This window comes from Rhinolophus ferrumequinum, chromosome 17, assembly GCF_004115265.2.
Source record: "Rhinolophus ferrumequinum isolate MPI-CBG mRhiFer1 chromosome 17, mRhiFer1_v1.p, whole genome shotgun sequence".
NCBI lineage: Eukaryota > Metazoa > Chordata > Mammalia > Chiroptera > Rhinolophidae > Rhinolophus > Rhinolophus ferrumequinum.
In genome coordinates this window covers 22,095,446-22,632,396 of record NC_046300.1, presented here as the reverse complement: position 1 = coordinate 22,632,396, position 536,951 = coordinate 22,095,446, and the positions used below count along the sequence as shown (strand labels likewise).

At 37.9% G+C, this 536,951-nt stretch overlaps 2 protein-coding genes, 1 non-coding gene and 1 pseudogene across 12 annotated transcripts; 2 read left to right on the top strand and 2 right to left on the bottom strand.

Annotated features, from left to right (window-relative positions):
- Positions 1-203,836: 203,836 nt before the first annotated feature.
- On the bottom strand, positions 203,837-396,269 carry NEK10 (NIMA related kinase 10). 6 transcript variants are annotated; one of them, XM_033133041.1, is made up of 38 exons: positions 396,009-396,269; positions 390,644-390,773; positions 382,446-382,557; positions 382,102-382,162; positions 375,320-375,450; positions 373,535-373,633; positions 362,443-362,527; positions 353,578-353,619; positions 351,957-352,035; positions 350,753-350,820; positions 348,696-348,775; positions 346,291-346,375; positions 342,835-343,061; positions 339,654-339,793; positions 338,268-338,329; positions 336,591-336,668; positions 334,685-334,749; positions 333,200-333,302; positions 332,978-333,106; positions 332,310-332,447; positions 329,213-329,258; positions 324,787-324,908; positions 324,550-324,652; positions 311,203-311,278; positions 280,954-281,083; positions 280,342-280,412; positions 271,886-272,099; positions 255,159-255,342; positions 254,978-255,064; positions 253,443-253,497; positions 244,888-244,925; positions 244,648-244,788; positions 232,489-232,589; positions 224,374-224,484; positions 216,548-216,656; positions 214,570-214,622; positions 214,434-214,489; positions 203,837-209,801 (listed from the first exon to the last, which is right to left on the bottom strand). In XM_033133041.1, exons 3-38 carry the CDS (start codon positions 382,517-382,519, stop codon positions 209,753-209,755), a joined length of 3,492 nt encoding a protein of 1,163 aa, XP_032988932.1. In that variant the 5' UTR covers positions 382,520-382,557; positions 390,644-390,773; positions 396,009-396,269; the 3' UTR covers positions 203,837-209,752. The 6 variants fall into 6 exon arrangements, with proteins under 6 accessions (XP_032988932.1, XP_032988931.1, XP_032988933.1 ...); XM_033133040.1 differs by lacking the exon at positions 390,644-390,773; XM_033133042.1 differs by lacking the exons at positions 224,374-224,484; positions 390,644-390,773.
- LOC117037350 (U6 spliceosomal RNA) lies at positions 288,291-288,397 on the top strand. The gene has a single exon (XR_004425499.1). It is a non-coding gene; the product is annotated as a U6 spliceosomal RNA (small nuclear RNA).
- A 2,995-nt stretch (positions 396,270-399,264) lies between the features above and the next one.
- On the bottom strand, positions 399,265-498,063 carry SLC4A7 (solute carrier family 4 member 7). Of its 5 annotated transcripts, none has more exons than XM_033132962.1 (26): positions 497,749-498,063; positions 462,956-463,037; positions 459,066-459,212; positions 453,011-453,149; positions 452,293-452,453; positions 450,090-450,278; positions 447,210-447,578; positions 441,328-441,443; positions 439,215-439,372; positions 437,716-437,803; positions 434,903-435,049; positions 433,067-433,173; positions 430,598-430,772; positions 426,821-426,954; positions 425,373-425,618; positions 423,297-423,402; positions 420,953-421,114; positions 420,469-420,582; positions 417,835-417,996; positions 417,369-417,620; positions 414,878-414,946; positions 413,342-413,515; positions 408,945-409,076; positions 408,241-408,338; positions 405,409-405,516; positions 399,265-403,448 (listed from the first exon to the last, which is right to left on the bottom strand). In XM_033132962.1, exons 1-26 carry the CDS (start codon positions 497,806-497,808, stop codon positions 403,367-403,369), a joined length of 3,777 nt encoding a protein of 1,258 aa, XP_032988853.1. In that variant the 5' UTR covers positions 497,809-498,063; the 3' UTR covers positions 399,265-403,366. The 5 variants fall into 5 exon arrangements, with proteins under 5 accessions (XP_032988853.1, XP_032988854.1, XP_032988855.1 ...); XM_033132963.1 differs by having other exon boundaries at positions 450,129-450,278; XM_033132964.1 differs by lacking the exon at positions 447,210-447,578 and having other exon boundaries at positions 497,749-498,061.
- On the top strand, positions 463,447-464,641 carry LOC117037067 (dnaJ homolog subfamily C member 9-like; annotated as a pseudogene).
- Positions 498,064-536,951: the final 38,888 nt, after the last annotated feature.

The window sequence follows — 536,951 nt, the reverse complement described above, 5'->3', positions numbered from 1 at the left end:
GCCAGAACTGGTCATATCAATCTGTATAGATGCAAGGGAGCTGGAAAGTGTACTCCCTGATGGATATTATTTCCATCCATTACTATGGAAGGGGAGAATAAACCATGGATGGTCACTGAACCATCTCTGCCACATAATCAGTAGGCAACCACTTCAGAAGAATTTTCTCATTTAATCTTAAAAAAACTCCTTGAGATATTATTATTTCCCTTAATTTGCAGATAAAGAAAATAAGCCTCAGAAAGATTAACTCACAAAGTTTTGTGGACACTGCAAGGGGCAAAGCCAGGATTCAAGAACATTTTCAGACAACTTTATATCCTGGAAATGTATACAGTCTTACATAGCAATGGTTAAAAATCAAAGAAACAAAAAATGAAGAAGAAAAGAGACTAGCACCTAAATTTACTGTTGCAAAGATAGATGGTGCCTCACCTTTAGAAAGGATTATTTACGGTCTTAGGGAATAGGGAAGAATATGAAACACAAGTGCCGGAATGTTTTGTTTGCAGCCCTAGGGGCATGTTTCTTTCTTTACCTTCAGTACCCCAGGGAATTTGTTCCGTCCTCACAACAGTATTGTTCAATGTTGGGGAAGCTCTGTCTGTAATTTAACTTCCCACCACAGTCTTTACAGTGTCTATATTCTCTCGGCATTTAAACCATAAGAAAGTTATAATGCTGAAAAATCAAAATCAATGCAGGTGCGAGCAATTCATTAGCATTTTGCTTTCCAGTCTTTCTTCCTCCCAGCAGTGTTGGAGGGTCCCATGGCTTCCCACTGGATTTCCCCTCCTACTACCCTGGAGGAGAAGCCAAAAGAATCCCAAGTTTTGCTTGTGGGTACCCCACACTGGGTGATTACGTTGACGCCTACCTTTGAGCCCAAGAAAATTGGATGCAATTCTGTGATGCTCAATGTCAAGCTGGAGAGAAGGGGAGACATCCTTTCCCAGAATCCCTCTCTCTGAGAAGCTTTCATGAGCCCTTCCAGGCAGGTTATTATAGCTGTAGCTTGCTGGTTGCATTGGGCTTTTTCTGTCTGCCTGGTTCCAAGCTCCACTGTTAGGCAGAGCCAGGGCTATTAGGGGCCAGTTTATAAAGACAGTGTATACAGTGGCTCTTGTATGTAATGGTAACTGTATTTCCTATTTTTCCTGCTTTAACAGCTGTCTGCACTGACTACACTGTGTGGTCAGGATAGTGAGGAGAGGAGGAAAAAACCACCTTGTTTAAAAGCTGATAAAGAGAAGGGAAAAAGGGCAGGAGAGTAAAAGGGAACAGGGAGAGCCTTCCCTCTTTCTAACATCACTGCCTCCTTCCATGGCAGGCCTCTGGCTCCTTTTCCTTCAGAGTTCAAACTCTGCAACATTGTTCTCTGGCAGAGTTTATTTCCCCCACCCCATTTCTCAAGATGCCCGGCCCTGTGTTCCTGTACCACTCTCTTAATAAGACCATTAATATGTTCATTATACTGTTGTGCACTTGCTGACTTTCTCATTGTCTCCTATACTTAACTGTATTGAGAGTAAAGACAGTTTGCATTTAAATTTCTGCCCCAGTTCTTGGCATAGGGTCTGGCTCATTGGCAGATCCTTAATAAATATTTTTCGAGCCCACAAGTGAAACCAGAACTAGAAACAGCATCTTGAGTCTTATTTAGTTTATTTTTCATCAGGAAAACTTGACGTTCATACTTTAAAAGGTGACCTCAGTCATTTCCTCTCACTGGTTAGCAAAAGGGACATTTACCAGTCCCATTTGAGAAGGTTACTAAAAAAAGCATAGGAGAGATTTCAATGTTTTCAAAAACATCCCCAAAAGAAGATAAATAAGCATTTACATAGAAAATCAGATGATTGTGTATTTAAGTGGGATTATTCAGGGTTCCCAAGGATTCCAACCAAGAAAAATACTAGCTTGTGTTTTTGTCTCAATCTTGTTATTTTAATGAAGTTTCACATTTAAGTCAATTTTATAGCATGTTTCATGAACAGCAAACTGAACAGGTATGTTCCTATTTTAGACAATTGAGTCATACAAAGTCTGATTCATTGAAGAAATAAAATCATGCAGAGGTATTCTTTATTTTATGAAAAGATTTACCTACCTTGTTTTTCATGTAGGATTCACCACATGTTTAATGTGATTTGTTTTATTAAAATATATATATATATATATATATGAAAAATTTTCAGAAGTAGTAACATTTTAAATTGTTTTAATACTTAAAAAACACTACTCAAAAATGCTTTACCAATTAGTATCTCATTTTATTTTTATATTCTCTGTAGTTGGTTAAGGCAGAGATAATTATCTAATTTATGATGACAGATACTGCTTAATGACCACTTACCCTACACCAGATACTGTTCATAATGTTTTCTATATAATAAACTCTTTAATCCTCCCAATAACTTTATGAGGTAGGTTACTATTGCATTAAATGTCTTCATTTAATAGATGAGGTGTTGAGTACCGATCTGATAAATTGTTTTCAGTTACTCATATCAGTGATAGTGGGTGGAGTCTTGTCCCCAAAACAATCTATACAAGTCTTAATCTTTGGTACCTCTGAATGTGACCGTATTTAGAGCGAGGCTCTGTAGATCTAACTTGGTTAAGGATCCCAGATGGGATAATCCTGGGTTTAAGGTGGGCCCTAATTCAAATGAGCCGTGTCCTTATGAGAGAAGAAAAAAGGAGATTCACGGCACAGCAAAATGGGGAAGAAACCCACCTGGACATGAAGGTAGAGTTTGGAGTTTTGCTGCCACAAGGTAAGGAATGCCAAAAGCCACTAGAAGCTAGAATTTAGAAGGAAGGATTCTTCCCTAGATCTTTGGAAAAGCATGGCCCTGCTATGACACCCTGATTTTGGATTTTCTGGCTTCCAGAACTGTTAGAAAAATAGATTTATTTTGTTTTAAGGCAACCAGTTCTGGTAATTTGGTATGGTAGTGCTAGGAAACTAACATATTGGTCATGCTCCCTTTTGCTGTAGATTTTTATGTATGCTCTTTCCTCATACTCTCTGCCTAGAGTACAGGAAAGAACAAAGAAAGTTCCTGTATCAGTCAGCTCTTACCATAATAATGCTTCATAACAAACAACCATAAAATCTCAGCGACTTCCAAAGATAACCTTATACTTCTCACACATTGACAAGTTGGCTAGGACAGCTTTGCTGATCTTACCTGGGCTCATTCATGCATTTTCAGGTTGACTATGGGTCAGCCGATATAAATTTGATTGGTGGGGCAGCTCTGCATCAAGCTGTGAGTCCAGGGGACTTGGCTCCTCATGGTGGGTTGGGCTAATGTTAATCTCCACTTGTTAATCATTTTCTGCAGACTATCACACCAGCTGGGTGGATTCTTCTAATGGTGAAGTAAGAAAGGGTAAGTGGAACCAAGTGATGACTCTCTAGGCCTAGTCTCTAAACTGTCACATTGTCATTTCTGCCCACATTCCATTGGCCAAACTAATACAGAATCAAGGGGAAGGAATCCACATTCCACCCATAGAGGTGAGGCTAAAAGAATTGGACATTTTTGAATAATAATTTACCCTAACAACGTTCCTTTTCTTCTCTGTCTCATTCCCTGTCCCCATGCCTGCCATCTTCTACTTTCATTTCAAGAAACAATCTAGGTATTATCACTTCCAGCAGGCTTTCTTATCAGTCTAAATACGAAATAGATATTTCTCCCACCCTATATTCTCCCCTTTATATTACTAGATGTAATTCTTATTTAATTATTTGCCCCTCCCCATAGACTGTAAGCTTTCAGAGGACAGGATACAAGTCTTGCTATCTTAGTATTTTTCTAGTGTCTTATCCAAAGTAAGATTTTACGTATCATAGTTGAATTAAAAAAAAAATTCTTAAGCTCTTTACCTAGAGATTCCTTCTTTGTCTTATAAAGTATCAGCAGAGCATGAGAGTTTTGGCAAAATTTTTATCAGTTTCCCCATAGGTGACTCAGAGAAGGGTCTTGGCTCTGGTTAAGCAGGTGACCTGAGCGATCCCCTAATTGAATTCTCTGATTTAAGAAATGGGAATCTGCACTATGTTGTTTTATACACATAAAACTAATTAATTGTTATTTAAAGGAGGGGGAAAAATTGGGACTCTGAAGCCCTAAAGAGATTACATGATTTTCTCCAGGTAATCTGACTGGAGAAGGGACCAGGTTTGCTGTATCTAAATAACACCTTGACTCAGCAGCCTTGCCATATGTTTTCTACCCATTTCTATTACTGCTTAGGTCTTGTATCAAGGTCAGAAAATAAAATTTTCGCAACTTAATAAATCAAAGTTTAGTAGTAAATAATCATGTGGTAGATCGTGCCAGTGATAATGACTCTTAATCTAGAAGAGGGAGGATTCTTTTGTAATTGTACTATCCATTTAGACCCCCAAGTATATCAGAGTCTTGAGAGAAAACAGGATTCATCTCAGATGGTTTGAACAGACTTTAAAAAAGGTTAAGGAAAAACCATCAGAGTCCAGCGTGGTGGGAAGCTATTACCTCCTGTAGTAGCTTTATTACATTAACAGACTCAATTAATTTGCTCTATAACATTCTCTGTGTGACGGTTAATTTTATGTGTCAGCTTGACTGGACTGCAGGGTACCCAGATATTGGCTCACACATTATTCTGGGCATATCTGTGAGGATGTTTTTGGATGAGATTAACATTTCAATCCATAGACTGAATAAAGCAGGTTGTCCTCCGCCATGTGAGGGCCCTTCATCCAGTGGAGGCCTGAAAGGAACATAAAGCCTTTCCCTTTGGTTTGAGGGAACTCATCCTATCTGACTGTTTTGAGCTTGGACATGGCATTTGTCTGTCTTTGAACATGAAATGAATCCTCCGCTCTTCTTGACTTTAGAGCCCACAGCTTTTGGACCTACACTGAGGGTTCTCCTGATTCTCTGGCCTTCGGACTAGGACTCGAACTGTACCAAGGGCTCTGCTGGGTCTCCAGCTTGTCGATTACAGATCTCAGAACTTAACCTGCATAATCACATAAGCCAATTCTTTATAATAAATCTCTATTATATATATCTATGGCACAGCAAAATGGGGAAGAAACCCACCTGAAGATAAAGGTAGAGTTTGGAGTTTTGCTGCCACAAGGTAAGGAATGCCAAAAGCCACTAGAAGCTAGAATTTAGAAGGAAGGATTCTTCCCTAGATCTTTGGAAAAGCATGGCCCTGCTATGACACCCTGATTTTGGACTTTCTGGCCTCCAGAACTGTTAGACAATAAATTTATTTTGTTTTAAGGCAACCAGTTCTGGTAATTTGGTATGGTAGCGCTAGGAAACTAACATATTGGTCATGCTCCCTTTTGCTGTAGATTTTTATGTGTGCTCTTTTCTCATACTCTCTACCTAGAGTACAGGAAAGAACAAAGAAAGTTCCTGTATCAGTCAGCTCTTACCATAATAATGCTTCATAACAAACAACCATAAAATCTCGGCGACTTCCAAAGATAACCTTATACTTCTCACACATCAACAAATTGGCTAGGACACCTTTGCTGATTTTAGTAATTTATATATATTCGTTTCTCTGGAGAACCAAACTAATACACTCTGACTGACTTTCTTGCCTTCCTCCTTTGAGGACCTTCATGATTACTTTGGGTCCACTCAGATGATCCAAGATAATCTCCTCATGTCAGCATTTTTAATTTAACCATACTTGCAAAGTCCTTTTTGCCATGTAAGGCAATGTATTCACAGGATTCATGAATAGGATTCAGATATCTTTGGGGGACCATTATTCTGTCTACCAAAGGCTCTCATTAGCCCAGAGTAAATCATTTCTTAATCTCTGACCTAATCTCTGTGGTTAGGAAAATGAGTTCTCTGATTAGCTGTCTCTCAGACATATGCCCATATCTTTCTGTACCTTGGGGGTGGGGACTGGGGAAAGTCCATGTAGAATGAAAGTAGAGGTAGTTGGATTCTCCAAATCAATCTCAGGTACTATTTCCAGATTAGTGGGAACTGAATGCTGGGAAGGCAACAATGAAAGGTTCTCTACAGCATCCGATCCCAAGGTGCTATCAAAGATCCGAAGAATGTTGTAACACAAAGAGTCTAATTTGGGAGTCAGCGCCATCCTGCTTTAAAATATAGCTTACCACTTCAGACCTGGGGTGAGTTACTAAATGTCTTTCAACCTTAGTATTTTCACTTCTAAAAAAATAGGGATAAAAATATCTATCTTGGTTGGCTATCATGTTGACTAAAGGAAATCAAGTGTATTAAGTGTCTAGAAAATGAATGGCCCATAACTGGTAAGCCATAAATGTAAGTTACTCTCTTTTTTCCATTTGTTTTCTATGACATTTTTTATCTAAAATACTATAAAGTGGATTAATAGAACCCAATTCCTAAGACCTCTGTTGAACTGAGGTCCTGGTGATTTTCCACCTGGCTCATAACATGACCATTTGGAGATGCTGACTTCCAATGATGGATTTGAGAAGCCAAAATTAAAATGCAAGGAGCTCATACTTCAATTTTCTACCTAATAAGAGGGATTAAAGGCAGCAGTTCACACTAGTAGCTCCTACAGAATTTACGAATTTACGAGAAGAGAGAAATGAACATCAGAAGCTGGGAGAGAGAGTTCAGAACAGTTTCAATGCAGGCTTTTCTGGGAACAAGGCCCATACTTCTGTGATCTCTTAAAGTCCCTTCTGGTCCTATAGGGTCATTATTATCAAAGTCTATTCCTTAAGGCCTAGAAATAAATAGCTTGGCACCCTTCCAAGAGGGCAGGTGAAAAAGAATTAATTAGCATGTAAGTGTTCTGTAAACATATAGGCATTCTAAAAACGTTAAATAATAACATTGCAGAAGCACTGTCTTAAAATTTTGCTACTTTTCATCAGTGTTTCTGCATAATTATAATAATAATTAAAACATTAGAGAGGAAAAAGACTTAAGAGCCCAAAGCATATTGGGCATGTTGATAGAAAATGTGGGAAATGAAAGCAATGTATAGTAAACATGGAGGTTGGCACTGAACATATTTATCCATAGACTTTTAAAGAGCTGGCAGAGGGAGTTGCGGAGTTGTGACTGATTATTTCTGACAAGTCATCAAGTACAGGTAAGGGTTACAAGTCCTTAAATAAAATTCAGGTACACACATATAGATCTCATTTTTTTGGTCTCATCTGATCTGGAAAGCTGATCAAAGTCAGGATGGTCAGTACTTGTTTCGGAGATGACCTTGGAACTTGGATGCATTGCTATATTTGGGGGGACCACATCGTGTAAAAGAAGGAGCCCAGGCCTGAGAGTCAAGATCCTAGCCAGTCTTGACTTAAATACTAACTGTATAATCTAGGAAGAGAAACTTTGTTTTCTGAGCTTGTCTCCTCGTTTCCCAAATGAATGAGATTAAATGATCTGAAATGGCCCTTCTAACACAAGCATCCTATGATCCTAAGAGGAAAATAATTCATGAGCGACGGCCAACTAATTTCATTTCCCAAATCAAATCTTGTCTTCTCCATGGTTTCACAACTTGGAATCTTTCTGCTAAACTTTCATAGCAAATTGTGACTTCTACAAGAGGCTCAATCATCCTTCACCTTCATTAGAACAATTTTAGCACTTCTTATTTTCACAACAAAAATAGCTATTCCTTTGGTGCAGGGACCCCGACTGAACTCCATTTGAACCCCAGCCCTTAGCACAAGGCCCAGCACATAATAGGTGTTTCATAAGCATTGCAAAAAAATGAGTCAGACTTTTCCTATTGTCCCAGAATTGCCAACCAGGCCCCAAAGCTAAGAACAAAGAGATTCTAAGTACCAAATATTCAGCTACCATTTTTCAAAAATTAACAGCAATCCTACTTCAGACGATATGAGTAGAAGACCATGAATAGAGAAGAGAAAGATAGAATTGGCCTCATGGGAGTGGTGTGGATGCCCATCCCCCACCTTTAAAACAAGTGAATTCAGATAAAAACAAACAAATCGTATAATAGGGTGAAATCTTACAAAAAGGTGAATACCTGCCAGAAAGTTAGAGCAGATATTCATTCTGTTAGAACTTAGAATTAAATTGTCAGTAACCCTCACAAACATCCCAATTTCCCTATTTGAACAATGAGAGAAGAGGTTGGAGTGATGCCAAATCCATGGTGTGGCCCAACAAAGATGGGTGAGTTTCCCTTGGCCCAAGTGGACACCAATGGAGGTTGCTAAATTTGAGCCAAACTGCAGAGACCCTAATCAAGACAGTACACAGAAATATAACTCCTTGTTACTGATTTCTTATTCCTCACTCAGCTTTAACAGAGAACCATGAATGCTAACCTTTTACATTAAAGCAGTTATGATCCAGGAATTACCAAGGTTCTGGAAAGATTATTTTTAAAACATACAACATTTTTGGTATAAATATGGCTACATAGGGTCAGTAGGTTTCCTCTTTGAATCCTGGATATCTTACAAAAGGAATAAAGAAAAAAATTTAAAACAAAATTTCAGCTAAATTAAAAGTCTGTTATAACCCGCAGACTTCAAAATATGCGTAAGTGCTGCCAAAATGAACAAAATTGTGCAAAAGCCTTTCAGGAGGAAAAAGCAGTTCAGTGTGGTGAGCTGGCCAACAAAGGGTGGATGTCAGGACATCCCACAGAAACACACTTCCTGAAGACAAAGGACTCAACTTGAGCAGTATTCTTTTTTTTCTTCCTTTTTTCCTTTATTTTATTTTTTGTTTTTTGTTCTTTTGTGTCTTTTATTGCAACAAACAGTGTCAGAATTGAGGTGAGCAGGGCTAGTGGCAAAAAATCTTTACCCTTCCACCCGACTCCACCATATTGAGAAGAAGCAGTCTGTGTCTGCAGCAGCAAAAAAGAGAATATTTGGGTGTGGTATTGGGACGTTTCTCCCATAAAGAAATCTCTGGCCAAGACATGGAAACAACCAAAATGTCCTTCGATAAATGAATAGATAAATAAGTTGTGGTATATATACACAATAGAATACTATTCAGCGATAAGAAAAGATGAAATAGGACCATTTATGACAACATGGATGGATCTTGAGATTATAATGCTAAGGGAAATAAGTCAGACAGAAAAAGCAGAGAACTGTATGATTTCACTGATATGTGGTATATAAACCAAAAACAACAAAAGAACAAGACAAACAAATGAAGGAACAAAAACTCATAGACACAGACAATAGTTTAGTGGTTACCAGAGGGTAAGGGGGGTGGGGGGTGGGAGATGAGGGTAAGGGGGATCAAATACATGGTGATGGAAGGAGAACTGACTCTGGGTGGTGAACACACACTGGGATTTATAGATGATGTAATATAGAATTGTATACCTGAAATCTATGTAACTTTACTAACAATTGTCACCCCAATAAACTTTAATTAAAAACAATGAACAAATAAATAAAATAAAATAAAATAAAGAGAAAAAAAGAAATCTCCTCCAAATTATTCAATAATGAGCAAGCTAAAGGAATGATTCTGACATTAAAGATAGCTACTATAGTAAAAAAATATATATATATGTATATATACACACATATATATATGTGTGTATATATGTGTGTGTATATATATATATATATATATATATATATATATATGAAAAGGACCCAAACTTACCAAGAAAATATTACAACGATGGTAATCTTTTTGTTCAGCATTTTTGCACGAATTGAAAACAAAATATTATAGACTTTATTGAAGCTATATCATCTCTATTCAGGAAGATCACAAAGAAGAAATGTTAGAACCAACAATGTCAAAGCAAAGGAGGAAATGAGATGTGATCTGGCAGGGCTCAAAAAATATGTCATTAAGCTAAAGCAAAACCATCACAGAAATGAAGTTGAAATTGAAAGAAGTAAATGTAAAACAGACCCTGCGAAGGACACAGGAAACAATCAAAAGAATAAAAATAAGAATGTTGAATGAAAGGACATGGAAATAAAGGAAGAGTTAAAATAGATTAGAGAGAAAATAAGAAGAAGATAAGGGATTTATCATACTCATAACTGGAGTCCTTAAAATTTTTAAATAATGGAACAGAGCAAATATTTAAAGCTACAACTTGATACACACACACACACACACACACACACACACACACACACACACACAGGGCCTGCATTTCCTTGAATTTAAAATGCGATAATGATACTTAGGTTAGTGAAGAACAAAAGGAAATATGCACTTGAAACACTAAATCTGATGACCAGCTCATAGTAAGCTCTCATAAGGATTAGTTTTTATTTTTGTTACTATATTCAGAAGTAATGGAAAAGAGAGAAGGGCAGAAAAACTTTGGAGCAAGGAAGAGGGTGCTGCTTAGCAGAAAACTTAGTAAGAAGCTTGAGTCAGTTTTTCTGCAGCACTGGATTGATGGTTTGGCTGTGGGTCTGGCAAAAATAGAGGAACATGGGGACAAGAGAGCTCTTCGAGGGTGAGTGGAAGTAAATAGAAAAGCTCCTTTAGAAGAAGACAAAATATGGCACAAAGATGAAAGAGGAGGGAGCAGCTGAGAGAGACAGAAAAAAAGAGAGAGAGAAGACATCCTACTAAGACACTCTGGAGCCAGTGTCCCAAATTAATTCCTGCGGCTGTGCATTGTCAAGTTTTGTTTTCCTGTCCTCTTTCTTCATGTTGCCAGAAATGTGAGGTTTGGGAATTTTTAAAGACTCCTCTTTGCTCTTTGCTAAGAGCTTTGGGAGGCATAAAAACACTGATGATGAAAAAACATAACAACAACGTAACCAGAAAGCCATAAAAAGTGCCCCAGAGCCTAGCGAACCCGGCTGGCAGGACACTGGGCTACATCCTCATGAGGTTTTCTTTGGGTGGGCTCAGGCCAGGACACAAGTCGTGATACTTGGTCTCCAGAGTTGGTGAGGAGCCACCAGCAAGGAGTTCCTGAGATTCTGATGCCCCCACAGGGCCCAGGCCTAGCTCTGTACCAAAATGCCCTCCCTTCCAGTCAGCTATCTGGACCACTTATTAAGGGCACAAAATAGCCAATTTTGCCCCAGGCTTTCGTATACACTGGACAACCTGTGAGGTTAGTATTAGCCTTCTACTTTGTGGATAAACCATTAGGAAGTTATAAACTTGCCCTAAGACACTTATTGTCTAAGTATGAATCTAAGACTGGAGTCCACACTCTGATCCAAATTCAGCAGTTGTCTGGTTGCAGATGAATGGAGGATGCTATGGGCATAAGGTGAGATCTGGGGATAGAGAGGCAGGGCAAGACCTCAACCAGCTTAAGACTCTTATCTCTATGGCGGAAGGACCTACGGAGACCATTTTCTCCCTCCCCATTTAGAAGGGTTCCCCAGTTCTATTCTGGAAAGACCTGCCCATTTTCTTTAAGAGTCAGAAATCAATTTCCTTCATTAGTTTGTTTCTCAGTTTCATCTCCCAGAAAACGGTTTACAACCCCACTGTAAGAACAGAAAGGGAATGAAAAAATGACCAGAAGAGCCATGAGAGAACTCTGAGAATGCCTCTTGATTCATGGAGAAAGGAGTGAATTATTCCCCCTTGCTCTGCCTTCCATATTAAGACTTGATATAGTCCATTTGATTTTAAGTCTTCATCCTCCAGCTACCCCAATGGCACACTCAGCACAGCCATGCTCTTTGTCAGATTTGACTCCCTGAAGCCTAACCTAATGATAATTTTAAATCTCACATCACATAGCCAGTTCACAGCAATGTGTGAATATTTACTGCCAGCATTTAATTGCCTAAGACATTAAAATAACTATCAAAATGCCAAGCCTGGCAGACATAGCCTATTATCTGTAAATGGCATTTTCACCAGTTACTCTAAAGGGCTCAGCAGCTATCATCCTTGGGCACTAGCCAGTCTATTGTTTGGGGAAATATCAACTCTCAAGATAGAAACATATTCAGCACACTATCATTGCCTCTCTCTGGAAAAATAATTGCAATACTTTGCTTTTGAATAGTTCTTCAGACCTTCTAAACATATTGATGTATGTCATTTCATTCTATCATCACATCTCTAAAAATTAATTATCATTCCCATTTTATATAAAAGGAAACCATGATTGTTTCAATTATTTGTCTAATATTTAACCCCTCTCGTGTATTTCCTCGTCCCTATGGAGGTTGGGGCTGGTCATGTGACTTGCTTTGGCCAATGGAATATTTAGTGTCTGTGATGAAAGCAAAAGCATGAATCGAGTTTGTGGTGCTAGCCATGCCTTCTTGTGCATCTGTCATTGTCATGTGAAGAGTTTTACCCCAAATAACTGCTATGCCTTCACCCTCGGCCTCACAATTGACCCATGTAGAGAAATTCTGAGTCTAAAACACAGGAGGGAAGCCCAGCTCATCATTTTAAACAGAGCCATTCAATTGAGCCAATGTCAGCTAATCTGCAGTGCGCCTGTAGACTATGAATATGAGAATAAATACTCATTGTAACTGAATTTTGTCACAAAGCATTATTGTAGGAATAGCTGGCTGATACAAAACCTGAAGTTCAGGAAAGTTAGGAAATGTTCCCAACATTCCACAGCTGGAAAGTGTTTAAGATTCACACTTAGATTCACATTTATCACACTCTGAATATATTACTCTCCCTACTGTATAGCTCAGTGGGGCCTGAATAACAGAAGATGTCCTTTGTGCAGTTATTCTGTCCCTGTTCTTTAGAGGTACCTCCTCCAGAGCCCCATGTTTAGTGGGATGGCTTTGTGGAGGCAGAGCAAAAAGTATATTTCTCTTCTGGTTCTACAGATCAGAGTAGATTCTAGATGAGACAGGGAGCCATTTCCTTCACGTCTTGTTAATGACAGACTTGAAACCATAAATCCAGAGGTCTAGAGATTAAGGAAGGAATATATTACTGTGATTAAGAGCACAAACTTTGGAATCAGACTTAGGTTTCAATTTTGGTTAAGCACTACATGTATATGGAATTTGGATACATGATTTAATTTTCCTAAACTTTAGTTTTCTAAAGTATAAAATGAGTGCAGTAGTATGGACCTTACATGTTGTCCTGAAGATAAATGAGCTGACATAAAAATAGGGTCTGACACTGAGTAGAATTAAGAGTGTGGATTCTGGAGTTAGACTCCCTACGTTTATATGCTTGGTCTTTTATTTAATGTGTGAACTTAGGTAAATTCACAAACTCCCTGTTTATGAGTTTACTTTGTATAAAAAGGGGACAATATTGTACCTATCTCATAGGGTTATTTCAGATATTAGATATAATAATAAAGGGTCCGAAATATAGTATATACGCAAACATATTAGCTATTATTTTTCTTTCTTAATAAGTGCAGGATAAACAGTAGCTTTATAAAATTTTAATTATGCATATTTCATTCTATAATGCTGTAGGAGATTGGAAAATACTGGCAAATCAATCTCTTTGCAGGGAGACTCTTTTGGGTATACATCAAGTGCTGGGCATGAAAAGGAAATTTCCAAAGGACAAGTTTTTAAAGCATATCCTCCCTAAACTAGAACCTTCAGCAAATGTTTTGTGACATTTTTATTTTATAGAATGTTACAGGGCAGCAAAATACTCCATAGACAAAGTTTTCTCCTCCCAATTGTCAGGGAAAAGAGGGCGGTGTGTGTGTGCGTGTGTGTGTGTGTGTGTTTGTGTGTGTAGGAGACTCAAAGGCTTTCAAATGCCAGAGATAAGTGCATATGGAGTAAGGCAACAGAATTTTGATTACTGGTAAAAATGTATAAATTCAGCCCTGCTTTAAGAAATTCAGTTTCCACATTCTTAATACATTATGTTGACAAAACAAGGCATATCTACAGGCTACATTCAGCTGTGGATCACCAGCTAAGGTTTCTCTTCTGGTGATGCGGGGAGCACATTTGTTTCGTAACTCTTACTGGTAGTAGAGGGTATTGAGATAGCTCTGTGTCCATTGATATGCTGGGGAAGTAAGATGTGCTTGAGCATCTGTTTGCATGGACTAATTTCTACTCAGAAGAGAGGTTCTGAAGGGGGTTTGTATACAGGTACCAGGGAACAGGTCATGAAAAGAAAAGGGGAGCTTGCTGTCCATGCCCCTGTGCAGGAGCATTGTGCAGAGTTGGGCAGGTTGTGCACTGCACAACCCAAGGGGTTCCATTCACATCATCACCAGGTACCATCTAGGATTGTGCACTACACTGCATGTACTTGTATGTATAGTGGCCGTGTAGTACCAAAGACCATATATTTACGTGTGAATTTTATGGAGAGATGGTTTCTGAAGAGTTCTGTGACCCAAGCAGCACTATGTGAGGCCCTGTCTAGCAATGTGTAGTACAAAAGAAGCAACACAGCTTCCCTCACTGCGATAGAACAGACAGCAAGTGATTCTAACAAGGGGCAGTGTCATCCCCTGGGGAAGCATATCAGATGAGGGAAAACGTCTGTTAGTTTTTAAAACTACATTCCAAAATGATTTGACGATTTGACCATTTTTCATCCATTTAAGTAACTTTGATGGGAGGTGAGATATTTTTATCCATGTACTAAAGAAAGCTTAAGCCCTATCATGTCATGTCAGTCATGTCAGTCTAAGGCTCTTGGGTCTAGTGTAGACATGACAGATTCTAGAAAACGCCTGGAGGTGCAGACTTGTTCCAGAGGACTCTGAAAAATTGTGGTTCTCAGGGCTTAAGCAAAAAGGACAAGAATTTGGGGAATTTGAATGTGAATGTCACTGCTACTTTCCACTTCTGTACCCACAGGCTGGAAAGTTCTGGAGATGCAGGGAAATGTGCATCTCCAGATTTTAAAGAAATTCCAATGAATGTTACACAATTTTATATAAGCTAGTTATTAATTTTAAGAAAAATATAGACATTACCACCTTATAACTATGGCCCAAGCTTGATAGTGACATGTCAAGCTCTGCAATGATTCATATATATACATATATATGTATGTGTGTGTGTGTATGTATATATATATATATATATATATATATATATATATATAGTTTTTTTTATAAGAACCCTTCAAACTGAATACTGTCATCTGCATTTTAAAGACGGAAAAGCAGAGGCTTAGCAAAATAAGCAACTTGCCCAGAGGAAGTATTGAAACACAAACCTGACTGACTCCAAAATCTGCTAATACCTACTCTGCTTCAGTGATCTTTGGACCTGCTGTGTAGACCATTTTGACATAATGTTGGCACCACACGCTTGGTTACAGAGAAGAGACAGCTTGTCGTCCCATTATGATTTCCACTGCTTATCCACGTTGAAATTATCCAGCACCTACTCAGCCTTCTGGTTCATTGTCTTGCGCACAGCGTTTTCATAACATTCCATTAAGTTCAAAATTGAATCTATTTCATCAAGTTTGTCGGTCCACGGAGAACTGTGAGTCGTCATTGCCCCACTGAAGTGAGCCTCTCAGCTGTGGCATCATCCATTCACTCCTTCAGCAGATACTCAAGTTTTTGCATCTGAATCTGAGATTATTATAAGTAGAAAGAAAATGCCTGCACTGACTTTGCAAATAAGAAACATAGATTCACGTATATAAATATGTACCTTTGCAAGGAGAATTTTATCCTCCACATCTAAGAGGGACAGAAATATGTTGCATCTTTTTTTTTTTTAATTAAAGTTTATTAGGGTGACAATTGTTAGCAAAGTTACATACATTTTGGGTGTATGATTCTGTAAGACATCATCTATATATCTTTTTAATTAAGAAGAGATTCTGTGCCCTTTTAACTGTGGGTCCCTGATGTGTCTCATTCTTTTTAGATTCTTTTTTTAAAACAACTTCATAAAGAAAATTGATGTACAAAAATGCACATATATAATACATACTATCATGTTTCCCTGAAAATAAGACCGGGTCTTATATTAATTTTTGCTCCAGAAGACGCATTAGGGCTTATGTTCAGGGGATGTCATCCTGAAAAATCATGCAAGGGCTTATTTTCCGGTTAGGTCTTATTTTCAGGGAAACACAGTATTTTATGTTAACGTACATGTGATTTAATGTACACAGTTTTCACGTATGTACCCACCTTTGAAACCATTACCACAATCAAGGTAATAGACACAACTATCACTCCCCAAAGTTTCCTTGTGTTTTTTGGTGTGTGTGTGGGTGTGTGTGTGTGTGCGTGCGTGCATGTGTGTGTGTGTGCGTGCGTGTGTGTGTGTGTGTGTGTGTGTATGTGTTGGGGTGGCTGGTGGGGAGAAGGAAACTTGACACGAGATCTACCCTCTTAAGTTTTTAAGTGCTCAAGATAGTATTAACTACAGGTACTGTGTTGTACAGCAGATCTCTAGAACTTACTCATCTCACATAACTGAAACATTATGCCCAGTGAACCACAACTCCCCATATGTTGGCCCTTTCAGAATACCCTATTTTGCTCAAGATGATTTGGGGTATACCCTCAGAGTCTACTAGAGAGCAAAGGCACAGTTTATTGAGAAATAAATTCCACAGGGCATGTTTTACTATTCCCCACGCACCCCTAAGTCTCCGAAAGTGATGAAAAACGAGCACAGAATAATCATATAAGTTTAATATTTAAAAAAAATACATTATCAAGCACTTAATGTATGCCGAGGAAAAAATAGGTTTGACAAAATTTTCCCAGGAAAAAACAGGTTTGACAACAAAATAATTCCCAGGAAGAAAAAATTATGCCAGAGAAACAGAGTGTATAGGGATATAGTTAATTTTGTTTGTAGGAACGCTCCGCCATGTCATCAAAAGAACAAGAAGCAAGGGGGTGGAGGTATAAATTGTGATTACTCCATGCACTTCAGTCCTGATCCACTTGTCAGTACAGAACAGGGGCCGTGTTTCAAGAGTAAGGGGCGTGAATGCTTTTAGTGTCCCAAAGAGCTAGGTAACTGAGAAATATTCCACCTCATAGTAGATGTATATCTAATCACAGGAAGGAATCATTTTAAGAACCATATACTTATTTATTTTGCACTTCTCTACTCAGCAGCTGAAAATCTTCCTGGACTGGAACCATACTCTGCATGAGTGCCAATTTTCTGTGTTTTTAAATGAATTTTTCAACAAATACTAATGTTCTGATAAGAAACTACCCAGAGGCCAGCAAAACTTTGACAGGAAAAAAGTGCTTTGAAATGTGCCAAACATTCAGGCTCTTATTCATCATGGGAGTTGACATGAGGCTGCTGACAAACCCCAGAAGATGCTGTGAGGAAAATATTCAGAAACACGGTTTCCACCTCACCATCTAGAGATCTCTGGAGGGACCCAGATGCAGGGCCTGAAGTGAATGAACTCACATTATTTCTGGAGAAGAAAAAAAAAATGTCAGGCTGCAGATGAGGCTACTGAATGTTGCGTCCAATCCAGCCTTCAGTGAAGTCTTTCCATAGACTCAGCAGAGACATCATCCTGTTATGCTCTGCTGGATGCAGAAGGAACGTGTGTCAGGGGGGTGGTAAACTTGAGAACTGTCTCTTGGGAGGTGGGTATCACAAATATATAGATCCTGGTGTCTTTTTCTTGCCAGTGGGATTCCAGAGCTGTGTTCATGGTGTCAGGATGATAAAATGGGAAAAGCACTGAACTTTGGAAGTATGTGGACCCAGTCTCTAATCCCATCTCTGCCTTGCACCAGCTCTGTGACTGTGGGCAAGTCATTTCTCTCTGAGCCTTAGCTCTCTCCTCTATAAATAAGTAAAGAGTTCTGAGTTGTCCACTATGATACCCCTAGCGACATGTGAATTAAGTTAAATCAAAATTCACTTTCTCAGTCACACTAGTCAAATTTAAAGTGCCCCGTTTCTAGTAGCTACCGTATATTGATAGTACACATTATCAATCATTTTCATCATCACAGAAAGTTCTTTTGAATAGTGCTGGTAGAGATAATGTGTCTGGGGTTTTCTAACTCAGAAATTCTGAATCCATGCCTACATACCATCTGTGTAAATCAGGATGATAAGGCATGGACTTCTGGCCCTGGAACAGGGGCATTTGTCAGCTAAACATGAAAATGAGGATGGCATTTGTAACAGAGTGGGGCGGTGTTGGCTAGGATCAGCATTCACCCACCAAGCAGATGCAGCAAGGAACACAATGGAAAACCCCACTAGGGAGGAATGGAGAAAGAGAGCTAGCTGGCCAGATGGCACTCCTGGATTTCCATTTCTAAACTTCCTACTTGGTCAAACCTTGGGAAGGAATGAAAATGTTAAATCTAACCCTCAGAGAGCAAGAGATGATATAGATATAGATATAGATATAGATATAGATATAGATATAGATATAGATATAGATATATCATAACCAGCTAACTCAAGATAAGTCACAGTTTAGAACCTGGTTAAAGCTATAAGAACTAAATTCCAAAAGAATCTGCCTCCAGAGGAGGTAGCATCATAGATTCAACTTTCCAGTAAACTACAAGGAACATACAACTCAGCACTATCTCTGGGTCTCAGAACATGGTGCTCACAGAACAAATCAACATGCCTCTGGGCACTGAGTCCCTATTCTTGGGCCATTTAGCTCCTGTTCTTTCCTTGGGCACAGCTGACTTTCAGTTGCGATTGTGGTTCTCTAGTTTTTAATTTTTGTGTCAAAGAGAGCTCTCAGCGTAGAAAAGGGACGCTGTTGGAAGGATATAAGGATCTGGGCCAAATGGAAATGATTCCTGCACATTTGTCATTCTAATGGAGTGCAACCAAATCCACAGCTGACTTTCATTTAATCATGGCTTCAAGGTCTAGAGAGCTAGACCAATGGAAAATTCACTGCAGCACCCTTTCAACCCACAGTCTACATTCTCTACTCAAATTTTGTCTGCCTTTGCTCTAATAAAATGAGACTAATCATGAAAATTTATCTAGCACTAGTTATACACTTGGCATACTTCCAAATGCTTTGGATGTACTTGTTCATTTAATCCTCCCAGGAAACGTATAAGGTAGGTATTATTATTGTCCCCATTTGACAATGTGAAACTGAAACACAAAGAGTTTAAATGATTAGCACAAACACATACAACTCGGATGTGATAGGCATGGATTCTGCATTCAGAAGCTCTAGTTTTGGCGTTTCCATGTTTACCATGATGCTACATAGCCTTTCTAAATAAAATAGACTTTTGGCTGAAAGCCAGTCTGTAAATGGTATAACTTTTGTATAAGATGCAGTTTCAAGGTTAACATATTAGAAAAGGAGACAGAAAAAGTAGAGAGAAAAGAGCAGGCATGAGCTTGGCTGACCGTGTTGAAGCCAAATCAGTCATGCAAATCAAAACCCAGAACACATCCTTACAACAGAGGTTCTTAGTGAATATAGCATTAGTTAATCGGAGTTTTTCCTTTCCTTTCTTACTCAGAAAGTACAACAGCGAAGTAGTCAGAAGGAAGGACGTTATAAGGAGGATAGGGGCATTAAAAGGAGACATAGAAAAGCAAGAAGATGAGAGTATGAATTTGAAAAACATGGGAGGAGCCCACTTGAGATCAGGCTTGAACACGTGGTATTTGTCATCTTTAAGAGTGTCTACTCTACCAAGAAATACAGCAAGGGATAAGACACGTCTTGCAATCCAGGCAGCTGCAAATTTCCTTGAATATACAGAAAAGTAAGATGATAGGTCTGACACTCAGGATGGTGGGCAATCTTCCCTGTTAAAATTTGAGAGTCCCTGCCACAGATGGTTAGAGAGTTTCCTATAATAGCAGTTAGTGTCAGAGTGTTTGAGACACAGAGATCAGAGATGGCTAAGAGATTAAGGCACAGTCATATGCCTGCTATGATTTGTCAATAAAAGAACCCTCTCCTATGGAGCATTAATATGAACTAGTTTAATGCTTTCCCTAAGATATTAAGGGACAGGATAAGTAGCAACTTAAAAACCTAGTTTACCTGAGTGTTATGTGACAACCTCTATTATACTCACTCTCTCATAATCTTTGGTGATAAATGTTCTTAAATTTGTGTCCAAGACAGAGACCTGCCCTAAGAAGGTTTGATTGCCATGTCTAGTTCTCCCATCTCCAACATCCCATTTCCAACACACATGTACATCCTTGAGCTCATGCTCACACACACTCCTCAATTTGAATTTCAGGTGCAAGGTCGATAAACATTGAACATTTCATTTTCTATCTCTTTGATTTCTATTCATTTCCTTTTGCACCCCCACTGCCATATCCCATTCCCTAAATGATGAGCTCCTCTCTGGAGGACAAGTCTATACATTTTAGATCCAATCATGACTAAGGTTGTATCTGGTCTTTGCTACTTACTAGCTGTGTCAATATGGAATGTTTGTGAATGACAGAGGATGGGTTTTCAGGGCACAGTCGTGGTGCTGAACAGTGAAAACACCCTCTGAGCACACTAGTTAACTAGATTCTGATTCTTTACCTTCCTAAGTCAGGCCTTTTCCTGTCGTTCCGCATGTCACGAACATCCCAATCCTTTTTGTTCATGCCATTATAAAGACATGTCTGACTCTAGAGATATGCGCAATCAGACAAAGCTATAAGCTGTGTAGTCATAATAGCTAGGAAAATGGTGAAAATAATTCAGAATAGACCAAACAGGTGAATCCAATCAAGCTGTAAGGTAGCATGGATTGCAAATTTCCTTGAATAAAGAAAAAAAATAAAATACTTGTAGGACTGACACTCAGGATGGTGGGCTATCTGCCTTGGTTAAATTCTGGAATTCCCTGCAACAGCAATCATTAAAAGCCTGCAAATAAATTTCAAAGTCCTAGACAGTTTCCTCTAATTCTTATGTAACCTTCACTAGTTGAGAACAAAACCTCAAAATCATTTAGATAATATAACATTTGTTAGTAAATAAAAATCTTTTAACTTTGAGAAATTTGGAAAAACTGTAAATATTCTTAAGAGAATTATGGTTTTAATATTTTACATTACATATGTGTTTGATATCATAAGTTTATATTTAAAAGAATTTTGTATTTGACAGTAAGGTATCAGCTTTATGATTTCAATGTGAAATGTGTAACTGAATAATTGATTTAGACATGTAATTTGAGGTAAAAATTTTACTATGCATATATACAATGTGGCACTGTTTAATACAAATTTAAAATTTCTATTTTATGTGTTAATTTAGAGATTTAAAAGGGTGATTTAGGTGTTCAAGAAGATTTTTGTTTTTTTGCAGACTGTTATTTGAAGTTCTTAATAAGGATATTTAATGTACTAAATTTATAAACAGGAGTTTAAAATTTAAGTTTTAAATAAGACATAATGTTAAAGTCCCTTTAAAACTGATAATCATATTTTGCTAAATTTGCAAGTACAATAAAGATTTATAAGTAGAATTAAAAACAAGAAAAATCTTGCACTAAAAAAGAAAAAAATTGTGTTGAATTTTAATAAATTAAATATTAATATTAAAAATTAAATAACACCTGGATAATTTTTTGTTAATGTCTTCCTAGGAAACCCCAAACCTTGCCTTACCAATTCATTATACTTAGTTTTTTTCTTCCTCCTCTTGGTGACTCTCCCAGGAATGGTTTGAGGAATTGGGTGGCAGCCAGACTCTACATTCATCAAGAAGAGGTTAGATTGGGGCAGATCAGGGACAGTAGGGGTGTAAATATCACCTGAAGACTAATGACCTGGCAGATATCATTTTCAGTGGAAAGGAAGAGATGTTTCCTAAGCCAACCCTAATGACAAATGATGCTGATGGAATGGCCGTTCATTTATTAGCCACTGGGTTTAGTACAAAAAGCATGCTGTTCTGGCAATTAACCCCAGGTTAGTTCCTGAGTGGTGAATGGAAAGTTTCCTCATTGACAGGAAAAAGTGTGGAAGGTTGTGATTGCTTTTGGTTAGATCAAAAGCTAATTTGAATGGTTACTTTTTGTGTGTGGGTGTGTATGTGTGTGAAATGAACCCAGTGAGAGAGAAAGGTATAGTTTGCATTAGTGTGCACACAAATTCATTAGACTTTGGAGGACAAAGTAGACTTATCGGCATAGAAAAATTGATATGCTTGAGAATGGGGATCTTAATTTTTTCTGTCTTCTGTGCTAGTTAAATGTGTTTCTTAATACATGGTTAAAATAGTGGCAAATTAACACTGACTTGTAAAAAAGCCATCTGCACCACAACAGAGACTGGATGAAGTTTGGTATTAGCTGCAGCTGCTCAAGGGTGTTGAACCCTATGGATTCCCTGTATTCCCTGGCTTCATTTCACTCATCAAAGCCAGGCTTGGAGCTCTTCAGGGAAGGAGTACCTCACCTACGTGAGTGAGTTCCTCTCACATTCTTCCTTTTAACTCCTGTAAATCCCTCTGCTATTTGCCATTCACTTTTGTCTCACCTTCAGAGAGGAAGGAGGCAGCTAGCCATAAGCATCCAATTTAAAGTTATCATTATTAATGCAGATTAATGAACAGGATGGAAAAGCACTTGCAGAACGAAAACAACAGAATCAGAAGGATTCGAGCATATACGAGTACTGTCATCTGCACAAAAAGGAAAGCAGAGGATTCTGTGGGGTAATGTTAATAAATCAGTACTCTGTGGGATTTGGAGGCTGCTCCAAGGTATGCTTTCGCTACACTGGTGTCAGAAGTCAACCACCAACCACAGAGTTTAAGCTAAGAATGAAAGGAACTTGGTTAGAAAAAGGAAAAGTCTGATTGCAGAGGATTCAGGGAATAAGACAAAGAGTATACATGACTAAGTACCCAGAGGAAGTTCAGCAAATGCATTTTACAGAATTTTAGAAGTACAGGACCTTTGAGGACGATGGATGAGGAGAGATTGCCCACGATAGTGGTGATCACCTTCCCAGGCCACCTTCCTTCCCATTGCAGAGTCTTGTGGAAGGTGACGCTTGTCGGTGGGTCAGTTACAGGCACAGAGACTGGCTGGTCAGCTTGCCTACAGAGCTCCCTACTGCTCTTTCTCCACGGTTGCCACTCACCTCCCTCAGGAAAGGAGAGGTCTCTTCTAATTAAATTTCACTGACAAACACAGATGGTTACGCCAGGAGCCATAGTTTGCTGATTTGATTCTCCTAGACTATTGCACTAAAATAGTATTTCTCTCTTTTCTTCATTTTTATTAAGTTTATTAGGTTGACATTGGTTAGTAAAATTATATAGGTTTCACGTATACATTGATATAAAACATCATCTACAATTGCATTGTGTGTTCACCACGCAGAGTCAGTTCTCCTTTCATCACCATGTATTTGACCCCCTTTTCCCTCTTCTACTTCCCTCGGGTAACCACTAAACTGTTGATGGTGTAAAACAGCATTTCTCTTGACGACAGAGTTTGGGGCACTCTCTTAAGTTTTGCACCAGAGGCAAATACCTCACTGGTCTTACCGTAGTCCCAGCCCTGCTTGGATTTACCACTTCTTGGTGAGGAGGAAGCGATAACTAGCTCCTATGAAACAATTTTCTACCTGTCATCTGGTAAGGTACGGGAACTGAACTAGCCACAGGAAATCTTAATCACCTTGATGTTTTCATTGGCAAATTGCCAGTGTAGATTCTGATGATTTTATGCCCTATGTTTAATGCTTAAGATTCTCCAATGATGATATACTGGCCAGGAAAATATTGCCAATTTACTTTATAAAGTTTTTGAAATAGTTAGAGTAAAAACTAACATACTTGAATGAGCCACAGGAGGCAGTGTGGGGCTGGCCAGAAAGGAAAGACAGGAGGAGAGATTTTCTTAAGCTTTCATGCAAAGGTCCAACTACAGCCAAGAGACAGTGCGGGCTCACACCAGATGGTAGCAGGAGACACGAGGAGAAGTCATCAGATTTTGAGTATATTTAGATATACAGCCAACAGAATGTCCTAATGCATTTGCTATAGGATAAGAGAGAAAGCATAGAGTTGGCATTGATTCCAAGATTTTGGTCTGAGCAACTAGAAGGATGAAATTACCATCAACTGAAATGGGGAAATCTCTGAGAGTAGTAGGCTTAATAAGGGCGAGCAAAGGTTCAGTTTTAGACTTACTAAATTTGAAAGGTCAATCGGACAACCAAATACAAACGTTGAGTAGGCAGCTGAATATAAAGTTACAAATAATAATAATAATAACAAAATCAATAATAATAATAGAAATTTTTGAGTGACAGGTATGCTTTTAAGTAATTCACATGCATTAGTATTATTTTATCATCCTTATTTTATAGTTGAGATCAGTGAGGTGAAGTGTCTTCGTCTGTTCAGGTTGCTAAAACAAAAATACCACAAACTGGGCGGCTTCAACAACAAACACTTATTCCTCACAGCTCTGGAGGCTAGGAAGTCCAAGATCAAGGTACCAGCATAGTTCAGTGTCCGGTGAGAGCTTGCTTTCTGGTTTATAGATGGGTTATAGATCTTCTCCCTGTGCCCTCACACAGCAGAAGGGACGAGGGAGTTCACTGGGGTCTCTTTTATAAGGGCACTAGTCCCATTCGTAAGGACTCTCCCTTCATGACCTAATCACTTCCTAAAGGCACCACCTCCAAATAACATCACACTGGGATTAGGCTTCAACCTAGGAATTTTAGGGACACACACACATTTAGTCTATAGCGTTAAGTAACTTGGGCTAGTCAGGGGTTGGTAAACTACAGCCTATGAGCTAAACCCAGCCCAATACCTGTTTGTTTGCTTGCCTGTTTGTTTGTTTGTTTGTTTGTTTGAAGTAAAGTTTTAATGGAATACAGTCCTGCTCATTTGTTTATATAACGCCTATGACCAGTTTCATGCTACAATGACAGAGTTGAGTAGTTGTGACAGAGACTACATGGCCCACAAAACCAAAATATTTATTATTAAGCCTTAACAGAAAAAGGTTGTCAACTCTTTTCCTAGGTGATTCAGCTAGTCAGTGGTAGGATCTGATTTTGAATCCAGGGAGACTGACCTGAGGACACACATAATCTGACCACTATGTTCCACTTTCTCCCAATAATATAAAACCTGTTCTAATTATCAATACAAACATTTATTTTTCTTTTTCTGAAAGTCATTAAACCCATGTTTTTCCCTCAAATTCCACCCTTGGGGGAGAATAAATACGTTCTCTGTGAACCATTGTTAGGAGCCCTGATCTAAGAAAATTAAGTATTTCTTGATATCTCTTGTATTCTTACTTGGGATAAAAGGAGCATGATGAGGGCTTCAGTGTGGAAGGTAGAAAGGGAACATTGGTGGGAACCTAGAGAAAGAGAGGTGTCAACTTGAAAGGTGTGGCCACCTTGGGGTCCAGCCTCCAGAGTGGGCTTCGCAATGCAGAAGTACGAGTATAGACCAGGGTCAGAACTGCCACATGGGACACTGTTTTCTGCCTAGGAGTGTGAGGCAGTTCACCAACCTTGAGGTTCCCACTGGGACACTAGCCACGACCAGCTAGGTGCTTTTGAGTAAGTCACAGTGTCATCCATGCAAAACTTAAGAGACCCCACAAGCCAGTTCTTTAGTCATAATGCCCAGGCTTTGCATCACCGAAAACCAGAGTTTTTGGCTATTCTATGAGAGTCTCTTCCCTGACCCATGTAAGGGTATTTGAAAGAAAGTGGCCCAAGGACATTGGAAGGGTTTGGGGTGTGGAGGTAGATGCTACGAAAAGCTGGTCTTGAATTGAGCAGGCTAAGAACACCCCTTGTTGGGACTGGAAACTTTTTATGTAAGAGGATTAAATGAAATTAATGATTCATTTAAATAAACTGCACATTAAATTGCATGGCTTATGATAAGAGTTTAATAAATGGTAGGTTGATATGATGATAATGGAGGAAATAACCAAAAGGGCCCTAGTGAAAAAGGGAGACAAGATACATAGTCTCTGGATTTGAGAGTACCGGTATCTCTAGAATGCTTTATCTGATGGATTAAGACATTGGTTACTATCATACTCATTCTGGGAATGCCAATGCCTCTGCTAAGGAGATTGAAATTAATTTGTTGGTTTTTACCCTTAAGGCAGATAAACATTCCCATGTTTATTCTACCCATTTGCTCAATAAACCCTTTGGTCCATGGATTTGGTCCAGAATGAAAAGATAAATTTCAACCCAGCCCTCTGGATACACAGCAGACTGTGCACGAGAAGATTCCACACCAGTAGTCTGTCTATTATAGGATGAAGCTTTGGTGTGGATGATAGTGTCATTTTCTGAGCCAGGGGTAGAGTCTGTATCCAAGGCTGCACTGTTAATGGCAGCATTAAAAAATGTCAAGACTAGACAATACTGTCTCTTGTGCAGCCTTTCTGTAGCAAATCAAAGCCTGTATTTCTGCTAGGGTTGACAGTGCTACTGGACTACAGACTTCCAGGCTGGGTTTGCTGCTAGTAAATTGTTAGCAAGTGCGAAGTTAATGACTAGCAGCTCCAGTATCAATACAAAACAGAGTGGTTGGGTTATTAAGACTTTCAAGGTATCAAGGCTCTGTAGAGATTACCAAAGTATAAATAAAAACCTCCCCTGATCACTTCTCCAAAAACCAACCAGCATTTTCTCTTCTAATCTCATTTCTCCATTTCACAACTGATGGGAGCTCCTTTTCTCTGACCACCAGCTGAAGTGCAGGTAAACGAAAAGGACTTCGCTACACTGTTTCCAAGTCCCACCTTTAATTTTATTTTTAAGCTTTCTCTTTCTTTGCAACTCAAATCCAAATTTAATTCAATTCAGTTTGACAAGTATTTAGTAAACATTTTCCATGCTTCTAGAACTTTGTTGGCCATTGTTGGGAACCAGGATGGTCCAAGGTATGGGGACTGCTGTGGTAAATGCACAAAATGCTTCCTGCTAAAAGAAAATTTTAGGCTTAAAGCCTGTAATATAGATCAAAATTGTGATGAAATCTGAAAGATGCCAGGTAGGCTGTCTTCATTCAAGACTCCCAAGGGATGGTTGTAAATTGGTCAGTATTCTGAAACATACTTGACAAATTTGATAGTGTCATTTCATTTAATGGTGAACAGGCACTAGGGTATTGATTCTTAAAGATACTATATTCTTTTTGTACCTCCATTATTGTTCTTACAACATTATTGTGCAACTCTCTTACCTGCTACAATTTAAGTATAGGAAACCTAGTAATCATCTCTATTAATTATGATTAAATACTAAAGGATTAAAAAAAAAGACAAGTGAATGAGTAAGTATCAAAAATGAAGGACTGATAAAATTACTTGGATAATTTGGACAAAAATCTGTTTTCTTTGAGTGAGTCCCCCAAAGATGTCCACCAAATATAAATATGTGCTAATTCCAGAACCTATGAATACATTATCTTACATGGCAAAAGGTATTATATAGATGTGATTAAGTTAGGGATTGCTACCATGTTTCCCCAAAAATAAGACCCAACCAGAAAATAAGCCCTAGCATGATTTTTTCAGGATGACGTCCCCTGAACATAAGCCCTCATGCCTCTTTTGGAGAAAAAATTAATATAAGATCTGGTCTTATTTTTGGGGAAACATGGTAGGTGAAAAGGTTATCCTGGATTATTTGATGGGCTGAATATAATCACAAGAATCCTTGTAAGAGGGAAGTAGGAGATCAGTGAGTCATAGAGATATAACAATGAAAACAAAAGACTTAAGTGATGTAAGAAAGGGGCCATAAGTCAAGAAATGCAGGGAGCTTCTAAAAGCTGGAAAGGGCAAAAAAACAGATTCTGCCCTTAAAGCCTCCCGAAGGAACAAAACCAGCTAACACCTTGATGTTAATCCTATAAAACTCGTTTCAGACTTCTGACCTCCGGAACTATATGAGAATATATCTGTGATATTTTAAGGCACTACAGCGATCATTTGTTGCAGCAGCAATAAGAAATTAGCACAAATTTTATATCCTGAAATGGGGTGCTGTTGTGACAAATGCCTAAAAATGTGGATGTGGCTTTGGAATTGGGAAAAGGTTAGAGGGTTGAAGAATTCTGAGGCCCATGAAAGAAACAGCTTACATTCCGTCGAACGGACTACTGGTACAAAGATGGATATTAAAGCTGCTGCTAGTGAAGGCTCAGAAGGAAGTAAATAACATGACAGAGAAAACTCATATCATTTTAGAGAGTATCTAAATTGTTATAAAAGACCATTGACAGAAATATGGACATTAAAGGGGCTGCTGCTAAAGGCTTGGAAAGAAATGGTATCATGTTATTGAAAACGAGGAGAAAGAGCATTGACATTTACTGGTAGAAAGCATAGCTGGATTGTGCGGTAGAGTTCAGTGAAAAGCAGAACCAATAAACAGTGAACAAGCAAATTGTTAAAGATGCATCCCGGTTCACTTTGCTGCCTAGAGTAAATTGAGAGCAAAGAGAGAAAATGAGAGAACTGTTAAGCAAAAAGGAACCAGGACTTGATGATTCAAGAAATATTTAGCCTGTTCAGATTACAAAAGGTACCCAAATCAGGAGATTCACTATCAGGAAGGTATGCTCTGGAGAGAAATCCAAGGGTTGCTCTAGTCTTTTGCTAGATCCTTGGAAGAGACAAAAGGTCACAATATTCAGTCGCACAGAAGGCCTTTTGAAGTGATTGGTCATGTGAATTATGGACCCCTTCAGCCCTCCTAGCAGAAGCCAAAATTAGGGATGAGATTATCTAGAAAAGACCCATGGATGAACATATTGTCTAATAAAATAAATCCCTGAGATATAACAGGAGACCCAAAAGTTTTTTGAGGATGTTATATCAGCAGAAACAATATCCATTTGGACTAAAAGGGACTAAGAGAAGATGAATTTAAAGGAAGTTTTTTGACTCTCAAAATTTTACAAGCAGAAAACAGGCTGATATGACTACTCAGCTTCAAATTTATACTGCTCTTAACTTAAAAAAATGGAGGACTCTGTGGGCAGAACAGCAAGCCCAGAGGACAGAACGTTGGGTCCAGAAGGTGGATCCATGGACCACAGAAAAAGCAACTGTTTCTAGGCCTTAAAACTGAATGGAGTTTACCCAGCTGAATGTCAAAATTGCTTGGGATATCCTTTTTTCCTTTCATTTTCCCCTTTATGAGATGGGAATACATATAACTATTATTCTATGCCTGTCTCATCATTTTATTTTTGGAGTAGATAACTTGAGTCTTGAATGTCATAGGTACACAGATGGTGAAGAAGTTTGTGCTAGGATGAAATATATCTAGAGTCTCATTCATACCTAATTTAGATGATTTAGTGATGAGATTTGGGACTGTAGAACTAATGAGATTTAGATGAGATTTTGAACTTGAGTTAATATTCTAATGAGTTGAGACTTTTGAGGACCTGGGGGTAGGGTGAATTCATTTTTATGTGTGGGAAATACATAAATCATTGTTACAGTTGTAATAGGAAATGAATATATTGACTTATTAAAACATTTCCAAAAAGACCCTGTATTTCTTGTCAGTTTGCTTTGTTCTGCTTCCAGTTACAACTGTTTGAAAGTGAATGTGGGTAATTCAGGAAGAAATTCTCTTTTCCTTAAGAATTCTAGTAATTGAATGTCTCCTCTGGACTAAAATATTCAGAGAATTATTTTATTTATTGTGTGTGTGTGTGTGTGTGTGTGTGTGTGTGTGTGTGTCAAAGAAGTCAGTTCTTTATTCTGACACTGTGATTGAATGTTGCAGTATCAGGAAATCCATTCATTGGATTCTTCCCTTTGGGTTAAGACAGTCCTTCCCAGGTAAATCATTGCCAGAATTTCATGACACACTACCACACCGATTTTTTTTTTTTAAAAGCATACAGGCACATTTCTCCTTAGCCTATTGTTTTCTAGTCAAACATATGAAATGATAGCTTCAATTACTTTTTTTGATTGACTAATTATCATAAATCCTCAAACCGAGACAATATCTCAACACAAAGGAAGCTTTCAAGAAATGTCAGTCTTGTTGATTTTATGCTGAGAAAATTAAACCCAATAGAGGTTTCTCCTCTTGGTAACTAAGAGAAAGGCTTCATTGTTTCTTCAGGCTTGAGCTATTACTGATTTAAGCTGATAGTTTATTAAACTTTTGTTGTTTTGATACATTTATAAAAATACAATTCAGCCCATAAATGGATACTGAAAATTTCACACTCTATAGTCCAAAGTGCCATCCACTATTCTATTGCAAAGTGTTGTAAGTCACTTATATAGAAAAATATTTAGGGCTCTTCTGCAACATATAAAAATTACAGTGGCCACCTAATATTCAAATTCAAAATAACTAGGCCTAGTTCAGTTTTCTGAACTTACAGAGAATTTAATAAAAATTTCCTGAATGATGCATTGTTGCTACAATCAACTCAAGGATAAGAAAAATAATGAATTGACCAATTTGTGTCAATGAGATAAAAAAATAATTAAGGGCATTTTATTTTTACTTCTCATTCAGGAATTAGGATGTGTTTGTACAGCCAACATACTTCTGGTCAGCCAAGAAAAGGGACTCTGCCTTCGGTGCTCATGGGCTTCAGATTCTCATACCCATTTCTGAATGGCTGGCTGGTGATTCAGGAGGCTTCATGAGGCAATTACAAAGAAAATGGGGAAGGGGAACATTTTCCTCAGCCATTTGGGGGCCTGTTAGTTCGTGTGGAAGCAGAAAAGCATCCAAAATTTATCTTAGTATTTTTTTCCCTAAGACGGGTCCAGCTTTGTGAAAATAAAAGGAGTTTAATGTTCTAGTATATGTATAGAATACTGATCTTGCAAGAAAGAGAGGAAAGAAGAGACTATTACTATGTCTTCTGTTAGCGAATTTTGCTTTTCTGTCCTGTACCCCAAACTTTTTCTTTGTTTTTAAATTTTTTTTTTTCCTTACAAAAAGCGGTAAAAAAAAAAAAAAAGAAAAGAAAAGAAAAAGGAGCTCGTGGCCACAACCTTCTTCTCATCCATTTCCACTCATCTTTGCTTGGACATCTTGTGCTTAAATATCAGCTAGACACAAACCATTCGGAAATATAATCTCCAGCCCAAACCACTCTATTGAACCCCATGCACAGACCCCCAATTGCTTACTGACAAGCACCACCTGAATGCCACACAGATTTCTCAGGTGCAGCAGGCCCCAAATGGAAATCATCTATTTTTTTTTCTACAAACCTCCCTCCCTCAGGCATTTGCCATCTTGGTGAATAGCACTACCATCTACACAGTTAACAAAAGCAGAAAACTGAACATCAGAGTGGACTTCTGTCTCTCCCTCTCACCTCTCATACCTAATCCGTCATTGGGATGTGTTCATCCCACATGTGCAATGTATCTTATATTCATACTTTCTTCTCCATTCCCTGTGCCACTGCTGATCGCAACCTCTGGGAAGTTCTCGTTTGAAATAACTCATTAGCACTGAAAGAGTCTATTGACCTCTGGTCTCACCACCTCTACTCTACTGTTTACATGACCACCAAAATGGATTTTTTAAATTTTTAAATTAGAATTTTGGGGAATGTAAATAAAATTCAAGTATAATCTCATTTGAAAGAAAAACAAAAACAATATGGAAATACACATAATAAAGTCTCTCACATTTACCCACCCCACTTTCACCCCAGAAGTAACCATTATTAACAAATTAATAGTTTCTTACCGGACCTTTTCCTAGACATTCATGTAAATATGCACTTATGCACATAATTATTATAGTTTGAACATAAATGGAATTACAGTGTCTTGATTTAAAACCGGGTGTGTTAACAATGTCTTAGAGATTATTTCATGTTAATATAACATACACAGAGGGTGCCAAAAAACATACACATTTTAAGAAATGAAAAACCTATAAAATTGTAATAATCAATATATACCAATAACAAAAGATGAATACAAGTCACATTTGACTTCTGCAATTACAAGAGGTGCTCAAAGTGGTTCCCATCAGTGTCCAGACACTTCTGATTACGTCGAACTACTGTTTGAGCAACGTTGATCAACGTGTCCACTTGTATACATTTTTTGGCACCCTGGTATATATAATTCTTATATAAATATAATGATATCTATTATTTACTTAGCAATTATCATGTGCTGAAAACTGTTCTAAATGTTTGATATGTATTATCTCACCTAATTATCACACTATGTCTGTGTAGTTAGAACTATTAATAGTTTCCCTATTTTACACATCAGAAAATAGAGGCATATACAAGCTAACTAACTACAGATAAAAACAAGACTTAAACAATAATAAACTAATTTAGCTAAGTTGCAAAATACAAGGTCAATTTCAATTTCCATATACCAGCAACAAACAGAAAATATTAAAGTATACAAAAGCATGAAAAAAATCAAGTAACTAAGAATAAATATAACACGCTGCATACGTAAAGTTATAAAATATAATTGTAAGGACTTTTTACATATCTAAATAAACAGATAAATCATGTTCCAGGAAGATTTGATTTTGTAAAAAAATCAAAAAAATTCTACACAAATTGATCTACGGAATCAATATAATTCCAATTAAAATGCCACAGGGATGTGTGTGTGTGTGTGTGTGTGTGTGTGTGTGTGTGTCTGTGTTTGTGTGTGTAAATTGACAAGATGATTTTAAAATTCATATGCAAACGCAAAGGACCAAGAATAGCCAAAACAATACTGAAAGAAAGTCAATTCTGGAGAACTCTCACAGTAAATATCAAACTTATTGTAAAAGAATAGGAATTAAGATGCTATGGACAGCAAAATAGATGTCACAGAACAAAGAGCTCAACAAAGGACCCATGCTTTTACAGTCAGTCACTTGATATATGAAAAGGGTGCTACTGCAGAGGAAGTAGGAAAGGGTGGTCTTTTCAATAAATGGTGCCAGAACAATGGGATATCCCATGAAAAAACAAAACACACACACACACACACACACACACACATGCGGGAGCTGCACAACACAGGAAAAGCACTTTAAAACCACGCTTGTGAGGGGTGTGTGGTAAGGAAGGTCAAAAGGTAGAAGAACTGTGCTTTGACAGGATGAAGAATGAAAGAGAGAGCCAAAAGGGTGGGATAAAAAGAACAGGAAAGTGTATAACATGGTTCTTCCAAGTTTTCATTAGAGTTTTAAAAGTCACAAAGTTCTGAGTATGATTCAATTTCTCATGAGAAACGGCAACAGAACACCTGTCTATTTGCTGGCATGGGTCTCAAACAATGTATGCACTGATGCATGAAAGCAAAGTCAGAACAAAATGAGGAAAGAAGTATTGGAAATTATTGGAAGGATTCTGAAATAAAATTGCAATTGAGATTAATCAGGTTTTACGTGTGCGGGAGGCCATAGCAGATATTTAGACTGTATTCAGATGCCCAGTTCTTATCACATTGGTTGGCATAATGTAGGCACTCAATATATTTATGTTAAATTGAATCACTGCTTGGAAACTGAGGATAAGAGAACATTCCATCCTCTTTTACAGAAATCAGCAGATTCTGGAAAATATCCAAGGGGATGGAATGGACAAATGAACCATCGGTTTACAACCACAAAAAGTTGTCCGATTCCTATTCTAAGCATGACACAGGCTTCTGACAGGCTGATTGAGTGACCCAAGCACCGTCATCACAGCAAGGTCCAAGAAAAAGAAGAGAATTTGGGAAAGGGGAAAATAAAGTAGAGAGATTTATTATTAAGATTTAAGGATTCTTTCAGAGAGCAGATGTGTGTAGAAAGGAAATTCATTCAGCTTGTACTACCTAACTTTCTATCAGACATATTCTCAGGGTGCCTTCTGCCTTCTGTTTTCTTCAGCTTGAATATTTCTGTGTCCATTCATTCATTTTTCTAGCCAATTTCAAGCATTGTGGAATGTAATTAACCATTAAATCAAACATATAAACATGATAAAATGTGTATTTGCAGCTCATTTTTTTGGTTACTCCAGAAAAAATGCCATTGAAAATGACTCTCTAAACTCTTGGGCCATTTAATTTTTTTCTTTTACTAACATAGGCTTCCAATCATGTGACTTTTAGGGTATAAAAATGTACCCTGATAATTTTTGACAAAGGAGCCAAAAACATATCGTGGAGAAAAGAAAGCCTTTTCAATAAATGGTGCTGGGAGAATTGGAAAGCCACAAGCAAAAGAATAATTCTGTGCAATTTTCCCCAAAGAATTACGACCTAACCTATCTGATTTTGAAGTTGAAACGAATAAATTGATTTGTTTTTCCTCATCAAGGATTTCAAATTATGTATAGAAGGCTTCACTTGACATCCAATACATTTATGTGTAGTCTAAGTATTTATGTCTACAAGGAAAATATTCTCCACCTTGCTCTAACCGCTACCCAGAGATGGAATAGAAAGGAAGAAGCTTATAGGTGTGGACTAGGATAGACACGTAGACAGGGCTATCAGTGATATATAGTGGGTCAGCTCCTCTGGTGGAAGTCACAAGCCATGGTGGATGATTCCTGCCCGCCATTCTCGGGAACCTCTCTTGGAGTGCCATATTTAGAACCAGGGTTGGAAGGAACTTGGTATTACCCTGAGTATAAGAAATAACTAGATAAAAACTCTCCAAATGTATCCAAGTTTTGGTATATAGCAGTTAAATTCTATTGCCGAAAGTTTTACCTATGTTAGAGAACAAAACAATCAGGTATGAATCTTTGGTCCATCCAGGTGGCCACATTTGAAGCAACCAGTATACCAAGGCCTCTGTCAATCACACTAGAATCTAAACACAGATCATGAATAGACAGAAGATTGAAAGTTATACCAGTAGGCTATTAATTAGGTAGGTAAAACTCTAGGGATGGAGGATGGATTACTAAAGGTAAAAGATGGGCAATCCTGAAAATTTAAAATAATCCACTGCTGATTAATAGATAAACAGCTCAGGCTCATGCTAATATAGTTCATCGTATCCTAAAACAAGGCTTTAGGGTCTGACGACCTTATTTTCATCAAGAAGGGTTGATATATTACAAATTTCCTTGTTGAGCCAAATAGAATGTAAGTTCTTTACTTGGGAAGTTTCAAGGAAATTCCTTGAAATTTTTCTAATGCTTGCCACTCCTTAAAATGGTAAGTCATGGTAGAACAAAATGCTATGGGCTCACAAAATGATAGGCAAATATCTCCCAAGATATCTGATATCTAAGAATTAGAACAAAACTGCAATGCTTCCTCTCATATATTCTGATAGTGTGCCTCCATCCATCAAAATTTAGGTTGTTAGTGTGTTTGAAGGGAAGTTGAAAAATGCAGGTAAGTGTGAAATCTTGTTACATAAGCATAGTTTCTCTTTCTTTATGATCCTTATTGAGAATATCTGCCAGGTGCAGGACTGGACCTACCTCCTGGAAGGTCTATTAGGGCAACATTAAATCAATAAATCTCCTAAGGTTCTCCTCGGCACAGCAAAAGACTACCGAAAAGTTAGTTAGGGTACTGATATTAGTATCTATGAAAAATATCACGCAAAATTATTGATTTAAAAAGAAGTGACCATGAAAGAACATGGGGCAATATAATATAATCAATCTAGGTCAGTGACTATTTTTTGCTCATTATTGTATATAAAGCATCAAGTACATGCAGAGTACCTAGTGGGTGCTCAATTACCATTTGTTAAAAGATAAATGAATTAGGGCAGCTGGTTAGCTCAGTTGGTTAGAGCATGGTGCTCTTAACAACAAGGTTCCCTATTCGATCCCCACATGGGCCACGGTGAGCTGCACCCTCTACAACTAGACTGAAACAACTACTTGACTTGGAGCTAATGGGTCCTGGAAAAACACACTTAAAATAAAGTTAAACAAAAAAGATAAATGAATTAATGAGTGAATGAATAAAATGATTATGAAGTCAGACAGCACATTCACAGTTATAAAATGTATAAAATGTAGGCAATGAGACTTGCAAAACTCTCATTACTGAGGGGGGAGGGTGGTTGGAGAAGGACATGGACAAGCAATATCAGCTCGATATCAGCTGATATCAGCTCGAAAATAAAATTAAAGATGATTTTTTTCTTTAATAAACACTGATAAATGCAAATTATTTTCTCTTAAATGAAATATAAAAGGAAATAGATGCCAAATGAACAAAAATATAGGATAAAAATGAGCAATAGAGATAAACATCTGCAAATAAAATTATAAAGAAAATGGTTAAACAATAAGGTGATGACATTGCATCCAAGGATAATAAAAGAGCTTCAGTGACAAATCATAAAAGGTCAAGGATCAATAAATAGCTTATTACGTACAGTGGCAATAATTTTAAGTAAGTGCTGGGCTGGCCTGAACAAATGTTTATGTTCCAGTAAATGAACCATTATTGAAAGTAGAATCATTATTTACTAATTTGTTGATTATTGAAATGCATTAGCCAGTTGATGGGTGTTATCAAACAAGAAACAAAGTACTGTGCAGGTAGCAAATTATTGTTAGCAAATTCCTCTGCGGATCTCTAAAACGAAATCAACATAAAGTCAAAAATGCCTTTAAATTACATTTTAAAAGTGTTAGGCACTTCCACTTCCAAGAAGGATGAGTAAAATCACTAGGTACCATTGCTTCCATCCTACCACAAACAAGTTAAATAAGCTATAAAATCATAGCGTTTTTTTTTTCTCAAATATGTCAGAGACCCAAGGATACAAAGACACCCAAAAAATCAGCTAATTTCCAGAACATGACAATTCATTCTTAGTAGTGAAGCTACTCGTGATCATTTTCATGCCTTGTGAAGCAGTGAGAAAAAGCAGAATCTCCCCTAAATATGGATAAAGAGACCAAGAACAGTTTTTAACAACCTTTTTCAGTTGCATGTTGGATGATATGATAAACTGGAATCCTAAGCAGCTCGAAGTACAGAGTATCTGGACTCACTCACCAAATATTTCCCCTGAGCCTTCGCTGACTGCCTGGGATAGCATGCTGAAGGAGGGAAGCACGTAGGAGAGTTCGGATAAATCCTTCCCTCCAACACATCAGGCCTTCTCCGCATGCACTGTATTCAGCCTTCCAAGGCTAGAGATAGAGCAACAGGATAGATCTTTGTGAAAACAGAAAGACAATGGCAGCAATGGAGAACAAAGAAAATTCCTCAGTTATCCAGAGAGCAGATGACAGAGAACTAAGCTGTAATTCAGAGTGCTATGAGTGGTTTAGAAAGCTGGCAGCAGGGCAATAAAACATAAAGTGTTTTCTAAAATCTAAAAAGATGCTCAGATCCTAAGCCCTGCTGAAGAGAAAGTCCATGTCTTATTATTGAAACATTCTAAACCAATGGTGAATTAAATCTAACAAAAGTTACCACAAAGCCCAGACCTCCCTCAGATACAGATTAGATTAGCCAAGCTCCCAATTCCAGCAGTCCTACAAAAAACGGTGCAAGTCCTTCTTGAAGGAATAGATACTTATTTCTCTATCCACACAAAGATCAACATAAAATCAGAAATTATGAGACACATAATGAATTAAGTAAATGAGACCATGGTAAGGCAAAGATATTCTCAATATAAATAGCTCCAGAGGTAGGCCAGATGTTGGAATTATCAAAAATGTTTTTTTAAATAACTGTGAAGACTATATTAAAAGATCTACTGAAAAAGTACACAACCATGCATTAATAGATGAGAACTTTTAGCAAGTATGCGGAAATCATAAAAGGAACCAAATGCAAATGTCAGTCATAAAAATACAATATCAGAAATGAAAAAGTCACTTAATGGAATAAAGAGCAAATTGGACACAGTAGAAAAAGACTCAAACATCTAAATACAGGCCAAAAGTTTATTCAAACTGAAATACTATGAGGGGAAAAAAAAAACTGAAAAGAAAACATAATAGAGCAAGAGCTGTGAGACAATACCAAGTCTACATATGAACAATGGGAGAAGTAGACCAAGAGAAGAGAGAAATCAAGCGAAAGAAATATTTGAAGAGATAACTGAGGATTTGTCAAATCTTATCAAAGAAATCAGCACAGAGATGCAAGAAATAATCTCATATAAACTTTAACCAAGATAAATTAAAAGAAAATTACATTAAATCATATCATAGTCAAACTATAGAAAACCAAAATGAAAAGACTATAGTAACAATAGCCAGGGAAACATGCTGGTTACATGGGTAACCATACAGGGTACAGTGATAAGAGTGATGGTTTCCTTCCCATCAGAAACAGTGTGGTTCAGATAGAACACCATCTTTTAAAATGCTGACAGAAAAATAATGTTAAATCCAAATTCTACGTTCATTAAAAAAAAATATTAAAGAAGGAAGATGAAATAAAGACATTTAAAAATAAATTATAGCTGAGGGGATTTACCAACAGCAAACCTACACTACAAGAAATATTAATTTCTTCTGGATGAAGGTAAAATGATGGCTGGTGAACATTTTAGGATCTTCAAGAAGTGATGAAGAACACAATAAAGTGAACTTTTCGTCACTTATATGTTTGTGTGTGTGTGTGTTCACAGGTACAAACAAATATACTGAGGGTGCCAAAAAATGTATACAAGTGGACACTTTGATCAATGTTGCTCAAGCAGTAGTTCTCCGTAATCAGAAGTGTCTGGACACTGATAGTAACCTCTTGTAATTGTAGAAGTCAAACATGACTTGTATTCATCTTTTGTTATCAGTGTATATTTATCGGTATATATTAAGCACTACAATTTTAATACCGTTTTTTTCCTTCTTAAAATGTGTACACATTTTTTGGCACCCTCTGTATATATGTACACACATACACACTTATATACACATACATTTCTCTGAAATTTCATTGGCTGTTTAAAAAGTAGTGATGACATTGCTAGCTTTATAGAACATGTAGAAGTAAATAGGAGACAAGAACAAAAAAGAAGGCAGTAAGCGAATTGTGATGTTATAATTGCTTGGGAAGTAATATAATTATTATTTAAAAATAGACAATAGGCTATTAAAAATACATATTGTAATCTGTAGAGCAATCACTAAATAAATAACACCAAGAAACATAATTAAAATATCAATAGAAAATGAAACAAACAGTACCAGCAAAAATTATTTTCTCATCCAAAAGGCAGCAATAAAAAAGCAACATGGAAATAAATAGATAAGGCAAAAGCAAATACCCACGTGGTAGGCTTAACTCCAACCATAGAATTAATTATATTAATTAGAAATGGACTGAACAATCAAATCTATGACATACTAAATAAAAAAAAATAAAAAACCAATTTCCAGTTATGTTGTTAACATGAAGCATACATTAAATATGAAGGCCCCAGAAATATTAAAAGTAAAACAATGGGAAAAGATACACCATGTAAAGTCTTAAAATAAACTGATGTGTCTATATTTGTATTAGACAAAGTAGACTTCAAGACAAAGGGTAATATTAGAGATAAAGAGGGACAGTTCATGATAAAAAGGTCAATTCATTAAAACAGATATAATTTTATGTGTACACCTAATATATACCTAATATAAATCCAAGATTAAGATGCCAGCTGATTTGATTTTTGGTGAGAGCTCCCTTCCTGTCTTGCAGACAGCCACCTTCTCGTTCTGTCCTCATTTAGCGGGGAGAGAGAGAGCATGGGTTCTCTACCATCTCTTCTTATAAGAACACCAATCCTATAGGATCGGGGCCCCACCCTCATGACCTCATTTAACCTTAATTACTTCCATAAAGGTCCTATCTCTAAACACCACCACATTGGAAGGTTAGAGCTTCAACATATGAATTTGGAGAGGGGAGATGGAAACACTCAGTTGGTAACAAGTAGTAATGAATGTTTTCCTTAAAAAAGAAGACTTGAATTCATTGAAGTTGATTTTGGTCATTTTGTTGTGGTTTTTATTTTAAAGACACACTCCCATGGAATATCAAATTAGATAAAATAAATGAAAAATAAGTATAATTCTGCACCTGGAAAAGTACCTGGAATGTGCTAAGAGAAGTTATTTATTTTTTGAAGTAATTCTTCCAATTCTTCCAATTGCAAAACAGGCAATTAATTTAGCAAATGAAAAAGTTTATGTAACAGCCCTTAAATTATGAAGATATGAATCATTCCAAACATTTGTAACAACTCAAAGTATTTCATGAAATAGTATTTTAACACCCTTCCTCAAAACATAGGAGCAAAACAAGCCAATCACCAACTAAACCAAATAAATTTCATTTTAAGAAATACGGAAAAACTTCATGGCCATAATGAAAAATAATGATTTAATCAGATATTGTACTGAAAAAATTCAGAGAAAGAATTCTATACAAAGAATGTTTTGGAAGAAAAATTAATCTGAAGTCACATACAGTCTGTTCCTAATTCCTAAAATAGATCTCAATTTCAAGAAGAAAATAGCCTCTTTTTCTAGTATTGTATCTAAGATATTCAGGGCACACACTACAAGGCTGAAACTATGAAAAAGGGACATAGCTCCTGACCTTTCATACTTCCTCAGGAAATGTTTTTGTTTCTTTTTTTCTTTTTGCTGGTAAATTGCCTAGGATGTAATCCATGACACGAAATAAATATAGGGATATGTACCTGAAAACAGTATTGCTCCCAGCTAAAAATTTGATGTGTTTTATATATGCATGGGCCATAAGAAATCAGTCTTTTCCAGGTAGATTGTTTGCCCCTCAGCCCCAAAAGCAGCAAGGATTTTTAACTGATTCCCCAGCATATGTTTTGGCCCAATACTAGTGAGGAATTTTCCTCCTCTAGTTTATTTGACCCTCAGAACCTGCTTCTATTTATAAGAAGAGTTTCTAAGATTTTTACATTAAAATAAATTCAATATTGGGATCAGCATCATCTTTGATCTTAAATATTGCTTTTCTGGAAATAAAGATGGGATCCAGTTAAGACAAGAGAAAGTTATGATCACGTTAAGATATATTTTCAAATAGTCTTGGGAAAAATCTCATAGAATATAATTCAAATCAGTCTTTTCATGAAACTTGATTTCTGTGCAAAGATTATCTATTGAAAAAAAAACACCACACAAAATAAAGTTTCTTGTTATGGTCTTTAACCACCTGTGGGGCCTACATAGATCATAATCCACATAGTAAATCTGAGAAAGTTAATAATTCATTATGTGTAGTAGATGCCTTTGGTGCTCCACCCAAACTCCCTAGCACTTCCTACTCAGTGCAAACCTGATACATTTCCAACTGTGTCCCTGCTTTCCTTGAAGCCTTTCCCTGGTTCTTGGAGCTCACTTTGCTGCCTACATGGCAGATTGGAAGTGCCAGGGAGCAGCCCTTCACCACTGCCAGATTGGAGCCATTGTACGAATGCCCCAGCTCACTCACACTTAGGGAGGGATAACTCTGAGGCATATTCTACATTGGCTCCATGGTCCCAGAAGGATTAATCTCCACTTACCCACAGTGGTTAATTTGATTGATATTATTCTTTTTACTGGCTGTTTTCCTTCTCTGTCTCACTTCCTCACCCCCTTTCTGGTGTTCTCTGGCATCATCTCCCACATAGGCTTTTATTTCTTTAATCCCTGTCTCCACGTCTGCTTCTGGGGGACCCAAACAAAGACTTCATGAACCCATTACTCATTTACACTCCAATGCTTCAGACGTTTAGTTTTCACATATAGAATCAGTGCTTTTTGAAGTCAGTTATAAAATTGACACTTTTAGTGGCTGAGCCAAAAAGCCTTAACCAATGAGACTGTGTTGCAAAAGGTTTATAATAGAGCATATTTAATGCAATTTCAGCCTACCATTCACATACAGCCTTTTAATTATGGCATTCCAAATGTCAGTATCTATAGGTTTTTATTGGGGAATCCATTAGTTTCTAGAGAAGAATTCTAGCGTCTCCTTTCTGGGGAATTATAAGCCTTGATTCTGGCATTCTGAGAACTGGGAAGAAGGTTTGCTGAGAGACTGATAATTTAATGTAATCTTCCTGTTTTCTTACCTTTGATTTTACCTGTATTGTGTGTCTAAATCTTCAACTCTTTGTTGCCATTTTTCCTAACAATGAACCTCCACTTTTTTTCAGGGATGAGGGGAAATGCCTATAGAAGATGAGAATGGTAAACACCTTATACATTAATTTAACTAACATTCCTCTTTCAGTCTCATGCTGTTATCCATATTCCATTGGTTCTCCAGTTCCTAGGGTATTCTAGGATGGATCAAGGGACACTGATTTTTCCTTAGTATCTGTCCTGTATGCCCTTGGGTTTCAGTTTCCTTTGCTGTGTCAACTGAGGCCATGCTTCTCTTCCTGTTGTTCTCTCCAGTTTTCCTCATCCTTCTGGGCTTATTCCTTTCTTGCTTATTCCTTTTATGTCATTCTACATATGACATAAAATTATGTCAAACAGAGAGAAACATTTGGATTGAAACCACCATGTTTCACAGAAGCTGGAATTTTTTTTTTTTTCCAGAGAAATGTGGGCAAGGTTATCAAAGCACCATGAATCCCACAGTCCTTCCAGGTTTGCAAAGAATATGATCTGAGGGTGAGCTGTGCTATGAGAATTCTCTAGAGAGCAGTTTTATTTTTATAAGATGGAAGAATAAAGACTAGAAGGTAAGAGCCTGACTGACTTATTAATACTTTGCTGAAAAATCATGTCGAAACATAGAAGCCCTTTACATTTCTGTGGAAGCTGTACTTTTTTTCTGAACCAGTAACAGGTAGTTTCATTTAATCTGCATGAATCTAGAATATTTGGTGCCAAAAGGTTTTGGTTTTTGCCTTAAAGGAAAAGTAAAAATATTAAGAGTTTGAACATCTACTCACACAATGAGTCTTAGAAACAGTCACACAGAGTCAGTGGGCTAGATCAACAGTACCATTTTAAAATCAGAGGTTTTAAAACCTCTGAGGGCCAAGAAAAAGAACCCAAACAGAGATTTATTTAAAAATAATCTAAGTTAATGAAAATTAAGATGTGCCTAATGAAGCATGAACCTAGAATGTAATGGAGGAAAACAATTATTACATTAAAAATAGGGTGACCATATATATATATACATATATATATATGTATGTATGTATATGTATACATATATATACATATGTATATACTTATATATGTATATATGTATATATACACACATATATACGTATATATGTATATATACGTATATATGTATATATGTATATATATGTGTGTATACATATATGTATATGTGTGTGTATATATGTATATATGTGTATATAGATATATACATATACATATACATATATATATATATATATATATATATATGCTTGTATGTCCAGTATAGCTTGTAACCAATGGCAACCAAGACCCAGGTTGGACGCCATGCTTTGGAGTACTTTCTTGCCACAAAAACCAAAAGTCTACCATGTTTTTATCCAAAAATCTGAATAAAAGTACATGACTTCATTCTCTATCGAAGGAGAAAATTGCCTATTTTAAATTTGATTCAGATTTGGCATGTCAAAAGAATAAAGAAAGTGTTTCACTTATAGGAAACATAATGGATTTGCAAGAGATATAAATATTAAAATGCAGTTTTAATACTGAAATTTCAGTTGCACTTCCTAAGGATTGCCTGATTCACCAAATATAGAAATATTTAATTTTTCACCATGAGTGCTGCCACTAAGATAACAAATCATTAACTCCGGGGGTTTCAGTTGGAGTTTAGTCTTTCACCATGGCATGGATATATTATGGCCACATTAACAGCAACTAAGTGGTACCGTGTGTGGTATATGCCAGGGGAACCTGGTCCAATCTTGGTAGTCTTATTTTCTTTTTGATTTCTAATTTCTTTTGGTCATCTGAAATACTTGTACAGTATGGTAATAGGGGAAATAATACAAGTTAACTATTGTATAGAAAGCCTCCAAATAATACATGCTTCATGTTTTATCAGCAATACAGGCAAATTGTGCAAGAAAATATTAGCATATTCTAGCTTCTCCCTTCAATTGCCTGTGCTTGAACTGTAAAATTAGAGAAATAAAAAGGAAGATGCTGTGTTTTACATATTGTATTAAAAGAGCCTTAGAATAAGAGCAATACTAATTATTTTACTGAAATATACAGTTGCAGAGTAAACTGAGGCATTTACCGTCAATGAAAAGAAAGAGCAGGTTCATAAGAGAGAGATAGATGATAGATACAGGTAGATAGATGATAGGTAGGTAGATAGACAGATATAGGGGGAGGGGAGACAGAGAATGAGTATCTCTTGTAGTTTATAAATAAATGTTCTCAATAAATCTAAGAATCTAAACAGATACGTTGTTTAGGGAAATAAAAGGAAGACAAGTCTCCTGTTGTACCTGATTTACTTGATTATTTAAAAAATAAACTCTAAATTCGGCCTAAGTTTCAGTAACTTCAAATGATAGAGCTTTATTAAGTAAAAAGTTTGTCTTGTTCTTTTGTTGTTTTTGGTTTATATACCACATATCAGTGAAATCACATGGTTCTCTGCTTTTTCTGTCTGACTTGTTTCGCTTAGCGTTACACTCTCAAGATCCATCCATGTTGTCACAAATGGTCCTATATCATCTTTTCTTACCGCCGAATAACACTCCATTGTGTATATACCACAACTTCTTTATCCATTCATCTATCGAAGGACATTTTGGTTGTTTCCATGTCTTGGCCACCATAAACAAAGCTGCAATGAACATTGGAGCACACGTGTCTTTATGGATAAATATTTTCAGAGTTTTTGGGTAGATACCCAGGAGAGGGATTACTGGGTCATATGGTAATTCTATCTGTAATTTTTTGAGGAACCTCCACACTGCCTTCCATAATGGCTGCACCAGTCTGCATTCCCACCAACAGTGTATGAGGGTTCATTTTTCTCCACAGCCTCTCCAACACTTGTTACTATTTGTCTTGTTGATGATAGCCATTCTGACTGGGGTGAGGTGATATCTCATTGTGATTTTTATTTGCATTTCTCTGATGATTAGTGATGTTGAGCATTTTCTCATATGTCTATTTGCCATTTGTATGTCCTCTTTGGAGAAATGTCTCTTCAGGTCCTCTGCCCATTTTTCAATTGGGTTGTTTGTTTTTTTGTTGTTGAGTTTCGAACAAGACAAACAAATGAGAAACAAGAACTCATAGACACAGACAATAGTTTAATGGTTACCAGAGGGTAAGGAGGGTGGGGGTGGGAGATGAGGGTAAGGGGGATCAAATATATGGTGATGGAAGGAGAACTGACTCCGGGTGGTGAACACACAATGGGATTTATAGATGATGTAATGCAGAATTGTACACCTGAAATCTATGTAATTTTACTAACAATTGTCATCCCAATAAATTTAAAAAATAAATTAATTAATTAAAAAAGAAAAATAAGTTTGGTATAAGTGATATGCACCCTTGAATTCTTCCATGAGTTTTTAAGAATTAGAGTTGCCACTCATTGATAAGGGCCATCTGGTGCTTAAACAAGCCAATGGAAAGAACATATACCAAGGGGTGACTGGTTAGCTCAGTTGGTTAGAGCTTGGTGCTAATAACACAAGGTTGTTGGTTTGATCCCCCCATGGGCCACTGTGAGCTGCCCCCTCCTTAAAAATAAATAAAATAAAATAAGAAACATATGCCAAAAGAAGACCATCACCATCACTGCGACCTGTTAGGTGTGTCTGTCCAATCAGGCAGTGTGGTAATACCAGGGCTCAGACAGCAGATATGTGTGTACGATGCAGAGTTTCAAAAGAAGTTTTTCCCTATGAAGGACCTCAAAGTGTATCCAGTAGCATAATGTGTACATGCCATAGTCAAAGATTAAACACCAGCTAAAACTCATGGCAGGGAGCACATTTAGACAGTCAAATTTAGCAAATATAGCAGATTCATGAGCCTAGATAAATAGTCCTTTTAAACCACTAGATTTTGGAGTGATTAGTTGCACAGCAATAGATAATCAGAGCGGCAACTAATTATCTATCCATGACAATGAATTTAATATGCAGTGTGTGAAAAAACTTGGGATCAGAAACGTAGCTTTCAGAATTATTGACATGTTAAAAGATAGCCATAAACTCCATCTCCTCCATAAGTCATCCTTAACCACAACATGAGGAATCCACTGAAATTCTACTTTCAGGTCTAACTCTACTGAGTTTTCTTGACTATTAAAATCTTCACATGCACACTCATACACACCTACACAGGACTCTAGGGTACTGATGCTCTACAGTTAGGATTTTAAATCTATTTTTCATGAATCTAGGAATGAAAATTTAAGAGTAACCAATATAAAATTGGTTTTATTACAAAAACAACCTTCAAAATAAGAAATAGAACGAAGGAAATAGAAGTTGGAGAATGAAGAAATCTTTATGTGAACAGGAGACAGGAAAGAAGAAAAGAAGAAGCAAACAGAAAAGATGGTAACAAAAAATAATACGTGGTTGAAAATAGTTTTTTTTATTATTATTATGTTAAAAATAAAGAATTGTGAAAAAACACAATTTTTTTTCCAGGTATCTGGAAAGAGTTAAAATTTTAATCTATTATAATTTAAGGAACATTCTGGTTCCTTCATCAAGGGAGAGGCATATTTATTTTTCAAGACTCTAGCTTTCCCAGTTTGGACATTGTTGTTCTTTGTAGTCTTCATTTTATATAAAAGATCATTCCATAGACCAATAACCAACTCACTTCATACAGGTCATTGAACAATTAGCCCACAGTAATAATCCTGCCTTCTGACTGCCCTTCGCTAAATTTACTTTTCAGAAGAGGCAGGAAGAAACACGTACTATAGTCTCTCTCTTAATCTCAATCTCTCTTCCATCCCATCCCAGGATGGGATGCCTAATGAATACAATTAAGATATCACTTCTTTCCTAAAAATCGTGGCTTTCATTTTTGACCATGTTTCTTTCTGATTGGTCTATACAAAATTTGCTTATAGCAGATACTAACTAAAAAATTCAAACTCAGAATCACAGTTTCAGCAACTATGTGGTGCCTTGTGGGATTATTTCAAAGATGAGTTCATTACAGCCTACAACGACTAAGGGCGTGCAACTACTTACCAATAAAAGTGAAACTAGAGCCCAGGCCTTCTAGAATGTATCAGAACTGTTCATACCTTTTTATTTTATTTTATTTTATTTTTATTTTCAATAACTTTTGTTTATTAAAATTATAGCAACACAGTCAAACCTCATGATACAATAGCTTATTATTCCACAGATGTGGATACACTGGAGATCAAAGAAGAATTTTATTTGATAAACTCATTTCACAAATTAGAAAATTTGTGTTTGTTTCTGTCCGCAACATGAGCACCATCCTAAGACTGCACTATAAATACATGTTCATACCTTTTTATAGGCCTATCTCCATAATACTGGAGCAGCCAGTTGAAAAGTAGAGAGATTGCTTTTATCAACTTGGAGTTTTGTCTACCTCTGATATAAGCAATATGGCTCCAAGCTACAGCGCTATCCGTATAGATGAAATGTGAGTTGCAGATGACATCTGTGAAGTCCGGTCTCCTCCAGGCAGGAGATGGGGGGGCTGGGGGTTATAGCCACCTGTCTCCCATTCTTGCACTAAAGAATTTTTAGAAACTTCTATGACATAAACCTTAAGTACAGTTCAGAGATTTCAACAATAGCTAATCTGTTCATTAACTCCACCTCCTGCAAAATTTTATAAACATTTACCATAATATCAGACTAACCAATTCTCCTGTTGCCATTAACAATTATAAGACATTAGAAGTAGAAGCCATCTCACAAATCTCCTAGTTCCTCACTGACATGAAGAAACAGAGGCCTAGAGAGGTGAAGTGATTTGCCTGAGGTGTCACAGATAATTCATACCAGATCATTGACCAGAATTCAGATCCTTTAATGTCACTGTAGGGGCCCTTTTACTATTATTGGATGGGGAAAGGACAAGTTTGGTGTAGGTATTCAGTTTTTCGTTCTTCCACTAAACTATTTTTGATCCAAGTGGTTAGGAACCACTTGACTCAAAAACACTAGCAACAATGCTTATAATAGAGAGGAAATAATACATTCATTTCAGTCATTCGTTGAATACGTGGTATGTACTGTTCCCAGAAAGAAGATGGGTCCACTCCCTTTATAGAACTTGCATTTTAGTGCGGAGGGAGGAAGCTGGAGACAGAGAGTCTAAAGAAAACAAATAGGTCAATTGAGTTCTTATGGTGATCCATCCAAAGAAGAAAATAAAACAGAATGGAAGGGAGAGGGTGACTACTTTAGATTAAAGAATGTCCCTTTGAGACATCAATTCTTGCAATAGGAACTCTTGCACAAGGAGCCAGCCATGAAAGGATCTGGAGAAGCCCACTCTAGACCATGGAAGCAAAGGGTCTAAAGCCAGAATAACTGGCAAAATAATCCAGGAGGAGAAAGGCCAATGTGGCTAGAGCATGTGACTGAAGGAGAGAGTGGAAGGTGGTGAGGTCAGAGAGAGATAGAAACCCTATCATGTCCATGATAACAAGTTTGAATTTCATTTTTAATGTTAAGGGGATCTATGTAAAGATTTTACACAGGGAAACATCCTTCCTCAATTGATTTGTTTAGATCACCATGACTGCATATGTGAAGAGTAGATTACAGTGATGCCGCTATAATTTGGTCTATATTTTGTGACATGCAACAGAGTAAAACAACCTAATCAAATACGACAGCAAAAATAACTAGAATTATTTGAACATTATTTTGTCAAACCAACTGGAGAAAGAAAGTTACAGAAAAGGACAGTGGACATCTGAAACCCCACACATGTATTTCATAGCAAAGGAAGGACCTTGACATCTGGTGACACTCAATGCAGTTTAAAAATCCAGAAACACTGAAGATATGTGTTTCCCCGAAAATAAGACCTAGCTGGACAATCAGTTCTAATGCGTCTCTTGGAGCAAAAATTAATATAAGACAGGGTCTTATATTACGATAATATAAGACCCAGTCTATATAATATAATATAATATAATATAATATAATATAATATAATATAATATAATATAATACTGGGTCTTATATTAATTTTTGCTCCAAGAGACGCATCAGAGCTGATTGTCCAGCTAGGTCTTATTTTAGGGTAAACATGGTAGTCATGGTAGTCATGTTTCACTCAGGGTACAAATTATGTGGTCAAGATCAGTCTATTTTGCAAAAGTCATAGTAATGAATCTTAATGAGAACATTAATGTGTTATATTCTCAGTCTATCTTATTATCACATTCTTTTCTCTTGACTTTGATCATTTATTCATGATCTCTCCTTGAGGGAATGGAGAGGCTTCATAAGCCATTTACCTCATTCTTTCTGGGGACAAAAGTGCTCACCTATTGAAGCACGATTATAAGCGGTAGGTCTGACAGCTATAATATATGTGAAAAGACTCCACAAGAGATAAATAGGCAGCATTTGTCAGTAAGGGACTGTGTTAGTGTTTGACATATGCCATCTCATGAATCATAATAATGAAATCATAAGATCGGTATTGTTTTTTTTTCCATTTTCCTGATAAGAAACTTGCGACTCAAAATGTTTGGCAAATTGTCTTGGGTCATACAGCCAGTAAATGGCAGAGTTGAGATTTTAATTCAGAATGACCCCAGAGACGACGACCTTCTCCTTGAGGTAGTCCAGAAAGAATTATTTATGCTGTAAGAGAATCTTAGGTAGAGTTCTGCCTGGCCTTCTAGTAGACTTGTGAAACCAATTCTTGGTCATTATTAATCACTTCTTCATCACTAATGGGAATCTTTCTACATAGTTTTTAAACATTAGTGATAATTAATTGGATACTAATGGTGATTCAGAAAATTAGCGCAGTGTTATAACAGCTTTAAAGTTGTCCTTTCTGAAACAACTTTAAAGAAGGTTGGATGCCCAGTGAATTCCTCTACCACTCCTACTACAGTTCAGGGATGCAAATTGTTTTCCTTTTGTATGGTAATTTAATGCTCCCCTGAACTGACTCCCCTGATTTCAGAAACTGGCCTCCAAATAGTCATGCTTACCGATATAGACTTACAATGAGAAATTTGTTTTCTGCTTGACTTTGTAAGCGAAATTACACTCTGACACCACTCATTTCTGCTGTCACTGAAAGGTATTAATGAAACATGACAGCAAAAATTTATTTGCAAGGTTGTCTCCTATTAGATCTTTTGATCTGAAATGCTTTTTTAGATCCCTGTGATGAGGGGTGGGGAAGAAGACTCTAAGTGTAGCCAGAAAATCATAGAAATTGTTTGGTCTCCAGATTGAGAAGAAGGCAAATTTTCAGAGATGTCTTAAAATTATATAAGAGAACTGTTCTCAGATAAAAACTATATAGATGTTTATAGTCTGCTATTGAATCTCAAGCTTGAGGTTGTCTTTAAATAGGATGCTCCTGTTTATCATATGTCAGAAATTATTAGCCTACCATCCTTCAGAAAGGGAAGTTGTCTTGATAATGAAACTCATTGTTCAGGGTATGGTTACAGAAGCAAGATGTTTAACATCAAGATGAAGTTTCTTGGAATATTTCCCTGTTGACTGACTCCTTATTTTCCCCATTCTGAGAGAACAAAACTGACCATATTTAAGCAGCAGCCTGTTTAGATACTCTGATCCGAAGACAACTCACTGAAGATTCTTCCAACATCCCGTCCATTTCTTTGCCAATTCACCATGATTTATTAATTACACTGACCTGACCAGCATCAGCCATCTTTCTATCTAATCGGTACTCAAAGGTAATCTACACATGCCCCAGACTAAGCAACGTACACTCACATCCTTGTATCACTATCTTAATAGAATATGATCAGTGGTTTGGTGTTCTGGGTAACCTTGGTTGACAGTTAGTCATGCCCTTCATGATGATTACTGTATTCCTAGCAAAAGCACATAATAGAGAAAGGAAAGATATTTGTTGAGTAAATAAATGAACAAATAATTTTAAGGTAGTTTTTCTTCCAAAGTACAAACCAAGTTAAGCTTCCAGGATCAAAATTATAAAAAGAACCAGACCTTAATTTCAATGACATTTTCTAGGTTCTGTTGGGATTTGAATTAATCTGTTTTTCATTGTCCTTGTACTTTTGGTTTTGTTATTTAGTAGTTGCAGGTTTTTTCACAAAGTGTTGACTATTTTTAAAATGCTACCAGAACTTGAATGTAGGCTATTGTTTGGTTCGCTGTAGACTTGTTCTATTTTTAGCTTTAATTTTTACCAATGATAAGACTCATAGACCAACTTCACTATGATTGTTCATTAAAAATAATCTGTTTTTCTAAGATCTTTCAAGGGTCATTGTTTTTCCAGTAGCTCAAACATAATGGTTTCCAATTAACTTGCCTTCATCCCCAAGGCTGAGTTAAATGGTCCTTCCCTGGCTTTCTTAGCATCCCTTATCACTGCACTTATTATTACTTTCTGTTACATTGACTATTCATCTCTCCCACTTGAGACTGTGACCCATTCACTATTTTCTTTTTTCTCCAGAACGCAGCACAGTGATTAAGATATAGCGGAGTCTTAATATCAGTTTGGTGAACAAATGGGTAAAGAAAGAAAGACTACCAGATAGATAGATAGATAGATAGATAGATAGATAGATAGATAGATAGATAGATAGATAGACAGACAGATAGATACAGAGATGATAGATAGATAAAATTTGTTTCTGGGGAGATATGTTTCTGGGGAGATTGTCGAGACTCCCTTTGGGCTCTGGTATAAACCTCAACAGACTTTGGCTCCCAATGAATAAATTGATTTGGGAGTCTACACTAAAAACTGATATCCATTGGCCAGGTCAGTATAATATAAAAAGCAGGAGTCCTGAGGACTGTTTACCAACTGCTCATATACTAAAGACATTCATGTCTAAGACCTAAAATTTCACATGCTTTGCCCAAGTTGTAAAGATAAGAAAATATCCCCTATATCATCAATTCCCTCAATGTGGAATTAGAAGAGTTTGATGGAGTTTATAAGTTTGCAATACTTTTTTGAAACATCTTCTGACATAAGGATATTTAGGCAACAATTGTAACTCCCTCCCTCATGCTCCTAAACCAATTCTATGCTAGAATGGAAAAGGACAGACATTTATTACATGAATTACTATAAGATATAATGGGGAAGCAGTAATTTCTTCTATCTCAAGTGCCCAGTCTCAGTTCTTACTGCCTGGAGATCATTATTATTAATAATTCTAGACACTGGGCTAGACTGGTGGACATTAGCATATTTAATGTTCATGATAAACCAGTGATACTCAGGTCTATTTACATTTTTTGGAAATTGAAATCATGCAAATTTTAATTATGCAAATTTGAAATAATTTTATATAAAATGATCAACATATTCTCACTTTATTTATAAAATTTCAAATACAGGAAATGTCTCCCAATTTTAAAGAGTATGAAGAACTGCCTCATTTAAATGAGAAGCCTGGAGAATTTTAAATAGCATCTATGCTTTGGTAATGTGTGTGTCCCACTTTTGCTGGAAAATAATAATTATTGGAATGAAAGCTAATACGTATTGAATACTAACTAGCACTTCATAGATATCATCCCCTTTATTGTTCACATGCAAAAAAAAAAAAAAAGAACATTCCTATGTGGTAGGACTATTATTACGTATTCCCATTTTGCAGATGAGGAAACGGTGAGTAGCGGAAGTAGAATTTAAACTCAGGCAGCCTGGCTCCAGTCTTAATGAATGCCTTGCCTCACTTTTCAGGATTAGTCTTGAATTATGTGCATTTTGAATTAAATATAACCTTTAGGAACTCACCTCTCACATAAAATATGTCTGCATTGTAGGTACTATATTCTCACCTTTGAAAATAAAGCTTTTGAAGTGGTGAAGTGACTTGTTCAAGACTTCAAAGCTGATAGACGCCAAACTCATCTGTCAGGAACATTAACTGTTATGTCTAGATAAAGTCACAGACACACCTGGAAGATCAACCAGGGACTTCAAATCTGCTTGTTTTTTTTCCTTTGTGAGCTCTCAGCTGTTTGCATAACATTGGGTAAACTTAGCCCACACAGTCCTTCATATCTAATCCCAAAGCCTCTTTTCCTTCCCCAAGACCATTCAAATACTAACCTCATCCTAAGAAAAATACACGTCCCAAATTTCTGACTACCCTAGCTTATCCTCCAATTAAAGCTCAGAAAAACAACTCTCTGTGTACTTTCTCTAAGTACCCACACTCCTCACAATGTCTGTTCTGTAATTATAACAGCATCTTGTCCAAGAACACCGAGAATCAATACATGTTTGACCCAGACAAACATCAAGGAAGGTAGAGACAGTCTCTATTAACCCCACCACACACTCTTGTTATCAAACTTAGATAGATTTTTGTACTGTGTGTCTTACCCAGTGGAAAATATAAGATGCATTCTCTCCAGGCTGGCTTCAGAATTGACAAAAACTGTGACTTATGGAAGTTGAAAATTGAGGACATGTCCTTTTACTGTTCTCCCAACAGAGCTCCACAGCCAATAAAGCAAAGATTTTGTGTGAGAACAAGTTCACAGCCATGAATTGTGTTGCATAACAATGGGCCATTTTAGCATGGGAGGTGCTAAAACTTTCTGCATTTTGTACTGTGGAATAGAGTTAATATTAATTAGCCCAGGTATATGTGTGTGTGTGTAACAAATGACAAGAAAGAAAAACAGTTTTCTCAAGTAAGATGATCATAGCCTACTAATTATAAATCCTCTGGCACAAAATAAATTTCTTTTTTTCAGAAGAACAAAAGATCCAAGAAACAGCAAAGATCCTAGCCATCATCATCAGCTTGGGTCCTGAGTGGATTTGGGCATTGAACATTGATTTGGAAAAGCATTTGTTTCCAGGCCATCTGGAGGAGCTACTGGAATCAATGATAACAAAACAAAACAAAAAGTTTCTTCAAACTAAGTTCACAGCCAGTTTCTTCTTTCTTATCATCAGCATCGTTATTCAACATTTAAAAATTTCTGGTATCTATAAAGTACTTAACTTATAATACTTTTCATTGTTTAACACAATACACTTATGAGTTCCATGTACAGAGGTTGACATTGGGACTCAGACAGGCTAAATTACTTGTCAAGATCATACAATGGTGGATCCAAGGCTGAAACCAGGAGCCTACCGCTTTCTCTATCACATCTGCAGCCTTCCCTCCTGGACTGAATACTTAACACACCAAAAAATGTCCAGATTGCTTCTGATCTTTGCTTCCAAGATCATTATCTCTCTTCCTGAGCATTATTAACAAGAAAATGTACAGTATGAAAAAGGGCAAAGGACCATGTGCTCAGAGGAGCCCATGAAGAATAAAGAAATGAAGACAAGTCATCGGCACGTGTGATGGGAGGCAAAGTAGCTGCCCCTCCCTGTCCTCAGACTGCTAGAGTCTGCAGGGAACCTGGGTCTTTGAGGAAATGTCAAGGAAATGAGCTATTTGTTAAAGGTCAAGACTGAATCATTTCAGTTTAGTGTAAAGGAGAATAGTTGTAATTTTGTAATGACATAAAAAAGGTAGAGAATAAAGCTAGGAAATTTGGAGGCACTGGGACATCTCTGCAGACTGGGCCATGACAAGAATCTCAGGGCAGACAGCTCTCGGTTCTGTGACTAGGACTCAAAGAAAACAAAACCACAGAAGCTCTCCAGCTTTCTATGGAAGGACTTTCCATAGGTTTGGATCACGTGTGATAACAAATGGCCACCTCAGTACATTAAAAAAAAAAAAAAAAATCTAAGTTTCCATACATATTCTCAAATATCACGTGTATTACATTTAAAAATATACTTTCAAAGTATTTTAGAAGCTGTTATTTAATTTGATTCCAACAAACAAACTCACACACAAAGAATAAGTAGATATTGGCATTCTCACTTTTAACGTGAGAAAAGTGAAGCCCAGGGATGCCAAGAGATACGTGTACGGCCATGTGGTAGTGTCTGCAATGCAAGCCAAGTGCTCTGAGTTCTGTCTAAGAGTCACCACTTCCCCCCATTCCATTATATTATACTGATGATGATTTGTCACGTCAGAGAAATAAAAATGGAATCATGTCACTCCCAGATCGACTAATAAGAATCTTCAGGGGAAGGACCCAGCATTGTGGATTTCTCTTTTCTTAAAGTTTATTGGATTGACAACTGTTAGTAAAGTTACATAGATTTCAGGTATACAATTCTGTATTACATCATCTATATATCACATTGTGGGTTCATTACCCAGGATCAGTTCTCTTTCCATCACCATATATTGGATCCCCTTTACCCTCATCTACCACCTCCTTCCCCCCTTCCCCTCTGGTAACCACTAAACTATTGTCTGTGTCTATGAGTTGTATGAGTTGTTTCTTCATTTGTTTGTCTTGTTCTTTTGTTGTTTTCAGTTTTATATACCACATATCAGTGAATTAAAAAGTGCCCCAGGTAATCCTAAAATGCAAAGTTGAGCACCACTGTCCTAAAACATGTATTATTTGAATGTCTGAGGTGAAAAATAACTCTTGAAACTTGAAATGTTAATGGTATGTTCATAATTTGGTTGTATTTTCCATTTAAATGATGCCCTGTTCCAATATGAACTCAGATTTATAACTGCCAACTACGCAAAAGACAACAGTTTGCGGAGAAGTTGGGGTTGCTAGGGGCAATCCTATTCACCAAGGAAACCAGCTGAGCCATGGAACAAAACGGAGGGGAGCAGCCCACCGTTAGAATGCTATCTGTGAAAGGGCACACTCTCTTTGTTTCTTTAAACACAAATCGGAACACTATTCCTTTATCACTGGAAAAAGAGCATTTCACTCTTTGCTGGAAGATGCATTTATGTAACCAAGACCTATGTTTTCTGCCTCTGCCTGAAAGAACAGTATAGAATAGAAGGGTGGCAGCCAGAAATCAGAGGTTGGCCTTTTTGCTTCTCCCTGCTACCCCTTACCCCACGAAGCATTTCAGTTCTTTTTACTTAAGAAAAAGAGTGCGTGTCACTGAGAAGTTCCTCAGGGAACTGAGCTAGTCTCACTTAGATAACAGATCTGCTCTTAACTCTAATGGAAAATGTCATTCCCAGTTGGATGTGGATAAGTGACAGTAGAATCAGTGTTTTCCTTCTTATGTGCAAAATAGGTAAAGTGAAGAATGCAATAACAGTAAACAAGATATTTTTTGCTACCTAATCCTTTACAACAATGTACATCATCTTTACAATATGTTTGTGCTTTCAGTGTTGTCATTTGTTGCTTAATAATGGTCATTAATAAGTGATTTAAAACAGAAACATTCAGGAAATCTATGGTTTTGATCTGAATCTCAACTTCCAATATATGCTTCAGATCACATACCCAAGATTCCAGATAACACGAGTTATAGTGTGTAGGAGAGAAATAAAACCAAGTGATAAACGTGTGACTCTAAACCAAGTAAAGGTTGATGGCAATTTTATAAATTAATATCCCAGACATTAGTCATGTCAGTATCTCATCTGTGTAAATACCACAGTTTAAAAGGATTTCAATGCGATGATGTCTTATGATAAAAGGTGTTTTTAGGTTATTTGGTTTTTTGGGTGTGTACTTCTCAAAGTTATTGTCCTAGCTAAGAGTACAGGTGAGCACACGACCCTTCCGTCGTGGCCATGATCAAATCTCAGTCAATCGTTTGCACTTTAATTAGCATCCGTCTTTGCCTGACCAATTCCTACTCAATATTTGGGAATCTGCTGAGCAACGGCTCCTCCCAGTGGGACCCCACTCGCACTCTCAGTTGCAAACTCTTCCACTGCACTCCATTACACCCAATGCTGACCTTTCCACAGCACTGATGACACTGCACAGACCTTTTTCAGTTTAGATTTCAAGTTCTTTGATGTGGGGATTAATTTCATTCATTCATGGGCTCACAGTACATTATTGCCCACTGTGTGCCAGGCACTGCCCTTGAACTAGAAGATACATCAAGATAAAAATCTCTGTCCCTATAAAGCTTATGTTTCAGGGAAGACAGAGGGGTATATGAAATGTATGTGTGTGACAGTGATGCCGTAGACGTAAATCCCTGGAGTGGGGACTCAGATTCTGGGCTAAGAAGGTTCTTGGCTTCACATAGGAAAGAATTCAAATGTGAGTCGATGTAGAGTTTATAGTGAAAGTAAGTTTATTTAGCAGAGAGTAAGAAAAGAAGGGCCACCCCAGGGACGGAGTGGTAGTCTCTAATCACTAGTGGAAGAGAGACTCCCTCTGCCCATTGGGCTAGGGTTTATATGTGTTTCTTGTTTCTATGGAAAATTTATTGGTGTGGGGAGCTTCTGCAAGGTGCAAGAATAGGGGCAGGTTTACCTTTAACTTTTGTAAGGTACAAACGAGCCTGTGGTTAGTTGCTAGTTTGTAATAGGTTTAATTACAGGAATGGCCATAACAGAATCTCTTTGCTCAATAGGTTTCATATGGCCTGTTCTGTGTGATGGATTAACATTTTACCAAGTTCTCTGTCTGGCAGTATGTGGGTAGTAGGCTTCGAATCCAACCTCCTAGTTCCTTCTTTTGTAAAAATAGTCCCCACGCTCCTTCCCTATATTAGTAGTGTGTGTGTTGGGGGCAGAGGGCATTTTAGATAGGAGAGCCAGAAGAGCACTCATTGGGAAGGTGATTCTTGAGTGGCACCTGAAGGAAGTAAGGGAGAGAGTCAAATGAAATTCTGGGGAGAGAGGGCTCAGGCAGGGGAAGAGTACACGCTAAGGCTGAGGCTCTGAGGAGGGTGTATGGCATGTTCAAAGAGAGGCTAGATGGCCAGCAGCTTCCAAGTAGAAAGAGAGAGCAAGATTAGAATATGTTCACTTTGCTGCTGCGCCTAGAATATAGAAGGTACTAAGTAACTATTTGTTGAATGATCAACAAATAATAAAATTAATAATAAATTTGGTAGAACACTATATGATTAATAAACTTATTCTCACTTAATCTAGCATACGTTCTGATAAGAAATACTGCAAAATGAAGAGATGATCATAAACTCGTTCACATTTCTCGGAAATTTGGGGTTTTATGCACCCAATTATGTGAGAGTTGGTGGGCTGTGTTTAATGATAACCAAGTTTTATTCATCAAATTTAATTCATTGCATGGTGGCCTCAATTGTTAAAGTAAGCATCACTTTTACTAGTTGAATTTACTCCCCGTAGCGCTCATCTTTGGAGCACATCATGGTTTTTGGGTGAGCACTGACTACTCTTGACTCTCCCTCTTGAGCCTTCTTACTCCCCAAAGGTTCATTCTTCCGTGATTCATTTTTTCTGTAGCCCTCTGTCCAGAGCCATGAGTTAAAGAGAGGGTTTCTGGCCACAGCGTGATGAAATCAAGTAATGAAGATAATGTTCCAGCTCAGCGTGTTAGCAGCTCTGACATGTAAAACTAGAAGAGAAAAACATGCTTCTTCACTCTGCCTCAACAGAATCATTCCAATGGGTATGAAGGTGACAGGGGTATGTGGGGTGGGAGGGGGATGATGTATTTCTAAATAACTGCAAATGAAAGCGCAAAATGAGGACACTTTTCATCTGATCCATCTCTCTTCTGCAAAACTGGAGGAAAACAACGTGATGGATTGAGCTGTAAATCCCAATTTATAGCTTCATTGGCTAGGCAATCTTGGGTGAGTCATTTTGTCTTAACTGAAGTTCAGTTTCTTTATAAAGACTGGAATCAGCTCGGTACTACACTTACTCGGGGATCATTTCATAAGTTATATAAATGTCTAATCACTATGCTGCACACCTGAAACTAATACAATATTGAATGTCAACTGTAATTGGAAAATAAAAAATAAAAAGAAAATCTGTATTGCTCATCTCCCAGGGTCGGGATGAGGATCAAATGAAATAATATGTATGAAAGTATTAAGAAAATAATGAAGGATTATAAAAAAGAAAAACATTCTATGGATTGAAATAAATATAATACAGAAAATAAAACAATTTGGTGACAGAAACCGGCAAATATTTTCCTTAAAAGTTCCTTTTAATGTTTGGAACATAAAACATGATTGTCCTCAGTGAAACAACAGTTCTCTGGATAGCAGATGCTGTCAGCTCTACCTCCAAAATATATCTTCCATCTGTGTGCTGGTTCCCTTTTCCAGGGCTACATAAGCCAGGGCTGAGCAATAGCTCCTGAACTACTACTTCCAAATTCCACTTCCCCCTCCTCTTTTAATCCTTTCTCCACAGAGCAGCTAAAGTGATTTCTTAAAATTGTAAATCAGATCTTGACACCTCTCTCTTTAAAATCCTCCAATGGTTTATGATCACACTTAAAATCCAAAATTCGTATCCTAGGCTTAGACTCTACACACTCCGGCATCTGCTGACCCCTCCAATTATATCCACAACTTGTGTCTCTCTCTTTCATGATACTTTCACCTCATGGGCTTCTTTCTGTTCCTGGAACACACCTGCACCTTAGGAAATTGAAGTAGGAATTTGCATTGCTGCCTTAAAAAATTGCATTGCTATTTCTTCTGTATGGAAATCTCCTCCAATTTGTGTTCAAATGGCTTCTTCCTATAATCCTGGCCTCGACTCAAAAATCAATTTCCTTGGGGAGGCCCCCTTGACTGCTTCATCTAATGGTGCCTCCTCTCCCCCTGTCATTCATCACTCTTTCTTTTTAACACTTAAAATGAACACTTAACACTTCTTAACCCTTAACACTTTATTTGTTTACATGTTATTGCCTTATCCTTCAATTGAATGTGAGATCCATGAAAGTCTTATTAGCCTCTTCATCACTGAATCCCCTGTGATCAGATACTTACCTAGAACATAACAGGTAGTTAGTGAATATCTGCTGAATGTATGAGTTAGAGAAACCGGAAGTCTTACGAATGGTCACGAAGTGACATTTGAAACTATGAGGTTTCAGATCTTTGGGATGAAATGATCGTTCCTGATTTTTTTAGAAGGGATAATTAGGTGAGAGTGCTGAGGATGATGATGGCTTTGTTTTTAGCATGTGGGTGCCATACCAGTTGGAAGCAAGCCAGCAACTTGTAGCTAGCGTTTTACAAGTCTGGGATGTCTATCCCAACTTGAACCAAGTCATAATAATAAAACCCAACAACAGAATTGGAAGCCTGTGTCCTTATTATAACTTCCATTTCAGAGAAAACACATATCCACCCACCAGCTCTGGGTTGGCACAGTACTGATTCATAAGATTTAATCATAAGCATGGTAAGCCGTTAAAATATTAAAAGTGTAAATACTTGTTGAAATGTTAAAAATTGAACGCTAACTTTTCAATAATAATTAACTGGATCTAAAATCCTAGATGATGTTAACAGAATTCTTAAGGTGAGTGGATTAAGATGAAGCTCCCTAATTAAAGCTTTTATCAGAGGATGTCAAGAAAACTATTTTATTGTCTCTAAAAACAGGTTATTTAAGTAAAATTGAAATGTAATAAACTGCATGTGTTTTAAAGGTATAAATTGGTAAGATTGGGCATTTGAATACACGTTTGAAACTGTCACACAATCAAAATAATGAACTATCATCCCCAAATGTTTCCTCATGTATGTTGGTAATTTCAACCTCTACCCCTCCCATCTCCAGGGAACCACTGCCTACTGTAACTATAGATTAGCTTGCATTTCCTAGACATTTACATGACTAGAATCTTAACATATAAGTCTTTTTGAGATTCATCTATGCTGTAGTGTGCATCAATAGTTTTTTTTTAAACTAAACATTCAGAATTCTTCCATAGATACAGGGCTGATAATCCCTGCTTTTTAGTTGGAGTGTTTAAAGCATTTACATATAATGTTATTATTTTTATAGTTAGGTTTAAGTCTTTCACCTTACTATTTGTTTTCTATTTGTCCCAGCTGTACTATGTTCGCTTTTTAAATGTTTTTCAGTCTTCTTTTGTATTGAGTATGTATCTGTGTCCATCTTGTAGTTTTACTATTCAGAGGCACTTTATTTTCAGCTCTGCCTCTTATAAATAGCATGTAATTATTTTTTTCTTTTAACAGAATATTTAACCTATTTGCACTTATCTTAAGTAATATGTTTGGTTTTCTTGTTATAGTTTTACGCTTGTTTTTCATTTTGTCTCTTTTTAAATGGGTTTCACTTTTTTCTCAAATGATTTTTCTAGTGTTTTTAATTTTACAAATGGCTTTATTTAAATTATCAAAAGGTATTATTTAATCCATATGTGATATGATTTACATCAGACTAATTTAATGCAAAGTAAATTTCCCTAAACAGGGCAAAGAGAATCATTTTCATTAGGAAAAACAAATCATATTCAAGAATTGTACATGGAAGTTTTGTACCATACTGACCAAGATAGAAATATGTACATAGATCCCTGCAGTCTTTACATTAAATTAGGCCCCAAAGCACTACAGATATGGGAGGGGGGGAGGGTGGCATAGGCAACTGCAATACTTGCTCTGTATGAAATTAAATCCCAATGGATTAAATTAATAAAGGCCAAAAATAGAACTATCTAAAAAGAATCTCTCCCCTGCCAAAAAAAGCATAAGTGAATAATACATCTCAGATTTGGAAAGATTTTCTAAGAATTAAAAATAAGAGAAAAATACATAATATTGTCAATAGTTCTAAATAAGAAGACTTTTGGAAAATAATTTGTCAATCTGTATAATTAGCTAAAGGCTTATAGCATTTGACTTCATGATTTAACTTCTAGGAATGTTTCTTAAGCAATGATTAAATACGCATGTTCATAAATATTCTCACAATAGCCAAAAATTTAAAAATAGAGTTTAATGTAAAGCAAGAGCTAAATATTTAATTAAAATTTAGTATATCAATAGAGTGCCATATAACAGATATTTATTAAAATTCTGAACTTAAAAATAATACTTATAAAAATTTAAGTGGAAACAGTAGCGTATAAAATTTTACATATGCATATATAATTTTTATATTATATATACACATATTAAAGATAAAAAGAGATACAGAATGAGAAGGAGAGATATGAAGAAAATGTAAAAACATCCATTAACTAATTCGTTGGTAGCAAAGATGGTTTAAAAGGTAGAATCCCTTCTAATTTACAATTTTCTGAAATTTATAAATTTTAAATTTCATAATAAGAACCAAGCATTTATTAATTTTACAATTAAAAAACATCTCTATGTAGTGTTTCCCTCCAATGTTCCCTTTGTATTTTTTTTTGTGCCCATTTAGCTCTTTTTATCTCTTGAGTTACTACTGTTGCCCTTCAAACTTTGCCTGTTGGTTTTCTAGGCCTTCTAAGCTTGAATAAATTTGAAGTGAAAATACTTATAGAAGAGACACTATATATTCAAGAAAAAATGCAAATCAAAAACAACCTGAGTTTAGGAAACAGAAAGAAAGAAAATGGGCCCTAAAAATCGGAGTCATGGTCCACCCAATTTGTCTTGGGACAATATTTAAGGGGAGCCAAAAACAACTCATTAGTCAAGATAAATACTATTTTAATGTATTTTTTTAAATGATATTTATCCTGACAAACTTTTTAGAGCCTTCTAATGTTTTTTACTGAAGGTAAGTTCCTGCCTTACCCACCCTGGTCCCAGCCGGTCCACCCAGATAAGTAGCCTGATCATTTGTTTGTAAAGGGATTATCTGGCATAAAAATGGCTCTTCTCCTGCCTACCATCCACAGAGTGTGTGGAAACAAATCCCTAGAGATGTCCATGACATCTGTATGTTGTTAAACTAATAACAATCTGTCATGACCAGAGAGCAGAGAGTTGCCAGCCAGTGCATACCTTCCATGCCGCCTTCCTTATAATCACCATCAGTGGCCCACTTTAAACTGCCAATTACAGAGAACCTGGTTAACAACACACATCCTGTGTTTGGTGTAGAGAGTCAGATGAGAGGGAATTGCCTAGAAATGTCTTTCGATTTTAACCTGATCTTTGGCAACATTGGCCCCAATGTAAAAGGTCAAAGGAGACCTACCGTCTCACGTTTTTAAAAATATATATTTGTCAGCAAATAGTGTAAAAGAAGCCAGGCCTTAGTAAAGTTGATTCTTCAAGTAAGACTGAGATGAAATCAGAATGCAGGAAACCATGTAATTTTTGTCAGGATCTACACTCGATTTCAAGTCTCCTAACACCCCATCAAAGCAGTCCTTACATGGTGCTATTTCCCAACCATATCTTGGTTAAGAAAACGACCGCCCAGCATAGACATACTTTTAGTCATATGTACTTGATTCATTATTTGTAACTAATGAAGAAAACAGGGAAAAGGTAGATATATGAACATAGACAAGAAAGTCACGTTAGGGCTCTTCGAAAGAAATAAATGTTATTAAATGAATCACCACAATACTTAAAGAAAGAACACTAGCAATATCATTACTTTAAAAATACATAGCTTCATAGAGGCCTTATGTATTTTAGGACTTCATAGAGTCCACATGTACTTTAAAACTGTGATAACCAGTGAGATAGTCATTATATGGGTGATATGTTCTCTCCTTGTGCTTGTTTATTGGAGCTCTCACTAACTGATCTCAACCATCACACCTGTCAAGTCTGGATGCAATCAATTCTTTTTTTATTCAACACCAGGAGCCGACACCAGACAACTCTCTACGAATAGAAATCCTTTGCTATCCCTGATTTAGCTTGCAGATAAAATAGAAATAAATACATTTTAAAAGCTTTTTATTAAAGTGTAATACATATACATAAAAGAAAGTCATAAATGTACTGCTAGAAGAATTTTCAAAATTCCAGCACCCAAATCAAGAAACAGGATATTACTCCAGAAGCCCCCCTTCATGTTTTCTGCCAATCGTGATGGTTTTAAGTGTCCGCTTGGCTAGGCTATAGTGCTCAGCACGCCATCAAACACTAATTTAGGTGTTGTTGTGAAGGAGTTTTATGGATGAGGCCAACATCTATGACCAGGTGACTTTACATAAGGGAGATTATTCTCACTAATGTGGGTAGGCTTCATCCATCAGTTGAAAGGCCTTCAAAGCAAAACTGAGATTTCTTTGAGAAAGAAGAAATTCTGCCTCAAGACAGCAGCATCAACTCATGCCCTAGAGTTTCCAGCCTGCTGGCCTGTCCTACAGATTTTAGACTAGCCAGTTCCCAAAACTATGAGTCAATTCTTTGAAGTAAATCTCTTTATATGTATCTCTTTATATGTATATACACACACACACACACACACACAAAATATATAATATACATACACACACACACACACACACACATTCTGACAATTAAGTTCACGAACTCATCCTGGTAAAAGTGCGACATATTTCATTCATTACTGAATATCACTATGGTCACCTTCAAAGTACTTCCCTTGGGAAGCTATGCACCAATGCCAGTGCCTAATCCACCCTTCAAAGCAATTTGGGAACTCTTTTTCTGGAATGGCCATCAGACATTCCATCGTATTACCCCTGATGTCCAGAAGGTCATCAAAATGTCTTCCTTTCAATATTTCCTTTATCTTTGGGTAAAGAAAGAAGTCAGTGGGGGCCAGATCAGGTGAGTAGGGAGGGTGTTCCAATACAGTTATTTGTTTACTGACTAAAAGCTCCCTCACAGACAGTGCCATGTGAGCTGGTGCGTTGTCATGATGCAAGAGCCATGAATTGTTGGCGAAAAGTTCAGGTCGTCTAACTTTTTCACACAGCCTTTTTAGCACTTCCAAATAGTAAACTTGGTTAACTGTTTGTTCAGTTGGTACAAATTCATAATGAATATCCCTTCTGATACCAAAAAAGTTTAGCAACATCGTTGCAACAAGTTGGCAAACCTAATTGTCAGAACTGGTATATGTATATTCTTATATAGCTATCCTACTGGTTCTGTTTTCCTGGAGAAGCTGATTTATACGCAGTCATTACTTCCTGAGAGTAACTTCTTTTCTGACTTCTAATAGCATAGATTCATTTTATTAAACACATATTTAGAAGCAAATTTGTTAATTTTAGAGGGGATGATTTCAACTATTGATTATTTATGACACCATCTTGGCAGACACTGTGTTAGCCCTTTACATTTTTAATTTAAATCTCATAATTCATGTTTATCCTGTTTGGTTTTTTTTTTCCTTCTAATTTTGCATAAAATGGAGAAACAGAAAGGTTAAGAAATTTCTCCAAGGTTTTCATAGGAAGTCACTGACTTCATTGCCTCTTTTTTCTATATAGAATAGTTGTACCCAACTTTGTGATGAATGAAAAATGGCTCTCAACCAACAAAGTAAACTGGTGCAAATATTGCATGAACTCCACTTTACTCACAAGTATGAAATTTAACTTTAAGAACAATTAACAAGTTGTTTCTATTATCCCCACAGATTCTGTTAAATTTAGCCTTTAAAAATGGAGCAAGGATTGTCTAATGCATGTTATATTTTATAATAAAAATGTGCAAAGCAAAAGAAAAAGGGAAGAGGGGGGAAAGAAAGCTCTCTCAGTGATTGATTGTTGTCCTAAAGTCCTTAGAATTTCTAAGGTAATAAAATGCAAATAGGATGACACTGATTATCATAGAAGTACAAAATACGAGAGCTGCAAAGGAATTTGCAAATTATTTCACACAATCCTCTATCTGTGCTTCATTATTCAATATATTACTGCACTATAAAAGCAAGAGAAAGGAACAAACATCCTTACTGTATGCCAAGCACTACACTAGGAGCTTTTCAGATATTAATCTAATGCAATGTTCATATCAGCCATGACATTTTCCATGATGAACAGGGAAGGAACTCAAGGCGTGGATATTTAAATGCTACCTATCTACCAAACTTGCAATGCTTGCCATTCTCATTGACCCCTTCTAAGCTGTCCCCACGGAGGTAGTCACAACTAAGTGGTTTATTCAGCTTAGGTGGCTCCTGTTTCAGAATCTAAATCTAAAATCTGCCCTGGTTAACCAGCACAATTCCTATTCTCTTCTGAAACAACGATGCTATCCAGAGCAATGGAATGTGCTGATTGGCTGAAGCCAGTCACCTGGACAGGGATAAGGAAGCATGCAGTGTGGGAACTGTAGCCAGTTATCCAGTCCCTTTGGTTGAGTGGACACTGTGGAAAGCAGAGAGGTGGGATGGAAATTGGGTCCTGATGTCATTGTTGAGCTACTAAACCGAATGAAACATGAAACATAATCAGTTGTTAGACTATCATCTAAAATCCCCTTTAGTGAATATACAACTTAAAGCTTAATTTCCTGTCAGTACTAACTAGTACATGAATCCCTTTTAGATCTTATAGGACAGAGCTGCAGCTCTCTGGTTCCGATACTTGTGTACTTTCCACAGCAAAATCCTGCCTTTAGGAGTATTTTAAATGGAAGGAAATGTCCATCTTATAATATTATTCAGTCTATTAGGATCCATGAAACATGCATACAAGAAGTACAGGCTGCCCCTTAGGGGACTTTTAGTTGTGATTTGTACTCCCTTGAACAATTCCTTTCACTCTTTCATCTTATCGCTTCACCTTGTCTCATCTCCCAACTCTACAAATCTTGCATTCCCAGATCTATGGCCTTCAAACCAGCTGAATTAGAACATGCAGGAATGAGGGGCCAGGCTCGGAATGCACAGACCAGGCTATTCTAAGCATGCAAGACTGAGACACTGAGTAGATTCTTCGCAGGGTGGGAAGTAGGTGACAGCAGCCATGGCTGCTGACCTGAGGATATCACCACAGAAGTTACTGAGGTCCTTAAGAGTGTACACTCTATTTGATGATGAGGTAGCTACTTCATTCAACCCTGCTACATTATGTGTGCTAAGTTGTGACTTCTATGGCCTAAAATGGTATGATGTAAATTATAACATTAACCACAATGAGATTCTAGTTCTAAGATTTTAGGAAAGAAAAGGAGGAACTGAAAATGTTTTCTTGAAGCAATAATTGACCTTAGGAAGTGCCTGGACAGAGATGATTGGATTCAGTTTGAGCCTGTAGTCCTGTCCTTATCTTGGATGCTCTGAATTAGGTTTTGGTGACTCTGCCACCACTCACCTTTCTCTTCATGTCCTAACCTACACTGTTCCATTGTTTTTCGAAGATGGTTTTGCCTCCCATGTCAAGGATTATACCAGATGCAAACATCATCGGCATCCTCATCCAACCCACAAAGGTAACCATCTAGGTACCCTTTCTTTGAGTCTCTAAGGAACAGTTGACCTCTCTTTTATCCAAGCCCTTTCCATTAAGCTCTTCAACGGATCCCACAGTTACATCATCCCCCCAAGTTTTACCTGCATTATCTTTAAAGAGAGTATAATTAAACTTACCTACCTCAGCTTAACTTAGTTAAGCATAAAACAAAATGAGGTCCTCCGTGGAAAAATATTCCTGGCCACATCAGTCAAGTGATAAACAAACGTAAGAGGTTACCATTACTACATTAAAGCAGAATATATTTACCATAACCCACCCCACCTCCCCTCCCAAAAAAGTTCAGGTAGACTATTCCAAATAAAAATTCTCAAAGAAATATTCCATTTTGACATTATTAGTTTAACTGTGTATCATTTTCTCCCTTTTCAATGATGTTTCTTGGCCTGAGAAATGTGGGAAAACAGCATCATTATTGTACCAACCACCTTACAGCCATTTCATTGCTCTTTTAAATTCTGTATGTGAGGATTCTCAAAGAGTGAGACATAAATAATTACTTTATTTCAATAGAATACTCATATCTCCATCATGACTCCTCTAGGAAACATATTTGCCTAATAGTCATTTGGGACTATCATGCTCTCCAAGTAAAAATAATAATAATAATAAAAAAGAAAAAAAATCTTTCTAATTTGAAACTTTTGTACCTTATTAAGAAGAGAAATAGCTTAGCTCCTCTGAAAACTTTCCTAAATGATTAACCTCAAAAATGAATATATGTGTATGTGAATACTATTTGCATTAAGCACATATATTTGCATCACAGAACTTTTTGAAATGATAGGGTGTTTTCTTCCCTTCAGCAATTTATACACAAAATTTATTTACAATAGGTTTTACATGTATTAAATTATTTGGAACATCTCCCATAGGATACCCTATTAATTAGTAGGAAAAGGTGAAAAGTCCTGGTGTTTTAAAACCATAATGTTTAACAAATGTGATGGAAGGAACAGTGAGTGCAGTTGCCGTGAGCATGGGCAAGAAGTGGGTTAGCGTTTTTATCTATCCCCATTTTGCCACTTCTGTGAACATCTCCACAAGATGTCTAGACTAGAGTAATGATGAACAATCCCCTGGTCCCAGCCTGCCTAGCCTGGCAGATACTTTCCAAAATGGCCCATGATTTTATCTACTATACATTAAATAAATATTTATTGAGTACCCTTCCAGCCAGGGACTTAACATATTTTTATATGATTTAACACTCCCCATTCTGTGGGGCAGTTAAAGACACTCCCATTTCACAGATGAGGAAACTGAGAAACATTAAGCCACACTGACATTGCCAGATGAGAAAGAAGCCAAAGATGGTTGATTCTAAGCAAATGTTTTCTCTGGGCCAGCAAACATTTCCCAAAAGAGGAAAACCAAAAACTTAAGTAGAGGGCAATTGCATGAGAGAGTGCTAAAATAATATAAAATAGATAATAAACATAGACCAAATGGACCCACATAGATGCTACGAGTTGAGGATTCGTAGTTGAGGGTTTGTACACCATAAAATACAGGTGTACAATGAACGTACAGCTCAGAATGTACAGCAGAAGGGTACATGCTCAATCACATGGCACCAATGTCCCATGTCCTGTTGGTACTTTCCCTTCCCTTAGCAACGTAACAGACAGTAGTTTGAAAAATATGATACTAATCGAGTTAGGGGAAATTGAGACACTCTAACTTGGCAAGGCGTTAATAAATACTGGGAAATGTTTAGAAGGCCACAGGCGAGATCCTTCAGAAAATTTGTCAACAAAGAACTCCCTGAACACTCATACAATTGCTAAAAAGTCTTTCCAAAGGTAAATTCAGTGCTGGCAGGGAGATGAAAGTTCTGAGTGATTTCTGGGGCCTCCAGTGCTGTTTCCGTTATAATGGGTACTGAACTTATTTCTCTGTGGGGAAAACTAGAACAGCAATAAATTCAGACTCTTTGGTGTTTAGAAACAGATCTGATGCCCACCCCACCTCATTAGTGGCAACATTTGTCTTGGGAAGGGAGGGCCATAGATTTCCTCTGCCACTGAGATAAGAAACAGGAGTGATTTCAATTGCAGATAGAGTATAAGGAATTACTGAGTTTGAAAGAGTTTTGCTCTGCTGTGTGTTTTAGAGGAGTCAGGCAGACTGGATTAAATCCAGTCTACCCCCTACCCACACTAAAGAGGATTATCACGGCCAATATTAAGTTAGAACTTAGAGAATGTAATTCAGCTCTAAGAAAGGCATGAAAATAGCCATGGAATAGCACTGGCCTTAACTGAGTACCAGCTAGATAACTGACCCACAAGGAAGATATAAAAAGAGAGAATAGATTTATGAAGAGGATTTATTTGGAGAGAGAGCTCTTCTGAATCCCACACTCACAGGCCAATAAGGAAGTAGGTATGGAATCTACTAATCTTATGCCTTGTAAGGGAGCTGCAGTGAGTCCCTGGGAAAGCTTTATATGTGTTCTTGCAGTTGGGGAACTACTAGACTCGAGAAGGCTAAGGAAATCTACTACAGCTGAGTTGAGGGCTTCATCTGACAACTAGCTTTAGACCCATCTGTCCATAGAGCAAATGTGTCTGATATGCAGAGATCAGATGTGAAACACCAGGAAAGAACACAGGATTGCAGTTGTATTAAAAAATACATTGATCTTGGGAACTCTGTATTTCCTCCTAGTGCCTACCTTTCCCATCTGCCCATTTAATATTTACTATTTATTTACTTACTTACCTCTTAATTCTCATGATAATTTCCCAAAAAGTCTCATCCAAAGCCTGCCACCAGGAGATGCAAACTCTAATGGCCGCCATCCCAAACCCGAGGAGTGACCAAGAAAAACTGCAAACCAAGCCAACTGATTAGGAAGGAGAAATTACTAGGAGGAAAGAATGAATTATTACACTGTAGAGATTTGGAGGATGAGAATCAGGTTATTTTATCCATCATCTCTACTTATTTCCCTGCCCTCTCCCTCACTCATCCTTCCTCAGCTTCAGGAAAAACTGTTCACAATATTATATCCATTTTCAGTTTCTGCTCCTAGGTCTGTCCTGAGCTCTCAACAACCTTTGGAGGGAACTGTCCCAGTCCGTCATGTGGAAACCTTCCCTTCTTTCTTCATTATCCCCCATCTTAGATTTAATTCTTCCCTGACCCAGGAAGGAGGAAAGAGACCTGCCTTGGTCTCTTCACCTTAAGATATGTCCTCCCCAGTCCTCACCTTCCTTTACCTGCCACTCCCCCTTCACCCACCCATCAAACGTCCAGAATAGCAGCCCAATCAAAAGGAAAGGAGCTCCCTGCCACTAATGAAGAAAATGGTCTCTGGAGGGAAAAGGCAGAGCACTGCCTACCGTCCTTCTGTAGTATTTCATCTCGTCGTTTTGCTATCGTCCCTTTGCCCCCTAGCCTTGGCTTTACCCATTCTACCTTCAACTTGCTCTTTTGTGGTGAATGTGCTATGCAGTTTTTCATGTTGAAAAAGCTGTGGAGAGAGGCCAGAGGAGAGACTGCACCTGAATGGAGAGGGGGATGATCAGTGAGGCCCAGCAAGGGAGGCTCCTGAGACTCCACCAAGCACCAGTGGGGGGTCAGCTTACAGCGTCACACGGGGCAGGGAGCTCAAGGCTAACTCAGGTGCTCAAAACATTTGGCCTCTCTTGCCTCTTCTCCCTCACTCCTCTTCTACCCTAGCCACTGGTACAGTCAGAATCAATAGCTAGCAAACACAGGAGAAGGCGAGGCTACAAAAAGACCACATGCTCCACCCTTCACCCTAGTCCTCGTGGAAGAGGGGAGATGACCTAACAATCAAGCTCTGTGTTTTGATGATTATTTGGTGCAGAACATTTTTAATTGCTAACATGAGATGACAATTGTGATTTAAAGTGATCATGAGGCTTTCTATTATCTAAGAGTAACTGGCAAAATTGTGGAGTCGTTCCCTAGCTTCGGCCTAAGTTGTCATCCAGGAGCAGGGGAAGGACCATTCAGACCATTTCCACTGCATACATTTTAAAAGAAGAGCGGGAAACAAAAATAAATGCATTTCCTGATCACTTATCATGAACTTTTCTTATTTAATGCACTGGCTACAATAATTTCCAGGCCTGATATATTTGAGCATTATCTACTAAAACATTTTTCCTCCTTTGCACTTCGATTGCTTTAGATTTACATATTGCTGATGTGGGAGGGGTCTTCATTTAAAAAGTATCTCTGGTTGGTTTGCTAAATTACTTAATAGAGTGTTAATTTGACACTTCATCAATATACAAAATGTTCTGTCCCTGAGGAATGTTATGGGAAACTGCCAACATTAGAGGTAGACAGCTATCCCTCGTTGATAGACATCAACAGGGACTGTATATCTATGGATTGATGTTTAACTCAGAACCCAATTGTTTGATTGTCTTTACTTGTCTGCTAATGAAATTAGTCATAATAAGAGTTACACTTGTTCTTTGGGTTTTTCTCTATAGTCCAACTGTTTATGATTACTGAACATGTATAAGATAACGGTTAATACTCTCTTTATTATTTATGTAAATGTTATACTAGAAGCAAAATACACAAAATTTAAACAGAAGGCAAAACACGGATCATGATAGTTCATAGGATAAAGTTGATGTAGAGAGTTTTTCACAATGAAAACCATAAGACCTGACTGCCTTCTATTTACCTGCCTTTCCCTTTTGGGAAAATACAACCTCAACTCACATAATGGTGACAATATTGCCCTGTCCCCAGTGGTCCACTGTTTCAAAAGATGACTTCAATACTAGGCCTTCCTAGAAATGAGCCTTGCTAGAGTTGTGAGACCATACCATCCAAGCAAAGGCTGATTGTAATGCATCCTTTGGAATGATCCAAAGAGGGGCTTGTGGATGAAAAAGGGAGGTTGTAATGAATCACAAATTCCTAACCCGGAAGATCATGGTTGGTAGTCACACCCCAGGGCCTATAACTTCTTTCCTGAAAGGTTTTTAAGCAAGCCCTGTCCTTTGTTCTTCTGCATCTAGGTTAACATACCTTTGATATACCAAAAGTAATACTTTAACAGAGTATTAATTTGGCCCTTCATCAATACACAGAATGTTCTGTAGCTGGTGAACATTATGGAAGTTTCCTCAAAATGCTTCTGCCCACTCAGCTTGGCCTAAGATGAACCCCTCCCACCAGCCCCTTTACCTCCCACCATACGCAATGTGTACACATGCTCCCAGGCACAGAGAATTTCATTTACTCGCATGTCCACAGCTTGTTCCACAGAAGAGCTCCCAGTTTTGCAGGCATAATTGTTTGTGTATTTTCCCCCTCATTCCCTAGGTCATTGGTAACCACAAAATCTTCATACACTTCATGTCAAAACCAAAATAAAATTTCAGTTTATTTTTGTTCATTCCAATCATTGATTTTTGTCTTTGTGTCTCTATTTTTCAAATAAAATGTCCCCATCTTCTATAAGGCATTGAAACTCTCTATTCTTCCTCTCTCCCCTAGCATGGAGATTTGCCCCCAAGGAAAGGGAACTCTATTGTGACACAAGGACAAAATGTAGTCTCAAGGTCACAAGATGGGGTCATTACAAAAAAGAGTGAAATGAGTTGTTGTTGTTGTTGTTTGTTTTATATGTATGAGTGAAGTAAAGAGATTAGTTTAAATAGAACAAGATATAATCACAATCTTCTTTTCTTGGGACCTTTTGATTTCTGTGGCTAATGAATGTTATGGGAAGCTTTCCACTCTTCTATGAAGCTGGTTGGAGGGAGGCTGCCCGTGACAGATTTGCCTACCTACCTTCTGCTCCCCACAGGCCAAAAATAAAATAAAATAAAACCAAAAAAACAGGAATACTCCAAAAGGAACATAGAATTTCTGGTGCCAAATAAAGGCTTTGAGTTTTGCTATAATCAAGATCAGCTCAACTCAGATGAAGATTTGGGGCTGAGGCGATAAAGAGTGAAAATTTTCCTAGAGTATCTTTTTTGCATGTGTTCCCTAGCTGAGGTAGCAGTGATCTAGGTAGGTACTGGTCTAGCATTCGAAGTCAGGGCACTAACTTTGTATTTACTTGTAACACAGTTTCTTTATATTGCTAAAGACCTGGCCCATTTATTACCAAAACAAAATTGTTCCATATAATTAATGCCCAATGACTATTAGTGGTTATTTTGAGGAGAAAAGAATAGTCAACTGGGTGAATTTCATGACAGAAAATAGAAATAACTTATAATATACAGCTACTATATGGTGCCACATTACTAACAGATTTGACCTTGAATCTCATTCAATCCATACAACTTTAATTATGATTCAGTCTCATTGATGTCTCAGGACCTGATGAATTACATATATTGATCTGCAAGTTAGTTATTATTACTCTCATTTATCAGATAACATGAAAATTCAAAAATGTGACTTGTATGAGGTTATACTTTAATCTCTTCACCATCTTGGACAGTTATGTCTGTGCTGTGAGAAAAATTCAGTCAAAATTTACTCTGTCCATGTTTTGTTTCCTCAACAATTTGTCTAGTAAATTGGCCAAGCTATAGAGGAAATAGGCAATTGACAAAATAAATGTTTGGTGGTTTTTTTGATTTTTGTTTTTTTAATCTAATCTGTTATTGTGGTGTTATTTACACAAACAATGCTTGGTACACAACAGAAAATAAATACGTAATTATTATTAATAAACAGACAATACATCTATAAATAATTGTCTGGATTTGTCTTATACAAGTTCTCCCACATATATGCTAGTTTTATGATTCCTAGGTTGTCTATGCATTCTTTACTTAAACCATTTTCTTGGGTGCATGAACCCTGAGGTAATTCAAAGCTTATCAATTATACCTTTGGGAGAAAAAATGAAAAACTATGCTAGAGTTAGAGGCTTTAACACAACACGATAATGGAATTTTTTCTTTTACTTTAATTTCATTCTTAACATATTATTTTCCTTTCTTCATAATTTTTAAAATTTGTTCTTCATGACCATTTTCCTCTTAATTTAAAGTATAATTATCTTTGGGGCTTAAGGTAGGGATAATCAGGTCAGATACCGAGTAGATGGACACTGAGATCAACATGTGCCATGACGAGAGATGGCATTTTGTGACCTCTGTTCTCCTTTCCTTGAACTCCCTAATGTTTATGTATAAATTGTAGTTATTGGCCACATAGCAGGGCGGAAATAGATACACATCGAGATGCTCAAAGGCACCCCAATGCTCAGGGTCAAAACAAAGGTACAGACTACTCTGAAATACAAGGCGTTGAATTTGAAGAATTTGCAAATATTTAAGTACATATTGGTCAAGAGGTGCTTTCTCCAATTTTTAGCTCACAATTATCTCTATGCAAAGTAATAATACCTCATTGTACTTTTTTTGTTTTCTATAATTTACATGACTGCTTCATATATAGTTACCAAATTTGATCCTTAAAACATCTAGTGAAATAGTCACTATATTTGTATTCCATTTTATAAATAAAGGCACTAAGACTCAACCAACTAGAATGATCTGCCCGATATTACACAATTGATAGGCTCTAAAGCTGGGACTCAGCTCTACATCCTGCCAGTCTCATGACCTTTCCAGGAGAGCAATGGCCTGGACAGGTCATGAGACAGGCTGTCTCCTGTCTGTACACATAGCAAACTCTGGCGCCAACATCAATAAGTTCACAAAGACAACACTTATTCATTCAACTTCTACTGTACAAACAGTGGATGACCCATTTTTAAGGGACCCAACACAAAGTAAATGGGGAATTGAAGCATGTGCCTTTAAGAAACTTGTCAATAAAGAAGAGTAATTCTACTTGAAAGTCTCTTTCTGTGCCTAGCAACTTCAGGAAGACCTGGAGATATGGTCATTATACATTCACTTTTAAAGTTCCTGCGTATTACAAAGAGTGGTCAGACATTACAGGACTCAGATATCCAGGTAAAGAACACTGATTAATCCTAAAATGCATTCCTAAAAGACAGCCCCACACTCATATTTCAAATATCACTTATGTCTAAATCTTAGCTATTGCATTATGACTAATTTGTATTAACCTGTTTCTATATAAGGGCTGTAGAAGGATTTTCTGATGACCAAAGTGAGAAAAGCATATTGCAAAGTGATGGATGCAAAGGGTATGGCTCTGCAAAGCAGATCAAAATGCTTTAGGAAAGCTTAGGAAAATGAGAGTCAGAGACATAATCATAGGTTATGCCCAACCAAGCTTTCTACCATGATGCCAGACTTAAGAAAGGCTAATGCAGTGGGGATATGCAAAGAAGAGATTGGTGCTTAGAGCATGCGAGAATGTTTTTAACATTGGTTTAAGCAGACAAAAACACAGAAAAAAATTTTTTTATTGAAGTGAGAAGGAAATTAATGTTTACCAAGAGCCTACTATACTAAATACTTTATATAAACTTTCTGGTATACCATTTTTCCTTAATTCACCACAAATAATGAAAACCCATTTTGCATTAGTGATTACTGGCAACTTCCAATAATTAAACTCTAATTTGTTTATTGAACTGTATTTAATGTATTCATTACCGTATGGGGGAAAGGTAAGCACAGGATTGCTTTGAAGATTTGATCAGAAAGGTAACTAAAAGCTACACCCACAAACACAAAAACAAGGTATTTCCTCATTTCCTCATATTCCAGTTGCCTTAGGTATTTGTGACATGTCAAACAATGAATGCTTTGATATCATAAGTAAAGAGAATAGTTTCTTCATATATTCCTTTCAGCAATATAGTGCTGGCAGTGATTCTTAAAGATTTTACTATAACCCACCAAATTTTTATCTCCCTTTTTCTACTCAACAAAGAGAAGGAAACCTAGGAAGGCTTACGGATGACCTCATGCTTTTCTTTCTTTCAATCACTGCTACAAACATAGCCAGGAGAGGAAAATGAATTCAGCTAACACAATGTTATCTCCTTTATTCTTAGTGACTGAGAGAATTCTGAAACTGTAGAGAATTTTGCCCCCTGTGGGAGTTCACAAAGAAAACAGGAGCTAGCCTGAAGGATAAAGGTTACGTTAGATTACATTTTTATCTATGCAGAGAAGGAACCAGTCAGGGTTCAATAAGGAAAAGAGACATGACTAAATATTTTAAATAGACAGAATTTAATTCATGGAATTGGAGGCACGGGTGATAGAAGAGCTGGATGAAAACAGGAGACAATGAGAAAACCAGAGATTAGGAAAATCAGGAAGCCACATGCAGCTATAGGATACAGTGTGGGTGGTATAGTAACCACCACCCAAGGGTGAGGTCATTCAAGGCAAACTGGGGCTGCGGTGGGCTCTCCCAGCCTGAGTTGGAGCCATGGAGCAGGTGAAGCCTGACACAGAGAGAAAGGTAGATAATTATCCTGACTTATCTCCTCTCTCCATCCTCTAGTCTCTGGGAAACACATCCTTGGGGTTCAGTAGAGGAAGGGCAAGGAAATGGAGCTAATGGCAAACAGGTCCAAATCAGTAAAAGTACTTAGAAACAGAACTCTTTGGTTATGATGTATTTCACATCATACCTACCAGAACTGAGCTGCATGAGATGCACATTTTGGTGTTGGCCCCATGAAGTTCAACACACTCTCTCAAGCCCAGGCTAACCCCTCTCCAAGATGAGAAGCAGCTCCAGGACTGAAGTGGAAATATGTGAGAATTGTTTGTAGACTCATGTCTGACACTTGAAATGCCCCCCCCCCCCGCCTTTTAAAGATTCCAGTAATTGCTGGGTGAGATTAGGCAGCGATAGGGAAAAGGAAGTGCTAAAGGGTCCCCAAAATTCAAGGAGACACATTCAGTGAAACTTCAATGATTACTATAAATAGGACCTAGCATTACCTCGAGACTGACAATACGTGGGAAAATTCAGATTACTTATGCACTTAACTAAAAACATGTATGTCAAAGTGTCAGAAGTGATTATCGTGTCAGTACTTTCTGAAAATTCAGATATGGGTATGTTTTACCTCTATTACTTTCTAAGGTTTTGAAAATAAGGTATTGTCATTTATTCAATGCAGAATACTTGCTATTTTCTGTTTTCCTGGGTAGGCTTTGACATAGACCCTCTCTGAGTGGTTAGCATTTGATTATCCTTCTCAAGGCAGTTCAGCAAGGGCCTGTCTTCCACAGCACTGCTTGCTGTGAGAGGATTGAATTGGCCTCTTGTCAAAACCAGGCATTCATGCTCTGACTCTTGAGCTCCTTTGAAAAGCTCTGATCAAGATGGGTTTAACGGCTTTAATGTGCCCCTCTGCATGACTAAACTTTAGGCAAGTTTCTTCCTGATGGTAAGCCCCTGCCCTCCATTTTCTTAGAACATTTCCTTTAGAAGACTAGTATTTGCAGATTCTGTCTCTGCTGCCTTTGAAATACATATGTATATATACATATATACATATATATCCCCTTAGAAGCGTTTCTCCAGTTTTGGGACCCAAGAAATGTCTTACGTCTTTCACAAGGACCTGAGAACCATGTCTTTGAAACGTGAAAATAAAAGGAGATAGCTCCCTATCTTCACAGGGTGCCTTGTTCTAAGCTGTAAAACTACCTCCTGTCATGCAGATAGGAGAAAGTTTACTTTTTCTCTGTGTAAAGACACTTAGCAAATACAGGTGGCTACAATTTCCCCATCTCAGCTCTTGAAAACCCTCCAGTGAGCAAGGTCTGTGAACTCACGTTTGACACCTGCAACATCCCCATCTCCTGTTGAATTCAATCTCTCCCCTTTTGCAATAGCCTTGCATAAACTCTTCTTTGCCTGCTTAACTTTTTCAGCATAATTCTTACTTTGACACTTCTCTGTTCCCTCCTGGGCTCATCCTATATTTATGAATCACTAATGGCTTTTTAACAAGGGAAAACAGGATTCTCAGTTGACTCTTTCATCTCTCTGGGAAGCTGAGGGAAATCACTTAGATGCATACTCAAAAAGGTCTTGCCTAAAGCAAATTGCACTTTGTAAAACAAGTTTCCTTTACTCTCAAAAAGCCTCCAATTTTAAAAAATGGCATTAGATTCCATTTTCTCCTCTCTCCCTTTTTTTCCTCTCTTCTCTCTCTACAAACATACCATACACACACACACACACACACACACACACACACACACACACACACACACACACACCTTTCTATCTCATCTGAAAAAGTGTGTACCCTTCTCATTTATTTAGAAAAGAAATTCCAGGCCTGGTATAAGTGACAACTACCAGATCCTCCTGCAGTGAAGGATTTGTCACCCAGCTACTGGGAGGGCTGTTGGTGGAAAACCTTCAGCTTCCACCTCCTTCAGCAGTTGCCTCATCCAGAGAGCACTCTTGCATAAGACCCCTTGTCCATCAGACACCAGCACCCTCAGTGGCTGACAGATGCAGGAGTATAATGATTTGGTCCTCTTGGCCAGACTCAGGACAATTCTTCAGCATACTCTTCCAGCTCCAGAGTGCCCATGGAATTAACCAAAACTGTCACTGGGCCGGCATCATACTTCTACTTCTCCCTCAAGCCCATCCTGCTTCCTTCCCCCTCTTCCCTTACTGTTGATGCCAAGGATGTTTTTTTTTGTTTGTTTGTTTTTGATAGCTCTTAATAAATATCCTGTTTACTAAGATATCTCAGAGTCTGCTTCCCAGGAAATACAACTTTCAACAGGGTTGTTATGAGAATTGAATCAAATGTACGTGGCATTTCTGGAGAATCTCAAGTGGAAATCAATTGAAAGAAAAATAATGATGACCACTTATTTAGCACTGTGTTAAGCACTTTAATATTATTTAATCCTCACAACTTCAAGATAGATATTTTCTCCTTTGTTTCCACATGAGAAAACTAAAGCCCAGAGAGGTCAAAATTTGGTCCAGGTAACCCAGCTAGCTACCAAGTGGCAGTGACGAATCAGACCTGAGGTCTCTGGGACTCCCATTTATCCTGCTGCCTCAGAACCTACTACAACCTCATCCTAGTTGAGACAGCTTCTTGGTCGTGTGCACTCTATGGACTTGAAAGCTATGACTTTAAGAAATAAGATGGAAGATAAAAGTTTCTTTAGATGAAGAGAGTGTATTTTACAACAACCAGTGAAAAGTGTAGCCCCAGCCACTCCAGGATGTGCTCCCTGCTGAGAACAAAGAAAGGGTGTCAGGTCTATTAACCTCAGCAAATGTAAATGGGGACCCAGATGCTCTCATCTAAAACAAAATCCTCCCCAACAGATGGTCATGTTTAACAAGTTGGTATTGAAACTGAAGCTTCCAAACAGCTCATCTGTACAAGAGCAGAATCAAAAAGAACCAAAAAAACTTCTCCCAACATGTTTTCTGGGGATTCGATGTTGGTCCCAGGAATGACCAGCTGCTAAAAGCAGCACAGCACCTCTCACTGATGCCAGCATCCACATGACAGACTAGATTGTTTTATTCTCTGATCAAGGAGGCCTGATGTGGTGACCAGGAGACTATCTAATGTGGGACAATCCTGCAGAAAGAAAGAATTCACTCCTTTAAACAATGTTTATTGAGCAACTATCATGACTCAAACACTGACTCCGAGGCTGGGGGTACCAGGTAAGGAAGTGGCAGTACGTGTCACGAAGGAGGCCACAGGCCAGTGAAGATCAAGAACTAAGTAAATGGGCAGTTTTGATCACGTGCTTTAAAAAGGTACTAGAGATGACCATGGATACAGTGAGAGAACATAGAGGACATCTCCTAAGTAGTTTTTCTCTGGCAAAGCCTGCTCTCCAGAGGAAAAGCCTGAGAGACTGAGACTTAAACAATGAGGAAATATTTAAAAGAGGAGAGGGAGAACTCATTATCGGCAGAGGCAACTGTTTTACAAAGACTCAAAAAACAACAAAAAAGTTAATTGAAAACCCTGGACACAGACATTAGTTCAGTGGTTACCAGAGGCTAAGCAGGGAGGGAGGATAGAAGAAAAGAGTAAAAGGGGTCAAACATATGGTGATGGAAGGAGAACTGACTGGGTGGTGAGCACACAATGTGAGATATAGATGATGTATTATAGAATTGTACACTTGAGACCTATGCGACTTTACTAACCATTGTCACCCCAATAAATTTTAATTTTAAAAAAATCGCATATCTGGAACAGTAATCAGAGTTCATTTTGGATAGTTTTTCAATATTCTTTGAAGAATATAAAATACTATAATGTATTACTTTATATACTTTATGAAGCATGACAATTCTACATAACACTCATTCATTCAACAGATATTTACTAAGCTCCTACTAAGTGCCAGGTTCTGTTCTAGGCTGTATGCTTATAGTCACCAGTAAAAAGAGCCGACCCCACCACTAATATGGTTTGCACTGAGTGCTTGCCATAAGCTAGAAACTCTAAATATTAGGGCAGAGCTATGGTTCTCACTCAGGGTAGAACATTTGAATCACCTTGGGAGATTTTAAATTTTTCAATGCCAATTTTCAATGCCACACTCTATCAATTAAATCTGAATCTCTGGGAAAGAGACACAAGCACCAGTATTACCTACATCGCAGACGACTGCAATGTGCAGCCAAGTTTAAGAGCCCGTGGGACTGGAGCAGTGGTTCTCCAAGTTTTCGCACACACCATCATCACAGAGGACGAACTCAGTAGATCTGCCTTGCAGAGAAGTTCACAGACGCCCAGGGACCAGACTTTGATGAGAATCTGTGCACTGGACTAGGGGAACTTGTTTGTAGCTATTTATCTTTCCAGTAAAAAACATCTTCCTGATAGACCTACACATGAATGATCTCTCTTTACTTCAGTAACAGACTCCCCTTTCAAGTGCATTTTGTTCCAAGAGGGAGATGAAGACACGAACTTGGAGAAAAAAAAAAAAACCTGCTGATTTTTACATTAAGCCTTCTTTGCTTGGAGAACTTCCAAAGAGGAAGGCACCATGATGAGACAAAGGACACAGGGCTCCCTTTGTCTTTGCAACACGATATAGAGGTTAAGAGCAAGGATTTTGGAACCACTGGGGCACGTCTCTGCCACCTACCAGCTTTGTGATCTTCAGTGTTATGGATCCTTTCTGGGTCTCAATTTCTTCTGGGTCTCAATTTCTGGGTCTCAAGAGTTATATAAGCATTGGCTATTACTACTCTCCTGAAATCAGCCCAATACTCTTCTTGATTAGTTTGTGATAATACTGCAAACTGCATAAATCCTTCTTTCTTTCTGAATGCTCCATGGTTTAGCTATCAACCACATCTTCCTACGATTGCACCAGTGTCATAATATACCCTATGAAGAGACAAAACCCATTCCGAACACCAAGTTACAAATGCCAATAACCTTTCTATGCATTCAGTAGGAGCTATGTGGAAAAAGAAGACATAGTATCTATTCCCAAGGAAATTAATCCAAGTAGAAGAAAGAAGGTATTATTTGCAAATAACTATACCCCCAAAGCAAATTTTATAAAGACATTAAGAAAAATAAAAATAAATGTGGATCAGAGAGGAGAGAGCAGACGTCTAGTTGCAATAATAGTGGCCCATGGCTACAACTTCATGGAGAAAATGACAGTTGACAAAGGTCAGGAAGGATGAATAGATGCTCGATATACAGAGATGGGGATGGGAAGGGCACTCCAAGGAGAAGGGATGGCATGTGCAAAAGAATTAAGGCAGAAACACAACAGCTGTTGTAGTTCATGAAAACATGTAAAAACGTAGTTTCTGCATTAAAAGCTAGTATCAGTCTTACAGCATTTATTTTATCCTTTACAAACTGCAGAAACAGCCCTGCCTTGGTTCCTACTCTAGCAGTTCAATAATTTATCTTAATAATAAGATATTGATGCAAACCAGTGGATAAAATTTCTATTTCTACAGTGAAAAATCAAAGGAACAAGCTATATACCTCAATGTCCAATTGAAGGTGTTTAATTTATGTAAATGGGGTCTGGGACTTTTCCAAAGCAAATCTTAATTGCGTTTCACCTCTTCTGATTGCATATTTAACATATTGACAGAAATCACTGAGGCTGACTTGAATCAAATCATGAGCCTTTATAATTATTGGCCATTTGGAAATTCTCATGTGGTGAGGATAAAAGTAATGATTGTCGCACACATGCTGCATTGTCCAGAGATAGTACAGCACTATCTGTGTGCAAAAAAGACGGGGTGGGAGTAGAGTATCATGGTACTTTCATAACTCTGCCTGGAATCTGGACAAGAAGTGGGGGAGTGGGGGTGTTCAGAGGACGGTCTGGAAAAGGTCAAAAAGGGCAGGGAATTATATATATTTCCAGTCCTGAACAAGAGTCGGGTCTGCCCCATTATGTGATTTCTCATTCTCCTTTCTCTCTCTCTCTCTGATCACCTGTACACTGTCACTTCTGCTTTATTCTACTTGTTAAAAATAAGTCACCAAGTCTAGCCCATACACAGGGTAAGGGGAATTAGCCTCTATTTCTTGAAAGGAAGGGTATCCAAGAGTCTGTAGACATTTGAAAACCACCACACAAGTTTGCCTTTTTAAGAATTTCATATAAATGGAATCATACAGTATATTATTTTTCATGTCTGACTTCTTTCACTTTGCATAATGTTTGAGATTCACTGTGTGGTTGCCAAGGGTCCATGATTTGCAGCTTTTTATTACTGAGTAGGATTTCATTATACAAATGTGCCACATTTTGTTTATCTATTCACTGTCTTTTCTCCAAGGACAGAATTATCCTATGCTTATGGATATTCCAGTAGTTTTCTGCAGTGCTTTAATATTATTTACATGAAATAATTTCAGTCAGTATTTTGAGCAATATATCTTCTACAGAGCAGTTTTCTTATAAAGGAGCAACTGGTCTTATCAGGTATTCTTACTTCCTTGTCCCTTCTCTCACTTTTATTTCTTGACCACTATCTCACATCTACCCTTTTAGCTTATAGACAACAAACAAACAAAAAAGCCCTTTAATTTCACTGTATTTTTTTATTTGAAGTGGTGTTATCTGCCTGTTCCATTTCACAAAACATCACTTTTATTGGTCATGCAAAGGTCTCTCTGCCTCTGAGCAATACTCTCCCTAAAGGAGGGGACTCTCATCTAGAAACTAAATGTACCTTTGAAGGTAACTTGTATATTCACATGACTCTTTGTATACTACCAGGGGTATTTGTTATACAGAGGCTGCCAAAAAAATGTATACGCATTTTAAGAAAGGAAAACTGTATTAAAATTGTAATACTCAATATATACCGAGAACAAAAGATGAATACAAGTCACATTTGACTTCTGCAATTACAAGAGGTGCTCACAGTGGTTGCCATCAGCGTCCAGACACTTCTGATTATGGCGAACTACTGCGTGAGCAACACTGACCAGAGTGTCCACTTGTATACATTGTTTTGCTCCTTCCCCTCCCACCCACCCCCGAGTGTTTTTGCTGTTGTTATGGCCATTCCGATAGTGAAATGTCCCTTGTCAACTGTCAGAATGAGCAAAGCCTGCCTCTTCATCTGGCATTGCTATTTTCTGCCTCTTTTTCATGAGTGGCCGGCCACTTTCCTCAGTTTTCCTTTTCCTTGCATTGCCAGGATACCGCAGCTCACTTGCAAAACTTTTCTAAGGTTATGCATAGTAAGAATATGACACCGGGCTGGGCCAGTGGCTCAGGTGATTGGAGCGCCATGCTCCTAACACCTCGGTTGCCGGTTCCATTCCCACATGGGCCAGTGAGCTGCGCCCTCTACACCTCTATAGCTAAGATTGTGAACAATGGCTCTCCCTGGAGCTGGGCTGCCATGAGCAGCTGGAGGTCCACGTGGGCTGCTACGTGCTGCTGTGGGCTACCAGGGGGCGCACAAGGCTCATAATACCAGCATGGGCCAGGGAGCTGTGTCCTACACAACTAGACGGAGAAACAATGCCTTGAACGGTCGGGGGGTGGGGTGGGGGTGGAGGTAGGAGGAAGAAGGGGATAAAACAAAAAAGAATATGACACCAACTCTGAATAACTCTGTGCAGGAGGTAAAGAAAATTATGCAAAATGAGGCTAATTTTAACTGTTTATATGACAAACAGTGACGACTAGGTAGGGGAACATCATTGTGAGGATAGAGCTTTTTTTTTTTAATTTCAAATTCATCAGTAATATTGTGCAGAGGTTAAATAAGTCTGTGTAACTGGGATAAATAAATCATACAGAATACAAAAGAAATTATCTCCCCAGTGAAGAGAAGGAGCGATTTTAAGCCTGAAATAGAGAAAAAGGTAGAAATTTGAGCCATAGAAACTTAGACTGAAATCTCTGCTCCCTTATTTACCGGTTTTATGGCTTTGGGTAAGTCACTTAATCCTTCTGACCTTATAGTCGTTATCAGTAAAATGGGATTCATTCCTATTTACTTTGCAGAGAAATGATGTCTGCACTATATTAGCACAGGGCAGTTCTTCAGTCAGTGGCAGCTCTGAGTGTTATGGTGCTGGATTTATAACACGAGATAATAATAATACTATCCTCCAAGCTATGCACTTCACTCACATTATATTATTTAATTCTGTCAAGCTCTCCCTAAAGAAATGCTGTTAATATAATTTTATAGATGAGAAAACTCAGGCTAACTGGGTACAATACTTATCAAATGTCACAAACATGAGAACTAGTATACTCGAGCAGATTTCTCTGGTAGTAGCTTAAAACAGTGCTTTTCAAACATGAACGTGCACACAAACCATCCGAAGATTTTGTTAAAATGCTGATTCTGATTGAGTAGCTCTGGGGTGGGGCCTGAAATTCTACATCTCTAACGAGGATCCAGACGATGCTGCTTCTGGCCTGCAGACAGCAGCAAGGATGTGACGTGTTCACAGTGGCGGTGGGGAAGTACAAAATGATTGTGGTTCTCTCTGGCCCACGATTGCCTGTAGAGCGGATCAAGTTAACTTGAGCCAATCAACAGTGTCATAGCTGCTCAGATTAGCTAGCCCACCCCACCACCACATTTCAGTAATGCTGACAGAATGCCAACATTTAGAACTTCAGGGAGATAACGATGATTCATATTCCCAGCTGGTATAAAAATAGGTGAAAGCCACAAGTTTCCACGAACTCAGATACTTACAAACTTCACGATAGAACTCCAAAAGACTAAATTGACTAATCAGTTTATGTCCGGCTAGGTTAACATACCTTCCTCATTTGCCACAGCTATAGTTACCCATTTCCTCAAGTTTGGTTTCATGTTATTCACACAGGAGACCCAGTTTCATTCGGCAGAGATCCCGTGGCCCTGAAGAAGGTGTACACCTGAAAATAAAACTGAGCTTCCCTGAATCCCTCCCATAAAGCTCTAGAAAACCCTAACCAATTAGAAATTCTGCTAGCTATTCCAGACAACAATAAAACAATATGATAAAAACCAAAGAGAAGGTCCTTAAATCATTCAGGTTGAAAATGTGTCATGGTTATTTCAGCTAACACATATGCTTCTATTAGAGAGAATAAGGAAAACTTATCTTGTATGCAGGGAAATAGGCTTCTCGTGAGCCAGAGGGAACGGTAATGAGAAAAATCTTTCTGGGCAATCATGCAATTCATATAAATAAGCCGGAAAGTAAACGTATGTGCTACTTCTGGAAATTCATCATAACCAACTATTGAAAGGGCCCCCAAATACTTATTCATTATGCATTCATTTTCATAATTTAATAATTTCATATTTATTTATACATACTATGTATTATGTATCTATGTTTTGCCATGTACTATTCTGAGTGGTGTTTACTCAGTTTATATTCAAAATGGCAAAAAATAGAGAATGTAAATAAAAAATATATTTTCTTGGTTAAGTGAATTAATAAATACTAAAAGTAGTTTAAAACAAAAAGATCATTTAAAAGAAAACATATGAGTTTATGAAAATGATTTATAGCATAAGTATTTGGTGACTCCAGTTGCCACTGCTGTTCCAAGTGCAGTTACCTTACTGGGGCAAATCAGCACTATTCCTGACATCTGTCAACATTATTTTTTTTTTCCCTGTCCTGAAAAGCAATTGTTTTTGCCACTGTTTTGAAGTTTACATATGAAGAGAAGGCATATATGGGTGCTGACGTAACTAACATGGAAGATGGACGTACTCAACATGGTTTTTTAAAATGCAGGAGCCATGCATTCATTTTTAAGTAAGAAATATTATATACATTAAATTACATTTGAAAATACACATACATTTAAACAATAAAAATAATATTTGAAAAACTCCATAATATAAAATGGAATTGCATTTAAAAAAAAAATTCTGTATGTCCCAGAATCTCTTGAGGTTGAGGTTTCCTTATAATATTTGAATTTCACTAAGATGGCGCCATGAATTTCATGAGTCTAAATTCAGAAATGTCTTAAGTGAAGGGAGGACAGAAGCATGCAAGGTATCTGTTTTGCTGATGTGGATCTAATAGGTATGGCGTGGCTCTGAACTAGTAGCAGCCACCCTACCTCTGAATTTCAGCTAAGACAGTATGGGCTGCAGAAGGCTGTCAAGGGCTTCCTGATTTCAGGACCCAGCGAGAATTGAGAATTGCGTGATACTGGCACAGCGGGTTCTTCCTGAGTGTAACAAAGGTATAGCTGGCCTCCAGTAGACTCAGCTCTGTGCTGTTGGCTGGGAGACAGTTCTGGAGCCCTGGTCTTTCAGACTGACAATGATTCTGTCAACAGCAAATTATCTCTATTAAATCATTTCCTTCCTAAAATGCTAGAGTCATTTTCTGTTATCTTTAACGGAGCAATGATTCATAAAAGGGACCAGGGAAATTGCCAAAAATAAGTGACTAGAACCTATTCTTAAATGCTAAGAATATTTTACAGAATAATATGGTCTTTACCATTTTTAAAATAGAGTCCATTCTTAATCTATCTTTCGTTTCTCCTCTTTACTAGACATATTATAGAACTATTTTTTGTACTGCAAGGATAAAGATCACTGTGCAAACAGGGGGCTAATTGGCATTAGACAACTGGCCTCAGCTTGGGGCATGTGTGGAGCATGGTGTGGACTGTGGAAAACTCACAAGGGAACCCTGAGATGAGAGGTAATGACAAAGGAGGATAAGAGCAGCAGAAGAGGAGGAGGGCAAGTTGACTGCAAAGTAGTGTCCCAGACTGTCACACACAAGATAACATCCTTCCCCGAACTGCTGTGTTTTCTTCTGCACAATAGGCCTCTTCTATTTCACAAGTGACTGTGGCATTGCATTGCACGAGACAATGAAGTAGAATTCATAAGCTGATGTCCTACAGGCTGGACTTACCCCTCAAAATCATTTAGTTTGGCCAAAATCATGTTTAAAAAACTTGAGCTCACATTGCAAAATGAGTAATATGTTCAAAAATATGGGTTTCTAGCTTTGCTTGGAAATGAGACCTGACAATTCTGGGAATACCTTCCCGCATGACAATGAATAGCTGGAGCTGAATCCAAGGCATTCCCCAACATGACCCATACTCATTTTATTCACACAGACCACACTGAGCTGTGATTATTAATTTGCTCATGCATCTTTCCTACTGGATTCTACAGTGACACTGTTTCTTTTACACCTATACCCCTTCAGTCAGGACTCACGTCGTATATGCCTGTTAAAATGTTAGTAAGTGTTTATTTAGTGAGTAAATAAATACACATATAGGGAGCCAAACTATCCACTATTAACTACGTTAAAGTAACATTTATTGAATTCCTACTCTGTATGAGGCACTGAGCTGGGAGCTTTTCATGCACCCTCTCATTCATGTAGTAAACACAATGGAAGTGGTACAAAGTAGTTAAGAAAATCAAAGGAAACAAAGTTGAAATTAATCAGACTCCATCAATTTGAGATTTCAAGGAAGAATAAGACTTTAACAGATGAAGTAGGCATGGGCAGGGTGCTATTCTAAAGAGAAGAACATAACCTTGGTGGAAGGCACTCCTGAAGAATGATGAACAGATCTGTTGATATAACCAACAGCCCTAAGGAGATAAAGCTGGAACAGGATATAAGGGCTAGACGTTGGGGACAAAGAAAGGCCTGATTCCAAGGCTCAGATCTGATTCTATATATATTAGATCTACCATTTAAGTACATAGGATGAAAGATGTGCTAGAAATATTTAGCTAAACACAATTAGTAGAAAAAAATTACAGATGGAAAAAACTGTGGCTTATAAAAGCAGGTGATTTTCAAGTATAGACATATGTCAAAGCTTATCAAGTTTTACATTTTAAATGAGTGCAATTTATTGTACCTCAATTATATTTAAATAATGCTGAACAGAAAGCAAGAACATCTTCATAAACATTGAATTCATATTCTCAAAGACTGCAATGTTGTAAGGTCAGAAATGAGCTCATATTTATTAAAATCCTACTAACGGCACAGCACCGTGCTAGGGACTTCATTCAAGCTATCTCAATTAGTCAACACAACAGCCCTGTGAGTGAGACACCATCACCTCTATTTACAGAAACTGAAATTCAGATACCAGCTCTAAAGACCACAAAATTAGTAAGAGATAGAGTTTAGATTTGAACTCAGGTCTACTTATCTTCAAAGCCCTGACAATCCAAGTGATTGCACACATAGTGAATATTAGCATAGAACCTAAACAGGATTCGCTCTCTCCTCTGATGACAAGTACCAAGGAAAATTGGTGAAAACATATACATAATCCAATTTAAAGACTTAGATCTGTGTTCATCTGGAATATTAGCCTGGGGTTTTTGTTTTTGTATTGTTCTTGTCTAGCCTTGGTATCAGGGTAGTGCTGGCCTCATAAAATGAATTTGGAAGTGTTACCTCCTCTTTGATTTTTTGGAAGTGTTTGAGAAGGATTGGCCTTAATTCTTTAAATATTTGGTACAATTCACCAGTGAAGCCATCTGGTCCTGGGCTTTTATTTGCTGGGAGATTTTTGATGACTGATTAAATCTTCTTACTCCTCATTGGTCTATTCAGATTTTCTATTTTTTCATGATTCAGTCTTAGTAGGGGTTGGGGGGTGAGGAAATGGGGAGATGGTGGTCAAAGGGTAAAAAGTTTCAGTTGTGCAGGATGAATAAGTTCTGGAGATCTGATGTAAAGCAATGTGACTATAGTTAATAATCCTGTATTGTATACTTGAAATTTGATAAGAAAGTCGATCTTAAGCATTCTCACCACATAAAAGAATGTTGTTACTATGTCAGGTGATGGATATACTAATTAGCTTGATTGTCGTAATCATTTCACAGAGTATACATATATCAAAACATCACATTGTACACCTTCAATAAACTTTGTCAATTATAACCCAATAAAACTGGAAACGAAATTAATGACTTAGAAAAATTTACTCCAAAAGCTTGTTTTAAATTTTCAATAGATTTGTCATAACTTAAGACATTCTTAAACTGACTGGAAATTCAGTGAACTTGAGAGAGAGAGAGAGAGAGAACAGAAAGAGTAAGAAAAAGAGAACAAAGAAGGAAGGAGGGGGGTTAGAAAAGGAAAAAATATATAGAATGATGAAGACCATGTTTTTCTCTAGATTTTTATGCCTTATTCACACATTATAGAGGTTCTATTAAAAGCCTTAACTAAACCAATCCAATTATCATGAACACCACCAATTTCACCAATGAGAACTCATTTACAACATCCATTATGCCAATTAATAAGCCAGTAATTTCACCAGTGGGAACCCACAGGTTAGTTACCAATGCCTCTGGTATTGATCAGAAATTAAGATAGCTGAACTGCCGAGTGTGGACTTTCTGATAAGAATATTAGCACACCCTGGGGGTGGCCAGTTAGCTCAGCTGATTAGAACGCAGTGCTCTTAACAACAAGGTTGCCGGTTCCATCCCCACATGGGTCACTGTGAGCTGTGCCCTCCACAACTAGATTGAAACAACTACTTGACTTGGAGCTGATGGGTCCTGGAAAAACACAAATAAATAACATTTTTTTAAAAAAAAGAATACTAACACCCTTCCTTGAGTAGAATTTCCCTTCAGGGAACTGACAATACTAATAATGTATCTAAAGTGCATATGCATACAAAATATGTGGCTGCCCATTCTGAGTATTTAAAAATAATAAAAAGTGTTCCTTAGTTTAAATAAATTCAAAGGTGTCATAATAAAAATGTAAAACACATTGAATAACTCTGGATTTCAACATACTGTCATTGAGTTATGAAGCTTAGGCAGGAAGCCATTTTAATTATATAGCTATGATAAGTCAAAACCTGGATTTGGTATGCTGTCATTTCTGAATTTTAGGAAGTTTGTTTTTTCATTCTCTTTCATTTGCTCTCAAGTGGTTCAAATTGTTATGGTTCATTGTGGTTGATTTGCCTACAAATTATTGGCTTCTTGAGTCTTACATTGGGGATGTTTTGTTGATTTTCAATTTGGCACTAATCTAGACTATTTCTCTACTAGACTTTAGCCTCATTGGACCAAATGAGAAACATGTAATGGTGTTGAAAATATTTTTTAATTTGGCTGTTCTCTATTGCTGCCATTAATCAAGTATTATGTGCTTCGATATCATCATTTATTTCTCAATTATCTCTTTGAATCAGCATGAATTCCTTCCTATAATAGAGAAGATAATCGTTGCTGCTTTACCATTAAGAAAGTGAGGCACAGATATATTAAGTGACTCCATTTTCTTCACTAAAAATGCAAACATGCACATTTTGCTTTGATCTGCAATGTCATATCAGGTATACAGTCTTGTCAAACATTATGACAAAGACTGAGAATGTTGTCTTAGTTATTTTAGTACATAGTAGCATCGTCTTCCGCACTCCCACAATTAATATTATTTAATATTCTACATTGTGTGTTTAAAAGTCTACGAAGTATGTCAGAAAAAGATTAAGATTATTAATCTCAAAGAATTGTACATCTCGTCTGTACATCTGTAGCACTTCTGGGGTCGGACAGGGGGACTCATGACACCAAACTTTACAGAGAGCAAAATAACAGCAATTCTCATTTAAGGTGGGTTTCTTGTTCTCTCTCTCATTTCAATAGATCTATAGACGTATAGATATATTTCACATCATTCTTAAACAAAGGGGAAATGAAAATGTGACAAACTTTCAAGTTTCTACTTTACTCTTTCCTGAGACACTATTTTAGAGTCCCAAGGCTACATAAGAACATTAAAAAAAAATGCATGCTTTGTTTTAAATTAACATCTTTTCAAGAAAGAAGATACATTATTTTTAATTATCATCATTTGAAATGATATTCAGAAGTGAAAATGAGTGGCGCAAGAGCTGATAAGAGAGTTGAACAATGATCTAATTCTGAAACAACTAAATAATTGATTGTAGTATGTCCTTATTAGAAGCCAGTGTCAAAAATAACTTCCAGGAATGTGATGAGAATATTAGTCAGAATTGAATTAACTTCCTACAGAATAGAGACCTCTATTTTGTCAGTGTACAGTAATTTTATCTTCTCATAAAACTTTTACTGCAGTAAAAAGCATGTGTATCATTGTTAACGTTCAACTTTTGCCCAAGATCTGAATAGATATTTCCCATTTTATGCCATTGTTCCTATGCAGGATATCCTGGGCAATTTGTCAATGTACTGAAAATTCCCTTTCCCCTCTGATTTTACCATAGTATAAATTATGTGTATTTTGGCTAATGTTCACCATTTAAATGAGAACTGCATAAACATTTCCAAAATTGTATAATTGTTCCATTTCAAAGGTTATTTGTAACTCAAATTTTGCAAGGTCAAAAATATACATACTTTATGTACCTAAGGTACATAATGATTCTGGGGTACAAAGTGGAAGCTAAGAGAACGTGAATGGAGATAAACTCTCCAGAGATCTTGGGTAGCTCAGAGTATTTCAGGAAGGAGCCTCAGTCCTGATCACCACCCAGTCTTTTAACAAGGAGAGGGAGATCATTCAGGATCATGAGAGAAGCCAAAGTATTTGGATACCATCCTCACTTAAAATGCTCTTGACTTCTCTTTTCACTTGCAGCCATGCACCATCTCCACAGTCCTGAATTTCAAAAATCATCAATGATTAGGAATAAAATGCCTTTTGTGTTATCTACTAATTGCTTGCAATCTCTCTTTAAGGCCTTGATTCATGAACCTGACAACTTTGATTTTCTACACAGTATTGTCTGCTTCTAAAAATTAACAAGCCTCATGGAATAAATTCTACAAGACTTAATTCCTGTGTGTCAAAAGTTTTATGACCAAGAAGCATTCATTGAACTTCCAGAATAATAAGTATAGCTCAACACACACACACACACACACACACACACACACACACACACACACACACAATATAACATATGAGCACACTTTTAGTGTTAGGCTTGTGTCTGATAGATTTTTATAATTTTATTTGGTGAATTTTTAAATCAGTCTGTGCAAAACATGAAGAGGAGATAATATTTTGAAAACTATGCTGATCATTTAAACTGCTGTACTTCAGCAACAATATTACGCATAATGTTTAGCAACTGGCAAATATTTACCTAGAAAATATGATTAAATGAAAGAGCAACTAAAATTCAATGTGTTAAAAATTATTTTCATTTCCCAGTTGAATCAAGAAAGACTTAGTCAATGAATTTAATATGTTCATGTTTCCATTGGTTATTTTACTTTATTCCAAACAGTAAAATTATTCAGTCTTTTTTGCTAACTGTACTAGTATTCAGATAACCATAATAATAACTGAATAACCCCTTTCCTTGTATTTTCAGATGTCTATGTGGAAGACATATGTCTATCAAATTTTTATACAACTTTGACCTCACTGGTAATTTAAACTAGCATTGTTCACGCCCCATATAGTATGAATCAGTATATCAGGTTTCACTCTGGGCCTGTAATTCCTCTGAGGCAATATTGATATACATATATCTCCACTCTCCTGAAAATGTTTAGAAAGGGGACTGAGAAAAGCGAATGGAATGCCTGCAATGTGAACACTAATACCAATGGTAGTACCAAATTTAACACCAACACTGACTCTAATCCTAATATCAGCCTTTACTGTGTGTCAGGCAACTAGGTATATTGATTACATGAAGTATCTCCTTCCCTGTGACAGAAACAGTTCTTATCAATTTCATTTTTCGGATGAAAAAAACTAAAATAAAGAAACCAAGTTCCCATAAGTAGTGGGATGAGAGCTGATTTTGAGTCTATATCTGTCTGAATATAAAAGATTTATGCTTTCCTCTCTACCTCAGACAAAACCAAGCAATCTGTCACTTGACATTTTTTACTACATATTGTTGGGAATACCATCATTATTTTCATTTCAACATGTTTCCATAAACCCTTCGTTTTCTCTTGCAGGGTACTCTAAAACATCTTAGGATAGCAAGGATTTCGGGTTTAAAATATTTGTACCTTAAAAATAAACCTTCACAATGTTTCATTATATTCTATAGAACTTTACTGATTTATATTCCATTTTTATTTCCTGTCCTTCATTCAAAATTTTTTTCATCAATTCCTCACCTTGCTATCTGCTGACATTAGTTAGTTTCTAACTCTCACAGTCCCCGTTATCTTCCTCATCACCTTGATTCCAGTCTACCTTTTTAATTATTATTCCATGGCATTATGTTTTTGGATTATCCAAATACTGATGCTATTTATTTTTGCCTTGACCAGATTTATGCATGGTTGATCAGTAAGATTTCTAACATTGTTTTTAAAAACCCGGCACATGTATATGTGATCCAAAAGGTTGTTATAACTCCCTCTTATTTTTTAAGAGAGGAACCTCGATAACTATCAGGTAATTAGAAGGTTGGTCATGATCTGTCTTGCAAATGCAGTCACTGTTGGTATTGCACACTCTACGGGTTTGGACATAAGAACACTAATATAAACTATGGACTTTGGGTAATAATGATGTGTTAATATAGGTTTATCAGTTGTGACAAATGACCACTCTGTTCCAAGATGTTGGTAGTTGGAGAAGCTGTGCTTGTGTAGGGGTAGGAAGTATATGGGAACTTCTGTACTGCTCATTTTTGCTGTAAACTTAAACTGCTTTAAAAAAATAATAATGAAATCTATTTAAAAGGAAAATAATTAGAAAAGCCCCAGCTTTTTTCTTCTGAGCTATTTTCATTTCAGTCCCTACCATTGGCAACTGAGCCTGAGAGTTTCTTCAGCAGAAAATCTTTTTTGTTTGTTATTATTTTTCAAACACACTCTAAAATAACCCCACATAGAGGGAAGATTATTTTCTCGATTAGCAAGTACTTACCTGCCCTTGGAGTCAAAGAGTCTTCATTATTATGTTTTGTAGGACTTCTGATTTCTTTTCTTCTCCATTCCAGATGCCAACTAAAGCCCCCAAAAGCTCTATTAGTCTTGAATGTCTTTGGATACCTGAGGAAAGGTAATAATATAGATTAAATTCCTTTTATTCTGAGGTCCTTTGTGATAGGAGTTGAGGATCAACAATTTTTCCTTTTCTGCCTTACAGTTTTAGCTAGATCTAATACCATCTTTCCTGATAAGAGTTGATTAATTTTATTCCTCTCTAACAGCAGCAACATTGAAAGAAGGGATGCAAGCAGTTCTCCCTATTTTCAATAACTTTCTTTACACTACAAGACATGTTTTATCAACAACAAAAAAAATCAGTGTTTGTTTAGAATATATGAGAATACTATTCTATAAATTTGCAATAGAACTGTATTAAAAATTACAAGGCAGATATGATGAAAATTGATTATAAATGGTTCAAGGCCAAGCAAAGATAGCTTCTTGTTCCACATCAATATCTACCAGAATGCCAGTTTTAATAGAAGTTAGACTTTATTTACTAGACTTTGCTTTTTCAATAAAAATATGATAATTAGCAGTGACTGTGAGTAATGATAATAAAAAAAAGCTCATTTTGACCTTACAAATAAAGGCTTTTATTAACAATTTTTATTCAGGAATAGCAGAGAATTATAATTTGGGACATGCAAGTTATGGCCAAACCGGAACAAAGGAAAGCTGTTTCATAAAAGAAAGGGTGAGGAAAGGGGAAATTGGGAAGAGTTGTTATAAACAGAAACTCCATTGGAGGAAACTGGGAGTTTGGAGTATAGTGGCTTTTCATTGGCTGGGTTGTGACAGTCTCTCATTGGCTGAACTGTTGCTGGGGTAGTAGGGTAGAAAACATCTTCCTAGTGGAGATATAAGGTAGAGTCTCTTCCTGTTTGGGACAAGCAAGGATGAGCAGTAGGGTGTGAGAGCTCCCTCTACAATCCCTCCTGACTGCAATCTGGGTTGAGGTCTCCTTTATTAATTTTCACAGTCAAGCCTCTCCCTGCTGGCCAGTCACCACACAACCTTGGGTGGGCTCTTCTGGACTAACAAGGCCCAGTTGATGTGTTTTGTTGTTTTTCTCTCTGCTTTCCCTTTCCAATGACAGAAAAGCTCCTTTCTTTCCTACCTTGCCACACCCTTACAGCCCTTTAGTGAAAACAGCATAAGAAAAACAGCAATCATTATTCGTTGCCTTTTGAGTCAAACAAAATAGAACAAAGTAGGTTGTTTAACTTTGGACTGACTAATAAGTTACTTTCTCTGAGATTCAGCTTGTTCATCTTCAAAGGGAGGAAAATAATGTCTTCCTCAAATGTTTCACAAAAATTAAATAACACTAGTAAATTCCTTGTTACCTTGTAGAGAACACTGGAGAAATGACTCTTTATTATTACTGTACGTGGCTCACTTTACACATGTCGGTTTCTGCCTGCTGCAGCCTTGCCATAGTTAGCTATAATATTTACCGGATACGTGCAGGCACGATCCTGTCCAGTCTTGGAATTAACTAGAGACAAACCTACGAGGCTACAAGTAGCCTCCTCTTCACTACGAGGTGAAATCTGGAAAGATTTGACCACTGTCCCCACACTGTCCAGGAGGACATAAGACATCTCATCCTTCACAGACATCCCTTCCAACATTCCTTTTTCCCCGATGGTAGGGTTGCCTGATTTTCCAGTTAGTTCCACCCCCTCCTAGTGTAGACACAGGTCTTTTTCCTGCAAACACTCTCCCTTTTCAATTTTTCTCCCTTTCTCTAGATGTATTCTCTTGCTTCCAGACCCACATGGAGGCCTTTAACATCACCCGCATTGCTGGTGCTGAACTCAGTGGCAGTCCCTCAAGGGTAATAAACATTCGTTGGGTACCCACCATATGCTCCATATTAGTACAAGACTTCCTTTTAGAAAACTGAGGTCATACTCAGCTACTCAAACCATATCCTCCAGTCCCCTCCATTACTTCCTTGCATTTTCAAACATGTTTTTTGTTTCCCCTGGGGAACCTTTTGTACATATGTGTGTACACACACACACACACACACACACACACACACACACACACACACACCACAGCAGTATGCACCATGAGGTATCATCTGTGAGAAAAATTGCAAGTAGAGACACATCGGCATCCCACTCACTTGAGGTCCACCTCAGGGGACCTCCTGTCAGTGTAGGTGAGCCCAAATGAACAGAACAGAAGGAACCCTTTCTCTGACATGAGTACTTAACGCAGAGCAAGAACAGCACACAAGTTGCTCCTGATGGGGAGGCGGAAACACTAAATCACCGGTGCCCAACAGCACAGAGGCTCAGGCTCAGCAGTATGTGCCTCTCCGACTGCCATCCCTGTCGCTTTATAATTCTCCCCCATCCACATTATTGGACCCAGAGCTTGCAAATTAAACTAGTGGCTCAGAGGTTAAATCTAGCCAGCAGATGGCCAGAAGGGTGTAATAATGTGTTTTGGATTTGTTGCTAAAAAGAGGAAGGTTAAACATGAAAATCTGAAACTGCAGATTCCCTCCTCAGTCATTTCAGCCTGCCTAGCCCCAGGATGCACTGGACCTTGCAACTCTGATGTCACACCAGGCTGCTTCTTAAAGAGAGCTTTTTTTTTTTTTTTTTTTTTAATGCACCCTTATTGGGAATGCCAGGAGTCTCCAAATATAGTCCTTTCCAGCAGTCCTTTTAATGTCATAGCCTTCCCTGGCTGACAAAACGTTTATCACACAATTCTCCACTTTCCCCAAGCTCAGAGCATGACAAAGTGGGCCGGAAGCAGCTGCCTGGCTTTTACAGGAAGTAGGAGCCAGAGGGAGCCTGGTCTCCTTGCTCCAAACTGCTTCATTAAATAATTCATTTAACAACTCCTGCCAAGACCCTGGTGCTGCTTAATTACTTGCTTGCTTTCTTCTCTCTCTTTTCAACTTTCTTTTAATTGAAAATCCAAGCCAGGCTTGTTGCAGCCTCGGAAGTCGGATCTCTTAGAGAGATCTGACTCTGGCTCATTAGGTGTCCAGCCACTGAAAAATGTACGCCAGTTGGAAAGAAGGCAGTAGGAGCAAACAATTACAGAAAAAGCAGATTTACCAAGAATGTCTAATGAGGGAAACAGCACTTTGAAACAGAACTCGGTTTACTATTTAAAAAGCAAAACAAAAAGTGCAGTCATACAAATGAACTGGAAGCCTAAGAATGATTTCTGGCACTTGAGAGCTGGAGTCCATAATAGGGAAAACAAACAGCAGGGGGTGGACACTGCCAGTAAATCATTGTTGTCTTAAAGGGATGTGAGACCAAATGAGGAGTCTCAACTCTATGCCTGAAGAACAGGGGAAGGGTGCCCATCGGAGCAATTTAACCAGAAATGGGAACACAGTGTTGTGGTAGTGAAGAGAACACTTTGCGTTACAACCAGACTCATGGGTTTCAGGAGAGCTTCTCAAGATGCACTCTTGGTGGGAATGCCAGAAGTAGCCCAAACACATACGCTTTGCAACCCACGTCCTATGTTATGTTTCCTATATTGAAGGCCGCAAACTATTTTCACAAAAATAAAAAATGAAAGAAGTTTGAAAACAAATGCAAACTCTTAATAGATGAGCACACTGAGATGCAATGTCTGTCTCAAGATTCTGTAGCCCGTTTCAGAACTGGAACTTGTATCCTCTACCTTTTATCCCCCAGCCTCTCTGAAATGAGCAACTGCACCTTGACCTAGTAGCAGCTGTATGAGCTGAAATTCTGATAGAGAAGCTGTCTCTCTGACCAAAGAATTGTATCTCTCCAGGATCCCATTTTATTTTAAAAGAAAAACAGGAAGAACTCTCGCACTAGGTTCCATGCTAAAGGAATTAATCTTTCGTTTAATTCTCTAAACAATCTTATGAATTACCCATTTTTATGCTGTGAAATTTCAAATTCTGACAGATCGAGTAACTTGCCCAGAATAAAAGAAGTACTGAACAGTGGAGCTTGGATTTAAATCTCGGTCTTTCCAATCCCAAACGGATGCTGTTTTACTAACCATCAGGTAGATGTTAATTCAAGAGCTTGAAAACCTCCGTAGGTGTTTGGGGAATCTAATTAAGCAGAGCCAGACACAGCACCAAATTTGATCAGTTCATTAAATTTGTTTATTTCAGGTTTTATAATTGACAGAATAATGCCTAGTCACAATTATTAAAATCTAAGCAGTTTAATGATTCATACTTGTCATGAGGGTACTATTCTTGGCAATGAGATATAGTCTATTAGCAAAACAGAATCAAATACAACCACTGTCATCTATCTTCCAGGGTACGGATAATGGGAAAAGTAGTAAGATTTTCTATTTACTTTCTGCACCTATTTTCCTATTAGCAAACACAAATTTTCTACTCCCAACAATACCGTGTTTCCCCGAAAATAAGACCTAGCCGGACAATCAGCTCTAATACGTCTTTTGGAGCAAAAATTAATATAAGACCCGGTCTTATTTTACTATAATATAAGACCGGGTCTAATATAATAATATAATAAATATAATATATAATATAATTAATATAATATAATATACTGGGTCTTATATTAATTTTTGCTCCAAAAGATGCATTAGAGCTGATTGTCCGGCTAGGTCTTATTCTTGGGGAAACACGGTACTTCTCTCTGTGGCATATAGATCAATCCATGAGTTATTACCATGAATCTCTCGTTAACCTGGGAAAGATTGCCATCAGTAGATAATAAGAGAGGATTTCTAATACAATCTTCTTTTGGGAATGTTTCTAATAAGATATTCTCCCCCAGGAATTACCTGGGTAGATGATTTCCCAAATCCTCTCATTTGCACCTTGCTTCCAAATAAATTCAATGGAAAAAAAAAATGAACAAAAACCTTTACTTTTTTTCCAGACATTAGACTTGAACTATTTCAGAATGTATCAATAATGCTTTTGACAAGACCATGAGAATCTAACCCACCTTACAGTTTTCAAGATTAACATGTGTGCTCAGGAGCAGGTCTCTACATGATTTTGAAATCCTACAGGAAGATTTAAAAAAAAAAAACTCCTAAAATTAAATAATAACCCCTGGATTTCAGTAGACCACAAACTTGTTCCAGGGAATGACATCAACATGATAAAATGACATCCCTCAGCAAATTTCAGTGCTGGCATCAAAAGAGCAAAGACTGACTCACGTCTGTTGATGTGCTAAGTACAATTTGACCTAATTGAGAGATTACTACTTTCTGTACCCAGGGAGTCCAGAAATCAATGTGAGCTCCACATTTCAGCAGCAGAGCAGTGACTGAACTAAGAGATGTTTGGGGGTTTCCTGTTGTCATTTTCTTTCATGAGAAATTCCAAGGATAAATATAATATGAGTTTACTGAGGGGAAAAGCCATCAGAGCCAAACTGTCACAGAACAGACAGCACAATCACAAAGTGCTATTCTCATTAAGCATCTTACCGTTTTTTGCAGGGACTTTTTCTACAGCTGTGTACACTCCTTTTAAAAAGGAAGGCTTAGCTAATAGTAAGAGAAGTGATCATTAAACCATTATATATATGATACCGGGGTTGAGTGGCCATACTTCCCTAACCTTATAATAAACAATACTGGGACCAAGCAAAATTAACTTAGCTGCTTGCTCCAAGAAACCTGCACCTAAAGTTAAGTCTAATACCCAACCAGACAGCTAAATCATCAAAACTGATGGCTTGTTCATCCACGCCTCCATCTCACTGTTGCCACCAATCCAAAGACCTACCTTAAAGTCACCCGCCTCAGACTCTAAAACCCTATAATTACCTTCTTGCAATTTCCCATGACTCTCTCAAGGTAGCATTCTCCCTTGATGTAGTAAACCTGATCGATTTTAGTTTTTCTGATCAATAGGTGTTTCTAGTGGTCAGTAGTCAAGAGTAGCTGCAACCTTGTTGGTTGGGAGTCTATGATGCTCCACTATAACAGGCTCTGTGCTTTATACATATTGTTTCCCATCTTTACTATAGCTCTGCAAGGTAATGCTGTTTCTGATGTACAAAGAAACTCAGGGTTGGTAAACTGACCATTACACAAATAGGAAGTGGCAGATCCAGATATCAATCCCAGAGTGTCTGGCTCCAAAATCTTTTGACTCACCAGGTAGGTCACTAGTCATTTGCAAATACAGCATACAAAATTACATCCCTAATTCATTTCTTACACTAAAATTGATTCCAAATGCACCCATGATTAAAATGTAGAGAATTACTATATTATTTCATTCCTTCATTAGATTTTTGTGGTGACTTCAGATAATGATACCATGAATTTTTTACTGATATAAAGTTTTATATAATTTTCAATTCCCCAGGAAAACACAAAAATCCAGGACTCAACTCCACTTACGCTCCTACTGTATGCACTGCTATTGCTGTGAATTTTAATTCTATAAACAGTTTAAACTACGTAAGATAAATTATTACTGTCATATCTAGCCAATATTTATTTTTATTCACCCACATATTTAACCTTGGCTGTAATTTTCTGCTTCTATCTTGGATAATTTTTCTTCTAATTAAAAAACCCTTTAGGGTTTTCTTAACTCTCTGTCTGCTGGTCACATATTTTCTGTTTTATGTTTGAAAATTCCTTTATTTTGCAGAGAATTTTCACTTGTACAATTTGAGGTTAGTAGGTATATTCTTGTATCAATTTGAAGACATAATTTCATTGCTTTATCTTTCTTCCTATATAGAAGTCAGCAGAAGTCAGTCTTATTTTTGCTATTTTGAAGAAAATCTGTCCTTTTCCTCTAGCTGTTTTAAATATTTTCTCTTTGCTCCAAGCATTTTACTGTGATGTACTTAGTTGTGGTTTATTTTTTTTTTAATTTATTTCCCTTAGGATTCATTATTCCTCTTAAATCTGTAGCTCTTTTTTTTCTCTTTGCCTTGGGTAAATTTTGACCATTATCTCTTCAATTATTGCTTCTGACCTATTCTCCATTATTTTTGGTACTCCAACTACACGTCACGAGTTTCACATACACTTTTCTACACTTTCCATCCTTTCACTTCTTTGTTCTTTACCTTGAATATTTTCTTCTGACTTATCTTCTAGTTAACAAATTGTCTTGTCAGCTGTGAATCTTACATTAAACCCATCATTTGTGTTTGTAATTTTCATTATTACATGTTTTACTTACAGAGTTTTCACTTAATTATTTTGATAACTTCCAAATTTCTGCTGAGAGATGCTTTTTAATTCAGTGAACATATTGACCATAGTTATTTTAAAGTCCACATCTGTGGGAAATGCAGAGATTAGGTTTCATATTTGTTTGCATTTTAGGACCTAATTTTTATAATTTATTTTTTTTTCAAAATTAAATCGCTGATTTATTTTCTGATTCTACAAATATATTTATGTTTGATTATATAAATTATACATGTTTTGTTGTATAAAGAAAAATTAAGTAATATAAAAGCAGATAAGGAAGAAAATCATTAGATATCTCACCATCTTGACATAATCATGATTATTTTTTGAAGAATAGTTTTAGAGACTACATGATACAGATATGTATATTTTTAGAAATTTTGACTATGTTATACATGCTATATTTACAATATGCTTTTGGCATTTGACAATATAATATAGTTGTCTACTACTGTGGAGTTAACAATTGTATATGAGTTCTTTAACCTGTCTTCTATTGATTGATAGTTTCTAATATCTTACGTATAATCCCAAATGAACATCTTCTGCGCTCTTGCCCATTATCTCCTTAGAATAACTTCCTAGAAATGAGATTTTCAGAAGGATCAAAAGGTATCCATGTTTAAAATTGACATACATATTATCAAATGAGCTTTCATAAAGATTTTTGTAAATTTACATGCAGTCCAGACTGTTTGAGCTACAAGTATTGCCGGAAAAGAATAGGTTCTTGGTGAACGCTGCATGAAAAGAATTCAGGGGTGCACTGAATAAGCCAAGCAAATGGTAAAACTATTAAAAGTAAAGAAGATAGTATACTCCCAAACAGGTGGGAGCAGGCAAGCCAGGAGAAGAGCAACTGCTCAGAAGAATAAAGAGGCTTAGGATTTTATTGGAATGAGGGCTAGAAATATTCAAGAAGTAGGGGGTGGTGTTATAGGTGTTCCCAGGTGGGTCCTCACTGACCACTCCTTCCTGTTGGGAGGAAGGATTCTTGTCCTTATTTGGCTCTTGCTGGAAATGTCATGGCGGCACAGGGGGTGGAGATTTTCCCTGCTTATAGTGCTAATAATATTAGAATCCATTATAATTAGCCAAAGTTCACCTGAGGGAAAAGACAGGATCCTGGATCTATTCTCAGCCACTGAAATCTAGTTTGGGCCAGTCTGGTAGCTGCACCTTTTCTTAAGAATAATCTCTTCTCTTCTCTTCTTTGTCTCGCCTTGCTCCTTGCTTCTTTTCCTCCCCCCTCTCTCCCTGTGGCCCTATTTCTGTCTACAGTAACACAAGGGAATGCTTGTTCCCTTCCCCTGACATTTCCTTCCAGCTGAGGTAGCTCAATTAGCATAATACTTTTGGCTTCTCTCTTCATTTTTTTCTATCTTGAGGAGATTGAATAATTTGTCTGATTGATGTATTTGAGAAGAATCAACTGGGCATGCTCAGATTTGCTCTATCATTTTCAGTCATGGAAGTCAGCCTTTTCACAGAAAACTTTAAGGGCCATAAAGAATTAATACTGTTCCCTTTACCTTATAAGTTTTTCTAGCTGGGCCAATAACCAAATTAATATGGATAGATTAACAGGAGAAAATCAGATGTTTAATACATGCACATGAGGAATTCATATAAGCATGAAAATTCCAAAGACAGGGAGGCAAAATGAGGTATGAGAGGTCTGACAATTAAGTTCATGAACTAGTTGCAAGGATGTTGCTAATCTTTTTTGATATCAGAGGGATTATTCATTACGAATTTGTATCAACTGGACAAACAGTTAACTAAGATTACTATTTGGAACTGCTGAAAAGGCTGCGTGAAAAACTTAGGTGACCTTAACTTTTTCCCAACAATTCATGGCTCTTGCATCATGACAATGCACCAGCTCACACAGCACTGTCTGTGAGGGAGTTTTCAGCCAGTAAACAAATAACTGTATTGAAACACCCTCCCTACTCACCTGATCTGGCCCCCAATAACTTCTTTCTTTACCTAAAGATAAAAGAAATATTAAAAGGAAGATATTTTGAGGACATTCAGGACATGAAGGGTAATATGACAACATCTCTGATGGCCATTCCAGAAAAAGAGTTCCAAAATTGCTTTGAAGGGTGGACTAGGCACAGGCGTCAGTGCATAGCTTCCCAAGGGGAGTACTTCAAAGGTGACCATAGTGATAGTCAGCAATGAGGTATGTAGCACTTTTTCTAGGATGAGTTTGCGAACTTAATTTTCTGACCTCATATGTGTCATTTTGGACAAAGGAGAAAAGGGCAGATGGGGTCTTGGATTTCAAAGGGGAAATAAGCAAGCCACTGGTAGCCAAGAAAGTGGCAAACAAATTCTTGCTAGGCAACTCAAAAACAATGAAACAGAGGGGACTCTAGGGCACAGATTTTTGCATGGGTCCTTCTTGACTACCACGCTTAATTCAAATGTGCTAAAGTGAATATGCTAAGGTGGTGGTGCAAAGGTTCTTTTCCTAAAGCAGATTTGTATATCGGAATCATTTTAGGCAGGAAAGGGGGAAGTTAAAAAAAAAAAAATGCTTCCTCACTTTGTTGGGCTTTCATTGTTTTCAGCTCAAAATAATCTCTATGCCATGGTGGCACATCCTGGGGGACTCACTCCTGACCCCTGTGTTCAGTGTTCAGTGTTTGGGTGGAAAGGAAGATGCATACCAGCTGTTCTAAAAAACAAAGAAAAGTAGGTGTTTTCCGTGTTTCCACCCCCTTTCCGTGAAATAAACCTGAACTTCTAGGAGGAGAGTCTGTCTTGACTCAGAAATGGTTTAACCAAATCACAACAGGAAACAGCTCTGGTTACAGACCTGCTTGCTCAGGTCCTAATGGGTGAATAGAGCATCTCATCCCTACTTCCTGCAACTCTGGGTCCAGCGGGAAGTTGCCCTAAGGAGCCTTGGCAAATGGTGCTGGACTTTGCCCCTGGGATTTCTGCTCTTAGAACAGCCTAAAGGAGAATGAATATTCATGAAAGGAAGAAGCAATAATCCAATAATTGGGAACCCTGTCTCTAAATATAGTTAATTTCCATTTAATTGGCCAGTAACTACATTTAAAATAAACACGAGTTGATAATCAAAGACAGGAGGATAAAGGATGAGTTGTGAAAGCAGAATATAATCAAAGTGGGTATGGGGGCTGAAAAAAATAATAATACTTTTCCTTCCATCTTCTAAATTCTTCTAGCTGCGATAATAATCAAATTAACAGAGACAGATTAACAGGAAAAAATCCAGTTTTTAATATATGTGCATAGGAAATTTACAAACTCATGAACATTACAACGACAGAGAGGCAATACTGAGTATATATGATATTTTGGACAATGGAGAAAAGGGAGAGGGAATGGCATATTAAATTTCAGGAGTAAGAATGGAGATTTACAGGTGATTGAGGAAGAGCAAACATACATGGCAGGTAAATTCTTGCTGGGCAACTCAGAAACAATGGGACATGGGGTATCCAGCTAACAGATTTGTGCCTGATGTCCTCTTATTTACCACCCTTAATTCAAATTAGGCTAAGGCAGCATTCTAAGATTTCCTTCCTGAAGCAGGTTTTTCTATCTGGATCTCTTGAGAGGAAAGGGGGGAGGGTCAAAGGTTCTCTCTGAGTTTTATTTCTTAATAAACAGCTTAAAATCAATATTCCAAAATGGCATCTTCAGAGTGACAAAACTTTGGTTCCTTTCAGAGCACACATTTTCCCTTGTTCCTCCATGCTGTAATTCATATGCGGAGGCAAGCCCTGGCCATGTGGTGCATGTGTTTAGGTGGGTAAATCAGCTTAGTTCTGAGGTTCAGTATTAGTGAAACCATTTGCTGCATGTACTACACTATATCCTCCAACTGAAACTTTGTCAGAAACCGAGGTAACATTTCAGTCTTCACGCATCTTACTTTTCTTTTTCAATCTATTCAGAACCTGAGATGTGCTACTTATTGGACCTTCTTAAAAACCCCAACATTAGAAAGCCCAATTTACCACATTCATACCAAACCAGGTTATTACCAACGTTTTCAATTCTTGCTAATTTTATAGGTGAATAATAATATCTCATTATTTTCACTATACCACTCTGAGCACTAGTGTAATCTCACACCTTTTCAAATATTTATTAAGTACTTTTAGCTACTCGTGTCATTTTCCATGTTGAGATGTATGTCTTTTTTGCTATTGATTTACAAGAGGTTTTTTATAATTAAAAATATGAACACTGTTACTGTTACTGTAGGCAGAAAGAACAGGGCCACAGGGAGAGAAGGGGGAGGAAGCAAAGGAGGAAGTGCAGGGAAACAAAGAAAAGAGAGGAGATGAGATTATTCTTAAGAAAAGGCGTAGCTACAGCTAATTGTAATAGATTATAATACTACGTATTAGCACTGGGGCCAGGGGAAAACATCCACCTCCTGTGTCACCATGACAGTTCCAACAAAGGCCAAGTAAAAATAAGGGAATCCCAACTCCCCCCAGGAAGGAGTGATCAGCAAAGATCCACTGGGAATGCCTTTGATGCCACACCCTCATTCAAATAAAATCCTAAATTTCTGTGTTCTTCGATGCAATTGTCCTTTTGCCTGGCCTGCCCATGTCCATTATTTTGGGAGTGTATTCTTTTTTTCTTTAATAAATCCACTTGCTTGCTTGGCTTTGTTTGTGTGGCTTTGTACATCTTGGAATGCCTTCTTGCGAAGATACAAGAACCCTTTTGTTCTCTGGTAACATCATATATTATTATTGCAGTCTAGACTTCTAGGTTAACTCAAATACTACATAATGAACATATTTCAATTTATCTTAGGCTACCTTTATAGTTCAACCATGACTGGGGGGTGCTGCAACCTGGCAATGCATTCATCCTGTTTGGATGCTACCCTGAGACTCTATCCTACTCTTCCTTCTCCTTGGTCCAACAGGTCGGGCCATGATTCAAAAGTCATTATTGACAACACAATTACTGTCATTCCCAACTATCTCAAAGAAAAAACAAAATACTGGTCTATTAATGTATCTAACCCACATACCAAAAGCATGCACAGGAAATGAGGTACAGGTACTGGTTTCAGTTTTTTTTATTGACACTACCAAAATATATGGGACTCCTTTAATTATCCCTGACAAAAACATGCTCCAATTTATTAAAATTGCTAATGAAATAAGGATAATTTTATTTCTAGCTTTTCCTGATTCAATTTTATTTTTAATGTAACTTTTTTGATGTATAGCATACATATAGATAAACAAATCACAAGTATAAAGGCCAATGAGTTGTAATGAACTGAATACATACACACATTTTGTGTAATTGGTACACCAAACAAAAGCAGAACTTTTCTTCAGTACCAGAAGATCATATGTCCCTGCTTTCAGTCATTCTCTCCCAAAGTTAACCACAATCCTGATGTCTAACACAATAGATTACATTTGTCTGTTTTGGGATTTTATATGAAGAGAATCACTGAGTATGTGCTTTGTAGTATCTAGCTTTGTTATCTCAATATTTTGTTTGTGAGTTTATCAATTGTACTAGTATTTCAATGCCAATTGTGACCTAATTCACTGGGCTCGAAGCATGGGTCTATTTATTTTTTATGTTTGTCACATCCAAGTACCAACGGTTCTATTATTTGTTTAGTGTTTTAAAAATAAAATGATCCACCTTTTAAATAAAACTTCATTCTACTCTCTGAAATCTATGAAGCAATGAGGTTCGTGTGCTAGTTTTATTTCTAATACATTTAAAATAAAAACAAACTATCATTTAAAAAAATATTTGTATGTGAAACATTTCAGATAATCTCATGCCACACTTTGCACCAACTGTCCAAGAGGCCCAGTTGCAAAAGAATTTCTCTAAAAAAGTACATTTTCTAGAAAATTCATTATATTCCAAAGCAGCTCTTTCACTTGGCTCAGAAAGTCACAAATTCAGATCTTGTCGGTATCTCCCAATTGTTCAAATTGTAGGAAGTGAATCAAACTGACAAAACTTCCAAGACAACTGTGGAAAGCCAGAATGCCAATTTGAGGACAAGCAATGAAAACTGCAACTGCCAGCCTGCCTGGAAGCTCACATTAGTATGACCAGAACACTCTCTCCCTATAGACAAGCTATTCCGGTGCCAACTAACAACCGCCGAGTTTTCTCCTGAGTGCGGAATCCAAACAAGGGAGCAGTGTAATGATAGACAAGCTTCCCTAGCTTGAAAGCAAGCATTCCTGACTCTCTGCGGTGACTTGCAAATCACTTCTTCAGCACACAGAAAGTTGACCCCTGCTCTTAGCTGCCAGTAGCATTTCTAAGTGATGGCCCTGTTGGGCGGGGGTGGGGAGGGAAAGGTCAGGGTGGGGCGGAGGTTGGGGCATGGAATAACGTATTATTTGTTTCATTTGCTTTGAGTGGGGAAACTGACACTCAAAGAAAGTCATTCACCACGCACTTAATAAATGGTGGGGCCATAGTTCTTTCACAGATCTATTTATAAAGTATATGGTTTTTCTGTTATATGGCTTCGCGAACTAGCTATGTCCGCTTCTCCAATCTATTTCAGTTCTCTGGAATTTAGTTTTTAAAGCTGCAAAAAGATGTTGATTTTGTTTTGTTTTGTTTTGTTTTGTTTTGTTTTTCTCGCAGCATCACTTGTTTAGCAGATACAAAACCTGAATCTTTGAGAATTCGAAGTTCCAACGTGGAGGCATGAGCCTATGACAGCCCATCCCTTTTGCTGATTACAACTAAAACTTCTGGACAAAACACACCAAAACACTATCCAAGGATGCTGAAAAATAAACAAAAGCAGGTGGATTTAGGATGGACGTCAAAACAGAGAAGTGACCACATGGCATGAGTTTCTCTGTTTTATTTTGTTTTGTTTTTCCTTTAATAGCTACACCCTAAGAGTGAACTCTTAGCACAGAGCTGTGAGGTGGTGGCAGCAGTACAGTAGCTAATACTTGAATAAAACCCTTGTATTTCAGGCCAGAGAAACCAGGGAAAGGAGACCTTGGTGGCTAGAAAATGAGTAGAGGATCCCAGATTGGAGAAAGCCAGAGAGGACATCTCCTACTAATTGTGTGTATGAATCTGCTCAAGTCCTCAAGCTCATTGCCGAACTACACATGTGCCCGCCAGACACAACCAGCATGGCAAAGCTTAGGGACTGAAACTGGAATTTGAACTGCTTCCTACAGAAGGCAAGACAAAGCTTCCAGTTTGAATCTAACCAGGTTAATTGTCTGCTAAAACAAAAGCATCAACATTCCCCAGAAGATTATAACAGGACCCAGAGTCTAAACATCATAACATTCAAAATATCCAAGATGCAATCCAGTTACTCAATGTGAAATAAAATATATGTGCACAAAAAGTAATAAACAGAAGCCAGCCCCTAGAAGACCCAGATGTTGGAATTATTAGTAAAGCAACTATTACAACTATGGTCCATAAGATAAAGGAAAACATAACTGAAGTAAACAGAAATGTATAAGTTCTTAGCAGAGAAATAGAAATTGTAAAAAAAAAAAGAGAAAAGTAGAAATTTCAATACTGAAAAATAGAATATTGGGAAAAAAATTTCTCTAAAGCACTGGATGGACTTAAGAATGAAGATCACAAAGGAAGTCAATGAACTTTAATGTGTGTAAATAAAATTATCCAATCTAAAAAACAGGAAAATTAAAAAAAGATTCTCAGAGATCAATGAGATAATATCAAAACATCTAACATGAGTCAATGAAACCTTAGAAGGAGGAGAAAGAAATTGTAGAAAGAAAATATTTGAAGAGATATGGCCAAAAACTTTCCCAAGTTTGGTGAAAGATATAAATTTACAGGTTTAAGAAGGTGTGTTACCCAAAATAGGATAAATTCAGGCAAAACCAGAGGTAGACAAAATCACAATCAAATAGCTCTAAAACACAGATAAATAAATATACCTTGAAAGCACCTTCAAAAAAATGACATATTACACAGAGGGAAACAATGATTTAAATAACTGAATTTTTCATCAGAAAAATATAGAGGCAAAAAGACTAGAATAATACCTTAAAACTACTGAAAGAACTGTCAACTCAGAAATATATATCCAGTGAAAAACACCTTTCAGGAATGATGGCAAAATAAAGACATTCTCAGATGAAGAAAAACTAAAAGAATGTATCCCAGCAAAGGAGCACTAAATGTTAAAGGAAATTCTTTAGGCTGAAGGAAAATGATATCAAAAGGAAATGATATCAAAATGAGGATCTCCAGGAATGAAGGAAAAAAAAATGGAAAAGGTCATTATTTGGGTAAACATAAAATCATATAGTAAACATATGACTAGTAAAAGTAAAACTCATAGCATTGTCTAATGAGGTCTTTGATACATATAGATATAATCCATCTGACAACTATAATATTGAGGTCAGTTGTGGAGTGTTAAGTGGACCTACATGGTTGCAATTTGTGTACATTTCACTTGATGTGGTACAATACTAACTCTAAGTAGGGTCTGAAACTATAGATATGTATATTGTATCTCTTAAAAAAAATACATATAGAGAAAGCCAAAATGTCAAAAGATAAATTAAAATGGAATACAAAAAATTACTCAAACATTCTAAATAAAGGCAAGAAGGGAAACAAAGAAACAAGAATCAAGAGTAAGGAAGGAAAAAAAGAATAAAATGCTAGATCTAAATCCAACTGAAATAAATAATGAAATAAATAATTTCATTAAATATAAATTAAGCAGAACAATTAAAAGATGTCATCACATTAGATAAATTAGATTTATTGTATATATTAGATAAATATTTATATATTAGATAAATATATATTAGATAAATAATGAAGACCCAACTATACACTGTCTACAGGAAACCCACTTTAAAGATATACATAAATTAAAAGTAACAGGTGAAAAATGATATAGCATGCAAACACTAAAAAGAAAGCTGGTCTGGCTGTAAATAATAGACAAAATAGATCTTAAAATAAATATCTTGAGGGATAAAGAAGCAAAATTAAACAGGAATAATTAAAAATATGAATGTTTGCAACTCAACAGAGCTTAAAAATATTGAATCTGAAACTAACAAAAGTAAAAAAAAGAAAATACACCAATCTACAATCATAGTTGGAGATTTCAACATTTTTCTCTCAGCAATCAATATAACATGTAGACAGAAAACTAGTAAACATAATAGTGTTTGAACATTAGCCACCAACCTAACATAATTGACATATACAGGTATGTAACACACCACCCAACAAATGCAGAATATGCCTTCTTTTTCAAGTGCGTATGAAGCAATAACAAAAATAGACAATATTCTGGATCACAACACAAACCATAACAAATTTTAAAAATTAAAATCAGACAAAGTGTGTTCTCTAACCATAACATAATTAATGTAGAAACCACCAACAGAGATATATTAGAAAAAGCACCAAATAATTGGAAATTGAAGGATTCTAAATAATACAGGGCTTAAACAAGAATTCACAAGAAAAATAGATAATATTTTTAATTGAAAGAAAATAAAAACACAACATACAAAATTTGTGGAATACAGCTTAAAGATACAGAAAAATTTACCAAATTTCAAATTGATTATTGACTTAATAATTTAAATTTCCATCTTATCAAACTGGTATAACTAGAGCAAATTAAACCCAAAGCAAGGAGAAGAAGGAAATAATATAGACAAGAGTAGAAATCAATGAAATTGAAAACAGAAAAACAATAGAATAAATAAATGAAAATGAAAACTTGTTCTTTGAAAAGATCAAGAAATTTGATAACCTTCTACATATATTTAAGGAGAAAAAGAGAACAAATATAAAAAGATATATCACTACTCACCCTACAGACATTAAAGGATAATAATGAGATCTTATAAAAGACTTTGTGCCCAGCAATTTGAAACTAAGATGAAATGTATAACATAAATAGCCCTCATATATTAAGAAATTGAATTCATAGTTAAAACTATTCTACAAAGAAAGCTCCAGGCCTTTTTGTAAATTCTACCATACACTGGAAAAAATAATACCAGTTCTACACTAACTCTTCCAAAAAATAGAAGTGAATATTTCCTAACTTATGTTATGATTTCAGGATCATCGTGGTACCAAATCTAGAAAAAGTAATTACAAAGAAAGAGAAAATGTTAGCATATTAATTCCAGCTATATAAAAAAGATAAAATATCATGATCAAGTGATATTTATCTCATGAATGCAAGGCTTGTTCAACATTAAAACCAATTAGAATGGCTAAATTCTTAAAAACAATTGACAATACCAACGAGAACTTGTATATGTCACTAATGAGTATGCAAAATGGTAGTACTATCTTGGAAAATAGTTAGACAGTTTCTTATAAAGTTACACATGTACTTGCTATGTAACCCAGCAATTGCACTTCTTAGTACCCCCAAAACAGAAAGATTTATGTTCACACAAAAATCTACAAGCAGATGCTTATAACAACTTCATTAATAATACCCCCACACACCCCCACACACAAAAAAAACAACAGAAAAAAACAAAATGTTCTCAGACTTGTGAATGGATAAGCAAACTGTGGTCCATCTATAAGCCAGAATACCAGAATTACTAATGCATGTAACCATGTGATTGGCTCTCAAATTCACTATTTCAAAAAAATGGGATATATAAATGGTTCCCTTTGTATTGCATTCTGGAAAAGGTAATATTATTGGAATAGAGAACAGATCAGTGGTTGACAAGATCTGAGATAGAGGTCCAGATTGATTACAAAGGCGTGTGAAGGAGTCTGTGGGACAGGTGGGTGACAAAACTGTTCTGTATTTTGACTGTGACTATTACATGAATGTATGCTTTTGTCAAAACATACACAATGGATTTTGTTGTGTATAAATTTTAGTTAAGCTGAAAAAAAAAGTAAATGAGTTAGAATAGAAGGATACATATTTGGAGTTGATTGTCCACAGAAACACCAAAGAAAAGAAACAAATATTGGAAATTAAGTATTGCTGTTGACAGAGAAGTTTTAACTAACAAATGTTGAGGATTTTTGAGATCACACATTCAAATTGCCTAATTTGGTCATTTCCCAACGCTGGTGCAAGGCCAAGTGTTACTCTTGATTACATTGTCAGTCTCATGATGTTTTCTTTCTTAATACACTTTCTAAGCAAAACAAAATAGGTGATCAGGAAAATAAAGAAAAGAAGAAATACAAGGAGAAAAAGAAAAAAGGAAAAGGAAAAAGAAGGAAAAGGACTAGGAGAGGATACTATTTATAACTTTATACCAACAGATTTGACACCTCTAATGATACGAACACATTTCTTGAAAATTACAGCTTACCACAATTGAATTTGTTATTGAAACTGCCTCACCTTACTACACAGACACACGTACACATCAAAAACAAAAACTTTCAGGTCTAGATGATTTCACTGGGATATTCTATGAAACACACCAATCTTACCCAAAGTCTTTAAAGAAACAGAGAAGAGTTATGAGGGCAACATAACTTTATTGCAAAATCTGACAAAAACATTGCTAAAAAAGAAACAAATATAAGTATCCCTCACAAACATAGACACAAAAATTCATAACAAAATATTAGTACATTGACTACAAGGTACAAATATTTTCATATATCATGACCAACTATGGTTTGTCCAGGTGTATAAGGTTGGTTTAGCAATTGAAAATCAATATAATGCAACGTGTTAATATAATAAAGGGAAGAAAAGAAAACTATATGATCATTTCAATAGATGTAGGAAAGAATTTGAACAAATTCAATATCCAATCATAATAAAAACAGCAAGTAATAATATAATAGGGAAATGCTCTGAAAATATACAAAGAACTATATACATACATGATGTTCCTATTATTACTGAATATATATAGTCTTTAGTCTGCTGAGAGGGAATTTTTTAGTCAATATTGACCTTTATCTGGAGTAGAGTTTTTTCTGTCTCTCTTGTAAATATCCTAGTTGAGAAGAAATTTTATTTTAATTTGAAGAAATTTAGCTTCAATTTGTTTGTTTGCTTTGGTAGCTAATGATAGAGAATTAACAATGTATTTGAAGAAAAACATTCTGGCAACATAGATATTATTTTCGAATACTCAGACTAGCCAAGATTTATTCTCTCTCTCTCTCTCTCTCTCTCTCTCTCTCTCTCTCTCTCTCTCTTTCTCTCCCCCCCAGCCCCCACCCCCCACCATTGGTAATACCTAGTTGTGGGGAAACAAATAAACCATGAATATAGAAAATTATTTTTTCTTGAAACAGTCTCAGAAACATAGAGGAAAAACTGAGGGTTGCTAGATAAGGGGGAGGGTGGGGATAAGGGGGAAGGTGAGGGGATTAGAAAGCACAGTCGGTAACCACAAGATTACCACGGGGATACGAAAGTCAATTTGGGGAATGTAATCAATAATGTTGTAAAGATTCTGTAGGGTATCCGATGGACACCTGTCCCATTAGGGAGACCACCTCAGGGATAATGTAGATGCCTGATCACTGCACTGTACACCTGAAGCCGAAGCTGAACAATAATGAATGTCAACTACAATTTTATATATATATATATATATATATATATATATATATATATATATATGTATACACGTGTATACATATATATACATATATGTATATATATATATATATATATATATATATATATATATATACAAGAAGCGGAATACAGCATTAGGAATAGAGGCAGTGGAAATGTAATGGCTGTGTGCAATGTCAGAGGGATAGTAGTTTGGGGGAGGGGGGTTATCACTGTATGAGGGAGATAAACGATAAATGTTTAACTAGTACATTATTTTGCACACCTGAAGCTAATAAAAAAATGTTACAAAAATTACTTTGTCTTAAATGATAAACATTCTTTTTTGACCTCACTACAAACCCAAAACAGGCAAATTATAAGAAAAACAAAGCATTTTTTTTCTGAAAATTAGACACAAAAAAATTTTAACGTTAATACCAACACTGGTAAAGATGCAAGGGAATTTTTTCATTTGCACAGTAATGATAAGGTTTTAAATTGTCAAAACTCATGAGGCAAAGGAAGGACTAGGCAAAACATAGCCATAGACTTGAAACACATTGGTATGTCCCTTACCCAGGAATTCCATTTTTAGAAACTTATCTTAGTAATGTCTTGAAAATATGCCCTTTTGTTTTAAAATGTCTTTATTATGGTGTTATTTTTAATGTAAAAAATTAGAAACAGTATGTATTGAAAGGAACCAAAATTGCCACCCTGAAGCTCCTTTTTGGGATATTGATTTCAAGCTGTTTATTATGAAACAAGCCTCAGAAAGAACCTTGGCCCTCCCCTCATTTCCTGCTCAAGAGACTCAGACAGAGAAATCTGCTTCAGGAAGGAAATCTTAGAATTCTCCCTTAGTCTAATTTGAATTAAGCAAGGTAAATAAGAGGGCTTCCGGCAGATAAATCCTGCCTGTTAGCTGGATACCCACTGGGCCCCATTTTTTCTAAGTTGCCCTGCAAGAATTTCCTGCCAAATATGTTCCGCTCTTCCTCAAGTACCAGTAAATCGCCCACTCTCACTTTTGAAATCTAATATCCCTTCCCTGCTTTCTTTTCTCCTTTGTTCAAAAAACTGTCCCATATACCTAATATTGCTTATGTAAATTCCCTATGCACATGTATTAAACATTTGATTTTTTGTCCTGTTAATCTCCATTAATTTGATTATTATTCCAGCTAGAAGAATTTAGAAGGTGGGAGGAAGAGTCTTAACTTTTTTTTTCCCTCACACTATATACCGAAGAATAGAACTGCTTAAATTCTACATGGGTACCTCCATCAGTGGATCTCACTATTTGTTAACAGTCTTGTTGCAGGAAAAATGTCTAATGAGATCAGAAAATGCCCAAGATTTACTAAGTGGGGAAAAAACAGGTTACAAAGTGCAACACATACCATTATCCTGCGGTGGGCAGAATGATGCCCAACCTCACCCATAGATGTCCGTTCTCATCCCCAGCACCTGTGCACATGTTAGTTTATATGGCAATAGGGGCTTTGCAGATGTGATTAAGGTTAAGGAGGTAGAGGTGGAGAAATCATCCCGTTTTATCCAGGTGGGCCAGATCTAATCTCATGAGTCCTTAGAAAGAGAAAACCTTACTTAGCTATCGTCAAAAAGAGATCTGACCACAGAAGAAGGGTCAGGCAGATGGCCACTTTATAGCTTTAAAGAAACTAAATGGATTCTCCCCTAGAACCTCCAGAAGGACCATAGCCCTGCTGAAACTTTGATTTTAGCCCCGCAAGACCAATGTCAGACTTCTGAACTGCAGAACTGTGAGACAATAATTCTGTGGGAAGCCACTAGGTTTGTGATAATTCGTTACATCTGCAATGGAAAATCGAGTCACATACTAATTTTGTTAAACAATATATGCATATTGTATATTACAAAAAGAGAAGAGGGGTATAATATTTGGCCAAATGTTAACAGTGGTTCTCTCAGAAACTGTGGTTATTTTAATTATTCATCATGGATTTCAAAGTTTTTCTGAATTTTTAGAAATAGAATCCTTTAACCTTTCTAACCAGAAAACACATTAAATTATATCTTTAAAAAAAGAAAAACAACCTCTATTTAAGTGATAATTGTGAAATATTATTCCTAAAAATATAAGACACATCTTTTCAAATTATTCACTTCCTCTTTCAACGGATACTTACGAAAACCCCCTAAAATGATCTGAATTAAACAAGCATATGTTTTGCTTTCTGAAGGGAAAAAAAAAAAGGAAAGTGAAATTTCAAGTGAGTCACATAATCTCCATTGTCTGTCACTATGAAGGTCCGAAACCTGAGAACTTGGACCCATTTTGAGAACACCAGGCATTCCCTCCTTGATATGTGTCAGACACTGTTCCGAGTCCTCCTTATTTATTAGCTCACTTAGCCCTCACAACAATCCTGGAAGGTAGGTACTACTATTATTCCTGTTTTACACATAAGAATACCAAGACACAGAGCAGTCCAGTGATCTTGGTGAGGGTCACACAGCAAGTAAATGGGTCAGCTGGGATTGGAACCTAGGCAGTCTGGATCCAGAACTCATGCTCATAACCACCTCATTTTACTGTCTGACTCTGAGGTCACATGAATGACTGAGTTCATGAGTAGCATTTAAACATCTACAATTTTTTGTAGTAACACATAGGAGGAATATGAATAGAAGTTAGAGGAGAAGAAGGAGCAAATAGGTTAGTCGAAATCTTATCAAGTAGTACAGCCACTTCTGTGTGGAGACATAAGAAATAGGTAATATGGAAAGTAAATCTGGGGGATGTGGCTTGTGAACTGAGAAGGGTAGAAGGAACAAGTATAAAACATATTACCATGTTTCCCTGAAAATAAGACCTAGCCAGATAATCAGCTCTAATGTGTCTTTTGGAGCAAAAATTAATATAAGACCTGGTCTCATTTTATTATCATTTTACAGGTGAAGCCCAGGCTTCACCTCATTTTACTGTATTTTACTTTAAGACCGGGTCTTTAATATAATATAATATAATATAATATAATATAATATAATATAATATAATATAATATAATATAATACAATACAATACAATACTGGGTCTTATATTAATTTTTGCTCCAAAAGATGCATTAGAGCTGATTGCCTGGCTAGGTCCTATTTTCGGGGAAACATGGTAATAGCTCAGGACTCTATGTTTTCTCTTTTCGGTCGGCACTGAGCTATGGGTCTCTCTGGGGGACAACTGGTACAAGCGCCGCGAGACCAGGGGCAAGAGAAAGGCCTACCACAAGAAGCGAAAATATGAGCTGGGACGCCCTGCTGCCAAGGATAAGATTGGGGCCCCTGCCTGCGCACAGTCCGTGTGCGTGGAGGCAAGAAGAAGCACCGTGCATTGAGGCTGGGTGTGGGGAACTTCTCCTGGGGCTCTGAGTGTCGTACGCGCAAACAAAGCTTACTGGTGTTGTCTACAATGCGTGTAACAAGCAACTGGTCCAAGATCCTAGGAAAGAACTGCCAGATGCTCATTGACAGCACACCTGCCCACCGTGGTGTCAGTCCCACTGTGCACTGCCCCTGGGCTGCAAGAGGGAGGCCAAGCTGACTCCTGAGGAGGAAGAGAGTTTTAAACAAAAAAACAATCAAAGAAAATTCAGAAGACATATCACGAAAGGAAGAAGAACGCCCAAAAAAACAGTGTTCTAGAGGAGCAGTTCCAGCAGGGCACGCTTCTGGCACGTATCGCTTCATGACCAGGCAAACAGGGCGGAGCAGGTGGCTATGTGCTAAGAGAGCAAGAAACTGGAATTCTAGCTGAGAAAAACCAAGGCCCGGAAAGGCAAATAAATCCTCCTCCTTCCTAGATTAGTCTGTGTAATGCAGGTTTTTGGTGTTCAAAAACAAAACAAAACCAAACAACAACAACAACAAAACCCACCTAGCTCAGCCTGGCAGTTGTGAGCTGTAGGAAAGAATCCCATCGGTATCTCAGATGAAAACTTCATTAAGTCATTGAAAACGTCAATCAGCTGTATATGTAACCTCCAGAATTATTTGAAAAGGGTACCCTAAATACTTTGGTTTAGCATAATTGTTTCAGTAGTTGCTATCATCTTTCAATACACTGAAGATTGAAGATTCTTCAGTGTAGAAATATTTAAGAGAATCCAAGCCATAATACCAATATTGTTTTAAATTTGTGCATATTTGGTGTGTTTGAGTATTTATAATAATTAGAAAAATTTGGTTTATTAAAGTAATGGTTAGACTTGCAATTCAAAAATTAATATGTAATTCAGCTATTGGTTTATACATGAACTTTTTATTCTTTTTTACTTGTTAAATCATACCTTTAAAAACTACAAAAGTATATTAACAAATAGTTAACATTCCCACAACTTTTATCCTCTTTTTAATTCTCTACACCACCCTTTTGCATCCTTTGGTGAAAATACTGTTAAATTTTTATTTATATACTCACAGACTTAAATTGAAGTCTTGCTAAGTTATTGTTAATAGTTTTAGAACACTAAATAAAACTTAAGATTCGCCATATATAAAATTGAATTATTGGATTAATAGGAAACAGTTAAATACTAATTATTTAGTATTTAAATAATAGAGACGCTTAAGTATCTTATTTAATAGAGATACTTCAGTATCTTATTTAATAGATATTTAAATAAGAGATACTTAAAAGGAGATAGAATATTTAAATTTACAGGGGCAATTTAAAATATTTAAATGAGTTTAATTACCAGAGTTTATAAGTAGGACCAAATAATAATTGTAGTTGAAATAATCTTGTGTTCACTACACTGTTTATCCTTCCTGCAAACCCAGGAAAATTATATCTCCCAGCTCCACTAATAGGTAGGGTAGGATCTTATAACTGAGTTCTTGCCTATGTGAATGTGCCTCTTTGGTCTAAGATGGTTAAGAGCAGAAATGAATGGAAGCGAAGTTCTTCAAAGTGCAAAGTTGCAAAAAGAAAGCCCAGATCCTTGAGTCACCTCAGGAGAGGGATACACCCAGGAAACCACCTTACCTGTATCAAGCTGTGACTAAAGTGAGACATACACTTTTCTTGCAATTACTCACAAAGAAAAACACTCAATATCATTAGTCATAAAAGAAATGCAAATCAAAACCACAATGAGATTCTATTATACACACACATAAATGGCTCAAATTTTAAAAATTGATAACAAATGTTGATGAGGTTGTAGAGCAAACAGTACTCAAACATCAGCTCAATGCAAAGTATGGACCTTGCTTTTTGTAAAAGAAGGAAAAAACTTACCGTTTCGCCAAAAATAAGACCTAGCTGGACCATCAGCTTTACTGCATTTTTGGGGGCAAAAATTAATATAAGACCCTGTCTTATAATAAAATAAGACCCAGTCTTTATATTATATTATATTATATTATATTATATTATATTATATTATATTATATTATATTATATTATATAAGACCCGGTCTTATAACAAAATAAGACCGGGTCTTATTAATTTTTCCCCCAAATGATGCATTAGAGCTGATTGTCCTGCTAGGTCTTATTTTCGGGGAAACACGGTAATCATGAGACAGTAAGAAAAATTTTAATATTGACTAATAACTTGCTAATATTAAGGAATCATTGATACATTTTTAAGTGTTCATGTTGTGGTAATCCTAAAATAAAAACTCATATCTTTTTGTAGTATATACCAAAGTATTTGTAGATAAAACTATGTGATATTTGGGAATTTGTTCAAAATGACCCAGTTATGGGGAGAAGGAAGAATGAGAAGATATAAAAAATATAAGATTGGCCATTTTCGAAGGTGGGGAATGAGTAAATAGAGATTCATCAGCCTACTCTGTCTACATTTGTTTATGTTTTAAAATAAAAACTTAAAATGGTTTTAGAAGCAGCCAACAAGAATAGCATGACTTTGCTTCTGAGTATTTGGGGAAAATGCCTTTCTGATCAAGATGAAGAGAATAAATACAGAGTTGTGAAATGTTATTAAAACAATTACTATTTTTAAAAAAAGTGATTCAGTGAAGCCTCCCCTTAAGCTTTTTCCAGAGGCAATGTTTTGCTTTTTGATTTGGCCCACATAGCAATAGCAGTCAGCGTTTTTGGACCAAGGGCCTAGTTAAATTAGATGCCAGGCAAAAAGAAACTATGCATTACCCTGTCAAAGCTGCATCTCTGCAGGTGATCAGTGATGGATGTGGAGTGCCTGCATCTGTTCCTCCCAGAGCTTACCCCCTAATACACATCCAAATCTGTAAGAGAGATATCCAATGTGTAATTGAAAAACACTTTCAATTCTGGACTCTGCTCTACATCTCATTTTTATGCCTGAAATCTCAACTTTTTTTCCAACTCTTTTTACTTGACATTTTTTTCAATCATTCACTATCCTCTTAGTGAGAAAAGGAATTGTTTTGTTTGTTTAAGTTGGGCATTAAATCTGCTCAGCTACAAAAAGAGAGAACACACAGACAACGGGAATGGATGCTCCTAGTTTATTACAGAGTGGGAAGGATGCAGGTCCTGTCTTGCTGGACTAATGGTTACAACAGCATTCTTAAGAGGTTTGGTGCATACTCACAGATCAGCTAATTGATGTCTGATTAATTCTATCTCTTTTCCAAAACTAAGCTGGAGGTATTGACTCTCTTCTGACAATTAGGTAGATGTTCAAATGAGGAAAACTCACTGCAGGCATTCAGTTCAACACAACACAGATTTCAACTCAAAACATCCCAATCTGTAAATAAGACACTCCACTTTCTTTCTTATTCTGATCCCGATACTCAATCGTTTCAATCTATTTAGGTCAGTGTTTTCTACTTATATCCTTTTACCCTAAGCATCAACCAATTAACAATAGGCAGTAAAAAAAAAAAAAAAAAAAATCATAGAATTTTGTTTGAAAATATACAAATTATGTAATCTCACATTCCCTGAAGTGTTTCCCATGAGATGTTTATTGATCTTAGGAGGGAATAAAAGGGTGGAAAAGCATGCACACAAATAAATTTAAAAATCTCAATTAAACTAAAACAAACAGGTGTTATTTATGTCTGGGCTTCTCAAAGCACTTTATATATAAATGCACCCAGTTAATTGCTGAAAGAGGCATAGAGGGTACATTTTCCTAATTTTATTTGACTGCATACCTGTTTCTTTTACAGAGCAAAATATTTTTTGAAAAACATTGATTTTAATTTAATCCCTTATTTGAGAGGTGATGGAACCAAGGACCAGAGAGATTTCATGTCTTTTCCAAGGACATAAAGCAAACCCCCCGTAGAGCTGGAGCTCCTCACCATTTCTTGAGCGCCATATCAGAGCACTTCCCACTACTTGATGCTCATGTCATAACAATAACTGACACTTGAAAATATTACCTCTTAGGCTTATGTACTGATCGTTGAATTTTAGCCTCACCATAACCAAGTTTTAGAGACCTAGAAATTTTATGTCTTCTTACAGGTAAGGGAAAGGAAGCCAGAGAGGGTAACGTCTTCTTCCTAGGTACCCCAGATCTTTAGGTGGAAATCAAGGTAAGGACAATGCTGAGTTCCTCACAAGCTACCACTCATAGCAGACACCTAACCACTGAGGAAAATGCCAATTTATTCCGTAAGCCTCTAACTACTTTCTGCGGGGGCTCTCTTCTCATGAGTGCTCTCGCAGAGCAAGCAAATTCAGTCATTCTTCCACTCCAACTCCTCCACTTACTGACTGTGTAACCCTGGGCACGTTATGTAACATCGCTGGGCCTGGATTTCCATATGTGTTAAATAGATGTATAGAGTCTCTGTGATGATTAAATGAACTAATACATATAAAGCTGAGAAGAGCTGTCATATATTAAGTATCATAGGTGGTTGCAACTGCTTAGGCCCAAAACTATAGGCTAAACCAGTGAGGGCTGAACCCCAATTTGCCATGTGATGTCCAAGTAGGCAAAATGAGAGACCATTTCCATCCAGTTATATAAAATATGCAATATTTACCAAAGGGTCTGTAGAAAATGAGCACCAGCTATCAAAAAGGAGAATTGTCCCAGAAATGTAATAGGCATAGAAGTTAATTATGTGTAAATAATCAAAATGACTCTATCTCACACATCTTCAGACTGATATTTGAAGTTTATTTTTAATTTTTATCCTGAACATGTTTTTGGCTGACCTTCATTTTTACCATCTTACAGCCATCTAATTATAAGCCTCCCCCTACTCTTTAGGTCAGTATTTTAAATAAAAATGTTCTACTTGTGCTAGTTATTAAATAGAACAACTAAGAAATTACCTGGAGGTTTTAAGGGAATAATTCTGGCTAGAAGTGGTCTAATGTGTAACTACATGGGGAGAAAAATCCTAGCCTGCGTTTAATCTGTTTCTGTACCCATTCTAGTCTAGTCCGGGATGGCTGGAAAATTTCACCAGGAGGAAAAACATGATTACTTTTTCAGAAATGTGAGATTAGATAAATAATGCACTGGAAAGAACCTAGGAATCACCGATAGAGTGATTCTCAAACTTGGATGTGCATACAAGTACCTGGAGAGAAAATGCAGAACCTCAGGTCTCATTCCCAACAATTCTGACTCAATAGGTCTGGAGTATGACCTTAGGATCTGCATTGTCATAAGGAATTCCTTAGTAATGATTCTGGGTGAAAGCTTGAGGAATATTAATGTAGTCTCCTGTCCTTTCAAAGTCATAAAGAGAGAAACTGAGGCCACACAAGGTAAATCAGTGACAGGATCTGAGCTCAAATTCAGCTCTCTTGATACTCGGATTAACGCTATTTCCATAACTATAGCCTTGACTTATGGAGTGTCACCAAAAGCAAAAGATTCTTGAAGTCTCCTTTCAGAGAGACAAGTGATCATGGAGGTTGGGATAAGCTGAAGATGGTTGAAACCTTGACAGAAAGCTCTCTGGAGGGAGCACAGTCGAGTTTGCCTTGTGATTCCGTATAGTGGTATTTGACCTGGTTAGACCTGCTTCTGTGCTGAATGTTTAGGGATATTCAGCAAGGGGAAATACCAGTCTTGTTATCTATGAGGATTCGCAAACCTGAGGGCTCTGTGCTGAATTATAGGAATGAAGCAAATGACTAGCTTGCCAGAAATATACTCTACTGAATTAAGAACCAGTTACAAACAAAGACAAATGATCTACCTATATATATTTAGATTTCTGCTCCTGCCAAATCTTTCAACACAGTTCATTCCCCCAACTCCTGTCTGTTGTGAGGAGTCTAACATCACAAATTGTGAACAAATATCTGGACCCTTCTGCAGTTTGGTCTCTGACCATGCTCAAGTGACTAGGCCTTTTGATAGTTTAAATTCTGACTCTGTCTTCCTGATGAACTGCATTGTTTGCATTGTCCGTTTCACTACAAAACTTGTTTTACTAGTTTATTTTGCAGATTCCAAGACAGACTCCGTCACTGACCACTGCCTTGTGGCCCCCTGCCCCCTTTGCTGACAACATCTTATGACTCCAGCTGTGGGCCACATCCCGTGACTCTACCTGCTGACCTTGAATCAATCAAAACTACCCACTGTTCATATCTTAAAACCCCACTTGCTGACCACTGAGTCAGCAGACCCCTGAAAATCCAGTTGCCCTCACCAATTAGAAAATGAATGATGTAAGTTTATGGTCTTGTTTCTCTAGCAATCTATCCTTTTGATCAGCAACTCCTTGCAACTCTCACCTTTAAAAAACCATCACCTTGGGGCCTGCCCGGTGGCTCAGACTGTTGGAGCTCTGTGCTCCTAACTCTGAAGGATGCCAGTTCGATACCCACATGGGCCAGTGGGCTCTCAACCACAAGGTTGCTGGTTCAACTCCTCGAGTCCCTCAAGGGATGGTGGGCTCTGCCCCCTGCAAATAAGATTGAACACAGCTCCTTGAGCTGAGCTCCCGTATGGCTCAGTTGATTGGAGCGCATCCTCTCAACCACAAGGTTGCCAGTTCAACTCCCGCAAGGGATGGTGGACTGCGCCCCCTGCAACTAGCAACGGCAACTGGACCTGGAGCTGAGCTGCACTCTCCACAACTAAAATTGAAAGGACAACAACTTGATTTGGAAAAAAGTCCTGGAAGCACATACTGTTCCCTAATAAAGTACTGTTCCCCTTCCCCAATAAAACAAACAAACAAACAAACAAAAAGACCATCACCTTATTCTTCCCACCTCAGAGCATGTCTTTGGTTTATACCAAAGGCTACATTCTCTGATTTGCAAGTCATATCAGACTAAAACTCTATTTTATCCCTCAGAAGAGTCCTGTGGAACTTTCACTTACAGTTGTTACAGGGGACCCATGTCAAAGGAGCGTAAGGCCTCTGCCACTCAATAAATTTAGAAATACAACATTTCCTTTCCAAGAATAAAAATTAGACAACTACACCACTTCAGTTTCTTCCCTGGATGTCAGGAAGCTCAGAAACAGATTGGAAACACAATTCAGCAACCATATTGACCACACTGACAGAAACACTAGGTGTTCTTTCATACCTAGGTCCCTGATTTTTTGTTTTCCATTTATTTGTATTTTCTGCTTGATAACATCATCAAATGTACTGTCCGTATTTTTGTTTTAGCTTTTCCAAATTCTCTGTGGACAGAGGCAAAACATAAATACAAACAACTTCCATCATAGTTGGAACTTATTGAACTAGACATGAACTAGTTGAACTAGAGAAGTCAATTATGTTCCTACCTTTCTAAAGCTCCTTACAAGGGGGCAGGTTTAGGTAACCACCTTGGGTTCCAAGTGGTTTGACCTTCTGTTCAAAGATTGTGTTCTATTTTATTTTATTTTATTTTATTTTATTTATATTTTTACAGAGCAAGGGTGGGATCCTGATCCAAAAGCAGTCAAGCTTTCAGGGTTATAAGTCCCCTAAGAGTGAAAAATCTCTTGCCAAGTAAAGATCCCTTTCAACCATCAGAATCTCATTTCCAGGAATTAAATTGGGGAATCAATGAGAAAATCAAGCAGTTGCCAGTAAAAACAGAATTAAAGGGAGTCACACAAAGAAGCCTGTGGAGCCACAGGGGGCGGGGAGGGGAACGTGAGCTGAAGGTATAAATAAACAAGAGTTATAACCCAGTAGAAACTATAAAGAAGCAAGAAGCTATGGGGACAAAAGAGATACAGAACAGTGAAGATTCAGCAGTCCAGGCCACACAAAAGGGTGAGTAGGTTGTGCCTTGTACCTTGCACCTGGCTTAGGCGGAGAGTCAGGACAAAAATCCAGTGTGCACTCTTCTATCCAAGCTGTACCCACTCGGGCGTGGCTGTGCCCACCAGACAAAGGTGAGCACAGTGGTCCTGGCCACAGGCACCAGGAAAAAACACAGACTGATTCAGAATGAAGCAAAGATCTAGCAAAAGCTAAGTACCACTAATGATGTACAAACTCCTCCTGGTGAGGTCCCTAGATCTGCCCTTGGTTCTGCATGATCTTTCTGTTCACACTCCTGAGACCTGGGTCTTCTGTGATTCAGATGCTTCTCATGAAGCCTGGATGTTTGGTTTTTAGTAGGGTCCCATAAGGCTTGGTTGAGATTCTTATTTTCCTCACTCCATGTATATGCTTAAAAGAAACCACCAAAACTTACAGTCAGTTATCCTGATCCTTCCATTCATTGAGTCTACCTAAAATAAACATCAATGTGAAGTGGTTTGCCTATCACTCTATGATACTTTGGAATAATATGCTAACATTACAAATTTCCTTCTGAGATTGAAGTAGTCTTCTGTGGCTGCTGTGACACATGACCACAACTTAGTGGCTTAAAACAACACAAAATTACTATCTTATAGACCTATAGGTAAGAAATCCGACGCAGTTCTCAGGAGGCAAAAATCAAGGCTTCATTTCTTCTGGAGACTCCAGGGGAGAATCCCTTTGATTTCCCCTCCCAGCTACTAGAGGCTGCCTGCAGTCCTTTGCTCTCAGGCCCCTTTCCCATCTTCCAAGATGACAATCACATCACCTGAACTTTGTTTCCATCGCCTCTGCCTCCGACTCTCTTGCCTCCACTTTCATTTAGAAGGACCCTTGTGATTACACTGGGCCCAGTCAGATAATCCAGGATAAACTTCCCTCTCAAGACCCTTAATTTAGTCACATCTGCAAAGTCCCTCTTGCCATGTAAGGTAATAAATTCACAAATTCCAGCAATTAGGGCAAAGACATCCCTGGAGAACCATCACTCTGGTTGAGGGGGGAGTTGGGATTACCAGTCTACCATGGGAACCAACTAAAAGCCCCTGACTCCTGGCTCACTTTCTCAAATGCCTTATTGTGGATGATCAATTAATCTTTGCATAAAAAAAAAATGTCCAGAACAAAGAGAAAGACCAAAACACTTCATATAAAGTTTCCTCTTATTGAGTTTCCTCAGTGGAACTATGAAGTCTCCTGGGTTTGCTTGTTTTTTTTCCCCCCAGCATTACATGTTATGAAAATGTTTAAACACAGAAAAGTTGAAAGCATTATACACTAAACACCTTTATACCATCTACAGATTCTCTTAACATTTTGCGGTATTTGCTTCATCACATAGCTATCCATCTGTCCGTTCCTCTAGTCATCAATCTATCTTATTTTTAGCTACATTTCAAAAGGAGTTGCAGACATCAATACAACCATCCCTAAATAATTCAATATACATACAAATATCACTAACTAAATTTCAGTGTTTATTTATACTTTTAAAGATAAGATTTATATACAGTGAAATGCATAAATCTTAAACATACCAATCCATAACTTTTGTGATAGCAGCACACCTTGTAACCTAAATCCCTATCCAAACACGTAACATCATGACTCCCCCTGAGAGCTTCCTTAGGTGCCTTTCCAGCCAGTCCCTGCCCACTCACACCGATAAGCAATGACACTGCTAAGATTTTTCACTACAGATTTGGGTTTGAGTTTTGAAATCACCATATTTAAGACTAGGTAGAGTGAGGTCCTAGTGATCACTTACCAGTTTGGACCTGGTTTGCTTTTCTAGCTTGTCTTTTCTCTGTTGCACTGTCAACACATTACCTGTGGCCATTTGCTAATCGGTTGTTACCTGGGACTTTTTTTTATTGGAACTTTCTATGAATAAAGATTAGGCTTGGTTCATAAACATAAAAATATAAAATAGTAGTAACTCAATATCATTATCTAATATTTCCAAAAAGCAAAGAAAACGAAAACAGACTGAGTCTTTCTGGAGGTTTGTGTTTTTTGGGGGGAAGTGTGGTTGGGGAGGAGGAAGGCAGTGGGAGAGAAATCTTCCACTAGGAATTTATACCCCAGGAGTCCTTATTCAGTGCACTGGAAAATTCCTACAGGTCAATGTAGATGAGTACAGAGTCTGAGAAGGCAGCAAAACACACTTGAAACAGTACGAGCTTTGGAGTAGGATAAACCTGGATTTCACATTTAACAGCTGTCTGATTTTGACATTTCATGTAACCTTTCAGAGTCTGGTTATATACCCATAAAATGAAAATAACAATGTCTATTTCCTAATGCTGTGAGAATTTGAGAAAAATCTTTTGCCTAGCCAAAAGTCTGGCACACTCTAGCACTCCATACATCATGGATATTATCATTCTACCACATCATACTACATGATTATAATATCATTATCATCATGTTATTGTGCCTATTAAAATGAGTTTGGACAAAGGAGAAAGAAAAATCAATTTACAAAAACTGGAGAATGCTAGCCAATCTCATCCTAATTCCTTTTTTTTCAAGCAAAATTTTTGTTCACTTTGGAATCACAAAGTAATTCTAAAGTTGCTGGACCACATACGTGAAGAGGAAGTCTGAAATTTCAAGAATGGGACAGAGAGAGGGAAGAAGCCATCACTTGCTGCTTGATTTCCTAGAGGTTATTCCAGGGCTTATTTCTTGGAACAGGTCTTTTTCCTTTCTCCGAAATGGCAAGAAAAAGCCAAAGATGAAGTCAGCTAGGAGAAAAACTCATCAAAGGAAATGCTGCATGCGATGTTCTGATTATGAGGTTCAGTGGTCTAGAGAGTTTAAGTTGTGATGGTCAAAGCTCGGCCTACTTTCTCTGCTTTTATTTCTAAAAGAAAAGTTACCCTTAGGAAGCAGAATCCATGGCAAACATCAGTAGCAGCATCTGATAAAGGGTCCAGTACTAACAATTTGTTTCCTGCCAGTTTCAGCAATAGATCTGCATCCTAGACTTGTGCATAAATACCTACAGGACCTACAAAGCCTCTGAGATTCACTGACCAGCTACCACTCCTGTCAAAGAGGGAGAATTTTTGCACTGAAAATTATATCTTGCATCCATCCACATGTGTAGTAGATCTTTTTGGTACCCTATACCACATGCCCTCAGGCCACCTCTGATTCTACTAGCTGCCTCTGTGATAAACAGTTTGCTGTACCCTGACAGCATTCCACTTCAAGACTCAGCTATATATTTTCTCATTTTCAGCTCAAGTCCTTCTCCAGAGCTATGGGAGCCTGTCTACTCAGTGTGGCTGCATCCAGAAGTGCATGGGAATGAATGTTCCAAGGATAAGCCTCAAGAAACGGTGAAAGGAGATCTGGACACACTGTATAAATGCCCCAGCCTCCAGGTGTTTGGATGGACTCTGCTGGGACACATTCTATCCTTCGAGGTCCCATTGCCGGCAGTAATGACCTTGATATATCTTTATGTTGACTTTTTCTCCTTCCCTCTCTTACTCACCTTGATCTCTCACTTCTGCTTCCTGGGATCACCTCCCAGATAAATCATCTGTACCTGAACATATCTGTCTCTGCTTTTGGGATAAACCAAAAAAGTTAAAGTCTTTTTATTGCTATCCCTCCAGCCATTGCCCTAGTCTGTGTCCCATTATCCCTTCTGTAGAATACTGTAATAACCTTCTAAAGAATCTGCCTCTTCTACCTCAAATTCATGCTCCACACAGCGATTAAAATCATCTTTTTAAGACTTATTATATCACTTCCCAGCTTAAGAGCTTATCAATTATTTCCTTTCTCACCTAGAATAAAACCTAAATTTGTTGCAATGGCCAGTGAAACCTTTGATGTCTAGTCTCAGGCCGAATCTCCAACCCCATCCCACACCACATCCCATACCACACTACGTTCCAGCTGCTATATTATAACCTTCTTCCATGATCGTGTCACAACTTTTGCACTTCCACGGGTTCCTACTTACTAATCTCTTAGCCTAAAATCATCATCTCCCTGATATTTGAATGGTGAGGTCTTTATATGACTGGCTCTTTCACATTTCTCAAGTTCAGCTTAAACTTCTTTGCAAAGAAGACTCTTTGAAAAGAGTCCTTATACCTTGTAAAGTATTATACTCATCAATCCGATGAATTTACTTAATAAACCTTACAGCAATACAAAGTTGTTGATTTTCCATCTCTTCCCACCAGGATAAACATTTTTTAAGGGCAAAATCTACAACCATTTTTCCCCACTGCACCCAACAGCACATTGCTTGGCACAATAAATGTGTTTTTTTTTTAATTAAAAGAACAATGATTAAAATGGATAGAAATAGACAACTTATAAAAGAAGAAACACAACCAAAAAACACTCCAAAAGCATTCCCTTTTTTGAGTAACCAAAGAAATGTTATTGGAAATAAGAAGATTTTTATATAATAAATCCAAATAAAGATGTTTCATTCTTAATCATGAGCAGGGATTTAGTAATTATCTGTAAACAAGTACAAATCTTCTAGAAAGCAATTTGGTAACTTTATCAACGATAATAAAAATGTCCATACCCTTTGACATTGTCAATATTACATTTAAAAATTTATTCTAAGGAAAAGATATAAATAAATATGTGGAAAAGCTCTATGTTTAAGGATTTTTATTAAGGTATTTGCATAGTACATATTGAAAGCAGATAAATAATTCTATGTTTACTTGTGTGAACAGAGCTTAAAAACAATAGTTATGGAGGCAAAGTAGTAGCACGCAGAAATAACCATATTATATAATTAAATTGAAAAGATTCCAAAATGCATGTATACTGTGGTTGCAAAAATGAAAAAAATATGAAAAAATAAAATATTCAAAGATAATAGCAGAGAAAGCTGATGAGATTAAAACTGTTTTTTAAATTTTGTTTTCCAAATGTTTTGTGTTTTCTTACTTCCATAACAAAAATAAATACCTGTCCTGCCAACCTAAAAAGATTGTTTTGAAAATTAGACAGTTCATGCATCCACTCTTTCAACATTTAGTCCCTGATATATATATCAGAACCTGCTAAATCCTGTGGGTGAATATGCTCATGTTTGTCTTCAAGACCTAAGGATGCGTACAGAGAGAAAAATATACCTGATCACAATGCAAAGTAGGGTGTGAAAAGGACTATAAGGATGGCACCTGTATAAAGAATAAACAATTCCTACTCACTCATCATAAGATATTTTGTAGCTCTCAATATGTTGCTAATACTGGAAAGTGTATTAGTCAGAGTAGTCTGTTACATGTCCCCAAATCTCAAAAGTTCAATGTAGATGTTCCTAGTTAGTATCTGTTTGGTAGGGAGATGAGATGCTTTTTCTCTAAGCAATCACTCAGGAATCAAGAGCTTTGTATTTTTTTCTTGCTGGCATCTCCCAATATCTCCTGAGGAGGGAGCAAGAACCAGGGGAAAGTACGACAAATACCCAACCAACTATCTAAAACGACATATCACATCCACTCTCTTTCCATTAAATTGTTGAGTCACATCCCCCATCCCTAAAATCAAGGGGCTGGAAACTATAGTTCCTGACTGGGCAATAACTCTGTACTATGGAAGTGGGACGGGCACACGTGTGGTCGGCGGTAGCCATCTCTGGAACAGAAAGCAATGTGAGGGTGAACTCAAGTCAGAACCACTGAGTTCAAATCTCTTCTGCGAAATAAAAAAACAAACCCAGACTTACATAAGCAGAAACTTTATTCTAAATGATTATTGAAACAGGAAGGAAAGGGACTACAGCAATAGGTGGAATGCTCCAACCATGAGATCTGCAAGTGTCTGAGTTAAGGAGAAAGACACTTTTCTTCTATAGGGAGACGTAAACAAGGTTGGAAAGAAGTGGGTATGGGAAGTGGGATGATTGATTGGTGGGGACACAGTTTAGCTAATCATTTATGGAAAAAAGTGGGAATTTGGAGGGTCTTTGTCTGTCCTTGTCACAGGTAAACAAGGGGCACCTGTGAGTTTATCTAAGTCATATTAGGAGAAGTGCTTCTTTATGATAAACCATTTCCCAAAACACAAAATGGCACATGTGTGGGGGTACTTCTTAATTGTTACTATTTTCCAGGAACATAGCACTCGGGTAAAATTCAACATTGTCACTGCTCTCCTATTTACTAGCATTGTGCCTTTGTAGCAAAGACGTCTACATTTTCATCAAATTGATTTCCACTTCCTCCTGGTTTGTATTTCCCAGTCATGTGACTAAATTTTAGACAATGGGATGTAAGTGGATGTGATTTCTAGGATTGGCCCATATAAGCTTCCCACATGTGATCATTCTATGTCCAAGCCAGGAAGCTACTTGTTAAAAACAGCAGAGCCACAAGATAGAAAGAGCCATGTCCCTAAATCCCCACTCCTCCTGCTTATAAGGAATACTTAGATTTTATAAGTATAAGAAATAAGCTTCAATTCTGCTAAGCTACTGAGATTATTTCTTGTTTATTTTGTTTTATTTATTACAGAAGCTAACATTACTTAATCTTTCTAAACCTTGAAAGGTTTTGGTTTAAATATTTACCAGAAACTTCTTCACATTATCCTGGTCCATAGCAAGCCCTCAATAAATGTTAGCTGTCATTATAAATATCATTCAATATTAGGACAGAAAGGCTTGGCTGAGGAAAGGGCATTTGAGTCATGCTTTGAGATTCTGGTAGGATTTTAACTGGCAAGAAGTCTAAGGGACAGCATTTCAAATGGGATTTATGATGTATGAAAGGCGAGAGGAAAATAGTCATTCCCACTTTCACTGCACAGTTGGGAAGATGGGAGGATTAATGAAGGATAAGTTAGGAAAATGGGTTGCTGCCCAATATTGGGAGTCTTAAATTAATACCAACTGTGTGACATCCAAGCACAGGAAAAAGAGTATTAATATGCATATTAAGGGGACTGTGTCCCAACTCATGTTTCTAAAGAACACAAGAAATCTGCTAATAATTGTTGACTTCATTAAGGAAGCTTAGACTTTTGCAAGGTAGGGGAAGTACGAGGTCTGACAATTAAGTTTATGAACTCATTCTAGTAAAAGCGCTACATACCTCATGGCTGAATATCACTATGGTCACCTTTGTAGTACTCCCCTTGGGAAGCTATGCACTGACACCAGCGCCTAGTCCACCTTTCAAAGCAATTTTGAAACTCTTTTTCTGGAATGGCCATCAGAGCTGTTGTTGTATTATCCTTGATGTCCTGAATGTCACCAAAATGTCTTCCTTTTAATATTTTCTTTATCTTTGGGTAAAGAAAGAAGTCATTGGGGGCCAGATTAAGTGAGTAGGGAGGGTGTTGCAATATGGTTATTTGTTTACTGGCTAAAAACTCCCTCACAGACAGTGTCGTGTGAGCTGGTGCATTGTCGTGATGCAAAACCTCCTTCGAGACCACTTTGGACACACCTTTCTCATGCCAAGATTTTCAGTTAAGATTTTCCTAACTGTTTCTCTATTGATGTTTCCTTGGACTGCTATGCATCTCACCATCAGCCAACAATTTTGATGCACAATTCGACAAATTTTTGCAATGTTTTTGTCAGTTCTGCTGATTACTGGTCACCCTGACCTCTCTTCATCAGTGACACATTCTCTTCCCTCAGAAAAATGTTGAATCCATTTGTACACTGCCATTTTCTTCATGGCATTATCCCCATAAACTTGGACTAACATGTCCCTGCTATCACTTCCACTCTTGCCAAGCTTAACAAGAAATTTAATGTTTGTTTGTTGCTCTAATTCAAGTTCAGACATTCTAACAATGGCACACAAAAACACACAACAACATTAATGAATGTTACTGAGCAAGACACCGCCACATGTCGACACAAACACAGCTGTGAGACACTGATACACCAGGCTTATGAAACCTTACTGAGCTGTTTGTACAGTGCTGCCAATGTAAGCACACGATGGCAAGTTCATGAACTGATTTGTCAGACCTTGTAATGCTTATTTTACTACTTTGCTTCCTCAAGAACTATAGTATTACCTCTGTCTTTCTTCACTCCCTTAATGAAGTAAGTATTGAGTGACTATCCTGAGCCAAGCATTTTCCTACGTGCTAGGGATACAGAAGCAAATCGGACATTGTCAGCCCTCAAGAAGCTCCACATGCTAGTGACTTGTCTTCCCTGAACTTAATTCTACTGTCTCAGAACATTCCCTGAAGCAAGGATCAAGTATAAATAGTTTGTTTGGGAAGTACAGAAAGCATTAGTAAGGGAGTGGAGAAGTGCAACTGATGAGAAAAGGCAGCAAATACGGAATGCTTTATCAATCCTCCTACCATGGTGGATAAACTAGAGCTTCTTCTCATGGGAAACATCAGGGAAACCATACAACACACAGTCTAGGGTTATCCCATGTAAGGGGAAGGAACCTGAGGTTTTTATACACCAGCTTCCCTGAGGGCATTAATTCCCAGCACGCCCAGCCTTCCTTGCCAAGGGATCTTCTCCAGCTACTGAGAAAGCCATTGGGGGAAGAGAAGCAGATGCTGACAGATGGAATATAGCTGAAGAGCACTGAAGTAGAGAGGCCCAAGGGACACAAGCTAAGCACACGCAGCAGTTGCCTTATGTCCTAAAATAAGGAATCCCTCATTCTTCAGCTTTAGGTGGTGGCAGACTCTCCTGAGCCCCATCTAAATTGGAAAAGATCTCTAGCTAAAGGACAAGCCAAGGCAAACTACAGGCTCCATTCGAATGATCACCTCTTTAGTTGACTCTGAAAACATTTTTCCTCATAATGTCCACAAAGTTGTTTAATCCACAAGGTTTTTTGCAGAGAAGGAACATGGAAGGCAGAGGCAGACCACAAATGTAATAGCTATCATATGTATATTGGGTCCTTCCATGAGTGAAGCATTGAGTTAATTGTTTTCTATGCATTTTTATCCTTCAACAACACTGCTACCCTGTTTCCCCGAAAATAAGACCTAGCTGGACAATCAGCTCTAATGCATCTTTTGGAGCAAAATTAATATAAAACCTGGTCTTATGTTATATTAGAAAAGACATGGTCTTATAGTAAAATAAGACCAGGTATTATATTATATTATATTATATTATATTATATTATATTATATTATATTATATTATATTATATTATATTATAAAGACCCAGTGTTATATTATAGTAAAATAAGACCAGGTCTTATATTAATTTTTGCTCCAAAAGACACATTAGAGCTGACTGTCCAGCTAGGTCTTATTTTCGGGGAAACACAGTAGGTAGTTATTACTATTTCCATGTGAGTCCAGGAAACTAAGATTTAACAAGGTTAAGTGGCAGATCTGGGACTTGACTCCAGTTAGGCAAAATGCAGAGAAAAACATTCTTAACCACTATGCTAGATTATGCTGTGTTGGAAGGAATGAGTTTAGACCTGTGGGTTCAGCCACATTCTCTTTCCATGGCACTGGTCAAGAGGTACAGCTGCCCTCCAGGGACTGGCAGTGCTGGAAACACAGAAGTCCAAAAACCTGGTACAGCAGAGAATCCTGGAGCAGGAAGAAGTGAACACACACCAGGGCTTACAACCGGAGAGAGACCCCACCTCCCCAAGACAGCCTTTCTGCTCAACCTGGCCCTTCCTTTGAATCTTGCCTCATGCAGCTTCAACATCCTGAAAACCACAGGAGACTGGAACATCCCTCCTCTAGCCAGGGAGAGGCTAATCAACTAATAATGTTATCTGCACTCCTACAAAAGGGCTAGAGTTCTAAGTGATGTGCATTCTTTGGGGCAGCCATCTGTCTCAGCAAGTCCAGCATTATATAACAAACGCTACTTCCTCCTCCTTCACCTTTCTCCCTCTTTACTCCTTCACCCTTCAGGTGAATGTCTGATAAGCATTCTTGTCTCCCAGGCTGAGTTTAGACATCTGTGAGAGGTGATGAGACAGAAGTACTTTGCTCTTCCTGGCCTTTCCAGAACCCAGAGAGAACCAATATTTTCCTTAAAGGCAGTAACAGCTAATGAGCACCACCTATGTACCAAGTCTTTAAGTATCACCTGCACAGTATTTCATCTATTTATATCAGCACCTGAGGTCCTATGATTCCCATTTTTCAGATGAGGGATATGGGTTTTCTCTGACCACGAAGTTTTAGTTTGCCTTTTTTGACGTTTTTCTAAGACTCTTCACAAAATATCCACTCAAGACCTCTCCTAGTGGGCCAGCTTTAGGCGGTTCCAGAATTATCTGACCTTTGGGGAAGAGAACTAAGAAAGGACAATGTCCTGGATGAAAATATAACTTCCTAAATCTCTTCTGTGGATGAAAATAGATCACGGATTAAAGTCCTGGGTGTGTAAATTTCTAGGTTAATGGCTTTGCTTTCAGGCAGGCGCACTTAGGTAGTTTTCTCTGAGTGCCTCCCTTGGAGGGAGAGTGTGTTGAGATTATTAATTAACTTTGCATTACATTGGAGCAGCATCTAATTCCCTTAGCAGTGTTCAGTGAGAGGATAGTAGCAAAGCAGAACCTGGGGATATATGTGCCCCATATGGAGCCCTAAATTCTGCTTTCTGTGAGCCTCGAATATAAAGAGAAAAGAGGGAGCCTTCCTTGTTCCCTGGGGGTTCCTTCCTCTTCCTAGGAGAAACATTAAGATGGCTTCATGTCCCAAAGTGGCAGGAAGAACAGCCTAATTCTCAATTATTGCTCATAGCAGCCCCTCAAAAAACTCAACTGCAAATGCATACACCCTCGATGGTTCCCCACCGTCTGACACTAAAATAAAAAGTGTGTCTCTTTCCTGTTTCCTGAACTTTATCTCCAAACAGAAGTATCTAAGAATCTTTTGTTGCTTGTCATGGTGCCTGATACATAATTTATGTCCAATAATGGATGAATGGATGGACAGATGGATTGATGAATGAATGGAAATATGAATAAATGATTGAAAAACTAAGCTCTCTTCTCTATTGAATCATGCATAAAGCATTGAATTGGACACGCTCGTCATCCTAGATTCTAGCCTCTTAACAGCTTGCAATGGCTTGCTGATGCTTTGGAATATTTTACTGACAGAACAAATTCACAATTGCAATGCTTGTCATGGTTCAAGCAACATCGTGAAACCTGATTAAACAGACTGAGCTATGTTGGAAAATGTCAGTCTACATATCACGAAGGTCTTAGATGTTTGCTTTTGACTCTCAGAGTGTGAAGCAATTGATTGTAGTTTCTCTGTCATTTTCCCCTAACTCACTTGCCTATATCAACCCCTTTGAACAATTCCTGGGACTTCTACTGGTAAAGATTTAGCATGCTAATTAACTTAGATAAGATTCATAAGTAATACATTTAGAGAGTGGCTTTCCAAGACCTTGCCCCTCTTTTTAACTAATGGTGCAACAGCAATTTGTCATAAATCCACTAATCCGGGATCTTAAAGATTTAGGTTATATGCTGCCATTCATTCCCTTCTGTGCCTTGGAGGGTAAACATTTCCATAGATCCATAGATCCAGATCCTAAAGAGGTTAAGATTTTCTCGATATAATAAGTGGCAATAAAAGGAAAAGCAACATTCTGTTGCGCTTGGCTTCAGATTCATAGTATGTTAGAGATGAAAGAGAATTTAGAGATTAACCAATCTGGCATGTAGATCGCTGCTAGCTCAAATAGTTTTTGTATGGAAACTGAACTGTTCTGCTTTCTTCCTTTTCTTTGCAGAATGAAAGGCTCTGTTTTTACCCTACCCCCTGAGAACATAGCAACAAGTCATTTAATTATAATCGTTCTAGGCCCAAATTAAATAAGTTATCAAACATTATTGGGAAAGAAGGGGAATGTGCTAAGAAATTTTCCATTGCAGAAAATTCCAGCTACATAGTAAGAGCTAGGTGACTGGAACTCACCAAGTTCACTGCATGACTCAGGTGTGTAAGAGCTTCATAGAAGCTGATCTATCCTTGCCCACTCCCCAGGCTGTGGAGGTGAACATTTCATCTCAGGTTGGGGTGCTTTTACCAACTGTGCCTTCCAGTGGATGCCCAGTAAGGACTTAACTTTGTCGGTAGGTATTGCTACCCCAAGGACTGGCCTTCAGGAGTGGCATTCAATCATGAACCACGGTCCACTTCTAATTACTTCCTGTGGATAGCCCCTGCAGCAGGGGCTGAACAGCCTAATTCTCAATTATTGTGGATAGCAATGCAGCAGGAACCTGGGAACTCAAAAGAAGGGGTAGAATCCTATGTCTCAACAGGGATGAAACGAAAATTTCAAGGCCCTCTGAGCTGTGTGACAAATGTTACCTCAGTAATGTTTTATTTCATATCTGACAAAACAAGTGTTTAGAGAGGGTCTTATGATTTGCCCAAGTCACAGAATCTGGTAAAGACAGAGTCCAACTTAGCATCCAAGTTACTTGGGTCCATGGGCCTCAAAGCTTCTTTCACTGAACATAAGTATATGCACATAACTACTGTAACTGGTAGTGCCCATCTTAAAATATTTTCTAATAAATTGGAAAATCACGTAAAAAAGTCAAGGAAGGCAATTCCAAAGTTTGTTTAAGTGACTTGTTGGTGGACAGGCTCTCTGGAAACATCTGATTCTCTGTCCCATGAAACCCTGGGTGAATTCCCTTCCTTCACACTGCCCAGGAGCCAGGCATCCTGGATTTCCCAGTCTCTCATCTTAGACTCTGCCCACGGATCAAACCAGACTTTCCTAACAATGACCTCTCTGAGGTGACACTTGCCTATTCATAAATTTTAAATTAAGGCCTACAGATTTACTATTCAACTTAAAAGGCTGGGTACCATGCTCAAACAGGGAAAGCCATCCCCTCTGAATCACTTTTGTATTTTGTGAGGTCTGTTCTTTTTCTATCCCTTTTCTAGCAGTCTGAACTGTTCTCTCTAATTTTTCCTACAGGTAGCTGTATTCCTGGTCTTTGCAAAAATGCATTCCTTTGTTGTATCCATTGTCTTTAATCCATTGTCAACTGCTCTCTTCTTTGGTAATTATCAATGAAATAATATCACACATACAGAGTCCTTCTCATGGCAAAAATGCAGAGAAGAGCCCCATAGTGTCATCAGCTAAACTAACTTGTTTTCCGGGCTCTGGTAGATGCACAGGAGTCCAGGCCCATAACAGACCTTGGTCACTGTAGTTGATGTCACAGATCTTTCCCATTTGAAGGGCACAGTCTTGATCTGTTTTTGAAGTACGCCTAGCAGAGTTACACTGAGTTTCTTATGTTCTTTTCCTCTAACATCTTTTTCTAACCTAGGACACATGGTTGTCAGCTATCAAAAGTCACAGAGCATGGTCACGAACATCAACGAGTCCAGCAAAAGAACAAACCCATGGCTTTGGAAGACAAAGAATATTGACATTTACCATGAAATGCATTCTCGGTATGCATTTTATATTGTGAAATATAATTTACCGTGAAATGCATTCTCGGTAAAACAATTTATATCGTTTCCAGGTTTATAAACAGAAATTCAAAAAAAAAATGCGTATGTATTCATTCAAGCCATACATACCAAGTATCCATTATTTACCATGGATTTGGGGCACATTACAGACAAAACAGATATAATCTCCCTATCACGGGCCTTGCAGACTGTTCTCTAATGAGTAACTAGAGAAGCAATAAGCAAACCAAATAAAAAGTAATTACAAATTATGGTGGCTGTCATGAAGAAAAAAACCATAGACGTAAAATATCCTAAGTAGTTCCCAAATAGTGGAGGCAGTCTTCCAAACCCATATGTTTCTCACCCAGAGCCTGTGTTCTGCCCTTCGCAGCATCTTGTACTTTAATCTAAGGAAGCTGAGCCAAACATCACCAAATTATATATTTCCACGAAAATAAAGAGCAGATGTGAGATGGTGGAGGATCTGCATGGACTACAACCTAACAGGCTAGTTAATTACGGAGGTTTTTGTATAGATCAATGAGAACTCCCTGCAGGTTTGAGTTGAGTCTACTGTTTGTGTCACTCAGGTGTCTGCTGACACCACCCTTCAGGATTTAAAGAAAATTGGCTCAAGACCAGTGTCACATATCTTGTGAGAAGTCAAGAGTCTTCCCTGGGATAAATTCCAGTTCTTCCTTTATCCTTGGTCTCATTTTCACTTCCTCTCCTGTGACTGGACTATTCACTTATTTTTTTGCTCCAGGTTTACCCAGATGGGGACTCAGTCCTCTTTCTTAATTTCACTTCAAAACTATGATGGTTTGTATGTTGCACATATCCTGGGGGGTATTGATGATAATAATGATTACATTGCAGGGAAATGAGAGATAGATAGATAGATAGATAGATAAATAGATACTAATAATTAAAATTGAACCTTAGACCTCTCAGCGCTCTGGCACACTTCAAGTTCCTTTTGGCCACCATCTTACTCCCATCTTATCTTCCTACCATACTGCACAATTTCCTCTCTTCCTCACTTCTGTCTTTTCCCAAATTCTTGCTTGTTTCTTATGCAAAATATTTTTTCCTCATAATACTATTGCCTTCCTACTCATTTCCCCCCGGGTTTCATCTCCTACAACCTAAGTGTTTCATCAAGGCATTTGTCTAAATTGATGTTGCTCTCTCAGGAAGAGAAACTGCTTCCAGTTATTCAAACAATGCTATTTTTCACCCTGCTACATTTGTTTGGAAACTCCAAAGGGTTCTGTTCAGCAACAGAATTTGAAGTCACTTTGTATTTAAAGAATGCAAGAGAAAGAGAAACAAAGTCACAATTCATTCATCCCAACATTCTGAACTGAGGCTCTGTATATGTCAGTGAAAGAAACCGAGAAAAATATTCCCTCCCCACAGCCTCCCACACAGTGTCAAAGCTAATAATCATATCGCGGGGAGGGACCAAAAGGCAGGACAAATGTATTCACACCTTTTAATTGGTGTCATTTCACCTTGTCTCAGTGGAGTAGCAACAGTTGTGAACCCATCCACCAGGGTGGCACTGTCCTTTTAGGGCCATATCAGAAGGGAAAGCAGTAGGCCCTGAATGTCTTCTTAGAAAGCATTGTCCTTCCACGAAAATGGACTCACTGCTCCCCCAATTCTTTGGATTAATCATGCAGATTGAACTGCGTAGCTGAGGATTCCGGCACCATACTGCACACTGCACACATCCATTAGACAGACACAATAAATGTCTATCCTGCTTCAGTGCACCTCATAAACTAATAGGCATCTAATCTATAAACAAAGCAAGGTGCAACCTCAGAAGTAGTGATTGGAAATACCATTTGGCTACAGCTATCTGGCTCAAGTTTGGCATTAAGAACATGTCTCACTGGATACCTCATTGCCTTGGGGAACACAGAGAAATCTGCTAAAAATTTTAAGGGCATCACACACATTTCCGCCAGGTAATTTGGCAACACGGTTAAGAACACAAGCTGTTTGGGTCCATGTCCTGTCTTTGCCATTCCAAACCTAAGTGATCCCGGACCACTTGCCCAACCGTGTGGGCTTCATTTTCTCATTTGCAATTATAGTATAATTACCATAGCGACCTCAGAGTTGTTGTGAATACATGCACTACACATAGAACAGTGTCTGGCCCACAGTGTCCAATATGAGTGATTATCATTATACAGACAAGCAGATCCCTACTATTTCGGGGACAGAAGATCTTACTTCCATAAATTTTTATTTCTAATTGAACTAATGTAATACTGGGGATATGCAGCAGAACGCCAGGAACACTTAAAGGCCCCAGACAAATGTAGTTCATCTTTCTGGAATATCAATTTGACTACTAAGAAGGAATTTAAAGGAATTAAATTAAGAAGCAATTTAATTTGAACTCACCTATCTGTATCAACACGGACAGAAGTCAAAAATGTGGTTTTTGAGTGAAAAAGTCAAGCTGCAGAATTTTCTACAGTGTGATATTTATTTTTAAAACATGAAAACATGGTATCTTTTCCAGTATACATAAACGAGTGCAAATCTATAAGGAGAAACCACAAATAAGTAGTGAATACTTCTAGGGAGTTGAGAGGAGACAGGGGTTCTTGGTGGCACTCAAGGGAGACTTCAGTCTATAATGTTCTCTACGATTTCAAAGTACGAGAATAGATTTATAAATTACTTGTTTAATAAACTTTTAGAAAAGCAATTTAAAATATTATTTTATTTTGCAGCCAGCCCAGATATATAATGGAATAGAAAATGAAATTTGCATAAACTTTCAAAATAAAACACGATACCTCAAAGAAGGTTTCCAGGTGCAGGGTGAGCTACCTACAGGAGCTTCTCACAACATACACATTTGCTTTGTTTTGTTGCTATAGGAGATTTAAAAGAAAACTTTGAGGAACATCATATTGATTGGAAAGGATCCTACTCCATTTTCCTCACACTTGGTTGGTAACACAACATTCACCCACTTCTCCGAGCCAGAAGGTCAGCTAGCCATCCCTTTCCATTCTGTTCATATTCAACTGATCTCGAAGGCCCACCTCCTAAATTCCTCTAAAACATATCCACTCCTCTTCATTCTCCCATATCTAGGGCATCTTCACCTCTTGCCTGAATTACTATAAAAGGCTTAATATGGGTTTCCTTCCTGCATTTTCCTGACTCCCTTCAATCCACTGACACGCCGATGCTCTCATAATCTTTAAAATACAAATATTATCAGGTTACTCTACTGCTTAGAATTCTTTAGTGGTTCTCCATCATCTACTCGTACAATCCATCTAAGTACCTTGGTAGCAAAGGCAATTCATGACATGAAAGGGTGGCTAACTAATCACCAGACTGACCTTGTCTTCATTAACATAGAGTTTTAGCTTGGAGACAGATGTCCAGAGGAAATTGATTTTGCAGATCCCCTTGCAACTAGGTGGGGCCAGGTAACACGGTCGGCTGGGTAGAAAGTGAGCTCACTTATCACCCTCCCCATTTTCTCTCACAGACATTTCCCCTAATAAAATCTTTACATGTTTACTGTTGTCTTGGTGGCTACTTCTCAGAAACCTAAATGTAAATACAACATAGTATGCCAAGCATTTTGTACAAATTATGCAATTCTCAAAAAAATCTTCTAAAATAGGTACTATTACTGTACAAATATCTAGACTGCGACTTGGAGATACTTAACAATTTTTCCATCATCTCCTGTTTTCACCTCCCCTCTGCCTGGTGAACTTCCTTTCACCTTCAAAACTCAACTCAGAGGTCAACACATCCTCTACTTCCTGTCCTTGAAAGTGAAACCACTTTAGCTCTGTACAAACTCTTCTTTCTTGCTCCTTTTTTTTTTTTTTTTAAGATGACTGTCCTGCTATTAGACTATGGGCACCTTGATGCTTGCGAAGGTCTGTGTATGTCAATATTTGCACCACCAGTTTTAGCATAATACTTGCAATAAACTCAAGAATTGGATTCTGTTGACTTGTGTTGAGTGCAACTGAATTGATTCTGAATCAATCAGCTACATGTGAGAAAATAAATTTTGGATGGATGGATTGAATACAAGAATATTGAAACTGAAGTTTCAAGCAGTTACTAACCTTTCGATAAGTATGAAATTAAAAAGCAAGTGGCCAAATTAGCACCGGAAGAATTTATAAAAGAATTCTGAGGATGGGTTCAATCACTCTTGGACTCCTCAGCCAGATCAAGGCATTTGCATGTGGAGGACAAAGATTTGCAAAAAGATTTCTTTGAAGAGAATGGTTACTCTGCTGTGTGTCCACCCTCTGGGGAAAAGGGTAAACAGTGCTACTGTCTGGTAAAATAAGTTTCCATGTGGCTACTTGGAAAAATGAACGTGTGACACTTTCCAACTGGGTAAGAATTAGTGAACTGAGATTTTCCTCCTGCCTTCACCCCACCCCCCCACACCACTCCAGGAAACTTATAGTATGAGGAACAAGTTAGCTAACTGCCTCAGTGGTACTGGGAGAAGGCTGCATGCTCAGGATCCTTACAGACTCTAAGTTCAGTCGGGGCAAGAGATGCATGAATTCTTCCTGTGATTAAGAAAAGGGCTGGGTAGGGGAAGAGAGACCCAGGATGGAGTTACTCTGGGTTCCTTCCAATAGGGTTCCCTCAAGACATCAGGTCCCCAGCAGCAAAAATACAGAGTTGAATGGCCAGTTCCTAAAAGGTGAGGAAGGAGTTCCATAAAATTATTTGTTATAGAGATGTATCCATCCAGGTTGAGGCAATTATGAAAGTGCAGGATGAAGCCAAAACCTCCAATGAGTTAATACAAATGTAGCACAAAGGAGAGTTAGGCTTGAACGTCGGCTTGGCCCAAGAGCACCAAGCCAAGTAAGAACCATCCGGTCCTCTTAATCTCCTCCCACCTCTTTCCTTCCTATCTCACCCAACCCCTTTGAAAACCCAAACAGCATCTAGTGAGGAAAAGAGGAAAGCCCTGGGCTGAGAAGTGCAGGTGAAACTGTCACACCTCACTTCCTCATCCGCAGACTTGTCACCGGAAGCAGAATGAAGCTGAGGGCCGGGGAGAGTAGTGCTCGTGGAATTCAGCTCAGGGCTTTGGGTAGCATCTTGAATGGAACACTTTAGTTATTAAAAACAAATAAACAAACAAACTGTATTTTCACCTGTTAATCAAAATGAACAGAAAAGTCATGGACCTGCCAGAGTTTTCACGTGGAGAAGAAAATGATCTCCCTTGAATACATTAAAATGAGATGGTAGAAACTGAAAATAAATTTGTACTTTGATTTGTGAATGTGAACTTCAGAAGTTCTGGCTTATGCCTTATACCAGTTTCATCACTATCAGAACCACTGAGATAATTATAACTCAAGAATTGGGTAAACTCAAGAAATAGGCTTTTCAAGAAAGAGAAATCTGGAGGTGGAAATACCATTCAGGCCCATCCAGGCATGACTATACTTTCTCTTACTGGAAGAAGAGCTGATTTTTATGGTATTGAGTATGATTCAAGAGTCCCAATATTTTTGAACATCCTCTTAAATGGAAGTGCCGAAAATTGTAGTATAGGGCAGAGTTTCTTAGGCTCCACCCAGGTTTACTGAATCAGAAACTAACGGAGTGGGCTCAGCAATCTGTGTTTAACAAGCCTGTCAGGTGATTTTGATACAGCTAAGGTTTGAGAAACACAGGTATAGAATACTCCAGAATATTGACATAAGTCTATGTATAAAAAGACAGCAATTTAACAAAATCTCACCTGCCTTTTTTTTTTTTTTTTTTTTAATTCAGGCAGCAGACAGAACAGTACCTGAGCTTGAAGAGGACTGTACCAAAATACAATGGGGGACATGTAGTCAGAGCAGAGGAATGTAGCAACAGAAACCACGCAAGAAATTACGCTCATCTCTTTTGACAAGTGTTTCCTGTGCCAATAGACAGTCAGGCGAGAATAAACCCACATGCAAAACTGTGTTCATTCACCTACAGCACCTGAATATCCTGACCGTGACTATTATGCATGTGCAGTTGTTTTCAAATGTTAATTAGATTCTTCACTGAACACTTCAGGGTCCAGGTAAGGAGCTGGAAGTTTGTGTCTTGTTACATAAATGAATAGCTGAATTGTTTCTCTCTCTCTCTCTTTCTCTCTCTCTCTCTCTCTCTCTCTCTCTCTCTCTCTCTCTCTCTCTCTCTGTGTGTGTGTCTCTCTCTCTACACACACACACGACACACATCCATTTATTAAAACCTGCACTAATATACAAGTAAGTGCAGAACTACAGCTACAGATCCACCTAATGGAGGATGAAACAAGTCAAGAGTCTCAGGATTTTGAAAGAACAGGTCTGCCCAGTATCATTCATTTATTCATCCTGCATTTGTTGGGCACCTCACTACTTGCACCGGCAGCGTTATAACTTTCACAGCTAATTTGTAGTATACCTTCTTCCATCTCAGGCACATCATGCTTATAGGGATTTTCTTGTTTAATCCTTATGATGATTCACCTTGGGAGTACTGTTACTATTCCCGCTCCAGAGAGGAAACTGATCTTAATTAACACCCAAAATCACCGATCAGGGAAGTGGCAGAATCAAGTTGTCAACCCAGACAGGATACTGTCTGTCCTCTTAACCATTACACTGTATTGCTTCCTACGAAACTGAGAACACTTTATACATTAGTCTATAGTAGCATATAGACTGCCTGTTGTACATAGATTATCCATTCTGGGTCTAAAATTCATCAAGCCCTGGTTCTACCATTCACTACTTGTGGTAACTCAGACAAGGTACCTTTTCTCACTGAGCCAAAGTTTTTACCTCTAGCTTTTAAGGCTGTTAAAAAGATTATATAAATTATACAGCGCACTTGGCACATAGGAGGTCCACAAAATTCTTAGAAACACTTTGAAGAACAAGGGCTCCAACACAACCACAGTCAGAACTGACTCAATCAAGACCGTCCTGCAAAGTCTAAGTGGGCCATCCTACATATTTCCAACTTGGAAACTGGTCAGCTTAAGAGTGTCTCCTGTGAAAAGGTGGATTTGTATGTTCAATTGAAAAAAATACTCTAAGAAAATCCACATGCCCCCGCCAATCACATAAAGGGGCACACCAAAGCCAGAGGGCCAAAAGCTACTATGGATTAACTCAGGCATTCAGCCATGCTCTGTAACAGGATTTATTTACCTTCCCTTATTTAATCCTCATGACACCATCCTGAGTTTGATACCACATTCTAGATGAGGCATTTAAAGCATAGAGGTTAACCGACTTGTCCACGTCACACACTGGTAGAGCTGGGATACAGACCCAGGACAATCTGTGTTTAAAAGTCCATGCTACCAATTTCTGGCCAAGATGATGGAATACATAAATGCTGTGCTTGCCTCCTCTCACTACAATATCAGAATTGCATCTAAACTACAGAACAGCCTCACTGAGAATCACCTGAAGTCTAGCTGAACAGAAGCCCTACAACTAAAGACATACAGAAGAGGCCACCTCATCTGAAAATGATGAAATGGAAAGATGATAAAGAATCTTAGTCATTGATAAGCTCAGTCATGGGGGTCACCATTTTTTTGATTTCACGTTATGAGAAACAATCAGAACCTTGTTTATTTATGCTGTTTTTTCCTTTGTTTGTTTAATGCAATTGGGCCCAAAACATCCTATACAATACAATGATCTAGTAGAAACAATTGTAGATTCTGAATTAATGTGGGGACAGATCCAGGAGTGCAGTTTCCAGGCTCTCGGCCTCATGGGGAAAGGTGCTGGCTCAGGTAGTAAATGGCCGTCAACTGTTATTGGATGGCCATCAGCTGTGGCTAGTTGGCCGTCAGCTGTAACCAGTGAGCCATTGGGCACTAATATAACTGCTGTGGCTACGCTAGCAGAAAGATCATGCCTAGCAAGAAGATGGTGGATGAGCTAGCAAGAGCGGATTGCAGTTAGCAAGTGAGGGTGGTTGGCAGAGAGAGGTGGACAGCAGGTTGCAGACAGTGTGGCTCCTGCTTCCTGTGTCTCCAGCTCAGCCGCCAGCGAGAGAATAGTGGTATGACACCCCTATCTATGACTCCATGAGTGTTCCTTTTTGGCCTCACCCTATCCTGCATTCTTATGTGGGGAGCACGAACAGAGACCCCGCAGGCCGCCCTGCGTGACAAATGGTGCAGCGAGCAGGGTCTCCCACACGACAACTAGCATACTTCTTACACTTAATGTGGATATGAATCACCAGGGGAACTTGTTAAAGTGCAGATTTCTGATGCATGCCTGGGATCGGGGCTAAAATTCTACGTTTCTAAAAGGCAGGTTTGTTGATGTTTCTGCTCTGCAGCTGTAGTTAGTGCATTACAGATTGAAGAGCCAGGTGCCAACCCATATGTGGCTACCGTACGACATTGATCAAGTCACATCACTTCTCCAGGCTTCAATATTCTCATAGAATGCTACATCTTATGATTCTAAGTGTTATCAGAAGAAAATATATTCATTACCTCCACAAATAAAGACATACACGAAAAGTGAACCGAGGAAGCACGACTGCTGTGATTTATTTTAAGCCTTCTGCCAAATGGTCATTAATCTCATTACTTGATAAAAATTGCATGCAGGACTGGGCCACATAGGCCAGTACTTGTTTCCATGACTGTTCAACTGCCCCACCTACACAGAAATATTGTGGGAACAGAATGTTAAACTTAGCTGCCTTTGCAGCTGGTCCTTAGAATCTCATTATGTATAATGTGTGTGCTAATAAGAAATTCAATTAATAAAGATTTGAAAAGATTTAGAGCAATCTATCCTCTTTTCAGCCCTATTCTCTTTCAATGACAATGAAGAATGAATGTGGTTATTTTAATAACAACATAAAAAAGCCATCTGCCTGCTGCCGCTTGGTACCCTCTTTCCCAGGTGCCCCTGGAAGCCCACAGACATCTTGGTCCAGCACTGAAATCTGGCTGCTTTTACATCCTAGAGGTTTTCTCTCCCTTTTACAATTACTGTGCTACAGTTATGCAACTGGTGGAAAATAACCTGCCCTCCTTTGGTACCTTTCAAACCTGAGCCTATGACTTCCCATTTAGTATACCCTGAAACATGTCAGGTGCCTGGAAGGGATGGAGACCAACAGCTCTGTTCTACCATGCGTGGGGAGATGAGAAATAGTTTTTTTCTTTTTAATAGATGTATTTCTTACAGCTGTTTTAGATTTACAGAAAATTTGAGAAGATAGTACAGAGTTCCCATTTACCTCACATTAGCTTCCAGTATTATTAACGTCTTCCCTTAATATAGTTGTTGCAAATAATGAACAAATAATAATATATTATTATTATTATTATTATTATTATTATTATTATTGAAAGTCCATAGTTTATTTAAATTCTTTGGTTTTTATCTAATGTTCTTTTTCTGTTACAATATTCCACTTTACATTTATTCCAATATGACATTTATAGGTATGTCCCTTTAGGCTCCTCTTGGTTGTAACCATTTCTCAGACTTTGGTTAGATGACCTTGAGAGTTTTAAGATGTACTGATCAGATATTTTGTAGGATGTTCCATTGTTAGAATTTGTCTGATGTTTTTTTATCATAAGATTGGGGTTATTGATTATTAGAAAGAAGGCCAGAGAGATAAAGTGCTGTTTTCATCACATCCTATCAAGCATATATACAATCAACATGATTTATGATCACTGATGTTTGCCTTGACCACCTGGCTAAGGTAGTATTTGTCAGGTTTCTCCAGGATGAAGTTATTCTTTTTGTCCCCTTTCCATGCTGTACACTTTGAAATGAAGTCATGGGGAAGCGTCTGCCTAATAAGTGGGAGTTTATGCTTCAACTCTTTGAGGGTGGAGATTTGCATTAACTACTTAGAATTCTTCTGTGTGGGAGATTTGCAAATTCTCCCCCACTCATTAATTTAATCAATCATTTATTTATATCAATATGGGTTCATAGATATTTATTTTTTACTTTGGGTTCAAATCCAATACTACTTTATTTTTTTTACTCATTCCAGTTTGGGCCATTGGGAGCTCTTTTTTTATGTCTATTACTCTTCTGTGTATCCTCTTTACTGTGTGCTTTTCTTCCCCCTTAATTTCTGGTGCTACAAGATGATCCAGGGTTATCTTATATATTTCCTCTCTGTCATGGAATCAGTCATTTCTCCAAGTGGCCCTGGTTATTTTTATTGGAGAATGGTATTAGAAACCAAGATTTGGGTTGTAGGTGTTTTCATTGCTAAGCGGTATAGCTTCTTTTAGTCCTTCTTTCAGTCCCTCTCAGCTGACAGAACAAAAAACTATGTGTTTATACTAACCCATGTATCTACACATATCTATGAATATTTCCATATGTACACACCTGTATCTATATTAAGCTAAACATGAGTTCATACTGATGTCTCCAACTCTAAGCCATTGCCCCATGGATCATTTTAGCTTGCTCCCCTTTCTTATCTGTAACCTCTCACTCATACCATCTGTTATCCATTTAATTAATTTTTCCATTCCAGGATACACGTATGGTAGTATCACAATTGTTAACTATACCCCAATGGAAACAGCTTTATCAACTAGGTCTTATGTGTAGTTCTTCTGCCTTGAATCTCACAAACTCCTATTTCCAGAGATACTTAGGTCAACAGCTTTCTCCCGATCGTCATACATTTATAACACAGTTAAATTCTCGTCACTGTCTGTATTCCTTCTTGGGATCCCAAGATTCTTTATTTATATCTTTATGTATTTGATGATAATTTGGAGTTCAAAGTGAATAATGCAGTTCAGTGTTCTGGAAAAGAACTCTTACTTACACCACTACCCACACAATTTTTCTGCTTTTCATTTCATATCATGGAAGAACTAAATGATAAAATCAGCTATGGGGAATCTCAGGCATTTCCTTACTTGTTTAGCCAAGGAAAGGCAGGCCAAATAAACAACATGATTTTTTCGAGGACTCAGGTAGGTAGAGATAAAAGCAGAAATATAGTTCAGTCTTCTTGGTTCCCAATCAAAGCCATGATATAGTCACATAACATGTAGTCAGAAGAGTGCTTTCTGTAAGAGAAATAAAACCTTGGTTAATTCTGATGCATCTAAGTTCCCAGTTCCCAATGACATTGTACGACAGATGCAAACTTGGGCTGGCTATGTTTTATCTTTTTACACAATATGTTTTCAAGTCAATTAAACGTTCTTCTTCTATAAGAACATTCATGGCCATCGAGTCATAATGCATTCACTTTTAGGGGGGTCTCTAAGTACCTTCCATTGGACTTAGATTATATTTTCTTTCCCAGTCTTGTGAACAGGAAGGGGAAGATGTGGGGCTCTTTTTGGAACAACAAAAATAAGATACCCTTAGTTCCGATTGTCCTGAGCATCATCTCTGACATTGCCTCTTCCTAGAGCCTCCCCTGATTCATTTATCTCTGCCCCAGGGTGTCTTTTCTCTTTTCTCTGTGTTTCTATAGCATTTTTCACACTACCCTCTGTCATTAGACTGGGAATTCTTGAGGTTTGGGACCATGGTATTTATTTCAATTCCTTCCTCAACTGACTTTATATGTGGCAAGTAAGACCCATTCAGTTAATATTTGTGTAAGCTAATATGAGCAAAGGATGAATTAAGGGAGTGGAAAAGACCATTAAAAAATTGGAAACAGGGGCAAGATGAGAAAAAGAGAAAGCCAATGTCAGCAGTAAGGAGAACAAGAGAAGGGTGAAAAAGAATAGGGTTGAAGTTGCCTTAGTAATTGTAGGACTCAGACAGGAAAGGGAATTGACGCTACCTAGAAAGTTTATACTTTGCAAACAACATAGATGTGAAATTCTCATTAATGTACAGTCCTTCCAGAATGCTAGCCACCCATGATATTGCTGAAGGATCCTTCTCTGTCTTCAAGGTAGAGGTAGTTCATAGACCCTTAGACTTTAAGGTTGGAAGAAATCCAAAAATTACCTCACCTACCTTTCTCTTGTTCACTTCTCTGCTTCGAACTGCCCTAGCCCTGGGAATAGAAGTCAGAGAATCAGAGGGTCCCAGTGAGACACAGATTCCTGATAGGACTAAAGGTTGTGGGAGGCAAAGCCACACCCTCCCACTTGAGGCAACTTTTGGCCAAAGGAAAGGAACTGATTTGGGGGTTCAAAGTCAGAGAACTCCAAATATATTTCCAAGACAGTGACCGGTTCCTTCATAGGGGTAGGAGGAGGGTGACAGTTAGAAGTTGGACTAGCTTCAGATGAAAAAGCTGAATAAAATAAATTTTATGCTATTGATATTGGACCCTGGGGCAAGAAAGGACAAACAGACTGATGGAAGGGACTACTAATTTGAATAACTTCAGAAAAGTGAATAAAACTAATATAGAATGGCTAAGAATGTCTATAGAATCATATGGACAGGGATGCAAATTTGACCACTTCTCCTCACGAACTGAGTGGCTTGTACCTTCCTAACTTACCCTCATTTCTCGTAAAATGAGGATAATGTTATTCATCTGGTAAGAGTCTTATGAAAGTGAAATGTAAAACACTTAACTCAAGAGCAGAAACCTAGAGAAAGAAGTCATCGTCATTGCCACTCTCGTCATCATCAAATCAGTAATCACTAAAATGTATCAAGTCTTCATTATTTGCTAAACATTGTACTTGGTGAATTACCTGAAGTTGTTACTGCTTGAATTACTTTTGATCAATCAGTAACATCAGAAGGTTATGGATTTTCCTTCTTACAAGGTCATCAAACCTGAATAGTTTTCTTCTGCCTGGGAGAATTTGTGTGCAGCAGCCTCAAGGCAGGAGCATGGCAAATGACTCCCCCCTGCCCCCTTCAGTCTTTTGCATTCTTACAATTCATGGTAAGATGAGACATCCAGGGCAATGCTGGTTACAAGATAGACAGGAAGAAAGACTGGCATTTGTATGATTGCTCCGTCTTCTGAGGACAGCCATCAACGTCTGTAGCGCCCTTTTATCAGGCCAAAGAGCTGGTTTCATGAACTGTTTTATTTTTTCCTCAGACTCAGGCAGCTCTTTGTCTCATTAGAGTTAGCCCTCATTGTTAGGGCTGCATTTCTCAGTAAGGGCACTTCTCCATAACTAGTAACAATTTCTTCTAAAGAAAAGGAAAGCAAATTGCCATTAGGAAAAAAAAAAGAAAGAAAAAAAAAATGCACAAATTGCAGGAGCATTAATTACTTTGCCTTTAGGCTCCTGGGAATTCGTGCTGTCTTTCCATGGTGATTATCATGATTACATGCTATTTAATTGTATATTTAGGTCTCTACAGAAATTGCAGACGTGTTTCAGCTTAGCTAGAGGAGTCTTCAATCAAAATGAGTTAACATACTGTTTCTTATTCTAGATTATGGTTAATATTTTTATGTTCATTTTAAATGCATGGTCACATCATTGTGCTTTTCGTTAGGAAATTGTGGATGTCATTATCTGGAAAGCCTTTGAGATCATTTGGTCTAGGTCCCGACCTTTAGTCCCAGGCTAGTCCATTGAGTAAATGGCCAAGAGGCCAGGCTGGATCCTTCTCCCTCACCAAGCAGGAAGAATTTGAAGCTAGTGCCCAAATCCAACTGGTTCCTATTTTCTCTGTTCAGCTATAATACAGTGAGAATTTCCTGGTCAAGTCAAGGGACAGATCATTCCTGACAAATCTGGAAACCAGACAAGTCTCCTGTCCAGGGCTTTGGTGGCCCTGCTATCTCTTCAAAATGGAGGTATATATTGCTAAAGTCAAGTGAGAAACAGGGGACTGTGGTAGGTTCCTGATTCTGTAGGGGTGCTTCTTTACTGACCACGACTGTACTCCCCAAAATCAGAGAGCATAGGGCTGAATGACAAGAGTCTATAGTAGTAGAGACTGAATGAATGGCAAGGAAGAGGAAATAACTCATTTTGGAAAAGATCTAATCCACTGATCACTAGATCAGGACTCATCAGCCCACCAATAGATACAGTTTGTTATTTCAGATTTATGATATATTGCCAAAAGAGCTCAACCACCATTCTAAATGACACAGCTCATGTGCCCATTCATCCATGTCAGAAAATGAACAACATCCTACATAAGCAGCAAATAATTTATGATTTAAGCCACAATGGAAAATCTATTTCCCCAAGCACCCGAAATTGTTTTTACATCAACTTTCTAAAATAAATGAATTTTATTTATGTTTTTACTCTTGAAGCTGGTGACAGAAAGCTCAGGCTGGGAAATCCATATTGGTACTAAGAAGTAGGCTCTACAGCAACAGAGAGATTTGCTTTGGTCAAATCTACCTACAATTTAGGGACTTTTTGCCCTTGAAGTCTCACCTGACAAAATAGACAACCTCTGCAAGGTAACATGTATTTGTCAGTGATAGGAACACCTGACAACAGCGAGGAGACCCGGGTCTAATCCTACCTCTACCAATAACTGGATGCATGTACTTCAAGAAAACATGATCTTCCTGGCCTGCAATTCTCTCATCTATGAAATAAAGTCGTTGGACTACATCAGTGTTTCTCAACCCTGGACATATTTCAATCAACTGGGAAGATTTTCAAAAATATGATGCCCAGGCCTTACCCTAGACTAATTGAATCAGACTCTCCTGAGATGGGGCTGATAGGATCAGGTGAGCCTACTGTTCAGCCATGGCTGAGACCCAGGAGGACAGATTATTCCTGAGTCCACACTACATGGACATTCTGTTACTTTCAGTTTCAAATGTTCCATCATCTCTGAACTTGCTCTCCTGTGGCAGGCAGAATTCAAAGATGATTCCCAATGAGTTATGCCTTTGTATCAACCCCTTCTGAGTGCAGGTGGAACCTGAGACTTGCTTCTGGCCAAGAGAATATGGTAAAGGTTTGAAATAATCACTCCCACAATTATGTCATGTATATAACATATAACTATACAGCAGGCTGGAGTAAGAGTTCTCCTGTAGGCAAAGAAGAAGCAAACCGCCATGTTGAGGGAAGCTCTCTGTTTTAGACTGAATGTTTGTGGCCCCTTCAAATGGACGTATGGAAATCTAATCCCCAGTGGGATGGTATTTGGAGGTGGGGCCTTTGGGAAGTAATTAGGTCATAAGAGTGGAGCCTTAGTGAATGGGATTAGTGCCCTTATAAGAAGAGGCCAGAGAGCTAGCTCACTTTTTTTCTACGAGGTGAGAATACATGAGAAGCTAACAGTCTGCAACCCAGAAAAGGGGCCTCACCCCACCATCCTGGCATCCTCATCTCAGGTGCCCAGCCTCCAAAACTGTAAGAAAGAAATTTCTGTTTAGAAGCCACCTAGGCTCTGGTACTTTGTTGTAACAGCCCAAACAGATTAAAACAATCTCTGAGGGAGCTAACCACACAGCAAGGAAGTGCTGTGCCCTCTAGGAGTTGAGGGTGGGTCCTGGCTGACAACCTGCAAGAAAGTGGGACCTCAGTCCTATAGATATAAAGAAATGAATTCTGTACAAAATCATGTAAGCTTAGAAGAGGACCCAGAATAGCAGAAAGCAATAGTATACAGTTAGACTGCAGCCTGTGAAACCCTAAGCAGAGTTCCTACAGTCTGTGACTGATCTCCTGACCCACAGGAACTGTGAGATAATAAAGTATATTGTTTTAAGTTACTAAGTTTGTGGTCATTTGTTACACAGAAATAAAAAATGAATATATCTTCCAAAGGGTGCATCTGTGTTTAGCGTGACACAATGCCTGGTGGTATCTTACAGAAAAGGATGAGGTATGTATTGGAGCAAACCAGGACTTGTAATGCTGAAGAATAAAATGTAGGATTACGCTTTTAAATAAATGAAATGAATACATATCTGAAATGTAAGTTCTAATTTCTCAAGTAGTAATGTTTAAAACGTTATTTTTAATTCAGGAAAAGTTCTATTATTGACATCTTTGCTATTACAAAATGAAGTGGCTTAAGGTTTATTCTTCCCACATTTTGACCTCATGGCTCCCACTTGTAAAACAGGGCAGGTAGAAAAGTTCCGGTTCAGTTGTCAAGCTCTATAATCCCATTCTCTTAGCATAGTGAGCACATCAGCATAATGACTAAGGGTGTGCAGTTGGAAGTTAGTCTGACCTGAGTTAAAATTCTGGCTCTGCTATTATCAATTATAGATCTTTGGCCAAGTGATTTATCAGTCTTTCTAAGCCTCAGTTTTCTTATGTATAAAATGGGAATAATAAACCCCTCAATCTTCTAGCATTTAGGGGTGGGTTTATTATACAAGTCAATGGATATAATGATCTTAATTAAACAAAGGACTTAACACATAGTCATGACTCAAAAATGGTAGTGGTGGTGGTTGTGGCTTTAGTTACAAACGTTGTGCTTGACTGTGTTAGGGAAACTTGGTTTATTATCGCCTATTATGATCCTGCCTAGGAGATCACTCAGAAAACCTGGAAGGTTCACGAGGCACATTTGAAAGCATGAAGTTGGGAGAATGCAGTAGTGATGCAATGTCTGCAGAGAATGTCAGGGTCCTGCTCCAAAACCAGCAGGTCGTAGAGGCAATCGCCTCTAAGGCCCTTCCTCCATTCTCGTGAGGTGAACTTCAATAGCAAGAGGGCTGATGCCAATAGGATGGACATGGCAGAGAGTAATAATGCATTCCTAGTTTACCTGGGTTAAAGAAGAAAACATGAATTTTATCCCCTAATGTATTCTTTTCCTTTTCACTATTAAAGTTAATCTGTTTCAGGCACTGTTCTGAACGACTTTCAGAGACCAGATGTAGTCTGGTCCTTTTGAAGTCCAAGGATGGCAGGGTATTTGACAGCCTTGAAAGGCCTTCAAAAATTGTGTTTGAGCATCCAGGAAGCTATGGCCAAAAATCACACTCTTTGCTTGAGCAGAGCTGTAAAAAACAATACGTAAATAAAGTAAGTTCCAAAGTTTGCTTTTGAGAATCTCATACTAAATGTGGAGAAGAGAACTAGAAAGCTGAGCCCTGAGAGAGGCTGTCTGTTGGGCTGTGAAGGGCTTTCAAGAGAGCAGCCTGACAATCCCCAGAACTCACATGTATTTGGCCAAAAGTGGACTGCTTTTAAAATAAGAGAGACAAAACTAAAATGAGAGATAACTTCCCTTCTGTGAAAAAAAAAAAAAATTAAGGATAAACAAAAATTCTTAGAGGATAAGTAAAGGAAATACTAAATTATATTGAATGTTGAAAGTAAGAACATTCATTACCAGAAATTTTGCTAAACATCAAGAAGTTTAGATAAATTCATGGATATAAAAACCTTACGGAATAATCAATTTCAAATCAGAGGTCTTGAAGGTGTTCAGAGAATCTGAAATACATGTCACAAACATCAAGCACACAGTCTCATAAAAGGTCCCTTGGTGATACCATCAGAAAAGTAATTCATTGCAGATTGACCTCTGCGTTGCATTCTTATTTTCTTGGACACAAAAGAATAGGAGAAAAGAATGACAGGTTTTTTTACAAAACATTTTTATCTAAAGCATACCTACTTTCAGTACCATGGTATTTATTTGAGGCACATTCGAAATACAATTTGCCTTTGTTGAGTTGCTATAATCACTGCAAGCTTAATGATTAAAATCAGAAGCAAATGTCCCATGAGAACCATGTTCAGATGTATGATTGGTCTTTGCTCACACAAAATAGAACATGACTGCTGGCCTCCAGAGATCTTATCTGGTTCGCTCTGTAAATGCAACACTGAAAATAGAGCTGCCTAGAAGACTAAGGAGGGAGAGAGTAAAATGATGAAAGATAGGGAAAAAGAATTTGGAAACTGCTCAAGATGGCCTCTTGTCAACTCCTGCTGTAGAAATATCTTGGAAGAAAAAATGAGCTTTAGGACCTACCACACATACTACAAATCCCATTGGGGAGATGGCTTCACATTAAAACCAAAGGCTTGGATCAGGAAGGTTAAATCACATGACTGAAGGTGTAGCAGGTTGTGAAGACGATGAATCAAGTATTCTGAATGCTCTCCTGGCAATTCTGGGACTGTATCAAGACATTGTTTCAGCATTTGTCCAGGTCTGACCCTTCTCCAATCAGTTAGAAATCATTTATGAAACCCTGATCATGCCTTGCATCAAAACAGAATTTAGGGGCGGCCAGATGGCTCAGTTGGTTAGAGCGTGAGCTCTTAACAGCAGGGTTGCTGGTTCGATTCCCACATGGGCCAGTGAGTTGTGCCCTCCACAACTAGATTGAAGGGCAACAACTTGACTTGGAGCTGATGGGCCTTGGAATGTTCCCCAACATTCCCCAATAAAAAAATTTAAAAACCAAAACAAAAAACTGAACTTAAAAGAACAACATTAATCACGTCTTTCCTTCTTAAACTGCAGAAGATTTAAGAGTAGGAACTGTGACTTATTTGTCCTAGATTCCCACCATTAAGCTGAATGTGTGTTCAACAAATACACCTTGATCATTTATTTTCCCCTTTCAACCATGTCAAATGAGAGTTGTTCATAATTTTCTCCCATAAGTCACAAAAATGGTAGCCAATTAGACATGGTGTTCTGGATACATGATGATATATAGTGTGAGGCAACGGGGTCAGGTTTTTGTACCTTGTTTCAGTTAGTCACCAGCTGTTAAGAAGAGGCCATAACCTCTCAGGCATCTCCTGGAAATATAGGTCCTGCAGTAGAGAGCAAGTCTCTGGAGAAGGATGCAGCTTTCAGGTCTCATCAGGCAAACTCAGAGCAATTGGGGACAGGTACGTTCATCCTATAAAATGGGACCAACAGTATCCGCTACAGCTACTGACTTGTTCCAAAGGGCTATCTCTGTAACACCTCACACAAGCGCCTCCAACTCCCACCACGTATTCCAAATACGCCTTCCAAATAGAAAACAGACATCAAGTAATATATATTGGATGAGTGAATGTTAAGTATGTCGAATTCAGAATTTCTCTTTTACGTATATACAGTGGGTCCTTGAATATTACATCAGGGAGTGGGAACCTAGGGAGTATACCAGGATATTATAGATAAAACATCACACTTTTTGAATAGCTCTATAACTATGATGATAAGGCAGATTTTGCTAAACTTTCACAAAATTTCTCCTCTGGGCTAAAATCAAGTGTGATAAATTTCAAGGAGAAAGGATCATTTTTTTTTTCTAAAGGTTACAGGCCTAAATTATAAACTCACGTCAATAAGTTAGACTTCTAAAAATTCTAAAGCTAAGGTTGGATAATAAGAGTGCTTTCTCAACCAAAACTACAACCTTGCTTCTGCTGCACTCAGAGAAAGCAGCAGAAACTAATCTTTCCCCTCAAGTGGAAAAATGGGTAATAGAAATCTACCAGATGCCTTGGATTCTGTGCACTGACAATGTACTTTTATCAATCTCATTTATTTTTGCCTGAAGTCTTGTGTTCAGGCTATTTTCACAATCAGGCCACATCCACCAAAATGCTCTGGGGGCAGGAAATGCCTTTTGTTAGCAGGCATGCTCATTTTCTGGTTTTTACCACCAATGATGACAATTGTCCACTGAAGGAAGAAGAGATGTTGGCTCATAGAATCTTAAATAAGCAATTTGATAGAGGTTTTTGGAAACAGTGAGAGGTCTAGAAGTCTCTGCTACTGTGTTTCCCTGAAAATAAGACCTAACCGGAAAATCAACCTAAGCATGATTTTTCAGGATGACATCCCCTGAACATAAGCCCTAACGCATCTTTTGGAGCAACAATTAATATAAGACCCGGTCTTATTTTCAGGGAAATACGGTAGGTGAACATTAGACAGGGTAGATAGAAGGGCTTTGTCAAAAGGGACCCCGCTTCACCAAATGGAGAGTTGGACAATAAAAAAAGAGAAGAGGGTTCCAGCATCATGGTGGTCCAAATGAGATGGGCTAGGAGGCCAAAGTCCTGTCCAGCTGGCTTCTTCCCAAACTCTACCACCTTCAACAAATAACATATATGATTGGGTCATTTGGCTAATTAAATTAATTGAGGCCAGAAAGGGAAGAGAAATAAAAGGCACACTGATATACAGCTATCTAGAGAGACAGCCCAAACTAATCCAGAAGTGCAACGATCTTTCTAAATCACTGTTTAACAATCGATTAACTACAATTTTATTCTTATCAATCCAGGTGTTATGTGGTACATAGTTTTAGAACTTTTTCATATAAATAAATCCACGGAACAGCAACAACAACAAATTATGTTAACAGATTATGTTTTTGATTCGGATCTGGACAATTCAGTTGCTTTTCATTTTCTCCATGTAAGGTTTGCATGGAGGCACACATCTAACAAAGTAGTTTTTTGTTTCCAAGCTTCCAATTCCAATTCTTTTTCAATCTCAACTCCCCCGTCTTTCAGTCTTTCTCTCTCTCTTTCCCTCTATCACCCTCTCTCCTCCTTTTCTTACACTTCAATAGAGTTTGACAGACTAGTTTCTTCCCCTTCTCCCAGGGGCTCATCACAGGCCATCTGGTCATGTGATTGCCAGGGGAAGGCTGGTGACACCTCTGGGAGACCCATAGGGTAACAGCAGTCCTTTGAAGATGCCAGCTGTCCTTCCTATTTCGGAGAAATTGAAGGAGACAGCACCACATGCTGATACTTCCTGCCCTGAGCTGGCTTCGGAAGAGTGAGATCAGCATGGGTTCTATGATGCTAGCCTGCAAGCTGACTCCACTGGGGAGGAAGAAAGGAAGGGAGAGTATTCATAGTCTTGGGGACTCCTTTCCTGGCTGTGGCTCTTCCAGCTGGCAGAACACAGCAGCTGCCAATGGACAGAAAGATAAGTATATTCTAGTTTTCACTTCAAAACCAGAAGTTTCAAGACAGTTATATTCTAATTACTCCACTTAGAATATATCAGGTGAAATCAAATGAATTGCCAATATTGGACTCCTTTGACTTACAAAAATAGTCAAACCTAATCTCATGTGATTCAACCTAATCTATCCTGTGTGATGTCTCTGAATGACAAGGAAATCATAGCAGAAAACGAAAATCTGTAGAGGGCCTCTATTCATCATTTTGACTGTATGGCAAGCAAAACCCTCTGTAAGGGACTCCTCTCAATAGTATTCATTCCTACTTCCCAGCACCCACCCTGTGCTTTCAACCTCTCCAAACCTTTCTCTCCCTCTACCCCTTAAAATGTCATAGGAGTTTGTAGAAAGTTTTCAACTTTTCTCCAATTTATTTACACATTCAATTTAACCTATTAGTCTTCCTAAAAGCAAAGACTAACAGAAATAAGAACTGGAATCAAAGTATGAAGAAGAAGTTGACATTGTTTTCCAGACCTTGAATATTTACTTAAAATTGACCTCACAAATTTAAAAGACAATTTTGAATTTCCATTCAAATAGTAACACATGGCTTGATCGTCAACCAATAAAAGGAGAGATGTGTCAGGAATAAGCCTCAGTCCAGGGGATTCTTCCATAGAGTTGAGGAAACTAACAACTATACATTTGCCAGGGCAATATCATCCAGAACCCCTGAGAAGAAAAAAATAAATAAATGTTTTCCCAGTATCATAGATGGATCACTCCTGTTGGATCTTCCTCCAGGAGTTTCTCAAGTGATTGGTTTCACGGAAAATTGGCCTTTCTGGCATCATGTCCTTCTAGAAGAGAGATGGACTATCTCAAGAATGAGCAAGTCAGTGCCCAACTGACTCTGTTGATAATATTCACACTATAGGGTTATTGGGGCTGGTTAGGAACTGAAAATATGCCCTACAGAAGCCCGGTGTCCTTGATTGGTTCTCTTCCCAGAGATTCTACAGACCATATTTCCTATGTCGTGCTCTGACCCTGCCAATAAGCATGTTGTTTATTTTCTGTGGCATTCCTAATTAGAGCCATTTTATATAATATATTCCCTTCTATCAAAATTGTTACCCCTACCTCTTTGTACCTAACTCTTCTCTTATTTTTTTCTAATAAACACTTTTCTCCTTGATTTTTTTTTTAACTTTCATTTTTTTAACACTGAATCAAGGTTGATGAAAGTCTGGTTTCGTTTCTGTTCCCCAAGAGGATGATTCATGCACCTCAAGATGTGGATTGAAGGGCAGATAGTCTATCTGGGAGGTGATCTCATCAAACCCCTGGAAGGGGATGGGGAAGTGAGACTGGTAAGGGAAGGAGCCAGTAAAGAGTGCAATGTCAATCAAGTTACCCCTGTGGACCACGGGGGCTGAACTCTCTAAGGAGCTTTGCGAGCCTGTGTAGGACACATGCTTCAGAGTCACCCCGCCTGAGGGGTACAAGGGAAATGGGATGTGTACATCAAGTCCCCTCAGTCACTGGGGGAGAGCTGCTGGGAAGTGGGGAAATGGTGAATTCCACAGAATTTTTGGCTATCTGGCAGGTGCGCAAAGTAAACCTGGGGGTCAGAGAAAGATGTTAGGGAAAAAAATCACTGGCAGTTGGAATGTAAAGGGAAGCACAGCTGGCAGTTGGGAAATGAGTACTAGTGTCTGCTGCAAAGCTAAAGCTCAATTTAAAAAAATGCAAAAAAATAGTTCAAGATGATTAAAGATACCAAGAAAGACAAAGTAGAAAAGTGCTAATGAGACATGGATAATAAATCTCTATGTCTATTGTATTAGAAATTAAAACTTAAAACATTTAATATCAGTGAAGTGGTTTAATATCAGTAAGTAGCAATCTCTATACATGAAGTACTTAAAAATAGTGCCAGTAGTCACTCGACCAGGATTCAGGTTATTTTCCTGAAGGATGTCCTTAAGTTACCAATTTCCTAGCTAAGCCCAAGACTGCAAAGTCACAAACTTTGGGGAGAAGAACGTGAAGCTGTTTGATTTCCAGAAGCCAGAACACACCATGGACTCCCTGTATGAGACCAAAACAATTTGACCTCTATTCTCCTAGGGCAGATGGTGTAACCATAGTAACCACACTTAGTGAGTAGGACCTTTAAGATTATGTATACAAAAAGGCAACTATTTAAGGAATCAGTTTGGTTCTCCCTGCAGTGTCACAGCAATGAACAGTTTGATGGTCTGAGAAATCGTTTGATAACCTATCCAAATAATAATAAGCACCCTACTAATCCTTTTTCAGAATCCTGGGGTAATGTGTTCAGTGTTATTATGACAACTATAGAGAAATGACCAGGATTTGAAATGTGTAAGCTTTAATGATTAAGAACGAAATAAAATTTAATCAAATTCTTTCTAGGCAATAGAGTAAGTGCTGGGCTAGACAAAGCACACCTGAAAGCGAACACTCATTTTCAGGAGTATGTGCCTGTCTTAGGCCGTTTTTCCAAGCAGAGGCTGAGAGGGGTGTTCAGCTGAAAATGATTAATTGAGGGAGTAATAAGGGAAAAACCATAAGAGAGTAAGGGAAGCAGAAAAAGTGTGTATACTATATCATTTTTCTTAAAGAAATATACAATAAATAATAGGTTGGCATACCACCTATTCTACCTGCATATAATATATAACATTAGATCATTCTCCAGACACCTGGTGGACCAACAGCTCAGTAAATAGACAAGTAGACAGCTGGACAGCAAGCCAGCAAGCCTGGAAGGAAATGTAGCAAAATGGTAATGTGATATTTTCTGAGATGCTAGATTTACATGTGATATTAATCTTTACTTTGTTTTGCTTATCTGTGTTTTCTAAAATGAATTTGTTTTACTTGTGCAAAAAGAAAAATGTCGTTGCCAAAAATTTCTATTTTTAATAAGGTGTATCTATCAAATATCAAGCTAGTCCTAAAAGATTTGCCCTGTGATAGCTACCACTCGGAGGCGCTGCCCCTTGCAGTGACTCTGTAGTAGCTGGAGTTGCCCCCGCAGACTCCCACAGCTTACGTTGAGCCTCTGTGCCCCGGCCCCTTCCAAGTCACTGCTTGCAGATCTTGGAGCTTTGGCAAAGCTTGTAACTTCCCCACTCTTCCCTTCGTTTATGTATGCAAGGGTTGTTTCCTCCCAGTAGCTCTCTGGCCCATTTTGTTAATTTGGTTCACTGTCCTCAGATTTCAGGCTTCTTGGCACAAAAGCACAGTATCAGAACTCCTCAAAGTGGCAGAACTCAGCAAAGGCTGGTTACAACCCATTTGTAGGCATAAGTTTTCCTTCCCCAGATCCCCCTTCCAATGCTTTCTCTCCTTTAAATTCCACATATTTATATTTCCAAATGGTACCATGTTGCAGGAAATGCCATAGCATGATTTGATTGACAATAGCCCTCATGTGGACGTTACTCAACTCTTAATAGACTTGCTGAAGATGTAAACAGATAAAAAGGAAAAGGTTTTTCAAGTATATATGCTATCATGATTCCATTATGGGTTTTTTTCTTTCTTTCTTTGAACTATTAATAGGAAGAATAATGACATTCAAAGCATTGAAATATTGAGTTATCCTGGCACTCATGAAATAAAATCCATATGGTCATGATGTCATTTGAGTACTAAATTACATTTGCAGTTAGTTTATAAGGAATTTTGCATCCATGTTTATAAGTGAGATTGATCTCTTCTTTTCCTGTCGTCCTATTCAGGACACTTTTTATCTTTTTTTCCTGTTTAATCAGTGACTCTTCATTTAGAGGAAAAAAATGAAAAGCTTTTCGTTTTATGTCATAGAAGCAAGGACTGAAACAGGGATTCTGTGTCATGATTTACTGACACATTTTTTCCCAGGAGAAACCAGTAAGGCTTGGAACGGAAGCAGGAGAGGACAGGGAAAGAAGTTATACCAAGCTCTGGTTTGAGCTGCACTCTAGGCTCCACGTAATCCCACAGGGAACAGTGGCACATGATAGAGCTACAAAGCTGTCCGGCCTTGAGGGAAGGGGGCTGAGTGTTGTCCCCTCACAATAGTCAGTTATTTGCTGCGGGCTGCTCCAGGGGAGTGAACAAAAGCTCTCAGGTATTTCTTGGTGAGGTGGCTCCCCGAGGTCAGGGGCAGCTCTCCTGAGAAGTGTGAGTGAGCCATTAGCAGCCAATGCTCCCAGTAGTTCAGGCATGGGTACTGCTAGGTGGGGAGCCAACAGCATCCACTGTTTCCTTATCTTTCTGTGCTCTGGAACACTTAAAATAGACTCAGAATCATCTGTTGCTTAAAGAAGTCAAGAATCAATTAATGGAAAAAGTATTCATTGAGTGGGAAACAATGACAACATGCCCCATTGGGCCCTTGATAATTGGTCTGCTTAGGTTTTCTGTTTCTTCCAGAGCCAACTTTGGTCATTTGTATGTTTTTAGATAATCATCTACTTCACCCAGGTTTTCAAAACTTTTATCATAAAGTAATATATCACCATAATTCTTTTGGTTTGTTCCTTTAGCTCGGCTTAATCCTCAAGTTGTGGCTGCTGACGTGTGGCCCCTTTCCTTCTGGTAATTTCTGTCCACTGAATTAAAGGAGTGTTTTCTCCATTAGGGGGTGACCTTCTGATTCTAGAAGAAGTGCCTACTTGACTCCATTTCAGGAATTAATTTCCAAGTCCTATTTTTTTTCCCCCTTCGCCAAAGACACCGATTCTATTATACTCAGTCTGGGATAAAGTGAGCAGAGAAATAATGCCTCTCCCTGGAGTGTGGTTCATACTGATGTGCATCAAAATGGACTGAAGTCACTCATAATCCTCTTTCCCAAGGCCTCAATTAAGCTGGGGCTGGCGTCAGTTAATAGCTTCCTTGCTATGCTCAGAAGCCTCCTAAGGCTTTGTGCGTAAAGTGACGACTTTATACTGTGTCAACCATACATTTCCCAGAATCTCCTTTCTTAGGTGGTTCTAGGTGAGCTTTAGCCTCAGAGAAATGTACTTGAGATTGGAAAGTGGAAGTATATTCACAGCAACCTATGAAATTCTGAAGGTGAATGTGGGACTGGGTATTGATGCCACTCACACACATTGTCGCTGGTGTCCTGGCTCACTAGTTGGTGAGGGCCAGCAGCTGGGTTTGCAGGTCATTCAGTTCCTACCTGATATTCTCCTTCAGTTTCTCTCTAGTCCTGGATCACGTATGTTTCAGCTCCACGGAGAAGGGCATCAGCATCTTCTAAATGTCACCTTCATCACTGGGCTTACATGAGGTGAGGGACAGCATGGATCCCAGCTCATTTTTACAGGTTTCTTTGCTCCTGGGCCCTGCCACTTCATTCCATCTTCCCTTCCCAACTTTGCGCATGACCAGACACAGTCACCAGCCTTCCACAGAGCACTCAGTAAGCTTCCAAGACTGTGTAAGTTCCAATCCCTTAGAATGTAGGGTGGCCTTCTTTCTGGTTGATCTCTGACTGATACAAATAATTAAGCTCATTAGGTCTGGCTCCTTCTTATCATAAGATACATGTTTATTTAGAAGCTTCCTTAGAGTTTCTAAAATACACTTCTTCTGGGCCAACCCATAAAACTGACAAATGCTAAACCCCACTGTAGACCTACTCTATCTAGTCTTAAACTTAGATCCCCTTGCTATGTATATTGTTTCAACTAAAACTCACAACACTGTGATGCAAGTATTATTTCTCTGAATTTATAAATATAAAAACCAAAGCTCAGAGATTAAGTGATTGGCTCAAGATGACACAGCTGATAGGTGCCAGAGCAGAGATTTGCATCTAGGTCTATCTGAATCTAGGCAGGTACTATAGCTGCCGTGTCAAGTCCAAAAATCAGTCAAGACACAACTAAAACAGAGCAATCAACAAGAACAATCCAGAAGTCTACAGGCCAGAAAGATTCCCTCTCCTTAGAAAGAAGGCAGGTGACCAACAGTATTCAAGGAGCTCACTTCTTCCAGACTCTTCTATAGTGCCTTTCCTCCCAACCCCTAACATCTCCCTTTCAGTAGTGTGAGCTTCCAAAATACCCTAATGGGCAGGCAACTAGAGTTTGGGAAATGTGGCCTGATGGTTTCAGATACTTCCTTGCCCAGATGAGCACTAACTGGAAATTTTCTTCACCATCTTCTGACTCCACACAGGTTCTAATTGGTTACTTGGTCCTTGTCCATCATTTTTAAGTTACGACTCCCTTATCTGACCTTTTGAGTATAACATAGTTTTAGTACAGAAGGTCATCTTAGAGATAATATCGTACAAAACCTCCTTTCATAGGTGAGAACAATGAACTCCAAGAGGGGAAGTGACATTTTCAAGGTCACATGTGGTGATTTGCAGTTAATATTGAGGGAAAACCCATTGTATGATTATTCTTAGAAGCTGAGGGAAATGTACAGCTGTGGAACTGACATAGGTTTAGCATATTAAAAGCTAGATTACCCTACTAACTCCTGATAAAGAGAACATCCAACACCTTCAGTCCTTCAATGTTATACTGACTGAGCAGAACATTTCGCGTTGTCATACTTGGTTTAATCTCTTTGCCTCCAATACCCACAAGCAGTCAATTTTTTTTTCCCAGTGTCACAGCCAGCTGTGCTCTAACATTTCAGCAAATTAAAAAGTAATTACCTCAATAATGGATTAGTTGCTGAGTTTAATCACTCTGAAAAAGTACTTGGCTTTTCCATTTATGGAATAATAAAATGTTGCATTTCTGTGTGGCCCATCATTTAGAGGTCCCTGAGAACTTCATGCTTCTGCTGAGGTAGGCTGCCATGAACAACAGAAAAGGAGTAGATGGATAAAGCCAGAGATACTACAAGAGGGAAATAAAAGGCTTGTAATCAACAATATTCAAGGAGTTGATTCTACAATTATCCAGGTAAGGGGTGACAACAAAGGAACAAAACAAATCTCACATCCTGAGGGTCTTCAATAGACACAATCAAATGAGTAAGACACAATCAGTGTTTTTATAAATCATAGCCTCATTCTCTCTCCTTCCATCTATTAGGTTTCATCCGATTTCTCCATTTCTGCTTAACCATAGTGAAATTCCCTGCTGTTTCTACTGAGTTCCACCTTAGGCAGAAAGTCATGTTTTCCCTTCATGCCCCAATCCACACAAGACCCCCAAGTTCCCTGCCATATCTCTACAAGGCTTACAAGTATCCAACATGACTAAACATCAAGTTATCTATAAGTAATATAAGTAATATGTTGTCAGGTATATGCATTTAGCCATGCAGTAAAATAAACCACCCCCAAAAATCAGTTTGGATTTAGATAAACAATCATACATTCTATATTTCTGTGAGCTGTGAGCTGGCTGATTTAAGCTGGGCTTGGCTGGGCTCACTTACTCACTGGGCGGCTTGCTGGCAGCTGACTGATCGAGGCTGGGTTCAGCTAGTCCTTTCTCCTGGGACTAGTATGTAGTCCAGACATGCTGTTGTGGAGATGGCAGACGACTAGAAGTAGAATGAGCGTCAGGAATTAGTCACCCTCATTTTGCTGTGTTAACAAGAACACTTCTTTAAGCGGCTTCTTGGGCAAGAGATGAGGGCAAGTGGAGGCCAGAGTAAGAGCAAAGAGTACTTGGGAGGCATTCCTTTGGGATTGCAGAAGATAATGTCTAATTTGAAGAATTATTCAAATAGTAAACTAAGTCATTTAACATTATTGAAATCTTTAAATTAAAGGAATATTTAAAGTAGGTTTAACAAAAGATTAATGGTGGCACTTGTTATCTAAATTATTACTCTTTGGTTCATTTTTGATACTTACAAACAAAAGGAGAAATAGGGATAACTGTGTAATCCAAGTAATCCCAAATATCTGATTTTAGGTAAATTCATTGAAAACACAAACAAACAAACAAAATGTACACATTTGAAAAAGAAAAGAGCTTTTCCTTACACATTTCTTCTCTCATTCATAAGTTAATGTTAAAAAATATAAGAATATAATCTGTCACATTTCTCTAAGGTTTCAAATAAGATCAGATGTAAATATAGCCACAATAAAGGCAGCATAACTTTTGTTTCTTCCCAAATTCCCACATAAAAATAGAGCAACTTGATAGTAATACCAGAAAACATGAACAATACTTGGAGCAAAACTAAGCACCAAGGTATCGCTCAAATATATCTGGGTTCCAGCACTGAAAAGGAAGAAAAGAAATGACCAGCCCAGTAGCAGGGAATATCCCTAGCATCAGATTGTCATCTGAACCAGGAAATGTACAATAAGTCTGAGAGTAAGGAAGCTACCAAAAACCAATAGTTTCCTGTGAAAACAGATTCATGAGCCAACTTGAAGAAGCTCCCACTGGCCAAATTTGGGGCAGTCTGAGCTTCAATAATGATAAGAATTGCAAACTCATCGAATATTTTTAAATCAGTGAATGAATAACTATATAAAATATTGGTCACTTTCAAAGGATGACAGAAAAAAATCATTATTTTAAAAACTGACAAATAAAGAAATCAATCATGTAATCTGCCTTTCCTATGTGAACTGTACCACTGGGTAGCTAAACAGTAGATGAAGGGAAGTTTCTCTTTAAATGCAAGTACAATGATAGAATTACAATATCACCATTTTACAATCCCCAAGTAATTAATGGATCGAGGTATCAACTCCTGCTGGAAGGACAGAATATAAACCAGTAGATATGCACCTCCAGATAAAAGAACACATCACCTAGAGTGTGGCCAAAGGGAGTGAAGCTGAGTCTGATAAAACTTCATTTTATTGTAAATTTGCAGAAAATACAGAAGGCTGTAGTTGAACGGCACCATCAATTTGATCCATAAAATCCAGACTGTGCAAAACTGCAGGCCCAATGACCTATGTTTTTCCACAGATAAAATATAAGGAAAAGAAAAGGATGGAAGGGGAACCTGTAGATTTAAAAGGAGACTTTAAAAAAATGAAAAAAATAAAATCAATGGGCAAAATTAAACTACCGTATTAAGGAATAAATATTTGGGAGCTGAAACATAAAGACATACAAGGAAATTATTATTCAAAAGTTAAGATGGCACTTATTACAATTGGGATGAGGCACATGGAAGCTTTCTGGGGTGTGAGCGACATTCTTTTTGTTGATCTGGGTGTGATTTTATAGGTTTCCACCTTGTAATAATTCATTGAGTTGTACATTTATTTTCTCTGGTTGTCTTTATCTACATTTTCTTTTACAATAAAATAGGCCAGCTAATTACAAAAACAGGGAAGGACAAATAATAGAAATGAAAAACAATATAGTAAGATCACCTTAAATATAAGGACATCTTTTTTTTTTTAAGGAGGTCGCAGTTCACAGTGGCCCATGTAGGGGTCAAACCTGCACCCTTAGTGTTATTATCAGCACTCTTTAACCAACTGAGCTAACTGGCCACCCTAGAGTCATCTTTTAATCGGAACACCAAAGCCAATGTGTTGGGGCAGAAAAAAGGAGCCAAATGTCAGCTACTGGCAAAGATGAGACACTGAAGACAGCAAAGTGTCTGAAAGGAAGCCACTGCTGGGACTCTATCGCTCACATTAGACAAAGCACACTGACACCCAGTCCCCAAACACAGAGAAAGTAATCAAATCGATACTTTTTAATATTAAAAAATATGTATCACCAATTAATTTAATCAAGGAGTTGAGAATTTCCCCCTCACTCCACATATCCATGTTTGTCAAATGGGAAATGCAATCCACTAAATGGAAATGTGCTTTGTCACCAACTTTTCTGGAATACCTCTGTTGTGGGAGGCCTGAATTGCGTTCTGTCAGTCCTCTTACAGATGCCAATCAAACTTTGTAATAAACCACTCCCCCATAGAGAGCAACAGTGACTCCTCAGTGAATCAATTTACAGTGAGGAACAAAAATGGGCAATTGAATCTGTCTATCCTGTGGCCCTTCAGGATAAAAGGAATGTATGTACTGCCCTCTCTTGAAGTGTGTTGCTCTTCATGCCACATCATCCCAAAGGAATGAAACTTGAGTCCTTGACCCAGTGGGGATACAGTGGCTCTATCCAGTCTTCCCACCTAGACATTTCTAAAAGCATGAGATGAGAAGTGGAGAACACACTAATTGGGGTAGACTGAATAATGACTCCAGGTCTTTACCCATCTTTGTATCCACACCCTTTTCCTTGTAACTGAGTAGTTCTTCCTACTAGAGGTGCAGTGTATTTTCCCTCCAACTTCATATCGATATTGACAATAGCCAAGAATGGAATGGGGCCAGAGTGGTCGGGTACCAATTCCAAGCCTAATCCTTAAAAGGGATTACTTGTTTCTGTTCTCTTTCTTGGACTTCTGCCATCAACATGACAAAAGTTTCCCCAAGTTACTGCTGCCCTCTTAGCCCAGGTCCTAGAATGAATATACATGAAAGAGACCAACTAAATGGAGCCTGATATGCAACAAGAAGCAAAGTCCAGTGATACTCACAACTTGAAGCACAGCTGCCAGACAAACCCAGTCTCAACCAGGCAACTAACAGACACATAAAGAAGAACAAATGATTGTTGTTCTAAGCCCCTGAGTTTGGGGTGGTTTGTTACATAGCAATAACTAGCTGACACACCAACTGCACCAGTGCAATATGTGATCAATACCCCCTTCCTTAGAATTTCAGCCTTTCCCTGACTTTTTCTATAAACAAAAGCCCACAGTGTATCATTTTCTATATCTCATTATCCTCTTATTTTTCCCTGTCTGAAAGAGAGGATAATGCAATCCAGGCTTCAGCAATACAATTCATATGTATTCATTGCAGCCTTCATACCTGGTCTCACCCTTTACGCTTTTCCTTCCTCCCAACTGTGTGGTTTTATGATTTGATCCCTCACGTGGCCAATGTGAGAGGAGTACATGTTATTCCTCACTTCATCTTTTGTCTCTATTCCTAGATAAAGGTTGGAAGTAGGGGTGGAGGGGAGAAAGAACAAGGAAAAGAAAACCTTGTTATGTTCATGTTCCATTTTAAACTGCATCCCACCTACAGCCCATTTTGTCACTTCTGAACCATCACTCTTACCTATGATTCATTTCTGCATGTTTTGTCATTCCCAATTTTACAGTTTCAAGACACTGCAGAGAAATATGCCAGGCAATAAAGAAGATCCTCATAAGGAGAAAACTGATGCTTTCTTCCACAACCAGATACATTACAAGGAAGGGAAATTTCCAACAATCCTTCTGGAAGCAAACAAACAGAAACAAAAAGACATCCATGTAGGATTCCCTTTCATCCTAGGAATCAGTATGAAATGGCAGGTGCCTCACATCCATCCTGGGGTATAAGCCTCCTCCCAAAGAGAAAGCCTCTGGCTACAGAAGGCTGGACCAGCAAGCATCAGCCCCGAGAAAGAGAGTGACCTTGGCAATACGTGCTGCCTTCCCCTAGAAATTTCTCTCCTCCCCCTTTCTGGCTGGGTTACAGCCTGATAGCAGCCCTGGCTGGATTTCACATTCCTGTGCTCCAGGGCATGGAATCTCATGTATGGAGTATCCTATATTTTTGATTTAGGGAATTCTTTGGATGACACTTTCTTACAAGGACGAAACAAAAGGTTGTATGACTACATCACCACACCTAGGACCTGCCAGAGAGCACTTACAAGCCAATGTCTTTGAATCTATGCACTTATCCCAGAGATATTTACTGAGGGAAGGAACCTGAACATTACTTGAGTGTCCACTGTTTGCCAAGTACTTTATATATCTTACTTTATTTAATTCTCAGAATATCCCTACAAGCATGTATGTATTTTTATTCCCATCCTTCTGGTGAGAAGGATTAAGGGCCAGGAAGATTCAGTCACCTTACTTAAGGTTCTACAGCTGATAAACGGTAAAAACTACTTGTGGGAAAAGCAGGGTATCTCACCAATTTCAGTTGTCGTAAAGAGAAGATTCCTTACTCTAAATGACATGACATGGTACTTAGGTATGCAAGATGTGCTAGTATCTTCCTCCTCATCTCCCAATACCCACTAACTTCCAGGACTCTACTCATTCACTCGTTCATTCATTCTTTCACCAAATTCATACTGATACCTTTTCTTTCAGAGACTGTGCGAGCACTGGGAGGCTCTACCCTCAAAGGTAGATACAGAAATAAAAAAAGGTTTATTTTCCGATTATACAAAATATACTTTGCAGGAGGCTTTTTGATTAATATGAGCTCAACTCTTGCTAAAGTAACCAGATGAGGCCCAAAATGGAGTCACTTATGCTAAGCCTTACATCAGCAAATCAAAACTCAACTAAATGTCTTGGCTCGGCTTTCCCAGGAAAGGAAGGCCTAGGTCAACCAATCAGTGCTTGCCTGCTGGCACAAGTTACCTAATTCAACTTTGCGACATCCTTTTGTTCCATATAAGGAAAGTAACCCGCGTTAACCAATCTGCAAATGTCCGGTATAATATCCTTGTTCCTTCTCACTTTGGTCTATAAAAATCTCTCGCTTTATGGAGGACTTCAGAGTTCCTTTCTATCTGCTAGATTGGATGTTGCCCAGTTCATGAATTACTAAATAAAGGTCTACTAGATCAGTAAATGATCTGTGGAAAATTTTCTTTTAACACCCTAAATATTGACCACATCATCTGCCAGAATAATTTGCCACCCAGGATTATCCTGGTCACTCCAATGTGGGTGCCAAACCCAGCTTTCTTTCCTCAGGCCTGGACAAGCTACAATTTCCCCTGGGGGGAAGGGTGATGTGTGTTTGAAAGGGGGATAGATCGGATCCAATCAAGGTCTCCACAGGCTTCAGTTCTTTATGTCATATTGACATGGAAACTTTAATTTGAATTCACCTCTTGTTTGTAATAATAATGATGAGATGCAATCAAGCCTGATACTAGCAGCGCAAATCAGGGGCCTGTTAACTTCCTAATTAGCTCATTGTGTTCACTATGCATATAAACAGGCAGACCCTAATCATAACCATTTAAAGTTCACTTTGTCTTGCTCAATTTTAATTATTTGGGTCTTTCTGTGTTCACTTCCATAGCAAACCCTGCTGAAGCCCAGCATGGGCACTGAATCAGAAGGCAGGTTTCAGGTACTCAGGTTATATTACTGATGTTCTTCATCTGTAGCACACCTACCCACCTCCAGCACAAGGCCGTAACCATGCTCCTCTCCCTCTTCAAACTCTCAGAGGCAGTCGTCTGACCCAAAGCCACTCTGTCACAATCTCAGGCTTATGGCAACTTCCCATTCATTCATGCAGGTTTTCAGCTAACAAGTCTTTATAGAGCATCCACTTGGTGTCAGCTCTATGCTAGACTGTGAGCATAGGAAGAACACGTTCCTGCCCTCATGAAATGTTTAATATAGTTAGAGAAGCAAATAAGTCAACAGGCACTTGCCATACATTGTGACAGGAACTATGATAGGGAAAGTAAAGGTGCTATAAGGACTGCGAGAAGGGGACCTAAACCCGTTCAGGAAGAGCAGAGTATGCTTTCTTGAAGAAGTGACATTCTAATCCTACACCTGAAGGATAATTTCATTCTCACACAAAAGGAGTGTGCTTAGGGCAGAGAGATGTGCATGAAAATGGGAAATAAAGGAAATTTTAAGAAAATTTAAGAAAATAAAGACATTTTAAGTATAAGGGAGATATGTATGCAAAAGTCTCAAAAGTGAAAGACAATGGTCCTCTCTAGAAATTTAAAAAAAAAATTCACTATTTTTATTAGAAGATATAGCACAGGACAAGAGTAGACAAGATAATGGTAGAAAAAAAGAAAGACTTACTTGGATCTCCTTGCTCCATGTGAAAGAATTTGGACTTAATTATGAGCCAGGATCCCACCATAGGGCCTGCTAGAATAACAATGCTTACCTATATCCTACTTTTGGAAGTCTGGTTCACTGCTTTCTGTCCATGTGTCCAAAGCCATATGTTCAGACAGTGGAGATTATTTTGAAAGCTCTCAACTGAGGCCTTTATCATCTCTGGTAATATTCTAGCAGTCATCCCTGCCTCCACCCTCTCCATATTCCATCACATTGACCTCCCCACCTTCAAAGAGCTACCTGTTCTAGTGGGATGGACTAGATGTGTGTACTGTGTAACCCTTATAAACCCTGGTACTCGTGTGATCCAGTCTCAGGGTGATGCCATGAATCAAGAAACAGTGAAACAACTAAAACAAATTTCATCATAAATCAAAGTGTTTCTTAAATTAAACATTGAAACTAAAGTTTCTTCAATACTGAAAATGGGATCCAAAGACAAAGTATATAGAAAAACTTAGTAAGTTTTTCCCTTTATTTACTGTCCACTTGATTTCATGTGCCACGGCTGATCTAGCACTTCTTTTATAGACACCATTCTCACGTTCCTCTCCCACTCCTGATTTTGAAAGGTTTCTTTTCTTCATCAAGAAAAACCTTCTTCACCAGATCTAGCCTGCATGTCTCTTGTTTTCTTTACTCTTTCCTCTTCTCTGCCTCCCTGTTTTTCTCTCAGTAGCAGTTTGGATGCTTTGGGCTGTGAGTTAACAGAAAATCTGGCTAAAAGTGGTTCAACAATAAAGATACTTAAGATCTGTAACAGAATCCACTACCTTTATACAAAAAAAAAAAAAAAAGTCCCCCATATTTGGATCACAGCCTGACTATATCTCCCAGCCTCTCTTGCAATTAGACAGGGGTATCTATAAGTTTTCAGTTCTGTCCAATAGAATGTGAGTGGAAGTGATACAGCATATCCTGACCTGGCCCATCAAAACCTCCTACTAGGTATATCTTGCCATGTTCTCTCTCTTTCCGATGGCTTGATGCAAAGGAGAAGGCAGAACAACAAGATGGCAGAAGCCTGGGTCCCTGGATGACTATGTGGAAAAGAATTATGCACAATGGCTTGGATAACATTATGTGAACAGGAAATTACCAGTGGCCTTAAGCTGCTGAATTTAAGGGGCTTAATGTTTTTTAATAGAAAGTTAATTTACCCCAATACATTACTTCACTGTACGAAAGGAAAGAGATGAGTTTCAGTTAGACTCAGGTTCTTCCTACTTTCTCTGCTCTGCTCTGCTTGCTCAGTGTGTGGGCAAAATCTCCTACCATATCTGTAAGATATCTGCTGCTGATTACAACACATACTCACCCAAATTGTCCAAAAGGAAAACTGAAAGAACTTCTCATATATCTCTTTTATCAGGAAGCAAAACTCTCTCTAAAACCACTGAGAAAACTTCCCCTTACATCTCATTGGCCAGACTGGGTCACCTGCTGCCCCTTAGTCATTAGCGAAGGAATTGAGATCACCATGACTATATAAAGCTAACTCTGATTCATCCCCTAGCACTAGAGAGGGGCCCTCCTTAACTAAGAGTTCTGCTACCTGCTTGATACCTGACTCAAACTAGGTTCTGTTAGCAAAGAATGAACTGGTGTTACATAGGAAAACAACAATGTGGCCACAACCCCTCCCTTCCAAGCCTCCAAATTCTACATTATGAGGGCCCAGTGAAGTAGTCCACCAATGCTGCAATCCCATTAGGAACTGGGAAACATACACAGGCCAAGGCAAAGTCACTTTAGCAGAACAGGGCAAGGGCCTGTGACCTCTTATACGTTTATAATGTCTGTTGTGCTATAATTGTAATGGAGGACACACAGTGCTGAATGGTATGGAGAAAAAAAAAATATATATATATATATATATATATAGTATATACAAATATTACTGCATATATATATTATGGTATATATACACTATATATATATAGTGTGTGTGTATATGTGTATATACATATACATATATATATATATATATATATATATATATATATATATAGTGTATATGTGTATATATATACAAAAGGACTACAGGAGATTAGAAGCAGAAGAGAGAACCTATAATTGAAGAGGTTGGATAGGTCATTTGGAGCAGGCCTTAAGAGTTCACCAATACTAGAGGGAAATATGAGAGTTAAATACAAATGAAAGGAAGAACAAAGGAAGAACATAATCAACTTCACAAAAGAAAATTCTGAGAAGAGAGGAGGATGCAGTAGCAGAGAGCTCTAACTTCTTGTGTACCAGGAAAGCTGGGAGAGTAAGCATACAGATAGTCATAAGAGGGTTTCTCAAATACATCCTTGATCCTGTCACTTGAACCTACTACTTTGCAGCATATACTCAAAGCTCCTCCAAAATATTGTGAATATGTGACACCTGACTTTGCGCCAATCCTATCATTGACCTCAGCTCTTGAGACTTCACTAGACAGATGTTTCCTGAAAACAAACAAACACACTGTCATGCGGGGGACCCTGCGGAGTTGCTGGTCCCACTCCCCACACAAAAACGCAGGATATGGCTAGGCCAAAAAGGAACACCCACAGAGCCATAGGTAGGGAAGTCATACCACTATGGTCTCACTGGAGGCTGGGTTTACACGACGTGCGACCTGCTGTCCGCTTTGCTGCCAACCGACTAACTCTCTTCCACTCTCCTTCAGTCTCCTCCTCTCTCCTCCACTTCCCTCTGTAGCCATGGCAGTTATATTAGTGGCCAATGGCTCAATGGTTACAGCTGACGGCCAACCAGCCATAGCTGATAGCTATCTACTACCTGAGCCAGCACCTTTCCACATGAGGCTGAGAGCCTGGAAACTGCTTTCTGGGCTCTGTCCCCACACACACTTTCCATCTCTCCCCCAGACCTAGAGAAGGTTTGCTTCCCCCTTACTCCCCACCTGATATCTGCTATAATTCCTCCATCAGGAAAGCCTGATTCCTCTTGCTTTGAGTCTATAATAAAAATAATGTGCATTGTTTATAGATCTACTTTGCCTTGAGCCCCAACTCAGTATCAAGTACTGTACCAAGATCTTTAGCTACATTATTTCATTTCATCTTTCTCCCAATGTTATGAGATAGATATTAATATCTCCATTTTACAGATAAGAAAATTTAGATTCCCAAAAGTTAAACAGTCAGCCCATAATCACAGAGTTAGTATGTGGTAGAGCCAGGACTCAAAGCCAGCTGTGTCTCACTCCAAAGTCAGTGATCTTTCCTGAATTGCACACTGCTTTGTTGAGACAATGATGGCCTTAATACATTTTATAAAAGAAATTTTGCTTTTTCTCTAACCTTATTCAAAGTCTTCAATGATGATCATATAATGGCGGAAGTTCCAGGAGGCAGTAAGTCAAAAAAGGCTTTGAAAACAGAAGAAACAAGAAAGAAAAAGAGGAATTTGACAGAGTCTTAGACAAGGGTTATAAAGATACAAGGAAGAGAAACCCACTTAAAGAAATTCATGAAAAATGGAAGGTTCCATAAGAATCTCATAGAATCCAATAGTAAAAAGCAAAGCTGCGCTCTTGGAAACTGGACAGTCCCCATGTCTCTCTTGCTGAACCTTCATGGTCTCAAGCTCCATTTTGCATTGCCAGTGTGCTTCATTCTTCTCTTCTCCTTCTGCAGGAGAATTTGTATGCTCACTCATGTACATCCCAATGTGGCAGCCTCAGTCTTTATGTCAACCCGACATTCAAAATCAACTCCTTAGAGATAAAAGACTCATCCTTTTTCCAAAGTCCATGCAAAGAAAATCTTAATGGCTCAACTTGGTTAATTATTCTCCCCTCTGCTGTTCACTGTTTCCGTTAATTGTAGGATTATCCTTCTGGGACTTTAGAAAACGCAGTTTCTCTAAGAGGAAGTTTTGATGGTGGGTATGTTGGGGGTAATACGTATAAGTCATCTTGTTGTGATGTCTTAGATTCTCCAGAAGGTGACCACAACCACAGACCAGGGCAGAGGCCTAAGAAACTAACACAAAAAAATAAGCAAACCATTTCAAGTCATACCAGAGTGGTGTATATTAATAATTCTTAGTCTTAGCCAATATTTTTTAAGTGCAAGAATACGTTTTATGATTTATGAAATATGTTTAGGACATGTTTTAAAAGGTTGGGTAATATAGAGCAGATATCAGCTAACTTAGCCCCATGGCAGCCACTTGTTTTTGTAAATAAAGTTTTATTGCAACACAGCCATGCTCATTTGTTTAGGTATGGTCTATGGCTGCTTTCTTGCTGTAGTAGCAGCGTTGAGTAGCTGCCAAAGACACCCTATAGCCCACAAAGCCTAAAATATTTACTATCTGACCCTTTAAGAGAAACTTTGTCAACACCTGATGTAATTATGCTGTTCTGTATATAGGATCAATTATTTTCAACAGGTAACTTAGGAAGTTATTTTTAACTTTCTGAAGGGCTACATAAAAGAGGCTTGCAGTTTGGAACAATAAAAGGAGTCTGTTCAAGTTATGTAGGTCCTGCACAGAAAATGGCCTCCTCAGGGTTACTATTGAGGACATAAGTGATGTCTGGTCTCAGAAAAGTTATAATTCACTAATATATGCAAGTGCCTCTTTCATTCTTCTTAATATCTGAAGAGATATTTTAAGTGTTGGAGATGGATGACAAAAGCCTTCAACTGAAAAATAATCTATTCCTGTGGGGGGTGGTATTACATCCACATAAGGTGTCACTTAGCAGATTATCATTCTAACACTTTAGGTATACATAAACACCTACAGCCTGGACTTAAAACCAGAATAGCCAATGCTGAAGCCCTGGCTCCCCCTCTTACAACTATGGCATGTCAGAGTTTCCCATCTCTCATCTGCAAAATTAAGGACCTTTATTGGCATCAAGTGTGATAAAGAATGTGAGAGAGTTTTTGTGAGCAGCTAAGTGAAGCACAAGATATAAGGTGTTATTGAACATGGTTATTTAACATTCCAGGTAATCCTTAATTACATTTAATTTCAAAACTTCAATAGAGCCTTGGACAGTGACAAAAGCCATTCCTACCACACCATATGTGGAGAGAACAAAATATTTGTTGGGTACCCTCTCTATGCTCTTTCTTTAGAATAATTATCTAATTCAATCTTCATAACCACCTCATAATCCACCCTGAATAGTAGGTATCATCATCTCCATTTTACAGGTGAGGAAAGAGAAGTTAAATACATTTCCCAAGGTCAACTAGGGTGACCACCTTGTTCTAGTATGTCTGAGACTTTCCTGTGTTTAGCACTGGAAGTCCCACATCATGAGAAAGCTCTTGGTCCCTGGAAAACCACAACACCTGGTCACCCTGAGTGTGAAAAGAAGACGCAGGCTTAAAACTCCATGCTAAGTGTCCACAGCTAGTGATTTTAATAGCTCACCTGTCCACACACTCAGTTGTCCTCACTGAGCACACTTTACCATAATGTCTAAAGTAGATGTCTGTAGGCAGGGACCGAGGACCTGTTCTTCCATAGAAAGGATTTCTCAGCATTTAATGTACAAGGTATTTGCTCACAAATGCTGAAACGCAACAGAGGAGGGGCCCAGCCAGAGCAATCCCCCATGTGGATATGGCTTTCATGGTCATCGGTCCACGTGGCAGCAGGATTAGCCCTCCTACCACTTTCTTCTGTCCCTCAAGCAAAGGCAGAAAGCGATGTTAGAAGGCAGCTGAAACACTGAAGGAGCTGAAGACAGAGGGCTGGAGGGTAGTAAAGCTTGAAATAATTCAGTTTTCTTCTGGCCATTTTCCTCCCAGTTCCATTCACTTCCTTACTTCCCAGCAACTCAGTAATGTCATGCTTTTCATTGTATCCTCATGGAGACATGCTTTTAAGCCAGAAATTAAAATCAACCACACCGAAGGAACTTCAGCTACTGTGTTCTAGCCCAAACGATCGTATGAAAAATGAGAGCACTGTAACCAGCTCCCGCACTTACATCCCCAGCCCAAATCTTTCTCCTGAACTCCAGACTCATGTATCAACTATTTAGCAGACACATCCATTCGGATAGCTAATAGAGATCTCAAATTCACCATGTCCGAAACCATATTCTTAGTTTTCCCTTGTACACTGTGTGTCAGGGATCCCAAAGACCACCCTCAGTCTTGATGATTCACTGGAAGAATTCATGGGAAACAGAAAAGCTATTATACTCATGGCTATGGTTTATTACAGCGGAAGGATACAGATTAAATGCAGCAAAGGGAAAAAGTACATGGGGTATATAGTCGAAGAGAAACCATATGCAAGCTTCCAGGTGTCCCTCTCTGTGGAGTCATAGGGGACACACTTCATTCACCCAGCAATGATGTATGACCACATATGCACAGTGTTATCAACGAGGAAAGCTCACTGGAGCCTTGGTGTTCAAGAATTTTACTGGCAGGTCAGTCATGTAGGCATGCAACACTCATATGACTGACCTTAGTTACTCACACTCCAGCCCCCCAAAGCAAAAACAGGCATTCGCCATAAATCACACTGTTAGGATAAACTTACCTGGTCCCACTGGTGCAGCGCGGTCCAGACCATCAGACATACAGAACACTATAATCAGGCAGAATATTCCAAGGGCTCAGAGGTCATCTCTGAGGAGCTGGCCAAGGACCAGTCCTGAAGACCAGCCTTCCTTTGCAGTGTGTAGCGATTGAGCAACTCAAACCTGCTGGGTTCACCCTTTGCCTGCACAACTTGCATCTCCCTGTCTTCCCTGTCTGTGCCAACGGCTACCTCTTCTTTCCAGATAGCCAAGCCAACCTGGGGGGAATTCTTGACGCCTCCTTTTTTTCCTTATCCCACATCATATGCATCAGGAAATCTTTTTAGCTCTAATTACATAATATATTCAGACTTTCAACCACTTCTCCCAACCTTCATCCAAGCTACCATTAAGCATCACCTGGGTTATTAGAAGAGCCTAATCTCCACACTTCCATCCTCATTCGTCTACAGTCCATTCTCAGCACAGCAGCAAGAGTAAACCTCTTATAATGGAAGCTAGAGCAGGTTCCCCCTCTGATGAAACTCTCCACTGGCTTCCCGTTTCAGTGGCCCATCTCAGCATCCTGGATGCCTTCCCTTCCTTCAACTACATTACTGACCTCATTTCCTCCAATTCTCTCCTATGATCACTTCTCGTCAACGCATAGTGGCCACTTGACTTATTCAAAAACATGTACCATCCACTTGCCTCAGAGCCCTTGGACTTGCTATTTTGCTTGTGTGAAATAGTTCTTCCCCAGATATCTGCAAGTCCGGGTCACTCTTTCAGGTGTGTGCTCAAATGTCACTATACTGGTGAATTCCACCTTGACTATTGTGTGTAGAATAATATCCTCATCACAATTAGGTGCCGCCCTTCTCCTGCTTTAATTTGTAATGTTACTTATCATGCTACATACCTATTGTACTACATATTTACTTATTTCTTTATCCCTTACAACTAAATACAAGGATTTCGTTTCTTCACTACCGTGACCTAGGTCTAGAGAAGTACTAGACACACGGTTTAATAAATATCCATGGAATAAATGAACGTGGTCTGCAGAAAAGCCGCTGTCAGCATCACCAGGGAACTAGTTAAAAATGCAGATTATCAAGCCTTCCTCTGCCCAGTCCTGCTGAGTCAGAAACTCTGGGGGCAAAGCCCAGAGATATCAATTTACCAAGCCCTCCAGGTGTGACTGATACGAATACAGTTCGAGAAGCAGGGCTTTTGCTCATACTTCGCATACATATAATGAAGTTTGGAGAGAGGAAATTACTTCCTGCAGTGACACACCTGGATTATAACCACAGGCGTGTCTGGTTCCCGAGGCTGCCCACTTAACCACAATACTGTGACGGTTACGGTTGAGATTATTTTCCTCTCAGAGAAATTTTCATATTTCCCTCATTGGAGGCAGGCTACCTGCACCATTTCCTACTGGGAGGGCACAGTGTGCTCTTTCAGTTGCCAGAATGAGGCAAAGATGAAGACCATGTCAGAAGCTACCTCCCTGAAGGCACAGTTATTCTTGGAACGTCTGTTACCCCATCAAGACATGTTCTGCATTTAAAATCAAGTTGGCAGAAAGTCCCTGCCCACCAGCTCTGCAGGGGCACCTATTCAAGCACCTATTCTGGCTGCTTTCATCACCAACCAAGCACATCCACCACTACCATCCAGAACTGATGATTAAGAGAAACCAATAAAGTGAGCTCTGTGAACTTGGTGATTAAAAGGCCTTGGTGATTAAAAAAAAAAAGGCCCACAGCCTCCCCTGGTTCCTCCCTCCCCCGCTGTTAGCTGCAATGCTTAGTGCTAGTCCAGGGAAAAGCGTCGGTGCTGAAATTACCTGCAAAACTGCTATTGACAAGCATGGGAGCATCTGGCCCGTGTAGCCTGTGGCCTCCCAGCTGCCAGTGGTTCCGTTAGCATGGCACATCCTTTTAAGGGGCTTTCCGATTGCTTAGTCCTTCTTGGCTCCTCACTCTCCTCCCTCTCTCTCCACCGCGCTCTCCATCTTTGACTTCTGTAGTAGCCTATGGCCTTGGTGAACTTTAGTAAGAAGAGGCAGCCTGATTGGCCTAGTGTGGGGACAGAGCCAGGAGTGCAGTTTCCAGGCTCTCGGCCTCACGTGGAAAGGTGCTGGCTCAGGTAGTAAACAGCCATCAACTGTGATTGGATGGCCATCAGCTGTGGCTAGTTGGCCGTCAGCTGTAACCAGTGAGCCATTGGCCACTAATGTAACTGCTGTGGCTAGGCTAGCAGCAAGTGGGGGGCTAGCAAGAAGGTGGTGGCTGAGCCTGCAAGCGGTGGAGTGAGGAGAGTTGTCGGTCAGTTGGCAGAAAAGCGGACAGCAGGTCGCACGTCGTGTGAATCCAGCCTCCAGCGAGACTGTAGTGGTGTGACTCCCCTGCCTATGGCTCCGTGGGTGTCCCTTTTTGGCCTAGCCACATCCTGCGTTCTTATGAGTGGAGCGGGAGCAGAGACCCCGCAGGCCTCCCCGCGTGACACCTAGCCTCTCCCTGGAGATTCAACAACCAGAAGGACAAATAGAGTTCACGTTCTACCCTACTGTGTTCACAAAAGCCACCTGCTTCATTTCCTCCTTAAAACTGTGTCTCACTTGAAATGTTTCCTGTCATGTCAGTCAATCTTCTAGGGTTTAGAAATGGCAAAAGGAAATTGGCTGCCCAGACCCAGGAACCTAATTCCTTTATTTATCTAAATGCCAGTGACCACCGCAGCCCAGCAAACCCAGAGAAGAAGGGGTGGGGTTGCGGGCTGCTGTCTTGACTACATTCAGGCCTCAGCTAGAAGTGGCAAAGGTGTGGCAAGGGCCACAGAAACTTTAGCACAGCTACATCTGCAGTTTGGGGTATGTAGGAACATGCATCCTACAGCCACTGGGGCTCAACCAAAGCAATACTATGACTGTCTTTTGCCATGGATAGTTTCTAGAAAATCAGCCACATAAGAAATAAAATGAAAAGGCATAAAATTAGTTAACATAGTGTGCCAAGCTCTTTAAATATGTAAGCTCTTATGCGATGCCCTCCAATTTCCTGCGAGACTATAGTAGAAATGTAAACAAGACGGCATCAAGCTTGGAAACTAACAGATTTGCATTCAAATGTTACCTCCCAAACCTATATTTGGCTATTACCTTGAATAAATCACAATTACTGGGCCTCAAGTGCCAGTGTGCCAAAGGGACCACAGTGTGCAATGGTTCTCATCCTGAAAAATTGAAATCCCCTGGGAAGCTCAGAAAATACTACATCTGGGATGTAGCCTGGATACTGGAATTTGTTGAAAACTTTCCCGGGTGATTCTCATGCAGTACGCGTTAAGTACCACTGAGCATAAAACGTAAATGAGATAATGAATATAAAACCCTGACAGCTGCTTAATAACTGTCTCCACAAATTTTTTTGCTGCTTGTCATCTCTTCCATCACAGAAAGAGTCCAGAAAGAGAGCAGAAACATTCTAATTGTCTAGCCATCAGATGTGCAGTTTATTCACATCGAGGCAAAAACACTGGCGTTAAAACTGCTGGCCAAGCAGATTCTGAGAACTACCTGTAGATTTACATTTTTTTCTAGGTCATCCACCATATCCTGTGACAGACAATTAACTCTCTTAAGCACGGGACCATGTTATTGAACTTCAAGGTGATGTCAGTAAGATAATCATAAAGGATGACACACGTGTAAGGAATTATTATTAGACCTAGTAAGGAATTGGGGATGTGTATTTTCCCCTTTGAGAATGCTGCCTATAGATGCCTCTAAAATTAGCCATTGAATTAGCTTAAGAAATAAGTTTAAATCTAGTCATGATGACTACTTAACGCATCTCTCAGACAATACCAGGCGGGTACAATAGTCTTCAGGCTGGGATCACTGCTCCCTAAGTATAGCATCCTAATCGGGTTTAAAATGTTAACCCTGATCTGACAGCTGACACATGTAATTCTTCATCTTCTGTTCCAGCCTACATGAGTTCTCAATTCTTCTTGGCTTCTCAGTTCTCCGCAAAATTTCATATTCATTCCAAAAAACGGAACAAACCGCCCCAAAGATAAACTGAATGTTACAGCATGGTGGCAACCTGAGTTCTTCCTAACCTCATGGCTCTTCAACATATGAATAAATTGGTAATGATAACCTGACGTGATAAATGAACTTCGTCTTCAAAACCCAGCTGTGAAAAAGCTAAGCATAAGAACGTGTTAGGCATACATTAATTTGAAAATGCATTGCATCATTTAAACTTCACTTTAGTAATGTTCAATGCATTTGGGATTTTTAATCAGATGAACTAGATTATGTTTGGTCATTGTGAATAGATCTGCATTTTAGTTCTCTATGATAAAATATCTGTGCCAAGGATGCCCAAGTTTGGTACACTTCGCACAGCATACCCCCAGGCTGTGTGTGTCTATACGGTGATGGGAGCCAGGGGAGGACAGAAAGGGAATACAGGTAGAAAATGAATACTGAAGACTGATGGGCAAAAAGATAAGGGCTTCCTGGTGGCTCCATGAACCAGTATGACGCAAAACATGTCCACCTGAGAGCAGACCAAGAGAGAAAGCAGAAGAGGGAACCAGACAATAAATGGGAGTTCAGTTGGGTCCAAGGAGGCAATAATGAGTTGAAACTGAGGGGCATGTGGAAAAATCCTAAAAGAATACTACCAGTAAGGGAACATACACACAAAAGCCCAAAATAAATGCTACCTGGTGCCTTTAGGATTAAGGAATGAATCATGTCTTTTAGCCCCACTTGTTCTACGTGCAAGTGTTTCTGAGGACAAGCTCTAATGGTTCCGGCGGACACATACGTATATTCTCTCTTTTGGTAATCATAGCTCACGAAGGACTGAGAATGGGACACGTTGAAATTTCAATAGCAAAGGATTTATGAACACACGTGCCAGGACTGAATGGAAAAAGGTCCAGGAAGATAGGACCAGCCCCCAAAGGCAGGCCCAGGAGGGTCAGATGACTTGCAATAAAAAGTATCACAATAATAGGTAACATGTGCTGACTGTGTGCATAGTATTTTAAATGCTTTGTTCTCACTTAGTACTGCCAGTAGTGCTACTGGTAAGTTAAGATTCTTTTGGCTGCAAGAAATAGAACCCCTTTACTCAAACTGACTTAACTAGGAAGTACATGATTCCCTCTATGAGAGGAAATCCAGAAGTAGAGCGGATCTCAGGACCCGGTGGATTCGGTGCTTTAACCATGTCACCCAAGGACTCGGTTTTTACCTATGCCCATGCGCTTCCATCCTCGGTGTTGGCTGCATCCTCAGAGTGTAGCAAGATAAGAATAGCAGCTCTAGGTTGTCCCACTCAATATCTAGATGGACAAGTGACTCTTCTCACAGCTCTCTCCTAAGGGTCGGGGAGCTGACCAATAGCAGATTTCCCTTCACTTCTCAGTGAACATAATTGGGACATGAAGCCAATGCTAAGAGACTCACTTTCCCTCAGGTGTGTGGCTCTATGGAGGAAGGATGGAGACCTGAACAAAACTGGAGTTCAGTTAGGAAGATGCGATGAATCCATGTCTATTACATAGAAGCCTCTGAAAGAGAAAATGGGGCCTAGGGAAAATGTATTCCCAGGAAATCTGACCTCAAAGCCCACACTACAGACCCTTAGCCATACTGCTATGCTAATGAGAGAGGAGAGTTGAAACCAGAAGCAACTATCCATGGATATCTGGCAGTAGTCTTGGGAAGCTGACACGCAACGCCCTAGAGTTTTCAGCATTTGGTCCCTCGTCATCAAGGACTCTAGTCGGTAGCTGTGTCAAAGGGAGCAAAATCCAACCTCCTCAAAGAATTGGGCAAAGATTTGGCAGAGTCTAGGCCTGCCTACAGGCTAAGACACTGCAGAAGGGACAGGGTAAGCTCCGCAAGAGAGAAGACTAAGGCCTCTTGATTCACTTAGGGCCTTCCCAGAAGCCAAGGTGGCCTGAGGTTGAGTGACACCTAGCTCAGGTAGGGGTGGGACCAGCTGGCCTATGAACTTGGAAAGCCAAAGCTGGCTGGGGAAGTCAAGTACTGACTCTGGTTTCCCAGCCCTAGTCAACGTTGAAACTAGCAAAATGGGGGAGCCCACAGCCCTGAAAGGACCTTGCAGTTCCTAAGGACTTGCTGAAACCTGCAATAAGCAACCCCTACCCACCTTTCACATCTCAAACCTCTATTCGGAAATGAACTATTAAGTAGGTAAAACATCCACAACTGGAGTAATGACAACAGAGTTTAGAAATAATAATAATAATGAGGTCACTGCAGGATTTTCTTTCCCCGGTAGGGTGGCTGCCGATTACTCAAACTCTATCCCATATCTCAATTAAACACACAAAGGTTTCCTTCAGGGACATATTGGAGAATAAACGAGAATCATCCTTGAAAGACACAGACAATATATTCTCCTTAGGCCCCTATTGGTTTTGGAACACGCTCTTTTTCTCACTGCTTCTCTCAGCCGTGAGGGCCCTCATCAAATTCTGTTTCTGGGTAGGAGATACCTGAACAACCCACCTTAATGCAACCTATGAAAAGATACAAAGTACCAGTGCTGTTTTCCAAGAATATTCTTCCTATAGAAAATATCTACATATTTCTCCTCCTGGGTGAAATCAATTATATTCAAATCACAACAAAACAGCTTATGGAATGGAAAGTTGAATGAGAGTCTGGCTAATTTAAGTAACAAGGCCCCCATTTCTTGTTAATTATTTGGACAGTTTGCAAACATCTGGGTTGGGTGGGAGGTGATTTAATTCTCTGTGTACCAAAATAAAAAGTTTTAAATTAACCTATGCATTATTCTTCTGCAGTTCTGTTCACAGCTACCCTGTCCACCCCTCTACACCCCCTACCTCCACCCCTTCACACAGGGACAAGGATTTCTGCCTGCTACCCTCAGGGTACAGCTGTTACAGCAAAAACGCAGAGAAAATGAAAAGGTGGCTGCACAGCCTTGAATTTCAAACTACACTTCTGAGGCCCTTGGCAAAGAAAGTTGTTTTCAAAAGGAAAAGCTTTCTTTGCAAAAACCTGGGTATTTTGAGTAGCAAAAGAAAAAATGTTTTATGATGAGTAATAGATTTGAGGATGAAGAGCTGGCTACGCTGATAGAATTCTAGAGCACTGGGAAAGAAGAGACCAGAAAGAGATTGGGGAATGTGACAGATTGAGCAAGGAGGGTTGTGTGGAAACGCTGGAAGGGACCATGTAACCAGAAGCAGAGTTAGTGTCAGAAGGTTCCTCAGAATCTGCCTGAGAGAGGGCGTCAGTGGGCAGCATCAGGGAGCAGCTCTCAGGAGCTGAGTTGGTATCTAGGGGGCTCTGGTTGCCAGGGGAGGGTGTACATCCTATTGTCTCTACCAGGTACCCGCTGTCCTTCTCAGCTCATCAGTAGCAGCGCTTACCCACAGCAGCCAGTGATGAGCTGTGGCTGCTCCAGCAAGAGTGACATCATTGACCCCTCCCCAAATTTGCTCAGTCTGTCTGAATTACTCCATGAATCAATTGACCCTTGTCAATGGCCCAGGACAATCAGAAGAAGACTGAGGACAGGGTCCTGGGGGCCTAGAAAGTTGCTGATGTTGGAGATGGGAAAGGCTATACTAGGCTGGATGCACAGAATTGAGAGCCCCTCTAAGCCCTTCCAAAGGTGAAAGATCTTGCCTTCCTCCTTTCCACATCGTGGGCTTACAGCATTGGTCTAGCTAGGTCAAGTCCACAATACCAGTTGTGAACCTGAAATGTATCAACAGCCCCTCGGTAATACCATCATAATTTCCTTTAGCTACCACAAGAGTTCCCAAGATTTGACCTGAAAGACTGAGAGTCTTTCTGTTCCCACACAAGTACAATATGGAGACTCCATTTTCCAACTGAATTCCCTGTGGAACTAAGCATGCCATAGTCTCAGAAAACCCCTGTGCACTCCCAAGGCCTTGCCTGTCAGTGAGAGAAAAGCTTTGTAACCTCACAGACCTCAGATTCCTCCTCTGCCAAATGAAAGGGGGTGGAGGGTGGTCAGAGGGCCTCTCCAGTCACTGATTCTGTGATTTCCAGAGTCCTTGGCTGGACTCCAACAGGAATCTTTCATGTTTATTTATTCCTGTGCCCAAGACTAAAAACTGCGAAGTTACTTGGCAATCACCAAAAAAATCGAGAAATGGCGAAGAAAACCACATCTACTCAAACTGTCTGATTCCTCCCTGTCATGGTTAAAGACACAGCCAACAGCTGGAGTTCTGCTGGCATCGGGCACCTATTATTGCCTTGCAGCCCCTGCCACCTCCTACCTAAGGAATGGGTCCTGTGAGAAACAGAGAAAATGGGAATATACACTAGAGAGGAACGTGCTTTGCCAAGTTATCACAGCAGGGTTGACAGATGAGTTGTCGTCATGAATGTAGGCTAGGTCTCAAATGTTTGATGAGTTCTTCCTTTTGATACTCCTTGGTTGGGGGCTTATTTATGGTTTCTAGTGACTCTGGCAGATGATGTGATAGACCTAGAATTTCTAAGACCAGAGGTCATAAATAACAGGGTACCATGGGCCAGATATAAGGCCTGTGGACACGCTTCTGTACTAAACAGCCCACACGGGGCCTGAATATTTTTAAATTAATTGCAGTATATGACATCTGTTTTGCTGTTGCAGGCCTTTGGGAGCTCAGCCTTAAAAGAAAGAAGAATTGTTAACATCATTTTACAGATGCATTGCTTAGGAGCAAACATCAACAGCTTTCATCAGATTCTTTAGGGGGCTGTCATGCTATCCACCCCAAAAGGGTTAAGAACTCTTCTTTAGTATATTCTTAATGTATTTTAGGGACTATTGCATCTGTGAGCATTAAAACCCAGAAAATAAGAGGAATACAGCAGGTCCTTGTTCTGCAAGCCCAGTAATATTCCCAAGAGTTTTAAGAAATGAAACTAAGCAGTTTGCCTGTCATCCGTATACGACACCCCAGGACTGGAACTCTAGTTTTTCCTCTTATTTGGTGTATTTCAACATTGTACTATTTTCAGATACTAGACTTCATGTCTTTTTTATTAGGTTTGTGCAAAAGTAATTGTAGTTTAAAAGGGTAACAATAATTGCAAAAACCGCAATTACTTTTGCACCAACCTAAAACTATACTGTGTTGTGGGTGGTTTTTTTCCCTACTAAAATGGTAATGTAACTACATAATCCAAAAGAGACACAGAGATGTAGAAAATGGCAGAAATAGTAGTATTGTCCGTGGTCCTTGGAGATGGGAAATCTGGGCTCCTTTGTGGATCTTCTGCTTGGTTTCTGAAACCTTGAGCAAGATATTTGACCTCCTTGTGCCTTTGTCTTCCTCTATAAATTGTGGATAAGCATGCCACATCAGAGAATGTTTCTGAGAATTATTTAAAATAATTAATTGGAAGAAGTATATTATTCTCCTTCTCCTGATTCCCTTAACCAAACACAAACACTGGTGTATTTTTATATATTTCTTCCAAATAATTTCCCAATAAATAAAAATTTCATAGCACTAAGGAGAGCATAGATATGACTTTTAGTGTGCTTTAAAAAAATCTAATTTGAAATAATTTTAGATTTACCAAAACGTTGCAAAAATAGCAGCGTTCCTGTAGACGATGCATCTATCTAGCTTCTTCTTTCGTCAATATCTTACAATGATAAAAATAGTGCAAGTATAAAAAATAAGATATTAACATTTGTTCAACACTTTAAACTACAGATTTTATTTGAATTTCGCCAGGCTTTTAACAATGTGGTTTAGTTATTGTTCCAGGATCCCAGTTTGCGATTTGTTGTCACATCTCCTTAGTTTCCTTTAACCAGTAAGAGTGCTTCAGTCCCTCTTTGTCTTTCATGAACTTGACACTGTAGAAGGATACAGGTCAATTTGTGGTGCATACCCCTCAATTTGAGTTTGTCGGCTGCTTTCTGACAATGAGTCAAAGTTTTGCATTTTGGACAGGAATACCATAGAAATGATGTGTCCTTCTCATTGCATCATATCAAGGGGTACAAGATGTCAATATGCCATATTACTGGTGACGTCAACCTTGATAAAGTTACTACTTTTCACTTTGAAACTGATAAATGTCTTGTGACAGATATTTGAGACCATGCAAATACCTTGTTTCTCTTCAATCTTCTTTCATTAATTTTAGCATCTATTGGTGGACCTTTTCTTGACTGCAAGCAACAATTATTACTAAGGTGTTTAATGATGGTTTTCTGTTTGCTTTGTTTTTCTACATTTATTCATTGCAATTATTCTGTAAAGAAAAGATTGCCCTCTTCCCATATTTATTCATTCAATTATTATTCTATAACTATGGACTCATCGATCTTCATTTTATTATCTCCCTTGTTAACTATTTTGTTGCTCAAATTGTTCCAGCTTTGGCCATTGGGGAATTTGTTTAGTTTGACTCTTGTTCCACTTTAACGCGTCCTCATCCTTTTTTGGGCACTACAGAATACTCTAGGCTCAGGTGGTATTCCTGCCCCACCCCCAGCAGTTAACGTGTTTCATTTTGTTTTGTTTTCTGTTCCTTCCCCACGCCCCACCCCCATTGCAATGGGTTTTGCCAGCACCCCAGAGTACTGGTTTCTGTTCCTCCCCTTCCAGATTAAGTATTGATTCCAGAGGGGAAATAGGGAGGGAGCCAGCCCATACTTGGCCCTCACCAACGTGTCAACTCTTTCAGCTGAATTCTTCTTGTTGGGAATCTGCTGGGAAACATCTCAGATAAGCACCTTGCAGGTGTCTGTCTTGCCCAAGATTTTAGGTCAGTTGGCGGCCCTGTGACTTTAGCTATCTGATGAGTTCAAGAAAAGTCAGGGCCTTGTATTCTCTGTGCCTGTATTCTTGTTGTAAGGGTGGGACTGATGCGCCTCCCGACTCTATTCTGAATGGAACCCGGGAGACCCAGCATGACTAGGCGCTTACACCCACTGTTCTTGGCAAGTTTCCTTCCGCCCAGGTCAGGCACCCTCATTAGCCTAACCTTCTTGTTAGTACTCATCACACAAACACAGCAACTCCCCAAGTGCTATTAGGCTGAACTTGTTATAATTACAAATTTGGTTAACCTTTGCACCGCTCTGTAATTTTTTAATAACTGCTTCTTGCTATGCTGGTTGAAGTCCAGGAAATCTTTGTATAACATTACTAGTTCTCAGAGAACGTGTCAGTGCAAATAGGGGTTGGGAGAAAACTGATACATTCCAGCCATGTCAGGGTACAGCGAGGAGCTGAGAAGGGGAAGTCAATCCAAAATTTTTGAGTGCAATAAATATTGGGTGCCTGCTATGCGGCAGGTGCACACGAGGCAAAGGGCCCACGTGGATTGGAATGACATAGGTCTTGCCTCTTCTACCTAACACATAAATAAATAATTGCAGTAAATTGTGATAAAGGCTATACCAGAGGTATGCACAAATGTTATAGGACAATAGGTGGGAAGCAATTATATGTCCTGAGGAGTTCTCAGAAAGCCAGGGAGGAGGGAAAGTAGACCTTGAAGCAAGGATTTGAGGGTAAGTAATTTATTTTGGAGGTTATCCCAGGAATCACCAATAGGGAAAGGAGAAGAGAGACAGGGAAAGGAAAGCAGTAAGGGGCATATTATCAAGATCAATTATTGCTGGAGAATCTGGCGGGGGGCAGGGGTGGGGGGGGGGTCCGTGAGCAACCCACACCTTGGGGTTATGCAGCGCAGAAAGCAATCCTGCTGGTTATTGGTGAGGGCTGCTGAGTTCTGGGAACGGGATTGGAGCCAGCACTGCACATAGGCAGAATGGACTCCGTGGCCACTGAGAGCTCTCAGGAAGTCCCAGCAACTGGCAGTTGGAAGTCAAGGTGACACACATAGAAAAATGTGCCCTCGGGATATGGGTGGGCTACTGACAGAATCAGCTGTAAGATGTGGCATTTGAATTGAACCTTGAAGGATGAGTAGCACCAAAGAGAGGAGACACCCATGCTGGGGAGAAAAAAATGGCAGGAGTAGAGGATGAGAGACAACCATCTTGCATTGTGTTCAAGAAAACAGTTCAGAGGGCATAGAATGAACGGAAATGACGTGGGAAAAGCCAGAGTGTGGACCACTTGATGTTTACTCTGTAGGCAACAAGAACCATCAGAAAAGAGCAGGTGCGGGAGAAATGGAGAGCTAAGAAAAAGGGGGCATGGCCAAGGTGTGTTGTGATGTGTTGTCTCTCTCTCTCATATGCCTATGTCTACTTCCAAATATATTTTCAGATTGCCTCTGTATTATGTCTTACCCTCCTCATATCCCCAGGGCACATAGTAGGGCTTAGGTTTCAAAGGAAGATAAGGCAAGATCTGGTCCTTGAGGAGATAACATCACTGAGTTTTCCCTCCTACCAACTTGAAAGAAGAGACTATCTCCTTTTCTTCACTCCCAGAGAGACTACAGCATGCCTGGCTCAAAGTACTCTCAATATACATTTGTGAGAGAATGAATTAAAGTATGTCATCACCCCTCGGCAATCAAAGCAGAAATGAAAAAGCAAGAATCAAATTTCAATCCTAGCTCTGGCATACACTACTTATAGGGCAACTCTGGCGGATAATAATTAATAATAATAGTAATTAATAGTAATAACTAACATTAAGTTTTAGTATAGGGAGGTAGGGAAACAAAGCAAATAAGTGGCAGAGCTAGCATATAATGCAGGTCTGTTTCTAAAGCCCAGTCACTTATCAATATGCCACGGCTATCACAACAACATCTTCATTCTTTAATGGAAATTCACCAACAAACTCTGACAGATCAACCAGCAAGTAAACAGATCAAATGCCCCCCACAAGCTCCCTCCTCAGGGCCCCATAGCAGTGAGTCTTAGACACGGAGTAGCCTGGACAGCTTTCCTTTCTGCCGGCTCACCCATCACCTCTCCTGGGAAGTGGACTCAGTCAGACAAGCAACTCCATTTGTAGACTCGACTGTAGGGTCAACACAGCTCCAGCTGCTGCACTGCGTCCCAAACCCCTGAGCTCAACATTCCTGCTGGACTGTTTGTCTGCAAGAATTCAAGGGGAAGCATTTATGTTCCTTGGGCAAACAAAGTCTTTTTTTTTTTTATAACAGCAAGAAAGGAAATTATTCCTCAAGCATTTCCTAATGAAATAGGACCTCTCTCTCTCTGTATCTGGTAAAAAAAAAAAAAAAAAAAAGTTTCTCTCCAGTCTAAATAAACCTTGACAGCATTCCAGAAGCAACTGCAGCCTGTTGAATAAACAGACAACATTTGAATTCACATTCCTTAGTACTCTCAGCATGCAATAGTTTTTCTTTTTTAACTGAAAAATGAAAAACAATTTTAATGCGATGTAATCCTTGGTTTCAGTAATCCATGTTTCTTCATTCTTCCAACTGGATTCTGGAGAAAAACTGGTGGAAACAAACGGCAGGATTTAAGTTGATCTGAAACTGCACGTCTCAAACTTTAATGTGCATAAGAATTACCTGAGGGATCTTGTAAAATGCAGATTATGGTTCCATTGGTCTGGAGTATGGCCTGCGATCCTGCATTTCTAATGAGCACACAGATGATACCATTGCTGCTGGTCCATGGGCCACACTTTGCAATTACTCAGCTGTGCCATTGTAGCTCGAAAGCAGCCAGAGACAATACATGAATGAATGAGCGTGCTGTGGTCCCATTCAACTTTAGTATTTACAAAATTAGGCAGTGGCCAGGCTTTGGCCCTCAGGCTACAGTTTGCTGAAACCTGGTATAGATGAAGGTTTCCTGGACATATAAAGGTGCCCACTTATCTTGATAAAGGGAGTCAAATGGGCTAGAAATTATATATACTATCTTTAAAGAATAATAACAACATATGAGCCTAAATAAAGCTCTGATTGGCAGGATTATAGGTGTTTTACGTTTTTATGTGCATGTGTTTTGTATGCCTTTTATTCTGGGGGATGTGGGATACCAAAGGGTGTTTTAACTTAAAAAGAAAGATAACACCCTAGAACGACACTGTCCTAATACATAGGTAACAATGACACTGTTAAAATCTTCCAGTTTTTGGCCATTGTCATCCAGCTCAGAAGCTGAAAATGTCACATTGTCAACCTCACATTGTCAGGTATAGCAAAAAAATTAATGTGCATTAATGAAAAAGCCCCATCCAAATCACTTCTAATTCAAGTATGGCCTTTTCAATACATCCATCCACATTCAGCTTGAGGGTTCCCCCCGGTCTGTGCTCTTCCATGAGTTTGAAGTCATGTGTGACATTGGACCGGTTTTATGACCTGCAGAGTGGAGCCCCAGGACGTTTCTCTCCGGGCTTGTCTTGCAATGAAAGTCCACAATTTAGTGATTCTGTGGAGGGACGATTGCTGTTCACAGAGAGTAGTTTCGGTCCATGGATGCCTGTTAAATCTACAATGGTTATAACAAGTAGGACATTGAAACTCTGAGGCCAGACGCTGCCCACTGAAAAAGCTGTTGAATATCATTGGTTGTCTACCAAAGCCTGCCGAATGGTGGTCCAGGGACATAGCTATTTTCTATTCATGACCTCAGGTGAGCTCAGGTTGACAGCAGTTTAAATTGAAATGGCATGCCTGCTGAACAGGAACTCTAATTTAATCCACTTGCTATTTAAATTGGAAAGAGAGCCCATCCCGGAGAGAACAGATGAAATTAAACCTGTTGAGAGGTGAGGTTTAGGAGCAAAGCCAAAGTTGTTTAAGGTGCTGCTTATAAGAAACCTCACCATTAAATTTTACTTTCAAAGATATGCCCTTCAGCTCAACATATCTGAGAAACCAGAGGTCTGCACAATTCTTGTCTGGGGCTAGAGCGTCTCTAGTCCGCAGGAATGTAGCAAAGGAAGTGTGTGGCTGGCAGGCAGGAAGATAACTAATGCATGAACATTCTGTCACTTCCAGCGAGTTAAGGGCAAATTGTTCATTATGTGGAGAGCCAGGGTTCTGAGGTCGGAATGACAGGCCTAGCATTTTCACCAAGCATCATTATCCCCCTCTCCCAATCCCAGCCTCCTTCCTAGGCCTCTTGGGGACCTCTAATGAGCTCTCCAGGAAGCAAGATTCTTATGATCAAGAGAATAGGCTCCCAGCTGACCTCTGGGAAACAGCCTACTTTTTCTTCCTGTGCCCCTTCTTCACAGAGCAAACCTCTCCACAAAATATGCTGTGAGCTAAAAAAGGAACTTTCTGAGGGTACAAAATTGTGCTTGCTAAGAAAAATTTCTAGCTAAGAAATCTGTGTTGGCAAAGAAATTGAGCTGGAAACAGTAAAAGAGGAAGAAAATAAATAGGGGGTAAGGTGGGGAGAGACCTTGTCTCTAAGGTGATGTCCTGGGTACCTTCCATTGTTACTTGGATTGAGCTTCTGCAGGTTTGGCGGTTAATCAGTTAGACGTGAAATATCATAAAAAAGTTTTGGTTTCCACTAGGGTTGGGGGATATAGGTTACTGGTTACACCAAAATCACTGGTAAGTAGACAACGTATGGTGCATGTGCCTGCGTGTGCACGTGCGTGTGTGTGTGCGAATGCAAAGCTGTACTTATACAGAGCATCTTGGAAAACTGAGTATGGTTCAAAAAAAAACAGGCTGAAAAAAATCAGATAACTGAAATGCTAATCTGAAGCTGGTTCTGGTTCTCTTAGCAAGAGACAGGGCAGTGGGTCAAAGCTATAAGGATGGATAATGAGGAGAATGTACCAGGGAAGCCTCAATTGGCAAAGGCGAAAGAGTTTGACCTATTAACTGTCATTTACCAATAACTCGCCAACATTTTGCCTTTCTCTTTCCTAATTATCTAAACTGAAACTTTTGTTTGAAACTTTGATTCAGGTTTTCCTTTATTTAGCATTCAACAAATATTTACTGAGTTCCTATATTCCTTATTACTGAAACACTTATATCAGCAACTATATCATCTGAGAGCTTATTAAAAATGAAGAAGCCCAGACCGGATCCCAGCCCTCCTGAATCAGAACCTGCATGTAAATAAGACCCACAGGTAATTGGTATGCATATGAAAGCTTTAGAAGCACTGGGCTCTGTGATGAACATTTGTTGTATGAATAAATAAAAGGGTGAATGAATACTCGGGGCTCATGAGAGCTTCCCAGTCCGGATAACCCAGCTTTGCGGTATTTGCTTAGGGAGAATTCTCTCAGGGCTGTCAGTCATGTGAGCAGGCCTGGCACCCAAACCCACTAGGACCTTTGAAGCACAGTACAGAGTTAAGGTGGGTGAACAGGAAAAGTTGGACCTCTGTAAGCTGAGGGAGTGAGGGCTGTGGCCCAAAACTCGTTATCTAAAGGAGCATTGAAAACTTGGGGTTGATATGCATGCATATCATTATCCAAGGGGTTACTCTATTGTTTGGTGTGTTGCGGGCTGTATATTAGGTTCCAGGTGGTTTGTGTTGGACTCAACCAAATGGGTCAGGGTTGAAGGTCAGGCCAGGGCCTGGGTTACAGTCGGGCAGATAAGCCCAGAAAGAAGTTTCGATGACCAGGCTAACAGGGGACATTATGAGGAATCTAAGAGCTCTATTAGACATACCTGACTGGCCAGCAAGAATAATGCAAGATCCCATTGGTAGTGGGTTAAGGAAGAGGTTTGGTGTGGTTCTGAGCTTCTAGTAATATATTGGTTGCCCCACCAGGGTGGGCCCAAGGCTGGGAGGGCCTGAACCTGGAGGTTAACAATCAATGGTGCAGGCTGAGTAGAAATTGGGGAAAGGCGGGGCATACTCTGGCCCAATGGAGAAGAGTGGTGGAGAGGAATAAGGATAGCATCCCTGCACAGAAACCTACGCAAAACCCCTGGACAACAAAAGAACTGGATGCTGTAGAATTGAAGAACAAGGGATTAGCAGGTATTACTATTAGAAAAGCTGGAAACTGACCACAGGGAAGGATACATCTGTTCTTCCAGCTTGTTCAGTGTTACCAGTCTGCCCACCATTAATTACTCAGTGGGCAATCTGACAAACGAAATGCAAGAGCTATGCAGCTTGTTGTTCCCCAGGCTTCCTGATTTGCTTTGATTATATTTCTTTCCTGCTGAAATCTTTTGATTAAGAGATGGTTTATCTGAGTACCTGGAAGCAAACTGAGGGAATGGAGTAGTGGGGCAAGAACAATCAGGCCAGAAATTCCTGTCAATGGTCAGATATAAGTGCTTCCTGGTTAGACTAAACCAAGTTTATAAACATTTGCTTTTGTCTGCTGAAAACCCACCTCCTTGGTATTCTTAGCTTCATCATTTCCCCACTATCATTCTTGGATAACTGCTCCTTTATACTCTCAGATCACGGCGTTCCATGGGCTCCTCCACTCTGGGCTCACATTTCCCTGGCCAAGATGATTGGCTAAGGGTTGGGCACAGGACCCAGGCCCAAGCCAATTAGCACATCCCATTATTCTCTATGAACCTGTTACCCAAGTTGATCTACTGCGATTTAATTCCGGAACTTCTGTCAAACTGACAAGAGAATCTTTCTAATGGCCTGGGAACTGGAAGGATGTAATCTTGGTGCTCCTAGGAACCACTGTGGGAAGAGGATCTGCTTGGAAGTAAGGCCATGATGAAGAACAAAACTCAAAAATGAGTATAAGAGAAAAAAAGACAGGGAAAGATTGAATGAGAAAGGGTCCTGTTGCTAGCTTCAGAGCCCTTGAATTTAGTGATGCCTCAAATTTGTCCTATCCTGAATATTCAATTATATGAGCCAATAAATTCCCTTCTATTCTTTGAAACAGTTGGTACTCTACCTCTCACAACCAAGAATTGAAAGGGTGCTGGGATATCAGCAGACCCTTTAGGCACTGTCCCACTGTCCCTTCAGGAACAGGCCATCTTCAGGGTTGTACATCCTCAAGGAGGCAGTGTTGGCTGGGTCATTTTAAAATTAGGAAAGAGACTTAAACGAATTAGCAGGGTTGCCCTTCAACCTTTGGGAAACTACAGGTTAATAAAACTAATAGTTTCTATTATTTCATGTTTCCTTGCTCTATGCATTGAACTAATTATTTCTCATACGTGAGCACCTTTAATCCTTCTGATAATACAATAAGAAAAGCACTGGTTCTGAATGGTTAAGTCATTCACCTTAGGTCACACAGCCTGTAGTATATCTCTTTTACTTTGTCTCTGAAAGGAGCAGCTTCAGTCCATTGATTTTTTTTTCATTGACTTTTAAAGCCAAAATGCCTGATTGATTTTTGAGCCATTTAATTAGAAAATCTTATTTGAAAACTTACTACATATCAAAAGGTCACATGAGCAGAATTATCAAAGCACTTTATGGAAAGTTGGGTCCTAATGAAAACTTTGAAAAGTGGGATGGGTCATGAGTATTCTTGGGTAGCTCAGGCTCCAGCAGTGGAAGAATTATTAAAATGCTAGTGTAGTCTGCATTCGTGCTTTTGAAAAGGATGAGTAGAGCATTTTCCCCATAAGTATTTAAGTTGTTCATTATTGACACATACAAAGAAGCCACTAGAACCTACAGACAAGATGATTCCATTCAATGAGGCACACAGAGAATTCTAAAAATCTCATCAATTTAATAATCCTACCTCTACAATATGAACTAAAGATTTTGCTTGGTGGGATAAAAAGAGTATGGGTATTGCAACCATTCAGAAACTAAGTTTTCTCCTGGGGTTCTAGTTTTTTGGGGTTTTTTTAACCACTAGCTATTGGCTTCTTAACTTCTCTCCCTTCCCCACAGAAAGTAAAGAAACTGAGAATTTTGAGGTGAGAATTTTAGAAATTATTCTCATGCACTTATTACTCTTAATAAACCTAGTACTATGTAAAATTGATCTGATTAGCCTTTAAATTAACAAAAGACTTTCTGGTTCAAATATTATTTTTCAATCTCTTATTTATTTGTGTGTTTATTTTTAATCCATGTAGCTCAATGAAGCTTTTTAAGATAAAAATGCTAGTTAAAGATGAGGCCAGAATTTTTTTTCAAAGTTACCAATTCACCTCAATTGTTACTGAGGAAAAAAAAAAAAAAGATGTACTGTAAATACTCCTGAGGTTGTGTTATGAAGTCTATAGGATAAAGTGGGAAAACAAATAATGTTTCCATGACATTTTTTATCCCATAAAGTATAAAATACACATTACAATATTAAAAATTTAGAAAAAAGTAGGAGAGAAAAGATGACAAGCTTTAATGTTAAGAAATATAAAGAGTGTTGAGTCCTGAAGTCATTGTGTTATGGAGACTGAGAAATGTTTCCTATTGGACAGAGTCACCATATAAACCAATACACTCCAAATTCTAGAATAAGAAAAAAAGAATGAAAGAGTCAAGTAGATATTTGGAAATGTAGCCTGGTGCTACATCAATTGACTAATGAAAATGCTAATCAATCAGAAAAGGACAGGGAAGATTCTGTTTGCCTGCCTAAAAGAGTGTGTGTGTGTGTGTGTGTGTGTGTGTGTGTGTGTGTGTGTGTGTGTTGTGCAGGGACAGAGCAAGTATAGGGAGTAGAAGGAGCCAGGAAATGGTTTCCAGTGGCAATTCTTCTATTGATTCCTTTGAGAGCCTGGCCAGGAACCAGAGGTCTCCTCTACTCTGCTCACATACAGGCCCTAGGGGCAAATAGATTTGAACAACCAACCCCGGCCTGTCTGCATCACTGATTTGAACTACTCTTTCCAAATGAGGACACCTATTGTCAAAATGCTAATGGTGTTACTGCTAAAGCCCTACCTGGCAGAGGAGAGAAACAAAATGGGACACGTCAACCTCTGAAAAAAAAATTTCCAATGAAAATAGTTCCTGATGTGTAACTGATCGGAGATGCTGATAAACATTTGAAGAGAATCAATAGTCATTACATACCTCATGCTCAAAGTTACATGTGTGTCATGAAAATGCATTTTTTGGAAATGCAGAAAATAGGATCATCTAAAAGTTTCACAGTACGCTTAATTAGCATAATTCAAAACCATTTTTTAATAGTTAGCAGACCCTAAGATGCTCGTTACTTTGGTTGAAGTTATTTGAAGGAAACACTAGTGAATGACATAAGAGAAAAGCATCCCACCTTTATGAGAGACCAAAGTAGAGTCGGCCAGCCTTCCCTCCATCCCAGAGAGCAGGGAGGTTTCCCCAAAGCTGAGCTCGTTCCATTTGTGTGTGGTTGAATGGAGGCAGGGGATGGCCATTTCCTCCCTGTCGAAGGGCTCTCCTGTGACTTCCTCTCCTTTTCTAGGAATTTTGACCTCACTTGATTTAAAGTATAACAATCATTCGCAGCTGGCTCCCCAAGGACAGGAAGGAATGCTCCAAGCCATTTTAGGAAGCTAGGGAGGAGCTTTTCCTATGCCGAGCATCTGTTATCCCACTGACAGCCACAAGTAACCACCGACCTGGGGAGTAGGGGGAGGAGGCAGGGAGTGTGGTCCCAAGCCCAGAGCCTAGTGCCTAGTTTCAGTCCCGCTTAATGGGAACTCTATACCAGGACACACTACAGGGAGACCAATCAATGCATCGTTTCCTCAGATGCGTGTAGAGATTGTCAATCCACACTCATCACAAAAAGTTTCAGGTAATATTAATTTGGCCATTTATATTCTGCCAATGCCTTCCAAGGGCTTCTGCAGAAGCATGTCCTGAGATGTGGGTTGATTTCATCAGGAAGTGTTCACAGGAAAACTGACAGATGAGTGGGGAAGAAATGCAGAGACAAGAAGGAAGGGAAGCTAGGGTACCTTATCAGGCACAGTTCCGGAGAGGGTGACTGTGACTCAGTTCTGGAGGGGAACAGTGAAGAACACACCGCAGAGCTGTCCCAGCAGGCATGAGGGTGCTGGAGGTTCGTACCGCTGAAGATTTCAGTCAGTGGTTAATGGCCGCCTCTGAAGGTAGACATTTCCAGGTGTTACCCATGCCAACAGGCCAAACCAATTCCTGCAACCTGAGGACAGTTCCCATCAAAGAGCCTCAGATGCAGGCTATTGGGAGAGAAAGTGCCCCAGGAGGTCACGTGTACTGAAACAGTCAGAGGACCTGTGGGACCTGGGTAGACACGGCCTAATATTATACTGAGTGCTGTACCTCCATTGCAGTGTTTAATTCTTGCGTCCAGCTTCGGCTCGATACACTTTTAAAGTGGAATCTCCTATTATCTTTATTTTAAGGATGTAGAAGCTAAGCCTCAGAAAGGTTAAATCCTTGGTCTGATGTCATCCAAGTAGAAATCATGGAGCTGGCATTCCAAACCAAGTCCACATGAGCCAAGGGCCCAAATCCTGAATCATGTTTACTTCTAGTTTAATGTGCAAATAAATTTAGGGGAGTTTAGACTTTGATTTGTTTCTTGATCTTTGAACAATTCATGATATGTACCTATATACTCACTAGGGAAACTACAATTAGTTTTCTGGGTTAAATACTGTGTTTCCCCGAAAATAAGACCTAGCCGGGCAATCAGCTCTACTGCATTTTTTGGAGTAAACATTAATATGAGACCCGGTTTTATTTTACTATAATATAAGACCGGGTCTTATATTAATGTTTGCTCCAAAAGACGCATTAGAGCTGATTGTCCGGCTAGGTCTTATTTTCGGGGAAACACGGTAAACAAATTTTTTTGCACGTACCAAAGATGGTTAAAATGGCTGTGGCAACACTCCACGGCTCACGAGATAAAACCAGTGTGTGCACAAAATTAATTCATGCCATTTTAGTCTTTAAAGTATAAGAGCAAATTAAATCTACATTATAGGGGCAGCTTCATATAAAGCATAAAATGAATATGAAATTACACTCTCAATCTTGAGGAGAAAGAGAATTTTTCAATTTGGGAGATATTTTCTTTTATTCATTGCCTTTTTTAAGATTGCAGTTTGTAGCTATATAAAACTATACTCTATAATTCACTTATTTAATTTCTGTTCTTTGCCATATAAACATAATTACTGAGAACAATCAATTTGTTCCCATTTGACAAAGAACTAAATTAAGAATAGCAGATTCTTACTGGAATTCTGGGTTCTGGAAGAATTTTCATTCCTGCTTCTCATGCTAGTGACTGAGGTTTGTCTACTTGCTGTGTTAGATCTGGCTTTCAAATAGCATGCTGGAGATACCTAACTGAATCCTGGGATGGGGAGTGGGACTGTTCTGGAATTCAGGTCCTATAGTCTGAGGTCATTTTCATGAGACTACCTAACACAATTCTTTCTTCTCCAGGTATTTTGATATTGTGATATTTCATATTTCATGGCCTTAATTTTTCAGGTCTACCTATATGTGTTCCCTTTGGTATTGCACTCTGTGGTAGACACACCCTAAAGTGACCCCAAACACCCATTCCTTTGTATAATCCCCTCCTTTTGAGTGTAGGCTGCACCTGTGACTTGCTTATAACCCCTATAATATGGTGAAGGTGAAGAGATGTCACTCCCTTGATTTGGTTATTTTACCAAACTCTGTCTGAGTCAATGCGAGAGAGATTGATTTTCCCACTGGCCCTTGAAGAAACAAGCTGCCTTAATATGAACTGTCTGTGGACAGGCCCATGTGGCAGGGGACTACTACAGGCTACATAGAGGTGCCGGGGACCTCAGTCCTACAAACACAAGGATCGGAAGTCTGCCAACAATCATAAGAGTTTGGAAGATGATCCCAAGTCCCAGATGAGACCCTACGCCCCCTGCCCATACTTTGATTCCAGCCGATGAGAGGACCCGGTTAAGGTATGCTCCAACTTCTGACCTATAGAAATTGTGAGATTCAAAAATGTGTGTTGTTTCTCATTGCTTAGTTTATAGCAATTTGTTACACAGCAATAAAATAGACTTGCCCACACTAACCCTGGGTTTGAACATGTGATCTGCTTTGGCCCAGGAGAACAGGGAAAATGCGATGTAAACACAGGCTTGACATAGGAGTCTTGCATTTGTTTTTCTTCAGCTCTTGCTGCTGCCACAAAAACACATCAGCTAGGTTGCTGGACGGTTGTGAGAGACACATGGAGGAAGGCTGACTTGTTCCCTCTGCGTCCATCTGAGAGCAGCCAGACCCCAGGCAATCTGCCATCTGAGCACACACACTTTAGGGAACCCAGCTCAGATCAGCAGAACATCACCCCTTTGACCTACAGATTTATGAGAAATGATAAGTGCTTGTCATTTTAAGTCATTAAGTTTTGAGATGCTTCTTTATGCGCCTTTTTAGGAGCAATAGGTAATTGCTACAGGGACCCACCAATTAAAACTGTGGGACACATTTGAACTTAAACACATATGTGATTGCCTATTTGGAACATATATATAATTTTTAAATCAAAAGACTTAAAATCATAAAAGGAGAGATTCGGGGAGCTAGTGAGAGAAAGAGACGACCATTTGCTATGAACTCTTGATAAAAGAGAAATTCTTTTCCAGTAAGATTGAAAATACATTTTTAATTTCCTGTAGCATTTTATAGAGCATAGTTAAGCAATAGCAAAAATAAAGGCTGCTTGCATTTTTTATATAAATCTTTTATAGAGGCATTTCATTTTTTCCTCTCTTCCAAGGTCTTCCAGTTCATCAGTTCGTTGTGCTTGTGCATAAGTGTTTTGGAGGTTTTGGACGGACAGATGCAGAGGTGTCCATCATCCCTCTGCCTTCATATCACACAGCGGTCATAGAACTATCGACCTCTCCTCCAATAACACAGGGGTCTCTGCAGGACACCTGGTAACAGTCTCTTCCTTGGGTAGGAATGGGGAGGAGGTCGTATTCCAGACAGGAGAGAGGCCTGGGGATGGGGTTGGTTACTCTCTCAGAGGCAAAGGGGAAAAAAGCAAATTGAAAGTACTTTTCCATTTTCTGGGCACAGACCTTTGTCAGACCTCGGTTGTCCAGATAATAGACATGCTGGGCAACTTGAGATTAGGGGCTACAGATCTTTTCAAAGAACAGCTCTATTCTCTTTGATCCTTACGAACTTACCACTGGGAACAATAAAATGCAGGAAGCATTATAATTCAGTTTTGATCCACTAAATGTCAGTAAACAAAATGCACTCAGAGGACTTTCCTTTTAACGGATTTTTGTTTCCCATTTTGGAAGAGAAAAATGATGGAATCTTTCCACAACCTATCAACTGCTTTGCTTGCAAACAACTGAAATACCTTAAAATGTTTCTTTTCTAATCTAGCTAAGTGTAAGCATATTCAAATCTGCCATCATTTATTTAAGTTCCACATATATTTCTCACAAAATTTGCATTGTCAGATGAAATGGGCCTGAGGCCGTGGATGAAAGAAGGGAGAGAAACCATAGCACCCAGACAGAACTGCATTCACTTAATGGCAGATAAAATTGCTTCTTTGAAGAGTTTAATGTCTTTGGAATGCTTCACAGGGACCCTGTCCTAAGGACTCGACCAACAAGTTACTGAGGAGCTTTAGGGGGGCATTCTGGGTGGTCACCTCACTGGTGACAGCACAGAAATAACAGTCCAATGATAACTGCACTCTGGGGAACAATATGAAGCATTCAAGTTTGTGGAGTACCTGGTCCCTGGTCGATCACTCACCACTTTGGGACCAGCCTGTTGGGCAATGTCAGAAATTGGGGAACCACTTGCTTTCTACTTGTCCTCCAAATTCTCAAAGCCGTTTTTATTTGGGGGTCATACCACGTCCTTGCAAGATTCATCTTTCATCTTGAACAAGTTGGGATTTCACTTCTGAGTACTTGTATTTATTCACCTCCGTCAATCGAATGTTGGGTTCATACAAATACTTCAGATATTCCTTCTTGACATATCCTCAACCCGGCTGGCTGCATTTCCTTCCAAATTCACTGAAGGACAAGGTAAGCACAGAGAACATGGAGGGCAAGGAAAGCTGAAATGTTAAGTCATTTATAAGCCTGATATTCTTTTTCAGATTCCTGACTCAAATGGTGCTTGAAATGCTGAACTAAATCACGAATTAAGAATATCATTGTGTAAGTGACCTTCACAATCTGACGTAAAGGTGCCAAGGCCTTAAGCTATGCGTTCCCCTTGGTTTGTCATTTCTAGTCCGAATCTCTCTCTGCTTGTTTTGTGGGTCCAGTTTGTCACGATTGTAAACATGTCAGCTAATTTTTCATTTGTGAGCTCTCCAGATTCACAAGCATCCACGTAGACTTGTTGATTACATGTCAAAATGACAATGATTTTCTATAAAGACAAAACTTCTATCTATATTCAGAGGAAACAAAGGTAAGCCACTTCCAAATGGCAGCATTTAAAAAAGTAACATATTTGCTATAATATGCTCCTGCTACTTCTAAATACATTTTCTGGGTATAGTTCAGAGCTTTATGGTACCAAACGGGAAAAAGGCAGCTTGTCGTGTTTTGAGGAATAATTTTTAGTTTTCAATTGAGAATACAATTTTAATTATAATAAAAAACCATATTTAATTTTTTGTATATAATTAGTTAACTGCTGCATATACGTGGTAAAAATAAATCTAGCATACCTCATATACCAAGAATGCTGCTCTGATTTTAGGGTGTGTGTGATCTTCATTTTTAAAAACACTACTGCCCATGGACCCAGAGGGTATGTAAATTTACAATATCCATCAGTCACCCCATCAAAGTCATAAAATCTTTCCTGTCCCTCTTGCAAATCTCAAAACAACATCCCAGCCAGAATATAATCAACCCTAACACTTGTATTTACAATGTGCAATTTAACTGTAATGACACACATAAGAATTTCTTTATAACAAAGTTGTTTCCCTGAGACATTTGAGTCTTCCTATCTATATAAAAAACAGCATTCAAGGATAAGCATACTGTTAGCATACTTAAAGTGAAAAAATGTCTCCAAAACGATGCCAATTTCCATCAATGCATGCAATCTGAAAGATATCATAAAAATATATAAAATACACTTATTACCACATTTAGTTTTTGAACATGGAGAACTGCATGTTTACATAGAATTTCACCCAGAGTCAAGTATTGAGCATTCCTTGCTTAGGAGGCCTTCGTGTCTGCATCTTCAGGGTGCTGAGAAGCTGGTTCAACTCTAGTTCCTTTTCATTGCCTCTCCTGTTGATTTCTGAGCTCGTGAATGTACATTTAAAAAAGTAAAAGGTAAACAATAAAAGTGGCTTATAAAGAAGGTTTTTCTGCCTTCAGATAGAAGTTGAAGCTATTTCGAAAGGAACTCAGCATATTTACTATGTACAGAAAAATAGCAATAAATATATTTTGCAATTCAGCAGATCAAAAAGAACGATGTGGATTCTATGCATATTAACACTGATAGAATTGACTAAATGATATCGTTGCTTTCACACAGCTTAAGTATGAGTGGTGATTCACCCATGATATTGCTGTCATTGCACACAGTCAACCAGTCCCATATCTGTTTTTGAAAATCAAAATTCATAGCATTTGTTAACTGATAGATGGAACCTCTAGGAAGACCTTAACCCCGAATCAGTTCCATCGTTAGGGTAAACTTTATAACAGTGTTTGTTAATTAATTCTGCTTTAGAATGCCAAAACAGACTGTGCATGCTGCCCAGTGCCATACAAAATATCCGTATTAAACTCAAGCAGCATTTCCCTAGGAGGTTTCTGAAATTCATCCATGAGCGCAGGGTCTGTGTCCATGTTACTATCCCCTAAAGATCTCTAATTAAATATCACACATCTGGATGCAGACAAGGTTAACAACCAGTCAGCACACAGGCCTGCTGCAGTCACTTCCCTGAGCACGGAACATTTTGCTTTTAAAACGCCAACTAAGGTTTCAAATGCACATATTCACACATGGTGGATATGGTGGATCACAACATAATCAACCGAAGTATTTGTAAAACAAAAGTGATCTGAAAAGACTGATTCATATTCTGTCCCATACCAATATTCAGTGACTGAGAATTAGATGAGTTCACAGGGATTTCATCGTACAACAAATAATTAAAAATTACACAAAAGAAAGAGAAAAAATTTAAATGCAATCAAGAAAAGAATATGAGGTCTATTAAATGCAAGTAACAACTTGTTTGCTCTAGAAGACAGTTCAGATAGTTAAAAGAAAATGACCATTCTTGTTTTATTGTAAGGGGGAGTGGACTTGTTTGAAAGAAAGTGAGGGCTTTTGATAAGTTGACTTCACAATTGGATGTGCCTCCGTGCACAAAATGATTCCCTTATCAGTACCTAACTTTCTCTTAAAGGGTTGGTCTTGCACTGGGAGAATGTTGATTCAATAACTGGTAGTTTCAGCGTGTGTGTGTGTGTGTGTGTGTGTGTGTGTGTGTGGAGGCAGGATTCAAATAGCACACATTCATTATTTTGGCAAGAGAATGCATCTCTTGATGGTAGAGTTGATGAGTCTAAAGCTGCCTTTCAAAAGGATACATATTTGCTTATTTTTGTTAATTCTCACTGGTTCCTAGCATAACAAATGCCATTGTATGGTCCAAAAGATTTAGTTAGACATCTTTTGCTCCAGTTCTCATCAATAAGATCAATAGACTGTATGCATTTAAGAACACTTTCAAACAAATAATTTCTCTTTTCCAACCAAGATGTGACCTCTGAATACTATTCTACTCTATATCATAATTTGGAAAAGAACTTTATTCTTCAGACTTTCACCCCACAGCTTGGTTTATTTCTAAATACTGGCTTCTACTACAATTAAAATTTGTGCCCCTCTAGGCCTGTGCCTCCTACACAATGAGAAAATGTGCTCATTCCATACATGGAAAGATACAAAAAGTAATATAGTTCAGGTTCAAATTAAATTGAAATAGGGATAAAATTTTGCCTAGTTTAAATGAACAAAATCATAAATTTTGATTTCACATGTAAATTTCTCACATGGATGGAGTTGGCTTGAAAGCTGAAACTAAAATTTTCATCACTGTACTTGCATCTATTATTTTAAATTATAGTACATTTTTTATTATTAATTTGGCTTAAAGGCAAAGATTCATTGGCAATTTTCAAAGGTATTAAAGGGAATTTGTGTATCATTTAAATGTTAAACATACTAAATGTAAAAACAGTCTGGATTCACATTTAAAAATTTTTCCTGTACTATACAAAACGTTATTGGGTTTCAACCACTGTAAATATATATTGAACTAAGCTCTATTCTGTCACGCTAAAAATATATCAATGTAAATAAAAATAACAGAATTCAGTGAGAAGTAAATAAAAAGCATAATTTCAGCTTTCAGATTACTAATTATATAGCATTAAAATGCTCTTTAAGTAATTAGAAGTAAAGTCTGATTTGGCAATGAGGGCATTTCTTGACATGCCACCACCAAGAAGCCGTTGAAGAGATTTTTAGCCCAATAAAAATCTAGAAAATTTTCATCATAAATTCTCCCTACATAAGAATGAGACACTGTTTGGCATTCTGATTTCTCTTCTTTTAGGGATGTCTCAATGAATAAAGAAGGAACTTTTTATTATATAACTTATTTTCATTTCAAATTCCCAAACAATAATAAGTTTAAAACAATGTAGGTAATTTTAGTAAGGAGGGTCTTAGAACAAGGGATACTGAATCTCTTTCATGGACTCAAAGTGCTCTAAAAATACTATAAGCTGGATCAGCAACGAAGCATTAGCCAAATCAAAACCTTCCCCTCTCCCATATATACGAACATATACACACACTGTAAATTAATATATTCAATTACTGTAACTTAAATCTGACAACTTGACAGTTATTCCCAGAAGCTGTGCAAGGTTACAAATACTGTCTACACAGTATCAGGGCTCAAGACCACTAGCACCCAAGTGGTTAAGAGAGAACCAATCCTTTCATTAAAACAAAACAAACAAAAAAACATTCAATTACATATTTTGAATATTTTTAAGATTTAAAAAATTGGAAGATAACAGTGAATCACCAATATATTATTATTCTGAGTCCTATTAATTTTCTTTGTGTAAAACTATTTTTTATACATGAAAGGCTAGATGCAGCAACCCTAAGTGTAAAATATTCCTTTGAAAACTATGACAAGGATTTTTCTTTTTTTTTTTAATTGGAGGGAAGTTCTGTGAAGAGTGTATTTTCTTCCCACAGATGAATTTTGTGGTATTTTCTCCCAGGAGCACACTGAGGGCCCTGTCATCCTGTGTATAATGTGTCTTAGGAATGGAGCCTCCAAGCACTGCAGATGTCATATGGCCGAGCACCGGACCTCCAGAGAGAGGTCCTGCAGGCACCATGGCATTTTGGTCTGTTCTCGTCCACATTCTTGTAACAACACCCAATCTTTGGGCATCTTGCTGTAACGGCTGAAGTCCAGAACTTGAACTTCACTGGGAAAACCAAGTCCATTCATTGAAATGTAGCATTTTCATCTTTTGGTTGGGTGATTCTTGGCCGCCCATGGATAGCAGTGATACCTAGGAGATTCAGAAGTGGAAAGAGTCCTCTATAGTCACAAATCTTTTCATTCACACATTCAATTTCAAAAGCAGTAGCTCAGGTGTTTAAGTAAATAAATTACAATGAATAAAAAGGTGATTCTAAATATAAGAGAATAGGAACATTTTTAGAAAGCTACCTTTTGCTGAAGTTCAGTGCTAACAGTGTCTTTATCAAACGATGAACTCAACAGGAACTGATAACCCTTCATAGTAGAAAAATTAACATCCATTCGAAGTAGATTGTACATTTAAATGTCTATGCACATTAAATATCTATTTTACATGTTCATCAGTTAATTGGGGGGAAAATCAATGCTAGTTTATTCAATGTTGATTCATTTTTATCTTGTATATCATTATTTATCAACACATATTTCATCACTACAACATAAAATATTAATGTGGACTCCTAAGTATATAAGGATGATATGCTTGTTATCCTCTATTCACTCACAGGACTCTCACAGGACACTATTCACTTCCACAAACAACAATGAGAAAATTAAGGCATGCTAGGCGATATCCTTCTGGTACAGCTGAATGTTTGTGTGTGTAAAATATGATTAATCATACAACCCTAAAAATGACTAAGAATAGAGCTGGCCAAGTCTGTGTTAACCTTGTTTCATTTTCTTGACCCTGCTTTCTTCCTCTCAACTCATGCCACCTCCTCTTCCCACAAGCCCAGAAATCAGGAATCCCCTGTTTGATTAGGACTCCTTGCTGCTATTTCTGTTTCTGTTACCATTTTCTTTAACTAATGCAGCATATTGTGCCTGAGACATTCTTCCTACCAACTTCCCAAGCAGTCTCCCCATTATTTAAACAGTTCTAGATATCCCCAAAGATAGCCAGTAGCTAGATAATGGCTTTATCCTGAGACTTTCTGTTTGAAAATGGCATCTTTCTATCCCTAATTAAATATAAACTCTATAATCTAAGCTGAAAATATGCCATATTTCGGCTTAATGCTTTAGTTGTTGTCTGGATGCTTTGTAGACACATGCATGGGTTTGAACTGGCCGTCTTAAGTTGTAAACTTGAGTAATGCAGGAATTATGTATGTCATTCTCCATCCATGGTGATTAATCAAGATCACTTAATAATATTTTACGATGATAATGACAATGAGAACATTAGCAGATCTTGGTAGATATTAGCAGAGGAGTTAAAACGATGTCTCCCATTGTTAACCATATTATTAGGGCAGCTTTTCTCAACTTGTGTTCCAAGTAATAGCTGAGCAAAAAAGACGCATTAGAGCTGACGGTCCGGGTAGCTCTTATTTTGGGGGAAACACAGTATCTAAAGAAGTGAGAAATTAATAACTGTGTGGCTAAGACTCTTTCCCTTTGCTTTCCCACTGGTTCTCAAGAGGAACCATGTTGATCTTGTTGAGTCTGTGTCCACTCATTTAAAGGGGAGAAGAAACCATTTTTATTTTATTTTCAAACAACATAATTTATCTTTCAATGATATCAAATTCAATCAGTTATTCCTCCACATCTTCTACACTGGTCTATCCTTTTATAATCCTACTGCATTACACTGTTTAGATATTCATATTCATTTGGATTATTTAAATGGTCCTCTAAGTAATTTTCCTTCCTTTTCTAATGTTATAACAAATTTGACATCCCGCCAAATTATTTGTATATATCACCTAATTTTTTTTAAAAAAAAAAGATATGCAAAATAAAATCCCAATTCGTTATGCCTCCAATTAAAAAATAAAAAGTAACAGCTGAGGAATCACTGGGGTAAATAAAATCAACAGATTTCTTTCCTACAATCCATCTCAGTGTCTTTTATATGGGAATGTGTGTCAATATTCCCCAAAAATGCAAAATTCCATGTTCAGAGTTTCCTAAATACTGGGGGTGCCAAAAAAATGTACACACATGACTTGTATTCATCTTTTGTTATCAGTATATATTGAGTATATACCGATAATACAATTTTAACAGTTTTTACCTTTCTTAAAATGTGTATTCATTTTTTTGGCACGCTCTGTATATTTACATCATTTAACATCTATTAACATCATTGGCTATTCTATGGAAACTATTTGGGAAAATACAATCTACTGATTCTAAACACCTTTACATGTTCTGTGATATTTAACATCCTCTATCCTGTGATGATGAAAAAAATCAAAAGTGTCACAGATGATCTGATTAGTATTTGAAATTATGTGTGTGTTTCCAGCTTGTGAAGTAGGAGGTGCTTCTGAGTATAGCATTACTTATTTCTTAGGGATTAATTTGGAACACCAGTTAACAAGTGATGGCTTTAAGAAAACCAAGCGTTAGTTTTACCAGTAGATTGTGAAGAGTCTTTCTCCCAAGATATATTCTATCATTGCTGTTAGAAGTGGAAAAGGGAATGCTATGGCTCCATGTATTTTTAAGTGGGTGATTCATTTTAATTTGGAGCATTTTAAGAAAATAAATGTCATATCCATCCTATGTTGCTTGAACTTGATCATTTGAATCAAGTCTTCCTAGTCTATTCACAATTCTGAATAAAACTGTGAATAATTTTTTGCCTTTGTTATTAGGCATCGTATTATGTGTTTTTCATAATAAGAGACCTTGCAATGTCTTTTAAAACAGGAATATGTCTTTGAAAGTAGAAGTAATGTGTTTTTTTTAGAAGTAATGATTTAAAAAAAAAAACTTGACAGTAGAACTGAAAAAGGATAACCATAAATCTCAAAATAAGACTGAAATTGTTTTTCAAAAAGGAAAAACATTTCTTGAAAGTTTCCGAAGTTCCTTAAACTTAAGTTCTTTCCTAAGTTTTTTTTAACAGATATTTAGTTGAAAAAAATATGAAGACATTCATTGCCCATGATCTTGAGTCTCTGAGATAATGTGGATTAAAAAATGATAAGCATGACTTTTGCCTCCACTTAAGCCAAGGGCACTTGAAATAATAAGATGCTGAGAGTCAATAACAGAGACATTTATACCATCCATGGAAGGTGGGACATTCTCAGTCCATGAGTAGAAAATGAAAATTTTAAATCTTTCCAGGAATGGTGGGAGGAGAGTAATTATGGAGATGGTGATTTCTATTAACAATATACTTTTGGAAAATGAGAATTACTCATCATTTCTCTGCAGTTACAAATCATAACAGAACTAAATTTACAAAGGTGGTATTTTGGAAATAGATTGTCAAACTGAAAGAGCAAGCAGTTAAATAATCTTATGTGTGATTCATAAGAACAACTCATTGAAACAGAAGGAAGAAAAAAATGTTAGAGACTGAACTAACCTCAGAAAACAATCTAATTTCCGTATAATGACCTTAACAGACTGTTCTTGAAACCTCTTTCTCTTACCATGGCCAATAGTTATCTTTGGGGAAGACTTCTTGAATAATTTAAATCGTGGTCACAAGATAGCTTCACTGGCTGGACAGGAAAGCAGTTCCTTCCAGGCATAAAAAGTCATTGTGGGAGAACAAACTCCACGGGACTGTGCCTCTTACAGCAACTTTCAGCCATATAGAATGTGTATGTGGTTGCTTGTGAGCAATATACATTCTATATGGCTCCTTGGAACAGCCAAGGGACAACTCTTGTGTAGTAGACACTGTCTGTGCCCTTATCCCCTCCTCCGTACCACTTCAAAGCGTGCTAGCCTGATTTCCAACTGCCAGCACCTGCATTTCTTTCCCTGAGGATTTCTCTGGCCTCTAGAATCTGCTCTGTGTACCCTACAGAAGGCCAAAACGCCAAGGAACTAACATCCCTTCAGGAAAATGCCGCAAGCAATGACTGATGGAAATTGGAGGATAAATACCCCAGAGGGGAATAAGAGAGGTGCCTATTCTATACTGGATCTCAGATTTCCCCTGCTGGGATCCAGCTCCAGTCACCCACAATGGTAAATTGCTTGCAAACGAAACCTTTATTATTTCTTCACTCCTCTACCAGTGCTTCCTGGAATTGCCACTCAAATAAATTAATTGTACTCGGGTCTCTATGCCTGACACCATGCCCGAGAGTAAAATTTCAGGAATCCAAAACTGGATGAAATTGATAAAATAGAAGTTTTTTTAAAGTACCAATAATGGTTACATGAGAACATACAGCCCCTGTAAACATATTTCTTATTTAGGGTAAGCAAACGGCAACACAGACCAACAAATCCCTCTCTCACAAACATCTTCAATTCACTGGAAGTGATTCATTCTTTATTTAGTTCCATTTTCCCCCTTGCACTCCATACAAACAACGGATAGTTTTCAGTGATAGAAACGTGATTTCACAGCCCTTCTAGCAGGGAACAAAGAAATGCTTAATTTTAAAAAACAATCTAGAAATGCTTCTCCATTTCATTATGTCCATTTTTTTTTTCCTATGGGAGTAAATTGCTACTAAGCGACCACCCTTTCTTTTTCAAAAGAGAATACAGCATCCATACAAAACACGAGCAACATATATTCTAGGGTAGTATCTAGTCTAAGCAAAGATATTTTACAAAAATGTTTAAAGTAAAAGTTGAAAATAACCCTGCTGGAATCAAGTATAATCTGACCTAACATCCAATGATCTCTATTGATTTTTCAAATTTGAAAGCAAACTCTAGAGCTCACCTGTTAGAAGTAAAATTGTAATAACCACTTTCCTCTAGGACTTCTTCAATCACAGTCTAAAGTGGAAAAAAGTCAGGTTAGTATTGAATCGAAAGCAACAAAAGAAAATCATTCAGAGGGACTGCAAAAACCTCACCTGCATCTGCTCATATGTTATTCCCTCCTCCAAATCAAAACTGGTAGGTAGGCCTGAAATAAATTATGGAACGTCTGACATTTGGTTCACATTTTCTTAGTTAGATTTTATTGGCAATTATGACTCAAATGCAGCAAAAACAGGTCATTTTCTTAATGATGAGGATGACATAAGCACATTCAAAATTACCTTGGCTTTCAACATTCAAACGCTTTGTTTCTCTTCCTTAATAACTGGCTGCTTTTGGGAGGCCATCACAAAATAATACACAAAGATTTAGGCATTGCTTATGGTGTAAGTTATCCCATTAAGTGTGTGTGTGTGTGTGTGTGTGTGTGTGTGTGTGTGTGTTAGGTTGAGGAGTGATTCCAAACAGAAACTACCAGATAGGTGAGTTTTCTGATTAAGAAACGTCTCCCTAAGCCACAAGGCAAAGAGTAGATATGTGCTAAAAAGAAAATAAATTTTTAGAGGGAGGCAGAACTAGACAGTGAAAGACAACAAAGACATGACCCTCTCCTAGGGCTGCCGAGAGGGAAACAAAATAAATACATTTAATGCCAGAAGATAGCACTTCTTTTGAGGTTTGTTCTGAGAGTGATATACCAGCACCTTAACTCACCGCGACCCCACCCAAAGCAATGGTAACCAACTTCCACTCAAATCAATCAACACTGACTTATGTGGAGGCCCAGGAGTGCCCCTGCCACTTTGGGGAGCACCGAGAGGATGTGTTGAAGGTTGAAGGGAGACATGAGGATCTGTATTTCAAGCCCAGCTTAGAGGTGTCCCCAGAAGTGCCTGCAGGCTTTGCTGTCTATTTCTGCCCAGCCTGCTGTGACAAGGGACACACCTGGTCTGCTGTGGGGTAGGGTGTTCAGCGGCCCTGGGAGAGTCTGTCAGCTCTCTCTCAGGCCTCTGAGAGACTTCAGCCAGAGCTCTTCCTATCATCAGAGTGGCTACTGTAAGAAGTCTGGCCTGCAGATAGACTTACCTGCCCTGGGAGGTGCTTTCAATAGCAAATTACTTTAGACAACAGTTTATCTTGACTTTATGGACTTCTCAGGAACTGTTTTAAATGAAATTCTGCTTGCACAGGTTAGCTTTATCACAGGAGTCTAAGACGTAGGGGAAGTTTAATAATTAATACATGAAATGATTTGCCTCAATTAGGCAGTAACCAAAACACAACAGAAGTGAGTGCTTTTCTAGGCTGAGGAGATGGCAAATATAGTTTATACGAACTCAAAAATTATCTAGGAATTCTCAGAGTAGCTTGAAACCCTCTTCAGGGAGTTCAAATATCACAAGAGAAGTTACATCTTGCTGAGGCCCTACTAATGGCCAGGCACTTTTTATATGTTTACACAGATTCTCACTATAACACTGTGATGCAGGTACATGTTTATCCCCATTTTACAGGTAAGGAAACTGGAGTTCAGAAAGGTCAAATAATTTGCCCAAGGTCAGCTACTAAGTGGTAGAGCCAAAATTTGAATCTAAGTTTTGAAAATCTGCATCTATGCTATATTGCTATAATCCCCATGTGAGACTTATGCAAAAAAAAAATTTTAAATATGTCAGATGTGGATTCTTCAGGTAAGTTTCACATTTTCTCCATTTTAAATATTCATTTAGAAATCTTCATTTCTGCTTTTTATCTCCCTGGGTGCTTTGGGGCATTTGATTTCCCTTCACCAGGTAAGCAAGAAGAAGAAAAAGGAACTACGATCCACCCACACAGATTCTGCTGTCTGGTTATGGTATTAATAAATGATCAAGGAAGCTGCCACAACTGGGTAAAATTAATCTCAGGGAATTTCTAGATTCCTACCATATGTCCTTTCCAACCACTACTGCAGATAATCAAAATAAGCTCTATTTTTCTTTTAAATTGAAGATCATCTGTTAAGGACAGCGGTTGATCCACGCAGTATGTCTTTGGGAAAGCCAGATTCCCTCTGTTGAGGACCATTACCTGTCGGGTCATTTGGGGACAGTCTGTTTCCACCTGCTGAATGACGTAATAAATGGTAATCTGCTGTGAAAAAGTTGGGCTCGATCGGTTCCGGAGATCCCTGAGATAACTGGAATAGAGAAAGCAATACCACATTTTTTACACTCAGAAGCGAACGGCCTGAGACCTCTGTGTGGGCTTTTCCATTTCCCTATGTCTCCACAAAGAAAATTTAGTGCCCTGTGCTTTTCAATCCCTTGTAAACAGATAAACACACATCTTCTTTCCTCCGAATTAATGTATAAATTGGAGGCAGGCAAATTACAATGAAAGCAAGTTAGAGAATTCCCTGGTCACACGAAAAAAAAACAAAAACAAAAAAACCACTTCATAGCTTTATGAGAACAAAATAAAAATGGATAGAAAAATAATGGCATGGGCCTGAGACATCAAAATGTTATTTTTATCAAGCGTAGGAGGAATAAAATCCAATTATTCAACAGAACAACATGTTTAGCTCAAATCATCAAGCTTTTTCATGTATCTGCTTTGAACAATGTTTTGTTTGACCAAGGCAAACAAGTTTCTTAATATACGTGTATTTTTCCGAATTACTATTAATTAATTTTAATCTCCAAATATTAATTCCTAGCACTCTAAAAGAAAGAGTAATTCACTAAATGACAGAATTTATTGAAGCTCCAACTGTTTAATGCCCTTCTATGCAGCTGAATTTTTTAAATGGAATTTTAGACTATAAACATTTTTCAACCTCCTTTCACCTTTAATTCCAACGAGCACATGGGCTGGCCAAGTTTTAGTGTCTGTGTTAATATAATATACTTTTAAAATGTCAATTCATAAATTAATAAACCAGAAACAAATGGCACAATTTGGACTATGTAACAGTAGTTACCTTGGAATCACATACTCTGTTCGTAAATTAAAATACATCATTGTTCAATCACTTGAAAAAACTGTTTGACAGTACATATTAAAATTAAACAACACATGGCTACCCTATGGCCCTGCAATCCCACTCTTACATATATGAGGTCAGACAATTAAGTTTGTGAACTTGTTGCAATGATGTTGCTAACCTTTTTTGATATCAGAGGGATTATTCATTATGAATTTGCACCAACTGGACAAACAGTTAACCAAGTTTACTATTTGGAAGTTCTAAAAAGACTGCGTGAAAAACTTCGCCAACATTTCATGGCTCTTGCATCACGACAATGCACCAGCTCACACGGCACTGTCTTTGAGGGAGTTTTTAGCAGATAAATAAATAACTGTATTGGAATACCTCCCTACTCACCTGATCTGACCCCCAATGACTTCTTTCTTTACCCGAAGATAAAGGAAATATTGAAAGAAAGACATTTTGATGACATTCAGAACATCAAGGGTAATATGACAACAGCTCTGATGGCCATTCCAGAAAAAGAGTTCCAAAATTGTTTTGAAGGGTGGACTAGGTGCTGGCATCGGTGCATAGCTTCCCAAGGGGAGTACTTCAAAAGTGACTGTAGTGACATTCAGCAGTGAGGTATGTAGCACTTTTTCTAGAATGAGTTCATGAACAAAATTGTCTGACCTCAGAGTTACTACATTCTAGACACATTTGATATTCTTAACTACTCGCTAAGGCAGGCGTTATTCCCATAGGAGGAAACTGAGAAGTAAAGTAATTTGCTCAAAGAGTATAGCTAGTAAGTAGCAGAATCAGGGCTAAAATCCAGGGCTGTGATATCAAAGGCCAAGCAAAACCACCAATGCTCCAAAGACTCCTCAGATTTTGATGACTTATGGGAAACACGAAACAAAAGTGGAGCAGTTGAAAGTGACTGTGGAGTTTAAAGAATGAGCAGAAGGAAAACTGATGTTCCCAGTGATATTGATGCAGACAAAGGAAGGAAGAAGAAGGTGGTGAGTCCAATTCCGGACATACCAGACTGCACACTAAATGTTCAGCCAGTTGGTGGAAACATGGATGATCCCACAGAACCTTTCAAAGCAGTGGCCCCTGCGGCTGGCTGAGCGACGAGGTTGTTCCAAGTCCTGGGCCAGCACACAGTGGGCCCTTTCCCCCTCAGGAACAGTCAGCTCGGAGGGGCACTCCTGTCTTTGGCATGTACATTCTGCTTGGAAGAATGTATAAAACCCCCCTTCTGACCTGACATAAAGGGGCTCTCCTGCTCAGACTAAACACCCACAGTTCTAAAATTCAAATGATTCCACACACTTCTGAACTAAATAATATGAAAGAGAACAGACTGTATCACTGTTATCAGCCTCACCCCACCGCCCCAAAAACCACTGATTTGGAATAAGTATTGAGCAATTTTAGCACATCATCAGTCAGCTGAGAATACAGTCAGTACCTAAATGGAAGAAAACAATGAGAAACTACAAATACAATCATTGTTAAATTCCCCCAACTCTACCTTCTTTTCCGTATCATAAAATAAGGTTGACTTTGCTGTAGAACAAGTACACAGATTGTTTGGAATCTAAACAACTGAGGTAGGACTCTATAAAGGACACATTTATGTTTGGAACATAAATGAAATTAGGTGCCAGAAGTGAGAACATTTTCAGCATGCTCCCTCACACTTCACATACCAGTCCTCTCATCTTTTTTCCTCTCGATTTTCCTTGTCCTGTTGACTGAATTACAGCATATTACGATATAACATATTGCCTTATTTCCCCCCTATTCTAACCTACAGCTCCTTTCTATTAGTTGGCATTAGGTTTTTATAGGCCACTTTGTTAACAGACATGGTCAGTGTTTGTCCTCACTGTTTTCCTGTACCTAAGCCCTCACGCACATGCACCTCCATATACACGGCCCACCACCAGCCCCAGGGAGGCTCAACCCCACCCTCACCCCTCTTCTCCCAGAAGTAGCCCTGCTGTTACGGTGGTTACATTTCCACCAAGGAGCGTGTTTCTAACAAAGAATTCCTAAACTGAAAGAAGGCTGGAAAACCACGGTTCTATGCTAATTATGTACAACCAGGAGCTCACCCTCTCAGCACCTCCACTCAGAGTCTGAAGGTGGTTGTGCAGGCAGAACGTGAATGGTGGCCTGACCCCGCTGGCCAGGAGGGCCCTGATATAGGGGCTTCTCCACTTCGGCCAAACAGGTTGGTGCTGGGCACTGCTGATTTATGAAGCCTCCATGGGGCCCCGACAAGGGCTAGGCAAATATAAGGCATGATTATGATAGGTATAAAACCATTAATTAAAGTCCAAGGAGACTAGCAACCTGCTGCTTGGAAAAGAGCCAGAAACCTGGCGTTAGGGGTTAGAGACGGCCAGCTGCTGAACTGGGTAAACTTGACTCTGCTGATCTGAGCTGAAGTGCAGATTAGGAACTGAAGAGAAGTGCCGGGAAGGCTCACGCGGACAGGAAGCAGTTCTGGCTAATCTACCACATAACACTGAAAATGTCACTGAGTTTGTCTAGGCCTTCTCACTCAAAATGTGGTCTGCAGTATGGCAGCACTGGCAGATCTGGGAGCTGAGGAGAAACGCAGAATCTTAGGGCTGGATTGTAAATGTAATCTGGGTTGATATTTTGGCCTAAAATGGAGAAGTGGTTGATATTTTTCCCTCTCCTCTCCTCTCCTGTTTCCTACCTCTTCTCTCGCTGCAATTTATTAAAGAAAAAAAAAAAAGGTAATTTTTCCTGTAAAATTCCCTAGTCTGGATTTTGCTGATTATCCCCCATGTTGTCATTTAATATGTTCTCTTGTCCCTCGTATTTGCTCCAAATGGATGGCTAGATCTAGAGCAAAGGTTGGCAGACTTTTTCTGTAAAGGGTCACATAGTAAACACTTTCAGATTTGCAGGCCCTATAGTCTCTGTTGCAGCTACTCAAATGTGCCTGTGGGGCAAAAGCAACCATAAACAATATGTATGTGAATGCAGGTGGCTGTGTTTCAATAAAACTTTATTTACAAAACAGGCTGCAGGTTAGACTGGCTTGGGAACTATAGCTTGGCCATTTCTAACCTAGGGGCTGGATCACGTGCACATTCAAGCTTTTAGCAAGTATACTTCACAGACGGTGCTGTGTACTTTCATCAGGAGACAGACAATATCTGGTTGCCCCTCCTTTCACGATGTTAGCAGCCATTGGTGATCATGTCTAAATCCATTATTTCATTAGGGGCTATAAAATGGCAATGTTTTTTATTTCTTTGGTACTTACTCGCTGAAGTACTTCTACAGTGAGACCTTTTCCCCTCATTGATTTAGTTATCCTGAGATAGAATTCATAGGTGAAAGGGAGAATCAATGTTTGATTCTTTCCTGTTTTAAATAATTTTCAAAACAATAACTTGGTTACTCAGCATTCTCCAAAGGTAAAGAATGAGGGATTTCTTCTTTTGACTATCATGAACTCTTAGATTTAAATATTAGTTAATACTTTCAATCCATTGTGGTTTATTATTATTGATGCTCTAATTAACCAACAGACAGCCAGTGGGAGCCTTTTCAAGCCGGCTCCCAAGTCCTTTGGACAGACCCTCAATCCTCTTTGGTGGCATCCTTGCTATGCGATCAGTTATGTCAAGAATTCCAGTCTAACCTCATTCAGTTCTGTTCTATAGCGGCAGTCGGCTATAATCCCGTAGCCATGGGTGCTAAGGGAGCTTACTGCTGCCTGCTTAGTTTCTAAGCAGTTAGTGAGAATATTAGAAAAGATGTACTTTTTTAAAAGATAAGATTGACCATGAATTTATATTCCTTCATACTGATACTTCCAATTCCAACTTGAACGAGTATCTTCTGTCTTGTTTCTGTTTCTCCTTTCTCCCATGCTGGAGTCCGTTCCCAAAGACTCCTATACAATTTCTCAGGGGCTTTATTTCCTCCTGCAATTCTAGCCAAGGTTGAGCAGACCGAACTGAAGACCATCTTACGTAGGTGAGTTATAAATAAGGAGCTTAAAGGGCTTTTCCTTTTTTTTTTCCCCCCCGACTCTTCTCTATATCCTGCTGGGTCTTAGGCCATTAATAAGAAGCCACAGTGACCCCAGAATGATTCCTTTAAACATGGAGTCCCTACATTTCAGGAGATGTTTCAGAGGCGAAGGTAGAAATCAAATGCATTTTATGTGCCATCGTCATTTACTGCTCCCATGGCCTTAGTGTGAGTGACCATGACAGTCGGAGGCTAACTGGTCACTCCTCTATGATTGTACAGGGAATGAAAAATCCATTTCTGAACAAAAATTGTCACCAACAAGAGATTATACCAAAAGGGAAAAAATCAGAGGTCACAGGCTTTTCTCATTTAGGTTTAGATGGTGGCAGGAGGGTTTCTTTCTATTTTCATACAGAAATATATGAATATGTCTATATAGCAATAAAGAATAGAACCGATATAGAACATATTATACCATAAGCACCTACCATGTGCCATGCACTGCGCAAGACACTGGAAATCAAAGATGAGTAAGACATACTCACTGCCCTTGAGGAAAACAGAAATGTAACGCAGATAAAAATCTATTTAAAATACAACAATATGCATGACAAAGCTATTGAAGCATAGGGAAAAGGAAGATGAATTCTGGACAGGGAAAATGAAGGAAGGTTTTACAGAGGAACTGGCTTCTCAGTTCAATGGTGAAGAATAGAAAAATATGTTAATATCCCAGGCTGAAGATTTCTTTATCACCTAGGAGGGGAGACCGGCCTGCTTGACTGGGAGGGTACACACCAAGAAGGTAGGAACTACCCCAAGCTTATGCTGTCAGAGAAGGGGACCAAGGCATTCTTCACAGGAGAATCAAATCTGCCCCTCAACCAAGTTGAAAATAAGGATGAGTGGATACCCCTCTGGGACCCCTCACCCATGATCCCTGAACATCCTCTACCACCCCACCCACCCCTGCTTTTCCTTCCCCAGACCAAGAAGGGAAGATAGGAGCTTTAATGACAGATGCCGCCACCATAGAGAGGAAGGCAGACAAGGTGGGGGGGGCGGGGTACAATTTAACAAAAGGAAATCTCTTTTCTGTCAGGAGAGAAAAAAACAGCAAGGAAGAGATGCAAAAACACAAACCGAAGTGATAAAAGAAAAAATGATTCGCTTTCAGAACAGGCACTGGTGGAAAATTACTGAGTAGGGGAAGCGTCCCAGCCACCTTTGTGCATCAGACAGTTTGCAACAGGCACTGGCAGCTCACAAATCTAGGATTTCTGTTAAAACAAATTTGTGTACAAGCTGGGTTATTCTGAGTATCATTTTAATAGGAATATAAAAACCTAGCAACATATACTCTTTTCATGGGAGAAGTGCACTTTAGTCTTTTAAAAATGTATTTATTGGTATTCAAGATACGATATAGAAATATCACCAAATAAATATCTGACGTCTCCTCCACTTCTGTTTTGATCTCCCCTAGCTTTGTTTCTTGGCCTTATCTGCCAACACAACCTATGAATTGAATTTTGCTCTCTAAGCTCTGATGAGGTACGGTTTATGTTTTGTTTACCTGCGGCTGTGTCTTTTCGTTTTTTTATGTTTTCCATCTCTTATTTGTGTATGTGCCGACATCACTGATGTGAGGCAACAAAGCAAAAATATACTGTTTGCATTTCTTATCAAAGGACCCATCATAATGCCTGAATAATGAACACGCTTATGCCTAAGATTGGAGACATTAAAGGAAAAAGAAACTTTAAAGAAAAAGGTCATGGGCAGCATGACTGGGCCAAAGTTTAAGTATATGATGAAACTTTTAAAAATTATATAAACTTGGAGTGGGACCAAGCATCTTTACCCAGGTGGGGTCAAATCTGCTTGGGCCTTGGGTCTTTCAGGGATAGGAGAATGGGAGACTGTGACCACCTCCAGGGCCTGTATTAACATGGCTACTGACCAGGACAAAGGGACTTCCTGTCACCAAGTTGTGTTAAGCAGAGATAACCAATTTTCTTTCTGTCTGGTTAATTTGCTCTCTTTGTGATTTAGTTTCTTCATGTCTGAATAGAAATATTTACTAGTATCTGAAGTCAAGGAGATGGAAGAATGTCAAAGACGGAAAGGACCTTAGAAATAGTTCATTCCATCCTCATAGGTGGAATGGCCTCAGGTGATTAAGTTACTTATTCATAGTGGCAAAGCTCAATTTAGGGGCTTGTTGCAGAATATTCTAATAAAAGATTGGGATAGATTTCTCTAAAAAAAAAATTATATATATATATATGATATTTATATATATATGATATTTATATTTAATAACATTTATTCTTAGGAAAACATGCAATAATATGGAAAGAACTTTCTGTTAGTCTTCTGAGGATGATGGCCTCAGAAATAAAAGTGAGGAAATGAGAAGCAAAGACATATCCTCCCCTCACATTCCTATGTTGAAACCTAATCCCCACGGTGATGATTTTAGGAGGTGAGACCTTTGGGAGGGGCTCAGGTCATCAGGATGGAGCCCTTATGAGTTCTCTTTTCACAAGTGCTTTTGTAACAGAGGCCCGAGAGAACCCCCTTGTTCCTCATGCAAGGACACAATGAGATGTAGGCAGAGTACAACCTAAAAGAGGTTCCTCACCAACCTGGCCTTGCTGGTGCCCTGATCTTGGACTTCCAGCTTCCAGAACTGTGTGCAATAAATTTCTGTTGCTTATAATCTCCCCCAGGGTATGGTATTTTTGTTATAGCAGCCCGGATGGACTAAGACAAACAATGATAATATCCTTTCGTAGAGGAGAGAGCTCAAAGTACAAAGCAAAGGAGGTATGAAATTTAACTCTGCCGATATGTTTTTGTTAGCCAAAGAAGAATTCCTACATGCAGAATACCGTACCTTTTTAATTTCAGATTTCAAATTGCAAGGGTTACTCTGCTGGCTGAAGAGGGATTTCTTGAATCTCTCTATAACCCTTCTTTTCAAATTGTGGTGCAAAGCTGGAGGAAGCTGCATAAAATGAGAAAACAATCATTATAAGCAAATTGTTCACACTGCACAGGTGACTCCTGGGAAGCATTTACTGAGGGTCAGTGCAACAGTATTCGCTCAACAGGACTAAATAAGAATTTAAATTGTACTCCAAATAGCATGACTTGCTTCTATAATTTTTCATTATAATCCAGAAAAAAATATATTACTGTGCTCTCTTTCAAAGCCTGCTTATTTTATCTTACTGCTTTTTTTTTCATGTTATGGCTATTATTTTACATAGAACAACTAAATGATATATCAAGTGCACATGTAAATTGACTTTTGCAAAGAACAGATGACAGGAAGGTTGCATTCTATCAGATGTTTAGGAGTTTGGGTCATGCCCACAAGCTAGTACCATGTTAAACACTCTTCCCCTGGCCCTCGTCCTGAAGGATGTGATACCTCAGACCAGGAAGCACATATCTGCATTAATACCTAGTCAGGTGCTTGCCTATGAATGCACTTGAATACACAGCTGGAGAGAAATCAGTCTGTAGGTACCAAGCTTATGAAGAAGAAGAAGAGAATTAATTAGTATATGTTAGAGCCGGGCCAGGATGAGTTAGATTTATTAAGTAAGTAGTAGGAAGTCACAGCAGAATCTTACAAAATATGGTGATTAAATGAAGATGGGGATTTCACAAAACTGATTTTGTAGTTAGTACTTTGCAGATTGAATTTATACAAGGAAATCAAAGGCCCTGAAAATCAAAGAGGGATAAAGTCAAGTTTGGGAGAAGGATAACAGAGAAAAGAGATAGGGTCAAAATGATAAAGAGTCTCACAGTGGAATGACATTTCATTTGTTTAAATTATAGAGAGGATTTGGAAGGAGAAAAAAAGGAACCAGTAAGAGGAAAAGAAAAATAAATGGCTAAGTGGGAAGGAAAATGTAGTAGTAGGCACTCTCAAGATTAAAAAAAAACCCAAGAATGTAGTTCAATGTTCAGATGAAAAGAAAGAGAAATGTGGCAGAGACAATTACTACCCCACCCCCACTCCATTTTTCTATCCTCTTACAGTTTTGGTTTGGTGCCATGTGACTACTTGTGGCCAATGAAGATGATGTGTGTCACTCCGATAATGAGGCCATTCCAAGCCGGTGTGCTTCCCCATCCCTACCCTCCCGCAGGGCCAGGAGCTTGGAATTCACTGATTCCAGGTGGCAGAGCCACAGATGGAGGACAGCCACCTGACCTGTCCAACTTTAGTTCAGTGAGAAATAAACCTCTATTGTATCAAGCCAAGAGACTTCAGAGTATATCTGTTAGTGCAGCATAACTTAACCATATCCTATCAAACACAAGGAACATCTCAGAGGGTGCCAAAAAGAGCATGCACATTTTAAGAAAGGAAAAAAAAAACTATTAAAATTGTAATACTCAATCTATAACGACAACAAAAGATGAATACAAGTCACGTTTGACTTCTGCAATTACAAGAGGTGCTCAAAGTGGTTACCATCAGCATCCAGACACCTCTGATTATAGCGAACTACTGCTTGAGCAACGTTAACCAAAGTATCCACTTGTGTACATTTTTTTGGCACCCGCGGTATTATTCAAGTTTCACGAAACAGGGAGCTAGATAAAAGGCTATGGTAGGGCAATGAACAGGGTCTACAGGGGCTTGCTCACAACTGCTTATTTTATAGCAAAGAAAAACTGCTCATAAGCCCCAACACACTAGAATAGGGGACCCATTAGGAAGCACTGTAATGATATAAAATAATAACAATGCAACTGAAAAAAGTTTTTAAAATGAATCTTCAATTCTAGTCAATCCTTCGACTTTGCTTGAGCCAAAGCAGGTTTAATTACAGAAGAAGTAAGACTGGAGATTCTGCAGCCCCTCAATGTACTTTGAAAGGTTTTGTAGGCTCCCAGCATTGAACCTCTACTGATTTCTTTATATGTCAATATTATGGCTTTCATTGACCTTGATACAGATGTGTTTACTGCCTCCTATCCCCAGCAAATAGTCATAATTAATGTTGTCCTTTCACATGGAATGAAAAGGGGAAATCAAGAAATGAGAGAGACAGAGAGAGATTTCCCAGCACTAATGAGCAAACAGTGGAAGACAGATGAGAAGGAAAATGAATATAAATGATATATGTGTGTGTGAGAGATTAGCAAAAGTGGGATGAATTTAACTCAGAGTAGAACCAGACAATGCAAGGGAGGGGCATGTACATGCTTTCTTAGCAGGTGGATGAGTTGGAGTGGAGAAGGCATGGCCAAAGTATCTGGAGATACCTTTCTGGGGTTTGACAATTCCCTAAAATTACTCATCAGAAGATGCTACTTCCCTAAATTAAACACCAGAGGGCATCATTGGCCCAGGACCCTCTCACTGCTGCCCCCCAGGATTCCAACTGTCAAAGAGAAAGGTGGTAAGCTTTCTCTCACATACCCCGTCATATACTATGGCAAACTTCTGAGGATGTGAAGCATCAGTGGGTCCCCAGATTCCTTCAGAGGCGACTTACCCAGTACTGGCAGCTATCGGTAGCAGATTACTAATTCAGATACTCTTAAAATCGTTGGTATTCATTTAACTCAATCCTCTAGTTAACTTAGAATTTGTTTACCACTCCTGCTGGCTTGAATTAATGCTCATAAAAACTTTCTTGAGTCAGTTAACATTCTATCAATTTAAGAGTCATGCACAGGGCAATATTAGAAAGCTGTTGCATCTTATTGGAATAACTTATCTCTATAGACAGCACCTCATTTTTAAAGTTTTCAGGGAAGGAAACAGAATGATGACTCAAGCATAGTTTAACTGCAGATGATGTAAGTACTATATATATATAAAAACTATAATACTAAGAATACAATATGAATGCGTACGATTTATATGTGCCGGGCACTATGACTACTCCTCTTATGTGCAGTATGTCACTTTTTTCCCCGACAACAAACTCATAAAGCTGGCACTATTTTATAGGTGAGGAAATCAGAACTTAAAGACATCATGTAACACACAAGGATACTTTCTCAGTTTGTGAATCTTTTAGAACAACTATTATTCTGGAGCAAACACCAGCACCACTAGTATTATTGTAGTACGGCACCTCCTAGTTCATAAACATTTCACATACTTTATGTTCTTTATCACAATAGTCCCATAAGCTGCCTAAATTTTACTGATGAAGAAAATTTGACTGATTCTAGAAAAGAGAATGACTCCCTCAATGTCACATGTCTAAAAGCTTGATTTTTTGTTGCTTTTTACTATGTGCCAAACAAAGTAACACAAGAAAAAATGAAATCCAAAATGCATGGTTTATAGTAGGTTTTCTCCAACTTGCATAATATATGGATTCTTTCTAAAGAACGACATTCTCTAGTCTCTCCAAGAACACACTGGCAGACCATAGGGTTCCATTTGACAGTGACTTAAAATCTTTTCTATCATAAAAACCCTATTTTGATATATTACTACTTAAGAGATTTCCCTAAATGCTAAAGTAAAATATTCACATAGCATCATCAAAATAAATATAAAGATGTAAAACTTCTCTTAGAATGTATAAACCCTGAAAACGTGAGTCGACTTGAGAAACACAGCTTTACCCTAAATTCTATTTAATCTGTCGCCTTTGTTATTAGAAACCAGGAGGTTCAGATAAGAGGTTATAGATGGTTCTATTTTCATCCATCATCATCGTTGATAAAAAACACAGTGTGTCACTGATGACAGTCAGTAGTATAACTTTCATCTGAGGACAGCACATTGCTATTCCTAACCACATATTTTTGTTCTGTTGGCAACAATTATGGTCGTTCAGATGACCATCGGAAGGAGCTCCCACCAAACTGCCTGTCTGTTCTCTAGGAGACAGATGTTTAATTTTCTAAAGTTGCTCTATGCTGACTTTCAAAGCATTCATTTAAGAAAGCAATCACATCCTAAGTATAGAGTTAAATCCAAAGCTGAATTTGGCTCTGTGGGTCTTACCTAAGCAATAACACATAAAGACTCGTTCGAAAAGGTAACGTGAGTACTTTGGTCATCTGATCGCCCAGAGATCGATTTTGGTTTCCAGCAATGGAAATGAACCACATTGATTTCATTCTCAGCTTGCTGGTCTTAAGATTACCATCTTAGTTTTGATGAAAACAGATGTCAAATCAGTGAAGGCAGGGTAAGGATTTTAACATCCATCCTGCCTTTTAAAAATAGTTGCTTGTAGATTATTTCCACAGATCTGTCTCCATGGAAACCAGATAGAAAAGGCCACCACCAGCCAAAAGTAAGCACTTTCCCCTAAAAGGTCATCGGTTGGTTGTCAGGAGGGGCCCTGAAATTCAGGTGAGCTACCACAGACAGCATCAGTATAGTCTGTGAGAGTTTGACTAGTAAATAAATATGTGAACAAGAAAGTGCTTTTGTTGTTTCTTGTTTGTTTTGTCATTTCAGTTTTACTTTTAGCGGTTTTCCTTTGCCATTTGCAGAGAGAGAGAGAAAACTGATCTTGGTCTATAACCTACAGCAAATACACTAGTTTAATGTTTAGACTTATATTTATCTCCTGCCTTCGAAAGGCACTGACTTTGGTTCGCTCAGTAATTTAGTTTCCCAAAGAGAAATTATTCCTTATTATGTGCAATCCCATAAACTTTAAAGTATTCTGGAAGTACATTTTAAAAACTACAATGGTTATATGGGAGCTTGTAGCATGGAATTCCATCTTGCCTTAAAACTGTGAAATCGTTTGTTATGCTGCCAACTTAAGCGCATAATAGTAAGCCATTCACAACAGTTTCATTCTTGCTTTAAAATACTTTGGAATATAATAAAAAAATGGAGTGTCTCCATTAAAAGGTATTCTTTTGTACAAAACTGAGCAAGACAGGCATACGAACACTGTATTTAAGTTTCAAAGGGTATTTTCTCTCAATTTAGTAGTTAATCATTGAGGAAAGCTATGTAAAGTTATTTCCATTACACCAAAGTGAAGAATGCTTTCTCCATATTTCCATATCAGTATTTAAATGGAAATGTAATTTTGAATATAATATCTTTACACAATAGAGATAGAGCATATTGTATTTGGACTTGCTAGTCAAGTTTCTGGCCCCACCCTTATATTTCCTTGTGTCCCTGCATCCTTTCATTTAACCAGGTAGACAATTCTGTGTGATTGCCTAGGAGAAAGGCTGACAGCAGACAATGGAGAAAATGTAATCAATTTCGGACTCTTGAATCTCAAAAGGGTAGCCCTCAGAATATCTGAAAAGAACACGAGATTTGGAGTAATAAAAAAACATGTGACAAGTAAGAGTAAGGCTACTCCCCAGGCTAGAGAGAGATGTCAAAAAGGAAGCAATGAGAGAGAATTCAGAGGTGGGTGGGTCCCAGAGAAGGGACTCCCTTGCTTGCCTCTCAGACAAAGTATGCCAGTGGTCAATTTATTGCCTCCTATCTCCAAATCCATCCTTCACTGTCCTATTTGTGATCCTGAAATATTTCTCCCCTGCCAATTGGCAGGATGTTCAGCTTATCAGTAGAGGCACTGAAGGAACACCGGAGTAGGATGGAGCTTGTCTCTGGTTCCTGGGAAGCTCCTGCCTTGCCCGAGTCCTGCAGCACTGAGCAGTCAGCAGCAATGGGGGCCCCTAGAGATGCTTACCCCCAGCCAGACTCAGTGGCACAAATCCTGCAGGTGGCTTCCCAGAGAGTTCCATGGAACTACCCCTCCCTGTGGTCAGCTGCTCCTATAAAGGGCACTTCGCATCACAGCACCCCCGCGTGCTAATTTCCAGCAAGTTCCACAGCACGACACCTCACCATGGGTGGCTTGCCCCAACCCCCCAGAGGGAAGCTGCCCTACTAGTTTCTCCAGCACAGCACCTCAGAGGAGCTCTCTGACCTTTCCAGTGACGCCTGAACCTCAGCCCGGGAGATGGGGGTGTCCTCTCCTATTTTGTTCCTTTCTTGGGTGCTATGCGTTAGTCCTGTAAGTAGTGATTTCCCTATCTGCTCTCCCTATGTTCTCTAGATTTCTTTTCCCCTCCTTCATAGATAATATCGGTTTCAGGTAACAATTCTTCATATTAAACCTTCCCTGTTGAAATTACTGTGTTGTGTCTGTCTCCTGACTGGACCCTCACCGATACAGATTTGGTTCCACGAATGTCCTAGGAGAAAGACCCATATGGATGGGATTTGGGAATTGAATTGATTGTGCCCTTGGAACTGAGCCCAGTGCTAAGGTTTTTGCCAATAGGACATACATAGGATGCCATGGCATGCGGTGGCATCATAATTAACCAGGTTATCACACTGATGAAGAGCCAACTGAGTGAGTGTCTTGGATGCCCAAGTGGCTGCTGCCCTTGGCCGGTAGGCAGTATGAAGACTACAAGGGCTGTGGTGTGGGTATTTTCCATCCACGGTTGGGAAGCCACCGATGCAGAGGGCACACTGCATGCATTGTTCTGTGCCATTTTATAAAGGGACTTGAGCATCCAGTCCCTGTGGAGCCCAAGGGACTGTAGTTAAGTTGTGGTTATTATTTTTTTTGGGGGGGGTGGGGTATCAAAAGTTTTACATAAATTTTTGACTGCACAAGGGTCAGTGCCCTTACCCCCTGCATTGTTCAAGGCTTAACTGTAGGCCCTCAGCATACCACAGCATTCCTAATATATATAACAGAAAAGAAGTTCTAGGTCTGGCAGACAAAAACATGAGTTGACTTGCTGTTGCCGCAGTGGAGAATCATAGCCTCTCACACAGTTTCCAGGCTCAAGTCAGTTCAAAGATCCAATGCTGTTTGGTTAGTGGGAAAGCTAGGGCCTCTTGAGGAAGAGCCTCGAAACACTGCTATTAGGGACACACTATAAATTCACCGCCCAAGCCTTCCGTAAAGAGATCTGCAGCCATTTCCACAGGGACTGTTTACTCGGGAGCAGGAAATACACAGGCTTTCGGGGACATGGGACACTGGACACTGGTTGCAAACTGACACTTATTCTTTGAGTTTTATAATGTCACTGTGGAACACCAATCAAAATGGTTTTCTGTTTGTTTTGTTTGCTCTTTTAGAGGAGGCCACAGATATATTAGCCCAAGTTTGACTTATAATGAACCCAGTTGGTCCACTGATCTGGTGGTATTTCTCTCTAGTACCTGAATGTATAATTGAAATTGCCACAGTTGACAACGGACAGAATCCCCACATTGGGTAAGATTCTCTGAATCTTTGGGTGAGAGAATGTTTATATGTTTTGCTCACTGATATGTCTCAAATGCCTAGAATTGTGGTTGGCACATAGTAGGCACCTAATAATACATGTCAAATGAATGAACTGCATAAGACATGCAACCTTAAATTTCAAAATAATAGTTACTTTCTTGTCCAGTACTTTCTTTATTTACAAAAAGTTCTTTGCTCATTTACAGTACACACCTTTGGTAAGTGAACATTCAAGTTAGACACATTTCTATAAACAATTAATAGCTATTTTTAAGCAGTGACTGCTTCCCCAGTGCCCAAGAGTCACTGAAGGAAGAGTCACAAAAAGGAAGTTTTACAAATCCTTGATTTTGTGAGCTTTTAGGTTTCATTTCTCTGAGAGGTCCTGGTTTTTAACACAATCATCCCAGGATTTGTGAGTGGACGCTACTTTCCCATTCTTTTCCTGCAGTGAAGCTGCTTCAAAAGCCCAGCTCTGTCCTCACTTTCATCCCCACACTGAGGCCCATTTGCGTTGAAGTTTGGTTTAGGTTGGGGATTAACAGAGAAAGAGTATGTTTGAGGTCATAGGGAAAATCCGATGTATTTGCTTTTTGTACCCTCCTACCTCCGTAGTTCTGCTGTTAAGACAAAGTACCTCCAAATACATTTAGTTGGGAGGATAACAACAAATATTGACTCTAACTGAAAGTTTCACAAAGAAATTATTCAGCAATATTAGCAGCAAACTTGTATTTCAGGTAAGAAGGAACTAAAAAGCTAGCACTGACCTGCGTGATGTAGATGATTTTGTGAAGCTGAATTAAGATCTGCTGGATAGGATCACTGATCTGACGAACTTTCCTCTGGGACACAGCTATTCCTGCAGATGCTGTGGGTGATAAATATTTCAGTTAGTCAAGACCGTGGATTTCTCTCTTAGAAGTGATATGAGTGGAAACTGGGGTAAAATTCTGAAGAAAACAAAAATTAAGCAAAGACTCTCATTCTACCAATGAAATGATATACAGAGACCCCGTAGCACTTTGATACTTTATAATATTGGATGCACAATTCCTTCCCTTTACTTCTCTGATGTCTAAGTAACATAATGATGTTACCTCTCATAATATCTGAAAGTTTCTCCCTCTCTCTCTCTCTCTCTCCCTCTCTCTCTCTCGCTCTCTCGCTCTCTCGCTCTCTCGCTCTCTCGCTCTCTCGCTCTCTCGCTCTCTCGCTCTCAGAATTTTTGCCTGCAATTACATCAGGCTGCCACAAGGAGGCAGTAGTGCCTTGGATACTGTAGTCATTGAAAAGCTGGGCTTTAGATATGTGCAGTTAAGAGACTGCTTTTAAATTCATTTGACTTATTTTAAAACTAATTGATTAAAACTATTAAATGCAAACACTGAATAGACAATCTTACAGGAAAAATAACCCAAAACCAAAAAATTTACTTAGAACTAAGTAACTTTCAAATCCTTAATCATTACAAATTATAATTTTCACCTGGATTTCTATCTAGGTCTAAAGAGGACACATTTATAATTTATCCCAAATTTTCATCATAGAGCCACACCACTTTCACAGTTTTAGGCTAGCTTGGTGTCAACTATTATTTTCCTTATGGATATCTTTCTGAGTTAATTGAGAAATTTACACAAGAAGTAATTTAGTTCTCATTCATATGCATTTAATACTTTGTTTAAATGTTTGAAATTTAAACAATCTATCTTCCCTAGGAACTGTGCCTAACTCGTTTTAAACATCAATTACTTGACCCTTAGCAAAGATTTAGTAAATCACTGTTAGGGTAAAAATGTGAAGGTAAATCAGGACAAATTAAGACAGATCTAAAATAGAAAACAGAGAATTGGAGGTGTTGGCTCCAGCTTGTATAGGTGGCCGACTGTACACATATCATATTTTCTACAATGATGCTTCTTGCAGAAATAATTCTTAAAATGTAACTGTCTGTTTAGACTCATACCTAAAACTAGAGACCATGTAATGTGGCCTAGTGGATGCTGCAACAGGAACATTAACTTTGCATTTTCTGAAACTAAAGGGCTTGGTTTTGATCACTTTATATTGACTAATTTATGTTTTTGGTACATGGACATTTATAGGGGAATGAGTTAAACTCTCAGCATGGCAGAGCATTCTTAGACTTGTGATGACATTTTGAATGGGATGTCACATGAGTCTGACTCTATCTTGCCACAAGAATGTGTTCATCTGTGGCCCTAGATACAAAAAGGCTAGATGCCTACCTTCTGAATTACTCAGTTATGCAATGTAACTTAAAGTTGCTCTTAAGACCCTTTGACCACGCTCTCTCAATCCCAGGAAATTCTTGACTTTTAAAAATAGATTTGATGGCTCTTTAAAAAGTAAATTTACAAATGTTTAGTTATACAGGCCCCTTGTAAAACCAGCAAACAAACATTAAAAAAAACTAAATATTGCAAAAGAGGCTGGAGGCTCCCTGGAACCACCCCCATCAGCCTCCTCCTAATCTCTGATACCACCCTCGTGTGTTGCCTTCTAGTCACTTTTCTATCCATTTACATGCATAAGTGTGTTACTTCAGAACAGTATTTTTCAAAATGTGGCTGAGTCCTGAAATCAGTTTAATGGGTCATGGACAGCATTTTGAAAAATGGGATGGAATGAAATGGAACAGGATAGAAAAATGTCAGAGTGCATTGCACATAGTAAGAATCCACTCAGTCAAGATATAAAATGTGAAAGCTACTATTATAGAAAACTACAGTATTACCTCATTCTTCCTTTCTCTCTTTTCAAATAAATGGTGACATAGCATAAGACTGTTTTACAAATTTATTCCTCACTCAGTCTGTCATGGACATTCTTTTTTTGTCAATCCACAATTTTAGCTCATTTTTTTATAATCACTATTGAATAGTACTACATGTTCTGCATGCATCATAGTTTACTGAGCCACTTCTGTCTTGATGGACACTTAGTTTACTTTCAATTTCTCATGATTATAAATGATGCTGCAGTGAGAATACACATGTATGCCTCATTGTGCGTAAGTACAAAGGTCTCTTAGGGTAGATAGGAGAAATTAAATACTAGTTGGGCATCTGGATATACATATTTCTTATTTTAACAAATAGACTTTAAAGTGGCTGAATCAATTTGCCCTCTGATGAGAAGGGAATCCATTTTCTACACCTTGATCAACACCACATATTATCAAACTTTTCAATTGTCAGTCTGATTTTGTTTTATTTTGTGCTCACAAGTATCTGAAGGCTGGTGAGGTTATTGCACTTCTTTGGTGAATTTCCTGTCTGTGTCCCATGCTTCTTTTTTCTTATTGGTTAGTAAGAGCTCTTGACATAGTCTGAACACTTACCCTTTAATTGCATTTTATATATTAGAAGCATTTTCACCTAATCTGTTACTTCTTTTTAATTTAAAGGGCTTTTCCCACTCCCATCACCTAGACTAAGGGTAATTTTTAGTCTCGGGTACCACCAGGACAGTCTCTTTGGTACCTGTTGCTGCTGTGTCATGGCAAGATGCCAGCATCCTGGGACGCTCTGGCAAGATTACTGAGATATGTTGGAGGCATCACGTGAGTTAGGATTGGGGAGCAAAGAAACTGTGAGACTGGCAATGATGGGCAGGAAATCTTGCTATAACATTTGCAAACCCTCTTGATTTCCTGAACAATTTCAGCTAATCCTGGGTATGAGAACTATTATTCCTCTTTTCCTATCTGATCAAATCTTCACAATTTTTTATATCCCCCTACCCTAAAATGTATATTTATTTAGCCCTTAATCATTTTAAGAAAACAAAAAAGGGTAAATATCCAAATAGATTTTTAAAATTTTTATTCTTTATTTAAATATTAGTAACTACCAAGATCATGGAAAATGTTAGCCATCATCATTTTGAGTTTTAAAGCATTCTCTCTCAATAAATCTTTCAGATTAGCCCACTAAAAATACTATATATCCTAACTATTCACACACAATAAAATGCAACACATATTTACATTGACAATTTTGTCCTAAGAATCATTTTGTTAAAACAATTTTCCCTTAAAAAGACATCAAGAAGTAGATCATATTTCAATGTCATTCATATAGAGTATGCCCATGATTCATATTTATGTGGTTCCTATTGCAAAAGGTAGACAGTATTGGACTTATTAAAATGTAAAATCTAAGTAAAATCGAAGTTTAAAATTAGACTACTTCGTATTCCTTTAATAATTTTTAGTGAATTTAATTAGTGTTTTGAAACTTAGAAAGAAACTAGAAAATTCCCCGTAAGAGGTAACATACATAAAAGTGTCAAAAAAATAAAAGAACTAATGAGTTTTGCTCACTTACTCTGAGGTGAGCAAAATAGCTATAAATAGCGATGTTTCCCCTCAGGCGTGGTACGGAGGAGAACTGGAGGAAGACTAGTGTTTTTTGAGCGGGAACTTGGGTGAGATACTGGAAGGGATTTACACATTTATTCTCATCTAATTCTCACAACCTTTCTGAAGGATGGATTTTTAATCCCCATTTTACAGATAAGGATACTGAGATTAAGGAAACTGCCTGACCAAGAACACAAAGCAAGTGAGTGCTGGGATGGGAAGCGAGGGGGCCCTAAAACACCACACTGGCTCAGTCTACACTGGATTTGAGAGGCTCCCGATTGTCCTCCTAATTTATGAGTTGGAGGCTGTGAAATCATGGACAATTCCTCTGGTTACCTCATAAAATATTTACACTCCTTCCTAGGCCTGAAATACTATTTCTTTTCTTAAAAGGGTTGCAACTTTTAACACGATGTTCTACCTATTCCTTTGAACAGTTAATGGATTGAATATTTTTGCAAATCATATACATGGAATAAATGGGCAGCATTAGGTCTCAGCGTCCTGTGCAGCGCACTCTGTTCTGACTTACTATCTCACGGCACGTTGCTACACCAAGTTATTTGTTGCATGTCCCTGTCCTTTGAGACCTGATTTACACCATATATCCTGTCTACTGAAACTACAATTCACAATGTGAGCCCTGAAGCTGTTAATTACTACAAACTGAACAAGAGTTGGATTACACTGTATTCCCCCAGTTGACTAAGATATAGTATCAACCTACTGTTTTTCTGAATTCTCTCTGCTAAGAGTCAGAAATGTTTGAACAACAGGAGAAGATAAAGTTTTGGGGCAGAAGCTCCCCACAGAAGTGGAAAATATTTTTCCATTTTGAATGGGGCTAAAACATACATGGGCTTCTCTCTATTGGACCAACTTCCCTGTTGAAAGAAAACAAATTTTTAAGTATGGTGAACAGATTCACTCTCACCTCTTTCCTTTAAGTACATGAAATGAAGTAACTGAACTATAGTTCAAATCTACAGATGTTCAGTAATCAACCCCTATGCCCAGCAGTGTGGAAGGTGCTAGAAGTTAGACAAAGGATGCTGCACTCACAAGAGCTTCATGGGAGGTTCACCCACAGAACCATGGGACGGAGGATAGAGAATTGATGGAAAGGTTTCATTTGAGAAGACCATGAAGAATTAGTAGGTCTTCAATAGGCACAGGACGATTTGGTGTGAGGGACTGTATATTTGATTGGCAGCTTCTGAATAGGAGAAACAGTTCCAGCAAAGTGAGGGCCACCTCTGGAGAACAGCACAGTGTCTAGTTTATCAGGTGTGAAGAACAATAAGAGCTGAAGAGGTAGCCAGGGCCTGTAGATGATGGCAAGGAGCCATAAGAGAGACTATGTCAGGAAGGGTGATCTCATGAGAAGAGGCCTAGAGCTGAAGTCAGAAGGTCGGAATTGGAATAGCCTGTGGGGACTGTGGGAGCAGGAGCTGCAGCTTGGACTCAGTCATGGAGAGGATGACATCCCATGGAAAGGGAGAGGAAAATGAGAGAGAAGATGATGACTGGGGGCGAGGGCAGGAAATCCCTCCCAACACAAACCAACAGGAAGTTCCACAATCAGGCAGAAATTGTTAGAAAGGGCCTACTTCCCCGTAAAGCCACATCCCAGTGGAATTTCCCACAGGATGGCAGGAAACTGCATCAAAGCCTCAGCTCCTTTCACTCCCCTTTCATTTGAACCTTCAGATACAAACTCTATAAAGGCAAAAGAAGCAAGGTTACTTTGAAAGCCTTCTCTCTTGAATTCTGGCTGAGTCACCTTTACATAATGCATCTCACATCCTGTTCAGGTTGTGTGTGTGTGTGTGTGTGTGTGTGTGTGTGTGTGTGTGTGTGTGTTAGGGAGAGCTTCCCCCAGTTCCAAACTTGCTATCTCTTTAGCTATTTCTTCGAAGTATGACCTCAAGGTGCTTAAAGTAGAAGTTCTTAGAAATGACTACACAATATACATGGTGAGATGCTGTGTAGGGAATTCACTGTTGCATTATTTCCCACACTTAGTTCTGATTTCATGAGGCTCCTATTGTCAAGCATGCAATGGAGACTTACATTTCTCTAAGGTGGGGTGGAAGAAAGGAACCAGGGAACGGAGAGAGTACATTCCTGGCCTTTAAAAGCAAAATGCAGAGAGATTCAAAACAACTGTTGCTGAATAAACTCTTCTTCCTGTCCCTCCTGGATAAAATAAAGTTTCTCTGAAGAGGGAGGATGAAGAGAAAATGAGAAGCAAGGAAAATCTCAGAAAAGACTCAAATTCCAGCTCACTTTGGGCAAAGTGTGGGGTTGGAGCAGGCAGGAAGGAAGAGTTGGATGATGGAACTGTCTAAGTTTAGTGATTCAGGAGTGGTAAAGCCGTGTGCCCAGTTGCCATGGGGATCTCTGGGAGGCCGTAGTCATGCAGATGTTCCCTACACCATATAGCACAGGATCAAGTGAGGCTTCCTGGGGTATCAGAGGCAAAGAGTCTCTACTGAAGTCCCAAATCTCCAGGCCTGGAGAGGTGGGGACCAGCAGGCTAACCTTCCTAGACACCTGACAAGGTGAGCTGACAGCACGAGAGAGCTTGTCCTACCGATGTCTTGCCTTCGTTCTAGGGAACACAGCCACTGGTGGAAACATGGACTGGGAACTGGAAAGCAGGTAGGGCTCTGTCATTTCTTTGGATGCCAACGTGGAAGGGTAACCATACTCAATAATCAGATTAGACACCAGCACTGATGGTCTCAAAGCCCCAGGACCATGATGCCAATGAAATCCTCGGAACAAAAATATCACCCAGGGAAGAAGAGAGAGAAGAGCAATCCTTAATTTGACTGACTTTAAGCCTGATATGATAGAGAAATCACCAAACATGGACATTTACCTTTAAGCTAATTGATTATGTTTTCTGATAACTGGAAGGGGGCTCAATATAAAAATTAAGTTCAATGTTGGAAAAATATAGAAAGTTAAATTTTTGTTCCTGAATTTGTGGTCTAAAACTAGCATATGCATTTGGTGTAGTCCATACAGCCTGACATTTCTCCACTGACTTAGTTATTTCTTATGCAATGCTACAATGACTGACCAAGTCATTCTGGCTTCCTGTATTCCTCTTAGAAGGAACTTTTTCTTTTCTTTTCTTCTCTTTTTTTTTTTTTTTTTTTTTTGTATGAAAGTCAACTGTATTGCTGCAGCCCAGAATTATCAGGAATAAGATACTGTGACGTGAAAAACACAGTTTCAGCACTATGGATGCAAAGGTTAACCAATCAAACTAAAAGGAACAGAAACAACAGATGTGATCATCCTCCGTCTCCCCAAATTCAATTACCTGAACAAGATAGGTTTATCCCAATCATGGAAATTAGATAAAACGATCATTGCTTGATTCTCTGATATCATGCTAGAGCATTTTCTAATAACCCCCACTTGACCCTAATCTAATATTTGTGGGTAATGTCCCAGTATATTTAACTAACAATCTACACTGATAAAGGTGCAAGCAGTGTACAGTGTGTAATATTAGTGACTAACCTGCAGAAATTGACATATTGGTATGAGTTCACAGGTCAATCAAGAAGCTAATCACAAAAACTTATGGTAGAAATTTGCCTTGTAGAGATTTCACCAATCTTATAGTTAATTTAGCAATGTTATTTCAGCATTTCTTTCTTGACTAACTATATAGATCCTTGTTCTTTAAATGCTCTTGGAACCAGCTTTTTTATTCTCCATCTGGTTCCATCATTAAAGGGTTAAATAAAACTAAGACCCTTGCTAAAGAATTGTGCTTTTGCACTCCAATATGGTTTTAAAAAGTAGTTACATAAAAATTTTTAATTAACTCACTATCTAAAACATCCCAAATAATCTATGGAATCTGCAGTGAGGAATGTCTATTAAGCATGGATGTGGTCTTGGCTGTGCTGGAGGACAGGCCTAGCTGCACTGGTGGCCCAGCTAGAAAGAAGGCTCTTGCCTCTTTCTCATTAACACTGTCTAGCCTGTCACCATCCTCAAGTCAAATTACTACATGATGACAACTCAAAAGGTAGTTGAATATACTCTGAAACCATGTTTTAAATTTCATTAAAAATAATTAATAATGGCAATTTTGAATTTGAGAGCCTTGCTTTTCACTCAGTTATTTTGAACACTATTCTACCATCATCACCCAAGCCACACTGACCTCCCTTTAGTCCTACCCGGTAGTGGTGTAACTTCCCCCCTCCTTCCATTTAGCATTTCCCCCAGGGCAGAAACCCTCGGGCAGGGTTGGGAGCTGTCATTTAACAACAATTTGCAGTTTGCACTCACTTTGTCTTAGATTAGGACCATCAATAACTTGTGAGTCTGAGTATCTCTTTGGAAAGACAATATCAATCAAAGGATAAACAAATAAAAACAAAAAAGAAGTGTACATCATCTCCAGGAAGCATCCTCCTGGCACCTAGTCCACACGCCCCCAGTGACTCCCTTGGCATGAAGAATTCAGAAGCAAATTATCATCGGTAAAATAAATTTGTGCCTCCCACTCCTTCCTCAGTCTGAAGTCTAACATTAAAATATCATTGTTTCCCCATTCTTTAAGTAGTCATAAGATTACTTATACAGTCATTCTCAATAGCAAGGATAAATAAGGATTTATACAGTGGTGAGTCTGCATCAGTTACACAATAAGTAGTTTTCAAGGGCCTGATCTCAGAGGACATACTCAAGATATATGCAAACTTTACTAAAGATGCTTCTAAGGTGGTTGGGAAATACAGCTAATTATATCCAAATCCCAATAAACAATATAGAAGAGTATATAATTATATGTTAAATTGCATCTATAGACTAGTACGCATATAAATTTTGATTAAACTCCGGCAAGTACATTTTTATATGCTAGAAGAATTGTTATGCCATAAAATGAGAGAATGCATATACTTAAAATCACTTTGGCAACTATAAAATTTAGTATTACGTACTTTATGTTAGTAACTAATTTGAAAGTAAGCTACTGAAAGTTGCTCATAATGAAGCAACTAAAATATTAGCTGTGCTCTATGGCATGTTTGGATGAGACACTGACTATTTAGATGTGACCTTTACGAACAAAGGACAAGTATAAAAATAGATTCCCTGTCATCTAGTAAGAAAATAAAATTAAGAGCCTAGAAGTCATGAAGTGACAATTTCTATTCAAAATGCAGAGCACAAAAATTTCCATACATCAGCTCACAACCTGGGTGTTAGCGACTGGAAAATGAAAAACTAATCAAGGAAAGGAAAAACATCAGTGGCAATCCAGTCAAATTAGGCCATACTCTTAGTTGACATTACATTTGCACTTTAAATATGGGTTTGACTGATACTCTTAAAAATTTACATTTGACCCACATTGATATCCATAATATTAAAATGTACTCTATGTATATGACAAAGAATACATTTCTCGTAATATGTTTTGGTATGACTTTATTTTCACAAATATAGGACACCATTTCCCCTACTTTAACAGGAAAGGACTGTTTTTTATATCAACAGATCCTAGACTTTTTCTTTTTCATTCAAAATATCTTGTTTGATTAATTCATTTGACTCTATAGCCAACAGAACCAAAGAATTATTTTTAAAAATTGAGTTTTCCGAGGCATAGGGTACTTACAACACAATATAATTTTACACAGTAAGTAGATTGTGTATGAAAAGTATTCCTTTTTTAATTTTCTTTTCCTTCTACTGATTATATCAAGATTAAGTTTCAGTGTGAAGCAAGTATGTCGTCACCATTTCTCAAAGATTACCTAATGTTCTTTCATAACAAAGAAAACAGACCACAGGATAAGCAGACAGCAATATCTACTTAGAATTTAACAATGTTGTCTTGCTTAGATTTGCATTTATTTTTACAGATGACATCTATACTCTAGTATAGATGATATCATGTGAAACTCTACTGGCTTCCCATTTGTAGCAATAACATAAACTCCTCTTTAAATAAATTTAAGTTGACAAAGTGAGTCAAATTAAAGAAGCATACATTAGGAGAATGATACAGATGGTACTCAGGTATGGCCAAATTTGTGCAATGGTAATCTACAAGTGACTGAAGTTAGGGAAGTAGAGCTAAAATAATTAACATGTTTAAAATGTTTGTTCATTCATTCGTGCCACATTAATTACTGTTAACATTTTCATCTGTGCAATATAGGAATTCCTAAATTTTCATTTCTGTTGGCAGAGGACTACAGTCTATTATGTAACCTAAAGAATTTGTATAAAATAAATTATTTACACAATCTAGTTAGTATTAAAAGAACAAGAGGACTTTTAATTGTATTAACTTGAAATGGTTCCACAGTTATCTGTTCTACAGGAGTTTGGAGGTGCATTAAATACTGCTGTATCATCACAATATCGACCCAGAAGTCCACATTTTAGAAGTACCACAGAGGCAAGATATTATAATACACCCACCGGGCACTCTAAAATAATAGTTCTCACCCTTTGTTCTGCCATAGCATGTGGAAAATGATATTCACATACTAGATATAGACCTCGGGGCATACCCAGGTTTTGATGAAAATCTCCCGTCCCTGACAATTTTTTCCCCAGCATATTTAGGCAATACAGGGCTGTAGCTGTTGGTTATACGTAATTTCCAGCATGTTCCTTTTTATCCAAGATAAAATTGATTTTATCTAAATCAATTTTTAAATAAATGAAAATATGTTAATATAATCTGATTATTTTTTTTAAATACATCATTTATATGTTTCAGCGCTTTGCCTATTCTGAGTGAGGCATACATAAAGTGTAACTCACAAGTAACCAGACCAACAGTGTCCCATGACACCTTTTTATTCTCTTAGCTAGGATAGAGATACAGAGATCACAAATGGAGTGGAGCATGATTGGCAGGTGAGGGGACCTAAGTGGTGTGGCTGGTACCAATTATTTGTGATTTGATAAAGCAACCAATAGTCCAAACTTAACTGCACCTCTTTAAAAAGTATGACTTTTATAATATGCAGAAAAACAACTTTGCATTAAGATTGAGGAAAATAAAGATTTCTTTTTTTTTTAACTCGAAAATAGAAAGCTACTACATACTGTCATAGGCAGTAACCCAAATTTTCTCATATGCATTAATGTGTTTTATATTATCTCCTTTATGGATAAACTTTAGCATTCACTGATAATAGTTTGAAATGCTATATTATATTCTGTTTTAAATTTTGAAAAATATGAATTAGTGAATTAAAAAAATTGGACAGTATAACAAACTGTGGGTCTAAGAAATACATTACGTGTTAACTGTGCTATAATGTAAATAGTTTGTTTAAAGGTCCAAAGATCTGATCAATTTCACTGGCATAAAGTCAAATCTGAAATTGGGCCAATTCAGCAGGCCCTTTAGGAAAAGGAATTCCTATGATGCATTACAACAGAACTGCGAATTGCTTAGATGTACATACATGTGTGTGTTCCACTCTTGCTGTTACAAAATCAACAATTGCTTTAGCTTTAAGATTATGTTATGAACTTACCTTATGCCACAATAGCAGTAGAATACAGTCAACATGATAGCTTTGGTCATATCAATAACAAAAACCATCTTTTATTTTTGCATCTATGTTGACAGTGTAAATGGCCCCAAAGTGTCAATAACTCATCCAAGGCAAATTTAATAAATGTAGAGGCATGGGCTAATATTACAGTAAATCAATTCATATCATCTTTGTTCACTATATGTGTTAACTCTACAAAAAAAAATGTGAATTAAAGAAGTTAAAGTGAAAACAGCACTAGGTAATAATTCCAAATTAACCAAAGTAGTAAAATAGAACTTTATACTCGAGTCATATTCATACATAAGTTAAAAGCACAATCATTAAATTTCTTCCTGAATTGTCCAGGTTTAACTAATAATTTTACTATTACTGTTGTACTTTGGTCCTCTTTAACAGAAATTAGAAACTAACTAACACATTCTTTTTCCCCAAAAACCATTATTATAAATATTTGTTTTAAAAATCCATAATTTTTATGTTATTAAAGAAACAATGTGATATAACATTGTTTTAGTCAAATACAAATAGAAATAACCATAAAGAACTATTTGTGTTAGAGTAAAGGAGATAGAAAAAAGATATGCTCCAGTCTCTTGTATCATATAGATCTAGAGCTTACATAAACATATGTATACATACGTACATGTATATGTTTTACATGCATGTAAAACATAGTCACTATTTTTCACTAGTAGGTAAGCACTTTAAGCATCAATAGTTCAACTGGTTAACATTCCCACCAAAGTAGAAATGCACATTTTGGAACATCCTATAATATTCCAATCAAATAAGTGAACACAGAAAAGTATTTCGATATCCTTAAATGCCAAACTAATAATTATGGCAGCCAAACAAAACAAAATCCCCCTGCCTCCCGTCCCAAGCATCATTTAGACATTTCAGGCCCAACGATAATCCTGTGTTTGCCCATTGTGTGCTTGACACCAACTTGATCTAATAAGTACTACCATGGTCTTTGAGATTGCGAAGAATCACAGCAGGAAGGCTATGGGACTGCCACCCCATCACTAACTCGGCCTCTAGCTCCTTAATGTGGGCCCTGAGCGTGAGGGGTGGCACTTTCAGAAGCAGGTCAAGAGGCAGCAAAGCTGAAGAAATAAAAGGGGGAAAGATATGAAACTATAACATAAATTGCATTGCATTTCAGGGAGGTGCGCATTATTTCATTGCTGCCAACACCAAATTACCTGGTCGTGGTCTTGATCCTATTCCCCTGGTGAAGTCCCTGAAAACAGAAGTAGGAGCCATTAGAAGGACTGACTCAACTTGGATTCGACCAACACTTACTAAAGCCTACACTCTGCTATGGTTTAGACTATAAAAATAAATAAAGGTTATTTTTCCTCACAACACTCTCAAGAGTTAAATAAAGAAAGAAATAAACATATTTGAACCCAGGGCAGAACTGACATTCCACTGGCCAATAGAAGAAACTTGTCCCATCATACCTGTTAATAAGAATGATTTAAGAGTTTAAATCTTAGGGCCTTGAATGATTTTCTTGTTACACTTAAAATAAAAATACTGATTTTGTATTAAAAAGAAATATATTTCAAATTTTACATATATTATTTTCCGGTGCTTTGTTCCTGCTGTCTTAAAAAAGCTATAAATCTAAAATTAGATGATTTTTGCATTTCAGAGAACTACATTTACCCTAGTTTTCAGTATTATTAAACATCGCTTGTTTGCCCTGCCCTAAAATTCTAGATTTCCTAATCTTTTTGCAAGTTGGTCTCAGTGTCTTCCACCAGTGGAAGTGGCCTAAGAACCCACCAAGGACAGCCATAAATAACCTTCAACCTTGTTCTTTCCACTAAAATTTAGAGACAATTTCTTAATGGTATTATTTTTTGAATAAAATAAGAAATATCTGTACCCTGATAAGTTATAAGAGCCATACTTCAATTTAATGCAATCCAACAAAAATATATACAACAACTACGACATATAAGGCACATGACAGTAATTTGCTGAGTGGGAATGAATAAAGGGATTCAAATATAAATAAACATTGTTGATAATTCTCTTACCACAACCGTTTCATTTTAATTATAGAAATTTTGATACATACATGTAACACATACCTTTTATGAAGCATAACAAAATTGACACTCATTACCTGCCACCTAACGTTAAGTCCCAGAATAATACTGAAATCTTGGCATCCACTGTGAGTTCCTTCCCTATCCTTTCCCATTTCTCCTAACCCCCCACCAACCCAGCCCTCTCTTGATCCCATTATTTTTTCTGTCTCATTCCCAGACCTAGGTTTCCAAACCCTTGAAAAGTAAGTGAAACTCTCCAGCATTACTCGTTAATACACTCTCACCAGCCCTGGGATAACGGACATGTTTAAAGAAAGAAAAGGGATGGCCCCTGACCTCAGAAAGTTGGAAGAGGAGCGTAATCTCAGCAGGGCCTATAGGTGGGCAGGAGGCCTGAGGGCTGAGCTAAGGAGCAGTGCATATGTTCCAGCTCGTCATATCCTTGCACACACACTCTGCCCCAGCGAGTGCAAGTAAATAACCCTGTCCCTTAGTCTTCCAGACAAGTTCAGCACTGTTCAATAGAAATATAATGCAAACCACAAACATAAGTTTAAATTTTCTGGTAGCCACATTTAAATAGTAGAAATAAAAAAGTGAAATTAATTTTAAAAATATATTTTATTTAATCAAATATATCCAAAATAGTATCATTTCAACACTTACTAAAAAGAAAAATTCATATTTTACATTCAGTTTTGCATTTAAATTAATACTAATATGAAATTTAAAATTCAGTTCCTCAGTCACACTAGCTACATTTCAATTGCTCAAGACTCACACGTGGCCAATGGCCTCCATATTCGACAGTGCTTTCCAGACCCTTCCTTAGAAGGTGCTGGTCATTGTCTTCATAAACATTCTGGCTGAGGCTAACAGTCATACCATATAGCTGCACCCCACAATACCCCACTATCTTAAAAGTTGAATGAAAATGTGACTGGGGAATGTCTTTCAAAGTTTGTGGGAGCTCTTGCTAGCTGATAACGGTTCACATTCCGAGTTAACTAGATGACTATTCCAGTTGTCCTGAAGAACACCAAACTTCAAATATTTTTACTTATTAAAAATGTGCTGGTGGTTTATGTGAAAGAGACCACCCTGACGATGCTGACTTGTTGCCAGCTTTGCCACTCCTTTATATAACTCTACATGCTTCTTTAATAAGCTTTAGGGGATCTTTAAAAATAAATTTGTTTATTCAACAAATATTCATTAAGTACGCACTACGTATAGACACTGTGCTTGACTCAAGATGGGCTGGTGAAAAGAAACAGTCCCTACAGTCCTGGACCTTACAAGGCTAACTAAGGGTAGCAGAAAAACAGTTAATTTCTCTGGAAATTATATCATGGATCCCAAGAAAACATAGTCAGTTGAAATTTCGAAATAGAACAGACTCATTGTAACTAGCAGGGACAGCTTTTAATTATACAATTGTTGGGTCCACAGATGGACAAAAGATTGAAATTACACAGAGCCTGAGGGAAGTCTGCCTCTAGAATGAACCAGATTGAATGTTTACGTCCACTGTGGCTGCAGAGGATGGTTTCCCGTGATGGCACAAGCTATAAAATAGAAATGGTTTAACACGAAGAAAGCATTCCAGAAATGTGTTATGGTGAAAAGGCTTAACATAATGATTCTTGTGTCCTCTAAAAGATCGGAAATGGGCATTGACCAACAGCCATTCAGGCTGATGAAACGGAATCTCAGAGAAATGGAGGTTTCAAAGGATTCTCAAAGGTCATCACTTCCCACTCTCTTCAGATCTGGTGTGACTTCATCCAGAATTCATAAGCCAAAACAGAAGGTGAAGCACTGAAAACGAATGTTAGCCGACTACTTCCACCCCAAACCACTATAGGTAAGGTAGACATTGGAGGTTGCATTGGCTTTGTAATTTTTAAAATCAACTTCTCACTGAATTAACTCAAGCCCAGTGTAAATTATTTGGATAATTATTTTGTCAGAAGAGTTCTGGCCTTAAAGGAAATGGAGTTCTAGAATTTTATATCTCACAAAAGTCTTTTAAATATATCTCTGAACCAAGAAAATATTTCCAGTCACTGTAACTGTATCGCATGATTTAATTCAATTGTGAAAAGTAGTCAATGTGATTTGATGCCGATTAAAAGAAGGAGATGTGTAACCTTATGAAATGAGAGGTTTGACTTGCAATATTGAGGTACTGCTTTCTGTGTCTAATGCTAACTAGGATTTTACTGCTTAAAATCCTCCTTCAGGTGATGACATTCATAAACATGTCCTATGCACATAAGCGACAGTATGTTGGGTTGAGTTCTCCTGTTTCCTAAGAGCTTTTCATCTATCTACAGTGTTAATGGAATGGGAAAGTGGTATAGTGCTTCTGTGGCTCTCCACTCATACTCTAATAATAGCTAGAAATAAATGGGAAGTAAGCCAGGAAACTTTAGAACTGTCACAGACAAGAAATAACATGGTCTTACTGACAAAAACTTCAGATTGCTTGATTCACAGAGAAGCTGGGTTTATTCTGGCAAAGTAGTGATCAAGCAGTATTTATTCAATTTAAGTAAAACTACATATGGTCTTTCTGACCACATGTATGATACAGGATGGTCACAAACATCCACAGTCATCTTTATATACAAAGACTAGAGTCAGGTGCACAACCCTGAGTACAACTACAAATACGCTGATTTATCAAAGAAGTTGCGAACCACAGGTATCCCTGATGTGGAAAACATCATTGTCTTAAACCAGCCTGCCAAATATGCCCTGTTGCCTTAGCAACAGGACACAAGTGCGTATGGCGAAATCTTGTTGCCTGAGCAACGGAATCTTAAAAAAAGGGAGGGGGTATATACATATACATATATATATATATATATATATATATAGAGAGAGAGAGAGAGAGAGAGAGAGAGAGAGAGAGTGACTTTAAAACCCACATAGGAACTGGTAAAAATCAGCCCATTCTTAATTCTGTCCTAGCAAGTAGTAATAGAGGCAGGAGATTTTAGATCACTTAGATCATTGAAAATGATTAAAGTTGGACATTTCAAAGAAAGTCCTAATTGTTGAATTTTTAATTGCCTTTATCTTGGCACAGACATTAACCCAGCTTTTGGCTAATTCTCTTAATGTGCACAAAACATCAAAGAAACATTAACAATAAGGATATTTACTTTATATGATTATTTCAAAGTATATGATATTTTGTGAGACTTTGATTGGGAAAAGTGAATTCCACTCTCCTTCTCATTCCTTATGATTTCAGGGATGCACACATCAAAATAGAAGATGATTTCCACAAATACCATCATTCATTTCACCCCTGTCAACAGACACGTGGGGTTCAAATGTCTCACACTGGGAATGTAAAGATGATACAACCACTCCAGTAAACAGTTCGGCAGTTTCTTAAAAAGGTAAGCATAAACCTACCATACAATCCAACCATTTCACTTCTAAGTATTTACCCAAAATAACAAAACGTACGTGCCCATATACAGACAGAAATGTTCACCGAAGCTTTATTTGTAATAGCCAAATACTGGAATTCAAGTGTCTATTAATAGATGAATGGCTAAATAAACAGTGGTCTATCCCTAGGATGGAATACTACTTAACAATAAAAAGGAATGAACTACTGATGCACAAAATAACATAGACAAATCTCGTAATAATTATGCTGACTGAAAAAAGTCAGACAAATAAGAGTACATATTTCCATTTATATAAAATTGCAAAACACAAACAATTCTATAGTCTGGCAAGCAGATCAATGATTGCCTGGGTTGGGGAGTCAGGAGCAGGAGCGAGAAGCACAAATGGGCACTTTTAGGTGGATATGTTCACTTTCTTAATTGTGAGATTTACGGGGATATGCATACTCAAAACTTACAACTTGCACACTTTAAATACGTGCAATTTATTTTGTGCGAATTACAGCTCATTGAAGCTGTTAAAATAACTTCTCACATTCTCATTCAAGAAAAGTTATTCAACATAGATCATCACATGATCTGTGTGCATTCATTAAAAGCAGTACATAAAAAATACACCATTAATTTTCTCCTGCCTTTTGTTACTTACTAGATGGAAGTGAAATGCAGTCAAATCTAGTTATCTCATGGCTCTCCATCTTCAGGAGAGCTAACTACGTAGTCAGCCCTCAACAGAGTATGAGTGGTTGTAGTTAAAGCAGCTACTGCGTGACGACTCAGATTGCTAAACAGCTGTAGGAGTATCCCAAGTGGCACTCCTTTTTATGACTCTCCAGTAACATGCAAAGGATGAAGATGTAAAATGAAATCTCTATGCTATAAACCAAAGACTTAACTAAAAGCAAAGTATGCTAAGCAAGTATACTCATAGCATGAATGGCCTGTTTATTGCTAGGAAATGGGGGTTCCCTGGAAGCTCCCCACAGTCTGTTTCACCTCCATGTTTTCTGGGGGTCCAGGAGAGCCCTGGGAATGACTGCCATGTGGTATCCTGGTGCCTGGAGAATTGAGAATGGGCATGTGATAATTCACCTCTGCTTCACGAATGGCTACCTTTCCAGAAGTCAAGGAAGGGGGGTGGGGGCTCTCGCCACTCATCTGGTTTCTGAGCTATGAATTTGGCTTCCAGGACTTTTCGTGGTCTGGAGGTGGAGGGCTGAGATCCGGGGAAGAATTTGGCAAGAAAGGGGGCCCAAAGGACTTATTTGCCAGCTTCACGTGACTTCTGCTGAATCGTACATAGAAAGAACATGGACTTCTAAGAGCTGGGGACTGGTTCTCTCCTGGTTTGCCTTTAATTATATTCCTGAAGAAGAGCTGTATTATTTGATGACGATGGCTTAGACCAACAGGGTGCCTCCCACCTCTAATGTCATGTGACCTCTCTCCAGCCTGGAGACTTCAGTACTTCTCTAAGAAGGCAGGGGCGGCCCTTCATAGTTTCGTTCGCTTATGTTTTATCCATTTGCCTGGCCTATTTGCCCAAGAAAAATCTATCTCAGGTTATTAAGGAGGTAACTTGGTTCTACAGCAGGCAATTGGCTTAACTCTAGCCCCTGATATCTTAGGTGACCAAAGCTGAGAGTTTATGCTTTAACTTTCTCTGTATACTATTTAGCCAGGGCCAACTCTAAATTCTAGCCTCTAGAAGCTGTGCTCTGGTCAAGTATGCATGCACTGCTCTGTGGTTTCTCCTCATTGGGACCAACTTGTTTTAGGAGCCAATGATGGTCTCACTGTAACTGTTTGACCATTTAATACATGACACAGAATAGCCAAAAATCTCTACAAGCTTGATTTTCAATTTATTTTTATTCTATTTTGTAGCTGTGCCATCTTCTTTTAGATTCTAACTTCTCATTTAGCTTCTAATTATTTTGCAGGAGGGGTTTACTTTCACATTTATAAACCAAGAAACCCAGGAAAATCCTAAGTAAATTAGATTGCAAATAACTTTAGCCTTATTTAATGCCTTTTAAAAAATCAGAAATACATATTAGAGTTGTCTCCTTTTAATTCAGAGAAGCTCTGGGGATTAGCTGGAAGTAAAAAAGTTATTTTCTCTCATATTTGGCATGAATCATAGGCTGTCTTCTGTCATTTATTTCCTTCTCAAGTCTGCCCTTATCTCCCCGTTACACAGTGAGTCCTTTGAGAGAAAAGAGCTTGTCTTAAACCAACCTGTCTCCCCCGATGGCATATCCCACTATATCACACACAGCACAGCTCTGCAAATGTTATTTGAAGTCTGGTCCTAGTCACCTATTCACCTATGTATGTGTCTTTTAACTCATCAACTGTAGCTACCTACCTGACCCCCTCAGGATTTTGCCAGTCAGGTACTTCATTCTGAAATTCATTTCCGTTACGCAGTTCCCAGCACCCTCAAACCCAGGAGTGGACAGTAGTTCCATTTGGACAGCCCAGCTCACCTGCTCACTACAGCAAGGGCTCCCTGACAGACTAGAAGGGTCTGTCAATCAAGGAGCTCAGCTCTCCCCCCAGCAGTAACTAGGACCCTCATCTAAATCAGGCCAATTTGACTCTCTCTTGCAAGACACTGAATCCTAAGAATGGTGACACAGAGAAAACAGCATTTAGCCTAGTATCAGTGCCTTTACAAGTCTGCCAGGAGTGCCTCCTCCACAGACATCAGGGGCTGACCTGGCTCTTATCCATTCTTAGGCTTGACTCTCTGGGTGCCTGTGTGAGCCCCCCAAAGCCTTCTAATGAACCCGCTGTTGCTTAAGTCGGCCAGGGAGTTTCTTTTGCTCGCATTTGAAATGTCCGACTGACAAAGCACAGCCGCAGCCTTAGCTCTGCGTCACATGCACACATTCACCCCACAGGCAGGGTCCTGCACCACCAGGCTGCTGACGGGCACCGCCACTTAACGGGCAGTCCCAGCCTCACCTGGGGCCTCAGCCCTCAGCGCTTGGGCAGTCCTCCTGCCTGCTTCTGCTCAGCTCCGCGCCCATCTCTCGATTGGTTTTTCCTACATGATCACACTCCTCAAATCTAGACCACCTTCTCAGCAGTGGCTTTGAACATCACGTAATGAACAGAAACCACCAAGTATAATCTTCTGTAATATTCCTTTTCTTTGATTTTTCTAGCTTACTTTTATCTTTGCCTCCTTTTCTTCAGACACAGAGAAAGGGTTGTCCCTTCACCTTTCCCAGGCCCACCCTCTGGTTCCAATCGACTTGGTGACTGTGCACCATCAGTTCTCCTTCCCTCCTCAATGTCTCCTTTCCATTGGTTGCTTCTGCCCAGTCCCTATCAGCCTGCAGTCATCTATGTTCTAGAAGGCCCTTTCCCATCAAGCATTCCCCACCAGCTAACTGTCCCAGCTCCCTCCTCGCTTTCTTCACTTGCTCTTCTAAAACCACCACAGTTAGGCTTCTGCTCACAACAGCCTCACCCAATGACACGGAAACTGTTCTCATGAAGGTCACCAGGAACTTGCGGAAGGTCAAGTTGAATAGTTTCATTTTAGTCCGTAGCCCAGGAAATAACTGTTGCAGACACTGTTAGTTGTCCCAAAATAACAATTTCTCAAGTTGAATAGTTTCATTTTAGTCCGTAGCCCAGGAAATAACTGTTGCAGACACTGTTAGTTGTCCCAAAATAACAATTTCTTCTTCCTTTTAAAACAGAATCCCCCAAAACATACTCATCTTCCCTTGCAGCTAGATGTGGTCACATGACTAAGTTCTGGCCCATAGTATATGAACAGAAGGGATGAGCACAATATCTGAGTCATGTCCTAAAAAAAGGGGTGTGGGTGGTCTCTACTTCCCCTTTCTACTTCCTGCTGGCTGCGATGTGGATGTGATATGGTCCACATTTGTCACAACTGCCATGAGGATAAAACCTATACCCTGGGGATGTAAAGAAACAAGGTATGAGGAGCCAGGACTCCATATGATCTCATGAAGCACAACTGGCTTACCTCCACCCCTGAGCTCAGAAAGACTAACTGATTGGCTGAAGATCACAAAGGTAGACTGGAACGCTGGTCCCAGCGTGGTACTCTTCCCAGTATGCTGCATGGTAAACTACAATTAGTTCTGGGAAGGTGGGTTCCAGTAGCCTCTATTACCACATGGTAACTTCTGGTTATCAGGTTTCAATTTAGTCATCAGTAACTCAACTCTGCAATCTGAAAATATTTCTAGAAGCTCAACGTGCACATACCTTGTTTGGGATTGTCTTTCTCCTCCTGAAGCACTAAAACTTCTCTTTAAAATTCCTAAAACAAGAAAATAAAAATAACTTCACCTTTTCCCACTGTAAATCTTTTATTTATTCATTCATTCATTCGTTTGTTTGTTTAAAAAATGTTGCATTCTACTATCTGAGCAATTGTATGTACTGTAAAGACTGCCTTCATTTGTGAAAGCATCGGCTAAACTATAATGTTGCAAAGTACCAGTTACTTGACAGGTTTGTCTAAGGGTCTTCTTCCAAAGAAAAGGTGCTAAGCAAAGAAACTCCTTATTATTAACAGCTAACAAAAGAACAATAAAATATCTATGTCATAATCATCCGAAAGCCGTTGCCAAGCCAGTTACAGTTACCACATGCAAATTTAAGGGTCCAACTTTTCCTTCCCCATTTCCTCACTGACCTTCCCCGCCACTATTACCGGAGATCATAATCCTGAGCTCATCTCAAAATAGTCAGTAATTAACTGCTGCACATGTTTATATGAATATTTTTACTGTATAATTTTTATGTTTTCCCAATCACAAATCAAGACATTTTATCCATCAGCTGGAATTTAAAGAGAAAACAGAGCAGAGTGTTGAAAATTGGGATTGTCCCAGAAAATCTGGAACATTCAGTTACCATTTTGATGGACCGATTAAGTTAGGAAAATGACAAAAAAAAAAAAAAAATGAAGCCAAATCCTTAGAGTTCTACTTTTATATTTAGGGAGGCTATTTTAAACCTTCTTTTTTGAAATAGTCATTGGTGAGAAGTCATTTTCATAGTATAGTCATTGGTAAGAAAGAATTCTTTACACTTAATTTAAGTCAGAGCATTTTTATCTATCCTATTTAATAGTCTATCAACTTACTCTTTTAAAAGAGTCATTATTTTCTATTATGACTTCTCTTTTCTTTCAGTTTCAGATTTGTTGAGTAAATTGAATCCTATATTTCCTTATAATCTTTATATTTTATCTAAACATTTCTTTTCTTTTCCATACCTCAGTATGACTATTTCCTTTACTGTTTCAAAATAAGAGTCAAGAATAACATATGGACTGAATTTATATATTATATTTTTTCATAGTTCTAAGCAATTATTTACTTTACTTTAGTGTTTTAAGAATAATATATCGCTCTATATTAATGTAAATAATATACCAACACTGATTTCTTCTCCAGGTTTCTACCCTTAATCAACAAATTCATAAAAGGTCACTTCCATGATTCTTGTGGTTATTTAGTGTGTCTCTAAATTAGGTATCTCCACTCTCCAGTTAGAATTTGCATTTGCTGGTAGAAATAATGTAATTATTCATTGGACAGCTGAGGCAACAGAAAACTACAGTGCTGGTTGGCTTTTGGGTTCTGGCAGAGTGACAGACACACCTGTCCTAATTAGCATTGCACCTGGAGACAAACCACTGGGTTCTGTATATAATGACACTTACTTGACTCCCAAGTATGATTCTCAAATTACTACCTGCTGGAATTCACAAACTGGTAAAGAAAGCTTACTGAATGTAGATTCTTTCAAAGTGCTTGAACTGGAGCTGCAGGAGTTATCTGAAACGTCCAATTCATCGTCTAGCTCTGAATACATATCTGCACATTAATAAAGAAAATGAAAATCAAATGAATCTTAAAAGAAGAAGGAGTCAAGAGTTCATTCATGCTGCCACCTTTTCACTAGAAATACCTTTCTCAATATTTTCCAAGTTGAAGTTATCATCTGACAGGATTTCTTCGCAGGTCCTGTCTTCTTCTTTACCTGTGGGGGCTTGGAAACCTTCAGGGGGCAGATCTGCGCTTTCGGACAGTTCACTTTTCAGGCTGGCTGCCCCACTGCTGCTGCTACTCAAACTTGCTTTCTCAAAGGTTTCCTGAAAGAGAATTTCAATTTTTTAAGCCCCTTCTTTCCTTCCTTCTGCAGGATCCACCGTTCATTAGAACACATATTAAAATGCTTAAAATAGCATTACATGTGTGCTGAAGTCGCCTTAGTAGTTCCACCTATACCTAGGCTATAGACTCCGTTCACTGCGCAACAACAAAAAGATCGCAAGTTACCATTGGACAAAAAAGAATGGATGTGGCAAGATGCTCAGTAACAAAGGTCTATGCAATCAGGTGAAAAAAATGTAGCACTAAGGAATACATATAGAGGGTGCCAAAAAAAATGTATACACATTTTCAGAAAGGAAAACTGTATTAAAATTGTAATACTCAATATATACCAATAACAAAAGATGAATACAAGTCACGTTTGACTTCTGCAATGACAAGAGGTGCTCAAAGTGGTTCCCATCAGCGTCCAGACACTTCTGATTATAGCGAACTACTGCTTGAGCAACGTTGACCAAAGTGTCCACTTGTACGCATTTGTTGGCACCCCTGGTATATTATCAATTAAATTGAAATTTCCCTACATTAAGCTATTTTAAAAATATTTGCTATGAAATCTTCTCAGTACCACAGTGAATAAGTAAAGCTTAGTTTCTCAAAGCTCAAGGGAATTTGGTATCAGACACAGCCAGGTCATGGAAAGAGAGAGATGAGGTCTCCTAAGAAATGAAGAGCTGCAGCTAAGAGGGGTTTCCAACCACTTAGGACCCCACGCCCCTGACTGGCATCTGGACTCTCCACAGAGCTAGCCACAGGCTCCTCCAGGCTCTGCTAAACTGCTGTGGACATTTTTTTTATGATAGCGCCAGATTACCCTCTGACCACGTGAGTCCACATTTCCCTAAACAGTATTATTAGAAACTGCAAGATTATGTCCGAAGTTTCAATAAAATAAAGGGGGAAAAGATCACTCTCATTAAATGCTGCAACTTTTTATTTTGCTAAGAAAAAGACAGAGGGGAAGGAACTACATATGATTCAGCAGAGAAGTATCCCTTGTTTCTTTACTCAAGTAATTCTCAGTACCTAACACGTTTATTACATGGGACAGTTTGCAGCAAGTGTGCAAAACCTCCTTAGGCTGTGGGGCTAAACAGTGTTGAGAAACCTAAGTTATAGACCAAGGAGATGAAAAGACAAAGGAAGAACGGCCATAAAAAAGCAAAGGATAACAGCTGGAGAACATGCAAAGAAAGCACAAGCGTGCATTTACTGAAAGGGAAAAACATCCACTCACGAAGTGTGCCAGAGATTGTTTAGTCACAAGTCACCTACCTCTTCTTAACTAAAAGGCTCCAATGATGAATGATGTTTGCCAAAGAGACAGGTTAATTTTTTTTTTTTTTCAGATGGTTTTTCCTAAAATTAAAGTGACACCCACAGCTTCAAGGAGCACGTTCCTAAAACTCCATGGTGGTAAAATTTGCAGATGAAAACAATCTAAGACCTTATGAATGACTGCAGTGAGAAGTACACCTCGAAAGCTTTCATTGTTTATGCTCACTATAAACAAGGCAAAAATGCAAAGACTACCAAAGACATTTTGTGCATTGTAAAAGAACTTCTGTTATCTCTTTTTCCTGAAAATTGTTTCATTGTTCCTTTCTCAAAATTTCACCAAGAGGCTTGGAGATATTTGTTGCTCCATTGAAGCAAACAGGAAGTTGAAGGAACATTTTAATTTTTTCGGTCTAGTTCCCCATCCAGTATTCAAAGTCTTCCTGCTTTTGTGACTCAGAATTATTCATTCCTGCTTTTTGGGTCTGCTAAGTTAGAAACTGAAATGAGAAATGCTTTAGATACACTTTGGCAAAGCTGAATGTGTGCTTCTCAAAACATTTTCCAGTGCCTAAGGCTCGTAAGGGACTTCCAATGCCAGTCTCAGTTCTTCCCAAGCCCAGCCCCTGATACCAAACCCAGGAGCTCCTTGTAAGGCTCAAAACTTTCCTAGAAAATCCATTCAACCTCTTCCAGGCCCTCCTCCTTCTCCTGTCCCAGCCCACAGATCCTTCTTCCTCCAACTATACTTAAGTGACGTCATTAGAAATTTGCATAGAAATTAACATTCAAATTAAGGTTTTCTCCTCCTTGTAACTTTTTAATTCTAAATAAATCGTCTCCTGCCCTATTATAAACATCACAACTGCCATTTACAAATCTGTAAGGACTATACACCCAAGACATGTCAAAGCTATCAATGTTGAGAAAGACAAGAGATCATTTTTGAGTAGAGAAAATTTTTTATTGTGTTGAGGCAGTTAGATGCCGGAATTCATGTATCTCTAAAACTAGCAAAACTTCAACAAAGGCTTTGTTTCTCTTAAGAACAGGCATCGATAAGACATCAGAGGAACATTATTCTTTGAATAAATGCAGAGTAGGGAGAAGCTGTGAGTCCCATACAGGCAATTTTAGACTTAAGGAGGTTTGACTTACTACCAATACCCAGTTGGGTTGCAAATCTAGTCATTTGCAACTGCCAAAATTGCATCCATAGGGTGCTTGCTTAAATTCTAATAAAAGGAATTCCCATTCTGGGACAAATGCTTTTTCAGACTCTATAAGCATGGAAGGTATGATAATGTAGAATGTGTAGTTTGTTGTAGTTTAAAACCTCTATTTCTATAATATCTTGGAGAAGTTTTTACTTCAAAAAAATATATATAGTTTATGAAGTTGTCATAAACGATATGCCACTGTAGACACACTTTCCCAACTGTGATTTCCAGAGTTTTTGTTTGTGAATATTTGAATACCCAAGTTATTATTCAACTCACTCCTTGAAGAACTGGGAGCAATTTCAGTCCCTTTGAAATTCCTCGATAACTTGCACATAGCAAATGCTCAATAAGTAGTTGCTGTGTTGAAATCAAAGGGAAAGAAGGGCTAGAAAAGCAGGTGAATTCCCTTATAGGACGAGTAACTTCTGTGTTTTTCGTCTTGCCCATGTATCCAGGACCCTACAGTGTGAAATTTCTGTAAGCATTGAAGGGACTATTTAGCGATGCACCCGTGAATAAGAGTGACTCCTCCCTTCCTTTTTCCCCTTTGCGCTTAGGAAAAGTTGTAAAGTTCATCTGTCTTAGAGATGACCAGCCCATAAATGACCATACGCCTCTGTAACGCAGCAGACACTGGCCGCCAAAGGCAGCGATGATTGGATGTTTTTAGTATGAGAGTGGAGACCTTTAAGACATGTTCAAAAGTTGCCTCCAGGGCCAGCCCGGTGGCTCAGGCGGTTAGAACTCCATGCTCCTAACTCCTAAGGCTGCCGGTTCGATTCCCACATGGCCCAGTGGGCTCTCAACCACAAGGTTGCCAGTTCAACTCCTCGAGTCCTGCAAGGGATGGTGGGCAGCGCCCCCTGCAACTAAAATTGAACACGGCTCCTTGAGCTGAGCTGCTGCTGAGCTCCTGGATGGCTCAGTTGGTTGGAGCTGTCCTGTCAACCACAAGGTTGCCGGTTCAACTCCTGCAAGGGATGGTGGGCTGTGCCCCCTGCAACTAACAATGGCAACTGGACCTGGAGCTGAGCTGCGCCCTCCACAACTAAGACTGAAAGGACAACAACTTGAAGCTGAACGGCACCCTCCACAACTAAGATTGAAAGGACAACAACTTAACTTGGGGAAAAAAAAAAAAAAACGCCTGGAAGTACACACTGTTCCCCAATAAAGTCCTGTTCCCCTTCCCCAATAAAATCTTAAAAAAAAAAAAAGTTGCTTCCAGCAAGTACATAAACCTATTAAAGGCATTAGGGGGAAAAAGGTGCAGCCTTGGGAGATGGAATTTGGCTGCTGTCATCATTTTTACTTTCTAATTACTTAGGATTTTTCTAGGAGTAGGAGAGGGAGTTCAAGTTTTTTTGGCCTTTGTATGTCCCAGGAAATGATGGACGTATTCTGTGTATTGACATGGCAGCAAGGAGAAGACAATGCAAATCATACAATAAAATCATCATTGTTATGGTCATCATTACCGCTACAGAAGAGGCTTCCTGGCACCATTGCTGACATAGGCACAATTATGTTTAGCTCGGTTTTGCTCATTATAATGTAATCTTTTATATGTGGAGTGGATCATAATACATTTTGGTTGAACAGCAATTCTACAGTATCAGACTGACATTGCTCAAATTAACTGAGACAACAGAGAAAGAATTAAGAGAGCCTATTTTATTAAAACTAGTGCAATTTTTATAATTGCCCAGAATGTTAGTTATATACGGACGGAGACAAAGAAAAGTAAGAAATAAATATAATGGATAACAGCAGCTATATCCTGTAGAAGCTTTACTTTAGAACCATAAGGAAGGTACTATTTCTATTGTGTTTTAATTACCCATATTCTATTTGTTTAGTTAATAACTGTGACCTTACATACATAAATTGGGGCTATCTGGTGCTTGACAGAAAGTCATCTGCCTGAGGTGATATCTTTTTAGTGGCAAACCAAGTTCTACGCTTTTTTCCTGAGTGATAGCACAAAGAAAATTCAAAATATTCTATTGTTCATTGGCTCATTGACTGCATATTATAGTACGTAAACTCAGTCCCTAAAATTCAAAGTATTAAAATATCAGCCGTGGGGGTCAGATGGCTGAAGAGGCCATGTAGACACAGTCTATAGCTGAGTGGACTCTCCATTTCGGGGAAGGCGATGAGACGCCCCTCTCCAGAACCTCAGTCTGGGACACAGCTTTGCCATCACAGAGAGATGGACTGCTGGAGTAAAGCTGGAGCCTGGTCCCTCATTGAGGTAGATGGAATTCTTTTAGCTCCAAAGTTGTTGGATGATGTCTTATTTCATTTATAAAATTCGGAAGAATTTCCCTTCTCCCATGTCCCACCTATCAAGTAGAAGAGTAATATATTCAATTTAAATTAGAAAAACTAGTGTCTAGGGCCTAGAAAATAGCTAAACTTATAAATATTAACGTGTTTCCCTGAAAATAAGACCTAGCCGGACCATCAGCTCTAACGCTTTAGGTCCTTTGGAGCTAAAATTAATATAAGACCCGGTATTATTATATTATATTATATTATATCATATTATATTATACCGGGTCTTATATTAAAATAAGACTGGATTTTCTATTAATTTTTGCTCCAAAAGACACATTAGATCTGATGGTCCGGCTAGGTCTTATTTTTGGGGAAACACGGTATATAATAAAAGCAAAGGTTCTCTTCAAGTTTAGATATTAATTATCGTTTTGTTTTGAACGTCTTAAAAACGTTCATATAAAGCTAAATATTTTGCTTTAATATAATTAAATGCACATATTTATGACCCATTATTATAATGGAAACTCTCTTAATTAGAACTTCTTCAAAGCACAAGAACATATTAATGAACTGTCACTAAATTAAGTAAAATTAGAGGATGAATTGATTATAATAATTCAATCTGAAATTCCAGTACCAAATTTACTGTATCTGGCAATGTTTCACTGCCATCCAATAACTAACCTAGTAATCTTAGGCAGGTTTGCTGGAAGTAATAAAACTAATAAAGATGAGGAGAAGAACAGGGTCATAATCTGAAATGTCATTTTTTGAAAACACAGACAATATGGTTTCCATCAACATTTACTGGCCACCATTTTGTTCCAAGACTGCAAACAAACAGATGAAAAGAACTGAGTGTATATGTTAATATTTCCAAAAGCATTTCGAAAGAGTCCAGAATTAGGCAACACCACTTAAAATATAGAAGAAACAATGCACAGAGAATTATCAAGTGGTCCAGTTTTAAGACATTCTACTTTGGATTGCTCAAAAACAAGAAATACAACTGAAAACCAGCAATGCTTAAAGCATTAAACAGTATGGAATTAGACATGATGGTATCAACATAGATGAAACCTACAAATGGGAACCCGACTTACTGTTCCATTTTCCACACAGAATTACGTAAGAAAAGGTCTAATTCTATTTAAACTGCACACTTAGCACATGACATCAAAATATGTGCTAAACTGTTTAAGAATGAGTAGACATAGAATTAAAAATCAAGGATGAGTCACCATCATTTTTTGCCTGGTCCCAGTACAATCTCCTCTAAACCAATCTCCCTGCTTCTACTCCTGGCTCTCAGCACTCTATTGCTACACAGCAGCCAGCTATACATCACTTAAAAGCATGATGTCACCCCTTTCACTAAACTCACGTCACTCAAGTCTATACCACGGACTCGAGCCTCCTCATCTCCTACTGTCTTCCCCGCTTCACTGCACTCTAGCCACACAGGCCTCCCTGATCATTCCTTGAACTTGGCAGGAACATTCCCAGCTTAGGGTCCTTGGACTTGCTGTTCCTTCTGCCATCAATGTTGCACCTCCAGATAGTTGTATTCTGGTTTCTGCTCGAATGTCACATAGCTACAGAGGTTTTCCATGACATCTATATTAAAATAGCCTGTCTCTCTACATATACCAATCATTATCTATTACCTTGCTTTCTTATATTTTTTTGTCCATAGCACTTAAATTTATTTGTTTTTTAATTTTTATTTGTCTTCCCCTAATAGGAAGGTGAGGTTCTTTGACTGTTCTATTCACTATTATAACACCAGGCTAGAATAGTTCCCAGAAGAAAGTAGATGCTCAATAAATTTTGTTGAATATGAGAAATAAAATATTGTTTTTTTTTCAGTGTTGAGAAGATCCTCTCCATGTTAAAAACGGGGTAGAAATAAAAAATTTAGCATGCTTTTTTTTGAAGAAATTGGCAAACTGATTCTAAAACTAATAAGGACATACAACAGATCTAGAATAACCAAATCAAACTTGACAAAGAACAAAACTGAAGGACTTATACAACCTGATTTCAAAACTTATATTCAAGACAGTGTGGTACTGGCCTAAGAATAGACATATATATCAATGGAACAAAATAGAGTTAAGAAATAGATCACATACATTGCCAAATGATTTTTAACTAAGATGCCTAATAAAATTAATAGGGAAAGATTAGGAATTTTAAGAAATGATCCTAGAAAACTGTATACCCATATACCAGAGGTGCCAAAAAACGTATATACATGACTTGTATTCATCTTTTGTTATTGGGATATATTGAGTATTACAATTTTAATATAGTTTTTTCCTTTCTTAAAATGTGTATAGATTTTTTGACACCCTCTGTAGAAAAAAAATAAAATTCAATCTCTTCATTATTCCATTCACAAAATTAAATCAAAATGGATCACATACCTAAACCTAGAGCTATAACCATAAAGCATTTACAAAAAAAAAAAAAGAAAAGAAAATGTCCATTTTTGCAACCTTGGGATAGGAAACAATTTCTTTAACAGAATGCAAAAACAAACAACAAAAAACAAACAAAAGAACTAAATAAATAAATTGGATTTCAACAAAATTAAAATTTAACAAAAATATCATTAATAAAATATAGTTAAGTCACAGTCTGGGACAATGTTTGCAATACATATGTGTGACAAGAGAGTCATATCTGTAATATATAAAGAACTCCCACAAATCAAAAAAACAAAGAATTCAATAAAATAATGGCCAAAAATTAGAACAAAAAATTCACACAAAGAGATATATGAATGACTGACAAGCACAATTAAGAGTACTCAACACCCATAGTTATCAGGAAAATGCAAACTAACACTTCAAAGAGTACCCTTTTATATCCACTACAAAGGCTAAAATCTAAAAGACTGACAATACCAAAAGTTTACAAGAATGTGGAACGACTGGAACTCTCATACATTGCTCCTTAAAGTGCTAAATAGTACAGTGTTGGAGAACTGTTTGGTAGTGTTTAAGGTTTTAAAGTTAATCATAAACTACCTTATGACCCTGCATTCCTAGGTATTTATCTAAGAGAAATTGAAAATATATCCACAAGAAGACTTATTCAAGAAAATTCATAGCAGTGTTACTTATAAAACCCAAAATCTAGAAACACCATGTAAGTATTCATCAACAGGAGAATAAACAAATTATGACCTATTCAGATAGCATAATACTCTAGCAATATAAACAAATTACTGCTATACACAACAATATAGATGAATCTCACAGACATTATGTCATGTGAAAGAAGTCAGGTGCTAAAGAGTGCATATTGTTTGCATTTAGTCAAACAATAGGCAAAAGTTGTCTATAGTGATGGAAATCCTAACAGCTTGTCCAGGGGCAGGGAATTGTATGAAAAGGGGCATGAGGGAACTTTCTGAGGTAATGTAAATGTTCTGAATCTGGTTTTGGGTGGGAGCTACCCCTGTGTCAAAAGTTATTAAACTCAGCAATTAAAATTTGTACATTTTACTGTGTGCAAATTATATTTCAATGAAAAGTGGGAGACAGCTGTAGGGTGGATGTAAGAATTGCATGCATATCTGTGTGGGAGCCTATAAGGCATTGCTTAGTTTTCTTAAAACACAACAAATATAGAACATTTAAAACAAGTCATGATTGTTCCTGATACTTCTTTCACTATATCATTACTTGTATTTTCACAGCCTTGGGGGGAAATTCAGCCAACAATTAACCAGACAATAAAAGCAAAGATGTTCAAAAAAATATTGTCCTTTTAAAATACATCATTTTCTACATGGCTTAATCTTTGAGCAAAGGACCACAGGCATGTACCGTTAGTGGTGTGCTCAGCAATCATAAATGGCATATGGTACAAGAAAAATAAAGCAACTCAGATAAATAATCAACATTTTTTTTTTAATTTCCAAGAAAATGAGAATCGATGCTTGCGTACCTGCTCAATTCTTAAGTGGTCAACTTTAAAGACATTTCAGAACTGAAGAAAAATAGCAAATGCCTGTCAATAAAGTTTATTAAGAACACATACAGACTGTATTTGAAAACTCCAATAAGAATTCCACAATAAGGAAGTGAAATTATGAAGGGTTTGTGAATTTAGAAAATAATCTTTCCTCATTAGTACTCTACTAGCTGCCCTGTCCCCAAAAACAGGTAAAATTTAAGATGATAATTATGTGCGTCATATTTAAATAGTTTGACAATATCAGATTAACATAGAAATTTTTCTTTTTTAATTCACCAAAAGCTTAGAGCAGTTTTCTAGGACTCAATCTATGTACATTTGCCTACCATTTTAAGAATTAGATAATTTATCAAGATCAGATATAAGGTTTTTGAAAGATCATTTAGGTAGGCACATAGGGGATGAATGGCTAAGGGAAGGGAATGATTCTAGGTTACTTGGGTAGAATAGATTCAATAACTGGGAAGGTCTTCAAAGGAGAACTGACGCTTCTCTAAGATGAAAAAGAAATTACATCTGTGGACGGCACCTTTAGCCGGTGCCCCAGAGTTCCACCCTGCCCTTCCTGCCATCCTGCCCTATGGATTTCGTATTTGCCTATCCAGCCCCCACAATCATATAAGCCAATTCCTTGCAAAAAAATCTCTTAATATATAATTCCCACTGGTTCTGATTCACACATTTTATGTAGGACTGTCCTGCACATTGAATAATATTAGCTTCCCTGATTGCTGTCCCTTAAGTAGCAGCAGTATTCAAAGTCACTGGGATAAACAAAATGCCACCCCTCACCCCACCCAACCCAACATTTCCTAATGACCCCTGTGGATAGTGCAGAGGTAATACACTGAATCACTGCTAGGGCTGAAGCAGAGCCTAGAGGCAAGATAGTTGGATATTACAATGATCCAATGTGAGATAATGAGAATAAGAACTGAAAGGACAAGATGGCTTTGTCAGACATTTCAAAGATAGGATTGGTAAGAGCTTTGTAATGAAATGTATGTAGGATTTGAAGGAGAGTGACATGAAGACGTTAAGGTTCCAATTAAGGTGATGAGGTGTAGAACAAGGCAGAGTTAAGGGAAGAGAATCCATTCACTGTCAGACTTGCTGAGTACGAAATACCTGTTAGACATACAGGTAAAATTTAGGTCTGATACACAGGACAAGCTGAGATTAGACATGCAGTTTTGGAGGTCTTCAGAAAAATGGGTGTGGAAATTGTAAAACACATCCCAGTGAATTTTGTCTTCTTAGAAAATTTTGTGTACTTTCCCTCCTGCAACCCTTATATTACTGAGACCAGGCCATAAGGATGAGGCTTATAAATCCAAGGGAAGGCTGGGATGAAGAACATAGGCTGGGAAAGTAGGAGGACGTGATGGAAGGGCAGTTTCTGGTAGAGGGGACAGGAAACTGAGACGTCTTTCTGAAGCTCAAAGGAGGATCCTGATAGGAAGACAGAAGATGAGAAGGCAGGTGCAATCGTCCATGTTTTTCCTCCTCACACCGCTCTGAGCAGAGGTGAACCTCAGCAGTGGAGTAGGGCAATTGGTAGAAACACACAGAGAACTTGAGCGGGCAATCCAGATGCAGCCAGAAAAGACTGAAAGCTTCAGAAAAGTTTTGTGATCATCATAATACTGTATCTTACGTGGTTTATAAGGGCACTTAAGATAGGCCTCACGAGGGTGGATACTATGTCTGTTTTGTTGATTGTGATATAACTAGCACCGAGAATAGTGTCTGCTATCTAATAGATATTCAATCAATATTTGTTGAATGGATAGGTGAATGACTGCCACCTGGGGTAGAAGAGTAGGAAAGGATGAAGAAAGTACCTGAGCTGGTAGGGCTGATATATTGTCCCCCCACTCCCAGTTAGTTCTCCATGGGTTGTATGTGCATGAATGGGAACCCACTAGAAGATGGCTGTGGTCCTGGCTGGCGAGTTTACCAGACCATCACTGCATGGGGTGGGGGGCACAGAGAAGATAGCTCAAAAAACGATGCAAAGGCAGATCCCCCAAAGGCACAGAGAAGGGTTCACCTCATCTAAGGTCAGCAGAGGCCAGGAGAAGAAGGCAGCACGCAGAGCCCCTGGCCCTCTCCCACCTGCACGGGGATGCCTAAGCTTCCTCCTGCACCCAGTTGCCATCTTGGGAGGCAGAAATGGAGACGAGAACCTTTGAAATGGGAAAAAACACTTTTAGGCCAAGCGTGACTAATGTAAGTGATAATGGCTACATCCACCATTTCCTGACATCAGCAGAGACAGGGACTCAAAATAAAGCGATACATGATTATAGAAAATAAAGTATCCATTTTGTACAATTGATTTTTACCCAAATTCATATGAAATGAAAAACCATGGTGCTGGACGGCGATCACTCAAGAGAAGAACGAGAAGCAGAACATCTAAATTTAAGAGGCCAGGGTTGAAAAAGAAAATAATAAAGAGTACTCAGTGAGGTGAGATGGAAACCAGGATAGAGGAGTGAAGCGGAAACCACTTCAAACCACAGCAAAAAGAAAAAAGAGAAAGAAATTTCATGAAGAGGATATAAACAATAAAGAAAAATTAGCCTTCAGTTTAATAATTTGGTTGGTAGGTACTTTGGAGAAATTCAAGGTTTTTACATCACCCAGGATTGAATCCAAATGGTATTCACAAACTTCTGCCATCTAGCACCAGTCTGCTTTCCTAGGCTTTTCCAACCATATATAAAAATATTATGCATTGTAAATCAGGAGACCCAACTTGCATTCCCAGCTCTGTCACTAACACCTAGCTCAGTGACCTTGGATAAGATTCTTAACTTTTATTGGTTTCCTTTTGCTTGCCTATTAAATTAAAGCATAATAAAATAATACCATTTCCAAAATCGAATTCTTAGTTGTAAATGAGCTAAGCTGGTATATCTGGAGTTTCTGCACTTCTGCTATTTTTCCCATCCAGGAGTGACTTTCTTACCTAGTTTCCAAAGCCCAGTCTTTCACTCTAGGCACTTCCCTGTACTATCACCCACATACGCATTATCTCAGTTGGCATTTATCCAAACTGTCTGGAATCACTAGAAATTTCCTCCTGTATATGTGTCTTGGATTCCCAAATAGATTGTAAGTTACTGCATGGCTGAGACCATTGTTTATAAGTTTTTATGACCTTCACTATACCAAGCACAATGCCTCACATTCAGGAGATATTCAACAAATCCTTGTTTCATCATTCCTTATAGACAGCAAGCATTTTTTATTTTTCTCTTTGTTTCATTCCCTGATAGCCTATGGATGTGAAAGTAGTTCTCCAAACTGAACGAACTTACTAAACTAGTAGTAAAGGAAATCATTATTAAGCTTTAAAATAGGGGTAGTGAAGATAAAAGCACCTATCAAGCATCATTGGAAGAGAAGTGGTAAAACCCTGCAAATCTCATACTGCAAGGACATGCTTCTCTCATAATTACTCTTCAGCCTCCCTGGAACTTTCAACTCAGCTCCATTTGTACATGTAGGAATATGCTCTATCACCCGATGTGAATATTAGTCTGAAGCTGGATCCATAAAATCCCAATAACTGAATTCAATTTAAGTTTTCCATTCATTATCCAGATTTTTCCAGGCTGGATTATTTTTTAACACTCATCCTTGTATTTGTTGGTGAAGATTTAAGCAGCACGCTCTTCTGAAGTATCTGCAACCAAGTCTTCTGTCTGGGCTTCAAGATAATATCTAAAGGGTAATTATTCTGTGTGTTTAACATGTATGCAGTGCCAAAACACTAATCATGATTTTGACTATTACACTGCCATGATACCCTCTAATTGCAATGGCCTTTTATTACTCCACATTTAAGTGAAAATTGCACCTCATTTTTCTCTGCTGGATTCTTGGTATTCTTGATTCTGTGCTCTCCTTATGATATCTTATTTTGAACTATAAAACTTAGAAAGTTTAACGTTCTTCAAAAGGAAAGTCTTGCTTCTTCCATAGAGGGTAAACCACAGTGCACAGGTGTGAATTTTATTAGTGAAGGCTGCTTTGTTCTTTTGAAATATATATTAATACTTGTATCTACTAGCTCATAATGAAAATTGTCAAGAATTGCCATAGTCAAGAATAAGATAACATGTGAAAGTAAATAGTATGCACCCCACGAGACAGGAGCCTTTAATGGTTCGTATTAAATGTGCTTGCCTGCTGATTTGCAACATTTCGGTAATTCACAGTGGATCTTTTTACCAGTGCTGGGAATTCATCACGTTCTACTGAACCCACTAAATTCTTTTTCCTTTGATTATGATTTATCATTAGATTTATGTAATTGCATTATTGATATTAACTGCTCTGGATAACTTCCCACTATATTTGAAATGAAACAACCATAGCACCATAATACAAGGAGTGATCAATAAGTATGGCGAATGCTTAAATTAAAAAAAAATGTATTACAGTGAAAGACAAATTGCCATTAATCTCCTTCAAAATACTCCCCCTTGCTTCAAACACACTTATCCCATCATTCTTGTCACTTTCAGTAGAAGTTCTGGAAGTCCTCTTTTGTGTCTTTAGTTGTGCTGTCATGGCTGCCTCGATGACCTGAATCAATTCAAAGTATGAAATGACCTTTCATGGTCCTTTTGACTTTGGGTAACAGCCAGAAGTCACATGGTGCCAGATCCAGTGAAGGTGGATGAGGACACACTGTAATGTTTTTATTTGACAGAAATTGTCGTATATCAGAAGCAATATGTGACACAGAGCCTTTCCATTGTGATAAAAAAAAATTACCATGAATGCTGCTGCTGAGTGCCATCTAATGGAAAGGCAGGGATCTTCAATACAGGAAGTGGCGTGTTGAACTTTAGTAACAGCGTGTGACAAGTTTCAACTTGTTCTGTGCAGTCAGTTGGGTGTGAACTATGAGTGAGAGAAGCTGTGTTTTAAAGTGTGCCATAAATGATCCTCCATCATGACAATGCTCGGTGTCACACATCGCTTCTGGTATACGGCAATTTCTGTCAAATGAAAACATTACGGTGTGTCCTCATCCACCTTATTCACTAGATCTGGCACCATTTGACTTCTGGCTCTTCCCCAAAGTCAAAATGATTCAGGATATTGAGGCAGCCATGACAGTGCAACTAAAGACACTCACGAAAGAAGACTTCCAGAACTGCTTCAGAAAGTGGCAAGAACGATGGGAAGTATATTTGAAGTAAGGGGGAGTCTTTTGAGGGGGATTAATGGCAATGTGTCTTTTACTGTAATAAATTGTTTTATTTAAACATTCATCATATTGTTTGATCACACCTCGTACTGCTTACAAAAAAAAAAAAAAAAAAGAAACATGCACTTTTACACTATAGTTTTTCTGCCTGCAATCATTCAGTGGTATGTTTTAAAAAATAATAACTGGTACTTAGTGAGGATAATGTCAATTAATTACGTTTTCTTTTAATGAAATGTAATCATATTTCCTTCTCAGTTCCTTCATAAAGCTGCATTTTTTTCCTTTTAGTTAACATTTGATTAATCTTGAAGTGAAAAATTACCAGTATACCTAAAATTGTGCAAAAGAAGATATTTTATGGCACTTTAAAAATACAAAATTTGCTTTTATTAAAGCAAAACTGAAGCATAATAAAGCACTTCTCTATGGTTTTTATAAGACTGAATGTTCCACGAGGGTGCTGAGACTGGCTAGGAGCAGGTACTTAATAAATATTTGTTAATTGCATAAATAACATACATGAATTTAGTACTAATGGATCAGTTAGTACTCGATCAACAAGTTGCATCAACAAATTGTTCTTCAACACAAGCATTGCTCATTTTATATTATTGATGCTATCTTACAATTTATGTCACTTTTTAATTAGCACAGTACATTCAAACACATTAACCGTAGGAGCTTCTGAAATAGGTAATATGTTCCCCCTAATGTACAGATGAGTAAAGAACCTCTAGAAACTCAAAACTCCGTCCTTGAGTATGGATCTCTCCTTTGTTTTACCTGGTCATGGCCTGAGAGTTAGACTTCTACAGTTAAAATGATCCCCCAAAAACGTACTGAAATATTGATAGATGAAACAATAGGTATCTTGGATTTGGAAGGGGTAGTGGGTGGATATAGAGACGATACATGACTGGCCTAAAGTATCAATTATTGAAACTGGGAAATGGGTACATGAAGTACTCTCTTTACTTCTACAAATGTATGAAATTTTCCACAATAGAGAGTTTTAAAAAAAAAGCTGAGAGGTAACATTAAACAAATTAATGAAATGGTCCTTCTCAAGGTGTTTTGCTAAAGATAAGAAAATTTCTACTGAAAGATTTCACACTAACTCCACCCATGAGCTACATGAATGTAATATAAACTAATTCTTTTATATCCCACTGGAAATTGGCCGAGTAGCTCTGTAATGCAGACCTTAACAGAAGACTAAATCTCTTGCATTTTAGTTTATTAAAAATGCTATACTCTGAATGCAACATGACGTCCATAGAATAATGTGATTCTCATTGTTGCCTAGTTTTAACAGCATCTGGTAGCAGAATTACAAGCAAAGTGCACTCTCACTCCCTGTGTATAAGATTTAACTGTGTTCTGCAAGAGCTGTAACTCCAAGTCACAAGCTCCTAAACACAAACCGAGGCCTTAGGTAATCACCGTGGATTGTTCTCTGAAATTGCAGCTGGGGCTAAGCCTTTAAGACAATGAAGATGAAAGAGATTCCCCCCCAAAGAAACCTATATTGAACTGCGGATTCCAAGTGTGTCAAGACAAACCCACTGAATGGTAACGTTTTCCCTCTGAAAAGAAAGGAGTTTGCTGGATATGCTGTTATTTGAGAAATCAGAACATCTTATATAAGAGACCAACATCTTATATAAGTTTCCCAGCTGAAGCAGAACAAGTCCTTAGGATCCTGGAAAGGACTTTAATGAGCAGGTATCCTGATCAAGTGTCCTGATCGAGAATGAGTGTTATGACCCTATTGCCTTGGAAGCCAGCCCCCCCCAAGAGAGAAAAAGAACGTTTAGGGATTGAACGGCTCCTTAATAGGTCCCTGCTCAGGGGAGCCCAGAGCACAAGCAAAGGATGGGCCATTGGTCAGGATGCAACAAGCACATAACTGACACGATCACTTGCAAACATGGACATTTGTAGTTTTGGCATCCCTTTTTCAAGGTATGCTCAGAAATAAACATCCAAATAATTGAAAGGTAACTGGAAAGAAAAATAAAAGCACATATTCCGATTTAAAGGATAGCAACGTTATTACCACCACAAACAGGAATGAAAGCAATTACACAGATTAACAAGAAAAATATTTTAAGGCAAATATTGTTTCCTTCTCTCAATAACACATGACATTTTCATCCATATGCCCAAAATCAGATGGCTGAAAAAATTAAATATAAGCATTCACTGCTACTTATACAAAGATCAATATATAAACTTAAAGAATTGCTAAAAGATCTTTTTGCTACTTCTGGTTTTGTAATACATACAATAAATTACGGGTTACTCCTTTGGGAAATCAGTAATATTGAATTATTTTTATTATAAGATACAGACAGGTATGCAAGTATGTAACTATAACAGTGAAATATTACATGTAGCATTTAATATTTTCCTAACTTAGGATGAATTTCCCTTAAGGCCAGTATGGACAACCTCAGACTACCTTGTTAGAAGGCATCACGAAGAGACTGAAAGGTTCGCACTTACGTGAGACAGCAGAGCCAGCTCATGGTGACATGTGACAGCATTGCGGTTGGCTTCCATAAAATACCTCTGTGTGCGCCTCCGTTCCCGTTCCAGTTTCTTTTCCAAGGCCAGCTGGGATATAGACAAGCTGTCTAAATACTTCATCATGACATCTGAGATCATGGAGCTGACTTGTACAATATCTGGGCGGCCTTCTGCATCAGGAGTGAGGCACCTAAGAGAAGAGACAAGAATTACACTCTGCTCAATGTCAGGACCAGGCCGCAGGTATGGAGGGTCAAAGCTAAATTCCACTGTGTGTCCACCATGATGTTTGCAAACCCATGGGGTAAGACGGACATCAAGCACAGTTTTGAATCCAAGACTTCTCAACAGGCATTTGAAAAGTTTGGGAAGGAGAGAGAGGCAGCACTGTTCTCTTTGCAACTGGACTGGCAGGCAAGGGTTCCAGACTGAGTGGAAGCTGCTCCTTGGGTGAGGATTGACAGGTGGGGTTATCTTCTTCTGTGTGAATTGGTTAATTTCTACAATCACTGCCGACTCACTGGTCAGTGAATCAAAGAGGGACACGAATGATTTAGGCCCTGATGATCACCCCTGATGCACCAAAAGGAAGAAAGTTTTCTGGGGCGGGAGTGTCACAATTTATTGGCCTTTTCCAGCTGCACAGCAGCAATATCAAACGCAACCTGATCGGTGAGTGTCTTACAAAACACGAAGTCACAAAAATAAAATGCAACCCAGTTACTTAGAGGTTTAAGATATTTGTAGTACATTTTTCTTTCAAAGTAGCTAATTTGACACATTACATGCTAATATTTTCTATGATTTTGGGGGGATAGGAATTATCAATCAGCCTGCTACAGAGAGTATTGTTCATATCACAGCCAGACACTCATAGAAGGCTATTCTAGATGCCCATGGGATCAATTTTCGAGACCACTGGTTTGCATGTGTTAAATACTACTGGCACTCACTATAATATTTTCTCTATTTTTTACTCTAACTTCACTGAAGTCCTGTGTGCTTTTCAGTAAAATTGAACTTGTTGGGACTTTGAGAAAAAGATCTAATTTTCACATCTTGTATTTGATTTAGCAACCCACAGTTAAAATAACTCTATACTGATGTCTCCAGGCAAGATTGAAGAATTATTACGCACAATTATTCTTCAAAACAAGTCAACCTCAGACTCTAACTTGTTGACATGCTAATTATTCTTTCTTATTGAGTTTTTTAGCCATGAGTAAAATACAAATGCCTTAATCAGATTTTAAGACATTACTTTATCATTTCATGCGTTACCTTTACGCTACTTCGTTTTAAGTTCTAAGGCAATAGGCTTAATACTATGATTATGACCGACACTTATACATCTTCTGAATTCTTAGATAACAAAGTTCAGTCTACGCATTTATTACATACAAAGTAAGGCAAGAGATTGTGGAGATAGAACCAGCTATATAATTTGTGGGGCGCCCAGTACAAAATGAAAATGTGGGGCCTCCACAGAGTGGAAAAGTCAATCTCCCCTTTCCATAGTTCAGCATCCTAACTGATGGTAGATGAGAGACCGCAAAGAGTTGCACCCTCCATACCCGCAGGATGTAAGAGGCCTCCACTGAATCGACCAGCAAACACGCTATGGTGCTGCCAGCCTGGTCAGGGATGGCTTTTTCTTGGCCCCACCACAAGACAGAGTGGGGCACATACTGGCCCCTGACCCTTTCCTCACCTGCAGATACACCCCATGGGAGGAGGGTAAAGGTGGAAACAGGCCTCCCCTGTTGACACACTCAATCACCATAGTCCAGCATCCTAGGTAAAGGGCAGCAGCAATGATGGAACAGGGACATGTAGATAAAACTGGAGGCCAGGTCGGGGCAAAAGAGGCTGGGAGTAGATGGCTGAGAATCTATGCCAGAGAAGCAGGGAGCTGGAGGGACCATGAATGAGCTGAGGCTCCAAGCCCCCAACATACATGCTCCTTGTCCCATCAGACTTCACTTCCCAAACACAAATTCAAAGATAAAATTAAGTTCAAGACCTTGAACACAGAGCCTTAGACCCAGACCACAGGACCCCTGTGAGTGTGGAGGCCCCAGGCATAGTCATAAACATGTGAAGCCAGCCTGTGTGGCAATAGCATATTTGTATTCAAGTGTCTTACCTTTACTCGTAATCACGAAAGAATCTAAGTGTTGAATTTCACCTTCTAATTAAATCAGGTTCTTCAACTACTCTCATTTAATTAGCAAAAGGGATTAAAGCTGATAAAAATGTTTGCTTGACCTAATGTTGGTTATGACCACCATGTGAGCAAAAAAGCCAAACAAATAAACAAAACTTCCAGCATCGAAGCTTTTCAGTAGTGCAGATATTCTAAATTCTTAGTCTGCAGATACGTAAATTGATTTTCAAGGTAATATTAGCAGTTGAATTATCAGCTGAGATTTGTTTTGTTTTGTTTTGTTTTGTTATCAAAAAGGCAACATAAGCTAGTTTTACAAATTTATGGTTATGTATTATGGTAAATGAGAACCAGAATGGCCTCTGTTCTGGCAGTTAGTCACCTCCTCCTCTCCCAAATTTATTCCTCACCCTGTATTTGCCATTTCTGGAAAAGGAACCACCTGGGAGATATAGTTTAGCATCATAACTAGGCCTGCAGGCTCTAGGTCACATTGCTGGGCTTTCAATCCTGGCTCACCCTTTGTTAACTCTGATCTTGAGCAAGACTTGGTTTCCAAGCTTCAGACAGCCCGTCTATAAAATGGGGTGATCATAGTATTTACCTCACCAAGCTGGTATGGTGATTACATAAAGCCATGCTTGCAAAGTGCTGACACATTATGAAAGCTCAATAAATTTAAAAGAAAATCCACCATTTTATTTCTCCTCCATCCCCTCCTACACTCAACCAAAACCAAGACCTGTGGCTTCCACCTCCTAAATATGTGTGGAATCCACATCCTCCCCCTCTAATCTCATGGCCATTGGCCTACTGCATCATCACCTGCTGAGACTACTGAAATGGTGCCCTAAATGGCACGCTCCTCACTTGTTCACTTGTTCACCTCTGATCCATGTTGTAAACTTCTACCAGAATAACATTCCAAAACTGATTACATCACTCCTCTGCTCAGAATTCCTCAGAACTCCTCCCTGGCCTCTCATTGAGCCTATAGGACAAAATTAAAATTCCCAGCATGCCCTACAAGGCCCCTCTTGACCTGGCCCTTAACTCCCTCCATAGGCTCACCTCCTCTTCCCCCCACTCCCTTCCCCAAGCAACACAACAAATGCTCCTACCTGTACTTTCCCAACAACCCGTGGCTCTCCTATGCCACTATTTCTTTGCTCATTTTATCCCTTCTGTTTGAATCTGGGTTTTTTTGCTGATGATATCGACCCTTCCCCAAACCATATTCCTTAACTGCTTGCCAAAATCCCACTCTTTTCCAAGTCTCCATTAGGAAGACCTCTTGGACCACCCTCAGATAGACTTACTATCCCCCTTTTATATGTTCTTATTGTACTGTCTATACTTAAGTGCTCAAAACTACCATAATTATTGTATTGTAATGATCTGTTTCACCACTAGAACCTGGAAACTTCTCGAGAGGAGGGACATGTGTCCCCTTTACCATGATCTCCCCACCGAATAAAATGGAATCTGGGTCCTAACAGGTACGCAGCAAATGAACGAACGAATGAACAAAGAAACAAACTTAGCCTAACATCTAAGAATTTATCTGTTCATAACCCAAAACATTTGGCCACAGACTTTTGGATTCCCAGGAACATCTCCTACCAGAAGCTCCAGTTTAGCCTCATTGCTCTGAAATATCTCCCTGCTTAGATATTTCAGAGAAATCATTTTTTCACAGCTTTAATTTGTGTTTTTTTTTTACTTTTTGAACACATGGATTTTATTTTATATTTTTTTTGTTTTATTTTTCAATTACAGTTGACATTCAATATTATTTTATATTAGCTTCGGGTGCATAGCATAGTGGTTAGGCATTTATATAACTTACAAAGTGATACCCCCGCTAAGTCTAGTACCCATCTGATACCATACAAAGTTATTACAATATTATTGACTATATTCCCTATGCTGTATTTTACATCCCCATGACTATTAAGAGCAACTGAATGTTCCAGTAATCTCTAATCAAATAATACTCTAATCAGATAACCATAAAATCCTGTTCTAGAAATAAATCTGGGATGCTCCACTCACCCCACCCACTTTGTCCCCACTCTTCTCTGAGAGACCAGATGAAAAGAATTAGAGGACACAATGTTCAATTGTGTTCATTTCATGTTTTAAGAAACAAAGAGTTGAAGGTAGGGTGGAAAATGTAATGATCCACTTGTCCTTAGTACTAGCTGAAAGTACTAACTTTGTTAGTCGCACAACTGACTCTGAAACGAAAAACGCCAACCAGCTTATGCAACCAGGCACAGATAGAGAGAAATAAGGCAACTGGAATATTTTGTGCACAGGAGGCAGCATTCTGCCTTTTTAGAAAGTAAACAGATAATAATCTCTTAATAGTGTACTGGAAGGGAAAAAAATAGTAATGCTGGTACTGGGCAGAGCAACGAAATGTATTTCTTTTCTGCCCCAAACTGCTCAGGGTTCCTAAGATAGTCTCCCAATCTAAAAGCCTGTTAGGAAAGAAAGCTTCCAGTGACAAAATGTGCTGTGCACCACATGAACAAACAGGAAAAAGAACAGATGCTACACATTAGAAATACAAAGTGTATGAGCTCTACCTGACAAAATGTAGAAAGTAAACGTGCGAAGATGGTACAGATGAAGGAAGAAGATACATGTGATTGGAAAAAACGCCTGGACTAAAATTAAGAATGAGTCTGGTGAACTTTTCCATCAAGGGTTCTCTTGTATTTCAAAAGCTCTACAACGTTACTACTGACTGGCTCTGAGCCTGGTTTGCTGAGTCACAAATGATTAAGAACACTTTTGCCTTCATGTGTCTCTTGTATCCATTTCCTGAAGAAAATAGGAAATTGAATTTGTTCCCTAATTCTTTTGGAACTTAATTTTTAAAGACTACAAATCCAAAGCAAGTTAAATATGCAATTGCATGCAACTCATGACTGGTTTTGTTTTTTTTTATGTCAAATTTTCTAAAGATAAAACTTTATGTGCGATGTGAACCCAGACAATGAGTCTCGAATAACTTTAAATGAAAACAACATCTGTTACAGAATGCACACTGCAATCTTAATTTATAGTCAGTTATAAAATTAATGGTCAGTTCTTACTTATTATGGCATCTTATTATTTCGAATAAAAAGTATTCTCAAAAACATTTCATCTAGAGTCCCTTAATAGTGATCATTCATCCTCTTAAACATTCTGGTGACAGGGAACTCACTACCCCTCTAGCAGCCTGCTCCACTGTGTAGCTCCCATTCTAACACACACTTCCTAATGGTGAGCTAACCTTGGCCTCCTTGGAACTTGCACTCCATGGTCTTGGCTCCATTTTCAAAAGTTCCACAGAATAAATCCAATTGTTTCCATATTTTCAATGCCATTCCATTGTCCCAGTTAATGGAAGCATTTTTTAATCCTCTTATGATCGTGCCCCAAAACTTGTTGACTCAACTTCCACCCCACAACGGAAAAACCCTACTTCTCTCCATCAACACCAGCACCAATGCAGTCAAAGCCGCCATCATCTCTCAGTGGACAGCTGGACCTCCTTCTCCCTCCCACTCTCATTCCCTCTAGTCCATCCCCCATAGAATAGCCAGCATGATCTTTGCTAAAGTGGAAATTTTCACCATGTCCCAGCTTGTGAATAACCCTTTACTCCTCACTACTCGAGATAAAAATTCAAAACTCTGTGTGGCCTATAGGACGTGGCCAATTAGGCCCCTGTCGGCCTCCCCAGGCCCTAATGATTTGCTGGCTACTCTCTCCCTTACTTCACATACTACAGCACCAATTTCTTTCAGTTCCTCAAACTAATAAGCTCTTTCCCTCAGGAAAGCCTTCACAGATGTTGGTCTATGAATTCTTACTACGCTCTGCTTACTATTTGAGAATTAGTGATTGTTCAGGCCTCAGATTACATGTCCATTCTTCATAGAAACTTCCCAAATTCCCAGAGTATGCCAAGTCCTTCTGTAATTTCTTCTTGCTCCCTTTCCTCTCCTTCACTGAATTTATCATAATTTCCTTTATATACTTAATTCCATAAGAGATAATATTATTAGTAATAATACTTAGTTTTATTGAGGACTCACTACATGCTGGGCACTGTGCTAAGAGCATCAGATTTAGGCTTTGACACAAGCCCATGAGTAATTACTGTTGCTACCCATACATCACAGATGAGAAAATTGGGGCCTGGGGATGTTAAAGTGAGTAGAAGAATTAGAATCCAGTCGATTCTAGAACCTACTGATGTTCTTAACCTTTACACGACAACTTATATCTGACTCTGCCACAAGCCTCTTAGCCCCAAGAGGCATGGATACCAACAGGCAGGGAGCCTGTCAGAAGCAAATTATGGTCTTGTTTGCCCAGCGACACAAAATTAGAATAACATCTCCGTTCTTCTTCTCTGCACTATGCCTCCCCTGTTCTTTGTGGCAATCAAATACCTATGCAACGGAGAAATGAAATGAGTAAATCTGGTACTCTTGCCTTGACATCTCTGGAGACTTCTTGAATTTTTAAGGCACTTCACACAAAACAAATAGAGAACAGGAACAAATCATGGAGATGAGCAGTTTAAATACATCTGTCTGCATTCATTAGCAATAGGGCATGATCCAGCATATGCAGAATTCAGATGATTTGGAAAGTGTTTTCAGCCATTTCCCGTAATATTAACAATGACAACTGCCAGCGTTGCTCAAGATTGACCATGTGCCAAGCTCCATGCTAAGTGATTTGCACAGGTAGGTACTTTGTATAAAAATCACACCAGCCTGATGAGTTTGGTACTATTAGGATCCCCGTTTTACTGAATGAGGAAACAGAGATGGAGAAAAGAGCGGTCAAATTGTTTGTTTAGAGTCCACTGTTAGTGAAACTTAGCCCCAGCTGGCCTGAGAGCAGCATTGTGCTGAAGGAGGAAAGATGTAATCCTATAAACATGTGAGGAGGACCCATTAGTACAAAACAATGGGCTGGGAGGGGAAACCAAAGGGAAAGGGGCATGCCATGGTAACATGTCTATGACATCCCATCAGAGATGGTGCAAAGTGCTAAGACAGATTACAGAACCAAGTTTAAGGGAATTGGGCCGGGGAATGGAGAAAGATTCTATCCGGACTGACTCTAGGGTTTCCGTTATAAGGAGGATTTGACTCAGCTCTGAGGGGCAGAGAAGTAATCTCGGTCCAATTTAAGTGTATAAAATGGTCCGGAAATACCAATCAACCAGATAAATGGGAGTCATTTATTCATACAACCAGTATTTATTAAGGGTCTACTTCGTGCCAGGCATTGCTCCGGGCACTGAACAGCTATGAGCTAAACTGAAGAAGTCCCACTCTTGTGGCGTTTTCATTCTGGTGGGAAGAGAGAGAATAAAAAACAAGTGTGCATACGCAAGCATTACATGTCAGGGTGATGGGTGCTGTGAGCTTTATAAAGGAGGCAAGGGGGCGAGAGAGTGTGAGAGGCTGTGGGGGCATCAGGGCGCTTTCTGATGTGGGGGCATTTCGGTAGAAACCTTTGAGAAGTGATGGCCTGTGCCAGGAGAGTATCAGAGAAAAGAGAGTTCCAGGAAGAGGGAAGATCAAGGACAAAGGTCCAGAGGGAAGGTGCAGGCCAGGAGGAACAGGGAACTTGCCTCCGCTGGAGGCAGGGAAAAGAGGGAAGGTGGGAGGGGATGTGGTGTGAGGTCAGCTGGGACAAGCCCTGCGCGGTCAGAACTTAGCGAGAGGATAATGACTTTCATTACTCCTACTACAGTGATAGCTGGAAAACTTTTCTGACTTTCTTTGAAAATTTATTACACAATATAACATTACTGATTTAAAAATAGCAATGAGAAATGCTTACAGGTTTATCATCTAACACAGCCTTTTGCAGTTTCATATGTTCTTGTCCAGACTTTTTCCCACATTCATGCATATTTTCAAATTTTTGGTCATCGTTATAAATAGCTTCACATCCTGTTTGTACTTAGCTTCATATTGTACCTGTTTTATAGGTTGATACAGAGCCTTTTATATCCATCATTCTAGTGGTTGTATAATATTTCAAGTAAATGTACCGCTTCCTCTTGGACACTTCATGGCTTCCAATGGTCATTATTACTGATGGTGCACCAACATTTTTCTAGGTTTGAATTATTTTGAAGCCCTTCCTCTCAATGAATATTTTGCATAGTGAATGTTTGTACATATGAGGTATTTCTTGATAATTTCGGTATGGTCAACACTGTGAGACTAATTACCTTCTGATGGTATCTGTCACTTTTTCAGAGTAGATGCCTTCTGGCACTGGATCGTATACCGCCTCCACTATCTGCAAAACAAACAGAGTGGAATGACGGAAATAAAGGGGCCATTGATATTTTTGAGCAGTAACACTTGGCCACAACATGAGAGTTACTCAATAAGCATTATAACTTTGTGCACAAATTTTAATCATAAACAAAAACGTCCAACAAATAAAAAACTAACATCAATTAAACAGTTCTTGGACTTGGTGTTGTATTCGTCAAGATGAGCTAAAGTTAACCTCGCATTCATATTAATCACATGGAGGATAATAAAATATGCTGGATTGAGAGTAATCCAAACTACAATCAAGAGTAACAGACCAAAAGTAATTTCTTATATTTATTTCATAATTTTCTATGATAAATGAAGACTATTATAGAAAAAAATGTGCCATAGCACATTTAGAAAAGGGAAAAAATAAACTGGATCATGCAGTTAATAAAACAATGCCTCATTTTAATTGATAACTTTATTTAAAAAATCACAAAGGTTTTATTCAAGGAAAAGAGGAATGGCGTTTTTCACCGCATGAGACCCTTTTGACCTCTCTCAAGGTTTCTTACTTTTGTAGCCAGGGAAAGCATGTTGGTGCTGCAGAAAGGGGGATTCAGAGTGGCCATCTGATAAAGGATGCAGCCTGCTGCCCAGACATCAGCCTTCTCCCCATACGGCTCACTCTTCAGTACCTCAGGGCTGAATGAAAATAAAAATGTTAATAGACACTGAAAAGGGAAAAGAGTCAGCACAGAAAGAAGTCCAATTTGCAAGCTATAGTTGGAGACATAAGAATAAAAATTGAAACTCTTTATCACTATTTCAAGTAAACATATTGAAAAGTATCTTTGATCAAATATATGGTGATGGAAGGAGAACTGACTCTGCATGGTGAACACACAAGGGGATTTATAGATGATGTAATACGGAATTGTACACCTGAAATCTATGTAACTTTACTAACAATTGTCACCCCAATAAACGTTAATTAAAAAAAAAGTATCTTTGAATTCTCCCAGAGTCAGATGAATCAAGAAGCACAATTAAGCAATTCCAGATTAGGCACTAAATATCAATGAACCATATAAGCATGGCCTATTAAGTATCCAAGGAAATCTTTATTTCCATAAATAACCACCCCTCTGGGGTGGATGGAATTGTTGGCCTGAATTTTTTACTATTCTGGCGATTTTGTACATCTCACCCTTACCTCTTAGTGGGCAGTTAGCTATTACCCACTCTTGCCTTTGGTTGTAATTGAGTTGTCTTGCTTTGGCCAATGGAATGTGGAAGGGACAGTGCATTAGATCTTAACAAGTAGTGAATGCTTCCATTTGTCCCTCTAGGAGCTTGTGTCCATTACCAACAGAAGAACTTAATCCCAAGTAGATGCTGCCCCCTTCTAGCCTGGGTCCATAGTAAGACACCTGGAGAAGATCTGCCCCCAGACAACCCATAAACCTGCAGCTTAAAGAAGAACCGGCCCAGAAGATCCACTGACCTGAGAGTGAAAATAAATGCTTATTGTTGAATGCCACTGAGATTTTTTGGTGGTTCCTATGCAGCATTATTATGGGAAAGACTGACTGATACAGCAATTTCCTTTGATATTCAACTCTAATTTATAAGGGGAAAGACCCTTATAGGGGAAAGACCATATTTAAATATGTTGTAGGAAATGACAATATCCATCATGTCCAGTCTGAACAAGGATGCCATCAGCCTTTAAATGAAGTTAAGCTGTGAGGGAAGAATTTGACTTTTTTTTTTTTTTAATGTGGAGGAGAGTGTGTCATCCCCTTGGATATTTTGGACTAATAGAAATTTCCTCTATCACGTTTGTAGAATGAAACTCAGCAAAGTGTCAAAAGCACTGAATACTCCAAATTAAGTAGTTCAGTAATTCAGTTCTATAGTATGTACTTAAGACTGCACAGACCTCTCAATAAATGGAGTGGGAATTAATGGTTAACTTGGACCATGGACTAAAATATAAAGAAACTGATAAATCAATGTCAGGACAGAGTAGGTATAATTCAGTATTGACTGTTAAAAATAACCAAGGAGTTGCTATTACTGTGAGATTATGGAGAATTCCTGGTTTAAGATTTACATTATGTATTTGTAGAGGAAAATATGATTTCTAGCTCTCTCAGTTAAGCATTTTCATATTTGGTGTTTCTGAGTTCAATGACATGGCAATGGGAGAGTTTGGGGTAAAATTTCTAGGGCTCTGCTGGTCCTAAGTATACAAAACATGTCTCCTCTCAAAACCTGATCAACTGCTCACATTTAATAAATGCCTAAAAAAATAATGTCCTTGAGAAAAAAAAATGTCCTTGGCTCCCAAAAGACAAATTTCTCATGCTTTAACCTACTGAGAACTCAGAAAATTTGTTTCATATTTCCAAAAGCTCATGCAGCAGATGCTCTGAGTACTCCACCCATAGCCCTGCAGATCCCTTTTCTATTTCTTCTTCCCAGTGTATTTTCACTCTTACCAGAAAGCATCTGTATTTCTTTGGAGAATAACCTTCATTTTTTTCTAAACATAAACATATAATTACTCAATGTGGGGGAAAACACTTATAAGTTTACTCAACTTATTTTTCCCATCATTACGTCTCCTTTTCCTTCTCAACAGAGAACACAAACCCTTTTCCTTTCCACAGGCATGCCCCTTTGCAATGTGGCTTTGCAGTTCTCCCATCAAGATATGGAATTTACTTTTCCACCCTTTGAATCTGGGCTTGACCATATGACTTGCTTTGGCCAAGGAGACATCAGCAGAACTGAAGAAAGGAGAACCTTGAGAAGCACATACACTTTGGGGCTCACTCTCTCTTTCTGCCATTGAAAACGCTATGAACACAACCAGATGATTGAGTTCAGGCTTGCCTGCTGGATGACGAGCAACATATGGTCCAATTACCCCTGTCACTTCTACCCACAGCCAATCACCCACCAGACCTGTGACTGAAGCCATTGAAAACCAGGTGACTTCACCGGTCGAGATGGCAGAGTAGGTAAACACTGTACTTGACTCTTTTCATGACCACATCTAAACTGCAACTAAACTACAGAACAATCATTGAGAATCACCTGATGTCTAGCTGAACAGAAGTCCTACAACTAAGGACACACAGAAGAAGCCACCTAGAGACTGGTAGAAGGGGCAGAGATATGGAGTGGACTGGTCCCACACCCACATGTGAGGGATTAGGAGGGATATCTCAGGTGTGGAGGTCCCCCCTGAAGAGCAAAGGGTCCCAGCCCCACACCAGAACTCCCTGGGGTTCGTGTGCAGGGGAGAGAAGTCCCCATAGCTTCTGGCTGTGAAAAACAGTGGAGATTGTGACTGGGTGAGATGGAGGGTGGCTAGAGTCCCAAGCATTCCTCTTAAAGGGCCTGTGCATGGACTTGCTGATAGTCTCACTCACTCTGAGCTCCAGTGCTGGGACAGTGGTTCAAGGGGTGCCAAGGAATACAGGGAGGAATTGAGTTGTCTGGCAAGGGCTGGAGGGGCAGCTTTCTCCCAGACATATATGCTGGCAGAATCCATTGTTTCTTTGTTGAGCTCTCCCCACTTCCAGAATGCACACATAGGCAGCCACTGTAGCTTAGTCTCCATCAACCTGGCTAACACTCTTCATCCCACTCTGGTGATTCCCTGAGACCCCACCCTACCCAACTTGTGGGCCCACCCAAGCCGCTTCCAGTGGCTTTTCCATACAAATGGCCTGTCTTGGTTCATGCTGTGGACTTTCCTATAATCTCTCAAAGGTTCACAAAACCGAAACAAGCAGTATCTGGCCTCAGCATGCCCCATATTTCATGCTGAGCAGCACCAAGCCTGGCACTAGTGGTAGCCAGCCTTTGGTTTGTGGCTTGGCCTCTCCCAGGCACCTCCAAGTCCAGCTCAGGTGGCTGCCTTCGGCAAACTGCTTTGTGGATCATTCCAGGTGGTCCTGGGTGGGGCACAGCCTGCGGCTGAATTTGGCCTATGGTGGCACCCCTCCCAGGAGGCTCCAAGGCTGGTATGTCTGATGGCTGGCTTCAAACAAGCTGGAAAACCATCAGGCTGCTTCCTCGGATGACATACCCAAAGGACACACGGGGCAGGCATCAGAGCCCTGCTAAAGTGAATGCTGCTCCATGGGGTCAGCCTCTGCACAACAGGTCCTCCACTGTAGTCACGGCCAGTCCTAACAACCAATCAGCCTGAGGGTCAATCCCTCCCAGTGATGTGCAAACAGCAACCAAGACTCAAGTATAACAGAAGGGCACACACGAACCACACAAGGGACACACGTGGCGTACCTGGCTGACCAGGGAGATTGTGCCACTGGGTCCCATAGGACACCTACTACAAAGTGACTCTAAGACCAGGAGATGTAGAAGCCCTACCTAAACACACAAAGGCAGCCAAAATGGGGAGAAAAAGAATCATGTCCTAAAGGAAAAAAACAGAAGAAAGCTCCAAAAACTGAACTCAACAAAATGGAGACAAGCAATCTACCAGATGCAGAGTTGAGAACACTGGTTATAAGGATGCTCAATGATCTCGGGGAGAAATTCAACAAAGAGATAGAAAACATTAAAATGGAGACAGAAAACATAAAGATCCAGTCAGTAATGAAGAATACAATGACTGAAATAAAGACTATATTAGAGAGAATCAACAGTAGATTAGATGAAGCAGAGGATTGAATCATTGACTTAGAAGATAAGGTAGCAGAAAACACACAGCCAGAACAGCTAAAAGGAAAAAGAATTCAGAAAAATGAGGAAGTTTAAGGGGCCTTTGGGACAACAAGCATACCAACATTTGCATCATGGAAGTACCAGAAGTAAAAGAAAGAAAGCAAGGAATTGAAAACCCATTTGAAGAAATAATGACAGAAAACTTCCCTAACCTGGCAAAGAAAATAGATATACAAGCCCAAGAAGCACAGAGTTCCAAACAAGATGAACTCAAAGAGGCCCATACAAGACACATCATATTTAAAATGCCAAAGGTTAAAGACAGAGAAGCAGCAAGAGAAAAGCAGTTAGTTACATTCAAGGGAACACCCATAAGGTTGTCAGCTGATTTCTCTACGAAATTTTGCAGACCAGAAGAGATTGGCAGGAAATGTTCAAAGTGATGAAAAGCAAGGACCTACAACCAAGATTACTCTCCCTAGCAAAGTTATTATTTAGAATCAGAGGACAGAGAGAGAGCTTCCCAGACAAGTAAAAGCTAAAAGAGTTCATCACTACCAAACCAGTATTACAAGGAATATTAAAGGGACTTCTAGAAGAAGAGGAGGAGGAAGAGGAGGAGGAGGAGGAGGAGGAGGAGGAGGAAGAGGAGGAGAAGAAGAAGAAGAAGAAGAAGAAGAAGAAGAAGAAGAAGAAGAAGAAAGATTAAAAAAATAAATAAAATGGCAATAACTACATATCTATCAACAATTATTTTCAATGTAATTGGACTGAATGTTTCAATCAAAAGACATAGGGTGGCTGAAAGGCTAAGAAAACAAGACCCTTACATATGCTGACTTCAGATCAAAAGTTATACACAGACTGAAAGTAAATGGATGGAAAAGATAGTTCATGAAAATGGAAATAAAAAATAAAATGCAGAGGCAGTAATACTTATACCAGACAAAATAGACTATAAAACAAAGACTATAACAAGAGTGAAGAAGGACACTTACAGCTATTTATTTGAAGAACCTCAAAACACTACTTTGAAGGGACATGAATATCCCTATGTTCATTGCAGCATTATTTATAATAGCCAAAATAGGGAGGTAACCTGGGTGTCCATCAGTGGATGAATGAATAAAGAAGAGGTGGTAGAAATATACAATGGGATATTATTCAACAATAAAAAGAATGAAATCTTGCCATCTGCAACAACATGGATGGACCTAGAGGGTATTATGATGAGTGAAGTCAGACAGAGAAAGACAAATGTCATATTATTTCACTTATATGTGGAATCTAAAGAACAAAATCCACAAACAAATAAAACAGAAACAGGCTCACAAATACAGAGAACAAACTGATGGTTGCCAGCTGGGAGGGTGGTTAGGAGCTGAGTGAAAAAGGTAAAGGGATTAAGAAGTACAAATTGGTAGTTACCAAATAGTCATGGGGATGTAAAATATAGCATGAGGAAAATAGTCAATAATATTGTAATAACTGTATATGGTGTCAGATGGGTACTAGATTTATCAAGGTGATCGCCTAGTAAGCTATTCTTCTTCCCCAAAAATAAGACCTAGCTGGAAAATCAGCTCTAATGTGCCTTTTGGAGCAAAAATTAATGTAAGACCCAGTATTATATTATATTAGGCCCGGTATTATATTATATTATATTATATTATATTATATTATATTATATTATATTATATTATAAAATTATATTATAAGACCGGGTCTTATATTAATTTTTGCTCCAAAAGATGCATTAGAGCTGATTGTCCAGTTAGGTGTCATTTTCGGGGAAGCACAGTATATAACTGTTTAATCACTATGTTGTACACCTGAAATTAGAATAATATTGCATGTCAACTATAATTGAAAATAAAAATAAAAAAACATTTTTAAAACAACAGCCTTTGGGAAATATGGCTAAAGTCACAGCTTGCAAATACCATATAGGTTTTTTTGATGATTATTGTTTAGAAAACCATTGTAAAATAATTCACTGTCTTGTAATAATTTCCAGTTTCTCTACTTAAAGTGAGCCCAACCATATTTAGAGAAATACAAACTTACAGCTAGCAATGTTTCATTTAAGAGAAAGAAGTTAAACAGTACACACACACACACACACACACACACACACACACACAAATTTAAAATGGGTTTTATTTTTCCCAAACAAACAAACAAAAATATTCTGTATTCAAAAAAGAAAATGCTATTCCTACATGATTTGATCATCTAAAATCTTTTACTGGCAAAAATAGAGCATAATTTACATCATATTTAACAAAAATAGGACCTCTTCTGGCAAAGATTATAACATCTACAATTAAGTATATATAAGTTATACTTCACTAAAAAAAATTTTTTTTATTTATTATCACTGCCCTAATATACAGCATGATGACTATAGTTAATGATGTATTATGTACCTGAAATTTCTTAAGAGAATACATCACAACATTCTCACCACAGTAAAAGGTAATTATGTGAAGTAATGAATACGTTAATTAGATTGTGGTAATCATTTCACAATGTACACATATATCAAAACATCATCTTGTACACCTCGAATATATACAATTTTTAATTGTCAATGATACCTCAATAAAGCTGAAAAAATTAAATGTAGCTAGAAGTAATGTAGAGTTAGGTAGACGGCAAGGAACAATGCATATTTGTTACAAATATTTCAATAAATAATTAAACATAATTCATAATTAGCATCCTTTGCAAGGGACTAGAATAAAATTTATCTAAGGACTATCCTCTATTTTAAAAACGCATAATTTCACAAATTGATAGTGAAAACAAGATGGAAGAAAGATGAGGAAGAAAGGATGCTTTATCTAATTTTTTAAAAAGCCAAACTGTTTAGATTTTAAAATTCCATTAGTAGTCCCTCACTGACACATAAACAATTAAATTTCTAATTGCCAACCCTTCTTATTTACTCACTAAATGAGGTAAACAAAAAAATATTGAATCTAGATGTTTTTCTAAACATTAAAATATGAAAATTTTGTTAATTTATAAATAATTCAATATATATGATGAGTTATTTAAGTTGAGAGGGGGTATTTCTTTCCTTTAAATGCAACAAAGTGAATGAAATTAGATGACATGTTAAAAGGCTTTTCATGAAGACAAGTATATTCTTTCCTACAGTAGAAATGTTGTCATCTTTGTTAAAAGTTTGATTATTGTGCTCAATTTGTCAGCACATATACTAAAATTAGAACTACACAGCAAAGATTAGCATGACCTCTGTACAAGGATGACATGCAAATTTGGGAAGCAGTCCACATTTTGGAAACAGTAAGGTGACAGGAGAAAGGTACTATGCACGAGGCCTAGACTCTAGTTAATAAAGTTGTTTCCCATGGAGGTAAAGACTAACAATTCTAATACTGCTATACGTGTGTACGGGAATTGAACAATTAAGTAAGTGGACGGCAGATAGCAAAAGCCAGGTTTCTCACAGTGAAAGTTTACAGATAAACAAGGAAGGGAGAAGGGGTACCTCTAGTAGAGATAATAGATTACAGCTGGAGACAACAGTATGAACTCATGTTTAGCTTAATATTGCTGCAAATGGTTACATATAGAAATGTTTACAGATATGTGCATATATACAGGTTAGTATGCACGTATATCTCCTTGCTCTGTCAGCTGAAAAAATCTTAGAAGTGATTACACTCCAGGAGCAAAAAGCACACTTAGCACCAGCGCTTGGTTTTTAACACCATTTTCCAATAAAAGAAATCAGGACTCCTTGGAAAAATGACTAATTCTAGGACTGGGGCAAGTAATATATTAAATGAGTCTGGAGCATTTTGTAATGCCAGGAAGTTAATGTTCAAAAGCAAACAAACAAAAACAAACAAAAAACCCTCACAATGACGGGAGCATGTCAGAGACATTTTAGACTGAATGTCTAGATCTGGGGTTCACAAGCGATCTGGGCTGGACACAATACATTGGGAGTGGTCAGCACAGAGAGGCTGACAGAAGGACACAGAGCTTGAGAGGGCAGTAGGAGAGATAGTACCTTCAGGGGACAGGCAGGTTTCACCTCAAGCCAGGGGGTGAAGTTTCAGAGAAGAAATTAAGAGGAGACTGCTATCTCAGAGGAAATTCCAGAGATAGAAATGGAAGAATTGGGGGGAGGAGACGAAATGGTGGTGGCTTACGGCCAGTGGAGAAGAGATCCAGGGCAGTGTTAGGGCCAACAGCACTCCCACCCTCTTTGAAGCAAGGGCCCAGCTTGGCACTTGCCCCCGGCCACACTCTCCATAGCCACTAAAGTGACCTTTCCATAATGCAAACCTGTCCACTTCCAGGGACAAGATCACATTCTGCCATTGCCCTGTGAGTCTCAGCCATTAAAACAACAACAACAAATAATGTAAAACCCTCCTTTGACCCCAAGTCCTCTTGTAAGTACCATTCTTTTCTCCATTCCCAAACAAAGGCTCTTGAAAGAATAACTCCTTTTGGCCTTTTCCACTTCCTCAGCTACCATCCATTCTTTCACCCCAATGCAGACCAACTTCTATTACCATCTCACCACTGAGATGGCTTCTCCTTAGAACACCAATGGATTGCCTCACTTGCTTTATTTAGGTGACTGTCTTGCAGTTTTTGACACCATTGACCAAGACTTACTTCTTGAGACATCGCTATTGTTTTCATTCATTCAATAAATATTTCCTAGACACCTCCAAAGTACCATGCACTGTTCTACCTACTTGGAATACATCAACAGACAAAGACACCTGCCCTCACGGAGCCTACCTTCCAGTAAAGGTTGGGGAGGGGATGGGAAGATATAAAATAAAATAAAATAAAACAATTGAAAAGCAAATTATATAGCATTTCAGTAGGTGATAAATGCTATAGGAAATAGAGAACTTGAATTAGAGTAAAGGATGTTGGGAGTGAATGTGGGGAGGTAGGTTGCAATATTAGAAAGGATGGTCCCTTCCTCCCTCTCAAATCCCATATGATGATACTTCTTTCCTTAATCCACATGTTAAATGATGCTTTTCTTCTCAGGCTTCATGTTCTCCTTGGATAATTTCATTCACACCAAGGATTCCATCAATACCATATGCAAACAATGCCCAGATCTAATCTTCATCCACTTGCCCCTCTCTTTCCCCACAGGGCGCCCCATCCTGTGGCAGGCTCTGTCACAAATCATGGGTTCTTTGTTAGGGCTAAAGTGCTGCACTCTGTGAATGATTTGGCCATTTTATAAATCAGAGCCGAGGCCATATCTGATGTTAACAACCCTCATACTCTGTTAAATTTCCTGGGTTGTTTTTAAGGTGTCACAAGAGGGCTGGGGCATCTCTGCAGACAAAGGCCGGAGCTCTTGCACCCGAGAGAGCGTCAGCTCCAGCGTGGTATCTCCAACCCCAGAGCTTCTGTTCTTCGTAATTGGTGGTGGGACCCATGACTGTCTTTGCTCCCACAATACGTCCTGAAGCAAACATTTCTTTTCATTTTTCTAGTTCCATCTCTGCTTCCACTTGCACTTCAAGCACTCCTTCAGCTTTTAAACATGTGTGTAGCTGTGCATGGGTGTGTTCGTGGGCACATAGGTGAGCTTTTTCTTAATCTGAATCTGGGGCTGGCTGCTCTGCATCCTATTGACCCTTTCTGATGTAAGATCCAGCATTCCCAAGGCATCTGTCACTTGAGTAATTCCTGGTGTGTCCCTGTTATCATCCTAGGGAACCAGTGTTAAACTTAACCTTCCAAATGCTAGTACTTTACAGAGAAGATAAAATTAATTTATTTGTTTACATATACCACTAATGAGCAGAAAGAAATACTAGGGCTGAGGCATATTTATTTGTTGAATGGTATGTGAAATTGAAGAAATTAAAACTTTGACAGAAATTGAAAAATTATCACAGAAAAAGTGTCTCATTGGCAATATAATGATATAGTATCTTGAAAGTGGCATTTGGAGATATCACAAAAAAAATTTTTTCCTTAGCAAATCTTAGACAATACTAATAAAAGAATCTTCAGAAGTTTGGGAAATAGTGAAGGCTAAATGTTTGGAGACACATTTCTCTTATTGAAATAATTCACTCAGTAATATTCGCTTCACTGAGTAAAGATAGAAAAGGGATTTTTGCATCCCACTGCAGTGTATTAATTCTGAGTCTATTAAAAAGTACATTTAGTTCTCAGTTTCTGGTTATCAAACTTCTATCTCCCCAGACTGCCTTTAAAAAAAAAAAAAGGAGAAAGAAAACTAACTTATCATTGTTGAATGAAAAAGAAACAAAAATGTAAACTTTTAAAGAATATAAACCATCTGTCTGAGGACACGAGATCTACAATTTTCTCAATCAAGGAGGCAAACATCCATAGGAACTCACGAGGATGAAAATCTGACCTGAAGTAACATAATTAAGTCTATAAGTCAATAACTGTAGTTTATGTGGACTGGAAGAAAATTATGCCGTATCTTGGAATGATTCAAAATTTAGAGCACTTAGCAGTATAGGATTGCTAAAACACACACATACACACAGTGCATGTGCGTGTGTGAGTGTGAGTGTGTGTGTGTGTGTGTGTGTGTATGTGTGCATGCGCACGCCTGTCAGTACATGCTTATGGCTGCTAGAGGTGGGATAATTTTTCCAAGAAATGGCTCAGAAAACAGTCACTATAGTGGGATGGGAGTTACTAAGAATGAAAGGGGATGAGGTAAATTGGGAGAACTCTGGGGAAGTAAGTGGCTCGGTGCATTTTCTGGAGGAGACTGAGCCATATGATACCCAGATACTCGGTGAGATGAGCAGAATTTAGCAGAAAGGACTCTGGGCAGAATGATGAATGTGGTTGCAAGATCCATCCATGTTCTGATCTTTTTCAATGAGGCCCTACTTATTGTAAGTACCGAAAGGCACTGATAGAATATGGTCTAGTCCCACTACAGTGACAGAAGTTAAAAGGTACTGTATTGTGATCAGCCCAGTGGTGTGCTCCATTATGGACGGGTGAGGGGATTGAGCTGGAGGAGAAACAGAAAGGCAGGGCGAGTCTTCACTAATGACATGACCAAGGAAATGGGGGAAAGAGGAAATCCACGGGAATGACTGCACATGGGAAGGAGGATGAGGCAGGGAAGACCCCTCACCTTCCAGGCTCCCAAGCTTCTGGCTTGGGTGGCAGGATGGATATCAGTCTCTTTAACATAGATACAGGGGGAGCAGGTGGAAGGGAAGAAACTAGATCAATTTGGAAGACATTAATTCATGCCTGTGAGATCCATAATTAGGGATATCCAGTGGGTAACACCATTCTCTTGAAGCCTTATTCTCAAAGGTTCTGTAACCTGGCAGCAAAGAAATATTCTCAGCTCACAGATGCCTGCTGCCATTAAGCAAATAATTCAAAAGATTTGATATCTAAGCAGCTCTAAGTTTGCTCTCAATATGAAGTTCTTACAGAGAGAAAAGAGAATTAGATGACACACTGAAGAGCCATGGGATAATATACTATTCCGCTGAAGGAAACTGGTCTCACCTTTATCACAAATCTTAGAGCCTGCCTGGACCTAGGTTGCATCTAGGGTTGGCAGCTTTAGCCAATAAAAATCCAGCTTTAGCCAATAAAAATCCAGGACACCCAGTTAAATTTCAACTACTAAAAAACTAACATGTGAGACATATTTATACTAAAAAAAAAAAATACAATATTTGGGACACACACTGATAAACTATTATTTTTCTGCAATTCAAATTTCATTGGATGTCCTATGTTTTATCCTAGTTGCAATGTTATTTGCTTACTCTGCTTTGTTAGTGCTGAAGTCATGCTTCTTGTAGAAAGGCACACAGAAAGCTACTTAGGCATTAAATAAGGTTTTCTGTACTCTCTTTAGAAAAAGTAACAACAGCAGTGTATTTATATGGGGCATTTGGGACATTTCTCTAAAAGCATCACATTTCTCTCATTTATAGGAAGGCATATATTCACATGTCTTAACACCAATGAAATCAATGATTAGCAAGTTCTTTTAAATATAAACAGTGTCTTAAAGTACAAAACACATATGAATATATGAAACATTAAGTCCAGGCTCTATTTTTTTTCAGCAATGAGCATATATTATCTGTCAACATTTTAGTTAAATAATAAATAAACTAACTATGATCCATTAGAATAGCCTCATTTAGTTCCATAGGTCTAGGCGAGCCATGACTGATTTCTAAATGCCAAACCTTGCCATTGGATCACCTACCTCAAGTGGATTGGGTTTTGGAAGATGTTATGATTCAGTCCCCTAAGTAACATTTTATGAACTAGAGTGGCAAGATACTCTGCTGGAAGAATTATCAACATATTTTCCATGAAAAAGTGGTAGAGGACTCCTAAAACTAAAACTGACCCATTATTTCTGCAATTAATATAAAACTTTTTTAAGCTAGGGAAGCATTTTATATATATGTATGTAAAACCTCATGATAGTAAAAAGAATAGATTGACACTGTCTTATGGAAACCAGTATCTGTGATTATCAGTGTGACTACTAATCTACTTTTTAAGGATGTGTTGTTTTAACTGGAACATGAAAAGTCAAGTTAGACTCAATTTTCATCTCCCCACTAGGACCAGTGAACGTTGCCCAGATGGCACAATTGATTTCCGATCATTTTATATGACAGTGCAATTTATTTAAAAAATCTGTTCATGAGATCATATATGTGCAAGTGCCACGAGAAATACTAAGTGCTATACAAACGCAAAGTGGCATTATTATTATAGAGAGAGATCCGTCACCTTTCATGGGGATTGTGACAGTAAGTGGGTTAGATAAAAAACAGGCAGCACGATAGACATAGTAGTGAAGATGGGACTGTCATATTGCTGAATGTGAATTCCTGAATTCCTAAATATTTGACCTTTAGTCTATTCAAGTCAAAGTCTTTACCACCCTCAGTGAAAAAAGTTGGTAGTTGTAACAGAGGTGTGGGGCCATCTTTTCCAGCAGATCCAGTTGGAAATAAATATGTGTGATCTCCAATGTGATATATAGATGATATATTACAGAATGGTACACTTGGAACCTATGTAATTTTACTAACCATTGTCACCCAATAAATTTTAATTAAAAAAAAAATATGTGTGATCTCAAAACACTAGTGGCAGCCTACTCTCACCCTGTCCCACTCATGTCAACCTCCCTGCTGAGCTTTGCCCCTAGATCGTGGCAACCCTTATCTAGCATGTTCACTCCCTTTATGCCCGGAGCAATACCATCCTTTAACGTCTGCATCACATTCTGCCTATTGGGTGAAACCTTCCCTTACCACGCCAGCAAACACAGATGATCTGACACCAAATTCTGAAAACAGTACAGCCTGTTTTGTTTCGGAGTGATATTTCATTAAGTGTTTTAGTCATAAATGGATGTGGTATCTTGTCAAACACTTTTTCTGCATCTATTGATATAATCATATTATTTTTGTCCTTTATTTTGTTTATGTAGTATATCACATTGATGTATTTGAGTATGTTGAACCACACTTGTGCCCCTGGGATGAACCCCACTTGGTGGTGATGTATAATCTTTTTAATGCATTGCTGCATTCGATTTGCTAGAATTTTGTTTAGGATTTTTACATCTGTAGTCATCATAGATATTGGTCTGTGATTTTCTTTTTTTGTGTTGTCCTTACCAGGTTTTGGTATCAGGGTAATATTGGCCTCATAAAATGAGTTAGGGAGTATTCTCTTTTTTTCAATTTTTTGGAAGAGTTTGAGTAGGCCTGGTATTAGATCCTCTTTGAAAGTTTGGTAGAATTCACTTCCATCTGGTCCCGGACTTTTGCTTTCCAGAAGGTTTCGGATGACTTATTGGTGATCGGTCTATTTAGATTTTCCAATTCTTCATGATTCAGCCTAGGAAGGCTATATATTTCTAAGAACTTGTCCATTTCTTCAAGGTTACTGAATTTGGTGGCATATAGTCCTTCATAGTATTCTTGGATGATCCTTTGTATTTCTGTGGCATCCGTGGTAACTTCTCCTCTTTCATTTCTGATTTTGTTTGTGTCTTTTCTCTTTATATCTTAGTGAGTCTAGCCAAAGATTTGTCAATTTTATTAACCTTTTCAAAGAACCGGCTATTTGTCGCATTAATTTTTGTCTATTATCTTTTTGTTCTCTATTTTATTTAGTTCTGCTTTTATTTTTATTATTTCCTTCCATCTGCTGACTTTGGGTTTCACTTGTTCTTCTTTTTCTAGTTCTTTAAGGTGTAACATGAGGTTATTTTCCTGGGATTTTTCTTGTTTCTTGAGATAGGCCTGTAATGATATAAATTTCCCTCTTAAAACTGCTTTCACTGCATCCCAAAAATTTTGGTAGGCTATATTTTCATTCTCATTTGTTTCTATGTATCTTTTTACCTCTCTTATTTCTTCTTTGATCCAGTCGTTCTTTAAAAGTATGTTGTTTAATCTCCACATATTTGTGGTTTTCCTTGCTTTCTTTTTGCAGCTGATATCCAATTTCAAAGCCTTATGATCAGAAAGCATGCTTGTTATGTTCTCAATCTTCTTAAATTTGCTGAGGCTAGTTTAATGTCCCAATATATGGTCTATCCTTGAGAATGTTCCAGGTACATTAGAAAAAATGTATAGTCTGATGTTTTAGGATGAAGTGCTCTATAAATGTCAATTATGTCCATTTCATCTAATGTGTCATTTAGGGCTGCTATTTCGTTATTTATTTTCTGTTTGGATGATCTATCCATTGCTGTCAATGATGTATTTAGGTCCCCTACTATAGTTTTGTTTTAGTTAGTTTCTCCCTTTAGTTCTGTTAGTAGTTGCTTGGTATATTTTGGTGCTCCCTGATTGGGGCCATAAATATTGATGACTGTTATGTCTTCTTGTTGTATAGTCCCCTTTATCATTATGAAATGTCCATCTTTGTTTTCTTGTTACCTTTGTCATCCTGAGTCTGTTTCATCTGATATCAGTATGGATACACCTGCTTTTGTCTGGATTCCATTTGCTTGGAGTGTCAATCATATTTTAATTTATTCAATAAATATGTATTGACCCCCTACTTACTATGTTGTCAGGCACTGTTGTAGTGAGCAAAACAGTGAACACAGCAGTGAACAAAACACACCAAAAAATCCCCGACCTCGTGGAATTTACATTCTACTAGTGGAGGCAACTAGCATATAAGTAAATAAACTTCTTAAGTGCTACAAACAAAACAGATTAGTCATTTAAAAGAAATAGCGAATCTCATGAGTTAGCATTTAACTGTTCTGTAGCATTAAGCAGCTATTTGACCTTTGAAGTTTCTCTCATTTCTACAAGAAAGAGAAATTTATAAAATATATTCCTGTTCTGGAATGCTGTATCCATCAATTAAGGTTCAAAACATCTTAATGACAGATACACACAGTTTTAAAAGGAAGATTAAATTCATTTTTCCATAGACTTTTAAAATCAGTGATGAGAAATATTTATTTATAGTAATTTCATTATTTTGATTACACTGTCTCCACAACCAATTTACTTTCAATCAAATTCTTTCTAAACTGCATGAAGCCTAACTGTTGTAGGGAAGCTCCAGAGAGAGTCATTGTGGGGAAGGAGGAAAGGAAGAGAAGACAGACTAGACAATTTTTTGGAGATATTCAGAATTTAAATTTGTGTCATCAATCCTGAAGTAAATCAACCCCAATGTGAAGAAAATACATATAATTGAGTTAAAAATGCAGCACTAAAATTGTACTTTTAAAAAGGAACTTGGATTCCTCCTCATCAGATGAATTCATGTGACTTTCCCAAGGTATCAGAAGGTTTTGTATGAGTTGTGTTTTTGTAGAACAGCTAGAAGTTTGAATTAAAGGGTTAGAACCATGAAGAAAGAGAAAAGAAATTTAGAAGAAAAGACTTAAAAGATCCTTTCACGAGGAAGAATAAGTAAAGGGTGGGTATTGGCCAGCTGCTTTGCAGTCACCAAACTCCGGAAAGAACTTCAAGTCATAAGAGCAGGACTTCAATTAGACATCCAAACACTTGGTTTTTTTTTGTTACGTTTTGTTTGGTTTGGTTTGGTTTTCTGGCTACAGAAATGTTCATAGGCCCAAAACAATGAAAAGAATTTATCAATCACCTTCCTTGGAGACTCTTTTCCCCTTAACCAGTCATGAAGATGGTAAAAAATTAAACAGATAAGCACTTGTTCAGTTTTGGCTTCAAGAAAGGACACAAATTAAATGTTCTTTTTCAGGTTTCTCTAATCCTACTGCTTTATAGTCGCTATTAAGATTCCTGTAATGGGAACCAATTAACTGTAAATACAGTGAGGAATCTAGGCAATTAATCAAATGGATTACATTCACCCAGTGATTACACTCTAGCCATCAAATGATTATCAGGCACTGCCTACTTTGAGTCACAAATGCAAATTATATTCAGATCCAACCACCTTGAAATTTTTCACTGTACATCAATTGCCATTTGTGTGTCACTAATGATGTTTTTTAAAAAATAGCTAGCATATAGGTTGACATCACACATTTTGTATTTGTATTCAAGCCAAATACTACCAGCTTTCAAAATTCAAGTACATAACTAAATAAATGATAGTGATTTCACAAAGAAGGATAATACAACCTCTCAACTACAATAGATAATTATATAAATGCTTTATAATATAAATGCTTATATATAAATATAAATATTATATATAAATGCTTATGTATATATATAAATGCTTATATAATGCTATATAAATGTCTAAATATAAAGTCACATAAAAGTGTGTACTCTTGCTCCTTAACAAAAGGCTAATTTTTAGAAAGGAGTCAAGCAACTTACATGTGAACATGTGATAGTCTTTACACAGGTAGTAGAGACTCTCATAGAGAGAAGATTTCTATCAGCCTCTATTTTCAGTTCTTACTATCATGTCTATTTTTTATTCATTTTATTTCTCAATTACAGTCGACATTCAATATTATTTCACACTAGTTTCAGGTGTACAGCATAGTGGTTAGACATTTATATAATTTATGCAGTGATCCTGCCAATTAGTCTAATACCCTCCTGGCACTGTATATAGTTATTACCATAACATTAACTATATTCCCTATGCTGTACTTTGCATCCCCATGACTATTTTGTAACTACCGATTAGTACTTCTTAATCCCTTCCCCTTTTTTAACCCTGCCCCCCAACCCCCCTCCCATCTGGCAACCATAAGTTTGTTCTCTTTATCTATGAGTCTGTTTCTGTTTTGTTTGTTCATTTATTTTGTTCTTTAGATTCCACATATGTGAGATCATATGGTATTTGTCATTCTCTGTCTGATTTATTTCGTTTAGCATAATACCTTCTAGGTCCATCCATGTTGTAGCAAATGGTAAGATTTCATTCTTTTTTAAGGCTGAGTAATATTCCATGTATATATGCACCACATCTTCTTTGTCCAATTGGGTATTGATGGGCACTTAGGTTGCTTCCACACCTTGGCTATTGTAAATAATGCTGCAGTGAACATAGGGGTACATATATCTTTTTGAATTACTGTTTTGGGTTTCTTTGGCTAAATAACCAGGAGTGGAATTACTGGGTTATAAAATAGTCCTATTTTTAATTTTTTGAGCAACCTCCAAACTGTTTTCCATAGTGGCTGCATGAATCTGCAATCCCACCAACAGTGCATGAGGGTTCCCTTTTCTCCACATCCTCCCCAACACTTATTGTTTGTTGATCTGTTGATGATGGCCATTCTGAGAGGTGTGAGGTGATGTCTCATTGTAATATTAATTTGCATTTCTCTGATGATTAGCATTATATTATATCTATTTTGAAATGATCATGACATTATCAGCCTCGTACTGCCATCTCGTTTGCAAAGTCAATGCCGGCAAGGGAAGCCCAGAATTATAGAAGGCAGAAAGTCTCTCTGGGTGAGATTGTGAAAAAAAAAAAAAAAAAAAAAAAAACTTTTTTTCAACTCCATCTACTATGAGGAAAATCTGAAAACAGTTGTCAGGGACTTCTTTATTGATTTTCAACTATCAACATAGGAGAATACGAGTATGCCCAGAAGGACTTATGAAAATTTTAGATTAGTTCAGAGACCAGAAGAGGATCAGACATACAACTTCTGTCTGGCTTGTACAAAGACTTCGAGGCCACATTGCAAGTGTATCTGTGATGTACCAGTCAGAGCTTTCTTCCTGGTAAGTCAAAGCAGGTGCTGCAGGTGTCTTGCCCACGTCCCTTCACACTTACTTCTTCAAAGCACACTGGCCTGAATTCCAAACATTTGCAGGATTGTCTGAGGAGTTTCTTTCACCGTTTGGACCTTTTCTGCTTTCAGCATGACAGGCCTCAAGTATCCAGTGAATTCATGTACCCTGGGAACAACCCTTAACCAGCGACAGGTCTTAACTGATGTATAATCATCCCACTCTCTCCTTTTGGATGGAATCATCGAGTTATGCATTTAAACTGGCTCCTGCAGGTTTGAGCTGCTGTAGCCCAGTGGTAACTTGTCTTGAGAAATTCTTTACCGTCTGCCTTCCCTTCCCTGCCTCATTTCCCCACACCCATACCCCTGTTTCCTAGGATCCCTTCCAGAATAAACCACTTGCACTTGAATCCTTGTTTCAGGATGTGCTTTTGGGGCAACTCAAACCAAGAGAAAAGTGAAAGGAACCCAGCAAGTTTAGAAAAATAGAGGAATTTATTGGTAGGCTTTGTAAGTACAGGGTGAGCAAAGCTGCAGCTGGGTCTTGGGGAAAATGGAATCTAGGGGCTGGATATTGCCTGAAGTCTGTCTCTTATTCTCTCCAAGTGTTGGCCTCATTCTCTCAGACTGGCCTGCTCCATGACGACAAACACAGCCACCAAACATTCCTGGGCCTTCCACGTCCCAGCTTCATCTCTTTACCGAGTCTCAGCTAAACATATTCCCAGGAAGGAACTCTAATTGCATCAGCCTGAATGAAGGAAACACTCCTACTCCTATCATTTTTGCCAACAGGGTGGGAGTGGTAGGACTGGCCGACCTGGGTCGTGGCCTACCGACAAGTGCCAAGTCTGGGCAAACCATGTATGGCCAAGGAGGCAAGATCTCTAAGGCAACGGCACTTACTAAACCACCCACTTGGAGTAGAGTGAGGGAAAGAAATCTTTTCCTAAAGAATGAAGCTGTTGCTCCCGCATAACAACAGCTATTTATTAAATCTGTGCTACACTCCAGATGCTACTGCTATCTAGCTGGGTTTTTCTTCCTTTTTTTCTTCCTTCTTTCCTTCCTTCCTTCCTTCCTTCCTTTCCTTTCTATTAGTCTTTTTGATCCTCATAACAACATTATGAAGTAGGAACTATCATTATCACCACCTACTGCAATATTTCAGATTGGAATGTTGAGACCCAGAAAAGGGAAGTCACTTGCCCAAAGTCAAACAGGAAGATGAGAGCCAGGATTAAACCCAGGTTGTCCAGTTCTAGAGTCTGAACTGGGTCATGTTGGCTCCCAAGGGAAGCCACAGCCCTGCAGGCAAAACCACTGACATCTCATTACTTCTTTCACTGTTGCCATTTGGTGCACTGTTTACTAAGTTTATGAATAAAGCAGACTGTTATAAAAATTGGAAATGAATTCAGATGAAATAAGGTGAGGGAAGCTGGGTAGACTGAGAGGCAAATGCTTTTTTGGGAATAAAGCCCTCTTGAAACCCTAGAGCACTAAGATGTCATTAGGTAATTTATACATAAAATCTTTAAAATTTAACCACCAAATGTGTGGTTATCACTTTCTGAGAAAATGAAGGTTTTGAAATGGTCGAGTGTTGCCAATGTGTATCAAAATTATATACAGCTCACATTTTCAAATTTTTATGTTGACATTTTATTACAGACCATAGTATTGTCACAGATTGACAGTTTATTGTTTTGTTTTTATGTATTTTTTTATAAAATCCTTCCCCCAAGGGCAGCTTGAATTTCAAAGTAATGGACATGTAACTATTATCCTACTGTTTTAGAGAAAACATCATCTGACACTTCAAAAAAGGTTTTCTTTTTTTGGTGTTGTGCTACTGCCTCTCCTAGGATTGCTATGAGCATTCCAAAATGTCAAAATTTAAAAATTAATCATTAAAATTAAGTTTAAAAAAATTAATGATAATGTAGAATATTAAAATTAGCTAAATAAGTTATGACAGAAATTGATGTAAAGGGAAATGTGACTGGTAAGGTCATTTGGGGTAAAATTCATAAGAATAAGACAAGTTGACTGCAGCACTGCAAAAAAACTAAAATGTTTCTTTAATTCCTTTAACCCTGATATGGTAATTTGGCCTTCATATTTTCCCATTATTTAAATCCTCTGACTTCCCCTACTCTTTCCTTTTCCTGTTTACCCTCTTCACTGTTATCTCTTTTCTTGTTCACTTTTGACTTGTTACCATTTTATCAGTCATCCAGATTCACTTCCAAGCAAGTTCTGTCACAATGGCTGAATAGGAGGAAGATGTAAGTCACTTTGCATAATGCTTACCTAGTACATAGACTATGATGCAATCCTTACACAGAAAAATGTGATACCCACCCCATCCCCACGGGCCTTTCCTTCAAATTTTGTAGCACTGGAAGGTCCCTGTTCTACCCATGGCTTTCTGTATTGTGTCTGGGGACTTTCTATATGCACCTGATCACGGCTCTTACAAGCTTTGTATGGAAAAGGACTTAAGTCATCAACTCCTGACAAGTGCTGGGATAGCTACTACATAAGGGACAGGGAAAATGGTAAATGCATACGTCCCTCTTCCATTCCATTTTCCCGGTTTTATTCTGTAAATTTTCCAAAAAACAGCACTTCCATTAAGTAACTGTCAGGCTCAGAGATACCCTATAATGGTATGAGATGTTCTATAAATACCAAGAGGAAAATTCCATGTCTCCCATTATTTCAACATAAATCCCAACCCAACCACACCATAGCTCCTGCTGTCCCCTAACTATGCTCAGTCTTTCAGAATTAAACTGAAGGATGATTTCATTTTCACAACTCTGAGATGTACCAAAGCTGGAAGCACAGAGAAACGTAACAAGTATTGTGTGGAAGAAATAAAGCATTGACCACGTCATGGCAGTGTGTAGCTGTATTCAGGTGTGCTGGGTCAAACTCTACCAGCTTAATGCTTTCTAGCTCCTAATGCACTCTTCAGTAAACGATGGATTTCCTTGAAGTGTTTCTCCTTTAAAGTGAGCACCATGCTAAGCTTTCTCTGTAGAAGGTGTTAGAGGGACGACATCACCAGCAATTCAAGGAAGAGACTTCCTGAAATTTCTGGCTGGGCTGGGCTAGGCAGTACAGGGGCAAGACTATGCGGGGGAGCCCGCCCAGTCACAGGCCAAATCGCTGTCCCTCTGCAACCTGCAGCCTCAGGCTGGTAATCACCTTTCTGCAGCCCCTAAACACAGAAGTCAGCGTCCCTGCACAGGCTGCACTCTCTGAAGTTCTCAGGCTTGTGCAGTACCTGGACTTGACCCCATTCCTCCCTCCCTGTGGCCCTCAAACGTTGAAGGCCTTGTACCCTCCTGCCGCATGCCCCAGCCATGGAGGGAGTGTTGATTGCCTGCTCACCCACCTGTCCTGCAGAGGGTTGCTTCCTGCTGGCCCAGCAGCCCCGGACCAGCGCCAGCCTGGCCCATCCAGCCGATTTCTCTGCTGGCCAGTGGGCTGAACCACACCTTCTGCAGTGAGGTCTTAACCTCTTCCAAGTTCGTCCTTCCCTGGATGCTCTCCCTTAGCCTGAAGGTACCATGCACAGTTTCCTTATACATTCTAGCTACTCCTTTATCATAGCTACTCATTCTTTATTAAACTTCCCCTGTTTAACCCACCACGCCATTTCTGTCTCCTGATTGGATCCAGACTGTTCCACTTTACTCTGAGCAGATTTAGGGCTGAAGTGCTAGCTGCTCATGTTTAAAACAGACTGTTTCTTTGTATCACAGCTCTTAAATTCTGAAGCCATGTAGGGTCTTATGATTATTTTTGACTGGACTACAATGCTATATTATGGCTTATTGAATACAGCCACAAACTCTGTGCAGCTCCTTCCAACCTAAGGTAAATGTACTTCTTGGCCTATCCCTTGAATTTCGGCTGGCCTTAACTTGTTTGTGGAAGGAAGGATGTTAGGTGATGGCCGAGGCTAGCCCTTAAATGACCTTGCAGCTTCCACTTTTGCCCTCTTGGAATGCTGCTCCAGCACAGTCATGTGAACAAAAGGCTGCCTGGAGGAGACTCGAGGAGCCCTAGCCAAGAGTCAACACCCACTGCCAGATACGGGAAGTCATGTGCAACCTCCTGGCTGAGCCAATAATTAGCTGAGTGCGTCCACACGAGTGAGTCCAGGGGAACCCACAGGGGAACTGCCTAGAGAACACACACAAACTGTTGTTGTTTTAAGTAAGCAAATTTGGGGATGATTCGTTCGATAGCAATAGAGGACCAAAATATACATCTTCCCATCATCAAATAATTCTTTTAATTTCTCAATTATTTAACAAATTGATTTGTGTTAAATACATAAGGGCATTTATTTTGACGAGATCACGGTCCCTCTCACAAAATCATTTTATTATAGTAAGATGTCTGACCATTCTGTGATCCCTCTCACACCTCCTTCCAAGGGGAAATGTGGAATGTATTACATAAAGACTTGGGTATCAAATGTTTAAAGTGACAAACTGGACAAGTAAATAAATATGGAGAAAGAAATCCATTGTTTACAGACCCATATTTACTTGTAAAAATAAAGACTATGAAAAGGTAAGGAGGGGCGGCGGGTTGGCTCAGTTGGTTAGAGCACAGTGCTCATAACACCCAAGTTGCTGGTTCGATTCCCACAAGGGCCGGGCCAGTGAACTGCGCCCTCCACAACTAGATTGAAAACAATGACTCCACAAGATTGAAAAAAAAACAACAACTTGACTTGGAGTTGATGGGTCCTGGAAAAACACACTGTTCCCAAGTATTCCCCTATAAAAATTTAAAAAAAAATAAAATAAAGGTAAGGAAATTAAGATATAGACGTTGAAGACCAGTGATTTGGAATTACCAGTTGATAAAGAAGCAAGGGCTTCCACTGACAAAATCAATCAGCAAAGAGCCCCCGTTCTTGCCATTTAGAGAGTTCAGAACAAAGCAGACTCTGAAAAATCCGTAATGTACGTGGCAATATTTAGACTTTTAATCTTGGCTAAGCCAAGTATTTAGCAATGCCAGAGACACACAAAATGAAAACTAGCCATATCCTAACTATATACTATAAAGTGTATTTTTCCCCCACCCGTACTCTTCCCATGCTGTCAGTAGATTCAAAACACACTATAAATGTCAAAATTATATGAGGCTATAAATGTCATCAACTTGGAATTGCTATTTTTTTATTTTCTAGAAAGTCTATAACTTTTCATTTTTAATTCCGATAGGGTTTCTGGACATTATTAAGTCTGCTATTAGTATTCAAAACCTATCTAAAATGTATTTATAAAGTGTTGAATGACAAGAAATCTGTGAAAATCAGGAAAACATTCTAAACAAGAATTTTCACTTGAACAAAAGTAAAACTCAGCAAATAAATGTACGATAAACATTACCTGGAATGCAGGCATTCTAAAGAACAAATCACAATGTCCCTGAAACAGCCATCAACCATAGTGCGCCATTTCTAGTTCCTGACATATCAGTGGAGTCTACCAGTGATTTGCCACTTAGTCAGCAGGCAGCCTACAGAGCGGTTAAGAACACACACCTCCGGGTCAGGCTGCCTGATTTGGATGTTTGCATCCACGCTCCTCCACTTCCTCGCTGTGTGATGTTGGGCAAGATCACGTAACCTCCCGAAAGGTTACTTAAGATAATCACACCTGTCTTAAAGGAGGTTGGAGAATTAAATGACTTAATATTTAGAGTAGTTTACAACAGTGCCTGCCACCTAGGCAACTCTTTACACGTGTTTGATAAACACAAATAAGTAAAAATAGGTGGTTGGCAACATAATTCAAGACATTCTGGGGTAGAGCATCATTAAAATATGCTCTCTGGTAGTTTCTATTTAGCAGCTTCTATTTTAATTTCACAAGACCATGTGACCTGTTCCACTGAGTCATTAAGATGTATTTAGATTTCAATGTGTGCAAGAAATCCTGAGTTCACTCAAAAGTCCCACCTACCTCACCTAAGCAGATAATGTAATAAAACAATTCTCTGAGTGTGTGTGTGTTGTATGTATTTATAGAGCCTGGGGTGGAGGGAAGGGTAATATTATTCAGGTAAATCTTATCCTGCTAGGCTACGGAGAAGCCATAAATAAAAGCAATTACAGGCAAAAGCATCCTTGCATCCCACCTGTTCAAGGAACCACTTTAGAAAATTCTGTACCTCCAGGTTCCCTGTCTTTGCATGCTAATAAGCTCATATTCCTTCCCTTTTATACTCCTCAGCGGCTTGGGCCTGGCTGCTAGAAAAATCCTCATCCCTACTAGTAACCAAAGCAGCCAGCCAGAGAGCAAATGTAGAGACAGGCAGGGAGAAGGAGCTATAAATAAACACAGCACAAGTAACTCTCCTCTATGGTGATTATTAAAAAATGAATCTGATTCTTAGACACAATACAATCTATACATTCAAATGAGCACAATCTTTTCAAATTTTAGACTAACAGCAAACAACAATCACTATTATCTAGTGCGTGCTTACCACATGCCAGGCTATACCCAGCACTTGACATGCACACCTCATTTACTCTCACAACAATCGTTGAAGGTAGACACTATTAATATTCCTCATCTGTGGCTGAGGAAACTGAGGAACATAGAAGTTCAATAATTGATAACTCTCAGCAGCAGCCCTAGGACTTAAACCCAGGCAGTCTAATCCCAGAGACTGTACTCTTATAACCCTCCAACCACTTCTGTCAATATTACGTTCTTTTTCCAATTACGCTCTTAGTTTTGAAAATTCCTTTTAGCAACTTCCCTCAGGGCCAATTTATCGATCACAAAAAAATGCTTGTCTCAATAATTTATAATAATTCCATGTTATTTTTAAAAAATGATAACCTACTTGATCCCATTATTCACTGTTCCAGTAACTATGGAAAATATAAAGTAAATAAATGGGACAAAATAAAATAAAACAGACCTTGGCACCAAGGTACTGACTGTTTCCAACTGAAAACACTTTGAGCTTCTCTGAGGCAAAAGTCAGAAAAGTTCAAAGATTTGTTAGTTCTTTAAAGCCTGATAAAAATGCACCTGGATTTTTTAATCACATTAAAATAAAGAATATAATCAATATCATTCAGCCATAAAAATAAGAAAACCCAGCTATTTGCAACAACATGGATGAATCTGGAGGTCATTATGCTAAGTGAAATAAGCAGAGAAAGGCAAAAAAAAAAAAAAAAGTAGATTTCATAGAAACAGAGAATAGAATGGTGGTTGCCAGGAGCTGGGAGGAAGGAGAAATGGGGTGATGAAGGTCAAAGGGTACAGTTTTCAGTTATAAGAAGAATAAGTTCTGATGATCTAACATACAACATGGTGAAACTATAGTTAATAATATGGTGCTGTATACTTGAAATTTGCTGAGAGTAGATCTTAAGCATTCTCTCAACAACAACAACAACAACCAATAAGAGTTAACTATGTGAGGTGATGGGTATGTTTATTGTCCTGATCTTGCTAACCATCCCACATTGTCTGTCTATCAAATCATTGCATTATACATTTTAAATATATGTAATTATATTTGTCAATTTTTCCCAATTACTCCTCAATAAAGTTTTTTTAAAGACATTTTCAGACAAACCAAAAAAGAAAAACAAAAAACCAAAAACAATAAAAACCCAGAATTATTTATTTTCACTGTAATAATTCAAAATATGTTTTAGGATTCTGTCCATCTGCTCTTCTTGGCCCCAGGGAAACAACGGTGAACAAAACAGACAACAGCCCTACTTTTTGGAATTTGTGTTTTAGTGGGACAGACACAGGATAAACCAATTAAAAACAACCTAATGTCAGATAGAGGCCAGTGTTATGAAAAAATAAAGCAAGATAAAGAGATAGAGTCTGAAGAAGGTTGCTATTTGGGGCAGGTGATCAGAAAAACGTCTCTACAAAGTGGCATGTGAGCAGAGACCAGAGGGAAGTAAGGAAGTAAATTGTAGCTACCTGGAGGAAAAGCATCCAGGTCAGAACATTTTGGAGATCTGAAGGAACAGCAAAGGGGGACAGTGATAGGGGATGAGAAATGTGTTACAGTGAAAGAAGCAATTTTCTTTATAGTTCATTATTTTAGGTACTATTCATAATCATGCAAGTATTAGATCATTCATATAGTAAATATTTCTTAGGGTGCCAAACTCTGGGCTCATTACTGGGGACAGTGATGAACAAAATCATGATGGCCTATCATGAAAAACTTCACCTTTGAGAAGAAAAAGTGCATAAAGTGTACAGAGAAGGGGAAACGTTCCCTGTTTAGGGAAGGTTCGTCTGAGAAGGCTACCTTGCAGCTGAAAGGCCAAGGATGAAAAAGAGCTAACCAGATGACAAGTGGGAAAAAAGAGTATTCCAGGCAGTGGAAACAAAACAGCGTGTGCAAAAAGCCCTGTGGTCAGAACATAGAGGAACATAGAGGAAACAGCTAAGCATTGCTAGAGTTAAGTGTGGGTGAGGTAAAGCTGGATGACTTCGTAGAGGCTGGAACACGTAGGGTTGTCTGCTTGTAGCTCCTTTGGAAGTTACTGAAGTGGTTTGTCATTTAACAGTTTCAGAGTTCTGAGTATATTACAGCTTTCTTAAGAACTTACGAGGTACAGTCAATAGTTCAGCATGCTTCATTTTGACTCTACTTGTCCTGGTTTACCTACAGGTTTATTTTGATCCATCCACTGAAAACTTCACCAGCTTTTCTTTTAATTAGCTAATGTCATAACATGAATGGGATTACACTAAGCAATAAAGTCTCAAAGAATTCTCATTCCAGGATAAGTCAAAGTTTTCAATTTTTATTAGATCATATTTGCTTATTATCCAGCTATCCCAAATATGTGTTTCGTGAAGAACTAGCCTGACATGTTTCTCAGAGCTTCAAACTCTAAAATCTGAATCTGAAAATGCAGTTGAAAATAACATACAGCTTTGGTCTCTGAAATTGCAGTAGGACATAGAGATTAAAAAAAAAAATCAAACCAAAGACCATATTTGGAGAATATTTCCAAAGCCTAATAATGAATCAAACCGGAGGAAGAAAAGGAGGTTGCACTGACCTTCTGTTCTAGCACAATAAGTCCAGTACTCACACCCCATTTACCCAGCAGCTGAGATACAGAATAAAGAATGCTCTGAGGCTCTTCCTACAAGAACTGATAAAGAGAACTTTCTTCCACTAAGTCACTATCTAAGGGAGCCAAGGCAAAAGACAAGAGCAAAAGGACATGGAAACATCAAGCCCGTCAAACTCTGTGGACCCTGAAGGACAGGGACAGGCGTCCCAGATCCACATCAATAGGCTCAGAGAAGCTCAGAAGGAAGGATCACACAAAGATTACAGAATGTGGAGGGGCATACCCTGGGGATGACTATAGGGGCAATTCAAGAAAAGGCATGAAGGTGTGAGACTCAGACTAGCGACTATGAAAGATACCTTGTTCTATTTTTGTCCAATTTACAAACTCAGAGAAAACCCAAAAATAAGGATACGGAAAATTCAAAAGGAACTGGATAGATTAAACGATTTATTGGGAAACATCTTAAATTTGGAACAGTTAGAACTTGAGAGATTATGACAGCTGACAGTGTCAGGACCCTGGCCAGGTCCCCTCCTACTGACATGCCCAATGCAAGCCTTTGGCATCATCCTGTTAAGCAATGTCCCATGAGTCTCTGCCCAAGGGCTTTCTCCCAGCCCACCCCAGGCAGGCCAGAGTACCTGGAGGGGTTCACTTCCCAACGCAGCCCTCGCCAATGACAAGTGTTCCCACTTACGATTGGAAAAAAATTAAAAAATAAAGTATGTACTACAACCTTTCATTTGGCATATAGGACAACTCTGAAACATCTACACTATATCCCAGATAATCTATGAGTCTGATTACTAATGTTCCCTGTTCTGGCTGCTTTCTCTTCTCTGTCTCATTTCCCCACTCCTCTACCAGTGTTTCCTGGAACCACCTCCCAAATAAAGAATTTCATTTGAATCCTTGTCTGCTGGAGGATCCCAAAGTAAGAAAGCAATAGAATATAATTTAGGACTGAGTTCTCTTAACTCCAGGCTCAGCTGAAGACATCAAAAACTAGGGGGAAAAAAAGACTTGTGAGCCCAATGTCATGGTACAACCCATCATACAAGGATCATTTCTAACAACTAGGGGACAGAGGAGGTAAGAAAAGGAAGTAGAAATAATTTTTTACAGCAATTTAAAAAAATGAAAAGCTTGATACAAAGACGAATGGTAATAAGACATACAGTACATGTTATAGAATAATTGTGATATACCTAAAAGAAATAATAGATTAACTACATTAGGAGGTTCACTTTTCCTAAATGCTCAGCTAATTTAAAAATTAAAGGACAATGTGAATCTGTCTTTGGGCTAATAAAGCAAAATACTTGTCAGGTTTTAGATTTCTTCCTATATCCTCTAGAGATTTCTCTCCCCCACCCAATACACACACACACACACACACACACACACACACACACACACACACACAAAGAGTAATATTAGCAATTCTAAAATTCTAAAATTGGGAATAAATCTGCTTGTCCTAAGTATGATCGACTGAAATCTGAGTTTGTATTTTGTTTGTTGTGTAATTTTGATTGACAATCAAATCTGTTCAGGAATATATGATCACACTTTTGTGATTAAACTTTCATTTTATCTGAAAAAGATTGCAAAGTGAAACAAAAGAAAATTATTCATCTAGCAGAAGTAATGGGTGAGTTAGCCGTGTTGGTAAGAGATTAAGTGTACAGATAAACTTGCAGTTTTCAAGGTACAATATTAGCATGGTCACCAACCTCTGTATCTTCAAGAACAAATATGTAAGAAATTTCTAGTAAAATAAATGAAAATTCACCCTCTAAAACACTATTCAGAACATTTTTTTATGAAAGGAGTTTTTTAAATGAGGCTGTTGTATTTACAGACAATTTCTACCCTCCTCTGAGAAGATTCATTCTGAATTCTACCCCTAGGACTCAACTGCACAATAATAGACTAGATTTAAAAAGAAGATGGAAGTGTCTTGATTGTTTGACCTGATGAATGATACTTCAAGCTATTTCCTTGAAATCTGTTATTTCTACTAACTACGATATCTCTTTGTTAATTTTAACAGATTCAGACAAATGACATGTGATCAGCAAAAGAAGATTCTCACTTCAAAATAATTAATGGATTGCAAAGGAATCCTCAATGCATGCTAAAGAAGTTACAAGTGTCTTGATTCATCAAAATATAAACACTCATTTATCCTAAAAGCAACCAACCTTGTAAACATGTCTAAGTATATGTGTCATCATTTATTCACTCACACAATAAAATTTATTAAGCACCTACTATTCGCCAAATGCTGGAAAATACATATTAGACCCTTCCCCTGCCCTTGAATGTTTATAGGCAGACAGAAAGAAAAAGAATCTTATAAACCACAGGTGCAATAAAATGTTCCAAGTGCCATGTTGGGTAGCAAATCAACTAGCGCATTCACAGCTTCATTCAACAACTACTGCACACCTACAACGTGCCAAGGATCATTTCAATTTATAGGTAAGAAAAGTAGTCCCCATGAGGAGCAGAGTTACCCTAGAGGAATGATAACTGGTTGTTTTATACACACATAATGATGTATAATTCTATACACGTATATTACCTAAGTAATTGGGGAAAACTTACTAAATATGCTTCTTTTCCTAAAATTGTCTTGCCTTTGTGAGCCAAGAAAAGAAATGAAAGCCCAAACCAGGTAAGTATGATGTTTGAGAGCCATAAAATAACTGTCCTTACCAGGAATACAGGATTGTTCCAACAACAGATGTGAGTTTACTGTTTTCTTGTTTTTGCTTTGCCAGGCCAAAGTCAGCTACAATTCACAAAACAAAACAATGTTACTATATTTTCCCAGCATTACATCATTCCTTAAGTTTTACAATAACTGTTACAGTTCACAACTGAAAGCTTGCCTTCTATTTTTATTTACCTTGTGGCAGAACGCCCTATGTACCAATCTTCCATACCACTCTCAGCCTTAATGAATGGCATACATATAATATGACATTATGCTATACATTTTGACATAATAAGGTTTATCGTTAAAAAAACTAAAGTCTTACTGACTGAAACATAGGACAAAGTACTAATTGAACTTGTGATTTCACTTTTTAAATTATCTTTCATAATGTCAAATTAACAGAATGAACTTAATATTGTGGCATATGGCAATCATGACCTCATCTGCCCAAAAAAAATAAATAAATACATAAACATAAGGTAAGCTTGAATAACCACCATGAACATCTAAAAACCTGAACTAAATGTAATCTATTGGTACCAAATCACACTAACTATGATTTTCAAAATCATCTCAAAATATTTACATACCAATATAAATATAATATACCAATATAAATTCAGATTACATACCAATATAAATATAAATTCGGATTTATACCAACATAAATTCGGATTTTTAATTTAGAACACCAAATATTTATATTTATTTAATATTAGCACTAGCTGTACATTTCAAATCACCTACAAATACTCTTCTTTTTTAAACCACTTAACAACTTAGGCCAACATGGTAGAAACTTATCCTTCATATCTTCACTGTACAGATTTACCAACATTTCAAGAGACTTAATTACCACGATTACGCAAAAACACAGTGCTGAACCAGACCAGCCCTGGAGAAAGAGAGGCTGAGTTTCAGCCAAAAGCTAGAACTAATTGCCAGCCATGTGAGTGAGCCTCTTGGAAGAGGGAGTCCAGGCTTCAGATGATGCAGCCCTGGTTAACAGCTTGACTAAAGCCTCCTGAGAGTCCCTGAGTCAGAACCACCCAGCTATGCTGCTCCTGAATCTCTGATGCTCGGAAATGGTGATAACAGAAATGTTTGTTATTTTCAGCTGCTAAGTTTCACAGGAATTTGTGCCACAGCAATGGATAATTAATACAACCGCTAACACCCCAGTCCAAGCCACCGTGAAGTCTCATCTACGCGACTGAACTACAATTCCTCAACAGCCTCCCAGCTTCCATCACTCCCTCCAAAACATAACTCGCCATTCCAGAGCCAAAAGGAACTTTGACAAACCTAGAGCAAACATCCACACTTAACGAGGTTACAATTCTACAAAGACGTCTGATAAATACTAAGAACCAAGGCTAAATTCCTAATAGGCATAGGAGGCCATACATATATTACCTGGGTTTTCAGAAAGCCTTTCTTGAACATACTACCAAAAATGTGTCCCCTTCTTCAACACCCTTCTATTACATTTACTTAATTCTTGCCACCTTTCATTCTCTGAACTTGTTTCTATTTAATATTCATTTATACATTTAGGGTCTGTTATTCCTAACTAGTATGCAAGATCCAGGAGAGCAAGGACTTGGTATCATTTATCATATAGATTGACAGATAGCTTTTGATAAATATATAGATATATATATTCATGTGGATGTGTCTAGCTGTTATCTATCTATCTACCTATCTCAAACCAGTAGTACTCTTAACAAATGGGAAATGTTAGAGGGCTAAATTATAGGAAGTGTTGTAAGAACCATTCACGAGCAAGATGGCTTGCTATAACCTTTCTATTCCTCTATTCTGTAATGGAGAAAATTAGTATTAATAGAAATAGTAGAGTATTTTAATATTTTTAGAGGCTCACTATAATCTTAGCACACATAAACCTTGACCAATTTGCAATCTAAAATAATACTTTAACTTTTAGTTCTAATTCTACATAGAAATTATCTTGTTTTTCTGAAAATGGCATTGATTTTGAAAGGCAGAAACTAAGGAGTGGTACTCAACAATGATTCTACTCACTCCAGTTAATTTAGATAAATGGCTGAAACTCAGACTGATGTCTGTAAAAACACAGATGGTTGAGAAGTATTCTTAAAGAGAGTAAAAGCTAATATTGTTCGGCCATTTGGAAGATTTTGGTAGTAGCAGTAATGTTTCTATTATTCTTTTCTCATTTGTGATCATATTTGGAGTAGAGGAAATGGTTTTATTTCAGGCAGTGTGGTCATAAAAGCATTCATGTGCTATAACAGAAATTCAAAAACAGCAACAGAAAACATTTTTGTTTTTCCCTGTGCATTACCACATAGCACATTATGCAAAAAAGAATTAGGATTAAAAAAAAAACCCTCTCCTTTGATGGAACAAACGATACAGGAAATGTTAAAGGCTGTAGCATGTTTCTACAGCCTGCAGCTGTTAACTTCAGATGGAAAAGGTGTGTGGTCTCTGGTTGAGTTCTCAGATTCTTACTCTGTCATTTACTACTGGTGTGAAACTGGACACATCACTCAGCTGCTCTGCTCAAAAATGGCCTATAAAACTTACCTTACATTTTGCAAGGATTGCTCCAACAACTTTATAATAGATGAGAAGAATTTTGAAATACTATACAAATGTGTGGTATTTCCATCCCTCTCCACAGGGAGCTTTCACCCATCACACATATGTCAGTAACTCCCAAATTCCCAGCCAAGCCAGAATGCTCCAGCCTCTGTTTGGAGCTTCATCTGCAGCACCTGCCCCTTCACACCCCAGATTAGGCTCATTATTCACAGTCCTCTAGGATATTCCAAACGACGAGTGGCAACTCACTGTCCCCATTTCCTGGGCATAAAATCTCTGCCTCTTCCTTCTTGCTCCTCTATTCATCCACTCACCAGCTCTTGTATCTGAACCATTGTTTTGAATCTATGGCCATAGTTTAAATGTGCCATGAGTCTGTGCCCTCCTTTCTCCTTCCATAATCTAGGTGCCCCTCATCAGAAAGCATTTCCTTCTTATCCGTTCTACAGGGTATTTAACAATCTGCCAACCTTTGTCTTCAACACAACAGGACCCTATATAAGTACCACAAGGTCTCCTGATTCCTATTCTTCATAAAGATTACAGCTGCCCTATCTGGTCTTTGAGACTGTCCATTTATTCATTGATTCACTCATTTGTCCAACAAAAATAGAGAGGGTGCCAAAAAATGTATACACATTTTAACAAAGGAAAAAACTATTAAAATTGTAATACTCGATATATACTGATAACAAAGGATGAACACAAGTCACGTTTGACTTCTGCACTTACAAGAGGTGCTCAAAGTAGTTACCATCAGCATCCAGACACTTCTGATTATGGCGAACTACTGCTTGAGCAACGTTGACCAAAGTGTACACTTGTTGTATACATTTATTTGGCACCCCCAGTATATACTAAGCATCTACTATATTCTAGGTACTGGGCTATGTACTAAAGATAAAATGGAAACCACATCAGAAATCATCCACAATGACACAGCACTTAGGGGCCAGTGGTAGAGATACATTGAACAAAGAATCACACGTATAAGTGTAAATTTGAAGTAGTGATAAGATCATTAAAGAACAGGTAAATATATGATGTTATGAAAGGATATAGGGAACACAGCTGATCATGAAAAGCTTCCATGACAAAATGGTGATAGAGTAAATATGTAAAGGAGAACAGGAGTTAACTAGGTAAGAAAGGAAAGTGGAGAAGAGACTTCCAGGTTGAGGAAGCCGCACATACAAAGGTCCTGTGATCAAGTCAGTAGGGTCTATTGAGGAACTGAGAAAAGGCCAGGCCGGCTGGAGGGTAGAAAACAGAGGGTGTGGCCAGGTGATGCAGGACTCCGCAGGCTGTGTACGGATGACCGACCTCTGTTATCACAGGCCAACTTAAAATGTCCATTTCAACAAAGCTCAGCACTTGAAATGAGCACCTTGGTGCCCTCAGACATGCCTGTTTCTTTACCTGAAATTCCTTTCTTAAGGGAGTACTATTAAGATACGTAGTTAAGTGACGAACTCTAGAAGAAGACGTGGTTCATCCCTGGCACTGTCACCTATTATTTGGGTGATTTAAGCAAGTTTCCTTACCTCTCTAAGCCTTTTTATTATCTGTAAATACGGAAATATGCCTCAGATACTGCATGAGATGATGAACATAAGACTTTTACCCTGTAGTACATGCTCAAGAGATATAGCTATGCGTGGTTGCTTCTTTCCTTCGAAGCATAGGTAACATTTTTGAAATCTTAAGGATGTCTTCCCTAAGTGAAAACAAGGAATGACTGACAATTTCAGGAAAGGATCAGTTGAAACCTCCACAATGCTAGTCGCTAACAGAGGAGTCTATCTGAGCACAACTGTGTGAGGAGCCAGAAGGAAGATACCCACCTTGCTACTCTATCTTGTCTACAGTCCTGCTCTTTCCTTCTGCCTCGGTAAATGGAGTGAGCAGCCTCCAAGTTCCAGAGCAAGAGGGTCACCAGTAATGCTCTCTGTGCAGGGCTGCATGGGGGATGCAAAGGGGTTTCCCAGAAAGGTGCTCAGAGTTTTCCCTCAACAAACCCGTCTCACTGGCACTTCCTCCTCTGAAGGCCACTCAGATTTCTAATCCCTGCCACCAAAACTTCTCCTTGACCTTCTTCCAATCGAAGTTCAGCTGTTACTAACAATATTATTTCTAATTCAACAAGTTGGATGCTAATTAAGTCTAAAATTAAAATTTTAAAACAGGGGAAGGAGGAAGGGATTTAATTTTGGGATACCGGGGCGCTCTTCCCCTATGCCACTTCCCACTCTTGCAAAGCTCCCTTCCCCAATGCAGACCCTACCCCTGAGGCAGAGTGAAGATATTTCTTTTTATAATCAGCATCACTATTTTACCGATTTCTAGTTGATGGAGTTGTTATGACTGAGAGCTTCAGGATAAAAAATTCAACACCCGACACAAGCATGCTTTCTGAATTCTAGGTAACTCCCTGTCTACAGCACACAAACTTTTGTCAGTACACTGGATTTTGGGGGAAACTAATGTCCTTACTAAATGTAGTCTCTTTAAAATCATTTTTTAATGTGGGGTTTGTTTCTGGTTACTATTACTTGGAATAATGAAACTACACACATAGTTGTAATATTAAGTAGGAGTGCTAAGAGTCAGATTCTTATAAAAACAGGTCAGGTTCTCTGTCTCTCTCTCTGTGTGTCTCTCTGTGTCTCTCTGTCTCTCTCTCTCTCTCTCTCTCTCTCTCTCTCTCTCTCTCTCTCTCTCTCTCTCTTTTTCTCTCTCTCTCTCTGGTAAGATTTTAAAGTCCAAAAGGCTCCAATGTTTCAGTCCACTAAATCAGATGTGTAGTACAGTGTACTGATGAATTTGTCTGTAAAAATAGACATTCCCACCTACTCACCATGCTGCTTCAGAGAACACACTTTGGGAAAACTCACAGAATGAAAACACGTCCAGAATACATCAGAGTCTACCCTATACATTACAACTTTTTCAGAGGACTAACCCATATCCCAATATGCCGATATGAAAGCACACACTAAAATAAACTGTTATCTTTCATCTTTGGTACTTATACTGCCATATAAACTTGTATAGCCTTATAAACCCAACATTGGAAACTTTCCATTTCCAATGTTTTCCTAAGGTGGTAAAGATTTGATGCCCCCATATTCTCCCACCCAGTCCACTGTCTCTCCAGAAGAGCGTAACTATCTGGCCCAGGGTTAGGAACAGGCTCTTACTTTCCCAGGACTGCCATTCTCAACGTTTCCTCCGAGCCAAGTACTAGTCAAAGCTCAGAATTGAAGAATAACCCACTAACATTGTGAGATGATTATTATTATTATTATTATTATTATTATTATTATTATTATTTTAGAAATAGGATTTGACTGAATTTGCTTCACTGTCTCCTCATTTTACATGACTCAATGGCAATATAAAGAAACTGTGGTGGACTTCACAGAGAATGTTCTTGCTTTCTTAGCAAGAAAGGCAATATGTTGACTGAGAGACATTCCAGAAATCCCATGGCTACCTTTCCCACACAGATGTATGAGAGTATGCCATACAAGTGACTCAATATTCTGTCGTCTTTTAAGAGCACTCAAAGTTCTGTGTCACCTCAAACTCAAATAGACACTATATGTGGTTAATGAAAAGTAAACCACAGATGTAGTTCAAAGTAAGATAAGTCAAGAGACCTACAAAATCTATATGTAGAGTCATTATATGCATATTTGACCGGGAGATTTTACAGGTATATGAGAGCACATGCATATAAGGATTTTGAGTTACCAAAAGAAGTGCAATACTAATTCATTTTTCTTTTAATGACAAACATTTCTCAGAAGCGGTTGAGACAACTAATAGCAATTAAATCTTCTAATTTTCTAGAAACAATTAAAATGCCAAGGATTCTGCCAATATAAGACAGAGCTGACTTGATTTCTCAAACTTCGGAGGCATTCAAGAAAGTAAAATCTTTCCTTCCACACCTTTGGGTTACACTGTTGGCTGAGATGACATTGGGGACCTATTGAATCTCTCTCCAGTCTTGCACACGATTTCCACCTTAATCTTGGTTCCTCTGGCATTAAGCACTCTTTCCAGGAAATCTTGGCTATCATATCAAAATCTCAGACTCACGAAATCTCACATGAAAAAAATCTCATTATTGCCTATTTGCAACTGGCTTCTGAATATTTCCACTGAGATGTGTTTTCGTTCATTAGTTCATTTATTCATTCACTTGTTCATTCATTCTTCTATCCATTTATTCAATGAACATTTATTAAGTGATTTCAGAGGAATAAAGTCAAGGCAAGTGGTTTCCCTTACCTCAAGGAGGAGATGACAATAAACCGACATCCTATGTGCTATGAGAGAGGCAAGCCCAGTGGACTAAGGGAGCCCAGAAACAGAACATATCAGAGGTTGACATCAAAGATGTCATCTGGAGGAATGATGTTTGAACTGAGTAGCAGAAGTGAGGAAGTGTGCTCCAGGCAGAGAGAATGACATGTGTGAAGTCACAGAAGTATACAACCACAGCCTGGTCAGTTCAGAAAAAAAGCAATCTGAACCACGAGGCCAGAGCAAAGGGCATGGGAGAGATCATAAAGAAAGGGCTTTGGGTGCCCTAAGGAATCGAAACTTGATCTTAAACATAATAGGGAGCTACCTGACGGAGTTTAACCAGGAAAAGGATATAATCAGATTTCTAACTCAATATGTCCAAAATCTTACACCTCAAATCTCCTCCCCCAATTCTCTGCCAATGGGATCACAATCTCAAAACTCAGACTCTTTCTCAACTGTTCGCACACCTCGTTAACTGGCCGCCAAATCTTACTAATTCTGGGTCCCAAATAACTGCTGAATCTAGTCCCTCCACCCCATCATCTGCTGCTGCCATAGGAAAATGCACATCATGTCTTTCCTGGACAATTGCAAGAGTCTTTAGTGGCAAATACTGGGGCTAGCTCTCCAAAAGCCACGGGCCACCCCCCTCTCCCTTTCTCATCTCCAACTACTAAGGCTGAAAACTCACTTAGACAGTCCCCCTTAGAGTTAGGGTGGTCACGTGACTTGGGATGAGCTACCACAATGTAAGAAGTCTAATAGAGACCTTCTGTGAAAGAGTTCCTTTAATGATAAAAGGAGATAGCCATTTGAAGAACAGATTTTTTTTTTTCATCCTAGCTGCCACTTGCTTCCTGTCTTTGAATAATGGTGCCTGGAGCCCTGGTCAATCTGTTGAGGATCATGGAGAACAAAGATGGAAAAGCCTAGATCGTGGCTGACCTCTTGAGTTGCTAAACCAGGTCTGGAACTGCCAACTTCCAGACCCCTGGTTCTGAGATAACTGCGTGTCCTCATGGGCTAAGCCATTGGTAGCCTGGCTTGTTGCATCCAAACATATCCTAATTGATACATCTCTAAAACTGGGATCTGTCTCCAGTCAGACCCTGGTGTACCCTCACCTGCGTTACAATTATCCTCTATAATCCAAACCTGATCGCATAATTTCCGATCTGAAATCTCTGAAGATAAGTCTCTGACCAAAGGTCAAGTCCAAGGTCCTCACCCACCAAAGTCTCTACTGTCATGATGTATTCAGTATCGTGCAAGCCCATAGGCACACTGTACTGCTTCAGGTCTCTAATCCTTCCTATTGGCTGTGCTGCCTTCCTGTAATGCATTTATCTCTCCTATTTAACTCCTTACTTGAAGGCCCTACGGGCAGAATTAGTCACAGTTTTTCCTGTGTGTGGTCGTTGTGAAAAGAACTGTTCACCCATATACTTTCCAGGGGAGGAATATATTATTACCAGTAGCAACAGCCAAATATCATTTGAGAAACATCTAGAAATACACACAGCCTGTTTTGCTGCAGAATGAACATGTGACCTCATGCACTAAAGCCTGTGTCTGAATTCTATTACCTATAATTGAATGAGTTGTTGCTTTTTTTTTTTTTTCCTTTTTCCTTTTTTTCTATTTCGGAGCAGAGAGTAAAGGGGCATGTAAGGTTTACATTAAAATGCGAGTATTTGTAAAAGCCAAGACATGTGAAATGCTAGGTTGGAAGGCAAGTGCTTTTCAGCAGATTCCCTCCTGCAGAGTCGTTCTCTATGGGATGGCACAGCATGGATCTTACATGGCAGGTTAGAGCATTTTGGGGCCAACTTTGACCATATGTGGCCCACACAGCTTAAATCTGCTGAGCCCAATGTGCCACTGAGTCAGGATCTGTTTCCTTGTGTCGCCTCCAAGGCTGCAAATAAATGCAGGGGCAAGGCCTAGACATGCTTCATGGCACAAGTCATTAAAAGATACAGTCTTTTAAGCAGAAATATATTTAGACATTAAAATTAGATACCATTTGTAAAACTATGCATACCTAAATATGTTAGTACTTTCTACTCTGCTGCCGCATGAAGGCAAGCTCAAGCCAGAATGCTCACTATAAATAACTGCAAACCAACCTCAATCTTAAAACATCTAATTCACCTATAGTGAGAAAAAAAAGAAGAGGGAAATTTTAGTTTTTCTGAAGCTTTGTTCTGGTCACATTTGCAATACAGTTTGTCTCATGCGTCTTAAACATCACTTGGCAATTCTCTGCTTCTTTTCTGGGAGTAAATAAACCTTCTGGCACAAGAAAAGAGAAAAATACAATATGACAAGGCTGCCCCTTTGTGGTAACATGCTTTCTCACTCTCTCTGTCTCTGTCTCTCTCTGTCTCTCTCTCTCTCTCTCACACACACACACACACACACACACACACACACACACACACCACAGTCTATTTTTATAGACTCTATGAATTGTAGCTTTATTTAAACCTCCCAAAATTTGAGAATCTTATACATTTGGTTTCAAATTAATGCTGTAAGATTTTAATTTAACCATAACACCTCTTAAAAATAAGAGTCTCTAATGTCCATATTTATATCAATAATGATAGACACTGAAAAACAGAAAAACATATCTCATCACTATTTTATTTAACACATTTTTAAATAGTGAAGTCAAATATCTATGGATTATCATTTTATAGTCATTTGAAATAATGGTAGCACATCAACGCCTTGTCCATATAATTCCTTTAATGGAGAGAAACTGAATTAGGAGAAGATTCTGTTCTGAGATTGATCACTGCTTCTTTATTCGAAAGTAGAAAAATAATGCCTCACTAAAAGCTAAAAAGTGTTGAAAATGGAAAATCATTTTTTTAAATTAATAACTCCTAAGTGTAAGCTTAATAAATATTAGTTAGAATAAGGTTAGGCAATGAGGGGCAGAACAGAGAAAAACAAAATAAAAGTTTGCTTACTCTTGTAAAACAAAGTAACTTTTTCTAGAGAATCCTTTACAATATGAGTATAAGCAACAACAAAAAAAATGTATTTTTTTATTCAAGTTAGAGACTAAACATGAAAGTGGTATATTGTGTTAAGTCTAATGTGGAGACATAATAATGTAATTAGCCTGCCTATTCTGAGCTAAAAGGTGGAGTGATCATATGTATTTATCTCCTTCAGCTCTCAAAACATTGCTAACATGAAGGGGGAAAAATATCTTTGTAAAGTTACTAACCCACAGGAATGATCAGAACGGGCTTGAAGACAACAGAGGTTGCGACAGTCCAATGAAGTTCTGGAAAATGTAAAGTAGATGGAGGACGGCACAGAGCATGAGTCCCAACCCACGTGGCTGAGCATATAAGGGCAAAGCCTGCAGAGCCTGGGCGCCGACCAAGGGACAACTGAGCGTGGCCTCCCTAAGCCCCTTTTCCCCATGTGACTTGCAGAAGGACAACAGACAGACAGACATTGCCTCTGGCAAGGTAGTGAATGTGCATTCTCTACAAAAAATTTAAGTAATGACTCTGGGGGTCTTCAAGGAAAGGCTCCTTTGGGCTCTAATGAAGTCCACCAGATGACAGGCTTAACCGAAACTCACAGAACTTCTAAAAGCCTTTTATTTAGTGACTTTCCCGAATGTATTAAGGACCAGTCCAGGTTCAACAGACATTTGAGGAAAGTCCCCAACAGGAAACAGAGATCAAACTAAACAGAAAAAAAGAATATAGAAAAGATAGGCCTAGAAGATGTGGAAACAATGCAGGGTGCTGGAGGGGAAAAAAAAGTCTCTATGTGTATATTATCCTGAGAGAGAATAAAAGCAGGATTCCATGAAAATGGAACAAAGAACAAGATGAAAGTTGGGGGAATTAAAAATATGATAAAGTTATTCAATAGAAGCACAAGAAAATAAAGTTGCAGCAATAACTCTAAAATAGAACAAAGAGACAAAGAGCTGTAAACTAAGAAGAATTACTTTTAAAATTAGTAGATTATTTAGTATAAACATTTAAGACTTATAGGAATTCTAATAGGGGAAACAGAAAGCAGATGGGAGAAAAGCTGAAAAGAAATAATGTAGGAAATTTTCTCAGAACTGAAGTTTTCACCTCCAGATTGAAGAGCACACCTCCTTCCATACACACTGAATGAAAAGAGACCCATCCAAGGCAGAGGGTAAAGGGAACATTCTAAAAGTTTCCGGAGAAGTGAAACAGCTCATGGATCAAGCAGTTGGAATCAGAACAGATTGGATTTCCTAACAGCGAAACTGGATACCAAAAGATTGAAGTAACACCTTCAACTTCGGAAGGATAATGACTTTCCTCTGAGAATACTACACCCAGCCAAATTACCAATAAAGTACGAGGGCCCCATAAAAATATATTGTGACATTCAAGCATCGAAAAATTATAATTTCCGAAGGACTTTCTTAGGAAAGTACTGGAAGATACACTTCGGCAAAACAGAGGAGTTAAACAAGAAAGAGAAAGACATAGGATGTAAGAAACAGAGACTCCAACCAGAGAAGGAGCTAATGAAAGTTCCAGAACAATGGCTGTGTAGCAGACTAAATTCAAATCTGGTCTATATTACAGCAAGTAGCTATGGGAGTTGGATGGCCAGGAAAACAAAATTGAGAGTAATTGCCATGTTTGCCCATGTGTAAGCAGTACAGAGAGGGCTTTCATGATGCTTTTGAAAGATCTGGGAAGAAGAAACAATAGCTACACAAAAAACTAGAAAAACTAAGAAAACAGAAGGCAAGATAAACAAAAGGATCAACAAGAAAGGAAAGGTAATCAACATTGAATGATAATCACACAGTAGTAATGATGTAAACACTAAATATTGATTAACCCCAAATTGTGTTATAAGTGTATTGGCAGGATGGTAGATGGAATAAGAAAAATTAAATCCTCAAGTGTCACAGTGGAAAATCAAATACCAGAAAAAAAAACCTAAACAGAATTAAAAGTGGTTGTTTTAGGAAAAGAGAACTGGGAGTTGCATAGGGGAAGTTTTTCTTTATAAGCTTTTTAGCACTTTTATTTTGTGAACTATTTTAATGTATGCTGCTAATTAAAGAAAATAAATATAAAAATTAATTAAAATAAATTTAGAAAGAAAAGAAATCAGGCTACTATAATAACAGATGAGCCTTTATGTATTTTAATGTAACCAAAGAAAATGATCACAGCTAATCTTAGTAAGAAAATGAAATGCAGGATTAACTATCATTTAGGAAATATGACTTGAATAGCCATCAAAGAAGGATGAAACAGATTTTTTCATGTATATGTGTGTGTGTGTGTATATAATATACATATAATATACCATATAGAACAAATCTGGTTGACAGTGTTTAATAATTATATGTATATATGTGTGTATATACACACACATATATAGTATTTGCTATAAAATTCAAATACACAAGTTATTATAATCCTTTTTAACTTATAAATGGAAATACCTGCATGTATATAAATAGTAAAAAATAATTAAGGAAACATTTTATAAAAAGAAAAATGTAAAAAGCTTACGGTAAACAAAATTATAATTCATTTCAAAGGACTAAGCAAATGTGTGCCCAAGATGAAGATTCACTATTATTTGGTCTCATTTTATATTTTACAAAGCACTGGCTTAAAATATTTCCAAGTAATTTTTCACTGAAGGTTATCTATGAGTTTCTGTATTAGGTTGCTTTTATTTTTTAAATATAAGATGCTCTACTTGCAAAAATCTAGACAGTGTATCTAATCATTGTTAGTGAAGACATATGGTTTTGGAAATGTATACATTGGAATTGCCTTCACAGAGAACTAGACTGCTCTACAACTAAGAGATTCAGCTTCAGAATGTTGTTATGTAGTTCTTACATCTATAACATCTAGCGCAGCGGCCTCCAAAGCTGGGTGCCTAAGGCAATCCACTGAGAGGCAGGAACAAATATTAAAATACTGACTTTGATTTTTTAATGTACCTTTATATTTTATTCCTGTAGACTTCATGCACTATGGAATAATTTTACAGTGACATATATATAGAATTTACAAATAAACGTACATATAATGGCAGTGTATTATCAAAAAAATTTTTTACTGATGGAATATGATCAAAAATATTTGGAAACCAATGATTTAGAAATGTCTCCCTACTTATAGTTGCTGAACCGTTAGTAGTCTGTGACAGTAGCACAAATGTTCCTGAGTGAAGAAAGGCAGGAAACAAGCTAATATATTTTCTAGCTACATTCCTGTGCCCAATAGTCACATGTGGCTAGCGGCTACCATACTGGATAGGGTAGACACAGAAGATTCCCATCAGTGCAGTTAAGTTCTATGGGGGTAGCTCTGCTCTAAAATAATATTCAGAATTTCTTGAATTAAAAATTTTCATAGTTTTATACTTACTGATTGTTACTTTGTCCTTATCCCCCAACATAATGTTGTTTGGCGTCAGATCTCTATGGACAATCCTCTTCTCCTTGTGTAGGTACCGGAGAGCTAAGCACAGCTTGAAACAGCAAAAGAAAAGCAAATTTTATTGCCCCCAACATACATATAACCACTGATGACTACTATGTCCCTAAGAAATCAGCTCGGATCTTTACCATTTTACAGAAAAATTTAATGAAAGTAAAAGTGTACCTGAATAAATATTTTCCATAGTCTTTCTTCTGTAAAATGATGTTGTTTTTCCTTCAAAGAACTGAAATGTTCTCCAAGAGGGACCCCTTCTATAAGCTCCATAACTATATACAACCTATCATCTATATTAAAAAAAAAAAAAAGAAAAACGTAATAGAAATTTAAACTCAATAAAGACATCTTGAAAACACGAATTAGAATCCTAGCTTCCCAATGGGTGTGCAGGGAACAGCACTAAACAGTTAGAGATGCACTATGATACTGGATCCACTCAGCCCTGGAAGGGGTGGGTGTGGGTGGTCTTGGGGCAACTGGAGCCCAGCAACAATCTCTTCCAGCTACAGGCTACCTCCTAGCATAAGTTTACGCTGGCAAATATTATCATTTTCCATATATGCTGCAATGTGGAATGGTTGTGAGGTGCCAAAGTGAACAAGCTAATGATCCCAAGTCCCGGAGGACTCCCTGAAGAACATGCAAATCCACCTTTCCTCTCAATAGTTTAACATTTACCCTTTAATCAAGTTAGACATTTAGAGAATTGCATTTTAAGCTGCACTGTTTTGTAGCCTCACAAATTTACCTTACAGAGTTTTACAATGGAATCATGCCATGGTCTTGCAATGAACAACACAACTGAAAACACCTCCCATGACAGAAATTTCTGCTACACCCCTCAAGACCAGAGAAAGCTGGGCTTCTTCTGGTTTTATCTTATAGATACTGGGGAATCTCATAACTGATTGTGTTTGTCTCTTTGCTTTGGATGCCAAGAAACAAGAAGTATTGTTTTCTCCTCCAAAACCAATATGAAACTCTCAACAATGGTATGTGAAATATCTTTTGTGATGTTTCGTATGTATAAAAAATATGCATGTACATAATATTTACAAAAAGGAAATCATACTATACATGTTCTGCAACTGAAGTTTTTTTTTTTCAACATTCCTGTTGGTCACATGGTATTCCATAACACAGTGGGATCATAATTTATTTAATCATTCTCCTAAGGACAGACATTTATATTGCTTCTAATTTTTTTATAATCCCAAGAAATATTTATTGTAGATACTAACTTTACCTCTGGCTTTATTTTTAATTTCTCACCTTTTATTTCTTTTTATGACAATTTTATAATCTATTTTATCATTTTTTTATGTATTTTTTAGCCACTTCCAATTCTCTTTCGGAAAAATTCAGGTTTTAAAAAAGCGTTTTTTGTTGTCTTTATTTTTAACTAAGATAAGTTGTGTCACTTCATTAGAAGTTAGAGGCCAATCTAGATCTCTTTATGATAGAATATGCACCAAATTACAGGATATTATCCTAATATCAAGAACAAACAGCGAAGGGTGTATTATTTACTGGAGAGTTTCAGTACTGAGTTCCTCTGAGTCATCTAGGGAAAGGGAGATAAAATGATAATGTGTCAAAGTACACAACAGGTTTTCATAATAACAGCACCCATAAAGAGGCAGTGAGGAAGCCCCAATCTTTGCCTGTATTTCTTAAATCTAACTTCAAATGCAGGTTTATTTTGAAAGTTCCTATGTGACACATATCGTCACAGTTTATCAATACTTATATTTTTCAGTTAGCTTTGGCTTTATCTGAGTGTTTTGATTCAGTATTCCATCCACCTTGCAGAAAGAGCCTGCCTGCCTGCAGAATCAGTCAGGGCTCCATCGCCACCTTGTGGCAATTACTTGAACTTCAAGCAAAAGAAATCTGAAAGACCTAGCCCCCTCCCAATGTATTTTGGAGGTGAAAAACGTCATCTAATTCAACAAAACAATTTTTCATTTTTTCTAACACAAGTCACTAGGTTTTAGTTTTCTTCTCTCCTGATCTTACTCAGTGATTTGTGTGTGCGGGTGTGAGTGTGTGTGTGTGTGTGTGTGTGTGTGTGAAAATAGCTTTAATAACTATTTTGGTTTGTTCATTCAGTGTCTTGCAAATGGGAGTCCGGGTATTTTATATGTAACTATCTTTAGGTCATTGATTATATCACTGTTTCATTGATCAAGAAAGTGATGTGACGGGCTCTAAATCTGGTGCAGGAAGAGCTTTGGAACTTCAGGAGCTCTCTACACACCCCCACGGAGGCGGCGCCCTATGACCCAGGCAAACTGTTCACAGAGGAGAAGCCTGCCTTCCAGGGAATCCCCCCATTATGTGAGAAGCCAAAATAGTGCAGAGAAAATATAACACTACAGTGTGAGAGAGAATGAAAGGCTGCAGTCGGAGACAAAATAAAACATTCTACCAACACCTACTGGAAAACAAAACAAAGACATCTTTCTATCAACCTGTTGCAGAACCCACTCCTGTAGATATCTAGGAAAAGAAATAATAAATCATTAATTGTCATGAATAACCAAGGCAACAAGACACCTCAGAAAGAAAGTGAAAAGTCTCCAGAAAAGGAACTTAAACACATGTAAATGTGTAACTTAAATGACAGAGAGAGAACTCAAGATTGCAGTTCTTAAAAAACTCAACACAATGCAAGAAAACACAGACAGGCAGTTTAATGAACTCAGAAACACAATCAAAGAACAAAATGAATATTTTACTAAAGAGATTGAAATTTTAAAAAAGAACCACATAGAATTTCTGGAGATTAAGAACTCAACAAAAGAAATGAAGAATGAAATAGCCAGCTTAGGTAGTAGAGTTGACCAGATGGAGGAAAGAATCAGTGACATCAAAGATAGAAATCTGGAAATGACATGGATGGAAAAAGAAAGAGACTTGAGACTTAAAAGAAATGAAAGAACTCTACAAAAACTTTCTGACTCCATCAGAAAGAGCAATATAAGAATAATGGGCATACCAGAAGGAGAAGAAAGAGAGAAGGGAATAGAGAATATATTCAAATAAATAGTCGATGAGAACTTCCCAAACTTGTAGAAAGAACTGGATCCTTGAAACCAAGAAGCAAATAGAACACCTAATTACCTCAACCCCGATAGGTCTTCTCCAAGGCATATTGTATTGAAGCTGTCAAAAATTAATAACAAAGAAAGAATCCTCAAGGCAGCCAGGGAAAAAATGGTAACCTACAACAGAAAGTCCATTAGATTATCATCAGATTTTTCAGCAGAAACTCTACAAGACAGGAGGGAGTGGAATCAAATATTCAAACTATTGAAAGAGAGAAATTATGAGCCAAGAATAATATATCCAGCAAAGATATCCTTTAGATATGGAGGTAGACCATTCCAGACATATAGAAGCTGGGGGAATTTTCTAACACATGACCTACACTACAAGAAATACTGAAGGAGGCTATTCAACCAGCATTAACAGGGATAATTTGTGGTAAGCAAAACATAAAAGGGGGGAGAGTAAAGGCCTGAACTGGAATATAGGAATGGAGAAAGTAAGCATGATGAAGAAAATGGAATATTCTAAATATGAAACTTTCTTTTACATAAACTTAATGGTAACCACCCAAAAAAAAATCCAGAACTGAAATATATACTGTAATAAAAGAAGAAACAGAGGGTAAAATCATAGAATACCACAACACAGAAATAATAGACAACAACAAAAAGGCAAAGAAACAATGGAGACAGAGTCTTACCAGAAAACCAAAGATACAATGATAGGAAATCCTCACATATCAATAATCATCCTAAATGTAAATAGACTGAACTCACCAATAAAAAAGGCACAGAGTAGCAGATTGGATCAAAAAACTAAACCCAACCATATGCTGCCTCCAAGAGACACATCTTAGCTACAAGGACAAACATAGACTCAAAGTGAAAGGGTGGAAATTGGCATTCCAAGCAAATGGTATCCAGAGAAATCAGGTGTAGCCATACTGATGTCAGATGAAACAGTCTTCAGGATATATACACAATGGAATACTATTCGGCGGTAAGAAAAGATGAAATAGGACCATTTGTGAAAACATGGATGGATCTTGAGATTATAATGCTAAGCGAAATAAGTCAGACAGAAAAAGTAGAGAACCATATGATTTCACTGATATGTGGTATACAAAACTGAAAACAACAAAAGAACAAGAAAAACAAATGAAGGAACAAAAACTCATAGACACAGACAATAGTTTAGGGGTTACCAGAGGGTAAGGGGGGACGGGGGCTCTAGAAGAGGGTAAACGGGGTCTAATATATGGTGATGGAAAGAGAACTGACTGTGGGTGGTGAACACACAATGTGAGATATAGATAATGTATTACAGAATTGTACACCTGAAATCTATGTAACTTTACTAACAATTGTCACCCCAATAAACTTTAATTTAAAAAAAAAGTGATGCACAAGATTGTCCAGTCATATAAAAAACAGAGTGAAGAAAATCGTTGATTAAGCTTATTTTTGACATTCTAATATAAAATATGTAACAAAGATACTTTTCCTTAATTAGAAATATCATGAAAATGTGTACTTACTTTCAAGAAATGTTTTGTGATAGCGTACAACATTGGGATGATAAAGCTATAAGAAAATAAATAACAAACATTACACTACTTCAAAATACAAACTTATTTTCACAGACAATTTAGTTGGATTTCATATTTGAAAACAGCAAAGAAATTGTATTTATATTTATTTATAAAACTAAGATTTTTAAGGTATCATCTAATTGAGATGTTTTTCATGATTCTTTTTATTTGCTACTTACAGAACTTATCTGAAAGCAGCAATCTCTTATATAGCCTTATCAAATAAAATTGAAAACTGATTTTGCTCTACCACCTAATTTAACTAAAGTAGAGAATTGTAGAACTAAAAGAAACCTTAAGAATTTATTTAGCACTCCCACCCCAAAACCACACACAGACTGCAGAGAGGAGAAAACAAAAATAAAGCAATTTATGTTGAATACATACATCATTTCTCTTTATCTCTCCTCACTACTTTAATATTTACATACACTGTTTATGTCTATTTACACTATTTGTTGTGTTTTTATGTTCTCCAAAATGATTAGTATGAAATTAAAATAACCTAAGCGTTATTAAGTCTGTTTAAATTATAATAGTTGACAAGAACTATTCCCTTGACCAAACTTTACTCAGGCTTCTATGAGCCCTTTTCTGACTAGGCCTCATCTTTGGCCTGCCTGGTTTTAGCAAGAATTCCAATAAGCCAGTTTAGCAAGAATCTCCCCTCTTGATATCCAATCAAATTCCTCACCTGGCACATATTTTGATCATCTAATCCAGTTTCTCTTCCCCCAATCTTGATACCTAACCAAGTTTCTATAAGTAATTTTCCATCCACTGACCTTACCTTTTGTTGGAATTCCCAGCTATCCCTACTATTGTATTCAGAGTTGAGTTCAGTCTCTCTCCCTTACTGCAATAGTTTGACCCCTGTAAAGGAAGTCTTGAACAAAGTCTTCCTTGCCATTTAAAAGTTCTCATCACAAGAAAAAACAAAATTGTAACTGTGGGATGAATGTTAACTAGAATTATTGTGGTGATAATTTCACAATATGTACAAATATTGAATCATTATGTTGTACACCTGAAACTAATATACATCAATTGTATCTCAATTTTTAAAACGTATCTAGTACAATATCTCTTTAACATAGTTTATCTTAGGATGTAACATGAAATTCTGTTTTTTAAAGTCATTTTTTACAAAAATACTAAAAAGTTTATAGTTGTATATAATTTTAATTTCTAGGTAAATTGAAATTTTTTTTTATCTCACAATAGTGGTCATTACATCTATAAATGTCTTGCTTCTCTTTTTGGCATTCCGTCTTGCCTTTTTGAAGGCAAGTTCTCCACCGAAGACCTGCTCTCTCAGTCTCTCATTACAACAGCGCTGTAGTAGGACATGGCCTCCCAGTCAGAGATCACATCTCAGCCTGTGTTGCAGCCAGGAGTGGGCCTAACACTCAGTCTCACCAACGGAGTGTGAGAGAACCATGTGTACTCCTGTGTCTGAACCATAAACATTAAGAGTGGCACCCCCCCTTGTGCCCTTCCCCTTCCCACCTTGGATATGAATGGCCTATGGCAGTTCCAACCACCCAGATGAAGACAATGTCCCAGAAAGTGACAGAGTAATAAGAGAGACAGAACCGACATCCATAAACATCTGCGCGGAGCAGAGAACACGACCAGCCTGGTCTGTTCACTTTGGGATGGTTACGTGAAAGAGAAATAATAGCCCACTGTATTGTGAGGCCTCTTCTCTCAGCCCCTGTATCACAGAGCCTCTTTGTTACAGCAGCTTACTCGTAACAAATCACACTCTGCCGTTCTAGTCCCGTTTCTGTTGCTTCTGTCTACCATTGCCTCCTCCTTTTAAGCCTCGATATCAGTATCCTTTCCAGCAATCAGTTCAGTCCTCTGGTGAGAGTGTAGTTGTACGATTTTGAGTTATCTCAAAGCCCAAGCAGATGCCTCTTATATGGCCCCAGCTTGATATTTTCTCTTCTTAGGAAATGGGCTAAAACAAATAGTCTACCTCGTCAGCTGGCAAGCAGCCAGCAGATTTTCAACAATATGGGACCAGGTAAGCAACCAGACCCATACTCTAGACCTAGCCCACTGACTAGGATTACATTCAGATTTCAGTTCAAATGAACACAGTGGACCATGTTCTAGCCTGTGTCATACCGAAGCAGCACTCTGCCGGAGGCTAGGCTGTCCTAAGCATGAGCAAACACAAATTTTTAAAAATCTAATCTATTACTATATAAAAACCAACCACAACATAAGCTATTAATGATACTATTTACTGTAATTTAGAAATTGGAATAGAACTATGGATTTTGATGAATTAAGATCATCATATTTATGATCATTTTATCCCAGCACAAATGCTGTGCAAATTGAACTGCTAGAGAACGAAGCACAGTGTAGTTGATAGCTCTTCACAGGAATTATAAATGGACAGTGTTCATAATAAATGTACAAATAAGGAAACCTATAAAAGAAACCAGTGTGTTCTTGGATCACAAAAAGAAATCCCATTTCTCTTCTGACATGTTTATTCTTTCTCTCCAAACAAAGCTTCATAATGATAGTTAATTGAGTTGTTACATTATGTCAGAATATTCTGCTCATGCCAATAAATAATAACCCATCTGGAAAATCCACATTTTAGATTTAATAAGCCATATTTGAAGAATGTTAACAGCTTGGTTCCACTTGACAAAAATTAGGGAACTCTTAGTCATATTCTTATGCATGTAACTAAGTAACAAAATATTCTGCAATACAAGGAGAAGGAAATGGATATGCCTAAAATGAAAAGAGAAGAGTTTCTCGTATCGAATGCACTCTGTGCTATAAACTCTGTTGTTCTGCACCCCTGGCCCTGACATAAACTCCAGAAAGTGTTTCTAAGTTTCAATGTTAAGCCTTCGGAAAAAAGATGGCTAAAATATCACTACCTTAACGTCAATTATTTTAAGCAGAACCAGTTCTTAAACAGCATGGACAAGAATAGCATAAGAACACTACTTTCTTTTGATGACATTTATTTAAGGAAAACACCCTCATAAACAAGAAAAACCTTTACCTGCTCTTTAATTATGGTTAATTCAGAAACAATATTCTTCACACTGCTGTCTCGATCTTTCTTATCCTTTCCAAATGCTGGGTTATGTAAATTGACCTCTTTCATTGCTAAAAGATTTTGACCACTACGCTTTCTAACCTAATAAGGAAGACAAAAAGAAAAGAAAAAGAAAAAAATGAGGTGGGGGTAGAAAGGGGAAGAAAGAGATAGGTTAACAAGATCACATGTTTAAACAAAGTCTTTTAAATAAGTCAGGGAACTTTAAAACTTCTATCTGTATTTACACTAAGCTCAGCTAAAAAAACCAGTATCTCCTGGATTAACCTGCAATATTCAGTAAGATTTTACTTGGTAAATACAGAACCACTAGTGTGAATTTAGAGAAGGTGTCATGCAATGGGACAAGCCATTTTGACTATTTTTTTGTGAGAGATTAATGACAGCTTTTGTCTTCAAAGGTCAGTGACCAATTTCTAGAGCTGAAAGCTCTAGTGCAGCTATCTAATGAACAAAAACAATCCTTCAAATTTTCATAACTATTTTTCACTACTTTTCAACAAGGACTTTCAAGGTCCTTTCAAGAGGACTCCAATTCAACTGTGTGTGACTGCAAGTGTGGCATCTGGTTTGCTTGGGGGTATCAAAATGTTCCCCAAGAGCAAAGTCACCTTGTAAACACAGCCAAAAGCTCCACTTCCAAGATGATCCAAAATTGCATAGTTGCCTATGTATTTCGAAGGAGCTTTATTCTGATTAATGCTTTCAATGTTTTCAGCAATTTGCTTCAGCTCATCGTCCTAACCAAAAAATAAAAAAGAAATGGGTTACTATGATAAAGCCCATCCTGACCACATGGCAGCCTTCCAAAATACTTAAAACTCAGGATTTACCATTAGTAAATTCAGCTTGGATACCAATTCTTCATAAGCACTGATGTCACGAACATAATGTCCTACATCAATGAAGACCTCAAACAAGTCAGTGGGGAAGAGCCTACAGGGAAAAAGACACACGTGTATGTCATGCAGCACTCGGAAACTGTTGTTCATTTCCTCCCTTTTGGATCTAGCTCATTCACAGATTAATTATAGTAAACAAATTTAACTTCCTTAGGTTATCAACAAGCTGGCGGACATAATACCCACCAGTTGATCTCTCAAAAGTGAACTGTAGCTATATTTCATAAGCGTAAGGAAAAACAAATGGAAAGTTCTAGGGATCTGCTGTATAATATTCTGCTTATAGCTAACAGTGCTGTACTGTACACTTAAACATCTATTAGGAGGGTAGATATTGTGTTGTGTGTTTTTTACAACAATAAAAAAATAGATATGATGCAGATTATACAAAGACCTTATTTGTAAAGTATTTGTGGATATAGGTATTAAACATTTTGGGAAAGAATGTTTACTGGGTGCTTACTGAGCACTTTCATAAATGCTATTTGATTCAGTCCTTATATTTACTCGAGGAGGCAACTATTAACCTAATTTTAAATGTTTTATGAAAATCAAATAAAAATACAGTTAAAGGGGGCAGGGGGAATGGAGAGATTTGTGCATCATTTCCAAGGTACTGGCTTCGAGGCTTATTAAAATATTTAGGTCCACTAAAATGGACGATTTAGGGCCTTGAACAAAAAAGGTTTTGACGAATAACTAATTTTACGTCCTTTTCTTTCCCTAAATTCAAGCGTCGCATAGAAATAAAGTAACAACATAAAATGTTCCATGCTGCTGAACAAAAGATGTTACTAAAACTCAAGGTTTTATTTCTATTCTGCCTTGTCGATACAATTCCTGTAAGAACTTGGGCCTATGGTCTTGGCTCACCCTACCCAACTAAATCGCGTGCAGACCACACATGTAGGTAACTAGCATCTCCTTGCCGAGGTGGTGATTTTTCTGTCACACTCAACCAGTATAGCCAACCTCCTGACCCTAGAACATCCAGCCTCTTCCCCTTCAAATGAGCTCCTACACTATGGAGGACATCCAGACAAATACTTTTTTTTCTGTTGACTAAGAGGAAATGACTAGATCAACTTTGGAATTTCAGAATGGGCAAAAACAAGCACATATTTTGATGTCATCCATTTAAAATGTTAATGTCTAAAAAAGAGAAAGAAAGAAAAAGCGAAAACCATAGCAGTCACATGTAATTAAGAAGAGTTATATTGATATCGTGATTGCTGTTCTTTCATCATTTTGTTAAGATATCACCAGGGTAGCTCAGTTTTACCTGTGAATTCTAAGAAATCAGAAGACACCTATTTTTCATGCTGATTCATTCTTCTTTTACCGTTACTAAATCAGGCATGTGAAAACAGTTCAATTTAGTGACTGCTGGTTACTTCAATATCTCTAAGCTCATACCTTTTAAAGAGTGGTCTGTTTCTTTCCATACTGAAGAGAAACCTCAAGGCTCTGAAAGCATAACACTGGTAAATAAAAGGAGAAGTGATTCTCAAATGGTAGCTCAACAAATTAGAACATTTTCAGGACAGAATTATCATGAAGTAAATATTAACATGGCTTGATTGTGAGGGTGGCTGGTCTACGTGGGAACCAAAGCTTGTGACTGAAAACAAAAACCATCAACACCTGGGATAGTTCTTGTACTTAAAAATCGTTTATGCTGTAGAAATGCTAGGGAACTTGGCCTTGTTTCACTCAGTAGTTGTCCTTAATTCCTTTCTAGAAAGTACAAAATGAGCACAAAGACAGGAAATAAAATGCCTATGCTGAGAAAACCAAATGTCCAGAGATTTCCAGGAGCTCAAGGTTTATTTTGTTTCTAGCCTGCTATGTATGCCTCAATATTTACATGGTTTCTGTGAGAAAAAAACACTAGAAATGATGACATGTAAAAATAGCCACAGGCACGCTGGACTCAAACTTGACAAATTGGTCTCTTGAGTAAAGAGGCCTAAGCATTCCCTGAATAGAAAAATCTACAGTACCTCCTGTGAACACTCAGAAAGAGGCCTGTGAGACTTTAAGGAAGCAAAATAAACATCTGACATTTTGCAATGCTGAGAAAAAAAAGAAAAAAGAAAAGACAGCCCCCAGCCTGCAGATGTACCTGCACAATAAGCCACCACTGGGGTGATCGGGGTCTGCTGAGTTCAAATCCAGAATCGTTTCATAATATCAGTGACCTGAATATAGAAGAAGGGTCACAAACAGAATTGCCCAGAGAAGCCAGGCAGACAAAATGAAGGAGCCTGGTAAGAGAGTAGTGGCGATTGTGAGAGAGTGGAGAACAGGCATGTATGTTCCTCGAAAGCCATTTCAACATGGATTTTTAAAAACCCTCTACTGCCTAACAAAATGCATCTGCTGGATGGATTTGACGTTGCCTGTGTTCCAGCATAGTGTCATACACATAGCGGGGCACTAGGGAAACGAAGTCCCTCCCGTGGATGTTCTCATCTGTAGCTCTCCAAAACCTGTGGCTGCCAGTCCACAGATACCATCAGTAATTCTCTGCTAGGTTTGACCATCATTCTGGGTGATAGTTCTTAAATCCGATTGAGGCAAAGATGGTTTCGTACTTCCTTTTCTAAGTGACTTGAAGAGAAGGTGAGCCGCCACTACGGCAAAGGCAAACTTCAAATCTGATGTTATCATCCCGATGTCTTTGGGGACTCTGGCCCCTGGTGCCCAACTCCTCAAAAAAGTACATATTGTATCCCCCTCTTACCTGTGAGGCCTCATCTCCGGAGGCACCTCTCCCCTCAACGCACACCCCAGCCCCACTAAGCATACTGTAAGCTGTCAGTCTCCCACACTTTGCACATGTTGTTCCCTCCCTGTGGAATGGCCTTCCATCTGATACCACTGGTGCCCCACTCATATCCCTTTATCCATTTGGCAAGTCCCTTCTCATCCATCAAGACTGATTTTACAGGCTTTCCTTTGTCAAGGTGAAATGTTAGTGGCTGTGGGCCATACTTAAAGATGGCATAGAATTTTCCTGTTATTATTTTCCGATACACAGCAATTACATGTCTTTTTTTAAAGCAGAACTTATTGATAAGCAAAGAAACATCTAAATAAAATGGCCTAATTCCCTCCCATAGAGAAACCACTGTCAAGCTTTTTACGTTGTTGTAACAGCATTTGCTTCCATGCCAGCCTCCCTCACTAAGTATTTTTCCTTCACAGTCAGTACAGGATCATAGCTAACTTAAAAATTCTAAAATCATAGATTATATTATCAAAGTTTCCCCAGATTTCAGTAACTTGATATTGAAGAACAATGGACATGTTTATTTACCTGTAATAGATTAGTCTTTGCTGCATTCTTTTGTTTGTTTGGTAAGATTAATTTTGCTATTGTATATACACCATTTTCCTGAAAGAATCAAGAGGCAATATTATGACAATGCCATAGAGCTACATAAGCATAAAAAACAACTAAACAACCTCAAAAATTAATATTAAGAAAAAAAATGTTAGTATAATCTTCGAACTTTAAATATGACAGGCCAATACCTAAAATGTGACAGGACAATACTAAAAATGTAGGTGTAACACGTTTATACACCAAAGACTATAACCACAATCTTAAAATTTCAACTGTTTTTAAAGATTATAAATAATAAAGTACATCAATTTAAAGTGATTCAAAAACTTAAAAACAGTGTGGGGGACAGAGTAAAGGGATCCAAATATCTTATAATCTTTGCACATTATATTTTAAATATAATGAAATATAATTATGAAATATAATTTCTCCCTTTATAGTTTTGTGAAACACTACAGATAAATTATTGTAGAAAAGAAAATAGAAAAATAAAAGAAACAAGAATAATAGATTAAAATAGAAAACGAATATTACTCATGAAAACACAGTTAATATCTTTCTAGACTTATGCTCAAATATATACATGGAGGAATGAAAAGAATTACTAACTTATTGCTACTTTTCTATTATCTATTAAATGTATAACTTACTAAAGTCTACTATATGTGGATGTTTATATTATAACTAAAGAACTTTACCTGCCTTATTGCATTTAGTCTTTATAGTTATTTGTGAATTAGTCTATAATATTCCTGTTTTATACATGATAAAACCAAAACTTAGAGAGGCTAAGTCATTTTTCCAGGGGCCAAGCAGCAAGTAATGATAGGAATTGTTTTAACAGCATTTGTTTCCAGGCCAGCCTCCCTCATCAGATATTTTTCCCTCACAAGTCAGTACAGGGACTAGTGCTAACCTAAATATTCTAAAAATCATAGATATTATCAAAATTTCCCTAGATTTCACTTGCTCTACCAACTACCCCCGATTTGCAGAGCGTCCCCGAGGGACTCTAATCATTGGTAACCTGATCCATTACTAACTTTTATCTATTTACGGATTTTGAAGTTTGATATACTGTAAAAAAAAAAAAGTTTTCTCTTTAAAATTCAATGAGCAGAAAATAACTTTTATAATAGGAACCATGTGATGGTTGTACACATACATGTGTATTTAGGTATAACTCTGATGTATATACTTGAATTTGAGAGTACATACTTGATATATTCTTAAAGTGACTGCTACCCTTAACTCATGGAAGCCTATATGCCCAGAATTAAAATAGTTCAGAATAGCTTTAAAAAAGGAAGGAAGGAAGGAAGGAAGGAAGGAAGGAAGGAAGGAAGGAAGGAAGGAAGGAAGGAAGGAAGGAAGGATAGAAGGAAGGAAAAAGGACTGCACAAATATAGGGAAGAAACATCATCAATTAACCACAAAGCAGTTCTTTTCAAGCCACATGAGTTAAAAGAGGAAGGACAAGAATGTAAAATGAAATCCTATAAGTTAAATAAGAAATACTGAAATGTTTTAAAACCCTGTGATGGGATCCCAAAAGCTATGCTGTGGGATACAGAGCTGGGTCTGAGGTGGGGCCAATCAATGGTGACCTGGTTATGCAGACTCCATCCTGGGGGGCGGGGTGCTCACCTGAACCACCTGGTGGGCATTGGTGTCGTTGAGCACGAGTTCAGTGAGGGCAGCACAGCAGGCTGGAACAAAAATCACCAAACGATCATGTCTGTCACCACTGTGACCGCGCTACTGCTCTTACATCAATACTCAAACTCCACGGGGAATTTTGTTAGCAGAGTCACTCAAAAACACTAATTGTCCTTCTGGCATGGTTCTGGGACAAGGAAAACGTCTCTTCTCTTCATGTGATTAGTGCATGTCCACCCCACAGCAGCTTTGTATTGAGTACTTACTGGTACTATATACCAGGAAGCAGGGAGTGCATCTGTCTGGTTCATTGTGATACCCAGTGCCCAACCATTTAGCAGGCGCTCAATAAATACATCTGCAATGGCTGGCTAAATGAGAGAGTGCTCTAAATATAGTATCCAAATTAACATTTATATTCAGAGTATGCGCTGTGATGACCTGTTTGACCAGTGGGAAAACTGAGACTCGGAGAGGTTATGAGACGAGGCCACAGCACTTGTAAGCGGCAGGGGCCAGAAGTCGGACCCTAGTCTGCCACGTGTTACATCCCGGGCCCTGAGCACTACCCTTCCTGCCGTTTTATAGCCACTGGGGCAGCCTCTGGTGGCGTTCTGTACTGAGCTGCTTCTTGGCCTTTTTCCTCCCCCAGCCATGTCTGCTCTCCCCCTCTGAGGACCTACCGGCCCTTCTGCTGGCCCACCCGGTACCTCTCTGCTCCCTTTCTGTGGGTCACTGCAGGGCACCCAGCTTGGTTACCAACACTGTGGCCCTGCTTGCCGCAAAGGCCAGGTGCCCTCATGCAAGGCAGTGGCTACAGAACTCTTCAAGGTTGTGCCAAAGTGCCAAAAAAGTGCATGCATATGTCCCTGCTCCCCGCAATACTTCTGTGTGGAAATCCCACAGAGGGCAGCATCTCTGTCTTCTCTTCAGGTGCTCACGATGTGTGAGGAAGGCACTCCCTTGCTCCCAGTGGAATGGGTACTGCATTGTAGAATGTCACTGAAGGAGGGTGCCCGAGGTCTAGAAAATAATAGGAACCACGATCTGTGCACAGAGCAAGCTGCATTCCCTAACCCAGCTTTATGAGTAATAAAGCTCATATTCTGCTCTCTTTATGTCTGACTTCTATTGTTGACTTCTTCATGTGTTCAGAACATGGAAGGGAGGGGAAAGTTTGTGGTATCGTTAACCTGCAAGTTCAACACTGGTATCCAACAAGTTTGGGGCATCCATATGGATTTAACTTCACATTTTTTAAAACTTATAAATTGTGCCTAATCAATGTCATCATACTAATTTTACAACAGAATAATAAGACAATATAATATTAAACAGTATAAATAGTAAAACATAATAATATGATATAAATACCTGCTTGAAGAGAGAAAGTATTTTCTTGTATTTCCCGAGGGCTTAAATCTTCTGACAAATGAAGCTGCTGAATTCGGCCTGCTGCATTTGCACTAGACAGGCTTCCAATGGAAGACCGATCAGAAACAAAATTTCTATCTCTGAAAAAGAAAAGTTAATGCACGGATGAATTTATCAATTTTGCTTCCTGGTCAGTGTTTTCTGAGTCCTCTTTTTAAAGAAATCTTTGCTTCACCCAGATCATGAAGTTTTTCTGCTGTGTTATCTTTATTGTTTCACCTTCCAATCCACCTAGAATGGATTTTGTATATGGTGTGAGGTAGGAATCTTTCCTTCCTTTCTTCCTTTCTCCCCTCCTCCCTCCCTCCCTTCCATCCTGTTCTCTCGTTCTCTCTCTCTCTCTCTCTCTCTCTCTCTCTCTCTCCTCTCTCTCCCCTTTCTTTTTAATATGGTTACTGAACTGGCTCAGCACTATTTATTGACAAGACTGTCCTCCCCACTGCTCCTCACGGCCACCTTTGTTTGACCTCTATTCTCGCTGCAATCATGTCACCTGAATACATGTCAGTCTTCATCATTTTGTTTTCTTTTTCCATGAAATTCCAATCTTCCTTTATTTTAGGAAAGTTCTCTTCTATTATATCTTTAAAAAATTTTTTTAATTCCTTTTGTTGTAGTCTCTAACCTCAGGGATATCAATTATCCAAAAACCTGTCTTCTGCTGGCCATAGCTTTCATTTTTCTAATTGCTCGTATTCTTTGTCTTTCTCTTCTACATTACGTGTAATTTGTTTTTCAATCTTGCCCTTCCTTTTTCTTAATTCCCAGTTTCTAGTGAACTTATCAGTTCTGGTGTATGTTATTCCGTTCTGTCTTCTCTTTCTTAGCTCTGCAATCTCTCTCCTCCCTTTTTATATCATCTCATCTCACTCTTTAATCTTATTTCATAAATTTCATGTTCTGTTTAATGTCTTCGATAATAAAAAAAGAATTTGTTTTTCTCTGTTTACTTAATGGAAACTCTTCACAAGAGATTCTTCATGTCTTTATCTACTTTGTTCCTTTTTGTTTTACTTTGTTACCATATTTTATCATTTATTTATTTATTTTTTATGCCAGGCAGCTCTATCGGATTCTCTATGTGCCTAAATATAACGTGGACTTGGCTTCCTTCCCACCTCATCTGGACCCACTAGTGTCCCTCCTTCCACTGAGCATGGGGAAGGTAATGGAGCTGGGCTTGGGCCTAGCGATAGTCATAAGCGGTGATCTTATCTGTCAACATAATTAGTTAAAACTTGAATTTCAGTGATCATTCCACATTTTCAAGACTATATAGCACTCTAGAAACCACTTTTGAGTTTGGGGTTGAAGGGACTGGGCATGCACAGGTTTCCTGGAAACTGCCCTGACAAACAATGCCTGTTTCATAATCAAGCCAGCAGACAACCTGGCAACCTCCAGCCATCGAACCCACTCCAGGCAGCTCAGGGGCTGGCACAAAGCTCTGAAAGGATACTATTTACCCCAGCTGGGATAATAAATTCTCCTAGACCACAGTGACATATTTAACATGGAATAAGTGTTAACATCTATCACCTTCCAGGAAAGAGTTTCCTAACATTGCACCATAGAAACATACTAGGAAAATGACTCCTTAGACATGTAAGAACTCTTTTCTATCAAGGATTGTTATAGCTTGAGCAAAAGAGGAAAATGGTGCCTGTATTAACTCAAATTATATGTGGTTAAAAAAAGTATATTTTGTCTTTAAAGTATCCTTTGTCTTGAAGTATTGATTAACTATTATAGAATTTAATTTTATCATCTAAATAAACAAATAAACAACAAGTAAATAAATAAATAACTGCTCTCCAAGAAGACAACCCTGTTGTCACAGGCATATTGACAAATAATAACCACCACCACCACCAGCAGCATTACCATCACCGTCCGACAACTTAAGCAAAAACGAACCTTTGTCAAATGTGATTATTTTGACCAAGGGGCTGGCTTATTATGCCACTGTACTGATGAAAGATTTATAATTTAAAATTTAATGTGTTTGAGATTTTTAAGTGATACTCATAAAAGCAAGTGGAGAGTAAACAGTCTATGTATTTTTTTCTTTTTTTTTTTTTTTTGAAGATAACAGAAATCGTTAACAAAGCTACAGTTCCTATCTCTGTAGTCTGTTCTTATGCTTTGGAATTGTCCCCTGAGAGAAAATGAAGTTGATAATACATAGTTCTACAATATCCCTGAAGGTACAATAAGGACAAAGTCCCAATAATATTGATTTGATAATATCTAGTCATATTAAAATTGATAAGTCACGGCTTTTATTAGCATGAGTTTTATTTATGTACTACAGATAATAAATGTGAGCCCTCTGAGGCAGACATACTCCTTTTCAACTTTGGTTAAAAACATATAGGGCTGAATTATGCTTTATAATAATTTTCGGTAATAAAACCTTCCCACTGATGGTACAAAAGATGTTTTTATCCAATACTTCAACATATCTACTATATACAATATAGTAGTTATTGCAACATGAAGAAAATTTCAATTCGAAAGTATTTTTAAAAACCATTCCTCCTCATATCATGGCTTTGAATGCCATTGGAATTCTACTTTTAAAAGAGAGATAATAGGTGTTAACTCATCTTATAGCACCACAACAAGATTAGGGAGAAAGGAAGAGCAACTGGACCAGGGGCAGTAACATGAAAATCATTTCATTAATGATATTTTCTCCTATTTTGACTAAGGATTATATGTCTGTCCCTTTAACATAGACATTGCTTTCTCTTTACAGATGAATGACATGTATGCATACACAGACATTTTGGTAAAATAGTAGTAATTATTGTACTCATTCAAGAAATAAGGTGGCAAGACAAATGTTTCCTTGGGTTATTGGTTTCCATTCCTGGCACTGTCCTGGAGGCTGGTGATGCAAAGATAACCTATCAGGGCTCCCAAGGAGCTTGAAAGACAAATGCCCACAACAGGAATTTACAGCATGCTTGCAACAAGTATAAATGACTCTGCAAAACACGAATGACCAAAGAGCAGGAGGGAGTGAGTTGAGCGTGTGCCCAATCTGCCATCGCAAGGCAGAGTCCCCAGCCTGCAATGACTGGGGTGAAATGAACCAAAGCCCACCCCGACTCACCCTCGTAAAATATGCAGCAGCTGCTTGATGCCGCCCCAGATGCGGATTTCCACACTGGTCTCGGGGTCTTCACAAACCTGCACCAGGATCCAGACGACACTCCAGAGCAGCTTCAGGTGGTCAGAGTGCAACAGACTGAGGAGGACGGGGATCCCCTCATAGAGCTTCACCTGCTCTTTCACTTGGGGTTCGGCACACAGTAGGCGCAGCAACTCTGCAGTTAGTCTGGAAGGGGACGGGAAGGGTGAGGATGAGAATCACAGCACAGTGGGTCACTGACTTTATATTTAGACTAGAGCTGTCACCACTGCATGGACTATAACTCTAACATTTTCTCAGTCACAGGTCAGCATACGGCAAAGGGCTGAACCACAACCAAATGTTTTCGGCTTTTCTGGCCTTACGGGCTCCATTCACAACTACCCAACCATGCCAACATGTGCAAAAGCACCCATAGACAACACCAAAAAACAAATGGGCTTGGCTGTGTCCTAATAAATCTTTATTTACAATACAGGCAGAGAACCAAATTTATCCCCCAGGTTACAATTGACTGACTGCTGTTCTAAGTCATATGCTCATTGTACCTCCATTGGTCTGACTAAAAACCTACTAACCAGCAAATAGGTGTCAAGTACCTACAATGAGACCTGCGGTAGGCTCAAGATAAAAGAATTATGAAAGCTTTACCATAGTCTTCAGAAACTTACTTTTGTCGTTGCAAAAGCAAGACATTAATACAAAATGGCAAAAATACTATAGTGCAGGGGGATTAAATGTAAAGTGTCCAGTGACTGCCTGGAGAGTAATACGAAGCACGATGGCATAAGTCACAGGGTTCAGCTGAGCTCCCAAACATTATGATGATGAACATTTCACGGAACCATCCTTAATCTTCTAGGCGCACACTCTAAACACTCTCCCTGGATGGTATCGACCATTCCCGTGGCTCAGACACGCCCTGTAATCCGGCACTGTGAGCTTGACCCAGGCAACACTCCCAGCCTCTAGAAGTTCTAGCCACATGGCTCTTCCACAGGGACTCACCCCACTTGTCTAAACTCAAAGTCAATATTCTTCTCCCCCAAATCGGCTCTTCCTCATATAACCCTGAACTTGACTCATAGCACCACAGTCTTTTCAATTTTCCAAGCCAGGGGACTGGGAATCATTCAACATACTTTCTTCTCTTTTCCCAACCTGCCAGTGCCAATCAAGGATCTTCAGAGCCCCTGATTTCCTGGGCAATTGCTGGGATGTATTCTCTTAAAAGTCGTGCAGCCAGCTAACCACCCCCTCCCCCGCTCCTCCCATTCCTGATATGCGATCATGTGCAAGATGTAAGCCCCTGTCTTCTACCTCTCCAATATTCTCATTCCCGTACTGCTTCACAATTCCTTTCCCCGCAGCCAATCTTCCATGGTGCCTCTCCCGCTCAAACTTTTATGCTCTGACGTTCAGAACACATGTTCTTTGGTAAACAGTATTCTTCACCTTCTCAAACTTCCCACACAAAACAGTCAGTCCCTCCTCGTTCTACGTGGATCCCATTGTGTGGCTACCTCCCCCACACCACCGTCCCCACACACCGCCGTCAGAAGAATGTTCCCCCCAGATGAATCTCATCAGGTCTAAAATCTTTCTATTGAATCCCCGTAAAGTTCATGATCAAAACTCCCCTCCTTATTAAGCACAGCGAGCCCATCGCGACCTAGCTAGCGGGTCTTGTTGTCTCAGCTATAACACATGGAAGTGAACAGGGTTATTCTGACAATCAAGTGAGTAACACCCAGATGTGCTCAGAGCAGGGCCTGATGTATAGAAAGCCTGACAAAATTAGCTCTATGTTTAACCTATAGTTAACTGACTAGTCTAGTTTTCTGGTACTTTCTCTCCTCTACTCTTTGCTCCAGCTGTGCCCACCATGCAAAATCCTCTAACATATGCAGGAGCATATTCTGTTTTCACTTGTTCTCTCCCTCTGTCTAGATAACTCCTCCTTTCTTCAGGAAACTTGGCATGACCCCTTCCCCTAGTTGGGAGGTTCTGCTCCGTACCCCAGATTACCCTGTGCTTCCATCGACCACACCACTTAGTGTTATGACGAAACTGCTGCTTTTGTGAGCCTGTCCACTCTCCTACACTATACACTCATATCTTATTCATCTTCAGTTTGTCAACACTTGTGCAGAGGCTGTTTGCTGGATGAATGGGTTCATGTAGCCAAGTCTATGAGTGTAGTATGTAAAATTGTAGTATGTTAAACTGCCTTTTAAGTCCAGGGGGACTTATTACGAGTTAAGGGTCAGGATTTCACTACTTGACTTTCAGTTATTTACTTTGCCACTTTAGAAAGTTATTTATTCAACTAAATATCAAATGATGTTGGTTGCAACACCATTTAAACACAACCTAATTGGGCCGGCCCAGTGGCTAAGGCGGTTAGAGCTCCATGCTCCTAACTCCGAAGGCTGCCGGTTCGATTCCCACATGGGCCAGTGGGCTCTCAACCACAAGGTTGCCAGTTCAATTCCTTGAGTCCTGCAAGAGATGGTGGGCTCCGCCCCTGCAACTAAGACTGAACAAGGCACCTTGAGCTGAGCTGCCACTGAGCTCCCAGATGGCTCAGTTGGTTGGAGTGCATGCTCTCAACCACAAAGTTGCCGGTTTCAACTCCCGCAAGGGATGTGGGCTGTGCCCCCTGCAACTAACAATGGCAACTGGACCTGGAGCTGAGCTGCGTCCTCCACAACTAAGACTAAAAGGACAACAACTTGAACTGAATGGCAACCCTCCACAACTAAGATTAAAAGGACAACAACTTGACTTGGAAAAAAGTCCTGGAAGTACACACTGTTCCCCAATAATTCCTGTTCCCCTTCCCCAGTAAAATCTTAAAAAAAAAAAAAAAAAAAAAAAAAAACCAACAACCCTAATTACTATCTGGATACAGTAACTCTTTAGAGCAATATGTAGTCTAATTGAAAATGATTTCATTTTACTCCAGATTCTGTTTTGAGTTATAGTAACAGGTGGTCATGAAACAAGTCAGTACCTATTTTAATTTATTTTACTGGCCTTAAGGAAACTAGATTTGGCAATCTAATCAAGTATTCAGCATACAATCTGAAATTACTAAAAACAGACCCACCTCAGAGTTTCTTTCCTTAAAGAGACAGGATGTAAATAAATACAATACACAAAAAATATTAAAACTACGATCCTAAGATTTATATAATTTGATTCCATGCCCAGATCTAGAAGTAATTCAGGGCCAAAGATAAACTGATATACCACTGTGCTCTGTTTTCTTTATGTAAACTTTAAAAGGATATAAATGCCAAATTGACTCATGATATGTCAACAATATAAATAACATGACATAGTAAAAAAAATAATAACAATCATTTTCATCAAATATAAGATATTATCTTCCTCCTTTTTAGCAACCCTACCTTTGGAGAGTAAATCATATTCATGTAAAATCATCAGCAGATTTTCTACAATGTTGAGTTCACTTATCTTCTCCCTACATTCTGGGCTACAAATTAAAAACTATTAGTAACTACAAAAAACGTAGTTTACCATATCCATTTATTAATATCCTAGTTCTCATAGTATCTTAAGATGAGAATCAAAATGCAACATAGCTCTATGAAGCAAGGTTATATCAAATTCCAACATTAGATAAATATTATATGTCATAAATTTAAATTTGTTTAGGAACAGTATGATGATAACATAATTCCCGTACTACAAAAGGAATCATATGCTGTTCACATAAAAAAATTAATGATCAGTATTATTCCCAACAGCCAAATGTGGAAATTATATATATATATATCCTTTGACAGATGAATGGAAAAATATATGAGGTCTGACAATTAAGTTCGCGAACTCATCCTAGAAAAAGTGCTACATACCTCATTGCTGAATATCACTACAGTCATGTTCGAAGTACTCCCCTTGGGAAGCTATGCACTGACGCCAGTGCCTAGTCCACCTTTCAAAGCAATTTTGGGACTCTTTTTCTGGAATGGCCATCAGAACTGTCATCATGTTACCCTTGATGTCCTAAATGTCTTTCTTTAAATATTCCTTTATGTTCTGGTAAAGAAGTCATCAGGGCCAGATCAGGTGAGAAGGGAAGGTGTTCCAATACAGTTAGTTGCTAACTGACTAAAACTCCCTCATAGACAGTGCCGTGTGAGCAGATGCATTGTCGTGATGCAAGAGCTCCTTTGAGAAAATTGCACACACACCTATCTCATGCCAAGATTTGCAGTTAAGATTCTCCTAACTATTACTATTTCTCTATCGATGTTTACTTGCTTCTTAACATTAACAGTAAGCAGACTTACTGTCTGCTATGCTTCCCTAGCCAGCCAACAATTTGACGCACAATATGACGAATTTTTGCAATGTTTTCCGTAGTTCTGCTCTTCACTGTCTGCCCTGACCTTCTTCATCAGTGACGTGTTCTCTCCCCTCAGAAAAACATTTAACCCATTTGTACACTGCCGTTTTCTTCATGACATTATCCCCATAAATTTGGAACTAACATGTCCCTGATTTCACTTCCACTCTTGCCAAGTTTGACAAGAAATTTAATGTTTGCTCGTTGCTCTAATTCAAGCTCAGACATTCTCACCACGGCACACAAAAACACGCAACAGTAATAATGAACGCCACTCAGCAAGACACTGCCACACGTGGACACAAGCACAGCTGTGAGACACTGACACACCAGGGTTATGAAACCTTACCGAGCTGTTTGTACAGTGCTCCCAATGTAAGCGCATGGTGGTAAGTTCGCAAACTTAATTGTCAGACCTCGTATGTATACACAACTGAATGTTATTTAGCCATTAAAAAACAAAAGGAAATCTTGTCATTTGTGACAACATGGATGAACCTGGAGGGCATTATGCTAAGTGAAACAGGCCAGATAGAGAAAAGCAAAGACCAGTTATATGTGGAATGTAAAAACAAAACAACGAAAAAACAAAGGAAACACTGATTACACAGAAACAAAGAATAGAATGGTGGGTGGTCACCAGGGGCTGGGAAGAGGGGAAAATAGGAAGGTATAGGTTAAAGGATGTAAACTTTCAGTTAGTTATAAGAAGAATGAATACTGAGGATCTAATGTATATATAGTGACTACAGTTAATAATACAGTATTGTATACTTGCAAGTTGCTGAGAGTAGATCTTAAATGTTCTTATAACATATAGACACAAGAGTTAACTATGTGAAGTGATTGACGCATGAATTATCTTGATCTTGGTAATCATTCTACAATGTATAATGAATCATCATGTTATACACTTTAAATATATTAAATTATATTTGTCAATTTTCAACAAAGTTGGGGGAAAAACAAAAACAAAGCAATGATCCACTTATTGACACAAAAACATATTTAAAGCTCTTTTATTTAAAATATTTATGAACATTTATAAGGGGACAGGTTATCTAGATTTTTTTAAGGGTAAAAGTGTTGAAATGTTTATATGTTAAAATAAATACACAGAAGAGAATGGAAAAGACGGTCAGGGAGATTCAATTATCAAGAAATATTGAGTAATTTGGAAGTAGAAGAAACTGACGGCTGGATGCAAGACTAGGTAATATTTCTGTTCAGAAAAAAAAAAAAAGAAAATTTTAAACTGTGATTTGCCTTTCCAACTTAAGTTTTAACATGATGCTTTTGCATCCAGGACCCTCTTCAATATATTAACAGTATGCCATGGCTTAGTATTCTAAGTAGGTAACAAAGTAACTAGAGAAATTAATCTAGTTTGTATCTCTCTCACCTAAACTGCTACCACAGCAGAACTGCAACGCATATTACTTACCTTTCAGCTAAACTAGCCAGGGCCAGAAGGGCGCCCAACAGAACGTTAGTATCTCGGGCACCGAGTAAATTCACTAATGTCTGAAAAGCGAAGTAAAAGAAAGTTTAATCCCGTAAGTACCACAGCTTCTTGAACAATTTAATGCTTCCTTCTAAAGATCATAGAGGCTTAACCTCAAAGGAGTTCTGTTACACATTCACAACATCCAGTTCTTTACAGTGAGCAGGAGTCAATCCCCTCCTTCTTTGGAACTCTTGACACTAGCATCCTGTAGCCATTCCTTGCCCAGGACAGAAAGAGAAAGGGACAAATCTACATGGCCAACCTGGTACTCACACTGCCTTTATGTCCAGGTGCCCAAGAGGGCTGCTTGCCTCTTCTGACCCCTCCCCAAGAAGAAGTGGGGAGATTAACGACAGAAACACTGGTCATAATAACTAAGTACATACATATAATACTGGTAGCGACCAGTCACTGAGCACACATTCTGAGTCAGGCGTTGTGCTAGGTACTTTCCAAATTATGGAACTATTTTCACCAAAATGTTGAAAACTGTCATTTCTTCCCCAAACTAAGCAAGCTATGTCAATACTACCAGCACTCTATTTGCCTCTCAGATTTCTAATTACTGTCAAAAGAACATGAATTAATGCTCCCAGGACCATCATAAGTAGCATGACTTAGCTTAGAGTCTTCTGTATCTTATCAGTTGCCTTCTCTGAATTCCTATTAATGCAAATGCATTTCTCTTCTCTCTACATTTCTAGAACTCAGAGTTCCCCCAGAAGTACACACCGAAAGACATTCTAAGCCATAGCTGCAACAGCTGCCAGGATGATTTTTTGATTTCCATGTAGATTCCCCTCCTAGCCTCTCCTCCCCCCTATGATTTGCTGCATTTTTATGAAGCTATCATTATCTGTATTTCTCTGATCCTTTTCTCTTTTTTCATCTCCCACTTCCTTTCTCGCTCTGTCTTGTCACATGATGTTTTCCAAACTTCAGTCACTGACATATCACTTTTACAATTTTAACCATGTCTACCTAACACCTCAACACTATTAAAAACTGTTCTTCAGTTTCTAAGAAATAATATCAGTTAAAACATATAGCTATTTAAATGAAAATGTTGACCTGATTATCACCTAGACTCATCCCCTATACATGAGCAGCACCTTGAGCCACCTTGCTGGAAAGTAGCTCCCTGGGACATAGAACACAGCAGACTATTGAAGCTTGGCTCTAGGCAGCTACCATCTGAATTGTTTTTTGCTATAAATATAAATGTAGTCTGTTTTGGTTAAGTCTGCATTCAACCATCTTGAAATGTACATTTGACCCATATGCTTATATGATTATATAGATTGATTATAAGATTGAACCACGTGAAATTGGCCTATAGACCATGGCAATTTCATGTGGTTCAAACCAATATAACCCGGAAACTCTTTTCTGGGGAATGGAAAATAAATCTTTTTTGAAATTGGAATGCTCCAAATTTTATATGGTAACTATTGTTATTAATCCAACTTTACAGCTGAAACCTGAACAGCCTCTGGCATTTTAATAGAAAGTAAATAAGCCAAAAAATACTTTTTACCAAAATCTGCTGTTATGGAAGTCTCTTTCATTAAACAAAGTAAGCTCGCACTCAGTGAAACTCTTAAACATGAAATTGGGCTTTTCAAGATAAGATAATATAAGACTTCCTTCTGGTGCCATATGGACTATATTTATATGTGTACATACATTGTATTTGTAAACACCACCTGAGGCCAGTTTCTGTACAGTCAAGGTTTTTCAAGCAACATTTACACTAAGCAATAGATTTAGTTGGTATGGAGTGGCACAAGAAAAAATAGAGTTTCAGAAAACCCCTATGTGCTATTTCTGTATTTACTCCTTGGGCTGATAAACAATATAAAAGGGCTGGGAGATATTTACAATTCGAGCCCAGGTTAGACTTGTGAATTATAACAACAAGGGTCTGGACCACGAAGGATCTGAACACCAATGCACGTGGAGCTGAAGTCGTACCTCTTCCCAGGGCCACTCACCTTGTGGACTCCACTTGTGGTGACCCATTCTCTTTGGTCTTTGACAGCAGCAAGTTTTTGAAAAATATCTACAAGAGAAGAAATAACTCAAAGAAGGATGTGGAGCCTGCAGGGGGCAGTACTCATGGAACCTCAGGTCTGAAGCAGGGACGGGCAAGCAGAGAAAGGGCAAATGGGAAAACAGATAACACAGGAGGAACAGTGGAGGGAGGAGGGGCAGGTTATGTGTTTTACTCCAAAAATTACCTCCTGAGCTCAACCAGTATTTATTGTGTGTTACCATTATAATAACGAGATATGGAGATAGCAAAAAAGGCACAACGCTCCTTTTACGCCAAGTTAAATGAGTTCCTTCACAAGCATTACTTACAAGCTCAAAGTGAAATCGATTCTTCAAAGATCCTCCCTGTAAAGATGTCAACTTTATAAAGAGAAGAGGGAAGGTCAGAAAACGTGATGGAACTGGAGAGGTTCCTCAGCCGAGGGAAACGGCTGTTCTCAAAGAACCTTCCTGGTGCTTAGGCCACATACTCTTCTCTCCCTGTAACTGAGGGTCAGTGTGCACTCCTGTAAACAAATACAGGAAACGAGCCTATTCACAAAGAACAGGGGCTAGCATCCCACAACAGCAGGAAGTCTCTGGCTCATCAGAACTGAAGAGAATGGAAAGTAGAGCTGGGAAGTCTCCAAAGAGAGAAGATTCAGTGAGGAGAGAATAGCTCACCCACACAGATCAATATTTTTCATTATTGTCATCACATTAGGGTGTTTTTTTTTTCTTTTTCATTTTTATGTCTGGAATGTTCCATATTTTTTGAGGTAGATATTATTATTAACCTAACTTTACAGATGAAAACTGAACAGCCTGTGACATTTTAATAGAAATTAAAGGAGGCAAAAAATATTTTTACCAAAATCTGCTGTTATGGAAGTCTCTCTTGCATTAAATAAAAATAGCTTGCACTCAATGCAAATCTTCTTAAACATGAAACTGGGCTTTTCGAGGTAACAACTGTGATCTAAAAGTCTTCCTTCTGGGTATATTTTGGCACTGATATAACAATTGGCATGGACTCTCCACACCATAACTGTATGGACACACTCATACACATTTAAAGTACGTATCCCTTTTCCTGCTGCAAACACCATACTGCTTATTCTAGCAAGTCCAGACAGTTGGCTGTGTCTCCACAACAACGCTTACATGTCATGTTGACCAGCTTGTCCACACTGTGTTGCTCTTCTCCGTAGCCCAGGTACTCATTAGCCACAATCTCCATGTACTGTGGGAGGGACCAAACCAACAAGAAAGTCAGAAGAGAAGACACCAAAAGCACACAGGCAGGTGAGAGACAAGATTGTGCACTTCTGAAAATGAGCTGTAGGTGGCGCAACAGATTCACCAAATAATACTCGGTGCTTCTGGGCCCGTTTTACTCAAGGGCAACAGGTGGTTTGGGTTTCTGGATTCTTTGCCCTCTCTTGCATGCCCTGAAGTAGAGGAGGGACTGTGTAAAACTGTATAAGCTCTCAAAAGTCCCAAAATGACTTGTAAATGAATGAGTTGGCGGTGTAATTTAGTCTCCAAATATAAGATACAAATAAGATGCTTATTAGGTTGGTGCAAAAGTAATTGTGGTTTCAAAAGATTAAAAAAAAAAAAATTGCAAAAACCACAATTTTCACCAACCTAATACATAGTACACAGAATTTTAATTATTCAACATACCTTTTTAGTAGACTTTTTATAACACACTGATTGATATATTTTGTTGATCTTATGTTTTATAATATCCTAAGTTATAGCTAACCAGCATACAAGCAGATAGCAAAAATCAGAATAAAATGGGTAAGAGTTACTCTGATAATCTCTAACTGTGATAATTGTGATAACTCTGATAATCTCTAACTAATTATAACTGTGATTATAATAAGAAATATGTTCAGAGAAACAAATTTCTGACAGGATAATGGATTTTAAAGTAGATAAGAAGATCCTTTATAAATTTTTGAAAGTCTATTTCATTAAACGAGATAAATCTCCAGCCAATTAAAAAAAAAACTCTTACAAACAAAAGCCAGATTATGTTGTATCACTTTCCCAAGAATTAAAATAAAATAGCTATAACATTAAATGGCCATTAAACTTAATCTTCCTGTAATAATTCAGAATGAGTTTGTAGGGCCACGGACTTACTGTGAAAATCATTCTTTCCATACATGCTATAGGTTTTAGGTGAACAGACTACTCCATCTCAATGCCATGCCATGTTTCACCATATTAATAAACCCAAACATTTGACTGGCTCAGCATATATAGTCACCTGCTCACCTTCCCTCTATAGTTACCAAAGCAGAAAAATAAATGAAGTCAATCAAGATCCTTCCTCACATTTTCATTTAGTTGTTAATATTTTAGTGAGCATGGTAATTATTTTTCATTTTGTGAGAAAGTTATGGACATCTTCATAACCAATATTTTCTCCCATCATTTGGTACGTGCAGTGCTGAGAACTTGGGCCAGCCAGCCAAGGCCTATCTCTTTTCATTACTAAGTAAAGACATGTGACCTTTTATAGCACTTTCTCGTTTCAACAGGCTGGGTAAAGTAAGCCCAATTAAGCAGAACAAAATGTCATGGGTCCCGCCCTGTTCTGTGAGGAGCCTGCCCCACGCTCACAGGTATTCACCCTGCCTACTCCTCCCCTTAGCAGGCAACCTAAGGTAAAAAAAAACCATCTTCTGTCACACACCTATGTTATCCTTGCCCAGAGCCATGGCACAAAATGTAAAGGCAAGACCAGCCATCACAAAAGGAATCTTACCTGAGCTAGGTTTTCAATCCCACCCAAGCTATGAAGTATTTCCTAATAAAATAAAAACAACAGAACATACATAAAAGATGAGGGTGGAAGGAAACGTGTATTTTGCATGCAATTTCTTTATTAAATCATGAGATTTATAACTATTTTTTGAAGGTCCACATTCTAACATAAATATGGAAAACTTGAATGCTTGTCATTCATACTACGTTTAAGATAAACTGTTAATAAAAATGAAAGTTGGATTGAGATTCAGAGACTGTAAATATGTTCAGAACTGCAGCCTGGCTCCTCATTCTTTTTACTTCCTCCCACGTCATCATAGAATGTCAGAGCTGGAAAGCACTGTTAGATATCGCTCCCTTCAACCCCCTCATGTTGCACATTAGGAAAACTTTTTTTTTTTTAACTTTTATATATTTAGGTGTGTTTTTCCAGGACCCATCAGCTCCAAGTCAAGTAGTTGTTTCAGTCTAATTGTGGAGGGCATAGCTCACAGTGTCCCATGTGGGGATCGAACCAGCAACCTTGTTGTTAAGAGCACTGTGCTCTAACCAGCTAAGCTAACCGGCCACCCTCCTGGAAAACTATTAATAAGACCCAAAAAGATAAAACATTTTGCCTAAGCAACAAGCCGGAATAAGAATCCATTGCCACCAATTTCTAAATTCACTTCACACAGAATGAGGAAAGCCTGACCCAGGAGGCCCTGAGAACCTTCCTCTCGGCCTCTGCCTAGTGTGGTCTGGACCGGCAGCATCAGCCTCACCTGGGAGCTGACTGGACCCGCGGAATCTCCTACTCACCCCAAAACTGCTGAATCACTCTGAATTTCAACAAGATCCCCAGATAATTCGCATGCACTGTGAAGTTTGAGAAGCATGGCTATAGCAGACTAGACTGCAGGGCTTCTCCTTAAAATGATTAGGCTAATGGTCTTCTTAAAATCATACTCTAACCCAATATAAGGATAATCATTGCAACACGTCTCCTGATACAGGTCTTTAAATCCAATTCCTGACACGAAGGCATTTCATTCCTTTTCTGAAGCTGACCTAAAAGTGTTCATTGGGGACTGATGAGAAGGGGTGGGAGGCTGGAGTCGCGCCAGGGACTGGCTTGGAACTCTGAATAATAGTACATCTTCTCAGGTTATCCAAACTGACGTATTTCCGGTGGCTCTAACCTGTTTAATTAAAGCTGTATTGATGTCTCTCTTCTTATTTAACACGCACACAAGGAAATTTTTTGAGATAAAAACATGAGCCATCGTTCCAATTCTGGGAAATGCATGGGGATGAGTACATGAGTTTGAGCGACGACAATCTAGTTCCACCAGGAAGCTGACTGAGTAGGCCGGCCAGGAAAAAGGCTCAGGACCTCAGGGCCTCCTGGGTCAAGGTCACCTCAGTCTGTGTGAAGTGAATTTGGAAACAGTAAACACATCCATGTTTAAATTAAGAACGAAGGGACATTTATAACTCGATTAAAAATAATTTTGTGACTACCTATTAATTTGAATTCTCATCATTGCTATTCACTCTAGAAAAGGTGCAATTAAAGAACATAAGAATATTGTATACATTAACCCTAGTTATGGTAGGATATTTTATACCTATAAAAATAACCTTTTAAAACAAATATTTATTCAACCAATATATTTTTCATTGCTCTTATGTGAAAACCCTGAGACAGGCTCTGAAGAGGACACAAATATGTAGATGACAGAGACCTACTTCACTGAGCTTTAGGCAAGCATAAGGCAGACATACAAATAAATGGAACTTAAGATACAACTTGGTCAGTGTTATAAGCAAGTTGTATATGAAGTGCTACAATACCCCAGAGGAGGGACACATCATTTCCTGTTGAGCAAAGTAAGGAAAACTTCATAAGGGTGGGGGCCTGTGAATGGGCTTAGAAAGATGGATAGATGTGCTGAGAAGAAATGTGGGGAAAGGGGAAGATAAAGGAGATTTCGAGTCCAGACAGGAGGAGGCTCGAAGGCACACAGAAGTTGTGTAGAAAGACCACCAAGAACTTCCACGACTGCGAAGCACTTCCATAACTGCAGGAAAGGCATTGGTGGAAACAATGGTAGAAAAGCAGGGTGGGATCAGTCCGTGGGAGGACTTAGGGACGATCCGGAATTTGAACTTTATCATGCAGACCATAAAACCCAACGGAAATGTGTGAACAAGGGACGGATCAGAATCAGCTGTGAGGAGTTTTAGAATGAACTGGAGAAGAAGTGTCAACCGGAAGCCCGGCTGGTGGGCAGTGGCAGCAGGAAGGCCAATGGGAGGTGAGCACAGTCTCTGGAGTGATATAATCAACTAAACAGGAAGACACATGGGAAGAAAGGGAGCAAAGGTGAAGGCATCACCAAATTTGAGGCTGGATGACTAGGGGACAGTGGCATGAGTAACAAATACAAGGAAGGAGAAAAGAATAGACTAGGTTAGAGAAGGCTCAGTTTGGACATGCTGGGTTGTTGATGGGATATGCAGGTTAAAAAACAAAAAAGTACAACCGGCCAAGAAAAATGAGATAAGGGCAGAAGATTAAAATCTGGGAGTCGTCGACATGAAAGAGATTTAAATTTGAAGTTTGGGAGTGAGAGGACACCAAAGGGGGGAATAATGTTTAAATGATTGTTCATGGCCATGGTCACTTTTAAATATTCACCTTGACAAGAAATCTATCTATCCAATAATCAATATTAACAATATGGGACTAAGTCAGTGTTTCCCAGACAATGTTGTGGGAATAATCATTCTGTTCTGTGCAGAGGGTGGTATTAGACAGTATAGCCAAAAAAAAAAAAAAAAAAAAAAGAAGAATTTCATGATCAAGTTCAAATTAGCTTGGGAAATGCTAGGTTAAACAGAGTTTAACCAATTACTTTATCAGAGGACTCCTCAGAGCTTTTAATCTGCTGCGTGCACTATCAGTCTCCAACGGGAGAACTAGCATGGAGATTTTTCTAAACATCAGTAATCGAAGCACACTTCTTTTCACAGTACGCTTATTAACTCCTGTGGAACACAGTTTGAGAAGCGCTGTTACAAAGTATAAAAAGGACAAAGAGGCTTTGTTACTCTCAGATAATTTTGTTGCTATGCACTCTTTAGAATTTACCCTTCATTTATGAAATAGACACTTCCCCCCATGCTCCAATGGAGACTGGAATGGGGCCAGGAGATTGCTCACAGACCCATGGTCCCTCTTGTATTTCCGTTGGTTGTACCAATGAGTTGCTCTAACCTGAGAGCACCAACTGGAGAAAAGCAAGACCACAGGTATGCACATACTTGGGTTTAACAGTTCTGGTTACTAATCTGAAAAGCAAATATGACTGCATGCTTAGATTACAGCAATGCCTTCCCCGTACCCTTTCAGACCTCAGCGTTTTCTCCCTGGTCTCAGGCCAGAAGGTCACAAGACTGCATTCTGTACTTCTGAGCCTAATGACCTGGAGACGTTCTCTTAGTCAATCTGACCTACAGCTCAACGTGCAAAATGTGAACAACGTCCTTGCTCTGCCTAGTCCCTGAGTTTTTCCTTTAAAAAAAAAAAACTGATACAATAATATAATACAGATAATAATTATGTCTGAAAAAATAGAGCACACTGCAACGCTAATATGGGTGTTATCAGGACACCGTTATTTTTACCACAGCTGAAAATGTCAGCACTATTAGATACTCTTGTCCTAAACCTATTCAGCCACTAAGTCAATGCTGAACACACTGCAGTGAGCCTTTGATACTGAATCACTAACATGATCATTTTACTCCTCTGTTCAAAACTCGTCAGTGGTTCCACACTGCTTATTCCTCCATCACAATTTTAAGGCCCCTCTCGGCACTGCCGAGATAAGTGAAGACTTATCCTTCCAGGTGTAATAACAAATACTCTTCTAAGAGGCGGGGCATATTATACAGAGGGTGACAAAGAAAAATGTATACACACTTGAAGGAAGGAAAACTGTACTAAAATTGTAATACTCAATGTATACCGACAAGTCACATGTGACTTCTGCAATTACAAGAGGTGGTCAAAGTGGTTACCATCAGCGTCCAGACACTTCTGCTTACAGCGAACTACTGCTGGAGCAACGCTGACCAAAGTGTCCACTTGTATACATTATTTTGGCACCCCCAGTATTTGTAGGGTAGAGTAAAAGTTTTCTACCCTGGAGTCTGGAGGAAAGATGGTGCCAATTAGGGTTTCCAGGTGGGAATTCCTGCCCGTTCTCAGGAGGGTTTTTTTCGCTTTCCTGTTCCCAAATCCCGAGATATAAACTGTTTTCTGTTCTCCACGATGAATCGTTTCCACAAAGTGACAGCCAATACTACCAACGACCTGGTTTCAAGGAGCCGATTTTCCTGATTTTCTGACCAACTTTTCTTGGGATTTGGGAACGGAAAAGTGAAAAAAACTCCCGAGAACAGGCGGGAATTCCCGCCCAGAAACCCTAGCAATAAATAGGAAAAATGTCTAAGATACATTGTGAGTAGTACGTTTATTTCCCATTGTGGGTATTACTGGGTTCAAAGAGCCAATTTTCCCGATTTCCCGACCAACTTTTCTCAGGATTCGGGAACAGGAAAGCGAAAAAAATAAATCCTGAGAACGGGCAGGAATTCCCACCTGGAAACCTTAATGCCAATAAAAGCATTAGGAATTGATTCTCAATATTCAAGGTGAGCGGAACAATGGAAGAGGTCCACTTTCAAATTATTGAGTGTGATGTGTTACAACAGTACACAGTAATACTCAATGTATACCGACAACAAAAGGTAAACACAAGTCACATGTGACTTCTGCAATTACAAAGAGTTCTCATACTCTTTGGTCTCTGTACCCCTTTACATTCTTAAACATCACTCAGAACCCGAAAGAGCTTTTGTTTATATGGGATATGTCTATTTATTTTTACCACATTGAAATTAAAAGTGAGGAATTTTTAAAGCACAAGGGTATACAAGCACATTTCCCATCAGCCATCAGAGCCATGACATCATCACAGTTCTTGTAGTTTCTGGAAAACTCCACTGCATTCTTAGAGTGAGAGCAAAAAGGCAAATAACATCTTAGCATTATTTTGCAGACAGTTTTGGCTCTGTGGAACCCCTAAAAGGATTTCAGAGACCTGTAAGCAGTTCCCAGACTGCACTTTGAGAATCGTTATGCTATCATGTCATCGAGACGGCTGTCCAACATACCGCTCGAAATCAGGGAGACTTAGATTAAATGAAAAGTTTGAGAATGGAGTTGTATATTTGTGAGGAAAGAATAACAGCAGTGGCAACAACAATAAAAAATGATAATTGAAGCCAAGAGCTTGGAAGATAGGAAAGAATATGATAAAGAAAATAACTTTGGGAAGGTTAACACTTAGGGAAGCAGAATTTTTAAAAAAAAGAGCAAGTAAATACTATAATATAGAAAAGCAAAAAATGCTGAGGAAGAGCTAGGGGTTCTCAGAGTCTGAATGCAAACAGAAAATGCGGCAAAGGTGTGTGCTGCTAAAGAGAGGTTGGGGAATGCAAACACTGAGATAAGGCCACTCAGCTTGATTATCTTTTTTATTGTTGTTTCTAACGTAATTGTAGTTTAGGAGCTTTTAAAATGTTGCCTTATCTCTGGTAAGTAATGGGCTGTGGGTTCCCTATAATGAGTTCAGGTGGGCATTTATCTTTATCCTGCTGGGACTCTAACTATACCTGAAATCTCAGAACACATGTCTTCCTTTAATTATGGAAAACTCTAAGCAATTATGTCTTCAAAAATGCTTCTCTTCCATTCCATCCAGTCTTTTCTTGCTGGAATCTCCATTAAGCGTATATTGCCGCCTCTGTATACTGGCAGGAAGATCCAATCTACAAGCCACCAGTTTGCAGCCTCTGGGTCAAGGAATGATGACTGAACCATGACACAGAATGGTCTATATGAATGGCTTCCAGAGAACCTTGTACACAGAATTCAATTCAAAGTTATGTAATACATCAGTTCCAGGTAGGAAGAAACTGGATTTAAAAAAAAATATGTCCTGACCTTTCAAAAAAAATGTAGTAATGAAGGTAAGATAGAAGATTTGAGGGGATATCTGGCTCAAGAAAAGGGCATTTTTATGATAACGGAAAATAGAAAGGGAGCCACTGACACCATAAGAAAGAGAACAGATGGAAGAGTAAGCCTTGGCAAGGAGGAGAGATATTTCTCTGGAAACAAGAAGTACAGTTGCATGATAATTCAAATATTTCAAGGAACAAAGAAGAGAAAATAAGAGAGCCCTGGCTGGGATGGCTTCAGTTTTCCCTGTAAAACAGATGATGTAATTTGATGAGAGTGACTGGTGGAGAAGCGGGGGGTACGTGGAGATGGTTTGGAACAGCAGCTGTAGATCCTGCAATGCTATTTCCACAAGGGAGGAAAGGAATGTCTAGCTATGTTGCAGCCTTGCTGAGATTCACCATCATAAATTGTCGTAAACGCCTGCATAGCTTTGTGACTTCGGCCAACAATTCTTGGCAACTTAAGATGTTAAACAACTGCCTGCGCACATGCTCTTCTTTGTGGAAAGAGATCCAGGAGGAGAGAGTCAGAGAGCATCCCCTTCTATGGAAAGACAAGCAATCAGTTGGAGATATAATGGAATGTGTGTTTTGGTCAGAAAATCCCATAAACAAAGAGGTCATTGAATTCTTTCCTTTAGAGAGCAGTACAGTCAACCCTGTTCCCATCAGTCAAGAACTAGATTAAGAGAGACAATACTTTAGATGGAGATCAGCAGAACATGACACAATTGTCATCAATTTTCTGAACACACAGGACATCTCTAAGGCAAGTTTTTAGCTAACTTCTCTCTGTAAGTCAAAAAACTAGATTTCCTGCTAAAAAATCCACCTTCCTCCATGGCACTTTCATTAATATTATATATATATTGGGCGGCCAGATGGCTCCGTTGGTTAGAGCATGAACTTTGAACAACAGGGTTGCCGGTTTGATTCCCACATGGGCCAGTGAGCTGCGCCCTCCACAACTAGACTGAAGACAACCTGCTGCTGCTGAGCTTCCAGAGGGGTGGCTGGAGGGCTCAGGTGGTTAGAGCGGGAGCTCTCAACAACAAGGTTGCCAGTTCAATTCCCGCAAGGGATGGTGGGCTGTGCCCCCACCGCAACTAAGATTGAAAACAGCGACTGGACTTGGAGCTGAGCTGCCCTCCACAACTAGATTGCAGGACAATGACTTGGAGCTGATGGGCACTGGAGAAACACATTGTTCCTCAATATTCCCCAATAAAATTAATATATATATATGTGTGTGTGTGTGTGTGTGTGTGTGTGTGTGTGTATATGTATGTATATGTATATATATATATATATATATATTTATATATATGTATATATAATGTTCTCATCCAAACTGACACATGCTGGAGAGTAAAACAGGGTGCTATAAATAATAAAGTAGGAATAGTGAGCACAGTGGGACAGATGCAGGCAAAGTGGACATACTGTCCATCCTTATTATATATGACCACACAGAATGGCAAACGGCAGCTCAGAAATGCCCAGAACACACAGTTTTGTATGGTTGGTCATGAGGGAAACAGAAAGCTGTGAGTGACCAAGACAGAACGCCATCAGGGAATGCCCTGAGTCCATACGTTCAAATGATTGTGGTTAAAGTATAATAGCACAAAGCCAGCTTAGAATACAGAAGAAGAAAGTGGGTGATTCTCCTAAAGGAAAGATGTGAAGCCATCATGACTCTCAGAAGACTCAAATCAGAACAGGTTCTACGATAGCTGGCTAGTACCCAAACACTTGTTTTTAAGTGCCAAGTTTGGAAAGAAGGTTATTGGGATAATGAAAGAAAACACATTTGACTCAAATAATAGTTCATCAATAGAATCAAATACAAAAATCAAAGATCTTCAGAGTGAGCTGAGCTTCCTAATAGCTTATCAGTTGTTTATCAGGGCATAAAAGGAAATACTTCTTAGGGAAAAAACAATGTGAAAATTACTGAAGCACGTATGAGTAATAAGAATGGTCTTCAGATACTGAACATTGGCAAGCAGCAACAATAATGATTAATAAGCAACCTTAAGGCTTTGGGGCCATGGTTCTCAAACTGGGGTCCCCCAATGAGCAGCATCAGCATCACCTATAAACTTGCTAGAAATGCAGAATCTTGGGCCTCAATGTAACTGACTGAATCAGAATCTGCATTTCCAAGGTCTCCAGGTGATTTGTCTGTACATGAAAGTTTGGAAGGCACTAAACTAGAGGCAGCACATTCAACTAAGTAGTGGGAGGAGGAAAACATTCTTGACCTGAGAAGCCTCCCCTGAGACAAGTGGGAGGCCCTTCCACACCTCCAACTCAGGGGCTTAAGCTGGCCATTGGGAAACATGTGGACTCTGGAGCAGCTGCTGGAGCTGTAGGCCCTGCCTTTCCCCCTGGCTGCCTCTGAAGGCCCCTGAGGAGGCCCCACTTGCCAATGTTGACTTGGACCTAGTGACCTGCTTAACCTTGAGCATACCTGAAGGTGTGGCCAAGTGTACACCTCTCTGAATTGCCTATGGTTTAAAATGCTAGGTAAGAATGCTAGTCATCCATTTAATCCCATAGGTAATACAGTAAAAATGTACAGATTTTTTTGTGCCCATTAAATCACTTCTATCTTTTTAAATAGCAAATGATATTCCCCAAATTTGGAAGCTATTGAGTTGTGATAGAAAAGAAAATCAACATGGTCTGCTTCAAAGAAAAGTCCACCAGTTGTTTTGTTTTTTTTTAATTTCATCTTCATTACAAGTAAAATACATTTTTTAAATTTTTTCCAACCAACCTGATAACATGGATCCCGCATTAGTAGTCTCAGACAAATTAACACTCTCAGGAAATGAATAGATGGGGCATGATTAACCCACTCTCTGAAAGAAAAGAAACAAGAGAGAACATGTTTTTTCATGTTTAAAAGACCAGTGTGCCCATTCATGAACAATGCAGGAGTATGAAGGAGAATGAGGAACACATAATGGAACAGCGTTAGTTTACTTCAAACTTAATCTGCAATGAAGACTGTTATTTGGGACTTGAACACTTCATCCATGTTTTGCAAAACACATACAAATCACATAAAGCATCATCATCACTATGAAATAGAGGCCCCCAAATTATGTGGCTTATAGTGCCCTTACGGACTCCAGGCAGCCCCTGACCAAAATAAATAGCGAGGAGGTCCAATAATTAGGTTCAACTTAATCAGAATGCAAGCCCGAATAATTGAGCATCCATTTGAAAAAAAGAATACACATCCATTAAAAGAAACACATTTGTATTTTATACTTGAATAACCACATTTACTTATTAATGGGGGGTGTGCCCCTGTGGACACTAAACAACTTCGCGTGCCTTGGAATCAGAGTGGGTGTCACCATCTTTGTGTCATTTTTCATCTGCTTTTCATCAGAGCGGCCACAGAAAACCCAGCTTCAGAAAGATATGCCGTCATCTAAAGGAAGGTAGCATAAGCTTAACATGGAAATCATAAGCTACCTTGAGTAGTTTGCACTGTGTCTGACGGATGTCGTTATCGCTGTTGTCCTTGAAAATAGAAGAGGCCGTGACACCCCTGCGGGTTCTCGGAAGCCCCCAGGAAACTTCAGTGGGCAGTTTGGGTGCCCGGGCTTTGGGTGCTTCCCAGGCCAGCCTTTTTGTGGCTTTTTTTACACTGGAACCTCCCAGAGAATTAGAAAGATGTTCTCCATTGTGACATGAGGCCAGTCACGTGCAATTGTTCTAACCAAAGGGTATGTCGTGGACCAGAAGTCACCAACACAGCACAGCCTGGACTCCTGAGGTAAGAGGAAAGGAGGGCTGAGCACTAGAACTTGCTATTGTGTGTACTGCCTAAATCGTCCATGGAAGGCGGTCCCGCCAGTGGATACTCATCTCACACTGCCCTCTAAGCTAGTCCAACAGTGGAACAAAAACCCAAAATAAAATGTGCCTGCTATTCCATACTTAGCCAAGAAACTCTGAGGAAGATAACGGGAGCAATTCCAGATTAGAATCCACATAATTTCTCCCACCCTCTCCCACCTCTACAGCTGAGCTGCTTGTGCATCCCGCAAGGTTAGGATACTTTCGAGACCTGCCCCTCCGTCAAGTGGAGGATTTACTTGAGCTCTGATCCTAAGCCAAGCCTAAAGTATGGCTTGTCCCATATTAATCCTTAGTGGTAGAATTCAGCTGTCTCCTCTACAGTTCTGAGAAGCTCAACTCCGCCCCCAAACCTGCAAATCCCAAACCCAAGTGCACAAATCCCACCCCCCTTGAAGGCAGAACGAACAAGTGTGGTTATTGACTGGAGTTGTCACCCCCACCCTCTTCCACTTCCACTCCACCCCAAGCCACTCACCATTCCTTCCATCTATGAAGACTTAGCTCGTGGGAAGGAGGTTGGTAAATACGCTTTTCCCACAGCCTTCGATTCCCAGGGATGTCGGAGTGTTCCTTATACATTCGAGCCCCCAGCAGAGGCCTGCGTTGGTGGGGAGAGGCTGAGTAAGCTGTGCCAGAGCATTGCTGGTTGAGGATTATTCTTCCTGCCATCACCAAGGCTCCTGGCAGGAGCTGCCCATCACAGCAAATGTCAGCACCACGGCCCTTTCTCCAGCCCAGGCACATGACAGTGACACCTTTGCTATGAAGGCAAAACTCGGTTTCTTCTGAAAATAAGGGTGGGACTCAACCCACCCCAGGGCTACCAGCTGGGCAGAGCCATCCAAGGCCACACTGGGAAGATGCACGCACTGCAGTTCCTCCTGACTTCCCCGCGTGGAGAAAAATAAGGCAAATTTGAAATATACTTTGAATTTAAAACAATCGCTTATAGGAACACTTGTAAGGATGTGGCTATTCTGAGGCTTCTATTAACAGAGAGAACACCTTCAATCTTTATAAATAGGGAGATGACACAGGACTACTTTCCCTTGCAGGTGCCGGGGACAGTTTAGGCATGTAGGCATGTAGCCTAAACTGTAGTGCAAAGATACTACACCCCAAAGACCTAACAGAAATAATGATCAAGTTGCAACAGCTGCTGGCAACCTAACAAGGTTTAATGCTGGTTCCTTTACATTATTTAAGAGGAAAAGGCATGGGACATACGAAGAAATGATTCACGGTACAAATATGTGTGCACTTGGTATTTTTCCTAACTGTATACAATCTTCATGAAAAAAGTTCACGGCCTTTCCAAATGCTTTTCATATTAAAATAAAGATGAAAAGTTTTTTGTTTCCTCTCCCCTCTAAAAAAAAACAAAGAAAAGAGAAGAAAATTCCAGAATAGGTTTCATGTTTAACTATTAAAGGAGTGTAAATAAATGAAGAGTTCCAGAAAAGTCTCAGAGTTGAAAGTTCTATGCCAAGCAAATGGCTTTTTTTTTTTTTTTTTTTTTTGCAGTTTTGGGAAAGAAGCCCAAAGCTATTAATATTTATACATGATTCTGGCCTCTGCTGTTGTAAATGTAAATAGAATTCTTGGTGTCTGAGTCCTCTGGCTTCTCCGCTCTGAAGGAGCAGTTGTTCCTTCCCTGGCTCCCCGCCCTTAACCCCCACAAGAACGTGGCACCGTGCATGGAGCTCTGATATCCAAGGGCAATGGCGTGTTCTGTAAGATGATCTATATCCCTGTTTGCCAAGAGTTGGGGGACTAGGAAACACACAGCAACCAGAGAATTACAGAGAAAAAAAGTGAAAGGCCTGTAAAGCGGGGTGCCTTGATTTTACTGAGGCAGCAGCTGTGGCCTGCAGAGCTGAGTGACTGGCCCACGGCTGCCCATAAGTGCAGAGCTGGTGCCTGACTCCTGGTCACTGCTCCTGCCTTGCCTCACTTCCTCCTGGGTCCTACACGAGGGGAACAGTCACGAGAAAGGGACTCTTGAAGTCTGTTACTATGGCGGCCCGAGTTTTCAGCACAGTGGCGAGGGGGTCCTTTGAGGCAGCTCTGAAAAACTTGTCTGTCTGCAAAGATAGTGCTTCCCTGGGGCATATGTCCCAATATAGCAACCACACAGCCGCAGATTCATAAGCAGGCAGATATTCTTCCCCTCTTGTGACTGAACTTTTGCCACTGCCTTCACAGGACTATTAATACATGGCAGTGTGACCAGCTCCCGTGGCCTTTGTCTGTGACCACCTGCCATATCGCTGTCAGCATCAGGTGCCACTTCCTGCTACCAATATAAAAAGAGAAGGAAAAATGGTAGCACCAGAGACACGGTATTTGGAAAGAGAAACGGTAGCTAAGGTTTCACTCTGCCCCGTGGAAGAAACCAATTATGTGATGTGCGTGCCAGCTCCCTGTAAAACTCAGTCATGAAGCTGTGGTATAGAATGTTGAATAAAGCTGTGAGAACCAAGATAAATGAGAGAGCCAACTGGGCTGGGGTTAACTGAACCCAGGGGCTGTTGCAAATGCCAGAGGTTACAACCTATCCCTCCACTCGTAACATGCTTCCCTCTGACTCTCACTCAGAATAAGCAGCGACTTCATACTAGGGTGTTATTTAGAGTTCCCTTTTCATGTTGTAGTTCTGTTTTCACTAACACAAAAAAAAACCCACCACCACCAAAAAAACTGCGAACTTTAACTCAAAACTTTAAATTGGAACAATTCAAGCCTGTTTCAAATTAAATACTACTTCAAATTCATAAGACAGAGCCCTATTTTTTATACAGTTGAAAAGTAACATTAACATCAAAATAGACATGTAAACCTTGGAAATAAGAAGAAGTTAATTATAAATGAATATTCAAGGACTCTTTACTGACTCGTTCCACTATTCTTCATGGGTCTTTGTTCTTCCTCTGTGTCTCTCACTAAACCTAGTCCAGAATAGGCACCCAGTCAGAAGTCCATCCAATGAATCATGGTCCCCAAGCTTAGGGACTATCTTCCAGTTGTTGTTTCTTCTACATAGTTGATGAAAGTTTCAGAGGTAGAATGCTTCCAAATATTTACTCATCTCCTACTAGGAGCCAGGTACTGTTACGTGCCTAGCGACACAGCATGGGACAAAAGCATGGACTGGTGTTCATGGAGATTACCTGCTAAAGGAAGAAGACCAGTAACACACACACACACACACACACACACACACAGGTAAATATATCAAGTGGTGACCAGTGAACAACAACAAAGCTTAAGGGTTTGGGGAGTACTGAGGATGCTATTTCAGGAGAGTCAGAGTTCTGTGCTAAGATTAGTACCTGAGTGAATTGAGGAGAGAGTCTAGGTTAAGTAGACAGGCCCTAGGCAGGCACTTGGTGTTTTGTGCAAGGAACGGCAAAGAAGCCCACGCGGGCGGAGCAGGCTCAGCAAAGACAGAGTGATAGGAGCTGAAGAATCCAGAGACGGAAGAGCCAGATCTGCAGGGTTTTGTAGAATAAGAATATTAACTTTGGACTTTTTATTCCGGAAAGTCACCGAAGGCTTTAAGCAGAGGATTGACATGATCTGACAGAGATTTTGAAAGGAACCTCTTCCATATATGGCGTTGAGAGAAGTATAGGAAGTCAACGATCCAATCAGGGAGCGCAGTTAGCCTACTGCAATAGGCCAAGCAAGAGCAAAGGCAGCTGGGACTAGGTTATTAGATGGGGAAGACTAAAGCGGAGGGGAAGGCAAGTAGAGTGAGAAAAATCCAAAGTCCTGTTGCACACGTTAACGTTGAGATGCCCAAGGCAGAAGGCCACCAAGCAACATGCGAGACAAAAGATGAACTGACAGCCAGTGAGACGTACACTTATAAGGCACAGACTCTCCAAGCAAAGCTGACAGAGTAGTTCATGGATGGGAGGACTTTCATAAGTGGGAGAGTCTGGGGACTGCTTGATTTTAGCCGTGAGAATGTGATTTTGGGAACGTACGTGTCCGTCGCTTATTGCCTGGCTCTCAGAAGCTCGTGTACTGATGGGAAACTGTCATTTATTGATTTGGCCAAGTTAAAACTGGTTCTGGTGGTTACACGTAGCCAAAGAACAAGCAGTCCTTTCCTGGGATGGTGGGAACATTTCAATTTCATGCCTATTACACATCCAAGTGAAAGAGTTTCACAAGAAGCCATAATAAATAGTAAAAAAGACAAGACATGATGGAAGCGATAATTTTCTGTGGTGCAAAACTGAAAACAAATATTAAATATATTTGGATTAATGAAGAATCAGGAAATCAGCAAGGCACAGGAGAAAATAATACCATTCCAGATTTGCTTCAGAACTGTGAGCTTGTCCCCAACCTCTCAGCTACCTCATCTACCAAAGGAGGCTACACTGGATTTTTCTTTCAGGATCCATTCCACTTCTGTAATTGCATGCCATTTTATACACCGGGGGTGCCAAAAAATGTATACAAATGGACACTTTGGTCAACGCCACTCAAGCAGTAGTTCGCCACAATCAGAAGTGTCTGGACGCTGACGGTAACCACTTTGAGCATCTCTTGTAATTGCAGAAGTCAAACATGACTTGTATTCATCTTTTGTTATTGATGTATATAATGAGTATTACAATTTTAATACAGTTTTCCTTTCTTAAAATGTGTACATATTTTTTTGGCACCCTGTGTGTGTGTGTGTGTGTGTGTGTGTGTACACACAAACACATACTTTAAGTTTGGAATAAACTCTAAATGACATTTCTGGAGAAATAAAAATGTAAGCTAGATATTTGCTCCAAGTTAGGTGATGGAAAGAAGAGGAATCATTATTCTTGCTTGAGGATTACAGGAAATCCTAGGTTATTGAAGCTTATTTTCTTCCTTTCTACATGTAAGTTTCTAAAACTTCAAGCAAAAAAGAGACAAAAAGACAAAATCATAAAGGATCCTCAGCCAATGATCCAGTTCTTTTAGAAAATCTACTCTGAATAAAAGCAGAATACCATTTTGTACGTGCACAGTAATCTCTCATGTAAGTGAAGAAAAAAGCATAGAATTAAAAAAAAAGATTAGAAGGAAATATAACAGTTAATGTAGTTATTTCTAAGAGTGGTATAAAGACTAAATTTTCATTTTTCATAATTTTCTGTGTTCTTCACATTTTTACAGTGATCGAAACAATTTAATGCAAAGAAATTGCGCTTCCATATCCTCCTAAAACCAACATCAATAGCTCGAGTTGGGGATACAAGATCCAAGTGCTGTTCTCCAGGACATGTAGTGGGGCGGAACCTGGGCCCAGGGCCACAGGAAGAAGTGGAGGGGCAGGCCAGATGAGGGGCCAAACTCCCAGCAAGGGAATGAAGTGGGGCAGCAGGCTTCAGGCACGGATAAGAACAGGCCAAGGCTCAGAAGTGAGATTAATAACTGTACAAGATGAGTGGTTCACTCTGACCGTGGTGAGCCCAAAGGATGCAACAGGAAGAATCAAGAGAAAAGGCCAAGTAGGAACACGATCTCAGAGAACTCTGTGGACCAGCTAAGGAAGTGGAGTTTTACCCTGGCCATTACAAGGGTTTCTGAAGTGCCAAAGACCCAAACCTGAGACTTTGGGGACCTTAATGAAATTATCCAATTTCTGGGACTGACTTGGAGACCTCTCTACTGAGGCATGAACTGTCTGACAGACCAAGGTGACCAGGCTTCTCTTCTCGTAGACAACTAAGAAGCTTTCATAGGCCCCTTTGTGGCCTTTCTACCACCGGGTGAGATAAAAATCACAGAAAAAACATCTCTCCGTCAACTTCATATATTTTACGAACTTAAGACAATGAAGAGATTGTGGCTGCCTCCTAACTTCTAGTTCTCTCCTCTCACCTCCCTGGGACAGGGACCAGATGGTCGATGCTGAGGGGATCAGGTCAATTTCAAAAAAAGAGTCACTTGCATCGGACCTGGGCCCAAGCATGGACATGGACAGAAAAGATCTGACTGGTAAACAGATAACTATGCAGGTCCTCTTGGTTAGAGGTTTTTGTGCAGCTCCCAGAACACTTTCAATAGCATTTCTAATAAGATTGTAATGGTTTGGGCCAAATGTTTTCCCCTAATTCAAGCAGTTCTTGAGCTCTTGTATAGCGTGTAAATATCTTCCTACAAACTCTTCCAAAACATTTCAAATTTGCAGCAGCTATTTCAGGAAATGTGATGTAAAATAATGATACCAACTTGTTCTTATCAGAAAAGTGACTGCCTTTTTGGACAAAGAGTGTCATGCTAAATAGATGAGTTGGTTCTCTTTTAACTGAAATTAGAGAACCTGGGACATCGTCTCTTCTATGAAAGTAACACGTGGGGAAAGAAGGGATATCCTGGCAATTGTAGGATAATTTTACCAGAAAGAGGCCAGTTAAGTGAACCCACTTTAAAACAAAACCAAGTTTTATATTAAGTAGCAGGGGCAAGATTCGATTTAAATATTATCTTTATAATATTAATTATGAAACTAAGATATATTTTATCTTACATTGACAAGATTTAAGTTATAATTGAAACACTAACCTAATAACTATAACAAAGTAAGAATGGATTATGCTGACATTTTTTGGCATGCTTTTTCTGACGAAATCATACAACATGATCCAATATCCAGGAATTCACTTTTGACTTTTGCAGCATAAAGAGGTTCATTTTGCAAATGCAGCAGAGAAATTTATCAATTCGTCCTAATGTCCTCTCCTAATCTTTGTTATTCAAAAGATGCTTTTTTGAAGTCCCATCTTATCATCTTCCTTCTTAATACTCTCTTCTTCAATTCAAACTTACTTTTAGTAACTTCATAAAATTCTACATCTTTAACCAAATTCACAAGTCCATTTCACAAGTAGATCATATTATATTTGCATTGTATTATAGAATATTCACATCATTTGGCAATCATCAAGGAATGCACTAACAGAGAGGGAGCTCAGAGGAACAGATACACAGAAGAGATACTTGAGTAGAGTTCTGTTTTATAGATGGTCAGTTAATTGGGAAATATGACAATTTTGTGACTTTTACCTCTCTACAGAACCTCATCTTGGATACCAGACACTTTCTTTGTAATTTCCTCCAGAGGACAGAAAAAAGCGGTGGATTTATTTTCTAACAGCAGACTCTACTATAGTCAAACTATGTTATGGCAGGAAGAAAAGTTGAAAGATCAAAATTTGCTTCCATACTCTGACACATATCAAGATTCATTACCAAGTGTAACCAGGAGTGACCTCAGATTCAGAGGCAACACGTTTTTTCACTTGCCCTTTGAGATCTACCATGAGGTATTTGCAGTGTTACCTTATCTGACTCTGGATTAACAAGTCCTGTTTCGTTTCAGATGCTGCCTGGCAATCTCATTTCTGAGAACAAGGGAGTAATCACAGGTCAATCTCAGGAAAAAACTCAGGAAGGAGGTATCCAGAAGTGTGGTTCAGGGGAAGACTGCATTTGTGTAGAATGAAATAGAATAGGAACAATAAGAACAACATCTACTGGGCATAAATCAAGAGAGGAGTTAGAAGGGGCTCCCACTTCACAGATGAGCCTACATTCCCAATTGGCCATACTCTCAGGGAAAGATTGAATGGCATAACATCCTGAATATGCCCATCTTGTCTACAACCAGAATTGGACCAAAGACCAAAGTCCACACACCCCAGTATCATCCAGCCTTTGGTAGTCTTAATATAGTTTATATTTACCACATTTTCCCTTATTTTGGGATAGTGGGTAACTATTTCGCTGACCAGAGTAGGCTCTAGTCGAGTCCCTAGAAAGAAAGGAACCACATGTCCTACTCATCTTTGTATTTTCACCCACTCTCTCTTCCTTCTCAACCATTTGCACTCTCTCTCTCTCTTTTTTGCACACAGTAGATGCTCAACAATTGGTTTACTGAATTGAATCCAAGTCTTCCAGCCAACATTAACGCTGATGTCCACAAAGAAAGGGGATAGGAAGCCACACCAGAAAAGATGTTCAGATGTACTTCTTCTATAAGTCTAAAGTCAGAGGGGGGAAAAACATGTAGTTCAGCCAAGTTAGCAAGGTTATATGGGGTGAGAAACAATGGAGGACCTTCAGACTTAAGCCGTCTTTTACCCAACTCTGCTTTTAGAATAGAACTGAACATACCAATCTGTCAGCAGCCAAAGGATGACATAAAAGGATGCTCTTGATGTTCGACATTCCTGAATTCCTTCGCATACTATGAAAGCAAAGAGATCTATAATCATCTCTTCCTGGACTGAAGATTTCCAGGGACTGCTCATATTGCAAGCCAGGAATTCCATCCAATAGAAATGCCTCATTAATCACTAGGATTTGAAAAGGTTCTGACAAGAGATCTCTTAACTTCAGAATTGTTAAGATCTTTTTCAACTATTGGATGCCAGCCCTTGCCCAATTATTTTCCCTAACAATATCTGCATCTAGTGCCCTTTTTGTAGGGACATAGCGAGGTGTCTACATCTTTAATACAGGTAATCTGCTTCCTTCCCCAAAGTACCAACCTGAAAAATAGCCTACTGAATATCCTTGAAGAGCCATGATAGCTATCTTCAAAACAAATGAAAGAACTTCATTTTCTAATACATTTCAGGCATAATTATTCTGCTACTAACCATTGTTCCACTCTGTTCAAACTCAAGGAGAAACAGACCAGGACAACTTCAGGTCCTTCGCAATGTTCATCAATCTTTCAACAATCTTTGCATGTATCATCAAGAACTGAGCATGGACCCAATTACATAACCTTGGCAAAGAGTCTGTGCTTCTTGTATCAGCTGAACTAGTCTAATAATCCTCCACTTAAACCAAGTACAGAGGGATGACAGATGCAGTCCCAATTCTGGATTGCTTTAAACTAAACCAACATATTTAGCTGTCACTGTCCAGTACTTAAATACGCAATACTAAGTAACCCCATCCAAAAGATCACATCATTAGGTCACCCCTTAGGCTGCACTGAGTAGCTGATTCATCATGGAGGACCCATCCAGATGATGTTGTACTTAAAGTCAGTTCTTGCACTGGGCCAACGCAGAGTTTTATTTCAGTCAAGGCATTAAATAATTATTACTTCTCCTATTTTCCAAAATAGGAGTGATTTTTGTCTCATCTCACTGGGACAGAATTCAGATAAGTGGTGGGGAAGCTTCAAGGTTTTCATAGGCCTCTTTTCAGCGGGTGCTTGTGGGGGAGAATGTGGGCCCCTTGGGAAGAGGAGAAGGCCAGGCCCTACTATAAAGAATGGTGGGAGCCTCCTTTGTATCTGGCAGGAGAGTCCGCTCTCACTTTAAGCCGACCAGAATGGATAGAAAATTCAATCCTGACTGCAATCCAGCAGCAGTCAATGTTCATTGAAAACCCCTGATGTTGGTGAGAGAGAATCTAGAGGACTTGCTAACTAATCCTTCTCTACAGTCCCACTCTACACCTGTGTTAAAACAAAGGTGAGCAAAGAAAATAATGTTTGCTTTGGTCCTGAGGTGAAATGTCGTTATCAGGCTATGACTGAGTGGCACATATTCATCATTTCCTCAAGGTCCAGGCTGGGCAGCCCATTTAATCAGTCTTTGTATCGACTACAAAAGTGTACTGTGAGGATGTTGTCATGTGTTACCCAATATCTTTCTCATAAGGACCCAGATAATAAACTCCTCCTGAGTATCTAAACTCAAAATAAGGAAAACAGTGTAACTTGGGTGTTTTCTCATTTTACCTTATTTATCGTAAAATTCAGCTAAATTCAGTACCAAACCAGAGTAATTTTAACAAGATCATCTGTAATGCCTATTCATTCACATCCTTCTAAATGGCTTTTCCTCTGTTTTATCCTTTAAGTACATTGTACTCAATCTTGTAAACTGCTTCAAACCATATGCAATAGATATATAAAATACACCATTCTTGGGTAAATGTATGTTTGGTCTTTCCTGGGACACTCTTACCTGCATATGAGTCTATTTTTCACCAAGGCTGTAAAGATTTCCTGAAATAGTTTATGCTGGGGATGTTTGCTGAAATTCCTCTCATTCTTGTAGTTTATACTGAGATGAAACAAACAGAAAAGTATTTTGTAATAAAAATTATTTAGGCTGCCTCAAAGTTACCAATGTAGAGAAAGATCACCTGTATTCATGCAAATATTGAAGGATTCTTGGATTTTAATACAAGTATATTGCTAAAAGTATCAATTGTTAAAATAGAAAATAGAAATTCAGTTATAAATATTAAAGATTATAGTCTATGAGTTTTTGTTTCTTCATTTGTTGGTCTTGTTCCTTTCTTGTTTTCAGTTTTAATTGTCACCCCAGTAAGCTTTAATTAAAAAAAAAAGTTGGGAAATTAAAAAAATATATATTATAGTCAAGCATATACTTCATTTTACCATATTAACTAAATTATTCCCTATAAACACTTCACAGCTAAAATTGGTCAGAGGGTATGTGGAGGGAAAGAATGACTGGGGCTCATTATCCAGACAGCTGGGCAATCGGCAGAGGATCCCCCTTCACTTTTCTACCCCTCAGTGGCTGCTATAACTATTAACACCAGTGGTCGTCATACATATTTCCTTGTAGACAGTAGAGATTTATTAAACACAGCCTGTGTGTAACAAAGTCTTCAGATAGAGCTTCAGCTTCTTTTTTTCTGATATTACAGCCACCAAAGAGGTTAAAAATACCCTAAAACATTTCACTTTAAAACTAGGAAAGGATAAGTGATAATGAACAAAAGGGTCACCCTCCTATAGATACATGATACAACACTTTTGTGCATATTAAAGTAAACCAATTTTAAGATCTGAACCAAATAAGCTGGAATTACATGAACGTACGACCTCAAAGGCAATCTCTGCAGCCTTATACTGCCGTCGGTACTTTTCTGGCTTCGCAGATGTCATTGGACAGTGTGTCCCTACCCTAGCCAGGTGAAGGCCATAACAGTTTCTAAGTACCTGGACACTGTAGACTGAACATGTAACAATTTTTAAAGAATTTAGTGTTCCTCACTAAAATATATAGTTTAAAAATATGAACTCATGTAACAACATGTGACTTTTGTGAATATTAAATTCATTATAAAATGACAGGGAAACAAAATCTAGGCCAAATAAATAAAAGATCATTCTAGAATATTCGTATTGACATTTCATGTCATTCATTATTTACATGGCACTTCGTGCCAAATGACCTTAGCGCATTGTAAAACTGACAGAACCAGCTCCTGGAAGGGGAGTGGCCCATAAGAATGTACAGCTTCTAGAAGGTCTACATGGTGACAGGAGAGATAAATATGGGCCGACACTTTCAATGTTAAAGGTGAGGTGCAATACCTCCAACTGAATACCTCTGTTGTTTTGACAACCCCAGTCTTTACTCCCATACCTACTTTTAGGCCTCCTCATTGCTGGCATGGTCTGGACAGACCAAAAGCTAAAGACAAAGGTTGGAGTCAACTAGCCAGGTCAACAACGTGGAACCACTTCCTCATGGAGCAAATGCCAAATGTATGTCAACAAGGCATCCAGAAACTCCCAGGTCAGTTTCACCCGCAGCCACTAAGACTGTCATTTACCCACTGTTTCTGGGAATGGGTTAAGCACTAACTAAAATTATTAAATTAAGAATCCCCATGGTAAAATTTGAAACAGGCTTTATATTTTAGCTCGTGTGATAAACTTCAATAAAGCTTTGGGCTAATCAAGGCAAGGGAGATATTGGGTTTCTTACCTGAAATTTTCAAGTTCAACAGCCTCTGTGGACTCGTGCCACTGACGTGGAGCTCTGTGTCCAACTTCCTTGATGGCGGGTTCAGACCTCGTCATGCTATTTTGGGCACTATCGAAGTTAATGGCTGGAAGCTACAGAAATAGAAGATCAGAATACATGAAGATAACAATTCGGCACAGGATAAAGAAAGTAATAAAATGGGTGTATGTGGGGGGGGAGGATATGGGATGTAGGGAACGAGTGTTTTTCCAAACCAATAGTTAACGTGACAGCTATGTCAAATGTAGGGCTTTTCCAAGATTTAAACACCTTTGATTTTTACTCTCTCTGTCTTAGGCTGCTTCATTTTTCTTCATAGCTTATAACACTACCTGTCACATATTATAGTTATTTATGTATTTTCAGTCTCCCTTGATCGAAGTGTCAGCTGGACATAAGCAGGAATTCGGCTGTTTCTGTTCCATGCTGTATCCTCAGCACCTCGAACAGCCCTGGGCATACAGGTATGGGCGGGGCCTGGGCATTTGGAGATTTTGAAGTTTCTCAGGTGATTCCATTAAGCAACCAGAATAAAGAGTTTCGGGATCCAGCTCGATTACTCTGTCATAGGGTAGAGCCCCAAACTGAGAATGAGTCATTATTCACTCATTCCATTCATTCCTTCATTCTTCAACATTTACCAATCATACACACTGCTTGCCAGGTGTTAGGGATACAAAGGTAAAGAAGATTCTATCACTTTTAATTAGTCTCAACATCCTAATTATTCAATCATATTTATAAAAGTCATGAAAATAGATTATAGAATTCACCATAAGAAAAGTGAAATTTGCTTAAATCAATTACAACTTGAGCATGCCCCATTTACAATATGAACTGGTAATTACTTACATAATAAATTCTCAATTTACCAGCATTCAAATCGTTTCACTTCCCAATATTTATCTATCATTGGGAAAACCCTAAGAATTATTTCTTGTACCACAGTAAAGTTGAGCATAGTGAAAACAAATAGTATATTCTTTCCAGAGTACAAACAAGAGGTGTTCCCTAATTAGCTAAATTAGCACAGATGAGGTAAGTAGAGCATAAATATAACAAAGTAAATGATCTAATTTTCAGTAAATTATTTCATTCTACATATTATAATTATCCAATAAAGCTACAATATGTTGTACTTGTCTTATTCCACTGAAGTATTTGATAGAAATCTGCATAAATACACCATTTCTTTACCCAAAGAGAATCTGTCTTACTTTCCCTAAGGCAGTCAACTCATAGAATGATGCATTATAATAAGGATATTATTAAATAGCTATCAAAACAAAACAAAACAAAATTCTTCTTCATTGTATGCCAGTCACAGTTGAATTCTCACAAAATATTAATAATAAATCTTCCATCCTGTAAAACAGGATGTTGTGTTGCGGTGGCTGGTAGTTGTGGTTGATTGGTCCAGTGAGCTAAATACCATTTTATAGATGAGAAAACTGAGACACAGAGGGACTAAGGGACTTGCCTAAGGGTCATGCAGCTGGCAAGGGGCAGCACTGGGATTCAAATCCAGACACTGTCCCTCCCTCTCCAATACTCTCAATCCTCCAACATGTATTTATGTATCTCCAATGATGAGAAACACATGCTTAAGTCAGCCAGACCATTTCCTTCAGAGTTCTACTCTTACCCAAGGTTTCTTCATAGTAAGATGAAAATATGTTTCCCTGTGTTCTGTCTCTATCTTCTAGTCCAGCATCATCGCCTTTCACAATATTTGAAAGGACTAAACTGTTTCTTTGAACATGTTCAGTGACTAGTTCTGGAGACACCCCCAGACTCCACCCTGTGAGGACAAACAACCCTGTGGGAAGTCTTCTACCAACAGACACCACCAGCTTGCCAGCCTTGAGGAGTGAGCCACCTTAGAAGTGGACACTCCAGCCCCAGTTGATGTTGACAGGACCACAGCCTCGCTGTCACCTGATCAGAAACCTGAGCCAGAATCATCCAGGCAAGCTGCTCTGAATTCTTGACCCACAGAATGGGTGAGAGACAATAAATGATCATTGTTGCTTTAAACCACTAAGTTTTGGAATGATTTGCTATGCAGTATTTCATAACAAATCTACCAAAGAATAAAATAAGAATCCACAAGTCCTTACAATATAAATAAATACATGAATAGACAAAAAAATGTAGGGTGAATAAAAAAACCACACCCCAAGCTCTGGCTGCATTAAACCGGTCACACGCCCCAGAAACCACCATAGTGTTTGGCCATCTATGCCTGGGCGTATGCTACAGGCTATGACTCCTGATCACGTTTAAGGGCTCAGCTCAAACAGCCTCCCTGTGAGCACCTGCCCAAGCCTTCCTGGTGGAGCTGTTCTCTAGCTCCCTGGTGGCATGACTGCACTGATCTCTCTTACAGCACTTTTCACGGTCTAGTAAAATGTCCAGTTTACACATCAGCCTCTTCCCCTTGAATTTGGCCACCCTGAGGGCAGTGTCACATCTGTCTATCTTTGTGTTCTTAGCACCTCTCACAGAGCCTGGCACATAGTAGGTGTCCAAATATGAATGAACTGTTGGATAAATGCTCACTCTGCCCCCTGTCTCTTTGCTAAACTGATTCATTTAGTAAATTACCTCCAGATGAGTTCATCCATTCAGCATGTTTGTAGCAGGCACATTATTTGCCAGATATTGTGTGAGATACTGGGTATATATACAGTAAGCAGGATGGCCATTGCCTCTGCCTTCAAGTTCACAAACCCATGGGGGTGGGTCTGTAAACTAGCATAAGAATGTGACCCATGGCATGGGGTCATAAACTAGCGTGGGAACATGCTGCAAAATTAGTGAACAAGGGTTTGTTGTGGTGGAAAGGAAAGATGATAGGGTGGGTCTTGGACCAGGATGCCAGGAGTAATCCAGAGTATTCCAGGCACATTTTCACACAAGCAGGAAGGCCTGCTTGTGTGAAAAACTATGTGTGCTCTAGAAATTGGAAGGTGCCTGAAAAGCTTGAATAACATGAGTCGAAAAAAAGAGACTAGAGAATGAAGCGCAGGGTCTTCTCGAAATTTTGATTTTGTCACCTCTGCTTGGAAAGTTCAACATTCCCTATTGCTTATAGGATCAAGTAGAAAATTTGTAGATGGGCAATCAGACACTGCACAATTTCTTCCAGCTTTGTTTATCACTATTTCCAATATAAATGTCTAGTCACCATGTTGTTTCAATGCTTGTTATTTTCTTTCCTTCAGATATCTCATTATTTTCTTCACTTCACCTAGAACGCCTTTCCAATTAATTCCACTGATGGAAAACCACCCTATTTTTCAAGAACCATCTCCTTGCCTTGGACTCAAACTAAAAGTAGCTTCCTCATTCTCCTCAGAATCCATATCCCCACTGTTTATACCATTCATCCAGGATTCATGTCTCTTAATCATGTACCGAATTGTCTTTCCTATGCCTGGTCTCTCAGACCAAAAGAACCATGTGCAATACTTTTTCTCTCCATAGCATCTATCAAAACCTCTTTTATTTCAAAGGCATTTATGGGCCTATAATAAATTTTTTTTCTTTCTCCTTATTTTTTTTTTAATTGCAAACCAATTTCTCAGCTCTTTATGGCTTTAAATGTAGGAGGAAACAAAATCAGAATTCCAGCTCTAGGCAGACGACTTCAAGATTTGTGAAAACCTCTGGTGAAATCTCCAACCAACTTCATAATTTTCCTTTGCTTTAACAAGCCTGGAGCAATTTTTTTCTTGAATTATTTGGTTTCACTGGGTTCTGATTATTCTAATCCTGCTTATGATGAAGTGGGGGGCCTCAGTGTGTGTCTACCCCCACTTCTGTCAAACTGTGGGTCTGTCCTCCAGAACAGCAGACTCTAATGTGGTGAAAAAAGATACACAGTGACACACCGAGCAAACAGGACAAAGAGCAAACATAGAATCCTGGAACACAAGCAAACAGTGAGGGAAATGCCTTGGCTCATTAGACACTGAGATGAAGGACACTTAGTTCTGGTAATTCTCCGCCCAAACCGACCAAGTACATTCCTCCGGTACCAGTTAATCGGCCATCTCGGCCCATTTGCAAAGAACAGGCCAGGACTTGTGAGAACAGAAATTCGGGTGAATGGGCCCAGGTTTCCTTTTTAAATTGAGGGCTAACCGTCTCAGAACCAATGCACAGCCCACTTGCATGTTTTGATGGGTATTTCTGCCTAACTGACTCTACTTCATTCCCAACCTTTGTTTTTCTTTCTTCCTTAGCCCTGTTTTAATTTACGTATCCGCCATATTTTATGTATCTTTATAAGCCTCTTTAGAGTCTTTCTGGAATAAGCAACGTATCCATAAGTTCTTGATTTATTCTCCACAATATCTTTCTTCTCCTATAATTGTCTCCACAATACTTTATGGAAAGGAGAAGAGGGTATTCAGAATAACATTTATTGTTTCAAAGTTGCAAGTGCATAAAAGTTTTACAACCAGAATCAGGAATGAATTTTGTGAGCCTCGGGAATTTCATATAGTTGAGCACAGTTATTTTCGTTTTTTCTTGGAACCATCTACTTTCTGAATAATTCAAGCATTACAAATACACATTTTTGTACGTGTGAAATATTTTACAAAAAGATATGCCATAGGAACCTGTTGGGCAACAGAGTGCAAATTCCAAAATGGGCTAAGTGGGGAGGAAATTATTAAACTCACTTTAATTAAGCCGACGAGGTGTTAGCAAGGAAGTGGTGTTGAAAGGGGACACGATAGAGCTAGTGAGCATGGACTTCAAAGTTGGAAAATTACAGCTAAAACCCACCAGTGGTATTTCTTTTACCCTGGCTGGAGGGTTATGCACACTCATGTGGTAACCGAATTCTTAAGATACAACTCAATGTGGCAAAAAACTAACCACGAGCTTGCTGAACAGAGATACAATGAACCAGAGGCAAAAGTCAACATTGTTGGCATTGGGAAATACATCATCCTGCCAGGAAATTAGACATGTAGACTAGTGTTTCCAAAACAAGTGGGAATACAAGGCTACAACCGTGAAACAAGGTGCTTTGAGAAGAGAGAAATTCACGTCTAGAATGGAGAATAAAGGAAAGTTTTTTGGTGGAAGTGGTGTCATTAGATTTGAGTCTTGGAAATAAGTCAGATTTTATAGGAAAGAAACTTGGGAGAAGGGAATAGTAGTAAAAGCAAATAGTAGAAGTCTGACATTGTGGTTAGCTCTTACAGTGAGAACGAAGGGAAACTACAACCAAGACCGTATGCTGAGTCATCCTGCTTACCTTACTAAGAAAGAATAGACTTAATTTAGGACAATCATTCATGCAGGTTTGTGAGCAGTGAACCAGAAAGATAAGTAAGCGTGTAGAGATAGACAAAAGGTTAGCGTGACTGCTGAAATAGGTGGATAAAAAGAAAGGATTTCCTGGGGGGTGGTGGCATGAATAACAGAGAAGAAGGAACTGACAGGAAAAATTACATTTTAAGGCAGTGTTTACTCCAAATTAACACTCAATTATTTTTTGTACTGTATGTAATTTAATTTCCCAAGTCATTTAAAAGACATTTCAATGGTTAGAGGCACACGCTGAAGAGATGGAGTGTTTGGGTTCAGATCTGTATTCCACCATTAGCTGTCTGTATGATCTTGGGAAAGTTACTTAACCTCTCTGTGCTTCAGGTTCCTAATATGTAAAAGTGGGAGCTTTGCTTATTAAACAGGGTAATGCAGGTAGAGTGCCAGGCAAATAGTAAATGTTCCCTAAAGATGAATTATCATTCTTTGGCCTTTATATGCCATCAAATGATTAAAAAGTCATTCTCCACTATAAATAAATAGATTAAAATGCTGTAGTTCTCTGGTAAGTTTGGTTGATATAACAAAGGCCATCAGGGCTGAGTTACTACCACATAAGCTCTTAAACAAATTAAACAAGAAAAGCATAGTAGACCTTGGAGCCATGCCACCAGGGTTCCAGTCCCATCCCTGCCATTTACTGGTTGACAGTGCTAAATAACTGTCTGTTGTTGTTGTTGCTGCTGTTGTTGTTAGATTAGTCTTAGTCTTAGTCTTAGTATTTATTAGTATTAGTATTAGTGTTAGTATTAGTATTGCTGTATTGTTTTCCAAACTTCCATGGATGGACTTGAATCTCATGGCTCTCCAAAGTCTTACAGAAACAGATCCAAAAAGAAATGTTTAGAGATCAAATCAAGCAGAGGTACCATTCTTTCTATGTCTAGTAAAAATATAAAAATGCTATTATAAAAATGGCCGAAACTCAGTCCTTCCCCGTCTTTTTGGTGAGATACAATGTGCAGCAAGCCTCAAGAGTGGTACTGTAGCAAGTGGGCAGCATGAGGAAGGGTGAAGGGGAGAAGAAGGGAAATGTGGTAAACAGTGTTTTGGAAAAAAAATCAGTTGCCCTAAAGCTCTGAAGACTTGAACATCAGACATTCATAGAAGAGCATGCTGTTTCTAGACGAAGAGCTTTGGGAATTAGGACACGTGGCGAGAAGCATAGGATAAAGCAGGACCCGGGCATGAGAGAAGGATGAAAAGGCTGTGGATGCCAAGTCTTGGCAGAACCTGAACCAGGTATGAGAGAAACAGCTGGATGAAGAAAGACAAAACATGTGAAAGAACAAAGAGAAGTAGACATATCGTTCATAAGATATTAAATAGATCCCTTTGGAAAGGTGTAATTTCTCTTTTATTGATGTATGCACAGTCTTTGAAAACACTACCTGTTGTTTGCTTGATTGAACGTTCAAAAGGCACCGAAGTCTTTTAAGATCTGAATAGTCCCTAGAAGAAAGAAGAACACAACATCAACCGACAGAAGATTCTAGATGAACCAGTCATGTTACCCACTGATGGCACTGCCACTTGGAGGCCTGTTTTTATAGGCTGAAACCGATGCACACTAAACACTGCCTTTAGAACTCTAGGAATGATCAAACATTTCAGAAAACACTGTAACCCAGGGCAGCATCTGTCAAAGGTCTATTCTATTTCTCAAAAAGCCATTAAACCTGGTTGCTGGCCACTGCCTGAGTTAATAATTAGCAGAGACTCAGTATGGGGTTACCTGGTGGTGATCCCTTGCTGGTTTTTATCGGTTGATTTTTCTGTGGTCTTCACCTTTTTGTCTGGATCAGGCATTGTAAAACGTCAATGCCCCAGAATTACCATTGCATTCCCTTCAAAGTAAACCAGAGGGAAAAACTTTAGTTGGGTTGTGTGCTCCAAAACATTCTCGATCAATGTAGGCAAAAGTCACTTATAACATTCATTTACATACTCAAAAACTAACATTTATTTCTAACACAATAAGAAAAATGTGAATATATACCATTTACTACTATCATCCGAAGGCCTTTGGATACATTTAGGGCATGGTTTATAATTATAGTAGCCCGTGGGTCTATATTTTCTGAGTCATCCTTGATTTCAAATATTCTGACTCACTGCCCCAACAAGTATTGCTCTGCATGTCAGCAAATGTGTCCTCATCTGGGATGTCCAAAATACGTACCTATAAGCAAATACCTAAAGCCCAACTGATGCTTTTGTGCTTTCTTACTTGTCTTTCTTGACAATTATCCTTCACGGTATGCTGCTAGTTCAGGGGGTTCCTCCCTCATTATGGGTCATGCCCCTAAGAATCCCCGAGAAAGCCCCATCCACTTGCAAATAAACATTACAGTGTTGAGGGCAACACGCAAAGTGTCATTAGATGTCCAGAATTCCTAAAGCTTTCAAGCAGTCACCTGAATCCCCAGGTGGATCAATTCCAGTCAGAAGCTCTCCTACAACAATTGGGTCAGTCTCGCACAGCCTCTGAACTCACCCAACCATCCTGTGAAACCAAGACAACAGGCCCAAAATGGAGTCGCTTCTGCTAAGCTCCATGCCACTAAACCAAGACTTAATTACATTTTCAGCTCTCCCAGAAATGGAAACTTAAACTAGCCAATCAGGAATCACCTGATCAGCATGAGTTAGGTAATCTATCTGATAAACCCAACTCATCCCCTTTCGGTAATTTTGCAATAACCGACTGCTTTTTGCCTAATATAACTTCCCTATTTCTATTCCCTTCTGCCGATAGAAGTCTTTCATTTTGTACAGCAACTCAGAGCTCCTTTCTATCTGCTAGATTGGCTGCTGCCTGATTTATGAATTTATGAATAAAGCCAATAAGATCTTTAAATTTTACTCAGTTGAATTTTGTTTAACAAGCAGAATAGCGAGGCTGCCAGCCTGGGCATACAACCCAACAGGCATTTCAATCATCTGAATTAAGCTTTGTAGTCAACGTAATCACCCTTCCTAGAATAAATTTTAATACTATTTCCTACCCCCACTCAAAATATAAATATGGGCAGAGTAATGGACAGAGCAATTTATTTGTTTGCTTTTTTTCCTTTAATGAATTTTTTTATTCATTTGCTTAGTTTCCAGACTAGAAATAAAAAGTTGAAGATACCCACACTTTCAATTACATAGCAAATACAAAATTAAATATACTATTGGTTTAACTTGATTGTACGCAATATTTTCCATTGTGCTTCAATGCCACAGCTTGACTTCAGTGTGTTTTTCAGGCATGAAAAAGCACGCATTATTGTCTTATAATTGCATGCCTCAATGTATTGTGAAATCGATGGTCAACATCCAAGTGTTTCACAGGCATTTAAAAAGGAATTGCCAGTGGGTGTTTCACTGCAACAGAATCTAGTGAAATTTAATTTTTGTGAAATGTACAAAGACAATTTAAGGACATAAAAATGATTTCCCTAATATACTTGTCATATTTGTGACAAAGAGGTGAGCTGGAATTAAGAGTTGGGGATCAAGGCTCTCACCACCATTCTCACCAAATGGAAAGTCAGATGCACACCAAGAAAAGCACATTATTAACATTTTAGGATTCTGCCTAGTACATAACACCATGGACTCATCCATTCAACAAATATTTAATGAACATTTACTATGCCCAATCTCAAACTGAAAATGGCTAAAGGTAAAAGAGGCTACCACGGGTATGTGATTCTCCCACCAAGAAAAACCCACTTAGGAATTTTAAAATACATTTTGTGCAGTATTCAGACAGAGGTTTGATTTAGCAGCAGTTTTACTCAAAAGAAGGAAGAAAGGAAGGAGGAAGGGAGGGAGAATGGATGGATCATCCGTAAATTATTCTTTAAAAGAAAAAGAACCAAGTACTTTTTATAACAAGATATTAAAATATCCCCAAAAGTTCTAAAATAAATGGAAAGTCAGTCAAAATAAATAGAATCTAATTTTACTTTTCCCTCAAGGACAGAGGGAAAATTCCACAGACACACTAGCCCAGTGGCTTCAAATTCCTGCCCAAACCAAAGCTGCAGACGGTCTGAGAAGTAGGAAATGAAATCCACAATGATTAACACATGAAAAGTGTAAAGGCTCAGAGGCTTGTTTTGCTAAACACTCTGCCTTATCCCTTGTTTAATCTCCATAATTTTATTGACCCGGTATGTGAACAGGAAACAATCATCTAATAAGTTTTATCCGTTTAAGATTAACGTCTACTCTGTGAAGTGGAAGAACGAAAATAAATAACTCTCTGGAAATGTTTCACTTAATTAAACAGTAAATAAATTCACCAGAATCAGTAGAAACAGAAAATTGCCTTTAAGATAAAAAAAACAAAATCCTTTCCGCTTGATGGCTGTTAATATGGAAATTATTCTGAAAAACAAAATTTTTTTGAGAATTTGGGAATGCTTTAAAATATTTAATCCAATCTCATTTTAAAATAATGATGGTTATCATATAATATGGGGGCACAGTGTGTGGTGGCCAGGCGGGCAGTTCTGATCTTAAGTCAGGTTGCCCAGGGGAAGACACTTATTGAGGAAATGTTCCCAAGACCAGGTCAGACAAGGGTGCCACCTGAGGCAAGAGCTCTCCAGGGGGTAGGTTCCATGTGATTCCAAGGGGAGCGCTGGATATATAGATTATGCCTCAGAGCTGTCTGAACCTGAGGGAGGGGAGCTGGGCTTTCCTGCTCCTGTAACCTCCAGGCATTGGTTAAGGGCCACCATGGGAGGTCATAACTCCCAAGGCACTTCTGACTGGGAGGTAAGGAGATTCCAGGACCTTGGGGGGAATCCTCCAAAAAGAGCTACAGGAACTGGCTGTTAGAAGTAAAGAACATTGACACCAATACCTGGAACAAACAGTCACAAGGGATGGCAGAGGCTCTGGGTGGAATGCCCATGTGATCCCTTGTGATCACCGACTCCGGTGCAGGAGCTGTGGGTAATGAGGGTACAAGAATCTTCGCTGTGGATACACACTGAGCAGGGCCTACTGTAGTAGCTTTCAACTACTGAGTACAATTTCCCTTCGCCTTTGCTTGACCTCTCCAGAAGCTGGCATGATCCCACGGCCTAGCAGTTAGCTTGGTCTTTGGCCCTCCTCTCCTCTCTATCTAACCCCTCTCCCTAAGGAAGCTCTTACAGTCCTGTGGCTTTACGTACCATCCATAATTCCAAATTTAAGTGTTCAGCCCTAACGCCATCCTGACCTCCTCAATGCAAGTCACCACCTGGGTGTCTACTGGGCATCCCAAACCTAACACACCCCACACAAAACTCTAGATTCCCACCCCAGTACCAAATTCCCCTAGTGCTCCCCATCTCAGCTACTGGCACCACCCGGCCAGTCTAGACAAGGATCCCTAAGTCCCTAGGTCAAGGATCCCTCTCCTTGCCCTCCCCCATTCAAGCCGGTCAGTCAGCTTTCCCTTGCCCCCAGTCCCACTGCTATCACTCTATACTCCGAGCCATCACATCGTATCTCTTGCCTGGACCACTGTCACCACCTCCTCACTAGTCTCTCTGCTTCTGCTCTCGCTCCTCTATATTCACAGGAGCCCATGGGATTAATTTAAAATTTGAATCAGATCGAGCCACTCTGTGGTGCACAGCACAACCTTCCTGTGGCCTCCTGCCGCACTTGGCTTGTAACCATGACTTTCACCTCTCGGAACGCCTCGAGCCGCTCCCTTTTGCTTATTCCACTTAAGCCACGCTGGCTTTCTCCTGGGCCCATAAACATGCCAGCCTCATTCCTGCCTGAAACTCTCCACACTTGCCACTCACTGCTTCCCTCTCCCATTCCCGGGCAGGCTCTTTCGTGTCACTCAGGTCTCAGCTCAGAGTCTCCTCCTCAGTGGGGGCGCCTCCGATGAACCTGTGCACCATAATCACCCCCACGTCCTCATGTCAACCACCTCGCCCCGTTTTATTTCCTTCCTGAGCTCATCAGTGTCGGCAATCCTCTTGTCCATTTATTGGTTTCCTTGCACTAGATCCTAAGCCCCATTGTGGACAGGGATTGTGTCTTGTTTTATCTACCAGATATATCCCCGGCACATAGAACAGCTCTTAGAACAGTGCACACGGCAAGGTGTAAACGCAGCATACAAACTCAAAAAACGTTTGTGGCATAATCTGTAAGGAGTGACTCAATACTTTTTTGGCAACGTTTGTGAATGATTTGCTTTTACCCACACTCGCCAAGCCTAGGCTCCTCTTCGGTGCCCAAGAAAGCCTGGCCTCCCCACATTGCAATCCCATGCATGAAATTCTGCAACTGCCCGATTACCCCATAAGGTCAGGGACTGGACCTCCCTTATTTACTGGACACCCGGGAGGCAAACAATAAATACTTATTGAATAAAAAAATTAATGAATGGATAAAAAATTATTGTTTAAAAAAACACCTGTGTCATTATTCTTTTAGTTCAAAAAAAAACCTCTCATAAACCATCTTTATAAATCAATTGATGAGTATCCGTAATGTTATAATAACCTTGAACACACTCAGGAATTATCTCACTTATTCAGACTTTAGGAGGGAAATCAGAGTTCTCTAGTAGATAATATTCATGAACAGTGCTTCTCAAACTATCTATGAAGCTTTTTTAAAAAAAAAATTTCAAATCTATTAAGGGCTAGTACTTTTGGTCCATATCCTATTCAGCAAGATAAGTCCACTTATCATATGCGTAGATATCACAGCAATGTTGAATTGCTGTAAACATTTCTAAATGCTTCCTCTCAATTTTATACTTATCACTCACAGACCAGTAACATTTCAGTCTGAAGACCACCTAAATACTGTAACTAGCACTGTCTTCGGTAATTGAATTCTCTCTTTTCAGATAAGAATATTGTTTTCACAGCAACCCTGCGAGATTCTCTGAGAACCACTACCCTAAGTACACAGCCTGAGGGGACTAACTGAGTAGTTGTCAATTCCAGGACAACCAGAAGAAGGGAGTGAAACTGGAAGGAGAGAGCTATGGCTATATATTTAAGGCTGAATGTGGGCTCCCCACTTAAACCCAAGCATGTCTCTGGGGTTCCATGTATAGTTTCATTTGAGAAAAGGGTTCCACTGCTAAAAATCCAGATAGAAAACCACTCATTTTCTATCATTTATTTTAAAGATGAGATGAGGCCAAGGAGATTACAATACTTGCTATATAAACACTTGAGCTCACATGGATTTTCCTTTGATTCTAAAGGGGAAAGTTGAAATTTAGTACTTCTTAAAAACTGGGAGTGGGCACAGAAGTGAAAGTTTATATACTAAATCCAAATGCATATACTTTAAGAACAGAAACTCTTGGTATCTTTCTTTTGTACATCTCAGTCATGGGATCCAAATACTATCTCGGATGGGAGAGAGAAGATCTTTCCATATCCCCCAGGACAGCGAAATGTGTTTGGTGTTTACAGCCCTCCTCAAGCACAGAAATAATCATAGTTCTGATTCACTGTTGAATTTTTTAATCCATTTTTTAAAAAGAAACTCTCGAGAGTAATTTCTATCTTTACTGAAATTTGGGTTAATGCTACAAGAAGTCCCCAGAGACACATACCTCATTGCTTGGGATCACTTGGTGATTGCAGGGTAAACACATATGACAGAGAAAGATATCCAAGCCATGGTAAAATCACCTAATTGACTGTAATTAACCTAAATTGTACAATATAAACCCACTAACTAAGTAATATGGTATTTGTGATATGGTTTTCAGATTCTCTACCTGGAAATTCTTTTTTATTCTACAGTTGACTTTGCTGCTCAAAAGAGCTTTAAACGGCCTCATCTTTGCTAAAGATGAAACAAAATCATTTGATTCATTATGGGAAATAGCTTCAAATCCCACAAATACATTTTTCTCCTAAGCACTTAGATTGCATCTCTGTAAACATTTTTATTTACTACATTTACTAATGGTTGAAAAAAACAAAAACGCAACACTTGGAAAATAATAACAGTAAGAGACTTGGGCATGACTAAAGTTAATTACCACTTTGGCTACATCAGGGTTATTATTTTGAGAAAGCACTAAAACAAACTGCTGTGAACCCTACCACAAAAGGAAGTTAGAACTTCTTCATTCCAACAACAGAGTCCTTATTTCTGTTGATGAATTATGGGTAATCTCCATATTAGATGACAAGTGGCAGAGGTGTCTCTGCTCAAGTAGACATTAAAGAAACTTAGTGAACTTGCAGCCCCATAGCTAGCTGGCATTGCAAAATGAAAAATCATTTCTCTAATTCCTTTGCTGTAGATACATTTTTCTTAAAATTCCTTTAATAGAGGTTCTTTGGGGAAAAAAAGTGGTTAAAGTAAGATATAATTCACATAAAGCAACCAAAAAAAATTTGTGTTAAAATGCATTGGCTAAATGTTATTTTATTAATCTTGATAATTGTACCATGTGATACAAGATGCTAACATTAGGGGAAACTGAGTAAAGGGTATATGGGAACTGGCTGTACTATTTTTGCAGCTTTTATGTAAGTCTAAAATCGTTTCAAAATAAACCCTTAAAAATGAGCTAGCCACTGAAACAGTTTATTTAAGTGCTTGAGAATAGAGAAAGGGTTTCTTTCTACAAAGAATAATTGCACTTAATCTCACAGCTATGTAGGTACTTAGTCTTTCCAAATTATTTGTGTTTTAGAAAACTATGTATCCTGAACAGAAAGTGTCAACTTAAATTGGACAAATTACTGGAAAATAAGACACACACACATACACACACACACACACACACATTTTAAAAGTAAAGTGATCAAAAAGTCAAGGAACTCCTATATGAAACATGACTTGCTTATACCTATTATAGCTCAAAAAGGTCGTCTGGTTCTCTAAACTATAGGTTTGATTTTACTCCTTACATTACATTGTTATTGTTCTTTGATGGGAAATATGTGTGGAACCAGCAGAATAGAGACAGTTCAAGAAAGAACCTTACAGAACATCTAGTATCAGGGGTCTAACATTTTCCAGGCCCAGGAACAGAATGTAAATGAATGACAGGTATAGAGTAGATGACAGAGTGGCAGTCGACTTTAGTTAAATTTGAGAAGGCATACCTTGCCTAAAGGGATTCAAAATCACATTAAAAATGAAGCAAAACGAATTGAAACATCTGCACAGGACACACAAAACACATCTACAATCATCAGTTGCAGATCACGATTCAGCGCCCTCCATCTAACACATGAAAATACGGAGGCCCAAAGAGGTAAAATGTGCCTAAGAGTAGAAGGAAAACAAACACCATTTCACCTTCAGGGTCTAAATCTTAATGGCAAACTCTGGAGTGGACGGGAAGGAGAGAATCTGTTGATATTGGCCCTTCGCTGAGGGCAAAGAGTGGTATAATAACACCTGATGCTTGCATAACTTCCCCTCCGGGACCCTGGAGTGCTTACAAACATCCATTCATTCATCCTGGTTCACTCAGGTGAAATGGATTGGTGGTGTATTGTATCATCATCATAGGAGAAAACAAAGATGCAGTTGCTACAGAACCTCCATTGGCGGGAGTGTGTCGCCAGCTATGGGGAGGACTTATCATGGCCCTGCTCCTGAGTCAACAGCCTTGACACTCTCCTTGTGCAAATCGTTTATACTTACACAACTTTCTATTTTTTATTTAAACAAGCACTTGGGGGTGAAAAGAATAAAAGACTCTAATAGTAGTCTGACTGTCTCCCTCTCTTTCCAAATATTTACTGGCCATCAACTATATGTTACATACTCCTTTAAGAGTCTGCCTTCATTTTCCTCTCGCTGCTTCTAACCCAAGTTGGTCTGAGAGGGCTGCTCCAAAATCCACTAGAATATGTGGCAACAAATACCATTATAATATTCCTATTTTCAAGCTTTAATCCCATTCAAATTCATATCTTTGGTAAATACCTGCAGGCATGAATGTCATTTCTGTGGATTCCTTCAACTGCCACTGCATGAAGTTACTCGTGACACGTCTGTGTTCATGTCGTGTGTGGCTGCTAACCCGAGTCTACTCGTGACAGAGTTTGTAATGTGCCTGTGTCAGAACAAATGAACCTGAGACCCATATATTAAGTAGTGATGTTGAAAAGAGGAAAAAAAATGGTCCAGAAGATAAGAAGGAAGAATTTATATTCATCAGTCAATGAAAATAAAGTAGCACACCAATTTCCCAGTAGCCCCAAACATAGAAAAATTACATTCTATTCCCTGTTTCTGTGAGAAAGGTGACGATGAGATTCATTCATTCCTTCAAGAAATAATTACTGATCCTCTCATATATGCCAGGCACTGAGAATACTGCACTGAATAAGACATGGCCCCAAACGTCTTCCCCAGAAGGTTAACCAGCATGGTGACAGGTCATGATAATAAGTGTGTCATGGATTAGTTATAATCCATGGCCTCAGCCCGACCCCCTAGACTTTTTAAGAGTGAAGAGAACATTGGATAAACACATTGACGCTCAGAACAATTGGCGGCACTGCAAGAAACCAGAAGTACTTTCTGAGCGACAAAATTAAATTAAATTTCATCGACTAACATTTGCTTTGAAGTGCATTTTTTTATTTACTCTGCTCTGACTGTACACAAGACACACTATTGGGCACTGAAAAAAAAAATCCATCCACAATTCAGTGTGTGTGTGAAATCACAAATATGCAGTTAAACAATATGAAACTGCTGATATTGGGCCCTCAAAAAAAAAAAAAGAAAAAGGACAAGTTCTTATAGTTCAACCTAAAATGAAGGATTAAATAAGAACACCAGAAATGTCAGAAAGCAGAGAAAATTAATCTCCAAAGGAGATTACAAGTTGAATGAATTCCGGGGAAAGACACACCACTGTGGGCTGGAGAGCTATAGAAAGACTCATGAACTGGGGACTGGAAGAAGGTACATAAGAGTGGGCAGGGTGGGTGTCCTGGGGGCGGCCTGCGGGGTCTCTGGTCCCGCTCCCCACATAAGGATGCAGGACATGGTGAGGCCAAAAAGGAACACCCACGAAGCCATAGATAGGGGAATCATCATAGATAGGGAAACCACTATATTCCCACTGGCGGCTGCGTTGGAGACACAAGAAGCAGGAGCCACACTATCCGCAACCCACCATCCACTTGTCTCTGCCAAACAATCTCACTTGCTAGCAATCCGCTTCTCTGCAATCTGCAATCCACACTCTGCCGCTTGCTAGCTCAGCCACCACCTTCTTGCCAGCCCCCATTTGCTGCTAGCCTAGCCACAGCAGTTCAGTTATATTGGCCAATGGCTCACTGGTTACAGCTGACGGCCAACTAGCCACAGCTGATGGCCATCCAATCACAGTTGATGGCCATTTACTACCCGAGTGAGCACCTTTCCACGTGAGGCCGAGAGCCTGGAAACTGGACTCCTGGCTCTGTCCCCACAGTGGGTGAAGAATATTCCAGTGGAGAAAACAAGGGATGGAGCAAACCAAGATCCTGAGAGTGGGTTTGGGAGGTGCTGAGGAGAGGAGTGGAACTGGAGCTGAGAAATCCGGAAATAGGTGACTGATGGGTACATGAATAGTGTTGACCTCCAAGGCTACAGCTTATTTATGGAATAAAATAGTCTCAAATAAAGAATAGCCCTTTGGCAAGAACCTCAGAAAAATAACACTTTCCTCTTCGCCCCTCCCTTGCTCATTTCGTCACTAAATCCTGACTATTTTTCTACTCCATACGGTCCCTCTCTGTTCACTTCTCTCCACGCTCACTGCCATAACCCTAGGGTACATCATCACCTGAACTAGCTGAACACCTTAGTAATCACTTCCTAAGGTGCCCCATTTTCCAATTTCTCCCTCCTCCCAAAAAACAAGAAATCTGTTCTCCACACAGCAACGAAAGCGCCCCTTTTATGGTACAGATTTAACCAATTAAGCCTTTATGGGCTTCCCATTCCTCTTAGGATGAAAACCAAAATTACTAAGGCCTGTGAGGTGTTCCATGATTGGGACCTCTGCCCCTCAGCCAGCTCCACTCATACCTACCTGGGCCCTGACTCCTTGTTCCAGACCCGCTGCTCCGGGACACCCAAGGACATTTACTCCTGGACTCGGGGGCCAGATTGGTGCAGAACAGCCTGGGAGGCTCATCCATCATACCCATTCTTTAAGGAACTTTTCACTGACCTTGATGGGGTCACAAGCCCACCAGGCTCTGCCTTGCCACTCTTAGGAAAGGGGCAGATTCAGGCAATAATTCAATAAATATGCATGTGTGTCTCCTTAGTTTATTATAAACTAATCAGGGATAGAAATGACAGCCAGTTTTCTCATCTCCAGCATCCAGCACAGCACTGCTAGTTTACAGCAAAAGAAATATTCAATAAATGATGGATGGATGGATGGATGGATGGATGGATGGATGAATGAATGAACGAATCCCATGAAACATGATGGGGAACCTCCGAGTATGATTGGAGTATCATTGTTTAGATATGGAGAACGGAGATAATGAAAAAACAACTATCAGCAAATACTAAGTTTGCCCCAGCTGATCAGTATCCAGTTATTACAGAATTTTGGTTTGACAAAAGTCTCTTTATAAACACAAGGAAGCCACAAAGTAAGTAAGATAATACATGTTAAATATGGACTAGCTCAAGTATACACGAACAGGACAATAAAATTTCCTGAAGAAAAGGTGGTATTCACATTTAGGTCAAGTGTAACATACACATGCATATTATATAAATGCCATTTTTTCCTTTCTTAAAATGTGTATACATTTTTTTGGCACCCTCTGTAGTTTGATCAAGCAGTAGGATGATGTGCCAGAAATTGCACTTGACTGAATTAAAAGATTGATTTTTACCTTTTGTGAGTTAACTGTGGAAATTTCACAATTCTGACTTTCAATGTGTTTCTTTTTCTTTCTTTTTTTTTTTTTAGATTTTATTTTTTAGGGCAGTTTTAGGTTTACAACAAATTTGACAGGAAGGTACAGAGATTTCCCCACTACCTCCTGCCTCCACACCTGCATAGCTTCCCCTAGTATCAGTATTATTCATCAGAATGGGACACTTTATACCAAGAGTGAACATACATTAACACATCATAATCACCCAAAGGCCACAGTTTACCTTAAGGTTCACTCTGCATTTAGTTCATAGAAGTTATGGTATACATTCTATGAGTTTGGACAAATGAATAATGACATATATCCATCGTTATGAAATCATAAGGTATTTTCACTGCCCTAAAAATCTTCTGTTCTCTGTCTATTCATTTCTTCCCCACCCTTAACCCCTGGCAACCACTCTGATCTTTACACTGTTTCCACAGTTTTGCCTTTTCCAGAATGTCATATTGCTGAAATCATATAGTATGTAGCCTTTTCCGATTGGCTTCTTTCACTTAATAATATGCTCTTAAGGTTCCGTCATGTCTTTTCATGGTGTCACACCTCACTTCTTTTTAGCACTGAAAAATATTCCATTGTCTAGAAGTATCACAGTTTATTTATCCATTCACCCACTGAAGGATATCTTGGTTGTTTGCAGGTAATGGCAATTGTGAATAAAGCTGCTACAAACATCCAAGTGAATGTTTGTTTTTAAAACATGTGAAAATGAACTAAGTATAAGGCACTTGATATGGATTATGTGCATTTCGTCTTTAAAACAGTCCTATGAGGTAGGTGTTAATATTATCCCATTGTACAGATAAATAAGCTATAACAATTAGAGGCTAATTTGCTTTGGGCCTCAGAGCTAAAATGCTGGAGCCATATATGTCTGACCAACCCACATACAAGTGTCTGACTCTGAAGTGTATCTCTTGCAAACAGTGATGTACGCTCTCTGTTTTCAATTTTAAATTTATGGCATATAATAACAGCTACCATCATAATGATTATGCCATGAAATACAGACTATGAAATGACATAGGGGTCTTAAAATCAAAGTAAAACCTGTAAATTGAACATTCAGCTTTTATAAACAAAAGCTTCATTGGCTAGAACTTATTTCTGACTTTTCTGAAACTAATAAGGATGCCATAAAAAAGAATAATTTCTCATTTTAGAGACTCATTCATTTAACCAGTATCTGTTGAGCCCCTGCTATGTGCATGGTACTGTGATAGATACAACAAATGGTGGGGAAAACAAACTTGGTCTCTTGCCCTAAAGTCTAGAGAAAGAAGCAGAAAAGTACTCAGGCAACAGAGAATGATTGGGGAGTGAGAGCAGAGCTGGGGATGGTGCAAAAAGTGGAGCCCATTGCAGGCAGTGTGAGAGGAGGTGAAATTACCACACACATGAGAGAATGTGGCACGATGTGGCAACAAACAAGACAGAACTGCTGATGGAGTTTGTATTTGAATAATGGGGAATCTTTGCAAGAAGTGAAACACCCTTACATGGGTATTTTTTGTTTTGTTTTGTTTTGTTTTTAGAAAGATCTGTCTAACAATAGTGGGGAAAAATGGATTGGATAGAGCCAGACTGGAATCAGGGAAGCTGGATGGGTGTTGAATTTAACTAGGGGACTGGTGGAAACTGCAATATAGTGAGAATGGAGACGGTGATGTGGGAATTGATTTGACAGCTATTAAAGTATAGCTTTGATAATTGACGGAAATGCAGACGAAGAGGTGGTAGTGTCAAAGATATTGCCCAGAAAGTGTTCTTGGTAACCGAATAGATAGATGCTGGTGCCCAAGACGGAATCTAAGGGAGAGGCAGTCTGATGGGAGTGGGGGTAGAGGCGTTTAGGGTTGCACATGTGTGGTTAACTGGCAGTTGGATTTTGGGGTCTGGAGCTTAGTGGAGCATGCTAAGCTGGAATTGGAAGCTTTCCAGTCATCAGCAGACATATGGTGCCTGAGGCATGTTAGTGGACAGGCTCACCCACGTGCAACAGAAAAGCTTAGGGCCAGTCAGGGCATCATCATATAGAGGAACGAAAAAGAGCGACGCCCATAAGGGTTTTATGACTGAGTCTCCAGAGATGTGTGAACAGTTTGAAGCTCCACGTAACCAGAACAATTCCTTCATGGAACAAACATCGTTGAAGGCACTTTCCCACCATCCGTCCGTCCAACACCAACCCATCTGCTATGAGACAATCTCACGGTGACTCACCTACCACAACAGCCCTCACTGTCGTGCCCCTGCCTCATGTCAGTGAAGCTGATGCCCAAGGCTTCGGGGTTGCTCCAAAAGGAAACTGTGGGCATCTCCCTGGAGACCCTGCCTTAAACCGCGCGGGGGCCCAGAGGAACGCCCGCTGCTGCCCTACTCACCGCGCGGGAGGGAGGGTCCCTCCTTAAGGCCAATCTCTAAATCGTCCTTCTCATTGTCACTGCTGCTGTCATCCGCTGCTCTGGATAGGAGGGACCGTCCCGCCCTCCCGGCAGCCCACTTCAGGTCCCCTCAACTTCGGGGGCACCACTGCCAACTGCACCGTTGGTTTTTCAATCAAAGCCTCTTCTAGGCTATCAACCGGCGTCGGCTGAGCCAATGCCAACACTCCTTCTTCCGCCTCACCGGAGCACCGCAGCCAATCAGAACCCACCGCGCTGCCGCGTGCCGAGCGCTATAGTCACAGGTGACGCCTGCCTCAGTGTTGCCATAGTAACCAGAGAACGCGCAGCTTCCAGCCCCAAGGCTGCAAGCTGGAGAGGAGAGAGATGGTGCTTACAGGTGGCTTTGCAGGAACTTCACCCAGATCTAGAGCTACTTGCCTGTGTTCAGGTTTCCTAAACGCTGTGGATTTTTCTAGACTTAGTGTGCCTAATCTTTAACATTTGAAATAAAATGGGTGTAAACGAGCAGCTTCCTTCATCTTAGGGTGTTTAGTTTCAAGAATTGCTATGGACTAAAAATAAATTTTTTCAAAGCAAAGATTTATTTCGTTTAAAAAGGATCAATGGTACATGTTAAATAGCTTTCATATAGCATGAAAATACTCAAGCGCACTGCATGCTTCAGGCAACAAGAATATGGTGGTGTGGCAAAGAGTGACCTGAGATTCAAAGGATCTGTATGGTACACCTAATACTGGTTCTTTTTCTGGCTTTGGGCAAGTCTCTTCACCTTTTATGAAAATCTGAAGCTTCTTCTTGAAAAATATTGTAATTGCATTAGATAAAGCTTTAAAAAGACTTTACTTCACAGTATGGAGCTTTAAAAAATGAAATATAGTGAGTGATCATTCTATGCTAGGCACTATTCCAAATTCTTCCTCTTTATTTCTCTTACTTTACACATCATCTGGTTGTTGTTATTCTTCATCCCAGTTTGGAGTTATAAAATAGAGGCACAAGTTTCCTAAGTTGCCCAACATGTTAGAGCTAGTTAAGTGATGAGGCAGTTTTGAACCTACAGTTAGAATCTAGAGTGCAGTCTGAACCAATTGTCAAGTGATGTTCCCATGAGAATTTCAAGTATAGGATCTAGTCAATCCCATCTTAATATTGCTCCAAATACCCATTAGTGTCTCAATTACTGTGATTAAATCTCCCAAAACTTAGTTTAAAATGAAGTGAATCCTCCCCTGATGTTTTTTGCTTTGAATAAAAATGAAAAGTAGGCCCAAAGGAATAACAACATGTGGCTTTTGGTAATTGACAATTTATTTTTTAAACTAAAATACTAAGGTCCCATTTTGGAAATATAGAAAGGTGAGACAAAAGCCAAACTCAGGTAAATATAGCAGAACTAATTAAAATTTAAACTTCAGAGATCATAAAACCAGAGGGATTAATGTTACTAATAAAATTTTTTTAAAAGTTGATGGGGACAGTCTTATGCTGAGTAGGAAAAGTATTCTCTACATTTAAATTAAGCAGTGAGACGAAATGACTCCACTGTACTTTTCTTCATCAGAATACTGAATGTACTTCCTCCTCCCCCCTTCTCAACAAAATATTAAACTAAGTTTTGGCCTTCCCTGAATATAGCTGCAAGTTGCATAGAAGATTAAGAGGCATGAAAGACACTGGCTTCTGGGGGAGAGGTGCACTTATTCTCCACTTAGTAAGGGGCAACATTGTCCTCTGTAACGTGATAAAGATACACGACCACAAAGGAATCATGCTTGCACCAAGCTTATGGTTTATGTGGTAGAGCACAAACCTGTAAGACCTAACATCCCCCTTTTATGTTTTCTAATGTCTTTTTTACTATCCTGAAATGAATTCAGATAATATAAATTACACAGTTCAAACGTAAAACACTACATATAACTGTAACATAAAGAACAAATACAAGTAATATATAGGTATTGAAATAGATAAATACTCAGGTTCAACTTGGCAAAAAGATGAAAACACTTCCCCCAAATTTTAAAATACCCCTAGACCACTGGTATACTTACACCAAATCACCAGAAAGAGGGGTGGGGGGGGGAGGGATTTAAAAACACACACACACACAGTTTCAGTGAGGGAATGAGAATGATCTTATAGGCTGAGCACAATTTGAAGAAAAAGCAGAACTTAAATTGAGCTTTGGAAGAATAGCAGAGAATTAGAAAGGGAGGTTTTCCAAACAGGAATGTTTTCATTAAAAGCACAGAGGTAGGAATGTAAATAAAGTTCAACCACAGAAAGAAATGACACTCAAGAGATCAGATATGCCTTAATGAGCAGGATCCAAAAAAAAAAAAAAAAAAAGTGAAAAACTATTTCCTTTCTTTTATCCCCCTCCTCCTACAAAAAACAAACAAACAAAAACTCAAAGTTCTGAAGATGGAAATAATAAACAAAAATATTTTTTCCTTAAATAAATGTAAGCAAAATGTTCAAATGAAACTTCCAAAGCCATAAGCACCTTTCTCCATCTCATTCCCAAAGGTTATCTAGTGCAGAACACACAGACAGTAGTACATATAGAGGGTGTCAAAAAAAAAGTATACCCATTTTAAGAAAGGAAAACACTTAAAATTGTAATACTCAATATAAGTCACGTTTGACTTCTGCAATTACAAGAGGTGCTCAGAATGGCTACCATCAGCGTCCAGACACTTCTGATTACAGCGAACTACCGCTTGAGCAATGCTGACCCAAGTGTCCACTTGTATACATTTTTTGGCACCCCTGGTATATGTCAAATGGAAAACAAACCAAGACCTGTCGTTTGCTATTATTTTTTTTCAAGTTCATAATTAGTCATTAATAAAAACAAGCCTTGAGTCTGTGCGAGTTCAGTATTTACATGCTCATTATACATCATGTAATGTATGCTCATTACATATCACATTGCAAAATTCTATCCTAAATAGATGTGTCTTAAAATAGGGAAAATAATAGACCAGCCTATCCTAATGGGCTTTAATTTCAGTATTTCTTAACTATCAAAAAGTCACTATGAACATACACTATTCTGTTTCATCTTCTTTTCTCACTGTCTTCCTCTTTTCTGTCTCCTGCTTACTGAAGCATATGCATATTAGGAGGCAGGAAATAGAAATCACTAATATCCCCAACCCTTCTTCCTGAGAAAGATATGCAGCTCTTCTAATAATCAAAGTGCAAAGTCAAGACAACATCCAACAACTAATTCAATAGACTTTTATTGCTCTTTCAACTTCAGTAAGATCTCCAAAATATAGTTTCTTCTAACAATTATGAACAAATTTGAAAGGCAGGATCATTCACATTATAGACTTGGTAGAGACTTGTACTTCATATAAATGAAAAATATCAGTTCTATGTTTTAAATGTTTAATTTACTTTGGATTTTATTACAAAAGAAAATATCATTGCAATTATAAAAGTCATAAAAATTAGAACTGTACTGAAAAATTATACCAAGCTATCAAATATTATATAAATGAACAAAATTTAATTTCTATTTACTTAAACATAGTCAACACTGGAAGATAACCTCCCCTACAAAACAACAAAATTTAATATTAAAGCAACAAAAGAAAAGCCACAACAATCAATGCACAAAAATCTGATTTAAAAAAAAAAAAAATGGGGTTTAACAATTTTTCTAAGTCAATTGTAGAACTCAATATGTGCTAATTAAATTTTTTCAATTATCTTTAGATGATTTCCAACTAGGTTTTCCTATTATTGATACTTATATTACCTTTTACAAAGTTAAAAAAAGAACCAGCTTTACATTCAAATTGCCAAATTTTGAATTTTGAACACTATTTTAGATTTTGAATGTCCTTAAAGTCTTTAAGTTTATTTTCTAAAAAATAAATAATTGTTGGACTAAACCAAGACACTTCACATATTTGAACTGCATACGATAACAAGGATGTGATCTACATAAAATAAATTTAAAACATTAAACATATCTGAATTCCAATGTTATATCAATGGCATACATGTCTGAAATCTGAGCACTTTAAAACAGGACTCACATGTAAAATTGTGGGGCACATATACAGAACTGATGTACATGATATAATCCTTAAAAAACAGCAAGCTCTGGTGTCATACCTCAGTTTCTGAAACCATTTTTCTTTTTACAGAATTTTTAACCTGTCTTTGCAAAAGAAAAAAAGTTAGAAAGCTATTATATACACACATAAATTTTAAGTATGTGAAAGAAACAAATGTTTTTTGGATGAAAAAAGACAAAAGTTGATTTTGAGTAGAAAAGAAATCTGCTTTATAAATACATGCATTAGCTCATAAAAATTTTGTCCTACATTTTTTACAGAAGACTTGGCAAAAGTGGATATTGATACTCCATAGCTTTTTTGAACAACTTAAGATTTAAGATTTGATAAATCATTTACACACACACTCATAGACACACACACACACACACACACACACACACAACCATTAGAAAGACTGTGTGCTTCATTTCGGCGTATCTAATATTATTAGAGAATATACAGAATCATCCTTTTATCGTAAGGAAGTTCATTCATTGTTTTCTCAAAAGCTATTTTAAAGTGAAATAGCATTTTAAAAAAAAGGTTAATTTCAGATGGTCAACATCAGGATTTCTTACAGTCTTTGTAAACAGACATCTATAAATAAATAAAATTGGGTGGAGAGAATAGAATATCCTGAGGTGGCACTGTGGCCAGGGTATTCAGTAGCACTAAGCTCCATCCTGGAAACCAAGGCATCTAAGAAAGTGCAGGGCTGTTTATATGAATTTATTTTGCAAATGGAATATGTACAGGTTTGATTCTCTTGCACCTTGAGGTAAATCAGTACACAGCAATTACTACTGCTCATTTCCACCTATTTAAGGCAACATTTAAAAATCAATATATGTAGTAAATTATATTTTTCACTGTCTTGCAATGAATACTATGCATGATTGTTATTTTTTGAAAATAGTGGAATAATATCATGACCACATAAAACAAGCAGTTAATTACTTAAACATGAGTTACCTTTGCTCTTCAATGGAGTAGTCATATGAAATCATTTTGTACGTCAAGTAGTCAAAGAAAGCAGAAACCATAAGCAATTAAAAACACACTAAAAACATTTTGAGTGCAAAGTATTTTGCAAGTCATGGTTTTTCTGGCACTGGACAATTACTATACATAATTAAATAAAATCACAGAAACACTATGATCCCAGGTAGTTCTCATTTTAAATTTTAAAATCACTTCCTATAAAATAAGCACATTTGTTATCCCTATGATGTCCAGACCCAAGGAAACGATGTGAGGAAATCCTCCTGTTCAGGAACATCAGGGAAGTTTACAAAATAATAGCAGCAAATACTGGGGTCTTTGGAAATGATTACGCTGCTATGAATAAAAAGGAATCACTTCAATGGAAGCTCATAAATAGTAACAAGCACCACGGTAATACTCTATTATCAATTATCAACAGAGTCTCTTTTCTTAGGCAGTACCAAATGATGCCAGCATTATTTTCTAAATACAAGTAGCTACAGTTGTAACCTCCCATCTGAGGCAGAAGTTGAATCTGTTATTTTAACTAGAATCTGAAAATATGGTCTCAGATGGGGAAATTACATTATCTATTAAGTTTAGAATGGATTAAAAACATTTCAGAATTGCTAAAATATCAATGTTTGTCATTTCTCATGATTCTCTATTAAAGCAATTCTTCATACTTTTGTACTTTAACTACAAATGATTATAGGGAGCACTGGAATTTTCATCCTAATATTCATGTCACTATTTTAAATATTTCTGTGGCTTCTCAATATTCATTTCATTTCAATTAAATTATCCTCTTGCCAGATTAGTTTCACAACCCCACATATCCAGTCCTACAGGCTTAACAAGAACAACATTTATTTATTTCATGTGGAGCTAAGAGTATATAAAAGATGACTAAAAAAAAAAATTGCTAGAAGTTAAAGACAGCTCAGAAAAACAAAAGCTAAATAACAAATACTAACACAAAATAGAAAGAATGCCATCAATCTGAGCTATACATAAAATGTCTAAATTCCGTTTAAAATACAAATATGGCAGTGCTTTATATCAAAGATGTAAAATCTGTCAACTGCTTTCAGATAATAAACCATAAATGCAAGTGAGCACCAACTATGTACATTAACAGTTTACTCTATATTTGTTGCCTCTTAAAATGTTTATATAATATTTAAGCATCACAACAATTAAAATAAATAAAATATTTCAAAATGAAATCAGATACAATTAAATATTATCTATACAATAGAAAGAATAACGTAAACAGAAAATGAAAGTAATTAATAGAATAAAGTAATACTGATCATAAATCCATTTAAGAGAATTCTGACTCCTGATTATTTAATCGTACTACTTATAACAGAAAAATAATCAAAAACTTGAACCTGATACAAACTAAACCACATTTTAAGTATAAGACAGCAAGGCAGAATGGGCATTCTGGGCTCTAATAAAGTATTAGATTTCAGAAAAAATGTCTACAAAGGCAACAAAATTTAATTATTGTAAATTGGCGTTTTATAGCTTCTAAAATTCACAAAATTATGACTGGTATGGGGGTTAAATTATAAAATCACCTGCAATTTTACTTGTCTGTCTGAATGGAAACTTAGATGTGGAGGTTTTAAGATTTAAAATAAATTTTTTACACAAAAAGGTCAAAACTATAGTTCTTATCTAGAAAGTTTCCATTGTTTTACCTCTGTAGCTAAACAATTTCCATCGCTTGTTAAACCTGATGGTCAGCTACGTAAATGAATCACACACAAAGGAAAGCCATGACATGTTATCATTTGTTCCAAAGCAATGGAATAAAGACTCCCCGTTCTTTCCATAAAGTACTAACAGAAGTGAAATAATATGGGAAAGTGTTTAGAAACTCAAATTAAAATTATAAATATATGAACAAAGCATATATCACTTAAGGTTGGTACGAATTGTCACTGATGAACAAACAGATTTAAAGTAGATTGAATGCATATCCCCACATATTTCTATTTCAAAACAGAAAAAAATGTTTTCAACAGAATAAATATTTGAATAGTAAGAACCATGTACCTCACTTCTAAAAGACCATTCCATTATACACACAGTCTCCATGGAGCTCTTAACAAACTTCAGACACTACTTAAAAAAACCCAGTGGTCACGCATAAATAGCATGACATACAATATTGTTATATATAGTGACATGAAATACACACATTTTATATATATATGTATCTGTATATCTATATATAAAATTCCTCTTGGTTCAATTCTATAATGAAGTTTCAGCATCCATGTATTTCTTTGTTGATTCATCTTCGATATTTATTTTCACACTCACAGGTTTTTCAGGGCTATTTAAAACAAAGAATCAGAATAAATGATTTTAAATGGACAGATATTACATTCTAAACGTGGCCAACAATAAGTATTCATAATGAGCCTTTAAGATGACTATTAATACTATAAACATGTCTGGCTATTATCTTACTGCTTTCTTTTCCTATCAGTAAACTTAATGGGAAAGGCAAATGTTAAAAATTCTTAGTTTTGTTTTTTTCCAATGGATATTTTTCCCACTGAAATTCATGTTTTTCTTACAACTGAAGACAACTCCTTAAAATTGGTCAGTATATGACTATGTTTGCTTTATTAGTTTTACTTTATATATGAACATTTATAGCACTGGACTTTTATTTCACTGACAAATCCATTAAAAAATTAATCTTTGTTACTATAGGTAAGCATCAAACAAATTTCCTTAAAAATATAACTTACAAGCCTTCTCTCACCAAATTTGGCTCACAAATATAAGAGCAAAACACCTATTCTATATTTTCAAAAGGTTATATCAAATACAATAATTCCATGTATACACATTCAATTGACTTAATTGTAACACATGAATAGCTGTGTTTTGAAATTTTTTTCAAAAGTATAAAAACACATATGCTTTGCAGCCTTCTCCAGACAAAACTGAAGAAAGTCTGCCCCCCAAAAATTTTTCTTTTAAACAACATAACCCAAACATTCTTTTTCTTCCCATTTGATTCTGAATTGAGGGACAACCTAAAAAAAGACAAAAGTATAAAAATACTATAATATTATTGAAAGGTCTTTATATTTATCATAACTACACTGACAATCTGGGCCAGGCGTGCTGACAAAGTATGAAAAGTTAAGAGTCAAAGAGTACTTAGCGAAATTCTGGCTGCATGGAATAATTCAAAGTGACAAAGTGTTTAACTTAAAAAGGTTTAAGATCAAGATAGACATGAAGAAAGGAAATCGTCCCACTTAGAAAGTGGAACTCAAGAAACGATGATATAAAATAAACAAACAAAAATGATAGAGATTAAATAGGAGCAAGGTTCTAAAAGGAAGTAGGGAATGAATGAGAAAACCTAGTCAATTATCATCAAAAGACAGAGGCAAGAAAAACTATAATTAAACAGAAATAGCTATGTGATTGCTTGCCTGGAAAAATTCTGATCTGATGCCCAAGCGGAGTATGCTGACACCCAACATAGTCGGGCATAAAGCATACATAAAGTAAATATTTGTTAAATATGAATGACTGAGTGCCCTAAAAGATAATACCTCATTTCTCCAGAGACCTAAGGGATTAAAGCACTAATGATTATCACACTGGAATCCCTGAGGTTCAGGCCTTGAAATGAGGACAAAAGAAAGCAAAAGGGGTTATATAACAAAAATGTAAGAAAAGGGTTATGGAATAGTTATGTGATGTATGGTCCATTATAAAACTGAGCGGCCTTTATATCCATGGATTAAATTTCTTCCAAATAGCTTCAAAAAGAAAGTTTACCTCACCTGGAGAAACTGTAGGCTAAAACAATAACAACAAAAAAACAAAAAAAAGGAGAACAATCATGTTTTTCTCTTTTTCTTGGACCACCAGAGGCATGATTGAGGTAGAGAGTTCAATTATAATATTTATTTAATCCCTAGCAATTATCTTTCTTTATATGGCTTCTGATCTCTTATATTTATTGCACATTACCATAGTTAAAAATTCATCTGTATTATAGAATAGCTCAAATTTTTTTGAAATAGGGAACTATAAATTAAAAAAATAAAACAATCAGTATCTATAGCTGGTTCCAGGATACAGAAAAATAATGGACAGATTGATAGATAAAAGGAAGGAAGAAGAGAAAAGAAACTTGGTTTTAAGTAAGGAAAATATAAATTATGTAAATTGAGTTAAATTTAATGGTTTTATTGAACAGCTATCCATAAGCAAATTAAAAATTGGTTACAGTTAGAAAATTCATAAATAGTTACAGCTACCTCGTGTTAGATCTGGTTACTTTGGCATTCTCAGTATTCATGGAAAGTGCCTTCCACTGTGCAGTTTTGGCCATTTCATCTGATATGTTAACAACTGAGGGATCAACACTGAAGAACAAACACACTTTTTGGTTAGTATTCAGTACTTGCAAAAGCATTAATAATGTCATTCTTATTACCTATATAATATTTGCTTTCATCAACTTAAAATTGAGAAAACACTTTGCCATGCACATAAACCAAGGTCTAGCAAGGTTATCAGAATACTGGAGTTCTGTTATAAAGATTTCACGAGGAAATGCATCTTTCTTTATAATCAACACTAGGAATAAGATCAGTTGGCAATGATGCCTAAGATGACCATCTTGGTTATATATAAATACATGTACTGTTGAACTAAGATAAAGAATATACAGTATTAATGTGCTCAAGTCAATTAGAAAACTTTTATAATTGCCACAAATTTTAACCTCATCGAGTAAATATCCAAAGTAGATAAGGGCAAATTAAAACTATTTATAGCTCTCAAAAAATATTTAACAGAATGCTGGGAAAGATGACACTTTAAAACTAAGCACAGTGCTTTGAAAATATAGCAACAGAATAAAAACACAGGTTTATGTATATTGTTTTTCACTGGCATTCACATTTTTAGTATCGAAGTGTTATTATAGTCAATCAAAATGAAAATCAAAAGAACAAAATAATGTTCCTTTCACTGTCAGGGACAAATATAACCATTCCGTGTCTCTCTGAAATACTGCAAAAATTGCTTCAAGACCCAAATCTAATAATGGTATCCATAAATAATTTTGAGCTCAACTTTGTGAGTCACAAGTAATATGAAAAGTACTACAAAGTTAAAAGAAACATACTTGTAAGCCCTTTTTCTTCAGCAAAAGAAAAACATTTCATGCAAAAAAGCGATAGATACAAATGTCAAATTAGATATTAAATGAACAATGTGATGGCAGCCAGGTTATAAATGACTAAGTAGCAGTCATTTAAAAAGTGCTAGCTTTGTTCCCTCTTTAAATCTGAATACCGTTTAAAATATAAGACTGTAGAAAAGTATGACATGGGCAGTAGAGTCTTTAGGAATGGGACTTCACCAAGTTTATTTTTTTAAAGTGCACAAAATTTGAATACCCAAATTCACAATGGCACAGCCACACAACTTGAAACACTGCCTATCCTGAGTAAATGTTTCTTTGCTTGATTGCCACTTCAAATAACTGAAGAGATAAATTCCTGACCATCTCACTTCTAAAATATCCTAAGTAAGAACTTTTTCATTACTGGAAATTAAGCTTATATACATTTTGTTTTTCCACCAAATAAAACTGGATGGGAAAAATTTGCATACATTAAATAAATTATTTTCACATTTTATAGGGCTTTACAGTTTCCAAATGCTTTCATGCATTATCTCATTGATTCTCCTGGCAAGTAATCCAAAAATACTTAAAATTTAAAATTCTGGCAGATAAACAGATCAGCCAATTTCTGGCATTCTTGATGTTCAAATTTCAAGCAAAGCAGCATTAATCTTGGCTGAAGTCATCACTTAAGAAACAAAAGTAACTATATAGATAGATACCCACTCTTTTTGTTAAATATCAGACAGTGTAAGGATAGACTCCACCTAAATTTGTCAAGGTCCATATGTAATCACACTGAGAAAGTACTAACATGACTTACAGAAATTAAGTGGTAAATAATCTCAACAAATTGGTGTCACTAATAACCATCATGGCAGTTCCTAAATTTTTTAGAAGTACAACCAACAAAGTTAATATATTAATTCATTTAACAAACATTTACAGAACCTAACGAAGCAGAGCACCATAGTTGGGTATATTAAGATGGTTATAGGTAGTATTTAAAGTGTATAAAGATGTGAGGAAAGATCATGAAAGGTGACACAGAATAATACTAATGAAAAAAATTAGTCGCAAAAAAATATAGAGAAGAATTACTTAATAAATTCATTTATCAAAACTAACCAACATTTACAAGTCCAAATGTGATCTCTGTTAAAAGCTATAAAGATTAGTTAAAAATTAAAAAAGGTTGAAGCAAGTCAATTAAATACCAACAAAAACTTTCATTAAGTGTCACAGAAGAATTCTATATACTTTCTCAAACTGATTTTTCTACTATAAATAGCTAATCAGAAATGAAATAAATGTGTAGAAACAGAAATCAGAGGTGTGCACAAAAAACATAGGTTTTTAATCTTTTAAAACTACAAAAAAAGTTGACATTTCCCAACCTTTACCTTTAGTTCATATTTTAAAATATAAATCACAAACATCATTCATGACAAACAATATACAAAATTTAATTTTTCTGTAATGGGAGCCTAAAGTAGTCAAATCATACCTGGAAACCAGGAGAGTTCTAGGGCTTCTAAACATAACTACGCATTGGAAGGTTATTAGAAAATGGATTACAAATGTTTACTTTCTAGCACATACTGACGAAGGGCAGAGAGGAAAGAGCTGTATTACTGAGAGAATGGTGAATATTATTCGTAGGCATATGCACTGATTTTAAACTTTACTACAACAGAAAGGGTGAGGAAAAACAAAGAAATCTTATCTGCCTGACATGAAGGTTAAACGCTCTGCTTCAAGTCTAGCTTTTTCTTCACGCCTGCCTAGGAGGGAGAGGAGCAGGAGAATTGCATGAAGCCCTGATATACCAGATGCAGGATTTATCACCTTTTTAAAAATAGATATCACTATTTTAAAGAAGAATTACATGGCTTGTTCAGGCACTCTTGACATACACAGAAAACACATTTCACAGGATCAAGTTTTATCTCACCTATATTTTAGGGCCTTCACTGGAATTTGCAAGAGACTTCCCCCTTCAAATGGAAGATGCACCGTATCGTCATCAGCCTGAAGCATTCGTTCAGCTTCCTTTAGAGCACACACACCAAGAGATTACTTTTTCCAGAATATTTCAAATCAACTTCCACGTTACAAGTCAAGTAATGGTACAGAATTTTGCATATAAAGACTAAGGTTTTATTTAATTTTTGTAAAAAAAAAAAAAATTTACTATAAGTCCTTTTCAACATGATGTATACCAGATTATTAAAATGCTGTTAAAATACACGCTAAAATGTACTACGTATTTAAGATTAAATTAGATGGTAGACTACGGTGTAGAATTATTCTGTGCTACCTGGATCTTCATACTGCTAAGTTGTTCTGACAGGTGATTATATACACACATGACATGTAATGTTTAAAAAATATTTTTGTGTCAGGGCTATAAAGGGGCAAGTTGGTACAACGGGTAAGAAATACGTTTGGGACAAGTTACCTAACTAACGTCTCTCAGCCTTAGTTTCCTTATTTGCACACTGTGGATAATAAAATAGTTACACTTTATAATAATAATGTTCTCAGGATGTATTAAAGGAGTTGATTCCTGTACAGTGAATGTAATAGTGCCCGCTACTTGGTACAGAAATACAAACAAGTGATTGGTGTAAATTTAAAATTCTTGTCTTTTTTTACCTCTTTCTCTTTTTTCTTTTTGTCATCTTCCTTCTTTTTCTTACTTTCTGGCATGAGATCATCAAGCCAACTAAGTTCTCTCTTTGTGAAACACAGATCCATGAGTTTACGTACAAAGACCAATGCAAGAACCTTAAAAAAGGGGGGTTGGGGGGAGAATATTAAGTCACATCTAATAATATATAAATTATATCACTTGAAGAGAGAAAAAATATTTATTAAATCACAAATAACAAACAGTACTTCATATATTTTATTTAAAAATGATTTCATGCACCATCTTATTTCAAAGGAACCGAGTCATCTATTTATCTTTCTGAACTTGCTCCTCAAAGATACCTTTTCCTATATAAATCCCTTGCACTCTGCATAAAATTATAAAGCAGAAAAAGCATGATGTCTTCACAATAAAAGATTATTAATTTTTATGAATTTGCATTATATACATTATATAAGTAGAGATAATGAAAAAAAATCTCTTATGCAATGCATTAAAGAACCAATTTTCCAGGATTAGGTTTTAACTTTCCAATCATATTTGTGAAAGAGACACGTTATAACCTTAATTTGCTTTTCTTTAACTGTTATGAAGGTTGGAGATATTTTCAAATGTTCACTGGCAATCTGGATTTTCTCTTCTTTTCTTACTGTTTCCTATCCTTTGCCTGTTTTGCAATTGGTTTTTATGACTTGTTCATGAATTATAAGAGTTCTGTGTCGTTTTCAATAAAAACACATTATCTGCCTTATGTTACAAATATTTTCTCCTAGCTCTCAATCTGATTTTACCATGGATATATAAAATATTTTTTTAGCATTAAGTCAAATATATCTATCTTTCTTTTACAGTTGGGTTTCCCTGTCTTCTTTGAAAAGTTACTTTCAATGACTGGATTATACTATATATTTTTTGAAATTCTCCACTAGTATTATTTTAACATTTAAATCCTAAATTCATTTATGAATTCTTTCAGACTATGGTATCAGATAAGGAAAGCAAGCTTATTTTACTCCCTGTATATAGTCAAATCTTCTAATGCTATATACCGTGTTTCCCTGAAAATAAGACCTAGCCAGACCATCAGCTCTAATGCGTCTTTTGGAGCAAAAATTAATATAAGACCCGGTATTATATTTTATTATATTATACTATACCCGGTCTTATATTAAAATAAGACGGCTAAGTCTTATTTTCAGGAAAACAGAGTACTAAATTTTTCCACATAAATGAACTATCACCTTTAATGAAATAATCTGCTTATGGTATTCAAGGGGTAAATTCTCATGTATTCTGATAAATTTCTGAACTCCTGAAGTCTATTTTCCTGATCTATTTGTCTTTTCCTATGTTAATTCCCTACTGTGTTAGCTACACTGACTTGACAGTAATTTTTAATTATTTAGTTATCAAAACAGTATAGTATCAGTACAGGAACAGTCAAGTCCCTCAACCTACAGCCAGCCAGGGATTCTTAATTATAATTATCATTGTTTTGTTATTCTGTGGTATTTATTATATCTTTTATTTTCTAATAGATACACAATTTACATATTGTAAAACAGAAAAATAGCATGTGTACAGTTTGATGATTTTGACAAATGCACGAGTTCCTTGTTGTTTTAGAAAAAAAACATGCAAATAAAACTCTAGTAAAATTCATACTTGGGAGTGACGTTTTTATAATACTAAGTCTGCAAAACAAAAAACATGCTCTATTTGTATTTGTTCAGGACTTAAATTTTATGTCCTTCAATATTGTTATGGGTTGAATTGCATCCCCTGAGAAAGATAAACATTTAAGTCCTAACCCCCAGTACTTCAGAATATGGCTTTATTTGGAGATAGGGTTGTTGTTGATGTCATTAATTAAAATGAGGTCATACTGTAGTAGGGTGGGCTCCTACTATAATATGTCTGGTGTCCTCATAAAAACAATGACACACAGGGAGTACACCACGTAATGACGAACGCAGATAGGAGTTATGCAGTTGCTAGCTAGGGAATGCCAAAGATTGTCAGCAAGTCACCAGAACTTAGGACGAGGCAAAGAAGGAAGGATTCACCCACAGGTTTCAGAAGGAGCATGGCCCTGTCCACACCTTGATTTCTGAATTCTCCCCTCCAGAAATATGAAACAATTAATTTCTGGTGCTTTAAGCCAATGAGTTTGTGGAACTTTGTTGAAGCATCCCTAAAAAACTAATACAAATACTATTGTAAAATTCATTTTTTTCTTTAAATAGGTCTTTCCTTTTAAATTTGGTCATAAGTATTTTATAGTTTTTGGTCACTATTATTACTATGATTTTTTCCATTTCCGTGTTTAGCATTATTACTAAGAAAGAGCCAATGAATATATCAATTCTCATATTTTATATCTAGCTCCCAGACAAAATTCTTATTAATTCTATTAGGGCTTTTAGTCATTTTGCTTGAGTCATTTGGGTTAATAGTATACAATCACATTATAGACAGATATTATTATCTCCTCTTTATACCAATTATTATATTATATCACAGTTAAAACCTACAATTCAATATCAAATAACAAAAGTTAACATTGTGGGCTTTCCTATATTAAAACTTATTTATAGATTTTTGTTCACAATGACTGAATTTTATATAAAGTTTTTTTAACTTAGTTATATTAATTCTTGATACCGAATTATCAATGTTTATCTATTTAATCATGATACATTACTTACAGAAACACCGTACATTTATTTGTTAATATCTTTAAGATGTTTGTACTTATATTAGCCAGTGAGAAAGCATCATAATTCTTTTGTACAACTTTATTAGGCTTTGGTATTAAGATCTTGCTAGCGTTTCACGAGGAAAGTGCAGAAGTTTCCACCTTTTCCTTTGGTTGAAAATAACTGTCTTTTTTAATTCAGCTGTTAATCCACCTGAGCCTGATAATCTAAGGGGAGATCTTTAATCATCTTTCCAGTTTCTTCTATGCAAAGGTGTTATAAATATACCTAGGTTTTATACTTCTCTTTGGATCAATTCTGGAAACGTATATATAGTATGGAAACCACCTATTTCCTCTAGGTAGGGGGTAAACAAACTGCAGCCCATGGGTTAAATTTGATCCACCACCTGTTTTGAACCACCTATAAGCTAAGAAAAGCTTTTACAGATAAACATTTGGAATTGATTTAATGATTGAGAACTTTCTCTGAGCCCCAATTAAGTGAAATACCCCAAATGAAAAAGAATTCCATTCTTCTCATTATTAGGCTTTCATTTTTTTAAAAAAAACTGTGTAATACTTTCTGAATTTCATCAGTAAGAAACGGTAAATTTCTCTCGTTAAATAAGTGCTTCCATAATATTCTTTGGCCTACAAAGACTAAAATATGTACTGTCTGACCCTTTACAGAAAAGTGTCAAACTCTGCTTTAGATGCTCAAATTTACTGTTATAGAGTTATATAATATTTTTCTTAAAACCCTTCAAATCTCTTCCATAGCTGTAGTTATATATCTTTTCTCTGTCATAATCTTGTATATTTTGCTCTCTCATTTTCTTCGTTACTCAGGCTTGGAAGGAATTTATCTACTACTGATCTTTACAAACAAAAAATCTTGTTTCATTTTTAAAATTTTTCTTGAATAATAAAAGAAAGGAAGGGAATATGCTTTCCTACAAGTATAACTTTAGCTGTATCCCACAGACTTTGTTAAAAGTTCTCCATTTCAATACCTCCGCAATGATTTTATAACTCAGTTTTTCACCCAGAGATTATTTCAGCATTTAATTTTCTAAACTCTTATTTTAGTGACTTTTCATTATTCATTTGTAATTTATTTGTAATGAGGGAATATGACGCAAAATTTTTACAGCTTTTTAATTTTTTTATAGATTTCCTTTGTAGCCATGTATAGCACCAATTTTTTATATGGTATTTACAAAAGAATGAATAATCTCTATTTGTAAGATACAATATCCTGTGATAATTTAAATTGGTTGTCTTATTAATATCACTATAATCTTTATTACTTTTTAACTTCTAGATCTATTAATTTCTGAAAAAAAGAAATATTTAAATATTCTATTAAAGAACCATGCTGTTCTGGTTGCTTTGCTTTTTACATTTGGTTATCATATTTGTTCCATAAATGTGCTAACCTCTGAAGTTATTCAAAATTACAAAACAGTATTCTATAGTGCAAAAACTAAACAACAAAACAAAAATTTAGACAATGACAAGCAAATTACGTTTCAGAAATGATTGGTTTAATAGCTAGAAAGGAGTAATTCACATTTCAAAATACCTAAGGTACTTAACATGGGCTGTTCTTCTCAAGTCAATTATAAATACTAATAATTACTATCCACACACACAAAAATATTATTAATTAATTACAAAGTCTGTAAAAATACTTACCATCATGGGGAAAACTACTGCAGCAGCTGAAGCTTTTATCACCCACAAAAGAACTAAACAAGTAAGCTGAATGACTGTGAAAATATGGACCTTCCAGAGAGGCACATATCGGAGGTATATCAGATCAGGCTGATGCTTAGCAGGCATTCCAAATAATTTTATACGGTCAAAAAACTATGTATGGAATGAAAAACAAAACAAGAAAAAGTTTTCAATAAAAATATCATTTCTGCTACTTAGGACAAGAAATTATATTAACTTTAGGGTTCTGTGATTTAAACTATAACTTTCTTAACATGTCTGATAGTATAAGAGAATGTTTCATATAGAACATCTGGATCCAAGGAGGGGAAAAAAAAAAAAAATCAAGGAAATCATTTGAATTAATGCAATGAATTTAATCAAAAACTCAAGCCAAAATGATGTGATTTGTGGGATTAAAATAATCTGGTATAATCAAATACACAAGTCATTTAATCTCTTTCAACTTGTGTCTAATATGTACAATGAAAGAGTAACAATCTTACAAGTTATCTAATTTTCAGTTCTATAAAAATAACCTTAGGTAACAATTACCAATTCTGCACCCATTGAACAGGAAACTATGAGCAAATGCCTTGGTCTTTTTGAACTTTAATTTCCTCATTTATAAATTGGGAAAAAGATCGGCGCTACCTCAAACTTGCCAAAAAAAGTGAGTTAATGAGATCATTTCTTGACCAGTGGAGAATAGATCCTAAACTGTGTTGAAAAAACCAAATGCTGCCTCTGAGAAGTCCTGCCAGCCACTAGCTGGCAACGTTAGACAACATGCTTTTCATGGTAAGAGATGGTCATGCAGTGCTAACTATTCTTTATGAGCTAAATATTTTACACTAAGATTGGACTGATACAAATCTTAATCAATTTTATCAGGTTGTTTTCCAGAAAGTGTTATATAAGTAAGACAAAACAGAGCAGTGAAATCCCTGGATTCTGGCCTTGGCTCCATTGCTTACTTAGCTAAGAAACTTCAGTAGGTCTCTCTATTTCTATTTCCTGATTTACAAAATTAGTATTACTCGTATCTCTTCCTTTCCTGCTTTCCTTACGTTGTTTTCAGGACAACAGAAAATAATTTATATACTAGCTTTATAAACTGTATGGCCCATACAAATGGCAGGTATTAACCATTTTTATAGAAAACTGGTATCTGCCTTTTCTTTTTAAGCACTGAAACTGTTGTTCTACATGTCAGAAACAGCACTTTTTTCCCATTCCAATTCTTTTAATTTTCCTTGTACTACACTAGTCTTTAATAATAAAGGGCCTTTCAATGGCTTCAATTGAAAACAGGTAGGACCATATCAATTCGTGATCTCATTGCCAGGGGGAAAACATGTGGAGTAAGCTAATAATCACTCAGAAAACGTTAACCTACCCTCAGAATATTACAGTTGAGAATAAATCACCCTACCATCATCAAAATAATCTTCGCAAATTAAAAAAAAAACGTTTCCAGTGTTTCTACAAAATCATTACATAGTTAAGACTTACCTGAATTCCTTTTAATGAGGAAACTCCCATATAAAGGAAAACACCATATAGAACAGGCATTGGAATAAACTGTAAGTAAAATGACCACAGTTAGAATCCATGCTACTAAAATCATTTCACAGTCATACACAAAAACATGGTCAATGAGTATTTACTGAGATAGAATTAAAAAATCTTTCAGTGACGAGATCTAACTTTTCCGTAAGTAAGAAAAAGGCTAGCAAACAAGAACCTCTTTAAAAAATGTTTATCTTCTACATGTTCCTCCCTAAAAGGGGAGTATGTTCCCTGATTAAGAGCATGAACACTACAATCAGACTACTTGGTTAAAAAAACCCAGTTAACTTCTTATTGACTCTTAACCTCTTTATGCTTTAGTTTCCTATATCAGATTGCCATGAAGATTAAAGGATTTCAAATAAATAAAATACTCAAAAAAAACAAAAAATGATATGTACATGGTACATATCATTCACTCAAAAATATGAGCCATTATTATTACTATCACTACCCCTATGTAACTATTATACAGTACCATTTCCTAAGTATAATAATTGAACTCCACTCCCTCCAAAAAGTTCTTATTAGTTTGGCAGTCAGGAGGATCCTAAACCGTCTACTGAGTCCTATAGAAAAGCTATTAACAGGCCCCGTCGATTTACTCAAAAACCACAATCAGCACTCTTACCCAAGGAAGAGAGCTGTGAGGAAAAAAGACCTAAGAGCTACAGAGAAAACTGTACTGAACAACCTAGTATGTCCTTCTTAAGGACCCTGGAGACAAAAAATAACTCAGGAAGAGAAAAAAATATATGTTAAAAGTCTAATCAATGTACTCTGATTTTCAAGAAACTATTTTATCCACCATAAAGCAACTTCAGAATGCTAGGGAAAGTAAATAAATAGAATGAAAAAAGCTCCTGGAAATCAAAGATATAATTATCAAAATAATTTTTTTTTAATTTTGTAATAATGACTTTGATAACACTGAAGAAACCAATATAATCATAAAGAGAAAGGAGGAAATTTTCTTTAATAGTGACAAAGATTGGGAGACAAAAATGTGAAACCACACCCAGAAGGTCTAACATCTGTCTAACTGGAGTTGAAGAAATATCTAACAGAGACAATACAGAAAAGGAAATAAACAATGGAAGAAAATTCCCACAGTTAAAGAGGCCCAAGTTTCCAGAGTAATATGAACCACACAGACACAAGTAGGGTAAATAAAAAGTCCCTGTCTATCCAAATATCCCAGCAACATCTCAGACTACCAGGAATAAAAAGCAAATTTGGGTAGTTCTAGAAAGAAAGAAAAAAAAAAGTCTCTGAAGTCACAAAATCCAAATAGATAATAGATTTCTTATTAGGACTACTGATCTCTAGGAAACAATAACTTTCAGACTCAAAGAAAAATAATTTCTGATGTTTAAATGTATATCCAACTACCAATCAAATGTGAGGGTAATTTTGAAACATACAAGGACGCTGGAAATTTACCACCCATGGCACAGCGTGTGAAAAAATTAGTCAAGGAATTCCTTTAGTAATCCAAAACTTAAGAAATATAAGACAAAGGAGAACTTGTATATATAATTTTTTTTTAAGTAAGGGACGTTAATAGATATTAAAACTTAGTAGGTCTTAAAGCTTGGGCTGTTATTCTTCAAGCAGCAGGAGCTTAGTAAAATACTGACAAAAGAGGGTATATTTCTACTTCACACATATAGTATATATTCCAAGCTTGTACCCTAATTTATAACTAGTATGTAATTCTTTACTTAGTAATTTTACTACAAAAATAACTAAAACAACAAGGAAAAAATTAAGTTGAGTTCTTCTAGGATACAAAGAAAATTTCAGATTAGATACTTAGCTAAATTTGCTATGGTTATTGTTATATTTTTTAAAATTACTAGATTCAGTAGTATGTGTAGAGCAAAAATTAGATGTGACTAAAAGATGTTGGTGCAAAAGTAATTGTTTTTTGCAATCATTTTTAACTTTTTAAACCGAAATTACTTTTGCACCAACCTAAAAATTTCTTACATGCCTCATTTATAATATTAACTGTTTATGTTTTTCTACTAAGTGCTACTACTTTTGTTTCATTTAGTTCATCAGAAAGAATGCATTAATTTAATTAATAGCAATATTATTTTTACATTTTGGTCAAATAACTAAAGTTTCACCCGTCTTTCACTATTTCAATATAAAATCCTCTGGATATATTCTTCTTTTAGATCATAACTAAGTCATGGGTTAATTCCTTCCAAAAGTGTTCTTCATACTACCCTTTTAAAACTGTTTTTAAAATGGATACATCTAATACTGAAATGCCTACTATACTAAACACCATACCAAAATGTTATTTGCCAAGTAAAGTCTAGAAAATGAAAATAATTTTAGGTATTTTATTGCTTCATTTCACACCACCAAGTATAAATTTTAGGATAAAGATTTTAAAACATTGCAATAAAGAGATTTTTACCTTTAGTGCTGAAGTCATAAACACAGACAGGCCCATTAGAATAAATATCATTAGCCCCGTGACCCGCTGTTCACGAATTCCCAAAAACTTGGGTTGTTCCCCTGGAGCAGAACATTCAGATTCAAGTTTTAAGCTGTTGACATGACTTATTGACAGCACCGTTGCAGCCACAAACCATGGAAGCCCCATGACAGAGCAAACTCCCAACATAACACCAACCACGAGCAAGTCAAGGTGATAGCCAGCTCCTTTCTGAAAAGGGAAACGAACAGGCATTATTTATAAGTCTAACTCGCTCTCTTAAGTTAAAATTCTGTACTGCTTATGAAGTGGATTATATTAGTAAGTAGTATGACTAATGTTTAGATAAAATTGTCATCTTACATCCTTTAATGTTCGAATCATGATGAAAACACCTCAAACTCTTGAAGAAATTGTAATACTTGAGACAAAATTTTCAAGTTACCTTCAATTTGTGCTCCTTTCTGTTTATAATTACAGCTGTGATTTGTTGATCCATAAAGATGAGGATGGTACAAAGCAGAGCGGGAATAGCAGCTATTAACAAAGTCCACCAAGGATTCTCTCCCAATGGGCTTATGAGCCAGCCCCTGTTTGGATCAGTAGGCTGTTAAAAAATGAAAAGAGAAAGAAAAAAAGTGTCTTTCTCCCACTGCACAAAATTCCCACAGCACCGACTATGTCTATTCCAAGAAATGCCAAGGGATCAGAAAGAACAAGATTACATCTTGGGATGTATGGTAAATTACTTGCAAAGATAGCCACACGGATTCTTCCCATCTCTATACACAGGTCCCATGTCCTTGTGATTTAGCCACTCTTTATAGAGGTGGAGTCTACTTCTTCCCTCTGATACTGGAATGATCTTACAGTTTACTTTAACCAACAGGAGAAGGCCAACGTGACTGTGTGATTTCTGAGTCTTGATCTGAAGGGACCTTTGCAGCTTCTTTTCTTACCCTCTTGGAACCCTGATATATTAAGCTGTTGACTATGCCTGGATAAGCTTTCTTGAGGATGAGACACAATGTAGAGAAAGAAAGGGACAGGAGACGACTACCCTAGCTGTTTCAGCCTTCTTAAGTCCCAAGCATGTGAGTGAGGTGACACTACTCCCCCATCAAGGCAACAGATCACTGCGGCCACATGAAAGCTCCCAAGCAAGGGACCAGACCACTACCCAGTGAAACCTAGTCCCAACTGTCACAGATTTATGAACAAATAAAGGGTAGCTGTTTAAAGGCACTATGTTTATTTTGGGTGGGGGGAGTTGTTATGTAGGAACAGATAAGTGAAGCAGAGTGTCATTTCAACATGCTACTACTTATTTCATATAATTCAAAATCAATCTACCTAACTAACTCAACTCCTAAACTAAACTGCTTTCCAGATCCTGCAGACTAGTGATATTGGCAGGGTCCGTACTAAGAATCAGGCCTCAGGACACTATTTTTCCAAAGTATCTAATGACACAAATCTGACATTTTATCAGATGCTAATACATTTCAATGCTGTAACATAAAATTTGTTTTATAGCAAAAACTTTTTAAAAGATCGCAAGAGAGTTTAGTATTCTTGGAAGATACTAGATATACTAAAATCTAAACATGTTTTCATTACCTAGACTTCATATTAAGCCTTTTTTTGATTCATGAAAACATTTGTTCATACAAAAGGGAAATTTAATATTTTCTAATTCAAGTATTCCAGTTTTCCCACACTGATACATATTAAACTAATTCACATTCAATACTGCACATGAATAATATTTTATCTGTACAATGCATACATTCCTTTTTTTTTTTTTTTAAGAAGGGCACAGCTCACAGTGGCTCATGTGGGGATGGAACCAGCAACCTTGGTGTTATTAGCACCACACTCTAACCAACTGAGCTAACCGGCCACCCCAATGCATACATTCTTAAGTGCTCCTTAATTTGTTTCCCCAAATGTATTTATAAATGCCCCTGGAAATAAGTCTGTTACCTGAAAGCTAGATCAATAAATGAGTAACAAGGATATATTTAGGAACCAGAAAAAGGAAATGGGGCCAAGAGTATAAGAAATTACATCAAAACTTTCACCCAATATTAATTTTCAGTTTCATTTATTTGTTAAGATTTGGTAAAAATACACTTTTACATAGTTATCTCTTAATGACCTAAAATCTTTAGTGGCTCAATATCTATGCTTTTACACAAAGTTCTCTCCAAACCTTTTTATTACATACTCTTAGAAGCAAAAATATTAAATTTTTTTATTATTTTAAAAATGTTATTTTTTTATCCCAGTGAAAGATAAGACAAAAATTATCTTCATTATATTCCTTATTTCTAATCCCCTTTAAACCTTCTGCTTTTAAAAGAAGTCATCTAATCTGCTAAATGTAAATATAAGCATTGACACAAATACTCTACTAAGAAAATTCCCGAAGCTATTCAAAAGCTACCACCTCCAACTTGGAAGGGGAAATAATTATTAGGTACATATGTATACTGTATACAAAAGAACTATAGTTTGCTAATGAAAACAAAGGGTTCCTGGATGATCAGATTAAGTACCATTTTTCTGCTGGAAGAATACATTTGATTCTCTCCTGATTCTGCTGGAGAATGTTACATGGAGCTTTCCAATTACTGTCAGATACACTATCCTTCTAGAAATGTAACTAGGATGTCCTTGCTACTCTCATAAATTCAAGTTTGAATTACACCTTTTCAAAGGAATAAAGAATGTTTCTTTTGCCTGGAAAGTACATCATGAACTCCAGCATGAGAGTAAGGTCAGATTTTTTAAATGACTCCCAACTCTTCACCATGGATGTTTTCATTCCTTCTCCTTGATGGACTAGTTTTGATACCTTCTTGCTTATTGCCTAAATAGGTTCACGTGTCACTTTGCATCTTGTCGTTTTTCATATGTGTGAGAAATGTGTGTATGTATAAAATTTATCCTTTCAAAGCATCAGCTCTTCAGAGAGACTATGCATTTTTTAAAATAACTACCTCGGAGGCAGAATCTCCCTTTAAAGTAGTTTGGAATGCTCAAGTAACAAATATTCAAGTGCTTTAATCCTTACCTCAAACTTTTCAGGAACATGAAGCTTAGGAGATGGCACTCCTACAAGGTAGTCAATTGCAACCATTATTAGTATTGTGAGAAATACAGCAAAGTCACTGATTGTCGATCGCACCTATGTTAAAGGGATTACGTTAATATAAACACAGAAATATTATGTGTCTTTCCTACATAATCTTTCACAGATGAAGGTATGCCACTAGAAAGTGTGAATGAGGATTTTACTTATGTCAGTGAAATACATTATAGCAAATATCTTTTCCAAAATATAAGGAACACATTTCACAACTAACCTACCGTCTCTCACAGTACCATTATTTTCTTACTGCTGGCTGAGGCATGTAATCTACATTTTTCACTACGAATAATTTCTTTATGACTATTTAACCTCAAACAATATATTACCATTTTGAAATAAACCAAGGAAATAAATGAAAACTGAAAACACGACTATAACCAGAACTCCAAAATTACACCCCAATTACCTTGGTAGGAAAATAGCGCTTGGTCTTAAATTGCTTGAGGAATGAAGACAGAAAAAATGTTGTGAAAAATAAGATAACACACCAAAAGAGCACGTCTGGAATATAAGGTCCATGAAGACCACAAGCTTTTCCCACAAATTCACCATGAAAGGTTTTACATTCCTGGAAAAAAGAGAAATAGGAAGGACTGAAGTGGATTCTCAGATATTCAATAAATTACTCATAAACTTCACTAACTCTGAGATCCTACTGATTGTAAGACACCCACTGTTTTATGCTTCGTTTAGAAAGAAAAAAACACTGCCAGGTCAACTTTAACACACCATCAGTTGTTAAGACTCATCCTGAGTTCAGAGATGTTATGGTTTGAAAACTATGCGCACCTTAAATCAGTGAACTGAAATATACTATTTTGCAAGTTCATACTCCTTTCTTTCAACTCCATAATCCCTTTAGCAAAAGGCTTATAGTGAATAAGAATTCCCAAAAGTTTGCCTAGTTCACAGTTTACTGGTCCACAATGTGATTATATTTCCTTTACTTCTGAACACATTGCTTAAAACAAAAGCAACTGAGAGAAAATTACTATTATACCTTTTTATGATGCTAAATAAGAACTGACTGTAGTACTAACTTCCAATCAGTAATAAAGACTGTCACTGGCTTTTCTGACTTGACTCGAGGCTGTGAGATTCAAGCATGGGACTACGAACAGTAACGGACCATTACAATAATATTTCCATTCATAAAAATCAATAATGTAATCAATGACATAGCATAATATAATAGCATTATAGAAACCTATTGACTTGATTTTCCTTTTAGGGGAAAAAGGAACTGAAAGGCAACCAGAGATGAAGAAAGGCACGTGCTACTAAAGTCCCTTATCCCTTCTTTATCTTCTCATTTTACACAACTACAACTCAGGTTTACCAAAAATAGTCAAAGGTTCCATTACTCTCGATTTGTATTTGCTGAAATTAGAAACCCTTAAATTTACATGGATCATGAAAATAAAAGCTACAATTACCCAAAAAAAACAAAAAACAAAAAAACAAAACTAACATGGCCCTTTGGGATCTCAAGAAAACACACTGAAAAGACCTGTATCTACAATATTGAGACATCCTGTTCATCACGAAATGATTTTTTTTTTAACAAATCACTTTCATTTAAGCACCTCTATTAATTTTACCTCTTTCATAACAAAAGTGACTTTTAAAATATGATACAGCAAAGCATTAATCTAAGTTGATTACTGACCTATGCCTTATATCAGCCGTGTCCAACAGAATTTTCTGTGATGGAAATGTTATGTATCTACACTTTCCAAGACAGCAACCAGTAGTCAGTCACATGAGGTGACTGAGCACTTGATATGTGGCCAGTACAACTGAGAAACTGAACTATTAATTCATTTTGTTTAATTCTAATTTACATAAAAATAAATTAAAAATACATTTAAATAGATACAAGTGGCTAATGAGTACTATATTGGACAGCACAGACTTAAATTATCAATGGGATAAAATTTCAGATGATATCCGTCCAATTACATAGTTAACAGCTATCACCTTTAGGGAGAAAAAAAAAATGACTTACAATTGCTTACATGATGTAAAAAGCACCAGGGAAGCTCAGGGGACCTTGGTTTTAATTGATACTGCTAGTATCATTTTACGTTTTTATTCCTAAATCCCAACCTGGGAAGTGTCCAAAATGGATATTCTAGGGCCAGGGCTAGGACAACATTTCTCAAGAGAATACATGAAAATGTAATAACGTTCAGGACACAGTAGGTGCTTATTCAATGTTTTCGTCCTTTTTCCTTTATCTCCTTTAACGCTTAAGTCAGACTGGTCTCTTCAAGTTAAACAAGGTTCAGTTTGACATTCAGGATATTGGCAGAGCACTGACAGTCTTCTAAATGAGTTGTTCAGGAAGCAGATAAACCAACAAACAGAAGGTAGGACAAGTGGAGACGGGCTGTTGTAACTGTCAAGTCTAGTACGTACAACCATAGTCCTCTAGCAAACACTACCTTTGAATTTATCAGTCCAAGTTGCATGAGAAACAAGAAGTGTGTTCACCCTTTTTTAATAATTACATCTTAGAAATCAAATATATACCATCTTTTTCTCCCTTACCAGCTTCATTCTTTTCAGCCTGTACTATTAAGTGCAAGATTCATAAAAAATGTGGTAACTCCTACTTGGTCAACATAACACTATATCCTGAAAACATACTATAACTATGAATCAAAAAGAAAACGTAAGTGAACGCATAAAAAGACTTGAGCACTAGATTAATATTTGCAAAATCCTTTATTTCATAATATACTCACAGAAACAGTGAGATTCCCCCAGGAAATATCGTGTGCTGTTATATTATTTTCCTTCCACGTGTTTAGAGTTTCATTGCTAGGGTTAGGAGGTTCAATACATACACATCTGAGAAAGATAAAATAGGGCAAAATTTTAAGGATCCTGTATTTCATGCTTACATTTGATTAACTCGATCACACAATGCAGTAGTTTTTAACTGTTTTTCATGTTGCAAAACATGGAAAGTGAAAACACATCATAAAAAATGGAATGAAGTAAGGTTTGGCTTATAAATAAAATGTAACAATATAAATGCCAGTAAAATGGTTTACTTAATAAAACTGGTTAGATATATCCCTCTTGGGGATACTAATTTCTTTTAAAATCTGAGAAGATACCACCACCTTTAGCAAGGTCACTCTCCACTGAATCCTGTGGGCTTGATCTCCACAGGAGCTGCTGCTCCCTCCCCACCCACCCACACACACCATGCAGATTCCCAATAAAAGTTATACTACTAGTAATCCTTTGTACTCTTACAAGCCCTATCTACTCATCCTTTATTGATTTTTAAGATTCATTCTTAAAGAAATAAATAACAATACAGTTTTTCATCAGGACAAGACTAGGAAAGTCATTAGGAGATTGGAGAGTTTAGTTCATATCTCACTCAGAACTCACTCACTTGCCTAAAAAAACTAAACACACACACACACACACACACACACACACAAAGAAATCTTTAAATGTGGATTTTAAAAATGAAAACAAACAGGAATATTCCAAATTAGATTATGAGCTATTTTAGAAGAGGCAAGAGGCTGGACTTTGGATTCAATCCAGGCTCTAGTATTTATTAGCTGACCCAAGGCAAGTTTCACCTCCATGGGCCTGTTTCTTCATACATATGAATAATTAACACACTATGATATGAATTATGCAATACTCCTAACACAGTGCTTGCAAGTGCTCACAGAAAGTTAGTTGAACAAATGCTGTTCACAGGTAATTACTCGGTTAATCAGAAGGAAACACTGTTCTAACTCACTGGCACAAGTATAAAAGCCATGCTTCATAAAGGTCAAAGGAGCAGTAAAAGAAGGCAAAAAATAACATTAAAATAATTGACTAGCTTAAGAGCAAAGAAGACAGCACAAAAAAGATTTGGCATCAAAGTGTCACTAATATTTTCTAATAGATCAATGTCTTAAAGAAATTTTCATACCCTCCCAACTCTGTCCATCAAAGTTGAGAGTGTGCAAAGAAGGCGAGAGAAGGAGGAAGGAGGAGAGGCACAGAGGGAAAGAAAAGAGTACAGGGATTTCGGCCTTAGGTGGGAAGAAGGAGGAAGTTGTATAGTTCTTGTTTTTTGTTAACCACATTTCTCCATGTACATCAATCAAATGCAGAACCACAATTTTTACACCAAGCATGACTGTTAAAGAAAACAAATACAGGCATCTACCTAGATATGTCTAATTTTAATAACCTATTAGACATTTTATTGAATATATTTTCCAAACATTTTGACTATTATAATTACTTTTCAAATCCTATTTTGTTCTAGAGTCTTAAAATATTTTCATTTCATGCTTATCACAAAAAAAATACTCCACTAAATAGCATATGAGAATGTATTGAAGTTATACTTTAAAACAAGTTCCAATAAAAATTAGTCTTCAAAAATGTTAAAGGAAATGCAAAACATGAGGAATATATAAGAATAAAAAATATTATATCCTGCATCCAGGATTTGGTTAAAGAATACAAAACCCAATTGCCTGGTTCAAATATATGGTGGTTAGTTGCCATACAACTGATTTTAAACTAGCCAACCCAATTCAAACAGACGACCAAAATATACACAGTTAAATACGTTACTTCAGTGAATAAAAATGATTGCATTTGTTCAATTGTATTTATGTCCATTGAGTGCTTTGGTAAAATCTCATCTGTAACAAAAAAGTCAAGCTCCATATAGCCAGTGGGGTCCTTATAGCTAAATATACAGTGAGTATCACATCACAAAAAAATCCATTTTCCTGGGCGCAGACATCTGTGCAAAAATAAATTTTAGGGGAAACAGAAACACTTACGAGTAGCTGGTCAGTTCATTTAAATTGTTGTCCATATTAAATGCGTATGTTTCTCCTAAATGAAACAGCTTCTCCAAAGCCTCATAGATGAATATGATGCAAATGAGAGCTGCAAAAGCCTCCTCTGTAAATCGAGTAATATAACACACAAGGCTGCTTGCATCTGTTGCAACCAAAACAATGCACAAGAAAGAAGTCCACAGACCAATACTGGTTCTTAAAGACATATAAGAAAGTTGATAATCTCTGTTTAGAAAGAAAAATGTGAACATGATCAACATATACATATGGAATACTATTTGTACTTAAAATTTTCATAGCAAGCAATAAGAACAGTATAACAACATAATACTCCTAAAGAGAGTAATTTACAGAATAATTGACTGAAGAAAGTTCTATGTATTTTTCTGCTTCAACTGAAGACTAGCTTCTTATTAACAGTTAATGATTATATGTTATGTATATAAAAGATCTGCAGTGAAAATCTACGAGGCAATAAATAGTTCAAAAACAAAGACCTCACTTCAGAAATCAGGCCTGAGGAGTAAATAACAGATAAGCAGTCTACAGAAGAACTGAATATGCCTCTCTCAGAAGACCCAGGTGTTCCAGTGTTGTTAAGGTAATCACACTACTGCCCCAAGGTCACTGCCATCACCACCACCATCTCCTGTACAGCCAGTATCACCACAGAAAGTAACTTCATTTTTAAATTCAATTTCAAATAAGAGATTACTACCACAGAGTCAAAAACACATCAGGTCATTGCATTCTCTACTAGTCTATGTTGCATGCCAGATCAGAATCAGAATCAGCTTGTTCACCAAAGAATCAGAGTAAGAGGAGTTAGAGAAATCAAATATTTAATAGCATCAAGTTGTTTCAGGCTAAACTATTCAATTGCATTTATCTCACAACAGGCACAGTACTGGCCAGATCAAATTCCCAGTCCACTGGCTACAGAACCCTGTGCTGAGGGCCACACTGGGAACAACCCTGCCAGTGGAAACTGACACCTTGCACTGACTGTGGAAATTCCCCCTGTTAAACAAGACCCATAGGTAAAGTCGGCTTGAGCCTTTAAGACCCTCCCCTTTCTAAACTTCCTTTGTTAAGACCAATATGCCACCTAACAAACAATTCAGATGAATACCTTCTTAAGGGGTGGAAATTTGCTTGCTCCAAGGATTTGTATTGCCCCTCACGGGATTTGCTTACCAGTACTAAAATCCATTGATTTTATTCTTTAGGTAATTGGGGTAGAGCTAATGATAGGGGCCAAAGTAACACAAAAATATTTAAAATATATATATATTGATCAGATCTTCTTTTTCAGCTATTAAATACATAATTTAATACTTTAGTACTTTTACCTAAAGTTAATAAACAATGATATATAATTATATACATATGCAAACACATGTGACAAGTATGTAACTATTACGTACCTGCAGAATTTAAATAAAATTTTTTCAAACACTAAAACTGGACCTGTACTCCCCAATATTGTTAAAGGTTGCCCAGCAAACAACGAATAGGCAATCCCAGTTAGTGATGCTCCAAAAAGAGATTCTATTGCACTCTGTTTAAGGGAAAAAGAAATGAATAAAAGCAATACATCATAAACATATCTCTAACCTATTATAATACATGTAATAGACATCTGGAAAATAAAAATACTAATCAAGTAGTTAAAATGTAAAACAACCACAACTTTGAGTCTCACATTTACATTTTAAATATGGAAAATTACGAACACATTTTAAATACATAAGGAAAATTGCTGTGTTTTTGCATATTAAAAGTAAACTTTTACAGTCAACCATAATTCAAACCTCAATACAGTGAAAGGCAAGGAAGAGGGAGTAAATGGAAGATAGGCATAGAGGCTTCAATTCTATCTATATATGTTTTATTTCTTTAGCCTGTGGTGAGTACAAAGATGTATATATTATGTTGAATATTTTCGTACATCTGAAATTGTTCACTTAAAAAAAAAGGAAACATTAAATACTCAATGTTGTGTGTTAGAAAAAGACTCCTTCGAACAGGTACATAAGAAATTAGCAAGTGATCCTATTGCTTTCAAATTGATTTCTAAAGAGCAATTTTCCACACATTTTAAAGACATTAACATGATAGATTTAACCAATAGATTTCAAAAATGAAATGCTGAACATAAATAAAATGGAAGGAAAATCTCTTTTAAAAAACTCACAGCAACCATAAAGGAGGAAGTATCTTATTATGAACATGATTCAAGTTTGGTAACAAAGGATAAAAATGGGAAAATGAAAAGACTCAGCAATTGTAAATCAAAGCTAGTAAGCCAATTTTATACCACCACCACCATTATATTCTCACTCTACGTTATTGGATAGTAAGGTACAGGCTAGGCCAATAGACAGAGAGGAGCGATCAGCAAGGAAAGGAAAGAACAGTCTACCACTCACACATAGAAGGCCAACTGGAGTGCTCTATCAGGAAAGGAAAAACCCTTCATGGGCTCAGGCCGGGAGAAGACACTTGTGACAGCCCTCCAGCAAAGGGGACGCAGCAGAGCGGCGGGCCAAGAGCAGGGCTTGAGAACCAGGTTGTCCTACTAGGTGTTAAGCCATGGACATACCTATAACTTTTGGGGCCCAGCCTTTCTCATTTTTAAATGGGACTGATGATGGCCAGGAGAACTTAATGAAGCAGTGTCTGTGAAACCACCTAGCTAGGCTGGAATCTGACATACAGAATGTACTCAATCAAATGGTAGCAAATCTCATCTATCAGCAATAACAGCATCTTCCACAACCAAAATCACAAAATAATAGTATGCAGTAAAAGTTATGTTCAACTATTAGTAAAAAAATTGGATCAAACCCGCATACAAACTTGACGTCTGGCAAAATGCAGAAGTGTTCATATTAACAATATATTCGTTAATTGTATGAGAGCATACAATTTGTCTTCCAGCTTGTAGACAAAGTTTGTCCTAAAAGACACTGCTACGCCATTATAAAATCCTTTTATTCAGACAGAATATGAATATTTAAGAATGAATTTAGGCAGAGCTCAAGCCAAAGGAAAAAATGTCTAAATGGTATCTAGAGATAGAAAGCAAAATATTAAGAAAAGCAGAGATGAAATAGACGCTAACAGGGGGGCAGATGGACACAAAATTACGTTTCCCTCTCCAACGTTCTATGGAAAAAGCAGAAACAACCACATGAAGACCTTCCTTTCACCATCCCTCAAACTCTTATTGCCACATTTACTAGGTCCTTTACCCAGACCTATTTTTTTTTTCTAATTTTGAAAGTGTTTCTATGTTCGTTCCGAAACTGAACCATGTCTTTCCCTAAAGAGATGACAGCCCCACTACCTGCCTTTCCTACCCCACATTCAGGAGTTTCCTTTTCACCCATCACAAGCACTCCTCTTATTTTCCCCATATACTTCTCCACCCACTGCCCGGCACTGAACACTCCCTGCCAGTCTTTCCTCCTTCCCAAAACGTATTTTGGTTTTTGCAATAGTACATCATCCTGAGTCTTCTTTCAGAGCTCTGACTGTGCCTGTGTCTAATTTGCTGGGCCATTCTCCCCTTCATTCTCATCCCTCCTCCATTTCATAAATGTAACTTCCCATTTTCTTCTTCTCCCTACAAATGATCTCCTTTGTTAACCTCATCTATTCTGGCTCAACCCCCACTTGTATGTGAACCATTCCCAATCTATTTGTTTCTTCCTTGCCACTATAAACTCTGGAACTCCACCTCCTAATGCCTCCTTTTCTACTTGAAGTTCCAATAAAGCATCTGAAAACACACACATCATTTCCGTATCATTTTCCTCCACAATACTCTTGAGTGCTCTATTTCTATTACTTCAGCTCTTCCCTTTATCTCACTCCTGTGGTACAGCACCCCATGACATAGTAACTACGTATATACTATCTTATCTTTTTTTTCTTAGGTTAGGATTCCTGAGGACAGAAGACCCATGCTCGTGTTACACTTGTCTATATGCCTTCAGTGCCTAAAGTAGTATCACATGCACATGGTATTAAATAGCAGGATGAGATGGGCAGGCAGTGAGTAATAGTCCAAAAGCAAAGCAGCATTTCCACGATGGTAACAGCTAAGACACATTTCCACAAGGACCGGCAGAGTTAGATGTACGACCTACGACAGCACATAAAGCAACTTACAAAAAATATGTACCTTTGCTACAGTGATTACAGAATAAGGTAAAAGAATCTAATCAATCAGAAATAAGTTGAGTTGAAAGGACATTTCAAGTGTCAGGTTTATCTCATGTTCGGCTCATGAAATATTTTAATTAAATAATTATCACTACTTAACTTTGGCTATTGTTTAACGTTTTATCTGTTAAAAAATAAATTTCTCCCAAGAGTAAATGTAATTAAATAAAATACAAATAAGAATTACAAATCATCTCATTTAAATCCATTATAATATATATAAACAAACAAGAAAAAGTCTTCCAGATTTTACAAAGCAATATTTGGTCATACCTCCCACATCACCTAGTACAATATTACCAAGAAAAAGCATAACTTTCATTTTAGTCATATTGAATTATGGATGCAGTTTTCCGTTATACTTGCCAATGAAAGCTTTAACTACTTCCACATTAATTTAATAACAACAAAATTAAAGTAAGCACCACTTCAAAAATCCATCATTGTCCACAATTACGTTCTCTTCTTCCAAATAGTGTAGTCCAGGCCTACCCTCCAGGGCTGATGGGTTAATATTAATCACATGGCTCTAACTAATCCTATGATGCCTTACAGGATATGAAGTAGCCCCGGTGATAAATTCCCCCACCCCTGACCCACACAGAATCAGTTCATTTGGTCTCCCCCAACCCGACCCCTCTCCCCCACATAGACAATACAAGCCTTTTACTCAAATTTATAAAACCATTCATCCAATAAGCCGGGATAAACTTTTTTTTCTTTTTTTCTTTCTTTTCTTCTTCTTCTTTTTTTTTTTTTTTTTTTTTTACCTCAACTGTGCATCTTCTCCTGTTCATATGGCTTCCCCATGTTTTCCATAGCAATTACCTCTGGGGGAAGTCTGCTTTGGGACTGGTTAATCATGCTGTGGGTAGACTCTTCAAATAAAAGTATGAATAGTGAGACAAATGCACACAGACACTTGCCTCTGAAGAGCTAAGAGCCTGGCCGCTACCAATCTTTGTACTCACTATTCTGCCTTCTGTAGCTTCTCCAAGCAGCCCTCCAAAAGTGATTACAGGAGACATACAGGCACAGTATAGGAAAAGAATCGAGGCCAGGCACTGCAGACTTAATGCATCCTTGAAGTCACTCAAGAAAAAAGGTGCTTTCCTTTTGATGTCAAGTATCAAACCACCAAAAAGCCTAAATAGGTGAGATGAAACTCGTCAAACTGTACACTAGAGGATTCTAGCTATTTCAAACTAAAACTATGGGCTACATAAAACTGCTGGTGTCTAGTGTTTTGTAAACAAAAATTAATATCCTATTTAAATCATGGTATAAATTATAGAAGAGACACTCATTTAATCCACTGGTAAAGGAAAGGCAGCTCTCACTCAGTTAAAAGAGACATAAACATCTGTATTTTATGGACTATATACTGAAAACACTGCAGACAAATGATTTTATATGAGTAAATGTAATTTCAGACACAATGTAATTTAAGACAATGCTTGCACCTGGCAATATTTCTATTCTTTATTTCAAAAATGAACAACTTCAACAATTTTTCCAACTACGTTTCCAGAGATCATTACCACAGTGCAAGGAAATGTACATTAAAAATAAATAATACCTAACAACCCATTCATAAAAATGTACATAAGCAATTCAACTTATTATCTACATGACAAATCTTAAAGGCAAGTGTCAGAAATACCAGGAAGGCAATTATAATATAAATCATTAGGCCCCCAAATACCGTTTAGTATGAATAGAGTATGCTGTACTTAGATGCACTCAGTAGTGAATTAAATAATTTTAATTATTTTTAAAATTAGTACTTCAATCACATAAATATTTCTGGTCCAGGAAAAAAGCCTAAAAACTACTTAGTGTATGTAATTTACTGTATACATAAGCAAACTAGTGTGCATATTAATAAGAGAGGCTTTAATTAGAAAATTTAAAATTATCTTTGCACATCAAAGTTGTATCATTTCAGTGTTGTTTGTTTTTTTAATCTGACTTTTGGGTATCTAACTTGAAAGGCTTCCACTAAAATTAAGTTCTGTGAGGGGCAGACTTTTTCTTGTTCACTGCCATCATCTCCAGTGTTTCGAATACTACCTGAGACAAAGTTGGTACTCAATAAATACTGGTGACAAATCAGTAATTCAAAAAGGTTTTGTTGACTCAAAAACATATAATCATTTAAATCCCTACTATAGAAAACACACCAAAAAGTTAATCTTATGTTTTCAAATGCTTTGGCTGTTTTTAAAGCTTTATCATTCTAACTTTTTTTAGGTTAATACTGAAATAGATCCTAAACGCACATTGACAAATAGAAGTTATCCTGTAAATAATCTGACAGCAGGGGGAATCAACTTGCAATAAAAGAGGTGCCAATGATGATAGAGAAAATGAAACTACATCATCAAATCAGTAATTGATTATTTAACAGTTTACATATGAGGCTCTCAGGGGATCGTGAGATCAACAGTGACTTTGCTACTTCTCAGTGACTGGCCCTATTTCAGTTTGAAGTTTGAGAAAATAATAATAACAATAGCTAACATCAGACCAGCACCTTGCACACAGGTACAGAGTCTTATTCTCTCTTATATTCACAGAGACTAATATATTGGTCAATAAATTAACTGTGAGTTTAAGCTTCTCTAAAATTTACATTCAGTATGCCAATTGTTATTTCACTTCTATATAGTATTCTTTAGGTGTGTCATTAATATCTCTAATAGAGTGTTTTTTTAAAACAAACATTTAAGATTCAAGATTTTTGCTTCCACAGCAACAACCAGTGGACAAAACAGTATCAATATCCACTTGATTTTCTACAATATAAAGATACCATAACATTTCTCCAGATCTACAAAAATATTTTAAGACAACGTTTGCACCTCGCAATATTTCTACTCTTTATTTTAAAAATGAACAACTTCAATAATTTTTCTAACTAGGTTTCCGGAGATCATTACCATGGTTTAATTATATTGATCTAATTTTACATTATCTCATGATACAATGCTCTTTTAAGAGTTTTAAGTCTATGCACACACAAAAAAACCTTGGTTATAATTCCTCTCTATTCCCATAATTCTCCAACTTCACATGGAGAATTGTAATCGGACTCCACACTTTCTTCAAGAAACTTCTTGCAAATTAATGTAAATTAACCTACTATATAACTGTGCAATATTCTTAACATGTGGTTCCTAACATTTTCATTTTAAATTAAAGCTTGACATGCAGATCCCAAGTGTATACTAGTAAAATTACTTTAAGATGCATATTAATTTTCCTTAATATCCTATCCCTATATACCACAAGGTACATCTTTTAAAATACGAAAAAAAAAATACTGTATAAGATTAGATTCCAAATATTTGCCAAGAAAAAGACTGTTTATGCCTTTTTCATCAAATCAACCCCTAGTCTCAAACAGACACCCACACTGTATCAGGATGTGTACCCACCGTCCAGTCCTCTGGAGCTCAGGCCCAGCATGATGAGCAGCTTCTTTAGAAATCTCACCCGAGCTGGGGGCGGACCCATTGGGAAATACAGGAATCTTTCTCTTTTCCTGCATTTCATGAGAAAAAAAAAAATGAAAACCTTTCAGAATTCTGTTTTAAGACAGGTGAGATGGCATGTTCAATTAGAGGGAACACGAGCTCTCACGCTGGTTATATATTTAATTATTGCTCCTAGAAAAAAATGCTTCCTAAAGTAAATGTCAACTTTAAATACACTGTACTTTAGAACAGAATCTAATATTCATCTCTATAAATAAATTTAAACATTTTAAATTTATGATTGGTTTTTTCCATTTTATATTCTAATACCAAATATACCATAAAACACATGCATACACACCATTTCAAATTACTCTTCAACATAGGAATATAAATATCCAATAAAGCATCTTACCAACAAGAATTTTTAAAATATTGCTCATGTTAACTACTGAAAATGTACTTTACATTAAGAAAAAGTAACTGTGATTTTTCTTTTCCCTTAAAATATAAGTAGCTTAAGAGTTGTTTGTTAAACACATTTTAATAAAAATCAATTTCCCATTATATTTTATTATAAATTCAAGAGTATTATTCTCATGATAAAGGATTCTGTCCCTCTCACTTGAAGAGAAAGAAGTGAGCTTTTAATTTGTTTCTTCCAGAAGTCAGAGGTTGCTGGGCCAAAAAGGAGAGGAGAGGAGAGAAGAGGGGAGGGGAGGGGAAGAGAGGGGAGGAGAAGGAAGGAGAGAGAAAGGGAGGGGAGAGGAGAGGAGAGAAGAGGAGAGGAGAGGAGAGGAGAAGAGAGGTAGGGGAGGGGAGGGGAGGGGAGTAGGGAGAAAAAGATGACAGTGGGGGATTGTTCATCCCAGAAAGTCCCCTGTGTCAAAGGCTCTGGATGAACTATAAACATACACTACCTGGTTTATATGTTCAATATTTATACAGTAGAAAGACTTCTCTATAATCATAAGATTACCATTTGAATATATCAAAATTAAAAATTAAATCGCGTCTTAGCTCATTGCAGAAAGAGAAAATAAAAATTACAGAATTCCTAGAAAACAAACATAATGGAAAATACTATATATCACAATCTATGGGATGCAATAAAAGCATCATTCAAGAAAATTAAGCACTTATGTTAAAAAAAAAATGACAGAATAAAAGTGAATGAATTAAGCATCTAACATAGGAACTGTGGAAACAAACAACAGTAACAAAAAATCTTTCCTGAAAGAAAGTGAAAGGAATGAAATAAAACAGCTAAGTTAAGAAATTGAGTTAGAAAACCAAATCGTTTTTAAAAAGGAGAACTAAATAAATTTTAAAAGCTGTTCTATTTGAAAAATATGATAGGCCATTAGCTAATACATAGCAAAAGCTATGCCAAAGAGGAACTTCACAAACCACAACTGAAGGAAATTTTGTGTGTATATATATATATACATATACACACATATATATATATACGTATATATATATATACATATATGTATATGTGTGTGTGTATATATATATATATATATATACACACAGTATGTCAACTTTTGCTAAGAGGAGGAAATAAGACTATATGTTTCTATTTCTTTGTACTGAATAAAAACTAAGAGGATAAACAAAAAACTAGTAACAAATGGCAACCCACAAGAGGTAGGTATAGGGATAAAAATGTAAAGGGGACATGCTGGGGTACAATTTATCTGACTGTACCTCTTTCTATAGTTTTCATTTTTGAAAATGTATAAAGTATTCAAAATATTTTTTTAAGTAACTCAAAGAATTGTAGATTCTTACCTGAGAAGGAACACTTTTTGGTGGCTCTATGCGTATAGAAGGATCCCACTCTCCTGGAGGTAGGACAGTTACTTGGTCTAAAAATTCATCAATTCCAGATAAGAGGTCATTTCTGTCTTTTGCTTTATAAGCTACATCATGAAATATCTAAAGAAAAAAAAAAATGAGTATAAGGATTTTATAGTTGAAAGAAAACTGTACATAGTAAATCCACTTTAGGTATCATAGATAAGTCTGTAATAAAGATAATTAACCTAACCTCTTACCCAAACAGGTCTCTATCCCACCCTGAATAGCAACTATAAAAAATAACCTACTATCAGTATCATTAGATAAATTAACAGTAACAATCAAATAACACAAGAAAATAGTGATGTAAGACAAAACCATTTTTTAAAAGAGAAACTTTTTAAAACAGAAATTTTTCAAAAGAGAAATATTATTAATACTCAGTAATTCATTACAAAATAAAATATAATAGCATATCAGTTCACTTATGGGATATATTAATGTCATTTATCCTAAAGGAACAATCATGGATATGCAAACAGTTTTACTTAAATAATTAATTTATTTGATCACTTATATATACTGGACGCCTACTACTATTTGCCAGGCACAAATCCAAGCACTGTGTGTATAGTGCAATGGACACAGATAAGGCAAGGACTCTGCACTCAAGAACCAAGGTGAAAGACAGTGAAACAAGTTAATCACATGAATACATCTGCAGGTAACAATAAATGCTCTGATAAAAATAAAGCAGGGTAGTCTCTTAGAGGAGTTAACTGGGAGAAATCTGAAAGAAATGAGGGACAAACACATGCATTGGATAGTGAAGTGAGGTGAAGATGGTGAAAAAAAGAGCACTCAGGCAAAGGAAACAGCAGTTGCAAATGTCCAGAGGTAGAAATAAGCATAACACATCTGAGCAACCAAAAGAAAGCTAATGTGCCCAGAGTAAAATGGGGAAAGAGGGGTGAAGAGTAGTAGTAGGATGTAGGTTTTGAGAAGTCCTAGGTGTGATCAAAAATATGATGAATTCTTACATTAAAAAAAAAACTATTACAGTAAAAGACACATTGGCATTAATCTCCCTCAAAATACTCCCTCTCGTTTCGAACACACTTACCCCCTCATTCTCGCCACTTTCTGAAGCAGTTCTGAAAGTCCTCTTTCACGAGTGTCTTTAGTTGCACTGTCTTGACTGCAGCAAAGTCCTGAATCGATTCAAACCGTTTTCTTTACATGGTCATTTTGACACTGGGAAGAACCAGAAGTCACGTGGTACCTGATCCAGTGAATAAGGTGGATGAGGACACACCGTAATGTTTTTATTTGACAGAAATTGCCGTATACCAGAAGCGATGTGTGACACAGAGCCTTTCCGTTGTGATCAAAATATTCGGTGAATGCTGCTGCTGAGCGCCATTCAATGGAAAGGCAGGGATCTTCAAAACGGGAAGCGGGATGTCAAACCTAAGTAAGTGTGTGACACGTGTCAACTTGTTTGGTGCAGTCAGTCGGGTGTGAGCTACAGTTGAGAGAAGGTGTGTTTTAAAGTTTGCTGTAAATCATCCTCCATCATGACAATGCTCCATGTCACACATCACTTCTGGTATATGGCAACTTCTGTCAAATAAAAATGTTATCATGTGTCCACATCCACCTTACTCATCAGATCTGGCACCATGCGACTTCTGGCTCTCCCCCAAAGTCAAAATGATTCAGGACATCAAGGCAGCCAGGACAGCACAAGTAAAGACACTCCTGAAAGAGGACATCTAGAACTGCTTCAGAAGTGGCAAGAACAATGGGTAAGTGTGTTCATAGTGAGGGGGAGTATTTTGAGGGAGATTAATGGCAAAGTGTCTTTTACTGTAATATTTTTTTTTTAATTTAAACATTCACCGTATTGTCTGATCACCCCTCGGATGTAGAGGCTAGATTAGATACACCCTATTAACACAATGATAAAGAGTTTAAGTTTAAACGTAAATAGGTGTATAACAGGATGTCACTGACACACCTGGATCAAAGATATGATATATTCAGATCTGCATGTTATTGATAGTGTAGAGGAAAATACTGAAAGAGAAAGACCCATAAAAAAATCCATTTTAATCACCAAAGGGAAGAAGGTAAGAGAATCTAAACCAGAGAATTAGCATGGACATGGAAGGAGATGACAGATTAAGTGCAAAGCACACTGAAGAGGTAAAATCAGTAGAAGGTTGTGACTAACTGCTTGAGACAGAATAGAAAATAGAGGGCATATCCAGATATGTGGGGTTTCAGATCCCTCAGGGACTCATGGCAGAGATGTCTGGTACCTTATTACAAACCTCATCCCCAGAGAGAAAAGCCCTGATCCGCAAAGATCACGGTCACAGATGAAGTTCACAAACAGAAGAGAGAAAAAAGGGCAAAAGACAAAAGTCCTGAGAAAACCCAAAAGAAATGATATCCTAAAATCCAGGATGGAGAGAATTTCAAGAAAGTGGTCAATAATTTCAAACGTTGGAGAAAGGTGAGAGACCAAAGAGTATCTATCTGTTGATTCTGACAGGAAGGTCTTCAAGATCTTAACAAAGTTAAATGGTTGGAGAGTGAATATGAGCTATAATAGTACAGACAGCAAGGACATTTGTTTAAGCTTTACTATGAAAAAAAAGGAGCACCATAATTTAGTATATATTATATGCTTCATAATCAGTGTCCATTTCAAAGGGATTTGAAACTCCACTTCAAAGGGATTTCAGATATTATGTGCTTCATAATCAAGTGTCCACTTCAAAGGGTATTTTAATTACCTCATCCGTCATGAGAGTGGCTATTGATCTTCCAATTTCATGGTACTGTGGTGCTTTGCCTGCTGGACCCAGTAACAGAAATAAAAACCTAAGGAAACATTAAAATACATAGATTTAAACATGAACAACATACACACAAAAATCTCAGCAATCACAAAAAAATCATTAAAATGTAAACATAAAAGTAACACTTGGACCTCTTTTCCATCCTCCCACACCCATCACTGAAAAAAAGATGGCAGTTCTGCTCAGATGAAAGCAGATCACAAAACTAAGAAAGGCATTCATAATTAACTTTCTACCAAGTTATTATTTCCCATCCTCCTTAGGGAAGACAGTAATTAAGGAATTTAATGCTTTACATTAACATTTCCCATCTTCTATATTCTTTTGAATTTGAGTGAACAATTTTTTCTGGTCTGTACAGACAAAAAATAATATTATAAAAAATAATAAAATTAGTGAATACCAATCCCACTTTAGTACTTAAAAGTAAGGTTTGTCTAATAGTTAAGGAATATACACAAAAAAATCCACAATCCCTCAAGATAACAGTCTGGATAAAGACGCTAATACGGTAAATAAGGGACTAATTCCTTTGGGAGGAAAAAGAATTTTTATCTACAATTCCAAATTTAACATCACACTTCATATTATTTGATTTTTTAAATCTATTTACAGCCACTAAATAAAAAGTATTTAACTTCCTACTTAGTTATGTCCTTATTAACACTACAGTAAAATAGTAATATTCACACTTATCCAATTGGGAAGTATTCATCTTCCTGCTTTATGAGAATTTAAGTATGAATCTATGGAACTACTTTTTCTCATTTATCTTAATACTGTGCAATTAATGCACCTCCAGTAAAGCATGTTAAAAACAGGTTCATACATTTCAATCAAGTTACAATTAATTCTACAGTTTTATTATTATAAAAATAATTTTTAAACTTTTAAAAATTATTCTCATTTAAAATTAAATTTATACAGTTGAAGACTGACCAGATCAGGACAAAGCATTTTCCCTAATTCAGAGGCATTATCACATTTAATCAATTCTGTGAGGTATTATTATACTCATTTTACCAATGAATCTTAGAAAATTTAAGTCAGGCTTGACTTTCCCACAAAAAGTGGCAGAACAAGGATTCAACTCCATTTTCTCTGACTCCAGTGCCTACACAGAACATAATAGGTCTAAAATGATGATCTGTTTTTTAAGCCAAAGCTCCTGCAATACTGAACTTCTTACAAAGGTATAAAAGCAAAGCTTTTTTTTAAAAAAAAGGATGCTTTGTTTTCTTTTTCTTTTTTAGATCTAGAAGTAAAGATCATTTTTTTTATCCTCTAATAGTCAAAGCATTTGGTACAAAGACAATATGAGCAATTAAAAGATCTTTTATTACATAAAACAATATGTTCCTTTAGGAGATAAAAATGTTTAGATCGTGGACCTGCTGGGACCTGATTGGACCTGATTTGAACTAACTCTTTACCTGGTAGGAACAGGGACCTCAGTCAACCCTGAGAGGAGAACAGCAGGAGCCAGTCTCACAAACGCAATTATAGGTCTTTCCAAAAAGTCTACTTCTCCCACCAGAACATTGGATGCCTCGGCTCCCGAAGGAATTTTTCTCATGAAATTCATATCAACCTATTGACAAATAAATAATAATTAAAAATAAAATCTGCATGGTATTTATAAGACTATTTTAAGGGGAAAAGGAAAGAAAAGAGGCTTTTAAGACTAGTATTTGTTCATCAAAACTGGTGATCTAATGAATGTATAAATGCCAAAATTCTCACAAGTACAAAGAATGGAGTAGACAAATACAAAAAAGCAAGCAAAACACATGTATCAAACAATACTCCCAACTGTTTTAACTGTCATGATCTTTACTACTTCAGAGATCTAAATTATCAAACATACAAAGTAGAGAAAATTTTCAATGAATAAAACGCTATTCATTAAAAACTCTTAAGGACAAAAATATAGTTCACAAACTAACAATGGCTCATGAAATTATACACAGTGCTAAAAAAATATTCATTTCATGATTATCTACTATTTAATCGTAGAAATGCAGGTTAGTCCCTTTATATTTTTTGTTAAGTCCTTTTTATTTTAAAGAACTCTGGGCACTCCCCCAGGCTTTCATTAAGTGGAAAAAAAAAGTTTTTATTTTTATTCAAAACTCAAATAAATACCCATTATTGATATAGGTATATGGCAGTGCTACATAATCAAATTTAGTTGTCTGTGTATAATTACAAAGAAAAGGTTACAAACATATTATCAAAGTATGGGAACTTCTTCATTTATACGCAGTTTCACACAAGTCACTAAACAACCACTTACAAGGCTATCTATTAAAAATAAAACCAGCACTTACAGCGGGCCTCTTGAGTCCCACACCCAGTGTGCCACAACTACAGTGCCAGGAGGCAGACTCCTGCCCAACAGGAGACAAGGAGGTGTACACAAGGATAGGCCAAGTAAAAAAAAGTGAAACTGTGACAGAGGAGCAAAAATAAACGGCATCTGCCATGTCTAGAGGAGATCTATAATGTAAATTTATTAATTTATTCGTTTAATAAGAATAAACTGCAATTTAATTACTGAACACTTTGTACTCATCTGGAGTAATAGAAGCAACAATAAAAATACGATCAACTTATAATAGAAGTAAAAGTACAATAGCCTTTCTATGCAATCAATGTCCCATATGCAAGGCTTTTTAAAATTTTAGAGCATGAAACTCAGCAAGTTATATAAAGCAAATCATCATTTAAACTCCTTTTCTACAAAATGTGATTTACACTTTGCATCACAAAATAAAAGGATTTTGAGAAATGAATCTTTAACTTGAAAGGATCACATTAAGTGTCTGACATTGGATAAGTAGAGAGTATCCTATAGCAAATAAATATCATTAAATTACAATGTCCACAAGAATCGATTATTCAGAAGTAGTAATCATGAAGCACTTTTTAAATTCAGTTGTAATTTGAACTTATAGGTTTTTGCCCTGTTTTTTTGAAATTTCTTTTTCTATTTCAGCTCAATACTCATCTACCAAAATTAAAAAATTATACTTGAGATAAGTGAATTGTTTTTAAATTCATGCCTTTACCTACCCATGGGGAAGCACCGATGTTTCCCAGTGACAATCCAGAAAGTACTGACACCATAAGACAGTAATTCTGGGATCGCATTACAGCCCAGAAAAGGCCGAATCACTACTACTGCTGTAACATCATTCCCAGAATTAATCTTTCTAGTGGTGGTAGTTCCAGAACAAATGACTGTAATTCAAAAGGTACTGAAGTTTCATGATATCTATGGGTAGGTATAGATGAAAATACTATATTATTCACATATTCTTCTGTCAGAACTTCTAAAACCAGTAAGATATAAAGTTATTCAAGTGCTATGAGATTATCTTTCTCACAATAGCTGATTTTAAATTAACTTATCACAAGCATCACATGCAAGTTTGTAAGCACCTGTCTATTAAATTATTATAATCAATATTAATAAAGGCACATTGCTAGTGATTTTTCTCAGTAAGAATGATTATGAAAACGTATTATTAATGATAGAATTACCTTGCTGAAGTCTACAGTACTATTTTCTCTGCTGCCTCCACTTCCATTACCTTTGGTCTCTCCACTTTTATTATTGTCCAAGTTTCCAGGTGCAGACTGTGGAGAGGCTAAAACACCTGCATTTAAGAAGAAACAAATTCCAAATTAATAAGGAGAAAATTCACTTTGCAAACCTGACTCTCCTCATATCCTGAAAGTGATAGTTTATGAAAAGCAAATGTGCAAGGTAAAAAAAAAAAAAAGTGCCAAGTGTTAGTACCACACCAGCAAGACTAGAATAACATTTTAAGCAATAATAAAGCTATACATTTTTACATTTTAAATAATTGGAATTTACAAAAATGGTGGCCTTTGCAAAAAGAAAAAAGTGAACAGGTGTGGAACCACAGAAGATGGAAGACCCGACAGTCTGATTACCACTACAAATACTTAGGGATTACACTTGCAATGTATCTAACATACATGAGAACTATAGAGGTTAATGATGCCTAACTACAGTTAGCATGCTTACCTCAAAAACAACATAAATGTTCTGATAAACCCTTAGTGTAACTCAGAAAATTAAAGAGCTACATTAACTAAATGCAGTTTAAATGTACCATAATCTTCCATGATCCCAACAGCTTCCTCAAGAATTTCCATTTCTGTTAGGTAGTTAGTATTTACGAGCTGCCTACTGTCATTATTCCTAAGAAATACAACCTCATAATAGCAATGCTTTTACAACATAAATACTAAAAAGTATGGATTATATAATTAAACAGATCTGTGTTGAAATGAGCACTCTCTGCCACTTTGTACCTATGTGACTTGAAGTAACTCCCTCAACCTCTAAGATCCAGGCAAACCAATAAGTTTGTTTGGATTAGAAATAATAGATATATGTTCTATAAAATTAGCTTGTTTGGATTACAAATGATAGATACATGTCCCCATATTCATATACTCATTTCAAGTGACATTCAGCAGCAACATTTCACAACAGTAATACAACCTAAAATCACCCTGTAGTATATGACCAACTGCTACCACCATGAATTTTGCAAAAAGTTCAAATCTCAAAATTTTTAAAGTACATCACAGATTTCTACCATTAAATGTATTGCATTTTTTCAAAACACCCAAAATTGTCCAATTCAAGAATATAGATTAATATTACCCAAAACACTGAGTATCACTACTAAGCTGAATTACAACAGACTTTACTTTTAGTTTTGACTCTACCACTCACGTCAATCTAGTGAACTGCAGAAACTCAAACTGTTTGTGGTTACCTCCTATAAACCTTGAAGTTAATATTGGTAATTAAATTCCAGAATTTTAAGCACATCAATTATATTTCATGCATCTAAGAAAGTTTCCATTTTTCTAGAATACAACATACTATAACTAATAATAGTATTAGTATTGGAATGAAGTCACTTGAGTTTATTGCTTAAACTCAATGACAGACCTTTGTGATACCCACTTCTCTGTTAAATACCTAAATGAGGATGTCACTGTGCCCCAAATATCTCAATATAAAAAGCATATGCAATCTATTCAGTCATGTGCTCATTCTCTGGAAATGTTGACAATTCTGAAATAAAACATCTCCTAAAACTTAACTCATTATTCACCATTTTAGCTCAGCACAGAAACGTTATTAAGATTCTTCTTCTTTGACCTTTGTTTCTAAACTTCCAGAATAGAGTTCATTCTTTTATTAAAATACATTTTAAGGCCCTGGCAGCAAGTGCAACAAAGCACCAATAGATAGACTTGTGATTACTAGAATACTCAATATGCAAATGTAGAATCAAAAGAATACATACGCACAGTTTCCCAAAATAGTCCCAGCCAACAGATTTTGGGAAGAAGAATGGAATGGTTAGAGAGCTATGAGGGGAAGTAAGGAGAGAGAAGGAATGGTAAGGAGAAATGATGTGGAACTCAATACTGACAAAAGTAGATGATATGACCTGAAGTCATTTAGCTAACCTGGTCACCTTGCACCTGTTAAAATGGCCATGCCAAGTACATGATTTCCACCATTATATTCTCTCTTCAGTCCTTCCCAATCTCAGCTAAGCTAAAGCTGTTTCCTCAATCAGTAAAGAAAGTCTCCCTGCTCCTACATTTCTAGTTCTCAGAATTAAATAGGTAAATTCCCCCCAAGTTAAAACTATCATTGGTACAGATAATTCAGAAGGTCTGTATTTCTTTAAGAAAAAAATAGCTTCCAGGGGGTGACATGCAGCCGGCCGTTTGAGGCCATGGGCTTTCCATCCTAGAACCATGGCCCAGTTTGTCCATCACCTCGGCAAGAAGGCTGTTGTCACTTACTCAAAGCCTCAAGTGGCCACATTTTGGCACTATGCCAAGGTTGAGCTGGTTCCTCCAACCCTTGCTGAGATCTCCACAGCTATTCAGAGCTTGAAAAAAAAATTGTCAATAATGGTCAAACTGGTAGCTTCCAAACAGCTCACAGTAAAGAAGCTCTGCTGAATGGTTTGGTGGCCACTGAGATGTGGATGTGGTTTTATGTTGGCGAGATCAGAGACAAGTGTGGCATCACTGTCTGAAGCCCAATCGTTAACATCTGTTTCTTCTGGGTTTATTATTTGAATGTTCTTGGACCATGTGTGATCAGATTGGTATTTCAGTAAAATGTGTCAAAATCAATATTTTCTATATCAAACACTGTATGGAAGGTCACATTTTCTCGACGTTAAGTTGGATTGTCTTTTGCTTTAATGATGTTGATATAGCTCTAAATGCATATCTTTGTTTAGCTTGAAATTAAAAAAGGATATATGTGAGTATACCAATATGATACATATATTTATGAGAATAACATTTTAATTTGAAGGTTGGAAATAATGTATTTTACTTCCAGAAAAGTTTGGGGAAAGGCCTTGAGAAAACTAGAGCTTGCTACAATAGGAGAAATAGTAATACCACGTACGAAAATTAAATCCTGTCAGTAGTATAAAGAATAATATTTGGATGATTTCTCTTTGCTAAAATCACAGAAAGACTTTTTGACAACACTTATATCTGTAAATGCTAGTATTCTATGTATCTTTATAACATGTTTAATGCCAGGACAGAGTGAATGAGAGCCATGACTAAATTTTTAATCTAATTTTGATGTGTATTATCAATCAATGTGTATTATTAATCAATCTGGTTTTATGATATTTAGAACGTATCTTTGCAAAAATAAAACACCCTATGGATATTTAAACAGGATTACAACTCAGTATCATCCATGGGTCTAAATAGCATATTATGTGCTGAAATAAACAAGTGATTGGTTAAAAATAAAATAAAATAAATGTTGAATATTGGCATATATGAAATCAATACTGAGATTTAAAAATCATATTCTGGTGTATTTATTATTTTGTCCTTGTATATTTTTTTTCAAAATAGCAAATCTAACTAGAGAAAGATAAATCAAAGATATGAGAGAGTTTGCTGTCTCAAACATTTTGAAATAGAATTAGTTGGACCAATGGTTAGCAAACTGGGAAGATTTTTGTCCCTGAAGAGACACTTGGCTATGTCTAGAAACATTTTCGGATGTCCCAACTGGGGAGTGCTATACTGGCAGTGAGTGAAAACAGGCCAGGGATGCTGCCAAACATCCTACAGTGCACAGGACAGCCCCCTACAACAAAGAAGAGTCCAGCCCAAAATGTCAACACTGCCGAGTTTGAGAAACATTGAGTTAGAAGATAGCCACAAATATTAGAAATGAGTTTACCTCTTTTACATATAATGATTCTCCAAAAAATAACTATGGGAAACATCACCCTCTTTTTTACTGTGGGTATGCACAAATCATGACCCCATGACACAAAAATCTGTGGCACTGGTCTCTCCAAAATTATACTGAGGCCACCTTCCTCCTCTAACATAACATCAGACTTCAAGGAAGCTGAACTAAAGTTTCTAGGTGCTTTAAGCATCAAAGATAATTAAATAGGGAATAATATATAGCCACCCCTATTATTTTAATTACGTAACTTCTACAGATGTCTTCTTAAAGAGTAATTAAGAGCTTTTTCTGTCTTTAAAAACTCCCTCTGTTCCCTCCACTCAAATTTCTATTCTTTAGAAAGGTTGATAAATCTCAAGACATACTTAAAGCAGAGGAGAGGAAAAAATTGTGTTCCTCAAGTCTCAGTTAAATTGCTCCTTTTATCCCTTAACAACATGGCCTCACAAGTCATTGTGACCCATACGTATGTCCCTTCCATCCTATATAAAATTTATAATCCATTATTAATAACATAGAAGCTGGTAAAACAAAAAATATACAGTGCTACTAGTAGGTATAGATAAAACCAAATTCAAGGAAGTAACTTTAAAATCATCTTTGTTCAAGGAAAATAGTAAATGTAGTTGGTTCTAATTACCGTGTTTCCCCGAAAATAAGACCTAGCCGGAGAATCAGCTCTAATGAGTCTTTTGGAGCAAAAATTAATATAAGATCCGGTCTTATTTTACTATAAGACCAGGTCTTATATATAAGCCTAGAAATAATTATCCAAAATAATTATTCTTATATTATAGTAAATAAGACCAGGTCTTATATTAATGTAATGTAATATAATATAATTAATGTAATTAATATATAATAATTAATATGTGGTTATTAATAATTAATTAATATAATAATTAATTAATTAGCAGGCTAATTTAATACCTATAAACTACCATTGAAGTGTTACATGTTATCAGTATTATAGAGAAATGTGATACCGTGTTTTCCCGGAAATAAGACCTAGCCAGACAATCAGCTCTAATGCATCTTTTGGAGCAGAACTTAATATAAAACCCAGTATTATTTTACTATAATATAAGACTGGGCCTTATACAATATAATGTAATATAAGACTGGGTCTCATATTAAGTTTTGCTCCAAAAGACACGTTAGAGCTGACTGTCCAGCTAGGTCTTATTTCCGGGGAAACACAGTAGTACTTATGTGATTAAAATCACTAATTAGCATTTGTATATGTCACATTGATGCTTGGCCACCAGTAAAATAGTCACTGAAGAATATTTCTTTATACAAAATCGGCAAAAATACATGTACAAATGTACATATAATTAAAGTAAAAGAACCAAAATTTTCATAACATAAAACCCTTAAATTAGTTATAAAACACTCATCCACTAAGAAATAAGTTTTCTAATTCACATACAAAAATATATCCTAGCCACAACTATAGGAACTCTGGTCCTGAAAATGTCAAGGTGAATTTGGAGTAAAAGTATTATGGCACTGAATAAAAGACAACTAAAATCTATTCCAAAATATAATACCAGTCTTGAAATAATGATTTCAGGCAGTCACTAGAGACCATCAATCTTCTCAGAAACAGAATGAGAAAAAGAACATTCGGTCCTATTATTGCTAGGAAGGTTAAAACATCCTGCATTCTTTGGGCAAAAGCACTAAACAGTAGATAAAAAGCACATCACCTCATTATAATTTATGCATAATATGTTATATATTCATTTACCTTATGAATGAAATACACAAGAAAAGCCACCATTTTTTTTCAATCATGGCAAATTAAAAGATTACTTATAAAAACATCTGTGTTTTCCTAAACCATTTAAATGCCCTGACCTGTAAAATCTCACTGACAATTTTTGAAAGGGCTTAAATTATGTGTAGTGTTCTTTGTAGTCTCCTTATAACTTAAAATTTTTAATAATTCTATTCTTGTCTACAACATAAAGAAAAAAAAAACATGCAGAAGTCAAAATAAATTCCAAGCATTATCTGCAAATGCTGCTAAAGCTATGTGCTAAAAAGGCATTCCAAGTGCAAGTGATCCAGAGGCAGAAAGCACCACACATGGAGGATTGTGAATAGTTGCCTGGAGTTATGTCAACATTTTCCTCATTCTTCTGCTCCTGGCCTTTCAGTGCTTCTAAGTCTTCCTCAGGCGGATGAATTACTACTGTGGGAATATCATCACTGGCAGGAGAAACCAGTAGTGCTGGGGCCTGAAGCTGACTCTGTTGGGAACTTCTGGAGGTCAGGCGACTGAGGCTAGGGCTGGAAGGAGGACTGTTTTGAGGGGTGGGAACTGGGGTTGTACACCTTGAGCCTGCAGGGGTTCCAGCTCTTGAAGAAGGAAGAAGATGACTGAGAAGAAGAGATAAAGGCGATTCTCCTCTCAATGAAAGGTTTGAGGCAGACAGACCTGTTCGCAAAGAATGGCGGGAGGCTGAAAGGCCTTCCCCTGAGATAAAACAAATGAAAAATGATGAAGTTCACTGCAGAAGGCAAAGAGAAACACAAAAAAATCAATTTACACTGTAAATGGCAAGCTGTGAAGGCCCAAAATTTCAAATTCATGCTTATCGGGGTCAGCATGGCAATCAAATTTTTAAATGTTAGAAAGTCATTGAAAAGTTGCTTAAGCTATATTTAGTTCCCTGGTGTATCAAAAATAAATAAATAAATAAACAAGAAAATAAAAAATGATGTTAATGAGAGATGGTGGGGAAAAATATTCTGTTAGTAATTAGAATGTCCAATAGTGCCGCTTTTAAAAAAAAAAAAATCAAAGCAGTGTTGTTGCTTAGATAAGTGATAAATAACAAATGAGAATATAATACAAAAATCATCTAAGAAATAGAACCCAAACAAAACTTACCAGCACTGACAGCTTCTATTTAGTATATATTTCCTACACTGTACGAACCACTACAGATAATTATCTCTCACAAGAAAAGTCCACATTAACATTATCTAGTAATTTCTAGCTTAAAATTGATATCAAATCTTTATAACATTAAGTCAATAGGGCATCACCTATTGGTAGTACCCCCACGTAATATTTAAAAATATAAGACAAGTCATAGAAACTTTTAAAAAGAGAAATATAAATTTTAAAGAATTTCTTGAGCTCTCTCAAGATATTAATAAAATATGCTTCCATTGTAATACAGCAGATAAATTTAAACAAATGCATACAATCTTTAATTTAGCTAGATAAGAATAAAGTATTTCTCACGAACAACAGCAATAATGAAGTAACTCTAGCATATTTCAAAAGGTGAAGTATACTTACATTTCAAACACCTATTCTATGAAGTGTGGCTTAATGGAATGACATTGTCGTTTAGGAAAACGAGTAATATAAAAATCACGTATGATCAATTAGTCTAATTAGTCTAATAATCAAAGCTATGTACTCAAGAGATATTAAAAATAAAGACTAACCCTTCAATCCATAAAAAACCACCATTTAGTTAAAAAATAAGCTGCATGCAGGAAAACTGTTAAATTACAATACAAATAACAATTCCCATGCTAAAATGGTATTTAAAAGAAAAAAGCCACTGTCTTATGATTAAAAGGAACAAATTTACAACTGGAGAATAATCAGGAAGCACTACACATGAGAAACAGAGATTTAATAGGGTCTCTGGGTAAATGAGTTCATTTCACTAAAGAATATACAATACATGAAAGATGAAAAGGAGAAACACAATGTGACATAGATGGTGTGCTTTCAAATTGAACGTATGACAAGAGATTTCTTTTTTACTTAAGCTCCCTTAAATATACAAAAGCGTAATTTTAAATAGATTAAAAAGACTCTTAGTGGTCATATGTTCAGAAGGAAATGGACTCAAGTATTTTACACTGCCTGAGCTGCAAAAAGTGATTACTGTCAACTTCAGATTTTTAAACTCTATCACCTATGGCTGTTTGCTTACAGAACACTTAAAAGCCATACTATTATTTCAGGGATAGAAAAGATGAGCAGGAAGACATTGTGGCCCATCCTCCACTCCTCTTCACTACAAGCCTCATAAGCTTTGGGTAATGGGAGCAGCCAGAGGCAACAGCGACCATCATGAGCTACCCCAAGCCTCTGAACCTGGGTTTTCCAGAGTCGCTGACATCAAAGCGCTTTTTGAGAGCCAAAATAGAAGCCCAGTGATGTAACCCTCTGCTTTAGAAAGAGGAAAGGCAAGCCCTCCAAGTGTCCCTCCAAGACAGTGACAGAGGTAAATAGCTACCAAAACATACAACTCGCGTGCACTGCTAGACCGTGAGTGAGAGTGGAGAGCTGGAATATGTGGGTCTGCGCCATTCTCAATGGCGTGGAAGACATCAGCTAAGGTACTTTCTAGCATAAGATAGGAATGGTCATAGAAACCTTGCACAAGTTGTATAAATAAAGGGGAATGAAATCAGCAAACCAATCCCAAAACACTTGTTTATGCTCGGTAAATAAAATATATTCAGGAGACCAAAGAAACAAAAGAATCACTAGGAAAAATGTAATATAGACAATAAAGGTTCAGACCAAAAATTTAGAATTTAAAAACTTAAACTAAATTTATAGGTCATAATTATGCCTCTTTAATTATACAAGAATTCTTGAACACAAACAAACAAAAAAAAAACAGGAAGGAGAAGTAACTCAGGGCTCAGTATACTGATAGCGCATAAATATTACCAATACTTAAGTGTGCCATGTTAAGAGAGTGAATGGTTAAGTCTTTCACCTAAATGATTTCTACACATAATTCTGTCATGTTGTAAAGAAAGACATTTTAGATTTTTTGAAATACACAAATAACACCTTTTTTTTTAAGAATAAAAAAGATTAAATGAGTTGTGTAATAATTATCTGGAAAAAATATCTTTCTTTCCCCAAATGATAATTGTAACATAGTATAATGCTGTTAGAGTAGAAGTGTTAGCAAAAATTGGATGCCACAACTTATCTCACCATTCCTTTCAAGCAAGTGAGGGTCAGAATGTTTCTTGCCTATATCTGCAAAAGATCGAACAAGGGGAATCCGACTGGTGAATCTTTTCTCATTCTGATGATGATGTCTCTTAAGAAGAGCTTCTCTGACATTCTCTCTAATGGACTCATCCAATTGGCCAGAGGCTATCATGTTGTCCAATACCATATCTATTCAAAGAAAAAGAAAGTTGCTTTTATTAAATAACACTTGGATGACTATAACATACGATAAACTGTAAGTGAAACCCTACTAGAAAAATAAGATCTTTAAATAGCTCTAGAAAGTATTATTGTTATCTAATATTGAATAATGCATGCATAAAGTATGATTATCCAACAAAAATGAACGAATTACAAAGACACCCTTATTTTACTAAGTACTATTATTTATAAAGAGGCTACTGTTATACACTAATAGCCTCCCTAGAGTTGAAAGTGCTTTCCTGATATGGATATAAGAAATTCTATTAAACTGAATATTCAATAATATTTGCCTCCTGAGAAGCGTAGGTTTTTTATTGCTTCACCTCATACTTTTCCCAAAAACTGTAGATGAATATCTGGACTCATTCACTTAATCGTTAACTATTTACCAAGTACAGATTATGTGTTGGGAATACAGCAGTTAACTAAGCAGATCAATTTTCTGCTCTCCCTCGTCCAGAGGTAGAACAACCAATGAGCAAACACATAAAATATCATAAAGCAATAAGTTCTAAGTCGATGAATATATCACACTGTAAGGAGAGGCGGGGGTGTAAGGAATGGGGAGATTGATGGTAATGTCATTTTATACAGTTTTGTGGTGACTGGAATATTTTTTATTTTATAGAGTATACTCGCATATAACTATTTTTAAAGTAGTGGCACTAACTTGAGATAAGAGTCAAGTTTTCAAACTTATAAGATTATTCCAAAAGAAAACTGGAAAGGATCAACCTAACAGATTCACTGCAACATTAACAAAATGACTACAGGCTACCATACTCGGTACTAGTGAATGATGGATTATACAACATTTACTAGCATGTTACATTGTTTTATGTGATGATTGCAAAGCCAAAGTAAGTCCCGCATGTCCAAATTCAATATTCATAACCCTAACTCAATTTTAAGTCATTCATAAAAGACAAGAAAGTAATAACTTTGATAATTTAAAGATTTGCAGCATATGGTCAAATCTAACAATATAATAATATCAAAGTAATTTCTAGCCTGAGAAATTCTAATAATTTGTGGTTCTCTTGAAGATCAAATACTATAGATTTTTTTTTTCCCCATGGGAGCAATCTATAAAGGTAGTCACACTATCAAATTCATTATCATAGGTATCTTTTTCCACTTTCTAACCCACAGTATCCTTTAAGCTTCTCTCTCCTTCATTTCCACTGCTACTACCTACAACACTTCAGGTCATCATCATTTCTTACTTAGACGATTCCAAGAGAATAACTGGCCTAACTTGCTTCCAACCTCTTCCTAATCCAAAGCCACCCTATATGTTCTTGCCAGGAAGATTCCTGACACACATGAGATCACACTATTCTCCAACTTAGAAGTCACCAAGAGCCAAAATGCCTACCAAATCAATTCCAATTTCTTAACCCCATAATTCAAGGCTAGTCACAATCTATCTCTAATTTATTTTCCAAACATATCTCCTATTACTATTCAAGAAATCTGTATACTTACAGGAATCTGGATTTCCTGAAATTCATACCTATCTATACTTTCTAGACTTTTCTTCTTTGTCTTCCTCCTTAGAATACTTTCTTTTCTCCTGTACCACCTGCTCCTTGTTCCCACGTGTTCAACTTCCATGAATAAGTTGTACAGTTAAATGTACTCTGTAGATCTTCCCCAGATACCCTGGTCCAGAAAATAAAGAAACAAAATGCTCCTTCCTCTTTATTTCCAGAGAACATACTCCTTATCTGGCTTATGGTATAGTCACTTTCTTCTTGATACTGTAGTTATGTCTGTCCAAATTAATCTCCTAAACTCCAAACTTATCAGAGGCAAAAAGTGTTATTTATATGTCTACTCATCATACTGCCCTGCACAGAATGGAAGCTCAACTTATAAATGTTAAATCAATAGCCTACAATTCTACTTTATTTCCCTATTTAAATCTCTCTAATTTCCGTACAATTTAAATATAAAAACGTCAATTTGCTATAACCTGCTATTTCATCTAGAGTGCCTGCTCTCATATCCAGCATGACTGTTCCATTTAGGATGCAACTTCTGAGTTCAAAAAGACTGTGCAAAGAGAGAGTTGCCACATAAGGTTTACTCCATCGGTCACCGCCGTCTTCAACATCCTCTTCAAATTTCAGCCATCTAAAATGTATAAAATGTAAAAGTATTTTATTAAAGCATGACGATTTCATTTGCTGATTTTAACATGATACACATCAACTCGTTCTTTTGAAGAGAAACAACGATAACCACCACTAAAACATAACTTGGCTACAAACCCATTTTTATAAATTAGGCTAACGATCTACCGTATCTATAGTCACATGTCATCTTTGTAGTTACTGTCTATTCTAACTATCACAATAAGAAGTCTACAAACTATGGCACTTCGTAGTTTCCACTTCTAATCCTCTTTTAAACTTAAAATGTGCAAGATTTTGACTTTCAAATGTGTTTCTCTAATTAAGGACTTGAAAATCTAGGTAATTCCTTTTGTGTCGTGGTCAAGTATTAAGGATTATATAAGGAAACGAATTTTGAGAATAAAGAGGAAAGCTAAAGCCATAATTTCCAGACACGAGGAAATTCCCCGTTCATTGTTTTAGGCACTGGGTATCTCATCATTTCAATTTTACACTCTCATTACAAAAAGAAATCGTGTTCAAGCCGGTGAAACACTGAGACTGAGTCCTGATTACCTGGCAGTTTCCTTCCACTCGTACTCTTCCCCATCTCTGTAACACAGTTCATCCATTTCCGTGAAGAGATCATGGGGGATGTGCTCTTCATCGTCGTCCTCAGTCCCAAGGATGAACTGCACTCTCTGGGAGGGCGTATCTTGACAAAATCACAATGTGAACACACTCACAATTTTCCTCAACGCATTCCCACATCAACTCACAGATTTGAAAGTGAAATGCTTTTGTTACACGTAAACACAGTCCCTCAAAACTCTTTTATTATTTTTCTTCTTGTCAGCAACTCCTATATTTAATGAAGAGAACTATCTTTTACTACTGTTATTATTAAAACGCTGTAATTTGGGAAAGAAACAAGGATCAACAATCCAGAAAAAAAAAAAAAAAAAAAGACTATCACAGACAGATCACACGCACAGACAAAAAACGAAAAATTATGTTAAAAACAAACAAGACTAATCTTATAAGTGATGTAGAAACAAACAAATAAAAACAAGCAACATCCAAAAACCAGCAACACTATGTTCAAAGGCTCCTCACTAAAAATGTGGAAATGTTAGATAAAATAGGACATTAAATAAAATGTGGTTAATATACAGCTAAATTCAAGACTGAAAAAAAGAAAATCCTCCCAGTTCCCGAAAATATGAGAAAACTCAAAGCAAGGAGTACACAGAAACTGACTTTTCCTACTATCGTGGAAAAGTAAAACTCTTGTCAGCTGACGTAAGGGAGGTAGGGCAGTCAATGTAAGAAACAGGTATCTCACTCATAGCATCTGAATTTAAACTACCTATTTGGTGGAGAATCCCCAAAGACAGAAATTAACAGAAATTCTAGTCCAGACGAGTTGAAAGCCCTAGGGCCTCAGTATGAACACACAAGCAAACAACCACAAGCATCAATTAAAAACTTCAAATTCTGCTGAACGTGAGAGATGAGGTCACACACTCAAACTCTACAGTTAAGTGAACAAACCTCCATGCACTTGTAATGCAACACACAGGGATATTAGAACAGGTTAAAGAGTAAATTAAAAGGAATTATTAAAGGAAAAGACAGATCTGAGGAAATCAGACAGAATGTATCAATGACAAATAAGATGAAAAACACAAAGAGATGCAGAGAACAGAATAAGAAAGTCAAACAGGAAAAATTCCAGAAAGAGGAAAATATAAAGAATTGGGGGAAAGGCAATAGAAAACCATATCTGAAAATTTTCCAGTATGTATATGACATAGATCTGCATATTGAAGGAATACCACGAGACCTACACAGGACAAACAAAAACATTAAGAAGTGATTGAACTTCTTAATGTTTTGAACATTTCAATATTTAGCTCTTATATTTAAGTACTATTTTTGGTGCTCCTGTAAGTGGTTTTTTTTTATTTCCATTTCTGATTGTTCATTGCTACTATATAGAAATATGGTTTTGTATCCTGCAACCTTGAGAAACTCAGTCAGTTCTGCAGTTTCGTAGATTGCTTCGGATTTGCTACATACATGATCCTGTATCTGTGGATAAAGACAATTTTACTTCTCCCTTTGCTATCTGTATGCCTTTAGTGTCTTTCTTGCCTTATTACACTGGATAGGTGCTCCAGTAGCATGTTGTACAGAAGTGGCGAGACAGGACATTCTTGCCTTTTTCCAAATCATACGGAGAAAGCATTCAGTCTTTTATCACTAAGTGTGATGCTGACTATGACAAAGGTTTATTGTAGATGCTCCATACAACGTTGAAGAAGCTTTCTTCTATTCCTGCTTAGTTGAGGGTTTTACTATCAATGGGGGTAGGATTTTGTCAAAGGCTTTATCTGCACCTATAGAGATGATTATATGTTGTTTCTCCTTTATATTGTTAATGTACTTATTTACATTGATAGATGTTTAAATCATACACCAACCCTGAATTTCCACTTGGCTATTATATTAATTTCCTATTGTTGCTGTAACAAAACAACCACAAAGTTCGTGGCTTAAACAACATGAATTTATTCTCTTACCGTTCTGGAGACCAGACGTGCAAAATGCATTATAGGACTAAAATCATGGGACGGGTTCCTCCTGAGGCTCTAGGGGAAAATCTATTTCCTTGTCTCTTTTAGCTTCTGGAAGCTGCCTACATTTTTCAGGTCTGGATCCCATCCTCGGATCACTATAACTACTTGCTTCTGTTGTTACATCTACTTCCTCTCTGATTTTCTGACTAAAGACCCCCTGTGATTACATCTGGCCCACCTGAATAAGCCAGTATAATCTCCCCATCTGAAACTCCTTATCTTAATCACAATCGTAAATTCAAGTTTGCCACATACTATTAACATTCACAGGTTCTGGGCATTAGGAATATGGACACCTTGGGGGCCATTATTCAGCCTACCATAGTTATGATATCATTTTTAAATATTGCTGGGTAAGATATGTTTTTATTTTGTTAAGGATTTCTGAATCTATATTCAGGAGACATATATAGAATGTAGTTTGATTCTCTTGTAAACATCTTTATCTAGTTTTGGTATCAGGGTAATGCTGGATTCATAAAATGAACTAGGAAATATTCCTTCATCTTCAATTTTCTGGTAAAGTCTATGTAATTTCTTCCTTACATGTTTGATTGAATTCATCCATAATGCTATTTGGGAGTAAATTTTAATGTGGGAATGTTTTAGACTACAAATTCAATTTGTTTATATATACAGGGTAATTCAGGTTATCCATTTCTGTTTAGCTTTTACTCTTAAGGAACTTCCTCATTTCATCTGAATTATCAATTTTGTTGGCATAAAATCAATCATAATATTCCCTCATTAGTCTTTTAATGTCTGTAGGATCTGTACTGAAAGTTTCCACTACTGGTATTTTGTATCTTTTTCGTTTTCCCTGATGAATCTGGAGATAGGTTCCTCAATTTTATTAATATTTTCAAAGAACTAGATTTCAGTCTGATTGATTTTTTGCTACTGTTTTTCCAATTTTTATTTTATTCATTTCTGCTTTGGTTTTGTTTCTTTTCTTTTCCTTACACTGGTCTAATTTGCTTTACTTTCCCCCTTAGTTTCTTGAATTAGAAGCTGAAATCATTGTTTTAAGATATTTCTTCTTTTCTATTACAACGATTAAAAGCTATAAATTTTCCTCTAAGCACTACTTTAGCTGCATATTTAGCTGCAAGTTTTTCTGCAACCTTCTTTCTGGCACTCCAATTATATATATGTTAGACTACCTGAAATTGTACTACAAGTTACTGATACTCTGTTTATTCGTTTTCAGTCATTTTTCCTTCTCTTTTATTTTGGATAGTTTTTATCAGTCTTCAAAATCATTGATTTTTTTTTTCCTGCCGTGTCAGACCTTCTGTTAATCTTATCCAATGTATGTTTCATTTCAGATATTGTATTGTTAATCTCTAGAAGTTCCATCTGAGGCTTTCTTATATTTCAATTTCTTTCTCCATCACAGTCATATTTTTCTCTATCCTCTTGAGCATATAAAACATATTTATTACAGTTTCTTTAACATGCTTGTTCTCTAATTCCATCAAACTCTGTCATTTCTGGATCTGTTTCTATTGATTTATTTTTCTCTTGGTTACGACTCATATATTCCCACTTGTTTATATTTTAAATAATTTGTGGATATCAGATATTGTGAATTTTACAGAGTTCGGTGTTTGGTTTTATTGCATTTCTTTTAGCAGTGTTACACTTTGTTCTGGCATGCAGATACTTGAAATCAGTTTAATTCTTTCAACAACTGTTTTTAAGAATTTTCAGAGCAGATCCAACTGTTGTCTTTAGTGTAAAACTAATTAAGACCCACTGCTAAGACAATACCCTTTTATGAACTGTACCCAATGTACTGTATGTCACAAGGTTTTTCCACTCTGACTAATGGGAACACATCCTATTCCCAATCTTGGGTAAAATCCAGGAATTGTTTTGCCTAGTGCTTCCTGGTGGTTATTGCCGACGCCTCCGGTAGTTTCCTTTGGCTTAGACCAGTACTCATCCAAAGATTCAAAAAGACCCTTCTTCAGACCTTTGAAACCCTCTCTGTGTGTTGCTCTCTACTTTCTGGCACTCTGCATCTCAAATTCTAGCTTCTTTGGCATCCCCAAATTCCAATCTCTGTCTGCTCAACTCTGAGAGTCTGCTAAACTCTGCTCAGATTCCTATCCATGTGCTGTGGCCTAGAAACTATCTCTAGGCAATAAGGTCAGGCAATCATAAAGCTCATCTAACTTGCTTCCCTGCTCTCAGAAGTTAGAGGCCTGTGCTGCCTGTGTTGTCCAATGTCTGAAAATTACTGCTTCATATATTTTATCCATTTTTCTGTTTAAAATGGGAGGGCAAATTCAATTTCTGTTACTCCATCATGTCCAGAGGCAATAGTCCTCTATAATTTCACTTTAGAGAGTGAAGGAAAGAAAAAAGGGACTTCATTCATGATTTCTAGGATATATATTGGCAGTTAATACCAAAATAAACCAACTTCAGTGACATAAAACTATTCTAGGGATAGCTACTCCATTAAAAAGTCACAAATATTTCCTCCACCAAACTTATTTTCAAACCACTATATTTAGACTTCAAATATCATACCTTAGCTTGAAACATCAAACCAACCACCCAGGTGACCATATAAACATACTTAATTACAATTAAGTAAATAGAATTTCTATAAAAATATTGTGTGCCATTTTATTCAATACGAATTAGAGACACATACTGATCCACCAACAGAATCACCTAAGATATCCTAAACTGGATGGATACATGATATGGAACAGCAAACACCTCTAAATTACTAAATATCATCAAAATTTACTACTGATCCTTTCTAAAATTAGTGTTGGTTTTTCCTTTGCTAGCTACATGACGTTGTTAGCTGTATGAACACTTAATATTTTGCCAGGCCATCAGTATCTTTTAGTACAGGTTGTTAAGAGATTCCCACCATTTAGACTCCCTAAGCTGAAATTTCTCCATCTATACAATGAAAACAGTAATACCTATATTAAAAAAAAAAAAAGCAGAAGAGTAAATCAAAGAGTGTATGTGAAGGACTTGTGGAATGCTTAGCACAGAACTGGCACTTGATATTTTACTGGGCCATCAGTATTTTCTTTCTTATGTTCATACTGTAGCTGTATTATACACAGTAGTTCTTTTTCCCTTTACCTCTTCACAAAACTTTCCTTTAGCTGAGCACAGGTGCCTACAGGGGCGCAGATCATGTAGCTTTGCTAGAATGCAAACACTAGGACCCATAGTGTAAAGACTGGCCATGTGGGCTTGTGTTTTCCTAAAAAAACCAATGACTCCCTAGAAGTCAAGTAAGTGCAGTGTCTGAAAGTTCTCCAAAGGCTGCACAGCTCGTTTTTCTGGCTTTTCCCTTTCCTACTTCTCAGGGCCACTTAAATCAGCACTATCAATGTTTATTATCAGATACCATTCTCTTTCCTATACTATATTCAAATGCCTTTATTCTTTCTGATTTTCTCTGTCTATTGGCACTTGTATATTTCTCTGCTTTCAAACAAAAATCCTGTCCTATAAACCATACTATGAAATCAGTGCACTCTTTTTTGCACAGAAAACCAAGTAATCCAGCTTAACAGATAAGATCTTCTGCCAAAAACGTGTTTAAAAATAAAATAAAATATTCAATCTCTTTCAGGAGCCTGAGGATTTCAGATATTTGTTCACTGCATATGTAGATAATAAAATATATAACAGAGAAAGGGAAATAAAACCCTACTAAATTGAAATTTAAGTGCCAAGATGCAACTTTTTGAATTCCAAGGCTAGAACACAATAAAAACAAAGCCTCTTACTTTTGTTACTTATCGATGTAGATCTTAATCTATAACTAAATATTTTTCTTGGAGAAAAAACATTCTTACTTCGATTAGTATTCCTCAATGCATATAATGTGTCTAAATTATTTCAGACATACAATTTTAAAAAGGAAATACTCAATTTAAAAAAAAAAAGTTTTCCAAGAAATAACTTTGAACTGTTAATGGAGATCTACTGTTTCCTTTTACCATAAGAAGGAGATTCCCGTCCATCTTCTTTATCTGATTCTTTATCTTTTCTTTTCCGGTGGTGATGCTTGTGTCCACGGTGCTTATGACGGCGACGACTCTCTTTACTAAACGGGACGTGAACACCAATATATACAGCTCGATGACCTGAAAAAAGATTCGGAAACGTATTACTGGTTTTCCAAACTGGGAAAAAAAAAGTGATATACACAAAAGTATACAAAAATTTACTTTCATAAAAAAGAATTACATATAAGTAATTCTTAAGTTCACATATAAGTTCACATAATTAAAAATGCTAGTCTCGTATTATGTCTCTTATTTTACAGAGCTCTACACAGAATGTTATACCAAGGGCTAACATCATCAACTGATAAATATACTAGATATACAGGTTACCTGTGTAAGCATTAGTTTGCAAGTCTAAAAAGATAGTTTTGGAAAGCAGAGTTTGGCCTTCTTAAAATCATGTAGACATAAATTTATACTATCTACATTTATGGCCAACCCTAGTTAGCAAAGATCCTTCGCATGAGAAATAGGCTTTAACAATGATTAAATACTTTATAATCATGATTCATAAATGGGTATTTGTACATATTTACTCATTTTTTTAAGTTTTGAAAAATCTCAGATCATCAAGGTCCAAATTACTGAGGGCTGCACTAAATGTAAATGGTTCAAATACTCCAGTTAAAGGGTAGAAAATATCAGATTGGGGAAAACAAAGCAATACAGTAAGGTTATCTGCTATCATGTACTTTTAGAACAGAAAAAACTACTACTGATGTTACATTATCCTAGGTTTGTATTCTGACCAACAAAACAGTTATGAAAGGCAGTTTCTGCTTTTGCCCACTAAATGAAACTGAATCAGGGAGGCAGACAGCTAGCATAGCACTATGTCAAGTACTGAGAAGCATGAAATTGATTTCTTAAATAGTTTTAACGAGGTTCCTATGTAAGCTGTGCCGAGTGAAAGGGGTCATGGGCTACAAGTTTAATTTGCAACTAGGCAAAAACCATCTGGCATAGAGCTGTTTTTATGCCTTCACGTAGAACATAAAAAAGTCCTGTGCTAAAATGTGTGCTGTTAATGACATTCCTTTCCTAACAAATTCCGTAAGATGATCAGAAAATAAATAGCTCAAGAAACTCGAGATCTTCACCTTTCGATGAGATTTAAAAATACAGTCAATCCTCATTATTTGTGGAATTTGTATTTGAAAATTTGCCGACTCACTAAAACTTATTTGTAACCCCAAACTCATGGTGATTTCACAATCCTTTACAAACATGCACAGAGCAGCGAACAGTTTGAGTTGCCTGACGCACATGTTCCCAGCTACGTTGAAAAAGGTGACATCCTGATTTCTTGTTTCAGTTGCCAATATATTAATGTCAATAATATAATATAATAATGTCAATAATCACTTCTTAACTTACAAGACTAGACCTATTGAAACATATTGAATGAAAGGTGGTTAAACATCTCCCGGTACCCAGCACTCTGGCTAGTACAAGCTCAGCACGAGATAAAGAACTGTAGAAATTAAATATCAATTGTCTTTAAATATTTTACCAGAAAATTCCAAATTTAAAAACCAATTATATAAGGTTTATTTTGGAATGATGGAAAAGTTCTGGAATTAGAGTTGTGATGGCTACATAACATAGTAAATATACTAAAAAACAATGAACTGTACACTTTAAAATGATGACTTGTGTTATGTGAATGTTATCTCAGTAAGTAAAAAAAAAAAAAGAAAGGAAGAAAACTATAACTAAACTCATGATCTTACAATTTTATTTTAGTAAAACTATTTTCTTCTCAACACCAAAGAAAAGGAGAAATTAAAGGGTCAATTCTCATCATTGTGCACTGGGAATTACAACATTGTTACTCCAATTAGTACTAATGGGTTTTGGCACACAATCCCAAATGCACAAAGACAAAAATAAATTTTATGAGTTTGCAATTTAGAAAGACTACATAAAATCAATAAGAATATGCTAGAATTCAAAGGTGAGGAGATCAAGTCTCTGTTTTTTCTGTTTTTGTTATTGCCCTCTGAGTGTTCTCAGTTATAATTTTTTCTCTTTGTTCTTTCACCTTTATTTCATCAAAGGCCTATTCAAACTCTGAGGCAAACTTGATCTCTCCCTCAAACTTGATACTGAAATTTAGATATGTACAAAGCATGCAAAGTTAAGGGACCCTGTGGTAAACAAGGGAAGTCAATGAACATAGTCAAGTGCCTCTCTTTAAGTTCTAGGTCATGTATACGTGTATTTGAGGACTGTCATTAAATGGTAAGTGATGGATTAAATGTATCATCATACATTTGAATTAATAAAATTATTGCCAAAAATTTTAACTTCCCTAGTCCCATAATCTAACCATAACCTTCTAAGTAACTGAGATTCTTTCTAGAAGCCCTAGTAACTCTGGACTTTTAAAGCCAATTTTACAAGACAGGGTTTTTTTATTCCCTCAGAAAGTCAATGTGGGGAGCACTTACTGGTGTCTCTTTCCATTTCCTTTTTCAAAGCAACAGATTAAGGTTTCTTAAGGGTGGTAGCAATTTTCACAGACGACTTTAACTTAATGAGAATGTAGTTCTCAAAAAGACCCAAAAAGAAGGCTATCAAAACATCTGTCACAAATACCACCTTAACCAGTTGTTCGGGGTTAACATCACCAACAAGTCACATTGGTATCACATGTCCACAGAGTTGATACATTAAGAAGAACTCGTCACTTCTGTGGTATGCTCCCCAAATATCCATTGTCTCAGTATGTTCATATGGTAACATTAGACAAGCCCAAATTTAGAGACATTCTACAAAGTATCTAACCACTCCTCTTCAAAAATGTCAAGTTCATGAAAAACAAGGAATGACCAAAAACTTATAGATTAGATGAGACTAAGGAAACACAAAAGGTACTACTGGATCCTGAACTATTCAACTGGATTCTTGAATAGATAAAGGACATCAGTGGGAGAACTGGTGAAACCTGAACAAAATCTGTAGTTTAGTTAACAGTATTGTACCAATGTTAATGTCTTCATTTTCATAAACATATGATGGTTATATAAAATGTTAACATTAGAAAAAGCTGGATGAAGGGTATACAGAAACACTCTGTACTATCTTTGCAACTCTTCTGTAAATCTAAATTTATTTCAAAAGAAAATTAAAAACAAAAAAAAAAAAAAAGAAAGAAAACATTGCTTCCTACTCAGGGAAGACTGGCAAATAATTCATTTGCTTCACAATGCTCTGCCGAGGTTTTTATAGCATTTTAGAAGGCTGATGTAACAGACCTATAAAATGAGCACTTAGGTGACAACTAGTGATAACTGTGGCTTTTATTAGTCTAGCATTCTAGTTTGTTCATAATACAAATTACTCAACCTGCTAGATACGAAAAAAAATAAAAGTATTAACTGATTTTATAACTGGCATTTCAACTTGTCAAGTAATAGTAACTATCAGTGAAGTCTGATAAGCATTATGAAATCTATGTTATGTCAATACTTTCAACAAAGAATAATAATCAGGGAATGTTCTATTTGCAGATACAGATAGTAGTTACACGGGTGTTTTGCTGTATGAATCTTTAAATTATATTTAGAAAACTGTTGAACACCCGCTTTAAATGTACACTATACCTCACAACAATAACTAAAACTACGTCAACAAACAGCAGGTAAAGGGGCATCCCAGTTTCGGGTACCTCCTCTCATAAGAGAGTTATATTTTCACTTTAATAAAAATCTTTGTTCCTCTAAAAGAAAAAAAAAACAGTAGGTAAAAGTTAAAAGGAGACTAACATTCATTAGAAATTAATCCTGCTAAGCATATGTGATTTTAAACAAACTTACTCTCTAGTTCTTCTTTTTCAAACTTGGTGTTGACAGTTGAGCTGGTTTTGCCAAGATCCACAACAGCTTCTTCATCAGGACCCTAAAAAGAAATTATTCTCATTGGCTAATGAAATCAATATACAGTGAGGACCTGCTACTAGGTGCATTATTTGAGATATCCAAAAAAACATGTCATTCTTCTCAAAGAACTGAATTCTTATTACAGCTAACTGCATTCTTTTTAAAGTAGGCTTACAGGCTTACCTGTAAGACCATTCAAAAATCTCATGGTAAGAATTGAAGTGGCAAAGATTTTTAATTGGTCGTCTATGGAAGTTACTAAGTAACTGGTACATATACTCACAGAAAAACCCTCCAGATCAGAAATTAAAGAAAATCTGGGGTAAGGGGAACCCTTAGATATCAATATAGAATGCTTTCTTTCTTGTTCTTTCCTTTTTGGTCCTCTAATTAAAAGGAAACATTTACCTCAGTTATTAGATTGCATTATGGTTAAACATAAAATTGTAAAAAATGAATCTACAGACTTAACATGCACTACCACTGTCATGGGCAAATTAACCAAGAGCCAATCAAAGTTATAAGAACTTTGTATTTTACTAGACAAAAGAGAAGCCATGCTAAAATTTAACCTCTAAGGAGATTCTAGCTTTAAGTTGTGAAAGTCTACCTTCATGATTTTGTTCCCTTCTTCAGCTCAACAAAAGACTAAACATACTTACTGTAAAATAAGTATGCATAGTCTATTTTCCAAAAAAATAAAATTTTTGCTTTCCTTCCCTTCTCAACTTACAACAACTTTCAGAGGTGCATTATAATCATCAACTACTATGTACTTACTATGCCCAAGTTTCTGTGCCATAGATGAACCAACTCCCTTCCCTCAAAAAGTTTTCAATTGAGCTGTAGCTCACTCTAGAGCCTTGCCCAGCATGGACATGCTGGATCTGTGTAAGTAAACACTCAGCTGTGCAGACCTTTTACCTTGCTGGGTGGCATGAGGTCTTGAACCTCGTCCAACACAACTATCACAAGGTATCTCAACAGGTGCACCCAGACTGGGTAGGCCAGGGTGACAAGGAAGACGCCGTCCACTGCTTCCTCTTCCTCAGGAAAGTCTATTCCATTTTATGTGACAAAGACTAGACAGCAGTGTACAACGAGCAGGGAACAGTGGACAAGGAATCTGCTGTGCTCAGCTAAGCCCAGGACGGGGAGACATATTAAAGGGGATATCCAAGCTTTTGGAAAGATATACAAAGGTCCTGAGGACGAGTTGGCTGATATTAAACAGGCCTATCTGAATTTCAAGGGTGACATGGATCAGCTCACGGAATCTGTGCTGTGTTTGCAGTACCCAGGGGAGGAGCCCCTAGTGTAGGGAACCTCATCCAGTTCGCCCTTCCCACCAGAGAGGTCCCATCCTATAATGCCTTTGTCAAAGAATCAAAGCAAAAGATGAATGCATGAAAAGGATGGCCCAGGAAGAGGCTAAAAGCGGAAATGAACAAACAGGAAGGGGTTGGGGTTTGAAGAGGGGGATGACCTGTACCCAGTCGTTCAGAGAAGGCAAAGGATGGGCAACAGGAAATGGGCCAAGTCCTGGCTCCCAGGGAAGCCAGTTACTGCAAACCTTCAACGCAGGAGAGGAAACAAACAGCTTTCAGGAAGGTAAAGAAATAATCTAACTTGTTCTCTTATGCTTTAACTGGTACTTTTGTTAGGCAACAGAGACATCTACAGATGACAGAATTAAATAATATTAACATTAATTACAACACTGTTAATACTCCATTGAAAGCATTCTTCTAGAATGAAATTACATTTTTATCCATCCGATGATGAAAGTCGTTTTTGAATTCTGTAAGACAAACTTCCAACCATTCCTATTTCCTCTGTGGTTGCTGCTACTGCCCCGCATGTCCTCTAGCACTTAGAACAATAAACCAAAGTCGCACGTAATGTGTTTAGCTTCTTACCACCTTCAGTGTCCCAGCATAAACTGGGAGGACCAGTTTGTTTTAGAACGGATCAAAGAGGAGGTTGGGTAAATGACCTTTTCAAGTTTCCTCCAACTTTTGATCTAAAGTATTGCACTTCTGTGTATAGCTTTTCTACAAAGCAGATCATATGCAATTGTTCCTTGCTATCCAAACTCTCAGTATCCAAATTCTCCTATCTTGAAACTCAGGAACTGAATCAATTTGATTCCATTTCAAAATTTCCCCGCTATCCAAACTCTGTTTGGTACTCAAAACTCAGAACCAGACACAGTAAATCAAGAAAAGGTGTATCTCTTGATATCCAAACTACAGAATCGAATAGATTTGGATATCAAGATGTACAACACAACTCCAAAGGATTGCTATTCAACTTTATATAGGAAACTCACAGAAGGTAAATGACTTGCCTAGGCTCCGTATTTAAAGAAGTACGAAGCAGGCTCTGTAGACTGTGAGACATTCTCATATAATGGACTCAGAAAGCAGACAGACAACAGAATGAAGTTTAATCAAACTGCCTCGTGGCAATCATACACCCTTAGAAATGAGAAAAGGCTAAATTTAAAGTAGGAAACAAACAAAAGCCCACACACAAAAAAGTTCAAGAATGAATAATAATTACCATCCATTAAGCACGTCATACTCTGAAACCTTTATTTAGCTTTCCTCTAATGATTTCATGCCATGTAGGTCCTAAACATGCACAGGTACAAAAAACAAGCTGTCTCCTAAACAAAAGGTGTGGAAATTGGATTATCCTAAGAGGCAGCATACCATGTATTTTAAAAGAGATTAACTGCTCACATTCTAAACTTTCACTTAGTGGGAACAATTGCCAAGATAGGAAGCAAAACAATGCCCTTATCTTTCTCCTCTAAACAACAACAACAACAACACACTTTTATTCCTGTGCAGATATACTTATGAGCTGAGATGGACTAACACTTATCAGTGAACACTCAGAAATAGCTAAACCGGGCAATCTCACAATATGTACTTATTTAAAGTACACATACTCTTTGACCTCTAAACATCTATCATAAAAATAAAACTTCCCATATGGACAAAAAGCAGCATGTTAAAAAAAAGGATGTCCATCAGTACATCCTGTCATGGTCCACCCAGCTTGTACCCATTAGACACTATCTGTAAAGCCTTAAGTCACTTAAAACCAAATGAGATTATTTTACTGTTATTGCCTGGGTTTTCAATGGGAATGTTTTCATGTTTAACCTGTAGAACAAACTAAAGATAAAATGTTAAAGTCTAAAAAAAACTTGTACATTAGCAATGCAAAAGAAAAGGGAGGGGGAGCACCTGCATTTCTCCCTTCTCTTAAAAACATGACCTAGCTTTGCAATGACTGTGAAACAGGAATCAAAGGCAGTCTGCTATAAATGCAAATCCTAAAGAGGCGACACAAATTGGCCATCTTGACACATTACAAGTATGTAATTCACCCAAATACGCAGGGTGCATTTGACTATATATTAAAAATCCCTTAGATAGCCACAGATGTTTCAAGGGGGCATTACATTTCTGAAACAAGTATACTGTATTTTAAATCCTATCATTTTAGCATAATGCTGTAAGCCATATTTCTTAATATAAAGTAAGTGAATACCCCAGAGTGGACATTTTTATTTGTGTTTTTTTAAAGTATATACAAAAAATGTATGTAATATTAAATACGTGGAAGGCTAAATATCAAACTGCTAACTAACACGGTTGCACTCTGATGTTGGGAAAGCAGTAGGGGATGACAAAGAGACAATCACGTAGTGTTTAATTTTTGTTACAGCAAATATGTTTTATTTTTAGTATTTTAAAAAAAGAATGAATTCAAATTTCAATCTGCTAATATGTCAGTTATTTTTAAATTTGCATCTAGAAAAAAAACTCTTCCTCATATTTTCACTCCAAGAATATAGTGGAAAACTAAAAATAGCAACAGCAAAGAGCAACCCTTGACATCAAAATGTTTCCCTTCTTAACCTCAGATAAGTGACACAAGCCAGTGCTTGTAACACCTACCTAAAATAAAATAAAGTCAAGGCACTGGGAAATCTCCACTACATCAAAGTTAAAAGGCACCCAAATTATATCAATGCAAGATTGATCACTCTAATCTTAAGAAAATTATTTTGCCTTGGTTTCAAATTTCCATTTACAAAATAAGGTAGCTATTTAGATTATAACTGCTCTATAACAAAGAAGACAACAGATTTGATAATTATCCATATAAGATCATAAATCAAGTTTAAATTCTCTGTATATGACTTGGCACATGTACAAGGTTATTTATTGCAGCTTTAACAAAGACTGGAAGCAATCCAAGGGTCCCTTAATAGAGGAATGATTATACACCCAAAGGAATACCAAGCTACTGAAGAAAATGAAGACCCTCTCTTGTACTGGCATAAAATTATCTAAGACCTATTATAAAATGAAATACGAGGTAGAGAACCACAATATGTAGTATGTCACCACGTAAGAAAGTCCTTATGTGTAAGAAAGTCCCCAGAACTGGAATATTTGAATTTGAGTAATGAAACACTGGAAGGACATACAAAAAATAGTAAATCTGGACCCTTTGGCAGTAGAGGCAGATTTCCAGATTTATTATTTTTTATACTGCTTTAATTTATTTTAACTGTAAATACAGAGGTAGACTTAAGTACGCAGTCTTTTGAAAGCCATTTCACCTATCTTGGTCCTCACCTACAAATAATAATGCTTGGCACATAGTATGCACTCAGTAAACATTTGTTGAATGAATGGATGAGTTCCTTAATAATTAGGCCCCACCTGAAAGAGTTGTGGGATGAGATGCTATGTGAAAGTGCCCAAGCATTAGTGCTAACCCACAGAAGATGCTCACGTTGTTACTGAATCTGAATAAGAAAACTATTCCATTTTTCCATAAAAATGCTGTCTCATCTACCACATAACTAGATTAATTAGAGAAGTTTTACAAGTACAGAAACAAATTCCTATTTGTCTAATTAAAACTGATATGAAGATTTAAAATGTATCCTAAAATAGTATTATGGTTGTGTAAGAGAATTACTCATAGGAGATGCATACATAACTATCTAGGATGAAATGCCAAGATGCCGCAACTCAGCTTCATAAGGATCTAAAACTGTATTACTTTTAGAGACTTTATGATATATTATAAATTCAGACACACCTACAAAGCTTGTTGAGATTCAGCTTCCCCTGCCCTATGCTACAGATGCTGGTTCCACAGGTTAAGGTGGAGCCGTTATCTGTATTTTTAATAATTCTCTGTGTGATTCTGGTACACATCAAAGTTTGAACATATCCTTGGATTATATTAAAGACTTAAGTTCCACATATTTAAATAAATCTTGGAGGCTACTTCATGCCCTTAATCATTTTAATATGTGTCTTGGGACTACTCCCACTCCATTTACATTGTTTTGATCACTCAGGAAAGGAAATGTGCATTGTAGTTCACAGGGAAAGACTGTAAAGTTACTATACACTTTCACTAATACGAGCAACCCTACAAGTCTATAGTGTTCTCAAAGTTGATTTGTATGCTAGAATATTTTCCCCAAGATGCCTAGGGCAATCTATCAAAATATATATAAATAACAAAGCCTCCCCCCAAATACCAATTTCCTCGAAATAACCCCAATTCCCAAACCTATCCCCATCTATCACCAAGAGTTGAACTTAAATATTAGAAAACTTTCAATGTATGGGCAAAAGCTTAAGAGTAAGGCAATAATCTTTACTAATCCAGTTAAAGGGAGAAATCATCAATGACTACTGTTTCATAAAATGGAAAGCTAAAGAATGATATTCACAGTTTCTAAAGAACTTACTTGGTATTTTTGGATCCATTTATTATTAACTCTAAAATAAGATGAAAGAGACGTAGAAGGTATATGGAAAATTACTGCAAGTTTTAAATTGCAAATTATTTAAACTTAGTCAGTCATGTGATTACCACAGAAAAAAAAATTTTAAAGCCTTATGAAAAATTGCTTTGCCACCAGACAGTAGGAAAACTGGATCGATTTCAGATATTGGAACAAAAAGCTTCAGAAATGTTTATTTCAAATACCATGGTTAAAACTAAAGACAATTTAAGTTTTAAAGGAAGTTTCAAAGATTAAAGGTAAAGAAATCGAAGAATGGAAGAGCAAGAGAAATCGAAGAGGCATGAGGCATAAAAATTGGCCAGTAAGGCCAGGACTGTTAGTGACACATTTTCTTGTCAGATGCTTCGTTGTAAGGCACAAGCGTCATGGACAATGTAAAGCCTCATCAGGGTTCCTACCTGAAATTATAAATCCTAAATATTTATTATACTGCTTCTCTGAGGAGATGCATGCATTCCAAATTCTAACTCAGTACACACACACACACACACACACACACACACACACACACACAACACAGAAATCACTTATTTTAAAGGTTGTCAAGTATCTATATGTTTATTAACAGAAATGAAAATAATTAAATCTATTTCCAAAATGGACTTAAATATATATTTAAATATGTGTGTGTATACATACACATACTTGTATATGTATACACACACACACACACACACACACACACACACAAACATCCAGTAGATGCTTTTCATCATAAGAAGGTCCAATAGGTACTCTGTCAAGATTCCCCATCGTCAGTCAGCATGGGGTTATCATTAGCTAGGTATTTTTAGGGTTCAACTGCATGTTAATACTGAAAAGAAATAGGAGAGAGCTAAGGAATCCCTCAGCAATAGGGTCTGTTTGCCTGTTCTTCCCCTTGGATAATGTCCCTGTTCCCCATGAATCAACAGACCACAAAAAAGTCTCATTTCCTCAAAGACTAGTTATTAAGAAACTCATCCATACATTCAACAAATATTTGCTGAGTGCATACTAGGTGCCCAGCATTAGTCCACGTGCTGGACTACTTCAGTGAATGAAGAACTGTAATATAATCAAATTCCCAGTTTATCCTTTCATTTACAGGAAAGATATGACTCCCCGTGACGAGAAATCCAGAGGTAAATGAATTACCCTTTCCATTCCTAATGAAGAAATGAGGCCTCACAAACTCATTGGTGTGGATGGGTTTTACTTTTCCAGTTCAATTTTCTCATTTTACAGCAAGTGTGCTCTCGCGCTCCCTCTCTCTCCTTCTCTCTTTCTCTCTCTCTCCCCCTTCCTTCCCTATTCTGTATATAGGGGGAGAGAGAGAACATAAGTATATGTGCACGTGCACACACAAAGCTTAAGCTCACACTGTTAGCTGGTGAAAGAACTAAAATTAAAAGTCAGGCATCTAGAGCCCCCGTTACATGGGTTATTTAACACTAGACAGGAAACCAGGGTCACTGTGATACATGCTGTGAACACACCGTACTTTTTCCTTATAGTATTTTTTAAAACTTGTAATTACATATTGATGTAAGTATTTCCTTAACTGTCTCCCAACCTGAACAGTAAGTTTCAAGAAGAGGGTAATTATGTCTGTTTCTGCTTACCACTGTATCTTCACCATCAGGCAGTGCCTGGCCCTTGGTAAATTCTCTAATAAATACTTGTTGATTGTTAAGTATGTTTCAAAGGACAAGACACTCGGCTAAAAATTCATATTAAATCTACTTAAGGACTCTTTATGAACACAATTAAAGCTCAAACATAGAAAGCTACGCAATATTTTTAAATTTAACAAATCAGCTTATAAAGAAAGCCCAGCATCAGCACATGATAAAATAAGAATGCAATTCACAAGTGGGAAAATCAAACAAATCTAGCTTTGTCTGAAACAGGTTTTATAACTACATACTGCATTGTACTAATTCTCTCATAGTCATTTATCCTGCCTGAAAAGCAAAATCCCTAATTTGTACTTTCTTGGTCAAATTTTTAAAAATGGGACTTTAACATACCAAAGACATATTACGGGGGTAAAAGGGATTAAAAGATTATTTAATAACATATTCACATAGACATTCTAATACCCTTTTTTGATACCTGAGGTTTACAAAACCCATTAGAACAGCAAGAGAAGAACCCTATCACAAATGAATTTCTTCATTAGATAAGACATATAGCTATAGCCCAAAAGTAACACCTCCCATAAATTATGGTTATTAACCATTTTAGTTGTCAATAACTTCAGTGTAGCTTCAAAACACACTTAGCCATTATGACAAAGATTTTTCTTTCCTAGTCTCTTAGCCAATTAGAATTTTTAAAGCCTCATTCAAGTAGTATTAACTTAATCAAAAAAACTAATTGTACAGAATAATAAAGATGCTACAGACATTGCTAACTTTACACTAGGATTTACTCTTTTCCGCGAAGACTTCCAGTCAAGGACACAGAGGATGATACTATTCTAAGCCAGTGCTAATAAGCCTGACATTTCTTCAAGCTTCACTGTTCAACTCTGCAAGATTCAAATTTGTTTGTAAGTAAAACAGAAGATCAGAACTAAGTACATACAGGTAACTTCTTCTCCAGGCGAAGTCTTTCCATAGTAATATATAAATGCCTTGTTTTTGATAATGTAATGCAGTAAGTCCCCTGAAGATTCCAGGGACAGTGAGCACGTATCTGATTTAGGTCACTGTGCTTTGGACAGATGAACTCTTCTAAGTTGCTTTCACGGTACAGCCAATCACCGTCTTCTAAGTTACCTAATCTTCCAAGCTGAAGTAATATACACATAAACCTTTCTGTAACATTATAGAAAAAGCAAACCCTAAGAATATGTGCATGTATATACACATAGTGCGTGTGTTTATACATATATCTTAGAGAGAGTAAATTTTCAACAACAGCAGTCGGTTAAATCTAGCCCTTTCACTTAATTTCAGGAAAGAGCCAAAGATGTTTTCATCTGAAGAGTTTTTCCTTTTTACCATTGCTATATTTATACCAATTTATTGTAACTATATTAATAACAAAATTAGTAAACCCTATTATGGTTTATAATTACAATTTTAACCAAAAATTTCATATTCATATGGATAACAGCTAAAGGGGAAAAGAAAATGAGCAGTGCTCCTCCAATTTTTGGGCTCAAGATCTCTTTACACTCTTTAAAAAATTATTGAAGACCCTCAAAGGGCCTTTGTTTATAGAAGCTTAATATCTATATTTACCTATTGGAAGTAAAACTGAGAAAACTTTAAAATACTTTTCATTTTTAAAAATAATAAAGCCATTACATATTAATATAAACAGCATTTGGAAAACACAAGTTTTCCAAAATTCTAATGGTTTGGGAACAATAACCTAAGGCTTATCATTATTGGTAACAAATACGACCAGTTGTTTTTCTTGAAGTAACAGGCTCATTTCATTTCTTTCTGAGGAAATAACTGTCAAATGCAAAGTCTGACTAACCACAGTTAGTCTGCCAGTTATTCTTCAAGCAAAAACGGTGTTTCATGAAAACAGCAGCTAGTTGAGCTCACAATGCAAGCAACTGGACCCGGGCTTTTTCTCCAGACAACCACTGTACTCCGGTATGTATAAATGTTTTTGTGCACACTTCCTATTTTGTCATTCAGAATATTAAAGCAATGTGTACTCTCAGGTTCAGATTTAACAAAATAGTTTTTACTACTTCATCAAGAACATTCTTAAATGAAAATTTTTGTTTTGTTTTGTTTTTTAAACTTCGAGTGACTACTAGTGCTGTTTGGTGCCTCTGCCTTGTTTTGTGGTAAGGCACCAGCGATTTCACCCATCATTGCTTCTGAACCATCAATACAAATTTCAATAGAGTGAAAAAGGCAAATAATTTAGAATTACTTTAGAATTACTTAGAATTACTATGAAAATAGTTTTGACCTTGCAGATTCCGTGAAAGGATCTCAGGGACTGGCAGGGGTCCATGGATAGAACTAATGTAAAAAACTATAGGTTTAAAATGTAGAATTAAAGAGTTATGAGTGAATTATATTCTTTCTATATTCTCTATAATGTTGTTTGTTCAACGAACATTTTAACGTGTATAGAAAGAGAGAAGTGCCAACACTATGCTAAACACGATCATATATAACACATTTAACTTTCAAATATTTCATTTCATCCTCTCAACTCTAAAAGCTCAGAGAGGTTAAATCACTTCTCCAAAGTCACACAGCTAGTAAGCAATAAGCTTAGGATTCAAAACCAGTCTTCTTCAATCCATTCTTTTCCTCTACTCCAACAATGTAAAAGGAATTTAAGAAAAAAAAAAATTCCAACTATGGTTGATTAAAACAAAATTTTAACTGAACATGAACGAAAAAAAATTGTCTAACAAATTCACATAAAATGTAATTGAAATTAAACTAAAAATATATTCATTGTATACACAAATATGCTTCCTGGTACCATCAAAGTTTGTATTTTAACAAAGCAAATAAATGATATTTTCTATAGAAATAGCTACCTCCCAAAAGTAGTCTTACTACCAGCTAATCCTATAGAATTCATTGATGACATGTACCATATAAATAACAAAATAAGAAATTTAAAACTGAAATAATGTATTAAAAAGAAAAAATACTTTCTTTTACTCTTCCACTGCTCTACATGCGACATGTTGATACCAAGCAAAAGACGTGCCGTAGCCTTCAAATCCAACTAAAGTTTCCTGTGTATTAAACTTCTCTAAGAATTAGAAACCCCAATGACATCAACAGTTATAATAAAGCATATAATTAATCACTTTTTTTAAATCTTCAAAACTTTCTATGATTTATACTTGGCAAATGAACATAAATCTGAAGAAACAAATAGAAAAGATGTATGTTATTCCCTGATTGCAAAAATTCTCCTACATCAAGCTCAGAACAAAGAACATCTGCAAACGATCAGGCTCAATAAGCAATTTCTACAATGACCTCTTGAAATTTACCTCCGGTAGAAAATGTTGGCCCTCCCCACTAGTACTTAAGAGCTTAAACTCCTGGTCATGCATATGTCTCTCCCCCACTGGATTATAAAAACCCAGAGCATAGGGATTCAGGTGGGAGGAAGGGAGGGAAAGAGGAAAAGAAGGTTATGTGAGGCTCCAGAGGGAAAAGAAAGAATTAGGTGCATACATATTTTTAATTTCCCCAAACTGCAAAACAAAATATTATTTTTCATCAAAACACAAAAGATGCATTGCTCCAACATGTCACCTGTTGTGACACTATCGTGGGCACTACTAAGCCAATATTCAAAGAAAACTTTAGAAATCAAGTTTTACAGATTAAATAGAAAGGTAAATTTTAGTCTACTGTACTACAGTCTTGATAAAATAAACAGGTATTAACACATAAACTCAGGAATTTTAATCTTGTTAGCTCTTTAAAGATTTCATTTTTATTTAGCAGAAATACTCATTTTTTAAATCAATCTATTGAAGTATGATTGACATGTAAAGAGCTATGCATATTTAATATGTAAAACTCAATGAGTTGATAGATAAATACACACCTGTGAAACGACCACCATCAAGGCCATAGACATATCTGTTACCTGCTGGCTTCCTCCCACCCCCTTTATTTAAAACAATTTTTTAATTAACATCTAAAGCTGGTAAAGATAGGAAGACACAGATATTCTCATACTTCCTAGTGGGAATATAAGTTGCTCAAAACTTTCTGGAAAGTAAGCTAGGGAGACTGCATTTTTAAAGTTTTTAAGAATGCCCTTTGTGCAGCAATATACCTTTGGGTATCTATTCCATAGAAATAAAGCACAAAAATATAAAGATAAAGTTAAGCATGTTTCCTGTCCAAACTGGCAGAAACAGAAGACAACTTGAAAGTAAATAAATAGCAGAATGCCTGATTACCAAGTAATATTATAAAGATACAAAGAATATTATGAAGATACAAAGAATATTATGAAGATACAAAGAAGATACAAAGAACCTTGTACAAGGTCCCTCTCACTAGATATTGATAACACATTTTTAAGAAAAAGCAAGTTGTGGAGTTATATGTTTCTGATCATTCTTACATTTTACAAAGGATAAAACATTATTTGTGAGTATGTTTACATGAACATATAGACAAAGTATAGAAGGATATATAGGTTGGTCTACGAGTATGTTTCAACAAAAATCATGATTCTCAAAGATGTTAAGAATGTATTAATTCAACATATAGTGTAAGATATAAGATCAAATATAATTGTTAAGAAGTCACTAACGGTGAAAAATTATCATTTTAGTCAATTCTTAAAACTATAATCCATTCATGTTTTAATAGGTACAACTTCGATTACAAAGCAAGTAATATTTTTGAAAGCACATTTTACAAGGTCAGAAGATGGTTCAAAATTTTCCTCAATACATTCCCATTTTCTAAAAATATCTTTGTAGGCACAGTGAAAAGAAACTAACATTTTTTGTTTTCAGCTTCACAGTCAGACAATGATATTATCACATAAACTGATTTTTTAAAATCTTAAATTCAGGAAAAAGAAATACTAAAAAGTTTAGAATTTTAATGGTGCATTTCAATCAGCCAAAGGGGGTGGAGGGAATCTAGAAATGCTACGTTAGGTGGAGAATTGTACAGGATTTAAAATTATTAAGAAAGCAAAAGTAGTATCCACGTAAGTTCCCTTTACAAATGTGAAGTCACTTTTCCAGTACAAGAACACAATACAGCATACAACTGCTAATGACGTAGATGGAGCTGCTGACATAAAGCAGAGGACCCATAAAAGTTTCTCTTTATTTGACCAAAATAAGGAGTGGTGAAGGTACATTCAGATGCATTATTTTCTTAATTAAAAGAAAACGCTTTGAATTCTTTAATTTAAAATTACTTCCCTTATATTTTCCTAAACTCTTTAAGAAATAGATGTATGGGAAGAACAATCTCTTTTAATATCAATAGGCAAGGAAGTTAGTTCTATTTCTTATTATACATAGACAAATACCATGGTTATTACTAGCTTTTATGGTATCAGAAAATACGAATAATAGATATAATGTATTAAAACTTCCTATATGCTTTATATACCTTCTTTCATTTACTACCCTAAACAATTCAAGGAGTAGGTATTACCATCCCAAATATATAAAAGAAGAAACTTAGACTCTAAAAAATTAAGTAATTTTCTCAAAGTCCCACAGATTGTACTTGGAGAAGCAAGAATTTTAAATCATGCCCTTTGCCTCCAGGGACCTTTCACTTTTCAGTAGGCCACTTAACATTTTTTTTTTCTTTACCCCTAAATTCTTCAGTTTTTATTTTCTGAGAATAACAAAATTTTCTAATATAAACACAACAGTTATCAAATCAGATACAATACAGTGAGTTAATTTAACAAAGCTAATTTTTATTTATAAATTGTACCAATTATGTCAAGAATATCCATTATATACTAAGTACTACTCTGGCCCAAAGTTCAGTCCAGGTTCTCGTATTGCATTTGGTTATTATGTCTTTTTTTTCCTTTTATTATCCTATCTTTTGTTTTTATTTACTTTTTTTTTCAATTACAGTTAACATTTTTAATTCTCACAAGAACTCTGAAAGTAACACAGCTGATCATTTTCCAACCCAGGGCTGTCTGACTTCAAAACTTACGTTCTTTCCAATAGGCCACATACCTTCCCCTGAGTTAAACTATATATAACTTTATTTGTTCTACATATAATCTTATTTGCTCCTTATTTATGGCATTTTAAGTTAAATATAAATATTTCAATCATAATAATGTTCACCTAATACTTTTTAAATACTTCAAATCTATTAGAAAATCAGTAAGAGCTAATAAAATAATTAGCATAAAAGTAAAAACTTTACCACTAAATCAGCATCCATATTATGATACATATATGGAGATGTCATTTTAATTTGGTTTCCACAGATAAATTGAAGCAAATAGCCAAGGGAAAAAAAAAAAAAAGGAAAAACTCCCATAAATACAAATGAAAACCTGTCTCATTTTAAAACATGTTTTCGAGAGGAGCATAGCCAATCCACACCTTTCACCACTGCTAAGTATCACTGCTGAGTACATGTTGTTTAATTGGGGCAACCAATTCAGTTTTCACCACTTATTACTAGTCTCAGCAACATATAAGATCGCCATCTGGTGGCTATCACTAGACATGTGGAATTCTTTTCTCTTACACGGTGCTTATGGTGAAGGGAATCAAACTAAATGCCTGTTCCAGGCAAAGAAATTCAGGGTTTGAAAAGTTTCCATGATAGCTGCTTTAACAAACCTGAACATTTAATTTCATTCAGAAAAACCCAAATATTAAGAAGGTAAATAACTACTGAATAAATATTCCGTTTTTATATTAGGATATTTAGGATACAGTACAGCTATATTTTTATATGCACCACTGAGTAATCAATGTGTTACAGTGAAGTAGATTTAGTCTTTTTTTTTAAGTTGTTTCAAGTACCCATAGCATTTCAGAAATTTTGTTTTTAAGCATATTTTGAGGTACAGCTATAGTTTCATGAGAATTAAATAGTTGAATCGAGTTCATAAATAAAATGCAGTTCACGATAGGGTAAAAATTGCCTTTTTATCAGAAACCTTCCAATTACAAATAGTTACAACTGTACTCAACAAAGCACATCTCTTTTTCTTAATAATGCTCCACATCTAAATACTAGAGATAAAGATATAGTTCAATTTACATTTGTGTTGAGAAAAATATTAATTTAGTTGTACTATTCCTAAATATTGCAAAAAATTTTTCATTCTTGTAGGTTTTATCTTGGGCTACTGGTTAGCTAAAAAAATTTATCAAAGAAATTAAAAAATAATCTGATTGGTGTAACAATTAAAAATATAACCGGAAACTGGTTAAACATACAATTACCAAAGTCGAAATATGGTTTAAATAAAGTCAGATATATTTAAACTCAGGCTTTCAGTGGAAGTGAACTTCTATTTCACCTCCTCTAAGGCATTCAAAACCGGTGGCAAGTAACTTCTCTAACTCCAAAAACTTAAGTCTTCTCTATTTTGAACCTTTTGATCTGTTTGTTCTGCGATCCTGGATTCTACAGAAGAGAGCTTCTCACTTTTGGCACTGCTAACATTTTGGGCTGGACACTTCCCCGTTGCAGGGGGAGGTCCTCTGCACTGTAGGACGTTCAGTAGCATAACTGGCTGCTACCTACTAGATGCCAGTAGCACATACATCCTCTCTCCCCAGTTGTGACAAACAAACGTATCTCCAGGAATTGCCAAATGTCCCGTCAGAGGCAAAAGCACACCCCAACACATAACCCCCCCGAGAACCACTGCTATAGAAATAACTGGGAGCTACTACTGATTTCCTGTACTTTAAGATCCTATAAAAGAAAAGAAACCAACAAACTACCACGTTCTTCCTCAAAAGTAAGTTGGCACGAACATGCACCTAGGCAAACATGAAGTAAAGCTCTGACCCTTTATAAAAAGCTGCACTTAGGGGGCAGCTGGTTAGCCCACTTGGTTAGCGCGCGGTGCTCTTAACAAGGTTGCTGGTTCAATCCCCACCTGGGCCACTGTGAGCTGCGCCCTCCACAACTAGATTGAAACAACTACTTGACTTGGAGCTGATGGGTCCTGGAAAGACACACTTACAGAAATAAAAGTTTAAAAAACTAAAAATAAAAAAGCTTCACTTAGCAATGAATTCTCCAGGTAGAAATGCAACTTGCACTTGAATTTAAAAGTTTTATTGAAAGCTACCTGTTTTCAGTGTGTATGAACCTCAACGATGGCATAGGGAAAATTTTACTCTATAAAAATATTCATATTGTAGTTTTAATATAATACTTTTAGATAAAGGCAGGATGGAAATCTTTTTATATATGCATACTTTTAAACATTATAAAACAAGTCCTCAGGCCTTAAGCCTAAACCTTGACATTTCAAAGTGGCTTGTGAAATGCAGAGACCTCTACATTAAGTGATCCAAGACTAATTGAACACACTACAGAATCATTATATCCTGTCCCTGAATGCATTTCACCACAATGCAGTTTTTTGGTTAATCTGCTAAATTAAAATTCATAGTCCTAACCTTGCTTTAAAAGATCCAGACTAGATACTGTCAGCTTGACAGCTAAAAAAAATAGGGGAAATTAAAGCTGATGCAGATAAAAACTATGAGTGACTTCAAGCAGTATCTGCCAGAGAAGCCATATGTCAGAGATGGGAAAGATGAAGATCAGAGGAAGCTGTTCTCTAACGCTCTCTCTCCCCGTTCTGAAACTTTCGTGCAGCTTTTCCCGGATATCAGCAAAAACTCTATAGACTTAATCTATGTCTCTTTAACTACAGAGAGTTTAAATATATTTCTGATTCCAGGCAACCAAAAGAACCCTGCCTGGAGCACTCAGGCAATTCCTTCTATTTGTTTTTACTTACTGAAGTAAAAGTTGTCAATTATGAAATAGAAAGTTCAAGAATTTAAGATTAAAATATTGCCAAATTTAACTGTTATGCAGGTAAACTGGCAGGTCTTTACCAATTACAACAAACGCTGATGTCATTTACTTTGATACTAGTTCCTTTCTAAAGATTCAAGATAATATTTACCTTTCAAATTACCCAAATTTGAATGAATATTAATCCATCAGGCAATTATCTTCATGCTCAATAGCACATAATCTAACTGCAAGTACTTTTAGTATCTAATTGAATTGAATTCAAAGAAACACTATGATCATTTTATTTCACATTCTCCCAGTATTTTCCGCATTTGTTTTCTAAGAGGAGACACATTTTCATGTGAATAAAAATAAAGTCTCCTTACAATAGTAACTCACTTTATGCTTACATAGTGTTTAAGGGGCAGGGGAGCAAAGAAAAACAACTTGCAGGTCCATCAAGGAACATGACAGATCAAAGATTAGGGTTTGGGTTTATCTGTTCTCTTTCCCAATATTCACTAACATGATAGTAATTTTTTAAAGGATAAGCTGACAAGGACAAAGAGAACAGAAGAAACCACAACAAATGAGAAATAACATAAAATCTTTGAAAGATATAAAGTGAATATAGGAATAGTTATCTCATTTGGAAAATAAACAGCAACCTAAAAATAGGCGGCTATGAAAGAAATAAAATAGGAGTCAGGGAACGGCCGGTGGCTCAGGTGGTTAGAGCGCCATGCTCCTATTGCCGAGGTCGCCAGTTCAATTCCCACGAGCCCGTGAGCTGCGCCCTCTATAGCTAAGATTGTGAACAACAGCTCTCCCTGGAGCTGGGCTGCTGTGTGCTGCCAGGAGTGGCCAGTGGCCAGTGTGAGAGGCTGGCAGCCATCGTAGGCTGCCGTGTGCTGCCGTGGGCTACCGTGAGCTGCCATGAGTGGCCAGCCGAACAATGACCGGCAACCAACTGCCTCAGCCGGGGGAGCACAAGGCTCATAATACCAGCATGGGCCAGGGAGCTGTGTCCTACACAACTAGACTGAGAAACAACGGCTTGAACCGGAGTGGGGTGGGGGGGAGGCAGGAGATGTAGGGGGGGAAAAAAGGACTCAGAAACCAAATCATGTTTAAATAATGAAACACTGCATGAAATGTTATTAAGTGATTAAGATAATTTACATATATTTGAGCAACAGCTTCTAATTAATGATCTAATCCAAGAAATTATCTCCGCAAATTATATTAGCATAAAATTAAAACTAGATACTACTGAAAACTGTACCTATACATATATAATGCAATTTGTCAACCAGTTCATTTTGGCTGAAGATAAAACATTGCTTTAATGAGTACAGATTCTAGAGTCAGATAGCCTGAATTCAAACCCTAGCTCTGCTACACACTAGATATGCAAGCTACTTAATCTCACTGGATCTCAGTGTTCTCATCTGTAGATGAGGATAGTAACAGTACTTACGATCAGGTTGTAAAAATTGAACAAGATAATGAATGCAATGAGCGTAAAAAAGTTCCGAGCACAAAATAAACACTGAATTAAATATTAGATATTAGTACCACCCTACTATATGATCATCTCTATTGGTCATACCATGTTAATTTTACATTTTATACGTAGGTGAAATTGAATGAATTCTGCTCATATTCACTACGATTTCCCAACTCATTTCAAGTTCCTTGAAGATATAATTTTCTTTATGTAGAATGTTAACTCTGTATGTTTCTTAGTGATAAAAACAAAATATAATATTCCATGGCTAAACAGGTACAAAGCAAGTCACAAATAGGTTTTATTTGCTTTCAAAATACTGTTAATTTGAAAGGTTAAAAAAGAAATTGGTCTGAGCATAGGGAAGACTACTGTCACTTGCCTTTTCAGCTGTGATAATGGTTTCATACTCATGTAAGTCACTTCCTCATGAATTCTAGGAGACCGAGTAAGCAGTCAAGAATGTAACCATGAAATAGCATTCAAACCTGAATCTCAGGAGATTTAGCACCAGCCTTTATATCAAAGGCTTCGTCAATGCGAACCATTTCCATTCATTTTATACAAATTTGCATTTTACTGAAAATATAGTAAGCACTATCCTAAATACCCAAGTTGCCTTTGCATTATCAACTAAGTCTTCAACCGAATAAAACAACCTAAGTGTCTTTTTTCACTACCAGAATCATTTGGATATCTACATATATTTTTCAAAGATTTTTATACCTTTCCTTCTACTACAAGACACTTTCATTTGTTACTTTATTCACTTAATCATCTAACAGATATTTGTCAAGTGCTTACTATGTGCCAGGTACTGTGCTAGGAGTAGGGGTATAACATGTCCAAACCGAGAGATGAGAAAATGTTCAAGTAACTAAAATCAGTTGACTATGGTTGAAATGCAGAGTAAGAGAGAAGAGCAGTAGAGACAGAAAAAGATGGAGAAGGGAAAATGAGCCAGACCTTACAGGGCCTACATACGTTTTAGACTCATCCTGAAAGCAATGGGGAGCATAATCGTGGAACAGAGATCACTCTAGCGAGGCAACACTGTACAGAATTATATGCAGGAACTGGTGACAAAGACTCTCTCCTTTGATCAAACTTGAATGAGGCTCAGAGCAGGCCTCTCTGTCCTCGTAGAATCCGGTTTGAGCAAGAATGCTGTTAAGTCAGTTGAAGGAAAATCCCTAACCCTTGGTATCTGACCTAGCCTAGATATCTTATCACCCTGTCTGTCCTGCCTTCAGCAATTCTGCTGAGTTGGTCTAATAAGAATCTCCCATACCTGTTGTTTCCTCTTAGTAACTTTCCACCCACTAACCCCCACCCCCACCCTGCTCCTTGAATATAAATGCCCACCTGTCCTTGTTAGAGTCCGAGCTGAGTCCAATCTCTCCCCCACTGTAGTGGTCTCTACACACATCAGAATATCCTCCCTTAAATAAAGTCTGCTTTATCATTCTTTCACAAGTGTCACTGAATAATTTTTTTCTTTAACAGTCAGAATAATATTTTTGTTTCTGGTAACACTGGAAGCCAACTAGAAAGGCACTACATTATTCCAGGCAAAAGAAGATAGAGGCATGAGCTATGTGGTCAAAGAAGTATGGAGAGAAGTCAATTGATTCGAGATAAGGATGCTGAATCCACTGGATTTGGTGTTTGGGTAGAGGGAAAGGAAAGTCATGGATAATGCTCACATTTTCAAATGTGAGCCAGAGTGGTGCCATTCACTAAGATAAGAAATGAAGAAAGAAGAGAAGGTTTGATTAAGATCTACTTACGACATGTCAAGTTTCAGCTGAGTCACCCAAATAGAAACACCAATGGATGGAGCTCCCTTCTGGTATCTTCTACTGACTGTGAAGCAAGTAGCAACATTTGCTGGGATACAAGGGTAAGAGGATACAGTCTGAAGAGAGCAGAGAATGTTTAGTGTGGCCACTGTAGAGAAGAGATAATTAGAAAGACTTAGAAAGAATATTTTCTATGTTTGAAGAACCAGAGGGAAACACAGGGGTACCGATACACAGGGGTACCAATCTATAAGGCTATGTGAGTTAATTTTTCCCGCTGTTCTGAGCACCCCCCGCACCGTTAAACTGACCAAGGATTAGGGATTTACTGAAAGATTTAATACTAACACGGATGATGACAGATATCCTCAAACCATAACAGAGAGGCTGAAGGTAAACTGCATAGAGAAGTGGAGGCAGTGAACCAATAAACTAAAAAGTGGGATAAGTGACTAGAGAGCCTCTATATTAAATTTTATTTATAAGAATAAAAATTATGGAGTAGAATAAGAGAGCTAAGGAAAAAACAAAAGGAGATTATAGTCAGACGTGAATATCTACATTTAAGAATTCACATATAGAGGAGCTCCAGGAAATAAGGCCATGAGCATTACAGAATGGAAATAAGCGTCCTGGTAGTTGAGAAAAATCAACAAACTGAAAAGGTCACCCCATTTTGCACTCTCAACCTAAAATGATAACAGGCCTTATCCTGAGAGACCTCTAGGAAGACTGTGAATCGGGTGTCAACTTTTTCAATGTATGACGTGCAGTGAAAATTAGTAGGTAACCGGAAGAAAGATACAGGACGATACAGCTACATAGCGTAAGCTTCAAAAGAGCAGGGAGTCATCTGTTCGAGACATATACTAAAGTAACAAAAATGTTCTTTTAATCAGTTCTCTCAGCAGAGAAAGGGGGAGAAGTGGCTAAAAACCAACGAGGACCACCACCTTTTCACTTTTAGAAAGATGTAGGCCACATTCTGGTAAAATGATAGCCACACCTAAATACACTTAAACTCATCAAGAGCCTCAACCTCAACCATATGTACATAATTTTCACTACAACAATCTTCACAGTTAAAAACTGAACACACAGGGCAATACTTAAAGCCACTGCTAAGGTGCTAAGATGTTGATCCAGTTGACAGTCTCAGGAAAAAGCTAATGACCGTTTTGTTCAATCCCTGCAAAATAATTTAACTCTCAGAGATACTCATGCTACTGATCTGTGTTGGAAATGGCTATAATAGCTTCAGATACTTAAAAATATTTTTATTACGAAAATAATGCAGGCTCTTTGTGAAAATTTTGAAAACTAAATATAATACTCTATTTACTTTTAAATTCCACATCCAAGAGACAGTCAATAATAACCGTTGATCATTTCAATATTCAATATTAATTTTAATATTAAACTTCCTTCCATTAAATACTCAAAAAGAAAAATAATGGAATCATACAGGAACATACTCTGCTTTTTTCACTTTCAGATACTTAATCTGCTAACATATTGAGTTTTAAATTATAGCTTACCAAATAGAATCACTCATGGCTTCCTACATCAAAAAACTATTGAATCAAATGGAATCTCCTTCAGATCTCTCTCCAAAAAAAAAAAAAAAAAACCTGTCTCTAGGATTATTCTACATAATTTATCTTCTGTCAAGCACTCTATGTATCTACTACATACACAGAAAACAAGAATTACAGTTCAGTGTCATTAAGCATTCCATGCTTCTCATCCTGCTTCCTATAAAATCTCAAAGCAATTAATGCACAATAATAGAGTACTGATTCAGTTGCTACAGTACGAAAGGTAACACTTTCTCTGTAGTTTTCCATATAAGTAGTTTTCAAATGATCATCTCATTAAAAATATTGCAATATTTCAGGTATTTCTGGGTCAAACTGACTACACAAAGTCTTTCTCATTGTAGATACATCACTAATAAGTCACAACCTGCAGTTTGGAAAACAGTGAGGAGAAGATTCAGAGCACGAATATTTGGGATAACCCTTCCTAAACTCTATTTAACAATAACTACTTTAAAAGCTGAACAAGCAGAGGCTACCAGTCAGGGTTTTAGCTCCGTAGCTACTTTGAATAATGGAGGACCACGGGGGAAAAGAGCAAAGTTAAAACTTTAATCCCCAATCGACACCATGAATAAAAGTTCTGATTAAAAGCCCTAGACCTGCATTCTATAAACCATTTTTTCAAACAAACTGAAGCAAGAGCTGTGACTCAATTGTGATTTAAGGCATTAAACAGTCAACAACCCCTACCCAACAGGCCCAACCAAAATTAGCCAACCGATGCTCATTTATTATAATACATGTGTCATTTTTTTTCAGGCAGCTTTGAAAATAAAGCTGAAATATCATTTTGGCTTTCTATAAAAATTTTCTCAATGAACATGATGTACTGTTCCAATCAGATACCCCGGCCTATTGCAGAGGCAGGGAGATATAGCAATCCCCAATGATCTAAAATTCACAGCAGCCAAACTATAATCTCAAACTGCCCCTAACTATTTGAAGTTCACAACCATAACTGAGAAAGCACTGACACTGTAAGCATAAAATAATACCCTGTGGCTAATCCACTCAATAGTCATCATTTAACCTTTTAAATGTAAACCCATTAATTGCTAAATCAATGTAATTAGGTGATGGTAGCAAAATAAGTTAACATCTAAAAATTGAGTCTAATTGCAATTATGTAGAACATGCAATGGGCATTTTTCAACTGTGATGTGAAAACATAAAATTTAACCTGAAAATCCTTTCCTTCATCTCCTGTATGATCTGATCTCTCACCTCTCCCCATCACACTTCCAATATGAATTCTAATTCTGGGAGATCCATACTTTGCTATAAGATCATTATATTAACATACTGTTTTAATTTCTAATCAATAAAATTACTTTTATTTATATCTTACTTCTCTCAAAATTTTTTTAAAAAAGAGTTGAAATAGCTTGAAAAACAGAAGTTAAGAAAACATCTCAAAAAAATGCAGTCAACTTAATATAAGTCCATATATGACCTCCTTAAAATGAACTGCATTATCTTAAAATTAATGACCTTTTTGAGAAATCATGTTTAGAAAATAGAATGGCAGCTTGGCTATTATAATCCATTAAATTCAATGCTACATAGGTAATCTGAAAATTCCTAAATATCTCTAAGTTGTTTAATGATGCAATGATTCAAATAAATATGAGTATATACTCACATATATAAAATGAGTAGGGGCATGTGTGCATATATATGGATATATGGATATATGTCTGTGCAAAACAAAATTCAAAAGACTCACTTTACCCAATAAAATACACGGTAATTCTTATTTCAGATTACAGGAAAAGAAAATAACATAAATGACAATTAAATGTAAGAGGAAATTAATGAACTCTTTATAATTCTTATCATCAGGTCTCAGCAGAATAACAACTAGGAACTATCTTTTAACTATCCTTCCAAGCAGAATACTCTTCTGCGTTGCAATACTCAGCAGACTAAATTCTGAAAGGCTAACAGTAACAAAAAGATACAGTAAGATCTCATCAAAAAAGAATTAAGCTATCTAGTAATCTCAGCTCTCTACAAGCCAAGAACCAGAAGACCATCTTAGGAGGTACAATTTGTATGACAAAGACAAAACAGAAGATACCTCCCTGATCCTCACTTAATAACTATGTAATTTCATTTCTTATCTATTACAGATAAGAAATTCAATGACAAAAGAAAATAATTAAAATGAGGTAAGATTAAGAACACCCACAATAGTCTAAAGCTTAGTCAGTGATTAGTACTCTGTTTTTTAAAGGACATACATCACTTTTTAAATGTTCTGTCAAATGGTTAAAATTAAATGAAAATATTATGCTTTAAACTTCTAAATATTCTATCAAAATATATTCTTTGAAATGTGATGCTAAGGCAATAAACCACTATCTAATCTGTGCGGTAACAGTAAAAAAATAAAAATAAAAATAAATAAATAAATATATATATATATATATGTCTCTGTCCCTGGTTCCTGGCACAGAGCTCCTAAATCCCTTGCAGCAGTATTTTTGTTCTAATGTGGGTGGGCTCCTGGATGGGCTGGTCACCAGAAAGACCAAGACATGCTTAATTAGAAACTAGGAATTTTTCAGCCCCATCTTTCATTGTCCAGAGATGGGAGAAGGGCTGGAAATGGAGTTAATGATTGTCATGCCTACTGATGAGCCTCCATAGAAATCCCGAAAATACAAGGTTCTGAGTGCTTCTGGGTGACTGCACACGTGGAGGTGCCAGGAGAGTGGCCTGCTTGGTTGAAGGCATGGAAGTTCCAGGCCCATTCCCACATACCACATTTTGCCATGTATAATGTGCACTTTTTTGCCCAAATCTGTATAATTTGGAAAAATAAGGATGTGCATTATACATGGGTAGTACTAATTCCGAATCTATATGTTTTTAATTCTTTCATTTATGCTTATGAGTTAAAAGTGTAACTCTAGAAATCAATAATATCCGCATGCAAAATAACACCTTGGAATACGATAATAGTTTTTGTTGAACTTACAATGAACTTGCAACAATGAAAAAGTTCTTGGCCTTCTATAATGGGTAAATATGGAAAATTTGTTACCAGTACATAAAATTTATCTTGTATCTGTTCTTGTGTTTTGTAATTATTTGTTACATAAAATTCTTGTACCATAACACGTTAAAAAATAAATGTTAAAATCCTTTATAATACAAAACACAAGTACCTAAATGTAAATAAATTAAAATTTGAATTAAAAAATTAAAATGAAAGATTTTTTTCCCCTGAAAGTTTGGGCCAAAGACGTGGGTGCACATTACACATGCAAAATACGGTACCTTGCCCCTCTGCATCTTTTCCATCTGGATGTTCATCTGTATCCTTTATCGTATCCTTTTAGAATAAACTGGCAGACAGTAAGTAAACTGTTTTCCTGAGTTCTGTGAGCCACTCTAGCAAATTAATAGAGTCCGAGAAGGGGATGGTAGGAGCCTGATTTACAGCTAATTGGTCAGAAGCACAGGTGACAACCTGGACTTGCAATTGGCACCTGAAGAGGGGCAGCTTTATGAGACTGACCCCTTAACCCATTGGATCTAATACTACTGTGTTTCCCCCAAAATAAGACTGGGTTTTATATATTAATTTTTGCCCCAAAAGACGCATTAGGGCTTATGTTCAGGGGATGTCATCCTGAAAAATCATACTAGGGCTTATTTTCTGATTAGGTCTTATTTTCAGGGAAACAAGGCATCTCCAGGTAGACAGTGTGAGAACTGAGTTGAATTGTGTAGGACACCCAGCTGGTTCACAGAACTGCTTGATGTGGGGTGAGAAACCCACACATCTCGTGTCAGAAGTGTTGTGAGTGTGGTAGTAGTGTTAAAGGAGAAGCACGGGAGGAAGACTGAGTTTTTCCTAATACCTAACCCCTCCCCAGAGAGCTATCCAGAATACCTCAATGCCAGTATTTAAGGACGCTCCAGACTTTCTATTTGCTATTTCTTCAATGAATATGTACACTCCTTTAGAATTTTGTTACTTAAGAACACAGGATGGCTATTGATATCAAGTTTCCAAGGGTACATTTAGCATTTGATACAGTATATGTTTTTCCCTGATCCTGAAAAAGCCCTACAAGTATTATAATTTCAATTTTATAGATGAGAAAAGAAATTCAAAGATGTTAGTTGCCCAAGGCCACCTGGTGGCAGATTAGGGATAGGGAACTGAGGTGTGTCAAACACAAACATGTACTTGTTACACCAGGGCCTTACCTCCAAATTTTATCTTGTTTTGAAAATGAGGTTTTGTATTTCTGGTTATTTAGTGAATTTCCTATTACTGAACAAAACGGTTCAATACAATAAAATGAGAGACCAAATGAAGGCCAATACAGTCTGAACGAACCCCTTATTCCTAGAAAAAGGAGACCAACTTGCCCAGATATAAACAGGCTCCTAAGAGAACCGTATCCTGATGATACTGCTAATGGCATGTGCAAAACTGGATAAGAAAGTTCTTCCTGAACATATTGGGTCATTTGGGAACAATTATAAGCAAAACAAAAATAAATACAGAGTACTACTGAAAGAACTCTACTGAGTCAGTGCACCGGCTAGTTATATATAGCACCTGGACAAACAGGGAGGCAGAGCTCAGGAAGGAAGAGGGTCCATGACCCTCCAAACCATAAAATTAAATGGCAATGGACAGAAAAAAATCCTATTATGTAAGTAACAATTCTACAGAATTAATAGAAATAGTGCAATTTCAAACCAATCGACATAACAGCTGGCATAGTATCTGGTGCTTGAAATCCCTTTTCTTGCCATTGGTCCTTTTGTAATCATAAACAGTAAAAGTAAAAGATTTCATAAAGCAAATATTACGCAAGTATTAATACATAAGTAAAATACCCACTATTTTCCATCAATAAATTTAAATGCACTTAAAACTTGTGAAAATATCATAAGAGTCATAAAATGTTCACTTTCATGGTGCTTAATACCCACTTGGCCTAATATGTACCAAGCAGTTATTTCCTTGTGCCTCAGGCATTTCATTTACAATAGCAGCACTCGCAGTCTCTTCCGCACCCTGCCTTCTATTTATTCCTCACTAATCTAAATCCCTGGATAGAAAGGAGTTGAAAGTGAGGATCAGGTTATCAGCAGCATGCAAACTCCAAATTCCCAATGGACTCATGCATTCAATATAATTAGGCATGTAGTATGTGATTTTACCAAAAGACATGTGTGTATTAATAACTGGAATGTATGTGGTACCTTTATAACATGAAAAAATTAACTAGTTCACAGTATATTAGACTATATCAGCAATCATTCATCTCTCAGGATATAGCTGGATATGTAAACCTATGACATAAAGCAATGTAAGAAATCATCCCTCTATTTTACTGAACAGGTATGTTTGCACAGTTCTAAAATCAAAACTGTATAGAAAGGTTTACTATACAGTTTTACTCCCATTCCTGTCTCAATTTCTGTTCCCGCACACCCTCGATGGCAACCATTTTTATTAGTTTTTTAATTTATCTTTCCAGTATATTTATACAAATACTAGTAAATACAAACATACTTCCCTATTCCTCCCTTTAGGGAAAAGGCACCAAAGAGCACCCTCTGTCCCACACCTTGCCTTTTTACATCAATTTAAACTAGAGATCTCGCCACTTCAGTACAGAGATCTTCCTCATTCCTTTTTTATAGCTGCAGTATCCTACCCTGTGGACATACCATAATTTATTTAACTAGTGCCCTATCAGGTTGCTTCCAAAGCATCTTCTTAAGTGAAACATTTTCAAATCTCCCCTGCTACTGAAACAAAGTGAATTAGCAACATCACAGGATTTGCTTTCTTAAACTTACAATAATACAACATACTTGTGACCTACTGTTCATGATTTCTAAGAACCATCAGAAATTTCCACCTCACATGACTGCATTCTCTCCCCATCAAAGTTTAATGTAATTATTATAGCATTTCTCAGAGCTTGTAACATAAAGTTATGCATTGTGAATCTCCAAAAAGTATAGTGTGTAACATTTCCCAAATTTATTTAGCTACAGAATGGTTCTATGGCAAAACCTCCTATAGACATAGTATGCTGCAGAACAAACTTTAGCAAATACTTGGGTGGATGTGATCACTATTGTCATCTATTGAAGTTAAAATACAAGATTATGAACTTTTAAGGAAGACATGAAACCAAGCTGAGCTAATTTGTGGACTAGGCATTCCTTACTTAGTTGTTTGTTTAATTATAAACCCCTATGAGATCTGAATGTAAAGCTACCTGATCCTCTCCTAGAAAGAATGTATACAAGCATAAAATTTTTCAGTTTCTGGGGATTCTGACCCCAAGGCCCATCCACAGTCCCCATGGTGGTATCTATTTTAAAAGCAATTTTAAATAGACAGTCCTATATTATCTATGGCAATAGTAATACTCCAAAAGCTAGGATAAAACCCAAAGCACTTTTCATACAAAGCTAATGAAAAAAACAGAGAATAGTACAAAGCAAATAAAGCATAGTCAAAGGGATCATATTTAGCAATTAATGATATCAAGCTAATCAAATTCTATTAAATAACTGTGGGAACTGTTACAAAGGCTTGTAGTATGATTTTTATACAGGTGCATCTCATTTTAAATAAATAAATTAGATTCTGACAGGATTAAGAAAGTTGGTATTTTACTGATCTTACACAAAATAAAATCTTAGCATCCGGGAGTTTTGAAATCCAATACGTTTCACACTAGACAGCAGTATCTACTAGAAATATAATTCTGCTGCAAATTTGAATGTGACAATGTGAATGCCCAGGAGAAAGATATAAAAATTCTGGGACTTTTAAATGTAGATCAAAAAATCCCCAAGCGTGATGATAGTCTCGCAGACGAAATGATGAGGAAAGAGGCATTAAATTGAATGGTGATACATGCAGGGCTACCACATCTGATTTGGGGGTGGTACTCTACCTATACAAGGGCATTCAAAGGACAGCAGACCAGTGGAGGTAAGGCCCAGCCCAAGCTCCTCTCATCAAACCTTGTGGTCAAGTTTGCGTCTGCTGCCAAAGGGGCATCCTGTTGTGACTCAGACAAACACAGTCGTTTAACGCCCTTCTTTCCTTCCCTAACACTTCCTCCCCACAATAAGCCCACCCATACATATATTAAATATTAAAAAGTAAAAAATTTTGAAAAAGACATTTTGTAGATCAAGATAATATCCCAGTGGCCAAAGTATAACAGAATGGAAATTTCTAATTTAAAGTCTTATCAAAAATGTATTTCTTGGGCCGGCCCGGTGGCTCAGGTGGTTGGAGCTCCGTGCTCCGAACTCCAAAGGCTGCCGGTTCGATTCCCACATGGGCCAGTGGGCTCTCAACCACAAGGCTGCCGGTTCGACTCCCGCAAGGGATGGTGGGCTGTGCCCCCTGCAACTAGCAACGGCAACTGGACCTGGAGCTGAGCTGCGCCCTCCACAACTAACATTGAAAGGACAACAACTTGACTTGGAAAAAAGTTCTGGAAGTACACACTGTTCCCTAATAAAGTCCAATAAAATCTTTAAAAAAAAAAAAAAAAACAGTGTTTCTTGGGCCAGCCCAATGGCTCAGGCGGTTGGAGCGCCGTGCTCCTAACACCGAGGTCGCCGGTTCCATTCCCACATGGGCCAGTGAGCTGCGCCCTCTACAGCTAAGATTGTGAACAACGGCTCTCCCTGGAGCTGGGCTGCCCTAAGCAGCCGGAGGTCCACGTGGGCTGCTGTGCTGCTGTGGGCCACGGTGTGCTGCCAGGAGCAGCCGGTGGGCAGCGTGAGTGGCCAGCAGCCAACATGAGCGGCCATGGGCTGCTGTGTGCTGCCAGGAGCGGCCGGCAGCCAGCGTAAGCTGCTGTGAGCAGCCGACCCACAACGGGCAACAAACAGACTGCCTCAGCCCGCGGGAGCATAAGGCTCGTAACACCACCAGCATGGGCCCGGGAGCTGTGTCCTACACAACTAGACTGAGAAACAATGGCTTGAACTGGAGTGGGGTGGGAGGAGGGGCGGATGCGGAAGAAAGGGGAAAAAATGTATTTAAGAGAATTGTTTTTAACAAAAACATCTCCAACGTTACCATGAACTCCATAAGAAGAGAGTCCACTATCCATGAATCTGCCTTATTCCTATTTTGGTTGAATACATCAATTCCTCAGGTAAGAGGGGTTCTGCATAAGTAGTTTCAGTATTTTTCCAAAATAAAGGATGATATTAAGCTGAAAACATCCTGTATATGAAAGAATATACACTAAACACAGAAGTACCAAGTGTTAATTACAGTTGATCAACAACACGAGTTTGAACTGTGCAGGTCCACTTGTACATTGATTTTCTCAATAAATACGTACAGTCCTATAAATATCACCCTTATGATTCTCTTAATAACATTTTCTTTTCTCTAGCTTACTTTATTGTAAGAATACAGTATGTAATACATACAACATACACAATCAACTGTTTATGTTATTGGTAAGTCTTGGAGTGAACAGAAGGTATCAATAGTTAAGTACAGGAATTTTCGACTGCACAGAGGTTGGCATGCCTTACCCCTGTATTGTTGAAGCTCAACTGTATATGTTATTGCAAATTATGAGAAAAAAAGATTTTAAGTATCATCTTTTCCCTTCTCATGCTCTTGCTCTTTTGAGAAACCATTCCACATTCCTTTCTGTAATAAAATCGCGTATAGGCATTTTGCACTGTGAATCCATTTTCAAAGGTATATCCACTTCCCAAGTTCCTAATCAGAGATGATATATAACTCACCAGCTTCTCCAGCAATCTGACAAAAAAAAAAAAAGGGAAGCAATACAGTCCTGGAATCCAGATAGAGAAGACAATTCTATACTGCCTGACATGTGAACAGAATGAGAACCAATGACACCAGTCCACATAACATTCTCTACAAATGAAAAAGGATATTTAAAATAGTAAAGCATCTTTTCTATTTCATTATGAAATGTGAATTGTGCTTTACCAATGACTTGACTATCGTCAAAACAAAAAACTGCTTAAATGAACTTACTAAAATCCAAACTTTGGCTTAAGAAAAATTAAAATATTTAAAAATATTCTTTTTGGAGGAAATTCTTGAAAGTCTGCTTAAAATAGCCATGCTAGAAACTTTTGGTATTGGCTTATCAGCTTCAGATAAAAATGCTAATCTATGCCATAATCACATTATCTTCCTAGGCAGCACTGAAAAAGTATTTGCCCACTCTCATAGCATTCGCTTAAAAATGTCCAGCCCATGGAAGCAGAGTCACTAATTTACAAATCTAGCAATCCAGTCGGCTAGCTCTCTGCCCCGGGAAGACTATTTAACAGTGGCACTTCCAAACACCGTAACAATATGCCAACCACAGACCCCTTCATGGTTTCTTATTATTATAATTCAAATAATCCTAAATCTCCCCAAGTTGTAAAATTCAATGTGTACCACTCAACAAAATACACAATATTGTCTGCTAAACAAAAGCAGAGGCAAACTTCCTTATAAGCTAGAATGTTGGAATAGCTAACTGTTTTTTACAGGATCAAAAATTCTCTCTTCAACAGGGGGGTGGGGGTTGACTAACTGAACTTTTAGATATGTAAACACTTTATTACTGATACACACTGCAAAACTGAAGATACAGTATGCATTAAAAGTAACAACTTGGGGCTGGCCTAGTGGCTCAGGCAGTTAGAGCTTCATGCTCCTAACTCTGAAGGCTGCGGTCCCACATGGGCCAGTGGGCTCTCACCCACAAGGTTGCCAGTTCAATTCCTCGAGTCCCGCAAGGGATGGTGGGCTCCGTTCCCTGCAACTAAGATTGAACACAGCACCTTGAGCTGAGCTGCCGCTGAGATCGCTGAGTTCGCTGAGCTGCCGCTGAGCTCGCTGAGCTCCCGGATGGCTCAGTTGGTTGGAGCGCATCCTCTCAACCACAAAGTTGCCAGTTCGACTCCCATAAGGTATGGTGGGCTGTGCCCCCTGCAAATAGCAACAGCAACTGGACCTGAAGATGAGCTGCGACCTCCACAACTAAGACTGAAAGGACAATAACTTAACTTGGAAAAAAGTCCTGGAAGTACACACTGTTCCCCAATAAAGTTCTGTTCCCCTTCCCAATAAAATCTTAAAAAAAAAAAAAAAGTAACAACTAGAAGAATCTATAATAGTTAATCAAAAGCCACACTGACTAAGCTATAACAGTAACCCTATGAATCATATGTATGTTCCTTTACATAAATGGCACATTTTGTCAGTTGCAGATCCTATCCACTTTAAGATCATATTTGTGGTAAAATTCTGTAAGAAGGGAAGGAAAGAGGGAGAAAAACAACCCATTACAGGATGTTGACAAGTGTTAACTACCTCGGTTTTAGACTGTATTGGTTAACACACCACATACCACTAAAATAATATACCAGGTTCCTCCAATACCAGGTTACTTTGGCTTTCGATTTGAACCTACTCAAGTAACAGAAGTCTAGTGTAACAAAATACTCTAATTTTCATACCCTAAGCTCTCTTAGAAGAAAACCTGGGTACTTCCCAGTCTCAATTACCAAACAATTCTTCAATCCAACTCAATTGTTCTACAGTTTCATTTGCACAAATAACAGATTTGCTGTCTCTCCCTTCATTACAACTCCAGGAATTGTGGCCCAAATTTACCAATTATAAAGCACAAAGGTAACAAAAATCCTGACATTATGCCTGGGGTACATATTATCTCGAGAGCTATCAATACCTAACCACAGATCCCCAAAGAGAATACTTACAGACCTAACAAAAAACCTCCTACTTGCCAATCACCAGTGGGTTGTTAATAACTTTAATCCTAATGGCTACTTTTTTTCAATCTTTCTAACAGACTCATGGAAATGTTTTTAACTGGAGCTCACAGATCCAATTAGCAATAATGCAAATGCTATCTTTGTGCTTGCTAAACACTCCAAAATAAACTCAGTGAGGTGAGGATTCTGTGTACCTTGTTTGCCCATAACCTTGTGCCTGCCACCTGATACACAATGCCGATAAAACGAATGAAAGTATATAGCAAAATTCACGGAACAAACCCAAAATTTCAGTGGTAACAGAAATGTGTTAAATCATGTACTGCTTAAAAGAAAGAACATTTGCTAAAATTTGGAAACCTTCTAAACAGTGCTATTTATTTGTGGTAACAGGATTTTACCTTTCCAGAAAAATAATGACAGTTCAAATCGATTCTGAGGCCTACAGGGATGAGTTTTTGTAACAAAAGCAAACAAAAATTGCATTTTTGTAAAGATAAATAACTCTTCTCTCTATCCCAAAACCATGATCAATGAAAATTAGAGAATTTTTAGGAGGAAAGAAACCTTTGAGTCTAATTATGAAACAGATGGGCTCCAATTTCAGAGTAATATAAACTGCCACCTATTCATTCCAAAACTTTTGCATAATTACATATCTACGATAGTGTTTTATGAATTGCATTCTACTTTTTTTGGCTAAGCTAAGAAGTTGGCTGGAGTTAAAGAAATTATGACCGACGAGTAGCATAATCTTCCATTTTTATGACTTTCATTTACCAGGGTAAAAAATCAGTGAGGAAAGATTTAACAGTCACTGTAAATAGTCCTCTCTTCCCAGTTTTCAAGTTAGTATTCTCTACTACTTTAACCAACAGTTTCCCTGTTCTCTCATCCTATTTTTTGACTCTATAACAGCTTATTGTATTTGAGTTTTATTTTTTATTTTTTACTGATTTGTATGTTTACTGTAGCCAAGTCTTATTTTCCCAAAGATTTAGGAGGTGTACCCTTCCAAAGTGCTCCCCTGCCATGCCATTAATAACAGTGTTTGATAATTTCTGTGATTTGAAAGTAAGTACTATTAGAGGAGAGGTGGTTCTGTCTCGTGGAGTACTACAGAATAGGTTCTAAGTGTTCCTACAATGAATAAATGAATGATTTGAAAAGCAATGGCATTATTATATGCTTCTTTGCTAGCTAAGTTGGCAATATCTGAGATATCATTGTTTCTGTCCTGCTTTATGAACACTCAGATGCTCTTTAGAGCTCTAAATTGACTATTTGCAAATAAATTTAAGAGCAAACACTATTTGACACACACAATTAGAGAAGGTGCTAAAAAACACACCCAAAACAGTTTATTCAAAGGGCACACAATTACAGAAGGTTCCTTAGGACGAGTTTCCAGTATTCCATTACTATTACTACGAATGATCTTCCCAAAAACCACTGCTAAATGACTTCACTGTCTGGAGACTCAGTTTTTCTCCATGTTTCGAGAATTTGTAAGTGAAAATACTGAACTAGTTAATGACTACTTTCCAGGGCCTTACAATAATCTTAAAAAAGATTGGGGGGTTAGGAGTTGTTAAGGAAACCTCAACTAAAAACACGTGAAAAGCAATTTTCCTGTTAGTTGTGAAAGACTGGAAAATTTTCACTGCAACCTCCCTCTTTTGCTGGTCATAGAGTAAGAATTGGAAGTCGGAAAATTTATAACACCTCCATGCCCTTTGAGTCAGGAACTACGAAGGAAGAAGAGAATCACAACTGTGGGGGCACATGTAGTCTACATGAAAGCAGGAAGTCCGTTTCTTGAGCAGGGGCTGCCGGTCCAGCATCCTAAATGGGAACATCGGCCTTCTGAAAGCCCACCGCACTCCCGTCTAACCCTGAGGTCAAAGCCAGCCTCACAGGGAAACGCGATTTTACTAGGCTGATGGAAAGGAGGAGCAGCAAGGAGGCTCCGGACACCTTCCTCTTTCTACTTGGCCTGCGGCAGGAGGATACTCGGGTTCTCGCCAAAAGAGGAGGAGGCGGGCCAGACAGAGTCAGCAGCGACAAGAAGCCTTGGCCTCGAAGGAACGCCGCTCGTCCACGCGGCCGAAGAACTCACCGAACAAAGCACAGCGCGGACCGGGTGGGGAGACAGGAAAGAAGGGGAAAGATTCACCCCAGCTCTTCACCACTGCCTGGAGCTAGAGACAGGTGGAGCCGTGTGCTTCTCTTTATAGGGAGAAGGAAGATGGGTTTTCGAGGGGCTTATCTGAACCCCAGCGCCAAGGCAACCGGAACTGAGACCCCGGCCGGGGAGAACGCCCAGCGATAAGGGGGCGAGCGCTGCGGAGAGAAAGGAAGAGATGGTCGGGGTCACGGGCGGACGGGCGGGCCCTGCGGGGGTGCCGGGGTCTCGCCCCAGCTGTGCAGAGGATGAGGGTGGCGAGGATGCGCGTGGCGCGCTGCCCGCCGCCCCAACTCGGGCCTCCTCGGCGCCACGGCCGCCCGCCCCCTCGCACCCGCGCCCTGGGCAGCCACACAAAGGGGATGGCGAGGCGCGCCGGCCGCAGGGCGGTGAAAGGGCACCGGGCCCCGGACGAGGTAGCTGGACCGCGACACCCGCCGCGCCCCCGCCTTTGTCTGCCTCGCTCCGCGCCCCCAGCCGTGGAGCCCCGCCGCTCGTGGCGCCCTCACCCTGCTCGTTACCCGGGTGAGTAGCGGTCTCATCTGCTCGCCGGCCCCATCTGCCTCCATGGCCAGCTGGCCAGCCCGCCGCGGCCGCTACGGTGCTGCCCTGCGCGATCTGCCTGCCGCCGCCGCCGCCGAGGCACGAGCGCGCGAGGAGAAACGAACGTGTCCGTGCGCGAGATGCGCGCGCGTGGGGAGATCCGGGTGCGCGAGATGAGGGGCGTACGTGTCCGCGCACGAGCCGCAGGGCTGCCTCTCGCAGGACAGCGAGGCCACAGCTTGGAACGTGGAGTGGGAACTGAGCGAGCTCCCGGACGAGGCGGAGGAGGAGGAGGGAGTAACACAGGGGTCCGGGGGCGGGGCGGCAGGCCGCGATGCGCGCACAGCCCTGGCCCCACCCCGACACGCCCCCCGACACGCCTCCTCGCTTCACGCCCTGTGCCAGTTTGGCACCGCCAGCCTCCGCAGAGCACCCGCGGGCCCGGCCGCGAGGCCACCCGGAGGTGGGGCGGGAGAGAGGCGGGACGGGCATTTATCCCAGCCAATTGACGGCTCGCAGAATTGCTCACGAGCCCCACCCCCTGCCTCCACCACCTCCTCTAGAGGCCCCGCCCCTCTTTGTAAAATCCTAACTGACTGAAACTGAATGTCTAACTCGTTTTTCCGGTCGGAGGTTCCCCTGAGGTTCGGAAGTGGGGTGGGGGTCACCACCGCCCCTAGCTTCTAACCAATTTCTTTAAAGGCAGGAGGGAAGGAGGACGCCACCCTTTTCAAGGACGCTCATGGAACCCCAAAGGAACTAACTAACGGGTCTTCAGGACTCCTGCAATTATTTTTTCCCCTCAGGTTGGTAGGCATGAACCCCAACTCCGGGCCTGTGAAAAAGGGAGTACTACTACCCGGGTATCCTCGTGTGCTTGCCCCTTGACTGGGCGCCAACCGCGGCTCACACTCTCTTGAATCCACCCTCTAGGGCTCCTCTCAAATATTCACAGCTCTACTGGGGAGGATGATGGTACCTGCCACACATGGCCGTTGAAGGATTAAGCGAATTTCTATCCATAAATGTGCCTAACACATAGCATTATTGTAACAAATTTATCTTGTATGTTTAAAAAAGATAACAAAACTGTTGAGAAGAGCTAAATCAGGGCTATGGAAGGATCCGGTATTACAGGGGATCTGGAACTCCTATTTATCTCCAACAGGATATTAGTAAAGCCTTTGTCAGAAATAGTTAAGAATGCTGGATGACTCGTTCCTGGTTTGGGTCCTAGTCCCCTTTTGTTCTAAATTTCTCTGAGTTACTTCGAGACTGTCACACATTAGTCTCTTATATTAACATAAGAGCAGATGTACTTCTGTTATAAAATAGCTACCATTTAAAGAGGCCTACAATTAGAGACTGTGACATTTCGCAAACATGCTTCATCTCTAATCCTCACAACACTACAAAATATGTTTTATTATCTCTGCTTTACAGATGAGGAAGCTGAAGCTCACACAGATACACAGATAATTGGTTTTAGGTCTTAGTTGATGGAACTGCTCTATGGTACTATTCTAATGCCTCATTAAAGAAAGTTGACCAATAGGAAAAGGGAAGAAAAGGCCAACATCCTTTAGGACCAAAGAGCATTCTGGGTGACAGCAGAGGATGTGGCCAAAGTAGGAACAGGAACAAAGTAGGAGCCAAGATCGTTGGTGCCAGAGTTGAAAGAGCTAAGTAGTCAATTTCAAGAAGGAATTGAAAATATATGCTTGGGAGACCATGCTAGCAAATGAGTTTCTCTTAATTCATTTTGCAAAAAGGGGAAAATAAGCCCTTGGTTTATTTAGTCCACAGTTATTTTTTGAGTAACTTCTGTGTTGCCATGCACTTTTTCCACACTCCTCAAATCATCCCAGCTGCTAGAAAAATAATGCAAAAATCTGAATTATAGTATTTATTACTCTCAATTGCCCACTTAATTCAGGCTCAGCCAGAGTTCATCCTGAGGTGAATTGAAGGTTGTAGTGAGTAAAGAAGATAATGTGTTAATATTGCTTTCATGGAAATGGAGATGGCTATAAAATGTTCCAAGGTGCTGAAAGGCAAATTGTTCTCTTAAGTATTTTAAAAATCCATCCCAAATTTAGCTGGGAAACATCTGCTAAACAAAGGAGAATGTGAACCTAAGTTCACTGACAGTGAACTTTAGCACCTAAAATTGACATTTAGCTGTATCCCAAATTCAGGACACTTCCTGGGTTTCTGGAACAGTGGGAAATACTAGCAGGGACTTGGATACAACCTCTTGGCAAGATCTTTATCCTGGAAGGCAATAATCTTCCCCCAGCAGTTCTTCATGAGTCAGGGCATATTTTGTAAAGACAAATAGCAGTTTCTTTGTCATTTTGAAAAGCCTGGAACCATCCTTAACCTTTAGCAGAGGATCCTTTGACAATTTCTTCATGGCCTCTTCTTAGTCAGAGCCAAAATTTAAATGTCCCCAATTATCTGATGCTATAATAAAAACTAAAATCCTTGGAATAGTGTTTACAAGAGCACCAGGCTGTCTCAATGAGTAAAAAGACAAAAGGAAAAGGATTGAAAAAAAGTGTCACCCTTTATTTCTGTAGACAAAGCCAACAGAAAAATTTTTTAAAAGAGAAAACAACAACAATAAGCAAACAAAAGACCTTGTCTCTGATTTCATAGAGTTCTGAGTGGAAGGCACTGCTATATAAACAAATGCCAACAAAGCAATGTGTACAGCTCTAACACAGCTGCAGGAATCTCAGTGAAAGAGAATGGGGTAGTTTTTGCCAGAGGTGGAAGGGAATGGGGAGTTGCCACCTGTGGGGAAAAGGATGTACATGAAAGAGTTTGAAAAAGCCACAGAGAAATAGAGTAGATTTAAACTGAGTTATGAATGAAAACAGTATAAATTCATGAAATGGGAAGGGGCATGGGATGAGCGGCACTACAGGCAGAGGTAATAGCAAGATCCATGGTGTTGATGTGAAGAAGCAGGGTTGCCCAATGGTGAAGTATTCTCCCCACCCCCTTCTGGAGGCAAACTGCCTGGGGCTAATTGCTTTGCTCCTAGCTTTTGTGCTTTTAGGCAAGTTACCTCCCCTTGCCAGACTCTTTGAAACTGTAAATTGGGGATATTAGTGGTAGTCTCCTGATGGGTTTGCAAATAAAGATTAAAGAAGATTACCAAGCATACTACCTAACATATAGCAAATACTCATTATATGGTTTTCTATTTTTATCTGATTGAGAAACCATGAGGTGGGAGAAAGGTAGGCCCAAGCTCATAAGAAAGGAAGGGCATTGTATACCAGGTTCCTGAGGCACTTACATTTCCATTAGAATGAAAACTCCTTGGGTGCAAGGACTATATCTGCCTTGTCACTAGGGACATTCTGGAGTTCCTAGCCTTGGTGGCCACTTAAAAAATATTGAAGGAATGAGTGAAAGCTAAGATAATTGCAGACCCACCATCAGAGGGTATTAAGGAGGGAAGTGATGTGACTATATAATAGATTCAACTATGTGAAAGATAGAATGGAAAGGAGACATGCCAAGAACAAGGAGATATTTCCAAACTGCGCTGCTCTATGTTGACTATGAAGCACTTGAAATATGGCTAATTTTAATTGAGAGGTGCTGCAAGTTTAAAAGATTTGACACACACAAAAAGAATGTGATCTTGTTAATCTTACATTGATTACATGTTGAAATGATAAAATTTTGATATATTGGGTTAAATAAACATTATTAAAATGAATTTCACTTATTTATTTTGACTTTTTTTAATGTGGCTACTAAAAACTTTTAAATTACATATGTGGCTTACATTATATTTCCATTGGATGGCCCTGGGCTATGAAGCATGGACTAAGGTAATGATAGAGGAAATGGAAAATGTAAGTCAGATATAAGAGATAGTTTGGAAGTAAAATTAATAAAACATAGTGACTCCTTAGATACAGAAGCTGCAAGATGAACAATGAAAGATGACCCCATGTCCGTGGACCGGTTGAATTTGATGTCCTCAGGGATATCGAGCTGGAGATTAAGAATAAACATATCTGGAACTGAAAGCTGAGCTCTGAGCTAGTGGTACATAGTCAAGAAACGTTTTTGTCTCTACTGAAGCAACAAAATCCCTAGGCCAGGATCCTCCCAGGCAGACATTGATGGGCTATTATTACTCAAGGAGTCATCCAGAGAAGAGGGGAAAAAAAGGATATAGATCACTAAGATCAAGCTAAATATGACAGTGAGTCTATGCGTACAAATTCAGTTCATGTACAATGTAACACTAACATCACCATCATTCCTCTGGGTACCTTTTCCTTGATAGGGACACTTTCCCTTAAAGACTTAAAAAGCATTTTAAGGGAAAAAAATATTTGCAAATGACACATGTGAAAAAGAGTTGTTATATAAAATATATAAAGAACTCTTAAACCTCTCAATAACAAAAAAACAATTTAAAAAGTGGGTTGGCTGCCCGGTGGCTCAGGTGGTTGGAGCGCCGTGCTCCTAACACCAAGGTAGCGGGTTCCATTCCCACAAGGGCCAGTGAGCTGCGCCCTCCACAGCTAAGATTGTGAACAATAACTCTCCCTGGAGCTGGGCTGCCATGAGCAGCCGGAGGTTGGTGTGAGCTGCTGTGTGCTGCGTGGGCTGCTGTGTGATGCCATGGGCTACTATGTGCTGCCGTGGGCTATCATGTGCCGCCATGAGCAGCCAGTGGCCAGCGTGAGCTGCTGTGAGTCGCTGACCGGCGACCAACTGCCTGGGGGGGGGGGGGGGGGGGAGTGCAAGGTTCCTAATACCAGCATGGACCAGGGAGCTGTGTCCTACACAACTTGACTGAGAAAAAATGGCTGGAACAGGAGTGGGGGGAGGGGAAGAGGAGGAAGGGGGGGAAGTGGGTCAAAGACCAAAAAAGATATACAGGTGGCAGTTAAGCATATGAAAAAAATGTTCTATATCACATGTCATCAAGGAAATGCAAATTAAAACAACAATGAGATACCACTACACACCCATTAGAATGGCCAAAATCTGAAACACTGACACCACCAAATGCTGGTGAGTACATGGAGCAACAGGAACGCTCATTCATTGCTGGTGGGAATGCAAGATGCCACAGCCACTTTAAAATACAGTTTGGCAGGTGCTTACAAAAAACATACTCGTACCATACAATCCAGCAATTACAGTCCATGGTATGTATCCAGAGGAGTTGAAAACTAGTGTCCACACACAAAACTCCACACACAGATATTTGTTTCAGCTTTATAATTGCCAAAACTTGGAAACAACCAATATGTCCTTTAGTAGGTGATCAGATAAACTGTGATACATCCAGACAATGGAATATTATTCAGCACTAAAAAGAAATGAGCTATAAAGCCATGAAAAGACACTGACAAACCTTAAACGCATATTACTAAGTGAAAGAAGCCAATCTGAAAAGGCTATATAATGTGTGATTACAACTATTGACATTCTGGAAAAAGCAAAACTACGAACACAGTAAAAGATCAATGGTTGCCAGGAACTGGTGGGGGTAGGGAGATGAATAGGTGAGCACAAGGATTTTTTAGGACATTGAAAATACTCTGTGTGAAACCATAATGATGGATATATGTCATATATATTTGTCTACACTCATAGTATACACAACACCAAGAGTAAACCATTGTGTAAACTATGGATTTTGAGCGATTATGATGTGTCATTTTAGGTTCATCAATTGTAACAAATGTACTCCTCTGGTGCAGGATGTTGGTAATGGGGGTGGCAATGCGTGCCTGTGGGCACTTCCTCCTCAATTTTGCTGTGAACCTAAAACTGGCTTCAAAAACTAAAGTCTTAATAATTAAGAAAAAAAAAAAAAAGCCTAAGGAATAAAGCTCAAGTTGGTGCTATAGGGGGAAAAAATAAAAGCATTTTAACCTGCTTTCCCTAATAAAAACCAGTGGGTAGAGTACATATATGTTCAGGTATGTTCTCTGAAATGTTTGTGATAGAAAAACAAAACTGGCAATAATCACACTTAAGTGAAATACATTTTCTTATTATTCCAATAATATGTAATATCATCTTAACTTGAAATACCAATTTAGGCAAAGTACTTTCTTTGGTTTAAGTTTCACATATAATTAATTGTATCAGTCATTCCCCATTTCTGTTTATATGTACAGATACAATGTCATTAAATTTGATAAATTAATGGAGTGATGTTACAGAAAGAAAGAAAGTCCTACTTCTGAGTATTTACCCAAGAGAAATGAAACTATATTCACAGAAAAAATCCTATACACAAATGTTTATAGTAACTTTCATAATGGCTGAACTAGAAACAATGGTAATGTCCTTTAATGAGAAATATGAATAAATAAGAGTCACAGTTATATCAGAGTGAATAGATAAACAAACTGTGGTATACCCATATAATGGAATACCAGTTTACAACAAAAAGAAAAGTGAAAGAAGCCAGCCTCAAAAGGTTACATTCTGTCTCATTCCAATTATATGACATTCTCGAGAAAAGCAATAGAAACAAAAAAGAAATCAATGGTTGCCAGGTTTTAGGGGTGAGTATTGGGTATTGAATACAAAGGCACATGAGGGAACTTTTGGGAGTGACGAAAGGGTTGTATTTCTTGATCGTGATGGTAGTTACACAACTGTATGTATGCATTAGTCAAAACTTAGTACACTAGAAAGGATGTGTTTTATGTAACATGCATGTAAATAGTACCTCAACAAACAACATAAAACAGAAAAGAAACATGTACTACATTATATACACACACATTTTACAATCTGTGATTCGTGGATTGTTTTTTCATCAACCTTATTTTACATATTTACAATTATACAGTAGGTCTATATTGTGATTTAAAGAGTATATCACAGCATCCTTAATAGAATATCAATTTAGAGCTTCAATTGATTCTTTTTTATTTATTTTGGCTTTTTACTAATACATACAAAACTATTTGTGTATCTGTTTCTGAATTCTTTTATGCATATATATATATATATCCATAAGGAACTACAATTATTGAAACTAAAGGCTAAGCACCATCATGGTCAAATAACACAGCAAGTTAGGAAGGGTCTTGCAACTGAATTCTAGACTGGCCAACACTCAGTTCGTTGTTTCTTCAACAATGCTGATTTTTTCCGAGTCAATTCAAAGTCATCGTCTATGTAATTTGCTCAGGCATTGGCTGGAAATCTGTGATCTACTGTTGAGTAACAAGTGGCAAGTGAGTACAGAATAATGTGCTTCAAGTTGTACCAGCAAAGTTATTTTAAAGATTGCTTTGACTTAGGCAGTGTTCTTTAAAAGTCAGAGTCCATTTCAGTCACACCTGCGTACACCTGGGTGTGGTTTATGTTTTGGTTGCTCTCCAAAGACTGTTCCTCTTAGTACTTAGGCTAACACTGAAAGATCCTTCTAACACTGAAGGGCTAACACTGAAAGATCATTTTTTTTTTCTTCTCTTCTCAGGACCACTCTTTATATATAGTTAAATTTTAACAAACACTCCTTTGATGAAAATGATCCCTTCGACCAGGTCCATGAATGAAACTACAATGTATTTTGAAAAAGAGCTCATCTGAACCGAATGGGGAAATCTAAAATCCCAACGTCCCATTTTGAGAAACACAAAGATATACTAGAATTTAGGGAGGTCGAGATGGAAGAAAACATTTCTTGCCATGGAATCAAAATTTCCAAAACAAAGTGTTACCATGCATGGATATTAAATAAGGACTTGGATTGGTGTGGGTCATCTTGGAACATTCATAATCATCCCATTTTGATTACATAACATAAAACTGACAGGAAAAAGGAGACTTAGGTTCTGCATGACATTGGACATGTCAGTTAATGACTTACGTTTCCCGGTCTGTCAAATGAGGATAATTGAGGCCATAATCCTTTATCCTCAATTGCAAACTCCATAAATCTCTGAAAAACTAATGGTTTTTTGGAACTCTTTTGGCTGCAAAAACCTAACCTTAAACTGACATGAGGCTGTTTATAGTCTTTATCTCCTATTGTGACTATCCATACGAGTATGTCTAATTACCAAAATATGAATATATCTGATAACAAGATGTTGTCCTAGACCTTGCTGGGGTTTTTTTTCTAGCATACATAATATACATTGTATCATTTCTCTAAATTCTGAAAAATTCTGAAATCTAAACTACCTGGCCCTAAGAGTTTCACATAAAGGACTGCAGACTTGTTGTTTATGTAAAAGATGTTGCAAGGGCCAACTAAGGTAATGGATAAGAAAATACTTGACAAAATGGAGGCTGTACCTACTTTAACTATAGGCAGCCCTGGGGATTCTACTTTCTAGAACTCCTGTGGTGTAGAGACTGTCTCCTCCCGTTCTAGAAGCAGCACTCAGCTTCTGTCTTCCAGCTTCTTTTCCTGTCCCACACCCATGCTCTCCCTTAAAGATCTCTCTTAAAGACAGCTATCTGTGATTTGAGGTTCATTCCCGTCCACAGTCAGTCTTCAAGGGGTCTCTTGTTCTGTAGCTTTGCTAAACTCAGCATAGTAATGAATTGCCAAAAGAGAGTGGAGAGAAATCAGATCAAGTGTAAATATAAGCCCTTGGGATGCTTCCAAATGCTCTATATGCATCCTAGAGACCTGTAATCTTCAATGCTTGAAGCCAGAAGCCATGTATATGGTATAACATGTGCTTGAATGTGAAACAGTACATCTACTTTCTTTTCTCTCTCTTTGTCTCTCATACACACACACACACACACACACACACACACACACACACACACACAAGTAACATAAGCCCTCATCTATTCAAATTATGGTTTCTTCCTCATACCAACTGATTCATTTGGTGGGGATAGCAAGTTCATCACATGTCACTGCACGATGGCCCATATGACAACTGCACTGAAATATAGTAAGTGTGTCCCTGTAACTCAGAGTCACCTAGGACTGAGAAGTGGTAAGCTTTCCTTTTACTTGTTTTTCCTGGCTGAGGTCACTAAGACATTATGCACCATTGAAAGCTGAGAGTGGGGAGGGAAAGATGAAAAAGATATTTTACAAAATATGAAGCTACAAGCACTAGCATTTCATCTTGGCTTAAAAACAATTAACCAGAAAAAGCACTGTGAATTTGGAAATGTTTCCATTTGAGGACTGAGAATATATCCCCTGCAAATGGAAATATTAGTATTATTATTCATCAATGACTCACCAACTGTATCTCCCCTTTAAATGCCAACTAACAATACTGCTTACTTATGAGTAGAGATACAGACCATGGCTCCAGTCATAAGGTGCCCTTTGTATATAAAGATGGCGTGATTACTCACTATCAGTAACACATGTTCTTTAAGACAGCAGTGCAATAGCAGGGATCAGTTGACATGCCTCTTTAAATGTCCAACCTATGATATTCACTTGTGAAAATATATTGTCAGAGTTAGGAATACAAGTCTAGGACCACAGAACAAAAGGAGGCTAATTGGTGCATCCATAAATCACATCTATTTCCTAGTGCTTATTGGTCCCAGTGGATCCCTCTAGTCAAGAATAATTTCTAGTCTCTCCCTCTAAAGATACTGTTCTGGGCCTAAGTTGGTATAATCTTTTTGAAAAGCAATTTGACAACATGTATTAACAATCTCAAAAAGGAACATGCCTTTAACCCCGTAATTTTATGTCTAGGACTATCTTATGTGTCATAGATACGGACATAGATTTATATACAAAGGGATTTGTGCCAATGTTGTGTATAAAAGTGAAAAATTAAAAACCATCTAAAATTGAAGCATCAAAAAAATTACTAAATTAATGATTGCATATCCATATGATGGTATATAATGTACTCATCAAAAAGATTCTAAATTTTAATGGAAAATGCTCAAGGTATCAAGTTTTATAAAAAGATCTGGATGAAAATTTGATATAGAGTATAATCCTTGTTACAATCTATCTATGAAAGAAATATATTTAAAATTAATAAATAAATGATTAGAAGGAATAGGTGAAAATGCTAACAGTTGTTAGTGCTGGGTAATAGGATTACAGCTAATTTTAACATTTTATTCTTTAGAGGTTGCTACAAATTTCTACAATGAACAAATTACTTTTATATTGAGGGAAAAAGCTGTAAACATTATTTTTAAGACACAATAGACTAAAATGCCAATGGAAAATTTTATGATGTTTTACAATAGTAATATTTCAAAGTTAAATACCACTTTAAAAAAGCCAAACACATTAAAAGTAACTAAAACTAAACAGTGTAATTACAACATAAAGCTCTTCATAACCTGTTAAGAGGTACAACTTCAAATCAAAAACAGAATGGATTAAACTAAAGCCTGCCATGAAGTCTGTTGAGTAAGCTGTGGGGGTCCAAAATGAGAGGAATGTTAAGTTGTTAAATATCTCAAGGCTTCTTTTCTAGATTAGAAAAAATATGTGCATATATATATATATATATATATATATATATATACACACATACACACACACATACACACACATATATATTTCTTTCTTTTTTTTTTTTAACAAAGAGAAAGAAACCTGCAGGAGTTTCTGAAGGTCTCATGTTTAGGAAACTAAACCCATTTGGTAGAGTGGCCCATTGCCTAGCAACGTAATGAAGGTTTCATAAAGGTGGCATTCAAGTCCATAGGTCATCAGCATCAGCATACACAGATTTGAATTGAAACTTTTCTGCCAATTATTATAACAAGTCTTCAAAGACCTGCCAAATAACCCTTCCTTGAAATGAAATCTTCTAAAATTACTGCCTGGTTGGAAGCTAGAGTTTTTGTCTTTGTTTTAAATTCTGTTGGACCAGAGTTTCTTAAATTTGCTTGTTCGTAAGAATTGTCTGGGGTACTTTTTTGAAATATATGGATTTTGCTACAGATTATGATTCAGCAGACTTGGGATGGGGCCAAGGAATTCATAATTTTAACAAAGTCCCTAGATGATTATTATGACCAGCAAGTTTGAAAAACATTATTATAAACTTTCATTTCCTTTCTAGCACTTCTTGCTAGTTCTAATTGTATGCTGTCCTTACCTGTTTGATGACTTGTTTAATGTCTGCCTCTATTACCTATCAGTTCTATGAGAGCAGAGAGGGTGTTTATTTATTTTTGCACCTCCAAGGACCAGTGTAGTATCTGGCATATATGATTAGAAGCTGAGTAAATATTTCTTGACTCAATCAATCAATGAATCAAAATTCCTTTTGTTGTATCTAACAAGGGCCCAATTTAAGTCTGGATCATCCAGAGTTAAATTATAAGAAAAAGCCCGCTTCTGACAAACACACTTTGAATGGGGAATATGTTATACTCTGGCAGGGATCTTTTGCTATCTCAAGGAGAGTGTGCATGCAAAACTGGAAGAATATTGCAAAAGAGGGCATGCTAACTGCCAGGCACATTAAGACATCAAATTCTCAGAAAAAAACAAACATCCGGCCCATATCTACATATCTATCTAGATAATATCTATTACTTAGGCAAGCATATTGCATACTGATCTGATATGAAAATAATAATAATAATAATAACTTCCTGGCTCCTTTGAGGTCACTCTGAAGGAAGTGATTGCCAAGCAAGTCAAGGGCCGGTGTAACTGAATAGGGTTCCACTTTCCTGAATATTTAGGCTCACCAAGAACTATAAAGGCAAAGAATGGTATAGAACTCTGAGGCCTTCAACACCCCCCACCAAAAACACTTTTCTCTAGTTTTTGAAAGATTAGAGATGGCTACTGAATATTCACTGGTTCCATAAAGCACTTGGGTAGGTACAGAGACTATACAATAGGCCTACTGTGAAAGTACAGTATACCTTTGCATACATAGGTACTGAGCAGGTGTTTATAAAGTGCTTCTGCATCAATTTGTCAGGACAAAACTAATTATGGAGAATGAAATACATGGAGTTCTCCAGTGGTAGCATACCTACCCTACTACCTCCACCAGCCCCAGCTGCCCTGTCCATGGAGATGCCACTTCTGCCTTCCCTTTGGGATATCATATTCCTAGAAGCCTGTTCCTACTGTGACCTGAGCTTCCGATGAACTGAGGTCGCTCTTGCACCACACTTTTGACACCAGGCTAAGCTTTCACCAGCCATTCACATTTAACCCCATAAGAAAGGCCTAAGATGGTCAGCAAATGAACTGCCCATGGGCCAAATCTGACCAATGACCTATTTTTATAAATAAAGTTTTATCGGAACACAGTCATACCCATTCAGTTATATATGGCCAAAGGCTGATTTTGGCACTACAACAGACTTGAGTACTTAGAGATCATCTGACACGTAAAGGCTTAAATATCTTCTATCTGGCCCACTAGAGAAAAAGTTTGCCTACCTCAGCCTAGAGGCATAGGGCCAGATAATAATAATTATTGTAAATAAAATTATTCTGTGGTATTTACCATGTGCCACGTAGTATTCTAAGGTCTTTGCATAGTTAATTCCTTTCATCCTTACTACAATCCAATCAATCAGGAAACTAAGGCACAAAGACTTTATGACAACACAGCTAATAAGGACCAATCTAGATAGGTATTGTAAATAAATACCTATAGAAATATCAATAGGAGAGGTATTGTATAAATAGGTTATCACAGGGTTCCAAAAATTATAAACAAAATTGTCATTTAGAAGCTCTAAATCATGATGGAGATTATAAAAACAGTATGATCATAAGCAGATTATTACTAATAACCACATTCTGACCAGTTGCAGTTTCCTTTTGTGTATGGAATTAGGTGAAAAAGTCATGTTGAAGGAAAACAAAAACAGAAAAAATAGAAAGTATAAAAAAATGCTTTCTTAAAAAAAATTTTTACTCCAGAACATCTGTATTTAAATTGCATTTTCTGCTTTAAGGTAGTCACTTGGGATAGCCTTCATTTACTAAAAGTATTTAAAAATGTCTTTGAAACTTACATTTGGAAATTATCTTCAGAACCAGTTTACTCACAATAAGGAACCCAATATTTTTAATTTCTCGTTCCATAGTTATAAAGTTTATTTTAGTCCCAAGTGCTATTATTGAGATTATTTCATTTTATGGTCCACTTTATTCACCAGATGTGGTCCCCAGAAACTTTTGGCTTCTTTAAAAAAGTAAATCCACCCAAAGCAATTCTAAGGATAAATATTGTCCGCAGCCTTACCTGAGTAGTTCACTGCTGTACACCAGAACCTGGTACACAGTAAGTGCTCAAAAAATATTTTTTGAACAAATGATTGATTTCTTAATAAAAAGTTCCAACAATGTTTTAGGAAATAACACTCCATAGGTGACTACTTTGAAGAAACATGTATTGGTTCATCAAATTTCTTTGATTCATCTACTCCACAAATATTCATTGAGAGCCAAGGGTAGCTACAAAACTTGTGGGGCCCAGCACAAAATGACAATGCAGGGTGCCTTGTTCAAAAAGCAGGAAAAAGGTGTTTTATTTTCTTCTGTGTCCCCTTCTCAACCTGTCATTGTGTTTTTTATTTGTTACCCAGCACTGTGCCCCGTTGGGCACCACAGAGAGAGTGGAGACCCTCACACACACACACTTCGGACTCTGTGCAGAACTCCACAAATGGACACAAGAACCCGACCTATCCCTCCCCCAGGCCCAATCCATCCCTGCTCCTGCACTGAAGCAGGGTGGGTGGTGGAGGGCAATGGTGGAGGGAGGGCCATGGTGGTTACTGGGTGGAGGTAGAGAAGCATCCCAACGAGGCTAGGCTCCAAGCCCTGGTGCATGCTCCATTGTCCCACTGAACTTCACTTACAAAACATAAATCCAAGGACAAATGATTAAGAAGTTCAAGACAGCAACTGACAAGCATTAAACCCCAAATGCACAGCTCCCTCCCAAGTGTTCATGGCCCTAGGGAGAACTTCCGGTGTGCCAGGCCCTCAGTGAACAAGAAAAGACAGTGCCTGCTCCATGAACCATTTTTGTCTAACAAGGAGAGCAGACAAGGAAAAAGGAAATTACCCTGCAGTGTTTAAGAGCGATGATGTGAAAAGGCAGAGCCTAGTAGCTTCAGTCCCAGGGTCAGGGAAGGATTCCCAAATACAGAGACTGCTAAGTGAGACATACTACTGTATAAGAAGAATAGAACCAGAGGCAGCGAGCAGACAGAGGACCCAGCATTCAAAGAACTGCGGGTGGAGAGCATGGCGCATTCCAGGAGATAAAGAGGCTGGCTAGAGCGAGAACACACATTTCAGGTCTGGCAAGTGGGGAGTGGGGACCTTCCCCATGATGTTAGGGAGTTCCAACATCTTCCGAGGACAATGGGGAGCCATTTAGAGGGATTTAAGACAGACAGTGACTTGATCAGACCTGTGTTGTGTAAAATCACTTAAGTTGCAGTGGGAAAACGAAATGTTCCAAAACGTGGGAAGTTTAATAGGGAGAGCAGTCAGGATCAAAGGAGAGGAAGCAGAGGGCAGTTTGGGGGTGTATGGGAGGGTACTAGATAACTACAGGGGCTCGCACTGGGGTGAGAAAGACCTAGGAACCAAAGACTGAGGTGTGTAGAATTCATTTCAATATTCATCTGGTACGTGGGGACCAGATGTATCAAACAGAGCAGGCTGAAGCCTGCACTGAGTGTGCTTCTTTGGCACGTCTCGATTAGCAGCAGGCTCTTACGACTCAATGTTCTACAATTGTTACGTGGCACTGAGGCCTGAGAGTTGCTCTGGAGCCCATGATCACTTCTCAGTTCAATGCCCTTCCTTAGAAAAGAACTTACTCTGCAAAGCAAATATAATAACCCTAAGGAACACGTTATCAGAGCAATTCCATAAATGGACCGGAGGTAAACTACGGACCCATGTTTCATCCCCTTTAAAGAACACAGGATATGTGTCTATGATTAATCGTTAGGCCTGTGCACATAGAACAGCATCATGGGCTGGTAAATGTTGGGAGGGTCATGTCTCAACACATTCAATTTGCCCTATAACTTTTTGAGTACATGAAGTGTCTCCCATATTTAAGGAATCTCTAGCTTGCCTGCCAAGTACTATAAGAAAAGTGATTGATAATTTCAAAGGTAATTTTGCAGTCATGAATCTGATTTGCTGAGCTTTGTGACAACTGCTGTAGGGGATACAAGAACTGTTCAGAAGAGTTAGTTAGACATGCAGAATCCTGGGTATTTGTACACAAAGTTTAGGAAGCACAGCTCTTAAGATCTTCCTGGCCTTAAGAAGGTTATCATTTCAGTTAGGAAAGCCATGGGAATCCATTGAGAGCAGAATTTTTAAAAACTGCTAAATAATGTGGGGTGAAATATAAAGGCCATAAGGTTTGATAAGAGAAGGGCTATTGGCACCATTAATGTTCTCATATATCAGAGCACACTATTCCATTTCACGTCGGGTTATGATCAATTGCTTCCAGGCTTTCTGTGTTGAAAACAAGTGAGTTCCATAAAAACTAGGGCCTACTCATTTTTTGCCTCCCTCTCAGCACTCTGTTCATGGTACATAACGTACACAAAGATTTGTTAAGTAAATGAATAAATTCAGTATATTCCTTTGGTAATATGATCCTGGCTGAGTATTTTACAGATTAAATTTGTAGGGGGATTTTCTTAGTAAAACCATAAGAGAATGTTCCGGGTCAGGACAGTTCTTGTTCTAGTCATTGCAATGTATTGGGAGTAGGAATTGCTCTTCATCTCTCTGTGGGAGGAGAGAGAAAAGCTGTCCCTGATCACATAACAGTAATCTGAGTCAAGGACATGAAACCAGCCCATCAGGAAGTGAGCCGATTAAATGTTATTTCCTCAGATATGAGGTTAATAAACAAAATTTAGTTCAAGAATCAAAACACTTTAGATTCTTACATTCCCTAAAGTGGTAGAAATCATGTATATCCTGTGATAAAAATAAACGAGGGCCATGGGAAAATGTTCTCTGTCTTCCCCATCACTTTGGCTCATCTTTCACGCCTTACACACAATGTGATGTGCAAATCAGCAGAAGAGTGTTTCTCTTTCTTCCCCCTTTTGTTGGGTGGTAAATACCAGCTGGAGCTCTGTGAGCAGTGAGTAACACACCTGGCACAGGACCAAGGTAACTGCCACCTGAAAACTTTCCACTCTGCTATTATTCTCTAACTCGGGAGTCTTGTGGTCCAAATGGATGAATGGAGGACACTGCCCGTGCAGGCTCTCTTTTACAGGACTTTTCCTATAGCATTGAGTGCCTGATTAAACTCCTTTCCACTCCCAGTTTTCCTCCTGTGTGCCTAGCCCACACTCAAATATTTAATCTGAGAATGGTTTCCCCTTCTTTCTCAGCACACATCTGGGGTGTCTCTGCTTCGGCCACAACTTGACTCATTCTTGGGGATGGAAACCATCACAAGAAAAATACATTCAGGACTGTCCATATAGCAGAGGGCACACTGACAGGTCCCTGCACAGGTCCCTCATGCTTTATTTTCAGGCTTCCAACGCTCAGTATCTGCTTCTCCGTCCCTGAGGCCATTTCCGTGAGCCCAGGGATGCTGTTCTACCTGTGCACAAAGCAGGCCTGAAGCTCAGGAGAACCAACAGCCCAGCATCAGCCATTACCGATGACCAATAAGCATTAGTGATTCATATCCCAGCTTCCAGTGCCCATCAGTTGAGATAATTCTAACGTGTCTGTTTTATGTTTCACCGCCGGGTTAAGCTCCTAAAATACCTATGATTCACGGCATTCTCAGTCACTGTATCCTGCTACCGTACTAACATTCCCTGCAACTCCCAAATAGACTACTAGCCCTTGAATCTGCCACAGAGTCAAGTTCTGGGGAAACCCCAACCAACCTGGTCAGCAGGCTCCTCCTGAAACGCCAAAGCCAAACATATGTTAATGTCTTAATCATCCATAGGCTAATTAAAAGTTGACAATTCATAGATAAGTAAAGACTCAAGTTCTTAAATTTAAGTTTCTTCACTCACACCATCAATATTCATCAAGCTTGCTTCTTCACGCTCTGAAAGTATGCTGACTGAATGACCTACCTCTGCCGGTAAATAGTTTCACAGCATGCATTTCCAATCATTTTAATGTGCTTTGAAGGTTAGGACACAAACCTCTGAATCATGATTCGCAGGTGTTTTCTGAAACTCTAATTCTGATGTACCAAGTGACCTTGACCCTTTTGATGCCTCTGTTCAACCGGAAGGCTGTGTTGTGGAATCATGGTCAGTGGTTGGTACACCTAGATTTTGTTCTTTAACTTTATTTAATTATTGTTCACTGTTCTTTATTTCCCCATTTACCCTAAATACTAGTTTATTATTTTTCTTCTCTTCCCTTTTGACTCACATTTCTTCCTGTGTTTATTCCTAGATTGTCATTGTTCTTTTTATGACAAAATGATACAAGCCCACGTAATATGTGTACAGTGGTTGCTATCTGCCCAACAGATCCCTCTTGGAACCCTGAATTTGGAACAACTCCGAAGGACCATCCCAGCTCCAAGGCGCGGTGTAGGATCAGCTGAGGCTTCTTAGGCGTTCCTAAGTCCTGCTTTCCTTAGGCTTCGCAAGCATTGTTCCCAAGGGTACCCCCTAATTAAACTTCTGCACAAAAATCTCAGCATCTCAGAGTCTGTTTCCCAGGAACCTGACGTACGTATGACAAATAAAATTAGAATATCAAGTGGGGGTAAAAATGTGTTCATTTAAATGTATTATCATCTGTACACTCTGCCTACTATAGGTAAAATGGTGTAACAAAAACTTGGAAGATGTCAGTATATATTTGTATATTCTACTACTAAAAATGTATGGAAAAATAAAGTGAATAGATTGGGTTGAACCACAGAAAACAAGTGTAACAGCACCTGATATATGGAAGGAGCTCAACAAAGATTGCCTGAATCTTTGAGTTTTCTTACACTAAAACATGATTTACACTCATCTCATAATTAAGTGCTTCAAAGATTGTGCATTTTTAATGGTAAATAATTGTGTTTTTAATAAAAGTGTTCACATTTTAATCTATCTCCAGGTAGGTAAAACAATGAAAATAAATTATTTCTTTAACTGCAGAAATTATTGGATCAGAATTTCATCAAGGAGGCATTCTGTATCAGTTTCTTCACCTGAACCCTCACTAAATTACTGTCTTATCATATTTCATAAAATCAAAATCCCCAAGAATCATCAAGAAAAAAAGACATTATAAAAATAAGAAGGCTCATGCTATTTACCTGGTTGTTCTAGCTACCTGCTATACCTACGATGACTTTCTGACAATTGAAATGGGTAGGTGGAATGTAAACAGTGTTAATTTTGTTGAATGGGAATTTCAAAACTTAGCATACCTGAAAATAATCCACCATTGTCCCTAATGGATCACTGTTCCTTTCTCACCATCATCGTGATGGAAACAATCCAAATACTGTGAACGCCCCTTTGGCCCTCTCGTTAATCACCACACTTCCCCTCACCAAGCTCCCATCACTCCCTTCTTCCTTGGAGGATTTATGAAAATCTTTTCTGGTAGCTTTTTTCAAACTCAGTCGTATTTGGTGTGTGGGGAGTGGGTGTGTGGGACAAGGTTTAATGAAGACCTATCACTACCAATAAGTGAATTAAAACATAAAAACAGAGATTGAGCCAATGATAAATTAACACTGAGAAAGGAAAAAAGGGGAAAGGATTATGTTCCTAAAATGGTGTTTCCCGAGCATTTAGCGAAAGCGCATCTGTTGGTGCTGCTTCCTTTAATTGCAGTCCTTCACTTGCTAGCTACTCAAATGTCTTATTAGTGAGGGTCATGCTAACAGCTGCAATAAATAGACCTCAAAATGTCTAGTAGTCAAGCCTAATAAAAGTTTATTTCTTGCTCACATAAGTTATTTCTGGGTGGTGGACGGCTCTCCTTCATACTCAGGCCCCTTTGTATTGTGTTGTTTTCCCATGTGGCTCCCCCTTCCCTGAGGCCTCACTTTCACCCGCATCCAACCAGTAAAGGAAGAAACAGTGCAAGGAGGACACATACCTATTTCGTAAAAGGCTTGGCACAGAAATGGCATAAATCACTTCTGCACATGCTCCACGGGTTTGAATTCAGTCTCGTGGCCACAAATAACTACAAAGGAGACTGGGAAATGTAGTCTAGCTGTAAGCCCAGGAAGAAGGGAAAGCACATTTTTGCTGAACAGCTAACAGACCCAGACACAGAGCCCTTGTGCAGCTTAAGGAAACAAGCGAATGCCAAGCTTCTCAAACCATACCAGGGGGATCTTAGCGGCTCCAGCCGGCTGACTCCTAGAGCCAGTCAAATGGGAGTCCACCTTCTTCAGCGCTTCTCAAAGTGCCTGAAACTGAATATCTAAAAATAATTCTAATCTTTCAGTAATAGTGGTACCAGTACAGCACAGGAAGCCCCACAGTAAAGCACTTTGTCTCCCAAGACAGGGTAGATGGCCTCTTAGGAACTGACTGAAGAATTAAGTTGGTCTTTATCCCCCTTCTCCTTCTAATGAAACAGTCACATTGTTTGAAAAGGTTTCTGAGATCATTATCATGTGCCTCACCACTCTGACACCACTATTTCTGGCACTAGAATTTCAATCAAGAAGCCCCATGAAACTTAACCAGTTCATTTGCTTAACATTTTGTCAGCAAATGAAATACACTCTTTTCATAAAGGGACAGTTTAAAAACATCATTTCTCTTGACCCATTCATACAAGAGAACAGTGAATCTTTCATTCAACATTCAAGCCAGAGATTAGCATTTTATTTGAAGAAGATGACAGCTTTGTGATTAATCATATTCTTTTTGTACTTACTCGCTCTTCCAGATGAATGACAGAGAATAGTCAGGCATTCTGAAGATGGCTTTAGAGGGGAAGAGCTTGCAACCCATACTGTATTTCTTTTTTTTTTTTTTTTTTAAGTTCAAAAAGGACATTCCTGAGGGGAAATGTGATCGGGTTTATATGAGTCAAATGAAACCGTCTGTGTGGGAGGCTTTTGCTTTGTAGCTTAAATGGTTAACTCAGGCGTGTCTACACATGGAACAGCCGAATAATAATTAAGAACTGTCGGTGAACACCACCACACTAGATATTATCTGTGTTTACCAGTAGTGTCTGCTCATATTTACAAATCACTTTATAATGTTCACGAAAGTATCTTACCTCAATTATTTATTTGTAACTAGTCATATAGCATGCATGGATAATCTTGTTTTTTAATTGCTGGCTTATCCCCTAAAGCAAAACCAACCTTGTAATTAATAGAGAGTTGTTTTTCCTTAAAGAAATATTCAGCATCAAAATTACTTCTTTTTTCACCTAAGTAAAGAAAGCAAACATGCTGACAAAAAGACTTGAAAATATGCTTTATTTCCACGCTGTGACCAGTTTAGAGAGAAGGGAACAAATAGGGAAAGAAGAGGTGGGAGCAAAGTGTGGGAAATAAAGACAGGAAGGTGAGTAGACATAAAAAGGGAAAGGAAAACATGAATGATGAAAAACATGTGGGGAAAAAAGCAGGGAAGAGAATGGGAAAGAAAAACGGGGGAAAATTAGTAGCAAAATGTTTTTTTTAAGAGGAGTAGGGGACATTTGGACAAAGTGAAGACCCTACCTACCAGGGAAGGGAATTGGAGAAAAGGTTTTCTCCGGTATTCTAGCCATTGTGATCAAAGCAACACTCAGGTCACATGAGATCAAGGTAGGTCGAGCTGTGAGTAGACATTTCCTACATTTGCTATAAACTCTATGAACAGCCATGTGTCTCCAGTCAGAAAGATATTCTCACTTAAGTGACTCCTCACAACTCACTTCTTTATGAATTTTATAGATTCCTAGATTATTTTTTTAATTAACATATCATTTACAAACCATCAAATTCACTTTTTAAAAGTGTACAGTTCAGGGCTTTTGGTAAATTCACAAGGTTATACAATCATCACCGCTACTTAATTCAAGAATATTTCCATCATCCCTAAAAGAAACTGCATACACATTAGCAATAACTCCCCATTCTCTCCTCCTACTAGCCTCTGGAAAACAAAAATCCCCTTTATGTCTCTATTGATTTGCATATTCTGGAAATTTCATATAAATGGAATCATACAACATATGGCCGTTTGTGTGTACCTTGTTCACTTGGCGTGTTTTTAAGGTTTATCCATGTTATAGCATGTCTAGCACTTTTCCTTTTTAGAGTTAAATAATATTCCATGTTACAGACATGTCACATTTTCTTTATCCATTTGTCAATTGGATAATTGAATTGTGCCCATTTCTTAGCTGTTGTAAACAATGTTGCTTGGAACATTCCTGAGCATGTTTTTATGTGAATACATGTTTTCAATTTTCTTGAGTGTATGCCTCAGAGTGGAATTGCTGTGTGATATGGTAACTCTGTTTAACCTTTTGAGGAATTACCAGACTGTTTTCCAAAGTGGCTGCACCATTTTATTCACACCAGCAATCTATAAGTGTTCCACATTCTCCACAACCTCAACAACACTTGCTATCGTTTAACTTTTTGGTTCTAGCCATCCTAGTGGGTGTGAAATAGTTCTCACTGAGGTTTCGATTTGTTATTTATGACTAATAATGTTGAACATCTTTTCATGTGCTTATTGCTCATTTGTGTATGTTTTTGGAGCAACAGCTAATCAAAACCTTTGCCTATTTTTTAATTGTGTCATTTTGTCATTTATTATTGAGTTATAAGTGTTGTTCTGGATACCAAACCCTTATCACAAGTATAATTTGCAAATATTTTCCTCTCATTCTATGGGTTGTCTTTTCACTTTCTTGATGCATAAACATTTTTAATTTTTATAAAGTCCACTTCGTCTATGTTTTCTTTGGTGAATTATGCTTTAGGTGTCATATCTATGAAACCATTGCTTAATTCAAGGTCATGAAGATTTACGCCTATGCTTCCTCTAAGAGTTTTATAGATTTAGCTCTTACATTTAGGTCTTTGATCCATTTTGAGTTAATTTTTGTATACAATATGAGTTAAGTGACCAACTTCATTCTTTTGTGAGTGGAAACAAGTAGACCTAGCACCATTTGTTGAACTGGACTATTCTGTCCTCATTGAATTTTCCATGGCACTCTAGAGATTTGTCCATTTCATCTAGGTTATCTTACTTGTTGGCATACAATTTTTCATAGTATTCCCTTATATCCTTGTTATTTCTGTAAGGTTGGTAATAATATCACCTCTTTCATTCTTGGTTTTAGTCTCTCTGAGTTCTCTCCCCTTTTTTCCTTTTCATTCTATGTAAATATTGTCAATTTTGTTGATGCATTCAAAGAACCAAATGTTTGTTTTTTAATTTTTTCTCTATTGTTCTTCTATTCTCTACTTCTTTTATTCCTGCTGTAATTTTTCTCTATTGTTCTTCTATTCTCTATTTCATTTATTCCTGCTGTAATTTTTATTATTTCCTTCCTTCTGTTTTGGGTTTAGTTTTTTTTCTTCTTCTTCTTTTTCTAGTTTCGTAAGATGAAATGGTAGGTTATTGATTTTAGAGCTTTACTCTTTTTTTAATACAGGCATTTAGAACTTTAACTTAATTTTATTTTAAAGTCCATTTTTCTGATATTAGTATATACACTCCATCTCTCTTTTGGTTGTGGTTTGAATGGTATATCTTTTTCTATCATTTTACTTTTAACCTATTTGTGTCTTAAATCTCAAGTGTGTTGCTTGTAGACGCAAATACTTGGATAATTTTTAAAAGTCAATTCTACCAATCTCTGCCTGTTAATTAAAGTGTTTAATCATTTACACTTAATGTAATTGCTGATATAGTAAGATTTACATTTGCCATTTGGGGTTGTTTTTTTCCTACATGTCTTATGACTTTTTAATTTATTTTCCTCTATACTGCCTTCTTTGTGTTTATATCAGGTTTTTCCACTATAAGTAATGTTAATCTTGATTATTTGACAACTAAGAAATATCAACTACTGTGAGGTTACCCAACTGACTTCAAATCTCATTTGTGACATTGATTGTTCTTCATTATTCCAATAAATCCAAGTCATAAGAAAGATTTCATGATATGGTTTAGGGTTTACTCACTGTTTAATTGAATAATTCAACATACTATGAATGACAATAGAATATTTTGAACAGTTTTTTTTTTTTGTCTTAAATCCTTTCATATTTATTTACACACAAGATATTAAGTACCTACTTTAGGTTAGGGAATGATTTAGGCACTGGGAAAACAACAGTGAATAAGATAGACAAGGTTCCTGTCCTCATGAAGCTTGAGTTATAGTGAGAAAGACAGTCAATGAGTGAGTGAACAAATATCTTCTAAAAAATATGGAAAGATAAGTTCTAGGAAGACAATATGGTAAGAGAAAGATGTAGCGATACATAGTGGAAGAACTCTTAGATTGTGGGATTCTGAGAAATGCTCTTTGAGGAAGTGACGTTTGAGCAGACATCTAAATGAAGAAAGGGTTCAAGTCATAAGGATCTGCTGGGGTAGTGTTTGAAGTGGAGAAAATAGCAGATACAATGACCCTCAGGCAGAAGGGTGGTTGACATGACCAAGGAGCAGCAAAGATTCCCATGTAGCTGAAAAGGAATAACAAGAGGAAGACTGGTGAAGAATGAAGTAAATGAGGTAGTCAGTGATCAAATATGCATGATCTCATAGGCCTTCTTCTAAGCCAGTAGAGGTGTGTAAGCAAGAGAATGACATTGCTAGTTTTACATTTTAAAAGGATCATTCTGGCTACTGTATGGAGAAGAAACTGTAGGAGGGCGTGAGTGGAAGTTGGAAGACCAATGTGGTAGACACACCTTAAGTTGACCTCTAATGAGTCATGCCCTTGTATAGTACTCTGCTTGAATGCAAGCAGAACCTATGACTTGCTGCTGTTTCTCCTTCTTCTCCTTCTTCTTCTTCTTCTTCTTCTTGATTTGCTTCTAATGAACAGAATGTGGCAAAGGTGATGGGATATCACTCTCATGATTATGTTTTGTTATATAAGACTTCATCTTAGCAAACTAGAACATGAGAAATTCTCCTGACTATGTTGAAGAAACAAACAACCTAATGCCTATGAAATGGGCCATGTGTCAGGGAACTATGAGACCTCTAAGACGTAGGGGCCACCCTCAACCAAGAGCCACAAAGAAGCAGAACCCTCAGTTTTATATACACAAGGAATTGAAGTTCGCCAACAATTAGAGTGAACCTGGAGGTGGAGTCTTCCTTAGTCGAACCTCCAAATGAGAATGCAGCATGTTAACATTTGATTACAGATAGTCAGACCCTGAGCAGAATATTCAATTAAGCCATTTCCAGACTCCTGACCCATGGAAACTGTGAGATAACAAATGTGTGTTGTTTAAAGCCACTTCATTTATGGTAATTTTTTACACAGCAGCAGAAAACCAACACAACCAACTAAGATGTTTTTGTATTAGTCCAGGCAAGAGATGATGGTGACTTGGACCTGGCTAGTAGCCGTGGAGATGGGGATAAATTGTCTGATTTAGGATGTGTTTTTAACATAGAGTCTATAAGTTTTAGCAATAACATTTGTCAATAGCTTGGATATTGTGTGAGAAAGAGAAGAGTCCAAAATGACTCCAAGAATGGCTCCATAAATACAAATACCCAGCTTATAAAAATCAATTGATTTATATTTGGCCCATCTTGTAAATCAAATCTGCTCAATCCCTGTTGACATGCTATCGCACCTCTTCCAAAAATGTACTTGACCCTTTTCTAGTATATGTGCTGCTAAAGCGAGCACAACTTGACCTTTTTCTGAGCCAGGCTAGTTCTACTCATACTTCAAGGTTCAGATGAAATGTTTCCTTTCTGTGAAACCTCCCTCATTCGGTATAGTTTCTTAATTTTTGCTCCCTGTCTTAATTGGTTTGGGCTGCTATAACAGAATTCCATACACTGGCTGGCTTATATAAACAACAGAAATGTATTTCTCACAGTTCTAGAGGCTGGGAACTCCCAGATCAAGGCACTGGCAGCTTTGATGTCTGGTTCATTGATTGCTGTCTTATTGTGTCCTCATATGAGGGAAAGGACAAGGAAGCTCTGTGGGGGTCTCTCTTATAAGTGTACTAATCCCATTTATGAAGACTCCCCCCCTCATGACCTAAACGCTTCCCAGATGTACCCCCACCCCCAAAAACCACGACTGTGGGATTAGATGTCAACATATGGATTTGGGGGGAGTAGAGAGGAAAGAACATTCAGTCTCTATAGCACTCCCCTAGTACATTGCTCAAAAATTTCCTGCAGCATTTGTTTCATGAGGTACAATTTATGTTTATACTTCTGTCTCCTACACAAGGCAGATACCTCATGTTTTTCATCTTTGCATTCCAAAAGCCTAGAACAGAGTCTGAGACATCTAGGAAATATTCAAAAGTTTGATGAACAAATAATTGCAGTTATTCTAAAAACATTTGAAATCATCAGATTCACTGTATTTTATCCTATACTGTCCTCTCATATCCAACATTGTTCATCTCACTATATGATCAACTAAAGTAGCAAAGATGCATACTCATATATTACCTATGTAATAGACTACAATGAGATCATTTGACAGTGTTAGGTCCACAAATAATATTACTCATATTACATATACTGTATGAGTGCATGTGCTTGTGTGTGTGTGTGTGTGTGTGTGTGTGAGAAAGAGAGCGAGAGCGAGAGAGAGAGAGAGAGAGAGAGAGAGAGAGAGAGAGAGAGAGAGAGAGAGGATTCTGTAAGCTGAATTTTTTTATCCAATTTGAAATGCAGATTCAGCATTTACCTTCTTGATTTGTTTTCTGGCCTTGTAAAAAGATAAAAGTAAAGTTTTTCAAAAGACTTTTGAGACTGATATTTTAACTACTCGAGAATGTGAAAAAGGGATAAGATAGTACTGGGTCCCTTTAAAAAAGAAAGGAATGTTCCAATATAAAAAAAAAATATGGGATTCATGGGCTACGGTTTGTTCAAACACACTGGCGTGACTTTCCAGGCTTCAGTCCAATTGTATGATGCATTCAGAAGCCCTGTGACTACTCATAAAAATGTCTCAGATCAAAGACATTGAAAATTGTTTAGGAGCTTTAACTATCTTGAGTGCAGCAATTTTGTCCATTTCATTTTGGGACCAGAGGTTCAATGTTGAACCTGACAGACCAATGACTATAGTTACTCTAATTCCAACACATACACACACACACACACACACACACACACACGCGCGCGCACGCGCGCGCGCGCGCACACACACCCCTCCTGAGAGGGCAAGTAACGTCAAAGAATTAGAGGAGCCACTCTGAGTCAGTTTACCATTTGTCTTAAAGAGTTCATATTGTTACTCTTATCATTCTGGGACACCCAAACTCTCCCATAAATCACAAATACAGAATTGCTATAACTTGGGAAATTTTTTGTAAGACTTACAGCCTGAAGCAGGATATAATTTCTATCTGTTCAATTAAAAATGACGCTCAAAGCAGCCCATTATTTTAGTTCGAATTATTCACAGATTGGAACCAAATATGAAATGCCACGCCCAGAAGAAAACCAGGCCTAAAAACAACTGAAAGACTGAAAGAGTTTTCCATGGACAAAATTAAGAAGTATAACGAATTTAGGATGCTCAACAGATTACTTAAACTAAACTTAGTTCTTAGACAAGGATGGAATACCAATTGATAATGACTGATATGCCTTTACCAGTATGGGTCAAAGCAATCCAAGAGACACCACCAAATGATCAGTCTCAAAATCTGATGCCTGACAAACATTCAAACAACAATCAATGCTGGAAATGGATAAGAATTAGAATCTATTTTTGGAAAACATATTTAGTATATTCACTAAGCTCCTCAGGCTCTATCAGTGACTCTGCTAAGGGAGTGTACCATTCAGAGTCATAAAGAATACCATTTAGAATACACATGTTGTGAAATGGGGGGGAGGGGAAACTCTGTAGGTAGAGAAATATTCATTCTGTGATTACAAAACCATATTTCAGAGCCAGAAAACGCACATGAGACTTTTCCTTTGGAGAAAATCACATAGTTTCCAGATTATAATACATACACACATACATACATACATACATACATACATACATACATATGTACAGCAATGTATATTGGTAATCCAACATAGTCTATAAGTCAGTGAACCACACTAAATTCTGTACAGAAGTTTCCATGAATATATTCTTACACAGAAAGGAGATATTTTGAGACCAGAATTATATAGCCCTTACATAGCACTTGGTTTGCCCTTAATAACTGTTATATTTAAAATGATTATGTTTTTAAATTGCCTGGCAAACCAAATTTCTAACTTATCTTTGTTTCAGATTTGATAATTTTTAAACACAATATTTTCAGGTTTCCTATCTTTCAATGTTCATGACATGATTTCTTGTACCTTTGTGAGAGCTAACTTACATTGTTTTATGTTTCTCAGAACGAAATGACTACCTAACTTAAGTAACTCTGGGTTAAATGATTTGATAGGAATTCGGTAGTGGATTTTTTTTTTTTTTGATGGTTAACCTAGGTTCAATTTTATTCAGGGAAATTCTTTAGAGATATATGATTTTCAGTATTCAGAGTGAAATGAAGCCTTTACTTCTTTAATTACTTCATTAATTCTTCTTTGTTTTATGCTCATCTTGCCACTCCATACTTTGTTCTAATGTAACTGAAATATCATAACTGACTTTTCTTCCCTCAAATTTTAAGTTAAAGATAGACATAATAGGATAATGGAAAGAGACATTGATTTGGACTCAGAAGATATGGGTTTGCATCTTGAAGTAGCTGCGTGATATCAGACCTAATTTTTTCATCTGTAAAATGGAGATGTCTTCTTGTCTCTCAAGATACGGTGAATGTAATAGAATCTAATGGCTTCTATATAAAGACGGTGATTGAACACATTCCTCCTAAAACCTGACTGCAACATTAATAAAAGTAATTTTATAAAGCATAAATCTTTATGGAGCAGGGAAGGGAACTATAGAAACAGAATTTTGGAGACATGAAGACAAACAGACAAGTGGCAATCAAATTATCAAACCGAAGAAAGCTGAATCTTAAACCAATATTGGGGAAAGCTAGCTTAAGATTCATCAAAAGATTCAGAAATTGATGAAACCCTGTGAAAGTGGAGAGTGAAGAGAATGTTGATACAAGAAGGACTGGTTGAAGGATCTTTGAAAGGCAGTTGGGTCCCCGTATCCCCTCTCCCACTCTCTGTGTATGGGCAAGCTGCCTATCTCCTACCCTGGTAGAAGTATGGGAGTTTATTCTCTGGAGAGAATAAAACATGGGGTCTCTTTATTTGGGTAATATTACGCACAGTTGTGCAGACAGGATCCATGACACACAAACACACAAACAAACATGATTAAGTGAAGGAATTCACAGTATTCTATGCCTCTCCCCACTGACCTATCTAACCCTCTACCCAAGAACATTGGCAATTAGACCTGTACCTTCCTCTGGGCAGGAGACTGAAGGGATCTTTTTTTGGAGATATCTGACCAACTTAATAGAAAAGAACAAATATACTGACCACAGAGGTACTCTAATCCACAGCCCAAGCAGATCAGCTTTAGAGTCTCCCATTATTAAACATAAATGGAAAAATCAATGACTATAAACATCCAAGGAAATCTCTAATAAAAAGAATACGGAAAACAATAACAACACATGGGAGGGGAAGCCACTTAGAGGAAACAGAGCTATGCAGGAAGGAGAAAACTTCAAATTAATACTATTAATATCCTTAGACCATAAGAAAATACATTACATCTATGAGACACGAATGAAATGCTGTTTAAGAGAGAATACAAACAAAATGAAAAGATCTTTTGCAATAATAATAACATTATATAGCAGAAATGAAAAACTTAATAGAGGAGTTAAAAGACAAAATTGAACAACACTCCCAGAGCTAAAATACAGAGAAGAAAAACAGAAAATGAAACATAGTAAAAGGAGAAGATAAGTCATGGATATTCAACAACTAATTAATAGGAGTTCCAGAAAGAGAGAACATGAAAAACAGAAGAGAGGAAATTTTCAAAGTAATTCAAGAATACATCCCAGAAGTAAAGCACACTAATTTCCAGATTGAGAGATCCTACCAAGGGCCAGGAAAATAAATGGGGGGAGAGGGCTGAACAACAACCTCCTGCCAATTCAGATTACTGTGAAATTTCATAATATTGAGAACATACAGAAGATATTAAAGACTTTCAGAATATAAAAGTAGGTAATATACAAAGTGTTGGTTTTCAGATAGCAGTGGATATCCCAACAGAACACTAGAATCTAGAAGATAATAGATCAAAGTCTTCAAAATTCTGAAAGAAAATGAGTTCCAATCAGAATTCTATACCTAGGCAACCAATTAATCAACTCTGAAGCTAGAATACATACATTTCTGACTATGCAAAGCCTCAACACTACTGGAGAATATGCACCATAAAATAAGGGAGTAAAACCAAGAAAGAGGAATACATGAGATTCAAGAAACTAGAGATCCAACATAGGAGAGGGGTGAAGGTCATCTCTCAGAGGATGATGAAGGGAGATCCTAAGACATTAGCTCTCAAGTCTAGAGCACAACCAGTCCAGACTAGCGCACACGCAGAGAGGGTACTAGTAGCAATCATTCTAAAATAAAAAGTTGAATTTGAAAGATTATCTGATACAAGTACATTTGAACATAGTCACAGAAGATGTATTTTTCTCAAAGATAAATTAATATAGGTTACATAGAAATGTAAGCCAATAAAAAGTGAGATAATAATTAAATCCAGAGAAAGCAAGCAGTTATTCAGGCAAGAAAATCTAGTCAGCACAGTACAGAACTCAGCTGTGGATAATATTACGTAATCAACTGAATATCAATCTAACCAAGATCCATGCCTTAATTAGGATGTCAGAGAGGAAGTATCTGTGTGTGTAGTAGAGGTAGAGAGTTAATTCCTTATCTTTCACATTAGGAAGTCAATAGATTATCTCTAAAAGTGAAAAATCAAAGAATAGCTGGGTATGCCTGTTACCTGGACATATAGTGGAAAAATACTGGAACAGCTGAAAGGGGAAATTTGGTTGCCTTTGGGGAGTGGGAATTGGGGAAGAGAACGGCTAGAAGTAGAGGATTGCTATTTTCCATAGTAAGCTTCCTTTGACTTTTAAAACAATGTATGTATACAACCTTAAAAAAAAAAATTAAAACTTGTAAAAAAAATTAAATGACATACTGTGCCTCAAAATTATCAGAGTACCTGGTTTATAATAAACAGCGAATAATTTTTTCATTTGTCTTCAAATTAAAAAAGAGTAGGAAAATTAGATGTTTGCTGTGGTCCTTCCACATAAGAGGAAGGCAGTGACCTTGAACATGGAACCGAGGAGCACACTGTTCAAGAGCACATGATGATATCACTTCTTTTGAAATTGTGTGGACTTTATTGGGTAGTACTCAGGCCCAGCAAGGGAACAATGATATATTTGTCTTTATTGGCCCAGCAAGTGTATTGAAACACAAATCAATGAAGCTATTTGAGCAGAGACCTTATGTGCCCGTCATGTGTAGTAAATACATTCACTTGGTCCAAAGAGAAGTATGAGATAAGTCAGAATTAGGAGACAGATTAAGAAACTTGCTCCATGAAATAGATCAGGTTCTCTACCTTGATTACACACTAGATTCATTTAGGGAGATTTTTAAAATTCCTGGTGCCCATCGCATCCTAGAACAATTAAGTCAGAATCTTCCTCAAAATACCTCAGATGATTTCAGTGTGTAGCAAAGGTAGCGAACCATAGACCTAAGTTGTGATTTCACGAGACTGGGCTATCTGCCATTTCCAATATCTCATCAGAGTCAAGGGAAAGGTAGAGAGACACCCAACCAACGGGGAGACAAGTCGGATATTCTTCCCTATACCCGGTCCAACCTGCACTTCTAATTAAACCATGCCTTTAATTGGCACAGTTATATGAATATGTCTTCTGGGTAATCTTAGGGCATGTATCCTCAACAAGGTCTCATCTTCCCTTCCCTCATCCTCACTCACCAGAACAGGAGTTCCGATTGGTCAAAATCTGAGACACTGATGGGAAGTGTGCCTTGAAGGCCGAGACCAGGCTCCGCCTTTTCCCCCTTTATTCCTAACATTAGATGAAATGGCTCATTTTCCTGTTTCTAGGTCACTGGTCTTTACTGGTTGGGCTCAGACAGACTGGTCCCCTCTGGGATCTCTCATGAAAATCCAGTGAGTGGGAGTAGGACACTGTTTTTGTCTACTGGGGCTGCCACAACAAAATGCCGTAGGCTGGTGGCTTAAAAAAAAACAGAAATCTATTGTTTCAGTTCTAGAGGCTGGAAGTCTGACATCGGAGTGCCAGCATTGGGTTCTGGTGAGAGCTCTCTTCCTGGCTTGCAGACTGCCACCTTCCTGCTGTGTTCTCACATGACCTCTTCTTTGTGTGCAGGTGGGGAAAGAGGAAGTGGGACAGAGAGTGAGAAAGAGTGAGAGTGAGAGAGAAAGAGAGCGAGGGAGGGAGAGAGAGAGAAGGCTCTTTGGTGTCTCTTCTTATAAGGGTACTAATCTCACCATGAGGCCCCACTTGGGACCTCAGCTACACCAAACGATCTTCCAAAGACCCTATCTTACATCATCACATCGGAAGTTAGGGTTTTCACGTAGGAATTTTGGGAAAATACAAACACTCAGTCCATAACAGATGTGTTAGGCCTCAAGCTGGGAACTTGCTTTTGGCTAGCTCTCCATAACTGGAAGCGTCTTTTGTTCCCTGACCAGGCATGGATTTTTGTGTGTGCCTTCCCTCACATCAGAACCTCAAAGGGAGTGTATGAGAGAATCTGAGTTTTAAATCCTCTCCTAGAAAACACTCTAGTTGGTAGGAAACCCCAAGCTGGTCCCCCACTACCCTAATGGCCTAAAAAAAGCAGCTGGAGTTTTCCATTCTTCTCCTCAATTAATCAGTAGATGCATTTCAAATATACCGAAGGATATTATGCTAAGCACTGTGTGAAACTAAGAAGGAAGACACTCCCCTAGCTCACAAAGCTGGGGTGAAATTCAAATATTTAACAATGGTGGAGGCATAGGCAATGACTATTTGCAAACCAGTAGGGGAGAATTTCAATATATTAACAATATGCATGGTAATGTGGCTGTATTCCAGCTAAATATTAGCCTTGCCCCAATGCACTTATGAGAGCTTTGCCACATGTGTATTCATGGATTCAGGAACCTCACAAGGGGGTGCAAAAGGTACAGAAGCAAAGTCACGCTGGGGCACCATACTCCACACCCCGCCCTTGCCCCTTTCTTCAACAAACTTGGGATGCCTCCACCTGGAGAGGCCCAGAGGCAGAGCCCAGAGTCAGTTATAAGCCTGAATCAGCCTGCCCTACCAGCCAGATCCTGGCTTGGGAAATAGAGAAGTGAAAAGAAAAAAGTGGTCCTTCATTCAATTCAACTGGAGACCAGGAGCGTCACAAGCAGAATGAAGAGGAGGCGCTTCATTCAAATTGCCTCACATTACATTTGTCCCCACACGCATGCAAAATGCTGCTTAAAAAATAAATGAGGCTAGTTTCTTCTCATGGATTCCCTTTCATCTCAGGGTTTCAAAGTTCGTTGCCACAAAAGATCCCCATCTTCGCTTGTTTTTAATCTAAATATAAACTGAGGGCCCTCCGGGTTAAAGTTTGGTAAAGCCCTTTGAAATTTTGAAAGAAAAAATACTAAAGAAAAAAAGAAAAAAAAATATATATATATGTATATCATTCTAAGATCCAAGCGGCCCCACCAAGGATCACACAGCCAGAAAACTCCAGTTCTGAGGAAAGGCCGCGCCTCCACTCAGAGGACAGGCTTACTAATTAAAATCACAAAACCAGCCTGGGAGATGGAGAGTGGTGACTAACGGCCCTTACCCCAGAAACAGAAACGCTCATGATTGACTCATACAGGACACATCAGATTTTCTCCAACAGGCATTTGGAAAAAAGAAAAGAAATCCGAGTCCTGGCCGCCTTCCATCCATTGACCCGGTAAACTCCACATCTGGGTACATGACAAATCCCTGACTGGCCACCACCTCAGCAGAGTCGCAGGGGCAGGAAGAGCCAAACGTGGCCTCTTAAGGATGGAATGTTGTTTGCATATGCATTTTTCAGCAAAGGAGAGTCTCAGAATCTCCCTGGTTCCTGCAAAGTGAGTCATTGGAGGGGGTTTGTATTTTGGGTTCTGGGTTTGAGTCAGCACACCTTCCTGCTGTTGGTCTTCTCAATCCTTCTTCACGACTGAAAAGAAATTATTAGAAATGCCTCTGATGCTTAAGAGTGGGCACCTGAAAGCTGGTCAGTTGGCAACTGTATCAACAGTTAATATTAAAGAGCCTTCTTTTCTCAGTAAACAAGAATCTACAACATTTATAAATAACAGTGTGAAAGAGGAAGGAGGGGAAGGAAGAGAAATAAGTCTATAAAGGATGTGATTGAGGTAAACGGAAGTAACATCTAGTCAAAGTAAAAATAGACAGCTGCCTGTTTGTCAGCTAGAGGAGGGATGAGGCTACTGACGATAACCAAAATCTGGGTGCTGCCTCCTGGCACTATTCCTCCTTGGCCTGGACTTTGGGTGGGGAGAGGGTGGGGTGGGTTAGTGGGGCTGCCAGTATCCTTGAACAATTCTGGAATCTGAAAGACCATCTTAACTTTGAAAGGACATCTTTTTGATGTCCCTCCCATCAGTGTTATGCCTGGCACCATTTATTCCTGGAAAGGACCTCAAGACACCCCATAATTCTACAGTGGGATATTGTACAAGGTCCCGATGCCATGCTGAGACCAGGTAACAAAAAACACCAGCTTAAAAAACAGTAACCTGACAGTTTGGGGTATCCCAGCAGCTAATTTTTATTTCAGTGACATTGGCCAAAAAAAATCAAGCCCCTTAAGATATTTGGGAAAAAAAAAAAGTGATCACAAAATAAACAAACAAACAAACAGGTTTGAGCTCATGGACAGCTGAACTGGATTTGGCCCAGGGAAAGTATTTAACCACAGGCATTCCAGTTTCCATCTTAGAAATCGGAGGAGATGGAAAAGAGTTTCAACTTTTCAACTGGTTTGAATGTGGAAGTCAAAGCTGGACCTTTTTTAAACAGCAGGAGACTGGATACAATGTTTCATTTCTAGTATATGTAATTAAAAAATACATGGCTGCCCACACATTGTGGCTACATTAGGGACTTTACAAAGCTTAGAAAAACAGAGCTCCTTCCCTCGCACTTTGATTCTTAGTCAATCTATATAAATCTTTGGCAGAAATGTTAAGATAATGAAAACTAACTCTGCTGTCGCCCTACGTCCAATCACAAAGCAAGGAAGAAGTATTATTTAATTCAAAGCCTTCTCATTGGGGGAGAAAAAATTATAATGCACATAACCTCCAAATGGAAAACAAAGATTATGAACTTGGAGCTGTTTTCCTGGGACCTTGACATATTACATTAATGTCTCAGTTTCTTGTTTTAAAGGTAATTATCTGTAGCTATCACAGAACTTCTTAACCTACCCATTTGGTATAGGCACTTACATTTAAAAGATGCCTGAGGCCTATTCCAAAACAAAACAATTAACACACACCCCTGATAGTGACTTTATGCTTAACTAACCTGTTATTTATGGCACAGCTTTAAAATTATCTAAAAAAAAAAATGAAGCCCTGCGATTTGACTCTGGCAGACAGAGTTATTAAACTTTTTCAGAATAATTCTGCTCTTAGCCTGCTCAGTCTTGGGTACCACTTCTTGGAAATGGGGCTGGTGAGATATTCTCAGAACTTATGACTACCCATCAAATCACCTCCATGCCCAAATTGAGCTGGCTGCCCAGCTGAGACTAAAAAATAGGCTCCCCGTGATCATGTTTTTTCTGTTAACCTCATTCTTTAGCTATAGATTGTCAAGATAGGGTTAGATACCTGACCCAAGCCAAGACAATTGGAGGGCTTGCTGCCTTGGAATTTTTCACACTGAAGTGTGGTAAAGGATACTATGTTCTCTTGTATGAGAACATGGGCTGCAAAATTTGGAGGTGTGGTGTTCCTTACCATATAGAAGAAGCCAATCTTCAGAGGGATAAAAAATGAGCTGACACCTAGAGAAGTAAGACAAAATGCTGGGTGCATTTGAGTTTTGGGTGCCATTTGTCCCTAAGGTCATTCAGCTTGTCTTAAGACATAAGATACTACAGAATATTTTAACAATTTTATTACTACCACCACTGACTCCCTGTTTATGGCCTAAGCTACTTAAGTTTCTAATACACCAAAGAAGAGTCCTACTAAATACATTGACTGAGTTGACTGTGAAAAAATGAATCAATATTTTTTTCTCAAAATTTGATCCAGGGGACTATACAGAGATCCTTATTTACATTGTTAAGGATCTTTCATCAAATGTGTGGACAGCACACATGCAGGATGCCACCTGTATCAAGCCATAGGACCAGGGATGTCATCTGCACCCTGCTAGGAGTTTAGTCTTGTCTGAAACATAGTTAGCTTTACTTTTATGAGAGCTAATGCTTCCTGTGTATTGTGTGTTCCCCACCCCCTACTAGAACAGGAACTACACAGTCAGGCATATTGTTTTTGTTCACTGATGTATCCAAGTTCTCAAACCAGTGCTTTGCACATGGTAGGCCCTCAAGAAAAATTTACTAAATGAATGAACTAAGTTTTGCCTGTGTCCTAATCCTGTTAGATGTGTTAGTTCTTCAAGAATGCTAAGCTTAGAGGCAGATAGAACAATTAAATTGAAATAAGGGAAGAAAGACACTAAGGTACTTGGGACAAAAAGCAGGCGTAAAGGTCAAAAGAAAACTATTTTTCAATTTAACATTTGGAAAATGTGTGCTAACATTTCTGTTTCACCAACGGATCAATAGATGAAGCACACATGTCTCTCTCAATGCCACTTTTATTTAATCTCTATTTTACTTACTTCTTGTTATACCACTGTGCATTCTTTCCTTCCTTTAGTAATAAGATCACTTCAGTTTTAGCTAAACAATGGCAGCCCGACCAAGTACCACATTTTCAGCCTCTCTTGCAGCTAGGTAAGACCATGTGACTAAGTTTTGACCAATAGAATGTCCAATTGGGATACTGTACATCCCCGGCCTAGAACATTAAACTTCTCTGGAATAGACACATGACCTAAGCAGAGCCAATCAGAGTCCCTTGAGGAGATGAATAGGGTGCAGAGAAGGGATTATTTTCTCTTCTCTACAATTGGTAGCTTTGAACACAGAATTAATTTAGCTCTGCCATGACATCACTGCTGTTACAGAGCAGACTGCTGAAGAAGTAAGCCAATTTGGAAGTATGAAGAGCCATGAGGGGAGGAAAGAGGGCCCTGTGGACAGTTTGAATCCTTAGTACCAACTGTGCCTGAGGCAAAACTCCCTTCCACCTTGGACTTTCCAGTTACAAGAGCCAATCAGTTGCTTTTGTGTTTCAGCCGTGTTGTATTTCTGTCACTTGCAACTGAAAGACACCTGACTAATGCAGGAGTTGCCAAAGAAAGATTAAGAAGTAGATATAGTTGTGTTGTGGTGGCCCTAAATGCTAGACAACAAAGTTGGGATTTGTTTTTGAAGACTACAAGATGAGCCATTTAAATTAAGAGGCTGTTAAGGTGGTACAGTGTGGTTCAGTGGAAAGAGCATACCCAGGTGCAACTTCCAGGCCTATCACTTCCTGGCAATGAACCACATGCAAATCCTGAGCCACTGTTTTCTCATCTGCAGAGTGGGGGTAATTCTTGCTGGGTGGCTGTGAGGATTACATTAAATAGCATATTAAGCACTTAATACAATGTCTGGCATGGTAACTTCTTATAGTGATAGCGGTAGTTGTGACGGTGATAGAAGAAGATGAAGGAGGAAGAGGGAGAAGAAGAGAAGAATCAGAGGGCTATTCTTAGACTAGGTTGGTAGGAGTGGAAATGAATACGTAGACTAGTTATGAGAGACATTGGCAAACAGCAGCAGGAGTGTATGCAGTCTAGAAATGAGACGTGAGGAAAAGGAAAAAGGCAGTTACGATTCAAGTTTAAAATATCTGTTGAATTGACTGATTCTTGAACTTTTCCTTCTTTTGCATCCACACCACCAAAGGTAGGGAAAAAAACAAAGGAAAACAACTCTGTGGTGTGTGTGTGTGTGTGTGTGTGTGTGTGTGTGTAAGAAGAAGCTTTGATTTCATTGAGTATTTTTCCTATCCAGTGCCAGCCACATAATCCGCAGGGCCCTGTGCAAAATGAAAATTCAGGCCCTTTGTTCTAAAAATCAGGAAAATCGTTTTTTCCTTTCTTCCTTTGTCTCTCTCTTAATGTGTTATGTTTTTGTTGTTTGTTTGTTTGTTTTTGCTATTTAGTGTCACATTACCTTAAGCATAAAGCTACTCACAGCACCAGCAGAAACCCTCCAGGTACCTGGAGCCCTGCCCTGCAGTTTGGCTAGCACTCCACCCTGATCCTTTCCATACTTGTGGTCATTGTGCAGGGATGTGGGAACAGGCAGATGGGAACTGCTCTCACGAGGCAGAGAGGTGGTGAATGAGTTGAGGTTCTAAGACCTCAGCACATGCTCCAATGTCCTCTTGGACTTACATTAGAAAATACAAATTCAAAGATAAGATTATTAAAAATTTCCAGATGGTGACCACAGAGTATTAAACGCCAAGCATGTGGTCCCCTTATGTGATGGTTAATTTTATGTGTCAACGTGAATGGACCATGGGGCGCCCAGATATTTGGTCAAACATTATTCTTTCCGTTTCTGTGAGGGGATTTTTAGACGAAGTTAACATTTGAATCATAGGCTACGTAAAGCAGACTGCCCTCCCCAGTATGGATGGATCTTTGTGTGTTGAATAAAACAAAAAGACTGATCCTCCCCCATCTAAGAGAGAGTTTTTCCTGGTCTCAGCTCAAACTGAAAATGTCAGCTCTTCCTAGGACTCAAGTGTGCTGGCTTTCGGACTGGAACTTACACCATTGGCTCCCCGGGTTCTCAGGCGTCCAGACTCAGACTGAAACTACACCATCAGCTTTCCTGGGTCTGCAGCTCTCCAACTCACCCTGCAGATCTTGGGACTTGCCAGACTGTATAATCACAGAAGCCAGCTCCTTATAATAAAGCACTTTCTCTATCTCTCTATCTGTATACATAGTATGTATCCTATTGGTTATCTTTCTCTGGAGAACTTGTATACTTTCTGAGTGCTAGGGCCTTGTGTGACTACACTGGTTACATATCCATGAAGCTGGCCCTGTTCTTCTCCTCCCACCCCCTTGCCAATGGGGGGAGAGAGAGAGAGAGAGAGAGAGACAAAGAGAGAGAGGGGGGAGGGGGAAAGGAGGGGAGGGGAGGGGAGAGATTGGTTAGTGAGAAGAAGAAATTACCTTGGTTTTAATAAGCTTTCAGGAATGTTTTGCTGTCATTATAAAGTACAAATAAATTTTTATATATGAGAATAAAAGTATAGACCCATAAGACAGCTTACAAATTTCTAGTGTCCCAAGATCACGTATTAAAACCTATTGATCTAGAAAAATATTAATTTCATATGCTAAAGGGTGAGACTTTAGAAATAATAACTGAACCAAGGTCCATCCTTTGTACGTTAGCTCAGCTCTTCACCCTGTGCACAATCAGTGTTATGTTTTGTACTGTAGAACCACAAGTTCTTATCCAAAACTGGGGCCAGATGTCAGAATTATCTTGGATTTTTAGAAAAGTATTGCAGTGTAAGAACTGTATATTATTTATACTCCCAAAAGACTCTGGGACAGCACTCTGTACTGAAATACATTAATATTTCTACAGTAAAACACGTGAGTCTTTATGCAAGTTAGTCAAAGACTGTAATAGCCTCATGTCAGTTGAGGTTAAGATTTTGCTTTCACATGAGTTCAGGTGAGGTCAGATATTGCTGCCAAATTACTTACAAAACTTCAGTCTGTAGAGCTTTCAAGTGAGGGTTAGTGGA

Bases quoted from the DNA above. Each gene is read 5' to 3' on its own strand.
- NEK10 (XM_033133041.1), bottom strand. From the start codon at position 382,519: ATGCCTGATCCAGACAAAAAGGTGAAGACCACAGAAAAATCAACCGAT. The intron at 255,065-255,158 runs GTATTTCTAGTG...ATTAATGTGCAG, and splicing joins CTTGGAAAATATTGAGAAAG to ATATGTATTCAGAGCTAGAC. The intron at 244,926-253,442 runs GTATGTGCACGT...TTCTGTTTTCAG, and splicing joins GAAAGACAATCCCAAACAAG to GGACTTCACCAGGGGAATAG.
- SLC4A7 (XM_033132962.1), bottom strand. From the start codon at position 497,808: ATGGAGGCAGATGGGGCCGGCGAGCAGATGAGACCGCTACTCACCCGG. The intron at 425,619-426,820 runs GTACGTAATAGT...CTTTCTAAACAG, and splicing joins ATTTTATTTAAATTCTGCAG to AGATTATCAACTTTCTTATA. The intron at 403,449-405,408 runs GTAGCTGTAACT...TGTTTTAAATAG, and splicing joins GTAACCAGATCTAACACGAG to CCCTGAAAAACCTGTGAGTG.